General features: G+C 34.9%; 1 protein-coding gene and 1 pseudogene across 3 annotated transcripts; one reads left to right on the forward strand and one right to left on the reverse strand.

Annotated features, from left to right (window-relative positions):
* Nucleotides 1–119,969: 119,969 nt before the first annotated feature.
* On the forward strand, nucleotides 119,970–449,272 carry RFX3 (regulatory factor X3). Of its 2 annotated transcripts, XM_081282602.1 has the most exons (18): nucleotides 120,280–120,542; nucleotides 254,565–254,689; nucleotides 305,495–305,592; nucleotides 327,874–328,132; nucleotides 355,860–355,934; nucleotides 364,335–364,516; nucleotides 368,553–368,672; nucleotides 385,572–385,693; nucleotides 387,373–387,485; nucleotides 391,425–391,540; nucleotides 392,026–392,180; nucleotides 396,184–396,281; nucleotides 399,088–399,237; nucleotides 411,764–411,972; nucleotides 422,271–422,424; nucleotides 442,252–442,314; nucleotides 443,250–443,292; nucleotides 446,863–449,272. In XM_081282602.1, the coding sequence occupies exons 2-18, from the start codon at nucleotides 254,573–254,575 to the stop codon at nucleotides 447,099–447,101; spliced, it is 2,313 nt and encodes a 770-aa protein (XP_081138728.1). In that variant the 5' UTR covers nucleotides 120,280–120,542; nucleotides 254,565–254,572; the 3' UTR covers nucleotides 447,102–449,272. The 2 variants fall into 2 exon arrangements, with proteins under 2 accessions (XP_081138727.1, XP_081138728.1); XM_081282601.1 differs by lacking the exons at nucleotides 120,280–120,542; nucleotides 442,252–442,314 and adding an exon at nucleotides 119,970–120,189.
* On the reverse strand, nucleotides 211,137–216,820 carry LOC308641529 (signal recognition particle 14 kDa protein-like; annotated as a pseudogene). Its single transcript has 2 exons — nucleotides 216,680–216,820; nucleotides 211,137–211,498 (listed from the first exon to the last, which is right to left on the reverse strand). The product of its transcript is annotated as a signal recognition particle 14 kDa protein-like (transcript).
* Nucleotides 449,273–576,716: the final 127,444 nt, after the last annotated feature.

Genomic DNA, 576,716 nt, shown 5'->3' on the forward strand with positions numbered 1-576,716 from the left:
TACCAAGCTTTTCCAGCCAGCTCCAATCAAGAATGAGAACTTGAGATGAAATCTATTTGGTTAAAATAGGTTTTGCTGAAATATAATAAATAGTGCTCAGGTAAATAGAACTCAGGGGTGGGGAGGAGTGAGCTGAAGCATATTCATTTTTTTTAAAGAACAGTTTTGAAAAAAAAAAATGAATTGATTAATGCACTGAGCAAGGCATGTTCCAAGAGGAGATTCAAAGATTAACAAAATGTCCTTTTTCTCGGGTATTGTTTTGTTGTTGTAAAGGAAAACAGGAGAATGTTGAGGGTAGTTCAGGGAAAAAGACAATTTAGCAAACCATATGCTGAACACAGTGTTTTTGGTAACAGCCACTGAATAATCAGGGAGACATCGTGTCCTGCCTCTAAGTCCTTCACCTTACTCCCCTAAATGGAAACACAAGTGCCTGAGGATATTTGAAGCATGACAAACATTGGAGCGAGCGCTGATGTAAAGCCCTGTAAAGAATTTCCATGCCTGATCATAGAACAGATGGCTCCCTACGAGAAGCATTTTAATATTAAACAGACAGTTCAGGCCTATGAAAAATTCTGCCGTAAATCTGTAATTGAAAATATAAAAAAAATCCATTCAAAAATGCTATAAATTTTTACAAGGCATGAATTTCAGAGCTTATGTCAAAAGAAGGGATGTCCCTTTTATTTTTTTAAAAAAGGGGATTTAAAATCAAACTGAAAGTCTATAGACATTTAAAAACCTTAGATGCAAAGAATGTGTTTGCATGTGTGTGTGTCCACATGCGTGAGAAGGAGAGAGAATGAATTTATTCAACTGATCCTCTTGTTTGTCCAGTCTCACTGAACACTGTCCTCACGTACAGACACACAAGCCCTCCTGCTTCTCTCTATCCTTCGACCCACCTCTGGATGACCAGGTTTTCTTGTCTAGCATGATTCCAAGCTCAACATTTCCAAAACTCTGGAAACTCTGACCCTCCTAATCTACCACTGCTCCTACTGTTACTCAGGCAAGGGCTTTGAGGGCCAAGTCCTTTTGAGAGTTCAACAACTTCCTAAGGTCTTCAGGTTGTTGGTGCTGAGGTTTTAGCACAACAGTAGACATGGTTTGCTCTAGTCTTATTTGTTGTTAATATTTCATTGCTATCACAGTACAGCTCCCTCCAATTTTGGCCCTGAGTGAACTCTCACCTCCCCATCTGCCCCTCTGCTTTCTTCATGGAGAAAGAGGAGACCTGCGCACACCATGCTCCTTCCTAGAGAATGGCCTCACTTCATTCTTAGTCCAAAGGCCCCTTCACACCTCCAGGATACTTCTCGTTTTAGAGGACCAGGGAATGGAATTAACCCCAGTAGATCAGAACCTCAGTAGTTCAAGATATTTTAGGAGATGCATGGACCAACTTTAAAAAATAATAACTGTACATTAGTTTTGATATGGTTTTTAGAGGGGAAAAAAAGTGTCATCAAAACCACAATTTCATGAACATTTTTACTGCTGAAGAGAAGGTTAAGGAAAAACAAAGTGAATCCACTTGAAGTTTGAAGCCCCAGGCAAGGTAAAGGGAGGAAAGGAAACAAAGGACACCAGATGTGGAGACTGTGTGGAAGGGAAGGGTACTTACTTGATTGTCCAAATAAAGAGACATGAAGGCGATCATCTGGACTCCACGTGTGCCTGTAATCAGCAAATGGTATGCCCACATTCTGTCTCTCCACCAAACCCCTTCTCCTCTGCCTTCCACTCTCTCCCTGTCTTTCCCCATCTCCATAGACTGTCTTTGTTCCCATAGAGACACTTCCAGACACAGCTTTGCCTGTTCACATGCTGTTGAGCTAGGCAATATAACTCCTTAGCTCTTCTCCTGCACCATTATACCAGTTGAATCTCTAAAGAGTTTATAAGTCAACTGGTTTTGTTTCTCTACAATACTCTAAAAGCCTTTAAAGAGCCATGGCAACTAAAAGAATGTACTGATGTTTTGTTATTGTTGGTTTTCTCTTTGTTTATTGTGATTTATTTACTTTATATGTAAGGAAAGCAGGAAACATCAGTGAAGAATGGGGTGATCAGCCCCAGGTGTCCTTGGCTTCCCAAATAGAAAACCTTTTGTTCACATCCATTAACATCTTAGGAGACTCCCAAATTGCTGTCCCTTCTTGACCCAGATAGCCCTTTGGTCATAAATGGTTCCCCTTTCTGTGGGGGGAGGGTAACCAGGGATTGAACTCAGGGGCATTCGGTCAATGAGCCCCATCCCCATCCCTATTTTGTGTTTTATTTAGAGACAGGGTCTCACTGAGTTGCTTAGTGCCTCACTGTTGCTGCAACTGGCTTTGAACTCATGATCCTCCTGTCTCACCTCCTGAGCCGTTGGGATTACAGGCATGCTTCTGATGAAGGTTAATGGTTCTGTAGTCCTGAATAAGGGAGGGGAATTAACTTTAAGTCATCACATAATAATGCCTCCAAAATTTTTACTTTAGCACTTACACAGTGATTACTATATGGCAAGATTTGTTCTAAGAACTTTGCAGTTATTAACTGAATTATTATAGTTCCTTTAATAGTCTGTACCTCAGAATATTTTTATATCCTATTTCACAGATTGAGAAAGTGAAGCACAAAGAAAATAAGTAACATACCTTCAAACACACAACTAGTATTCTAAATTTGAACCAGGGTCCACACGTTCTCCACCATTATCCTAGGCCAAAAGCTGTTAATAAAGGATCAGGCCCTCCCATGCAGCTCCATCTAAACTCTAAAAACTGCAGCAGCAGAATAAAAAATAATACATTATGCAGATCTCCAAGAGGAATCACACAACATAGTCCTCCATGACATACACATCTGCATTTAAAAAGACCCTCACACTTAGTCTAATGATCACCTGATGCTGTTTTGACATTGTTAATTTTTGAACAAGGAATCCTGCATTTTCTTTGCTCAGTAGGCCCTGCGAATTATGTAGCCATTCCTATAGACACACGCATATACCACCATTCCCCTGCCCATCATGTGTATATGTTAGGAATAGGAGGGGTCCCTACACAGTGATTACTTGGGAATAGCACTATGGCTGTTTGCTGGTAAACACTAGATAACTGACCAGATAATTTGGGAAAGGATGGAAGCCTGGTGCTACATCTGTAAGCTACTCACACAGGAAGCAAAGTTGAATATCTTGACTAGTGAGCCACCAGTCCCTCCACTGAGGCAAATTTGATTATCTTGTACTTGGGACAGCATCAGCAGCACACTCTGCAAGCTAATCATATGAAGAGAGGCTGACAGCAGAATTTCTGTGATGAGGTCACAAAATTTAACAGCAGCACCAAGAACATCTAGTTCCTTTATATCTACAGTTACTCAGGCTCCTCCTGAAGGTCAGTATATACTAACTGGTTTGTAGGAATATAAATTAAATAATCTGATCTATAGTAAATTTAGCTCAATCCAAAAATTTAAGTATTCCCTTGAAGTAAAGTTTAGTCTCTCTGGGGGAAAAAAAAATGTTCCTGCTCTCTAAGATCCTATCCTTTTTTTTTTTTTTTTTAAAATGACATCTGTGTGTTTAGGGGCAAGGGAGCCAGTGTATCTTTGTGGAGGTTAATGTTGGGTAGGGAAGAAATGCATGCTGCACCTCAGAGGCGTGCTAATAAGAACCTATTGAGGCTCTGGAAAATATTGTCTATGGCCCCCTCGTGCAATCCTCACCCTACCGTCCTTGGACACTGGGGTCTGTGGATGGCTTAACCTCAGATCCATTCTTTTAACTCCACTGGCACTCATGCAGAGTTCTCTGCCTTGCTTCCTTATTCAGTTTCTGTAGTTCTCCAGTCCACTAACCCTCTAGCTGTGTCACCTGTTTAGTTCACCCCAATATCTCATCTAGTCACGGTAGACCCCACGGAATGCCCACTGGCTTCAACTCAGTATCTATCTGTACCATACAAGAATTAAGAACAGCTTAGGTATGCGAACCTGCAGGAGCTCCTCTCTGTAAATCTGTTTGTTATACTTCTGTGGCTGTACCCCAGGGCAATGGGGACAAATAACTCTTCTTTACCCTCAGATGCCTTATCACTGATTTAATGCGTTTCCCTCTGCCTTTTAGCCTAAGCCCAAAGAGGGAAAACCAGTACATTCCTGTCGAATTGCAAACTCTTCTTCCCTGTTTCTTGTCCTTCCTCTTTTCCTAATAATTTTTGGATCAGATGAATGGGTTTTCTCTTAACTCAATGTCATATCTTTGTTCTTTGTGACTACAGATCAGCCTTAAGGACACATTTGACCTTGGTATGTTAAATGGGTCATGCAGGAACTTGGAAAAATTCTTCTCAAGAAAATAATCTGGCTTGCAAGACATTCTCTTGTTTCACAATCTGATTTCTAATATCAAGAGCTGAATATTATTTCCTCTTTCTGTTTGCATACCTCCCTGCTTTCATTTCTAATCTCCTCTCAGATGGATACCTGAGACAGATTATGGTAAACGTTTTATACTTAGGAATGCAAAAGAAAAAGCTATTTAAAATTAGTTCTCATGTAAAAACTGCTCTCTGCATGTCTCTTTCTGCTTAAGGAGTATAGTCATTCCTGGCGTTTCTGGGAGATTGGTTCCAGGAACTTCTGAGGATACCAAAAGCCAAGGTATTCAAGGCACCTTTGTAAAATGGCAGAGTATTTGCATGTAACCTAGGCATGTCCTCCTATGTGCTTTCAATCATCTCTAGATTAACTTATAATACCAATATAATATAAAAACTATATAAATAATTTTTATACTGCCTTTTTTAGGGAATAATAATGGAAAAAATTCCATACATATTCAGTACAGATGCAATTGAAAAAAGCATGTATTTTTGATCTGCAGTTGGTTGAATACCCAAATATGAAAATCATAGATACAAAGGGCCCACTATACACAAGAACCGTAGTATCCTGTTAGAATGTGTGTTTTTCTCCTGGACAAAGGAATACTAGGTAGCAGTTGAACAGCCTTCAACTTGATTTCATTTGTTGGTCTTTTATGTACTTCTAGCAGAATTAGAACATAACACATTCTATATGCCATTGACTGTACCTATAGTACATTTATAAAACTTAGTACCCATTCTATCACTTCGGAATTCATTTGATTATAACAGAAATTCCAAAATAATGGTTTTAGCTGGCACAGTGGCACATACCTATAATTCTAGCAGCTCATGAGGCTGAGGCAGGAGGATTGTGAGTTCTAAGTCAACCTCAGCAACTTAACAAGGCCCAGAGCAACTCAGGGAGACCTTGTCTCTAAATAAAATATAAAAAAGGGTTGCAGATGTGTGTGGCTAAGTGGTTAAACACCTCTGGTTTAAATCCTCGGCAATAATAATAATAATGATAATAGTTTTACATAAATTAAATGTGTTTTTTCCCCACGTAATTATCTAACTGCAGGGTGGTCTAGTTCACCCTGCAGTTAAATAAAGCCTTATGAATAATTCTGACCAATGGACCATATGAAGAAATCAAGTATTTCATTTCTAGGCTGAGGCACAAAAGACCAGTCATGAAAACTAACAAGCCCAAAGAGTACATCTGTAAGGTGGTAGAGCCCCAACACCTTGGATCCCTAAGTGATTCATGATCAGAGCTACCCAAGCAACCTACAATGCACATGAAATGCAAATCATACTTTCATCATGTTAAGCCTCTGATATGCTGGGATTAAATTGTTATTGCAGCATAATCTATCCTAATCTAATACACATGGGCCAGGCAAAGCACAAAGGGTAAATGCCTATTTCCCCTGCCTACCTATAAGGAGATTTTATGGAAGTCACACTCATTATCATTAACTTAAGAAATCAGGGCTTGATTTATGGTCTTGTTGATTGTTTAGTCCTAAAAATGATGAAGAAAATGTTACTAATGCAAATTAAACTTAAAAGCATGTTTGTGTCTATACATTGTATACTCATTGTAAATAGCATTTTAAAAATGAGAAAATCATCTTCCAGTATTTGAAAATGATGATCTGAAAAAAGTCACTCACATCATCAATAAACAGATGGAATTTTGAACACGTCTTTAGTGCTTCACTTTCATCCTACTCATGAAAATATCAATAAACATGCATGTGGGAACAACACTGATTTTTCAATTGTTTAAAAAGAAAGTATTCTGTGAGAATCAATTGGCTGTAAGGAATTTACAATGAAGAGTAGGATGTATGTTATTATATTTGAAGTATGTGTTACTCTACTTTTATATAATAAAATTTATAATAAACTCACGTCTGCACATAAATATATACAATCCTACACATGCCAATCATTCAACTATCAGCATACCAGTTTCTTTTTGGACAAAGAATATCAGAGTGAGAGAACCTCAAAGTCTCTTGCATCAGCTCAAAATAAAGGCTGCCTGCATGATCTGCAGTATTTTCATCAGATACAGATGGAAAAATGGATCTCTTTGGTATGTTACAGGCCTGCTGGCCTATAAACCAAAGGATAAGTAATCTGCCCTTAGTGTACGAAGAAAGAACAGGACTTCTGTAGCAAGATCCCATTTGGAAAGGAGAACCATCAGTTATCCATGCCAGTTAAGCAATTTCACATGGCAGAGTAGCAACGACTCCTTGTCTTGCTATGAAACAATGTGGTTGGCTAATCTGGCTCAACTTGGCCTCTCTGGAAGGATCTACTAGGATCCCTGCCCCTCATCTTCTGGTTCTTCCTTTTGATGTGGATTGGTAAAGTTGCCCTTCCCAGGGCTACAAATTCTCAAAGAAAACTTTCTATTGATGTAGTTTCGGGGATCAGGGATTGTTCTAAGAGTTTCCCAGACATATACTATTTCAGGCCAGTTTTGGAGAGAGGGACATACAGTTTCCTTTTGGAAATACAGTTTCCTTTTACCTTAGTTCAGTTTTGCTGTTTCTGGTTAAGTCCAAGTTTAAGAAATCAGCCAAATGTCTTATCCAGATGTAAAATGCAAGCCTGAGTAATTTCCTCTTTACCTGCAGGTCTTTATGTTCTGCCCTTTTGCCTTGCTCTGACCTCAATGACTGCTATCTTGAGGCAAACAGAGACAGCAGGCTCCAGAAGAAAGGCAACATTCTTGATCCCATCATAATCAGTAAGCTCTGGGGCCTCTTTCCAATGGAGTACCAGTACTTAGGCTGTGGTTTGTCAACCACTGTTTATAATTGCTTCAAGTATGAAAACAGAAGTGGCCACCTTTATGACTTTTTTCACCTTGACTTATGGAGACCATTGGCAGGAAAAGATTCCCGGGCGTGGGGCGGGGAGAGATGTTTCCTTCCTTCTCTACCCGCAGCCTGAGTAGCTCTAGTCTGGAATCATCACTTCAATCAGTTTTGCTGAAAGTGGTTGAACTAGCACATGCCAAGATATAAAATCTTTGATACCACTTTTCCTAATCGGACAGCCTTAGCTCATTTGCCCGCATTCCATGAAAGCAGGCAAAAATTCCATCAAGGGAATTTCTCTCTGCCACAGCATAACAACAATGACCAGCTTCCCAGCTTAAAGACTCCAAGTCCTCATTTCCCTGTTTCTTCCACAAAGTCAATTCTATATTTTAGGTTTGCATAAAGCATTTCTCTTTGAGACACCAAATTCTGTTATTGGTTTCATAGTATGTGGAGCTCTGATTCATAGTAACTTCAAAAAACAGTAGCTTAAACTTAGTAATGATTTCCTTTGAGAAGCCTACATGCAGGTAATACAGGGCTAGTAAGGGAGCTCCATTTCTGTACCAGGTGTCCTGTCCACCTTCAGTATTATATCTACCATCTAGAGAAAAAGGTAGGACATGAAAAATATGTACAGAATTGATCTAATCCCTTTTTAAGGAGCTTTACTGAAAGCCCCTTGCTAATAATAATAATAATAATAATAATAATAATAAAATAGATTCTGGTAAAATGGATCAAGATATTAGCACAAACGGAAAGCTAATAAAATCACACTCAGATATATTAAGTCAAGATTTTTCTACAATTGTAATTATCTTTTTACTATAACTGGAATAATTCCCAGAGAAACCCACTAGATTCAGTTGTCAAGGGCAACACTAATATCGAATTTTGGACTTTGGTAACCACAGAAGAACTTTTTTTTTAAGAAGGGTTATAATAACCAAAATTATCTATTGATGATTGGATAAGAGGCCTGCCTCAACTTTACAGTGCTCATAAAAAAAATCTCTGCATTTTATAAATTCAAAAGAACTTCTCAGCTGGGATGTAGTAATTTCATTTTCTCTAAAATATCAGTGTAATCACATAAAAGGGGAAATGGCCCCAGGAGAAGTTCTCTTGCTATTAGCAGTAACACACATAAAACTCTTTTCAGAAAAGAGCTGTTAATCATGTCATTGGAAAGGGCCCTAAGAAGTCATTTGTGCCATCTTGGATAGACAAATGAGTGCCCTAACCTTAAAAATATATCCAAGGAAGACAATTCAAACTTCTTTTGTTGGCTTAATTATTATGTGCTCTTTCTTGGGGCAATGTTCAAAAATGCTGATAATTCTAGTCCTTTCAACAGGTATTTATTTATTGAACATCTACTTTGTAATTAAAATAAGAGAAACAAAGAAATATAAGATATGGTTTTTGACAACAAAGAGATTGTTAATCCAGCTGAACAGAGAAAACGTGGAGAAGGAAGAAAATTTGCCATGGTGTGAAATGGCCTAAAAAGGATTGCTGGAGGAAGGAGAAGGTGTTGGGCATGAATGTCATAATTCAGAGAGTGAATCCCAGGATAGAGAATATTTCCATACATGCAGTTTTTAGTAAGTTCTCTCTATTTCTCCTTAACACCTTTTTTCCTTTCTGTCCCCCTCTTCACATTGGTTCAGGTTTCCATCAGTTTCTACCTAAAATATTATTCTACTTCTCCATTTATAACCACCAAAGTCTTCAGCAATCCATGCTCAAAATGGTCAAAAACTGATCTTTAAAATAAGAGATCTAATGGCTTTTCCTAGGGCTAGAAATAGGGAGAAGGTAGAAAGCATTCACCTTGGATACAAAATATAAGGAATTGTTGGAAAATTCAGTCATCAAGATAACTCACATTCTAATGAAATATGTTTTAAAAATTAATGCAAAAAATCCATGATGAACTTCAAGTGAAACAGAATTTTAAATAAAAACAGGGTCTGATAGTGCTGTGCTAAGTCACATTGGAGCCCGAAACAACAGAAAAATACATGCTCTTAGACATGTGTTGTGTGTATTTGTGTGTGTTATGTTTTTTTAAGATATGGGGTTTTGCTGTGTTGCCCAAGTTGGCCCTGGACTCCTAGGTTCAGGTGATCCTCCTGCCTCAGCCTCCAGAGTTGCTGGGACTATAGGTGGGCACTACACACCTGGCTCAGATACATGCTTTTATATGTTTTCTTAAATGGTTGTTTTCTACAACATTAAAATAACTAAAAAAAAATTGGAAAGTTGAAAAAAGTAGGTGTATGAAAACTCACAACAGTATTTGAGTTTAAATAGATTACTTACACTAAAAAATATAATTTTACTGTCTTGGCTTAATGAAGATAAACTTCATGCATTCAATAATGTCTCCTAAACCTATTCCTTGCTTAATGCCCTTGCTCATATTACTACATCTCTTTGGGATAATTTTGCCCAATTGTATGTCAGGTAAATGGCTATACATTTTCCAGAAATTAGCTTTTCCTGAACCTTCCTCCCTGCACCCCTCCCACCAAATCAAACGAATTGACCACTCTAACTTTGTGTTTTGCATGGAAGCCTGTACATGTCAAAAAACTGGTGTCATTTTGGTTGGTCTAAGTATTTTATTATTTGTCTTCACTAGAATAGGAATACATTAAAGGTTAGTATTATTATTCTTATTCATTGTCAAGTCCTCACTGACTAATACAATGTCTGAACCTTAGTAGGTACTTGATAATATTTGTTTAATGACTGAATTGAAGGACAAACAATGGTGAAAAGTGTTAAGCATAGTCAAAGAAAAGTAAGTAGAGCTGGGCCTGGTGGCACACACCTGTAATCCCAGTGGCTCAGTGGACTGAGACACGAGGATTGTGAGTTCCAAGCCAGCCTCAGCAAAAGAGGCATTAAGCAACTCAGTGAGACTCTGTCTCTAAATAATAAATACATTAGGGCTGGGATGTGGCTCGGTGGTCCAGTGCCCCTGAGTTCAATCCTCAGTACCCACCCACCCCCCAAAAAGTAACTAGAAAATCTTTGTTGGGAAGTTAAGAGATATTTTCCATAAAGCTGAACATTTATATTTAAATAGAAATAATTCATAGCAATTGATTACAAAATAGTCAAGGTATTCAATTTAATTGATTAATTATTTGGTTAACTAAATTAACCAATTAATTATATTAATATATTTGTCTGATTGACTAACTTTTCAGTAAGCCTAACCTGTTGGCCCTTGGTTATAATAGTTTTTGCCTGACTTGGCAGAAGAAAATTAGAGTCTAAATAGAGAAGTTATGAAAAAGTATTCTCTTTTATTTGATAACTAAAAGGTGAGACACTGTAGGAAATATTTACATTCCACTGCAATTTCTCTAAAATCTTACAGACCTGAAGTTTCACCCATTGTTCAAGGTCAAGGATCTTGTCTACAGCCTGGTTTATTTTATCTATGCCTAAAGTACCATGCTCCAGGCCCATAAGTTTTTCAAGGGCCTATAAAATGTTTGAGCTATTACCAACAAATAAAAATTGACTCTAAAAACATAAAAAAGAAAATTGCATGGACTGGGGTTGTGGCTCAGTGGTAGAGCACTTGCCCCTCATATGTGAGGCACTGGGTTCAGTCCTCAGAACCACATAAAATGAATAAATAAAATAAAGGTACTGTGTCCATCTAAAAAAAAACAAAAATTACAATATTAAAATTTGGAAATATTTAACTCAACTTGTACTGAAATGTTTGAAACATAAAAAAAACTTTTTATTAGCTCCACAATATGTAAGGAAAGTAGCACCCTTGAAATTAACAAGTATTTAATTCCATGTATCTAAACTGTGACATAAGGTCACATAGATGAGGTGACCTATATATGTAACTCAAATATATATTACATTTAATTTGAAATATATTTTACTATGTATAAAAAAGAGAGGTTTCCAAAAGTTAGAGTTCATAGGGTTGATGAACTATCAGAACAACTGTCTACATGCACCATCATAATTCACAACAGGGTGATTATTATCTCTTCACCTTACAGGAAAATTCAGAGTGGTAGGTCAATGCCCATAGAAATGGCTCCAAATGCATTGGTTTTTAAGCATCTGAGCCTGAACCCTAACTGAAAATTTAACATAAAATACTATGTTCCTTAGTTATTCTAATTTTTCAAAGTTTATATTGTGTTAATAGAAAATGGAAAGTTTAAAGAACATGTTTCAATTTTAAAACCAATGCTGTTTATGGTAAATAGTCACAGAGTAAATGTTTGTCGTTATTGGAGTTATCAGCTCAAGATAATGAGCTTTTACCTATAGGTACTATGTAATACACCCTTTGCTTTTAACCCATCAAGAATGAGGGAGCAGGTTTTGGATGCAATGGATAGCAAGTTGTGACAAGGTTGAATTTAGTCATTCACTGTATGCATGGTCCATATGATCAAAAACTAAGAATACTAGCCAGTTCTTTAAAGTATCTTGCAGTTTATCATCTATAAATTGCTACTTTTATGCCATTTTAAAAGCCTGTTCTTAGGGACATAATATTTAACAATGTCAAGAACCAATTTACAGAACACTGATCTTATTCTAGTAGAGCCTATAGTTCATTTCTCATCGTGGCAGTGGCACACATAGGTGGTAGGATAGTAAGGAGCATGTGGCAATGTCTTATTGATGAAGGCCTGGATCCTACCTGCCGTACCTTAGCAGGTGTAACTGCTAGCTAGAGAACACTAAAGGTGACCCACACCATGAGTTCATTGCAGTAAACCAATGTCTGTGTTAGCTAAATGCACATCTGGAAATGACTGCTTGCTCAGGCACCATGTGCCAGATGAATAAATTCTTGTTAAGCAACTGTACCTGGCTGACTGGAGAAATTGGAAGTTTAGTTCAGAAGTGGGGGTGGGTAATGGGATTTGCCATTATTCCTGTCTTGGAACAGACTCAAAAAGTTTGATTCTGGAAAGAATGTCATTTGGGATATAAACCATTTAATTCTGGATTTCTTTACTGAATCAGCTGAACCACGTTAATTCTAGATTTAAATCATTTGAAATTCATATTTGCTTTGTAAATTTATGCTGCCCTCACAAGAAGTATTAATTTTCCTAAAATTCCTACAAATTTTTTTTGATAAAACTCCACATGTCCACCTGCCTCTGTCTTCAGTTGGACATTTACTTTCTTCTTTATCCCTATTACAGATAAAACAATGAAGGCACAGTGATTTCCCCAGGGTCACACAGTTCTTGGGTGCTAAAGCTTTTACTAGATTTTATATTTTGTAGCTCCGGTCCAAAGACTGGTTTTTTTTTTCATCCTGGTCTCAATGTACCCTTGGCTATTTCTTGTATTTCTTAATTCCAGTTCTGAAAATGCCAAATAGAACTGTTAATGTTCACATTCAACAAAAACATCTGTTATAGGCAGTTGCTGACTGACTAGTAATATTCATCTTCTTTGCCCGATCTAAATTAGACCTGGGAGAATCTCTACATTTGCTGCTAAACTATTAAGAGCTCCATATTGGGGCATTTTCCTGAGAGAAGAAATAGCTCACATATCTCTTCTTAACGCCTGTAAAGAAAATTGCCCCCAAATGGCAAGCTGTGACTTCTCCTGAGAGGGAAAAGAGGATTTCCAGAAAAAGTAGAATCTCTTGCTTTGGCTAAGGAGCTAATTCACCTTCTTACTGCTTCATCTAGCAAATATGCACACCTATATCCATATATATATATATGCCTCCTTCATTGAAGGGGGTGAACTGAATCCATTCACATCTAATGTCAGCTACTCCGCTTGAGCACAGAATCCCATTTTTGTTCCCTGCTCACAGACTCTGCTTCTTCAGCTAATCGCCCCCTCTATCCTTCACACTAGCATACATAGATGGTTAATATCTCCTATTTAAAAACAAAGTTGTCCTTGATTTCATATGCCCTCCAGGCATGTCCCATTTTTCTGCTCCCTTCTTTATTGTGAAATTTCTCAAAAGAACTGTCTCATTTTCTTCACCTTTTATTCTACCCTCAGCCATGTAAATCAGATTGCTACTACCACAGCTCCACTGCAACCTGTTGTATCAAGGTCAACAGTGGTTTCACTAACCATATGGTCTTGCTTATCCAAGAAAGTCCCAGTTTGCACAATGTCTTGGCAAAATTATTAATAATTTCCCTCTCACTATTAAACAACTGTGGATTGGACTATAAATTACATGGACAATAAATCAGCCAACCAATGACCTCCATCTTGCAAATTTTGCCACTTCTCCATACTGATCTTTCTCAATTTCCCTGAAGTACTTCTTAATGACCTGTTAATGTTGGCACACTGCCACGTTTTCAACTGAATTCTTACTCTCCTCTTCATCCACACACTGCCCCTAAGTTATATCATCCAGTCCCATGATTTGAATACCATCTATATTCTGATAACTCATAAACATATATTTCAACCTATGACTTCTTCCTGAACTCTAACCTCACCTTTCCTGACTATCTGATGCACAGCCACTTGTATATCTAATAGGCAGAGCAACTTTAATGAATCCAAATTAGAACTTATAATTCCCCTGCATTTTTCTCCTACCCTTTTCTATCACTCTCACTTTCAGCCAGAGGCAACACCATTACCTCTGTTTCTGTAGTCAAACACTGCTGCACCCTCTTAGTACTCTTTCTTCTTTACAACCCACATCCAATCTCTGGAAAGTTTTATTTGCTATCTCAAATCTATCATCAACCTGACTACTCTCTCCATCTCCATAGTCCCTGTCACCATCTACCCTTGCCAGACTACTCATGGTCTTCCTGTTCTATTCCTGTTCCTCCACAGAGCAGCTGGAACACTACTTCCCGGTGAATATTGGTTTAGGTTACTCTTTAAATCAAACACCCAAAGCATTGAGAATAAAATTGAGACCTCTGGTTTCCTTCATTTCTTTGAACTCAATTTTAATCATTCTTTCCCTTGCTTCTCTCACTCTGTTCATCCACAGTAGACATTGTGCTGCAGCTCAAACATGCAAACTTTATTCTGTCCTCAAGGTTTTAACTTTTGTTTCCCTGCACCCAGGAAACTCTTCTTCTGAGCCTTCTAATGGCTTTGCTCCCTTATTTCATTCAGGTCTGATACCTGAGCTAACATAGCACCCTAATCACTCCCCATCCCCTTACGTGGCTTCATTTCCCCCTCTGGTACTTATCAGCTCCCCATATTGTACTATTTTGAGTATGTGTGTTAGTCAGCTTTGCATCACTATGACTAAAATACCTGACAAGAGGAGGAAAGGTTTTATTTTGGCTCATGGTGTTAGAGGTTTAGTCCATGGTCAGCTGAGTTCATTGCTCTGAGACCAAGGTAGAAGGGTAAAGTGGAGGAGAACTACTCACCTCATGGAAGGTGGGAAGTAGAGAGAAAAAAGGAGGAGGGCGCCCAGGGAGGGTGAACACTTCCAGGGCATGCCCCCAGTGACCCACCTCCTGTAGCCATGTTCCACCTGCCTACAGTTACCACCCACTTAATCCATTCAAACTAGGATGGCCTGATTAGGTTACAGTTCTTATTATCTAATAATTTTACCTCTGAATATTCCTGTATTAACACAAGAAGGTTTTATGGGATACTTCATATCCAAACTATAAGAGTATGCTTATTTTCTATACCTTTCACCATGATGTGAGTTTAAAAAAAATTTAACAAGGATCCTGTCTATATGCTTATCTTTGTATTCACACTGTCTAGTTTAGTATCACCATATTGGATACTCAATAAATATTTGCTGAGAGAATGAATGAATCACAGCTTTCGATTGGTTGAATTCAGAATTCTGAACACTCTTCATTCCAGCAAGTATTTGTTCCCTCTGTATTTGTAGAATATTGATTCCATTATCAGCATTTTAAAAAATCTGTCTAGTTGAATGATACTCCCATAGCCTATAAACTCCCAAGAGATAATGATCGAAGGAACTAATTAATCTAATTTAGTCTCCAAAGAGCTGCACATCAGGGTGCCTGACTTTCTCATGTCTCTTTTAAAAGAGGCAGGCATACTAGTGTCTGTTGTATTCTGCTGCCTTTCCTATCCTCTACTATCCCCCCTCCCCTCCCCTCCCCTCCCCTCTTCTCTCTCTACCCCCTCTACTGTAATTCATTTCTCCCCCTTGTATTTTTTTCCCTTTCCCCTCACTTCCTCTTGTATGTAATTTTGTATACCCCTGAGGGTCTCCTTCCATTTCCATGCAATTTCCCTTCTCTCTCCCTTTATCAATGGATGTGTAACCGATGTGATTCTGCAATCTGTATACGGGGTAAAAATGGGAGTTCATAACCCACTTAAATCAAAGTGTGAAATATGATATGTCAAGAACTATGTAATGTTTTGAACAACCAACAATAAAAATTTTTAAAAAAAGAGGCAGGCATATCTATGTGAACTATAAAGACAACAGTGAGCTTCCCAGGCCTGAGTGGCCTGGACTCTTCCTCACTAGTTTGTTATTCAATCTCTGCAGAAGTCTGAATTTGGTTTCATATCCAACAATAAAACTACATTTGGGTAAGGGTTAGACTGGAAGAAAGAGTGAGAGATAGATATATACTTCTACAACTCCCTGGAGAAATGCAAACATATCAAAACCATTAGGAGAAAAATAGAATAGTCAAGAGTGCATATTAAATCAGATATGCATGTCAGATGTGAAAAAAAAGACATATCCCTCATTCACCAATAGGAAGAGCTATCATAACTATATCTGAGCAATCGATATCTCCTCATCTTTAGTTCTTGTCATGTGAGTCTGTCACTGTCAAGGCCAGATGTTTTGTTCTGCCTAGTGAATATTTAATTCTCCAGTGTGCCTTGACCTAGACCATCTCTTTTAGTAGTTTACATGAGTGTGTTCTCTTTCCAAAAGCCCAAGCCCAGCAGTGGCCCTGTAGCTGGCATTTCAACTGGGAAAAATAAAGCCCTTTGTTGATTGTGCAGAGAAACCAGGGCACATGCAGAGTTTTGAAGTGCTTCATAATATGGTAAACATCACAAGCCAAGAACTATCTAGTTTGCAGTAAAAATAGGGATGGTAATGGCAAAACGTTTTAGCATGAAGACATCATTTTAACTGAATAAGTCATAGCTATCAGACCTCACTATGACTGAGACAAAATATCCTTCAAGACTGCCACCCTGGCCCTGATTATACACTCGTGAATGAACATTCCAACTGCTAACTTGGCCTCCTACTTATTCTGAAACCAGAAAGGAAGGGTTTTCATGCAACCACCCCCAAACTAAGTTAATAATTGGTCATTTGATCATTGCTTTTAAAATATTAATTCTTTTAAACGAGTAACTTTATATCCTATGGAAATAATCAGCAATATGGTTTAAAAAATAACATCATATGAAAATGTTTATGACAACATCATTTGCAATAAGGAAAATTTCAGAATAACAAATATTGTATGCCTAAGAGTGGTGTGTAAAATACTAGATAAATTCTTATACATTCTGTCATTAAAAACATACTTTTAGTTTGAGCAAGTCCCATTTGTTGATTCTGGATATTAATTCTTGTGCTATGGGTGTCCTATTGAGGAATTTAGAGCCCGACCCCACAGTGTGTAGGTCGTAGCCAACTTTTTCTTCTATCAGATGCCTTGTCTCTGGTTTGATATCAAGCTCCTTGATCCATTTTGAGTTAACTTTTGTGCATGGCGAGAGAAAGGGATTCAGTTTCATTTTGTTGCATATGGATTTCCAGTTTTCCCAGCACCATTTGTTGAAGATGCTATCCTTCCTCCATTGCATGCTTTTAGCCCCTTTATCAAATATAAGATAGTTGTAGTTTTGTGGATTGCTTTCTGTATCCTCTATTCTGTACCATTGGTCCACCCGCCTGTTTTGGTACCAATACCATGCTGTTTTTGTTACTATTGCTCTGTAGTATAGCTATACCACCTGATTCACACTTCCTGCTTAGCATTGTTTTTGCTATTCTGGGTCTTTTATTTTTCCATATGAATTTCATGATTGCTTTCTCTATTTCTACAAGAAATGCCATTGGGATTTTGATTGGCATTGCATTAAACCTATAGAGAACTTTTGGTAATATCGCCATTTTGATGATGTTAGTTCTGCCTATCCATGAACAGGGTATATTTTTCCATCTTCTAAGATCTTCTTCTATTTCTCTCTTTAGGGTTCTGTAGTTTTCATTGTATAAGTCTTTCACCTCTTTTGTTAGGTTGATTCCCAAGTATTTTAGTTTTTTGGAGGATATTGTGAATGGAGTGGTTGTCCTCATTTCCATTTCAGAGGGTTTGTCGCTGATATACAGGAATGCCTTTGATTTGTGCGTGTTGATTTTATATCCTGCCACTTTGCTGAATTCATTTATTAGCTCTAATAGTTTCTTTGTAGACCCTTTTGGGTCTGCTAGGTATAGAATCATGTCATCTGCAAATAGTGATAATTTAAGTTCTTCTTTTCCTATTATTATGCCTTTAATTTCTTTCGTCTGTCTAATTGCTCTGGCCAGTGTTTCGAGAACTATGTTGAACAGAAGTGGTGAGAGAGGGCATCCCTGTCTTGTTCCAGATTTTAGAGGGAATGCCTTCAACTTTTCTCCATTCAGAATGATGCTAGCCTGGGGCTTAGCGTAGATTGCTTTTACAATGTTGAGGTATGTTCCTGTTATCCCTATTTTTTTCGAGAGTTTTGAACAAAAAGGGATGCTGTACTTTGTCAAATGCTTTTTCTGCATCTATCAAGATGATCATATGGTTCTTATTTTTAAGTCTATTGATGTGGTGGATAACATTTATTGATTTCCGTATATTGAACCAGCCTTGCATCCCAGGGATGAATCCTACTTGATCATGGTGTACAATTTTTTTGCTATGATTTTGTATCCGATTTGCCAGAATTTTATTGAGGATTTTTGCGTCTAGGTTCATTAGAGATATAGGTCTGTAGTTTTCTTTCTTTGAAGTATCTTTGTCTGGTTTAGGAATCAGGGTGATGTTGGCCTCGTAGAATGAATTTGGAAGTTCTCCCTCTTTTTCTATTTCCTGAAATAGCTTGAAAAGTATTGGTATTAGTTCCTCTTTAAAGGTTTTGTAAAACTCTGCTGTATACCCATCTGGTCCTGGGCTTTTCTTAGTTGGTAATCTTTTGATGGTTTCTTCTATTTCCTCAATTGATATTGGTCTGTTTAGGTTGTCTATATCCTCCTGTCTCAATCTGGGCAGATCATATGACTTAAGAAATTTATCGATGCCTTCACTATCTTCTATTTTGTTGGAGTATAAGGATTCAAAATAATTTCTGATTATCTTCTGTATTTCTGAAGTGTCTGTTGTGATATTGCGTTTTTCATCCTGTATGCTAGTAATTTGAGTTCTCTCTCTTCTTCTCTTTGTTAGCATGGCTAAGGGTCTGTCGATCTTATTTATTTTTTCAAAGAACCAACTTTTAGTTTTATCAATTTTTTCAATTGTTTCTTTTGTTTCGATTTTTTCTCAGCAAAAGAAACAATAAGAGAGGTAAATAGGGAGCCTACATCATGGGAACAAATCTTTACTCCTCACACTTCAGATAGAGCCCTAATATCCAGAGTATATAAAGAACTCAAAAAATTAGACAATTAGATAACAAATAACCCAATCAACAAATGGGCCAAGGACCTAAACAGACACTTCTCAGAGGAGGACATACAATCAATCAACAAGTACATGAAAAAATGCTCACCATCGCTAGCAGTCAGAGAAATGCAAATCAAAACCACCCTAAGATATCATCTCACTCCAGTAAGATTGGCAGCCATTATGAAGTCAAACAACAACAAGTGCTGGCGAGGATGTGGGGAAAAGGGTACACTTGTACATTGTTGGTGGGACTGCAAATTGGTGCAACCAATTTGGAAAGCAGTATGGAGATTTCTTGGAAAGCTGGGAATGGAACCACCATTTGATCCAGCTATTCCCCTTCTGGGTCTATTCCCTAAAGACCTAAAAACAGCATGCTACAGGGACACTGCTACATCGATGTTCATAGCAGTACAATTCACAATAGCAAGATTGTGGAAGCAACCTAGATGCCCTTCAATAGACGAATGGATAAAAAAAATGTGGCATTTATACACAATGGAGTATTACTCTGCATTAAGAAATGACAAAATTATAGAATTTGGAGGGAAATGGATGGCATTAGAGCAGATTATGCTAAGTGAAGCTAGCCAATCCCTAAAAAACAAATGCCAAATATCTTCTTTGATATAAGGAGAGTAACTAAGAACAGAGTAGGGAAGAAGAGCATGAGAAGATGAATAACATTAAACAGGGATGAGAGGTGGGAGGGACAGGGAGAGAGAAGGGAAATTGCTTGGAAATGGAAGGAGACCCTTAGGGTTATACAAAATTACATACAAGAGGAAGTGAGGGGAAAGGGAAAAATAATACAAGGGGGAGAAATGAATTACAGTAGAGGGGGTAGAGAGAGAAGAGGGGAGGGGAGGGGAGGGGGGATAGTAGAGGATAGGAAAGGCAGCTGAATACAACAGACATGAATATAAAGCTTTACTTAGTATGATCCAAAATGTATAGGCATTGTGTATGGTGTGTTGTAAAAAATCACAGAAATACAGAAACCAAAATGCTAATAATTGTTGCATCAATTGATAATTAAAAACATGATTTTTATCCTGCTTTATAGTCTTTTTTTCTATCTTATATATTTTGTAATCTCTAAATTTTGCATGAGTATTTAATACTTTTTAAAACAAAATTATACATAATTATGTCTATTTATGTAGTAGTTTAGTTGAATATGATTTTTGTACTGAGGCATACCACATTTTCTACACATTTTTCCCCACCAGAAAAGAGAGATCACTAAGTTACATAAGTCATTAAGTCCCTAATACTGTACAGTTTAAAAAGGTGATTTAAATGAAAGTGTAACTGCCACAGTACCCCAAATCATAAGCATTTTTATCCTTACATGCAATTACCTTGACGAAATGACACAATTAAAATTCTTAATCCCAACCCAAATGCCCTATAACTCATCAAGTGCTTGAGGAGTTAACTTCCAGAAAAATGAGTAAGTAACATGAGTTGTGACATATCTATTCTCCTACCCCCTCCCCCATCTCTGAAAATATCCAGAATTTGCTTTAAAAGCTATGCAAAAATGGCAACCCCCCATACAGATAAAAGATCAAGGGAGGGAATGAAAGATGAAGCAGCAGATGAGATAATAGACAAGATAATTACAGAGCTTTAAAAGCCTTGAATTTATTTTTAAGATGTAAGAGCTCTATTTAGAAAAGCCCATAGCTAACTTTATGTGAATCTTGAATGAATTGTTCTGAAACATGTGAATAGTAATGAAATGAAGGAAAGCAAAGCTTGCTTGCTTTTTCTGCTTAACATCCCTTCTGGTGGCCCATAACTGACGGCCAATGATTTTCTGACCTTTGCATGCAAAGCTGATACCACTGACCGCTCCATAGGTAGATAAAAGTTTGGGGCTTTACAGGACAAACTTTTCCCTCTCTGTGTGTTTTTGGCATGGCCCACACAATAAAATTGTCATTTTAGAAGAATTAGGAATTTTCTTTCTGCCCCTCTCTCACTACACTCCACGGAAGGAAGAGTAACTTAGTTGTGAGGCAGAGAACAGACTGGTCCTTTTCTTGCTATTTTATCTTTTTTTATGGGTGTTTATTTTATTTTTTTTATTGTTTGTTGTTCAAAACATTACATAGTTCTTGATATATCATATTTCACACTTTATCTTTGAGCTGACCTGTTCTCTGACAGCACTTGATATTTCTCTGGAATCTGCACCCTGGATTCAGGTAGCATTCTTTCCATTGCCATCCTCAGGCCTAGAGCTAGGAGTTCTATGGTTTTATTTTTGTGCTAAGATTAGATGGGCAAATGTCATCCATGGTCTAGATGCAAGGTCTACCAAATATTTAAAAGTTGATGTTTTGGTCTTTGACTCGTTTGTCTATTTTTTAGGAGGTTCCAGATTTATAGAGAGAAGGGTTTGATTCCTACTAACCTCACAGAACTCTAAAAGGCTGCATTTCCTTGAGGGCTGTAAATTAATACAGACCTTCCCATATTTCAGGATGGTTCTGTAATATAAAAACAATATAAGCCTAAATATTGCCAATACTTCTAATCAAATAGAAGTTGGGGCTTGAGCCACAGAACATATTCTAATTCACAAAAATTCTTATATATATATATATATATATATATATATATATATATATATATATACTTTTTAGTTTTTTAGGTGGACACAATATCTTTATTTTATTTTTATGTGGTGCTGAGGATCGAACCCAGTGCCTCACGCATGCCAGGTGAGCAAGCTACCACTTGAGTCACATCTCCAACCCATAATTCACACAAATTCTTATTGATACAATTTATAGGTGTGTTTCTATGTGAAAGCAGTTTTCTAGAAAACAAAATCCCAGGACTATTAGGAAGAATGGATTGATTGTTGATGACTTTAGAATTAGATGGGTGCATTGTGGCTTCTTGGACAAGAGAACAAATTATGAATTTGTTTTGGGAAGTCATCTTATAAGGTTCTTCAATCTGGTTCAAACTAGGGTCCAAACTTACAGGTGAGAGTATGCTGAAAATGTAATACCCTTTTTCAGCAGAAGACTAATTTAGTCTTACTTGTGTGATGATGCTTTTCTTTAAGTGTAGGTAACACCACTCACTTTTAAAAACAGAGTATGGTTATTTAATCCTGGTCCTCTAAGATAGATACCTAGGTTAACATTTAAAAAAATCAAATATAAATTAATAAGACGAGAAAAGGAATCTATAGAGCAGGGGAAGGAGAACAGGAGAGGGGCAGGAGGACAGGAGGAAAAGGGGTCAAGGTGGATAATGAACTGAAATATATTTCAATGCGTGTAAGAGTTTGATGGCATGAACTCAGTGACTATGTATAAATATAAAGGTCTAATGATTAAAAGGCAAAGTTTTATTAGGAAACTGCCCTCTATAAGAGCAAATGGGGAAGAAACTTGGAAAAAAAAAGATTAGAGTCTTCAGATGGAGTACAAGTCAGGAACTGAGTGAAGGAAAGAAAAAGCAGAGGTCAAAGAGAAACATCCTAGGCAGTGACTGTCTGGGAGTCCCACAAATCCCAGGAACTGGCCTTCCTGGGTATTCCTCCCCGGCTCGGCCATTGGCTGACAGCAGCGTGGGAAACATAGCCTGGGCACCAATCACTGATACAGGACAAATTTTGGACCAGCCCAGCTGGTCAAACAGCTACCCATTGTTGGGGTTTATGAGGCCATTACCATGGCCACCAGACCCAAGATTCAGCAGCCAAGGGGAACAAAACCAGATTGTTTCCAAAGCTATATTCTCACTGCTATGATTACCCTGCCAGTGGAATGCTTTCATTTACCTTGGAAAGATCTGATTAAGAAATTCACTGTTTTTAGTATGTTGTATACACCACTGAGAAACAGAGGAAAACAATTTGCTAATGAACAAGTTCAAGGGGTATTCAGAATTTACCAAGAATCATTCATTTGTGCCTCTCAGGTAAGGTACTACACCCAGTGTTCCATGCTGTTCTTCCATCAAAGAAAGTGTTTTCTCTGAATACTAGCTCCCTGTTACCTGCTAACTATCTGAATTCCCACTATGTGGGGTGTGTGTGTGTGTGTGTGTGTGTGTGTGAGTGTGAGTGTGTGTGTGATGTGTGGTTGTGAGGTGTGGTGCTGGGGAACTGAGGAGAGAAGCAGAGAGAGGTTTGAGATCCCTAGAGCTCAAACACATGTCAGTATTCAGTCAATAGCTAGCTGGCACATGTGGAGCTAAATTTAAACATATGTTTTTGGTTTAAAAAACCTTGCTCTGACTGCCAAAAGAAAAGAGGATCTTAAATTTTTCTTTTAACCATCCTGAATTTATAATAGGGTGGTCTTACAAAGCAAAACATAATAAAATGCATTTATCGGAAACACATTTATGTTTGTTCCAGAAGAACAAGGTCATAATAATTTATCTAAAAGTTTTATGGTGGGTTATTCTAGGCATTTATTTCCCAAAGCTTTTGCATATTTCACATAAGCCTGTGTAATGTAAGTTTTACAATGAGTTCCTCAGATAAATCACGTTTACTATCACCGAGATCTTTTTTCATCTGAGTACACAAGGATGAAGTGATGTTTCTTTGTTGAAAAGTGAGAATCTGAAATGGCTTATAGGCTATGGCTTCACTAAATCTCTTGATTTTTTAGCATGAAAAGGAATGAGCAAAACATGTTCCTAAAATAGATATGTAGTCCTCTCTACCTAGAGTAACTTTTTGATCACCAAGGCCATCCAAGAACAGGATATTTGACCTTGAGGATTCTTAGCCCTTATTAAATAGCCTCTTCTGAGTTGTGCTCCAGCATTGTGTCTTTTACCTCAGTTGATGGAAATATTTGAAATTTGCTATCTCATACTCCAGGAATATTGTTAAGGTCTTTGTTCACAAATATCAACTCCTTAGGGAAATTTCTCACCTGTCTCAATTCTTGGAAATACATTTTTTCCCCCAATCTACCTGACAAATGTTTCTCTTTCATGGACATTTGTACTCTTGCATCTGATCATGATTGCTTCTTTGCTTTGGGCAGCAGGAAGCTCAAAGGAAAAGTCACAACTGGTCTTTAACCATTGCATAATCCTCATGGTATACATATTTATATGCTAAATCTAACTATTCTCTACAAGAGTTAGTATTTTTTTTTACTTTATTGTATTTTTTTCAAAGTCCATAGCAATTAGCATTTGAAAAAAATCTGTAAATATTCTGAAGTTCTACAGTGAAACTGAAACCAAATACAATTCATTCCATATCCCCAAGGATCTTTCTTCTCTTCCTGAGGATCTCTGGGACTACAAATGGTAGCACACCTTCTAGAAGAGGGCAGATAATCAACAGCACAGTTTCTGCTCAGAGTATGCATCTCTGGTTTACTGAAATGAGAATGTGAGCTGATCCTGATGCAAGATACACTGTTGCATTCCATAATGTGTGCTAGTCTCCCCCTACCGTGTGTGTGTGTGTGTGTGTGTGTGTGTGTGTGTGTGTGTGTGTGAGAGAGAGAGAGAGAGAGAGAGAGAGAGTGAGTAGCAGGAGGTTTTGACATCCACAGGGATATAAATAATATAGTGACATTTCACATTTCCCTTCTTCTTCCTCTCCCTCCATCATTAATGGGTCTTCCAGAGCTGAGTCACATTGTCAAGTTCAATTCTCTCTAAAAGCACATCTTCAGCCCTTGCATGGCTCTGACTCACACACCTGAACTCTTTCTTTTATGTCACACACACTTTTACTTTTGAACTCTAACCCTCTTCTTCATTGCCCTTTTCAGCTTGGCTTTTCTTCCTCAGTTTTCTTCTGTTCTTCACAGCCTCTGACACTGAGCAAAGTAGCATCTGATTCTCTTGTTACCCAGTTTTTTTTTTTTTTGAGAGCCCATTACAAACTTACAAAGATAAAAATAACAATATGAAGGATGTATTGTGCAAATCTTTTTAAAAGCCTGCAAAAACAGCAGAAAGAAATCAATTAGAATTGCCATGGCAACTACCAACAATTTTATATGCAAGAATGAAATAAAATAAAATAAGAAAAGTAACAAAATGGAAAATGCATAAACTGATTCAAATACCATGAAGTGTTTATGAAGTAAACACTGTAGAGTTAAGCCTCATAAAAATAGATTTCATTAAGGTAAATGAAATATAGCTTAACTCTTCACTACAAATGAGCTAGGTATGTATCATGAAATAAATTACTATTGATGAACTCTTAATGATGTAATTTTTTAGTTAAAACAGTTTTTGGGAAACAAGTTTAGACAGATTGGAAGAGTAAATTAAAATGTATAAAGTGCAATTTAAAATAATATTTTCCTAGGAGAAGATTGCTTTACTTCTAAAAGTATTTTAAGCTCATATATTAAATTTGATAGCTCGAGGTAAATTAAAGAAGTGGGATAAGATAGATAAGAAAAGTAACTGATAGGAATTATAAAAGAACAAAAAGAGAATAAAATCATGGCATTTGCAGGTAAATGGATGCAGTCGGAGAAGATAATGCTAAGTGAAGTTAGCCAATCCCAAAAAAACAAATGGTGAATGTTTTCTCTGATATAAGGTGACAGACTCATAATGGGGTAGGGAGAGGGAGCATGAGAGAAATAGACAGGGCAGAGGGGTGGGTGGGGAAGGGAGAGGCAGGGGGTTAGCAATGATGGTGGAATGTGATGAACATCATTATCCAAAGTACATGTATGAAGACATGAATTGGTGTGAACATACTTTATATACAGAGATATGAAAAATTGTGTTCTATATGTGTAATAAGAATTGTGATACATTCCGCTGTCATGTATTTAAAAAATAAAAGAAAATTAAAAAGAAATAGAATTCTAAGACATACTTGGTCTGGATTTCCGTCCTCATCCCCTAGAGTTAAGAGATGAATTCCCATGTCCACTACTTGTGGTTGTCAAACCTGCCTACACGTAAAAATTGCCTGGGCCATCTAGATCTGTTTCCCAACATTACTACATCTGGCACCCATGACATACTATTAAATTTGACTATCAGAGTATAACCTGGACATTAGTGTTTTTTTTGAAGATTTCACATGATTACATATGCAGCTGGCATTGAGAACCAGAACTGTATCTGTCCTTTAGCTAGCTTGTGTTAATTACCTATTACCTGGAAATTCAGTTATCTCCCTATTGGGGTTACTCTGTGTGGTGTACAGAAAAATGTCCCTCTCCCTAGATGTCTGTGTCCTAATCCCTGGAGCCTAATCCCTAATCCCTGTGAATTATTAGGTTACATGGCAAAAGACATTTAAGGTTGCAGGTGGAATTAAGGTTTCTACCATTGTGATCCCAATATAATCACAAAGATCCTTATGAGTACAAGAAGATACAGGAGAAACAACCAGAGGGAGAGAGAGCAGTGTAAGAAAAACAACCTGCCATGATGAGAGGAAGAAATGTCATCAGCCAACACATGGGCAGTGTCTAATTGCTGGAAAAGGCAAAGAAATGAATTTTCCCTTATAGCATCTGGAAGGAATGCAGCCCTGACCACAGCTTGATGATCCCAATAGTACCCACTTCAGACTTCAAATGACAGAACTGTAAGATAATTCATTTGTATCACTTTAAGCCGCTAAATCACAAATTTTGTTATAATTGAGTTATCATAATTGGTTATAGCAGCAATAAGAAACTAATACATAAATTATCATAAAATTATCCCAAAATTCCTGGGCCATATGTAGTCCACAAGTCAGTAAAACTTAAATATCTAAGTGTTCTCCTCTCCTTCATGTCACTATTATGAACTTGCCCTTGATAGTACCAGGGAAGATTCATGTCTACAGAAGCTACCCCACGTCCAGACCTCTGTAGTTCTTTAAGAGAAGCAGCTCAACTCTCCATCTTGATCTCAGACATAAGTTTTCTACAGTTGTTCTTCCTTAGTTCCTCATTAATACTCAGCTAATCTATGCTCTGAGAGTCTGGATCACCTTCGCTTTCTTAACCTGAAAAGAGGGTCGGCTGATGGTACTTCTTTTGGGGGACAAAAGTCTACCTATTCTGAGATTCAGTTTCTAACTTCTCCTTCATAACTGATGGGTATACAGTGCCTCATCTTACCATTTCTGCAGGATCACTTGCCCTGCACCTGCTCTTGAAGTGTAGCTGACTTCCGAGATGCCAAATCTTTTTCTTCTCCCCTCTTCCTTCCTTCCTTTATTTATTCACTTATATTTTTAAAATTTTGAGTCAGGGTCTCATGAAGTTTCTGAGGCTGGTCTTGAACTTGTGATCCTCCTGTCTCAGCCTCCTGAGTCTCTGGGATTACAAGTGTGTACCACCACACTCCATTTCCTCTGACTACCTGTGAGCTCCAAAGCAGGTTCTCTCACAGAGGAATAAAAAGCACACATTAGTTCAGTTCTAGCAGGCATCCTATTATATGGAATGTCCCTCTGTAAGCCTGAGAATAATGGGGACTTCCAGTTCATGTGAGGAAGCAAAGGTCAATTTTTTTCCCATAGGATCTTTTGGATACTAAAGCAATGTCTATTTCTCTAACAATCTTGGATGAGTCAAAGAGTTAGTATAAGGAGTATCAAGACCTAAGAAAGACCTCACCATCACAGAGGACATTATTTAGAAGGTGACTCCAGGGTCCTCACTTTGGCATTGCATCACAGGTACACCAGGAATCTCACAGGACTTGGGGACACCTCCATCCTCGCTGCCCTTCATATCCTGCTAGGGAAACGTGCCAATCATTAATAGCAATGTGAAATTTAACCTCAAATTCCACTCTCCTCACCACTGCTCTTCTTTGGAGTAAAAGTGTCAGATGTACTGACAGTTCTGCCCAGGGATGACTGGGCTTTCCAGTTTAATGATGTGACCCTATGGCTGCCCCTGCCTTGGAATAAAGCATAATCAGAAAGAAACTCTTGAGAGTCTGTGTGTGAAAATACCAGGAAGGACGGGTCAGTATAAGATTTAAAGAGCACATACTAGCGGGGGAAGAGGGGAGAGGGAGAAAAAAATTATAAGGGACATTGGTTGATTGCAAACTGGTGAAAGCATGAATTTTATAATTACTCCTTTTGTTTTACATTTCAGAGTTGAAATTTTTGTTGTAGGTGGAAACTGTACTAGGATTCATATAGTATGTAAACCAGAGCTGTTAATTTGAAAAAGGCACTGGGTACCTGCTTCAGCTTTTGATCTGGTGTCTCCTGGAGGTTGAGAGGTGTCCTGGAACCTCAGTCTGGTTTCTACGGCTTCATGGGAGTAGAGGGATGGACACAGTCCACTCTTTATTCCTGCTCCTATAGCAAAGAGATAGGCACCATTTTTTAATCCAGTCTGACTCCTCAAACAGGCAAAATTTATTTAACATCACACAGAGTGTTTTCCAATGCAAGAATTAACTTTAAAAGTGATTATTTTCAAGTCCCTAATGAGCTCTGCTTAGAACTAAGGGTCATGAAGGAAAGCATTTTATTTTGATTTCTCTTCAATATTGAAGAAGTTAATAAAAGCAAATGTTGTGATGCAAAGATAAATTAGAATCCTGAATTTCTTTGTGAAGGCAACAGAAAGCATGGATTCCTTGTGGGGAAAGTTGCATAAGCCAGCTATGAGCCCTGGAGTACTCTAAAATGAATAAATGGTGTGCCAGGGAGAATGTACACACATATACATGTTGGAAAGTTCAACATATGTTCTATATAATGATTGGTAAATATAAGAGTTTAACAAAAAGAACAAAAAAAATTTCAAAGAGAAGCATACAAACTTGCTTTTTTAGAGTGAGCAGATTAAAAGCATAAGGTCTATTTTTTTTCAGGGTTTTAACTTCATATGGATATCAAGGAAATGCTTCACAGTTATTTCAGCATTCGCCAGACCTGGGTTTGTGGCTCAGTTCTACCACAAACTAACTCTTTGAGCTTTTAGATGTTCAGCAAGTTACTTTACCTCCCTAAATCCCAGCTTCCTCATAAGTAAAATAGGATGAACTTTTTTAAAAATACTGTAAGTGCTTATTGGGAGGAAATAATGCACTAAAGTATTTTATACATAATCACTGCCCATTAAATATTAGTTTTTTTCCCCATCTGAAGAAACCTGTTATGCTGAATAACAACTTGAAAATCAGTCTTTGGGGGAAATAAGAAGAGAATGAAGTAGAGAAGAATGAAAGAATTTAAATGGGCAGGGAATTAAAAGATGAGGAGTGTTTCCCCAGTGCATTAACTTGTGCATTAGGTAAATTAACCAAGCTGATCATAAACTGATTTTTACCAATTCTTTCATCTTAACTAATATCCTCTTCATATTTACCTTTGGAGAGACAGATCCCAGAAAAAAGAAGAGGACAAAATTAAATGCCTTTAAAACCAACTTGAGGAGCTTGTTACTCAGAAAAGCAAAATAAGTAAAAACTTAAAGCAGTGGTTCTTGAAGCGTGGAATATAAAACTAATATAATGTTCTCAAACAGTATTTCAAAAAAGTGGAACATTTCAAAGTGTATTAAAATAGTAAGGGTAAGCTTTATTCCATGAAAATTTTATTTCAGATACACAATGCATATATGTGTATTGGGTAGTAATATAAATTACATTTGTTATTTTGGATGGTTTTAAAAATATAAAATCTACTGCTCAGCTAGGCGGTGGCACACACCTGTAATCCCAGTAGCTCAGGAGGCTGAGCCAGGAGGATCATGAGTTCAGAGCCAGCCTCAGCAAAATCAGGTACTAAGCAAATCAATGAAGTACTGTCTCTAAATAAAATACAAAATAGTACTGGGGATGTGGCTCAGTAGTTGAATGCCCCTGAGTTCAATGCCTGGTACCAAAAAAAAAAAAAAAAAAAAGTATCAAAGATAAATGTCTAGTTTCTTTTTCAATAACTGATATTTTTCTCTTGGCTTGTTCTAAGAAAGGGCCTTTGCTCCTAGGGAATGTAGACTTTATATCAAGATCTTTGTCCTTGAGTCATCACCAAACTGCTCAAGCTTTATTTTAGATCATGATGTACATTTATCAGTAATCCATACATTTTACCAGGAGAAAGATGTAAGAAACATTGTCCAGTTGAAGTAAGAAAACAAGTTAAGGAAATGATGTTTACATTTTCTTCAAATTGCTGATAGCTCCTCTGAAAGACAGTAACAAAATAAAGAGAGAAGAAATTCCAAAAAGACTCATCCTGCTTTTTTTCTAAAGAATAGTTTCCTAAATCGTCCAATAGGTATAGATTCAATGAAAACATTTAAATGTCTAGACAGACATAAGAAATGACAACAAAATTGACTCAAAAGAGATTTTTCTCAGTGAAAACAAAACCAAACTTGCAATATAGGAGCTAACACTTAACAAACTCCTATTCTCCTCCAAAGGCTGAATCAGGGTGTTCTTAACATAATGACCACATTTAGTTCTTAAACAAAGGCAGGTAGCATAGGTTTCCAGTTTACAGCTGAGAAAAATGAGGCTCTGATTGGTTAAATCATTAGCCCAATACATCCCCAATCCTAACCCAGATCTGTCTGCCAGACTCCAAGCCTGACCTATAACCACCCCACTTTTTCTTCAGGCATCTTTTCTGCAAGTTCTCTTTCTTACTTTTTTGCCTCTGCCCCTGTGGAAGCCCATTCTTCCATTCCTGCTAGCGCTTCATGCTTTCTTCCCATCAGAACCTATTCTCTCAATTAGGTTATTTATACCAAAATGCTAGTAACAACATAGCTCCAGTGTTAATTGAGACCAAACCTTAAGCCAAAGAAATTCCTCAAAGCTGAAATTCCAAACATTGCAGCAAAGGTCAGAGGAATTTTAGGGATGGGGTATGAAGAGAGAGAACTTTATGATGCTCATTCATCTTAGTGATGAGTTGTTCAGTCAGCCTATTGCTAATAGCTAGTTCTTTCAAGATAATGGAAATTGCCCAAACTACAACGTCTTTTAGAATCAATTCTGGTCCTCTAGGTGCATTTCAGTCCATGTTTTTTGAAGTCCAGTTTCCTTTGCTTACGTGCTGAAGCTCTTCTTGTTTAAAGGTAAAACAAATCACAGTTATGTAGGCCACCAAAAAAATTATTTTAAACTATAAATTCAGCAGAGACCTCATTTTCTTCTGCTCCTGTAACTCTACTTTGTATATCCCCAATAAATGCACACATACAAAAAACTATTGATAGATAAAATTCAGAATCTTTGGAAAGAAGTACACATTGTCTTTCCTTTATCAGTGTTCAGTGTCTTTGTTGTAAAATTGATGTTCAGTACTCAGTTTCTCAGTCCAGAGAAGCCCAGTTCTATGAACACATAAAAGTACTGGGGCTCCATCTCTTCAGGTCCAAGGTACCTCTTGGTTCTTGGTGGTCCTGGATGAGTATGGCAGGGAATCATGATCAAAGAATATAGAAAGCTCAGGAGTGAGGATGTAAAAGCTCTTGGAATTTGAGTACAGATTGAGTCAATTCCCAGTTAAAGCCCTTATTAATATCAACACAGGTCTTTGGGTGCAAGTGTATAAATGCTTCCATTAATGCAAAGTCATGAAGACATACCATATTATCATCTATAAATATTTTTGTCTTGCCTTTCACATTGGGTTTATATTATATCTATAATTGAGATATATATATATATATATATATATATATATATATATATATATGGTGAAATAAACCTAAGATCTTGTTTTTCCCTTGACTATCTAATTGCCCTCCTTTCTTTTATTGAAAAAAGTACTTAGCATTCTTCACTACAGTACCTCCTTTGTCATAATTTGAGTGTCCAAATATCTGTATATCTGTTTCTTTATTCTGTCTGTTCAAACATTGGTATGGTTTTATGCCACTGTCACACTCATTTGATAATAGGTAGAGCAAGTCTTCTGACGATGTTCTTAATAGGTATCTTTAACATATTTCTTAAATAATGGTCTAGATTATTTTAAGCTTTTTGTATTTAAAAATAAAATTTTAGGATCAGCTTATCCAATTCCATTTACCAATCTGTTGGGATTGAGATTACATGGAATCTGTATATCAGTGTTGGAGGAATCACAGGTTTGAAATCCTTCAGACCAAAAGTGTTTTGAATTTTTGAATATTTGCCTATATATGCTGAGATATCTTTGGTGGTGAGACCTAAATCTAAACACAAAATTCATTTATGTTTCATCTATGTTATAAACATAGCTGGAAGGTAATTTTATCCAACACTTTAAATAATTTTATGCAGAAAACAAAGTTTCATGGTGTGAAAATTTCTACTTGTGGCATCATCAATATTCAAATTTTTTGGATTTTGGAGCTTTTCAAATTTCCAAAGTTAGGATAATTTTTGACCTGGATAATTTTTATAATTATAATTTCAGTTTTTAACATATATTCATAAACTACCTTTCCATTTCTGAGGTCTTCCTAAGTGTCTCTTGATAAATTTTTACACTTTTATCTGAAAAAGCCTTAGACATCTTTCATTTGGATGTATTCCTGGGGAACATAGTATTTTGATGTTATTTAAAAATGGAGGCTTTAAAATATTTTATTTTCTGTTATTGATGACATAGAAAATATTGATTTTTTTGCAAATTGAATTTCAGCCAGCAAATTTGTCTACTCAAATATGAATTAAGATAATTTATGTTTATATTCTTTTGGGTGCTTTAAATATACAACCATATATTCTGTAAATAATAACAAATTTTCTTCCACTTTTTCAACACTTCCTTTTTCTTGCCTTGCTACAATAGCAACTAATGTTAAAAATTATAATGTTGAAAAGATAATATATTTGCTTTGTTAATTATGTTAGAGGAAAGACTTCCAATTTTTTACTCTAAGAATATTATAATAATTTCTTTTTCTCTGCAGATCTCCTTTATCACCCTACAAATGTTTCCTCTTTATCTTTTTTATAAGTTTCAATGATAAATGGATATTGAATTTAATGATACTGTATCTTATATTCTGGGAAAATATATCTTGCTCACAATGCTTGTTTATATTTTATTTAGAACTTTTTCATTTATATTCATGAGTGAGAATGGCTAGTAGCTTTCCCTTCTCTTATTGCTCTTGTCGGGTTTTGTTATCTAAGTTATTCTAGTCTTACAAGGTAATTTTGGCACTGCATCTTATTTTTTATTTTCTGAAAGAGTTTTTAAGCCTGTAATGATTTATTTACTCCATAAACATATGGTAAACTCATCATTGAAACTATCTGAGTGCACTTAGAGTTTTATTTGGGGAAGGATTTTAATTGCTGAGTCCATTTAATGGGCCTATTCATTCATAGTCTCTGTTTCTTGAGTGATAAATTAAATTTATCCTGAAACTTCTCCACATCATCTACATTTTTCAAATGAAATATATGAAGTGGCTTATACATTCTCTAACTTCTTAATACTTGTAGAATCATCCCTTTTCCCATGCCTAATATTAGTTAATGTTCCTTCTTTCTTCTTTTATAGATCAATTTTTGCCAGGACTCTATCTCTTATCAACTTGTTCAAAGGACTATCTTTCAGCTTTGTTGATCATCTCTAGTGTACATATTATTTGATTAACTTCTGCTTTAATCATTATTTTTCTTTCTAATTTCTCTGGGTTTAATTTGCTATTTTTAATAGTTTCTTTAAAAGGATGATTATATCATTGATTTTTTTAGTCTTTCTACGTTTCTAACAGATTCATAAATACTATGTTAGCAGCTGCCCCCAAGTTTTGCCCAAATTACAGTGTTTTTATTATCATTGAGTTCGAATTTTTAATATCCATTGTGATTTCATCATTTACTCATTAGTTATAATTAGCAGTGTATTTCTTAATTTCTGAACTTATGGAAATATTATACTTTTTAATTAATATCTAGTATAATTTCACAGGATTATGAAACAGTCTATTGAGAATTTTATAGGATGCATGTTAGAAAAGAATGTGCACACATTGGTTTCTATTAGGTCAGTTTTGTTGATCATATTGTTTAAGTCTTGTATATTCCTTCCTTTTATGTTTTATTATTCTATTAGATAAAAAATTCTCACTACAATTGTGAATTTGTCTTTTTTCATTTTAGTTATGTCAACATTTGCTTCATATATTTTTAGACCACATTATTAGGCATGTGCAATTTTAGATTGTGATTTCTTTATTGTAAATAGGACAGTTTATCATTATGTAAAATGACATTTCTCTATAAAGTCTATATTGAGTATGTTAGTATAGTTATAGCTGATTTCTTCAGGTTAGTGTTTCAGTGATTTCTCTTTCTTTTCCTTTTTACTCTCAAACTTCCCATATCCTTATATTTTATATTAGTCTTAATAAGCAGAATATCATAGGGTGTTCTCTTATTTTAACCCAATTTGTATATTTCTATTTCAGACTGGTTTTTTATCCTTTTTATAGTCAATGTAATTATTGATATATTTGAGTTAAAGCTATTCTGTTATTTGGTGTTATTTATCCCAACCGTTCTATTTGGGTTTTCTTTAACATTCCTAATTTTGTCTCTAGTAGTCTCCAACTTATAATGATTTTTATTTTTAAAAGTAACTTAAATACAAATAGCAACATATTCTCTTAGCATATCAACCTTTAATTGAAAATATCATTCCATTGCTTTCTACTTCATCCGTGAGAAGTAAGTTCTTTATGTAATTGTTATTTTGGGGGAAGAAACTTTGCTTTCTTCTCATGTACTTTTAAGATTTTTTTTCCTTGTTCATGGCTGTCTGCAGTTTTGTTAAAATGTCTGGGTAAGGATTTCTTATAATTTATTCTGCTTAGGATACATTGGATATCTTTCTTGGTTTTGAAAAATTCACAGCTATTATTTCTTCAAATTTTATCTCTGCCTTATTTTCTCCTGTCACACTTTCTGGACTACAACAGCTCACTGATGTTCCTTATATCTTTTATCTACTCATATTTTTCTTTCTTCCTTTTATCTCTGTATGCTGCATTCTGGACAGTTTCTTCTTCTTGTATTCCATTTTATAAGTTTTAAATTTAGATACATTTAATTTACCTTTAAACCTACCTTAATTTTGAGTTTTATGTTTTTCAAGTTTGGAATTTTTTTAATATGTCACATTGAGTTTTAGGGTTTCCACTTCTGAAATTTATTTCAGAAGTGTAGTAAGTATGGCTGTTTTGCAAACCGTATCTAATAAATTCAATTACTTGTGTTTTGGAGTCTGTTTTCTCGTGTTTCTTTTTCTTCTGTTGCTCGTTCATTTCATCCTATTGCCTTGTAAGCCTGGTAATTTTTCAGTGAATGCTGATATTACAATTGAATAATTATTTGGAAGAAAATTTGAGGCCTGGTATGTTGCTGTCTTCCTTTTGAGAAAATATTCATTTGTTTCTACAAGTAGCAATGTGTTTTATTATTCCAGGCATTTTAAAATAGAATGTCAACATTGGAATTTGGTTGTACCATTAAGGAAAACAAAACTTAACACCAAATTCCTATAAGGGCTGGAATACTTGAAATTATTCCTCATGTCAAAAATATAGTTTTTCAGGTTCTCAGCCTAGGGGTGGGCTTTGTTTATCAAATTCCTACTCCTGGAAAGTTTTAAGTTCTTTCAACTTTTATTTGTCTGGCCCCACGGACATCACTGAAAGAGTGATTTAGCTTTACAACTGCTTTCCCACACTTGGTAAAATCCCTTAGAAAACAATCAATTTTCAGGTTTGGGTCCTTCCTTCCTTCCTTCCTTCCTTCCTTCCTTCCTTCCTTCCTTCCTTCCTTCCTTCCTTCCTTCCTTCTCCTTCCTTCCTTCCTTCCTTCCTTCCTTCCTTCCTTCCTTCCTTCCTTCCTTCCTTCCTTCCTCTTTTTTGTTTCTTATCTTTTTCTAGATCTTGACCCCACACATCCTCACTATCTTGCAAGTCTGATAATTTGAAGAAAATCCTTTTTGTACTTCATTCAGCTTTGTGTTTACCAATAAAGTTGGTTCAAATTACCTCGTTAACCATATAGGAAGTAGAAATCAGTAAAGTATTATGTAGAGACATACTCTTTAGATAAACTATTTAGACTCTATAAGATATTATTTGGAGTGTATCATGAATCAAAATGCATTCTGCTGTCATAAATACCTAATTAAAATAAATTTTAAAATAAATTTTAGAAGATATTATTTGGAGATAAGCAGGTAATCATCAAAATAGCTAAATTTTGGGTTGGCAGGAACTTGCAAAAGAATTGGATTCCTCTTGTAGTTTCCTTTATGGAGTAATATTGGGAGTGAGGAAGGATAGTACAGATGACTATTTTTTTTAAACACACCCTTTTGTTCTAATTGACCTTTTAATCATGTTGTACAGATCCTAGATGTCTAGTCTTCTCTATTCCTTTTGGTAACCGAGAGCCAAACAAATAAAGGCTACATTTCCAGTGCCTTAGAAACACATGGCCAACTAGGTAGTAGCCTCCTGTTGATGGGTAATTTATAGGTACAGTCTATTAAAAACAACTGATATTATTGAGCAATTACATGTCAAATACTGTGCTACATACTTCAGTGATGAAGCATTTACTGTTCAAAACACTATGATTTAGGTACCATTATTATCTTCATTTACAAAGACCCAAGAAGGGTCAGTGATTTGCCCAAGATCAAACATCTAATATGTGACACACCTTGTCATCATACTTTGTGATACCAAAATCTTTATCATCAACAATCATGCAACACGGTAGCAACAAATGGTTTTGGAGGCTCTAAAAAGCTGGAAATATCATATATAGAGAAGACACTGTGCAGAAGGGTGTCAGAGAAGGGAAGGGGCAAAATGCCAGGGTATCATTCTGGAAATGTACCCCTGATCTGGTGGTAGCAAGTGTACCCATGGCAAAGGGTGAGAGTACTTCCGCTCAGTGTGTGTCCGGACCCCATTTTAGCAGAGATCCGCCAAACATAGTCAGGGATGATGTCCAGAATCTCACAACCAGGGCAGCTAGGATTTCCACTGGAAATGATGGTGCTTCAAGTCACAAAGCCAGCTGAGAGCAGCAGCAGCAATAACAGCACAGTGGCAGAAAGTGAGTGATGTGATAGTTAAGACCTCAGGGAGAATGAGGAATAATGTAAAAGCTGGAGAAGGAAATGGGCTGCAGGCTGGTTGGAAGGGACTTTAGAGAACAGTGAGATGAGAGCATCTGAGGAGGACAGAAGCAGGTTGGCAGCATTCTCTGTCCTCAGAGAGAAAGAAATAATGATAGCAATGAAAACAGCAGCAGGCAGAGGGACTAGAGAGGCAACCCAGAGAGAGGAAAGAAGGGTTGGCAGGAACTTGGCATTTTATCTACCTGGGGAAAACTTTATGTCATTTTTTTTCCTTTTGTGAGTGTGTGTGGATTGTAAGAAAATAATCAGCCTCTCTGGAGATCCTTTGCCTCGAGTGTCTATCTTATGGACTGTCATTTTATTTAGTATGCAGTACATGGAACAAAGGCAGAAAAGAAGTCCTTCATAGGGTGATGTCTCATTGTTAACATGACTTGGGAGAAGTGTTTAATTTTCCATTCTATGCAATTAAATAGTGCATCCTGTTCAGGGATATGATTTACCCTCAAGCTATTTGGAGAGGGTTTGAAACAATGGGGTCGATAGCCAAACTGCAATCCTAACTAATGTGTAATTTGAAGTAGTTTCTTTATATCAGAATCAAAATGGATTGGACTAGAAGATGACCTCCTAGCTCCATCTGGTTTTATGATTTTATTTATTATTTTTGCCCTTCTGAGGGAGATTATGAAAAAACTACTCGCAACACTTGCCTTACATTTTGGGTCAGATTTCTCACGACCTCTTTATAGAGACATAAGCATGTGTGTAAATGAGCCCACATGTGCACACACATGGAGACACACACATATCCACCCATAAAACTGTAATGTATGACATATCAAGTTACCAAAATGGTATTTTTTTTTAATCAGTGCTTTGCAATCTTTCACATATTGCAGTGGGCATAGCAAAGGATTGTATTTATATTGACTACAAGTTTTAAGGGGCACATTATTTCAGTGTACCTATAAAACTCATTTCCACTCTATCATTGGTAACTTACCTCACCCATTATACAGGTTCACATTTCTGACTACATTTGAATTACCTCACCTGAGGTATTTTCAAAAAAATAACGGTAAACCAGATTTTGCCCTAAAGCAAGTGAATCCAAATTGTGTAGAGTTGGGCCTCTGACATCAGAACTTCAAGAAACTCTTGGAATAGTCTAAGTGTGATTGTTTAAGAATCATTGCATGAACATCATAAAAGAGGGAACTATGTCCAGTGACCCAAGTATAGTGCTTAATGTATAACAAACACTAGGTAAATATGTGCTAAACTAATTAATTGCTACATGCCCTAGATAGCATAGCCAGGAATAATCCCAGACCAGTAAAAAAGCTGATAAAATTGTACCAGTTCTTTCTTCCCCAAAGGACTATCTCTATAGTCATTCCTAAATTATTTTTCCCCTAAGCCCAGATTTGTGCATATCCTGTCTCCAATAACTATCACTGAATCCATCACAAGATTTTGACCACCAAGAATTATTTTCACTTCCAAGATCCCATTAAAATGCCCAGATACATGGAAGCAATATTGGTAGGTATACATATCAGGTACTCTGGAGTCAGAGCAGGTTTTGAATACTAGGTCACTCATTCATTAATTGTGTGCAAGCCCCTCCCTGAGGTTTTCTCATCTAACAGATTATGATCACAGCTCTCTCTGAGAGCTATAGTGATGTTTACAAGTTGGTAAGTGTCTGACACATGGTCTGTGTGTGTGTGTGTATGTGTGTGTGTATGTTCTTGGGTGTTTCTTAAACTCCCTAATACACAACTTTCTCGTGCTTTTTTTCCTTCTCATTTTTTTCCTCAGAATTTTACACTTGTTTTTCTGTTTTTTTTCCCCCAAAAGTGGCTCAATGTTTCCAAGTCCTGCACATAGAGGGCCAGAGGCACAAGATCAGTCACAGAGTCAGGGATCTTCCCTCTTCACCTCGGTGTGAGATTAGGTCTTGGCCCATGGTCAGAGAGGTAGTAAGGGGCAGAGCATAGTCAGTCCCCAGTCTTCCTTCCCCTCATCCCAATTGTCCTTGAGTCCTATATTAGGAAGCTCAAGTTTGATATGAACACTGCCCAAGGCAACAGTTACTACTACCCTGAAGTAATGAAGGTTGTGACTACAACATTTCATTAATTTCTTTGCAGGACCAATGTGTCCAGGGGCACCTGCCTCCATCCCTGCCCTTTATCAATCATTTTCTAGGTAATAAATTTAAGATTTCAGATACCATTTTTTAAAATATGATGGTTACCACCATACATGTATAACCTGGCTTTTCCCATCTCAAACTTTTCTCCATCATTAACATAATATCAGTGTTAGACATGATAGTAGACTAAACTGAAGAAAATGTTTTAAAGAAAAAAATACAGGTACATTTTCCCATATATCCAAATATCTCTGAGTTCTTTGTGGGAATATTGCTTTGTGAAGAGAGCTCAAGCTAGCTAGCATTTATTGAGAATTCACACCTTCTGTTATATTTTTATTGTATAGAGAAAAATTCTGAATTTATTGCTTAGTGTTCCATTCTTTGGCATATGTGGAGGTGATGTTTTAAAGGACTTATGTAACATCCATGGCTGGACAAGGCAGTTCTTATAGATATTGTTGGTTTGCCTACATGATAAACCCAGTAACTCTGCTCCTAGATCCATGCCAAAATTGCAGTTTTCAGAACTTCTGTAAAAGGATTTAAACAGTTTTGTGCCTTGCCACCAAAATGTGTGTTCATTTTTCTACACCTCCACACCTGGCAGTATTTCAGCCCAACATTTGCTACAGTATTTTGAGTTCATCTTGTTTATTTTCTGCTTTATTTTCTCCCCTGATGTACATTTTATGTGCAAAAGCAAAGTTACCACTTCCCAAATATACTGCTACTGTTTAGCCCTGCTCCTAAACCATACTCCTCTTAATTAAAAACACTTGAAGGTAACATGGATGTCAGGATTTAGAATATTGACTTCCAGCATCAATATTTGTAGCTCATGTCCAGAACAGCACTTGTTAGATTTCAGATGCATAGTGCAAAATTGTAGCAGTATACTAAAAACGAGTATCTGATATGAAATATTCCTTCTTGGAGACTCACATTTCAAATTGTTGATAAGGTGACAGTATTGCAATAGGACAGGGCATGAATGTTGCCTGGTGCACTGTTAAAAGGATAATGTGGCGCCTTGCACAAGAAGTCCAGATTTTAAAGGGACATGCTCTCTATTAGGAGCTCTCTCTTCCAATGAGTCCCCAGACCAGGTGTATCAGCATTACCTAGAAACTTGTTAGAAATTCAGTCTTGGGCCCCTTGCCAGACTTACCGAATTTAGACTCTGGGGATATGATATAGCAACCTGTTTTTACTGGGTTTCCTTCAACCATAACAAAAGAAACCTGGGAATACTTCTTTCCTACTCTACTCTCTCCCTTCCATTTTACTTTCCTCCATTCTGACAGCTTAGGCAAGAAGGCATGTCTGCTGGTGACACTGACATACAACTGGGGAATAAATTGCCAGCCTCCACTTCTTATAGATGCCCCAGTATTCACAAGGGATTCTCCTAACTCCTCTTGGCTTTGGGATTTACTGTCTGGATTCTTTGAACTGACCCTTCCAGATAAAACGCAATACAAAGGGCTGGCCCCAAAAAACTGGGGACTCCCTGGACTTGGCATGTAAAATACTTCAGGGTCTTTTGTCCTCAGCTATGGGCCTTTAATATAATTCCAGAACCACAGGAGAGACTTCCACTTGCCATTCTATTGTGGTTTGTAACATGGAAAATCACACACTGTACTATCCATTTCATAGAATTATCATGAGGGTCAAATGAGAAGATGATTATGAAAGAACTTTGGAAACTGTAGAGCACTACACAAACGCTACTTTTTGTTGTTACCTAATACTCTTGAGAACTGTTTCTGTTTCTCTTTCCTCATCCTTTGTAATTCTAGTCTTGATGGAGAAAATGAGACCTCTTCACCTCCCCGTAAGTGTTTAATTGTCAGCCGCATCACTCTCCTCTCTGTTGTGCGAGTTGAGGGTAGCCAGGACTCTTTGGGATGTGAATAACAGAAACTCATCAAAAACTCCTGTAATCCAGCAATAGGATCCATGGGGAGATGATGAGAGGAGCCCATAGAGATGAAGGAGGGGCCATTGGAAGCTGGGCCTTGGGAACTGCAGCGGGGCTCACACTGCTGTGGCTTGCTTTCTCCTGCTGTGGTTCTCATCTCTGTTGGTCTTTGACGTTGCCTGAAGCCTGGCTTGTTGTAGCTATTCTAGCCAGCTTGTTATCACCTGGCCCTGAGCAGCTCTGGGTTAGCAGCTTTGAGGAAAGACATAGTGTGTATGAATTCCAGGGTAGCACTCTGATTGGGCCAGGTCTGGGTCAGGTGACCACTCCTGGCAGCTATGGAAGTATATAGCATGTTACCAGAAGGAAGGTTGTGGGGAAGATTGTTAGGAAGACCTAAAAGCTAACTTAAGACTTCCACAGGAATTATCTGAGTAGGGTGAACTCTGTTACAGGGTCTGAGAGGACACTTATATGTGTGACAGCTTTTGCCACTTCCAGTGGTTCATATAAGTACAGAAAAGGACTTACAATACTGACACATAAAAATAATATATAGATGTCATTTTAAGCACAAAACCCAAGCCATAAATAAGGGTTTTTTTTTATAGTTGAATCCAACAAGTATTATAGCTTATTATTTGTGCAAAACAGTCTTGATGAGAAATGAAATCCACAATTTCATATGGAGATTATAAGGAACTAAGAGATGTGCTTGCCCACAAGGAGCTCCTCGTCCAGGGTATTAGGCAGCCAAGTGTGTTTGCAACACATTACACACATCCTCACGGCCATTGTCATCAAGGAAAAGACAAATGAGCTGCTCGTTTAGAGCTGCATAAGTTCTCCCCTGAAATGCAGACAGCTATACTCAAATAATGTCTATGCTATTTAAAATACGAATGTCTAACATTTACTTCTTACATCAGAAACACCTAACTGTAACATAAGACTTTCTGTAAACTATCTGTAAAATAAGACTACAGCTTCTTAAGACAACACACAAATGGACCAGTAGTGCAGTATAAATTTACAGCTAAGACATGCAGTGTTTGAAAAGTTGAGTACTCCCTAAGAGCCGTGGTGGCAACGACTTATGAATTTATATGTTGCTACAGATTAAAGTAATTATTTAGACTGGCTCAGGGAAGCCAAACATAATCCCCGCTCTTAAAACAAGCTATAGATTGCAATTTCATCTTGAAAGCCCTGGTTAGACTAGTACATCTTATCAATAATTTTGAAAACTATATTTCCACTGAGAAATTATAAAAGAAATAACACCATTCAATTTCTTTATGCTTTGCATTCTTTCAGAGTCGGCAAACATAAAAAAGTCAGCAGGTGCAGCTCCTATTCCCTCTGCAGACCTGATAGAAGTCCTTCTCTTGAAAGAACTTTCAATTACAGACTGTCTCTCTGGCAACCCGTTCTAGGCTCCCTACAGACAGTATCAGAATAATACATGAAAATGTAAGGCTGTGAGACATTACAGTAGCTGTCATAGGTCATGAAGGAGAAGAAAGAAAGAAGAGCCAGAAATCTTTTATTTTACTTTTTTTTTAAACTATTTCTTCTATTTTACATTTCTTTTCAATTAACAAAGAAGGTGCCATCACTCAAGAGCGAGACATGACAGGATGTACTAATTCATTTGTCCCTTGGTATGCTTTGTACCGGTTCCCTCATCCTTTCACAATGTGGCACTTCACTACCACTGAGTTCAGCATTGGATCAGATAAGAGAAATGGTGTGCCAACAGGAGAATGAAAAAGTACGGAGGGGCTGGCGTGTAGCTGGTGGAGCACGTGCTTAGCATGCGTGGAGCCCTGGGTTCAATCCCTAACATCACAAAAAAAGAAAAGTATGGAAACAGAAAACCCCTTGGACTCTCCTTCCAATTATTTTCGTAGTTGTTATTCTGTTGCCAAGTGAATTTATGAAAAAAGAAATTACTTTTTTGTGGCATCTTTTCCACTAACTGCTAAGTCTGATAACTTCTTTCAATTTGTCATAAGAGTATATGATTGCCATTTTGCAGCCTGCAATGACAATAAAAATTCCCTTTTAATTCAATCCATTTGATATGCACATAATTCCTTTAGTGTGAAACCTACTTAATGTCTTGTTCAATTTGCCATTTCTAAAGGAGGAGTGAGAAACTGGGTGATCAAATACATTTCTTATAAGGACCTGGCACGTGGTATCATGTGACAGCAGATGGCATGTGAAAGCCGTTGCGGGAAATATGGCCCCCGTTAAATAGGCTGTGAATGTGCAAGGTTGTACGTGTCTCCTCAGAGTGCCATTCAGTCACCCTGGCATCTGCAGGAGAGTAAACAGCATCTCGCTCACTTTTATAACGAAAGCTAATGCGAACGACCTCAGGAAAGTCATGGAGCTGCATGTACACTGGGCCTGTTGCTGTGTGGTCAAATGCACGGACCAAAGCTAATAGCATTCACTCCACAGGGGCACTAGGCTTGGACAGGCCCTAGACATTTAGAATGTATCAGGCTGTTCAATAGGAAGCCACAAACAACTGAAATCTCAGGGACTGCAAGTGGAAAAGCAGAAAGAACAGAGAGTTCCTGGTCAGGTATTAAAATTACTCTTTGTCTAGCCCACCCTTGTTGGGGAGACAAAGGAGCACTACTCTGCACATCAAAGTTGGCCCCTGGTCTAAGGTCTTCAAACCCTTTGTATGCTCTGAGAATTTCATGCTCTTCTCTTGATTCACACCAAGGAGAAGCTAAATTTTGCTCTGCAATACACATCCAAGGCAGCATGCTAATGAGAATTATTATTAAGCAATGTAGAGTTGGCACAGTCTCTTGCAATCTGCTCAGCAGCAGAAGCAGGAAGGGCAGAGGCAGAGAGTCAGAAAAGCAGCTTTGCTGAATGCTCTTCTGGACCTGATTAGTTTTGGTCACTTTCAACACCAGGCAAAGCCAAGTATAATTGTAAGCTTCACAGGAACGGCACACTTTTTCCCGCTCTAATGTGCCTGGCCTCTTTTTACCGGGACTTCTAGATTTTGCTGTTGCATTAGAAATATTCTACTAAGAAATTCAAAATCAAATTTCAGGAAATTCAATAACCCAAGGTACAAGAAAAAACAATATGCTGTGCATTTTGGAATTTCTTACATTTTAGGATCCCATCCTAGCAGGTCCATCTCACTGTCAGAATAGGAATTTACTTCAAGAGCCTTCCCTGACATGCAATTTGGAGTAGGTGATGAGCTCTTGGTCAGATGGAAGAGGTGGGACTACCAATCAATGCCAAACAGAGGGACCCAGAATGAGACCTGTTCGAATAAGCAAGCCTCTGAGTAGTTAAACCAAATCCTTTTTGTGAAGATGCAGCATAAGACAAATTATTTGGAAATAAATCACAAGACCAAAATAAAAAGTCATTTCCACAATTGCTTTGTTCTTAAAGGCACTTTGCCGGACAGGTTTTTGCTCGAACATACTGATCTGAGGTCATCCATTGCCTCTCCTTTGACCACTAGACCCATGGACCCACAGAGCTAGTGGTCACTCAGATGTCCCATCAGCACCTCAAAAGGAATAACTTACACACTGTGTTCACCATCTCTGCAGCTGCCACCAAGATGTGTTCCTTTTCTTCTTTCCTATTCTCTAACATTTAAGAGACTTAAAAGACAGTCCTGCTTCTCAATAGCCACCTCTGCCTCCTATTTTCAGTTCCTCTCCATCCCCACTACCGTTGCCTTTCCCCAGCATGTTTCCATTTCTAGTTTAGACTATATTAATGGCCTCTTGTCTCACACAACTTACCATCCCCACACTGTCATTCAAGTGCTCTCTCAATTCTGGGTTAGGGTTGTGGCTCAGTGGTAGACCACTTGCCTAGCATGTGTGAAGCACTGGGTTGAATTCTCAGCACCACATATAAATCAATAAATAAAATAAAGATCCATCAACATCTAAAAAAAAATGACCACAGTTCTGGTCAACTCACTTCCCTACTTGGAAGCTGGCTAGTGACACTCCATTATCCTGCCTCTAAGCACAACATTGCAGTTTCCATATTTGCTACCAACCCATCCAGTGCACATTGTACTCCAGCCATATAGACTCCTTTATTTCCACAAAGGAGTTGGGCTCACACACTCAGACTTTTTCTTGGATTTATATCTAAATGCCAGTTGCTTCTTCTGCCTTCCTTGGCTACTTGCTCCTCATCTGGTGAGATTATTGCCCTCATCTTTCAAAGATGTACTCAACCATCAATTCCTCTATAAAGTTTTTTTCTAACCCTGCGGCCTCTGACCCCACCAAAAACTTATCATTTCCCACCTCTCTTTCCACACCTGCATTTCAGTCTACTCTGATTTCTTTTAATGACTGCATAGTATTCCACTAAATGAATATATGTTAATTTACTTTACAAATATCTCAGGAGTGAATATTTAATATCTCAATGTTGTTCTGAGGACATCCTTTGAGAAGCCAATTTTTCTTTGTAAACGCAGGTAATCTTTCAGCGTCCAGGTTGATTTCTCATTAAATACCATGAAATGCTTGTGAAAATCTGATCCAGACTGATAACATTGCTAATAATAATAATAACTTGATGTAGAATAATTTTATGTATGCATGGATCATTTCATTAATGCAAAAATCCTCTGAGTTGATTATTATACTCATTTTATACTCAAAGAAATAGAATTATAGAGGTTAAGTGATATATTTAAAGTCACCCAACTATAACTTTTAGACCCAGAATTTCATTCTAGTTTTGCTTAAACACTGCTTGTTTAACATCTTTCTTTAAATTAACTCATAATTTCCCTTTAAAAAATCATTCCAGGGCTGGGGATATAGCTCAGTTGGGACAGGGCTTGCCTTGCATGCCCAAGACCCTGAGTTCAATCCCCAACACCACATACACACCAAAAAAAAAAAGTAACAAAAGAAAACTTCACATGATTACCACTAACAGAAATTCAGAGCTGCTTTCTATAAATGCAAGATCAGAACAAAAATAAATATGAAACTATTCAAATTTAAAATTTGCAGAGATGCTACTTAAAGTTACCTTGTGTAATTTGTGATGCATGGCAATCTTTGGGAGACATTGATTTATGGGATAAATCATTATCAAAACTAATATTTTTCTTAGTATACTCTATCTGAAATGAAATATTAAACAATTATTAGTTTAGGATCTATCTTTATGAGCTATATTATAAAATACTTGATAAAGAAACTAGTATTTACCAATCCAATGTTCTAATGAATAAATATTATGGCAAATAGCATCCATTTCATTTTTGTTCTTGGATCACCATTCTAGCACTTTCCCAAGTAGACTAACAATGTTCCTCAGGCCTCTTTTCTTGTACAGTGATTAAGAACTTCAGATTCTGTTGTGTGGGGAAGGATAAGGAATAACATGGAGATAGGAAGAAGTAAGAGATGAAAGTCCAAAAATAAAGGTTTAAGATTAGCAATAATTATAGAAGGTGCACGAAGGAGGATGATGTGCTGGACTTTGCAACCATCCTATAAATATCTGGTCCTGTGCTGGGCTCTCTTGGAGGCTAGCTTCAGGAAAGGACAACCCAGTCTGATATGTTCTGTGATAGTGTTTCTCATACAAAAATGCAAATCATCTTAATTCATCAACCAATTGAATAACATTCATTGATTACATATAATATTATATATTGGGGACTGTGCTAGTGGGATTTACTGAGATAAATCTTTGCAGAAATATGGGATTATGGATAACTTGAAAATATGACATGCACAGGAACAGGTTTTCATAACTTCTAATCTCCTGATTTTATTTGGTAACTCTATATTTTTAGCTGAGATCATAGAATTACATTTGCCAGTCTTTTGTGTTTCTAAAGTCTGATTGACAGCATGCAAGAGTAGTGTTGTGGACAGTTTCTGAAAGTTCTAAAAGGAAGAGGACATGCTTTTTTCCCCTTTCCTTTTTCCTTCTTTCGTGTAGATACTTGATGGTTGAAGGTATCTTGAATTGCAAGGCAGCCTTGGGGAAAGAGATTGTGCATGGCAGAGCAACAGAACAGAAGGGGCCTGGATCATCACACAATGGAACTAGTCCCCATTCACTTACTTCCAGACCATAAATCAAAGAAAATAGAACATTTAACATTTTGAAGCTATTATTTAGGATTGGATAGGAAGGGCTTACTGTCACTTGCTGTTGAACCAAAGCTTAATTAATTGAAATGCTATTAAATTTGGAGGCAAGATGCTGGGAGTATAAATTTTGTTGCAGACCAGTTTTTGTGTGGTAGCTAATCACAAATGTTAAGAGTGGGTTAGGCCTGCTCTTTGTCTTTTTCCTGTTTGTAACTTCCTTACTTATGGAGGCCAAGGAATTCAATTGATTGTCTCTCAACCCAAGTGGGTTGTCCTGTAGTTGAATTAACGTTAGAAGCAGCTCAGCTTAATAATGCTTATGGCTGAAATGGGCTGCAATATTCTCCCTACTCTATTTTTAATGGTCAGAATGGGCAAAATGGGGCATGCTGAAAAGAAAGATTCCACTAGACCAAACATGTTCTGTTAAGACATAACTATACCTTTTTCGCAATGGGGTTTGCCGTCAGAACACAGGTGTCGTGAAAAGCACACTGTTTGTGATATGAGGCAGACAGTTGCTGTGGGTGTTGTCAAAGCAGTGGACAAGAAGGCTGCTGGAGCTGGCAAGGTCACCAAGTCTGCCCAGAAAACTCAGAAGGCTAAATGAATATTACCCCTAATACCTGCCCTCCCCCCAGTTTTAATCAGTGGTGGAAGAACAGTCTCAGAACTGTTTGTCTCAATTGGCCATTTAAGTTTAATAGTAAAAGACTGGTTAATGATAACAATTCATCGTAAAACCTGCAGAAGGAAAGGAAAATATTTTGTGGACCATTTTGTTTTTTGAGGCTTGGCAGTTTTAGGTTATTAGTTTTTAAAATCAGTACTTTTCAATGGAAACAACTTGACCGAAAACCTGTCACAGAATTTTGAGACCTATTAAAACAAAAAGTTTAATAAGAAAAAAAGACATAACTATAAAAAAATAATTTTTTTTTTGAATTTGTGGGTTCCAATGCAAAATGAAATTGTGGTGTTGCTTATTCAAAACACAGGTAAAGAATACCATTAATTCTCTTAAAACATATCTGAGAGCCTTATAGAAATGGATATTAATCTCTTGTTGGATGTATGGTTTGCAAATGATTTCTTCCCCCTTTTGGGTTGTTCCTTCAACATAGACTTCTTTCGGCATTCAAAGCATATTCTTGTTCAACCAGAAAGCCTGGCCTCCTGCAGAGCCTCTGCTTACTCAGATGTAGATGTAACAAGCTTACCTAGTATTTGCTTTGAGTCTTTCTGAATTCCTGATCACACTGGGTCTGGAGGAACTCTGTGATCATGGGGTATCCGGAACGTTTATATGTGAACGGAATGACAAAGAATGGTAGTAACATGCATGTTGTCATATCCTGGCTCACACTCTATTGTCCCATCACACTTCACTTACAAAACACAGGCACAAAGAAAATTAAGAATTTGAAGACAGTGAGAGCAGAGAATTAGACCAAGCACAGGGCAACTGCAGGCATTGCATATCCAGGAGGCTGGCTTTGTGAGGCAATAAGGAGAAACAGAGGTTATAAATTTCTCTGTGTGCATCCTGCAGGAAGGCCCTTCCAGACTGAAGGCTCATGAGGGAGATGCTGCTCAGGTAGGTTTTCTTCCTTCCTACCTATAAACAGTCCTCACCCTTCTCTCTTTTTGTACCTTAGTGACTCCCCTACCTCTTCTAGGGAATTCTGAAAGGCTTGTATTCCACTCTTTGCCAGAGCATATGGAATCTCTTATGTGTTCATTCAGATAAAAGTGGGAGAATTGGAAGATGGACACTCACCCTGTAAGTGAGGATGAAGGAGACTGTGGGTTCTCCAATTTCAGATCAGTGTCCCCTTTATAGGGAATTGCAAAATACTTTTCTTATCAGATCACCCAGCAAAGGTGAGCACATCTGCAAGGCAAGCATTCCATTATTTTCTAAGACCATATTGTCTGCAGTGGTCTTGAGGAAATGTTCTCCTGGCTAGCAGCTTTAGACTTTGTCCTTTTTGAATAACATACCCTCCTATTATTTTGTTAAGAAGTATTATGCACTTCGTGACCCTGGGGTTACTTTAACAGAAAAAAAAAAAAAGGCTAAAAATGGCTCTATCCAGTGAAGAGACAGAGTTTATGTTCAGTCTTTCCCTGTCAGACACCCAGGCCCTTTTCCACCTTTGGTAGTTTAACCCTGGACTACAAGTACATTTCCCTTTTCACTGGGCATCTAATTGTCAAATAATTCATGCTACCATTATCTCATAATAGCTTAATGAATCCCACTTCTAGAATTTGCATCTTAATAGGAGATTTTTCTAAGTAAAAGAAGAAGGAGGAGGAGGAGGAGGCTGTGGAGGAGGTAGAGGAGGTAGAAAAGAGTCATTTTTATTACTCAGAATTTTATATGTATTAGAGGATGCAACAGCAACAAATTACTCTGCTAGTACTTAACTTTGTGTTATGTGAGGGAACAGTTAACCTTATTGAAAAGAGAAAATTGAGCTGAGAGTTGCATGCTCCAGGGTAATAGTGGGGGCTTTGCTTAACAACTTCGACAAATACTTTACTAATTCACAACAATTGTGTTCCCTTGAAACAAAATACAATTTCAAAACTCTTTAATTTCAGTTAAATAAGGGAAGGAAATGTGAATTCCGTATATATTGTAGCACCATACATGATTTTGTGGTAGTGTTATGAGGAAGATAGAATATTATAGGATAAACTCTATGGCACACTTCCTTTGGATTATTTTAAATGTTAAACAAAAAACAAATAGAATTAAAGATGAGAATGACCTGTTAGAAAAACTCACATGTGGGCTGGGGTTGTGGTTCAGCTGTAGAGCACTCATCTAGCACGTGCAAGACCCTGGGTTCAATCCTCAGCACCACATAAAAATAAATAAATAAAACAAAGGTATTGTGTCCAACTACAACTAAAAAATAAAAATATTTTAAAAAAAAGAAAAAGAAAAACTCACATGTACTTTAGTTTGACCCTTCAATAACATCGTTTAATAGAGCTATAGGCAAAAAAGCTACTCAAAGCCTCCTGATTCCTGCACATCTCTCCAACATTCTCTTTTTCCACTCTGTGCTTCACAATTTTTTTCTCCTATAATATGTGCCGCAGTCTGGCTGGGCACAAAACCACTCAAACAGGAACAAACTTTATTTTTTAAACTGCAGCCAATGCCCCGTTCGCTGGGGGGGAGGGGGGAACACTGCCGACCAACACACGCAGCGTTTCTCCCTCTCCCGGACCCCAACAGGAAGTCCCTCCTCCGGAATTCCCTCCTACCGCACTTCCCCAACCAATGGGAACTCTCCAGGAGTCCCGTAGCAGGCCAAGGTGGACAGCAGGAGTCTAATATCCATATGAATGCAGATCTTAACATAATCATATCAACTCAATGGCTTGCTGGTGTCACCTTTCAACCAAAAATGCCATGCATCATACTATTTGGCTATGGCTCTTAGCAATATGAATTGCTGGTACTTTCCCCTTCACCAGGAATGTCTTTGCCTCATGCCTTTGATTGTATTTTTTCCTCCTTCCAAATGTCCTCAACTCCTCCTTAACCTGCCTTTGCCTGGTTAATGCCTACTCATCCTTCTATATTCAGCTCATGGATCATCATCTCCAAGGAAACCCTCCTTTTACCCATCTCCAACCTTAAGGAGACTTAAGTATCCCTTCTAGGTAGTTCCCAAGTACCCCATTCACATCTCCACTACCATACATAACAAACACATTATAACCAAGTCCCTTGGGCTAAGTGTCAGCTGTCACTTTAGTGTGAACTCCTGGAAAGCAAGGACCATCTTATCATTTTTTCTAATTCCCCAAATCACAAGAGGTAGCCAATAAACATTCATTGAACAAATGAATGATTCGAGGAGCACAAAAACCTAAGGAGAAAACTATGATTTGGAGAAACTAAACAGCTTTCCTAAGACATTGTAACTAGCTTGAGACTTGCACCAGCTCTCCTGAGTTTAGGACATTAGTTTTCCCCCACAAATGCTAGTTCAGGAGTCCCAAATAATAGGAAAATCATTGTAAATTTGATTTAAAAAAAAACTCAAAGAGTTTTCAAATTCTAAACAATCTGAAAGTTTTCAGAGCCATTTGAGAATTCTAAAACCTGGCTGCAGACAGTATACATAATAATATTGTTACTCCCACTCAAAATTATTACTGTCACCTCAGCAAAAGGGAAATCAGTAGGGAAAATACTTGGGTTCCCTTCCTTCATAGTTGTTTAAAAACCAAATATTGTATGAAAACTAATTTTCTGGGGAAAAAATCCTTGTTCCATCTAACCTCCAGGAAAAAATTTTGATGACTCTTTGTGGATGTTTCCCTTTTCCCAGAGCACTCCAGTTTTCAGTCATACCCTCAGTATCCTTACCTGAATCCATGTGCTTCTCATCCCTGGGGCATGAGACTGAGTTCTGCCTGTGAGATCAAAGATAACATGTTGGGAGCTTCTGAAAAGTGTGTACTTTTTTTTCCTTTATGTGAGACCTGTGGGAAGAGGTTATTCACAGATGAAGCTAGGACTTCCATTTTTTTTAAGTCAACAGATGAAGAAGGACAGAATTAAAGAACATCTTTGGGAAGAAAAATTGGCACTGCCAGATTGAACCAGTAGACTCTCCCGTCCACTCTATTTCTAGACTTCCAGTTACATGAGATAAAACACTACATTATTATTTAAACTGCTTGGTATTCTGTAACTTGCAACAGAAAGAATGCTAGCAAATGCAACAAAATTAGTGATTTAATTTAAATCACTAATATGTTTAATGTAATACTCCATGAAATTTTTTACTTTGAAGTAATTTTAGCTTCTGCCCCCTCCTGCGGTCCCTGCATTCTTGAGCTCACTGAGGTTTGGAAGGGCGTTGGTTATTTTAAAACTTAAGACTATCAATTTACCTCTAACAGAGATGATCATCTATTTATTTCTTCATTTTAATGGAGGTTCTCATAAAATTTTGAGATCTCTGCCTCCTTCATCTTTAGGATGACCATCATTCCACTGGCTAGTGGTAAGTGTATAAACTCTACACAGAGAAAATTGTTTGCCTGACTCAAGCCTCAGAAACTTCAATTATCCAGGTATCTCAACAAGTGTACATTCTCATGGAATGTCAGCGCACTGTGAAAGTCCCCTAAACTTGACCCGGAAATCTTGGGTTTATTCTACTGAAATTCTTTCTGGACTCCCATAAGTCCATAAGCTCCCATAAGTCCAGTCAGCCAAGGAATTCATAGTATATAAAAACAGAAATATAGTAGTAGTCTTGAGGAGTAAAGAAAATGATCTATTTGGCCATGTTTTTTATTGAGAGAGATTTTCACCAGAAAGCTGTCAAAATACACCACCTTTGGTTGAAGTAATTTTAAAGTATTAGAAGAAGTCTAAATAATGCCATGTTCATTCTGAGCTTTTATATGACCACAACAATAGAGACAGTAATAGCTCAAATTTATTTTTCATATACTGTGAACCAAAACTATACTCAACTTCTTTACTATGTCATCTTATTTAACTCTTATCACAACCCTCTGGAATAAGTTTTTGTATTTTCTTCCCATTGAGGCTTAGTGAGGATTCAGTAATTTTCCAAAGATCTTCAGAGCCCATGTTCTTAATCTTTACTCTAAATAGACAACAGACGTATTCTAAATGGTCAACAATGTTTGAGCCACCTCCAAAGCTAGTAGAGGTGTAGTGCCAACTAATGGATTTCATGATTCAAGGACAATAGGGAGTTAAACCAAAGGAACAAGATAAGTGTGGCAGGAATCTGGAAAGCATCTCATATAAAGTGAGCATTTATTCAGGTAGACCATCAATTTTTAATGAGGTTTAATAAAAATATACATGTGAATTGTAGAAAAATAGAAAATATAAATAAGGAATAAGAGGTTACATACCACTTTCCAGAAATTGCCTTAGTTAACACCTAAGACATATCTTTTAAATAGTGTGTGTGTGTGTGTGTGTGTGTGTGTGTTGTCTAATCTAGAGCAATTCTTCTCTGTCTCTTTAATGGCTATTAAAGACTACCTCCAGAATATTCTATCTTTTAAAATTTCTCTTGTTGAACCTTCTTTATTTTGTGTAGAAGTAATTGGAAAGGCCTGATGGATTCAAACAGAACATGGTGGGTGAATGTCATAGGTGATATTGTACACTTCATGTTATATCACATCCGAAGACAGAACTGTTAGTTCATTATCCATTAAATTGTTAAAATTGAGTTTCTCTGGAGTCATGGCAATGTGAACCTGTTATTGTACAATTCTATTTGACCTCTTATGATTAGAAATTATTCTCTGTGTTACCAGTTTGGTACCAAGTGTCCACTTTCCTACCTACCATTAACCTAAGGACTTTAGCAAACTTTGTCTGAACCAAAGTTGACTTCAGTTTGTGATATGCTGTCGTCCTGGTTCTGTCATTTCTTCTACATTTATTAGTTGGCATTTAAACTACAGCTTTCCTTCATCAACTGGCCTGAACCTCATTACTTTCTTTTGTGATTTCAAAATTGTCTAGATGATGCCTGTGAAGTATGCATGTGAATTATAGAATATGCTTATAATGCCTGGACAGAAGACTACATAGCTGTCTTTACATATTTAAATCTGGCCCTCTGGAGAGGAAAGTAGAACTATTATGCATTGTGTTGGAGGAGAGTTTTAGAAAGGCAAATATTAACTCAAGGCAGAGAATAAGTTCCTTGTACCTGAAGACACACATTAACAGAAAGGTCTTCCTTACAACCTAGTAAGGAAATATTTATCTCTGGAAATATCAGGGCTGAGCCTATCATGGGTATTAATTCTCAAATCCACCCTTCTCAATTAAAATATTAATATTTTCAGAAAACAACAAGATCCTCAGCAGAATGGAAAATCCCTTAGAAACAGTGCCTGAACTTATATTAGCACTCCAGAAACCATATTTATAAGTCAACAAAATATTAGTAAAGCTCAATAATATTATCAAATCCCAAGAGATGCAAGTTGTGTAACCATTATTACCTTTGTAGTCTTCATTCTGGAAGTAATGGAAATAGCTGCTAGGAGAAATGGGGAAGAGAAGGTTATAGGAGCAGCCACCGAATTGTGACCTCAGCTCCTTCCCTCCGCCTAAGGAAAGTTTACATTCTCCAGTCAGGTAGACTGAATCCCTATATTGCATATTTAACAAAATATTAAAAGATTTTAATGAAGACTGCATACCATTCTCTTTTCTCTTCCTTGCTTCCCTTTCCTTCCTTTCTATTCTTGTACACAGACCCATTCCTTTAGATTGCACAAAACAGCCAATCCTAAGCTCAAGCCTAAACAGTCTTGAATCTGGTGTAAAGATAAGCCACAAGTCATCTGAGCAAATGGAATGCTTCTTTGAAAAATCATGCAGCACCCTCCACTCCCACGGCCACTAAGCTCATCCGTAGCAACACTGTTCTGGAACAGAACACAGGTTCTATCTAAGTTCAAATACTGATAAGAATGACAACTTGGGCTTGGTCCACAGTGACTTTCTTTCGCTTCATAAATTACCAAACCAGAAAAGTTATATAAAATGAAAAATATAAGTACATAAACATGCTGGTGTAGCACTTTCTGCTATTTTTCATAGAGGAACATTTGAGGTTCAGTGATTAATGTGGCCCAAAATGAAACACAAAATCTTTCAGGCAGGGAACATAGACCCGTTGGTTGGTGTCTTTCATGCTCCTTGGACTGGGTAGGAAGTGCATGATGTCATACAAAAAACCCTGGGTGGTGCCGGAGCACAAGCTGCCATGCTTGAGCTTTTACTATGTCACTGAGCTTACTTGAGTTTTCAGTGCAATAGGTCTGACCATGACCTGCCATACTCACTAAAGAGAGAAAATGGAACTCTCTATTTAGAAGAAAACAAAAACTCAATAGACCAAGACAAGACTTGCTATCATGACTAGTGGGTGAACTGATTGAAACTTAAAATGCATGGGCACAAGAGATACATATGCTCTTCTTCTCTAAACCTCAAGCAATAAGGCCACTTAGTAACTCACATTAAAACAAGGCCAGAGATAGAGTGGGCTATAGGACTGGCTGATTCCAGAGCTCAACCCTGTCACTAAAGATTCAGGCTCTCTCTCTAGGCTTTACCTTACTCCCTGTGATAAGAGGGCTGCTTCCTACTGGTAAGACATTCTGCCTGCAGAAAACGGGGAATTATTTTTTTCACTTTGTTCATTTTAATGAGAAAAAGGAAAATAATCTTTCCTCCAACAAGGAATGTAAAATATTAATATTTTAAGAAAACAACAAGATCCTCAGCAGAATAGAAAATCCCATAGAAACAGAAAATCATTCAAAATGATAAAGAATGTGACTTTTCTGAAGTCTAGTCATATCCCTTTACTTTTGTTACTTCCTGCCTTGTTTTTTCCACAAGATAAACAGATATGAACAAGACCTGCCCCACAATTTTCATCTTCTCTCTCATCCTGTTTCCAGGCAGCCATGGAGTTAGTAACTCAATGACCCTCTCCTCTGCCTCAGATCTGCACTAGAGTAGCAGTTGGTCATCACTTAATTCCCATTTTCCTATTGCTCCTTATTGTTATAAATATATAATGAACCCTGTGGAGTTGAATGGCAGGGAAGAATTTGAGCATTCCAGAATTATAGCAATGACACCATTTAACTATCAACAAATCCTATCTCGATTCCTATGTTTTAAATTCTCTTGTTGCTTATTTCTATTTCCAATCATAATATGCCAGTTTATTGTGCACTTTCTTAATTAGTTTTACTACTCCATAATAAATCTTGTTCATTTCTATAATGAAACTAACATTTTCATCAAAAGCTATGATATCTCCTAATTTCATGGGTTAGGGGCACAGTCCTACAAGAATGACTTCACTTCAGATACCAGCCACAAGAGTGATGGTTCCTAAATGTCTTAGTCCATTTTGTGATTCTGTAACAAAATACTTGAGCTGGGTGATTTATAAAGGAAAGAAACTTATGTTCTTATAGTTCTGCAGAATGGGAGGTTCAATATTAAAGCAATGGCAGGTTCAATTGTCCAATAAGGGCTTCTCTCTGCTTTCAGTATGATACCTTGTCACTGTATCCTCTAGAGAAGATGAGCACTGTGTCCTTATATGACTGAAGGCAGAAGAACAAGGAAGGCTGAACATTGTGTAAAGCCTCTTTTATAAGGGTCTTCAACTCACTCATGAGGGAGGAGCCCTCATAAACTCTTAAAGACCCCACTCCTTAATACATTGACAACAACTGAATTTTGGAGGAGACACATTCAAACTGCAGTACCAAACCACCTTGAATTTAACCAACTGGTCACAAAATCAGGAGTTCCACTACACACTCCATTTCAATAATTCACTAGAAATATTCACAGAACATAGGAAAGCACTACATTTATTTTAAGTCTTATTATAGCAAAAGGATGCATGTTGTCAGAACCAACCAAAGAAACACTTAGGGCAAGATGTGGGAGGGTTCCTTATACAAAGCTTGAACCATTTTTAGGGTTCAAGCTTCCACTTCCCCACACGTCCATGTGTGACAATACATAGACTATGGTTAGCCAGGGATTCTCATCCAAGACTTTGGTGTCCTGAGTTATTACTAGGACTCTCCTACAATGCTGTTCCTGCAGTTGATCTTTAGACTGTAGTCCCTGCTGTAGATTTGGGCAAATAAATACCTTTCATCTCTAGTACTTCTGGAAGTTGGAACCAATGTGGCATACTTCAAAACTTCTGTCACAAATAACATTCTTAGAGTGTTCAGTGGTAAAAGCCTTAGGCAAACTGGAACAAGCACATCAGGCAGGGCACTCCAGGAGTTGATCTCTTCCCAGTAGCCAAGGGCAAAGGCCGGACTCCGCTTTTAAGTAAGCTTCTCTACATAATTCCCATTCCCATTATAGAATGCACATTTTACAACTCTCACGAAACAATTCCTATCCCTGTGTAGGACTTTTTAATTAATTTAATTTAATTTTTTAATTACTCATGTAACATTGAATATTTTGAAGCTTAGTGCATGAATTGAAGTATGTTTTCTACTCCTAAATGACAAAGAATATGTATTTTTATTAAAAAATAAATAAAGGAGTTCCCCAAAAAAGTTTTTATGATCATGGCAAAATTAGAGGTTTTTGGCATTATGAAAACCTTAGGAAACTATCGAAAATCATTCGAAATGATAGAGAATGTGACTTTTCAGAAACAACAATTGTAATCACAAATTAGCTACAATATTTTATTTTTTGTATTTATTGTTTTCATATTTTTGTTGCATTGTGGTTATACATAATGGTGGGATTTATTGTTGCCTGTTTGTACATGCATACAGTATAACAAAATAATGTGGCCAATATAGCTACAATAGTTAAAACAGGTGGTAATAGCCCCAGAAATTGAAAAAACCTCAGTAGGAAAGAACCAAATAGATAAATGTCCTGGGTGTATACCTAAATATTTCATGTATTATGAAGTGTGCATTGAAAATCAGTAATTAACAATGTATCATTCAATTATTCAATGACAACTGGTGAAAGTGAACTATTATAAAATGTAAACCCAGAAAAAAAAAAAAGGAAGGAAAGAAAGAAGGAAGATTCTAGATTCTAGGCTGGGTGGTGTTGACAGTGAATCTTCTCCAAATCATGAATAAAAAAAAAACAGAAAGGGCAAAGAGGAAACAAAAGTTTGAGCATAACACGCACAACTAAAGTAGATGGTATTCTCCAGAACTTAACATGAGCAAGTGGCATCAAGTAACCCACACGATTAGATCCATCATCATCTGTGCAGGAGAAAGTCAGGAGAAGGCAGTGAGGTATCCCTGAGAATAGAAGAACCTGAAAACAACAATGGGTATTCACTGGAAGTTGCCGGGAGATGATCTGAGAACAGGATCAGAAACAGAATTTTGCAGGGTCCAATTCATAGGGAAAAGGAAAAGAGAGTCACTGTGAGTCCTGAAATGTTAATTAAAATTGTATGGCCCCAAGAGCTTCTAATGACTAAAAGACCCAAGTACCCTACTAGCACAAGGTCACACTTCGGAGATACTGCTTGGAATAGTTAAGCATGACAGGGACAATGGGGGAAAGGAAAGAGAAAGTACATATCAAAGTGTGAAGGAAGCCAAAGCCAGCAGACTTTATTAGTTCTGGAAAAAATAGAAAAGGAAGTCCTGGAGCTAGCTATACCACCAGGTTGGGATTCAGTCTATATTCTGAAAGTATATGGTAACTATTTTCACTTAAAATAAGCAATAAAGAAGGATCACTATTGATCTAATAAAATTTTATTATAAGATATTCCCTGTTTTCATGAACAACTGGGCACACTCTTCCAGTTTGCCATTCCCTCAAATCCTAAGTTTGTAGAGCTTGGGGCTGAGAATCCTCAGCGGATTTTACTTGCCCTCCGGTATCCACTTCCCCGTAGCTGGTGCAAGAGACCTCAGCAGTCAGCCCTGGTGGGAGCGGTAGTTCCGCGCCGCGGGTCCCGCACAACCTCTGATTCCCTCTGGCTGGCTGTAGCACTCACGGGAGAGCTGGGAGGGGCCCTTACGGGAGAGCTGGGAGGGGCCCTTAAGGTTTCCCTGATGTGTGGAGAGGGAAGGCTAGGGGATTACACACCTGTAGCTGCAGGTTTCAATGAAGTTATCTCCTCCGCAGCCCATGATGGTTAATTTGATATGTTAATTTGATAGGGCCACAGAGCACCCAGATCTTTGGTTAAATATAATTTTGAGGTTTGTCTCTAAGTTTATTTATGGATGATATTAACATATGAATTGTGGACTGAGCAAAACAGGCTGCCCTTCCCAATGTAGGCTCTTCCAAGCTTACTAAAGGTCTTATAAAATAAAAGACTGAGTAAGAAAGAGTGCTTTCTGCTTACCTGTGTCTTTGAACTGGGATATCTGTCTTCTCCTGACTTTGCACTTAGATGGGATGTACATCTTCAGATTTTCTTCTTAGGCATTTGGAGTTTGGTTGGAAATATATTGGAACTATACCACTGGCAGATCTTTTTCTGGACTTCTCAGCCTTCATAATGGCGTCAGTCAATTCCTTTTAATAACACCCCCAACACACACACACTATTGGTTCTATTTCATGGAGAATCCTGACTAATATACTAGTAAATATATAGTAGTATATCATTATAGTTTTCATTTCCCTGATAACTAATAATATTTAGCATTTTCAACTCTTTATTAGACATTTTCAAATAAAAATTTGCCCATAAAATTCTGGAGTTCCTTATTACTAAGTTAGAGGAATAGTATATATTATGGATATTATAATATAGGTATTATGCATTTGGTTAGAAGATGTGGTTTGCTATTTAGTTTCTTCTTTTTCTTTTTTCATTCTTTTTGAGACAGGGTTTCTATATGTTGCCTGGGCTAGCCTCAAGCTTCCTGACTGAATGAAGCCATCCTCGTAGCTCAGCCTCTCAAATAACTAGGACTGTTGGTGTGTGCCATCACATCTAGCTGCTGTTTAATTTAGTTTTTTTTTTTTTTTTTGACTAAACAGAAGATTTTTATGTACCAGTTTTCATTTTACTGTATGGTTAGTTCTTTTTCTGTCTCCTTAAAAGGATCTTTGCCTTTCCTAAGGTTAAAATGATTTTTCTTCTTTTTTCTTCAAGGAGTTTTGTAGTTTATATTTTGGCTTATTAACCATTTTAAACTTTTTCCATATAATGTGAGATATGTGTCAAGATTCATTTATTTTTATACAGATATTCAGTTGTTCATATTTTGCTGAAAGAACAAATGCTGTCTTTATTGAATTGCTTTGAAAGCTTTGAAGAAAATCAGGTGTCTGTTGAACTGTGGGTCTGTATCTGGGCTCTATTCTCTTATACATGAGACCCATGAGAACAATGGCTACAATTGTTCTGCAAGTTCCCAAGACTCTATTCATTATCCACCAATTGTTTTAATATCTTTTTTTTGGTTCCAGGGATTGAATCCAGGGCTCCTAACCTCTGAGCCACATCCCCAGCCCTTTTTAATATTTTACTTAGAGACAGGGTCTTGCTGAGTTGCTTAGGGCCTCAACTAAGCAGCTGAGGCTGGCTTTGAACTTGCAATCCTTCTGCCTCAGCCTCCTGAGCCACTGAGATTATAGGTGTTCACCTCAGCACCTGGCACCTTTCTGTCTTTCTAGTCTTCAGATAGGACATCTTTTATTAATCTTTCCTAAAGTTCTGTGATATTTTCTTCTTGGGTTTCCAATCTGCTTAATTCCATCCAGTGATTTTTTTTTAAAGAATTTCAGACTTTTTTTAAGTTCCCAAACATTTATTCAATTATTCAAAAAACTTCAAATATTGTTTGTTTAGTTTCCATTTGTCTATTGAGATTTCATATTGGATCTTTTCATTATATTTATGTTTTGTTTTGTATCCTTGAATTTATCTGTGTTAACATTCCACTCTGCTAATAGATTATTCCTATCATTTCTAAGTCTCTTTATTATTGATTTTCCTCTCAATTACAGGCCACCTTACCCTGCTTATTCATATGTCTAGTAATTTTTATTGGATCATAGATAATTTTATAGATTATTTAGAAGCTTTAATATGATATATCTAGTCTGGGGCTAGAATGACCTGTCCATTCAGCTTTCTTGGTGGTCAAGTAAGTACCTGGGGTTTTACTGAGCCCTGTCATTCTAGCTAAGCAGAACCCCAACATCTCCCAGCCTTAAGTAAGAGGTGGAAATTCCATTTAATTCATAGCTTTTCTTGGTCTTTACAGAGTCTTATTGTGTTCTTATGCAGATTAGTCTTTGACCAAAGATTCGGGGACACTTAATTCAGATTTCTAGAGTTCCTTTTCTATGCAGCTTTCTTCTCTCTGTGCTTCATATTACATCCTTCTCAGCAGCTGTTATTATCCTCTTTGTTTTCTTTTGTCTTATAATAAAATTTTATTAGATCAATAGTGATCCTTCTTTATTGCTTATTTTAAGTGAAAATAGTTACCATATACTTTCAGAATATAGACTGAATCCCAACCTGGTGGTATAGCTAGCTCCAGGACTTCCTTTTCTATTTTTTCCAGAACTAATAAAGTCTGCTGGCTTTGGCTTCCTTCACACTTTGATATGTACTTTCTCTTTCCTTTCCCCCATTGTCCCTGTCATGCTTAACTATTCCAAGCAGTATCTCCGAAGTGTGACCTTGTGCTAGTAGGGTACTTGGGTCTTTTAGTCATTAGAAGCTCTTGGGGCCATACAATTTTAATTAACATTTCAGGACTCACAGTGACTCTCTTTTCCTTTTCCCTATGAATTGGACCCTGCAAAATTCTGTTTCTGATCCTGTTCTCAGATCATCTCCCGGCAACTTCCAGTGAATACCCATTGTTGTTTTCAGGTTCTTCTATTCTCAGGGATACCTCACTGCCTTCTCCTGACTTTCTCCTGCACAGATGATGATGGATCTAATCGTGTGGGTTACTTGATGCCACTTGCTCATGTTAGGTTCTGGAGAATACCATCTACTTTAGTTGTGCGTGTTATGCTCAAACTTTTGTTTCCTCTTTGCCAATTCTCACTCCAGTAAGATTGGCAGCCACTATGACGTCAAACAACAACAAGTGCTGGTGAGGATGTGGAGAAAAGGGTACACTTGTACATTGCTGGTGGGACTGCAAATTGGTGCGGCCAATTTGGAAAGCAGTTTGGAGATTCCTGGGAAAGCTGGGAATGGAACCACCATTTGACCCTGCTATTGCCCTTCTCGGACTATTCCCTGAAGACCTTAAAAGAGCATGCTACAGGGATACTGCCACATCGATGTTCATAGCAGCACAATTCACAATAGCTAGACTGTGGAACCAACCCAGATGCCCTTCAATAGATGAATGGATAAAAAAAAATGTGGCATCTATACACAATGGAGTACTATGCAGCAATAAAAAATGACAAAATCACAGAATTTGCAGGGAAATGGATGGCACTAGAGCAGATTATGCTTAGTGAAGCTAGCCAATCCCTAAAAAACAAACACCAAATGCCTTCTTTGATATAATGAGAGCAACTATGAACAGAGAAGGGAGGAAGAGTAGGAAGAAAAGATTAACATTAAACAAAGACATGAGATGGGAGGGAAAGGGAGAGAAAAGGGAAATTGCATGGAAATGAAGGGAGACCCTCATTGCTATACAAAATTACATATAAGAGGTTGTGAGGGGAATGGGAAAATAAACAAGGAGAGAAATGAATTACAGTAGATGGGGTAGAGAGAGAAGTTGGGAGTGGAGGGGAGGGGGGATAGTAGGGGATAGGAAAGGTAGCAGAATACAACAATTCCTAATAGGGCATTATGTAAAATTGTGGATGTGTAACCGACGTGATTCTGCAATCTGCATTTGGGGTAAAATTGGGGGTTCATAACCCACTTCAATCTAATGTATGAAATATGATATGTCAAGAGCTTTGTAATGTTGTGAACAACCAACAAAAAAAAAATAAAGTTCGTACCATATTAAAAAAATAATAAAAAAAAATTAACCATCATGACCAGAACGGCTAAAATTAAACAAGCTTATTGTTCCAACTGTTGGTGAAGATATAGAATAAACTAGCCTCTCATACTCTGTTGATAAAAGTATAAATTTCTTAACCATTTTTGAAACTATTTTGGCAATTTCTCATAAAGCTAAGCACATAGTAACACTCTGAACCAAGTCCACTAATTTTTTTGTATTTACTCAAAAGTAATGAAAACGTCTGTACACAAAATAACAAACCAGGATGTTCATAACAGCTTTATTCATAATAACCAACTGTCAGCAGGACAATGGAAAAAGAAAATGGTGGTTTATTTACTCAGTGAAGTACAACCCAGCAATAAAAAAGAATGAGTGACCTTTGAACACAATAATATGAGTGAACCTAAAAAAAAATACGCTGAGTGACATGTTAGACACAGATGAATGCATATTTGTTAATACCATTGCTATAAAGACCTAGGATATACAAATCTAAATCATGGTAAAAGAATTCAGAGTGGAGACTGCCTCCGGCAGCATAGGTGTGGAGAATAAAAACTGCAGAGTTGCATGAGGGAACATTTGGGAGTGATGGAAATAATTTGTAAAAATTCACTAAAATATGTGATTGAGTCATGGTATTTCACTCTATAAAAATTTTGATAAATTTATGAAAAACGTGAATTTTTACCCCTGCCTAACCCATACTGTAAACAATATTCAATTAGGATACATTGAAGTTCTAAGTATGAAAATAAAACAATAAAGAGTTTAGAATAAAACATAAGGGAGTATATTTATGACACTGAAGTAGGAAAAGATTTCTTAAACAGCACATAGAAAAAGCCAATTTTTAAAAATGAATAATGGTACTATTTTAAAATTTAAGACTTCTGATTCTCAAAAGATATCATTATGGGATAAAAGGCAACCTACACAGTTAGGAAAGATATTTGTAACACAAATATCTAAAAAGGGAATATATGTTAAACACTTTAAGAACTTCTATAAGTCAATAAGAATTTTTGATAAAAGACTTGACCACACACTTTGCAAAAGAAGATAGGCAAATGACCAATAAACATATAAGAGTGTGTTCAACATCGTTGGTCCACGAAGTTCAAATTAAAGCCATGATACATTACAAAAGGCAGAAAATACCAAGTGTTTGCAAAAATGTGGAATCACTGGGACTCGATATACTGCTGGAGAGTATATACAGTTAGACGATCAACTTGGAAAACTTTTTGGAAATATGTACTGTAACTAGAAACTTACATATTCTGTGATCCAGCATTTTCACTCATAGGTATATAACCAGCAAAAATGTAAACATATGATCATCAAAAACATGTTTTAGCCACAACGTTTGAGACCCCTAAGATGTGGACCTCAGTGAAATGCCCAATAGTAGTATGTGTAAAGAAACCATGTTATATTTACATAATGCAATGCTAAAGTGAGAGGAGAAAGAACAATTCACAGCAGACAACCTTAGGAATGAACATCAGAAATGTAATGTTAAGTGAAAAAAGATCAAAAAAGAACATACTGTATGATACTATTTGTATAATGTACAAAACATAGGAAATTAATCTATGCTGTTGCTCATCAGAATATTTACCCTTGGTGGGAGGCCAAGGGTATGTTGTAAAGGAACATGAGTGAGGCCACTAAGGTTCTGGGTACTGGTTTAGTAGGAATGATCACTGTGAAAATTCAGGAGAAAGACACTTTAGTACTTGAACGTTTCCATAAATATATTCTACATATGAATACATTATCCTAGAGAAGAGAAAATGTGTGAGGATTTCAATGCAACAAGATTGATCATGAGTTGGTAATTATTTAATTTGGGTGATGGGTACAATGAGGTTTAATTTTATGATTATTATTGTAAGGGCTTAAAACTTTCTGAAATATAAAAATTAGAGATGAAAAAAAGAAGGAAAAAAGACGATATATGACTATCATTGATCATTACAGAGATGTATGAATATTACAACTGTGCTCCTAGGGGAGAGACATGGAGTGAGCCACAGAGTCACTGTTTTTAATATAAACATTTTAGGACTCTTTGATTGTATAAACCATGTATATATCTTATATTGATAAATTAAAAATAATATTAAAGTGTCAAAAAATTTAAAAAGTTGGAAGAAAGGAGATGAAAAATCCTAAGATTTTAATATCAAATGATAATAAAATCATCTTTCATATCTATATTACTAAAGGAAATTGGGAAAAAGAGAAATTAGAATTAAGAGGCTTGAGATGCTGTAATTTTATATACAATTTATTTTAACATTCATGAACTGAAAAAAAAAAAAGGAAATAATATGGAGCCATAACTTCCTGCCAAGAAGTACAGTGGAAACCAGAATTCTGGGATAGAATTTATAGATCGCTTAATAATATATAAATATATTTTAATAATGTAATTAGTTCCAATTTTCTAAGCTTATTTGACCATATCATGCTGAAAACATGCATGGAAAATATTTCATTGAATCCTTACTCCAAGAACACATTGGGAAAATCTGAGCTAGACAATGTTAATAAGCAAAGTGGGCACATTACATTTTACAGAACTTACCAAAGGTAACAATCCCAGAACCCAAATATTTCCAATTACTCCTCCCAGCCAAATAGCATTCTTGGACATGATGGAAAATACAATTTTTTTCTTAATCAACATATATGCACAACATCAGTTTCATAGGTATATAACCAGAAAGATGTAAACATCTGATCACCAAAAACATGTTTTAGCATGTTCTTTGAAGACAGGAAGGCAAAGTACTTGCTATCCTAGAAGGGTTGTAGTTTGTGATGGTTGTGTGGCTTAGTTTTCACCCATGACACACAAGTCATTCAGTTGGGCACATCTGGGAAAGTTTTTGCATGACTGATAGAACAGACAGGTATCTTAGCTTCCCTTTTCCTATCTTGATGGAATAAAAATCCCGCCTCCATGTGCTTCCACTTTCAAATGGAAAGTGGAAGTACAACCTTTCCTGTTCTCTTGTGTGATTATGTCTGTACAGCCTCTTAAATCAGGTTTCAAGAGAGGTTGGAGATAAATGTATTTGTTCAGTTTGTCAGGTTTAACCGGAGCCTTATATATTGTCTAGAAATACAAACATTTTAAACAAGGAAAATTAAACATGCTTAAGATGACAGAAACCAAATTCGGGGTGTGGTTATCATATGAGGAAAGAGAAGGGGAAGTGGGATTGTTGAGGGACTAATGAAGCTTTAACATCAAATATATCAGTAAAGTTTTAATTTGTTTTTGCACATTTTTATCAGTACATTTTAGTTGTACATAATAATGTGATTTGTTGTTACATATTTGTACATGCACACAACGTAACAATGTAATTTGGCCAATATTACTCCTCAGCACCTCCATCCCTTCCTCCATTCCTCCCACCCTTTGGTCCCTTTCTTCTACTGATCTCCCTTTGATTTCCACAAGATCCTTGCCCACCCCGCAACTTTCTTTCCCTCTTTCTTCTCTTTCTTCTCTTCCATTCATATGAGAGAAATAATAGGACCCTTGACTTTCTGAGTTTGACTTATTTCCCTTAACATATTGGCCTCTAGTTCCATCCATTTTCCTGAAAATTACATAATTTCATTTTTCTTTATGGTTGCATAAAACTCCTGTATGTATATAGACCACATTTTCTTAGTCCACTCATTCATCCATTGATGGACATCTAGGTTAGTTTCATAGTTTGGCTATTGTGAATTGTGCTGCTATAAACATCCCATGTATCATTGTAGTATGACTTTAACTTTTCAGAATAAACACTGATAAATACATTTATAGCAGGGTCATATCATGAGTTCATGCCTAGACTTTTGAGGAACCTCCATCCTGATTTCCATAGTGGTTGTACTAATTTACAATCACACCAACATTGTAAAATGTTCCTTTTTCTCCACATCCTCTCTAGAATTTATTATTGTTTATATTCTTAATGACTGCCATTTAGGCTGGTGTGAGCTGAAATCTCATTGTAGTTTTGATTCGAATATCCCTAATTGCTAATGATGTTGAAAATTTTTTTTCATATATTTGTTGGTCATTTATATTTCTTTTGAGAAGTGTATGTTTAATTCACTTCCCAATCTATTAGTTGGTTTATTTATTTTGGGGGGTGTAAAGGGTGTAAAGTTGTTTTGAGTTCTTGATATATTCTAGATATTAATCCTTTGTCAGAAGAGCAGATAGCAAAGATTTTCTCCAATTCTATAGATTCTCTCTTCACATTTCTAATTGTTTCTTTGCTGTGCAAAAGCTTTTTAAATTGATGTAATTCCATTTATTAACTCTTGGCATTATTTCCTGAGTTTCAGGGGTTCTATTGAGAAAGTCATTGCCTGGGCCTATATTCTGAAGTGTTGTCCCTACATTTTCTTCTAGGAGTTGCATAGTTTCTGGTCTAATTCCTAGGTCTCTGATCCATTTTGAATTGATTTTTGTGTAGGGTGAGAGATAAGTATCTAGTTTCATTCTTCTACATTTGGATTATCAGTTTCCCCAGCACGATTTATTAAAGAGACTGTGTTTTCTCCAATGAATGTTTTTGGCACCTATTTCAAGGTTCAGATGACTATAAATGTGTGAATTTGTCTCTGCTATTCTGTATCATTGGTCTATGTGTCTGTTTTTATGCCAATACCATGCAGTTTTTGTTACTATAGCTTATTGGTATAATTTGAAATCAGATATTATGATGCCTCCAGTATTGCTTTTTTAGCTTAGCATTGTTTTGGCTATTCTGGGTTTTTTATTCTTCAAAATGAATTTTAGGACTATCTTTTTCTAGTTCTGTACAGAATGTCATTGGTATTTTGATGGGAATTGCACTGAATCTTTGTATTGCTATAGGTAATATGGCCATTTTACCAGTATTGATTTTGCCTATCCATGAACATGCCAGGTATTTTCATCTTCTGAGGTCTTCATTTTTTTTTTAATAGGTGTTCTCTGGTTTTCATTGTAGAGTCTTTTCACCTCCTGAGTTATATTTATTTCTAGATTTTAAAACCTGGTACCTTACCGAATTTGTTTATTATCTCAAGCAGTCTTTTGGTGGAGCTTTTTGGATCTTATAGGTATAAAATCATATCATCTGCAAACATTAATAATTTTACTTCTTCCTTTCCTGTTTTTATCCCTTTTATTTCTCTCTCTTGCCTAATTGCTCTGGGTAGAATTTCTAGCTCTACATTAAATAAAAGTGATGGGGGTGTACATCCTTCTCTTGTCCCAAATTTTAGAGAAAATAGTTTTTCACTTTTTCCCTATTTACTGAGGTTGGCTTTTAGCTTTTCACATATAGCCTTATAAAACTGTAATTTAATAGAGAAAGATAGGAAAATGTTGAATTTGATGGAGCCATAAATTGGGCACACAAATGTTCCTTATATTAGACTATAATTTTAAGTATGTTAAAATATTCCAAAACTAAAAAGACTTCACTCAGAGGGAACTGTTTTTAAATGCATACATAGTTAAGAGAATAAGAGCCCTGACATCCCATCTAGTTAGGGTAAATAGGTGAGATTCTAGGAAGAGGATAGGCAGAATGTGGAAGAATTCAGAGTAGACCATAGACCATAGTAGCATAGATGTCTACCACTTACTTAAGTAAGGGCTGGAGGGTGATGTCACTGTTTATTGTGTCATATATTTATATATTTGTGTGCATATGTGTGTGTGTGTGTGTGTGTTCATTAAGGGATTCATGATTAAATTAAGTGTAGGGTATACATTGCTCTCATTAAATACTGTGGTTTCAGTCTTTTAAAACCAAATTTCTTTATTATTTTTATAAAAGTCTAATGTTTTATACTTCTCCAGGTTTTGTTAGTCATAGATACGAATCATGACAATCCCTTCATGGACACCGAAGAACTCAGAAATCCCAAATAGGTAAGCAGCCTCCTTGAAAAAAAAAATGACGTCTTTTTGAGGCCAATTTCTTCTTGTATAATGTTTTTACATTAAAGCTAGATATGTCATTGATCTATATTATAAACCAAGATTTAAATCTATACATTTATAAATGCTTAACTACCCATTAACAACAAGAACAAATGTGCAGGTCACTTTTTTCACTTGGAAACTCCATCAAAAAGCTGTTATACTAAATTACAGTTAAAGTTATCCTAAAACTAAATTCAGTATGTGTATAGTACTATATCTAGAATAGTCCTTATCTTCAACAGCATATGATCTAAATGATCTGATAGCACAATTGGTTCAATAATTACCCATTCAGCCACAGAAATACTTGCCTGGGAAATTGAATCACCTTAATTATCCAGTTGGGAATTTATAGTGAAATATTGAATAGGTCTTTATCTAAATATGTTAACTATTTCCTTTTGTAAATTGTCTCTACATTATGTAATTTGTCTAGATAGTAAAAATGATTCAGTAGAGTGAGCATAGTATCTGAAATTAGAGCAGTTTTCAGCTCTGGCTATGCCACTCACCAGATGTGCAGTTAGGGTGAATTATTCAATCTCTTTGAGTCTTAACTTCTCCATCTATAAAATGGGGACATATATTATGCCTTATACAGTAGTTTAATCCATACAGAATTTAATTGACACTCCTCTCCTTCCTGCTCCTATAAAATCCATATCAAAGGTCACTATCATTGATTAGTTGACGGTTTTTCACTTTTTCCCCATTTACTGAGGTTGGCTTTTACTGAGGTTGGATCCTGAGAATCCACTCACTATTAGTATCCAATGCAATAAGGACCCCTGCATGTTTTATTTTAGTTGGTTTAGACAATTGATTTATCTTTTCAAATCACTCAAATAAAAAGAACACATCAATTATACCAGGGCTCTTAATCTCCTTGCAAGGCCTCCAGACAAATTCAGCTGATGAACCATCTTACTTTTGCTTTCCCACTGATAATGAGCCTGATAAAACTGAAGGGCATCCAATATTAAGGAACAAAAGGTTCTGCTGAGGGATGGATGGAAAGAATGGTTTATGCAAAAGAAATCACAGATAATTTACCCCAAATCAAAACAACCCTATGTATATTTTAAACTACTTTTACGTTTTTCTTAGATAATTTGTATTATTCTACATCTACTTAAATATTGCAAAAGTAAAACAAAAACTTACAGTGGTTACTGAATTCCGTGGTTAGGACCTTTAAAGAAGCCATGATGATTTCCCAAAACCAATATGCAGAAAGATGCTGGGCCAGCTGGGTAAGAGTCACCTGGGAGCTTGTTAAAGATATATATTCCCAGACTCTGGCCCATAGATTGGTATTCTGTAGCTCTATGAGAGGTCCCAGGAATATATATATTTAAAAACATCCCAGGTGCACTAGGTAAGCAATTTATAATACATTCATATATTAATACTCAATGTATATGCAAAAAAGAATGAGGACCTTCTTTACATATGGATGGGGCCCATCTTCCAGATGCTTTATTAAGTGTGTATCTCATTTTACTAGTGCTGCTAAAAAGAAGAATGAACCTACATATTTGCTTATGTATGCATGAAATACCTCTGGAAAATGACACAAATAACTGATAATAATGGTTTTGTCTCTGGAGAGAAGAATTGAGTGTTGGCAAGCAGGAGTGGGAGAGAGATTTTTTTCCACAGTATAAATCTTGCACTTTTTGAAATGTAAGCTAAATAAAGATATTATGTATTCAAAATGGCTGAAGAAAATATTATTTCTATAATATTCATGACAAACTATGGCTTTTAAATAACTCTTCACATGACTCTGATATTCAACCAGGATTAAACTACTGGCCAAGAAATATTTAATAGGGAACATATTATTGCAATAATATGAAAATGTGTAATATGTAGCATATCTACATCTCTAAGAGATTCACAATTTCTTCTTCTATAAAGTAGAACATCAGATACCTAGATATATGGCAGTTGAATTAGTGCAAATGATATTTTCCTGAAAACTTCCTTGAAAAACTGTTCAAGACTGTTTCAATAGACCTGACAACAGCTGATGTGTCTGTTTGCCAGCTAATTTATTATTTTTTATGGAAATAGCAAAAACACAGTTTACAATTTATTCAGTCAGCTTTGAATTATGCAATTCCTAATTATTTTTTTGTAATTGAAGAGGATATAAATTATTTCAAAATATATAGCTTGAGACTTTTTAAATGTTTTATACCATACCACTTCAAATTAATGAGTTCAAAATCAAATTAAATGCAACCACATTACTCTTGAACTGCATTTGATTAACCTCCTCAAAAAAGATCTACACAGAAAATATACTTTGATGTTATTCATTTTGTTTTATTTAGAGTTGACAAGGAATACCCACTTGAAGAATGCTTCTGCATTTTCTGTGAGACTGTTAAAGACATTGTGATTATTGATTTATACAAGTGGCTCTTTAATGCCACTTGTATAAATCAAAATCTCTCATTAAAATCTTTGTGAGAGAAAATATTTTTTAAAAATGTATGCTTCCTCTTATCAGATGAAAACTGCTGCCAACAACCTTGGGGTTGAATATGATTTGACCACTATTTATGGCAAATTTCCTTATAAATTTTGGGGTCATCTAGCCTTAAGATAAAAGGAAGACAAGTGTCTCTTTTATAAAGTTTACATAGCACAAATTTTTTAAAATAAACAAGCCAAATAATCTTGTACCAGATAGCAGTTTGTACAATTTCTGGTTTTAGTTAAAATTTGTTCTCCATGCAAGGTAAAGCAATTGGGCCAATTAGGCACTCACCCCTTCTTTGAGAGGGTCTAAGGAAGAAGGAAGATAATGAGAAAAGTTCCACCTTTCACATAGTGGGTCTTGAGTAGGTAGACCAATAAATGCACACCTGGGTGGATGGACAGAGAGAGTGAGGGAAATGCAAGAGCAACTGTGGAGCTAGAATGACCCTTCAGAGTTGTCCCCCTCCTAGAGGAAAAGGGGCTAGGTCCTTCAGTAGGGACTGTGCCCAAGGAGTAAGCCTGTATTTTACAGGGCAGCTCTTTTCAGCTGAGGGCAATTCCTAAGTAATGATTCACCTGGGAGCCATCAGGCAGCAAAGCTACCAGCAATGAGGTAATGAATTCCTCAGACCAAAAGGGGAAGATCTGGCTGACATAAAATATCATTTGCTGGAATCCATTTCCTGTGCCTCTCGAATTCACAGCCTTTAACTTGCATGTTATTGAGTTTTCTGGTAGTCATCCTTTTTTAGTTGTTCTTGATTCCATTCACCCTTGGATAAAACATCTACTGATCTAGGTGATTTACATTATGAGATGACCCAGACCCGCATCAGTTACCACCACTCTCTAATACTGTGGCTATGGCTCTTATTCAGTCATTGTCAAAATCAGGTAATGTAATATACCAAGAGATGTGCCAGTAGATTCCATGGATGCTGAACACATTCTCCCTGCCTTCATTGTGGAGTAACACACCTAACTCCACCTGATGATCAGAGTCAAAACAATTGCCAAAATGGTAACTTCTTTCCTTGATTACTATTTTCTTTGCCTTCTTGAGGACCCTAAAATGACCATAGTAGTTTTAAAGTTAAATGAGACTCTTGTGTCCTCTGATGGAATATTTCACCCTTTAGGAAGCAGAACATCTGGATCCACATTATGCAGAGTTGTAGGGTGAAGAAGCACAAATTCTACTAATCCATTACTTGGAGGCATGGGAACAAGTATACTTCTACTTCCTTCTCTTAGCTCTCAGGTCCATACATTCTGCTTGTTGGGGAAAAAGCATCATACTGTAGTCATTGATTAGGGTATACACTAGGTCCTAGAACATGGCTCTTCTTGCAGAGTATCATCTCCAGACTGGTGCCTCAGTTACACTCTCAAAAGATTATTCCATTACCTCATAAGACCGGTAACTTCTGTATGCTGCAGTATGTGATCTCATGGTCATGTGTTCATTCTCATATATCCTTTGTGGTCAGTTGGTTCTGAGTCTGATGCAATATTGTGTAAGATGTCATGTCAGTGGATCAAACACTCAATAAGTCCTGGGACAGCAGTGCTGGCTGAGTCTGTAGATAGGAAAGACAAACAAACTTGGAATATGTGTATTTTTCCAGCCAATATTGCTGCAGGATAGAAAAGATTCAGTGTAGACAGTTTGCCACCAAGTAGTTGGTTGGTGTCCTTGAGGATTATGCCATGTATTTTTTTAACATTAGTATATGTTGCTGGGAGGTAGGATATTTGAATATTTGGCTATACTCACCTTGATGAGTGGGAGTCATGTTATTGGGCCCATGAATAGCTTGCATGCCTTCTTCCATCGTGACTAATTTGTTTATGTGACCATTGAGACAGCTTTGGAGTGGCTGATAACAGAAACTGGATGAACAAACTGGCCAAATCATTCTGTGTTTTTGTTGATTTGTACCCTTTGAAGGATATGCTTCAGTGGACATTAACATGTAACACAAAGATCTTCCCTTTAGGCTCATTTCCATAAGCCATCCATATGGTTTCTTCAGATGTTCTTGTTACCAATTCCCCAATTTTTGTTTTCTCTGGTCCTGAACAACAAGATAAATAATTTTCCTCAGTTCATTAATTGGTTTCAATTGCTATTTTGGTCCACTATTCTCCCCACTTAAGGAGCATGAGTGAGTACACCACGTGAAGCTTTGCCCATTGTGAAGATTTCTTTTCAGAGCTTTCTTTCAGAGATGTCCTTGAGTTAGGTCACAGTGCAATAGCAGTCCATTTTTAGCTTGCACCTCATTTTTGAATGATCTATGAACAAACATCAGCCCTTCTTCTTTGTTGATAAGCTAATCATATGAGGACCCTCAAGTGGCTCAGTTTTGTGCTGAGGGAGAGGTGCCAATGAAGGTGAATTATGTCCTCTATCCCTGCTTATACTTGATCCCAGATTTACCACTTCCATCTTATGATGGATTGCTGCTGAATCCACCTGACTCTGACTTATTAATTCCAAAAGGTTGAGGCTGAGAGCTATCAGCTGTCAATATTCTAGCTGTGAAAGGAATGAATGCCTCAACTCATCTCTATAAAAAGAATTTTGTCAATTCTCTAGTGCTGAGAGTTTTAAGTGTGTCTATTTTTGTGTTTTATTTTGCAATTTTAAACAATGTAAGTTTGTAAGATGTTATTATTATAAACATGCAGTCTAAAAAGTAGAGAGCTATAAACTAAAAACAGAAGCAAAAAGATGATGAGAAATGAAGGAGTCTTGAGTTCTAGTCCTAGTTTGCTATTATCTTTGAATTTAATATTTGACTAATCACTTCATTTCTTGGAGGTTTAATTGTCTTATCTACATTACAGGACAGCTGAATAAGATCAATTTTTCACATTCTGGAGTCTACCGAAAAAGTAATAAAAATTCAAGAGCTATTTCCAGCATCTTATAAAGCCTAATGAAAATAATTTGCCTATCCTTGATAAGATTGCAAAGAGATTAGGTGGGGGACACAACACTGACAATTCAGGTAAGCAAGAGAGCAATTTCAGATAAATACTGAAGAATAAAAGAATCCTAGAACATAATTATATTATACTTATTTCCAAGGTCACCTGGTTCAACTCAAAAACAGATGCTCAGATCCCCTCATTATAGCTATTGTAAACGTTCCCTTAAGGTCCTCCAGTGTGGAGGGCAAGCCTGTCCTGTTTCAGAGGGTGCTAATAATTATTACATAGTCCAGGCACTTCCTCCTGTCAATAGTTGCTGTCTTTTTTTTCCTCACCCCACATTCCTTCTTAAGTTTATTATACCTAAGCTGTGGTACCCACCGTTCCACTGAGGATGCCAAGTCTAATAGTCTCTCCTCCATTCTTTCTCAGCAACATTTGACACAGCTGACTAATCCCTTCTTCTTCTTGGAATGATGTCTTCTCTTGCCCTACTGGTTGACCTTGTCCCCTGCCTTTCCTCCTAACTCATGGACTGGTCCTTCTCAGTCTTCTATTCTGGCATTTTTTCTTCTAACCAATCTCTAAATGTTGGCATCTTCATGGGTCCAGTAACTTGGTTTATTCTCTGGAGTAACCCTATTCCTTCTCATGTCTTCCTTTAATCCAGGTTTTCAAATCAATGTCTTCCACTTGTTACTTCTCTTCTGAAACTTAGATTCAAATATCTAATTTCATACTTTACAGGCATTCTGGGATGAAAAAATAAGTATTTACAACTTAATTTGTCCATAATAAAATTCTTCATTTCTCTATTCACACCCATTTCTTCCCCATGATCATAGATATTAGGAAACAGTACCAATTCTAATAGATTGCTCAAGCCAAAAATTTAGAAGACATCTATAATTTAGCTCCTTGTCTTTCCAATTTACACCCAAATTCCATCGCCTCTAATTCCAAGCTACCTCAAACTGCTAATTTCTTTATATCTTTATTTTCACTATCTCCATTTCTTGCCTGGGCTGTTGCTATAATTTTTCAATTAAATTTTCCTGCTTGCACTCTTGTTTCTCACAACCCCTGTATAGTTTAAATGTGAATATCCCTCAAAAGCTCATGTGTGAAACAATGCAAGAAATGAAGTCACATGATCGGATTATGAGAGGCTTAACCTAATCAGTACGTTATTTCCCTAATACGGATTATAGGATAGTGACTGTAGGCAGGTAGGGTGTGGCTGGAGGAAGTGGGTCATTGGGGGGTGTGCTTTCAGCGTATGTATTTTGTTCTTGGTGAGCAAAATTTCCTCTCTGCTTCCTGGTACCATGTTCCCAGCTGCTTTCCTCTGTCACACTCTCCCACCATGATGTTCTGCCTCACCTCAGGTCCTGAGAATGGAGCTGGCTCTCTGTGGACTCACATCTCTGAAACTGTGAGCCCCATATGAACTTTTCTCCTCTAAAATTGTTCCTGTTGGATTTTATTCACAGTGGTTAAAAAAAAATTAAACTAAACAACCTCTTTTCCATATAATAGCAAAAATTTATTCATATTTAAATTTAAATTAGATCACATCACTGCTCTACTTAACACCCACTACATGCCTGACTTCTGACCAAAGCTAAAGTCTAAATTTCTTACTTCATCTTACATTGGCATACATGATCTGGCTGTATGTCTGTGAACTTCCTATAAACATTATCTACCCTGTCCTCATCTTTTCAAACTTGCCTTCTCTCCCACCTTAGGATCTTTATACCAGCTGTTCTTTTACCTTGGGATGATTTTTTTTTCTTTCCCTCCTTTCAGTTATGGCTCTTTTTTTTATCATTCATGTCTCCATTGAGATGTCAGCTCTTCAGGGAGGCCTCCCTGCTCATTCAATCCAAAGTAGACTTCTAACCATTTGGGATATTTATACCCTATTTGATTCTCTAATAATACCAAACACTCTGGAGTTTTTCTTGTTTATTGATTGTGTATTCTCTATAGTTTTTAAGCTTATGAAAGCAGGGATAATGTTTGCCTTTTGCTACTCTTATTTCAGGGATTAGAGAAGAAGGTAGCACTTAACAGATGTTCAGTAAAATTTTGTTAAAGAAATGAATGGATTAGGAGATTTGGGGACCCAGAGAAAGCAAACACAATAGCCTAAATATCCAGTATACAATCGAAATCCATTGTCATTCAAATTGTTGTCCTTGCTTTGGCTGTTAAAACCTTATTAAAAGTCCAGCTAATCTTCTGTACAATGCACTTCGTTTATTTGAAGACAACTGTTAACTTCTATCCAGCTCTTACCTTTGTCAAATAAAAAAGATCCTAACTTTAGTGAATTGGTAATTGTAATGCAGTTTTCTTCAGCTAAATTTATTCCATGAGAAATACACATTCAAATTCTTAACACTAACCATTAGACTTTTTACTTCCCCATAGTTTTCTTTCCTAATTAGATCACCATCAAAAGTGTAATCATTAGTTTACTGTTATCTGAAAAGACAAAATATTTCTATTGTGTTTTATTAGTAAGTAAAAATATTGGGTGCTTAACATTTACCAACCAATGTTCTCTGTGCTTTATGTAACTTAATTTATTTAATTTTAATTGCAAATACTATTATTTTGATCACTTTGTAGTTGGAGAAACCATGGCACAGAGAAGTTAAATAACTCGTATGAAGATAAACAGCTAGTAAATAATGGATCTGGGCTATAAACCCTGCAGTCCAAGCCTGAAACCTGTGATTTCAGCCACTATGCTATGTCTCCACTGGTAAAATTCAGAATCTTCCATTTGATCTTATGAGCTAATATTTCTTCAGCACTTTAACAATTTGATAGATAGTGACCAAAATCTCCAGGAAGAAAGAAATAACACCCTCGTTTCATTGGGAGTTTCTCATTACATGATACCAAATTCCCTCATCATCTAGGTCACCTCTGAAAATACTTATTTTATATGTCAGAACTAAGCATTTGTCCATGTGTAGGCTCCAGTGTATATGAAAAGTCTGAATTGTTCTTTCTTTCTGTATACTATAATTTTGCTAATGTAGTATCAAGTCATCTTAGCCTAGTTTATAGACACATTGTATTCTTTATTCACATTTCTAAGAGTGTATTTTTCATGTGATTCAAAGCTCCTCTGAACTGAATATATGTTTTGCAAAACACTTATCAGAAACCAAACAAAAGGAAGGTTTGGTGCAGCCATGTCTACCAGATACCGAAAGAGGGCTTTCCTTAACCTCAAGGGACCCATGTGTATTCAAGCCTAAAATTCTGTAAAAATACTACACATGAGAAACAATTTTTGTATTTTTTTAATTAATTAATTTATTTATTTTTTTGGTTGTTCACAACATTACAAAGCTCTTGACATATCATATTTCATACATTAGATTGAAGTGGGTTATGAACCCCCAATTTTACCCCAAATGCAGATTGCAGAATCACGTCGGTTACACATCCACAATTTTACATAATGCCCTATTAGTAATTGTTGTATTCTGCTACCTTTCCTATCCCCTACTATCCCCCCTCCCCTTCCCTCACATCTTCTCTCTCTACCCCATCTACTGTAATTCATTTCTCTCCTTGTTTATTTTCCCATTCCCCTCACAACCTCTTATATGTAATTTTGTATAGCAAAAAAAAAAGTTAAACATATTTCATTAAAAAATTAAAATGGCAAAATAAGTTAAGAAATATTATGTGCCACAAAGCCACTTGAAGTTCTGCTTATAGCACAGGTAAGGAAAGTAATAAAAGTCCTCAGTAACTGGAGGTCTTCTACCATGTACGTTAAGAGGGGAGAGAAAAGAATAGCACATATGTGAGAAAAGAAGGAAGGAAGGAGCTCCATTTTGCTGAACCATTTTTTTTTCCTCCTACTTTTAATTCTCACTAGCACTAAGATTCCTGCTGCTTGTTCTCTGGTATTTTGCCCAGCTTTACTCTCTGGACCTAACTGTGAGTCCTGTTTTTGCTACCTGTGACCTTGAAGCCTTTCAACAGAGTCAGTTCTAGGATCTAGTATTAAGTGTCTTTATTTGACATTTGTACTTGGGCAAAAATGTCTCACTGTGGGGCTATATGCTAGTGAGTGTGCTTGGCCACCTGAAGAGGGGCTATTAATGAATGAAATCTTATTAGCTCTCTCTTTTTTTTTCCCCCTCAATGTAATATTGAGTAGATTTTGAAAAACTTCAGTGATTGTTTTTCCGTCAATTTCTTATAAGCTGTTTCTTGTCTTATTCCATTTGTGCTAAGATCTTCTAGGAATTCTATTCTCTCATCAGATATTAGCCAACCAGATTTAGGCCACTCACAAATTTGATATCATGCCATTTTTTTTTATTTTGCAAAATTATTCATGAAAATGTTAAGCAACAATAGGTCAAGAATGAGGTTCTGAGATAAGATCACTAGAGATCTCTCTCAATAGACTCATCAATCAATATCTTCAGAATTGGACTTTTTATCATTTATGAATGACTATAAATATATCATCATGTGTAAACCTTTTTCTATCTTATGCCATGAACATAATCAAGTGCATGATTTCAGTAACATTCTTGGTATGTTTTCATCCTATGTTCTTCTGTGGCATTATAGCACAGAGATTAAAACCAGGGATTCTGAAATGTAGCTACTAATGCTTAAATATGTTTTCCTCAATTTTTAGCTGTGTGCTCTTGGACTAGTTCACTAATCTGAATAGTACCTCATATATAAAATGGGGGCTACATGTTGCGGGTAGGGGTTAATACTTTAGCGCAAATGAGAAAATGTATTTAAGACACTTAACCTAGAACCTAAATTTAAAGTACTTAAGAAATATAAGCTCTTCTTAACAGTAGAAGTTAACCTACCCAGAAAGAAAATGAGGTTAGTCTGCTAGAGCTTAACCTGAAAGAGCCTGTGCAGGGTCTTGGTGAAGGCCACTTTACTTTGTAAGAACTTACATGCTCTTATTACATAGTGTTTGAAAAAAAAATCCATTGAAATAATCCATTCTGAAATTTTGCACAGGGATTAATGTCAGACTCACTGCTGTATACTTACAGAATTTATCTTTTTCCTTTATTGAAAATGTTCACTGTGTTTGCTTCTCTCCAGAGCTGTGTCACCTCTCCCTTTTGCCACCATTTCTTGGAGGTAACGTTGCTGGTTCAGAAGTCACTTCTTCCGATTCTCTCCAACCCTGTTCATCTAAGCCTGGGCACTTGATGTTTTTTATCTTCCCACCTATTTTTGACATCAGTTCCCTCTTGAACTTGTTTGTTCTACCCTCTGCAGTCTGAAGTTCATTGTCTGACGCAGGAGACAGGCAGCTCAGGAACGGAGTCATCCTGCTTTGCTTCTGTCGTCTGTTATCACCATCTGTCTCAAGCAGAGGGCCTACCACTTCCTGTTTGTGCTTATTGCTCATTAATACAACTTTTTAAAATCCCTCTCTTTTATTCTTCTTATTTTATACAAAGTGGAGCTCTATTTTATGCCTTAAATTATTCTTAATTGCTCAATAAATATTTTAAATTCACCATTATCTATTATTTCTGCTCTTTGACATCTTTTTGAATCATGATCTCAGACACTTTTCCAATCTAAACTGATATTTGAAGTAATTTCTCCCAATGCTATCTTTTGAGATCCAGAGAGTTGCTTTTAGAAATTTGGAAATTGTAATACCGTAAACTTCTCCAAGATACTTTTTAAAACCTTGGTAGCCATGTCTCAGTTTTAAGTAAATTCAGAAAATCATTTGTTACATTGATCTTCTCCTGTCCTTCAGTTGGAATATACCATCAGCTGTCCAGGTTCTCGGGCCTTTGGACTTGGACTGGAATTATCTATACATCAAATCTCCTCAGTCTCCAGTTTGCTGACTGTAAATCTTGGGACTTCTCAGTCTCCATAATCATATGCACCTATTCCTAATAATAAATATTGCTCATAGCTATATCTCTATATTTCATATTATACTTAATATGTATATTTCATATGTTTTTCCACACACACACAAAAAGAAAATTAATTGCTGAATGCAAGGTGAGTAGGTGATATGGACTAAAGTTATAGCTATGGATATGATAGTAGTGGAACAGGTTCAGAATACCCTGAAAGTAGATCACACAGTATTTGCTGATGGATCGGACACAGCATTGCAAGAGAAAGAGAAATCAGGGATTCCAAAATCTGTAAGTTTTTAAACCAGGTAGGTAGATGGTAAATCTGTTTAGTGAGAAGCAGAAGACTTTGGAGCAGCAAATTGGAAAGAGGTATTACCAATTCTGTTTGACCATGCTTATTTTTAAGTTCAGGTTTTCAATTAGATTTCCAAATTGAAATGTCAAGTAGAATATAGGAAATCAAAAGAAAGGGCTAAGCTGCAGATACAAATTTGAGTTAACTGCTAACCTTGTATGGGACTAGTTCAAATGACCTACATGAGACCACAAAGGAGATAAGAGAGGCAAGGAAGGCATCCTGAGTCACTGAAACACTTAGAGGTCACCTGAGGAGGTGAGGGAGTTTGAGGTAAAACACCAAAGAGCTGTGAGAGAAGCAAGGAAAGCACATTGTCCTGGGAACCAAGTAAAGATGTCAAGAAGGAGGGGGGGTGCACAGTGTCAAGTGATAAGAGCTCTGGTAAGATGATCTCAGAGAAGTGATGAATAGCTTTATCAAAATGAGGTCATTAGTGAAATAAGGTTCATTTTATTAGAGATGTCACGACAAATGCCCAATTAGAACAATTTTGGATGATGGCAGTTGAAGTAGAGACAGTGTGTATAGACAATGTCACATTTTTTTCTAGGAGAAAGTTTCTAGTAGAAAAATGGGTGGTAGCTGGAACATGAAGTCAAGGGACAGTTGTTCTCTTGCTCTCTTGGTTGTTTTCCTGGGTAATCATAAACCATGTTTGTGAATGAAAGTGATTCATTAAAGAAGAAGAAATTAATAATGTGCTTAGAGAAAGAGAACATGGAAGCAAAAATTCCTTAAAAAAAAAATGTTAAATGGAAAGGTTGGGCTAAGACAGGGAAGCCAGTAAGTGTCCACAGACATAAGGACTAGTTGGTTGGATGATGAAGTAGTTCCATTGGAGTGGAACTGTTTTTCTAGAAAATATTCAGAAAATTTATTAACTTTGAGCTAGTTGAGGAGGAAGATGTTAAAGATTTGAAATACTCCTGTTTAGGTTTAGCGTACAGATCCTGGCCTACTTTCGTGGGTTGTGATTCCAATAAAAATTTAATATTCAAATCTTTCATGGTGTGATTTTCATCTACTTGCTTTGTCTCATACCAGTGATTGTATTGCCTGAAAGGACAGAAAATGTGCCCCCAGGCTAGGTGGTCTGGTTTCTCTACTTAGAGAAGCATGACTTTGACCCATAGAGAAAATGCTAAGTGGGCCAGGCAGCTAGACACATGATTTCCTTTCCTGGTTCCACTCGAACACCTGGGTAAATGGCATTACCCTCAAATGAGGTGTTTCACAAGAGAGTTGGGCTTGAACTTCTCAAGCCAGAAACCCAGCAATGGTGCATGCCTGTAATCCCAGTGGCTCCAGGAGCTGAGACAGAGGATCATGAGCTCAAAGCCACCTCAGCTATTTAGTGAGGTCCTAAGAACTTAGCAAGACCCTGCCTCTAAATAAAATATAAAAGGGGCTAGGGATGCGACTCAGTGGTTAAGCACCCCTGGGTTCCATACCTGGTAGCACAAACAAACAAGCAACAACAGCAAAACCTTCAGGAATGATATATGGTAGCTTCTACTGTCAATCAGAAGTGAATTTACCAAGAGTCCATGAGTTTAGATTTCTGCGTCATCACTTGCAGAACCCTGAAATCCAAATGTCTACATGTGGTTGCATGTTTTTATGAAAATTTGCAATAGTGGAGTATTTTAACTATAATTAGTGAAGATTATGTATCTTCTTTCTTTTGACTTTCTTTCCATCATATTCCCTGACATCATTGCCCCAGATAAGTTCAGAATCTGGCTAAAGGGATGTTGTGTTAGGGGATCATTTTAGTTTGAATTTAGTGGGATAAACTTGTATCCACAGTCAAGTTTAGTTGTTGCTAGTGACTCACGTAAGAGGTAGCTCCTGGGAAAGTTAATTTTTTACACAAAAGCCCAATGCCTCTGGTTGTTTATTAATATGAGGATGACCGATCTCACTCATTATTGTCTAGAGAGGAGAAATCATACTTGAAATTTAGGAATCCAGAAATTAATCCATAGAAATTTGTCTGATCATCAGAAATTTAAAATTTAGCACTTACTTAGCTAAATAGTAGAGCTTTTATTTTACTAGATATGAGAACTTTCAAGACATAATGTTGCCATGTCAAAATAGAAATTCTCTTGCACAAATACACTAAAAAATGTGACATATACAATTATAAATAATCCATAAATTTTTAGATGAAAGTCATAAGACATAAACTTTATCAGAATTTTTATATGTACACCACAGGCTTTTAAAGCTATACTGAAAATTATCAAATACTTTTATATGTGATATCACATGTTTTATATATCCCAGTTCTCCATAATAGATAAATTTTGAATGACCATACTAGGAGAAAGACTGAATCATCTTTCTATCTTTATTTAGAAATGAAACTTATAAAAATCATTGTCATATAAAAGGCAATATCAAAGAATTTACTGCCAAAACATTTTAAGCATTTGATTGATTAAAAATAGTATGTCATTTTTTTTTGGATTCAGTAATGTTTATAGTATTGGCAGCTTTTTAAAATTTGTAATTTGTTGTGGTTTTTGTCTCTCATTCTAAAGAAATACTTTTTATCTAATTTAGTGTGAGGAATTTTGTATTTCTTTCTTAAAAATGATCTCATGAATCCTGGATCCCATTCTTCTTTCTTCCCACTTTTAAACCCACATCCAATCTATCTGAAAATCCTGTTATTATCACCTTAAAATATATCTCAACTCCATCTACTTCTTTCCATCCCCACTGTTTCCAACCACCACTATTGCTCTTTCTCGGACAGAAATGCTTAATTTTGCGCAAACAAATCTGCTGCTTTTTTCTGTTTTTCTATGTTTTCAAGATTTTTTAACTGTCTTGCTTTGAAAAGTCCAAGGATTTCTTTTAAAGCCTCATTTTTCCCCTAATATTTTGTCTTATAATTTTTATATCTTTATTCAATATACTTATATCTTTATATACTTATATCTTTATATCCTTATATCTTTACAAATTTGATATCCTTATATCTTTATATATTTAGGATATACTTATATCTTTATACATTGTGGTACACTTTCATATTTCTTCAGATAATTAACCATATTAGCACTAATATGTTAGAAAAAAATGTATTTTTTTCTATTAAACAGATTGAGAACATTAGACTATATTCATTTTACATTTTATTTTAAACCAATTATCTATTTGTCTACTATGCTACTATATAGTGTTTTGATCACAGCAGATTCATAGTAATTTTAACATCTGATAAAGCAAAGCCACACAATATTATTTTTTAAGTAGAAAGATATTGCAAATTCTTTTTCCTTATGAATTTTAAAATTATTTGGTTTGGGGGAAAAATTACTTGTTGGGATTCTGATTGGACTGCAATAAATTTATGTATTAATATAGGAAGGATTGTCTCTTCATTTTTCAGGTCTTATGTCTTTCAATAAAATGTTAACATTTCCTTCATTTAGATCCAATTCATGTCTTCTTAGATTTATTTTGAGTAATTTATCTTCTTTATTGTACTTATGATGGGATATTTTCCCATTTCAATTTCTAATTGCATAATATTAATAAAAGAAAAGCTATTAATTTTCTATCCAGTCAACCTACTGAACAAACTCTCTTATTAACTTTAATAGATGTTTAGCAGAATATCTTGTTTTCTAAGTATATAATCATATTGACTGCAAGTAAAGATAGTATAATCTTTTAATCTTTCATATTTAAACCACTGCTTTTATTTTCTCACCGATCTCTAAAATGCATTGAAGAATAGTGATAATGACCAGAATCCTTGTACTCTTACTATTATAATACAAATGGCTGCTGAATATAGTGTAATTTGGGGGTTTAGGTAGAGAATTCCTTTAAATCTTGTTTAGGCAGTGCTAGGGACTGAACTATGCCCTCCCAAACTTCATATGTTACAGTCCTAACTACCACATGACTGTCATGTGGAGATAAGGCCTTTGAGAAGATGACCTAGGTGAAAAGAGTTCATAAGGGTGGATTCCTATTTAATAGAACCTGTACCCTTTTGAGAGGAAGGGACATTAACACTCTTCCTCTTCTCCACATGAAGACATAGCAAGAAGGTGGCCATGTGCAAGACAGGAAAATGTTCCTCACCAGAATCTGACAACATAGCAATTTGATGTCAGGCTTCTAGCCTTCAGCACTGTGACAAAATAAATTTCTGTTGGTTAAGCTACTCAATCTATGGTATATTTTTACAGAAGTTTGAACTAACTAATAAAGATTGTCTCTCCACCTTAGAATTTACCAGTAAATGCAATCATATAAAACCCTAAATCATGACAGTCATGATATTGTTACCTAGCCCAGTGGTTCTTAGCTGGTTGATTTTTGTCCCTTAGAGGACACTTAGCAATGTCTAGAGACTTTTTAGTTGTCACAATTGGATTGGGAGGGTAGACAACAGAAGTGAGGAGGTGCAACTGCCAACATCTAGTGGTGGAGGCCAGGAGTATTGTTCAATATCCTACAATGGATGAACGGTTCCTCACAACAAATTATTTGACTACAGATATCAATAGTGTCGAAGTTGAGAAATTCTGCCTAGCCAAGATCCCAAAATCTTCTAATGGCAGGAAAAACAGAAAGAATCTCTGAAACTACCTGTAAAATGTTCTAGCGCCTGGCCCAGTTGGGATAGTAAAAGTGTTGGCCCTCTGAGCATGAGGCCTTGGTGAGCAGGACCAACAAACAGCTTTGCTGGCTCTTGAAGTTAAAGGCAATGGTAGGGTTGGTACCCCAGGCTGAAAAAACCGGGCAGGTGGGAAAAATCAGTCCTTTTGTAGCAGCAAGCAAACTACCCTACACTACAAGCTCTCCTGGCTTCTGAGACCCACTAAGGAATTTTCTTTTATTCTTAATATACTTACAGAATAAATAGCTAACGAACTTATCAAATGCTTCTATGGCAATCATTGATAAAAAAATCATGTGGTTTTTATCTATTATGTTTGATATGTTGAATTATCTTTGTAGATACCTTCCTTTAAAAAAAAGTACAAATTTTTTTTTTTTTTGGAAGTGCTTGGGATTGTACCCAGGGCCTCACATATACTAGGCAAGTGCTCTACCACTGAGCTATACCCCATTCCCAAACTTTGTTGTTGTTGTTGTTGTTGTTGTTGTTACTATACTCTAACTTTATTCAGATGCTGGTGTTTACCTCCAGACTAAAATTGGTGGACTAAAATCAAGTACATATTTATTTATTTATTTTTTATGAGAGAGAGAGAGAATTTTTTAATATTTATTTTTTAGTTTTCGGTGGACACAACATCTTTATTTTATTTTATTTTTTATGTGGTGCTGAGGATCAAACCCAATGACCCCGCACATGCCAGGCAATCGCACTACTGCTTGAGCCACATCCCCAGCCCCAAGTACATATTTATTAATGGTAAAAAGAACTCATCTCTAAATCCATAGATGGATGGTGTTTCCTGGTATTTTCTTTCACCTTTTCAATTTGTTCTTTAGTTACCTTCTGAAGCTGGTTTCAGTAATTTCTGTTTTTTAATAGTCTTTTGATCGGTCTTACCTGTTCTAGTATATAATCTAATGCTCAGAGTAATCTTTTTAAAACTGAAGTTAAATCATGTCATTGCTCCTCTTAAAACTCAATTAAAAAGGTACCATAAAATTTAACCTCTTTACTATGCTTACAAGGGCCTAATGATCTGTCTTGGCCATTTCAACCTACTCCTTGCTTTATCATTTCATTTCAGACACATGAATTGCCCATTGCTAAAATACAGGCATCTATTTCCTCATCTTTCCCCATTGGCCTTTCCTTATTTATAAACTCAGATTTTTAAAATCTGCCACCTACAAGGTATTACCTAACTATCCTTTATAAATAGATTTCCCCAACCCAATACCCACTGTTACCCAAAGTAGCAGAGACCTTCTTTTTTCTGGTAGTCACAATAACTAAGTGCAGTGGTCAGAAGCACACAAATGTATTTTCTTCTCAATGGAAAACTCAGAAGGATATTGTTTTGGTCCCTAAGAAAATGATCTACTCCCCTTAGTTTGTCTTTGAAAAAAAGCACATGGTTTCACAGCCCAGAGGTTATAATGTAATTCTAAATTAATTTCCTAAAGATAATTTATGCCACTGAGAACGTCTCAATTTCCTTTTGATTCTCTGAAGACATTTACATGCAATTGCATCCAAGAATATTTTAAAATTGTAGTCATATAGAAATTAATACATATATAAGAACACTAATGTTGAGAAAAGAAAAAAAAGAAGAATTTATATTTTTTATCAAGGTATCGACTACTTTTTTAAAAAATTTAGTCTTTCCAAGTGGCTTGCTGAGAAATAGTATTTGGCAAGATATTTCTCAGTCTGGCTTATGTTGCCTGTTGTAATTTTACTAAGCCCAGCATTTTAACATTTTTGAACATATTCCCAAAGATCTTTAATGATAGATATAGCCTTAAAAAATCAGTCAATAAAGTACACATGTAGCAAAAATGAACCACTACAGTAATGCTAAAAATTAAAATTGGATGAGGAAAATTCACAGAATGAACAATGAAGAAATAAACCCATGCATCATTACTAAGTAATGATAATTCCTGTGAAAAATATTTCATTTACCAATTTTAACATGAAAGTATTATCAAATGTAGTGAATGCATGATTCTACTCACTATTCAATATTTTTGAAAATAGAACTCATTTGGACATCAAATTGTCAAAGACAAATATCAAGACTCAATTAAGTAAGTGAAAACAAGGTAAAGACTGATTCAGGGATAATGTTCATGAACATGCATTATTGGTATGGAGAACATTTGTTAACAACCCCTAACTAGACACCAGAGATTTTAGATTTTCTGGATGTAAATGATTAAGCTTTAAAGCAAGATTTATCTTATTGACAAGTCAGACTGGGCAATCCTTTTTCTTTTAAAAGGATGAAATTCGCATCTCAGGGAACTTCAAAAGAGGAAGAGCTATTCTGCAGCAGATGCTGCCCTGCTAACTCAGAATCATTCATGAGAGTTTTCAATTTGTTCTTCCAAAAATATCAAGTAAAATAAGATAAAAGCAAATGTTTTTGCTATCAAGACATAGACATTTGGTCAGAGCAATAAAATAGCCTCAAATGCCAAAAAAATAAATAATAAAGAAAATGTGGAATGAGTAACTTCCAAAATTATGGAAATAATCTGACTGTGTCTTACTACATGATAAAAATTGACAGGATTCCTAAGCACTCACAGATGCTACACTAACAGCTCGGTAGAGCAGAGTCATGATTAGAGGCCTATTATAAACCATGGTGCAACCAAAAATTGTTTCTGTTTCAAAACAATTATATTGTATATAAAATGTATATATATGTGTGGTTGTTTTATGGTGGTGGTGATTAACTTGCTTTAAGCCAACACAGTTTCTCTTATTGTAGATGTTGCATATTTCAAGGATTGCTGAATTTTGGGGATCTTCAGGTGTAATCCAGGGATATAACTTCTTATCAGTTCATCATTAACTGGCCTATAGGTAAAGGGGTATATCCCACATATTAAGGACAGTTAACATAATATATTAAATAGACATTAACATTTTTCTTGTGCTATACAAACTAATCTTATTTTCTTTGGCAAAATATGTGAATTAGTAAAGTTCCATAAGATATGGACAGAAATACTGAAAAATATGGATCTAATTTTTCTTAATATGTGATTTAATCAGTAAGAAAAATAGTATGATAAAACAGTGTGGACAGAATTGGAGAAGCCAGGAAAATAAAGGAAATTGTAATATTTCTCTAGTTTAATAAAGTAGGATAAAATGACATAAACTCTAGTTTTGAAGGCCTGAGTTTGATCATGATTTCTTAATTATGAGCAGTGTTACATTAAGCAAATTTCTTAATCAATCTAAGATTCAATTTCCTTCTTTGTAAAATTAGAATAATAAAACCTCATAGAGATGTGGTGAGAATTAAATGAAAGAACAAATACAGAATGGTTGGGCACTGAGGATTGGAGTAGACAGTAAATGAGAGAGGTTATTATAGGATTATTATTATTATTATTATTAGTTATTATTATACTTAATGCTTGGTGCTTTGCATCTGATATCTCATTTAGACCTTACAAATTTGTTTCCTTGACTTTGATGTAAATTGGAATCACCTTAAGAGACAAGAATTACGAATATCTACCTCCTACCCCAAGATCTGAGATGTGACCTACACTTTGGAACTTCAAAATTCTCTAGGTATGGATCATTCATCTACCTCTGGCACATTCTAGTTACCAAATAACTTAATATCTATCTATATTTTAATTATTAAGTTTCAAAACAAAAATATATTATTTTTCTTTATTATTCTACATTAGGTAACTGTCAATAGCTTGTTCCTTATTTATATAATTGTAGGTATGTTTTATTGGTCACAGTTGTAGAAATGCCATATAATTTGGAAATATTGCACTGAAAAGTAATTTCCTTGTATATTAAATACAGCAGAGAAATTTCTCGAAATCTCCTTATGAACTTACTCTTTTATCATTGTTTACATACTACAAAGAGGCTACAATATAGTGTATACCTTTCCTTCGCTGACTGATATTCACTTTATTTCTATTTAAAAACTTGTGTTTTTTATTGAAATATTTTGGACGCTAAAGAGTGAAACTGATGAACTAAAGTGTATGTCTTTCTTTCTTTCTTTCTTTTTTCCAAGTTTTACTTTAGTACTTTTTTGTCATCTTGGCTAATAATTACGGTATAGAAGTTCACATTTCTATTAATGGATCACTTTCGCAAATAAAATTATCACCAATAAAAAATATTTTCCAGGTGATTGTAATATGCTGCAGCAAACTTACAACAGTCCAGTGAGTTCAGTATTAACATGCCCATTTTAGAGTAAGAAAATAGAATGGTGGGGGTGACTTACTGAAGATCACATGGCTAATGAATAATTGATATGGGAAAATAAATTTTATGTATTATTTTGTGAAAATAGTAAGGTCACAAAAATATAAAAGAGTTGCCAAATAGAATAGTTCAATAGTAATTTTTTATTCAAAAAGTTAGTCATATGTATAAAAAGACTCTAAATACATTTATATATTTGTCAAAATATTTTTGGAATAGGATTGTTTTGTTTTCTTCATGCAGTATTTATCTTTTGTGTTTGGCTTACTTCATTTGGCATAATATCCTCAAGGTTCATCCATGTTATAGCATGTATCAGGATTTCCTTCCTAATGTTGAGTAATATTCCACTGTGTATTTTTCACATTTTATTATCCATTCATCAATGGATGGACACTTAGGTCACTCCTTTCTTTTGCCTATTGTGAATAAGGCTGTTTTGATCATGGCTGCACAAATACCTGCTCTTGTCCCTGCCTTTGGTTCTTTTGGATGTATAACCAAAAATGAATTTGCTGCATGATGTAGTAACTGTATTTTCTTACTTTTTTCTTTTCTTTTCTTTTTTCTTTCTTTCTTTCTTTCTTTCTTCTTTTTTTCTTTTTGAGGAAGTGCCATACTCTTTCCATAGTGGATGCACTCTATTCCCACCAGTAGAGCACAAGCATTCTAGTTTTTCCATATCCTTGACAATACTTTTTATTCATTTTCCCACCTTCTCCGTGTGTGTGTGTGTGTGTGTGTGTGTGTATCAGGATTTGGAAATAGCCATCCTAATGGATATGAAGTAGATCTTTTGCTTGTTGAGGATTTAAAAGAGGAATTATAAACTCAAATAATCATAGAATCCAAAGAAGTAAGACAAGAGAAGCATCCTTCTCGTGATGAGGACACTAAGGTCTTAGGAATAATGGGAAGGAACAGATATGATGGCCAATTAAAGAGCCCATGACTTGCCCAATAGGGCAGTTTCTGCTCACCTCCAATCATTTAGGGCTCTGGAAGATCTTAATTTTATTACATGAAATCTGCTTTTTAAAGATTGAGTAATGAATTTATATTTAGAACATATTAAAAATCAACTTTCTTTAGACAACTAGATTTAGATAAAAGGATGCCATTATAGGACCTCAGGTGTGAATGGAAACCTTCTCATTTTCAGGCTAAGAGTCACACCAGTGGGGAAGTCCCCAGAAACTCTGAGTCTATGATAGAATAAGTGCAGAAACCTATGCCTACAAGATAGCTGTTGTGGCAAATGAGAACTGATAGCTAAGACCCCCAGTCCTTTGGGATCCTGCTGGGAAAGATGTGGAGGGATCATGCTAAGAGATTTCTCCTTTCCCAAACATTGAAGAGCATGAATTCATCCAGGTTCCCTGCTTCATACATCACTAGTCTAGAGTGTTGTTACTGTTCTGCTATAGTTGTCCCCTGTACAACTTAGCCCTGGGAAAGCTCAAGCAGACTCAGCTTCTCTCTTACAATATGGAAAAATACATTTGACCCTTGGAAATATATCAGGAAGAAGACTAGGAAGTGTGTGTGTGTGTGTGTGTGTGTGTGTGTGTGTGTGTGTGTATACGTATATGGACCATGACACTATTAACCTGTGTTTGCTCTAGGAGATGGACTATGTCCTATTAGATATATCCAGAACAAGAGTAGAGCAAGAGTAGGCAATTTTTTCTTTTTCTTTTCCCTTTTTTGGATAGGGTCAAATGGTAAATATTTTAGTTTGGGTGGGCAACTGGATCTCTGTTACATATACTTGTTGTTTTTTTTTTTATATACAACTCTTTAAAAATATAAAAATTGAGCCAGGTAAGAGTAGCACACACCTGTAATCCCTGTGGTTTGGGAGGCTGAGTCAGAAGAATTGCAAATTCAAAGCCAGCCTTAGCAAGGTACTAACCAACTTAGTGAGAACCTCTCTCAGAATTAAAAAGTAAAAAATGGGCTGAGGATGTGGCTCAGTGGCTAAACTCCTTGGCTTCAATTCGTGGTTACCCCCCCCCCCCAAAAAAAAAATCTTCCTTTTACTTTAGCTTGTGGAACATATAAAAACAGGTCATGGGGCTGGGGCTGTAGCTCAATGGCAGAGCACTTGCCCAGCATGTGTGAGGCACTGAGGGACTGGGTTCAATCCTCAGCACCATATAAAAATAAACAAATAAAATAAAGGCATTGTGTCCATCTACAACTACAAAAAAAGTTTTTTAATTAAAAAAAAAACAGATCATGGACTATAGCTTGCCAATATACATAGTGTGTTCCTCACCTTTCCAAAAGATTTTTAAGAACTATTCAGGAAAAGGAATGATTGTTTTGCATTCATCACAATTTCTAGCATAGTGCCTTATAAGTAGGCTCAACAAACACTGTTAAGTAAATGAACTCATAATTAAGGGAATTTCAGATATTTTAAGCTAGATGGTGATGTTCTTAATCAGTTAAAGGATTAAATTTGGAGTTTTCTCCCAATAATTAGTGTTAGTAACTTATCAGAAGGAGATAGCAGGACTCACTATTTGTGGCCTGACAGGAAAGGAAACTTGACTTTCTGGATCAGAAGCAAAGGGAACAGGGAGTATTTTCTTTTTTATCTATGTAAAGAGGTCAGAGTGATTCTCTAAAGAATAGGTGATAGGAATGACACCTGTATTTCACAGAAAGAACAAATATGATGACCATTAAAGCCTTGTAGTAGCACCAATTTGAGATTATTTTTTAATGTTCTCAATTCTACAACCCTGGGCAAAACTGACTTTTACAACAAAATACAGTATGTTTCAAATGAATGAGCACATCGTTGTCTATACTCTTTTGTGAAATGTCTTTCAAATGGAACTTTATAGTGTTCTTAGTTTTCCAGTGTAAAAGGTAGAACTCTAGTAAGTGTTTGAGGGCAGATTTTGCCTCTAGGGCTGGAAAAATTATTTCCATTTAATAAATTTCCTTTATTTGATTTTATGCTTACAATGCCACACAGTCCTCCCTGGGCACTAGGTAATGGAGACAAATCAACATTCCTGGGCTTCTAGGATACCAGTGTTTATATTATCCTGATCAGGTTTATGTGTTGGCAGAGTAGACAACTCTGAGTATATGAGGGGCCCCCAAAGAGTATCTAACGTTGAAATATTTCAATGTTAGCATATAAGAGTGATAACAGGACTATAAAAGAAAGTATTCCTTTGGGTGAAAACACAGATTACCACAGCATCCTGGTAAAATGGAATACCTTGAAGAAATAATGACATACTAATTAACCTGTTATCGGCAGTTAGGAACCCAAGAGGGGACCGTTATTCAGTCCACTAACTCTCCATTGGCCTGCAGAAAGGAAAGTCCTCCAAGCACAAGATTTGATAGTGAAAGAGTTCGTCAGAAGGCGAGTCTGGTCAGGACTAAAATGGGGAATCCTGGGAGTAAAGGGAGGGATGAACAAGAAAGGATGGAAAAAATGTGTTGAGGGAGAGAAGGGTACATGAAATGCACATTTGTTTTTCATAAAGCTGATAGAGTCGATCCTGGTGTCATAAAGTACCAGAATCTGGGGCCGGTAGTCTTAGCAACTTGAGAGACTGAGGCAGAAGGATTGCAAGTTCAAGTTCAGCCTAGGCAACTTAGTGAAATTCTGATTTGAAATTTAAAAAAAGAAAAAGTTTGAGAAAGGCTGGAGATATAACTCAGTGGTGGAGTATTGCCTAGCATGCATGGGTTCCTGGGTACACACACACACACACACACACACACACACACACACAGACAGTGTTGTACTGAGGATATAATTCACTAAAGAGACTAGAAACTTCAGAAATGGAAACAAAGTGATTTCTCAATATATTTTAAGAGTTATAAGTATATATCATAAAATTATACTAATTAGGTATTAGTTATTAAGAGAGGGGAAGAAGCTACCATGTTCTGAGCATATATTATGTGCTCACACATTCTTTTTTATCTCATTTAATCCTTAAAACTACCCTGTGAAACAGGCAGTCATTCCCACAATCACAATGACAGCATTTAGAGTCAAAAAGTCTACATAACGTATACAAAGTCAGTAGGCATAAAGTTTACAATTTAACCATACTTAGTGCCAAACACTATGCTTGAAAAGTAATGTGCATCTCTTATTGAACATCAGATTCTCCTATTGAGTAGATAGTAGTTGTTTCTTTATTTTATAGGTAAGTAATTCAATGTTTAGTTGGGTTAATAAATTTTTTCAAAATATGTGAAGTTGCTGGGATTGAAACATATGCCAACTTATTCAAATCCTTAACTGTAGAATTATGTTGTCTTCAAGAAAAGAAGTCCTTAACTTCTGTCCTTCAAGTTAGCTTCCCATCTTACTATATACACTACATTCTATATAAAATACGGTGTGTAATATAAACATGTTGTGGAAAAGAAATATATAAAATTTGGATTGGCAAAAATATTCCTTTTCTTCCTCCTCCTCCTTCTCCTTTTCCTCATTTGATATAAGCTTCCTTCTACCCCTGTCTCTCCCCCTCCTTCTTCCTCAATGATACACACTTCCTTCTGGGTTTGAGCCCTCTTTTCCAATTATGGTGGATAGGAAGAGCTGGAGAGAGGGTAGCTGAGCATTGCTGCTTAGTCCATGCTGTTAGTCCATTTCAGGGGAGTATTCATTTAAATCAAAGTCCAAAGCCTTATCAGATTTCCTGCCCTTCTCCTTTCCTATTTGCAGAGATGAAGTCTACATTTGAGAGGGCAGTTGTATGTTGGAGGTAATGAGGGAGTTCATGTGGATCTTTTGCCTGCTTTCTCTTTCATTGTTTTTAGTTGGTTTCCATGAGGACTTTTGCCTGACTTGACAACAATGTACCATAATAGTGTAAACTGTTAAAATCCATGATCTGTTTGCATTGACTCGATCTGCTCTTGTCTTCTTCTTCTGATTCCTGTCAGTTGGTGTTCATCCACTGGATGGATTATGCTCATATTTTATGGTCATCACAAGCCTGCTAGGCACACACTACCCCAGCCTTCTGACATCAGGGGCCTTTAGAGATGCTATTCTTCCATTCTCTTATACCTGATGGGTAACTCTCTCTAAACATTTTTGCACAAGGTCCCATTTCCCTACTGGAAACTTCTTGAATGAAGATAGATGGAAGTCAAAGATAGGCACTAGAGCTGGTCATTGGATCTGCTATTTATGTGATCTTCTTAAGAAAACTGGACATTTAGAAATCCCTGCCGAGCCAATATTGGCACCAGTGCAAACTTGAAGCAAACTTTCTGTGCTACTCTATCATTTCTAACTGTTGGAACACTGGAAGGGATTCATGCCAGATGCTGTATTTCCCCCAAAAGGCAAGGAACATATTTACCCCAGTGAATTGAAAGCTTATATTCACACAAAATCCTGAACACAGTGTTTTAGTGGCTTTATTTCTAAACTTGGCAGCAACCAAGATGTCCTTCAATAGGTAAATGGTTAAGCAAACTATATACATTCATACAATGAAATATTATTCAGCAATAAAAAGAAATGAGCTATTAGGCCATGAAATGATATGGGGGAAACTTATTACTAAGGGAATGAAGCATATTACTAACTGAAGGAATCCAAGCTGAAAAAGATACATACTGTATGATTCTAAAACATGACATTCTGGAAAAGGCAAAAACTATGGAGATAGTGAAAAGAATCAGTGGTTGCCAATAGAGATGAAGGAGGGATGGAAAAGGGAACATAGGATTTTTAGGCCAGTGGCTCTATCCTGGATGATGTATTTGTGGGTACATGTCATAAAACATGTACCAAAATCCTTAGAATATACAAACCAAAGTGAAACAGTGTACCTTGTAAACATTGGTTAATAGTTATGTATTAGTATTGGCTCATTGATTGTAAGAAAGTAGCATAATAATTCAATATGTTAATAATAAGAGAAAATGGAGAGAGGATTAAAGAGGTATATGTAAGCTATCTGTACTTTGTACTCATTTTTCTTGAAGCAAACTGCTCAAAAAAAGTCTTAACTTTTTAATCCTAGAACAAACTTCCACTGGGATCCCACTGAGTGCATTTTTCTTCCCACACAATCTCTTTCCGTGGCTCGAGGCTTGAAGTGGATAAGCTTTGATGTCCTTCCCTTTTACATTTTCTTAGTAGCTTTTTGTTACCCTGTGTCACATCTTGTGTCTTCCTGAAGAAATATTTGCTCCCCTAACCCTTCCCACTAAGAGATAAAGGATAAGGCACAGAGAAGGAAGCCATCTTATCAGTAAAGGGAAACACAGGGGATTGTACCACCAATCCTATTTCTAAATTACCCAAATAGAAAGAGTGTTTATAACATAACATAGGGCAGAAGCAAATTAGTATGCCTATAATTATAATCATCAACTCTTAAGGTTTTTCTAAAATTTTGAAATAGAATATACATATAAGTGTACAAAATATTTAAGTAAACCTTCATCAATAATTACAAAATGAATAACAGTGTAACCACCAACCAGGTAACTAAGAAGAACATTTATTCCATTGAAAAGTCTCTACCCTTCCCCCCATGTACCTCTCTCAGACCATAACTCTTCCTATCTCTGAGAGGAAAAGTAAAACACTATTCTGAATTTTGGACAATCATGTCCTTGGGTTTTCTATTTTTTTTAAATTTTCTCTTTACATATACATGACAGTAGAGTATATTTTGATGTATTATATACATGAAATATAGCTCTCCATTTTTGTGGCTGTATATAATTTGGAGTTACACTGATTGTATATTCATATATGAACATAAGAAAGTTATGTCCAATTTATTCTACTGTCTTTCCTATTCCTATCCCCCCCTTCCCTTTGCTTCGTTCCCCTTTGGATAATCCAATGGACTTCTATTCTTCCCTGATCTCCTTATTGTGTGTAAGCATCCACATATCAGAGAGAATGTTTGATCTCTGTTTTTTGGGGATTCACTTATTTCACTTAGGATGAGAGTCTCCAGTTCCACCCATTTACTGGCAAGTGCCGTAATTTCATTCTACTTTATGGCTGAGTAATAGTACATCGTACATATATACCACATTTTCTTTATCCATTCATCTGTTGAAAGGTACCTACGTTGGTTCCATATTGTGAATTGAGCTGCAATAAACATTGATGTTGCTATGTCACTGTAGTATGCTAATTTTAAGTGCTTTGGGTAAATGCTGAGAAGTGGGATAACTGGGTCAAATGGTGGTTCCATTCCAAGTTTTCTGAGAAATCTTTATATTGCTTTCTAGAGTGGTTACACCAATTTGCAGTCCCACCAGCAATGTATGAGATGTCCTTGATTTTTAAAAAAATATGGTATTTTAAAGCTAAAAATTATCTTTTGTCCTTGTGTTTTTTAAAATATGGAATTTAAAAGCTAGAAATGATCTTTTTTTAATAATCTACACACATCCTCTTATATATTTTATTTTTATTTTTATTTTTGTGTGTGCGGGGGTCTGGGGACTGAACCCAGGATCTTGTGCATACAAAGCAAGCACTCTACCAACTGAGTTATATCCCCAGCCCCTATTTTAAAAATATTTTTTAGTTATAAATGTATGTACCTTTATTTTATTTATTTATGTGCAGTGCTGAGAATTGAACCCAGTGCCTCACACATGATAGGCAAGTGCTCTACCACTGAGCCACAACCCCAGCCCCTAGAAATGATCCTTTGAGAATCTTTTTCCACAAATGGTTCAGATGAGGACTTTAAAGTCAAGAGAAACAAAATCTTAAAGTCACAGAAACTGGAGATTCAGAAACCAACTATTCTGGCCTACAGAGTCTCTTTCTTTCTTCTTCTACCTCCTCCTCTTTCCCTTCCCCTTCTTCCTCTTCCTCTTTTTCCATCCTCTCTTCTTTTTGCAGTAATAGGAATTGGACCCAGGGCCTCAAACATGCTTAGTAAGTACTCTACCAATGAGCTACACCCCAATCTCCAGAATTTCTTGATGTATGTAATGATTTCTCCATGACTGCTTTAGAAACTCAGCAGAATGGTGTGTGTGTGTGTGTGTGTGTGTGTGTGTGTGTGTGTGTGTGTGTTAGGATAATTGGTAGCAATACTAATAACTAAACATTTTTGATGATCCACTATGTGCCTCATGACAGCCCTTTATTGCACATTAGACATCATCATCATCTTAATTATTGCTTTTCCCATTTGGCATATGAGGAAATTAAGACTCAGATAACTTAAGTTGCCAAAAGTCAGACAATTATTAGTATGTGGGAAAATCTGAATTCCAATTTAGTCCTGAATTAAAGATTTTTAAAAACACATTTAATTATTATCTTAGAGAACTAATATTCTTATAGTTTAAAAAATTCTAAAATTTGCATTAGTTAGGAATAAATTTGTATACAATAGCAGGAACATCTGCCTTATCTTTCATGATTTTTGTTGTATTCCATGAGGACAGAAATTTATTTGGTTTACATAGTAATACTGGAGGCAGAGATGGGTAGGGAGGTAGGTAGAACAGGGCCATCCTGGCCACTCAAAGATAACAATAGGATACATTTTCCATTCTTCCACTCTTTCGTCTTTCATGTATAGGTCTCTGTCCTCATGATTTCCCTGTCAAGGTGACAAAAGCCATTACATCTCCAGGTATTACATTAGTATTCCAGATGGAGAGAGGAAGGGAAGAGAAAATAAGAAGGGGCATCTTGTGAGAAAAACCACAGCTTTTCCATAAAGCCCTTAACTTATGCTTCTTTGTCCATAATTGTGACACATGGTCACCCTAGCTGCAGGGAGCCTGGAGAAATATTTTTAGAAAAACACACTGATACGCTAACACAATTAAAACCCTGATGTTAAGAATGAATCGTGAATGGTTTTGGGTAGGCAACTAGCATCATCTTCTACAAACATCACTAAGGGTTATCAGGTAAAAGCATAGAGGTCAATCTGCCACTCTGGCTGGCATCCTGTTCCCATGCAATAACTACAGTAGATTTTTGGAATCACATTTAAAGGATAGAGTAGAAATGGATAGGAGAAGTTGGAAGAACATTAAATTGCAAAAGGGATATGTGAAAAAAGAGACGGGGGGGAGGAGGAGGAAGGAGGAGGAGGGAAAGAATGTTAGTTGAATCTGAGCAAGTAAATTGAGGGGGATAAGCTATGAATTGACAGTGGACAAGAGTTTGTTTATTACATAAAAAGACTGAGAAAGCCACTGTAAACTTTGAACAGAAGAATGAAATGTCTCTATAACAAGAAAATTCATATTTGTTGTCATACTGAGCTTCTTAATCTCTTTCCAAGCTGAGTCAATATAGTTATCAACACTTTGCTGCTTAACCACCTCCAGAGCAACATGCCAGAGAATATGAATAGATCGCTGGAGCATGATTCACCATTAATTAACAGTATTATTCTTTTTAGTCATTTATAAAAGACAAAAAGGAACAATTACTGTTTAACTAGAAATCTGTGTAGATATGAGTGTCTCTTGTTTTCTAAGTTGTTTCTGCTACTGGTGTCTTTAAAAAATTCATATGGATAGTGTGCACAAGGCCCTGGGTTCAATCCTTAGCAATAATAATAATAATAATAATAAGCCATACGGATATGTTTAAGCTTTAAAATTCTCAGCTAATTCCATTTGGGTACAGTGTACAGTCCATTATAATATTCTTCCTTTTTCCCCAAATATCAGGGTTTTTGTTGTTGTTGTTTTGGTTTTTTTTTTTTTTTTTTTGGTACCACGGACTGAACTCAGGGACACTTGACCACTAAACCACATAACTGGCCCTATTTTATATTTTATTTAGAGACAGGGTCTCACTGAGTTGCTTAGCACCTCACTTTTGCTGAGGCTTGCTTTGAACTTGCAATCCTCCTGCCTCAGCCTCCTGAGCTGCTGGGATTATAGATGTGTGCCACCGCTGCCTGGCCAGAAAATATCAGGTTTTTTAAAAAATGTTTTTTCCCTTGTAGTGTTACAAGATTGCTTTTCTCAGATAACATGAAGAAGCATTTACATAATTTTCCTGAAATATTTTTAGATCATGTTGACTACTTTTGAAAGCTTTCAATACCAAAGACAAAAAAAATATTACTTGTAAAGTCAGAAACTTATAATTCTTAAGCAAAAATTGATCTCCTGTTTTGATCTCTCAGGAAGTAACTTTTCCAGGATTCTGCCATTTTCTACATGTTTCTCCTTCAATGAACATGTGGTTTTGCTGTTACTCCATTATGGGATCACTCCAATATTTGAAATTTCATCATCTTATGACAGATTTTCTTTTCTTGTAGTCTATCACTTGTTTCTTTGTTTTGTAAAAAATCACAATGAATGTTAATTTGGAGGCATTCCCCCCCCCCTGATTTCTTTATACTTCCATAATAATTTTGAATATGAAAATTAAATATGTTTACATATTTCAAATATTTTCCAACTGATTTTTATATTATATATGGTAAAATGATTCAATAATTTATCAAATTTATTTGTCTACCTTGTTGAGTTTATATTGATGCATTTGATAGCAATTGGTCATACTGATAGCTGCAAGATTAACTTAAATCTCATTAGCTTAGTGCATCAAGATTTGATCAAAGTCTGCACTGGATTTTATCTTGGAATTATTTCCATAAAACTGTAAATATTATTTTAGTGGAAATGTAATCTACATAAGAAAACCACATTTTCTGCCACTGTAAAATTACTGGCATACACTGCATAATGATGTGTGTCAATGATAGACCACATATACAATCGTGGTCCCAATATATTTTATTGACTAGTGATGTCATAGCCATTTTAGTTTGTGTAATATGTTCTACAATGTTCACATGATGACAAAATCATCAAATGATGCATTTCTCAAATTATGTGCCTGACTTTAAGGGATGCACAACTTTAATGTAATAATATAGACATTTATATTTTAAGATAGGCTTAAAGGCATATCTGGGAAGATCTTAGTAGAAACATGTCATCTTCTTAATAGATATGAAAGCTGAAGGAAACAATCAACTTCAATATATATATATATATATATATATTATATATATACATATATATATATAATATACTCATCTAAAATAAATATTAAATATATATAATATTTATTTAAGATGAGGATTTCTGGCTATCACCTGGCTCTTTTACTTGTATCTCAGCCATCTTGTACCTACCTTCCAAGATCTTAGTGTTCAGCTACATCATGTCAGATGAAGAGGAAACCTGGAGACTGGACCCTGTGTGTTGGAGACTGGGGGACCTGTGTTGGGCTGTGTAGCAATGGCTATGTTATACAGCACTGGAGACAGAGGCAGGGGCTCTGAAGGTAAACTAAGCCCATAATTGGAAGTGGGATCTACCCCACCCCACATTAGGCAACTTCAAACTACATTTTCAACCCACATGAAAACTTAGCAAGCTCTCCTCATGAAATCAGTGATCTTCCTAAACATCTTCTACTATTCTTCACTCCCTTATTCTAATAGAAAGAAGTTCATTTTAGCCAGTAGTGCATTTCAGCTTTTTTTCCCTCCGATTTTCTTTCCTCTGGAGTTTGAGAGGGTACTTATTGTGGGCTGAAGTAAAGCCCTAACCCTTACTAATTTGAAATAATCTGTTGAAAACTTCTTTGATCAAGCCATAGCTATTCTGAGTCTAATGTAGTCACTAAGCATTAAAATCAAAGGAACAGGGCTGGGGTTGTAGCTCAGTGGTAGAGTGTTGGCCTTGCAAGTGTGAGGCACTGGGGTCAATCCTCAGCACCATATAAAAATAAAACAAAGGTATTGTGTCCATCTACAACTACAAAGATGTTAAAAAAAAAGTCAAAGGGACAAACTGTTCTCTTAGATTCCACTAAAATCCTGAAATACAAAAATTAGAAAGAGGATAAGACATAATACTTAATGAATGTCAAATATAATTGCCAAAAAAAATGAATTAGGAAAAACACATGTAAAATGAGTAATTACCTTGAGAACTAACTGTAGCATGATGAAGCAAAGAGGTTGTTACATAAAGCATAAAGACAAAGAAAAACATTTTTTCTGTATCCAATTGATACAGTCTCCTCTCTAGTTGAGAGAAGACTATTCTGATTTTAGTTGACTGACCCCAGGTTTTACAAAAGTCATCTCCTGGAAAGATATTAGAATAACATAGCTGGTCATATTTAATTGACATGAATTTCTTTGGTGCAATTCTCAATGATGTAATTACTGGTCTCTAAGCAATTTGATGGACAATAATAATTAATGAATTAAACATTCATTGAAATTCTACTTTTGTAGTTGATATTTGACTCTTAACTTTTAGAAGCTTTTCAACCACTGAAAGAGATAGATGAGAAAAGATTGTATTGGCAAGGGATGGGCTGAACAGATGCCCAAGGAAAGGCATCTCAAGTCAGCTTGGGGAATTGGTGAAGGCCAATGGTGGTAACAAGTTCATATTCTGGAGTCAGGCTCTTTGAGTACCATTCTCCACTTCCTAATAGTTGTGTGACCTTGTGCAAATTGATTAATCTCATTAAGCATCAATTTTTGTCATCTACAACATGAAGAAAATAGAGGCACCTTTTCTAATGAGGTTTAAATGAGATTATGTATTTGGCATAGTGCCTGGAGACTGTAAATGCTCAATTTATGTTGCCTATTACTATTTACAGAAGTGATGATTCTTGAATAGAATTTATGGAATGAGTAGGCGTTAGAGAATAGGAAAGTGCAAGAGAGTGTTTCAGGGAGAAGCAATGACATGTGACAGGCAGAGACCTGAAACATTTGGTGACCTCTGGGTCACAGCAAGTGGTTTATATCTATTCTAGTCTAATTTAGTTCCATTAAACCAAGTATGTCTTCACAGTTTGCATACAAATAACATAAAATGTTTGCTACAATATTTGTAAACCATCTTAGGAATTGCTTCAGATAAAACTTCCTCCCAACACTCCTCATAGGTTCACCTAGATTTTCAGCTCAGTTGGACTCCCTACCTTGGTTTCTGCACTTACTCTAATTTTCAAATTTGTATTGTTTACTACAAACCAGACTAGGTACTTCCAGAGGACACAGCTCCTGGCATTTGCCTACTAATGATATGAACTACAATCATAGCTGAAACACGCCTCTCCATGGAACCCCAGTCACCCTCCTGGATACTCCCTATCATGTCCTGGCATGGGTCCAACTCCACCAGGCATAGAGAATAATAAGACCATTTTCTAGAGAGGTAGGCCAATGACAAATTATAATGAGCTTTGTGTTTGATTTAGGAATCAGAACATTTTCCTAAAAGCTATGAAGAACTGTTAGAGAAGTTTAAATAGAGGAAAGACACAATCGATTTCTGTTTTTCTGAATGTCAGTCTAGTGGCAGTTTCCAGAGCAGAGACAGAAAAAGCCATTGAGAACAATTCCGGAGGTAATCCCAGTGAAACAGAATTGTTGTAACACAGTGGTGGAAGAGAAGAAGGACAAGCATGAGAAACATCAAGGAAAAAGAATCCTGTACTTGGTGAGTGAATGGCCTGCAGAGTTGAGTAACAGGAGAAGTCTAGGAAATCTACCAGATTTCCAGTTCAGGCACCTAGAGAATTGGTGATGTATTCATGGAGAAAGGAAAATAGGATATAAAGAATTAAATTTTAGGATTAAAGTAATTAGGGCATGTTTTGAATATTTTATATTGAAGTGCACTATAGGACATCTAAATGGAGATAGCTATTGACAGAGGAGCCTGGAATTCTTGAACACTAAGATTTCATATCAGAAGATGGTATTCTTGTTTTCAAACTATGTAGACATATTCTCTTAAAAATGAGTACTTCTGTTCTAGAACTCACTAGTGATTTTTCAGGATGCTAGATTCCAAGAGGACCTGATTGTTATTGAATTAACTAACTGAATCATTCTAAAAAGTACAGCTTTCATTTATTTTACCTTTCACATAAAAATAGTCATAATTTAAAGAATTTTTAAAAATCTGGTTTACTACTACTTCAGGCTAGTTTACTGTTTACATTGAAAGGGACTTGCTTTTTGTCAACCAATACAACCATCAGTACCCTGGAGATTTAGAATTGTAAATGTATGCCTTTGATTGGGTGTGTATCCTGACTCTATTAGATATTTTGAAAAATTGTTCAAATTCTCAGGTCTTCCTTTTCTCAATATATAAAAACTAGGAATTATTATTATTCCTGTTTTATAGAGTTGTTGTGAGGATTGAAATAATTTATGAAATAATTATAGGCACAAAAAATCATCAATAAATGTTAGCTATCATTATTATTCAAGGAAAAAAACAGCAAAACTCATAAAGCATCATACTTATTGAAGAATTTTAGTTTCATCTAAGGTAAAATCATACCCACTGTAAATGGAAGCATAAGTTATTGCAAAGTTATATATTGCATTGATTTTTTAAAATAATTTAAAAAAATCTAGTATAGATCTAGTATGTCACATAGATCTAGTATGTCACATTTATGACAGTATGAATATTAAGAGATAGAAACACAAGAGAAATATAGCTACAAGTGTGATTAAAATGAACATGTGTTAAGAATATCTAAATAATACCTTGGATTTACATAGCACATTCTTTAAAGAGTCCAAGATACTTTTGAAGTCTACATTTTTTCCCCCGAAACATTTGAAAAACTTCAATGATATTTCAAAAAATCTTCCTAACAGTCTTCAAAAGATAGCTTGTTATGCTTAACTTCACAGAAAGAAAACGGGCCTTGAAAACACAACTTGTCATGGTGAAGCACAATAGCATTACTTAGATTTTAAAAGCCTATTCATATAGAAAATAATCAGCTTTAATGAATGATTATTTTATCAAAGATTTATTATGTTAGAATTATTATTAAGTTTAGAGTTTACAAAAATTAAAGTTCTAGCTCATGTCAAGAGTACCATCTTTCTGTATTCACTTTACTAATAGAAAGTTCATGCGCGCACCCGCGCACGCACACACACGCACGCACACACACACACAATAGAATTTTAAGTATCTATTAAAGTTGTAAAATCTCAAAAACTAAACTGCACTGAAATAATGTGTATCTATTAGGGAACTTAAACACTATTATTTTCAGGTTATTTCACCAATAACCAAATAACCTATTTTAGATCTAAACCCATGGTGTTTTATTACAGCTGCATTATTAAGTGATCGACATCAAAGTGGACCGTTCCTTAAACTTTCAAAAGTGCTAATCCTTTTACACTCCAAACATTGAAGCCCAGTGAGGTGAAGTGATTTCCTCAAAATAACACATTAATAAAGCTGTTTCTAAAAATCCAAATTCAAAGTAAGTTAGGCAAACACTTGTGATAGATCACCAGGAGAAAATTGCATAGATAATATGTCAACTTGCATAGATAACATGCAATTTTCTGCATAGATAATATGCAGTTTTCTTAATAAGCAGTGCAAAAAACTTCAAATCATTTTAAAGGTCATTAGTGAAAAGTTAAAGTTAGGATGTTCTAATACTAGTATCATATTAATATGAAAATAAAGGTATATTCTGGGAAAAATGATAACCTCTCTCCCTTCAAAAGCCCCCCTTTGCATACTTCAGAACTGGAAAAGAAAAATGCTTAACTATATAGCTTCTAACTTAAAAACTCACTTAAAATTCACAAAATACATACATAGATGATGGAGAAAAACTATAATACAACAAGTACTTATTCAGATTTTCTGTAGAGAAAAAAAATCACAATATAATAAATAAAATTGTGGAAAATTATGACATTAAAAAAGTTTCAAGTCAATGTGATTCTGCAACCTGTACACTCAGAAAAATGAGAAATTATACCCCATCTGATTCAAATGTATGATATGTTAAGATCATTGTACTGTCATGTGTAACTAATTAAAACAAATTTTAAAAAGATGTTAAAAAAACAAAAAACAAAAAAAATTTCAAATAACAAACATTAAGGAAGCACACATTTCAAAGGCACAGAAGACTAAGTTTAATGACATAGTTTTTAAAATTAGGTTAAGATTGTTTTATATTTTATTTACCCCTACCTTCCTGTCTCTTGATATTTACTCAATATTGCTAATATATTTTTTGTCTTTTATTTTTTATTTATTTTGCACATGGAGAGAAGTATATAACTAAGACTTTAAAAACTTTAGAAGGCAACTCAGGGTTTTTTTTCTAACATTTCTGTTTTATAATCTCAGACTTTAATCTAGCAAAAAAAATCAAGCAATGTCATTCTAATTTTTTTAGCAAGCATGAAAGCATTTAAAAGGTAAGTTAAAATTCATTTGCAGCTATCTTACGCTGAGAATACCAATAATATTTATTCTATGTGACTGTGGATTAGGCTAAAGATTAGGGTTAGGGGTGAGGAAAGCTCATTGTTCTTCTGTTCACAAATACACTATTATCATATGACCAGAGAGGGAAAAAGTATTTAGAGATTAAAATGAATGGCAAAATACAGAAAATGTAAAATGAAATTATATTCCTCAATAATCACCAAAAATGATGATAAATAGCCAGGCTCTGTGACATATGCCTCTAATCCTAAGTGTTGTGAGTTTGAGATCAGCATGGGCAAATAGTATGACCCTGTATTAAAAACAAAAAAAGAAAAGAAGAAGATAATATGATTAAATAATGTAACTGAACCCAAGAAGAATTTTGTATAGGACTCTTTTTTTTTTTTTTCCCTAAGACCTCCATCCCTCCTTATTTTCTTCTTTGTCTTCTCTCTTACATGACTATTCATTTACTACTTTTCTGCTGAAAATTCATACTACTTTAAAATTTCACATACCTTTTTACCTTGTGAGATCCAAGACTTTGTCTCCAGTCTCCAAGAGGCAATTAAAAGTGAAAATCTAGCTTACTACACAATGGTAGGTTTTCCATGTTAGCACTGGTTTGGTTTCTTGATTTTGGTTTTTGTTTCTTTTTAGGACTTTAAGAATTTCCCTTACTTTCTTGCCAACTCAGCAATGTATTTAATAAGGTGTTTTCAAACACCTTATCTAGAATTTTTAGATATTTGCTAAAGGAGGTTTATTCGGTTTACCTAACCCACTATATATTCAGAAATGGAAATGATTGCTATAAATCTAGACAATGTTAAAGTATATTGTAATTTGAAAAATGGGAGTCAGAGAGAGAAAGACAGGGTGAAGGAAAAAAATACAGTATAATTTTTTTCATCTTTTATTGTACAGTGTCATTATATACTATCTAAATTTGAAATAGAAATCCACAGATACCATTTAAAAATAATACTCTGATCACCAGAGGAACTAAAACCAAGATAATTTTTAAAAAAAATATTTTTTTAGTTGTTGATAGAACTTTATTTTTTATTTATTTATATGTGGTGCTGAGAATCAAACCCAGGGCCTCACACGGCATAAGCAAGTACACTCCCACTGATCCACAGCCTCAGCCCTAAAACCCAAAATAATTTTAATAGTGTTGATCTTTGAATTCAAATGGCATAGAAGATTTGGGGAGAAGAAGTCTTTTACTCTTTGAAACGTCTCTATTCACAGCTGACCTCATCATTCTAGATAGAAAATCTGATAGATTCAATAAGCTACTAGAACCAATAAGTGACTTTAACAAAGTATCAAGACATAAGATCAATATAAAAGGTCAATTACATTTCTGTGTATTAGCAATGAACAAAGGAATCTAAAACAGTGTCAAAATTATGATATACTTAGGGACAAACCTGACTAAAGATTTGAAAGACTTATGTGCCGAAGCCCAACAAAATACGACTGAAAGAAATTAAAGGACTAAATGAAAGGAGAGAATATCTTCTACATGGATCAGAAGACTTAATATTTTTAAGATACAAATTCTTAGTAAACTGACTTTTAGATTCAACACTCTACCAATTCAAATCCTAGCAAGCTTTTTTTTTTGTAGAAACAGATAAGTATATACTAAAATACATATAGGAATGCAATGAACTGTAATATTCAAAACAACTTTTAAAAACAAGAACAAAAATGAATACTTAGTACTGCCTGATTTCGAAATTCAATATAAAGGTAGAGTAATTAAGATAGTGTGGTAGTAAGACAAAGAGAGACAATGATATTAAAGTCACAGAACATAGAATCCCAAAATATACCCTATATGTATGAAAAATGATTTTTGACAAAAGTGGGAAGGCAGTTGGGGAGGATAGTTTTTTAAATAAATGGTGCTGGAACAATTGGATATCTCTGTAGAAGATGTTAACATGAACCCTTAACTCAAATCTTACACAAAGTTTAATTCAAAATGTCTTAAAGAACCAAATAATAAAACTTTGTTAAGAAAAAAAAGAAGGAAAAATAACAAATCTTAGATTAAGCAAAGACTTTTTAGATAAAACAAAAAAGATAAAACCATGAAATATGATATTGGTCGATAAGACTTTATCAAGATTAAAATCATTTGCTCTTTAAAAGACCTTTAAGAAAATGAAAAAAGCAAGCCAAACATTGGGAGAAGTATTTGTGAAATACATTTGATGAAGGATTTGAATCAGACATATATAAAGGAACATATAGGAATGGCTAATAAACACATGAAATAATGCTTAAACTATTAGTCATTAAGAAAATACAAATTAAAACTATAATGAAGGTTGGCAAGGATGTTCAGCTGGAACTCTCATACATTTCTAGTGAGAATACAAAATGATAAAGACACATAGGAAAGGTTTTTGACCATGTCTTATAAAGTTAACTATACAACTTACTATATGACTCAACAATTTTCACTACTCGTCCACCAAAGTAAAATGAAAACAACTGTCTACAAGAACGTTAATACATGAATGTTCTTAGCAACCTTATTTATAACAAAAATCTGAAAACAAATTGTGGTATATCCATATAATGGAGTAGTACTGAGCATTAAAATAATTACTGATATACACAGTAACATGGGTATACCTCAAAAGTATTCTGCAAAATAAAAGCCAGACCAAAACAGCACAAAACAAAATAAACCCATTAAATATTGTATGTTTCTATTTCTATGACATTCTAGTGAAGGGAAAAATAAAATGACAGCAGATCAAAGTTTTCCTAGAGCCTTTAAAGTAAGGGGTAAAAGAATTGGCTGAAAAGGGACAGAAGGGAGTTTTTTTTTTTTTTTTTTTTTTTTTTTTTTTTTTTTTTTTTTTTTTTAAGATTGAGAGAGAGAGAGAGAGAGAGAGAGAGAGAGAGAATTTTTTAATATTTATTTTTTAGTTTTTCGGCAGACACAACATCTTGTTGTATGTGGTGCTGAGGATCGAACCTGGGCCACACGCATGCCAGGCAAACGTGCTACCACTTGAGCCACATCCCCAGCCCCAAAAGGGAGTTTTTGATGGTGTTGGAAATGTCCAATATTTTGATTGTGATGATGGTATGATGATTGCAGTACATTTGAACACTAATCTAACTGCACACTTATAATGTGGGTGAATTTTACTATATGTGAAAAAAGCTGTTTTATTTCTTTTTAATAAAGCTGTTTTTAGAAGGGAATAATAACTTATACTCCCAGATGGTATGATAATCCTGATTGTAAGTGTATTTTTCAAATGTCCTTGTTAGCTGGGAAAATTGGTTAGAAGGAGTAGAAATTAAAAACCACAGTAGGTACAGGGATAGAATCATTTTAAAACTCCAACCTAATAAAGCTGTTCTTGGCAATCAATACTATTCATAGCCTGAAAGCAAATTGTGTGAGAGACATCATAGGTCCTTCGCCTTCTGTGTTCTGCCTTCAAACTTTTTACTGCAAGTGGATAAATAGATCCCTTATTTATTGCTTTATTTCTTTATAGAATATTGACACATTAACATGCTTTGAGTATATCCAATGGCTTTTCTGAAGTCTTTCATGTAACAAGATGGGGAAGAAATAGAATAATTTCCGCTGGTCCAGTTTTTTCCTCTTCCTAAACATTGAAAAAAAAAAAATCAAGACGTCCTTCAAATCCCCTTTTTTCCCACCAGTTTCTGTAAGGGTTAACAAAGCCCAGCAACACTCTAGAAGCTCTCCTGCTGCTAACAGGAGTGCAACAGAGAAGGCAACCATAAAGACTAACTCCTGACTGAGAGCTGAGTCTTTCTCAAGAGAAATCTGACAATTATGGGCAGAAGTTTTCCCTGGATTGCATCAAAGATTATCCCAGTTGGGGTTCTGAGAAGGTCTTGGGCAGAATCTGGTCAAGGGTAAGCCCCTTTGTGGCACAGATCTAAAACACCTTGCTATAGGGGCTGATCACAGCCGGATAACTAGGCAGCATATTTGTTTTAGATTTATACAGCTTCACCAGAGGCTCTCAGGAGTAAAGTGTTTTCTTAAATTATCTTGAGAGACAAATTATCAGGTTTTTCAAAGGACACTGGCACATTTTAGACTAAAATAAGAATGAAAAATAAGATTATAGGAATGTAGATATCTTTGCCAGTGTTTTTCATTAAGTTTGCTTTCCTTCCTTTGATAGACTTTATAGCACTATTCCAGATCTGCATAAGATTCTCTTGTTCAGGCTGTAGTTTCAAAAATAATCTGTTGTCCAAATGAGGGATGGCATTTTGTCAGTGGTTAAGAAAGCAGAATGGATTTCAAACCCTAATTTTCGCATATACAAGGTATGTTGTTTAGGGAAATTTTAATCTCTGCTTGTTTTTTTATGAAGGATAATAATGATAATCTACATATAGAATTTTTTTACAAGTTTATGCTAAATAGTACACATAAAAATTGAGAACAGTACCTAGCACGCAGAAAATGCTTGTATTAATTGGGATTAGGCTCAACTGTGAGACAGAACACAAATTGATGTTTCTCATATAATGCAGGACAGTACAGTGGCCTCACAATCTTTAGGAACTTAGTCTTCTATCATGTTACTCCATGTACTAGACTTGGTGGCATTCTTATTCTGAGTAGCAGATTGGAGAGAGAATAAAAATGAAAAGATGAGGGGACAAAGGACACAAGTTACTTCTTAAGGAAGATTTCTTGGAAGTTATCCCATGAACACATCTGAATATATACCATTGACCAGAGCTTAGTCATGAGATTCCATCTAACTTTAAAATCAAAGGAAGTCTGTAGGGCCAGCCCCAACAGGAGTAATTCTATTCACATTGAGGGGGAGCAGATAACTAAAAATCTTTGTCAGAATGCTCCATAATTTGTAGTTATTGTTGTTTGTTTCCTAGACCAGTCTCCAGACCTGACAGTTCTTTTTCCCTCATGTGATTTCTTTTGTATGTCTTTCGACTTGGATCTGCCACTGAAATTTGTGTATTTATAAAACTATACTCATTAAAAAATTTCCTCTCGTTCTCTTTAGTGTTCTGTTCAGAGTAAGTATAATGCCGTCCTTTTCTTATAGTCATACTTATATTCATAATTTTGAGATTTCGTTTTAATTTTTTTAAGCCTTTCTTTATCAACTTGTCACACAGAATTATGTCCCTTCTCCCAAAATTATATGCTGAAGTCCTAACTCTCAGTGCTTCAAAATGTGACTGTAGGTAGAAGATAGGATCTGTAAAGAAGTAATTCAGTTAAAATAAGGTTTTTAGGGTGAGCCCTAATCCAACATTACTGGTGTTCTTAAAAGAATTTGAGACTAGAACACACACCCCAAAGAAAGACCATATGAAGTCATAGGTCTAAGATTGACATCTACAAGCCTAGGAGAGAGGCCTTAGAAGAAGCCAACTCTGTGACACTTTGATCTCAGACTTTTAACCTCCAGAAACTGAGAAAAATATTTAATTTACATTAATAATAAATATTGTTAATGTATAATACTTAATTTAATAAATATTAGTATTCTATCATTTAAAAATATTTGTACTATTTAAAAATTTTAAAAAATTTTTGAGCCAGCCAGTCTGTGATGCTGTGTTATGCCAATCCTAGCGAACTAATACATCATCTGTGAGCCTGTTTGATGTCATCAAATCTCCAAAAGAAATAGATAACACTCTTAGAAAGAGGGCAAGTCAAAGAGAGTGTAAGTACAAAGGACCTGTACCAAGATTAACTATAAGGGGAACTGAAAGAATAGTACAGTGACCTAGAGAGCAGTGGAACTGTCACCACCCTTAAATCCGAGGAGGGAAAGGGTAAAAAATTGTTAGCAGAATTTTTAGTCAAGGGATATTGCTATCTCAAAGCAACTATCCCGAGTAAGAGGCAGGGTTATAAATACCCTGACCTCACTGTACTCTCAGTCAGTCTCCTGCCAGGGCTGTTTACTGATGAAAACTAACTGGCAGCCAGAGAGCAATGATGTGGTCAATGGAGCTCAGCCTTCTAGAAAGGAGAGTGAAGTGAATGAATTTGGTGAAACAAATAGTATATAAGCTGGCACAGGAGGGAGGAACTTTGTGAGTTTTAGTTCTTTGTATCTTCCTCTCTTCCTTGTTCCTATCCCATGTGCCCATATTAACTAGAATACCATATATAGTAGGTACTCAGTGTTAGATAATTATTTTTAATGCTCAATAATTTTCAAGTACTGTCAGTATTTCCTTCATTTTATTTTTTAGAATATGTTTTCCCCCTATTCCTGGTAATAACTTTAACTCAAGTCTTTTAACTTATCTTGTCTCTAGAGCTACTGCTTCCCTCATAATTTTTTTGGTACATTCTCTACAAATGAAAGACAAAAAAACAAGCAAAGCAAATCAACCCATGAAAACATACCACCTTTAAAAAAAGACCAAATTTACTATATTAGTTGATGAGATTTTCTGATTAGTTTCTCTTTTTCTCACCTTTCTTTATATTGCTTCATTAGAGTTGACATCACATTATTTGTGGATATTTAAGCAAGGTTCTTGTCAACTACCTTTCCAAAAGTGTTAGAACTTCTAATCTACCTTACCTGTTTCTGACAGGTAAGTATTATCTTTTGAAGTCTACAATAAACTTTCAGAATTTCATTTCTTTTCTAATGATTGCCAGACATAGAGGTATGGTGTTTTTAAGAGATGCTAACAAGTTGTTGTGTTTTGACTGTAGGTCTAAGTTAAGTTAAAAATATTTTATAAAAATGATTCTTTTATTGGATGCTTCCTTAGTTTGTTTTCAGCAGTGAAAACTCCCACTTAGATTAAGCTCCGTTTTTGATCCACTTATTTATGCATCATTCAGTTTTGTCACCTCTGTAGCTAGTTCTTTAGAAGCTGTTACAGTTTCTGGCTTTTCTGGAAACACAGTGCTTTGAATTTCATTTTTGGGTCATTGAATCAGTGCTGATTTATAAGAAAATGACATGGGTATTTAATGCAATTTTCTTTTAATCTTTTTAATTTGATTTCAGGAAGAATTTAAAAAATATTCACTTTCAAAATAGGTATGTTTAACCCTATGAAAAACTTATTCGTTGTACAGTTTCATATATCTTTTTCTTATTATACACATCAAAATTTCTTGTCTTTCACCAATCTTCAACATAAATTAGTGTTCATTCAGGGTTATTTCTTCTGGGTGAAGAATGATATCACATTTAACAAGAAGTCTGTAATTATTGTGTCACACATTTGAAGCTACAAATAGGGTAATCCTATAAAGCAAATCCAAACTGTCTGTAACTTATTTTTTCATAATGTGCAATTTTATAATGAAGTAAAGGTTGTAATGCCAAATAAGGGTATTTGAGTTCAAGAGTACGTAAGTAATCATCTTATAAAATACATTTTTATTTATTTTTTTGATCTTTGTGAAACTGTACCCAAAGTTCACCATAAATTTTTATCAGTGGATCTCCATATTTTCTGGTTAATTAATCCCCTCCTCAATAAAAAGGGAAAAACAAAGTAAATTCTATTAAATTCAGTTTTCTCACTATTCTTTCAGGGCTATTTATCCCTCAAGCAGTACTTGAGTACATTTTAACATGTTTAATATTTCATGGGCTGAAGTTCTCCAAAGCTAAGTTCTAGCCAAGTGCATTTTTGTATTAAGCCTGTCTGTGGAGGTCTTAACAAATGGCCCTAATTATTTTTATGGAAGGAAGTAGTAGATAAAAATTTCAAACAGTGTTCAGAGGCAAGTGTTTTACACATTCCACTGTAAAATTTGTGGTTTTGTGTTTCCTCACATCAAAAATGTTAGTAAGCTAAATAAATTTTTGGAAAAAAACGTGTATTAAACCCAGTCTTTGAAAGTATAAATGGCATAAAAAAATACATGCTATTTGAATCAGGGATATTTTTATTTTATTAGTGGCTATATTATAATCGTAAAAAAATCCAAGGATAAAAAATAATTCAGTCATATAACAATTGACATAACCATTCAAAAACAATTTAAAGACTTTATATAGTATTCATATACTTAAAATAGTAATAATGTCCAAGACGAACTTGGGAGATGTTTTTTGCAGACTCTACATTACATTGGGGCAGGTGAATAGAGGGAGAGAAGAGAGAGAGGGGGGAGAGAATGACTGAATGAATTTAAGAATAATTTGGCAATTATTATTTTGGATCAAATAAAATCACTTTGTCAATAAATAATTAACAATTGAGGAAAAAATATTTTCAGCATGTATTATTGATGTTAACTGCTGAGTTATATCATGATCTTGTAAATAATCTGTATTTGAGGTTTACAAAGTTCTTAAGAAATGCTTTTTTTTTTTTTTTTTTTTGGCACAAGGAATTGAACCCAGGGGCAGTTAACCAGTGGGGCATGTCCTCAGACCCTTCTTATGTTTTATTTAGAGACAAGGTCTTACTGAGTTGCTTAGGGCCTCGCTAAATTGCTGAGACTGGCTTTGAGGAGATGATTCTCCTGTCTCAGCCTCAAAAGCCACTGGGATTAAAGGTGTGCAACACTGTACCTGGTTTATTAACTTTATACTAAGTAATCCACAAAAAAATTTTCCTACTTTTACAAAAGTATTGCAAAAACATGTTTAGTATTTTAAATTAATTCATTTGTTATTCATCTCTTAAAATCCATGTAAATTAGGATTTTGGATTGAAATCACTGAGATTCTTGATTTATAAATTTTCTTCTTCTTTTTTTTTTTTTTTTTTAACCACCAAAACCCTTTGAGTTTTATGTGTTACCTAGAGATCTTAACTTTCTCATTCTGGTCAGAGCAACACAATCTTCTAAACACTACTAAATTGAGTTTCTAATAGAGAAATAGAAAAAATTTGTCACTAACCATCTAGATTTCACTTTAAACCTTCAAAAGCAATTACTTGTTTCCATATGTGTTTAGTACTATTAAGTACCAGAACTAATACCTTTGGGCAGAAAATCAACACTATTTAGTATATGGCACACTTAACATATTTTAAAAAATTGCCAAGGATGATTTTACTACTTATCCTTTTCCTCAGTGAACAAAAACATTGAAGAAAAAAATGGTCCTAATCAAGCTGGTAACATAGTAATACTAATTCTATTTCTGTGGTTTAGGGACAGCTACTATTGATATTATAAACATACATGTAATGTGCATTAACTATAATTTTGACAAATATAGATACCTATATAAATACTACAAAAAAACAAGATCCTGAACAGTACTTTCTAATAGAACTTTTGAAATGACATTCCGTATTTGCATTGTTCTATTTACTAGCCACAGTCAATTATTGAGCATTTAAAACCTAGTTAGTATGCTTCCAGTTGTACATTTTAATTAATTCATTTTTTTGGTACCAGAAATTGAATCCAGGGGTACTTAACCACTGAGCCACATCCCCAGCCCCATTTATGTTTTACTCTGAGGCAGGGTTTTGCCTTATTGCTCAGAGCCTCACTAAATTGCTGAGCCTGGCTTTGAACTCACAATCCTCCTGTCTCAGTCTCCCAAATTGCTGGGATCACAGGCATATGCCATTGTTGCCAACTGTACATTTTAATTTACACTAAGCTTTTAAGAGCAACATGTGGATACTGGCTTCCAACTTGGAGAATACATAAATTTCCATCACTCTATAAGTTTTCACCTCCATTCCCCTGCCATCATAGGGAAACACTAAACATAATTTAGTTTTTCCAGTGTTGGACTTTATGGATTCCTGCATTATGCCTCTGTGCCTGGTTTCTTCTGCTGAGAATCTTTTTGTCTATATTAGTAGTCCTTTCTTTTTAATTGTTCAATAGTACTCAATTGTATAAATGTACTATAATATTGTTTTCCCCATCATCTTACATTTGGGTTGTTTCTGGTCTTTTAGTTTTAGTGCTGCCATGTTTTATTTGATATTTTGAATTAATCAAAGGGGGAAAGCTGTATGTGTATATCAAAAGATAATTTTAAGGACTTTAGTCTTTAAAAGATAGTCAATGTATGATTCTATTATTATATTTTTGTACTAGGATGAAAACTTAATTCCAAAGTATATGTAAGGATAGACAGACGTACTTCAGAACTGCTATCACCTGGTTTGTGTAACTTGAAGAAAAGACAATAACAAAGACAAATTTACCAAAAAACAATTGCACTGTTTTCAAGACCAAAATAGACTTTAGGTGAGGATGAGTGTGGTAGGGGGTCCTCAAAAGATTAAGTGACAGGTCATATATATTTTATTGTTGTTGTTGGGGATTGAATCCCAGTCTCTATGTAGTTTTCAATTACTTTGGTCTCTATTACCCTCTCACTGTTATTGATAATTATCAAATATCCACAGAGTTTCAAATCCAATGAAGGCTATCAGTAATCTAGTAGTCTATTTCCCTTGTGGTCTGTATAAACACTTAATACTGATTAGAAATGAAACCATTAATTTCATGAGAACTAAAGTTCTGTTTTACTCAACTGAGGAAAACAGAATATTATAATCAAATGAAAAATTTTAAAACAGGTGTTAGCTCTGCTTTATTAAAGGATTCACTACAAATTCAATGACAAATTGCCATAGAATACATTAATTTTCTGAATCCTCATACATATTTTGGAAGCACAGCTAAGGGATATCAGTATTTTTTTTCATATATACATTTCCCGTTTCAAGCATTAATACCGAAATAACTTACTGATTCCTGAATATATAGTAGATTAACAATAGGAGGAAAATCCTACTAGGTAATAATGAAAAAGAAATTTATCTTTAAGAATATGTTATAGTAATTTATAAAGTATATGATTCATACACAAAGAATCAGGGCTTCACATCTTTCAAGTGGATTTTCAGCTAAAAATGTGTTCATCTATGTCTCTGCCAGTCATTCCAATCTCAGCCTAAATTCAAAAGGCTAATTTTAAGTTCAGTTTTCTATTAACTGAGTTTTATTAACTTTGAACACTTTACAAACTGCTCCATTTTAGTTACTCAGCAAATAATTATTGCACTGATAATTTACTGAATTTGTCAAGGAGTGTAAAATGCTTTTGGTTAGGTATATTTTTACTTGAGCCCAATGTTTTACATTGCAGTAGGCAATAACTGTTACAATGGTCTAACACTGAGGGATACTTAACAAATAATGTATTTTTGAAGTGCATGTACAATAACTATGCAGCTTTCAAAATAATCCTAAAGAATCTCTTACTGGAACTGACTACTGGCAAAAGGATTTCTTGGTTCTTTTATAACTAATTACAACAGTGAATGCATATGAAGCCAGATTTAAAGTTAGGTAGTCAGTGTAGTTAGGTAAATCGGGTCTAATATCGAGTCAAATCCAAAATGGAGGCCATGCTGAGAATGAATTTCCGGAAAAGTTGAGCAACTCTTGGAATGTTAATGAAGCCCAGGAAACAGCCCCCAACAGATTTGAAGATAGCCCATCCCAAAGAAATGTTAATGAACAGCAAACTTGACTCGGAAGTGCCCAGATTACTTCTTTGGCCCACCTGTATCCCAACCCTTTGGACCTTCCCACCTACATTCCATCACCAAAAACTATAAATAAGGGAACACATTCGCCCTTCAAGGGATTCCACCTCTTGGGTTCCCTTCTTCCTCCGCAATAAGTCTTTTCTGCTGTCCTTTAATAAACGTCTAATTTTCCACTCTGACCTTGCCTCAGCGTGCTTCTCTGGTGTTATTCTTCAGCACTGGGGAAGCAAGGACTCGTCACAGGTCAACATCGGTAACACATACATAATGTGTGGCTTTCAATTCCATAGCTCGAATTGGTAGTTTGGTAATTTATTCAATGAGGTGGTAAAATCGAAAATTTCACATTAACCTCACTATGGTTAGAAGTCACCACTAATGATCTTAAAATGGGTATTATTCTACATATCCTAAATTCTAACTTTGAGGAATTCACTTAAAAGAAGTTACCTATTCCTAACTCAGAAAAAGACTAAACCACCAAGTTGGGGCCGGGGGCACTGGGAGTCTTTAAGCAGCTTAAAACTGACATTACAATGTCCTAGAACAAGGGTCACAATTTTGCTAAAAAGGCAGTCCCTTAAAGTACCTATTTATACTCTTGAGACAGTTTTGCACAAGCTTCATTATGTGATTTTCTTGCCTGAAGATTAAAAGCAGTAAATTAAAAGGGTGGGAAGGATAATAGAACTATGTTCACTGACAGCTGGAAGAAGCAACAGCTGACAGTGAGGAGACAAGAAAACTGTAACAGACAATAGAAGTAAAAAAGCAAAGCTATTCAGAGCCATGTAGTGTGAGCAAGCAGCCCTAACACCATTGCAGGACTAGAGGACTTTATCTGTAAATGTAATAAAATGAGTATTCTAAATTTGAAGAGCTGAACTGCTACTGGTCACGTCAATGAAGTAACAGTGGGTCATGAAATCTTTTACCTTTAGCTCAATGCTGTCCAATGAGTTATTATTACATGGTAACTCATAAAAATACAACTTTTATGAAATTACGGAAGGTTAACAATATTACTTTCTTAAATCTGTTGTCCCAATAGTTGGTTTCTAAATCCTTGTATTTTATGACCCAGAGAGGTAAAACTATTTCTAGAACTCTTATTTTTCCTACAATGAGAATCTTTTCTACTTAATAGTAGTGTTGCCCGGATTAAATGAGATAATGTATGCAAAACCTTAACACAGGGTCTAGGACACCAAAAAAGAAAGAAAGAAAAAAAAGAGCTCGGTATTATTTTAGCACTGGTGAACTCATGCCGGCCCAAATCCCTTATTTGCAGGTGCAAAAATTAAGCCCCAAGAGAACTGACTTCCTAAGGCTCTACTTCTAATTTATTGTCTTCGATAAGCTGCTTAGCTGCAAACATTGGAGATTTTGGGTATTGCCAGGGCCCGGGGACACGTGCCTGCTGGACTCCAGGGTGTAAAGAATTGGACGAATATGTTTGAACCATGCATTATCAATGGATGTTCCATATAGCAGGTTGTGGGCTGACAACGTTCAACATAGAAGGAAGCCATTCGTCTGCTTCAATACAGCCTGGAATGGCATGAACCTCTACTACCTTAGGCTGTCAAGTAAAGAGGCTAAGGGCGAGGCAAGAAATACAATACAGATTGAGATCAATTCCAAGTTTGGTCAACTCTGAAGAGGGATGAACACTTTGCTTGGGGGGGGGTGAAAATAACGGGGAACCAAAAATTAACGGGACAGTAGTTCAGGCAGGTGTAAGTTACCCCACCCCTCCACGCCTTTCGTCGAGGGAGCTCGCCAGGGGTTTTCTCATCCTCCGAGAAGGGCAAATTCTTGTTCTTTATTAGCACTTACTCCCAGCCCCGTAGGCTGGGAGTGATGACTTCGCCTCTTCGCTCCGGAGTGAGGGCCGCACGCGCTCCGACCTCCCTACCTCTCCGCGCCAAACCGCTGCGGGTCCGCGGGAGGCCCGCCCGCTGCCCACACGCGCCCCAGGCTCGCCTTCTCTAAGATGGCGGCGGAGGCAGCTCGCTCACACCCCGCCGCCCGCGCTTCCCGGAGTCGTGGCCTCAGTAGGCGGGAGTAGAATAGGGCGCAGACAACAGAAAGGAAAGGGCAGCTCGGACCCTCCAGTCCACCGAGGGACCCAAAGAGTCTAGTAAAGGCATAAGCCAGGAGGCAAACACTACCAGGAACACCGCTGGCGATTCACGTACGAAGCAGTGCCACATCCGGGCCCTCCGCCGAGTCCGCCCCGGAAATGATGTTTTGGGGGGGGTCGAAGGCCGTTCTTCAAAGAGGATGCTTCCCCCGCCATAGCTCGTCTCCTCACAAAGTGCCTGGGATCGCTCTTACTATTCCCATCCCTGGTTTAGCCATTACCCTCTCATGGCTCTGGGGCTTCTCTGCACAAAGCTGGCTGCGGTGACCCACAATTCTTTCTTTACAGAAAGTATTCCTCGTATTCTAACTCTAAAGTCTCCTCGGCTTGACCAAATTGTGTAGTAGCGTTCGTCCGAGAGGACTTCTAGTGACGGCAGGCCTGGCCAAGCCTAAGCGCACTTCTTCGGAGTCCCTAAATCAGAATCCCGTGCTCTCCGCCATCCCTCCGCCCGCCCGGGTTCGGAGCCTTGTCAGTCAGGGTGGTGAGCCCGCCCCTTCCGGCGACTCCGCCGGCCCGCCTCCTCCCCTCTTCCCTCCCCCACCCCTCCCCGTGCGAGTGTCTCCCTCTCCCTCTCGCTCCCTCTCTCTCTCCCTCTCTCTCTTTTGTGAGTTATAGCAACCGTTGCCTTGTGAATCAAGCGCCATAGTCACCGTAGTCCTGGCGACTGTTACCCATCAACAACAACTACTCCTCTCCTCCTCCTCCTCCTCTTCCTCCTCCTCCTCCCCACCACCACCATCTCCATCACCCACCAACAACACCACAATAATCCACAGCCAAGGTGAATATTCTTCGGTCTCTACATGTGTGTGGGAGCGTGTGGATGCGTGTGAACGCGTGTGTCCGTGCGTGTGTGTGTTCGTGTGTGCGAGCGGAGCGTGGCTGTGCGGGGTCTCACTCCTGACACCGGGCTGCTGCTCCGGCGCGGCAGCCGAGGGGCTCTGTCCCCGGCTTGTTTACAATGGACCCTGCGCGCCACGGCGGGGTCGGGGGTGTGGGCGCCGCGCCGCCCGCTGGCCCTCCCCGGCCCTCGGCGGCCGCACTTCAGGGATGGAGCGGGAGCGCGGGGGGCTGAGAGCCGAGCCGGAGAGGGAGCCACAGTTTTCCGATGCCGATGCTGGATCTTTCCCTTAGGTCTGGTGAGAGGAGGAGGGTCAGGTGAAGAGATAAGGGATTTTTTTTTGCCCCCGTTCTTTTTCAAAGCTGCTTGTTTCCTTTTTCTTTGAAAACCGAAATAGATAACAATGTGCGGCCGGGTGGGGGGACCCAAGAGGTGGTATTTTGTTGTTGTTGTTGTTCACTTGTGGGGCCTTGTTATGGGTTTTGTTATTTTTATCCTCATACATCCGTGAACTTTTCCCACCGCCTATTCCCTTCATTTTTGCCCCTCTTTGCTTGGTGCTAAATGATTAGCTGCTCTTCTTTGACCATCATCAGCTTCATGGTTTTCTTTTTTCTTTTAAAATTGTATTTTCTTTGTGCTGCAAACAGTCTTAATATCCATTCAGCACTCTTCCCTCCCCCCCTCCCGCCCCAACCCCTTGCACATACATTGAAACCCGGGGCCTCTTCGCTGGGCTCTCTGTTGCACAGGGAAAGAGATTTTTTTTTTTTTTTTTTTTTTTTAAAGTCAGTCTCTGTCTCTCTCTTTTGGTGTGTGTGTGTGTGTGTGTGTGTGTGTGTGTGTGTGTGCGCTTGCGCTTGCGCTTGTGATTTAAACCGGATGCAGGGTATCTGTTGTACTTGGGTTAGTAGTTATTGACAGTGCTTTATCCTTCTTGTGGAGATGGGAGGGAGTAGTAGTGAGGTTCCATTTCGCTTTGATGAACCTCCCCTCCCCACAGTGGAGTGTTAACAATTTTCATTGTGGTTATGAGACTTCGTGTGTGATGAACAGGGAAAGGACACAAGGAAGCTTTCGAGAACTCACTTCACAATGTTATTTGTGACAGTTATGGTACTTTAAGAGGTTTTTTTTTTTTTTCATCATTTCCCTTTGAGAGTTGAAATTGAAGTCAAGTTGTTCATAAAGAATGCATGAAGCTTCTCAACTTGAAACGTGTGTATATTTCACTTTCTTTGTGGTTGTTAAGATCTAGGCATGTGTGTACTTAACATATATTTTTTATTTACTTTTTTATTTTCTTTGGACAGTGAACTTAAACCTGCTAGGAAGAGGGAACTTCTTCTTCTTTTTTTCCCCCAAGAAAATGTTTTTCTCTGCAGATTTGAGTACTTATCAGTCCTCAAATAGTAGGGTTCTTGATTAAAGCTAACCTGGTTTTACAGATCTCTTAATTTTGTTCATTTTTCAGTCTAACTTTTAATTGATTATCAGTCAAAAGTATTGTAAATGAATGTATACTAAAACAGATATAATGTACTATTATAGTTGCACATATTGTAATTTCCAATTTAGATTTTAAAATACTTATTTAAACAGTATTCTTTGTAACAGCAAACATATATTGATTAACTGACAGCAGCCTGTGAATAATATGACAGCATTAATTATTCTTGAGATTGTCAATGAGCAAGTTGGGTAATTATAATGCTATTTAGGCTACTATTTTAAAATAGGAGTTAGGGTTTAATAAAACTTCCTTTTTCGTTTTCTTGTGATTCCTATTTTAAATGCAGATGATATTTTATTCGAAAGGAAGTTTTCTTCAGCACTCACATCTCTTTCTAATCATCCCCTCCCCAACCTAAATTCCATGAAAATTTCTCTGACTAACTTGTATTTTTTTTTTTCTGTTCAGATGAGTGTCAAATGCCTGAACACTTTTGGATGGTGAAGCTCCTGGGTCCTATAAACTGTCTCTGAAGTTAATAGGAGTTTTGCTGTCTTGGGATAGTTTTAGATCTTATGCCATTTACATAAGTTTCAGTCAAGTAGATTATATATATTCTACAATGTTATGTATAGTATTTTTATTTGCAGTGTCTAAAAACATTTTGAGGCATTTTACTTGTGTGTTTTAGATTTTCTAAAGTTTAAATTTAGGTTCACAAACTGATTTGAAAGCAGAGTTTAAATTGAATTTGACTTCTTAACCAATTTTAAAGCATGCATGTGGTATAAAAGTTGCTGTTAGAGATACTTAGGGCTCAAGTAAATGAAAATTATTCATATGGATTGGTTAAATAATAATCATAAATATTAACAAAACAAATGACATTTAAAATTAAATACAGAGGTAAATACTCAGCATTTAGTTCATTCTTTCTGTAATATTTTTCCTAGAAGAGTGTATGCTATGTGTTGGTATAGCTTTCAGTTTTTAGACTATCAGAAATCTGAAAGTAATCATGCTTTCAAACTATATTCACTAGTAACTTTGTTTGAGTAGCTAAATATCGTTTATTTTATATTATAATGCTTTTCAGTCTTTTTGTATTGTTTTTCCTATGAATTATATTAAACCATATAGGACATAGGCATAGTAAATTTACATGTATGTAGTAACCTAATAATGTATTCCTAGAAGTTTGCATCGTTTTACAACGTTTTCATTATATAGAGGTAGTTGTGCCTGATTTCTGAAATACTGTGTTATTCTTCAGTATTCAAATAGTCTTGTACTCTACTTAGGTACTCAATTAAAAGGTTTATAGTTGAAAAGCTTGAAATTCTTTAACCTTAAACAATTTTTTTAACCTTTAACAAATTTATGGTAATTTTTTTTAACCATTAAAGGATAACAAAAAAACAAATGAATCCTAAGATAGTTGCCATGCACTATTTGAATGATAAGGTTACTTTTGGGTGATGTTTTTCATTATTCTGGAGAAAGTTGGTATTATGTATGCATTCCTCTAAACTTCCAACTCAGGGATAATAAGTATCACTGTATTTTCAAACTGTAGGTGGTACATAATTTTGCTTTTCAGATTTTAAATTATGTGTATGTTTGTGTATATTTTTAAAGAATGGGTGTCAGGTGTGTAGTAAGAGTTAATTTTTTTTCCCCCTGATCTGAGCAGTCTAATAGGATTGTTACTTTGTTGTTAATATCTACACTGAGAATATAAGAAATGAAAATACTAAATAAGTAGTCTTTTTAAATGATGAATATGCTGGTTGTTTATTCTTTTATGTTGAGCATCTGACTAAATATCCTTTGTTCTCAGTTTATAAAAATAGTTTGCTTAAGTAAATCATTTGCCTTTAACTCTTTGGATATCCTAGTAGCTACCACAAAATGGCTTATAAATTCCTTGTTGTTCACAGGTGCATAGCGTTCCCATATTTTGGAAATCCAAGATAAGTAGATTTGACTAAATCTAGTGTGTTAGAGACAGATGGCTGCTTTAAACAGGTGTCACTTTCATTTTTTTACTGCATTGTGTTGGGACTTCCACAGGGGTTCACAAAAGGGCTGTCTAAAGCAGGTGGCATCCTTTGCTTTTGTCTTTGGTTAGGTATTTTAGAGTTAATTATTTTCCTAGGAAGAGTTTTTTTTTTTTTTTTAAGTAAAATTTTTGTACTGTCCTCTTTGAACTACTGAAGATTGGTCATAGCTCATGTCTAAGTATCCCTGTATTTTCAAGCTGTAGAACTTGTAGATGCTTTTATAAACTATTTATCAATTTTTACAAATAATGACAAATTCTCTTTGAATCCAGAAAAAGAATGTGGAAGCTCCTTACACATTCAAAGGTCAAATTTATCTGAAGCAAAAGGATTTGACTAAAGTGAAATTTGGTTAACATGATAAGTCAATTTTAACCATTTCATACTTAGAATAATTTTTTTGGATGATGTTATTTTAATTTGAGTGATATGTTTTAGAAACAGATTTTTTTTTGTTTCATATTTTAAAACAAAAAATTTCCTGACCTATTTTAGTTGCTGCTATAAAATTTGTAGAGTTCTTTTAAAATGAAAATTGTTTTAAGCATTAGAGTTTAAAAATATATGCTGGAGTAAATAAAAGAGTATCAACCTATTGATTTCTAAGGTTTATTTTCACTCTGTGATTCCATCGCTTTTTTTTTGTAGGAATTTTGCACATCTTATAACAGATGCACCAGAGGGTGCTGTGTTGTTATCAATGTTAGATTATTATAACTAAAAATGTGAAATGATTAGCACTTTTATTTAAAGAAAAAAAATTTAATTACCTGTGTATTCAAATATATAGTCTTATTTCTGTGGAGTTTAAAATTTAATGTACTGTCTCATTGGCACTTTTATATTGAAGTGTGTGTATTATTGCAACACATAACGTACTAAAGTTGAAATCTTTGATGTAGTCAATGTCATCAGTAGTCCTTATAAATTAAAATATATGCAGATTTTTGAATATCAAAAATTTATTTTAACTTGAGAAAAACATAACCTGGTGTTTTGGTTTTCTAGAATTTGATATTGCTGGCACATATCAGTATTTACATGTTCCTATAACACTTTTATATAGCATAATTAGTGATAGGCTTTCATGGCATAATGTTCAGAAATATACCTGAAAAGTATGAATGTTTATGGTGGCTAAGTGAAGGCAAATATGGTGGTTATCATGCTTAATAATCAACAATAATAATATAAAAAATTATCTAGATAAATCAGTTCCTGCTTTATGCTGTTGGAGTAGTCTGGCTTATTTTTTTTTTTTTTTGTAAATATTGATTTTATTTTTTAAATACATGACAGCGGGATACATTACAATTCTTATTACACATATAGATCTGGCTTGGTTTTTGAATTCTGCTTATTATCAGCAAAGTTTTAGATTCTCTGCCTTATTCTGTGCCTTATACTTCTAAAGTAGGAACAATTTTCTGTATCTGGAGAGATTTTTTTAGAGCTGTTGAATCTGGTATTTTGGGCTGCTTCTTGCACATCAGTTCTTTTCACAACAATATACTCTCAAAGGTGAATACTGACACAGTGGTGTCTTCCCCAAGTAACCTTTGAAAGGTAAAGATTCATTAAAGGAACTTTTAATTCTTGATCATGGATGTATTCCACATTAAACTATAATCAGCTAATGGTGATAATTTTAAAAAGTAACTTTATAAAGTATAACAATTTATGTGGTGGAATGTGTCAAAGAATATAAAAAGTCATTAGAGAGTAACAATATTTTTAAATACTGGTCTTAACTAAAGAAGGTTAGGCATTTTTTCTGTAAAAAAAATATAGTCCCACAGTTTACTAGTTAGTCAATGACACCGTGATTTTTAAAAGTATATGGCAAATTGTATTGTTTAGAAATCTTTATATTTGAAGTTTTGGGTTTCATATCAAAGTACAGCATGTACATCATTAAAATGATCAGTTATAAAACTGCGTTGTATTTAGAGTATCAATACAAAAATGCATGGTTTGAGTATATTAAAGGCTAAGAACACAGGCTTGGAGTCAGATTTCAGATAATCTTATTAGCTGTATGACCTGGGACAAGTTATTTGCCTTCACTTAGCCTCAGTTTTCTCATTTGAAAGATAGGGTAAATCTTAGGGTTTTTGTGAAAATTAAAAGATAATTTATGTAATGTAGAGTAGTTAGTCTTTGTTGTGGAATACCTGTTGGTTATTTTTATTAGGAAATGTTTAGATACCTATTGTAACCTTTTTGCTACTTAGTTATCATTCGAACATGATCCTTGGTGACCATTTATTTTCTAATGTGGCTGAAGTTCTGAAAGACTTTGTCCACTAGTCCAAGTTATTAAGTAATTATTCTTTTTTCTCTCCTTTTTAAAAATAAAACAAGACCATGAAGATATCTTTCAGTCACAGGTTTGGATTGCCATTTGATAATCAGTCTTGTTACCACATTGAATTAAAAGAATGTTAGTCCAAAATTATGTTTTAGTTTTACTCTGCAGCCATATTATAGTGGGGCTCCTTCTACTACATTCACATAATTCTACTGGTCTAGGGATTTCAGATTAAGAACTAATGATGTAACATTTCATTGTGTCTTACACTTCCCATTGTCCATTTCATTATCCTATTTAGATTTTCCTCTTCACGTTTCACGTGAATTTGTTTGAGATCATTTTGAGCCTTATTTATAAACTTCATATTAAATCTAGTCATTACTATATAATAGGATATTCTGGTCAATTTTATAAAGATGAGTTGTTCAAGGAATTATTCTGCAGGTCTATAATATATTGCTTATTATTGTTATTTACTGAGGGTATGAAATATATGAAGTCAGCTCTGGTCTTCCTATAACAATAAGGAATTTTGGAATTAATTTGCTAACTCCTATCTTAGATTGTAAAGTAATCTTTGAACATTATCCAGAATAATATATGAAATTACAGAGGGGAAATGTCTTCTCTGGCTTCCTTTCTTTGGATGTTAGAAATGTTTAGCATTTTGAAGTTGGAAGCTAAATATAAAGTTGCTGTTTGGTAATTTGATACATTTTTATTCTTTTGAGCAATTTGATTAAGAATGAATGTTTTTCTTATTTTAGAGTGATTTAAATGGTTTTAATCTTTGTCAAAGTAGAAAAATTATGATTAACACATTCCATCTGAAAAATTTGTCTGATAGTCATCTTTTCCCCCCAAAGCATTGTATATTGTACCAACTTTTTGTTTGCCTTTCATTTTATCTGCTCCTATCTTCCCCCATCTTGTGTTTAATTAATTATATGACCCCCCCTTTACGTTATTTTTATAATTAGCCCCATCACATAAATGAGACTTACTCTCAACTCAGCCATCTCCTCTGCTTGTGAATTTGACACATTTTAAAGAAACTTTGCAAAAAAGTCTAGGAAATAGGGCTTTACATGGGAATATTATTTTCAGTCATCTATTATTTTCTTACAATATCTGACTACTCTCTTTAACAAATATATAACCTTATTTCACTAATGATGTACCTAAGTGTAGTTTTGATTCAGAATTCTCCCTCATTATGAGTTTGTTCTTGCCTCTAGCTAAGTATTTTAGGGTTAATCTCTAGTTTAGTCTCTAATTTGCACAGTCACATATGCCTGTCTGTTGCTGACTTTTTTAACTCCTGGATTCTTTCTCATTTAGAAATACCCAGTCAGTACAACTTGTCTTTATTTTATATTACTTGGACAAGGAGTCCCAGAGGTTCTTGATGTTTCCTGTTTAGGCAAAAATAGGTATGGGATAATAGGAACTGAATCAGTGATAAGAGAGTAAGAAAAATTAAGTATATTAGTTGGTGAGAGGAGACAGATAAATTAAGATGTGGTAGAAAAGGAAATGAGAGACAGTGACTAGGTGAGAAATTAAGGACTTCAAAAGTACCAGCAAAATAAGTACAAAGAGGAGACAACAAAAGTACTCAGTTTGCCCCTAAGTGTGAAACCTTAGCCTAGTCACTTAAATTCTGTAGGTCTCAGCCTTTCCATCTGTAAAATGAAACAGTAGGACTTTGTAATCTCCAAAGCTCTTTCCAACACTAATAGTCTCTGATTCCATGCCAAAATTGGCACTGGGAAAATGAAGCATGCCAATAACATAGAGCCAGGAATTGGTGATTGCTTTACCTATGTTCTGAAAGGCTAGCATGTTGCTTGCCCTTGCTGCTTCTAGTAACAACAACAAAGAAATAAAACTCTAAACCTGACACTAGGATAATGACCATACCTATGGCAAAGTGTCAGAAGGTTCTACCATTTCATTGGTTCTAGTAGAGAGGATGGCCAAGTGCCCTGATTTGCTCACCCACATAGGAATTATCTGAGCCTCACAGCTTGAGTTCCTGCTGGAGCCAGCTTCACTATGTATGTGTGCCAGACAAGTGTCTGACAGTTGGGGCTCCTGCCTGTGGCTCACCAATGAGTTATTTAAAACTGGACATAATTTCACAAGAATGTGGATAGATGAGAGAGAGAGACAGGCAGACCAGAAGCACTACAAAGTAATTTAGGTTTCTGTTGATTTCATTTTTTACATTTCTCTATTTATAAAATCCTTGACTTTTTCATCCCCTCTCCCCTCCCCCCAATACTATTCAACTGGTGTTTGAAATGAGCTCAAATCCTGTCAAGGTCTGGGCAAGTTCAGACACTCTTTGGACTACTTTGAAGCCCTGGTCTGGAAGCATTGCCATCATCCACACTAGTCTTCTCTTATATTTCTACACTAGTAATAATTATTACTTTTATTTTGAATATGGCTTGTACTTAGATAATTTTTTTTTTTATAAATGGAATGCTTCACAAATTTGCATGCTATTCTTGTGTTGGGGCCATGATAATCTCTGTATCATTCCAATTTGTATGTGCTGTGGAAGTGAGCATGATATTCATTCTTTTAATTCAGATTTGGTATCAGAAAAACTGTTATGTCTTTTGGTTAAGTCATCTGCATTTTCATAAAATTTTAGTGTGGTAAGTAGATGTCAGGATTTTTAGAGCAGGACTAGCTAAGAACAGAAGCATTTTTGCTTAATTCAGGAAAAGTCACATATTCTACTATACCTCAATTCTTTTGCCAGCCTAATAGGGAAGTGAATGAAAGATTAAGAGACTCTAATTACTATTATTATTAAGTTAAAATTTTTTAGTTGTTAATGAACCTTTATTTTATCTATCTATCTATCTATCTATCTATCTATCTATTTATATGTGGTGCTAAGAATTGAACCCAGTGCCTCACTAGTGCTAGGCAAGTGCTCTACCCCTGAGCTACAACCCCAGCCCCATTATTATAATTTTTAAAAATTATTTTTGAGTGCTATTTTTAGTTGGTTAATGTAAAAACATTCAAGTTTCTGAACTACATTCAGATTTGTATGCTTAATAGCATATGTTTATTTCAATATAACCATCATCCTTAGAATGCATCTGGTTCTCTTAATTTTCAGTCATTTAGTATACCTTAATTTGCAAAACCATCTTAGAGTTGCATATTACTTGACTTGGGAGTTAAGTTTCTTTCTTCCATACTTTAGTTATGGAATAATGGGAGATGTTGCTATAGTAGAGTGGGAAGAAGCAGATAATATTTAAAAATCATATCCTATTTTTCTTATTGATACCAGTGCCTTATATATTCTTCCCAGTTCATTTTCCTGGATTGTGAAGTTTTGGTGGGGTTAGGACTCCAGATAGGCATTGTGAAGTAACTCAGAAAATCCACCATCTTTTCCAAATTTCTTCTCTTTTCTGCTAGACTATTGTACTGAGAACATATATTTTTTGTGAGAGTAGGCATTTTATTACTTTAATAAAATACTTATTACATTATTAAATTATTACTTCTAAAGTTTGAGTGTATTTCTACTTAGTGGTTCCTTTTCTTCTACACATTGAATATATCTGTAAATGTCTGTTCATTAGGATACTAGTGGATATAAAACAATATCTTTCTCTTTTAAGGAGGCTGTATTGTGATTTAGTCACGCACAGATTCAGATAGGTAGGAATAAAATAACGAAATAATGAGAAAAACTAGTTCATGCATTAAATGATTCCCTAAATCTTTCTCTTAAAATTTTGCTGTAGATAGGTGATTTTGTGGTATAATTTTTGAAATAAAACCTAGGTTTTTCTTCTGCTACTGGTGTTGACATTTTAAATAACCCAAGAGTATATCTGTAACAACAGGCTTTTACTGATTGGCATCTGATTATATCTGATAACAATCTAAGAGAGGAGTTTTGAAGAAGTGTCAGCTTAAGGGTCATTAATAAAAAAACATAAGTAACTAATAATCTGGAAATCACTTCTAAAGCTTTAAATGTGTAACATGTATTTGACTGTGCCTCAGTGAGAACTCAACATGAAAAATTTATACACAGAGACTAGATAAACTTAGATTCTTTGTTTTACAACTTGATTATACTGAATGCTTCTAAAAAGGGTGTTTAAAAATGCTTTACATTTTTATGGTATACTTATAACATGGAATTTAGCTTAAAACTGTTTTGTATATATGAGTGTTTATGTGTGTACACTTTTAGAAAGTAATTTTAATGATATGTGGCTTAGTGCTGTAGAACTTACCAGTACCTTTTTTATTTTTTATTTATTTATTTTTTTTGCTTACTGGTTTTTGAATTATATATCTTGGAATAGTATTAGGGACATTTAACATTTACCTCAGTGCTATTTTCTGGAGACAAAGAAAAGCAGGGGAATGGTTTAAGTTCTTTGAATTACTTTTGTGTGATGTTAGAAATAGTTTTTAATAGTGCCTCACATTACCTGATGAGTTTTAGAGATATTTTTAGTTCATAAAGGCCATGAATGTTGAATTGAATTAAATTATAGTTAAAGACAAAAAATGTAATTAATTTAAATTATACTAGGATAAAATATTGTGCTGCTGGATCAACATTTGATCTGTTCCTTTATTTTTTAGAAGTCTGCTGAGTTTTGAAATTTAAAACCTTTAAATAATATTGAATGGGTAAAGCTATATAATAGATGTGGATTTATATTTCAGCAAAGGTATAAGAACCATAAGGCTTTGAAGTGAGGAGGGATTTTTAAAAATCTTTGAACTTGGAAAGAGATGTATTTTAATATTTTAACTGGGTTAGGATTGCCTGAGCACATTTGAGTTTGAGAGGAATGCAAGTGACCATGGACTGGAGATAAAGATCAGAGTAATTTGTGAGAGAAGGTCATATTAGCGACCCTGATATTCTACTCACCTCCAGCCTGCTGCCCTGGATAAACTTAGAAGTAATTATTTTTGTTGCATGACATAAGCCTATAAAATTATGTTTTTGTTTATTTCCATTGCTGTGTGGAATTTCCCAAATATGTATTGGAAATTCCAGCTTACCTTTTGGGTTACAAACCTTAGAAATAATGCCAATAGATGGCACATTACCTAGAACACCAGCTTAATCTGAAAGACTGAGGTAAAAATGAAGGTAAATGGGAGCGGGATTGTGTAATTCAAAACACCAGAATGTGAACAGTTGCTAGTATAATGTAAAGAAAAAGAAGGATCATATCAGGGCCCACGTGTGAATCCTGGTTTGCTATATTCAACGTATCTAATAATAATGTAGGTATTACTGACAATATTTGTAGTATTTGTTTAAAAAATATTATAGCAAAGGTCTAAGAAATACCTGGATATATCACTATATAAGCATTTGGTTGTTTTGGGATTGGCTAACTTCACTTAACATTATCTTCTCTGACTCCATCCATTTACCTGCAAATGCCATGATTTTATACTAAGTTGCTGAGTCTGGCTTTGAACTCACAGTCCTCCTGCCTTAGCCTCCCAAACTGCTGGGATTACAGGCATGTGCCATTACACACCTGGAAGGTTCTGGAACCTTTGTCTTTTATGGTATGAAGTTTGACTTTCTAGATGATATATATAGAAAAGCATTAAGTTGATATGTTGTATCAGGTGTTCTTGTAATTACTATGAAAAAATAACAAAATATTTTCATTTGGGATATCTGCTTATCTGATATCTAAAACAGTTTATGTTTGGGAAACCAATATATATTGAAACACTGTATACCATAAAGTACATATTCTTAAAACTTTCTGCATTTTGAAATATTTAAAACTCATATTAAAGTAGAATAGTATCATGAACTGCCATGTACTCATCACATAGATATAAAAATTATTATTTTTTACTGTTCTTAAAGGTATAAAATTTGAAATATTTGTTTATTGAAATAAACTTGAACCCTTCTTGAATTCTGTGTTGCTTTGAAAATTTTTAAATCTTATGTTAAGAACAGATTCAATGTAGACTTAAATTAATGCTTATGTTGAGGGCAAAATATTTAAAAGTGATTATCTTCATATTGTTTCAGCATTAAATTAGGAAGGTTGTTTTCACTTGCTGGTTAGTCTTTTGTTTAGTAATTTCAGCCTCCTGGTTTTGAAATGTGATAAAAAAGTAGCAAGTACAAGGACAGAAGCTCTTGTTTGCAGGATGCAGAAAGAAAACTGTCTTGAGGTATACTTCTCAGATGTGAAATGGAATTAATCTTTTGTTTGTCATTGTTTTAACTTCTTTGGGTAGGTTTGGGTAAATAGTTAAAATCATTTTGTAAGTTGATAAAGGAAAAGAGCCTACTGTCTTCTGGTATGTTTCCTTCGAAGTTAGCTGCTCAGTTAGTAGGACATATTTTAAGTTGTTTATAGTAGAATATAAAGGAAGAGACACACAAAAGCTAGTGTACTAATAATTTGTGATAGCATTGAAAGCTGTTTAATATTATTTATTATCTTCAGTAATGAGGAGATTCCCTAATTTTTTTTATCCTACTGAGGCCAGATAGAAGGAAGCACATTTCTAATTTTAAAGTCTATAGCAAACAACAACAAAAACAAAAAACACCTTAAACATTGTTTATGTTGAAAACTATTATGATATGAACTAATGTATAATAAAATAATAATTAATGGTATTTGAATATACAACACAATGTAGATCTAAATCTCTTGATTAAAAATATTATATTGTTAGAAACTAAATGACAGCATGAAAAAATAAATACATTAAATAAGGTCTCTATTTTTAATTTGTGTATAGCTTTAATTACTAAATTTCTGTGTGATCCAGTGTGCATTAGAAATGTATGTGACATTAGAAGATTTTGTAGCAGTCTTTTAAATATTTCTATTCCAGGATAACTATCCAGACTGAATAATAAAGTGATGTGCAATAACTAAAACTATGCTCTAATTAAATGATTTTATCCCATAACTAACTACCATTTCTTTTCTCAAAGGGCTATATTTAATTCTTTTTGCCATTAGGAAATACCTATGCTAAGTGATCCTGGATATTAGATTTTCCTGCTTTTCAGAAGTAGATGGAAGACGTAGTATAAGAAGAAAACACCAGTACAATGTTTAATGAGTCAGTATTGAACCAAACATAAATGTAACCCTGCAAAAAAAAAAAAAAATCATTAAATATATATGCTAATTTCAGTAATATTTATAGTACATTTTGTTATGAATGTAATGCAATATCAATTTCAACATTATACCAACTTTCTATGCTTTCAGATTCCTTATACTTAAAATCAAAATCAAATTGTTATTTTTTTTTCTTTCTTTCCTTTTTTTTTTTGTAGCAGGGATGGAACCTAGGGGTGCTTTACCACTGAACTACATCTCCAATTCTTGTTTTTTATTTTGAGACAGGGTCTTGCTAGCTTGCTGAGGCTTTGAATTTGTGATTCTCCTGCCTCAGCTTCCTCAGTTGCTAGGATTATAGGCATGTGCCACTGCAACTTGTTTATTTGGCTTTTTAAAAAATATAGTTTTCTAGTTGTAGATGGACATAACTTTAATTATTTATTTATTTTATGTGGTGCTAAGGATTGAACCCAATGCCTCACACGTGCTAGGTGAGCGCTTCACTACTGAGCCACAAGCCAGCCCATGCTTATTTGGCTTTTTATTGTTTTATATTCCATGTAGTATTTTCTGTGCTTTTAGATATCTCATACTTAAATTCAAAGTATAATTTTATTTGGCATTTTATTATTTTATGTTTCATATAGTATCAATAAAAGCACAGGTACCAGGCTCAGTGGCACCACCTGTAGTTCCAGTGACATGGGAGACTGAGGAAGGAGTATACAAGTTCAGAAGTGGCCTCATTAACTTATCGAGTCCTTGTCTCAAAAAATGAAAAGGAATGAGAATGTGGCTCTGTGGCTAAGCTCCCGTGGGTTTAATCCCCAGTACCAATAATGCCAAGAATAAACAAAGAAGAACAAACCACAGGCAATTTTTATTCTAGCATTTAAATATCATTTTCTTTTAAAATATAACTGCCAGTATATTTAAATTTGTGATGTCATTAAGATAAATATAATAATTTATGTTATGTGATAACAATTCTCACATTTCCAACGAGAGAATATTGATCTACTTATTCTATAATAGCAATTTCCTAACAGCAAACAAAGTTTAATAGTCTTATTAGGAAAAAGACCATCTCTATATGTGAAAGAGCTTTATCCAAGCATTGACCTATGTTTTAGAACTTGACTCTGTTTGCATAGTAGCCAAGCTTTTGGAGCTGGAACCTCAAACCCCCTTTATTGACTGTCTTCATTCCTCAAGGACTCAATTTCAGCCTTTCTTCCCGTCTCTGCTACACTATTCTATTGCCATTTTCCTTTGTCCCTCTACTATGTCTGGCCCAGCATAGCAGACCAAAAGAAGCAGCCAGAGGGCTATAGTAGAGATTAGACAAGTGAAATGGTCCCTTAGTAGAGTTACACATGCTTTTAAATGGCACAAATATATAGGATTTCAGTAGAGACATAATTAGGGTTTTATTTAACATCAGAGTTTTTAAGTCAGGATGGATTCTGGAGATTGTTTAGTTATTCCTGCCTACCTTCTACTTATTTACATAAGAAAACTGAGGTTAAGTGACTTGAGGTTAAGTGACTCTGATAAATGTTACATATACATTATCAGAGCTGAGGCTGTTGAACCCCAGACTCCTCATTCCTCACTCTGACAAATATCCTTGTCTTTTAGTTAGTGTAAACTCTGCTTAGCATTTAGTATTCAGAATATTTGTTATTTTATCCATAACTTTCTTCATAATTTTTCTAGAAAAAGAAAATTAAAGATTTTTAAAAAATTCTTGTTATCTGTATTTTCCCTTACTGGATATTAATGATGTATACATAACTAATGTATTAGTATAAGTAATTATCAGGTTGACATGTACCTCTTTACTCTTTCTGCCCCCCTTTCCTCCTTCCTTCCTTTTCCTTCTTACTCCTTCCTTCCTTTTGTGGTGGGGGTTGAACCCAGGGCCTTACCCATGGTAAGCATCGGCTCTACCACTGAGTTACTTTCCCAGCCCCTCTTTTCACTTCTTTGATAAAGATAAAGGTGATTCTAAACATTCTGAAGATTGTTATAACAATCCATTTATTAATTTTAAATATGGAAACATTTGTTCCTGTAGGTCATTCACTCGTGGAATAAAAGCAAAGTACTGGCAGCTCATAGAGGTAGGACAAGCTGAGGCTTGCCCTGTTGGGCTTTAAAGGTGTTGCTGCACTGATGAGTGCTCCAGCAGAATGAATATGTGAATGGGCTGCCCTTCATTCCACAGCAATTAGAAGCAATACCAGCAGCCATGCTATTATATGACTTTATTTTCTTAATCTGAATTTTTGGAAAGATATCTTGTTCACTGATAATAGTATGAGACTGTGATAAGAATAAGTAAGAACCAAGATATAGTTTTACTCTTCTCTATTTTAGAATTTAAAGTAAATCAGTGAGCCTAGACTTTAACTTAGTTGTGATGTCCTTTCTGTGATAAAGATGAACAATTTGAGTGCTGACATTGTTAATTATTTGAAACAAACCATCTAAGAGACACCAAAACAATGACAATGGAACTTTCAAACAGAATCTGATGTTTTTTTTTGCAGTCTCATTTGTGGTACCAAATCTGAAAGGATACATTTATATAAAACAAGAGTAGGTTTCCTATGGGGGAAACCATTTGTCGTTTGCTCTTAACAAGGCAAATCCCCACAGACAAGCCTTCTTGTAAAACTGTTCCCATTGGATTTATCCTCACTTCAATAAAAAAGGAGATATGATAAACAAAGATATGATGAAATATTAGTTAGTTCTTGCATTTTTGCCTAAAACTTTCTTATTTATAGTTTTAGAAAAATGTAACGTTATTTGATATACATTAGTAGACAGTATATACTCTCTTACATTGCTTTTGCTTTTGGTTTATGAAGAAAAACTTTTTTTTTTAAGGGGGAAGGGATCTAAGTAACTTACTTTTTGATATAACTGTATTTCTGATTCGCTGATAAGTGTGCTGGCCCATAATATAGATCAGAAAATGCATGTATTGAAAGCATAATTCACATGACCAGAAAGTATTAAAATACTTTAAAGTCTTAAATTGAGGTTTGGATTTAGAGATTAAATTGTTAGAATAAATACTAAATTGTTATTTATTTTGGACATAAAGAGGAAAAATCTCAAATAGGGAATGTGTTCTTACTATATGAATTTACAAATTTGAGTAATTTTTGCTTAAACTTTAAAAAATATGGCTTAATAGATTCCCTCATAAAAGAGGTTCTTTGGTTTTTTACAAATAGGTCAAGAGTCTTGTTTCACTGGATCAGACTCTCAGAATTCTTCATGGCCTATTTGTCAGAATTGTTTAAGAAATATTCAGTGCAAAAAAAAAAAAAAAAAAAGAAATATTCAGTGCCATGATGTGCCATAAAACGACTTGACTTTGCTGTTTGGAAGGTTATGGTCTCATGTCCATTTTGAAACTTTATCATTCTACTCAGTAACTTCCCTTTCCTGAAAAGCATGGTTTATGGTATTGTGTATTAGTTAAGAGGCTAAACTCTGAAATGAACAACACCTGAATTTGAATTTCAGCTCTGCTACTTCCTAGTAGTTTAACCTTGAGCAGATTACTTAAACTCCATGAAGTAAGATTAATAAAATAAAACTTAATTGTTTTGAAGATCACATTATATACTGTAGGCAAAAAAAAAACACTGCCTGACACATGTGTGCTCAATAAATGATCATTGCTCTTCATAGCTTGTATGGTTTCCTGAATTATGCCTTGTCATTTATTTTGTCTAAAATTTGGTTCTTACCTTTTTGTTGTGGTGGTAATTGAATCGGGGGTCCTGCATGCTAGACAAGCATTCTAATACTGAGCTACATCCCTATTCCTTTTTATTTTTTGCTTTCAGAGAGGGTCTCCTAAGTTGTCCAGGCTGACCTTGAATTTGAGATCCTCCTGCTTCAGTCTCTGATAGCTAGGATTATAGTGGCATACCACCCTGCCTAAGGTTCTCATCCTTTTATTCTACTGAGAACATGTTTTCTACCCTACTTAAACTCCTTTCTTCTAAAGTTAGATTTAGGGCTGGGTGGAAGAGCTCTGGCTTAACATGCCTGAGGTCCTGCAATCTTTTCTGTGAAAGCAGTGGAGAGTTAAAGTGATCCTTAACTTGATGTGTCACTTAAAATGAGTTTCTTAACTTCTTAGCATACCTGATATGGGCTTGGGAATTTGATTAGATTTTTGTTTATTTGCAAATATTTAATCTTTTCAAATTGTTTATAAGCTTCTTAAAGGCAGAAGATTATATAATAGAGTTTTAAATTCAGTCAGAAACTCAAGGTCCTTTTCTGATAGAAGGAAATCCACAATGGATATTTGTCGATTAAGCAAAACCCATTTAACTATAAATTTGCCATTTTTTAAAAAATAGTGATCATTATAGCAAGGCAATTTTATTACTTCCGTTGGATTTATTTGCTTTCTTTTGTTCAAAACATATTAAGTGGTGTGAATTAATGAATTTTGGATATTTTATCAAATACAGGGTCTTCTAATGAGCAGTAGCTTTTGGCTGACTTTAGGTCTCTTCTGACCTTTTCAAGTGATATTTTGTAACTCACTCTCTATATATGCATTTCACCTATCTATCTGAAATTTTATGTTTGCTTGGGCTTTATTTAGTGTTTAAGAAAACTAATTTCTTTGTTTCATAAGTTGGGGAATAGTTTATTAAATCAAGTACCTTCAATTTTAGTTGTGGCAGAATTTCCTAATGCTGCTTACAATAGGAAAAACACAGGGGTGTTATTGGAATTTTTCTTTTTTTCTTTTTTCATTTTGTTTAATAGTAACTTTAATTTTTTTTCTAATTAGTTCTACATGACAGCAGAATGCATTTTATTTCATTTACACAAATGGAGCACAACTTTTCATTTCTCTGCTTGTACATAGTGTAGAGTTGCCTCAGTTGTGAAATTATACATGTACCTAGTGTAATGATGTTCTCATTCCACCACCTTTCCTACCCCCATGTCCCTTCCCTACCGCCCTCCCCCCCCCACCCCTTTGCCCAATCCAAAGAGAACTTTGCTTTTTAGTGGACTATGTTGAATACTTCAGACCTTTCATGTTTCTCCTTTGCTGCTTAATTTCACTATGCCCACTGGGATGTTAAAAGTGCAACATCACAACTTGAGTTCCAGGGTTGTACCAAGGCAGTTGATTTAAATAATAATAATAATTTAGGAAACTGAAAAAATTTCTGTAGGAAAAAAAGTCTGCAATAATCAGATGTGTTGTTGCATTTGAGATATTTCAATTAAGGTTGAACAACGGAAATATAGGGTTATCTGCTTTGATGTCTACTAGAGAATTTATTTTGGCAAACCTTTATTTTTATATAAAACTCATTCATAAATCCATATAGCCCTTTTAAAATTTTATTGTAAAATTTTTAGAAGGAATTAATATTTATAGCAACCTAGGATAGGCACAGCATGCTGCAGATAGCAGAAGTTATAGATAAAGAAATCAATTTGACCACATACAAAATGCCAAATTCTATGAAAAGAAAAATCTAGACTAAAAAACACTTGTCATAAGGCCAAAGGAAAAACATTCTTCACATATAAAAGATGTTACAAATAAATAAGAAAAATGCCACACTATATCAAAATAAAAGTGAAGGATTAATCAAGTTTTAAAAGAAATACATTCAGCTACTATAACACTAATAATAGAACATGGGAACATGTGTAATAGTAAACAGGCAACCAAATGAAATATGTCATAAATCTATACCCATCCAACCCTCTTTAATCAGTGTATTTTTATCACGTACCATCTCATAAGATACCAAGTTTATTATCAGTTACTATGTCATTTTAACTTTTTTTAGACCCAAGGGGCGCCTTTCAATTTCTGTAACAGAAATTTAAGTTATCTGCTTATTTAACTTTTTATATTAATTTAGGCAAATTACTGGTACATTACAATATGGGCTAAGAAGTGAGCTGCCATGGAAGATTTGTCAATGAACAAAACTGATCAGGCCTCTCACCTGAGAAGCTAACATTCGAACATTTTGGGGATGAGAAACAAAATGAATAGACATATAGTATATACAGATGGTTATAAATGCTAAGGAGAGAAATAAGAAGGATAGAGAGAATAGATGATGGGGTAGAGAAATTGCAGTATTAAGTAGGGTGATTAAGAAGACCTTACAGAGAAGGTAACATTTGAACAAAGAAATGAAGAAGGTAAGTTTTTGGTAATTTCTTCAAATATTTATTATATTAATGCTTTTGAGTGATGCCTTCCTGCTATATTAGTCATGATTTTTAAAAATATCTATCCTTAAGTACTTCCTGCCTTTCTTGTTACCACCTTTTATCATTTTTATATATGCTTTCTTATATATGCATGCATTTTTGTGTGCATATAAAAGTATCAACATCTATACCTATATGATGCAATGAATAGTATTGTGATTTGCTGTAAGGAATAAGCAGATTGAGATCATTTCAAAATTGAATTAAGTCCACTTTGCCTGCTTCAAAGTGGGAGGTTCTTCTGAAACACAAGTGTTACTAAAATATATCCTAATATGGCTATAATTCACAAAGTAGGAACAAAACAAGTGTTGGTGAAAATGTGGAGAAACTGAGTCCCTTCTACATTGCTAATGAGAATAATAAAGGATGCAGCTACTGTAGAAAAGAGTTTTTCAATAAGTAAAACAGAATTACCATATAACTCAACAACCTCATCCATGGATTTATATACCCCAAATCATTGAATCAGAAGCTCAGATACTTATATAACACATTCTTAGCAACAGTATTTATAAATAACCAAGAGGTAGAAACAACCCAAATGTACAATAAACCAGTTGTGCCAGTTACAAAATTATAAATATACCTTAAAAATTTGAACAGAATTTACACATGAAGTATTAAATGTAAAAATGATAATGGATATATAGAAATTAGAATTTGCTGGAATGCAGTTTGATTAGTTAATCCCCAGATTGGCTAATCTTAACTGGAACAGCAACTTTGCATATGATAGTTTCTATGATAATGATTCTCTTTCATGTCTTATAAAATGTGAAAGTAGAATTGTTTATATAGATAATAGGTATCATTACCTAGTATCTTTACCCCCAATTTAATGATTATAAATAAATTTTGTAATTTTACAAATAATTTTATTGAAAATGAATTAAATTTATAAAATTTTGCATATGCAAAAAGACAAATGAGGGGTTATTTATTTAGATAAATTAAAAACTAATGGAGACAAATTGTCTTGTTGTTATTTTGACAAATAGATTGTTATGGTGATATTTTGGGATTGTCATTGTGCTAATGTCAAAATCATATTTTCTATTTCAGTTCAGCATCAAATATTCAGTATTATTTGCCTGTCATCTATTGTGAACTGCATAGTTTCACATTTGAAGTTATTGTACTCTATGGAAAACTTGAAAAATAGTACAAATATAATTAATATTAATATTTGTTTTAACATGCTTAAAGAAGTAGAAAATTATCTGGAATCCTAAAACAAAAAACGACCTTTTTCTGTTTGTATGTAATTTCATATATTTACGTGTATATGTGTGTGTGTGTGTGTGTGTGTGTGTGTGTGTGTGTATAAATATATATATATGTATGTATATATTTAATCATGGTTTCCATTGTTAAAGGCTATTTCAGTGATTATAATTGCAAATATGCCCAGGTAAGTCAGCTGTGCACATATTTTAGCAACCTCTGGGCCAGACTCTATTGAACATGAGTACCTGATTATTACTGACACTAAAGAAATAAGTAATTAATTAAAGAAGCCAAATTTAGTATTACCACTTGTACCACTACCATGTTTATGAAAAAATACATAAGGTATAAGATTGAGTCTACTCTTATGTTTTTCCCCCATATATAAATGTGTGTGTATATGTATGTATATACACACACACATACACAAATACATATTCATATTCACAAATAAATTCTTTTTGCAGTGCTGGGTATTGAACTCAGGGCTCCATGAATAGCTAGGCAAACACAGCACTATCACTGAGCTATATCCTCAGGCCCAGCTACCTCCAACTTTTTTGTTAAGGGAAAATTTAAGCATAATGCGGTAATAGAGCAGTACAATGAAATAATGAAATGTGAATTCCCATTTATCAGTCACTCTGCTTTCATAATTAATAGCTCATGGTTATCTTTTTTCAGATTCCTTTACTTCCCACCTATCTGATTATTTTTCCCCTCACTTTTTACCTTTGGAAAGGAGCTTCAGCACAGTGAGTCAGGGTTAGATTGTCAAGTCTATTGCCCTGCCTTACATGTTGTGCCACCTCCCTGGTGGATAGAGGGTGGATGAAAAGAAATCATGAAAATAATAAATGTTTATTGTTTTTTAAAATGTATTTTCTTTTAGTTGTCAGTGGACCTTTACTTTATTCAGATGTGGTACCGAGAATCGAACCCAGTGCCTCACACCTGCTAGGCAAGCACTCTACCACTGAGCCACAGCCCCATCCCCTGTTTATTGGTTTATTAACCAAGTATCATTTAAAATTTTGAATTGTGAACTTTGGTATTTCTGGTCCTAGATTTTTAGTTGGAATTAAATAGAATTTTTCAAATTTAATATAGATTCCACAAAGACCATTTGCTAATGTTTATGAAGTTACATTTACTTTTTTATTAATGTGTTTTTTTAAATGCTTTCTAAACATTTCCTATGTTTTTCTTCCAAGAAAACTGTGAGATATCTGAGGTTGTCTTTTTTGTCACTTGAAATGTGATGCACAATGAAATGATCTCTTGGATTTATATGATGCGCTTCAGGATGCCATTTTAGTTTCTTCAGTTATTTATTTAAAAAAATCTATTGCTCCAATACCATTTTAAAAAGTTTTAATGTATAAAAATGAATAATAGTAGTTGAAAAGTGAAAGTGTTTTTATTTAAAAAATTCTCAGTGTTTTTATTTGACAATTATACTTCATATCATCCTTCTTATAAATTTCTTTTTTATTTGTACTGTGGATTTAACTTGGGGACACTTACCACTGAGCCACATTCCCAGCCCTTTCTTACTTTTTATTTTGAGGCAGGGTTTCACTAAATTGCTGAGGGCCTCAGTAAGTTGCTGAGGCTGCCCTCCAACTTGCAATCCTTCTGCCTCATCCTTCTGCATCGCTGGAACCACAGGCATGTCTCAGTATGCTTGACTGTCCTCTTATAAATTTTTAAAGACCTTTAGTGGACAAATTATGAAAAATAATGTGAAATAACAAAATAAGGAGATATTGTGTCAGAAGAAAGGAAAAAAATATTAATGACAATCATTTTAATATGATAAAAAGATAGGATTAAGTATAGTCATAAGGAGTTCTAACCTGTGTCATTGGTTAGCAACCCTAATTATGTGATATACCAAAGAACTTATAATTCCTAAGTTCATGAAATTTAAAAAATCAGAATTCACTTCTTTTTTAGCAGGCTTCATTGAGGGTTTTTGCTTTTTTTTTTTTAAATTAAGGGTACTGTACATGGTGATGAATCAAATGGGATGTTATAAATCCAAGAAAACTAGAATTTGAAAAGAGGCATAATTGCTAAGTTGAATGTATTATTCTCTGTCACTGAATATTGTGTAGTTTCCCTTAATTATGGCATGCTTTATAATTACATTGCAGTTTTGTAGCTTTGAGGAAGCAAGGACCTGATGGATATCAGAGGTCACTTTCCAACAACACTTCTGGTATTGGATATCTATATCTGTTGCTTTTATTTCCACGCCAGCAAGGATCCTAAGTGTTTAGAACTTTGATTGTTTTAGGTCAGACCAGAATTATTTGTAATGTCTTTGACTAGTAATTGACCAAGCATTAAATAACTACTTTGGAAGTTAACACATTTGCCTGACAGTGTTTCTGGGAATAATATATTTATAAGTCAAATTTGACTTTACTAATTCTTTTTACCTCTGTGTGTGTGATGTTTTAATGTTTTGGTCTTGTTTGGGGAGGGGGAAATCAAAATTATAATTATTACAAAGTATTCAAATTACTTCGTAAAGTTAAGTGTACTCTAAATGTTCAATACAATTGCTTTTTTACATCCTAATTTGTGTACTGACTTCACTGAATCTTTTTTTTTTTTTAAACTGGGCATTGAATTTAGGGCCTTGAGTATGCTGTATCCCCAGCTCTATATATCACTGAGTCTTTTAAAAACGAATTTTCTGAGTTTTTGGATGCTTTCTTTGGAAGTAAAACTGGCTTTGCAAATATATAATGATTGAATACAAATTTTCATATAGTTCTCCTTTTCCTTCACACCTGTAAAATAAATCCTCATGTTTCTGCAATTAATTCCTCTTTCAGTTTTCTTTCTAATGTGTTCTTATCGCTATCATTTTTTTCCTTCCCATTACTCTGTCTGCATCTCTTTACTTATAGACTGTTTTAGTTCTAAACTTTATTAGCCAACCCATTCTCTTCATGTTACAGCCTGAGTTCTTTGGTCAGATGTTGTCTTTGCACCTCTCAACCTGCTTCAGCTCTCCTTTATTATAGAATTCTTTGTCTTTCATTTTGGATAGTTGTTCCACATTCCTCTGTTTGTTGCTTCTGGGTAGTTTTAGAGAAATAATTTTCTTTACTTCTATGGTGTATAAAGAGAAGAAATAAAAGCAACCATTGAAGGATGGGTTAACATGGCTCTTTAAAAAAGAATAAGGTAGTGCACTTGGCAGATTAAAAAGTGTTCCCAGCTCAGAGTAAATAGGTAGAGGTGCTCAGGGTTGCTAGAAATATGGGGAAAATGTCTTTTTTTTTCTTATTTTTAAATTTATTTTTAACTTTCAAATTTGCAAGCATATTAATATAACCATATCCTTGGAAAGTTCTGGATATATTTTTGTAGGATATCTATTACTAAATAACTTATTTTTGTTTTCCTATGTGATCAGTGTCATTTTATGGTATGACAGCTTCATCTTTTTCTTAAAATACTTTGTGAAAAAGGCCAGTCAATTACAAGCAAGTAAGTCAATGCAGTTTCTTATTTTAGAGAGGAGTTAGCTGTTCTCCTTTAACCTCTGCTACTGTCCAAAGTCTGTTTTACACAATTTGGTTAGAAGTATTTTATTGATAGACACTAGTCTTCTCATTTATATTTTGGTAATGCTGTCTACTATTAACACATTGATGTAACTTTTTAAATGTTTAAAATTATCAACTGTGCATAGGATAGACTAGGCTTAGATCTAATATGAAATCACTACTGATTAAATGGGATTTTTAAAAAGCTCAAATTGTCATTTTTTTGATAAAATGAAATTTAGAATTTCTTCAGTTTTTCAATAGTCTCATTTATACTAATTTTGTAACTTCTAGATTCCTAAGTTTATTTTCTATTGTTTATAGAAATACAGTAGTTTTTTTTTTAAGTTAGAAGTATTTTGTCCTACAAGTTCCCCCACCCCTGAAACTTGCCTCGTTCATTTATATCAGTTATTTATGTCAATTATAACCTTTTAGGGGACTGTTTAGAAATAAAAAACTTGGGGATGGTAGGTGGTATAATTGAAATGTAGATCATAATCTATTCTTTGTTTGTTTTACCAAATTAGGTAGGGATTCTGAGGGTACATTTTGAATATATGTTTATGTTTAGCATTTTGTTCCTTTGTTAGAAATCTCTCAGTGTGACTTGGTTTTAATAGGATGTGTCTAGAATTGTGGGCCGATCACTCTTGAAAAGTATTTAGCCCGTTAAACATACTGGTCAGCCCCATAGAAGGAAACCTACAGGTTTATTAGCACTCCTTAGCTTGAAAGCACAGCATACCCTTTTAGGTTGCACAGCAACAGATTCCTAGCAACCATAATAGATTGAATTTCTAAGAGTGACCAGGCCGGATGTAATAATAAAGCAAGAGGTACAAACAGTTGTCATGGTTTTCTTTTCACAGTAAGCTAGTTTGATTTGGGGACATTTAGCTTTTAAAAAATGGACAAACTTCTTTTAAAACTATGTTTTGTGCATAGAATTTCTGAAATTAAAATAGAAATAATAGGACCAAATTTAAAGAGCCATTGGTAAATATTATGTTCAAAATTAAAAACAACAAAAAGTTAAAAGGGTTATTATTTTCAACAGTTTATCATAAGCTGAAAATTGCACCATGATTAAAATAATCATAATGTACTTTTAAAAAATAAAAAGCATTATATTATGCTTCTCTAAGATCCTCTATTTTTATTTTTCTGCAACTCCCTGTAGTTTTATACATGTGATTTAAGTTGATGTTTACATAAAATGAATGATTATAAAACCTTTTAAAATTTATCTAAGAAAACTGTCTATGTGAACTGTATATATATTTTAAAATTATATACTAATGACTAAGGGAGCAGAGAATTTATTAATGAAGAGACTAAAGTGGTAAGATGTACAGTCTTTCACAATGGCAGTAAAAGTATTATTACATTTCGAAAGGTATAAAATTGTGCTATAATTTTGTTAGCATTTCCCCTTTGGAGCCTTTAGTATGTGTGTGTTAATGTAGCCCGGAAAAGGAGATTAATTCAGATACATTCATATCCTGAAACAGGATGCTTCCACCAAAAGAAACAGATCCTGTAGAACCACTGGAATAGGGAGTAGAACTACAGCCTTTGACAGCAATAAGCTGTAAATATACACACATGCTAATACTCTTGATTTGTTCATCTTTTGTGTCAGCATTTGGAAAAGATTGTTAAAGTGGCAGTTATAGTAAAGGCTGGCAATTACAGTAAAGAGCAGAAATTAGGTATTTGTGACCTATTATATTTCATTAAAAGACTTCCTTATTAAAATGGTACTGCTTACTCTGATTACTTGACAGCTGCCCTAAACAGATTAAAAAATACACAGCTTCAGCTAAAGGTAAAATCAACCTCTTAAGCAAGTTCATGGCATGGAACAAGTAAATGGTAGTATAAGCTCATTTTAAAACAATAAATTTGCTTTAGGTAGGAATGTTTATCAGTGATTAAGTGAAATGTGCCTTTACACTCCTGTAATAATAGCTTACCCCACATTGGCATTTTCTCATTGAGATATTTTAATACATCCACCTAATATTACACTACTATCCTCTATCATGAGGATCTATTGTGAGGCATCATGGATCCAGAGATCACCATGACTTCACCAAAGAAGCCTTTTTTCCCCCTCTGCTTAGTGATGAGTGCTCTAATTCAATGTAAATACCATCTTTAGTAGGCATAACTCAAAACATTTCAAAGTTTTACCTCTGGCTTATTAATTTCTGAAATATTTTAATATTCTTTTCTCTCTCAGTAATCCAGTAGAACCACAAGAGTTTAATGCTTGAAATTTAGTATCACTCTTATGAAAGTGAATTGTCTACTTTTCTGGAAAAAAAATTTGTTAATCTGGCTTTTGTTACCTTCAATGATATTTCTGCTTACTTTGTTACATAGTATGTTACATAGTTAGTATATAGCACTCTATGGAACTGACCTGCTTACTAATTCTGTATTATAGTTTAGCAGTTAAGGAGCTTGACTTCATACACATTCATGACTTTATCCCTGTCTTCTACATCATGAAATATGGCATGTGTACTACAGGTCAGTTTATTGAGTATTAAATCAATAGATTACTCTTAGAGATACAAACAGGTTCAGTATGAAGCAAATTTGTGGAAAATTATCTCCCTCAACTGATCTAAAATATGGATTTTTGTAGGACTAAGAATATTAATAGAAAGCTATTGTAGTACTTTACTGGAACTGTAAAAATTTTACGGAGACCCAAACTATGCTATAGAAGACATAACATGCCAATTCTATTTACAGAAATTGTCATCCATATTTTTAGCTTAACATATCGGTTGCATGTTGAAAGATATAAACTGGCTTACAGAATTGCTGGGAACAAAAGTGAGTTCTAGTCTGTTGAGTAAGAACTGAATTCAAATCCTGTTTTGTCATTTGCTAGCTAATTATGCTAAATAAGTTCCTTAACTACTTTTATCTCAGATTTTAAATATTACCTCAATAGGGTCATAAAATGAAAGAATGTAAAATGTAAAATAAGATAGTGAAGGTAGCTTAGTGTGGCAATCTGGAATTAAAAAACTGGTAGCTAGCATTGTCATTTTTATCTTTCAGGCTCATTCCTTGTATAGGATTTGAGAAGGGTTTTAGAGGAGAGGGTAGCAACTGAAAATAATAACATGGAACTGTACTTAATAAAAAACAATCAAAATTGTTTTCAAAGAGATGTTATGCTCTTTATTAAATCATTTCAGTATTGATCAGGGTTAGGAATTCTTTAGCATAAATGTGTAAAGTGACCCTTCTCTTATTCACAGATTCAGATTGTGGGCCAGAACCTTTTCAGAGTATAAGGTCAGGAAAATATACACTAACAGGTAAAATACCACCCTGACCAGGGTAGAATTTGAAGAATAGAATAAGCTTAGTTATTTTATTAAGCATATTGAGACTTAGCCTCTTTCCTAAAATCTTTTTTATTTAAAAAATTAGAGCAAGAAGTGACTGAACTGCCCAGGTTTGTGTTAGCACTTTCTGTTGATAATATCAGAGAACTGAAAATGATCATGGTTTCTGTTTAGAAGTAAAGCAACAGTAGAGTCACATAAAAATCTGATTACCTTTGATACTTTGGGGCCTTTCGCTTAAAAAATATTCAATGTGCTTATCATAGATTTATAATAATATAGTTTAAATTAATATATTCCATTGTTGCCAAAGTGATCATGATAGGGATTCAATTCAATAAGAAGATAATATGTGGAAAAGAATACAAGTAGTTTGAAATAATAGTTTAATGTAGCAAGGGAGATTAGACTGGTTTATGCAATGGCTATCCTGTTTCATTTCTTTGAGAAAAGTAATTCTAGCCTAAGCTTAAGAAAAGGAAAAGGTACAGAACTTGCTTAACAATGATAGTTTAAAAGTGAAAGAGTGTCATGCTGAAGCAATACCTTCAGAGCCAGGGAAAACAGTACTTACTGTTACACAGATACTGTCTTAGATAAAATCACTATTTATTTTGGTTTCATAAATTTTAATGATTTTTTTCTTGTACAACTTACCTGCTTATACTATTAATTATGTAATAAAATTTTAAAGAATTCAACAGTGCTAAAATATTGTTTTTAAGTTTCAAATTTCAAAATTAAACATAATTGCATTTTGATAGCAGCCATTTTTGATATCAGTGAATATGTAACTCTGACTTATCTTGTATATATGATGCAATTGTCTACAAAAATGTAGAACATAATTGTGTTTTTTATGCTTAATTGAGTATTTTGTCCAGCTCAGTGAAGATTCATGTCTTAGCTTCATAAAGTTTTTCACTGCATAGAATTTTTTTCCTAAAAGTGGAGAAGCTCTTACTTTGTAATTAGCTTTCTTTCTTTGGTATTCTTAGCACTTTGAGTGGTTGAATTGGGGGAAATATTATATGCATACATATGTATTTATAAACAAAGTGTACACAAATATGAGATAGTACAGACTTTTCAGTGAAGTCTGAAGTTAAAATTCTTCATTTTGAAATATTGCTAGGTGAGAAAAACTATTTGAACTACCAAACTAGTCAGAACTCTCACTGTTAAGGGCTTTGTACACCAAAGTCTTTCATGTAAAATGGAATACTATTGTTTTAAAATTAGCAGTTATTACATTTTTCCATTTTCTTTTCTAATATGATGAATATATATAGATACAAGTAATGATGTTCCGAAGCCTATTCTTACTACCTGGAGAGCCATTGTTGCTTATCTCATCCTTAATTCTGGATGTCACATTATCAGCTTGGTACTTTACTTGCTCACACCATGGAAGTGAGCAGAAACTGCAAATTTGCTTTTGGATGGTGGAGAGGGATAGAGGTGAAAGCTGGTTGTTGAAAATTTAACAGTATTTGACCAGATATAACATGTGAACAGAAGTTCTGTAGAATTCTCAAAAATTTAATGTATAAATAGGTTCTATAACCAAAACTCTTTATAAAATAACTGCTCCTTATTATTGTACTATGCAAACTTTACCCCAAAGTTTATGGAAATATTTGATCAAGGCAGGATTTTCTGTCAAGTACTGTGGTTCTAGAGTTGTTTTACTAGTCTTTGCTATAATTCTTTATGACAGGATTAACCCTGTAAACTGATTTGAAATAAAAATATAAGCAATATCCTTTGTGATTCTCACCATGCTGAGTATATCACTTAATTACTTGTTAATTGGTTCATGACTATCAATATTACGGGGGCATAGAGAAATTGATAAAAAAATTCTAAGTTTGAGTAGTTAGGGAAATTTTTAGGAAAGAGGTATACCATGGGATGAATCTTAAATGTTTTTTTGTTGTAGATGTGTTGATTGTGAGGAAGAGGTTATGCATATGGTAGGGTAGAGGCATATGTGATTTTGGTATAGAGTCTGAAGAATTTGTTGGGAAATAGTGATGCAGATGGAGTAGAAAGGAAAAAAGTTTAGGATTTGGAACTTAACTGGTTAGAGTATAGTGTGTATGTTTAAAGTGCATCAATTGAAGAGGAAAGTGGCCCTTCAGGAATACTAATCTGGCAGATCTGTGTAGGGCAGATTGACAAGGAGTGTGTCTGAAGTCAGGTATGCCTTCTTAATCATCTGAAAGTAAGTATAGGGTGAAATATTTGGGCTATTTACTCAGAAAGACCTTGTTTGGAATCCAGTTACTCTTTGAATTTATGGATAAGATATGGGTAACAACTAGGCGGAGGAATTGGTTTATGAAGGGTATGAAAGAGCCACAGCGTAGACTAGATAGATGCCTGTTTTCATGTTAGGAGTTTCAGTGAAGGCATTGTCTATGTGATTTTTACTACTGTTTTCGTGTTAGGAGTTTCAGTGAAGGCATTGTCTGTGTGATTTTTACTACTGTTACTAATTCTGATGTTGTTGTTATAATCTAAATTTATTGGGTTATAATGAAGACTAGGGCTGGGGATCCATCAGTTGAAAAATAGGATAAGGGAACCAAGCCTACCCCTAACACCAATAAGAGTAAGAATACAAATGGTGAAGGGAAGGGGTCGGGGGTTGGGGAGAAGTAGGAGTAGAAGGGTCACTGAGATGAATCTGACATAACTTTCCTATGTACATTTATGAATACACCAGAGTGAATCTCATCATTGTGTACATCTAGAAGCCTGAGGTCCTAATTAGAATAAGATATATTCCATGCTTGTATAAATATATCAAAATAGATTCTACTGTCATGTGTAACTAAAAAGAACCAATAAAAAAACACAATTTTTTTTTTAAAAGTGGAAAAAACCAAATTGAAGATCACTCATTAATATATAATTGCATGTTGCAAATTACCTAAGAAAATGCTGAATGAAATAACACTTCAGTCTCCTAACTTGACAATAACACAGCTTTGCAATGAGATGGATGGCCACTTAGCATTCCCAAATTTTTCAGTTCTTTCTAGAACATAGTGGCTAAGGAAGAACTGGCACTCTGTTCCCTTGCTTCTGTCTTAACCTCTGCTTCCTTTTCCCCATTTCCTAGGTGCCTTTCCATAGCATGCCCACATGTCCATCCCTCAAGCAGCCTTGTCTCACCCCTTGCAACCTCTCTCTTGACAGCCCCATGGGGTTAAGAGGTGGGTGTGTATCTATATCTACCTTTGACCTGGGGAGGATAGCTCATGGCTATGTAATCTGTGGGACTATTCTCCTGGACTATGCTGAGGTAGAGTTTAGATGAGTCAGTATGGCTCTATGTTAGGCAGACTTCTTTTCTTGATAAGGTACTTGGTCAGAGGGCCAGCCCAGGGCTTTGGCCTCTCTTGCTTGATACTGGAAGTGACCATTTGACATGGTGACAAATCAGCAAGAATTTTTATTGTGGCATATGATAAAATGAGGACTAAAAAGATGAAAAATCATTGAATTCCAGGAGAATGTAGAAATTAGGGCAGCATTTGGCAGGAGGTAGAGAGGGAAATAGCCATATTTTACTCACCATTGCATTTGATACTCCATCATCTAGACACCTCATAGCACACTGCAAAGTTTATTGTAGTGATATCAATAAATGTTTAAGTACAAAAGAAGGATATTTTGAATAGTTTCTTCCAGAAATAAAAAAAGAGTTATTGTAGAATATAGAGAGAATCAAGGAAAATAAATTATTGCAGTCAGTGTACAACTTTGGATATTAGGGAAAGAGTGTCTTGCCATGATTGGCATGATACATTGTGTGTGAGGAGCATGTCATATTTAACCTTTTGTATATGTGATACCCAGTACAACTGATCTTTTGAAAATGAATAATTGAATATTATACGAGTGAAATTTTAGGAAATGAATTGTATTTTAAGTTTAAAATGAGTGGCAAAGACAAATTTGCAACTCTGAATTGGTATAGTAGCGGAGGAACTTGGATTAATTTAAGAAATTTAAAATCTTGAGCAACTGGTAGTATCACAATGAGGTGAAGAACAGCGAAAGATGTGTTTAAATTTAGAGTTCGTTTTCTTTTTGTTTGTTTTTGAACTTCTTTAGAGAGGAGTAAAGGACACAACTGTTTGTTAGCCTGCATTTTCAAAATTGGTATTCACAAGGTAGGTATAGGGGAGAGTAGTTGGAGGAAAGGATTAGAATTTAAGGAGGAGATAGAATTATTTACAAACATTTAATTATAAGTATGTATAACTCATAGTAGTGTTGCTCAAAATTGTTATGAAATACTGTTCAATCCCATAGTCTATAATAACAAATGTGTACAGTAATACTTCATACCCCAAAATGTTCTGTATCCATAGTGATAGTGAAGTCACAGGAAAAATTTGATCATAGGGTAAAAATTACCAAGTACTTTTTGAGAACTTGGGTTTGTTAATTAGTATAGATTGTCTCATTTTTGCTGCATCTGACTTGTAATCACCTAAACGCACAGCAAACACCTGTGATTGTTATGGTGATCCTTGTCTTGTCTTGTTTAGGTAACCCCAAATACGTACATTTAGACTGTTGCCTGTTCATATATACTCAGCTGTGCCTGTTTGCTTTTGTTATATTTCTATGTTTAGTGGACCAATATAAAAATTTATGGCAACCGACACTTAATGTCACCTCTAGCTTTAAGGATAAAAGAAAATAAAACTAATACTAAGCAGCTATGTTTGCTGTTTATGTTATCAGCTTTATTCTGTACTGAAATGATCTCTATCATAAGTAAAACTTAGAGCAAAAAAATGTATGAACAGATGTAAATAATTGTACATAAATATGTTTCTATATCATTGCCACCTTAAATTTACTTTATTAGCCAATAAAGATCATTAGTTTAAAAGTAAACTTTCATATTTTTCTGTTACTTTGAACCAAAGATTTCTCTTTTAAAAATTTTCTATAAAACTGAATAATCATGTGCATCTTATTAATTTGTAAGCTTTGTGACCTGTACATGCATTTTTTGGGTTTATTTTTAAAGAAATAAACATTGTTTAATTAAATTTAAGGAATGAGCAAATGTGTGTCAGCTGTTAATTCACTCTCACTTTTATGTCTTTAAGTACAGGAAGTTTAACATACTTATTTCCAGAATTGTTTGCTCTTTTATCTTCACAATTAAAAGACACAGTTTCTTTCAAAGAATTCTTCCCTCCTATTTTTCTTTACTTATATTTTTCCCGATTATTAAAATATTATGTTTATTCTTTGAATTCCAGTTCTTTATAGACTAAATATTCTCTTTCCTCTCCAATAAGATCAAAACCATATTTTTGCTAAATCAAAATCTTAAAAATTGAGTTATGCAAAGAAATATATTTTAAAAAAATTCTCAGGTCAGTATATATCCATAAACTCTATAGGTTAAAATAATCACAGAACTTGTAGATGGCTAAGAATTTATTTTTTATTTTTAATGTTAACCTAGTAGTTCTTGCTTTTAATATTTTAGGCTTCTTGGTCATTCTGGGATTTTATGGTAGCTAACATTGAGCTTGGCTTATGGAAAGAATATGAGGTAATTTGATTGCATGTTTTGTATAAATTATGAACTAAATATGCACAAAGCCTTGGGTATTTTAATCTCACATGAAATCTCATGACTGAATATTTTTAATAGTATATATTTATCATTTTGAGATAGATTTTTCTTTCTTGATGGTTAGCATTAGTTAATATGGTAAGGAACTTAATTTTAATTATTTCACTACTATATATGTTTTTGAGAAAACAGACTTAGATTGTTTATTACACTGTTGTATGTTATAGTTCTTATTTTTAAATGCTTCAGATAACCCAGCTTTCTGTAGTACTATAGAAAACTGTAAGAGAACTTCTCCATCCCACCTCCCACATGCCCCCTCTACTACATGTTTGAGGTAGGATTAAAGGCCTGCTTCATTTCATAGTAATATAGCTATCAAAGAATTTACAGAGAAACAGTGTGAAAGTGTAATGTGACATTTTCAAGCACTTTGCAGGCTTTGAGAGGTTTAATGAGAGTAAAAATATGAGACTCTTAAATTAGCCTTTTGCTATCCCTTTGTTACCCATATGTCACCCTGCATAATGTTTAGATTTGGCATTCTAAAATGATAGTCAAATATTTATGCTCCATGCATTATTACCAAACATCAAGCATAAATCAGAGTAAGTTCCATTTAAAAGTAGAAAAACAACAGCAGTTAGCTTTATGAAATTTTGCCAATGACATGATAGCATGCAGACCAATGGGTATTAACTACTTGGTAGAGTAATTGGCTAACATATTGCTGATGTCATAATTCTACTCAATAATGGGTTGGTTATAGGAAGATGCAGCAGTTTGTTTGTGTGAATTTCTGCTTCCACTGCAAACAAGGCCTTCCATTGGCATTCAGAAAGGTGAAAAGAGCAGGGGTGAATGTGGGGTATGTAATGGGAGGCGCATCAGAGGGATAGGCATAGTGTCTATGGGTACATATAAGCTATTCATCATCATTGGTCTTTGAGATGATGTTTACTCAGATTACTTTCTTTTGCAAGTAGTTGAAATGCAATTGCCAGTATGTTCAAGATGATAAAACCTTGTTATTTTGCCATTTCTTATTTTCTTTTAAAATAAAGCCTATATGATTAAAATTACTATTATTTTAAGATAATCATGTGGTTTACTTTTTTCTAAGAGTTTGTGATCTACTAATTTTAAAATGTGTTAATAGTTAATATTTTAAATTAAATTAACTTTTAAAAATTGCTGTGCTGGAGATCAAACCCAGGGCCTCATGCATGTGAGATAAGCACTCTTACACTGAGCTATGTCCCCAGCCCAAATAATTTATCTTCAGAAATTACACTTTCAAGTTTACGTCTTTATTCTGGAAACTATTTTTATGTAGTTCCAGCCAAAGATGTCATAATGAAGTAGAATCTATCAGCCTTCACAGGAAGTATATAGTCACTTATTTCAGTTTGTCATATGGACTTCTTATGTAGCCCTTATCATTGAGGAAAATCTTCACTTTGGAAGACAAACACACAATCTGCTAGTTAAGTGACAGGACTTAAGAAAAAATAAGTTTGAAATGATATCCTCTATTTCAAAACTGTGGTTCTATAAAAGTTCTCCAGGGTGCACAAAAATTCCCTTATGAATTTCCCCAAATTTTATTATGGACATAAAGTTGCAAGAAAGATGAGGATTTCTAACAGATAACTAGGCATTTATATGTAGGAGTTAAAATTTAAGAGTTATAATAATTTTATCATAGTAATTTGAAATACCAGTTCATTCAAATACTTTTTCTAGGAAATCTTACCATATTTCTCAAACCTTTTGAGTTGTCTGACATTCATTTTCATTAATACTCAGTTATGATTGAGGGCATCTGACTAGGGACATAATTTTCATACTGAATAATTGTAAAAGCTCATATGGGTGAAACAAAAAGTTTCTATGGTATGCTTTTGTTGAAAGTGTTTACAAATAAGTATGTTAAGAATAGTTTAGAGAAAATAAACTAATAGATGTGTGGGTAGAATCCTTCTCATGGGAAAGTAGAAGATTAGGTTACCTTATCCTGAAAGAAGCAATAGGGAACAATTTTACATGTGTGTCTACTTCCAACTTTTTTCCTTTTAATCTGATATTGCAACCTTCTTTTACTGATTGTATTAATTTTCTTTGTTGTATGTGATATATGGAAGTTTTTTGGGAAGGGGAGCTGAAGGAAGGAAACGTTTGTTTTTAAATATTGCATAGAATATATTAGAATAATTTATTATACCTCATAATTTACATAGTAGGTCATGCCTTACAAAGTTCTATTTGTATGCAGCATCTTATTTAATTTTTCCCAACTGGTCAGTTATATAGGGTAGGAAGGATTATCTCCTTGTCATGAATGGGGATATGAAGACAGGTTAAGAAATGCCTTTGGGTAAAGCAAGTAGTACATGGAAGATCCAACCTGTGAACCCTGATCTTTTGACTCTCAGTCTAGTATCCTTATTTATTATATTATTAATTTTCAATTGACTTTTAAATCAAAGAGATTATTCAGTAGCTGCTTTCGGAGATGACTGGGAAATAGAGTTGATGGCCTGGAGAGCAGGTTCATTTTCCTTTTTAAATTGGGACTCTGAGTAATATTTGACTGGGATATAGGGTTTCAAAGCCTCCTCTGTATATAGCTTTCCTTTGTATGAGGACTTGAAGGATAGCAAACTATACTTTTCTTTTTGTTTGTCCATTTTGCTATTAGTGATGATTAAGATTATATGCCTCTTTTCCTACTTGCATTGTGGATCTAGAAACAAAAGATAAGACTTTTGGTATTTTGTTTACTTTTGCTTCTTTTCAACTAATATTTCCTGACTTAACACACTACACAGGATACACAATTTACTAGACAGTTGGTTTCAAAAGAGTACTATAGTTTTTAAAAATATCAATATAAAAATTATAAAACCGAAATGTGAACTCTTCATGTGAAACGTGTTGGGCATAGCGTGACATTGATAAACATCATCATTCTTTATGCAACTTAAAATATTGCTTTGATTTAATAACACCAACTCTGATAGATTAGTACTTTGTTTTTTTTAATAAAATTTTTTAGTTGTAGATGTTCACAATACCTCTATTTCATTTGTTTATTTTTATGTGGTGCCAGGGATCAAACACCTCTATTTCATTTGTTTATTTTTATGTGGTGCCAGGGATCAAACTCAGTGCCTCACACATGCTAGGCAAGCACTCTACCACTAAGCCACAATCCTGGACCTAGTACATTAGTTTTTGAAAATAACTTCCATAAGCTAATGTCTTTTTCTATAAAAAAACTTTGAAATTTCTAGGTTATAATAGCATTTCTAAGTGTTAGTGGTAATATTGTGTAGGAATGGTTTCTTCCTTGTATCATAGAATTCTAAGGTCTTTGCTGTAATGAATTCCAAAATATGTTTTAATTTTATCCAAATTTGCATTTAATTAATCTTTATTATATTGTAACAGTCTATGAAATTTTCTGTCTGCAAATAGAGAAAAAATCCTATCAGTGATTCACGTAAACCATCATGAAATTTAATAAGATTTAAATGTTAAACATATAAATTCTAGAGAAAATTGTTTAGACTCAATTCATAGCATTCTACAACTCGAATGTTTTGTTAACTTTATGCTTTAAAAAATGAGCATGACTCTGAAGTTTAATATCCAAAGCTGACAATGACTGTTTTTCTTAAATTTGGTTATTGAGCTCATAGAATGCTAAACAAAACACTCTAAACATTCAGTTATTTTCTCCACAGTTTATTTTGAATGTGAAACAATTGGGGAGTCACTGAAAAAGGCAGCAAAAATACGTATTGACAGGAGTGAGCAAAGATGCAAATCATGGATGCTACTTTAGGGATAAAGGAGGAAAGGGGAGATTAAAAATCTGTTTTCAAATTTATCTGTTTCTCTTTTTTTTTTTTTGTATAAACTTTCATGTAAAATCAATAAAGTAGCTTGACATATATTAAAGAGAGACTTAAATTATTGCCTTGAGAGCCAGAACTAAATGGAATGAGTTTAAATTATAGAAAAGGTTGATTTTGATTGGCCTTACAGACCCTCCTTAAACTATCATTCAATGCCAGAGTAGGCTGTAGACAAATATTTGATGTTATACCCTGCAAAAATCTTCAAAACCAGAATGGTTAGTTATCTAGCCGAAAGATAATATGTGTACTCCTAAAGTTGTACTAGGCTCAAAATACTTGATAAAAAAATGCATGATAAGCCAAAACCTTAGTCAAGAATGTGAGAAGGAAGCAATATCTTTAGGTAAGGTGGTTTGGTAAAGCAGCTCATGGGTTTATGTGTCAGTCAAACCTAATTTTGAATCCTGGTTCTCCCACTCTTGAATTGTATATCTATATATAATTTGAAGATAATAACTGTTGCCTTATAAACTTGTGGAGGTTAATAAAGGGATATAATACTTAACATGGTACCTGGCATAGAATAGTGTTTAAGAAGTCATATTTTGCTTCATTTGTCATATAAGTTTCTCAGAAGGTTGGATTAGGAGAACCAATAGGATGTGGGTAGGGGGATATAGGAATGCATTTAATTAACTGCAGTGGTTTTCAAGTGGAGATAGTGTTCAATGTTTTTTTGTATTTACCACTTAACTACCCAAATTTTGGTGTAGCTCGCTCTGGTCAATAAAAGCTAGATTGTGCTGTTATATTAGGGAGAAACCAATTTGGTCCTATTTTTTTTTTTTGTATTTTTTTTTATTGGTTGTTCACAACATTATAAAGCTCTTGACATATCATATTTCATACATTAGATTTAAGTGGGTTATAAACTCCCAATTTTTACCCCAAATGCAGATTGCAGAATCGCATCGGTGGATGTGTAACCGACGTGATTCTGCAATTTGGTCCTATTTTGATCAAAAAGTTTAAAGCTTGATTCATTTTTGTGAAGAAAACCATATAGAATTATAAGAAGGACATCATATATGACACAGAAAATATTAAATTGTCTTCAGATATTAACCCCTGAAGAAACTCCTTTTTATCAAAATGAAGTAAATTATATTTAGAGTTCAGTGTGGAACATACATTATTTTCTGATAATTAGTTTCTGCTCGGTCAACTCTTATTTTGTTTTATTTGAGTAATATAATTGTCTTAGGTTTTCTTTTGACCACTCCTAATTCCTACTCCTACCTCCTCCTGCCTATAGCTCTTATTTGTTTACAAATATGGAAAAAATCCCATCAAGAGCTCACCAACACTAGCATGAAATTTAATAAGGTTTAAAAGTGAAACAATTTCAAGATAAAAGAAGTTTAAACTTAACTATTTTGCATAGTCTTGTGTCTCATATAGTAACTAGCTAACATTTCATAAGAACAGTATTTATCATGTGCTGAGTAAGTGCCAGGCACTGGGGTAAGTATCTTATAACAACTCAGTTAATCTTCCCATTAACTCTCCAGAAAAATTACTATTTTGGATTAATGATCCTTTATAGCATTAATTTATGAAATTCAAAATGCTCTTGACAGTCACCACCAGTTTCCTTAAGTTTAAAAACTAATTTGGCTATAAAACTTGAAGTAAATGAAATGGAACTATTTAAGGGTCTTTACTTGTACCATAATTGGAACATTCATTCACTTTGCTAAAGAAATGTTAATGTGTATACTTATAGGTTGCTGCCTTAGATTCACCTGGGATGTTACATATATATGGTACTATTTTCTCAAAACACATTTGGAGTCATGTGGCATCAGGCTAGAAGTTTAGACTAGGGGGTTATGAACCTGTTGCATTACTTCATTTTCTAAATGAGAAGACTGTTGACAGAACATGTTAGGTAAATGGCCAGACTTATAAATAGCATATTACTTACTTGAGTATTGCATAATAAAGTAAAATTCAAACCCATCAGTCTTACTGTAGAGCCTACACTCTTTAAAACCATAGGTTGTTTTGTACTCCATTTGCCAAGGAAAGACTGAATACTTATGTGTGTTTCCTGAATTGATACAGTTGCCAAGAAGGCCGGGTATATCTATAACAGAAGATAATTTCTCTTTGGATGTGGAGTAGTATGCTTTCTGTCTACTTTCTGTAAGGATGTGTCTGATCATAGAATTCCCTGAAGTAAAGGTCTGACTCAAGCAAGAGTAGTAAGCAGTCTAGTTTCTCTGTTGTTATTCCTACTCCTTTCTATCAGTCAGTGCCATAAATTGCTTATTTTCATTTTATTCAAGCTATAATTACTTAATGCCTCTGATGTAGTAGACCAGAAATCCAACACTGAACAGGAAAACATGGTCCCTGTCTCAAAAAAATACAGTTGTTATTATAGTTCTTGGTAGGGTATCCCATGTTGCAGCGTGTTTAACATCTGTGGGCTAAAATGACATTAGAACCACTCACCTTCTCCCATTATTGTGATAACCAAACTGGCCTTAAACATTTTTCAAAGTTCCTTGGTGGGAGTGGATGATAATTCAGACTCAATGCTTGTTCATCCACTATCCAAGTTGAAAGTTGATTTTATTTCTTTTTCTAGAATCCTGGCTTTATGCAAAGTAAACAGCAGAGAGATTTACAAAGCAAATAACTAAACTGCTTACATTCTGGCTGCAATGGTTAAACTCAAAAACAAGACTGGTTGGGGATAATCTACTCATGGCTAATTGAGAATCTCCTTTATACTGTGTAAATAACAACATAAGTTAATAAGCTCTCAAGTTAATATACCAAGTGGTGTTGGATTTTGCCAGCTGTAAAATCAAAGTCACAAGGATCTTATGTGTGCTAGTTGTTCCTTCCTTAAAGATATATAATGTAGGATACTTAATGCCGTGTGTATCATGAAGCACTTAAGCATTTCTGCTTCACTTTCATTTAAAAAAATTTTATTTTTTAGTTGTTGATAGACTTTTATTGAACCTAGTGCCTCACACATGCCAGGCAAGTGTGCTCCTGCTGAGCCCAAGCCCCAGCCCTGCTTCACTTTCAAATGATATTTTAAAAGAAATTGCAAATTCTAATCCATGAGAATAGAAAACCTATAGAATTTTTTATGATTTTGAATTTGTCATTTGAAAGAGGAATAAGAAATTTTCACTCAGGATCCATATCAAAGTACATAGATCCTCTTCTCACAGTTGATATTAGTTTTATTATGATTATAAAATTGTGCTTAGAGCATTCAGCAGATATAGAAAGGGAAAGGGAGAAAATAAGAAAAACAAAAACCCTTCTCCTGCTCAGTGATTAATACATATCTGTGTACAGGATTATTGTCACATCTTGAGATTTCCCTAATTCCAAATGTGTATGTGCTCACTCTAACAAACTCATCGGTGCTTCTGCTCATGTGTCCATGTTCTCTCTTCCTTCTGACAAAAATATGTGCACATTCTTATGAAAATGAAGTCGTATGATTTCTTGTCTAACTTTAACATTATCTGGAGTATTTTTTCATGACAATAAAATCCTATGCCTTTTTTTTAAGCATATATCAGTTTATTTAAGCAAATCTCTAGCTAGACGCTTAGGATGGTATCCTATATTTTGGTAGTAAGTATTAATTCTATGTACATTTTTATGCAACTGTCCAATTCTTTCCTTTTTTATGAATTCTCAGGAATGGAATTACTAAATAAAAGGCTGGGTACATTTGGAATGGTTTTATCAATTACTAGATTACTCTCTTGAAAAGTAACCCATTTTATATTCCCAACAATAGTGTTTCAATGTTTTATTTTTTTGCTTTATGACAGTGGATAGCATCCATCTTTTTTATTAAAATTTTTTTTGCTATCAGTTGAAAAAATTGTTACTTGAATTTTCATGTTTGTGATAATGAAATGACCAAATCCTCCAATACTCAAAAAAATTTACCACATGTATTTATTAGCCATTCACATTTACTATGGTTTGTGTATGTCCCCTGAAGTTCACATGTTGAAAATTTGATCTCAGTTCAACAGGGTTGGGAGGTGGGACCTAATAAGAGATGACTAACATTAGGTCTAAAATTAATCTTACCCAGAAGTGAGTTTATGTTTTTTATAAGTGAGATTGTTATAAAAGTGAGTTTGGTTTATTTTTCTGCCTTCTATCATGGGATGATAAAGGAAAATGGACAGATGTGCACTTCTCAATCTTGGACTTCCTGGTCTCCAAAGTATAAGAAATAAATTTCTTTATAAATTGCTTAGTTTATGGTGTTATGGAAACACAAAATGATCTAAGACAATATTTCTTTATTTTTCCATATATATTTTTAGTTCTTTTTTATTGGGCAGTCTCTTCTCTTACATTTTAAGATCTCTATAAAATAAAGATATAAAATTTTGACATTCATTTCATGGATTTCCACCACTTAAAATATTTGTGACTGGAGTATAGCTCAGTAGTAGATTGTATGCTTAGAATGTGCAAGGACCTGGGTTCAGCCTCCAGCACAAGTATATATATATATATATATATATATATATATATATATATATATATATATATATATATATAAATTTGCTGTGATCTTTTTTGTTGTTGTTTTATTAGGGATTTTTAAATGTGGATGTATCTCCTTTTTGCTTTTATTCTAAGTTTGTGTTCTCATGACCATTTTAACTCATAATCGATTGATATAACTCATTAGATGAGTTAGAGATTAGATGTTTAAAAAACAAAAGAAGGTATTTTTCAGATGGAAAGCCTTTTTGTAGATGAAGATGGTGATGAATTGCTCATGTTAATTAGATGTATTTGCTGAGATTACAGTTTTAGTGGCTGCGTATAAAAATTAGAATTGTGAGACAGCAATACAGTATAGTTAAGATGTAGTTGAAATACTTCTTGCATTAAAGCCAGATAGTCCTAGCTTTATTTGTTCTGTAATTTCGATCACAAATATTTATCAAGTGCCTATTTGTTAAAAACTAATAATGATTTTTCTGCTTAATAGTGTGGCTAAGTTACTTAAAGTAACCAAGTTTCAGATTATTTATACAAGAGGAATAATATCTACCTTGTATTATTGTGTTATCATTCATCCCAAGTATTTGGCAGCATTTGATATGCTACTAGAAACATTAAGTTGTAGCTAGTATTAGTGTTACTATTTTTCTTATCAAAATATAATTTTAATTTTATTTTATGTAATATCAGTGCCATGGTAGTAATTTGGCATACGGGGTAATTAGTGATGATCATCATAATTTTGTTAATAGAATGGGCCTAACTAGTTGACTATATGTACTTAGCATTTTGTCAGGTAGATAAGACATGCTTACATTTTTATAACAGTTTTCCAAGCTCTTTCTTGGCTTGTTTACACAGCATTTCTATAAGATAGACAGGGCACATTTGATTTTCCCTGTTTTATAATTGGGAAGCTGAAGCTGGGAGAGATTGAGTTGTCCAAGGTCATTTGGCTTGTAAGTGATTAATCAGGTTCCACCTATAATTAAGATTCTCACTGAATGTAAATTGACTCTCACTGTGTGAGCAAACAGAAAATAGAGTTTTGGCTATAATTGGTCATCATGTAGCTTCATCCATTTTATAGTTTCTTTTGGTTGCCTCTATTCCACTCACCCAAACCTTGGCTTTTGTTTTAATAGTCTTTTATATTGATGTTATTTATACCCTGTGAAGTCTCTTTTATTTTGTTCTGAGCCAGTAGCTTGCTTTTAGCAAACAAAACACAACAAAGTTAAAGCTGTGGCAGGTCTTGATGTAAACCTACAGAAGGCCTGGCAGTTTTTGCAGTTGTGTTTTTGGGAGGTTGAATCCTCATGTAAGATATCTGATTACCTTCCTTGAAAGACCTTGTGGAAAAGAGGGCTACATGGAGAGGATGAGGCCCTGAGATACGTGGAAAGAGAAGCTCGGCCATCAAGATTTTCTAGCTGAGCCTATTTTCCACTTGCCAGCTGAGAGCATTGTACCTCCAGCAAGATGAGCATAAGAACTGTCTAGCTGAGCCTGCCCAGATGTGGCAAATAACACGGTTATTGTTTTGTGCCAGTTAGTCTTGGGTGGTTTGTTAGACAACAGAAAAACAAAAGAAGCATTACAATGTTTTTTAAAATAAAAGCTTTGATAAGCAGTGGTTGCTTTTCTTGGTTTCCTGTGACAATTTTGAACTTTCCCTTGCATACTAATATCAGCTAACAAAAAAGAGAAATACAGTAATAATTTTTCTTTTTACTCTTCCTTAACAACACAGGTTTGGCCTATACTTGGTTGAATCTGAGGTAAACCCATCTTTATCTCTTAAGAGATCTCAGGAGATATGGTTGTTTCATGTATGTAAGTCTCTGATTCCTCTTCTGTTGACCTCCTACTTCCAGATATCTGTGGCTTTTTGCTGGTTATTACTTAACAGAATTGATTTGGATTTGGCCTAAGACAGTCAAGTAACACAAGATGGACTAGTTTTCTTCCTCATAGAATGTTTTTCTATTGTACAATAAATATTTAGGAAGATGTTTGGGGTGAAAGTGGGTCTAAGACCAGGAATTGCCTTTATTTTTGGTCATTCACACATTTGTTAACAGAAAAAATGTAATAAGGCATTGCTCATGCAGTTTTTTTTTCTTCTCTGAATGATCATTTTTTTCCTATTTAAATGTTGCAATATAGATTTTTTTCCCCCTGTAAATTTCTACTAGGGATAAGAATCAGTTATCTAAAATTCTATAAGCATAATTTTACAAATTGCTTTGTGCTGTTAAAAGGTTTTTGTCACAAAAACTACAAAGGAGATTTAAAATATTATAGAACTTGATTGGCATGTGGGCCAATCAAGTTCTATAATAATTTTACTGAGGCCCACATGCCAGAACAGTGGCATGTGGGCCGCAGTAAAATTAAACAAAAATTAGGGTAAAATAATGAAAATCAGCCGTTTTAGAATTTTGGCAGTTAACAGGCCAGGGAATGAATCTAAAATCCTTTCTGTCTTGGAGAAAAATGCTGAACTATGTATGGGAAGGCAGCAGGGTCTGTAACATTTTAACTTGAGGCTATTCTCATCCTCCTTCTTTCCTCAGCTTAGTGGTATATGCAAAATCTGGCAGCATTGAAGATAATAGAAAGATCTGACCATTTTTGGAGATCCATTAAAGGCACCATCCCTAGAGCATAGTATTTTGTTGGAACTTGCAGCTCCCTGGGAAAACTTCTATTCTCGGAGAGTAGTTGACTATTTGGTTTGACTCTGAGCTCAGCTCAGTTGGGGAAAGAAAAAGCTTACCCCCCAGGGCTTTACTGAAACAATAGCAAACTGTTGGCAAGATCTCCACTGCCTAAGGCTATAATTTCAGCTGGGGCAAAGAGCCTGGCCAGGAATTGAAAAGGAAATCCTGGAAAATTAGCCAACCATAGGGAACATTATAAATTTACTACAAATTCTTGGATATCTAAAAGCCTACACAATATGCAAGGCTGTGTACATTGCCAGGAAGGACAAGGAAAGGAGAATGTCAGCTGTGGCATATTTTAAGGCTCTGTGTAAGTAGGATGTGAAAGCTAGGGCTGTTTTGTAAGGTTCTTGAAGTTGGAAGGTGTGAGTTTTCACCAAGATTCCTTTGACAAAAGTTGAAATATATATAGGCAAGGCATTTAAGGAAATCTTTTGAACAATCATTGGTTGACCACTACATTACACTGACTCAGGTTTGACTAATAGGAAAGTTGGTTTCAAAATAAAGACCAAGACTTTAAAAAAAAAATGCAGCAGGAAACTCAGGAGTCAGACACCGGAAATATAGAATCTATAAACAAATAAACAGTTTAGAAAATAACAACAAACCAGTGAGTAAAATTTGGGAGGATGTTGTAAAGGAATTGGATATCAGAGTTGTTAACAATTGTTATCTAAAACATTTCAGTTTTCAAAAAAATTTGAGATATACAAAAAAAAAAAAAAAAAATAGGAAATGCCACAAACACTGCAAAACCCCCAAACCAAAATAATACCAGCTAACAGAAAATTGTCCTTTGGAAGTTCAGATTTTTAATTTAATAGACAGACTTATAAAGCCAGCCATTATAAATATATTCAAGGGGCTAAATTAAGCACATCTACAAATATCAAAGGGAAGTATTTGGTATCAGTAAAGAATGTCAATAAAGATAGAAACCATAAAAAGAACCACATGGAAATTCTGGAGTCTAAAAGTATAAATGAACTGAAGAATTTACTGGAGGTGCTCAATAGCAAGTATGAGTTGACAGATGGAAGAATCAGTCAATTTAAAGATAGTTGCATAAAGATTATCCAGTAAGAAGAACATAAAGAAAAATTAACAAAACCTCAGGAGACCTGTGGGACTACATCAGATGTGACAACATAGGTATGATGAGCACTCCAAAAGGAAAAGAGAAGCAAAAATATTTAAAGTAAAAATGGCAGAAAATGTTCCATATTTGCTGAAAAATAATTTAAACATTCAAGAAGCTCAGCATAAACCAAGTCATTTAGGTATATCATATTTGAATTTATGAAACTGAGTGACAGATAAAAATCTTGAAAGCAGCAGGAGAAAAATGACCTGTCACAAGGCTCCTCAATAAAATTAATAGCTGACTTCTTACCAGAAATCCTGGAGAACAGAAGACATTTTTAGTGTTGAAAGAAAAAGACATCAAACAGGAATTCTATTTCAAGCAGATATAGAATGAAGGAGAAATTAAGACATTTACCTATAAGGAAACCTGAAAGAATTTGTTACTAAGACTTGCTCTTTAAGAAATATTAAAGGGAGTCCTTTAGGTTGAAAGGACCCTATATGGTAAACTCTAAGAAATAAAGAACCATGGTAAAGGTGAGTACATAGGTTTTATGAAAAATGCATAAAAATACATAACATGTATTTTTGTTTATTACTTTTGTCCCCCAATTTTTTAAAACAATTGACTAAAACTATAAAATGATGTGGAAGTGCTTATATGAAGATGTAATTTGTATGACAATAAAATTAGGAAGGGAAGAGGTTAAAAGACAGATCTGTATTCAGGTTGTGAGTGCCACATGTTGATTGACTTACCTTTAGTTATGTTTCCTATCCTCTTTGAGTTCAAAAGCCCACTGGAAAATTGGAAATAGTGATTAACTTTTTAATTTTTATTTAAAGGCTTCATTGATATTGTGAATTTATGTTTGAGGTAAGTATTGTTTTGGGGATTAAACCCAGGGCCTCAATCATGAGTAGATATTCTACCACTGAGCTACACCCAGGCTTCTGGGGAAAGTCATAACCAAGGAGGCAGTCAGTTTCCTTCTTGCAAATGGTAAAGGGGAAGGGGCATTGAAACACAGTGGTACTTATATGGTCTGTATTTGACAGGGGACCTGTCCTGATGAGGTTGTTTCTAATTTGGCTAGTCATTGAAAATGTCTGTTAAAACAGCATAGAAATGATGCTTACATCCCACTTCACATTTTAACTAAAAAAAAAAAAAAATGCAATTGGGTCCCATGGCACCATGGTGCACACCTGTAATCCCAGCAACTCAGGAGGCTGAGGCAGGAGGATCACAAGTTCAGAGCCAGCTTCTGCAATTTTGCAAGGCCCTAAGCCACTTAGCAAGACCCTCGCTTTAAACACAAAAACAAAAAACAACAAAACAAAACCAGGTTTGGGAACATGGTTTAGTGGTTAACAGTTCCTGGTTTAATTCTTGGTACTGAAAACAAACAAAATACATACATAAATACTACCTTTTGATTAGGACCAAGGGGCCTTTCTTTGTAGCATAAGGTATAGGATTGCTGACTGGCTCTCTAGGTCTTAACATAAATCTATATTCATAACAAATCATACCTAGTCTATGCTTCATTTATTTAATATAGATTATAATTTTAGAAAACTTCCAAGTAGTGGCTTACACTATGGATTCCAGACCAGTATATCAAATGGGAATTTCTTAACATAGAAATTTTTTGGTTTCATCACATCTACTGAACCAGAAACTATGGAGGGTGGGGCTCAGCATTCTGAGATTTCGAAAGGCATCCATGCTAACCTTTGAGAACTTTTAGTCCATTATGATTTTTACCAGTTTTTAAGTATATTACTTACCTATGCCTGTTGCAACACCAGTGTTTTATAATGGAATTACTTTCATTAAGTCTTTTCAAAGCATTTGACATAATTTTTAAAGAATCAGAGAAATTTTTACTTTTGCTTTCCTGATAATGTAATAAAACTATGAGTTGAGTTTTATTGTTAAACCCCCCACTGAGGTTTGGGAGAAATATTACTGTTGTGGATGAACATACAAATCAGCATTTGGGATTAGAAGTGTGAGTGCTCTATCAGCATAGAGCCTGTTTTTTTATTTTAAATTCTTTTTAGTTATATATAACATTAGAATACATTTTGACGTAATTATAAAAGCATGAAATATAATGTGCTCTACTGAAGAAGAGACTACAGGCCTTGCGTTTTCAGCATTTTGTGAGCATCTGTTAGTGTAGTTGGAGAGGAAATGGTGAATGTGGGCTCATGGTAGGTTGGGTAAGTGAAGGTTGATCAAGAGAGCTTTCTCTGTGTCTTTTTCTATATAGGCTTATAAATTTCTCTGATCCATTTATCTTTATAACCTTTAGTTAAAGAACCGTGTTTCAGATGTAGTTTTCTTGGCTAGAGCCTGAAGTTTGAACTTTGTTTTTATTATCAGATTTCTCAGGTCAATATTATGGAGAAATTAGAGAACTCAGCAATTCATATGGAAAATTGTTATGATATCAAACAAGAGACTTTGTAGCAGCTAACAACTTGAAGCAGAAAACCATGGAAATCTTTATTCCTACCTCAAGAGAATTTGTAGCTTTTATCACCATAGAGCCTATTTTTTAATTTTTAATTCTTTTTAGTTATATTTAACTATATATATATATATATATATATATATATATATATATATAGTTATACATATAGAATACATTTTGACATAAAAGCATGAAATATAATGTGCTCTAATCAGTTCCCAGAATTTCATCCCTCCCCTTTTCTCCCTCCCCCTGCTCTTATCTTTCTACTGATAGTTTTGCAATGTGTTCATAATTTTTTTTAATTATTGTTTTGTGGATATATTAAATGTTGGGATTCACTGTGCCATATTCATGTATACATTTGAAAGTTTGATGAGATTCATTCCACTTTTTTTCCCTTTTCCCATCCTTCCTTCCTGCTGATCTGGCCTCTATTTTGATGAAATTCCCTTTCCTTTTCCCTCTCTCTCTCTCCCCTTTTCCCCACCCCTTTATTTCGGATTAGCTTCTGCATATCAGAGAAAATATTTGACCTTTGACTTTTGATTTTGGAAAAACCAGTTATATGTGGGGATAATTCCAACTAAAGGTCAGAGGAAGTATTTGCCTACTGTAGAAATCCTTAAGGGGTTGTATAAGTTGTTCTAGACTCTGGTCTGCTTGGTAGAGAGCATTGCTCTTTGGAAACATGCTGGGTGGATTTTGATTGGGCTTCTTTTTAATGTATGTTTTAATTGTATATTCTTTACCAAATCATTAAACTCCAAAAGGGAAAGAGCCTCAATAGCCTGTCTAAATCATCTCTGAATCATCCTGTTACTGCAATAGTTTGGTTATAGTACTACTGGACAACATTAATAGCAAACTACATAATGGGAAGATAATAGTGTATAAAATGAGGATACTTAACAGTTATCCAGTAAAGCAGTAATTGTAGACCCACTGAAGTTCTTCAGAACTGAGTTTGATATTGCCTAGTATTCATTCTTTGGTGGCACAGCATTCATTTCATTGGCAAAATAATAACTGCTAATAATCTGATTTAAAAAAGAGGTGAATGTTGCTTACATTCTTGAGTTAGATTGAATTTCTTGTTAGGGATAGACTAAATACATATTTGGTACGCATAATGTAAATTGAGGTTATATATTTAAATTCCACTTTGTTGCCTGGAGAAGTATTCATAAAAACAATGAAAATTTTAATGTTACACAAAACTAAAGAGAAAATGGAACAAAAATTATACTGAAAGTGTTGAATAAATTTCGAATGGTACCTATGGGCTGGTGCTATATATCTATTATAGTAGCCCACAAGAATATTGTATGGATTTTTTAGATGGGAAAATTTGAGTTAAGAAAGCTGGTGACATGCCCAAGTTCATTTAAAAGTAGTAGGTGGTGGAGCTGAGATTTGAACTGTTTACCACTTACCAGCTTTTAAATAATACTTTACACCTTAATATCCGGTGCTTTAATATTCCTGGCCTGCTTTCAAAAGCTTCTCTCTTCCTGTCAGTTCCAGAGATAACATTCAGTAACTTGACAACAGTGACCTTTTTAAACAAATATATAGAGTTTTACAGAACCAGATGGCCTAAGATTATATTTTATTTTTCTGACTCAAAATAAATTGCCTGGCTCTGAGACTGATAAAGTACAGGGGGGAAAATCCTTCTGTGTCACAGGACCTCATAAGGACACATGATCAGCCAGTGCCCTTTATCATAAGCCAGTCATGAATACAGAGACTTATGTCTTTATATTATAATTTAGATTAGGGTCTAGTGAAAGAGCAAGAAACTGGTTTACTAAATGTGATCATTTTGGCTTTTGGTAATGGCAGTGAATTTGGTGGAAAAACTCTGAGGAACTGGAAAGGCAGTACTACTGCTGTCTTCTTATGTAAGCAAGGAGATGTCTGATTTATAATTTAATAAACTTGAAAATTAGACTTTTTTCCTGCTGTGATTTGAAGAGGATTTTTAAAAAATAATTAGCCAACTTATTCTTGATTATTCAAAATCTGGGTGGGAATTTTCTTCATAGTATTGCACAAAGATATCTAGAAAATAATTTTATATTATAAATAAGTTATTTTGCCACACATAATCATAAACATTGCTTCTATAAGCTCAGTTCTTCTTGGAGACTTAGAGACCAGGTTACATAAGGTAGTCATAGAACTATTTCACAGGTGTTGAATTGACAGAAGATTACATTATCAAAAGAAGCACAGGAGTTGGAGGTGAGAGATCTGTGTTTAAGTCTTGACTTTTGTCATCATTCTGTAAGGATGCCTGAATAAGTGATATAAACTCTCAAAGTCTCAGTTTTGCCTTTTGAAAATGACACCAAAGGGCTGGGGATATAGTTCAGCTGATAGAGTGCTTGCCTCACGTGCACAAAGCCCTGGTTTCAATCCCCAACATTAGACACACACACACACACACACACCCAAAAAAAGGAAAAGAAAATGACACCAGAATAATAATGGCTTTGTTTCACTGTACGATTATTCTGGGGGACCAAATAAGGGGACATGTGGCAAAGTTTTAGTGATATGCCAATGGATGCTGATATTATATGGCAGCATCTAACATATAATGTGGAGTGTCCCCAGTAGAACAGGCCTTCATTTTTAATTGCTCTGCTTTCCTAGTATTTTGGTGATTCAGGTCAAGTTACCACAGTCTTTTCTAGTCTCAGTATACTCATCTGTATAAGAATAATTAACAGAGTTGTGATAATTACATTAGTTGAATGCTGTTTTTAAGTTTCTATAAAGGGCTGGAGATGTAGCGGTAGTGCGCTTGCCTTGCATGCGTGCGACCTGGGTTTGATCCTCAGCACCACATACAAAGATGTTGTGTCCGCCGAAAACTAAAAAATAAATATTAAAATTCTCTCTCTGTCTAAAAAAAAAAGTTTCTATAAAGCAGCACTGGAGTAGAAATTATAGGATTATCTTGAATAGATTTTAGAAAGTTAGAAAAGAAATAGCTAGAGACTTTCTTCTGTTCCCAGATAAATAACCTAGAATCTTAGCGTTAGAATTCTGAACCCTTTAGGATCATTTATCTTCTCCCCCTCATTTTAAGACAAAGATTTTTCTCCTAATCATATTTTTGTCACTTACACCATGCTAATATGCACAGAGAGTAATACTGTCACCAGTATCCAAGTTATCCATGGCAATGGTCTCTTAATCTTGATAGACATGGTTTTCTGAAAATGTAAAGCAATGTTAGAACTTCTGGAGGTAGTTTCAGGCTGTGGAAAGAACCTGGGCTTTCTTGTTAAAACCTGAGATGGAATCTTGATCTTGTCAATTACTTGCTTGTGACAGTGAGAAATTTACTAACCAATGCACTGTGGCCACTGAACTATATGATTTCTTTACCTAGCATAAAATCTGTGTCTCTGTCTCTACCTATCAGGATTGGTGCTCCATTTTTACATGTGATTCTTTGGATCTGATATATATATGGCTTTTTGTGTTATTTATACAAACGATTCTTGACTTTTTGCCTTTTGTTTCTAATGAATTTGAGACTGGGAAAATATCATAGTGACTCCTCAAGATCGCATAGTGGCTTGTAACAAGTCAGAATCTTGGTGTTTTGGGTCAGCTTTAGTTTATAATGATTTTACTTTAAACCTGGTTTATGGACTTAAGCATGGAGCTATAATTTTTAGAACTATAATTCTGTCACATGTCAGTTTTTTTCTCACATTGTTAATTTTGTAAGATTGAAATTATGTTAATTTCCTTGCAGAAAGGATTACATGTGTTTAAAAATTTATTAGAAAGTGAAAGGGACACTTTTTATGTGAATTTGTAAAATAATACTAAGTGTATTCCCCTGAGAAAAGAGCTCTTCTTAATAACAGGAAAATAGTGTTTGATCACTGAAAATTCATGTAAATGCAAAGAATATTTATATTTATATTAAAAATATTGCTCTTTCTGTACTTTTAAAAACACAATGTTGGGAGATTCCATAGTTTATATATTAATTTTTTAAAAATTTCTTAAAATATTTTTTCATCCTTATTATTTTGGAAATACATATAAATTTGAAAAAAAAAAAGAAAACTCAAAGCCAATTAGTTATTCAGTTTGATTGTAATGGCACTAGACTGAGAAATGGAACATTGGTAGATAAAGAGAATAATATATGAAGACGAAGCCCATGATTTAGTGACACTTTTCAGCAGCATTTCCTTTTTCTTTCTTTTTATTAAACAAATGAACACAATTTCTCTCTTGATCATCTAACATTTTTATTGTAACCAATAGTCTGGCCTTTCACTTGAATGTTTTTTTGTATGAATTTACACAGAGAGTTTTGCATCTGTCTAAATTTCAGCTGTACTAATTTAACAACGTATATTATAAAAATTGGTAGGCAGTTTTAAAAAAATATTAAATGAAGTGGTTGTGAAAGGAATGAAAAGAGATAAAAGTGTGTAGTTTTATATTTTTCAACTTGCTTTTCACATTGTTCTCAGAATGTTTAGTATTTTGTAATGAGGTTATATATTTTTGCAGGAAGAAAACAATCATGCAAAAATATGAGAAATGTTTTTAGTTGTCCAAGGCTAATGTTGACTTAAATAGGTCTAGGTCTTCATGGTTGACAGCTGCAGATAATTAGCTTTTTCTTCTTTAACAAAGAAAGCAAATGGAGCTGCAAGACATTCATTGCCTTTTCTGTCATCATAATAATAATGTATGTATTTAACTTCTGCAGTTTCTTAAATTGATTTAGTGCTAAGCTGCCTACATTACATATAATAGGAGTGACAAGTGAAAGCTGCAGCACACATTTGCGTGGCAAAAGGGAGCAGTGATTGACAGCAAAGTTTCTCTCCAATAGAAAAAACAGTGTTCTGGAGCTCAAAAAGGGTCAGATACATAATTCTTAAAATTGTTGAGCAGATTCATGAAATGGATTTCGGAAAGGGATTGCCATTTGCTAAATCTTGGCTGTAAGTGAGGGCCACAGATGAACAAGAGTCTTCTTACCTGACTGAAGTATGTGAGAGAAATTCCTTTGAAGCATATTAGTATTTGTAATTTAAGATTGATACTTCCAAATTATAGATCAAATCATGACTTTGTATTCAGTAACTGAAAATTTCCTTCAGGTGTAATTAAGTCTCTGTATTTAAAGAAGGCAAATAATACATCTATTCAAACAAGAATTTTAAGACCATAAATTGAGCTATTCTTTAGTGAAAATACTCGTTTTCACAAGTCTGTGAATGTTGAAGTATCATTTCTGGAAAGGCAAGCACATAGGCTTGGTGCTTTCTTTTGGTCACAGTGGCTAAGTGACAATCTTTCAAAAGTATTCAAAATATTCTGCCTCTTTTTTGTTCCTGTGACACATGCCCAGAAGCTGCAGTTGAAAAGACAGTTGGTGATTGCTGCTGAATAATGCTCTGTGATAAGCCTAGAATGCTGGGCTTCTAATTGTATAGTGGAAATGCTTTTTATGTTTGTTGTAGTTCTGTGTATGTTTGGGGATTGGGGGCAGCAGCCCTATGTGTTCTTGTACACTGGCAGCCTCTACTGGCCACTGGGGAGAGCAGCAGTGACCTCTTTCCATTCCAGTTTACTTGGGCTTAGCTCTCTGTTCTTTGGTCTTAACTCTCTTTGTTGTTGCCTTTGGAAAACTGGTTCATCTGTTGAATATCTTGAGTTATAGTTATTAAAGGGCTACTAGTCCAATGTTTTTATTAATAAATATTATCAATGTGTGAATTCTTTAGAACCTGGGAAGAAGTTATGAATGTAATATAATCCTGTCTTGAGAAATAATTTCTATCTAAAAGATAAAAGAGATTTATCTTTTTTGTAAATTTTAGAATACTTTCTGTTGCAAGTCTTTATGTGAGATCCAATAATTAGGCCCCCCACCTCCAGTCCTGGAATTTGAAACCAGGGGTGCTCTACTACTGAGCTATAGACCTAACCTTTTTTTATTTTTATTTTGAGACAGAGTCTCACTAAGTTGCTGAGACTGGCTTCAAACTTGTGACCCTCCTGCCTCAGCCTCCTGAGTTGCTGGGATTGTAGACATATGCTACTGTGTGCTGCAGAAATTAGGCATTTATTTATGGTTGACAGATAACCTTGATTCCTTGAAAGAAAGTTTTGGCTTAATGATAGATTTAATTAAACATATTTAATTCTTTAAATTTAGGTATGCCAATTATTTTAGAGGTTTCTAGAAAGCAGGTATAAACTTTTTTGGGGCTTTATGAATATGGATATCTCAGGACTGAAGGGAGAGTGGTGTCTAGACTTTAAATGTAGATAGACAGTTCTAAATTACTGTAAATAAAATATCCAAGAATGGTGATAAACTGCGTTATTATGATTTTAAGGGTAGAGACATAATTTTTTATTTAGTAGCTTTGTCTTTGGGTAATAATTTGACCATAGTAGATGATTTCTCCAACAAAACAGATGCATTTCTTGTTTTATCTTTGTTTTATTTTATCTATTTTATCTATGGTTCTACTAATCTCATAGTTATCTTCTGGATGAATCTTTTTATACAAGGTCTCATAACCAATGGCTTTCCTTCCTACTGCTACCATCCATTCCTAGGTTATTATAGTAGAACATTAATCTTCGTTCCTTCCATGTTCATTGTCTTTGAATTCAACTCATGGAGACTGGCCATGTATTTCATTAAAGCATTGCTATTATCACTTTACACTAAAAAATAATTTATTGTGCCAGGGCTAGGACGATGTGGGGTTTTGTCTGGATTCTAAGAACTTTACATACACATCCATGTCCTTTGTAGAAGTCTATTATTATTATCATTGTTTTTTGGCTACACAGTAAAAAAAACCCAAATTCCTAAATCTAGAATACTTTTTTCCAAACAAATTCCTTTCTGTACTGTGTCTGGCATATTGTAAATACTCAGTGCTCCTTGAATAAATGAATCCCACCAATTTTCAGAAATTTACATTTTCAGAAATTCCCACCAATATATGTCTTGAACATACCTTTGATTGTTTTTATTTTTTAAATTGGTTTTATTTGGGTTTAAGTTATAGTATAAATTACCAATTTTAACTGTACCATATAATGAGTTTGGATAAATGTATATAGTTGTATACCATCATCACAATCAAGACAGAGGATCCAGTATGATGGCACATGCCTATTATTCCAGCTACTTAGGAGGTTGAGGCAGGAAGAAGACTAGAGCCCAGGAATTTCAGGCTGCAATGGGCAACATAGTGACACCTGTCTTTAAAAACAAAAAAAGAAAGAAAAGAAAGAAATCATTCTGTTAATCCCAAAAGTTTATTCTTGCCCTTTTTTAAAAAAATATTTTTTAGTTTTAGATGGACACAATATATTTTATTCCTACATGGTGTTGAGGATGGAACCCAGTGCCTTATGCATGCAAGGCGAGCACACTACCACTGAGCCACAACTCCAGCCCCCTTTATAATCAGTTCTCTTTGCCCCTGCCAACCACAGATCTGTTTTATAACACTAGTTTTTTTTCCCTTTTTAAAGTTTTATATAAAAGGAATTATGAAGTATGTAGTTTGTGTACCTGGCTTCTTTTATATTTTACTTGTAGATGTATCAGTAGTTTGATTCTTTTTATTGATTGATGGGTGGTAGTTAACTATATGGCTATGCCAGTTTGTTTACTAGTTGATGAGATTTGGATTATTTCCAGTTTTTAGCTATTGTGCCTAAAGCTGTGAGGCAGATTCAGTACAAATGTTGGCACTGATATATTTTTATTTCACTTAGATAAATTCATACAATATGATTTCTAAGTAATACAGTGGCTTCTTATAGGCAATGTATCAGTTTCAATTGTTCTACATTCTTGCCAACACTTGGTATTGACAATATTTTAAATTTCAGTTATCATCCTAATGAATGACTGGAAACTCATTTCAGTATTAATTTGTACTTCCTTTAAAATGGCTAATCTTTTGAGCAGCTTTTATTTGCTCACTTGCTATTTACATATCTTCTTTTGTAAAATATCCTAATCATTTGCCTCTTTAAAAAAACACATTTTTTGCTTCTTATTGAGTTTTTAATATATTTTTATATATTCTGAATACATGTCCTTTTTCAGAAATATGTTTGTAAACTTTTTTCTCCCATGTCTGTTGGGTCTATGCTTTCATTTTTCTTAAGTGTGTCTTTTCAAAGGATGTGATTCTTTAATTTTGATGAAATCAAATTTATTGACTTTTTTTTTCCCTTTGGGATTTTTGTGGAGTATTAGATTTTCCCCTAATCAAATTCCACCTAGATTGCCTAAGAGTTTATAATCTCCTCTTTGGACCTATGATACAACTTAGTTATTGTGTATGATGTTAGGTGTCGTATCTTTTCATGTGGGCATCCAAATGAACTAGCACCATTTGTTGAAAAATAATATTTCTACATTTAATTAATTACTTGGGATTTTTCATTGAAAATCAATTGATCATATATGTGTAATTTATTTTGTTTCCATTTTATTTATTTATTTATTTATTTATTTATTTATTTATTTTTGGTATTGGAGATTGACCCAGGGGCACTGTATCACTGAACTACATCCATAGTCCTTTTTATTTTTTATTTTGAGACATATCTCACCAAGTTGCTTAGAGCCTTGCTAAGTTGCTAAGGCTGATATCAAACTTGACATCCTACTTTCTTAGTCTGCTGAGTTGCTGGTATTACTGGTGTGTGCTACCATGTTTAGCTCTGTTCCATGTTTTTACTGTTTTTATGTCAATACCCTATTTTTTTCATTCCTGTATCTTTACATTCTTAAAATTAGATAGTCTATATGTCCTTCAAATTTGTCTTATGTTTTAAAGTTTTGTTTTTTACTTAAAGTCCTTTGCCTTTTCATATAAATGTTTAAAAACCTATTGGGATTGGATTAGAATTGTATTGCCTCTAGGTCTATTTCATCTTAAACAATATTGAGTGTAATGATCCATGAACAGGATATAGCTCTTGATGTATTTGGCTCTTCTTTAATTTTTCTCACAGCTGTTTTATAGTTCTTATCCCTGTTATATGTTTAATAATACAGTAAATGTTATTATGTACTAGTGTAAATTTCAATGCTGTCATTACTAATACAACATGTCTGGTATTGAAATATATATGATTTTATATTTTGACTTTAATGTTACTAAATGTGCTTTCTAACAGTTTCTGTTATTTTTTTTCATTAAATTTTTTAGATTTTTCTGCATGGAAAGTTATGTCTGCAAATAAAGATAGTTTTACTTCTCCCTTTCCATTTTTCTTCTTTTTGTTATTTTTTCTCACCTTATTACACTGGTTAGGATCTCCAGTGTTAAGCAGAAATGGTGAGGGTTGAGGGTATCCTTGCCCTCTTTCTGATGTTAGAAGAAAAGCATTCAGTGTTTCTTTCATCATTGAGTATGCTGCTATTTATAAATTTTTCTAGTTGCCCTATAGCAGGTCAAGGACATTCCCTTCTATTCCTGATTTGCTGGAGTTTAATTATTTGAATTGTAATGACCTCTTACGCATTGTGTTTTAGTCTTTTAATTTAGTAAATTATCCTGATTGATATTCTTTTAATAAAGCCACCTTGAATTCTAAAATAAACCCATTTTATCATTGTATATATATAATGAGATATGTATGTGTGTGTTTTTAAATATAAAATACATATGTATATGTTTTAAAATATAAAAACATATACATATGTATATGTGTGTGTGTGTGTGTGTGTGTGTGTGTATCTATGTATATACACACACACACATACATTTTTTTCCTCCCCCCACCCCCAGGATTTGATTTGTTAGGATTTTTTTATCAAATATTTTTGTGTTTATTTTCTGGAGGGATATTGGTCTGCAGTTATATTTTCTTGTGTTTGTCATTTATTCTTACTTAAACCATTGTAATGCTGGCCTCATAAAATGAATTGGGGGATGTTTTCCCTTTTATTATTAGGAAGAGTAAACACTAACTTATTTGTGAATTCATACGTAAGTTCACTTGTACCATTGTTAAGAACTTATTTCTTATGACTAAAATAAACATTTTAGTATTTGGTAAAGGGTATGTTCTACCTTTCAAATATTCTCCAAATAGTTATTTGTACCTAAAACTAAACTAGCAACAACAAAACAGAAACTTGAATATACAAATAGGCTTATAGTAGGTATTTATAAACATTGATATGCACATTAAATGTTTTATATCTTTGAGTGTAAATTTAATCACAACACATTTTGAATATATGAAAGTATTCACAGAAATGTTTATACTTGCATTAATTTTTATTCATTTAAACACTTTATGTAGTTTCTTATTCATTCTTATTAAGTCATGCATTGTTTATGCTTCAATTTCTTTTTTTTTAACTTTTTAAATTGTAGATGGACACAATACCTTTATTTATTTATTTTTATGTGGTGCTGAGGATTGAACCCAGTGCCTCACACATACAGATGAGTGCGCTACCACTGAGCCACAACCCTAGCCCAGTGCTTCAACTTCTTAACAAATTTTTTAGTGGTAATTGTTATACTGCAGTGAATTAAAATAAATCTTGATTTAGCAGAATATTGTTCTACTTACATTTCTTCCTAGTAAGAAACTATTTCTTAAAAGTACAATAGATCTTAAATTGTATCTTTATATATGAGAAAACTGGTAGATCTATTGCAGTTGCTTAGTCATCAATTTGACTTGATATTATTGCATGGCTTTTTGCATGTTGGAGTTGAAACATCCAAAGCACATTCTGTGAACTTCAGGATCTGATTAATAATAGTATTTGTTAAATTGATTATACTGTTTTTAAAAATTGTTTTGGAGGGTTGGTAAATTGGATTAAATGAATTAATAGTAAGCTAATTTGGCAGTAAAGAAATCAAATTTATGTTTTGATGAGATGAAAATAATTTGTTGCTTACTTAGGTATTTTCAAGAATATTTGAATTAAAACTTTACCAAGAGCTTTGTAAACATTTGCTATGTTATTTTTGTCTGTATCTAGTTTAAAATATATACTCCCTGGTGAGAAACTGTATGCCCTGTAGATTGTCTAGTATGTTCTTGTGTTGATAAATGTTATATAGGATTTGTTAGGATAATGAAAACTTAAAACTGCCTAGAAAGTTTGAATAATATAAAATGAGATTTAATAGGTGCTTAAATAGATTCTTTTTTTCATTTTTTGTTCTTGCAACAATCATGAACCTTAACTTTATCTCCTGTGTAAATTTAGTAAGTGCTTACTTTGCAGTAAATGCCACCTACATCATGATATAATCTGTGAGTCAATAGCTATAACCAAATCATTAAATGCATTGTTGATACTTTGCATGATTATATTTTATGAAGTATCTCACTCCATGAACTGCACTTATATTTTGTTTACTTTAAGGCATTACATAAAAAGCCAAGTTTTATGTTACTAAAAGCAGCAGTAAAACTAGTATAATGTACATTTTAAATGAATATTAATGAAGACAAAGTAAGAAAGAAGTAGTAAATCTCAGGGATGGATGTTCTAACTCTCTCAGAAGTGTCCTATTTTATAAATTATGGTAACCTGCCATCTTACAAGTAAAATTGTGAAAACATTAAATATATCAAAGTAAGAAGTGTTAGAAGACATTTGTAGTTCTCTGTTGCACATATAATAAAATATATATTGTTGATTAAGAAATTGAGATCATCTAAGGAAGTGCCATCTTACTGTAGAGATAGAAGTATGTATACTTGGAACTGACAAGGAAAATAGGGAGCAGTGTTTTTTTTTTTTTTTATAGTGGGCATGTGTAGCTTATAATTACCTGCTGCATCTTAGTGTAATTAGTGATGCAAAGTATCAAGTTTGAGGATTTTTTTTTTTAGAGAGAGAGAATTTTTTTTTTTTTTTTTTGGTATTATTGAATTTACTTTTTTTTTTTTTATTGATTATTTATCACATTACATAGTTCATGATATATCATCTTTCATACATTAGACTCAAATTGTGCTTTGAACTCCCATTTTCACCCCAAATACAGATTGCAGAATCACATCTGTTACATATTCGCATTTTTACATAATGGCATATTAGTGACTGTTGTATTCTGCTACCTTTCCTATCCCCTACTATCCCCCCTCCCCTCCCCTCCCCTCCCATCTTCCCTCTCTACCTCCCCTGCTGTTGTTCAATTCTCTCCCTTTTTTTTTTTTCCCTCCCCCTTGCCCCTCATAACCTCTTATAATTTTATGTATCCTTGAAGGTCTCCTACCATTTCCATATGCTTTCCCTTCTCTCTCCGTTTCTCTCCCCCCATTCGTCTTTGTTTACTGTAGTCTTTTCCTCATGCTCTTTCTTCCTGTTCTGTTCTTAGTTTTTCTCTTTATATCAAAGCAGACATTTGGCATTTGTTTTTTAGGGCTTGGCTAGCTTCGCTTAGCATAATCTGCTCTAATGCCATCCATTTCCCCGCAAATTCTATGATTTTGTCATTTCTTAGTGCTGCATAATACTCCATTGTGTATAGATGCCACATTTTTTTTATCCATTCATCAATTGAAGGGCATCTAGGTTGGTTCCACAGTCTAGCTATTGTGAATTGTGCCGCTATAATCATTGATGCAGCCGTATCCCTATAGTGCGCTCTTTTAAGGTCCTCAGGGAATAGTCCGAGAAGTGCGATAGCTGGGTCAAATGGTGGGAGAGAGAATTTTTAATATTAATTTTCTAGTTCTCTGCGGACACAACATCTTTGTTGGTATGTGGTGCTGAGGATCGAATCCGGGCCGCACGCATGCCAGGCAAGTGCGCTACCACTTGAGCCACATCCCCAGCCCGAGAAGAGAATTTTTAACTTTTATTTTTCGGCAGACACAACATCTTTGTATGTGGTGCTGAGGATCGAACCCGGGCCGCACACATGCCAGGCGAGTGCGCTATTGCTTGAGCCACATCCCCAGCCCCAAGTTTGAGGATTTTATTCCCTCCTAAACCTGGGGTGGGGGGAAGGGAGGTTAAAGAAAAACTCTTGAGATTCTGTGAAAATCCTGCCTTAGATGAGGTGTTCCAGAATGAAGTGAACAAGTGATACAATGAGGCTTTATAACAACTTTAGTTTGTCAATTTCAGGTTTAATGTTTAGAAAATAAGATTGAACATTGAAAGTTATATTTTTGGATTTTTAAAAATGTTGGTTTATCTGATTTATTTGATGAGTACATAATGTATATGAAAATGGGGAGAGTGTCAGGGTGATCATTGCTTTATTGAACAAATTTTTTTTCTAATAAAGTTACATCTGTTATGTGATGTTGTTAATATTACATTAAATTTAGTTTCATTCATGCATATATGGAGGTGCAGCAATGTATGTGTTTTATGTTAAGCTGTGTAGTTCTTAACATACTTGGTGCTGATATAATTTGAATCTTTTTGTAAGAAACTCTGGTATTTTGGTTTAATATAATACTTAAAGCCTAAAATAGATTTAGTATCTTCATAGTGTTTGACAAGTAACTTAGGTTTTTTCAGCCTATGCCTTCCATTGTCTAGTTTGTCACAGACACTGTGATAAAGCTGGTAAATTTGTGTGTTCATATTTAGGTTGGGTTGTTAGCCAGGATAATGGTAGAGGACAAGAGGAAGATCCCAGATGAGAGTCCTTTGATATGTGTCACCATCTTTTATCATGGAAAACTCATTATATAATATTTTTTTTCTATATCATGTCACTATATAGTTACTTAATATCTTTTTTCTTGACAATAAAATAGCACATAGATCATTAAGAAGAAAGGAACTATTACCCATAATATCAGCATTCATAATAATTGGATTACCTTTTATAGATAATAATACATGTAAAATTATTTGAGGGTAACTACTATAAGATTTTTTCAGATTCTGCCTTCTCAAAATATAAGTTACTCTGCATAGAATGAGTACAAACATAGCAGAATGAGTGTGTAACTAGGGGCTAAGGTGAAGACTCCCAAGAAGTCTGGAAAGGAAAGAGTCCTCATTAACTCACTGATGTGCTGACCAAAAAGGGAAAAATACCCAAAACATCTGACCTCATGAGTGTATCTGTGGAAATGCAAGTATTATACATAAATAAGTATTGTTAACCATGTTGTATATTCTTTGAACTTATCCTTTATTACTTTTGAAATTAATTTTGACTCCAGTTGCATTTTAGTTAGCTGTGTCCCTCCCAATGAAAAATAATGTCTTCACAACTGAAGAAGTGACCAGTAAGCACTACTTTTATTATGAGAATTTAATTAATAGTATCCTGTCCTAAAACTTAACAAGTATGTATTCTACTTTTCACAGATGCAATTGGGGTAGAAATCATTCCTGTTTACCTGAATGAGAACTCTGGTAAAATTCCTTTGATTCTAAGATAACTAGATGAAAAGTGTTGCATAAATCATGTCACAGCAAACAGTTGTCACCTGGCACTAGAACTTGATGAAATTTAAAAATGTTGGCTCATTGCCTGTAGTGTTCAGTTGCAGTTCTATAGAAAGTCTGCTTGTACCAGATGCAGCAGTTCTTTGTGTAATGCAAGATTCATCTCTCAAGTGATAGGACTGGTGTAAATTTATACAGAGATCCATGCTCTGTGCTACTGAGACATACTTAGTGGACCTTTGTTTGAATTTCTCATTGTGTTCCCTTTGGCACAATTATAAGAAAATGGAAAAGACCTTCAGTTTGGTGAAACCCTCTGTATTTTAGTCCATCATCTACCATAGAGTAGGATTATTTTCTGTAATATTCTTGGCAGATGATCAGATCTGGGCTTTAAGATGCTGTTTTTATTTGAAACTATTTACTCCCCTTCAGACCTCATATTTGCTTCCATCAATTTCTGAAATGTTACATTCATCTTACTTACTGGTACTTTTGTTTGAAGCCTCACCTTTTCCTACAGAATTATCTACTTAGCATATGTAGAAAGGGGCAAGAAACCCATTCTCTTCTGTAGCCTTCTTCTTTTTAAAAACCATATTAGATTTTGCCATTCTCAGATCTTGAAACCTCTGCTACTTGTAGGAAAATATATAGACTTTCTTGGACATCAAACAGGTGCATAATTGCTGAAAAAAATCCCTTGTTCTCGTTTCCCACCCCCACCCCCTATTTTTCCCACTCCAAAAGTAAGTACTCTAATGTTTTAACCTGAATCTTTTTGTTTGTGTTCTTGTAAAACATGTAGATTTATTTTGTGTGCACACAATGGGTGTGTACATATTTTAAATTTGTATTGCTGGCATTATGCTGTAGGCATTGTTTATTTTGCCTTGAACACTATTCCATCTTGATTGCTACTCCTAATTGCTGCTTAGTATTCTGTAGAGAATATTTGCTTTTATTTATCCTATATCCTATATATTAAATATCCTATATATTAGGCACCTAGATTATAAAAGCTTTTTTATAACTGGCTGCATGTTTTCAGGCTGTTTCTTGCAGCTTATAATCTGTGGAACTTCAATCCCAGACACATGAAGTTAATCACTTTTAATGTACTTTTTCATATTGCCATGGCTTTTGCACATGCTGTCCCTAAGATACTTCCAGTTTTCTGATGACTGCTTCTTCATGACTCAACTTGAATGTTGTTTCTTGATGAAGTCTTCAGTAGCTGTTTTATGCTTGAGCTAGTTTCTCTGTACTCTGCTCACACAGCACTTATTTTTATCTTGGTAATTTAGAAGTATATATTTCTGCCTATTGGTCTATATTTCCCTCTGGATTACTTAAAGTCAGGAACCAGATCATAGGCATCATTTTGTCCTTTGTTTTAGTTTGTTCAGGTGCATATAGGAGGCAGTCATTTATTGAATGAATGAAGGGTGATATACTGACAGTATAAGCACATGAGTCTCACAAATTGAGACAAAAATACAAAAATAATATATGAAACTCAGGGAATGACATATTGGAGACTGAATCCTAAAATGAATTGAGAGATACTAAGCACCACAACATACTGTGTTCTGATTATGAAAATGAAGCAAATAATTGTTTGAGACTGATGGTATAATGTTACGTGTTAAGCAGAGTTATAGAACTCCTGGATTGGTTTCAACTGATCCATCATAAGACAACAATATAAAAATTCAATAAAGGAGACCAACAGTGATACTGAGGGAATTAAAATCAAGGAAGGTGAAGCAATGATGAGACCACATTCTGATGCTTTCAACTAGTTAATGTCCTACTATTAAATGACTAGCAGATATGCATGATTTGGTGATCCTCTGGCAATTCGGTCAGTACCAGAGGTGCCAAATGGCTAAACATTATGTAGATACTCAAGAATTTCACAACTATAAAGATTAGTAGATTTTATATCAGTCCTTGTGACAATTTTCTTTTCATAGCTAGGTGGTTTGTGAGGATTTAACCAGGAAATGAATCAGTTCTCTGGAGACCACATTAAAGGAAGTATCACATTAAATATCGTGTATTTTTTTTTCCAGTGTGGGTGGAATAAGTCTATTTGAGCAAGGTTTTAGATTAAGTGTTTCATGGTATAGTCATGATGTAGGTAGTCAAATTAGGGTAGATTATTAGGATTGATACAAACTTGGATAGAGGATTTCTATGACATGACGTGGCTCTTTTTCCTCTTTTCCTATTAATCATTTTTATCACTGAATTGGATGAAAGAGGCAAAAGCCAATAATGTGGATGAAAGAATCAGGATTGAAAAGAAGCTTAGCCATCTGAAATAATTGGCTAGAACTAAGTTGGCATATAATAGTGACTAATGTAAAATTCTGCACATTGGTTTGTCAAATTATTCACACTCATCAAGACTATAGAAGACATGTTTTTAAGAGAATTATATGCGGAGACTTGGTGATTTGTAATATTACTGTCACTGCCATGTTCCCTGTTACTATCCCTCCAAAATTCAGGTGTTGAAACTTAATGGCCAGCATGTTGGCATTAATATGTGGGCCTTTAGGGTTGTTTAGGTTATGAGGGACCTTTTTTTCTTTGATTAGATTGATACTTTACAAAGGATTCACACACCATTCTATATGTAGATTGCTCTTCTATACCTCTGCTATGCAAAGACACAAACTTCCTTCCCTCTGGAGAATGCATCTCTCACCAGACAACTGAACTTGCCAGTGACTTTATCTTGGAATTTACAGCCTCCAGAACTTGAGAAATAAATTTATTTGATTTATAAAGTATCTAGTCTCTGATTTTTCTGTTATGGCAGTACAAGTATGACTAGGATACTGTATAGATTCTTTTAATAGAAGTATAGTCTCTGTGGACTGAAGAGAAGATATCATTGTGTTCATTTATGACTTTTTGTTTTTTTTGTTTTTTGTTTTTTCTTTCTTTTTTTTCAAGTGTGGTGCTGGAAATCAAACTTAGGACCTTACATATGCTAGGCAAGTGCTCTACCACTGAACTACACCCCTGCCCAGTTCCAGGTTTTAAGATGCTATCTGGGAACTTTCTCATAAAAGGGATATTTCAAAGAATCAGGGTGGTTTCTTTATTAAAATTAACTTGTATATATATATATGTGTGTGTGTGTGTGTGTGTGTGTAAAGAGAAAAGTCATTGGAATAACAGCTATTTTTTTCAAATATTTAAAGATTAAAAGAGGAATTAGCCTATTTCTATATTTTTCAGGTTTTCTTTCTTTTTTTTTTACATTGTTGATTTTATTTTTTCTTTTATAATATTAATATGTGACTGTGCTTTTTTTTTTTAAAAAAAATAATCCTTTTATAATTTTGTTGTTACTGCCAATTTTACTGGCTTTCTAATTTGATTTCTGCTGCTATCTTAATTCCCTCCTACTGACTTTTTAAAAAATTCTAATTAGTTATACAATGCAGTAGAATTTGTTTTGACATAAATGGAGCATAACTTCTCATTCCTCTGGCTTTACATGGTGCTAAATCACACCAGTAGTATAATCATACGTGTATATAGGGTAATAACGTCTGTCTCACTCTACTGCCCTTCCCATCCTCACTGCCCCACGCCTCTCCTCACTTCCCTCACAATCCAAAGTTCCTTCATTCTTCCCTATCCCACCCCCCCCCCCCCCCCACTGTGGATCAGCATCCCTTTATCAGAGAAAATATACGGCCTTTGGTTTTTTGGGATTGGCTTATTTCACTTAGCATGATATTCTCTACTTCCATCCATTTACCTGCAAATGCCATAATTTCATTCTTCTTTAAGGCTAAGTAATATTCCATTATGTATATGTACTACAGTTTCTTTATCCATTCATCTGTTGAAGGACATCTAGGTTGGTTCCATAGTTTAGCTATTGTGAATTGAGCTGCTATAAACATCGTTGTAGCTGTGTTACTGTAGTATGCTGATTTTAAGTCCTTTGGTGTAAACTGAGGAGTGGGATGGTTGGGTCAAATGGTGGTTCCATTCCAAGTTTTCTGAGGAATCTTCATATAGCTTTCTATAGTGGTTGCACTAATTTGCAGTCCTACCAGCAATGTATAAGTGTAACTTCCTACTCATATTCTTGCCAACACTTATCATTGCTTGAATTCTTGATAATTGCCACTCTGACTGGAGTGAGATAAAATCTCAGAGTAGTTTTGATTTGCATTTCTCTAATTGCTAGAGATGTTTAACATTTTTTCATGTTTATTGATCAATTGTATTTCTTCTTCTGTGAAGTGTCTGTTCAGTTCCTTGGCCCATTAATTGGGTTATTTGTTTTTTTGGTGTCAAGTTTTTTCAATTCTTTATATATCCTGGAGATTAATGCTGTATCTGAGGTGTATATGGTAAAGATTTTTCCCACTCTGTAGGCTCTCTCATCACTTTATTGATGAGAGAAAGCTTTTTAGTTTGAATCCATGTTTATTGATTCTTGATTTTAGTTCTTGTGCTCTAGGAGTCTTGTTAAAGAAGTCAGGTCCTAAGCTGACATGATGAAGATTTGGGCCTACTTTTTCTTCTGTCAGGCACAGGGTCTCTGTTCTAGTGTCTAAGTCTTTGATCTACTTTGAGTTGATTTTTGAGCAGGGTGAGAGGTACAATATAATGCCATTTTTGTTACTATTGTTCTGTAATATAGTTTAGGTTCTGGTATTGTGCTGATGCATCCTGCTTCACTCTTCTTGCTAAGAATTGCTTTGGTTATTCTGGGTCTCTTATTTTTCCAAATGAATTTCATGATTGCTTTGTTTAGGTTTTCAAAGAAAAAGTTAAATATCTAATATGGTGCTGAAAATAATACCAAGCATTGGGATTATATTAATGATTAAAACAGAAATACTTCCTTACTGCTTATAGCATGGACAATCTGTTGGAAAAGGTAGACATTAACCAAGTAATTACATGAGTAAATGTAAATTGCAACTATGCCAACTTCAGTAAAGTAGAGGTACATGGTACTGTGAGAGACCACATATTTTGTAATGAAATTTTATTTGGTTAGTGTGATAATGGAAGGGAAGACTTGATAAGGTGAGAGAGAGGGCATTAGCCAGGTAAAAATGGACAAAGAGGGATGTAGGGTGAGCAAGTATGGTGAATACAAAAATCAGAAAGTCTGCCAGGCACACAGAGTATTTTCTCTAAGGGAAGGGATCAAGCCATATTCAGCCTTTGAAGACTATAGTAAGAAGTTTACTCCTTATCTAGAAAAAATAAAAGTGTTTGGTAATCTTACCTAAACACATATATGATTTAAATTTGGGAAGATATCTCTGGCTACTGTGTAGGGATTGATTGAAGTCAGAGAAGGTGTGATTAAACCACTTAAGGAAGGATTCTAGGTGATGAACAGGCGTCGTTATGCTCCAACAAAAATATATGCTCCAAAAAGAAAAAATCCTGGATGTCACAAATGAACACAACACACATGTGTGGTTATGCTCCATAAATAAACACACAAATGCTGTCTTATTGGAGAAAGTAGAATTGAGTTCAGACTCTCAGGTGCAATAGAGTGAACATAAAAATTTTGGGGCAGAAGATTTGGGTATTAATCCCAGTTTTGCTACTAACTAGTTGATGGCCTTGGGCAAACAGCATTATTATTATTTTTTATCTCCAGTTTAAGTGTCTTGTTATTCTTAACAGTTTTTTTTTTCAGGATTAGATGATTTGTTATATGTGTGAATGAATGGCTTAAAATACTGTGAAGTGTTCTATGTGAAATAGAAGATTTCAGGGAAAAAAGTAATCAATAATGTCATTATTAGACAGGGTTGTCAGTAATGGATTGGGACTTTTTTTTTCAGTGATTCCTAGTTTAACTAGTTTGAATAGGTGGTTCTTTTAGAATTTTTTTTATTATTATAGTTTCAGATTTTTGTATCTCTTCCCAATTGTTTTGAAGCATTCACTATCAGCAATAGAGTAATATTTTATAGTGGGTCTATGTTCTTTGAGTTTCTAGTAGTAATTGAGTAGTTTGATATGTTTTAATTTAGTTTTACATCAATTGTTTTCCTTATGTGTGATCTCAGAAGTAAAAAGCAATTTTAAGAAATCTATGGCAAAACCTTAAAGCAAAGAATTAGAAAGTATAAAAAATTCTCATATCATTTAGTTAGGTGGAAGTTTGATATTTTCAAGTACATAGAGATACACATGTATTTCTTCTCTGGATTGTTATGTGTGTATGTATTGGAAATCATGCAAAGGTCCTGTGAAATATACCTTTAGTTTTTTTTTTTAATACCTGTATTTTATTATTTTTTTTAGCGTGGTACTGAGGATCAAACCCAGCACCTTGCACATGCTAGGTGAGTGCTCTACCACTGAGCCACAACCCCAGCCCCTATACTTTTTGGTTTTAAAATGCTAATTTTAAAAGCATGATACAGTGAAAATCAGGGTAAAATAATCTTTTGTTTTTTTTTTTGCTGGTTTTTTTGTGAGAGATAGAAAAAGAACAAATTTTCTAATACCTCTTAGGAGGGCATATATGTAGTAACATTATTTGCTATTATGACAGAATTCACTCAAACATACATGTTTATTTGCATTACTCTAAACTGTATTTTTATCAAAGTTTTTATGTATGTTATCTCTGGCCTCAAAGGTGTACCCAAGTAAAATGTGAAATACCCTTTTGCAGTTCACTAAGACAAAAGTCAGGATGCAAATAAAATCTAAAATTTTAAACATGCACTATTTTCTGTGAGAATCCCAAAGACCATGCCATTGTAGCTCTTTAAAAGTTTTAGAATGTTTGATGTTACAGTACTTGAGAATTTTCTCATTTATGGTCTGTGAGAATTATTTACTTCTAAATATTTGTGACTTTGTGTCTTTTACTTTGGAATATTTCTGTGCAGAGGAGTAAATAATGATAATTTTAGTATTTAGTGACAAATATTTAGTTCAGTATGGAACCAGGAATAATAATTTCCAAAAACCAGTTATACTTTGGCAGTGTTCATATTTGCTTCTGAATCCATAGATAACTAGAAGACATGCCTGAGTGATAAATCCAATCTTCACACAGACTGCTGATAATGACAGTAATAGATAGGTTAGCCATGAGGCTAAAGATTTTACATGTATTTTTACTTCTTGCTGTGGTGCTATATTAAAAAGAGATAATACACAGATAGCAGACACAAAAGTTGATGTCAGAAACCTATATGGATCCCAGAGTAATAATGAATTTTTTGTTGTTGCCCATTATAATGAGTTTTTTTATTGGTTGTTCAAAACATTACATAGTTCTTGATATATCATATTTCACACTTTGATTCAAGTGGGTTATGAACTCCCATTTTTACCCCGTATACAGATTGCCGAGTCACATCAGTTACACTTCCACTGATTTACATATTGACATACTCATGTCTGTTGTATTCTGCTGCCTTTCCTATCCTCTACTATCCCCCCTCCCCTCCCCTCCCCTCCCCTCTTCTCTCTCTACCCCCTCTACTGTAATTCATTTCTCCCCCTTGTATTATTTTTCCCTTTCCCCTCACTTCCTCTTGTATGTAATTTTGTATAACCCTAAGGGTCTCCTTCCATTTCCAAGCAATTTCCCTTCTCTCTCCCTGTCCCTCCCACCTCTCATCCCTGTTTAATGTTAGTCATCTTCTCATGCTCTTCTTCCCTACTCTGTTCTTAGTTACTCTCCTTGTATCAAAGAAGACATTTGGCATTTGTTTTTTAGGGATTGGCTAGCTTCACTTAGCATAATCTGCTCTAATGCCATCCATTTCCCTCCAAATTCTATAATTTTGTCATTTTTTAATGCAGAGTAATACTCCATTGTGTATAAATGCCACATTTTTTTATCCATTCGTCTATTGAAGGGCATCTAGGTTGCTTCCACAGTCTTGCTATTGTGAATTGTACTGCTATGAACATGGATGTAGCAGTGTCCCTGTAGCATGCTGTTTTTAGGTCTTTAGGGAATAGACCGAGAAGGGGAATAGCTGGATCAAATGGTGGTTCCATTCCCAGCTTTCCAAGAAATCTCCATACTGCTTTCCAAATTGGTTGCACCAATTTGCAGTCCCACCAGCAATGTACAAGTGTACCCTTTTCCCCACATCCTCGCCAGCACTTGTTGTTGTTTGACTTCATAATGGCTGCCAATCTTACTGGAGTGAGATGATATCTTAGGGTGGTTTAGGAGGACATACAATCAATCAACAAGTACATGAAAAAATGCTCACCATCGCTAGCAGTCAGAGAAATGCAAATATAATGAGTTTTTAAATAATTAATGCATACACATAATGAAAAATAATTCAGATAGTTCAATAGTTTATTTAGTGCAAAGTATGTCTCCCTCTTACTCTAGCCTCCTGTTCCCTTATGCAGAGGCAACTACTTTATCTAATTTTTGGTTATTTTCTAAATATAATGTTAACATGAGTTGATTTTTTAAAAAAATGGCATCTAAGAATCAAAGAAACAAACTTTAAAAAGCTGGTTTGTCACTGGGTTGTCACCTGGGTTAGCCAAGTCAGGGAAGGCTGGATGCCTAAGACACTAGGGTTGAAAATGCACCTGGACCATCTGCATTTATCCCCCTATCCCATAGGGGTGGTAGAAAGTCCTTGCAGCATTCGTGTGTGTCTTATAGATAAACAAAGTCATTATTTAAGTCACATGTATAGTTAAAGCAGAACTCAGCTGCAGGGTTATGCCTCTTTCTATCCTACTATAGTGAAGTGACCTCTGGATTTCAGAGTGTTGTGAAGAATTATATAACTGGAAAAACAGCATACCTCAGGGACACAGCCACATAAATGTTTATAGCAGCACAATTCATAATAGCTAGACTGTGGAACCAACCTAGATGCCCTTTAATAGATGAATAGATAAAAAAATGTGGCATAAATACACAGTGGAATATTACTCAGCAATAAAAGAGAATAAAATCATGGCATTTGCAGGTATATGGATGAGTTAGAGAAGATAATGCTAGGTAAAGTTAGCCAATCCTAAAAAAACCAAATGCCGGAATGTTTTCTCTGATATAAGGAGGCTGATTCATAATGGGGTAGGGAGGTGTAGCGTGGGACAAATAGATGAACTCAAGATAGGGCAGAGGGGTGGGAGGGAAGGGAAAGGGTATGGGGATAGAAATGATGGTGGAATGTGATAAACATTATTATCCAAAGTACATATGTGAAGACACAAATTGGTGTGAATATACTTTGTATACAATCAGAGAGATGAAAAATTGTGCTCTATATGTGTAATAAGAATTGTAATACATTCTGCTGTCATAAATAAATAAATAAATTAAAAGAAAAGGGGGAAAAAGAACTATACAATTGAAATAAGAATCTCGGAAGCAAACATTTTAGGAAGCCAAAAATAGTGCTTTTTTTTTTTTTTTTTGGCTTGTTTTCTTTTAGAATGCTGTTTTAATTTTAGAATAGATTTAGATTCCTGGAAAGTTTGTAACAATAGTACATGGTTTTCGTATACCCTGCCCTAGTTTTTCCTATTAACAGGTTTCACCACTATAAAGTTACTCCTTATCCCTTATCACCATATTGTACTCTTTCAAAGGAAGTAATTCTACAACATACATTTAAGGAGTGGGAAGTTATATTCCTCCTTGAGCCTGGAATATCTAAGTAAATTATCGGGCATACTTCTAAACAAGGGATTTCTCTCTCCTCACCCATCTATGTTCTGTCATTTAAGTATGGATTCATAGTATGATTATTAGGTTATAATCCAGTACAACTGAGGGCTTTTTAAAGTTGGCTTCTGGGTCTCTGTGATGTACCTTTCTCATGGTGATTATATTTTATTGAGCACTTCTTTACTTTCTGAATATACAATATACTTAAGATTCAACTTATATATTTCCTACTCTTCTTCTAGAAACTGCAGTTTCTCCAAGTTGGCTTTATTCCTTTTACTGAAAGATAATATTAGAAACTAAGATCTAAGTGCCAGATATGTAATTGCAATTCTTTTTAAAAACCAAATATTGAGTGGAAAAGAAAGTTTTACTTATTGTCCTAGGAAATATTGAATTAGATCTTAATAAAAATTTATTTAATTTTGCTGAAATGTAAGATTTGCCTGTTATTTGAATAGATTGATACTAAGAATTTTTAATGGACAAATCTAGGAAATTTTATTACTTTTTTTGTTACTTAGGAAAAAAACCTGTCCTTGATGTTAATTTACTTGATATATATAATGTGTGTGAGTGTGTGTGGTGTGTGTGTGTGTGTGTGTGTGTGTGTGTGTGTGTGTATATATATGTACATATATAATGTATATTTTATATAAAACATTTTATGATATGTATATTATATAATAAATATTATATAGAAATGTGTGCTATATAATTATGAATGATATACATTTTATTAAAAAATATATAATATATGTGTGTGTATATATTTTGGTGCACTTGACCAGAATACCTGGGGCAAAACTTAGAGCATGGTAATTTGAAACAGGTTGAGATTAACTCTGGGATATTGAAAGGGTTTTATACTCCATTAGGAAAATTAACAGGCATGGAGTCTATGAAACACATGTAGTTTATATTTATCTAAAGAGTAATACTTTTTTTTATGACTAAGCATTTATTTTGTGTGTCCAGCAGAGAATTGGGGAAATGGTTTTTTAAGAAAAGGGAAAAGCAAAACAAAAAATCAAAAAAATGATTAAATGATTAATATTATAAATAATATATTATATTAATCTAATGTCCTAATATAATATGTATTAATTATATATTAATTTTCTATATATAGGCTATATATTAATTTTCTATCTCTTTGTTAAACTATAAGGAATAGTCTTTTTAAGTCAATGTAAATAGAAAAGTATTTAAAAAAGCATGACTGTGTACAATTGCAATTAGTAAGAAACAGAACTTATCAGGAAAATAACCAGCAGGTAAAAAATAAAGCAAAGGTAAATGAAGCTATCTTTAATGAATTAGTAAACCATGACAGCACATGGGAAAATCATGAGGCAGAAATGCCCTGGGAGCTCTAGAATGAAAACAGCTGGAAAGCCTCAAGAGGAGTGGAGTGAGTGTAGAGATGGGAAAACAATAAAAGTGAGATTTTGGGTAAGGATTGCTGGTGAGGGGTGAGGACTGCTGGTGAGTGCTGAGGCTGGCAAGGTTGCCAGGAAAAATGTGAGATCCCAAGCATCTTATTGGAGGTTCAGTGGAAATGTTGAAACCAGTGCTTGAAGAGCCTGGAAACGGTGATCTGGGACCTGACAGAGGGAGATATTTTTATTGTGTCCACAGTATGTTAGGTACTGTCCTTCCATGTATTATGTCATTTAATTCTCACATCAACTCTTTGAGAAGAGGATGTTATTAGTTATGTCTTACATGACGAAATGAGGCACTGAGGGAATTGAGAACATAGGGTAAATGACATAGCCAAATGGATGGAGGTAAAATCAGACCAAGATATTATTTTTAACTTCAAAATTGTGTAGGGATCAAGTTGAAAACCAACTAGTTATAGCATAGGTGCAAACTCTTAGGGCTTGGAGCAACCAGCCGTACTTTTTGGAGTTTTGGTGTTTAATTGGTTAAGAGAAAGGAATTTAAAATGGTACCAAGTTTAGATAGTTCTTAGTTGTCTAAGCAGTTAAAAATTTGGGTACTGATCATGATCTGTATCTTGGGAAGGTCTCAGAATGGACAGTGGATTAATGGTGATGGATGATACAGAAAATAGGCTTGGGCATGGGATTATTTGGTCATTTTAATTACCATTCAACACTCACTTTGAACAAAATCCTTTGACAGGATTTATACAGGAAGTAATTCTGGCTCTTCTTGAGGAGGATAATATTTAAGGATTGTTTTATGACTCTGGCAAGCTGGTTGATATTGCATTAGTCCATTTTTGAATGGGAAAGGAAAATAACTAAAACCACTGTGAATTTTAAGAAGGTAGTTTTTTTAAAAATGGTGTGTTTGTATTTACAGAGTAAATCTCAAGAGCAAATTAATTATATGACTATAGTTCTTGAAGTTAAGTAGGCTAAGTGAGGGAAAAGCATGATTTAATCTTGCTTTATTGCTTGCCAAATCTCTAGGCTAGCCATTTTTTCCTTTTAATAAAAATGCTTGTGGTTCCTTGTTTTCCCATTAGCTCATAGTTGAGAGCTCTGTTAAGTTGTCTGTGAGACGGAGTGTATTAAGCTTGCCTGATTAAAATTGTTCACGAGAGATCAAGCAGACAAGGGACTTTTAGCATAATTAAAAAAGCACTGCTGCCCTTTAAAGATGAGAAATCAGAGATTTTCAAAATTTATATCCACCTGTAGGGATGTGTGTTTATGTAATTATATTCCATTTCTTTCATGAACCCTTCTTTCTTAATTCATACATGGTGTCTTTCCTTTTATGGGGTATTATCTTTGCATGTAAGAAACAAAAGAACTGTTTAGAAGAGCCTAGAACTTGAATGAATCAAAATGTTTCCCTTGAAAGATCACAATGTAACAAGTTAAAAAAATTATCAGTTACCTCATTTTTTTTTTAACAGAAAAATGACATTTTAATCTGATTAGCCAGCAACATAAGAACAAATCTCTTCTTGGAAGCACCAATTTTTACAGTGGTAAAGTAGGTGTTTTAGAAGGAATAATATTGGGTAAATTAGCAAGGAATGAATTATCAACACTAGCGTATTATCAATCACCAGATCAGAATAATATTAATTTCATATTCTCCTAATGTCCTTGAATATTATCCTACCACTCTGATGGTATTTTGCAAAATTTAACCATAGTAGACAAGTTCTTGGTTGCTTACTTTAACTTTTGAGGATTTTTAAATTCATTTTTCTATATAAACATTACTTTCAGTTAAATCTAAATTTTGACACAGAAAGACTGATAAGACAGTCTACTGTTGATGTTTTATAATTTACTAAATGTACAAGCAGATATTAAGTAAAAGAAAACCAGCGAATGGAAGGATAGCAGAATAAAATAGACATTATTATTGCTGTGGGTATATATGTGACTGCATGACCAATGTAATTCTGCAACCTGTACACTCAGAAAAATGAGAAATTATATCCCATCTGATTTAAATGTATGATATGTCAAGATCATTGTACTGTCATGTGTAACTAATTAAAACAAATTAAAAAAATGGGGAAAAAAAAGAAAACCAGTGGAGTGGAAAGCTCAAACCAGAGTTTAAAATGGTACCAGGTTTAGATGGTTAGAAACCACCTCAGTAACCCTAAGCCTATCCTTTATTCTGCTTCTTGTGGCCTTCTTGGAACTTCCTTTGCAGTACTATTCTATTGAAATTAATTGTACACAGCAAGATAATCACAGATAAACTGGAAAGCTTTCAAGGGAAAATTTCCTAATTGTCATTTGATCCTTCCAATTTCCTAATAGACTTATTTTTAATATAAATGTGTTTTAGGCTAAACACCTCATAGAATTCAGAATAAAACATTTTAAATATAGAATGACAGGCACTTTTACATTTCAGTGTTTTTTAGGAGAGTTTGAAGTTATCCTTTTCTTAGGAAAGTCATTCACTTAAAGTCCACAGATCAGAATTATTACCCTATCTACTTTGATGCCTGTATAGTAATATTGCTATTGTTTAATCTTAAAAGATGAAATAACTTACATAATAGTTGAATTTAGTTATGTTCTATTTTTACTTTTTAAATTAAATTATGTATTCTAATTTGTTATACACGATAGCAGAATGCAATTCATTTCATATTACACATATAGAGCACAATTTCTCAAGTCATGATTGTACACAAAGTATTTTCACACCATCCATGTCTTCATACATGTATTTAGGGTAATGATATCTAACTCATTCCACCATCATTCAGTTACTTCCTTATTGAATGCCAGAGTAAAGTTGAAGATGACAATGGGAAAAATTAAAGCAAATTGCATATCCTGTGTTCTCAGGCTAATCTGAAAAAATTATACCAGTTTTTGGGAAATAGTCTCCTTTTGTTTAATGGATGTCTTAGCCCAAAGTTTTTAATTTTGTCTTTTTATTTTGCAGTTCTGAAACTTTGCATTGCTGGGCTTTGAAATAATTCATTATTATTTTATTTTATTATCATATTTCATGGAAAGAAATGGATATACTTAATGTGGTCTAAAATTGCTCCTTCTTTTGTCTGTTTGAAGCAAAGTCCACTGCTGTAGACTGTTTGAGTATTTTCTTGAGCATGTCAGGTTTTTTTCATGTGTATGTTTTTAAAAAGACGTTTTAGTTCTTCAGAATGGAACCCTTTCTAGAATAAATCAAAATGATAGTGCTATAATGAGGCAGTATTTTAAAAGAAAATTCTAAGGTGTGAATTTTTTTTAAAACCTACATGTATAAGGCATTAATTTTAAAGACTAATGGCTTCTGACATGGCGATACTTCTTTAGGGAAGGCATTTTCCTCAACAAATAAGTAATGCTTTGTTTTCACCTAGAAAATTGCTTTAGAATATTTTTCATGAAATTTAAATGATTTTTCCATTAGCTGAGAATGGTTCTCAAAGTGTCTTGATTTGTTTTAGCTTCATCTTAGTTTGCATTTTTAAAAATATTTAGCTCTATCTTGATTTTAACATAAAACAACAGTGTCCAACAAGAACCCCAGTTATTTCTATAGCAGGTCTGAGCAAGAGAACACAATGATAGAAGAAGCTTCTCAAACCAAAATGTATTGTAAATTCCTATAGTTATGTTTGGACTGATTTGAAAAAATCTAATCAAACATATTTGACCAGGCATAAAAGATATTTTAATTTAAATCATAAGAAATAAAGATGAAAGGAGCCTGAAATTTTAAATGGTAGAAATTGTTTTATTTCCTTCTTTTTTTTCTTCTTTTTAAAAAATGTCTCATTATCTGCAGGAGGAGAGCACTAAACAAGGTTACATCTTGAAATGGTAAAATCTGAATACTTTTATTTGTGGGAAGAGGTCACAAAAAAGGTTATTCCTCTGACTTCTTCTTGAAAAGTAATCAGAGAGGAGTTCAAAGATTTCCTGGTCTCCAATCATTTTAGAGTCTTGAGAATTAAGTTTCGGCATCAAATTATATACTATTTTTACTTTTGATTAAAAACTGTTTTAATAGATTATACAATCCAGCAGACTAGATAATAATAGATGTTACAATTAAGATATAATTGAGGATGAAATCTTATGGAATTTTTAAGATGTGTAGTATGTGTTGTAGTTGTGGCAACTTGTGTATCTCTATTATACATAGTATTACTTCTTTTATATATCCCTGCAAAAAAAGCCCTTAATTTCAGATACTGCTTAATATATCTGTTTATTCATTCATCTATCATTCATTCATTCAGACAATAAACACTTTTTGAACATTTCTTATACCTCAGGCATTAGGCTTGGGTGGCAGAGATACTGTGATGAGTTTACCTGTTTTTGAGGAGAGATTTATGACAGAAACAAACTCACAGATAAATCAGTGTGAACATAGAATGGTATACATGTAATTGTGGCTGGAATATCAGAAATGATTTCAAAAGAGGGAATTATATTTAAAACTGATTCTGGAAGGGCAAGAGTCCATTTGCTGAGCCCAAAATAAGAAAAATGTACATGTAGAAAGTGGGAAGAGCAAGTACAAATGTACTGCATTTTTAAAGGACTTTTAAAATATTTTGTCTGTCTGGACTGTATAGATGTACTTGCAGATGATTCTGGAAAACTAGGTGGGTAGGCTCTTGTTCACCACTTTGACAAATTTCGACTTCATCAGCAGGAACTGAAGGTGAATAAGTAACATGAGAAAATTTGTATTTAAAAAAATGTGTGGTACTATAGGAAATATTTGGAAAGGGAGAAAAGACTATACACAGTGTTCATCAGCTGGACCTTCCAGTAAACCAGGAGACATTCCTGTATCATCAGGTTATGGAAAATTTACTGCAGATCTTCAATCTGAAGATTTTTAATTTCCTCAGTGTAAGATTTTTCATCTGTAAAATGGGGATAATAGCTATGTTGAAATATTGTAAACTTGAATTACCAAAGATGTCCTCCTGAAATTTTTAGGCCTATAATATTCAGTAGAATAAGTGGTAGTTGTTATTGTCAAACTTGAGGTGCTTAGCATTGCATAATAAACATTATAAATGCTCAAATCTCCAAGAAATTCATGATAAACCCAAAAGAGAAAAACACATTATAAAACTATGCTTATCTTTGAAGCTGTCTTAAAATACAAAAAAAAAAAAACAGTTATGTTTTTAAAGGTATAGTACATTAATTAACTTTGTTCATATACTCCCAAATACTTTAAATAACTCAAAATGTTTGGTGTTATGGCTTGAAAATTTGATGAATAGGATTCAGTAACTTTCTGTCCAAGTGCAAACTAGTTGTTCTGTTTTTCTAACCATTGAATAAGGATCAAGAAGTACCATCTTCTATCCCAGATGGGAATTTTTCCTAATTCCTCATGTAAAAGGTGATCAGTTTAGTTTCTGCTTAAACTCTTTTCTGACATAGACCTTACTTTACATTCATTCCATATATAGACAACTATGATTGTCATTGTATTCCATTAATGGAGCTGATATAACTTTTAATTTCTATTCCTTTGGTACTAGTTCTCTCATAAAGCTGCATAGACCAAATCTAATCACTATTTCATTTGCCATGCCATCAGCCATTTGTGAAAATTATTCCTTTTCTGAGGCTTCTCATTTCCAAGTCCAGTATATTTCCAGATTTTTCAAGTTTGTGATTGTTGATTTTTTTAAACAGTTTTGTTGAGGCGTATTTGATATACAACGAACTGCATCTACTTGAAGTGTACAATTTGATGAGTTTTTATGATGTGTCTATGAAATCATTATCATAATCAAGATAGTGAAGATACTATCATTCCCAAAGCTTCTTTCTGTCCTTTTGTATTCTCTTTTTTTCTGTCTCTCCCTGCCCCTCCTGATCTATTCCCATCCTCACAACTGCAGTTACTTATCTCTTTTGTCACTATAGAATTGTTTACATTTACTAGAACTTTAGATAATGAATACATACAGTTTATATTCCTTTTTATTGAAGAGTAGTATAGTAGTATTCCATCATGACTATATCACAATTGGTTTAGTCATTTACCTGTTGATGGAAACTTGGGTTTAAAAGATGTCCAATTTTTATGATTAAAGCTGCTATGACCATTGATGTACATGACCTTGGACAAATACTCCCTTTGCATTTGGGCAAATAGGAGTAGTATGGTTGGGTTATATGGTAGGTATGTGTTTAAATTTGTAAGAAATTCCTGAAACATTTTTCAAACTGGTTGCACCATTTTACATTCCCACCAGCATTGTATGAGAATTCCAGTTCTTCTACATCCTTGCCAACATTTGATATGGTAAGTCTTAAATTTTGACCATTCTAATGGGTATGTAATAGCTTCTCTTTGTGGTTAATGTGCATCTTCCTGATGACTGATAATGTTGAGCATCTTTTTATGTGCTTACTTGCAATCTGTATATCTTCTCTGGTGTGTGTTCAAGTTTTGTGCCAATTTTAAATCAAGTTATTTGCTTTAATAAGTTTTTTATTAGATATGTACTTTACAAATCTTAGTCTGTTTTTTTCATCTTCACAGTGCCCTAAAAATGCAAAAGTTTTAAATTTTGATGGAATGTAATTTCTCAGTCATATCTTTGTAAAGATTGTGTTGTTGCCATCATATGTAATAAATTTTGCCTAGCTCAAGGTAAAAAAAATACTGTCTTATGTTCTAGCTATATTTATGGCTTTACTTTTTTACATTTAAGTCGATAATACTTTTTTATAATGACTTTTTTAGTTTGGAAGAATTTTAGATTTTCAGAAAAGTAGCAAAAGGTAGTACAGAGAGTGGCTGTATACCCCTCATCCACTTTCTTTTATTATTAACATCTTATATAAACATGGAAGATTTGTCAAAACTAAACACCCATAGTTGGTACATTACTATTAATTATACTTGAGACTTTTTTTGGATATTACCAGCTTTACCTCTAACACCTGATTTCTGTTTTAGAATTCACTCTCAGATTGCACATTGTGTCCTCATGTCCTCTTAGTCCACTCTGATCCCTGATAGTTCCTCCATCCTTGTTTTTCATGAACTTTACATTTTGAACAAGGCTGGGAATGTTTATAGAATGTATCACAATTTGCATTTATCTGATATTTTTGTCTTGATTAGATGGAGGCTATGACTTTTGGGGGAGAGTTCCTTTCCTGTCACATTGTAATCATGGTGATGAACTATCAGCATACCTTAACTGACAGCAGTTATTTATCCTTGATTACTTGACCAAGGTATTGTTAGCCAGTTTTCTTCACCGTAAAGTTAGTCTTTTTAAAAATCATTTTTATAGTCTGTTCTTTTGAAGCAAGTCACTAAGTATAGCTCATATTTAAGGAAAGGTGGGAAAGGAATCAGAGGAGGGCATTTTTGCCCAGTATCCTGGAGGTGGGTTTCTACATAAATTATTTGAAATTATTCTGTAAGAAATATTTGTTTCTCCTTCATTTATTTCTTTACATTAATATGTACTCATATATTTATTTTGTATATTCAAGTACTGCTATTTATTTTATTGCTCAAATTGGTTTATTTTAAGATATGGGGAGCTCTTTTAGGTTGGGTCCAGGATTCCTTTAAACACTTACCTCTTTTTTGGAGCAAATCTTTGTTTTGACACTGCAAGATATGTATGGCTTCTTTTATGTTTTCTGTGTCTTAGCCTTAGAATAATTCATTTCTCAAAGAATCCCTGATTCCTGTTTTTTAAATATGTTGTTAAGAAACCAACATCTGTGTACTAGGTATATTGGTTGCTGTTACTGGGGTGTCATATGTCTAGGTTCACTTCCTGACAGGGCCAGGAAATATATGTATATTTGCTAATCCATGGATATATGCTATCTATCATTATTTCTGTATCTTTCCACTTGTATTTATGTTAAGCTAAATGTGAGTTCATACTGATTGATGTCTCTGATTTTAATCCAGTTTCATGTGATTCATTTTATCTTGTTTTATTGTGTATATCTAAGTATTTCTCTCAAACAGAAAATGGCTTCTGCCATCTATTTTTCATTGTTTTAGCCCCAGTATACATGTAAAGCAGTTTCAGGATGTTAGCCTGCACCCTGAAATCCATTTTTAGTTAATTTATATATGTGGCATGTGGTATGAATCAAAGTTAATTCCTAAAAAAACTATATTTATGTGTGTATATATGTGTGTATACATATGTATATATACAATTGTTTCAACAAATATTTATTCAAAAGGCTATCTTCTATTGTTTTTATGTCTTTGTTAAAATTGCTTGTCAATTTATGTGGGGGTCAGTTTTGGAATTCTCCATTTTTTTTTCCTTTGGTGTGTTTGTCTATCTTTATCTTATAACAGATTGTCTGGATTACTGTTAACCTAAAGTAGGTCTTCAAATCAGGTAGTGTTAGTCCTCCTATTTTCTTCAAAGTTGTTTTGGCTATCCTAAGTCTTCTGCATTTGCCTATGAAATTTAGAACTAGCTTCAATTTCTGTTTTAAAAGCTTACTTTTATGTGCCTTAAATGTTTAGATCACTTTTGGAAGAAATGACATTTTAACAATATTGAGTCAAGTAACCCATGAGCAAGTTATATATATCTCTCTATTTATTTAGATCTTTAGTTTCTATGAGAAGTATTTCTATAGTTTTCAGCATACAGATCTGTTTTACATCTTTTGTCAGATTTATTCATAAGTATTTTATATTTGAAATTCCAAATTGGTTGCTAGTAAATAAACATACAATTGATTTTTTGAATGTTGATATTGGGTCCTATAATCTTGTTAAACTCACCAGTTCTTATAGCTCTTTTATAGATCCTGATTTTCTACATAGAAGATCATGTTGTCTAGGAAAAGTTTTACTTCTTTCTTTAAATTCCAAATACTTTTAATTTATTTTTCTTGGCTGATTGGGCTAGCTAGATTGTACAGCACACTGTTAAAGAGAAATGATAAGAGCAGTCATCTGATTCCTGATCATAGAGGAGACACATTCACCTTCAAGTAGGATGTTAGCTGCAAGTTTTTCAGATGCCTCTTTACTTAGGCTGAAGAAATTGTCTTTTATTACTACTTTGTGGAGAGTTTTTATCAGAAATTTCATGCTGGATTTTGTCAAATGTTTCTTAGGTTCTCATTTATTTATTTTCAAATGACTATTATGAGTCTGGCACTGTGGTAAGTATTTTTATGACATTATCTTTGATTTTCAAAGCCATTCTCAAAATGAACATTCCTGTCCTTGTTTAAGATAAAGAACTTAAGTCTGTAAAGACCTTAACAATATCTTCCTCTTGAATTCCTGGATTTAATGTGCATCCTCATTTGGATAGTTCACAGAAATGATAAACCCCAGATTTCTTTCTGCCCCTAAGTTCTTTCTTTCCCCTTTTTTTCCTTTGAGCTTATATTTAGGTGATCATTATGTTTTCCTTTTAAAATTTCTTAATATGATAAATTACATATAAACCAACCTTGAAACCTTTTTTCATTTTAAATTGATTTTTTAAGAATAAATGACAGCAGAATGCATTATAATTCTTATTATACATATTCAACAAAATTTTTTATATATCTGGTTGTATATAAAGTATGTTCACACCAATTCATGAATTTATACATGTACTTTGGATAATGATGTCTATCACATTCCACCATCCTTGCTAACCCCCTGCCCCTTCCTTTCCCCTCCCACCTCTCTGCCCTATCTAGAGTTCATCTATTCCTCCCATGTTCCCCCTCTCTACCCCACTATGAATCAGCTTCCTTATATCAGAGAAAACATTCGGCATTTGGTTTTTTGGGATTGGCTAATTTTACCTAGCATTATCTTCTCTAACTCATCCATTTACCTGCAAATGCCATAATTTTATTCTCTTTTATTGCTGAGTAATATTCCACTGTGTATATATGCCACATTTTTTTTTTATCCATTCATCTATTAAAGGCCATCTAGGTTGGTTCCACAGTTTAGCTATTGTGAATTGTGGTGCTATAAACATTGATGTTGCTGTGTCCCTGTAGTATGCTGTTGTTAATTCCTTTGAGTGTAGACCGAGAAGAGGGATAGTTGGGTCAAATGGTGGTTCCATTCCCAATTTTCCAAGGAATCTCTATACTGCTTTCCATATTGGCTGCACCAATTTGCAGTCCCATCAGCAATGTATGAGTGTACCTTTTTCCCCACTTCCTTGCCAACACTTACTATTGTTTGTCTTCATAATAGCTGCCACTCTGACTGGAGTGAGATGATAAGAGTAGTTTTGATTTGCATTTCTCTAATTGCTAGAAATGATGAACATTTTTTCATATATTTGTTGATTGATTGTATATCACTTCTGAGAAGTGTCTGTTCAGGTCATTGACCCATTTATTGGTTATTTGTTTTTTTAGTGCTTAGTTTTCTGAGTTTTTTATATACCCTAGAGATTATTCCTGTATATGATGTGTGAGGAGTAAAAATTTGTTTCCAAGATGTAGGCCCTCTATTCACCTCACAGATCATTTTTTTTTTTTTTTTTTTGCTGAGAAGAAACTATGAATCCATCCCATTTATTGATTCTTGGTTTTAATTCTTGTGCTATAGGAGTCTTATTAAGGAAGTTGGGGCCTAATACCACATGATGAGATTAGGGCCTACTTTTTCTTTTATTAGACCCAGAGTCTTTGTTTTAATTCCTAGGTCCTTGATCCACTTTAAGTTGAGTTTTGTGCATGGTGAGAGATAGGGGTAAAGGCTGTCTACGCTAAGCCCCAGGCCAACATCATTCTAAATGGAGAAAAATTGAAGGCATTCCCTCTAAAAACTGGTACAAGATAGGGATTCCCTCTTTCAGCACTTCCATTTAACATAGTTCTTGAAACAACGGCCAGAAAGTTAGACAGACAAAAGTAATTAAAGGGCTACGTATAGGAAAAGAAGAACTTAAAATAGCACTATTTGGTGACGATATGATTCTATACCTAGAAGACCCAAAAAGCTTCACCAGAAATCTTCTAGAACTAGTAAATGAATTTGGCCAAGTAGCAGGATATAAAATCAACACCTGTAAATCAAAGGTATGCCTGTATATCAGTGGCAAATCCTGTGAGAGGGAAATGAGGAAAACTACCCCATTTAAAATAGCCTCAAAAAATTTTTTTGGGGGGAATCAACAAAAGAGTTGAAAGATCTATACAGTAAAAACTACAGAACCCTAAGGAAAGAAATCAAAGAAATACTAAGAAGATGGAAAGATCTACCTTGCTCTTGGATAGTCAGATTTGATATTATCAAAATGACAATACTACCAAAAGCACTATACAGATTTAATTCCTTTGAATATAGACCGAGAAGACCAAGAAAAATGCAATTCCGATCAAAATCCCAGTGGCATTCATCATAGAAATAGAAAAAGCAATTATGAAATTCATCTGGAAAAATGAGAGACCCAGAATTGCTAAAGCAATCCTTAGCAGGATGAGTGAAGCAGGTGGCATCACTATTCCAGACCTTAAACTATACTACAGAGCAATAGTAACAAAAACAAATGGTACTGGGCAAACTGGAAATCCATATGCAACAAAATTGAAACCTTAAGCTAAAATTAAAACTTAAAAATTCCAAGGTTGACCTTATGTGGTAGGCTTGACATATCATGCCTTATGGATACTGCGGTACTCAAATTTTAGGATTCTTAATATTTACTACATACATGAGGAATCTTGATGTGTAGTTTCCTTTTTCTTGTATCTGTATTTGGTTCTGGTTTCAGAATAATTCTGGCTTTATAAGTGGAAAGTGTTTTCTGCAATGTTTGGGTAAATTGTATTTGTATTTTTAAGTGAGCTTATGTCATTTGAATTCTTTAAGAAATCAATCATTTCTTTTAGATTGTCTAAATTGTCAAATTTGTTATATTTTTTATAATATTGCCATATAATCTGTAGATACTGTAGTTATGCCAGCTCAGTCCTGAAGTTGTTAATTTATATCCTTTAGTTGTTGAGAAACGTGTCTAGAGATTTATCAATTTTTTGACCATTTAAGAGAGTGAAGTTTGTTTTCATTGGTATTTTTTCTTTTTCATTGAATTCTGCTACAATTCATATTTCCTTTTGTCTATTTAGGTTTGATCTGATGCTTTTCTAATTTTTTTTTATTTGTTTTACTTAGTTACACATGACAGTACAGTGATCTTGATATGTCATACATTTGAATCAGATGGGATATAATTTCTCATTTTTCTGAGTATACAGGTTGCAGAATCACATTGGTCATGCAGTCACATATATACACAGTAATAATAATGTCTATTTCATTCTACTATCCTTCCTATCTCCCCAACCCCTCCCCTCTCCCCCCTCCACTTCTCTTTACTTAATCTAGGGTAATGCTATTCTTTTTTTTCTTTCTCACATCTTCATACATGTATTTTCTATAACAATGAGGGTCTCTAATTTCTTAGAGTAGAAGCTAAAACCACTCAGACCTTTCTTCTTTTCTAACACAGATATTTAATGTTATAATTTTCCTCCCAAGTACAATTTCAGCGGTATTCTACAAATGTTAATGTGGTGTATTTTAAGTTTCCTTCAATTTAAAATAACTTCTAATTTTTCTTTTGATTTCTTCTTTGACCCTTTGATAATTTAGAAATGTCTTATTTAGTTCCCAAATATTTGGGGTTTCCAGAGATCTTTCTGTTATTGTTTTCTAATTAAGTTAATTGCGAGCAGATAACATACTTTATATGATTTGAATGGTTTTACATTTGAGACTTATTTTGTGGTCAGAATAGTGTATTCCTTGATTTCTGTTGGCTTTTACAGCCTGTATCTTGAAGCTGTTATTAGGTGCATAAAGATTTGGCATTAGTTTGTCCTCTTCATGAATTGACCACTTTATCATTATCGCATTATTCTGTGAATCTGTGGTAATAGTTTTGTTCTGAAATAAACCTTTTCTGATATTGATGTAGCCACTCCAGGTTTTTTGACCAGTATTGGTATAGTATATCTTTTCATATCATTTTGCTTTTAACCTGTCTATGTTTAATTTACACTTTTCCAAAGTGGCATGTTGTGCCTTGCTTTTTAGGAGTCTGTTAATCTCTGTGTTGGAATTTTTTTCCCCACTAGTGCTGGAAATTGATCTCAGGGATCGTGCAAGCTAGACAAGTGCTCTTCCATTGAGCTATCCTGAGCCCAATCTCTGCTTTTTAATTGGAGTTCTTAGATCAATTACATTTATTAATGTGATTGTTGACATGTTTTAAACCTGTCATTTTGATATTTATTCTCTCTTTGTTTCATCTGTTGTTTCCCATTTCTCTTTCTCTACTTCTTTTGTTTGTTTTAATACTGTTTTTTTTTTTTCTTCTTCACAGCTCTCCCAGACCATTTAAACTTCCTTGGACTAGCTTCGATGTTATATTCTCAAAGCTTGAATTTTTAATTAATGTCTTCTAACTACTTTTGACTAGGATTTTGCCAGTCATAAAAAAATTGCTTGCTAATTTTGTATTTACTATAATACTTAGGTGATAGAATATCCGGGTTTTGTAGTTAGTGTTGAGTGACCTTTCCAGGATTTAGTATTGGTTTTGTGCTCTTCCCATTCTCTCATAGCAGTGACACACTGGAACCTGGGCTGATTGCTTTGGAATATAGGGAGAACATCTGGGAGAAGTCAACTGGAATTCCTGAGTAAAAAGTATTTATCTGCCTTGATTTCTAATCTTTTCTTCATTTATTTTTAAAGGTCGGGGGAGAGAGGAAAAGAAAAAGAAAAATTTTTGGTATCTCCATCTCTACTCATTCTTTCCCAAATAGCAGGGATGATGGAATATATCTTTCAAAAAGTTGAGAATCCTTTCCTATCCTGTTTTAAAAAAGTATATCTAATATATCATTCAAGGAAGGGAGGTCATTCCAGGTCTTGAAATTTCTGTAGGGAAGGGGCGGGGCAATCACATGAAGAAGGGAGAAAGGAATAATGGGGTTATGTTTGAATAATTCATGGTTATTTTACCAGATTTGAAATGGGCAAGTCAGCACCTTTTAATCTCAAATACTATAATATGAGAAGGTATGAGATCTGTGCCTGGGCTCCCTGGAGACCTATACCTGAAATAGCTTTATTAACCCTGGCCTAGAACTGAGGAAAAAGAACTTCTCTGAGTTGCCCTTCTTTGAAGTTGCCTTGTTCCTAGAGGATTTCCTTGAAATAGAATTGTCACTAAGGATTTTTGTTTAAGTAGCTCCTTTCCAGAAGATATGTAAGTAAGGGTATTCTTGTTCATTGTACATTGTAAGTCTAGCTCCTATAATTTCAAAGATGCAGAGTGTGGTACATCTTTATTTGAATGCAGGTGCTTTCTGCCTTGTTTACTTCAGACAGTTGAATGTCTATAGCGGTTAGCACTGATGATTTGTAAGCTTATGAATGATGCCAAAAACTAAATGTCTCTTGAGTACAGTGTAGCCTATATTCCAGTCTCCATGAATATTAGGGCAGTGTGCCAACTAAAGCTGGTTTAATTCTGCAAGCAGGAGCCCTTTGCAGAAGGATTCGTGGTAATTAACCAATTCAAAGTGCAATATTTTCCTTTCATTAATTTGGCAGAAAACAACTAAATATCTACAGCAAGACTGTGTTTGACATATTCATTTGCTGCTTGGAAAATAATGGATATTTTGAATTAGGCTATAAAAGAAAGCTGTTAGGATTTTGTCATTTACATTTTAACTTTCTAACAAAAAGTAGATTACTCAATTAGCAATTTTAAAAAGTAGGATAGTTGGCTACAGGAGTGATTAGAGCTGATTCACATCTTGAATCCATTGACTTGCCAGAGATTTTCTTAGGGATTTATTGGCTCAGACCTATTGCTTTGTACATCTACTTCCCTTTATGTCATAAGATTCTATTGATGGTGATAGTTTCTTATACTTCCTTTCTTCTCAAGTTCTTTTTTACTCATGTTGGAGAGCATTTCTTTTTCTTCTCTTGTTTCTTTGAGGTTAAAGAATTTTTTTTGTTTTTTACCTCAAATCTTTTGAAGAATTGTTAACTCTTTAAAAAATGTACTTAGGGCCAGCCACCCAGCATTGGGTATTTTGAATAATTTTGGAACTAGCATTTCATTGATGCAAAAATTTTTCTGGAGGAGTTATAAAAGAATTTATTCATTTTAGGATATGTTAGTTTCCATATAAATATTCTTATTTGTGGATACTGTTTTTCCTTTCATGAAGAATGTTTTATAATTTTCAAAATTTTACTAAACTGCAGTTATTGAATGATTTCTTGGTTCAATATTTTCTTCTTATATTTTGACATTTTCTGGTTATACTTTTTCCTCTGTATGATCTGGATGTGCTTAGTTAGAAAATATTTTTATTTTTAAGTATTCTTTAAATTGTAAATATTAGAAATCCATTTCCAAGCATCCAAAAACACAAATATGGAAGGATATTGGGATAGCTCCTGAAAAATCAGAGAACAGCTTGGTTTCATGAGGAATTGGAATTTTCCATGAGGAAAGCCATTAAGAACCAAGGTAATCCTCCCCATCTTATATGCTTTCTTCTGTCTACATGTTTCTTCTTCTTCACAATTTATAAACTTAATTTTCATTTCTTTCACAAACACAGAATCCAAATTGCAATCTATCATTATTCATTAGTCAGAGTGAGAAGCATATAGGCAGAGAGGCCGGAGTCCAGTCTCAGTTCCAAAAATGGAAGAGAGAATGTCTACCCTTGTTCTAATAGCCATATTCTAGAAGGCAGCATCATAGAGTGCAAAATTGGGTACTAGGCCCTTGCAGATAAAAGGTAGTGCTTGTAAACTAGATAAATACATTAAGAGTATTCACATTGTAAATATAGGATAAGAGAAAAATTTCTCTATAGACATAAAGATGTCTGTTTAGCCAATATATAAATTTGTGTCTAAATATCTCAGGAACTGTGTCAGGGATTCAGTGGTGAATGAGGTAAATATAGTTTTCAACCTTAAGGAGCTTACATTCCAGTAGGGTAAATGGAATTTTGAAAAGTCAACATATAAGAAGGTAAAATAATTATAAAGTGTGATAAGTGCTTTGAAGAAGAACTATAGTGCTGAGATAGAAAACCATATTAGTAGTGGGAAAGGGTCTGGTGAGAGAGGATCAGGATATTTATTTTCTCTGCTGCCTTATGAAGAGGTAAAATTATGTTTAGATTTGAAGGAATGGGGGAAATTTTTCCTATCAGGGAAAGTGATATGTATAAAGGCCTTGATGTATAAGGAACATGGAATGCTTAAACAAATAAAATATGATCATTATGGATGAATGTAGAAAACAAGCTTAGGGACTAATTTGTCAATAACCATGAGCTTGTTTTTACTGTCTATATGGACCTAGAATGATTTAACTCAGTAACATTTAGTGGAAAACCTACCATTATTTTAGAGATTGCTAGATTTGGTAAGCTTAAAAGCTAGGCTGAACATGAAGAAGGATAACCCCCCCAAAATAACACATTTAATAATGATATAAGAAAGAGAATGATATTCTATTAGAATCTTATTCTTTGTTTATTGGTTCCTCATACAAACATTTATTGATTATGTGATAGGCACTGTTTTTGTTACTGAGACTTTAGAGTAAATAATTAGATAGGACTTTTCCTGTCATGGAGCTAACTAGGTCTTTACTACTCAAAAATGCCATCTTCTGAACAACTTCAGCATTAATCAACTGGGAGATTACTATAACTGCAGATTCTCAGGCCCAACCCAGACCTACTGAATCAGAATCTGCATTAAGATTCCCATGTGATTATATGAAGATTGAGAACTCTTATTCTAAAGTAGCAGTTGACAAACTGGCCTTCAGGATAAATTCAGCAGGTGGCCTATTTAAAAAAAAAAATTGTATATTTTAACTGATGCATAAAAACAGAAAAAAATGTACATATTGATGGTAAACCATGTAATATTTCAATACATGTGTACATTGTATAATGTTTAAATCAGGATAACCATATGTCTGTACCCAGTTATTTATCAGCTATGCCTATTTGTTTATTTATTGTTGCCTTCACTGTACAATGGCAGATTTGAATAGAAGTAGTGGAAATGCATTTGATATCTAGGTATTGATTTTATATCCTGCTACTTTGCTGAATTCATTTATTAGTTCTAGAAGTTTTTTGGTGGAGTTTTTCAGACCCTGTAAGTATAGAATCCTGTCATTGGCAAATAATGATAGTTGAGTTCTTCTTTTCCTCTTTTCCTATCTGTATCCCTTCAACAACTTTTTTTTTTCTTTGCTGACTAGAGACTTTTAAAAACTAATGTAGGAATATAACCACGTATCACAGATCTGAAATAAACTAGCTTCTTACCACAACTACCTTGTAAACACACTGCAACCTTTCTTCTCTCCAAAATGACCCTGATATCGCATGAAAACAGTTAGTGGGGGAACCAGAAACCTAGATTTATAAACAAAACTATAAACAAAAGGAAAAATAGTAATTCAGTGGTTTGATAAAAGCAGGGAATTCAGTGCCCTTCACTGTGCTGCTTTGTTCTTCTTACTCTTGCTCTTTTTTTCTGTCTCCTTCAGCCCATCCATGTTAGCTCTCAATAGGTTTGAATAAGCCATCTGAAACTTATTCACTTCTTTTGGAGCTCACCACTGTGCTGATCTTCTTTTTCCATATTGTCTGAGGGATCAATGCCCTCCACAGAACCCTTTCTCTGTGCAGGTTTAATTAAGCCATCATACTTCTTCAAGGTGATGTACAGGCTGCCTGACAACCAACACTTTGGGAAGAGCCTGGTCATCTCTATCAGGAACTACTTGCACTCCAGGAGTACCACCTTGCTGCACTGTGGGACCCTCCTCATCAACCAAAGACCCCTCCCTTTAATTTCTTTCCTCTGTCAAATTGCCCTGGCTAGATTTCAAGGGCTATGTTAAAAGAAGTGGTGAAAGAGAGAATCCCTATTTTATTCCAGTTTTTAGAGTGAATGCTTTCAATTTTTCTCCATTTAGAAAGATGTTGGCCTTGGGCTTAGCATAGATAGTTTTCAGAATGTTTAGATACCTTCCTATTACCCCTATCTTTTCTAGTGTTTTGAACATGAAGGGGTGCTGTATTGTATTGAGATGATCATATGATTCTTTTAAGTTTATTGATGTGATGCATTACATTTATTGTTTTCTGTATGTTGAACCAACCTTGCATCCCTGGGATGAATCCCCCTTGTTTAGGGTGCACTATCTTTTTAATATGTTTTTGTATGTGATTTGCCAGAATTTTATTGAGAAGTTTTGTATCTATGTTCATTAGAGATATGGGTCTGAAGTTTTCTTTCTTTGATGTGTCTTTGCCTAGTTTTGGAATCAGGGTGATGTTGGCCTCATAGAATAAGTTTCAAAGTGTCCCCTCTTTTTCTATTTCATGAAATAATTTGAGGAGTATTGGTATTAGTTCTTCTTTGAAGGTCTTATAGAACTCAGCTGTTTATCCATCTGGTCCTGGACTTTTCTTGGTTGGTAGGCTTCTGATGGCATCTTCTATTTCATTGCTTGAAATTGATCTGTTTAAATTGTGTATATCATCCAGATTCTGTCTGGGTGAATCATATGACTCTAGAAATTTGTCTATGTCTTCGATATTTTCAATTTTGTTGGAGTACAAATTTTCAAAATAATTTCTAATTATCTTCTGTATTTCTGTAGTGTCTGTCATGATATTTCCTTTTTCATTATGAATTTTAGTAATTTGAGTTTTCTCCTTCTCTTCATTAGCATGGATAAGGGTTTATCAGTTTTATTTATTTTTTCGAAGAACCAACTTTTTGTTTTGTCAGTGTTTTTAGTTGTTACTTTTGTTTCCATTTCATTGATTTCAGCTCTGATTTTAATCATTTCCTGTCTTCTGCTTTTGGTGTTGATTTGTTCTTCTTTTTCTAGGACTTTGAGATGTAATGTTAGGTCATGTATTTGTTGATTTTTTTCTTCTTTTGAGGAATGAACTCCATGTAATGAACTTTCCTTTTAGTATTGCTTTCATAGTGTCCCAGAGATTTTGATATGTTGTATCAGTGTTCTCATTTACCTCTAAGATTTTTTAAATCTCCTTTTTAATGTTTTCTGCAATTCATTATTCATTCAATAGCATAATATTTAGTCTACCAGTGTTGGAGTAGCTTCTAATTTTCAATTTATCATTGATTTTTAATTTCATTCCACTGATAGAATGCAAGGTAGTATCTCTACTTTTTTGTGCTTGCTAAGAGTTGCTTTGTGAGATAATATACGGTCTGTTTTAGAGAAGAATTCATGTGCTGCTGAGAAGTGTACTCACTCATTGATGGATGGAATAATCTATATGTATCTGTTATGTGTAAGTTATTGATTGTATTGAGTTCTGTAGTTTCTTTGTTTAGCATTTGGAAGAGCTATCTAGTGGTGAAAGAGATGTTTTAAAGTCACCTAGTATTATTGGGTTGTGGTCTCTTTGACTTTTTAAATTGAGAAGAGTTTGTTTGATGAACATAGATGCTCTATTGTTTGGGGCATATATATTTAAAGCCTGCAGTATTTATGGTTTAGCCCTTTGCAAAGTAAATGTGTACCTTTCTTCTAAAGTTTCAAGTAATTTCAGCTTGAATTTATGACAGATTATTTTTTTACTTGTTCATAATGAGATATTTTATAAACTAGGCAGTGTTTGAACTATTTCGAAAAGCAGTGGTTTTATACCTTTGTGGCCTACAATCTGTAATTCAAATGGAATACTTTGGAGACTGACATATAAAACATTAAAAAGTTCAAAAGAATGAATTCGACTTTGTGACTGATACAGTTTAGACAATGGAATGCGGACCTAGGAGATTTAAGATTTTTTTAGTCTCATTGTGATGAAATAAAAGAATAAGAATAATATACATTTATTTATTTAATTTTATTTGCTTCTTTTTCCCTTGAAATGGGTCTTTCTATGATGTCCAGACAAATTAGCTTGAACTTGTGGACTCAACACCCTCCTGCCTCAGCCATCTGAGAGGCCGGGACTACAAGTGTGTGTTCCACCATGCCTGGCTTACTTACTGTGTTTAAAAGTTGTCTTTTTTTTTTTTTGTAGCTATAGACGGACAGAATGCCTTTATTTTATATTTATGTGGTGCTAAAGATCAAACCCAGTGCCTCACACACATAGTAGGGAAGTGCTCTGCCACTAAAAAAATCCCTAAAATAATTTTTTTACCAAATGTTTTTGAAGCAAATTGTTCATTTCATGGTAATAGTACTTTGGAGATTGCCAGGGCTTATGTTTATATGTCTATATTATTTATGAAGAAATTGAGACTAAAATTAAGGAAAAAGTTTTTTTATTACTAAGATTTGGGGGCTAAAATGAAGACCTTGGCTTTCTGATTAAACTCACTAAATTTCCATTAAGCAAATGGATTTCAGGAGGTTCATGGTTAGATTTAGCCAGGCTATTCTCTTTTATTCCAAGCTTTGATCCAGTCTGCTCTGCTTTTATATATTCCAAGTATTATATTTATAAGTAAAATTTCTTTTGAATATCAATGGAAAAATAATTCTCTTAAATCACTTTTCTCAATGAAGATTTTGTTTGTAACTTTGGTCACTATTAATACATATGCCATGAAGCTGTGATGATTTGAATATAGGAAGCACTTGCTTGAACAACTATGAATAAGTAATTCAGAGGACCTGGAAAAGTCAGTGAAACTAGTAGCCTAAGTCATCTGAGGATTATTGAGACACTGTGGGTTCTCAGTGTGATTCTCATCTTGGCTCTACAAGTGGTCTGTGGGTTGGAAGCCACTGCTCAAACAGGAACTTGTGATGGTAGGCTGCTTCAAAGATATATATATATATATATATATCTTTGAAATATATATATTTTGAAATGGGAAGAGACATCAAGTTCACTTGTAGTGTAGAAAATAAATATAAAATAGTTGTGTAGCAGATGCGAAGATAACATCTGCACAGTAGCTTAAAAGAGCCCACAGAGATATCTGTTTATCAGTATACCACTTGTCCAGTATCTTCTAGTTCTTGGTTTGCCAAATAATTGCAAATGGTGCAGTTTATCTACACCAAAAAGACTAGGGAAAAGGTTAGGGATGGATGAGTACCTCTGAGAACCTGGAGGGAATAATACCTCATTCAGTCTAGTAGAAAGATACCTAGGGCTTCACACTGTAGAATCTACTTATTTTAAAGTGAATTAAATAAATTCAAACATATTTTTTGGGTTCCTGAAAGAATTATGGTCCCTAATATTTAATGGATAAGTTGGCGCTGACTATTTCTAGTCATTTGTTTGAATGAACATCTTTAGTATCTTAAGTCAATTGAAAAGTCCATATTCAAAAAGCATATACTTCATTTGTGGAACCTTCCATTTTGTGAAAATATTTTAAATTAAAACTTGTATATATTTACATCAATTTGTCATTCAAATTGCTCATGGATTATCTAGTAGTTGTTTCTATGCACCTAAATATAGATAGTCATTTACACTTACGGCAGTGAGATCCAACTAATTTCAAAAATTGGAAAGTAAGGAGAATTCTGATAACTTGAGGTTTTATGATTTTTCTATTCTTCTTTTAACTTGAGTAAAAATAGGCAAACATACTCTAACAAGAAAATAATGTTAAAGGTAATAAGGCATCCATTTACTGATGATGTGTTTCTTATGCTGTTTTGTTTATGAAAAAGGCAAATAAGTATGGGAGGATACTTTAAAAATCAATTTAAAATAATTTTGCTATACTTCAGAAACTACAAAACTCATGATAATGTTTTCCATTATCATAATAAGATCTAAGATATGTTATTAAGATTATTTAGCACTATGTACAAATTGAACCTCAGGCTCATAAAATGTACACATTGGGCATGAAGAGACAAGTGAAATATAAATTGAGAAATGAGAGAAAACAAGAAAAGTTTAAATTAATATGGGGAAGAATTTCTGTTACTGACCTTGGTGGAATAACTGGTAATGGTTTAATTCTCCTGCCACAAACAAGTAATAAAATTGACAAAATATTTGAGGCAACTGTCTTTAGGAATTGGACAATAGGCAGTGCAAGAAGCCATTTATAAGAAGAACCCTGCTTGTGCTCCGACTGCGACTAAGGGCAGTTTCCTGTATTGTGACAAGGACCTGAAGTATAAGCAGAAATAATGACACCTTTTGACTGAGAAGGCAAAGATCAGAGTTTGGGGTTATTGAGGCATCTGATATCTGGAGTAAGGCATTGGAAAAGAGAGGGTGGGGGTTCAGAATTCTAAAGTTGGATTCTGCTACCTTTCCTATCCTCTACTATCCCCCCTCCCCTCCCCTCCCATCTTCTCTATCACATCTGCTGTAATTTAATTCTCTCCCTTTTTTTCCTTTCCCCTCACAACCTCTTATATGTAATTTTGTATAACAATAAGCAGTTACTAATATGGCATTATGTAAAAATGTGGATGTGTAACCGATGTGATTCTGCAATCTGTATACGGGGTAAAAATGGGAGTTCATAACCCACTTGAATCTAAAGTATGAAATATGATATGTCAAGAGCTATGTAATGTTTTGAACAACCAATAAAAAAAAAAAAAAAGAATTCTAAAGTTGGGTTCCCCTTGAGTCCTTTAACGAAGGATTGTGTAGATATGTTCCAAATGAGACTGTGTGAACTTGCCAGAGACTGTCTACTAGTGATTTGATCATTTCTGTGTTAAAGGTTTCCAGTAGACATTGGAACTCTGTCCCAAACAAAGTAGAGAGATGTTATGATCCTGCTAGCTGTCCAGTTGAGAATCCCTAGTTTAAGAGTAAGGACCTCTGCCTTAGTAAATATTAATGCTGTTACAGAATACTTGGGACTGAATAATTCTTAAGAAATGGGATTTTATTTTCCCACACTCTGTAAACTAAGAAGTTGAAGACCAAGGCACCAGAGGTTTAGTTTCCTGGTGAGGGCTCCTACTTCCAAGATGGCACCTTCAATTCTTTGGCCTCCAGAGGGGAGGATGCTGTGTCCCTTACAGCAAAAGTTGTCAAAAGGTGGAAGTGCTAGAGAGCTGAATTTTGTGTAGTTCTTAATCTCAACCATGAGGAGATTCCTCATGACCTAGTTTTAAAATCCTCACCTCTTAATATCATCACTGATATTAATACTAAATTTTGGAGTGGACCCATGCAAATCATAGCAGCATCCCAGAGTAAGGCTTAATAAGATTAAAACTGGATAGATCTCTACAGTAAACAGGAGGCAGAAATTTAATACTGCCAAACTGGAGGAGTTTGTAAGAAATACCTTGGGCCTTTCAAAACATCTGTAACTCAAAAGTGTACAGCCAATTGTACTGCTTGAGAATAAGAGTCACTTACCAGTCTTATAGGATCATAGCACAGAACCAAGATTTCTTTATTTTTTAAAATTATAATGTTCCATATATAATAAAAAATTACTAGACCTGTAAAAGAACCAATAAAAAATGGAACCTGTAGTTGAGAGGAAATGAAGTCAACAGAAACAGATTTTGAGATAACCTGGATGTTGATCTTCAGAGGCTTATGTATTATTCGAGGACTGAAACACAAAAATAAGCCAAGCAAGCAGAGAGAAAAATCTGTGATCTTCATCAGTGAACAGGTTGAGTATTTTGGCTGAGAAATGGAAACTATAAAGAAAGCTAAATGGAAATTTATACCTGGGGAGAACAATAATTATAATTAAAATTTTATTGGTTTTACCATCTCTAATAAAATGTTTTAAAGAAGCAATGAATGTGATATACATCAATAAAATTTACTCAGTCTGAAGAACCTAGAGAAAAAAGGTTGAAGAAAAATGAGCAAAAATCCAGAGAACTACTGACCTAGCATATGTATAATTGGAGTTACAGCAGGAGAATATCATGAGAATGGAGCACAATATTTAAGGAAAAATGGTTGAAATTTTTTGATTAAGAAAATATCAGTTTATACCCTCCAAGAAGCCCAGCAAACTCTAGGCATTTTAAATAGACTATAATGTGGCAAGTTAAACTGTTAAAATATCTAAAAGTCATTCTGGTGGTAATGAAATTGTCAAGGTACTTAAAGTAGCCCATTATTTAAGAAGGCATTAACTTTGTCTCACATAGGGAAGGTAGGCCTCTTATATTTAAAAATATTGGATCATAAGGCCTTTCTGCCTGTGTGGGCCCATTTAAAAATAATTTTATGTTTCAGAATATAAAAGCAATACAGGTTCATTGAAGATATTCATAGTCATATAAATCTAAAATAAAATTGCTTTGGCCCTTTTATCCTGCCATGTTTCTATTTTTTTGTTTGATTACTTTTGATAAGCAGTATGGAATCTTCTAAAAGAACAAAAAACTGTCTCACTAACTTCTGTTACTTTCTAAAATAAGCCTTATACTCTGATTCTACCTAAATTTTTTTATCTTAAGTTGGGACTGATATTGTTGCTTTGTGACTAAAGCTTACCATAAATTCACTTTAAATATAATATGTATGTGCATATACATTTATTTTAAAGATAGACCAATTATAGATGAGAACTCATTCATAGAATTGAAGAACATAAAAGTTGCTTATTTTTTATTTCCTTATTAAGAAACTTGGATATATAATTTCGTTTTTAATTAATAAGACCCTCAATCATGTATTGTACTTATCATTCTTTCTCCCCATGTTTGAGATGGTATTGCCCTACTAAAAAAAAGTTCCATAGACCTTGTGGATATTTGAGATTTTTCTCTCACTTAAATAGTATTTAGAAAAATGAAATTGAAGTAATTTTGTACCTGAAGTCCACCAAAGACAGCTTCCTATTTCTTTTTATTCAGAGATTTTTATCAGAGGAATGTAGACTGGAATCTGCAATGGTTCTCAAAATCTCAAAGTGGTAAGTGAGACCAATTAAGTCTTTTCTTACCAGTATTTATTTTTTTTTCTCTATAGTTCTTAACTGAAATATTTCATATGATAAGCCACATTAATTCTTGGTTTCTTGACTTTTAATGACAGCCTTCTTTTAGTTGTTTTGCCATCGATAACTTTAGTTTGGTTGCTAGAAGTTCTGTATTTGTATCCTCATGGTTTTTATTTATTTGGGACCTGGAATGAGGTCCAAGAATAGTGGGAATCTTTGAGGCTGCCATCATGTTCTCTATACTTGTGTCATGTTTGTGGAGCTGACCACCCTGAATCCTGGAGTTGATGGCTCTTTGACCAGCCCCTGGTTGATTGTGGTAGACTGAGAATAGAGGTGGCATTTAACTGTTTTCACCTCACCAATTCAAGAATTGTTTGCTGAACCCATTAAATATGGCATGGATATTGATTAGGTGATTGAAATGAATCTAAAAACATTTAAAAATTTTAAATGCTTATAAGAATTAGCCATGCTGGAGCTATAGCATGGTGATTGAGAGCTTATTGAGCATGAACAAGGCCCTGAGTATTTTATCCCCAACTCTGGGGTGGGGGGAGAAAAGAAAAAAAGAGCGAGAGAGCAAGGGGGTGGGGAGAGAGAGAGAGAGAGAGAAGGGAAAGAGGTAAGAAGGGAGGAAGGAAGGAAGAAAAATCCACATAGAGAAATGAACGATGCTCAATAAATGGGGACTTAGATTATTACCTCATTAACACCAGAATTACTTTAATTTGTAGCTTTAGCTATAAATTTCAAAACCGATTTTGAGTATTATTGACATCTTATATATTTTAGTCCATCTTCCTTTCTGTAATTTTTATTGCAAATAATAATAATTAAAAAACTGACTCATAAACTTAAGCTACTAATGAATATATTAGCTCATGTAACTTCAAAGAACTACTTTGGAAATTATACAGCAATTCGGTGACTTCTGTTTTTTGTTTTGGCTTTCTGGTGTTGCTTTCATTCTGGTGCTCCTGATAAGGCTTTTACTAGCTCTTAACTATTATTATTTCCATGTTTACTTTCACTTAGAAAAAGAGTGTTTGCCTCTGTATATTTAATAAATGTCCCAATATTTATTCTGATTTGACCAGTGGAGATCATATTTCCATCTCAGTAGTGTTGTATCTGGTTTGTATGTTTCATCCCAGGAGACAATGATGAAGGTAACTTCTTTGGAACTTTTGGATCCCCAAATGAGTAATTGTCTTCTTAGAAAAAGAAAGTGGAGAATAAATGTGAAGGCAGATGATTAATATGCATTACATAACCTTCATTCTTTACTTTCACCTGTCCCATACTTTATCATTAGTATCTACCTGGTGAAGTCTTAACTTTATTTTTTGTCATTCTTGCTACATATTAGGGACTCTCCCCAACCCAAACAAATAGAAAAACCACTATTGTCCAGGCCATTCATTTACCTTTATTAGAAATTTGCTTGCCACATTTTCTTTGTCAACAGTTTTCTTTTAGGCAATACTTGAAATTTTATCAGAAAGTAAATCATTCTAAAGTGTATTTTTTTTTCAATACGGAATAATTTTACTATTAGCTGATTTATAATAAACAAGAACTCTGCCTCAGATGTATTAATGATGAACAGTTACATGTTTTTAAAAGTGAAGCACAATTTAATCAAAAACATTTTTTAAATACTGAAATATGAAGTGCATAGTACCAATAGCCACCATAAAGTTCAATACTTTGAGATAATGAAATTTTACTTCAAGTTATATAACAGGAGCAGATTTACTGTAAAAGAGATTTTAGAGACCATTTAATTATTCTAATACCTTCTCTAGTAAGGCTAACAAAAGGAGTTCAACAGCAACAGCTCCATAACTACTTTATTAGAAAGCTCACATTCCATTTACTCCATTTAACATGGGAAATGGTAAATATTCAACAAGTATAATTTGAACTCCAAATAGAATATCTTTGTCTTTTATATGTTGAGGATAAATTCTGCGTGTATGTAACTTTCACCCAGTAGAAGTGTGTTTCTTTCCCTTGGAGGGGGAGCTTTTCAGGCACGTGAAAGCAATGATGTCTCTATTTTATCTTCTTGTCATCAGTCCAAATATATAAGCATTTCTCCTATATGATTTTATTGCCAATTACAATCAAATAACTGTTCAACTTACCCTTCTAATTTTCTTTAATTTTTCCAGGGCCTTACACATGCTAGGCAAGTGCTCTACTCCCTGAGCTACTCCCTTAGCCCTCATTTCCTTTATAATGTTCATAGAGGTAAACACCATATCCTTAACATGATATAAGCGCTGCAGGAAATATAGTGTATATACTGTTTTCTTTGTTCTAAATGTATAACTTTCAAATGTTTTTTAAAAATAATTTTAGTTAAAGTATACATGCTATAAAATATGCTGTACGTAAGATACACCCTTTTTAAGGTGTCCAGTTCAGTTTTTAAAATTTCTATTTATGTAATTACCACCACAATAAAGACAGAACATTTTTATACTCACTGAAGCTAACTTGTGCCTCTACTTAACATCATATCCACTTCTGATCTCCAGCCCCCGGCAAACACTCATCTGCTTTCTGTCTCTGTAGATGAGATTTTTGTTTTCTAGAATTTATATAAGTAGAGTCAGACATACCTTGGAGATACTATGGGTTTGATTCCAGTCCACCACATTAAAGCAAATACTGTAATAAAGTGAGTTATATGAGCCATTTGGTTTCCCAATGCACATGAAAGTTGTGTTTACATTATAGTCTTTTAAGCATGTTGTAGTATTAGATCTAAAAAATTTACATACCTTAATTTAAAAATACTATATTGTTAAAAATTCTAACAATCATCAGAACTGTTAGACAAACAACTTCTTCTATAAAGTGTTGCCACAAACCTTTAATATGTAAAAAGCACTTTATCTGTGAAGCATGATACATCATGGCACAATAAAATGAGATATGCTCTTTTGGTCTTTTTTTTTTTTTTGCTCATCATAATGTTGTCAAAATTTATCCATATTGTGTATGTATGAATAGTTATTTTTTTAATTGCTGATTAGAATTCCTTCTTACCAGTGTTTTCTTTTATCCAGTTTTTACCTTTTATGAACAAAGTGCTATGAAGGTTTGTTTCCAAGTCTTTGTTCAGGCAATGTTTTCATTTATTCTTGGATAAACAAACATGGAGGAGTGAAAATGCTGGGTTGTATGCTTACAATATGTTTACCTTTAGAAGTAACTTCAGAATTAACTTCAAAAGTGGCTTTCTGAAGTGGTTATACCATTTTCCATTCTTGCATCAGTGTATGGAGAGCTTCAGTTCCTTCATAGCTGCTCAATAGAATTATTAGCATTTTTATTCATTGTGTTACATGGATGTTAGAAAAATAGTCTGTATTCATTCAGAGACTCCATTTAGTCTGACTAGACAATAATACAGTCCTTCAATAAGGACATAAAGCCTCTTTTCATCTTTTATCTTCCCAGGGTTGACAGTTTTCTATTTTAATACTACTATTTTTTTTTGTGTGTGTGTTTAAATATAGCTCAATTGTAATTGTCCATTGAGACATACAGGAATTACATACAGAAGTCACATTTCTGAAAGACATTTCTCCTTTTACAACCATTTTTATAAAAAAAAAACTATTGGCCCATCAACATTTCTTATTTATAGCAGGTACTTTACACATAGCAGAGCAGATATTTTTTAGTCATTGTCTCTTTTTTTGAATAATATATCTTCACTGTACAAAATGCATTACTTACCTTCTAAGCAAATAACAAAACTGGTCAGAACTGCGAAATAATGAGTCTGACAATATAGAGAATTCTTAACTAACATAATGATGCAAGTTGTTGAATTTGATCTATAAATCATTTGAGAATCAATTTTTATTTCCTGTAGACTGAAAGAGTGGAGAAAGGATGCTTCTGATAAGGCAGAGTGTTTTTCCATCACTGTCTAGCAATTAAAAACCTTTCTATTTTAAACTCAAAATTCTATATGGTTGGGAAGCTCCACACCATGCCAGGATAGAATTGCCTTAGCATTTCTGCTATTGACTTTAGGTCTCCTCTTTTAAGGTATACACGTGCATGTACTTCATTATCACTGACAACAACAAGAACACACAGCCCAAGTAGATTTCAGTATCAGTTTGGCAACACAGGGAAAAGCCAAGGTTGATTTTTACATGTGCTGTGATCGTTTTACTACACATTTTTCATTTGGGTTAGATTTTGTGGATTAAGTTTTGTTCCCAACCTCCTGTCTTCTTATTTCCATAGCAGCTCTTTCGCTCCTTAGGTACTTTTTCTACTCTACAGAACAAATCAGGTCTCCTTTTAAAAAATGCTTCTTGATCTCTGCCCCCCTTCCCTGCCTCCCCCGAAAAGTTTCTTTCACACTGATGGCTTTCAGAAAAATATTTACAGAAGCACACTCTTTGACTTTACTATGAGGGTTTTCTATCAACAGGACTATACATCCTATTGATGGACTAATGCTGTGTGCTGGAAGTCTGGAAAACAGGACTACTTGTATCATAGGGTTAAAGGGATGATAGTGAATTCATATAGATAAAAAGACTTTATATTTGTTGGATTCAGTTTTGATCCAGGGATATTCTTTGGTTATGCAGAACAGGATCTGAATGATTTAAAAGGCCAAAATGTTTTTTGACTTCTCAGGTCATCTGAAGATAAGAACCAGTAATTAAAGGAGGTAAAGAAGTAAAAGAAGGAATGGGATTAGTAAAGGCAGTTATAGAAGAATATATAGTTTATAGAAGTAATTACTGACTTTGATATGAAAACTGCTTCCTCTTTTATATGGGATATAACAGTGTAGCTGAAGGGCTAAATTTAGTTCCTGCTGTTAGTTTTGAGGAAGATAGAAGTTAAGTTCCTGCTCAACTAATTGTTAAAGTGACCTCTGTCAAGTCTCCCAACCTTTTTCAATCTCTGCCTGCAACAAAGAATAAAAATACTGTTGCTATCAATATTGAAATAATTTTATGTGAAGATACTTTGTAAATGGTAAATCTCTAGCTAAATAGATGGTGATGACAATATTCCCGACCTCACTCTTCAAAGCCACCTATGCATTTTGTTCTGGGCTTATGTTTTTATGTTTCTGTAGTGCTTTCGGTAGGCATGTAGACTCAGTTAATGATCCATTAGTACTCAAACCAAGTTTAAGTATTTTTCTGGGCTTGATCCCTTCAGATGGTAAATGCTGCTGGTTGATCTAGTTTATTGCAAAATCCTAGAAGAAGACAGCATACACAATGAGAAGTTTGATTTTCTGCTGGTTCATTGGAGGTTGCATGGTGGCTGAGAGGCAGCACAGAGGAACAAGTGGTGCTAGGGGTTCTTTCATGCTTTCTGTCTTTGTCTAACTAATCTCTTTCATTGCCTTCATGTGCCACAATCACAGACCTCCTCATAATTTTGAGTATTGTATGAAGAGAAGAGAAAGGTTGTTTTACAAATAGAGAAATTATGGATGAAATTTCAGTTATAGTATTAAAGGTGTAGTAAATCTAATCACCTACTTAGTTCTTACACAGTAGCTTAAAGTAAGACAGTCTTATTCTATTTTGTCGTATTGATTAAGGCACATCCTCATTTAGAACGGCTAAGGAGGCTTCTAGCCTCAGTGTCAAAAAGAACATGGATTACAAATAGTAGTTTTCATTAAAATGTGAAATTTTGAGATACTTTGTAAAACTGTTCTTGTTTTTCTTATTCTTTCAAACATACAAGAGACTTATAAGACTTTTAATTAAAGAAAAAAACAAGAAACTTGTACTTTTGATACTTGGGAAGAAAAATTTAAAGTATAATTATATCAATTTGGTATTCTTTACAATTTGATAGTACAGCATCTATTTTTGTGCTTTTAGTAATGTATGCAGTGTTGAAAGCATTGAAGTTGCATAAACTAAAAAATATGTGAAATGCGTTCTACATAAATTCTGTTGTTTTCTTATACCAAATGGAAATTATTCTAGTGCTATATTGCTGGATGTTGCCTTTTAGTCATTTAAAAACAAAAGTAGAAATAAATGTTATATTTTTTAAGACACAATATTTAAATTCATAATTCTGGTTGAATGGAGCTCATAATCAGGAATAATTGAAGGCAACAGAACAACACTAACATGTAACTTTCATATCTTCTGAAATATGGTATTATTAATTTTGTTGGTTGATCCCAAAACACTTTATGTAATTTTTCATGGGATCATTATTTCTTGCTTTGAAAAGAAATTGCCTTAGCTTTGTTTTGACATTGACTTTGAAATAACTTAAATAACTTGTAAACTTTTTATAACACTTGTGAGTTGGAAGCAACTCCTTCTTCTGTGATGGTATCCCATTTTAATTTATGTCATCTAATTAAAAAATTCAGGTTGATGTCTTGTCTACTAAACTTCAAGCAATTTATAAATTGATGTTGTGTAATAGTTGTTAATTTTTGAGCTTTTTGATGCATCAGATATAGTTGTAAGCCTACAAAAGGCAGTAGCTCATATAATCCTAATCACTCTAGCAGGTGGGAACTATTTATTCTCATTTTACAGTTATTTTTATTTTGCACTTGAGAAAACTAAGGAATCCAAATACTTGTCTAGTATCACGGCTACTAGTTGTGGTAAAGTCAGGGCATAAATCAGGCAATATAGATGGAGAATTTAGCACTCTTAACCATTATGCTGTTGTGTTTAACCATGGAAAACTTAGTTTCAAAGCACAGAATGCCCAGATTAACCAGATAGAAGATGAAGAAATTTGTATATCTGTTTTGTAAAACATGTTATATGCTTTTATTAGGTGAAAATATGCATTTAAAGAACTCAGATATTTATATTATGTAGCTATTAACAGAGACTGCTCATTTAAATAAAATTCACTATTGATTCCTATTAAGCAAGTCATATGTTCTTCCTGAAATTATTTCTTCTGTAAATTTCATGTGTTTACAGATTTTAGAAATATTTCTAGCATTCTAGTTCTAATATTTTATGAATTTATAATTCTCTTTTAATCTTAATTCCTGATTTTAATGACATAAAATAGATCAAATAATTTAATCCTTTTTATGAACTCATGTTTATGGAGAGGGTTCTGCTTCTTGCAAATTATAGTATTTAGCTGAGTGCAGTAGTGCAGGCTTGTAATCCCAAAGGCTCAGGAGGCTGAGGCAGGAGGATCGAAAGTTCAAAGTCAGTTTCAGCAATTTAGTGAGGCCCTAAGCAACTTAGCAAGACCTCGTCTCAAAATAAAGTATAAAAAAGGGTTTGGGATGTGGCTCAGTGGTTAAGTTCCCGTGAGTTCAATTCCTGGTACCCGCCCCGCCCCAAATGTTGTCATTTTCATTCCACTCAAATAAAGTTTAATTTTTCTTTTTCTCTTTTTAAAAACAATTTTATTATATTTCATAATATATATTCATTGTACAAAATAATGTTTTCCTTTGTGAAGTTTTTATATATGCATATAATGTACTTTGAACATACCCACCCTCCCTATTACTATGTCTTATCCCTTTTAACAACCCCTTCCCTGAGGTTTCCCTTTCCCTTCCCTAATAGTCTTCCTTCTCTTATGCTGTCTTTTTATTTTTTCTAGATTCTGCACGTGAGAGAAAACATGTGACAGTTTTTTTTTTTTTTTTTTTTTTTTTACAATTTGGCTTATTTTGCTTGACTTGATGATCTCCATTTTCATCATTTTCCTGTTTTTGTTTTATTTCTTCTTTGACCAATAAGTTAGAATTGTATCATTCAGTTTCCAAATATTTAGCGATTCTCTGTTACTGATTTCTTTCTTCTTCTTCTCCTTATTTTATTTTAACTTTTCTGTTGTGGTGCTGGGGATCAATCAAACCTAGGGCCTTTCCTGGCAAATAAATGTTCTATCACTGAATTACATCTACAGTCCTGTTATTGATTTCTAATTTAATTCTGTTTTGATCAGACAACTTAATTTATAAGATTTAAGTTCTTAGAAATTTATAAATATTAGTTAGGCTATTGTTAGGACAATAAGAGTGTGGTCTGTCTTGGTAAATGTTATCTGTATAGCAGACAAGGGTGTATATTTCTGCTATTGTTTGGTGGAATGTCCTAAAAAAGTTAGATCAAATTGATTGATAGTTTGTTCAACTTTTTGTTTTTCTATCTTTACTGATGTCTATTTGATATATAAATTTAAAAGAGGTATTAAAATCTCCCTCTATGTAACTTTATTTGAGTACCTTTCCTCTTTCAAATTAGTCAGGTTTTGCTTTATGTATTTTGGAGTTCTCATAAAAGGTGCATTTAAGATTGAATTTGAGAGTGCTGCATTCTCTTGATGAAGAGTGATTCCTTTATCATATTATAATGACCCTCTTTGTTTTTTTTTTAGAGAGAGAGAGAGAGAGAGAGAGAGAGAATTTTTTTAATATTTATTTTTTAGTTTTTGGTGGACTCAACATCTTTGTTTGTATGTGGTGCTGAGGATCGAACCCTGGCTGCACACATGCCAGGCGAGGGCGCTACCACTTGAGCCACATCCCCAGCCCACCCTCTTTATTTTTGATAATATTTTTTGCTTTAAAATCTGTTTTGTCTGATGTCAATATAGCATGGTTTGTATTTTCTATCACTTTAACCTATCTGTGTCATTTAAAAGGGATTTTTTTGTAAGCAAAATTTAATTTGGTCTTTTATTATGTGATTTGACGATCTGCCTTTTCATTTGTGTGTTTATATTTTATGTCATTAATATGGTTGGATTGAATTCCACTGTATTAGCACTTGCTTTTTGGTTGTCTTGTTTATTATTTTGTTCCTTTTTCCCTCTTATTTTCTTCTGGATTAGCTGAGTAATTTTTATGATTTCATCTTATATCCTTTATTGGATTATTTCTCTACTTCTTTTATTTTTAAAGTGGTTACTATATGGTTTGCAATATATTTCTTTACAGAATACCTTCAAATAATTTACTACTTCATGTATAACATGAGAAAAGCCAGGTATTCTCAACAGGGGTTGGGACAATGGAATGTAGGACCATACTGGAATCATGTTGGGTATATGTATAGGAACTTAGAAAAATGCCTCACAGCACACTTTCTTTCTTTCTTTTTTTTTTTTTTTTTTAAGAGAGAGTGAGAGAGGAGAGAGAGAGAGAGAGAGAGAGAGAGAGAGAGAGAGAGAGAGAGAGAGAAAGAATTTTTAATATTTATTTTTTAGTTCTCGGCGGACACAACATCTTTGTTGGTATGTGGTGCTGAGGATCGAATCCGGGCCGCACGCATGCCAGGCGAGTGCGCTACCGCTTGAGCCACATCCCCAGCCCACAGCACATTCTTTCTAATGACTGCTGTTCCTCTCAGAGGAACACTTGTAACACCCTTTCTTTCTTTTGTTTTTTAATGAGAAAATTGAGTTCAGATTAAAGTGACTTTAGAAAATGACAGGAACAGGCCCAACATAGCATAATATAATAAATATGTATCTTAAAGTCAGTAGACCTGTATTCAATTCTAGCACAGTCACTTCCTGTATGTGACCTTGGACAAGTTATTTAACTACTTGAGTTTTCATGTCTGAAATGGAGAGAATAATCACCTTACACAGGGTTGTTGTTCTGTGTGTTCATATAGCATTGATTTCTATCTTGATTGTCAAAATCAAAGGGGATAGTATTGAAATACCTAGTTAAATCACTTGGTAGATTTAGGGCTTCAAAAATGTGTATCATGTAGAGCTTATGGAAGTTATTGACTGACTCCCAAGTAAGTGCTCTTATTTTAATTTCCTAATAAATTACCCTTTGAACTTTAGTCCGCCCTTTACACCTTGAATAATTTTGTATGCATGTTAGGAATACAATTGTCAACACAGATGAGGTTACTATGAGTTAGTGTAATAATTAATCCAAATATGTTCAAACTTTTGGGGACATATGGCCAGTGAGGCAAGCCCCAGAAGGCTAGTGGATGAAACATTCAGGAACATTACCCCCTTCATTTTATGAATTATAGGGTATGAGTGTATTAATGTTGACATGGTATGAGAAGAACATCTTGTATCTCACTGAGTTATATTTACAAAGAGGCAGTTCATATTAACAGATTAGAATTCAGGTAAATGAGAAAGCTGGAACAATAAATCAGAAAGTCATCAAAATATACAAGTGAAAGTTGAAACTTCAAAATATTAGTCCCGGGATAGTGTGTGCAGAGAAGAACACAGAAAGAAAAGGATGACTCTTATGGAGAAATAGTCCTTGCTTTGGGGAAGAGGAGATAGCCAAAGAAGTTAATGCTTTTCTCATCTTGGGAACATTCCCAGCCTCTAATGGCAATGTCCTGAATTCAGTGAATGGATATTTATTTATAATGATTATAGATTTTAGTATATGAAACTGTTAATGGACCCATTAAAAATGCTAGTGGTATCTAATGCAAAGTTCTTTTTTGATAGATACAGCAAGTAATTCTTCGCTTTTAAAGTGGCATGGATGATGAAAACTAAAGGGAAATATGTGGTGATTTTGAGTTCTTACTTACTTTGTAAGACTATGATTTTACTCCATTTTTTTTTTTTAGTTGTAGATGGACGCAATACCTTTATTTTATTTATTTTTATGAGGTACTGAGGATGGAACCCAGTGTCTCACTCGTGCCAGGCAAGCGCTCTACCACGAAGCCTCAACCCAAGCCCCATGATTTTTCATGAGTGCAATTCTCATAAATGTCAAAAAATTTCAAATATGATATTCAGTCTTTGTTAATGTATGTATATTTTTGTTATGTCCAAGAATAGACATTTTATAGTTAGATGTAGTTCCCTTTGTATTCTGGTGCAGTCTTTTACCAGCTGTGATACTTTGCGGGAAATTCTTCTTTCCAGAATTTCCAGAAATTCTTTCTGGGGCTCAGTGTCCATTTCAATAAAGTAGAAAACAGCACAAGATTTTTAATACTGGTGTAAGAATTAAGTTTAGTGTTGGTTATGTGGTAGGTGATCAATAAATGTTAGGTTTGTTTTATACACACTAGGCAAGCACTTTACCACTGAGCTCCATCCCCAGCCCTTTTCATTTTGTTTTGAAACAGGGTTTTTGCTAAGTTGCTAGAATGGTCTTGAACTTGTGATCATCCTGCCTTCACCTCCTGAATCCCTGGAATTACAGTTGTGGGCCACCACACTAGGCTTTTTATGTTGTTGTGGTTAATTTGATATAACTAAAGGAGTACAAAGAAGACAACCCTAAATTATTGGGTCAATCTTGTAGGTGTCAAGAACCATCTTATAATTTTTCAGGTTATCTAGGGACAGCGTGTCATTTTTTTCTTTTCCTGATCTATTACATAGTATTCATCCTCCCACACAGAGATATATTATATATATCATGCAAAAAAGCATAAAAGGGTTTTCACTTGCAGCCTTATTCACAGTTGCCAAGAGAACTGCTACTCTACAGAACTTAGCTTACATTTGTTCCAACTGTCTTGACTCTGTGAAGGTGTTAAAGCAGTGAACTGTTAGGTTAAATTCCACATTCAGCAAGCATTTGTTCCTTGTCTTCAAAGCAAGAAGAAAGGGAACAAGGATGAATTCTTCAAAGAAATTGTGTCTAGGATCTGTAGTAGTTTTAAGTATTTTTCTCTATGGAAGTTCTTTTATCTTCTTAAGTGAAACTAACATAAAAAAGAGTATAATCTGAATACTGAAGTCATGCCATTTAAAAATAAAATGAGAGTGTTCACTTTTGAGCACCTCAGACAAATTATGAATCATGATGGACATATCCTTAAAATGTTAAACTTCCATAAAAATTAATTTCATTATTTATTTTTGGGAAGAAACATGAATCACCTCAATTACAAATTATGAATTACTATTGAGTCTTATTGGTAATATTTCACAAAACAATTTATTGAATATATTTAAATATTTCTACTTGGTGTACATTATGTTTTAAAAATGTTTTAATAACATTTTGGTGGAAAATGAAGCTGTTCTTAGATAATTTGGATTAAATAAGAAAATGTAATTGAAAAAAGTTAAAATGTTATAAAATGATAGGTTTTTGTTGAGTTTTCTATATATTTTATAAGGAAAAGATTATTTTTTTTCTTGTTAAATTGAGAAAAATTTCATATATTTAAAGCCTGTGCCTAAAATCTTATTTTTTAAAATTTACCCCATTCTTTATAGTTATTTGTTTTTATTTAACTACTATCAAAAGATAATCATAGACTTTTCAACATTTGTAGTAAATACTAATCATTTTGGAAGAAAGATTTTTTTTTTCAGCAATTCTGCTAGCATTAGTGGATTTAAAAAGTTAAGAGGTCTTCATTTTTTTCCTGAATATTCAGAGAATCATAAAGATCCTTTCTTTCCAAAGATAATTTGTAATAAGGCTGGTATGGTTAAAAAGTGCACTGCTTCATTTTTTTTTAATTAGATGATTAAGCTTTTGTTGTAGACACATTGCATCTCCTGAAGCCACCTCAGGGATTTGTGGGTTTCACTGACTTATGTGGATTTAGAGCAACAATTTTAGAAATGCCTGCTTTTACATAAGTTGGTAGAATGAATTAAAAAACAAGACCCCATTATATGTTGTATGCAAGAGATGAACCTTACAGGCAAAGACCAACACAGGCTGAGTGCTAGGATTGAAATTGCTATACTATATGAATGGAGCCTGAAAACAAACAGGAATAGATACCCAGATTTCTGACAAAGCAGACATCAAAGAAAAATTAATCAGAAAAGACAAAGAAGGTCACTTCATACTGGTAAAGGGAACAATCCAACAAGAATTTAAAATATTTATACTACAAAATTGGGTGCAACTTAATTATGTAAAAGAGATACTACTTAAATTGAAGCTTTAGATAGACCCCAGTTCAATAGTATTGAGTGAGTGATTTCAACATACCTTTCTCACCATCAGATAGGTCATTCAGAAATACTTAGTGAAGACTCTTTGGACCTGAAAGTGCTAGGATTGAAATTGCTATACCATGTGAAAAAAATATTATAAAGCAAATGAATCTAACAGATGTCTATAGAATATTTTGTCCAACAAGAGCTGCATATACTTCCTTCTCCACAGCTCATGGAACCTTCTCCAAAATAGACCATATTTTAGGCCATAAGGCAACTCTTAGCAAATACAAAAAAATTGATATAATTTCTTGCATTTTTTAGTCATTTTTTTAGTTGTAGATGGATACAATATCTTTATTTATTTTTATGTGGTGAATTGAACCCAGTTCCTCATACATGCTAGGTGAGCTCTCTACCACTGAGCCACAAGCCCAGCCGCAATTTCTTGTATCTTATCAAATCTTAATGGAATTAAATTAAAAATGAATACCAAGAAATCCTAAACTGTATGAGACATGGAGATTGAACAATACACTTTGGAATGATAAATGTGTGATGGAAGAAATCAGAAGAGAAATTTAAAAACTCTTTGACTTAAATGAGAATAGTGATACAACATAACAGCCGGGATCCTATGAAGGAAGTTCTAAGAGGAAAGTTTATAGCTTTGACTGCCTATATTTTAAAAAAAATCAGTAAGTCCCAAATAAACAACTTAATGGTATATCTCAAGGCCTTTGAAAATGACAAAAACAATTCCAAAACGAACATAAGCAAGAAAATAAGATCAGCAGTGAAATTAATGAAATTGAGAATTTAAAAACAATAATACAAAGAATCAATGAAATAAAGAGTTGCTTCTTTGAAAAGATAAACAAGATTGATAAACTCTTAGCCAAATTAACTGAAAGAAAAAGAAAACTCAAATTAATATAATTAGATATGAAAAAGGAGAAATCACCACAGATAGCACAGAAATTCAGCAGACCACTAAGGACTATTTAAAAAACTTATACTCCAGTAAATTGGAAAATCTAGGGAAAATGGATACATTTCTAGAGAATACAACCTTTCAAAACTGAATTAAAAGGAAATAAAAAACTAAATAGACCAACAACTTGTAATGAAATAAAATCAGTAATAAAAATTTTTTCAACAAGGAAAGCCCAGGACCACATGGATTCTCAGCTGAATTCTACCACCAATAAGAAGAATTAATGCCAATATTCCTCAAATTATTCCATGAAATAGAAGGGATGGAACACTTCCAAATTCATTCTATAATGCCAGTATCACACTCATACCAAAACCAGATAAGGACACATTAGAGAAAGAAAACTAATGACCAATATCCCTGATGAACTTAGATGTAAAATCCTTAAAATATTAACAAACATGTTCAATAGCAGAGTAAGAAGATTATAATCATGATTGAGTTGGTTTTATCCTAGAGATGCAAGGATGGTTAAATATATGCAAATCAATAAATGTAATTCAACACATAAAGAGAATTAAGAACAAAAGTTATTTAGTCATCTCAATAGATAGAGAAAGGCCTTCAACAAAATACATCATCTACTTATGATTAAAATATTGAAGAAACTAAGGATAGAAGAAACTTACGTCAATAGTATAAAGGCTATAAATGGAAAACCCAAATCTGACCTCATATTAAATGGGGAAAACTGAAAACATTTCCTTTGAAACAAGACAAGGATGTTCACTCTTACCACTCCTATTTAATGTAGTGCTAGAAATTTTACCAGAGCAATTAGGAAAAAGAAGAAAATAAGAGGGATAAAAATAGAAAAGAAAGAAGTCAAATTATCACTGTTAGTGATTTGATCCTATACTTAAAGGTCCAAAAAACTCCACTCAAAGACTGCCAGAGCTAATAAATTTGGCAAAGTAGCAGGTTACAAAATCAACATACAAAAATTAAAAAATTTTCCTATCTACCAACAGTGAATCCGCTGAGAAAGAAATCAGAAAAGAATTCCATACACATACCCTAAACAAACAAACCTAGGAATAATTATAAGTCCTCTACAATGGAACTACAGAACGCTGAAGAAATAAATTGAAGAGGATTTCAGAAGATGGAAAGACCTCCCAAGTTCTTGTACAGGCAGAATCAATAATGGTAAAATGGCCATACTACCAGAAACAATACACAGCTTCAATGCAATTCCCATCAAAATAATAATGACATTCTGCACAGAGCTAGAAAAAAACAGCCCTAAAATTCACTTGGAAGAAGAAAAAACTGAGAACATCCAAAGCAATGCTAAGCCAAAAAAGCAATGCTGGAGGCATCACAATATCTGCCTTCAAATTATACTAATGAGCTGTAGTAACAAAAACTGCATGGTATGACATAAAAATGACACACAGACTGATGGTACAGAATAGAAGACAGACAAACTAATATATCTACAATCATATGATCCTTGAGTAAGTTGCCAAAAATGGACACTGGAGAAAAGACAGCTGCTTTAACAAATGGTGCTGGGAAAAAAGGTTATCCGTGTGTAGAAGAATGAAACTATATAGTTATCTCTTATCTTGCTCCCAAATCAACTCAAAGTGGATTAAAGACCTAGGAATTAGACCAGAAACTATGCAGCTCCTGGAAGAAAATATAGGGACATGCTTCAGCATAGAGGCTCAGGCAATGAGTTTTCTCAATAGAAGCCCTGAAACTCAGGAAATAATACCAAGAGTTAATAAATGAGATGGCATAAAATTAAAAACAAAACAAAACAAACTTCTGCACAGAAAAGGAAACAAGAATGTCAAGAGAGAACATATGGAATGGGAGAAAGTCTTTGCTAGCTACTCTTCTGACAGAGGATTAATATCTAGAATATACAAAGAACTAAAAACACCAAAATAATCCCCCAATAACCTAATTAATTAAATAGGCAAATGTATTAAACAGACATCTCAAAAAAGAAAATACAAATGTCCCTTAAGTATATGAAAATGTTCACTATCATTAATAGTTAATGAAATGTAAATCAAAACTGAGATTTTATCTCATGCCTGTCAGAATGGCAGTCATCAAGAATACAAACAATAAAAAATGTTGAAGAGGATATGAATAAAAAGGGACACTTTAGTATTGTTGGTGGGATTGAAATTAATACAACTGCTATGGAAATAAGCATGGATATTCCTCAAAGACTAGGTATGGAAACACCATATTACCCAGCTATAACACTCTATCTTAAAGAATTAGCTGGGGATATAGCTCAGTTGGTAGAGTGCTTGCCTTGCATGCACAAGGCCCTGGGTTCGATCCCCAGCACACACACACACACAAAAGAATTAAAGTCTGCATACAGTGATACATGCATACTCAATTTATAGCGGCACAATTCACATTAGCCAATGTATGGAACCAGCATATTTGCCCATCAATGCATAAGTGAATAAAGAAAATGTGGAGGCTGGGATTGTTACTCAGCAGTAGAGTGCTCACCTACCATGCATGAGGCACTGGGTTCGATCCTCAGCACCACGTAAATGTAAAATAAAAAGATATTATGTCCACCTAGAACTAAAAAATGAATATTAAAAAAAGAAAATGTGATGTAAATACACAATGGAGTTTAATTTATGTCATTTATAGGAAAATTAATGGAACGTGAAACCATTATGTTAAGCGAAATAAGCCATGCTCAGAAGGTCAGGGGTCATATACTTTCTCTCATATGTGGAAGCTAGAGAGGAAAAAGGAAAGAAAGGTCTGTGGGGGTGGGGGAAGGATCTCATGAGAAAGGGAGATCACTAGTAAAAAGGTACCAGGGTGTAGAAGGTTAGGATGGAGGGGAAAATACTGGGAGTGATATTGGTCAAATTATGTTGTTACATTGTATGTGTGTCCAAATATGTAACAATAAATCCCATCACTATGTACAACTATAATGTACCAATAAAAATGTATATAAAAACCAAATTATGATGTATCCACACAGTAAAAAGCCATGCAACTAAGAAAAAAAATGCCAGATCACCTTTTGCATCTTATATGAACTTTTACTCAATTTTTTTACATTAGGAAAATTATATTTTTTTGTTTAGAACACTCTGAAGAAGAAAAAGAACAAATGAATTAATAATTTAATAAAGTTTTCTTTATTATGTTGTTTTAGGCATTTCTTTTGTCTACTGCTAATTATTATTCCTACACTTAAAAAGAAAGAGTTATCTTAAAGAGCCAAATTCTGAAATTCATAATAATTCTAGTCAAGTGATATGGTAGCACTTCATTAAGGAGATTCATAGAGATTATGGTGAAAACCATGACTCAAGGTCATAAACCTTGAAGGATCTAAGCTTCTGTGAATCTACTTTTCCATAAAAGAGCTGCATTAAGTAATGTAATAAAACTTATTGTTGACCTTTCATGGTCTTATTGTAAAGAGGCTTTCTCATTTTAAAAGTACATGCCAGGATAAATATATACTGTTGTTCTGTTTTCACAATAAGCATTGTATTAGGACAGCAAATATTTGGGCCATGTCGCTTTTACACACACAGAACACTAATTTAGCTTTTTTTGTTTGTTTCTTTACAGGATGAGAATGGTGTTACTGTGAGAGCCTATGTATAGTGTCAATATCAGTTGTCAGGATGTGCAAAAATTTTTTCAAAGCAAAAAGTAATTGATATAATTAAGCTTTGTGACTGTCCTGGCTTATGTATACAGAACAATTTGGAGGGGTTGTTGTCTAGCTAGTATTTACTTATGGGAAGTCCTTTTATTTGGAAGAGGTAGCAGAGAAATTATGGGCAAAAGCATGGAGGGACAGAAAGAATAGTTCATTAGCCCACATTGAAAAAAAAAATTCTGTTGCTGTCTTAATGATCAAATAATTTATTATTCAGTGTTGAGTAAATTTCATAAGGAAAGGGTTTGGATTTTTCACATGTAAATAATCTTTCAATTGCATTTAGAAAGCATAATTCTTGTAAATCTGGTGAGAAAAATTACTCCATGGAAGCATGAAAAGTAATCAGTCCATATTTACATGTGGTTTTTGAATGCAATGTTAGATTATTGTTATGATACAACAAGAAAATCATTTATATTACTTTCATAGTAAGGACTACATCGAAAGCAATTTTTGAGTTGGTTTTAATGGGAGGTTTTCTTCAAGTTTGCTTCATATGTTGCATATTGCAGTGTTACTACTTTTGTATAAATTAGATCTGGACAACTTTTAGGCTAGTAAAACTCAACAGAGTGTATCAGATGATTAAAGATGCAAGCAGCATGGTTGGTTTTGAAGTTACATTTATACCAAACAATTTGCAAATCTTAAAAGAATATGAACGTAATATGTAAAGAAGTAATTGCAAAAAATTTTAACATGGATAAATAGAACAAGTTGTGGAAAGCTTGTAAACTTCCCATCTAAAACTGATTATCCTTATGAGCATTTCATGTTGTTTGACAGTGAAAAGTGCACCTTGTAAAAGCTGCTACACAAACTATTACATTTAAAAGGTTTCTGTCTCACACCCTAAAATTACACTTATTTTCTGCAAGAGAAAATTCAAAATTTGTTCCCTGTTTATTTTGGTTGTGATTATTGTTGTATGAATTTTGCCTTTTTCCCCTTCCTGGTAAACTAGGTATTAGCCTTTTTGGTTTCTTTATTTCAGTGAAACAGTCAGTTTTTGTATTATAGGTTACCTCAAGAGATGATATAATAATAAAATTATGAGCCACAGGCTCAGATACTATAAAGAGTAATAAAATATTATACCTGGAATACCAAGATTATCTAAGTATCTGAGGAAGAAGAGAAGATGATGATGAAGAAGAAAAGGAAAAGCTTTGCAAGATTGTTCAGAATCCCTGTAGAATATAAAATACAGTGAACCATTTTTGTTGATATCGACACACACACACACACACACACACACACACACACACACACACACACAGTTTGCCTCACTTTAAACTTTGTTAAACACTCTGAAACAGTACCCTATTCATTTATGTGAGAAAGAAACTTGGAAACGTATAAGAGACCCTCTTATTTTAGGATTACATTCTCCGTGTTATATGAGCATTTTCTTTTATTGTGTAATAAGCACTTTGAGCTTCTGGCAGGCCTTCCTGCTTCTTTTTGAGTGCCTTCCTTCTTTGTTTTCTTATAAACCATAGTCTGTTAGAAAGAGCTTTTGACTGGGAATTAGAAGTACCGAGTTCTAATGCCAACTCTAATACTAACTAACGGGTCCATTTGGAGTATTGATATTGGTCTCAGACTGTATTAAATGGAAGCATGAACTAGATGATCTCCGGAATATTTTTAACTATGAAATGCTGTGATATTGAGAAGCAGGCAAATTATATGAAAACCAATTATCCTTCCCCATCAAAAGAAAATTTATTAGGGCTGGGGGTGTAGCTCAATGGTAGAACACTTGCCTAGTATAGGGAGACATTGGGTTTGATCCTGAGCACCACATTAAAAAAATAAAAGGCTAAAAACAATTTTCTGAGTGATCAGTTCACCAAATGGATAATTTTAAATTCAGTTTGCTGACGTAAATTCATTAAATAGTCGTTTTGGTAAATTTACCAAATACTTTGATTTATCCATTTGTCTCATGACTTGTTTTCCAAATTATTAATTGCTTAAGTTTGTATTTAATTATATATATAAGTTTATCACTAATCATGCTAGATAGAATAGTTGCAAAAGTCTTTGTAACTTTTGGTGAGGAGTATTATGTTTTAGTCTTTTTGTACAAAGCATTTTCACCCCTGATATTTTATGATAGAATCATTTATCAGTTCAACTCAGTTGAATGCCAGATTTATCATTGATATTTATTTCCTGAATGTAGTGACAATGATTTTCAGTCATTTAAAACAGGAACAACGTACTCATCTAGTTGAACTGGTTAACAAATGTGTGAATTAAGGCAAGTACAAAATGCATTGAAGTATATAGAAAATGTGTTGAAAGAAATAAACCTTTTATACTATCATTTATAAGCTCTGTAGCATTTAAGACATCCATAGCCCTTTGATTTAAAATAAACTGATTTTAATTCCCAAAAGTTATGAGTCCAGATAATAGTAAGTTTCCATAATAGTATGGGTAGGTTACAGTGCTGGATTAGAACAAAATTTTAGGTACATTAAAGGCTTGATCTCACTAACTTAAAAATCAAATTACTCTTCAAGCAATTTATCTTCAAATGTTTAGAATATATTTATTCAATACATATACCAGTCAATATTGTAAATGGTTTAAATAAACAAGTTTTGAGTGAATGTGTTAAATTGACCTCTGGGAAAAATGAGTTGACTTGGCAAAGGAGACCTTGTTTTCTTCATACCGCATCACCATCTCTGACAGGGATAGGGGAAAATAAGTCTACAATGGAAGCATATTATTGTCTTTTGGAATTAGAGTCCTTTTTCCTCAGCTACATCCTTTAGCCTGAATTGGAACCATTTGGAAGTTTTGCCTCCGTGGGTGTGACATTTTTGCTACCATACAGATCTTTTGAAGTCCTGAAGAAGTACAATAAATGACCTGGATGAAAATTGAAAAGTTACTTAATTTACTTTTGTCTGATCACTACAGTAAAATATGTCCCATATGAGCATTTGACTGATTCAACAAAATTAATTGATCAAGGCATATGATAATTTCTTCATTATGTCAAGGAAGGATGGCCTGTGCTAGAGTAGGAATAGAGATGATAGTTGTGGCATTGCCATAGGGATCATTTGTCATAAACACTCTTTGACTTGGAACCTTTCTTAAAGCTAATTGCTGCTGTTATTGGCCTTATTTCTAACACCATCAGGTTGTGGACTTGAATATATTTTTCTGGCAGTTGCTAAATGCAAATTGTCTTTCTGTGTATAGGTCAGGGCATAATAACCCTGGGCACCTGTGTCAAAGACCCACTGGTAACCAGATTTTTGGCAAATGAACTAGTTGAAATGCTTCCTTCTTTTGGCAAGTGGAAAGCTGCATTCAGTCATTCCTATTCCTCTAGAAGTAGAATTTAGGGTGAAAACCTTGAGAATTCCATTCTGAGATATCAGAAAGAAAATGTATTGCACTGTGGCACATGTTTATTAACATTTTCTGAGCCCTGATTCAAATTCCAACAAGTGTATCTGTGTTGCTGCTTCAGCAGAGGTAATACAGTATCCACCTGATTTATTATTCTTAGCGGAAGTCTACATAATAGAATAGACAACCATCTTGTCAGGTATTTTGTGTCACTGGAATCAAAATTAAGACTTTTTAGAGGATTGATGTGTCATGGGATATTATTAACTGGGTTAAAAATCATAGCATGTCTAATTTCTATGATATAGAAGATTGAAAATATAGAAAAGACTCCTATTCTAGAAAGGACTGTTAAGCATTTTATAGTCTGTTAAGCATTTAATTGTCACATTTTAAGCCTAGTACTGCACATGGCTGAATTAAGAAAAGAAAAAGAAAACCAAAACTTGCTCCTGAACCTAATAGGTCATATAAGATATTCAAATCCTTGCTCTGCCCCTTTCTAGTTGTGTGACCTTGGTGCTGATACAATTAAAGTTCAGTGCCTCAGTTTTCTCATCTATGATAAAAAGGATATTAAGAGTACCTACCTTACAGGATTTCTAGGCAGATGAAATAATGTTATATAAATTCCTTACATAAATACATTAACTAATTAGTAACTACAGACTTCCTGGAATATTTTTTTGGAGAGTTTCAATGATTATTAAGAGGACATAGAAGAATGTCAGTTGAATATTGCCAAGCTCAAAAAATTTCAAGTGTCTAATTAATGATGAAGTCAGAATAATTACTATTACGATAATTACTTATTCTTAGCATGTCAGCTGTGAAAATTAAAGGTCTGTAAACTAAAGATCTCTGAGTATTTCTGTCAACAAAGTAGCCTACCACATCACCTAAGATGACACGATTAAAGCATTGGTTCCAAATCCATAATTCAGCAAATCCTGTACTCTTGACAAAGTGACTGATGTGTCAAAAGGTACAGAGCAATAACTGAATGCCTGATTTGCTCATTTGATTTTATTTCATTATTATTTCTTTATTTAAAAACCTTTTGAGACTTAAAATTCTTAGAATATATGAGTTGTTAGAAAATTCTGATTCAACAGAAATTGAAAGTGAATCTTAGAAAATTAAGAAAAACATTTAAAATGAATATTTTGATTAGAAGTGGTTATTATAAACAATTATACAATGTTTTATTGCATTGAATGCCTTTGATAAAGTTCAACTCCTCTTTGGAGATTCATTTGTTCTTTCAACAAATTGAAGATTCCATGTGTATTAGGCCCATTTGAAAATAAGAAAGATAAGCATAGTCAGTGTGCTCATGGTGTTTAAGCTCTGGTTGGCAAGACAATTATACTACAATATGATGATTGATAGATTGAAAAATGATAGAGTGCTATAGGAACACCTAGGAGAACAGTAAATACAGATGTGTTAAAAGGAAGGGTACAGAGTTGTTGTTTGGGAAGCTGGGATAAGTAGAATTAATCCTGAGACATATAACATGAAGATGAGAGAGGTAGGAAAGAAAAATTGCTTCAAGCAGAAGAAACTGCCTGTTCCAGGGTTGGGGAACTGAGGGTAGCTCCATAGGGCTAGACTGTATATACTTTTGGGAAAGATATGGGCCTAGTTATATTCTAAAGAGCCTCATAAGCCTTGTTATGAAGTTTGGAGTTTGTCCTGAGAGTACTGGGGACCTATTGTAGGGAATATCCTGAACTCTAGGGATCTATGTGATGAGATGAAGATAAGTGAATAGATTCTTTGAGAGATAATTAGGAAGCAGAATCATTAGACTTGTTAATTGATTAGATTTGGTGGATGAGAGAAAAAAGAAGTCTGATTATTTTTAGACTTCTTTGAGAAGAAAGGTTGCCAAGGTACTGGTCCTCAGATTATTTCTCTTTGTCTAATGCCATAGGAAGACTTTGAACTCATTGATGGGTAGACTACATATCTTCCTATATCATGTAAGAGCAGTTACTGGCAGCTTTAATTTAAGCATGATGAAAATTTGAGATGGACTTTGATGATTACATTTAAACAGACTTATACTGATGAAAGGCTATTATAAAAAGATTCAACAGGTAGTCAAAAATCCAGAACTACAGCTCAGTAGAAAGAAGAGTATTGACTCAACTTACAGATCAGGGAGTTATTCACATGTAGGTAATGTTAGTGACTAATTCTTCAAAACAGAATAGTGAAAGGGCAAAAGAGACACCCCAAACTCAATTGTGTGTGTGTGTGTGTGTGTGTGTGTGTGTGTGTGTGTCTTTGTGTGCATGTGGTGTATGTGTGTGTGTTCTAAGGGAAGAATAAATCTTTGAAGAAAACAGAGGATTGGCCAGACAGGAAGATCAGAAAAATGCGATGTGTTGGAAAGCAAAGAGGAAGACTTTTTCAAGAAATAATAGATTGTCATTAACTTCAAGTGTAATTTGATAGTACAGTGAGTTTGAAAGCCAAGAAAAGGATATAGAAATTTATAGAGAGATTATTTCTTTCTATCTTTGGAAACCACAGGACGTTTAGAGTGATATGGTAGAAAATGGATATCAAGAAATAGGGAGTTGAGTATAATTTGCAAAGGTTGAGATGGTAAGTATAGAGAACTCTTTTTGAAAATTTGATGATGAATGACTGGAATAAGAGTAGCTACTATTAATGTATTATCAAGGATAAAGGAAAAGTTCTTTCTCCTTTTATTGCCCACAGAAGACCATCAAAGTATAATAAGAGGAGGAGGCAGAAAGGAAATGAAACTCCTTATATGAAATTTCACACTTATCTAAAATATTATACAAACAAAACTTCCTTTAATCATAAAGAATTAATTTTGAACATTTAAATCATCCCAGTTGGGCACATTTATTAAGGGTGTAGGAGATAGTATAAAATAATTCACTTTAAAAGATAGAACTATTTAGTATGGAGTTTTTAAAGCTATTATTGATACCAGCCAAGAAAATGCTTAAGACTAAGTTGGAAATATAGCCATATATAGAGCACATCATTGATTCCAATAAAATAAGCTCCAAAGGAACAGTGTTATTAAATAACTGCAATTATTTCATATTTTACTGATTTTTTTAAACAGAGAAATAGTTTGGTAAGTATGTGAATTTCATGACTTGGCTAGATTCCTCAGTATGTTAACACATGCATTTCTATAATGAAAGATAATGTAAACATTTCATTTGATTAATAGCATTGTTTTATAGCAAATGTTTTCAGAGTTTTATGTGTGCCTCAGCTTTGTTCACCATATTTGACACAGCATGGCATTAATGAGAATTTAGTTTTTTAACGTACTGTACGTTTAAAATGGAGTATATTATTTCCATTATTAGCAATGTTATTATACAGTATTATTTCCCCCTTTTAGACATGTTGATCTCTTTGAGCCTGTCATTAGACTAGTGAGGAACTGCAAAAGATTCTATTATCTACTTTTATAGAAAGAAAAAAGATTGGAGAAAAAAAAATTTTGTGTAGGCGAGAGAATCTAAGAGGAAAGTTGTCATTGGAATCTTTTCTAGTGTGTAGATAATTAAGATTTTTTAGTTTTGCTTTCCCTCTTATAAAATCCAAAGGAATCTTTTGTGGCTATTTAGGTTGTGTTGACATTTATGCTAAACTTTGCTTTTGTTTCCATCCCATCTAAACTGAGACTACTTGGATGCCTTACTTGGGAAGCATTTTTCCCCCCCAGAGATTGAACCTAGGGGCATTTAATCACTGAGTCACATCCCCAGACCTTTTTTATTTTGAAGTAGGTTCTCACTAAATTGCTTATTGCCTCTAAATTGCTAATGTTGATCTTGAACTTGTGATCCTCCTGCCTCAACTTTGTGATCCACTGGGATTAAAGGTGTGGCCACTGTGCCCAGCAGCAAACATATTCTTTATCAACCCCCAAATTAAGTAGAATGAGTATTTCAATGTATGTGGTTAAAATCAGGCTGGTAAGTATAGGGGGGAAAAAGGATAAAAGTTTTTTGTGTTCAGGGTTTGTAGGAAGAATGTATATGTGACATTAGGGCTAGATTAGAAAGGAGATACTTGTTTACTTGGTTAGACTCCTAAATTACACACCTTTATCCTCTCCTCAGTTGATATTTTTAGAAGGGACACCATTGCTATTTTCAATTTGTATACAAAGGGAGTAGATTTAAATTCAAGTCTTGATTTTTGGATTGGACAATATGTATTGGGAAGCGTCATCAACAAGGATCATTTTTGACATTTGGGAATGTGTACTACTGTAGATTTCCTTCCTTCAGCATAAAATGGCTGCGTTCATACAAGTGACAATGAGTAGATCTATTGAGACAAATTTCAGAGATATTTTAAATAGCTTATACTATTGGGAAAATTATATAAAAATAGCTTATTCTGTTAGAGACATTTGAAAGGTGGCTTTTTTAGAACTTCTTGGTAAAGTTTGGAAGCACTTAGCTGCAAGAAGGAAGGCAGAACTCTTACTCAAGTCACCAAAAAGATCAAAACTTATTCCTAAAAAGTATCTCTAGGATGGATGATAAGGCCTATTTTAGATTACAGAATTTAATACTGCATTTTTGGGATGGTTCCAGGCTTAAGTGGGTCCCTGAAGCCCATGTTGTTTTTGGCTAACAAGTCCAAGGTAAGCTTATTGCTCTGGGAAATCCTTTAGGCATTCTAATGAAATGATTGTCCCCTCCCATGGCCCAGTTTATAGTATAGGCTTCAAGAATTTTTCCTAAACATATAATCTGTGAATAAAATTGTTCCATGGTCTACTGCTTATCAGCCTGCTCTTTATACTTATACTATTATAGCTATCTTTACGTGTTGGCTTTTATTATACATCTATATTGTATTCTAGTGTAGGGATATTGAAGAGTTTTTCCCAATTTTGAGTGTTCATTTTTGGCCTTAAGTAACTTAATTATACATTTGTGTATTTGTCTTTACCAGTTTATATGGACACATATGTAATTGGACCCTTATTTGTCTTTTTATGAGATATATCCAAATCTTGAAAGCAAATGAGTCTCTTTGAATTATATATTCTTTCATCCATAAAATATTTGATAAACACAGGTTAATATAGTAGGTCATTTTCACTTATAATATGCTTTTTTCATATAATAAAAACTATAGCATTGGTGACTTTTTATAAAAATAAAGTATGGATCCACTATGCATAATACATGTTTCAGTTCATGTGATATTTGTTCAAATTTAGAATTCTTTCTTTAGTACCCAAAGTGTCATGAACTACTTTATGTCTTTAAAGTAGATCTTGTTAACATAGCTTCACTGTTTATTGATGCTGTTCATGCAGACAACTAGTACAGGTATGATTAGGCAACATTATTAGAGTGAGACAGACCTGGGCTTGAATTCTAGCTTTACGAATAGCTCTGTGACTCTCAAAAAATTATTTAAAGTACTTAATTATATTTTTTCCAAAGTTTCAGAAAGTTAAATTTATAGTACATTTATAACATGCGCACACATACAAATATATATAATTTCAAATATACCCTATTATTTCACATTATATATTTTTGAAAGTGGTTAAATATCTTTGCTATTTTTAAATAACTGGAGTAATCTTGGTATCTTGATTATCTACTCCAGAGTAGTTAGAAATGTGTACATTCATCATAATTTTATGTTCAGGGCAATAAATATTAATAATATACACCCCTGCTCCTCCTCCTGACAGAAGCACTACTGATTTTAGTTGCCTAAACTTTACTTCCTCCTCTATAAAATGGGAATATCTACATCCTGGCAAAATTAGAGTTTAATATTTGAGAAGGATCTATCACATAATAAGTGATCAATATATGGCAGCAATTCTAAATATCTAATAATGAAGATAATAAAATTTTGATAAAATGCTAAATGCTTATTATCTTTGGATTCTAAGTGTTATTAAGTGCTTCAATTCATAGGTTATATTTATTCTCAGGACTGGGTTGACCAATAGGCAAAAACATTTATGACTTGTGTCATAACTTTGGTAAGAATATTTTTATATATTTATGCCAGTTCTCAGACTCTTGTTCAAGGAGGTAAGAATGTAGAATTAGGATACTTGAAGGGTTCTTTTGATTGTTTGGATTTCTTTTTCGTTTTTGGACATTGACATTTTTTAGCATGTGTTATCTAGGTTAAGACTGATTTACCTATTCGTGAATGTGAGTGAGAGGAAAAGCTGGAATGGCACCTGATCCTGATGACAACTGCTCTTGATAATCAGAAATGAAAACAAATAATTTTTACATCATTTTAACCATTTGGCATCAGTGTTAATGGATTACTTTAATGTTTAAGCAATTAACTCTTTAAGATAAAAACTGGTACAGTAATTTAATTTGATTTTTCTTAGTTTTTCATAATCTATTCTGAGTCAGTGGAAGAATTAGGTAAGAGAAAACCTTTGTTTGAAAGTGAAAAAAGTTACCCAGGCAACCTGTATATGTTTCCAGTGTGCTGCTTAATCATCTTTAACATTAATCACTGTCATCAGTTATCACAGAAAGATGACTACAGAACACTCTGCACTATTATCATTCCATCATTTTTCTGCAGATGAAATTGGTACAAAAGATTTATTGTACACAGTCATGAGGATTATGACATCAAGCTTAAATAAAGAGGCAGGACTTTTTTAATATAGAAAATCATGAATTTTCTTTTTACATCCCTCATTTACTTAGTTTATTGATTTGACAAAGGCCTGTGTTTTAACAGTTAATAAACGTTTCACAGAGTGTTTTAAATAATGTAGGCTTGGTATTTGAATACAGTTTATAGCTTCCCTAGTTTCATTTTACTGGTAGTGTGTGGTGGGAAGGGAAGCCAAGTCATTGTGTTTTGTATGTACAGGTAAAATAATCATCTCAATAAAGTTTTGTCAAAATTTCAGAAGGTTAAATTTATAATGTGGTTATTTAACTGCTTAGTATATCCAGATCTATATCTATTCATATCTAAATCTGTATATACACATATATATTTTCAAATATGTTCCATTATTTTACATTTTATGTACTTTGAAAGTTGTTTAATATCCATCAGTTTTTTAAGAGTTGAAATAATCTTAAATTTTGATGATTTACCCCAGAATATTCAGAAATGTATACATTGATACTAATTTTATGTCCAGAGAAGTAAATGTCAACAATATTATTTCCCCAAAAAACACTGCTCATTTTAGTTGTCTAATTTTAATTAATGAAGACATTAATTGCAATGATCAATATGTATGCTATTATTGTTTTCTAACATTTATTGAAGAATCCTGATTCTGACTCAGTATTTAAAAAATTATTTTATGTTGCAGGATTTTTATTTTTAGTTGTTTTGGATCTAACCTTGTGTAAAAGCACACTAATGTTAAACTTCTTGATCTGTATTTTTAAAACAGTTATTTTCAATTGTGAAATAACATTCCTGTAATCTTATGTTGAGCCAGGTTTTTAATGCTCTTATAAATAATTTTTTCTTGAATATGGACACATTTTAGGTGTGATTTATTTTTATTATTAAGTGAGTCTGATTTTGGTTAATTTGATAGGAATTGGAACTAGCATCTTTGTCTTTTATTGCTAAGGAGAAAGGAAGGAATCCTCTGTTGCACTTGAAAATTAAATTACAGGTCTTTATTTTCTGTGCTAAGTAAAACCTGTTACATTCTTAAGTGTTATAAAACAATACTGTTAAGTGTAGTGGAATCATGCTTTATAGACTTTGCTTTTCAAAAAGATCAAATTATTTCAGGATGAAAAACCCCAATAAAAATGAGATGGATACTACCTACTTTAAACCTAGCCTAGTTATATAGTCTTGTTTGATAAGCAATTGATTAGGTCAGACTATTAAACTATTTAATCTGGCATGTATATTATGCATGATAAAAGAAATCCAACTGTGAATTTGAGTGTATTAAATAATCTTCAGGAAGTTCCTCAAAGAATATTTGAATGCCTTAAACCTTGAAATAATGCATGTTTGTTCCAAACACATTGATTTGTCTAGGTTTGCCCATCAGGTTGAAGAACTGCTTAATCTTGTTGCATTCAGCAGCTGGGTTTTTGCAATATTCTTTTCTTTCTCCTAGGGGTTAATTAGCCTTCTTTCAAAATGTGGCCTATTTAGCTGTAGATTCAAATGATTCAGCCAGAGCTGGCTGTACAAAGCAGAACCATTAACAGGCGGGTGTGTCCAACTGCTTAATTAGCTAGAATAAAAAGGTCCTTTGTCAAACAAGCATCTGTTGCTCATGACACACCTGACAGGCACATTAGGCAAGGATGACTAGACTGAAATTGTGCTTGTGTCTCCTGCAAGAATATACAATTCATTTACATATGGGCTGTATCATCTATGAACTGCAGGGGTTTATTTAGCTTATCAAAATGGATTAACGTAACTGTGTTTGTGGCTGATAAACAAATATCACTAGAAAGGAGGCTGTGAAGGAACTAAATTAATGAAATTACTCCCAAACATAAACAAAGCACCAGAAACCACTGCTGGATGAAAGAGAACACCTTGAATGTACTTATAAACTGTTCTGCTGGGAGTAAAATGAAACCCACAAATGGAGCATTCCTTAGCACTGCCCTCTTATGATGATCCTTACTTTGCATAACTGTTGGAAAGCTACCCAATACTCTTAAAGGTGTCAGTGAGTTTAATCACATTAAGAAAAATTTAAGGAGAAGATTTTACTCTTCAACACGCTTTAACATTTTATTGCTCTTTTGTTATTAGGTCTTAAGAATTAATCACTTAAAATTTGTATGGAAAATTGCTTATTGGTTGGCTTTTTTTATGACCTCAGTAGGAAAGGAGGAAATATTTCCTTAACTTTGATGTCAGAAAGATGGGCTCTATGTCTCTTGTTGAAGTATAGATAAAATACTATGGACCTAGATCCTAAATGACTGCTCTTCAGACCAACAGTCTCTAGCATTTCATTTGGAAGCCCAGTGATTATGGTATTACCCAGTAATGTAAGTAGTGATTGACATCATGGACTTCAGAAGCAGACGGATATAGGTGGATCCAGGTTCTTACTCTTTCTAGTTATGTAGCTTTTGTTCAGTTTTGAAATCTACTTGTGACTTAGTTTCCTCATTGCTAAGTAGGGCGATCCATCATGGGGATCGCCCGAGGATTAAATGAGATCATGTTTTTAAAGCAGATAGCCTTAGAAAAGCACCAGGAAAGACTTACTAAATAAGAATTATGTTTATGAACTTCAGAGCTAAACTTTGGAAGGGGTGTGATTGAGACCCTCTCAAGGATGAGGCTTGGCAGAGAAATGCTCTTCCTCAAAGCCAAAGAGGATAATGAAATCACAGGAGAATGAAATTATGTTTGTGAATAACAAAAAAAAAAAAAAATGCAGACAAAACTGAGGGGATTGGTTCTTTTTTTTTTTCTTTTTTCTTTTTATTATTGGTTGTTCAAAACATTACATAGTTCTTGATATATCATATTTCACACTTTGATTCAAGTGGGTTATGAACTCCCATTTTTACCCCATATACAGATTGCAGAATCACATCAGTTACACTTCCATTGATTTACATATTGACATACTCATGTCTGTTGTATTCTGCTGCCTTTCCTATCCTCTACTATCCCCCCTCCCCTCCCCTCCCCTCCCCTCTTCTCTCTCTACCCCCTCTACTGTAATTCATTTCTCCCCCTTGTATTATTTTTCCCTTTCCCCTCACTTCCTCTTGTATGTAATTTTGTATAACCCTGAGGGTCTCCTTCCATTTCCTTGCAATTTCCCTTCTCTCTCCCTTTCCCTCCCACCTCTCATCCCTGTTTAATGTTAGTCATCTTCTGATGCTCTTCTTCCCTACTCTGTTCTTAGTTACTCTCCTTATATCAAAGAAGACATTTGGCATTTGTTTTTCAGGGATTGGCTGGCTTCACTTAGCATAATCTGCTCTAATGCCATCCATTTCCCTCCAAATTCTATAATTTTGTCATTTTTTAATGCAGAGTAATACTCCATTGTGTATAAATGCCACATTTTTTTTTTTATCTATTCGTCTATTGAAGGGCATCTAGGTTGCTTCCACAGTCTTGCTATTGTGAATTGTACTGCTATGGACATCGATGTAGCAGTGTCCCTGTAGCATGCTCTTTTTAGGTCTTTAGGGAATAGACCGAGAAGGGGAATAGCTGGATCAAATGGTGGTTCCATTCCCAGCTTTCCAAGAAATCTCCATACTGCTTTCCAAATTGGTTGCACCAATTTGCAGTCCCACCAGCAATGTACAAGTGTACCCTTTTCCCCACATCCTCGCCAGCACTTGTTGTTTGACTTCATAATGGCTGCCAATCTTACTGGAGTGAGATGGTATCTTAGGGTGGTTTTGATTTGCATTTCTCTGACTGCTAGAGATGGTGAGCATTTTTTCATGTACTTGTTGATTGATTGTATGTCCTCCTCTGAGAAGTGTCTGTTCAGGTCCTTGGCCCATTTGTTGATTGGGTTATTTGTTATCTTATTGTCTAATTTTTTGAGTTCTTTATATACTCTGGATATTAGGGCTCTATCTGAAGTGTGAGGAGTAAAGATTTGTTCCCATGATGTAGGCTCCCTATTTACCTCTCTTATTGTTTCTTTTGCTGAGAAAAAACTTTTTAGTTTGAGCAAGTCCCATTTGTTGATTCTAGATATTAACTCTTGTGCAATGGGTGTCCTATTGAGGAATTTGGAGCCCGACCCCACAGTATGTAGGTCGTAGCCAACTTTTTCTTCTATCAGATGCCGTGTCTCTGATTTGATATCAAGCTCCTTGATCCATTTTGAGTTAACTTTTGTGCATGGTGAGAGAAAGGGATTCAGTTTCATTTTGTTGCATATGGATTTCCAGTTTTCCCAGCACCATTTGTTGAAGATGCTATCCTTCCTCCATTGCATGCTTTTAGCCCCTTTATCAAATATAAGAAAGTTGTAGTTTTGTGGGTTAGTTTCTGTGTCCTCTATTCTGTACCATTGGTCCACCCGCCTTTTTTGGTACCAGTACCATGCTGTTTTTGTTACTATTGCTCTGTAGTATAGTTTGAAGTCTGGTATCGCTATACCGCCTGATTCACACTTCCTGCTTAGCATTGTTTTTGCTATTCTGTGTCTTTTATTTTTCCATATGAATTTCATGATTGCTTTCTCTATTTCTACAAGAAATGCCATTGCGATTTTGATTGGCATTGCATTAAACCTATAGAGAACTTTTGGTAATATTGCCATTTTGATGATGTTAAGTTCTGCCTATCCATGAACAGGGTATATTTTTCCATCTTCTAAGATCTTCCTCCATTTCTCTCTTTAGGGTTCTGTAGTTTTCACTGTATAAGTTTTTCACCTCTTTTGTTAGGTTGATTCCCAAGTATTTTATTATTTTTGAGGATATTGTGAATGGAGTGGTTGACCTCATTTCCATTTCAGAGGATTTGTCGCTGATATACAGGAATGCCTTTGATTTATGCGTGTTGATTTTATATCCTGCCACTTTGCTGAATTCATTTATTAGCTCTATTAGTTTCTTTGTAGACCCTTTTGGGTCTGCTAGGTATAGAATCATGTGGTTCTTAATTGCATCCAGAAGTCAAGCACCCCTGCAGCCTTGGGTAAGTGACTTAACATCTCTGAGCTTCAACTGACTCACCTATCAAATGAGGGAAATCATGGCTTTATAAAAGCTGGGATATTAACTCTTCTTTATAAATAGATGAATCAGTATAAATATTATCAGTATTGTTTTGAACCAAAAAAGCAATTTTCTACTTGCAATTTATAGAAATAATACTCAAATACCTATAAGGGCCAAGTGAATGAGTATTGCCATTTAAAAAGCATGACTATAAAACACATAGTATGAGCTCACCTTTCAAGTTTTGACACTTTTCAAGAAAGTCTGGAACTCTTTATTTTAATGCAAAATTTTCTGATTTTTATATATTAGGGATTAAGGATTTTGATTTGTAATCACTCCATTCAAAGAAAATCTGTGTGTAGAGTCTAATATGGTCCATAGGAGGTCAATTTCCAGTCTATGCCTTTTATTTCCTGATATAATCTCTGGGGCAGTTTATTTGGAGTGGGTATGAATTGCTTTAAGGGTACATTTAATTTTTAAACAACTTTTTTACATTTTTACATGTGTTTGATTTAAAATAGTAGCTGTCAAAATATGGGTCATGTACCAAAAAATGATATGTAGACCAGTCTGCAATACAGTGGATGAGCCCAAGAGCTAGTCATAGCAAATTTCCCAGCTGATTCTGGAAGAAACATGAGAGAATATGAGAGTAAAATGGCTATGCTGTAAGAAACTCACCTACAATTGAGTGAGCAAATTATAATAACTTTGGTCAATCTGTCTTCTTTCTCTGTATACTAAACTGCCAAAGACCACCATCCATCTTGGAGTTGGCAAGAGAGACTGGCAAAAACTTCTTAGAAGATGGTATCTAATACATGATTCAGTCCTTAAAGAAAATATTGCCTTAATCTCCCTAATTGATCCTCTGTTGTAGCAAAATGCTATCAGTAGTCTACAAGTATATAATGAATCAACACTGGTTTTGGCTTTTTTTTTTTTTTGGGGGGGGGTTTGATCCCCTATTCCTATCAGTCTATCATGGAAGAAAGAAGAAGAAGCAGGCATAGATAGGCCTATGAATATTTGTGTATTCTCTCTGGAAGTTTTGGGAATCATTGGCCCTCTAGTAATTATAATTAGGTAAGGGTTTTGTATAGTGAATACTGCCATTCTTATGGATTTTTTGACATATCCATGGCCTTAATACTAGTCCAAAGGTGTGTGTGTGTGTGTGTGTGTGTGTGTTTATGTGTGTTTACCACATTTTTAAACAGCCACAATTTGTAAGATTTCATATTAAAAATATGGATTTTTCAGCTTCTTTTGGAAAAATAGATCTATTATTTACAGATTTGCCTTCCCACAAAACAACCATATCCTGGAGGTTAAAGTGAGCTAAATCATATACATGGAGTATTAGCCACAGTTTTCATCACTATTGTTCAATTTTGTAACCTCTATTCTCCTGTACTCTATATACCTGAGGTTTCTAGATTGTAAATGGAAATTATACTCATATTAACTATATTGTGTTGTTATATGAGATTTTGTTTATGAGTTAATATGTAAAGCATTTAGAAGGGTCCTTAGCACTTGTTAAACAGTGATACTATTATTGCTATACTTTTGGAATGTACTAAGGTTTATTGTGTTGCCTTAAGATTTTGACTAACAAAAGAAGAAAAATTCAGATCACCTATGGAGATGCTAGTATCAAAGTCTAGAAAGAAAATAATTATAAATTCAAAGTGTGAAAGCCCAGTCACAAGTCATCTTCTATCACCACTGAATCTCTTAATTTCTCTCTGTGTTAGTTTCTTCTTTTATAAAATAAGCAAAGTAGATTTGATGTCCTCAGAGTTTTATTTATAAAATTGAATGAGATGATAGAAGGTTTGGGGAAAAAGAATTGGAAGAGGTCATGCTATGACAAAAGATACTGAGAGGGGTTAATTTTCTCCTTGAGAGAACTAAATACTCAGATTTTTTAAAAACAATTTTTTTTTTAGGTAAAATTAATGCTCACTCTACTTTTTATAGATTTAAGTTATGATACAATATTCTTAGGCTACCAGTTAAATACCGTCCCTCCCACCACAGGAAAGAATATTAGAATTTTGGTCCCTGCTCAGTAGTAAGGAAATTTGTGTTTATTTTATTGAATGTGTAAGTAGTGAAAAGGGTGACATGTCAAGGCTAGGAAGCCTGAGAAAATTAGTGAACTTGATCCTTTGGCTAGTTTTGTATATATCATTTGATTTTGGATGTAAACTTTTTTTAGATTACCAAATTGTAAGTTGGAAAGGACCTTGGAAATTACTTATTCTACATACATAACCTAGGAAAGTGTCTAGAAAGTATAGTTTATGACATTTTATAACCAGTTAGGTCTTGTGTTCTGAGGGTTAAGAGAATTTCGAAATAATTTTGAATCTGTGGAACCAACCTAGATGCCCTTCAATAGATGAATGGATTAAAAATGTGGCATATATATATATGTGTGTGTGTGTGTGTGTGTGTGTGTTTGTGTGTGTGTGTTATATACATATATATTCTCTTTTATTGCTGAGTAATATTCTGTTTATATATATATATATATATATATATATATATATATATATATATATAATATTACTCAGCAATAAAAGAGAATAAAATCATGGCATTTGTAGGTAACTGTAGAGAAGATAATGCTAAGTGAAGTTAGCCAATCCCCAAAAAACCAAATGCTGAATGTTTTCTTTGATATAAGGAGGTTTATACATAGTGGGATAGGGAGAGGGAACATGGGAGGAATGGATGAATTCTAGATAGGGCAAAGGGGTTGGAGGGGAAGGGAGAGGGCATGGGTTTAGAAATGATGGTAGAATGTGATGGGAATTATTATACAAACCACATGATGTATGGTGTGAATATACTTTGTATACAACCAGAAATATGAAAAATTGTGCTCTATATGTGTAATAAGAATTGTAATGCATTCTGCTGTCATATATAAATAAAAAAGAGATTGAAATAATTTATAACAAAATCTAGCATGGTAGCTTTCAATGATGTTCAGTGTTTATTATCTCAGGTTAAGAGGTAGTGAGGATTTTTTTTCAATGAAAATGTGGATTAGTAATTTTCTGCATTTATTTAAAAAGAGGTCAGAAAGACTATAAACATGCATGAGTTGTCATGGCAGTGTATTGGTTTGGGAGGTATTTTGAGAGTTGTAAGTCTCCCAATAGGATATTAAGAACAAATGAAATGAAGCTCAGCATGCAAGGTGAACATTTTAAACTTTACTTCTATTTTCATGTATTTCAGAGACCATCATGCAGACATCAGAGACTGGGTCGGACACAGGTTCGACAGTGACTTTACAGACATCTGTGGCTAGTCAAGCAGCAGTGCCTACGCAAGTGGTACAGCAGGTACCAGTACAACAACAGGTGAGGAGCTGCTGTCCTCAGACTGGAGGTTGTGACCTTTATTGTGTGCAGCATCCAGCATAGCTAAATCCAAAGATTAATTGGACTTTCTTGCTTCTTTGGGTGCTAAGATTGGCATAGTTCAGTCTTTAGGCATAGTCTGGGTATTGCTAGTTTCTTTGCTAGGATGTAGAGAGAGCTACAAAGACTACTCAGATTATAATCCCTCTTCTGAAAGAGCCTCTCTTATTTCCTAGAGTGTTGTTTTCTTCTGAGTTAATCCCACTAAGAAGGGTTTTCTCCTCTCCTCTCCCCATTGTTTATTACATCTTCTTATTTCTTTCATACTGCAAGGTCAGGAATAATACTTACTTAATTGGTTCACAGTAGCACTTAATAAAGGAAAGCATGCATATACCTTATAGTCAGGGATTTTGCCTTTGTAGTGGTTTAGAAAGTCTTGGCATTAGATGGCTGCTAAATACTGTTTAATGAAAATAAAATTATATTAAAGGTCTGGAGTGACTCATCCCTTTTAAAAAGTTGGAAAAGAATTCATTGTCAAATTTTTACTACAGGTTTTATTCATGCTCAGGGCATTTGGCTTGTTTTGGAAAGATACTGACAAAATAAATGCTGTTCATGTCAATTAATAGTTCTGCATTTGGATTATAAACCTGTTGGCCTATCATTTCTTCCAAAGACTGATGAGAACATAAGAAAGATTGTATGTCACATGTCATTATCTTGATACTTGAGATTTGCCTGTAAATTCTTAGTGTGTAGGAGAATCTTCAATAAATATTATTCCTACAATTATAAATAAGTATAGGGAGAGTGGTATCATTTCATAAATGATATGCAGAAGGATTCAAGGTTATATTCTTTTCAAGATACAGAGTTGGATTGGGTGTGGGGTAGGGAGGGCTAAGGCTAGAGAAGTCTGGGTTCAATCCCCAGCACTACCAAAAACAAGTCTTCGAGTTTTAGGGTGAAATATCTGAAATAACCAATTTTTAGAACTGTGTAGTTTTAATCTTAGTACATTCTTTTCTTATTGCTACCATATATACACATATATCCTTCCTATCCTTCCTGTTCCAAGTTTCTTAGGTTAGACTATATGTAGTTTTGTTTTACAGAAACATTTTTATGTTTCACTCTATTCGTTCGTATCTTATATTTCTTAGCTTCTTTAAAAATTTTTAATCATTAAAAATGAGTCTCTATAAAGTTTTAAAAGCCTCTGGAATTATTAATGTTGTTACCAGTTTGAAAAAGTAAACTCACTCTGGTTTTGTTGTTATCTCATTTGTGGAAGAGCACTGTTGGAGAATGCCTGTCTCTAACAAGAATATGACAGAGAAAGTTTTCTTATATCCAGAAAGTACCCCCCTGAAACATTAAAATACCTGTGGTATATATCTGACTCTCTGCCCTGACTGAACCTTGTCTTTTCTTCTCCTCCATTCTTCTTCCTCTTCTTCTTCTTTTCTAATTTAATGTATATATCATCTAGTGTTTACTATAGGTCTTACATAATATATATAGTAGTATAAAAAAGTCAAATAATTGAGCAGATTTACTATCTTTTTTAGAAAAAACAGAATTTTTCCTTTTCCCCTAAACCATTCCTTTTTATTTACATCTTTAGCCTAGTATATTGATATTTATTTCCATGTATTTAAAAGTAACAATACTTATTTTACTGTTTCCTGATTTTTTTAAAAAAATATTGATTGTTGTACTGTGAATTGAACCCAAGGCCTAACACATGCTAGGCAAAAGCCCTCACTGAGCTATTTCCCTGGCTGCTTCTTGAATTTTTAGTTTTAAGAATTTTCTTAGCATGCTCTTTTCTTTATTTAAAAAAAATTTTTTTAGTTGTAGATGGACCCAATACATTTATTTTATTTATTTTTTTATGTGGTGCTGAGGATTGAACTCAGTGCCTCACACATGCTAAGCAAGTGCTCTACCACTGAGCCACAATCCCAAACCCCCATGCATTTCTTTTTTGACACACACACACACACACACACACACACACTCACACACACACACTCTTCCATTCCCTAATATACAAAAACAAGAATTTCTTTTTGTTTTCTTTTAAATATATTTTCAGTTGTGGATGGGCACAGTTCCTTTATTTTATTCATGTATTTTTATGTTGTGCTGAACTTAGTACCTCACACACATGTGCTAGGCAAGCACCCTACCACTGAGCTACAACCCCAGTCCCCAAAACAAGAATTTCATGTGTCTCAACTTAATAGTTACATTTTAATTTTGGTAGATCAGCATTTATTACTTTTAATACTCTGATATTTAAATACAGTTCAAATCTAGCATAAAGTTAGCAGTGATGGCCTTTTCTTCTTGCCCAACTCATTTACTTTCCCTGGATTTAGTGATTACATTTCTTGTATTTGCAAGATTGCTATGCAAAAACAAAACACCATTCTGATTTCTGATCTTTGTATGGGGCTCAGGTGATTTTTTTTCCAAGTTTACACAATATTTAAATACCAATTTTTTGAAATTTCATGATGTCATGCCCTGAAGTAGGAGTGTATAATAAAATACTTTTATTTTCAAGTATTTAAAAAATATTACCCTATATTCCTACTTATAACATCACGTTTTATTTCCTGGGTTTTTTTCTCTCCAAATATATTGATTTTTTAAAATGTTTTTGAACTCTTCTTATGTAGTCTGTTTTTTTCAAGGTATTTTGTTCTCTTTTATTTTGTCTCTGTTTTTCATGTTTAAAGCTTTTCTTAGGTGTCTGATAACCTTTAGTGCTTATCCATATTTTAAAATGTTCATATAATAAACTGATTTGAATGCATGAATGGGTTTGGTTGACTTCAAAATGGGGCCATATGACTGGGCTTTCTAGTTAGGAGATTTCTGATGTTCATGTCTTTGTTTTTCTTCTTTGGCTTGCCCTATTTTTAAAGAAGATTTGTTCAACTTCCTGCTGGGTGGGTGAAAACTTGGCATCTGGGATCTGAGTGAGGAAAGAGAGTTTGTTATTTATTGCACTGATTAATTTACTCCTTCTGTTTTCATATGGTGTCACAGGTGTTTGGTCTTTCTCAGTGCAGAGATAAATCAAAGTAGACCTCCAAACATTTCCCTAAGTTTTGGGAAGGCCAGTCACCTTACTATATAGGATTGGTGGGGATGATATGATTGTTTCTTAAATAGAATTACTTTTTATATTAAATATGTGAAAAATAAAAAAAAAACAAAAGTAGATTGCTGACAGAAGTAGAAATTCAGTGTTACCTGGACCATTCTTTGAAAAACACTGTACTATGCCATATGGCTCCCTGCCAGCAGGCATATTTTTTAGTTCCTCAAGTTAGCTCTTTCCTCTGGGATATCTGAGGCAGGTGATACCTTACATTACCTTACACCAAGTGAAGAAGGTGAGAATTCTCATTTTCTTTTTGTCAACATAGTGTTTTATTTCACATAGTCAGTTAGTGTTACATTTGCCTGGAGATGCTTGTTATGTCCTCCTTGTAGGGTGATTGGAAGGATTTTTTTTCTCCTTTGTAATCTTTTTTTCTTTCCAATAAGAATGTGTCATGTTTGAAGTTCCCTGATGCATTCTAACAGTGTCCCTGTGGATATAAGTCTATAACTGATTATAATGGTACTATAGTAATTTCTTATTGCTTTTAACGTGTCTATAATGTTTGAATTGTTAATGTGTTCATGTTATGTGGAATTTGAAAATTGTATTAGAAATGCCTTTTAAAGCTTCTAGCTTTTTGTTAGTGACTCCTGATAGATACTGAAATCATGGTGTTAATGTCAAGAGTAGTTAATTCTGTTGATTCAACTTTTCAGTAGCCTTGCTTTGACCATTAAAGAGAAAGCCTACAGCTAATGTGTGTGGTTGGTGGTGTGTGTGTATGTGTGTGTGTGTGTGTGTGTGCATGTGCATGCATGCACAGACGCGCACATGCGTGTGTGTGACTCATGCCCACATAATTATATATATTTTGGAATTTGGGGAAAACAGGCGATTTCAAAATCCTACTATTATACACTTCTGTTTCTTCAAAGCTCTAAAGGCTCTAATTTCACTGTGTGTTAAAATAAGGTTTGATTCTCAAATTATTTCTATGAAATTTCATTTATGTGACCTCACATGTGAATTTGTTATCTTTCTTTGTAAAATATTGTTCAGGAATAGAGAATTCTGAGGAAAGAATGATATGGTCTTTTTATATAAAATTACAGCAATTTCTTATGTAAATTTTCATTGTTTTAGGAAATATTATAATCTTAGCTCCTAAATATAGGCATTGTTCTCCAATCCAATAAAATCCATAAAAATGTTCAAGTTCAATATCTTGATTAGAAACCAAAATGTATTCCTATTATCTTTTTAAAAATACTTTTTTGGACTAAGGTGTTTCTGTAGGATATGACTAAAAATGGACTGCTACCCCTCCCTTTCCATCTGTCTTGATTGACTTGTTTAAGAGTTTCATGTGGATTATTCTTTAGGGTTATTTTATGCCTAAGTCTGGGAGATCCTGCTTGCACTATTACTAAATTAAAAATCCAGGAGAAGGGAAAAGGAAATGTCTTCTTTCTATTCCATAGCCAGCCAAATTAGGTTCTTTTCAAGGTAGAACCTTGATAGAAGTTAGAATTTCATTTCTTGTTTTAATCTTGGGCTCCAGCATACTCCAGGAATACTGTGGACACTGAGGACATTTCCTAAACCATCTTGAACTATATAACTCCTGAATTTTTTTCTCCCTTTGTTTCCCAGCTTTAACTGTCTTTGCAGCTATAGTTCACTCTACTCTCACTGTATTACATTTTCCTTGGAGGAGGGCACAAATCTTTTACTCCCAAATGAGAAAGTGTGTTGTCTCTATAACTTTTAAACATAACATCCCAGGTACAATGGTGTCTGGGGATTAAGGGACCTCTATTGAGTTCAAAGAATTTTTTTTTCAAAGATACTTTTGACTTTACTAAAGTTCTTTTATTATGAGACACTCTAATTTACCTTTTTAAGGCAGGGACTCAGAGAGATTGTATCTTATGAGTCTTTATTATGTAACTGGGACATTCAAACATTATATGTGATTAAAATTACATTATTATGTGATTATATTATATGTGATTATATTCAGGAAATACCATTTTTATTTAAAAAAGCTATGTTGACTGGGAATCTTTGTTTATAATTTGAGATATCAGAATGAACAGACAGCAATGTAGCTATATTGTTTCTTTTGAGTTACTATCAGCCAAATATTTAGCATTGCCATATAAGTTATGGTATATCCTGAGGAGTCAGTGTATTATGCCTGTAGTCAAAAGATAATAACATTTTCCTTGAGGAACAGATTCAACCAGAGTTGTCAGATTATAGAAGAAGAGAAAGTGTTAGTGAAACTCCAAAACAATTATTTATTATGATTATCTGTAAAATTATCCTAACCTTCAAGAAATATATTCAAGAAATTCAGGTTTAAAATGAATCTTTCTGTCCTCCCATTCCCCCTTTCCCTATCCCACTATGAATCAACCTCCTTATATCAAAGAAAACATTCAGCATTTGGTTTTTGGGGATTGGCTAACTTAGCATTATCTTCTCTAACTCCATCCATTTACCTGCAAATGCCATGATTTTATTCTCTTTTATTGCTGAGTAATATTCCGTTATGTATATATGCCACATTTTTTTTATCTATTCATCTGTTGAAGGGCACCTAGGTTGGCTACACAGTTTAGCTATTGTGAACTGACCTGCTATAAATATTGATAATGATGTGGCTATGTCCCTGTAGTAAGCTATTTTTAAGTCCTTTGGTATATAGACTGAGGAGAGGGATAGCTGGGTCAAATGATGATTCTATTCCCAATTTTCTAAGAAATCTCCATAGGAAGGGAGGGGGCATGGGGATAGAAATGATGGTGGAACGTAATGATCATTATTATCCAAACTACATGTATGAAGACACAAATTGGTATGAATATACTTTGTATACAATCAGAGATATGATATGGTACTCTATATGTGTAATAAGAATTATAATGCATTCTGCTGTCATATATACATAAAAAAATTGAATCCTTTTCAGATCCTCACATTCCTTAGACCACAGTTTCAATCCCAAGTGAATTTCATTCTCTTTTGTTTGGCATATTTCTAGTAGTATTTAATCAAAAATAAACCATGATAATTAGCAATATATCAATGAGAAATTTATTTGGTCAAAGCAATCAACAATGATTTAAATGAAAAAATATGATTGCTATGATATGTTAATTTTCCATAACAGAGTTTTCTTTTAGATCAGTTTTGATCAATGGTGTATTAAACGGGCCCCCCTTCTAGTTTGGGGAGCTAAGCCTGAGGTTCTGCACCCCATCATTCTTGTCTTTGTCTTTCCTTTCTGCTCAGGGTCAAGGGGTTTGCTTTCTTCCAGTCCTAGCTTTGGTGGGCATGAATAGAATTCTCTTCATTTGAGACCATTGTTCCAGATAATCAACTGAAGCAAAGATATTTTTCTCTTCTTCTTCTTCTTCTTCTTTTTCTTCTTCTTCTCCTTCTCCTTCTTCCTTTTTTTTTTTTTTTTTTACTTTGGGATTGGATTTTCATTGGCTTTGTTCCCTGAGAGGTCAATATTCTCATAATTAAGATTCTAGCAGACATTCTAAAGGTGGAATTATATTTGAAATGAATTTCAGTTGAATGTCATTTTAAAAAATTACAGTGATTTCAGCCATTCAAGAGAATATTTAGTTTTTAGCCAAAACTGATAATTTTTATATTCCATAAAACATTAAGATATTTCAAAGGATGGTACCAGTTTAAAATTGAAGTAAATCTTGCTAGTCCAATCCAATATGAAGGCCCGTTAGTTGAACATTTCTACTGAATATTTGTAAAAATAAGAGCTCAATTATTTAAACAGTTGAGTAATAGTATTCTTTGATTTTCTGTTAAGAAAATATACATTTCTTATGTGTAGATAGTTTATTGTGATTAGTTCCTAGTACCACATTTTAAGAGGAATGAGCCAGGCACTACATTAAATGATGAGATTTCAAAGGTAATTTGACATGGTTCCTTGTCATAGGAAATTAGCTTTTTCCTGTGGTTGTGGAATTGTGTATAACGTGCCTCAGGAATAAGATGGAGACTGTCCTTGAGAGTGAGGTCTTTGAAAGTTATGACCCTTAAGTTGTGTGCTGAACGAAAAGTTGTAGTTTGCAAGAAAAACAAACTGGAGCAGTCCATATCTGGCAGAGAAAAACATGGAATAGTTCAAAGGAAATAAGGCAAACTATTGCTGGATGGAGGGAGGAGACCAAGGAATTGAGGGGTGTTGAATAATGTTGCACAAGAATCTCTTCTGGAAGGTGGAGTCAGATAACCTGTTTCTGGTATCTTCACATGTGTCCCCTCATTAGAATTGTAATTCTCTTCCCTGTCCAGTTGACTGATTTCTTTAGGTATTTCCTTATTGTCATCTGTACTGCTCTGCTATATTTCCCTTTTGTTTGGCCGGTTCTTAATCCTATGAAATTTGGATGCTACCCATGTAACTGTTGATATTGCATACTTTAGGCAAGCTAAACCCAATATTCTTTAGAATCTTTGTAACTTGATACTGTTGATTGTCCCCCCCCCCCCCACCTCCTGCCAGCCCCCATGCTCTTTCTAGCTTTTGAACTTCTCCTGTATTTGAGGGCACTTCATTGAGGAGAATAGATTTGGTGGAGTTAAAGAGAGTAGGCTTTATGGTTTGGTTGAAAGGTATGAATTCAAATTGTTACTCTAACCCTTTCTAGTTATAACTCTGGACAAATACTAACCATTTTGAGACATACTTTCCATAACTATTCAATAGTGATAATAATATCTGTCTCTTGTTAACTTAAATAGTAAATATTATAATTTACAAAATAATTTAGGATAGTACCTGGATATGATACATATTAATCAATATATATTTACTATTATAATCATCCCTCAGTATCTGTAGAGGACCCTCTAAGGATAAAATCTATGGATGTTCAAGTCCTTGAGGCCGCTCTCGTGAGAAAAGATATGGTCTTGAAATAATGAACCCACTTCCATGACAAAGTCATTAATCCATTCATGCAGTCAGAGCCCTCATGATCTAATCACCTCTTAAAGGTCTCAACACTGTGGCATTGGGAATTAAGTTTCCAACACATAAACTTTAGGGGACACATTCAAATCAAGCAATCAGGAATACCTCCAATATTTTATTCAGCTCATGAAATATAATAATTTTGAATCAAATGTGGTTTTCTGGTAGGATATAAGACTTTAGGTGAAAATAAAATATTAGTAGCCAGCCTAATGAGTTTCTAGTTAGAAGGGGCTTGAACTATGCCAAAGAACCTCCTAGAGTTTAATTTCTTCTTCAACAAATCAATTACATTGTAAGATTTTGTATAGACTTATTTTAATTGCCTTTATAGTTTATTCTTAGAGTGATATAATTGGTTTCCTGTTAATATCTAATTTGCCTATTAATATATCAGTTTCAACATTGTTACTCTTTTCATTTTTTTCTTGAAAAGTTCAATATATCCTAAACATCTTTTTACATGAGTAAATAGTAGAAACCTTCTGGATAACTGACACTCTGTTTAAATATAATTTGAATAATTTAGAACATGTTTAAACAGAATACTTAAAACTTGTTGTAGTCAGGTTTGTCTTGCTATAACAAAATACCTGAGACTGAGTACTGTATAAAGAGGTTGATTTAGGTCAAAGTTCTGCAAGTCGAAGTGCTACGCATGGATGTCGGTTCAGCTTCTGGTAAGGGCCTCAGGGCAGATGGCATGGAGTGTGTGTAAGAGTGGTGAGCAGGTGCATGCAGAAGAGCTCATGTGAGAGGCAGCAAGAGGATGGTCAGTTGTGTTTTTTGACAATCCATTCTCATAGCTACCAATTCAGTTACCAATCCAACTTTGCATACTCCTGAAAAAAAAAGCATTATTTCCTCATAAAGCCCCAACACCTCTCAACACTATTATTATGGGAACCAAGCCTCATCATGTATATTGGTAGGGACCCCCTCAAGCCATAGTATCTATCCTTTTGCCAAAGCAAATAATAGAAATTCTTTATCTATATTGAAATGTACTCTCTGTCTAATAGAGCTCAACATAGAGCTGAGTTTGTTTGCTATGTGTGTCTCAAAGAGAAACTTAAGGTCCAAATAAAAATAGTTTTTTATAGTATGTGGCTATCCAAGGAAGATTTCCCAGAGGGAGTGACTTTAAGCTAAATTTGAGGTATAGAGGTAAAGAATAAAAGCAGGTGTTTTTTGAGGGAAGTGAGTGTTGGAAAACTTGGTGCAAAAGACAACCTTGTGGGTTTTTGGAGCTGAAACAGGACATGGATGGAGGAAAGATTGATGGTGAGAGATATGGTAGGAAGTTATATTAGGAATCTTGTATCTTGAACTTATGAATCATATTTCAGCCTGCATTATGAAATCTAAGTTTTCTTCAATAGCTATCATTTTGAACTTTACCCCGTCTACTTTTGTAAGAAGTCCAGATGAAACAAAGAATTACAGTTACAGTGGCTGCCATCTACTATGCACCTATTTTGTGCCATTCTGTACTTCATGTTTGGTTTATTGTTTCTAAAGCCTAAAACAACCCTCAAGGTAGGTGTTATTATCTCAATTTTACCAGTAAGGCAACTGGGGCTCAAGGAATTGAAATAATTTTATTTGGATAATAGTATTTGGCTTTGACTGCTTGATTGCTTTATCTTTATATATACATAAATCAGAAAATTTGCCTTATTCTAAGTGACAAGAGTTTTCTCAAAAAAAAAATTCAAATTTAAGTTACTTTTATATCACCTCGGTGAATCATTTCTATAAAACGGAAAGATGAAAATGTAAACTCAATTTTGAGGTTTGTGCTCAATTTTCTCTATATTCCCTGTCAACTTTTCTATCTTGATATTACCATTAAGAAAATAAACAAGGCTGGGGCTGTGGCTCAGTGGTAGAGTGCTTGCCTAACATGTGTGAGGCCCTGGGTTCAATCCTCAGTACCACACAAAAATAAATAAATAAAGGTATTGTGTCCAACTACATCTAAAAAAAATATTTAAAAAAAGAAAAGAATAGCATATATAGAAAATGATCATTACAGAATTTAAGGATTATCTTAAAAATAGAAGTGTGTAAAGAACTGGTAGTACAACTAAGTACGACTTTAAAGATCTTATTGCTAGAAAATGAAAGCTAAATTATTCTCAAGGAAAATAGACAAAAGTATTGAAAATTGGAAATCAGACCCCAAACTCAAAAATAATAATTAAGCTGGACATGGAGGTGCACATCTGTAATCCCAGAGACTCAGGAGGCTGAGGCAGGAGGATCACAAGTTCAAGGCCAGCTTAAGCAACTTAGTGAGGCCCTAAGCAACTGAGTGAGAACCTGTCTCAAAAAATAAAAAATAATAACAGGGCTGGGAATGGAGCTCAGTGCTAAAGTTCCTCTGAGTTTAATTCCTAGTAGTAAAAATAATAAAAAATAATTAGCTAATTTGTTACTTCAATTGTTATTTTAATTAGTAATAATATACATCCTGGTCATACAAAGTCCAGGCAATAATTTCTACCTCAGGAAAAACCATGTTCATCAGATCAGTTTACTAAACCATAAAACAGTTTAACTTACCTATATTCCTTTTTTCAGCAACATATTAATTGTTGAGTGGTGGACAGTTAAGAATGCAAATTTTTCAATTAAATACAAAGATATAACTTTTCACTGTTTTATAGCCTTTTTAAACATTGCCTTAAAGATTATTATTTATGTCTGAAAGACATGACTTTAAATGGTAATTTAAAAAGTGTACCTCAAAAACAGAAGTATGTAAAGAACTGGTAGTACAACTAAGTATGACTTTAAAGATCTTATTGCTAGAAAATGAAAGCTAAATTATTGTTAAGGAAAATAGACAAAATAATTATAAAATAATTATAATAATGATATTTGTGGTTCTCAAGTTGTTCAAGCTCCTTTTTGTAAATCTACATAGCTAACTAAAGCCATGATTTTTTTTATGACTTTTTTGTCTGTCTCCCTTTGTTATTTTTACTTCTGGCTTATTAAGTACTGATAGTTTTGGATATTATTATATCTGTTTTCATGTGTTTAACAATTTCACCTTTTAAAAAAATTTAGAATTAAAGAAGAGAGATTAAATAAGAAAATATTACACATAAGAAAGTACTTTGGACATAAAAAGGGAGGTGATTCTTAAATAAAAATGCTTTTTAATATACTCAGGTTCAAAGAGGCACTGTTCCATTTGTGATTCTCAGGTTAACTTTGTTATCTCTTGATTAAGAGAAAAAATGATAAGTCAGACTAGTATTAATTTTTTTCAAAAATCCATCTATAATATCTGTAGATTGAAATCATAAAATGATTTCTAGATAATGTTTTTAATGTTTGAGCTTACATTATGTTTCTACCTTTGTTTTGGTTTATAATACTTTACGATACTCTTAAAAGAATGTGATTTTTTTTTTGCTGCTTCCTGTGAAGCAATAGTATTGATCCAAAAGACTAGAGATATGGGCCAAAGGGACAGTGACTCCAATTTGATCTCAAATGTAAGTCAGAATGCTAGGTCTGCTACTGACCATCTGTTTCATTGAGCAAATCACTTAAATCTCCCTGAGCTTCACTTTCTGTAATTTAACCAAGGAGCTCATTTGATAAACATTAGTTGAGTATCTGTTATATGTCATGAACTTACAGCTAAAAGAAGATGACATAAAGAGTGGCAATGTTGGCAATGTTTGATGTATTCTGTATGTGGGAGCAAAGAGGAGAAACGGATAATAGTACTAGAAGGAGAGTCAGTTGATAGGAGGGGGCAACTGTGGGAAATTTTATACTGGGGTTGTATCTTGAAGAAGTGCCACCCTGTCTTAGTGTTCTTTTTTTCTGAAATAGAAATAATTTACCCTGGACTGTAATAAGGAGCAAAATAGAAAATCTGTGTAGTGCTTTGTAAGCTTCAAAGCATTTTACAGATATGAGTACAAATAATTGATTTTTATTTGAGGTATTCTGTAAGGAATGGAAGATAAGAAAATAGTTTTGCAGAGTGGTGTTTCTCAAAGTGTTTGGATATATTCTCATGTATCTTAAATGTGAGTGTATTTTTGTTGTATGTGTATGTATGTGTGTTTAGATATTTCTCTTTTTGACTTTTTAAAATTTCTTTATTATTTTTTTACTTATATATGACAGCAGAATGCATTACAATTCATATTATACATATAGAACACAATTTTTCATTTCTCTTGTATACAAAGTATATTCACACCAATTCATGTCTTCATTCATGTACTCTGGATAATGATGACCATCGTATTCCACCATCATTTCTAACCCCATGTCCCCTCCCATCCCCTCTCACCCCTCTGCCCTAACTAGAGTTCATCTATTCCTCCCATGCTCCCCCTCCCTACCCCACTACGAATCGGGCTCCTTATATTAGAGAAAACATTTGGCATTTCCTTTCTTAGGATTGGCTAACTTTACTTAGCATTATGTTTAGATAGTCTTTATAATGCAATTATGAATAGACTCCACGTTATCTGAATCACTACATTGTAACTGAGACTGCCACTCAATTTTTTTTTAAATCCCCCAAACTTATGAATTTATTTATTTATTTATTTATTTTTGGTTTTCATTCTATAATTTTTTTTATTGGTTGTTCACAACATTACAAAGCTCTTGACATATCATATTTCATACATTAGAATCAAGTGGGTTATGAACTCCCATTTTTACCCCAAATACAGATTGCAGAATCACATCGGTTACACATCCACATTTTTACATACTGCCATATTAGTGACTGTTGTATTCTGCTACCTTTCCTATCCTCTACTATCCTCCCTCACCTCCCCTCCCATCTTCTCTCTCTACCCCATCTACTGTAATTCATTTGCCTCCTTGTTTATTATCCCATTCCCCTCACAACTTCTTATATGTAATTTTGTATAACAATGAGGGTCTCCCTCCATTTCCATGCAATTTCCCTTTTTTCTCCTTTTCCCTCCCACCTCATGTCTCTGTTTAATGTTAATCTTTTCTTCCTGCTCTTCCTCCCTGCTCTGTTCTTAGAAGACATTTGGTATTTGTTTTTTAGGGATTGGCTAGCTTCACTAAGCATAATCTGTTCTAATGCCATCCATTTCCCTGCAAATTCCATGATTTTGTCATTTTTTATTGCTGCATAATACTCCATGGTGTATAAATGCCACATTTTTTTATCCATTCATCTATTGAAGGGCATCTGGGTTGATTCCACAGTCTAGCAATTGTGAATTGTGCTGCTATGAACATCAATGTGGCAGTATCCCTGTAGTGCGCTCTTTTAAGGTCTTCAGGGAATAGTCCGAGAAGGGCAATAGCTGGGTCAAATGGTGGTTCCATTCCCAGCTTTCCCAGGAATCTCCATACTGCTTTCCAAATTGGCTGCACCAATTTGCAGTCCCACCAGCAATGTACAAGAGTACCCTTTTCCCCACATCCTTGCCAGCACTCGTTGTTTGACTTCATAATGGCTGCCAATCTTACTGGAGTGAGATGGTATCTTAGGGTGGTTTTGATTTGCATTTCTCTGACTGCTAGAGATGATGAGCATTTTTTCACGTACTTGTTGATTGATTGTATATCCTCCTCTGAGAAGTGTCTGTTCAGGTCCTTGGCCCATTTGTTGATTGGGTTATTTGTTATCTTATTGTCTAATTTTTTGAGTTCTTTGTATACTCTTGATATTAGGGCTGTATCTGAAGTATGAGGAGTAATAATTTGTTCCCATGATGTAGGCTCCCTATTTACCTATCTTATTGTTTCTCTTGCTGAGAAAAAACTTTTTAGTTTAAGTAAGTCCCATTTGTTGATTCTTGTTATTAACTCTTGTGCTATGGGTGTCCTATTAAGGAATTTGGAGCCCGACCCCACAATATGTAGATCGGAGCCAACTTTTTCTTCTATCAGACGCAGAGTCTCTGATTTGATATCTAGCTCCTTGATCCACTTTGAGTTTACTTTTGTGCATGGCGAGAGGAGGGGGATTCAGTTTCATTTTGTTGCATATAGATTTCCAGTTTTCCCAACACCATTTGTTGAAGATGCTATCCTGTCGCATCTACCCGCCAGCAGGAATGATGACAACAAACAGGATTCTTCTTTAGCACGCTTTACTGGGAGCTTCCATTATGGTTCGATGAGAGAAAGGACCCTGAGCCCGAAAAGACCACCCCTAATATACTAGAGCCGCGGCCTAAGTCTCATGTGATTGGACAAAAGCGCATAGCAACACAGCAGCAGCCAATAAGGCAAGGAATTCAGCACTGGCGCCCAGAGCCAGGAAGTACAGGTCAACTGGTTCTTACCAGCTTTTTACTGTTTCTTAGAACACTCAGCACATTATCATATCGGCTCGCTCCGGAACTGGCCGACCACAATGTACTGAGTTATTGTCCAAGAACTAAGCCAACACCCACACAAGGCAGCGCAGCAAAATGGCTCACCACACTATCCTTCCTCCATTGCATGCTTTTAGCTCCTTTATCAAATATAAGATAGTTGTAGCTTTGTGGATTAGTCTCTGTGTCCTCTATTCTGTACAATTGGTCCACCCGCCTGTTTTGGTACCAGTACCAGGCTGTTTTTGTTACTATTGCTCTGTAATATAGCTGGAAATCTGGTATCGCTATACCACCTGATTCACACTTCCTGCTTAGAATTGTTTTTGCTATTTTGGGTCTTTTATTTTTCCATATGAATTTCATGATTGCTTTATCTATTTCTACAAGAAATGCCATTGGGATTTTGATTGGCATTGCATTAAACCTATAGAGAACTTTTGGTAATATTGCCATTTTGATAATGTTAGTTCTGCCTATCCATGAACAGGGTATATTTTTCCATCTTCTAAGATCTTCTCCTATTTCTCTCTTTAGGGTTCTGTAGTTTTCATTGTATAAGTCTTTCACCTCTTTTGTTAGGTTGATTCCCAAGTATTTTATTTTTTCTGAGGATATTATGAATGGAGTGTTTTTCCTCATTACCGTTTCAGAAGTTTTGTCGCTGATATACAGAAATGCCTTTTATTTATGCGTGTTGATTTTATATCCTGCCACTTTGCTGAATTCATTTATTAGTTCTAGTAGTTTTTTTGTAGACCCTTTTGGGTCTTCTAGGTATAGAATCATGTCATCCGCAAATAGTGATAATTTAAGTTCTTCTTTTCTTATTTTTATGCCTTTAATTTCTTTCGTCTAATTGTTCTGGCCAGTGTTTCCAGAACTATATTGAATAGAAGTGGTGATAGGGGGTATCCCTGTCTTGTTCCAGATTTTAGAGGGAATGCCTTCAATTTTTCTCCATTCAGAATGATGCTAGCCTGAGGCTTAGCATAGATAGCTTTTACAATGTCGAGGTAAGTTCCTGTTATCCCTAGTTTTCTAATGTTTTGAACATAAAGGGATGCTGTACTTTGTCAAATGCTTTTTCTGCATCTATCGAGATGATCATATGGTTCTTATCTTTAAGTCTATTGATGTGGTGAATAACATTTACTGATTTTCGTATATTGAACCATCCTTGCATTCCAGGGATGAATCCTACTTGATCATGGTGCACAATTTTTTTGATGTGCCATTGTATCCGATTTGCCAGAATTTTATTGAGGATTTTTGCATCTAGGTTCATTAGAGATATTGGTCTGTAGTTTTCTTTCTTTGAGGTGTCTTTGTCTGGTTTCGGAATCAGGGTGATGTTGGCCTCATAGAATGAATTTGGAAGAGCTCCCTCTTTTTCTATTTCCTGAAATAACTTGAAAAGTATTGGTATTAATTCTTCTTTAAAGGTTTTGTAAAACTCCGCTGTGTACCCATCCGGTCCTGGGCTTTTCTTGGTTGGTAGTCTTTTGATTGCTTCTTCTATTTCATCCATGGATATTGGTCTGTTTAAATTGTGTGTATCCTCCTGACTTAGTCTGGGCAAATCATATGACCTAAGAAATTTATCAATGTCTTCACTATCTTCTATTTTATTGAAATATAGGTTTTCAAAATAATTTCTAATTGTCTTCTGTATTTCTGCAGCATCTGTTGTGATATTGCCTTTTTCATCCCGTATGTTAGTGATTTGAGTTCTCTCTCTTCTTCTCTTCGTTAGCATGGCTAAAGGTCTGTCAATCTTATTTATTTTTTCAAAGAACCAACTTTTAGTTTTGTTAATTTTTTCAATAGTTTCTTTTGTTTCAATTTCGTTGATTTCCGCTCTGATTTTAATTATTTCTTGCCTTCTGCTACAGTTGCTGTTGTTTTGCTTTTCCTTTTCTAGGGCTTTGAGATGAAGTGTGAGCTCATTTATTTGTTGGTTTTTCCTTTTTTTTGAGGAATGACCTCCAGGTGATGAATTTCCCTCTTAAAACTGCTTTCATTGTGTCCTATAGATTCCAATATGTTGTGTCTGTATTTTCATTTATCTCTAAGAATTTTTTGATTTCCTCCTTTATGTCTTCTGTAACCCATTGATCATTCAATAACAGATTGTTCATTTTCTATGTGATGTAGGATTTTTCCTTCCTTCTTTTATCATTGATTTCCAGTTTCATTCCATTATGATCCGATAGAATGCATGGTATTATCTACACCCCTTTATATTTACTGAGGGTTGTCCTATGGCATAATATATGGTCTATTTTTGAGAAGGATCCATGTGCTGCTGAGAAAAAAGTATATCCACTTGATGATGGTTGATATATTCTATATATGTCAGTTAAGTCTAGGTTATTGATTGTGATATTGAGGTCAGTAGCTTCTTTGTTCAACTTTTGTTTGGAGGATCTGTCCAATGGTGAGAGAGGTGTGTTGAAGTCACCCATAATTTTTGTGTTGTGGTCTATTTGATTCTTGAACTTGAGGAGAGTTTGTTTTATGAACATCGCAGCACCATTATTTGGTGCATAAATATTGATAATTGTTATGTCTTGTTGGTGAATGGTTCCTTTTAACAGTATATAATGTCCTTCCTTATCCCTTTTGATTAACTTAGTCTTGAAGTCGATTTTATTCGATATGAGAATGGCCACCCCTGCTTGCTTACGAGGACCATGTGTGTGGTATATTTTTTTCCCAACCTTTCACCTTGAGCCTGTATGTCTTTTCCAATCAGATGTGTCTCCTGGAGGCAGCATATTGTTGGATTTTTTTTTTAATCCATGTTACCAGCCTATGTCGCTTTATTGGAGAGTTTAAGCCATTAACGTTTAGAGTTACTTTTGATATATGGTTTGTACTTCCTGCCATGTTTGATTATTTATCTTTTTTTTTTCTAATTTAGTTTGTTTCTCCATGATTAGCTTTCCCCCCGTCCTCTGTCTTTACGGAGGCACTTCCCACTGATGGTTTTGGATATTGTTTTTCATTTCTTCCTCGTGTAGTGTTTTGCTCAAGATGCTTTGCAATGCTGGTTTTCTGGCTACAAATTCTTTTAGCTTTTGTTTATCATGAAAGATTTTTATTTCATTGTTGTACCTGAAGCTTAATTTTGCTGGATACAGAATTCTTGGTTGGCATCCATTGTCTTTCAGTGTTTGAAATACATTGTTCCAGGATCTTCTTGCTTTCAGTGTCTTTGATGAAAAATCCGTTGTTAACCTTATTGGTTTACCCCTAAATGTAATCTGCCTCCTTTCTCTTGTAGCTTTTAATATTTTCTCTTTGTTCTGTATATTGGATATGTTCAGAACAATGTGTCTTGGCGTTGGTCTACTGTGATTTTGTGTGCTCGGTGTCTTGTATGCATCTATAATTTGTATATCTGTTTCCTTTTTTATTTCTGGAAAGTTTTCTGTAATTATTTCATTCAGCAGGTTACTCATTCCCTTGGTATGAATCTCTGTACCTTCTTGTATCCCGATGACTCGTAAGTTTGGTTTTTTTATGTTATCCCAAATCTCTTGGATGTTTTTCTCGTGATTTTTTACCAGCCTATCTGAGTTGGCTAGATTCTTTTCAAGATGATATATTTTGTCTTCATTATCTGACGTTCTGGCTTCTACTTGCTGCACTCTGTTAGTGATACTCTCGATTGAGTTTTTAATTTGGTTTATCGTTTCCTTCATTTCTAGAATTATTGTTTGATTTTTTTTATAATCTCTATTTCCTGATAAAGATGCTTAACTTCTTCTTTTATCTGTTTATGTAATTCATTTTCAATGTGATCTTTCGCTGTTTTGATTTGCTGTCTTGTATCCTCTTTAAGGTTCCTTTCCATCTGTCTAAGGTATTCCTTGAGTTCTTTATATGGCCATTTTTCTGATGACTCTAGGTCCTCCTGAATATTTAGGCTGTCCTTCATTGTTTGTACTCCTTTTCTTCCTTGCTTTTTTATGCTCATGTTACTTCTTGTTCTGTTTGACTGCTGAGTTACTGTTTACTCTTATAATTTTATTTGATGCTTGAGAGGAAAGATATTAGAAGGGAAGGGAAGAAGTCACTAAAGAGAATGAGTGTAGGCACGTAGAATTCAAGGAAGGGGGAATAAGAAAATTGAAAAGAAATGAAAAGACAAAAGAAAAAAGTGAAAATAAAGAAAGAAAAAACGAAGAAAGAAAAATTTAAAACAAAAAAAAAAGTTATAATAATAATAAAAAAATGGAAATTAAAGTTTAAAAAATAATAGTAATAATAATAAAATAAAAAGAATTAAAAAAATTGAAACCATTAATAAAAAAGTTAAAGAACAACAACATCAACAACAAGAAAAATGAAAATAAAATAATAAAAAAATAATAATCATAAAAAAAATAATAATTAATGCAGTCATAGAGCTCGATTAACTTCTCTTCCAGTAGGTGGAGCTGTGCCCACTGGGCCAAGCTTCTCTTCTCCATAGGTGGGATCCAATCAGTGTGTAGCAGCTCTTTCTCCCAGACTGTGTGGGTCTCCAATCCTGAGTGCCTAGGGCCTTCTCTTGTGTTTCCTCAAGCCAGGCCCCGCTCACCTGTAACACTCACCACAATACTGGCTACACGCCAGGTCTGCTGCTCCTGGGAGCCCTGTTTTCATGGATGCCTGCTCGCACTCTCCCTGTTTGCCTCCCTCGTACCCTAAGTTTGTAGAGCTTGGGGCTGAGAACCCCAAGCGAATTTGTTTGCCCTCTGGTAGCAACTCCCTTGGTAGCTTGTGCAAGGGACCTCAGTTGTCAGCACTGGTGGGTGCGGTAGCCGGGAGTTCTGCGCCGCTAGTCCCGCGTCACACCTGATTCCCTAGGTCTGGCTACTGTGCTTGGTTGGCTTTTACCTCTGTGAGTTCAGGCGGGCTGACTAGTTATTTCAGCGGGATCGTCAGTGCTGAGTCCCGAGAAGCAGGCGAACCGGAGCTAGAATGTAGCCGATCCGGGCTCTGTGTGTTCTGAGAAGGCCAGACTATTTGCCCCGGATCTACTTCAGCTCAACATTGCCTAGTGGTCCTGAGCAAACAGCATTTTGATAGTTTACTTCTCCCTATGCCCACGCAGCTGAAGGGGTTAGAGACTTGATCTCTCCGTGTCCACCGCCATGTTGGATCACTTAGATTTTAAATTGTCACTCATCTTATCAGCTGTTCCATTTTACTCAGTGGGTGGGCGTCTCACTCGTGTGGTGAAGAGTCTGCTCTAAGGTGCTCCGCAGGAAGCGGCGGCGGCGGCCCAGCTGCGGCAGTCGGGACGCCCAGGGAGGGGGTGTGGGCTGTGGGAGGGGAGGCAGCGCTGCGGGCCCGTGCGGGCCGGGTGACTGGGCACACGAGAGAGCGGGCAGGGCGGCAGGAAAGAAATTGAGGTCCAGATTTAGGGAGTGAGCGTGGGAGCATAGACGGCCGGGGAGAAGCAAAGCAGAAAGGCGGAGAGGAGAAGGAAAAGGGGCCGAGAGAGCTGGGCAGCTCAGGGGCTGCAGCCTTACTGCTCACCCTGGAGTTGTGACGGACTCACTCCACCTTGGCTGGAGTCGTGACGGATTCACTCCACCTAGGCCCCTTTTGTGACATGGTGCTTAGTCTTTGTCGACAGATCTCCTTTAATGATCTTTACTTTTTCTTTTAAGACTCAGCAACACACGCTGCGGGCGCGGTGGCGCAGAGCACGGAGCGGCTCACTCCCTTCCCGCCGCCATCTTACTGGGACTCCCTGCCTTACATTTTTAAAAGCAACACAAACCTTTCACGCTGCCTCCTCCATGGCTGCTATGGCCACGCAGTGATCTGCCACTCAATTTTGATGCATTTTCATGTGTTTATGGTCTCTTTGGTGCTAATTTGAAATGTTTGAATTGTTTTGGGATAATGAGGAAGAATAGAACCAGCCTTAATATGAAAATGATCAAGGCTAAATGATATCACAGGCAGCTTTAATACAAGAGAAACTTCATTGTACTAGTTGGCTCCATCACTGTCATTGCTTATATTTCAGTTTACATTTGTACATGTTTTAGTATTATTTTGGAGAACAGTAGAGGTCAGTATCACAGTCCCAGGAAAGTGTGTCAGATCTCCCAATCTAGGTAGTTTCTTAGTTTTTCACTTTGACCCCATATACCTTTCTTTATCAGACTCTTTCATTATTATAATTTCAGTTGATTTATGTAAGTAATGTCTTTCTCCAAAACTATATTGTAAATTGATGACTGTAGGATCATTTCTCCTTCTGGTTTCATTATAGTCTCTAGTCCAATTCATTCTGTCTTTCCCATTTCCACCCCTCCCCCTTCCCTTCATTCCCTTTATCTAGTCCAATGAACTTCTAATCTTCCCCTTCCTTGCTGTGGATTACTATCCACATATCAGAGAGAACATTATGTCTGCCTTTAGTTTTTGGTACTGGTTGATTTCACTTAGCATGATAGTTGTCATCCACTTACTGGTAAACTTCTTAATTTCATTCTTCTGTAGAAAAAGCAGTCGTAAAATTTATTTGGAAAAATAAGGGACCCAGAATAGCCAAAGCAGTCCTCAGCAAGAAAAGTAAAGCAAGAGGAATCACAATATCTTTATGGTATTGTGGCTGAGTAATTTCTATATATACCACATTTCTTTATCCATTCATCTGTTGAAGGGCACCTATGTTGGTTCCATAGCTTTATTATTTTGAATTGAAGTGTGTTAAACATTGATGTGACTGCATCACTGTAATATGTTGCTTTTAATCTATTGGGTATATGCCAAGGAGTGGGATAACTAGGTCAACTTGGTGGTTCCATTCCAAGTTTTCTAAGGCATCTCTATACTGCTTTCCTGAATGGTTATACCAGTTTGCAGTCCTACCAGCAATGTATAAGTGAACCTTCTTCCCCACATCCTCACTAACATTTATTGTTGCTTATATTCTTGATAATTGCCCTTCTGAATAGTGTAGTTTGGATTTTCTTTTCTCTAATTGCTAGTGATATTGAACATTTTTCCATATATATGTTGACCATTCATATTTCTTCTTCTGTGAAGTGTCTGTTCAGTTCCCTAGCCTGCTTATTGATTAGGTTTTTGTTTTGTTTTTGGTGTTAAATTTTTTGAGCATAATAGGAATTATATTAGATTGCATAAATTTTTTGAGCTTTTTGTGTTTCCTGGAGATTAGTGCTCTATCTGAGGTGCATGTGGTAAAGATTTTCTCCCATTCTGTAAACTGTTTGTTAACATTCTTGATTGTTTCCTTTACTGTGAAGAAGCTTTTTAACTTGATACCATCTCATTTATTGATTTCTTGATTTTACTCTTTGCCCTTTTCTCTTTCATTCTACTACTTTTCTTTTCCCCATATGTGTAAATGAGCCATCCTGAGGCAAGAGGAATTCTTATGGAGGAAGTCTGTTCCTAAGCCAATATGGTATAGAGTTAGATGTACTTATTCTACTAGTAGGCTCAGAATCTCTGGTCTAATGCCTAAGGCCCTTGATCCACTTTGAGTTGAATTTTGTGCAGGGTGATAGATAGGGGTTTATTAATTTTTTTAATTTTTTAAAAATTTGTTTTAATTAGTTATACATGACAGTAGAATGCACTTATATACTTTGATGTATCATACATAGATGGGATATAATTTCTCATTTTTCTGATTATACATATTGTAGAATCACATTGGTTATACAGTCACATACATACATACAGTAATAATGTCTGTTTCATTCTACTACTTTTCTTTTCCCCATATCCCCTCCCTTCCCCTCCTTTCAATTCCCTCTACCTAATCTAAGGTAATGTTGTTTTTTTTTTTTTTGCATTACAATTCTTAATACACATAAATACCATGCTTTTTGTATTTCTGTTTGTATATAAAGTATGTTGACATCCAATCTAGTCTTCATACATGTACTTTGTATAATGATGACCATCACATCCTTGTTACTCTCCTACTCTTTCCCTTTTCCTCCCACCCTGGGGTTTAATTTCATTTTTCTACATATGGATTTCCAGTTTTCCCAGCACCATTTGTTGAAGAGGCTGTCTTTTCTTCAGTGTATGGGTATGGCTTCTTTGTCTACTATGAGATAACTGTATTTTTGTTGGTATGATTCTGTATCTTCTAATTTGTTCTATTGGTCTTCATGTCTGTTTTTGTGCTGATAACATTGCTGTTTTGTTACTATAGCTCTGTAATATAGTTTAAGGTCTAGTATTGTGATGCTTCTGCTTTACTTTTCTTGCTGAGGATTGCTTTGATTATTCTGGGTCTCTTATTTTTCCAAATGAATTTTATGACTGCTTTTTCTACTTCTATGAAGAACATCATTGGAATTTTAATAGGAATTGCATTAAATCTGTGTAGTGCTTCTGTAGTATGGCCATTTCAACAGTATTAATTCTGCCTATCCAAGAACATGGGAGATCTTTCCACCTTCTAAGTTCTTCTAATTTCTTTCTTTAGTGTACTGTAGTTTTTATAGTAGAGGTCTTTTACCTTTTTTGTTAGATTGTTTCCCAGATATTATATTTTTTTTTAATCAGGCTATTTTGAATGGGAAAGTTTTCCTGATTTCTCTTTCAGTTGATTCATCATTGGTGTATTGGAATGCAATTGATTTATGGATGTTAATTTTGTATACTCTTTCTTTGATGAATTCATTTACGAGTTCTGGAATCTTTCTGGTGGAGTTTTTTGGGTCTTCTAAATATAAAACCATGTCATCAGCAAATAAGGATAGTTTCAATATTCCTGATGAATATAGATGCCGAAATTCTTAATAAAATACTAGTGAATCACATACAAAATGATATTAAAAAGATGGTACACCATGATCAAGTGGGGTTCATTCCAGGGATTCAAGCCTGGTTCAACATATGAAAATTGATAAATATAATTAATCACGTCAATAGTCTTAAGGACAAAGATCAGATGATTATATCAAAATATGCATAAAAACATTTGACAAAATTCAGCATACATTTGTGATTAAAACACTAGAAAAACTAGGGATAGTATGGACATACCTCAACATTATATAAATCATATGTGCTAAATCCAAGGCTAACATCATTCTAAATGGAGAGAAATTGAAAGCATTCTTCTAAAAATTGAAACAAAATAGGGATGCCCTCATTTAACCTATGGGTGGATTTTATTGTGGCTGAACTATTTACTCCTATTCAATATAGTCCTGGAAATCCTAGCCACAGCAATTAGACTAGAAGAAAGAAATCCAAAGTATAGCATCTTTAGTCCATATTTGTACAAGAAGACTTTTAGAATATAGGAAGGAAATATTAGAATTTATTTCTTCTTTTACCTAAAAAATACGGTTAAGATACAAGCATATACATCACATGTGGAAATTAGCCATCCTGAGGCAAGAGGAGTTGTTATTAGCCCTTTACATGTTTGTTGCATTTTTTGTTTTCAGGAAGATGGATTAATGGAATGCATGATCTAATTTTAATTAAACGAATTTCATAGTATGGATAACTGGCTTCAAAAAATTCCTACAAATAGCCTATAGGTTGAAAGATAGCACTAACATGGCAAGTAGAATCAATGAAGATGACAGGTTGGGTTCCTTTCATTTTTTGACAGTCACATAACAAATTAAAGACACTGTCTATACTGTAGCTACCTCTAAAAGTTTTGAATATTGACATAATTTTTGATGTATGCATTTATGTCCACTATTTTCCATGATGAACCTGTTACCTAATAATATATTATGCCATGAAATTCACTAATGAATTAATAGTTTATTTAAATATTTGATCTTTATCCTTTTCTTTCATAATCCCTATTTTTAAATGTACTATATATATATAGCATATTCTTTCATTAAACAGTAGAGTGCCTATGTAAATTATAAGTATTTTTTTTCATTAAGAGGGGAAAATGATCAAAAATGTTTTTAAAACTATTGAACTAAAATATTGTTTACCATACTGTTATTTTATAGAAAAAGGTATAAATTACCAATAATAAAATTCACCTAATTAAAGTACACAGTTTGATGTGTTTTGACAAATAATAGTTACCTGTATAAACATTACAAAATCAAAATCCATATATTTTTGAAGTATATCACTCCAATAATTCCTTCTTGATTTTGGCAATATTTTGAATATTATCCATGTGGGTGGGTTTTATTGTGTCTGAACTGTATTTTTGTGTTTCTATGATAAATAATGATATTGAGCCTTATGTGTTTATTGGTGAGCTAAATATTTACTACTTTGATCATTAATAGTTTCTTCTATTTCCACTGTTGAATAGTTAATATGTGTTTATTAAATATATTTCCACAATACACTTAAATAGGTATAAATAATCTTTTAAAATTTTAAATTTAATCCAGAGTAAGAATATAGATAATTTAATAATGATAAATTAATAATAAACATATTTTGTTAGGAAGTAAATATTACAATAAAACAATAAAATTTATTTACTTTAGAAATCTTATCAGCTTGTATTGAGAAACTTAGGAATTTATGGGCAGATGATTTGCTCATTTCAGTCAACTTAATAAACTCAGTGGCTGCAATTTACCATAAGCTGGGCAAGACAGGACAGTCTTGCATGCTAAGGTCTTATTCAATGGGATTCAGAATCAGGATGAAGTGGCAGAAATGGGCATGACTTGTCTTGACCCAGGTTTAACTGTGAGAATGCTATGAGGTGTGCTGTAGAAGCTCATTCATTGGATCATAGAGATTAATGGTTACAATATTATGGATAATATTTATGAAATAAATAATTTTTGTTCTAATTTTGTTTATGGACTTTGTATTAGGATAGTGATAAATTGTGTAATTCTTGTTAATACTAATTCAAAGACTATGCAATAGAAGAGATCTTCAATATCAATCATCTAGTCCAGTGTTTTGATTTTTTTAAGCCTGTAGTTTTAAAAAATTGTGGTAAAATTTACCATATTAACTATTATTAAGTAGATAAGATGGTAAATTTTATTGTTAGGAAATAGATATTACAATAAGTACTCATTGTTGTAAAATTAATTCCAAGAACTCTTTCATCTTGGAGAACTGAAAATTCTTTACCCAGCTCTCTTATTGTTTTATAAAGTTTTTTAATTAAATAAAATTGGGGGAACCATTAAAATGATTATGAAATACAAGTATAAGAGATATTACATAGAAATGACATATATGTTACCTTAGTTTGAGTACTAAAGAAGCAAACTCTTAACAAGAATGTGAGTACCAGTAGTGTAGTTGAGAGGTAATCCCTAAAAATACCAGTAGGATATTGGAAAAATGAGACAGTGAGGGGCTTTATTCAATATGAATTTTATTATTACACAAGTTACAATTGTGGATAACTGATGATGAATCACAATGGAGAAATCTGAGAGCCATTGTCACAGCACATCTCAAAGTTATTCTGCTTGAGTTGTGAGGAAGCTCAGGGTACTTATATACTGACTGTTGCCAGTCGTTGGCAGAGGGATATCCATGGGGTTGATACTTTCTTGGCATTGCTGATTGTTGTTCAGGTAGGCAAGAGGGTCCTTAAGTTCTGATAAATTTCCCGTGTAGTGAGAAGGTGCACTTTGTTCATTGGAGTGATGAAGGGTATATGTGTAGACATGGCATACAGCACATAATATTCACTACATATGTATTAAGAAGTAATTTCTACTGTGGCTAAATATTTTCAGAGATAAGAATTTTATAGCTATTTTGGTATTTGTCTCTAAAGTCTTTAAATTGGAAAGGGAATTTTTCTAGGTACCTAAACAGTCATTTCAGGGCACTACTTGACTTTATCTTTATAGACTGTTTCTCAATGGACAGAGATTACAGAAGGTCTCTGTGCTCATCCTATTAGTTCAACTATTGAATAAAAAAATTTACTAAATTTTACCCCAGCTTTCTTTTCTTTAATAACCCACATTATTTTAGGCTTTTTTGTTAAACCATTTTCCAATCATTTAGTAATTTGGACTTTCTCCAGCTTCTGTTCATCTTACTTAAGTTGATGAGTTTATTTTCGATAGCTGCCTTTTCAAGATGATGCATTTATTAAATAGATGTCTTATGTAATTTAAATTTCTGGGGACATGTAAAACTTCATAGTTGATTAATAATTTATTACTTCATTGAATGGAAATTTAAATGATTTTAATTATACAAATCACTGAAATTATCTCCAAAGTTATAGCATATCTGTATCCATTATTTGATTGTTAATTACAATATATTTTAGAACTGTGTAAGTGGAAACACTGATTTCATCCTAAGCACTTTGCTCTAATAAAGTATTTAAAATTAAACATAGGAATTAACTGTGCTGCTAAAAAAATGAGTTGGTTACATTATTTGGCAAGTATCTAAAGTCATTTTCTTTATCTTATTAACTCCATTGGCAAAAAAATTGCTAGCACTATAAATAGAAACCTCTTCATTTTGAAAAATAAAAGCTACTACAAATATAAACAGACAACTGTTATGTTTATAGAACTCACCCTTGATAGCATTTATTAAGTCCCATTTCAGTGATACATATACAGTATCAAGTAAATTAAATGCTGTGTCTAATCAGTTTTTCCTTTAAGCAGAATAAAATGATTCAGTAATTTGCTTCCTTAAAAAAGGATTTATTTTATGTTGAAGTGATAATTTAAAGACTCTTCCTTTTTAATTATTTTCTTGGTCATTACCCAGCGGATACTTATCCTACTATGGTGGCCACATGTCATGATTTGAGCATTAGTTTTTTTTTTGTGTGTGTGGTTATAGATGGACAGAATGCCTTTATTTTATTTGTTTATTTTTATGTGGTTCTGAAGATTGAACCCAGTGCCTCTCTAATGCTAGGCAAGTGGTCTGCCACTGAGCTACAGCCCCAGTCCTGAACATTAGTTTTTAAATGTTTTATATGGGCAAAGAAAAGAAAAAAAGTATTTTATATACATATTTATTTGCCTTTAATTGACAGTGAGCTTTATTTACAGTGAAACATGGATATAATTGATAGAGTTCAATATGTTTTGAGAAGTGACTGTATCTGTATTACCCTCATTCCTATCAAGATGTTAACAGTTTTATTACATTAGAAAGTTTGCTCTGCCTCTTCTTAGTCAGCTTCTACCCTCTTCATCTCCCAGTCTCAGGAGCAAGCACTGTTCTAATTCACAGATTACATATTAATAGGATTTCTCTTTTAAAAAATCACATACCTTATAAAAGAATTTGAAATAAAAGAGTTGTCTGTGGAGCTATTAAATAACTTCATGAAGTCAGGAAAAATAAAACTACTTTGCTATCTGAATGTTTGTATTTGTGGGAAAAATTCATATGTTGAAATCCTTACCTCCATGAGGTAGGATATTTGGGATATGATTAGGCCATGAGGTGTGGAACCCTCATGAGTAGGATTAGTGCCCTTATCAAAGAAGGCCAAGGGAGACCCCTTTCCCTTTCTACAATGTAAGGACAAAATAAGAAGTTGTGGTTTATGAACCAGAAAGCGGGCCTTCATCATATTTCACATCTGCCTTAATCTTGGGTTTCCCAGCCCCCAGAATTATGAAAAATAAATTTTTATTGTTTATAAGCTACACAATTTATGATATTTTGTTACAGCAGCCCAAATGGATCAAGACGGGAATAGCATGAGAACTGAAATTTTCTTGCTCCTGCCACTAAAATTTAATTCTCTTTATATCCTTTTTCCTTGATGTGCCATCTGCCTGTGTGATTTTTTTTTTCTTTATAGCACAAAGCTATTTGTTGTAATCAGTTTGAATCTGCCTTCTTTCCTTTGACAAATCTTTACTAAGGATTTACTCTGCACCAGGAATTATGATAAGTAGTAAAAGAGTCAGATACATCCCTGCCTTCAGGGATCCAGCTTATCTTTCTCTTATCCATATCAGAACTGGCATTGTTTTGGAGGGAACCTAGTTATTATAAGCTATAAATGGATGACATAATAAGGAAGTTAACTCCCTTTCCAATTCACATTATAAAGCACTGTGTTCAGGAATGGGCAAAACATTAACTCAGAAGAATCTTTCTCTTTTGTGAGGTTCCAGACATTTGGCCAGATAGGTGGGAATTAGTGGCCAGGCATTTTTGATAATTGTCATTTAACTGAAACTGGCCCCAACAATGTGACAATGTGAGGGATACCTTGGGGGAGATATATATATATATATATATATATATATATATATATATATATATATATATATATATATATTTTTTTTTTTTTTTTAACTATTTTTTTACTGAGTCAAAAACCATGGAGAAATTAAAGAATATCAATTTTAAAAAATGAAATCTCTTACTAACATGCCAACTATCAAAGCTTCAGGAAAGACACTGATTTCTAAATCTATCACTATGATTTTTTAAAATTTTATCAATATTAGAATTTTGAGAAGAATGGTATTGGTCAGTAATTCCAAAAATCAATTTTAAGAGAATTAACTTCTGAAATTTATTTTAGTCAATGGAATGAGTGAATATGTCTTTTTCATCAACTCTCATGTCAGTGTTTGAATAAGTAGGTGTTAGATTTCTATTGCTATGACAAAATATCTGAAAATAATCAGCATTAAAGGAGGAAAGATTTTTTTGACTCATGGTATCAGAGGTTTCAGATTGTGGTTATTTGGCTCTGTTGCTTTTGTGCCTGTGGTAAGGCATTACTTCATGTTGGAAGCACTTGGTGGAGGATACCTTTCTACCTCATGGTGGCTGCGAAGGAAAGAGAGAGGAAGGATGCAGGGTCCTAATATTCCCTTCAAGGGAATGCCCTAGTGACCTAACTTCCTTCTAGTAGGCCCCACTTCCTAGAGGCTTCACCACCTCCCAGTATGCCACAGGCTGGGTGACCAAGCCTTCAATAGATGGGCCTTTGGGGGGACATTTAAGATCCAAACCATAATAGAAGGTAATCATTCTGTATTATATATTTTTTTAATCTTTACATTATTTCAATTCTTTTTTCATATTTTTACTTTCCTCAGTCTCCTCCTATCTCCTACCATGGATTTTGTAATTTAGTTCTCTCAATCCTTTTGGAACTCAAATCATTATCTTTCATATTTACTACTTTTTTCTTTCTTTAGCTTACTTATTCCTTTAAAAAAAAACATACAAGTGCTAAAAGCAACAATTTTATTAAAAAGGTTTCAAACAGTTTAGAAGCATATAGACAAAAAAAAATGGTGAAACATTTCCAGTCTTGTAAACCTTGTACAATTATAAATTTTCTTTAAAATATCTTTTTAAATTTATATCTTTTTCAATTTGTATCTTTTTAAAATTTATATAATTCTGCTATAAGTCAGTACAGATTTCTTCAAACTGATTTCAGAATGTGAATAATTAAGTATTTCTTAGAATATGAAAAAATCTCAAAAAATTTAATGTATTCTATAGTAAATTAACTTTTTTCACTTAGAGGTAGAAGGTCAGCAGTAAGCAATTTATACTAGTAGAATTGAGATTGCTTGAATTACCTTAAAAATTATAGTCACTACAAGTATGTGGATAAAATACTGAACTAACTCTATCTCATATATATGGTGAAATTAGTTTTGGATTTGAGGGTTTGATAATAGTTATTGTTCTAAGTTTTTATTAGGTATTTTACTCAGTGATATTCAGATTCCTTTTTGTTCCTTGATATATTTTGTTGATATATTTTTTGTTTTAAATCTTTACCTTTACTGTTCAAACTTTATGAGGTAAAACTATTTTTTCACTTTACTGAATCCTTAAAATATAGTAGGAAATTCAGTATTCAGGTTGCTGTGTCTGTTAGTCTTGATGAGGGAATTTCAGTAACAATGAAATTGAAGAAGGAGAAAGTGGTTGGAAGTGTATTTTCTTTTCCCTGGGGAATCTGGAAAACACTTGAGGTATACAGTTTGGTAACAGTTGCTTTGGAGCCTCTCTGGATTAGTTTTCCCTTCCTTTCTAACAAATTGCAGCAAATCTTAGATGAAAACAACACAGATATTATCTCATAGTTTCTGTAGTTCATAAGTCTGGATGGTCTTGACTGGGTTCTCTGTTCCATATCTCACAAGAGTCAAATTAATGTGTCTATTCCTTTAGGCCCTAGAAGTCCTGAGAAGGATTTACTCTAAACTCATTCAGTTTGTTGGCAGAATTTATTTCCTTCCTTTCAATTACAGGATTGTGATTTGTTTTATTGCTGTATGCTCTGATCTATTCTCTGCTTCTGGAGGCTACTCTCATCTTTTCTTGTGGTCCCTCCATGCTCAAAGCAACAGTAATGCTGCTCCATCTTCAAAGCAATAATGAAGACTTCTCATGCTTTGGCTCTTCTATTTCCCTTTCTGCCATTAGCCAGAGAAACCCTCCATTTTTAAGGGCTTATAGGGCTAGATCAGGATTCATTTTTAAAAAGATTTTCTGTGACATAAAACATAATCATAGGAGGAATTTCTGATCATATTCAGAACATATTCCTATTCCTATTCATATAGGAATTAGGGTTTTTAATCTTTGGGGGGAGCATTTTTAAAATTATCCCTACCATACCACTTTGAAATCTGCCAACAATCTTCATATTAGCTCACTCATGATCACTGACCTGGGGGTGAAGCATACAACTCACATAAGAAGGGCAATTAAGAAATCCTAAAGTCTAACATGAGAATTGATTTTGCTGCAAAGGATGTATGGAGAGACTACTGTATTTCTTGATGGAAGACTGAGTATTATAAGGAATGAGAATTTCCCTCTAAAATGAATGAGTAATTTCAATATAATCAAACTGAAAATCTTAGATGAGTTTCCTTTAATATTGAAATGGTGATTCCAAAGTTTCTGGAAAAGAATATACATAAAAATAGCCAATGAAATTTGCTAAAATAGAATGGTGATGGAGGAAAACTTATTCTGCCTAATCTCAAAACATGCTAAAAATGCATAGTAATAAAAACTTAGTGGTATTAGATCAGGAATAAATAAGCAGATCCCTCTTTAGAAGATAATTTCTTTCATGATAAATGTATCATTTCAAATAAAAAGTGGATACTAGAATAAATGGTCTTAGGGAAAATGTCTTTTTAGAAGGAACTGAAGTTCCACTTTTGTCTTAAGATCCCCAATAGACTATAGAGCTAATTAGTGTTAAAACTATAAACCTCAAGCCAGGTGAGGTGGCTGATGCCTGTAATCCCATTGACCTAGGAGGCTGAGGCAGGAGGATCGAGAGTTCAAAGCCAGCCTCAGCAATGGTGAGGTGTTAAGCAACTCAGTGAGACCGTGTCTTTAAATACAATAAAAAATAGGGCTGGGGATGTGGTTCAGTGGTCGAGTGCCCTCTGAGTTCAATCCCCAGTACCAAACAAACAAACAAACAAACAAAACTATAAACCTCTAGTAGAAACAAAAACAAGAGAATCTTATTTCCTAATCTTAGGAAGAGGAGATCAACTTATGTAGAACATAATACACCACAGGCTTAAAGGAAAAAGTTTTATATATTTTGCCAAATAAAGGTTAATAATCCAGTTGTGGAAGCCAGTTGTGGTAATGCATAGCTATCCCAGCTACTGGGAGGCTGAGGCCCGAGGTTGGCAAATTTGAGGGCAGCCAGGGAACCATAGTCTCAAAACAAATAAATAAATGCATTAAAAATCAAAATAAAATAGTTAATAAACATCATAAATAATCCCAATGATAAAAAGACATGAAGCTTATGAGAAGAAAAATCAATTATGTTTAATAAGAGTCTACAGATCAGTAAAGACTAACCAATGCAATAGATTAATCATTAAACCATATGAATATTAGTTCTTCATATTGTTTGTTCATCAATAAAACATGAAAAAAATCACCAGTAAGCACATTGAAAGAAGCATTACCTTAAGAGTATTATTTAATAAAAACAGCTGTATTATTTCTTTATGGCAATTTTTATAATAGAGAAAAAAAGGAACCTAAATGTTCATTAATATTGAAATGGATAAATGTGTTTTATACTCTAGAGTACTCTGAAGTTAGATAAAAGTAGTTGTGGATATATGTACCTGCAGTTACACATGGTTATAACCTGAAAACAGCTCTAAGATATATTGTTAAGGGAAGAAAAGCAATAATAGAAAGAAACACATTATATCTTGCGTGGTTCATATGTAGCTCTCCTAGAAAAAAGTAACAGAATCAAAGACACAAAATTCTTACCTATGTTTTTTTCCTTTTATACTTAGGTTGGACCCTGTAGCATACACTGTAGAGTAGATTGTGAGAAAAAGTGTATTATTTTTGAACTGAGTCATTTATGATCTCAGTATGCCTCTGTGAATTCTCAGCTCCTACAAGGCTACATCAAGAGTATAGTGGAAATGTCAAGATTAATTTTCTTTACAATTCAAATAATTTCCCAATGAAATATAATGGCACCTTTGTTGAAAAGTTGCCACATGTTTATGGGACTGTTTGAGATTAGCTCTATTCTGTTTCATTGATTATTTTAACTAACCTAATGCCAATACTTCCCTATCTTGATTGTTAAAGTTTTATTGTGAGTATACAAACTGGGTGGCACAAAGTCCTCTGAAAGTATTCTTCTATTTCATGATAAGTCTTAGTTACTTTAGGCCTTTGAACTTCTATATAAATCTTAAAAATCCACTTATAGGGCTGGGATTGTGGCTCAATGATAGAGTGCTCACCTAGGACATTTGAGGCCCTCGGTTCGATCCAGCACCACATAAAAATAAATAAATAAAATAAAGATATTGTGTCCAACAACAACTGAAAAATAAATATTTAAAACAAATCTACTTATAATTTATGTCTACAAAGAAGTCATCAGGTGTTTTCATGGTGATCTATCAGTATTTCTTAGCTTAGTTTCTATGAAAGGGGAATTGACCATTTTTCAGAATGTCTTACAGAAAATAATTAGAATAACTATTTTGTCATTTCCCTCAAGGTTGGTATATAGCTAGTATTATTCTGTATTCACAGAAGAAATGTTAAGTCATCTGTAATGAATGCTATAGAGGATTAGGACTTAATTCTATTTGAGAAGCCTGGTGGAGAAGACCTACTATAGATTTAATTTGAGAGACTTATACATTTTAACCATATCAAGCTTACTGAACCACAAATTACTCTCATTTTAAATATTTTCTAATTTCTCTTGATAATATTTTGTTTTAAAGTATAAATTTTGCACGCATTTTATTTACTACCCAATATTTCCTATTTTGTGATGTTATTCTTAATTATTTCCAGTTCTAAATGTTCTTTATTCATATAAAGAAATGGAATTGATTCTTCATAGTGACCTCGATTCTGTGACTTTGCTAAACCATTAGTACTTGTGTGTGTGTGTGTGTGTGTGTGTATGTATGTATATATTTTTTGACACATTTTCTACATAGATCATGTTGTCCTTACAAAAAAGAAAAAATGAAGAAATTTTAATTCTTCCCTAAATAAAATAAAATAAAAAGATGATACAACCATGAGTTGATAGAGCCTCTTACCAGGGTCTCCAATGACCATCTGGATCAGGGCCTGTTTCTCTTCCTTCTTGTGTAATTTAGGCATCACACACATGGGTTTGTCTGATTTGGCTGTTACTGTTAACCTTCTGGGTAGTACAGAAACATACATGCACATGATGTTGAATTTATTGGTGTGGGATTGGAGGAATGCATATGATCCTATGGTTCATTATTATCTCTGTAAACTGGAGTAGCAGGAAACAAGTGGGCATAAATAAAGACATAATCACATTTTTTTCACTGAATCTTTTAGGAAACTATATTTATGTATGTCTTGTTATAAAAATACTGGAATTAATAACATAAGATGCTGCTTTTTAAAAAGTGGGTGAAATACCAATGGTTCACTTTAAAATTACCTTTATTATGGCAGTATTATAGCTTCTACTTACTTTTTCCCCAGGGATTTAGATGAATTTCTTGTTGATACAATGAAATAAGTATAGTATTTAATGTTTACTCTTTTCCAAACAGCCTTGAAGTATTGCTTTATCTAAGAAGTGTACTGTAAGGTAATTTTGATACTTGAGTTTTCTATAAAATTACTTAAATGAATAATTTAAAATGAAAAAATTCTACCTAAAATGAAAAACCAGAATCTCTGATCATGGATATAGCATAAACATAAAAATAATATTTATATGATTTGGCTAGCTGCTTTTACTTAATAAGACCTGACACAAAGACTTACTTGCCCTTAAATAGGATATTATTAAATGTTAGAGGTGGTAAAGACTGAGACTTTTTATTGACATATAAGAATGATTTCACAAAGAATTAAAAATGGATTAAGTTCTTAGTATATGACTCATTGTTATTTAATGCCTTGCCTTTGCACTAATCTCATATTTTGGGAAACACTGATAATTGTGATAAGAAATCTAGGATTCGAGTTAAAAGATTTGAAATCTCTTGTCATGTGTTACTTTCCATACCATATCTTTGGGTTATCTCTGTTTGTACTTACATCATCATTTATATAATGGGGATAAAAATGCCTACCAGCTTAACTTCACTTTAGGATTTTTGGAAAGATCAAGTGAAATAACATTACATATCACTATTGATAGTAGTATTAGTATTAATTTAATAAAATGTGACTAAGAAGATCTGCTATTTATGTCTGCTATATAGTGCTTTGGCTTCCAAAACATAGTTTTAATTCATTCTCTTAATTCCCAAATACTCTATCCAGAAAAGAATCCATATCTCTCTTCTGTAAATAGCCATCATTTCACTAGATACTGGGAGCAAGTATAGAATTTGTGTCTGTGTACTCTCATCAAGAATTACATTTAAAGTGAGTATTCTAATTGTTTAGATTTTAAAAACTTTTACAGTTAGACCTTCTGACGTACTGTTTACATTGATTGGTATTTTATGTGTTTGTAGTTTTATTCATTACTAGAAAGACTAGAGAAGCCTTGTGTTCTGAAGGCCTTTCCTAATATTGCAGTAAGGCTAATGATGTATTTAGCTCCTTTGCTCTCTCTGGTCACCAGAGAATTACATAGTATATTTTCCCCCAGCAATGATTACTTAGATTCTTGGTATTGGTCAGCTTGGCTTGGCCCCCAGGGAAATAACATTAAGACATTGTTTAATCATGATGAAATGTTATTCACTTTGCAAGAAGTAATTGTTATTGTGTTCATTTTTACTCAGAAAAACAAGTTTGAATATTTTGTGTAATATTCATTATGTTTTGTCATTGAAATAATTGTAAATTAATATTTTCCTGAGTTACATTCCTGCTCCCCAAAACATTTCCTCTCTTGCTTTTAGAAACCTGCATTACCTCTTTCAAGTGACTTCTGCTCTTTGATGAGAGTCAATTTGGGGGGAGATAGATGGTATTCAGTTAAGAGTGATTTATTGAGCTAATTCACTACCATATGATTTCCCTCTTTCCTAGATGAACAGAAGTGCAAGGGAGCCAGTCAGGACCGTACTATTTAAATGTTAGACTTCACATGATTCTACTTGAAGTCCAAGTGTAACAATAATACTACACTTATTAACATCTTCAAGTTACCTATAAGCAATCAGAATTTTAATAAATAATTTCTATAAAACTTAAGATTCATGTTTAAGCATAGCCCTATTGAGGAACTTTGTGATGTTTGTTGGATTTGAATCTGCTAGACACATCATTTATTTAAAGTATACTACATGAAAACTATCCAAAGATTTGAGGTTTTCTGAAAAACAGAAGAAGCTATATAGTTTGTAAGTAATAAGGTCATCTTAAACAAGGCCAGTGAATGAATTTATAATGTAATTAAACCAATTCCATTTTGTACATATGATGAATTCTGTCATTTAAATTAACAGTAATATGCTATTTTGTTACTGTTTTTATATATATATATATATATATATATATATATATATATATATATATATTTATTTATTTATTTTAGCAGTGCTAGTTATTGAACCCTGAGCCTTGCACATGGTAGGGAAACACTCGATCACTGAGCTACATCCCCATCCCCAATACACTAATTTTCAATCTTTTATATTTATCACATTCTTTGGTGCAAAAGGGCTACTATTTCTATAAGATTAACAGTGATTTTGTAGTTAATAGCAAATATCTTAGGAAGAATTCTATAAATTAATATTAAAGATCCAGGGAAACTTCTTTTTCCTCAGTAAATACAGTGAGAATTTAAGTAACTTTTTTCTTTCAGCCTATCCTGTCACTTAACTTTTTGTTGTTGTTATTCACTGTGATCCTGTGGTCATAAAACATAAACATCTTTTACCTACAACTTTTTTTGAACATTCATAATACTTGTAGGTTCTTTCTTGTCAAGATTTATTAAATAATCTGTGATGTATAAAATTTTAATTTTTACCAAAACTGAAAAAAATACGTTTTTCAGTTTTTGATTTATGTTTTTATAATCCCCTGCTTCATGGGCAAATCAGTTTCCCCTGTGCTTTTTCTTTTCTTATATCTTCTCTTCTAGCATACCCACATTGTACTTTCTTGACTTCTTGATTTGTTGTTCCTCCATCCCTTCAGTTCCTACAGTTTTACTGATTCAGAAATAGCAAGTTCTATTCAATCTCTTTTCTCACAAGGCAGCTTTTCTAATTAACTCTTCTGCTGCTATGGATGTCTTTTCTTGCTGCTTTCCTTTTATTATTACCTGTTATGTGACTCCTTATTTTTTCTTGCTTCATATTTGGTTAGTTACATAGCAGCCTCCAATATAACTCCTAATATCCCATGTTTTAAATCTGCTAAGAGTTTTCTCATATCTTTTGTAGATCTAGTAAAGTGATCTTAATGCAGCATTTGATTTCTGAGAACTTAGGTTTGAGATGTTTGGTGCCAACTAAATGTGTGAGGAATGCTCTTATGTAAGGAAGGATAATAAAGAGCTTGACAAAATAATTTTTTACAATGATACTAGAATGGGTCTTAGCTGACTAATGAGCTTAACAATTATAAATTATTTCATTTACTAGTAAAAAGGATTTCTGTTTTGAAGTATGATTCATTATTTTTCTTGAAGCACATCCAAAATAACATACTGTATAAATTTGTCCTTAAAATGTACTAATTGATTCTGTGAGCTAGCACATTTTCCTGTGGAATGTAATTTGTTTTGGTATTCACTTCCTTTATAAATAATATAAATTATGAAAAATATACACAAAATAAGGAAATACATTTGTAATACTACATTTGAATAATAACATGAGATGCTTTCATTTATTTAAATACTACAAGAGTGGTAAGTGTCTTATCTAGTCTTTATGAATATAAAGAATATAAATTATGAATATAATTATATCATTGTATGTATTTATATTGGGGGGGATATTTTTTTTCCTTCAGTTGACAAAATAGATAACTTTCTGGTAGAGAATGTTATTACAATTAGACCTCATTACTGCCAACATTCTGATGTACCAGGTAACCTTTTAAAAACTAGCCCAAGGTCATTTTTAACTTGATATGTTCAGTGCACTTTCATTCATTGAATAGTTAATAACAGAAATTGTTCATTATTTCTGCTAATTACACCTTTATCTATCTTTTTGCAGTTCAAATTTTGTATACTTCACTATTTATTAAAATTAAAAATACTAAAAATATTTTTTTGCTTTTCATTTTAGAAAAGGAAATGAAATTAAGAGGTAATTAATTTTATATAGAATTTATTTCATCATGTCCTTCTTCTGTAATGGCCTGGATAGTGCAAGCAACAAATGTCAGTTTATGATTTCACAAAGAGGATGGGAAATAAAGTTATTGAAACTGGTAATGAAATGACTTCTGGATGTTAGTTTCCCTTCTCTTTTAGAGATGCTTACCCTGAGTAGTTCTTTGCACTAAGGTAATTGTAATTACAATAGGAAATAAGGTTGTAATACATAACAATTTAGCAAATATTTGAACAGAAATTAATGTTTAACATAAAAGGAATATCAAATAATATTTGAGCAATTTTAATCACACTTATTTTAGAAAGCGAAAATAACATGCAATTTTATAATTTTACCTGCAGTTTTTAATGTTACATTAAACTTGATCACATCAGGTTACTTTGGAATAATAAGAATTTCTTGTTGATTTCATTATTTTTTTAAAAAATATATATTTGTTCATATTTATAGGATATTACAAATTTTACAGATATTCATTGGGCATTTCCTTTGTTAAGTACAGGGCATTATTTAATAATTAAGTAATCATTATATACTTATAATTTTTTTTCACAGTATGCTAACATATAAAAAATGTAGTTGTTGTATGTGTGGAGTAGTGATGGGTTGGGATTCTGCCATTTTCTTTTTCCATCCTATGACTGGATCCGTAAGTCCAGATGGACTGACCCTGGGGACACAGCTTTTTTTTTTTCCTGGACCTCAATGATTTTAATTTGGGATAGAAGGGAGAATTTCTAGGACTTTCCATTCTACCTTTACTGAGAAAGGTAGAACTCCACTGCCAAACAAACAAATCAACAAAATTAGATGATAAGCCCTAAACAGAAAAATAAGATTTTTCAAGGATCTTCTAATTGGTGAAACTAGACGTGTGTGTGTGTGTGTGTGTGTGTGTATGTGTGTGTGTGTGTATGTGTATGTATGTATGTGTGTGTGTGTATGTATATATCGACACATATATCTATACTATTAGAAGAATTTGAATATATACATTTTTTTCTTCCTCCTATCTTTTTCTGTTCATTTTTGCCCCCTTTTTTATTTCTTACTTCTTCCACTATCATTATGTTCTTAAAAGAAATACCTGCACAAACTACAAGTAGTTATGTCTAATTCCATTTCTCACTGTAATTGTATTGTTTCAAGGAACTTTTATCCACTTTCTTAATGGTTGATAGAAAAATTGTGCATACTTGGGAGATAGTAAAAAGTGCATTATCTTCAAAATATGCTGTAATTTATTATTTTTATTATTTAATTTGGTTTTTCATTTACTTTGTCATTTCCTTAACTTGTAGATAATGTGAAGAATTATGCCCTGTTTTAACATCCTACTGTAAAGTCTCCACAGAATCAAGTTACATCTTTATATATTGCTGTCCTTGACGAATTAGCCTGCATTGATCCATTTTTCCCAAGATTTTTGATATTTTCTATGTTTCGTTTCTATTTTAATTACAGAATCTCATGATCTAAAGGATCCTTGACAAACATTTATTGTATATATGTATGACTGAAGCCAAGTGGGATACAAAGATGAAATTTGCACAGACATAAAGATAAAATTGTTTTTGAAGTATTTGACAATAGTACTAATTATTAAAGATTTTTTTTATAATTATCATATAGGCCTATACTATGTATGCTTTTTACTTAATTGCTTTGAATCCTCACAGAAAGCCTTTAGGATAGATTTGATATTTTTATTTTATACAAAGTAAGTTGTGATTTAAAGAAATAAATTCATTGTCCCAATATACACACATCTAGTATCTCACAAGGACTTAAAACTAGTTATCCTACTTCCAAATTAACAGGTCTTTCTACCTTGATCTACTGGCCTCCACAAAGGAAACCATATGAGAACCTAAATTAGTACTAAACCATGTGCTACCACTTGTTTTAATGAGTCCTAAGAGCAAAAACAAAGGAATATTCTCTCACAGGATAAAAGAAGTTATAGAAAAAATCTGTAGAGAAATGATAATTTCTTTAATATGATGCTGGGAATTGAATCCAGTGCCACATGCATGTCAAATAAGCACGCTACTGTTGAGCACATCCCTCACTCCAAGAAGATAAAATTTTGATCAGGCCTGGAAGGAAATAGTGGATTGGTTGGTGAGAGAATTTATGTGGAGAAAACAACATGAGCATAACAGGAAAAGATAAAATTAATATGCAAAAGTTTAATGGGTGATTATATAGAATTGGGAGACTGTTGGAAAATAACCATCAAGTTTTAGTCATTATTAATGAGAAGATTTTTGTATCCTAGTCTGATTACTATTTTTTATTTTTATCTAAAGTACAATAAGGAAACACTAATTTAAACAGAAGAGTTGCATATGCAGAAAGAGTAGGTATTCTTAAATTCTAAAGATTTGTATTATTCTATTAACTAGAATATTTGTACTTTTTCTCATAGATGCCCTGATAGATTGAGGGAGTTTCCTTCTATGTTTAACTTACTGAGAGTGCATTTGTGTGTGTTTTGTTTTTTGTTGATAATCATGAATAAATGTTGAATTTTGTCAAGTGCTTTCCCATCATTTATTGAAAAGGTTTTTTTAAATTTTTTATTGCACATATTGTGAATTATATCCATGGTGTTTCTAATATTCTTGGGCTAAACCCCACTTTTAACTGTATTATTATATTAGATATATTTTGTTAAAGATTTTTTACCTTATAAGGCAATTAATCTGCAGTCTTCTTTTCTTATGTTATCTTTCTAGTTTGGGTCTCAGGATTAGGCTTGCCTCATAAAAGTAGTTGGGAGATGTTCCCTTATTCTCTATTTTTGAAAAATTGTGTTAGATTGGCATTTTTTTTCTCTATCTGAAATGTTTGCAGAAATTCATCAGTGAAACCATTTGAGCCTAGAGTTTCATCTCTGGGAATAACTTTATTTTTATATATTTGTGATTTAGGGTTGGGATTTTTTTTTTTTTTTTGCAAATGTTGATAATTTGTTTCTTTTAAGTACTCTATCCATTTTGTGTAAATGACTTATTTAATTAATTGACATTATGTTATCTACTTTATGTCTCTTAAGATGAATAATGATGCTTCCCCCTTTCATCCATAGAATTTGTAATATGTGTCATCTTTTTCTCTTTGATGAGTGTACCTGGTGTTTATCATTTCATTTACATTTTCTGTTTTTTTTAGATTTCTCTTTCACTGAGTTTTTTTAATTATTTCTTTCTTCCTACTTATTTTAGATTTAATTTGTTATTCACTTTCTAGATTCTTAAAACTAGCTGTACTCTGAAAATTTTCATATATTTTGAGAATCATTCAATTTAAAAGCTTTTCTAATTTCCCTTTTCCTTTTATGAATCATAGATTATATTAAATATTAATTTTAAAAAATACATCTTATATTTTTCTGAAATCTTATTTTCTTTGATTTCAATTTTTTTGGGGGGGGTTCTGAGAGCATGTGCTATATTGTCTTAATCCTTTTAAATTAATTGGGATTTATTTTCAGCATTTGAGCTTTCATGATGTATGTTCATGTGTTCTAGGAAGAATGTTTATTCTGTTGCATGGAGCATCATGTGAAAGTCGTTCAAGTTGAGTTGGTTAATAATTTCTACATCTTTTCTTTGTCTTTTGATACCTATCAATTATAAGAATAGAATGCTGAATTTTTCTTATGATTGGTGTTTGAAAGATTCATATCTTTATATCCTTTTATTATTAACCTATTTTTGTGAGTTTTAAATATGTTTTGATAGGTAGCATTATAGTGGGAGCTCACATTTTGCCCATTCCAACAATCAGGATTTAAGTTTTAAACATTAAATATAATTATTTATAGAATTTTGCATTGGATCTTAGCATCTTGTTGTTTTCTATTTAACCTATCCATTCTCCTTTCATTTCCTTTATTTCTTCCTTCATATAATTTCTCAAATATTGGCTCTATATTTTTTTTGTCTTCATTCAAGGATTAAGTATGTACATTTAATTTATCACAGTCTGTGTTTAACTAATATTATACCACTTAATATATCAGAATATTGCAAAGTGTATTTTTCCAGTTTCTTTTCCTGTTTTTTTTGTGTGTTGTTTTTGTCGTACATACATTTCATGTCTATATGTGTCCTAAACCTCATTATATAATATTATTTTTGATTTACTTAGTCAGTTACCTTTTATACAAAAAATTTAAGTCCCTTTATAATTGTCTACAAATTAAGCATGTCTGATGGCCTTCATTTTTGTGTATAGGCCCAGTTTCCATCTGATATTATTTTTCTTCATCCTAAATAACTTTATCGTTATCTTTTTTAGATATTTGTTGGAAAAGCATTTCTAGGTCTAGAGAAAATGATTTCCCTTCATTTTTAAAGTTATTTCATTCGTTATAGAAATCTAGGTTGACTTTTTTTCTCTCGCTACTTTAAAGAAAAAAAAATATATATATTTAGTTGTCTTAGGCTTACGTTGTTTTTGACTGAGAAGTGTTCAGTCATTCTAATATTTCTTGTCCTGTCAATTAGGGATCTTTTTTTTCCTGTCTGCTTTAATTTTTTCCTCTTTATTACTGATTTTCAGCAATTTATTTATAAGGCTATTTTTTTGTCTATACATTAGTGTACATTAAACTTCTTAGATCTTTGCAATTATAGTTTTAATTGAATTTGGAAGAAATTCTACCATTTTTTCCTCAAATATGTTTTCTATTACTTCTCTGTCTGGGATTCCTCCTAAATGACAAAATAGACTATTTGATATTATTCATTGATTCCCTGTTTTTTCTTTTTTGTCTTTGTTCTTCGTGGCAGATAATGTTTATTGTTGGGCTTTCCAGACAACTGGTCTTTTCTTCATTATAAAAATCTGCTCACTTCCAGTGAATTATTCATTTCGGATGTTATATTTTCCAGCTAAATAAATAGTACTTTTTTATTTCATAGCTTCTTTCTTTATTTTCTCATCATTTTTATGTTTATATCTATTTATCATTAGCTATTCTTGAGGCTGCCTACTACTTTTTGTCATTTCTAGGTTTGTTGCTGATACGTATCATAATCTTGATTTCTTTTTCTTCTAGTGATATATCACATTTTTCTTGCTTCTTTATATGTCTGTTTTTTTTCATTAGTTTCTAGGTATTGTGATTCTTAAATGTCTAACTACTTTTTGTACAGTGTTCATTCAATTCCTTGTAATTTAGCTTGATCTTTTCAAGGCTTGTTTCTTGGCTTTGTTAGGATAGGCCTAAGGTAGTTTTTACTCCAGGGCTAGTTTAGCCCTATTACTAAGACTTGATTCTTCTAGCATGGTATAGAATGCCCTGTGTGTTCACTAAAGTCTTTTCACTATGGCTGGTCAGACCTTGAATTCTCTGCATCTACATATGTGTAGCTTAGTATTTAACAATAGACTCAGGGGGATCTCTATGTATATTTATGTATCTATTTCTCACACTGCCACAAATTGGAACTGCCTTAGACCTCCCCAGTTATAGGCTCTCTGTCTCCTCACCTCAGTGTGAAAAATGCTTCTAGGTGAGAAGCCAGGATCATTGCAGGATGTACTTTGTTTTCATTTTCATGGGGATTACAATCTTATGATGCCTTTTGTTGAATGACTGAAAACATCATTTTACACAGTTTGTCTTATGTGCATAAGGGCATTTCCAGTAGTATTTACTCACCGTGGCCAGAAGTGGAAGTCCTGTGTATTTTTATTTTTTTTTAATATTTATTTTTTTGTAGTTGTACACAATAACTTTTATTTATTTTTATGTGGTGCTGAGGATTGAACCCAGGGATTTGCACATTCGAGGTGAGCACTCTACTGCTGAGCCATAACCCCAGCCCCTCTATACTGTTTTTTTTTAACTTAGGTACATAATTAATAAATTCCTTTTTAAAACATAATCTAAAAACAATATAAACATGGAGAATAAGAGTCCTTACCTCACTTCTTTTCTTGTCACTAAGAGTAACCACTTTGAGAAGTTTGGTGTGTATCCTAATCTCCTTTGTGTAACTTTGTGTATACATACACGTGTGTAGATAAAAACACATGTAAACACACTTGACTTATACTTGTAAGTGTGTAAATATATTTACTTTTATATATAACCACAAATCCAATCATTAAAAGTATTGTTCTGCAACATACTTTTTTACTTGGGAATATATCTTAAAGATTTTGCTATTAAAATACAATCTTTTAAAAAAACATCAACCATGTATTCTCCAGAATGGTTTTATGGTAATTTATTAAATGATTCTACTTTTCCTGGTCATTAAGATTTTTCTTTTGACATTTTATTCTTATAAACTGTATTTTAAAAAATAATATTGTACAGCAACTCTTCAGATGGTAAATTTTCCTGTAGAAGAAATTCACTAATATATCAAATATCATGCCATTTCATAAATTTTCTTTCAAAATTGACCATATTTATAATTATTCTGTACTGTACATAAGCCTGTTTTCATAAGAAATTGTCCATTGTGGATATAATCCCTTTGGTAATTTTTATGATTCTAGAGTAAAAGGTAGCTTTCCTTTTTAAATTATAGTTTTATTAGTTCTTTATAATTATACATAATAGTGGAGTTTATTGTGACATACTCATACATGCACATATTTCTTTTAATTTGAAGATCTGTGCCTTTCTAAAATCTACATTTATTGTTCATCTGTAATTTAAATTTTGTGACCTGTTTAATAATATACTCCATTTTCTACTGTTTTAGTTCTTTTCTTATTGATTTATAAGACTATTTATATACAGGATATGATATTAAATATAGTGCATTTATTCAGGTGTACTTCAAGATTTTAAACTCTGTATATGTTGCTATTTACCCCACAAATGTTTTTCTTTTTTTGTTATTTCAAATATGGCTGGCCCTCAACTATTTTTTTGGAAGATTTCTCTTAAGATGATAAGTATTTACACAGTTTTTTAAAATGCTATCCATTTTTATATTTGTTCTTTCAAATAGAATATTTACATGTACGTGTATGTACACATTTTAAAAATATTTTTAGTTCGTAAAACACAGATTTGTCTAGAGTAGTTTTAGTATTAAAGCAAAATTGAGAGAATACAGAGATTTTCCATATACCCCTTACTCCCACACGCGCACAGCCTCTCCCATCAATATCTCCCACCAGTGTGGTACATTTGTTAAAATTGGTGAACCTACTTTGCCATATCATTATCAACCACAATCCATAATTTACATTAGAGTTCAGTCTTGGTATTGCATATTCTATGGTTTTGAACAAATGAATAATGAAATATGTCTACCATAATAGAAAATTCCATGGTAGTTTCATTGCCCTAAAAATCTTGTGTGTTCTCCTATTAATTCCTGCCTTCTCTTAACTCCTGGAAACCGCTGATTTTTTTTTTTTTGTCTTTTTCAGAATATTATGTAGTTGGAATCATATAGTTTGTAGCCTTTGCAGATTGGCCCCTGTCATTTATTAATATGCACCCATGTCATTTCGTGACTTGGAAACTCATTTCTTTTTAGTGCTGAATGATATTCCACTTTCTGAATGCTCTACAGTTTATTTATCCATTCAACTACTGAAGATAAACTTAGTAGCTAGCCTGTTTTGCTGATTATAAATAAAGCTGCTATAACATGTGCCTTTTGTGTGTGTGTGTGTGTGTGTGTGTGTGTGTGTGTGGACATAAGTTTTCAACTCCTTTGGTAAATATAAGGGAGCATGATTACAGGATTATATTAGTAAGTTTGGTTTTGTTAGAAACTTTCAATATACTTTCCAAAGTGTGTATCATTTTGCATTCCCACCAGCAATGAAAATTGTTGTTTTTCCACATCCTTATCAGCATCTGCCATTGTCCTGATGGATTTTGGCTATTCTAATTTGATATTCTGGATTTTGATATCTCACTGTTGTTTTGTTTTTCTGATCACATATGATATAGAGCATGTTTTCATATGTTTGTTTGCCATCTGTACATTTTCTTTGGTGTTTTTTCTTATTTTGGTGCTTTTGATAACAAAGTTGTTTATTTTCTTATTGTTGAGTTTTAAGAATTCTTCATATATTTTGGATGCCAGTCCTAATCAGGTATATTTTTTGCAAATATTTTATTCTGTTCTGTGGCTTACCTCTTTGTTCTCTTCGTAATATCTTTCACATAGCAGAAGTTTTGAAATTTAATGAAATTCAGTTCATCAATTCTTTGTTTTATGGGTCACTCCTTTGGTATTATATCTGAAATATCACCAAACCCAATGCCATATAGATTTTCTATAAATACATTTATATAACTATTAATATTTTTCTTTTAAAATGTTTTTATTAGGACATTGCAGTTATGCATGCTAGTGGGGTTCATTTTTGTATATTCATAAATGTATGTAGCATAATTTGTTCATTTTAATCCTCAGTACTTCCCTTTCCCTCCCCTTCCACCTCCCTCTCCTTATATTCTTCATTTATTCTATTGGTTTTCCTTCTGTTTTTTTATTGTTTTTTAATTGGTGAATTAGAGTTATACATAGTAGAGTTCCTTATGATATATTCATATATGCATATAGCATTGTTTAATCAATTGCATTCCACATTTTCTCCCATTTCCCATCTCTCCTCCTTCCCCTTTGATCTCCATTTTCTAGTCCACTGTTCTTCCTTCTAATTACCCAATCAATAAATGGGCAAATATACTAAAAATACATTTCTTAAAAGAAGAAATACAATTGACCAAGAAATATATGAAAAATGTTCAACATCCTTAGCAATCACAGGAATGTGCATCAAAACTACACTGAAATTTTATCTCAGTACAATTAGAATGGGAAATCATCAAGAATGAAAATAACTATAACTGCAAGGATGTGGGATAAAAGGCACACTCATGAGTGTTGGTGGTACTGCAAATTATACTTTGGAAGCAGTATGGAGATTCCTCAAAAGACTAGGAATGGAACTGCTATGTGACCCAGCTGTCCTACTCTGTGTCATTTATCCAAAAGAACTAAAATCAGCGTGCTACAGTGATATAAGAATACTAATGTTCATAGCAGTGCGATTCACAATAGCCAAGTTATGGAGCCAGCCTAAGTGCTTGTCAACAGATGAATGGATAAAGAAAATGTGGTGTATAGACACAGTGGAGCTTTACTCAACCATAAAAAAGAATGAAATTATGTCATTTGCTGCTGAATGGATGGAACTAGAGAGCAATATGCTGACTGAAATAAGCCAGACTTAGAAAATCAAGGGTCAATTTTTTTTCTCATATGCAGAGTATAGAAACAGGAACTATTAGTCATTTTCTTGTGAAATTCCACATGTACATTTGTTTTTAGTTTTGCTTAGTGTGTACATAAATGCACATATATATAATTTATATATATATATATATATATATATATATGTCTTCATACAAACAATTTAAAAATTTTTTCATGAATATATTTTTTATTACTTCTGAATTTTGTAGCCAGGCAAATTAACAACTAGGTAGGTAAAAGAAATGCATTAATATATTGTTTTATGGCACAATATACTATCATGTAATGATCTCCAGGTTTATTCTTGTAATTAAGGAAAAAGCAAGGTTCACAATCATGTGTATATAGTATGCTACTTTTTGTGATACAATAAGGTGTATGCATACATATGTATGTGTGTATGTGAGCATGTGCACATGTGTGTAGATGTATCCATAAATGGGTACTTATGCATAAATTCATACATATTTGCTTATTTTCCAAAAGGACATAAAGGAAAAGAAAAGCAATGAAAAGGATAAACCACAAATTAATTAAAATGGTTACCTGTAGGGAGAAGGAGTAAGTAAGTATGATAGACTTACGATTGGAAGTAAGATTGTTTACCCAAATATGATCCTGTTTTATAATTTTTATTTTGAAAACATGTAACTACTTCCCATAATGATAAATAGGATTAAAACTAAATACAGGAAATCCTAAAAATAAAAAGAAAGCTAAACAAATAAATTTAACTGTATAGCAAGTTGTTGACTTAGTTCCAAACATTCTACAGCATAGGGATACACCATGTCTCACCTTTTCATTGCTGAGACAAAATACCTGAGAAAAACAAATTAAAGAACGAAAGACTTATTTTGGTTCATGGTTTCAGAAGTTTCAGGTTATTACTGGCTGGCTTCCATGCAAAAACATTTAGTGGAGTAAAACTGTTCATCTCATGGCAGCTGGGAAGGTAGGAAGTTGGGAGGGAGGGAAGGAAGGAGACAGAAAAGGGGTGGAGGGAGGGAGACAGATGTAGGGAAGAAGGGGCCAGAACAAATTATGCTCTTCTAGGAAATGCCCCCAGTGACCCACTTCCTCCAACTAGATCCTACTTTCTACAGTTTCCACTACCTCCCAATAATGCCATCAGATTATGAATACCTCAATGGATTAATCAACTGATGAGGTCAGATCCCTCATGATAGAATTATTTCCTAGGAGTTCCACTTCTGAACTTCGCTGCATTAGGGATCAAGCCTTCAATACATGAAACTTTAGTGGACTTTTCAGATAGAAGCCAAAACATTGTTATATAACCCTTGAATCACACGTTAAGGGGAAAAAAAGGGAACAAAGTTACAGTATTTGGTATTTTAGTAATATTTGTATTTTTATTTTAAAGCTATGTCAGATTTCATAGTAAAGTAAATAAGTGGTCATGTTAAAATCTCCATGAAGCAAAATTTTTAGCATAAAGCAAATATGTGCACATATTATGTCACAGTCTGTTAAATTTATATATACATGTAATTAAATTGAAAAAAATCAGTAGAATGTGATATATATTTTTTCTTTTCCAAAAATATTTGCATCTTCTAGTTCAGTCCAGTGAAAAGAGGTAGAAATATGCAAAGCACCCTTGTGGTCACCAATCATAGGTCCAGTCTTTAAATACAGTTTTCCACTAAGATATGCCAGTCTTTTTGAAGAAATATATGACTCTAGTTCTGGGGTAGAATATATAAGACAGAAGGCTGGGATATCATTTCATAACAGAAAGCAGCAGTGTTAAGAAAGATATTGTGGTCATTTCTTAGGAACCAGTTTGAAGAGGCTATCATTGGCCAGAGATGGGAGAATTTTAACAAGAAAAACAGACTTGTTAGGGATGAAAACATAAAATATGGTCAAAAGCTGCAAATCATAAGGGCAAAAACAAAACAATATAAGCAAAATATTGCATTAGTCACCTTTGAAGGGCTGGAAGATTTCATCATTGTTTTAAAATAAAAATAGTAGGATATTGCTTTGTCTTATTCTTCCTGCAAGAGCCTTATTTCAAAATAAGTAATTAATGAGAGAAATTTCTTGTTTGAAAAAGTCTGTTGTAAATGAAGAAAGAATAGCTGAATTGTACTACCACAAGTTTAAAATTTTTATTAATTGTAATACCTTGGGGATTAATGTCTTCAGGTAAAACATGATAGGGAGCCTTATTATACACCAATCCAGCTAACAAAACACAACCCCATCAATCAAACTTAAGGACAGAAAGACATCCAGGTATATGCCAACTGATATGATACAATAGGAAGTGTACTTTTTAAAAAAATGGAACTGTTCAACACGATAGACTTTAACTACCAGTTTATATGATATATAGGAAATGTGAGGAACATACGAAATGGCACTTTAGGACTGCTATTAGCTAAATCTGGAATGCCATAAATTTAGGTAGATGATACATTTTCTTTAAGTGGTAATAGTCAGGAAATAAAAAGAATGAAAAATTGTTAGATCCAAAAATAGAAACAAAGTATCAACCAAATGCAATATGTATACCTAGTTTGGATTCTGAATTGAAGAAATCAACACTGCAGAGCCATTGAAATAATTAGGGAAATTTGAAAAATGACTAAATTTTCGATGATATTAAGTGTTAATTTTTAATATGTGATGTTATTGACTAACAAGTTTGAATATTTACCAGTGAAATCATGTATTATTTGGGATTGCTTTTAGATAATCCTCTGAGGGTTTAAAAGGAGAAGACTGTTGATGGTGGTGGGTATTTACCTTAGAATATGAGTATATAGGATTTACTGAAGTATTTTTCATGTTTGAGTGCTTAAAATTTCTGTGATTACTTGTTTTTAATTAAAAACTAAGTTACTTTTATTTTCAAAACTAAAATGGAAGGCATTTCATGAATAAATCATCAACATAGGAACTTTCCGAATTTTAAACCTGAAAGCCTGAAGTGTGTATTCCATATATACCTGCAAGAAAATTGCACAATTTATTTAGCATTGATGCTCTATTTGATTTTCACCCAACACAGGCTTATCTTGAAGTTAGCATTCACAGGTTGATCTACACTCTAGAGAAACTATTGAGGTAAATCTAAAGCTATATATTCTCTCTTGTTTTTTGGTGTTCCCCCCACCCGCTACCTGAGTACTAGGGATCAACCCAGGGCCTTGAGCATGCTGTACAAGTGCTCTACCACTGAGCTACATCCCTGACCCTGCTGTGTGTTCTTTCTATCATGTCTGCTTCTCACCACATCCCAATATTTGTTTTGCAGGTACAGCAGGTACAGACTGTGCAGCAGGTACAACATGTCTATCCAGCTCAGGTGCAGTATGTGGAAGGAAGTGACACAGTCTATACCAATGGGGCAATGTAAGTTTGTATGTGGGCGTCTTTGTAATTTCCTCACTCAGAGAGAAATAGTTTACTTTCTAACACATCCCACTCTTTCCAAATTGTTTCCTTGTTTTCACAGTTATTTTTTTTTTTTACTAGAACAAAGTTATTGAAATTAAACTGATGTTTAGAGCTTTCATCTGTTTATTAAGTATATGTGTTAATTTTCTTCTCACTTAACCCTAGTAGAATATTTTAATTATTGAATTTTTAGAAATTATTGAATTTTTTATGCCCTTTAATGGTTTTCCCTAGGTTGAGAAAAACTTATACCTCTTGTTAATAATTTATATATTTTAATAATACTTTATGAAATCTATGATTTTTGTTTTATATATAAGTTGAGTTTCTGTGGGTATGTATCTACCTGTAAATTAGTATGAAACTAGCATTAGAAGTTTTGTGAGTCTTTGTACATTTACTAAGTTAGATATTCTATATAAAGCTGCCTGTTACTCAGTAAATTTTATTTTCCTGTCTGTGTCTGCCCACTAACTTATCTCCTTTGCATTAACAATAATGCAAATTTGCAAATTCATTAGATTTTCCACTACTTTGGATTAAGAGTCAGAATGTTTCTATAAATAAAGGGGCTAAAAGTTATTAAAAGTCATCATGATGGTCTTCAACTTGAGTTTTGATTACAACTTTTGGCTTTCTGGATTTACCTGAAAATGAATTCAATCTTTCACTGACTTTTCTGCTCCCTTCCCTTCAGACTTGGTATATGCCAGGATGATAACTCTGCTTTCTTTATTCTTACTGATCTACTCTTTCCTTGAGTGATTTCATTGATTTCCCTGATGTTAACCTGTAAGCTCTATGCCTGACATGAAGAGGTCAATTGTTGCTGTATATTATTATAACTAAGCATAGAATCTTCATATAGCTAGTATTAGTTTTATTATTGTGGACAATGTACTTAAATGTTCTAACCTTTCTATTATTCATTTCTTTCTTTTTTTTTTTTTAAGAGAGAGTGAGAGAGAGGAGAGAGAGAGAGAATTTTTTTTTAATATTTATTTTTTAGTTCTCGGCGGACACAACATCTTTGTTGGTATGTGGTGCTGAGGATCAAACCCGGGCCGCACGCATGCCAGGCGAGCGCGCTACCACTTGAGCCACATCCCCAGCCCCTCTATTATTCATTTCATGGAAGTGGGAAGATAGTTTTCTCTTATTGAGTTATTTTGAGAATTTGAAGAAATATATTTAATGTGCTTAACACAGAGCCTGGGTACATAATAAATGATATATAACAGAAACAAAGCATTTCTTTGACCTATATTTTGTTTCTTACTACTTTTGGTAACTGAGTAGTAGTGTTCAGAAAGCCACTACTCCTGTCTTCACTGTCTACCTGTCCCTAATATAGTCAACTTTGTGCATTTTCCCCAGTACTCTGCTTTCATTCGTCCTTGTTTTTAGAGATTTTTTTTTCTTCTGATGAAATAGTATTCTATTAATTCTTCGTTCTTTCCAGCCCCTCTTACCCCTGAGGTGTGATTTTTACAGACTCCCACTACTCCCACTTTTGTGGCATGGACCTTCACTCTCCTCTGCAATAAGCTTATCATTCCACTATAAAGGACAGTACTATACAGTGATTTGACCTCCAGCATTACACTGTGATGATTGCTTTTTTATGTTTCATGTACCAGGAAGAACTCTCTCTGAATTGGAACTTTTTATTTTGTTGTTCAATTTACATTTACTTAGGTAGTTGAAGCTTAAGAAAAAGTTGATAAATTTCTGTTATTCTGGTGAAATCAGTAACTCTTGGCATATATTAGACACACTGAATATTCTTACCTATAGGTGATGTAAGTCTAGGGCCTTTTGGAGTATGGTTTTGGAATTTCTATTATAACCCCAAACTACTGTTGATGTTCATACCAAATAAAAGAAATGCCTGCCAGTTGTAATTTTATCAGAGGAAATAAATGGCTTTCTGAACACTACTAGAGGCCACTCCTTTGTCAATTGCCATTTTTCCTTGTTTATGACATATAGTAATGATTATAGGGAAATCTGAGAATAAAAGTTTATAGATTTCACTTCTGTATGGTAAAAGGTGGCAAGGGAAAAGGGCACTATCTGTCACTGTCTTTCTTCATTTTGTACTGGTCCAAAGCAGGGTGGAAAGATTAACTCTACCACTCATGAATTCATGACTTTGTGCTTCCCCTTTTTATATGCAAAATGGAGATAATTAGCTTTTGAAAAGTGTTTTATGTACCATCTGAGAAATAGTAAGCACTCAATAGACATTAATTACTGCTGTTCAGTTTTGTATTTTAGTTATTTGTTTACATTTTCTGTTCTCCTTGTGATTATAAATTCTGAATATTGTCTTGTGTTTTTTAAAGCTACCCTACCACTGACCTTAGAATTCTCCATATGATAGGTAAATGTGAGTTGAATGAATTTATTCATTCACAAAACCTTAGAAAAACAGCATCTCTAAACTTGGTACTTTAAAATTATAGGAACCAAAATATCTAGTGCCAGCATGTATTTTCTATGGTCCACTAGTTTGGTTGGTTAGATCATGACTAATGAGGGTCTAGGTCATGAGTTCATTTGTCACAAAGTCCAATTAGATTTGATCTGGTCTTTGTGGGCCCACATTGCAAACTCAGCTGCAGCAATTATGTCACAAATCTGTACTCTTAGTCAAGAAGGAGAAGATGCATCTTTTTCAATCTTTTATTACTATGAATTATAAATTTTGAATAGAGGTGCAGTAGAATTGCTTTTATACTTAATAAGGAAATATCATTGTGCTGGCATTAGTTATATTCAAAATTTTAGTGACTAGAAGACTATGAATATTTTTTTCTCAAACATGACCAAACACAATTTCTTCTTTGTTTTTTTTTTTCATTTCTTTTTTTTTTTAATTTTTATTGTTGGTTGTTCAAATCATTACATAGTTCTTGACATATCATATTTCACACTTTGATTCAAGTGGGTTATGAACTCCCATTTTTACCCTGTATACAGATTGCAGAATCACATCGGTTACACATCCACTGATTTACATATTGCCATAACAATTTCTTCTTTTTTTCAGATTAAACTGTTCCAATTTTCTGTAATTTCGTAGTGCTGCCATTTGACTACGAAATTTTTATCTCTAATGCTCATTTTAGACTCTTTGTAATCTTTTTTTTTATTTGATGCACTTCTATGTATATTAGTAAAGAATAGTGCCATGTTCTTCTATTCTATACCATTGAATTTATAGACAGCTAGTATTTAAACCCTGACTGGGATCACAGAGTCCCATTTCTATGTGATAATAAACACTGTTTGCTAATGATACTCCCATAAGATAGAGACTCTGATCTTTATCATGAACTTTCAAGCATCCAGTATACAACCTGTTCATGCTTAGTCAGTACTGGTTCACTGATGCTCTTGTCACCAGCATTCTCACATTGTGTAGCCATAATGCATGGGGTCTCTCTCAAGAGGTGATGACAGCCCTCACAGATATGTGTCATTGCTTGTGAGAATATGTAGTCATTATAATTTGATGATACTACAGTGTTTACCTGGTTCTCACAGTGAATATTGACAATTGCTGCCAGTGTAACAGGCTTAACAGTATGAGTTCGAGTGAGCATATATTTCAGTTGAACAATTCAGACTGCTTCACAGTGCTAGGTGTTAGAGTTGCATAGCTTTTTACTCAAGGGAGAAGGTTACTTAATTCCCTTTTGCTCCTGTTTATTTTATCCTTTGTTTATTTCCGTGCAATAGTTTTTCCCAGGAGATTTTTTCCAAAGTCTAAATTATGGTCATCTAAATTTCTACAAATAATTATCATCTATAATCTCTTATTGCATACAAAGAATGTTATGGTTAAACCTGCCAAGGAATATCACACACATAGAGTCTATTTCAATTAAAATCTCATAGTGTAGTTAAGAAATCAGTTTTAAATAAAATAATTTTTCTTCTTTCCCCCATGCCATTTATTGACTCATACTTCCCCTACTCATTCCTACATTGTGCTAGTCAAAAGTGGAAATAATGATATCATGCAGTATCGTGGCCAAATTAAGAAATCTTTATTTCATAAGAATTTTTCTGTATTAGCCACTCTCTGAAGCTTGTCTACTATTTAGAGACGATCAATGTAAAGTATAAAACTTATTACAACAGATACTTTACATTTACAATGTAAAGTATCTGTTGTAATAAGGATTGGCCAGCCTTCTCACAGTCTTCCCTTGAGATTATAGATTTGTCATCAATTCTAGTACAAAATTTCCCAAACCATGATCACAGAATTTTATTCCCATAAAAGAGTCTGTGGTTAGAGAAGCAGTGCCACACTGAGACTACCTTCCTCTTGAGGACCCTCAAATTCCTGTTAGACTTTAAAAAGCTCTGAGAAGTCCTATAGAAAAGAAACCCAGTATTCGAAAATATGAACTTTTTATCTGAATAGTATCTATAATATCCCTCATGCCATGGGAGATGGTACACTAATTATTGACATTGGTAGCTTATTCAGAATCTGTAAGAATTGTGAACTGGACTCTAATTTTATAGAGTCATCCTTTGAAAATCATGTAGTTAGCACATTTTCAGAAGGTATCCTGCCTCTTCAAGCTCTTTTTACCCTCTTTAAGCAAAATAGTAAGTTTCAGTATTTGCAGAAAAAGTTGCACTATTTTATAATATTTCAAATGCTCTCTGTTTAGAAGAAGTGGTTGTATGGAATTTCTGCAGTTGAGATAGAGAGGATGCTTTCTTCACTGGTGCTTCTACTAATATACATTCTGATAGGTATAAGAGAAGTGGATTGTGAATCCAATGCCATTTAGAATCCAGTAGGCATATGGCTGGTTACATAGGGAGCCCTCTTGGAGACAGCACTGTCCTTCAGTAGAGAAGAGCATGTAGTTAGGGAAAGACCTATTTTAACGATCACATAAATATTCCCATCACTCCAAAGATGGAAGACATTCAAATATCTTAGAATTGACATAGTTGTGGAAATCATTTATTCTAGTTCTTCCACTCTACAGATGAGTAAGCTGAGCCCCAGAGAGGTGAAATATAATCTCACCTTCAGAATTTGTCTTTTCTGACCTTCAAAACATGATCCTTTCCATCGATTGCAAATACTGGTCTTTTGATTCTAAGTTACTTTGGACTTAGTGGTACAAGGATTGGTCAGCTAAAAATACTTTTAGTAAATATTATGTGTAATATAATATTATTTTATCTGATGTGGATAAATAATAATTAAAATTCTGAATTTTTAAGTGGCTAATTATAAAGACTAAAGGATCTGTTGTTATCAATCTCTTTTCATGTTTCTTTAAAAATCCCATTGTATATGTATATTTTTATAGCTAAATTAATTTTGTTAAAATAAAGTATTCTTTGGGTTAGGGATGTAGCTAAGTGGAAGATCACTTGACTAGCCTGCACAAGATTCTGGGTTCCATCTCTAAAACCACAAAGTAAATAAATAAAATAAATTGTTCTTTGGATTGTCTTAAAATGTGTAAAAAAGTCCTTATTTAATAATTTTCCAACATCAGATGTTTTAGTTAAATAGCTTTTCAAGGGAATAATTATTTGACTGCCTTATCTGTTTGCCATTTTATTTTTATTCACTAATAGAACCAAATGTTGTTCAAATTTCTAAGGGAAATTTGCACTGTGAATTTTCACATTCAGTTGATTGACACCCAGAATAGTTCTGCATGATAAAACATGAAAGAATTTAGATACTTAAATTTTCACCTACTTTCTCTTCTTTTTATTGAGAAAGGAGCAGATGAAAGAGATCCTGATATGATTCTTTTATGTTTAGAACAGAAGTGTGGTATTTATTTTCTTAAAATGGACTTCAGAAACTTGTATTCAAGTATCATTTCTCTCATGACTACTAGTGTAACCTCAGGCAAATAACATATTTTTCCCCAGATTTCTTAACCTGTAAAATTGGGAGTGATAGTTAATAGCATTATTTTATAACCAGGCCAGGTTTAGGAAAGGGAAGAAGTAATGAGGGGTTGGGAAGTGGGGTAATTTTTATTGTTTAAAAAAGTATTCATTTTTGATACACTTATTTTTTTTTATTGGTTGTTCACAACATTACAAAGCTCTTGACATATCATATGTCATACATTAGATTCAAGTGGGTTATGAACCCCCAATTTTACCCCAAATGCAGATTGCAGAATCACGTCAGTTACACATCCACAATTTTACATAATGCCCTATTAGTAATTGTTGTATTCTGCTACCTTTCCTATCCCCTACTATCCCCCCTCCCCTCCCCTCCCATCTTCTCTCTCTACCCCATCTACTGTAATTCATTTCTCTCCTTGTTTATTTTCCCATTCCCCTCACAACCTCTTATATGTAATTTTGTATAGCAATGAGGGTCTCCCTTCATTTCCATGCAATTTCCCTTTTCTCTCCCTTTCCCTCCCATCTCATGTCTCTGTTTAATGTTACTCTTTTCTTCCTACTCTTCCTCCCTGCTCTGTTCTTAGTTGCTCTCATTATATCAAAGAAGACATTTGGTATTTGTTTTTTAGGGATTGGCTAGCTTCACTAAGCATAATCTGCTCTAGTGCCATCCATTTCCCTGCAAATTCTATGATTTTGTCATTTTTTATTGCTGCATAGTACTCCATTGTGTATAGATGCCACATTTTTTTTATCCATTCATCTATTGAAGGGCATCTGGGTTGGTTCCACAGTCTAGCTATTGTGAATTGTGCTGCTATGAACATTGATGAGGCAGTATCCCTGTAGCATGTTCTTTTAAGGTCTTCAGGGAATAGTCCGAGAAGGGCAATAGCTGGGTCAAATGGTGGTTCCATTCCCATCTTTCCCAGGAATCTCCAAACTGCTTTCCAAATTGGCCGCACCAATTTGCAGTCCCACCAGCAATGTACAAGTGTACCCTTTTCTCCACATCCTCGCCAGCACTTGTTGTTGTTTGACTTCATAGTGGCTGCCAATCTTACTGGAGTGAGATGGTATCTTAGGGTGGTTTTGATTTGCATTTCTCTGACTGCTAGAGATGGTGAGCATTTTTTCATGTACTTGTTGATTGATTGTATGTCCTCCTCTGAGAAGTGTCTGTTCAGGTCCTTGGCCCATTTGTTGATTGGGTTAATTGTTATCTTATTGTCTAATTTTTTGAGTTCTTTGTATACTCTGGATATTAGGGCTCTATCTGAAGTGTGAGGAGTAAAAATTTGTTCCCAGGTTGTAGGCTCCCTATTTACCTCTCTTATTGTTTCTCTTGCTGAGAAAAAACTTTTAAGTTTAATTAAGTCGCATTTGTTGATTCTTGTTATTAACTCTTGTGCTATGGGTGTCCTATTAAGGAATTTGGAGCCCGACCCCACAATATGTAGATCGGAGCCAACTTTTTCTTCTATCAGACGCAGAGTCTCTGATTTGATATCAAGCTCCTTGATCCATCTTGAGTTAACTTTTGTGCATGGCGAGAGAAAGGGATTCAGTTTCATTTTGTTGCATATGGATTTCCAGTTTTCCCAACACCATTTGTTGAAGATGCTATCCTTCCTCCATTGCATGCTTTTAGCCCCTTTATCAAATATAAGATAGTTGTAACTTTGTGGATTAGTCTCTGTGTCCTCTATTCTATACCATTGGTCCACCCGCCTGTTTTGGTACCAGTACCATGCTGTTTTTCTCACTATTGCTCTGTAATATAGTTTGAAATCTGGTATCGCTATACCGCCTGATTCACACTTCCTGCTTAGAATTGCTTTTGCTATTCTGGGTCTTTTATTTTTCCATATGAATTTCATGATTGCTTTATCTATTTCTACAAGAAATGCCATTGCGATTTTGATTGGCATTGCATTAAACCTATAGAGAACTTTTGGTAGTATCGCCATTTTGATGATGTTATTTCTGCCTATCCATGAACAGGGTATATTTTTCCATCTTCTAAGATCTTCTTCTACTTCTCTCTTTAGGGTTCTGTAGTTTTCATTGTATAAATCTTTCACCTCTTTTGTTAGGTTGATTCCCAAGTATTTTATTTTTTTTGAGGATATTGTGAATGGAGTGTTTTTCCTCATTTCTGTTTCAGAAGTTTTGTCGCTGATATACAGAAATGCCTTTGATTTATGCGTGTTGATTTTATATCCTGCCACTTTGCTGAATTCATTTATTAGTTCTAGTAGTTTCTTTGTAGACCCTTTTGGGTCTTCTAGGTATAGAATCATGTCATCTGCAAATAGTGATAATTTAAGTTCTTCTTTTCCAATTTTTATGCCTTTAATTTCTTTTGTCTGTCTAATTGCTCTGGCCAGTGTTTCGAGAACTATATTGAATAGAAGTGGTGATAGAGGGCATCCCTGTCTTGTTCCGGATTTTAGCGGGAATGCCTTCAACTTTTTTCCATTCAGAATGATGCTAGCCTGAGGCTTAGCATAGATAGCTTTTACAATGTCAAGGTAAGTTCCTGTTATCCCTAGTTTTTCTAATGTTTTGAACATGAAGGGATGCTGTACTTTGTCGAATGCTTTCTCTTCATCTATCAAGATGATCATATGGTTCTTATCTTTAAGTGTATTGATGTGGTGAATAACATTTATTGATTTCCGTATGTTGAACCATCCTTGCATCCCAGGGATAAATCCTGCTTGATCATGGTGCACAATTTTTTTGATGTGTTTTTGTATTCGATTCGCCAGAATTTTATTGAGGATTTTTGCATCTAGGTTCATTAGAGATATTGGTCTGTAGTTTTCTTTCTTTGAGGTGTCTTTGTCTGGTTTCGGAATCAGGGTGATGTTGGCCTCATAGAATGAATTTGGAAGAGCTCCCTCTTTTTCTATTTCCTGCAATAACTTGAAAAGTATTGGTATTAATTCTTCTTTAAAGGTTTTGTAAAACTGCGCTGTATACCCATCCGGTCCTGGGCTTTTCTTGGTTGGTAGTCTTTTGATGGCTTCTTCAATTTCATCCATTGATATTGGTATGTTCAAATTGTGTGTATCCTCCTGACTCCGTCTGGGCAAATCACTATCTTCTATTTCATTGGAATATAGGTTTTCAAAATAATTTCTAATTGTCTTCTGTATTTCTGTAGCATCTGTTGTGATATTACCTTTTTCATCCAGTATGTTAGTAATTTGAGTTCTCTCTCTTCTTCTCTTCATTAGCATGGCTAAAGGTCTGTCAATCTTATTTATTTTTTCGAAGAACCAACTTTTAGTTTTGTTAATTTTTTCAATAGTTTCTTTTGTTTCAATTTCATTTATTTCCGCTCTGATTTTAATTATTTCTTGCCTTCTGCTACATTTGCTGTTGTTTTGCTCTTCCTTTTCTAGGGCTTTGAGATGAAGTGTGAGCTCATTTATTTGTTGGTTATTTCTGTTTTTGAGGAATGACTACCAGGCGATGAATTTTCCTCTTAAAACTGCTTTCATTGTATCCCATAGATTCCGATATGTTGTGTCTGTATTTTCATTTATCTCTAAGAATTTCTTGATTTCCTCCTTTATGTCTTCTGTAACCCATTGATCATTCAGTAACATATTGTTCATTTTCCATGTGATGTAGGATTTTTCCTTCCTTCTTTTATCATTGATTTCCAGTTTCATTCCATTATGAACAGATATAATGCATGGTATTATCTCCACCCCTTTATATTTACTGAGGGTTGCCCTATGGCATAATATATGGTCTATTTTTGAGAAGGATCCATGTGCTGCTGAGAAAAAAGTTTATCCATTTGATGATGGTTGATATATTCTATATATGTCAGTTAAGTCTAGGTTATTGATTGTGATATTGAGTTCTATAGTTTCTTTATTCAACTTTTGTTTGGAGGATCTGTCCAATGGTGAGAGAGGTGTGTTGAAGTCACCCACAATTATTGTGTTGTGGTCTATTTGATTCTTGAACTTGAGGAGAATTTGTTTTATGAATGTCGCAGCACCATTATTTGGTGCATAAATATTGATAATTGTTATGTCTTGTTGGTGAATGGTTCCTTTTAACAGTATATAATGACCTTCTTTATCCCTTTTGATTAACTTAGTCTTGAATTCGATTTTATTCGATATGAGGATGGCCACCCCTGCTTGCTTACGAGGACCGTGTGCATGGTATATTTTTTCGCATCCTTTCACCTTCAGCCTGTGTATGTCTTTTCCAATCAGATGTGTCTCCTGGAGGCAGCATATTGTTGGATTTGCTTTTTTAATCCATGATACCAGCCTATGTCGCTTTATTGGAGAGTTTAAGCCATTAACATTCAGAGTTACTATTGATATATGGTTTGTACTTCCATCCATGTTTGATTGTTTATCCTTTTTTTAAAAAATTTAGTTTGTTTCTCCATGATTATCTTTCCCCTCGCCCTCTGTCTTTACCGAGGCACTTCCCACTGATGGTTTTGGTTATTGTTTTTCATTTCTTCCTCGTGTAGTGTTTTGCTCAAAATGCTTTGCAATGCTGGTTTTCTGGCTGCAAATTCTTTTAACTTTTGTTTATCATGAAAGATTTTTATTTCGTTGTCATACCTGAAGCTTAATTTTGCTGGATACAGAATTCTTGGTTGGCATCCACTGTCTTTCAGTGTTTGAAATACATTGTTCCATGACCTTCTTGCTTTCAGTGTCTGTGATGAAAAATCCGTTGTTGACCTTATTGGTTTACCCCTGAATGTGATCTGTCTCCTTTCTCTTGTAGCTTTTAATATTTTCTCTTTGTTCTGTATATTGGATAGCTTCATAACAATGTGTCTTGGCGTTGGTCTACTGTGATTTTGTGTGCTTGGTGTCTTGTATGCATCTATAATTTGTATATCTGTTTCCTTTTTTATTTCTGGAAAGTTTTCTGTAATTATTTCATTCAGCAGGTTACTCATTCCCTTGGTATGAATCTCTGTACCTTCTTCTATCCCCATGACTTGTAAGTTTGGTTTTTTTATGTTATCCCATAACTCTTGGATGTTTTTCTCGTGATTTTTTACCAGCCTTTCTGAGTTGGCTAGACTCTTTTCAAGTTGATATATTTTGTCTTCGTTATCTGACGTTCTGGCTTCTACTTGCTCCACTCTGTTAGTGATACTGTCAATTGAGTTTTTAATTTGGTTTATCGTTTCCTTCATTTCTAGAATTATTGTTTGATTATTTTTTATAATCTCTATCTCCTGATAAAGATGCTTAACTTCTTCTTTTATCTGTTTATGTAATTCATTCTCAATGTGTTCTTTCGCTGCTTGAATTTGCTGTCTTGTATCCTCTTTAAGGTTCCATTCCATCTGTCTAAGGTGTTCCTTGAGTTCTTTATATGACCATTTTTCTGATGACTCTAGGTCCTCCTGAATATTTAGGCTGTCCTGCATTGTTTGTACTCCTTTTCTCCCTTGCTTTTTGAAGCTGCTCATGTTACTTCTTGTTCTGTTTGACTGCTGAGTTACTGTTTACTCCTATAAATTTATTTGATATTTGGGAGGAAAGGTATTAGAAGGGAGGGGAAGAAGGCACTAAAGAGAATGAGAGTAAGCAGGTAGAATTCAAGGAAGGGGGGCTAAGAAAAATGAAAAGACAAAAGAAGAAAAAAATAGGATATTAAAAAAGAAAAAAATTAAAAAAAAATAATAAAAAAAACTAAAATTAGAAGAAAAAATTTTAAAAAAATTGTAAAAAAAATTTAAAAAACAAGAAACAAAAATGAAAATGAAAGAAAAACCCAAATCAAAAAAAAGAGAAAAGAAAAAAAGAAAAAAAAACTAATAAATGCAGTCTTAGAGTTTGATTAACGTCTCTTCCAGTAGGTGGCGCTGTGCCCACCAGGTCAAGTTTCTCCTGTTAGTACGCGGGAACCTATCACTGTGCAGCAGCTTCTCCCAGACTGGGCGAGTCTCCAATCCTGAGTGTCTAGGGCCTCCTCTTGTGTCTAGTCACTTCCCACTTTTCCTCTAGCCAGGCCCCTCTCACGGGTGCCGCTCATCACAATACTGGCTACACGCCAGGTCTGCTGTTCCCGGGAGCCCTGTTTTCATGAACGACTGGGCACACTCTTCCAGTTTGCCATTCCCTCAGACCCTAAGTTTGTAGAGCTTGGGGCTGAGAATCCTCAGCGAATTTTACTTGCCCTCCGGTAGCCACTCCCCCGGTAGCTGGTGAAAGAGACCTCAGCAGTCAGCCCTGGTGGGTGCGGTAGTTCTGGCTGCGGGTCCCGCGCCACCTCTGATTTTCTCGGGCTGGCTGTCGCACTCACGGGAGAGCTAGGAGGGGCCCTTAAGGGAGAGCTGGGAGGGGCCCTTAAGGTTTCCCTGATGTGTGGAGAGGGAAGGCTAGGGGATTACACACCTGTAGCCACAGGTTTCAATGTGATACACTTATTTTTATGAAACTCCACATGAACCTAAGGCTTGGCAAAAATCTCTGCTGGAACAATATTTGAAGCAAGATTAAAAGATTTTTGTTGGAAGTATGAATATCAAAAGGTTGGGAATCACAGTTTTATGTTGTAATCCTTAAAAAGAGACTAAATTCCCCCACTTTATAAAATCTAAGGCTGTCACAAGGTTGAGCTTTCTAGCACCCACCCTAAATAATCTTGACTCTGATAGAAGGTCCTAGATGCTTTCAGTGTAATTTTGCACCTAATTTGGGTGTGGCCTGGACTTAGTACCCTTCTTGGCTTCAACAACATACAGGCGTGCCTTAGCTGCTTCCGTCTTAAAGTCTTTCATGATTGATTGAATATTCTTTAGCTGCTTCCAAATTGATTTTCTTCTGTGGATTGCACAGAAACTGGTCTTATCAAGGTCGTGGATGGCTTTCAGTTGTTAAATCTAAAAGATGTTCTATACTAACTGTATTTGATCTCTAGCAGTCAACCAGTCAATCAACCACACTGTCCTTGAATTAATGGTTTATTGTTTGTTTCATTTTTGGCTTCTCTGACTCTTACATTCTTTTGTTTGTTTCCTACCTTATTGACTCCCTCTCAGTCCAAATATCTTTTATTTCTTGGCTAAGGTCCAGAATCATATTGGTATGGATGTTTCCCTACAATTCTCTAACCAAGACCACCTTTTAAAATTTTTCTTAACTGATCACAACTTGTCATTCTCTCAACTATTTTAATTTATCCATCATTTATCTTTCCCTCATCAGAATGTGTCATGTGTACAAGGAACATGTTTGTTTGCTTCCCATTCTCTGTAAAACATGGAACAGTGAACATCAGAGGTACTCAATTTATATTTGTTGAAATAATTGATAAAAATAGCATGTAGTGACAGGCCTGACAGGAGCAGGCTAATTGGTAGTTTTAAGTACAAAAGGTACAATTAATTAATCTGAATTGATATTCACAAAGCTTTGTTTATTCATTTTTTTGTGTGTGGAATTTTCACCTTCTGTTTATTTCATTCTTTTTTTCAGGTGGAATGCTTTGAACTTAAACACACACACACACACACACACACATAAATAAATGTATATAGTTGCTCATTTTTTCTTACAAATTTATATCAAGACTGTGGATTAAATCTTTTACAAGTTCATTTTTGCCAAAGTTGATTGCCACTCATTCACTTCTCTGATCTCTGTTCTCAGGGCAAGTGACCTATGTATGTACTTATTACAACTATGCATTTAATATGCTTCAAAAGCCATTATAGCAATTGAAATTTTGTAATATTGTAGGCAGCTGCCACAGACTATAAAACATCCTTTATAACAATAGAGTTTGACTTTAAAAAAATTTAAATGGGCTAAAAGAGTTAATAGTTATGAAGAACCTTTCTTCTCTGTAACTTTTGTGAAATTTGGGCTTTACATTTTTAGTATCCTTCAGTGCAGAGGTTCTCAAAGTGTTTCCACAGATAAACAACACTGACACTACCTAAGAAATTGTTAGAAATGCTAACTTTCGGGGCCCAGTCTGCTTCTACTGAATGAGGAACTTCAGGAGTGAAACCCAGCTATTGGTGTTTAAACAAGCCCAGCAGATGATTCTGATGAGAAACCCCTCTCTACCATATAGGAATAAAGAATTTAATGCAAAGTGTAAATGTGCAGATGTATTTGCATAAATATCAGAGGATGATATGAGTTTGAAGCTATAATTCTAATAGTCTAAGTTTTCAACATATACAGTATTGAAAATATTATATATGAAGAATAAAACTTAATTAGTAAGTACATGAAGATTTAATGAGTTTTAGCATTCATTCTTGAATTGCTCTCCAGTAGGCATGGCAACAGTATAATTAATGCTTTTATTTTTTACTTAATGTTAGAGAAGGTAAAGTTAGCAGAAATAAATATGTTTGAATTTAAATGAAAGCAAGTGATTTATTAATGATATTACTAGTAATTACTACTTTATATTTAATCTGTTTTTTAATTTATTTGGTAGTAAGAAGTTAAGTGTTAGTCACTTGAATTCTGAAAGCATTGTTTTGCTTTTTCTATTTTTTAAAAAAATGGACACGTCACTTTTCTGGTGTGTCTTTTGCCTTCAGTTGACTTGGAGCAGTCAATTTAAGATCCAGTTTGAAACTACCTCATGAATGCAATATGATGTAGTTACTTCTACACATGGCTTTGATGGCCCATGTAAAAAGTTCATAATGGGAAACTGTTTAAGGCAGAGGTTTTGGTGCCAAGCAACAGAAACCATCTCTGATTTATTTGGAAAAAAATAATTTATTGGAAGATATCTGTGGCTTTCAGGTTTTCCAGGAAGTCTAGAGAATCAGGCTGGAAAAAAGGCAGGCACAAGCGATATTAGGCAGCAACTAGACCACAGACAAAACCCCACCACAGAGGACACCATGGCATGGATAACATGCCACTGCTGTCATCCCAAACACGCTGGTCATTGCCACCCCTGTTACTGGTCTTTTTTTTTCTTAACTTAACTGCCATTGGAAATTGGGTGTGACTCCTACATCATACCATCATTCCTGTTGCTTTGTGCTGGTATTAGCCTTTGATTTAAGGCAAGTTCATCTGATTATTTTAACTTTAAGCTGATTTCCTCTGGTCCACTTGCAAAGAAGATTGGGAAGGCTGGTATCTGGTAATCTGGGCTGTTATAGTTATAAGTGGGATTTGTCTCCCCATCAACATTTACAAAGTAAGGAATTATAGAAGCATAGGGAGTGAGTTCATAGGGAGTGAGGTGTAATAAAAATTTACAGAAGTATCTGTTATAATGAATCAGTGAATGCACAGTGATAAAAAAAGGGACTAGAATTCTACGCAACAATGTAGGATATAGATCATTCTGACCATAAATTACAAAATTTTAAATTGTTCAATAGTATTTAAGGTATTAACAGTTCCCTGGAATTAATGAATTTTCCTATGTGGGTAGTGACTATGTCAGCTTTATTTTATTGGAGAAATCTCTTCTTTCTCTCTCCCCACAGCACACAGTACACACACAAACACACACACACACACACACACACAAACACACACACATCACTTAACCATTGGTTGTCTGACTGTGTGCTATGGAGTCCTGGGATGAAAGGAACGGCTTAGGTCTGGCTGTATATCATGCGAAGAAGAGAAAACAGATTCTGCTCTGTCTTCTGGGTCCCCTTCAACTGGAACATGTTTCACTTTTATTTATTTGATATTTTGAGGTCAATATTTAACTTTAATTAGACAAGAGTTTATGCATCATACTGAACACTGAAAGTAATTTAGCAAGTTATCAAATAATGAAGAGAAAAGAGTAGCTGACCTTCTCTTTGTTTATTAGAATCTTGACCTCAGACAGTGGCTAATCCTTTTTTTTTCCTTTTTCTTTAATTAATTTAAAAAATTTATATATGACAGTGGAATGCATTACAATTCTTATTACACATATAGAGCACAATATCTTATATCTCTAGTTGTATATAAAGTATATTAACACCAATTCGTGTCTTCATATATATATATATATACTTTGGATAATAATGTTCATCACATTCTACCATCATTAATAACCCCATGCCCCCTCCCTTCCCGTTCTACCTATCTGCCCTTTTTTTCCCCTTGGTGTAACCCTTCATTCTTTGGCCTTAGGTCTTTGTTCAGGTTGTTTCTTTTTGGCTAGAAGATTCTTCTGAATTCACCTATCCAAATGCCCCTCTACCCTGTCCCAACTAAATCCAAACTTCTTGTGATTATCTAAAACAACTGTGTTTAAGCTTTTGAATCTACCAGTGAAGAAATCACACATACATTTTATACTCAGGTACATGCATGTGCATATGAACATGTATACTGTTTAAGGCAGAGGTTTTAGTTTCTGACAGAAACTAAAGTTCCTAAAGTTAGTTCTTATTCTCACTAAGTGTAATATGCTCTGGTGTCTTAATCTAGTCTGTCTGTTCTATTTTGTTGTTTTTAAAAAAATGCTATTGTGACCTTTTGAAATTTATTTAATGACCCTCTACTGGATCATGAATCACAGTTTTAAAAAAAAGTGTTTATTTACTCTGCCTGCATGTTTAGTTTTTACCTTCTTATTTAACTTCCTTTTTTATAATAGCCTTTTCAAAAAAATCTAGAATGTTATAGACTTATATCATTTCTTCCTAAATATCAGCATCTTTTCTGTGTTTTGGCTTTTTCCTGTGTTGTAAGAATTTTTGTACTCTCTACCTGATATATTCTTTACCCCTATTTTCTATAGGGCTGACTCCTTTTCATCTTTTAGTCTCAACCTAAATATCTATCCTTCAGAGATAACATTCTTTGACTATTTAGTGTGTCTCCTCCCATTTGTTTTAATATTTTATTTTTCTTTTTATATTACCTAAGAACATTTATACTTATCTTATTTCCTTTCTTATTTTTGCCCACATAGTCCTTATATTATATAGCCCTTATGATAATAGAGATCATGTTTGTTTGGTACCGTTATATTCTAAGTGCCAGAGCAAACGGTTAGTAAATATTTGTTAAAATAATGCATACAGTGTAGTCTGAAAATTACATTACATTATTCACAACTAATGTAAAATATTATAATGATCACCATTACTATATTCTATCCTTGTAATATAATTTATGGCATGAAATTTGCAAGCCGTTTTATTTTCTTAATGTATTACTTTCATATCATTGCTTGATTTTTATAGTGACAAGCCTATTGGGAGGATATGTAAAACCTTGGTAAAACATAAAACACATGATTTAGAGAGACTGTGTATCTGGACTTGTGGATAAGACAGTAGAAACTCAAGGAAACAGAAAGATTGGCTATAATAAATAAGTAAGCAGAGAATATTCAGGGTCATGCTTAGACTAGGTATATGCTAAAGCATGATGGGATGAAGGCAGCACTAATTTACTGAAGTAAATGGATCAGAGTTCTGACATTTACATAAAACCTTATAATATTAGAGTTGAAGAAGCTTCTGTCAGCAAGTATCACATATCTGTGTGTTCACATTCATTACTGGATACATTTGAGAAACAATGGAAAGATTTCTCTTCTACTGTAGAAACAATATGACACATTATTTTCATGACAGTCTGTGGAAATCAATAAAACAAAATGAACACAGCAGCATCTTTTAAATGTGCACAAAATTGCTTAGGATTTAGCTATTTCAGGAATATATAGTCCATAAATAGTTAGCTGCTTTCAATTTGATATGCCAAAAATTGAGTAATTTTCTTGAACATATGTTTTAGAGATTTCTAGGGGAAATAGTGTGCAAGCAATAACTCATATGAAGGAGTATTAAATATATACAATGTGAAAAACATGCTGATCTGATGTGTCAGAATTAAAGAATCTTATTTCTACTACCTAAGTAGGAACTACTTACTTTTGCTGTTGGTGCTTCTTTTTAAAAATAAATTCTTCAGTTTTTGTTCAGGAGCTGAAAGCACTTAGATATGGAAAAGTCTTTTAGGAGATGCTTGTGCATGACTTCAGCTCAGACTCAAATTATTCCAATAAATGGATTAAAGCTGGCTTTCTTAACTTTAAAGAACAGTGACTAAAGAAATCATGTCTGCCTCTATTATTCAACCCAGTGTTTTAAAGTCTCCAAGTGTATTTTTGTCCAAGCGAAGTTCAGACAATTCATGACACTTCATTTCTTGACATAATTTTTTTACTCTTTAGAAATTGCCAGTCTTTAGCCTGAATTGTGTTTATGCAGTAGCCAAACTTTCTTCATAGTCCTATCCTCCATGATTGATATTGGAGTAATGGTGATAGTTTATAGATTGGACATGCTCTTTAGCAACTTACTTCCTTCTGCTGTTCTTTGGTTATTTTTCTAGCTCATGAATCACATCCAGCTAGAAGGAAGTATGAAAATTAAGTAGTTTGTTTTTTACTGTTACATTTTTATACTGAGTATTGGGTAACATAGAGTTTATACATATCTCTGTGATGCATTTGTATTACTTTTTTCACCAAGAAATAATTACATAAAAAGGGCATGCCGGAAAGATAGAGTGATTTAAATCCCTTGGGATATTTCTCCTATAATGGTGTGGAAATTCCATGATTATTGAACTTCTAATATTCAGTTGTGTGGTGGTAAATATCTTTTCACTTGGCTCTGCCTTATCCAACTATTCTTTTTCACCACAAGGGCATCATCAGCATGGGTGAGAATTCTGGGTGAGAAGAGGGAATAGTTAGGTGCTAGTAAACAGTGAGTTAAGGGGTCAGGAAGTACCAAATAGCAACAGAAAATTCATATGCCCTATATACCACCTGTTATGGCTGTTCCTTAGTATTTGTTCTCATGTATCATTGACATGCATAAAATGTTAAAGTTTTTTTATGTTATGAAATAATTGAGAGTGTGGGCTCAGTTCAGATTCTAAATCAATGGTTCATCAGCTGTGTGCTCTGGACAAAGCTTCTTAACCTACCCAAACTGCAGTTATTCAGCTTGTGTATGAAACAAGAATCATAACTATACCTACCTCAAAGAGTAGTCATAAATATTAAATGAGTTAGTTTGTGAAAAGCACATAGAATAGTCAGTTACATAGTAAATGGTCAATAAATATGAGCTACCATTAGTTATTATTGTATTTTCTATTTGCAAAATCTACCTTCTGTTAAAAGGTATACTTATTCTCCCTGTTTGGAATATTGAAAAGAAAGTCATCACAGTGTGCTATATCTTTCAAAGTCTTTATTGTCCTATATCTATCTGTACAACTTATTTGACTATACTTAAATACCAACATCAGGTTGTGTTACTTTAAGCACAGTTAAATGAGGCCACTGTTGTATTATGTGGGCATAAATTAAAATGGCCTCATTTCTCTTGTTATGTAAATTTGAAATCAACATGGTTATTTTACTTAATAAATGAGGTTTCCAGAAAATAGAGCAATGGTGAAACAAATGTATACACACATACATATATATTTAGATGACTTTTTTTATCTGTTAAAAGAATGTTCTCTAGGGTATTGTTTCTATCATCACCCCAAACTAAAATTTATACCTGAAGTTGTTATGGTGCTTTCTGGAAAGGATTAATATTATCCAATATGAAGTACTTTCTGAACACCATTATAATCTTACTAATATTCATACTGTAAATTATAGCCATTACAATGGCTTAAAAATACAGAAATCTTTAAAATTTAGGCATGCTTTCTCATGTTTTAACAAACATAAAAGAATTTGTATTATTGAAATTTATGAATCTGGTTATTATATCCAGTATACTTTAAATAGAATCATGTTTTAATTTTTTGACCATGTAATGTACTCATTGTGCACCAGCAACATATTAAGTATTGAGATTACAGATGGGAAGAAGTAAAAATTTCATGGGAATACAAAGTTATGAGAATAAGCATATTGAGAGTTGTATTTCCGGAATACACAGTGTTAGAAAAATACAGAAAACAAAATATAACATCACTCTGAGGAGTGGTAATGGAAAGCAAAAGATGCAGAAAATAATTCAAAATAAGTAGCTTAAGATGAGAGTTTAAGGATGATTATGATGAAGAGAAATACGAAGACCTTCTGGGCAGAGGAAACCATATGTAGTAAAACAGAAGCAAGAGAAAAATCACGCTTTGGGAGCATGAGCAAAATGGTCATTATAATACTAGTGAAAAAAGCCTTCGAGAATGTGGCTAGAACTGAGTCCTAATATGTAGGCATCAGACTCTCAGGCTTTCTATAAATCTGTCAAAGTTTTTGAACATTTTCTGAAGGAAAGAGAGAATTTTGAAGGCAAGAGGGAATCATGGAAAGATTTTCAAGTAAAGTTTTGTTTCCACAGTTGCATTTTACAAAATTCCTGTAGAAACAAAGCTGGAGCAGCAAAGTTGGAAGTAGGTTGGAAGAGAGCCCAATTCGTGGAATGGAAACCAAGTATAAGCAGTTATAATAGAGAACATTATGAATTAAGGCACTGAATATGAGAAGAAAAAAGAGAATTGGAAATTTTGAATTTTATTTAGAAGGTAAAATTGATAGCACTTTGTGATTCATGTCTTTCTAAGTGAGGGAAGAATCAGCATTATTTTCCAAAACTGAAGATGGTGGTGCTGCTCACTGAGAGGATAACTATAGAAGAGCAAAACAGAGAAGTAATCTCATCATACTTTAGATTTTACATATGAAGCTGCCCATATATTGTGGGGTTTCCTAATAAAAATAACTTTTGATTGGCTGTTAGAAACTCAGATTTAAAATTCTTAATATATAACTAGAAAATAAAGGAGGCAGAGATATCAACTCTGATGATTACTTACTATGAACAGCATCTGTTATGTAGTAGGTGATAAGGCAATGGTATAACTTAAAATAAGCATAAAAATCTGAACCTCAGAAAATAAAGTGCCAGGAAAATGGAGACAAAAAATAAAAGTAGAAACAAAATGCCTTTGAAACTAAGGGACAGGAGTGGTTAAGATAGAAAAGCCTTAACAGAAGTATAGGAACTGTTTGAAAACGTGCATGCCATACTGTCACGCGTGACTAGCTCTGGGATGTGAAATTAAAGAAAATAGCACGAACTGGGGAATTTAATTTTGTATTTGAATTTTTAAAACATAATATGTTATATTTTTGTGACTGTACATTTTTGTATTTCTGTATATTTTTGTAACTTCTGTGAACATTTAAGCATTATAAAATTAAAAGGAAATTCATCTTAAAATGTAAGTTAGAGTCAATTGAAAATGAAAAATAAGTTAAATCAGAACAGAAAAAAAAAGAGGAAAAGGGCAATATGGAGTGATCAACAATGTCATACTACAGATTGGTTAAAAAAAGATGAGGGCTGACAGGAGCCTTTGAGCTTGATATTTAGAGTTGGTCACAAATGACCTTATTAAAAGCAATTTAAATAAAAGACTAGGGACAGAAGCTTGACCACAGTTGTTAGAAAGCAGAAAGTGAGAACAAGAAGGGGGTTGGGGGCATAGTTATCTCATAATGGAGAGGCTTGGGTATGAAGAAAGAGATGTTAGATAGGGATTTGGGGTCCAAGATGGGAAAACTGTTTTTGCTCAAGGTCCTTATGGTAGTAAGAAGGAGATTCATGCAAGCTACCTTATTCATGGAGGGGTATTAGGAGTCATTCAGGAAAGTGAAGAGATGTAGAAAGTTCACTTGTCAGCCTCCATTCATGACACAGCTGTTTTTCTAAAACTGGGATTTGCAAGGGTTTTTTGTTTGGATTGGTTTTGTTGTTGTTGTTGTTTTTTGGAACTGGGAATTGAACCCAGGGTGTGTGGGATGGTGTTTTACCTCTGAGTCATTTTTAAAATTTTTTTATGTTGAGGGTTTCACTAAGTTACTAAGGATCTTGCTAAGTTGCTGAGGCTGATTTCGAACTTGTGATCATCCTGCCTCAGCCTCTCTAGCCACTGGAGTTACAGGTGTGCATCTCTGTGCCTGCCTGGCAGGTGGTTTTATAAGGAAGTGAAAAAATCCATCAGCAAGATTCCTTTGAGTGAAGTTAACAGCAGAGCTTATTTATATGCCCATGATAGGCAGCTGAAGAAGGCCAACCCCCTAAAGTATAGAAGGGTGCTGAGATACCTTTTTAAGAAATGTACCTTTAATTTGGAAAATACACCCAACTATTTCCAGGAATTAAGTTTCTTACAAAAATGAAAAGTTAAACTTGTCATATTCCAAAGACTAAATTGTCTATTTTAAATAGACCCATATTAGAAGATAAATTAAACAGATGATATAAATCAGCTAGTAAATTTCTCCTTTCTTCTTCTTCTTCTAAAGCCGAACAACAACTTATCCTTACACAGAAACACAGATGTACAGCCAAAACACTGGAGGAAATTACTTTGATACTCAAGGGAGTTCTGCACAGGTGACTACCGTGGTCTCCTCCCACAGTATGGTGGGTACTGGTGGGATCCAGATGGGTGTCACAGGAGGTCAACTCATCAGCAGCTCTGGAGGAACCTATCTGATTGGCAATTCAATGGAGAATTCTGGTCACTCAGTGACGCACACTACTCGGGCCTCCCCAGCAACAGTAAGTATTCATTTGGTCAGTTTAGCTTCTTGATGACTTCCATTGTACATTATTTCCTCTGTAGGGGAAGAGAACCACAAAGACTGGACTGGGGCAAGAATGTGTTAAGCAATTATAGTATTATGATTGTGTATAGCATGTAGTATATATATTATTACATAGAATGTTACTGATATGTGTGCCCCCAATTAAATGAATTAGGAACTTTTTATCAGTAATAGGAAGTTAGAGTTGAGTTGTACTCCTAAAACTGCTGATTTTAATAGGCTTTCTTCAGTGATATTATTAAATACTTGCAATTTCTATTGAAATAACTTTTTATTATGCTACTTACTTTATAAGGTAAATGCCAATTAGTAAAATAGAAAATAAAATATAGTTTAATGTGGAATTTTCCTCAGTTTTTTCACTTGCGTTTATTCCAGCTCATTCTCAGAGGTGTTAGTTATGTAGGACAGTTTTCCCGTACCTTAGATATTTAAGTTTTATCATATTCACCTCCTGCCTGTAATATTATTTACTTAATACATTTTAAGCCTGATTCACTTTTAAAATAAAAAGTCATTTGTATTTTTGTCCCCTAATTCATATTGAAATCAGTACTTAACTAGTAAAATTTAAAAAGGCTGCCCAAGTGCCATTTGTAAAGTCATGTTCTATTCTACCAGAGATTTGTGAAGCACATATACAGTTGATTCAGATGAAAAATATTTATGTTGGGACAGGGGTTGTGGCTCAGCAGCAATGAACTTGCCTGGCATATTTGTATCTGGGATTTCAAGTTTTTAAAATTAAATACTTTGACACAATATGCTTGAATGTGTTCAAATGATGTCACAGAAATAATCATAGAAAGTAAGTAGTATAAGATTAAATATCAAACTTAATAACCTGAATTTTCTATTTTTATATCAACCAAGTATATAAGAGAGAATGATCATTTAAATTGAAGTGGCAGTGAAATTGATTTTATAGATATTTCATATAAAAGGGTAGTAGGGATTTGAACTAAGTAGATGTATCCTTTTCCCACCACCTTACCATAGAGTTTGTTCTTGAAATGAAATAAGGTAGAAATAAAGTTGGGAGAAACACTAAGAGAGATTTATATTTATTATTTAGTGGATTTTCTTCAAGATGTTATATGTATGTGGTAAGTACTTTGCATATACTTTGTGTATTTGTGGTGATTACATATGTTCACACTTTCATCATTTAGTGATTTTTTTTCCCTAATCCATTTTTAAAGCCTTTTGTTTTTAATTCAGGATTTGTTATTAACATCAGAATAGATAACTAGCTGTTCTAAATGGAGAGTTCCTTTCTGTAATTTGTGCTTTTGAAGCATTTTGTGTATTTGTCTTGTGCTGTTACTGATATTAAATATAGTATTTCTAAACCTTTTGGTCACACCAGTATGTTTATATAGATTAGAAAGTAAAGAGAATTGCCATTAATAATTCATAGACTCTCCGGACCTCAGTTCCCCTATCAATAAAATAAGGGGTTGTTTAAAGTAAATTATTTCCTAATTTCCTTCTGGCTTTTAAGAGTCATAGTATTTTTTAAAAAATTATAAAATACTATGTGAACATAAACCACAAAAGGAAAAGGAGAAAAAAGGTACCAGTACTTGATAGCACTACTAATGAAGGCCACCTAGAAAGTTATTTTCCATGCAAATCAAAGTACTTGCCACTTATTGAGTCCCTAGGAAAACTGAAAAGCAAGGCAAATGTGTACTTTCACACTTTTCTTTTCATCTACCCTCTCTCATGTTGGTATCCCATCCTTTCCTACCTTACCTTCTCTTGCCATTCCCACTTGCCTTCACACTTATTTTAGCTACTTGTTAAACATCCCCAGCAACCATATTTAGGTTTATTAAACTGACTAGTTCTATCACTAAATTAGCTAAGATGTATATTCCAAGTCATATAAATATATTTGCAAACATTAACAGAGAAAAAATATATATAAACATATATATATATCTACATATATGTTTATATATTTGTATTTTTATATATATACATGTATATATATTTAGTTAGATGGATAGAATTTTTTGATGAAGGTCTTCTCTATAGTACAGGAAAAGTAACATTACCCTTTCAGTTTCCCAATACACAAATATGATATGTGATTTTTACTACATTCATCAATAAATTAGACAATAAAATTACTAAATATAATTGACAATATTTGAAAATTCTTCTAAGAATCATCAATTCATAATATCAATTATACATATTAATTTACATTTTAAAATATTCATATTTGCGATTGATTTTTTAATGATGAAAATTCTGTCTGAAATGATTTTGGGGTTGTTTTCCTTTTTAATAAGAATATTTTTTATTTTTTAACAAAAAGTATAAAAATTGAAGATATCTTTTATATGAAAATAAAACACAATGTACCTTCATCAAATCCCATGTGGTGGTACATACTTATCTACTAGTGTTTATAGTATTACCTTGCATTTATTACCAAAGGATGTACTTTATTTAGATCCCCCTCTCAATCTGAAGATTTTCATGAGTTTAATTCAGAGTGAGAAAATGATTCCCAGTATGCACTTCACATTATAATAGTAAAGTTAGCAGTGTTTAATAAGGACTATGGACCTAATTAAGATTTTCTACCAGCCTCTTCTTACCAAATGTTAGAAAATTGGTCAATTTTTGTTTGTTTCAACTTGTAGAAATCAAGACTTTTTTTTTTTTTTTTTTTAAGTAGGTGCTTATTTGCCAGTTCATTGAAGGGAATTTGCTTGAATTCATCTTTTTTGTTTACCATAGAACCACACAAAATGGTGTATTTGAGCACAGTCTTTGGCAACTACTTGGTCAAGATTCAATCTATTTTTTTCCAAATATTGGGCCAAATTGTACTAAGTTCAGTTTTTCTGGTTATTCTTCTTGCTCAACTTATAACCTATAGCATGAATGATTCAACTGACTACATAGTAGTATCCTATATTGTGGACAAAATTCCTGACTGGAAATTATGCAGTCAGCTCTTTATACCTACAGGTTTCACATCCATGGATTCAACCAACCTCAGGTAGAAAATATCCAAAAAAAAGAAACTTGTATATGTACTGAACATGTACAGATTTTTTGTCACTATTCCCTAAATTATATAATGTAATAACTGTTTATATAGCATTTACATTTAAGTGGGTATTGTAAATAATAAATAATCTATAGACATGATTTAAAATATACAGGAGGGGGTGCTCATAGGTTTTATACAACTGCCACACCATTTTACATAAGGGACTTGAGAATCTACAGCTTTTGGTGTCTGAGGAGGTTCCTAGAACCAGTAGCCTGTAAATACCAAGGAATTTTTTAGTCAACTGGACTATTACTTACAAGCTTAGAAGTAAGTGGAATGTAGAGTCAATACATTCAGTTGATGTGGAACTAGTTAAATTTGGATACTTGGGAATAGCAACTGCCCACTCTTATTCAATTCCTGGCTAACAAATTTTCTTGCAGTGGTTCTCAGAAAAATTGTGTTGACTCCCTTTTACATTCAAACTATTTCTATACAGAATACATTCATTTAGAATTATTAGGAATGATATCCTACCACAAAGAAAAGTTTACCTTAATGTATAAACAGTTTCTCAAGGTATACGGATGAAGAAAGCTGGTTGTTTTATGCTCATCATAGCATAGTTTATCTTAAACTATACAATAATTAGTAATATGCTTTAAAAAGCTTTATTTGCGCCTCCTGTAGTGTTTCTATTCCTATAATCAAATGGAGTTTGATTTGTGGAGTTTTTGGGGTTTTAAGCATTTCAGACTGGGCTATGAAAGCTAATCTTAACGCCTTTATTTATTTACTTTTAGTAATTATGTATGTTAAATGGCTTTTGCTAAGATTAGATTTCAATAAGAAGCATAAGAAAAATGTTTTGAAATTGATATTCATATTTCTTTCATTAATATAAAATATTATAATTTAGTTTTTGGAAGAAAATATGAATGTCTATCTGCTGTAAAAGTTTAGCTTAACTTATTTATATAAAGCTAAGAATTTGTATCAGACTTTTAGGTACTTTTATTTTTTTAATCCTTGGGTTTATATGCTTATGAATTTGGAATAGGGAAATGCTTTTTCTAGGATGAATGTTTTTAGTTCCCTGAAAAATCATTTTACCTTCTTATTTTTTTTTTTGCTGATATGGTGCCAATGGCCATTTGCTTTGTTTGAAATTTTTTGTTAATTTCATTTCTTAGAACCAACCAATGTTATCATGTTCTTTATGCATCATTCGAGAAACATTCTTTGAATATACAAGCAGAATTCCTTTAATTTTTTCAGATATATTATAGCAAAAATACTTAATTTTGCTTTCCCCCTACCTTACAGCATGATTTGGAGTTTGTTTTTTCATATCAGTACATTGAAGGACTCCTTATATTTATAAAAAGTGATTATATTAAAAGTAGCTGAGCTGGGTGCAGTGGTGCATGACTGTAATTAACTGTAATCCTAGCAACTTCGGAGATTGAGGCAGGAGGATGGCAGGTTTGAGGCCGGCATTTACAACTTTAGACAGACCCTGTCTGAAAATAAAAAGTACAAGGACTAGGGATGTAACTCAGTGGTACTGTGCAACTGAATTCAATCCCCAATACCACCCTTTGCCAAAAGAAAAGTAGCTGAGTTGTTCATCTATCTTACTAAAAGAAACACTGTGTTAAAATAATGATGGATTATTGGTTTGGGCTATATTGAGATTAAAAAAACAATGTAATTACATGAGATGAAAAGTGTCTGTTTAATTATCATATATATAGGCATTACTGAAAGAAAATAATTTTTAAGTTAGTAGTATGCAAATTGTGCATAATTCATAGTTTTTATTTTAAAAAACAATTTTATGTTCTAGTCAATCTCAATGATTAAGGGAATAAAACACTTCTTCACTTATTCAAGCAGAAGCATGTATCTCTATTATGATCTTAGCATTTCCTTTTTCCTATGTCCCTTTTCCTCTAGGGCAATCTGAGCCATCAAATGAAACTCCTTAGACACAGTACAAATCTTCTGCTTCTTGTACTAAATCATAAATTGACTGAAGGTTCTAGGACATGATTTTCAAAGCACTTAATAAAATGGGACTTTGAGTGATTTGTGGTCTCCATCATTTCATCTATATTCCATTCAGCTGTCAGTCAGTTTCACATTGCTCCAGCCTTGAAGCTGATGAGACCTAGAGACAGTAATTTTACAGTTAAGGCTATAAAACATTTTTCTCCTAGAAATCTTGATAAACTAGAAGAGTAAGACAAACAGAATGACATGGCCTTCAGTCTCTTTTGAGTACAACCAATGAATTCCCCTGAAATTTTAATGCAAATGTAGTAATAAGTATTTTTATTTTCAGCTATTTTAACTTACATGGCATTTCAGAACAGAGGTGTATTATAACATTTCCAGAAATATCTAGGAAAAAATCAGGTAAATCAGATAAAACATGAAATGTATTAGTGGCAAAATGAAATAGACTGTTTCCTGTGAATAGCTTCTAAGTTAGACCCAGAAAGTTTCAGTACTGTTTCTTCTAATTTAATGGGGTACAATACAACACAAGGCCTATGACCAGTTATCACTTTTCTAATGTGAGGGAATTTCTTCATGACCCATTATTTGTTCATCCTGTAAACTGTATGATTTGATTACCACTCTTTCAGTATGTATAATTCCAGTTCTGTTTATTGGCTACGGAAATTATCTGGTTCGTCTTAAAATCTAGCTACAGTGTTTAATTTAAACTGTGGATGGCAGTAAATTTCATGGGTTAAAAGTTTTATAATGTAGCTACAGACTGTTAGAAATAATTTTAAACATTTATTTTAAATTTGCTTGGTGTAAGTTTTAGTGACTTTCCCATCTGTCTCATAAGAATGGAAGGTGTGATATTTAATTGTGCTTTCCAAAGTACAGAACAAATGCAGTAAGGCAAGAGAAGGAAATTAAATATAAAAATAGGAAATAAAGAGGTTACAGTTTATAGATGATATAATTGTGTACCTAATAAAAATCATAGAGAATCAGACGAAACTGTAATGTGAGAGGTGACTGAGTTAAAAATTAGTATATGATAAAATCAACAGCTTTTCAAGATGCAAAAAACAGTAATTTTAAAAAAATTTGATAGAAGCAGAGGTCTTATTTACAATAAAAAACAAAAGTATATGATAATAAACTATTAATGTGTGTATAAATCTAACTGCTAAATAAAATTTTTTGAAATTCCTGAGGGACACAAAAGGAAACTTGAGTAATTAGAATACATACCATATTCTTAGATAAGAAATATCAGTATCAAATGTTGACTCTCCCTAAATTTACATAAGAAGATATTTTAACATAATCTCAATCAAAATACCAATATATTTTTTCTTTCTATAAATAAATATATAAGTATAATAGAGAAACTTTTGTAAAAAGAAAAAGAATAGGGAACGAGCAGGGAGGAAACAGACAACTGCTTATGAAAAAGGTATAAAATTATAATTAAAGCAGAATTGTCTAGGCACAGTAATAGACCAGCGAATGGAATAGATTAGAAAACTGAAATAGGACAAATGCATATAGGAATATAGTAGAGAATAAAGGTGACATTGCCTGTCAGTGGAGAAGTAATAAATTATTATTAAATAAATGATGTTTTGAATAGTAGGATAAACAGTTTAGAAAAGAAAATTAAATTAGTTCCATACATTATTCCTTATACCAAAATTAAATTTCACTTGGATGGAAAATGTATTTATTATTCTCTTCAAGTAGAAAGCATGATGTAAAATCCAGACGCTATAAAGAATGTATTGATAAACTCAATTACATAAAAATGAAAACATTCTGTATAACAAAAAGCCCAATAAACAAAGGCAGTGGAGAAACAATAAAATGGCTTAACATGTTGAAACATTATAGTCAAAGGAGTAATTTCTTTTAACATGTAGACTACTTTTACAAATCCATAGAAAAAAATTAAAAATGGAGATAGTTTGACCACTGCAAAGGAAATGAAAAATATAGTATGATTAGATACCATTTTTCTTCTTGTACCTGAGCAAAGCTGAAGAAGTAAGCCTTGAGAAGTGTATAAGAAATTAGGCATTCTCAATCACTGTTGATGGGAGTCTAAACTGGTACAAGATTGGAAAGCAATGTAGAAATGTTTATTAAGTTGAAAATACACATATCCTTTGAACCAGTGAGTGTACCTCTAGAATTTATCCTACAGATACACACACACACACACACACACACACACACACACAAATACTGCATAAACAACTATATTTCTTGTAGTTACTTGTTAAATTAAAATAGTGGAAAATCCTAATATTTATCCTTTCTGTGGATTTTTCAAAAAAAAAATATATATATATTGTGTGTGTGTGTGTGTGCGTGCGTGTGCGCACGCGGGCGCGTCACTGGGGATGGAACCTAGGGCCTTTTGCATGCTAGAAAAGTGGTTTATCATTGAATTACAGTTCCTTAGTGTAGTTTTAAACAAAGTGAAACATTGCATATATACTTTAATGTGGAAAGATATCCAAAACAAAAAGCCAAAAGCAATTAAAAAATTAAGGAGTAATGTATGTGTGTGTGTAAATAAAACCATGTATTTGTACATGCTTATATAGGCACAAAGACATCTTTAGACATATAATAGATACATGTAACTAAAAAGAAGTGGGAGGTGTATGAATATAATATCTTAAGAAGTAATTTGTTTAAAATCTCAAGCAATGTAGTAATGATTGTAAAGTTTATCTAATTGATCTTATTCTCCAAATGCATGTAGTTGAAATACCTTTTCGTCAGGTGCCAGTATTAAGCTTGTCTATAAGGTGTCACAATTGAAATTAAACCTTGATCCAAAGTCCTCCTTCTTAAATGTTAATTTTATTTCATTAAAGTTATACATGATAGTGGTGTTTATTTTGACATATTAAAAAATATGTGTAACATCGTTTTCTCTATTTCAGTCCCCAATACTACCCCTCTATTCTCCTCCTCCCTCCCTGATTCCCTTTCTCTACCCTATCAGTCTTCCTTCTGTTTATTTCTACTTTAATTAATGCATTATATATAGTCCTTTTTTAGACTGTTGAAAGTTTAGACAATGAAACTTGCACTAAATTTAGTTGTTTGTTTTTTTTTTACAGCCATTCTTATTCATTATTTTGGAATGAAAATGAATGTTTTGTATTTGTGTATTTGTATTTATGTATTTAGACCAAATTATTTTCTTATTTCATAGTGCTTACATTTTATAACATTTAAACCTAACCACTCCCCTCCATCCCCACTCCCCAGAGCTGGGAATTGAACCTAGGGCCTCACACATGCTAAGCAGGTGTTGTACCATTGTGCTATACCCCAAACCCTTGGATTACTTTCTTTAGTTACTCTTTCTCTCAAACATTTATGAGTAATCACTGTTTACTAAGCACTTCCACAAAAGGGAGGGTTCATCCAACGGACTAATGGAGCTAGTCATGGCACTGAAAGCCACCTAATCTTCTTCAAGGCAAAAATGGAAATCCACAAATAGTCCTCAAACTTTTGTTAAGTGATTAATTTTGACGTTTCTCACCATATTATTTTAAAAGGTATAAATGTTAATAAGCTATATTGTCCCTTTCTTCTGATAATTTTACAAATATTAGTTCAAGCATTCCCTAAGTTTCTATAGGTTTGGGTTGCAAGAAAGTTAAAAGAGAAGCACAAAACTAAATCCTCTGACTGTAAAATCACCCTTTAATTAAATTATCTGACTGCTTATACTACCTACCTAAGTAGTTACTGTCTAGCAATGAAAAAAATTTGATTATGTTTTAGTGCAGTAGTCCTCTAATTTGAATGTGTATTTGGAGCTTTGGTTAAAATATATAACTGTATCTCACTCCCAGGGCTTTTGATCCAGTCATTGTGAGCAAGGGCCCCAGAATTAATTTGCATTTCTAACAAGTGCCCAGATGATTCTAGTAATTCTGGTGGAGGACCACACTTCAATAAAAAACCTCAGTTTTAGTGATCATATAGACCATACACAAAGTGAAAATGTTCTTAGTACTTAGATTAAATTGTAAAAGGCAAGGATCATTTGAAAATATAACTTTGATCTGAAATCCTATAACTTAATGCTAATGCAGCAGATTCCTAAAGGGTAATTCTAACCTCCAGATGCTTCTGTAGTTGCTGTTTCAGAAACTAGTTTTATCATCACAAACTGATAATAGCAGCCTTATGGGGTCCCTGTGAGGTGGAAGAATGTGGGCTGGACAAAGTAATTAGAGAAAATCCCAAAAGACATACAATCTTGGTTTCAACCTACCATCCCAAAGGTTTTCAGAACACATTTAGTTTATACATGTTTAGCTAAGTTGGGTTTTTTTTTTTGCCTTAAGAAATTTCAGAATAGATTAAGGCATTAGAAAATTACCAAAATTTCAGATTGAAAGTGTAATATTTTAAAAATTTTCTCTAGATATCATAAAATTATCAGTGAACAGAAAGGAGAAGATTTTTACATAGTTGAAAATTACTGAGATCTCAAAGTTGTCTGTTGTAAATGTTTAGTGTGTTAAGACCAAGATTTCATCCTTTGCTACTTTCTAATTCAAGAAGACATGAAAAGCAAAGCTGGCTAGATGTGTTTTGGGGGGCATTCTGAAATTTTTAAAAAAGAATAGCATGTCCTGAATCTCTCACAGTTAAATTTTTTTCAACAGCACTGTGGAGTTAATGCATTTACATAATGACTTAATAGTTCACTTGAACTTAAAATTTAAAGAGCAGTATCATAGCCAGAGCCTTAGCTTGATTAGGTGTGTTTCTCTGTGCATTTGCCAGGCCACCTGTGCCCCAAACATACCCTGTAGATCCTTAGAGGATGTCCCTTGATTAAAAGGGAGTTTATAATGATTTAACTGCTAGTGCAAGGCATTCAAAGTTTTATGGTATCTATGAGAAATACCTTTACACTGTATCCTCATACTCAGACTCATATCTATGTTCAAGAAAGCACATCTCTATACACATGTCTGCTTTATATATGTATACATGTACATATGACTAAAATCAAAGTTCCATGAAATGAAACATCCATATGGCATACAATGGCTCTGCTTATTTTCTACTTTATTTAATTTCCTTATTTTTTTAAAGAATCATCATGACATAATTGATTTTACAACCCACTGATGATTTGCATTTTACATTCTAGAAAACATTGCTTTTGCCAGGTACGGTGGTGCATGTTTGTAATTCCAGTGGCTCAGGAGGCTGAGGCAAGAGGAAGGTAATTTTGAGGCCAGCGTCAGCAACTTAGCGAGGCCCTATCACAAAATAAAAAGTAAAAAAATAAAAATGGTCTGAGGATGTGCTCAGAGGTTAAACAAACCTGGGTTCAATTCCCAGTACCCAAACCAAACAAAGAAAACAACAAAAAAAAAAAACATTGCAACTCTGCTTTGGGCAAATTGAGGAGAATGTCAAAACATTATCAGTACCTGTGTAAGACCTGATTGTAAACTCTCCATTGGCTGTGGAGTTTTTTTAATACTGGAAATTGAACCCAAGAACTGTCTACCACTGAACTACACTCCAAATCCTTTTTATTTTTAAGACAAGGTGTTGCTAAATTGCCAAGGCTGACCTTAAACTTGCCATCCTCCTGCCTTAGCTTCCATAGTTGCTGATATTACAAGATTGCACTACTGAATCCACCTTGGGTGTTTTTGTTATTGAATTTTATTGTTGTTGTTTGTTTATATATTTTTTACCTGGCATCTTTAACAAGTGCCCAGTTGATTCTGATACTACTAACTCAACACCACATTTTGAAAAACTTCTGTTTTTAGTGATTCGTAGACTAGACATAAAGTTCAAATGTTCTTTTTTTATTGAAGTCTCCTTTTAGAGCCTACACACACACACACACACACACACACACACACACACACGCTCAACTTGAGATTGTCTTTTCAAACTCATGTTAACTGTGGTGGCTACATGTCCCTGCCAGCTATCACAGATAATTTTCCAAACAAAAGTCATCAAGTAGAAATATTTAGGTTTTCCCTTATCTGAGATGCAAACAAAATTTAAAACCCTAAAGTTCAGAAGGTAAATTACCTAGAAAAAAGTTTCTGGTCTTAAGTGTATTCTCATGACTGAATTTCTCTAAAGAATTTACTATTCCTTCACAGGGAAACAGAAATGTTATTTCTCTGAGAAAGTGCTCACTGAGTGGTTAACAGAGTAAGTTGTATTAATAAGAAAATATACGTATTATATATTAGGATAATTGTCTTTAATATTAAAATTAACTATGCAGTCAAAACTTTTTGTTGATTTGGAAGTTGAACACATTAAAATCATTTTCATAATATTTAGCAATCACATTTAAACCCTTTCATTGGAAAGTAAATCTTATTAATAATAAATTACTTAGTAAGTTATAATTGCTCCTCATAGGATATTATAATCCACTCCTCATAGGATATTTTCATTAAAATAATATGAGATATTTTCACTCAATTTAGATTCATTTATATTTGTTATAAAATGAAAATGATATTGAATTTAGAGTGATAAATCTTAGATTCTGATCTCATAGTTAATATCTTTGTAATCTCATGAAAATCCTTCAATTCCAGAGAGCCTCAATTTTTTAATCTTGGAAGAGAAGATAATGTTCCTTCCCCATACTTTTTATAGGTTGTTTTGAAAATCAAATGAGATTTAATGTAAAAAGGTTTACAAATCATAAAATATTCTAGTATTCTATTTTACATCACTTTAATAGTTGTAAAATGGAAAAAATATATAGTGTGACATAAATTTTAATTATATTTTTATTTTAATTTATATATAATTATAGTTGATATATAAACCTTGACCTTTGGCCTTTAAAAAACTTTAAAAAGACATTTAAAAGTCAAGAGAATATGCCTTGAACTATAAAAACTACAAGTAAAATGATACAATTTTCCTTCTGTCTTATTAGTAATGTTGTTGAATAACAGGTTAATATTTACATTAAGAAAGAGTCCTAATTGTGTATATGGTATTTTATTTCCATTGATGTACATACATGTCTATATAAACCACATGTGCAGGGAGGCCTTTTTTTTTTATCCTATGTAAGTCATACAAAACACCAGTTCTTCACATTTTCTTGTATTTCAAACTGAAATTTAGTTTTTTGTCATTATCAACCGTTCCTAAATGAGCTCTGTACTCCAACCTATCTTACTTATATCAGAAGTACCTGGGAATAGCATAGATTTTACTAAAAATTTTGTAAGACAAAGAACTGAAGGCTTAGTACCACATTGTCCAAAGCTTAGTCACACAAAACTACCTCACATTCTTCTCTCCAGTCTGTCCAATGAGCATTCACCATCAATCTTCTCAAAGCTAAGATCTAAGATCAGTTTAGTCTCCTGTAGATCTCTCATCATTCAGAAGCAACTCCGAAAACCACGAGCCTATCCATATTAGAAAGATTCTCTTTTGATAGAAGGCAGTGGGCAAGTATAAGTAGCACTGGGTAATGACAACAAGGAAACTTTCTTTTACAGTTTTTCTCTTTAAAAATATGCACTGTTATAGGAATAAGACAATATTATTCATCTCTTCTTTGAGATTGGGAAAAGAGAATACAAACACAATATTAATGAGTCTTTAGACCTCATTTGACCCTTTTTCTCCGTACTGTTTACCTCTTTTCTTTAGGGTTTAGGTGGGATTTTTCTAAGGTTCCTTTTTAAAAAAAAAATATTTAGTTTTTAGTTGTAGTTGGACACGATACCTTTATTTCACTTATTTATTTTTATGTAGTGCTGAGGATCGAACTCAGGGTCCTGCACTTGCGAGATGAGTGCTCTACCACTGAGCCACAACCCTAGCCCTCTAAGGTTCCTCTTGCTATACTAATTCAGGGTTGGATATAGCATAGACCTCAGTGTGGCCTTGGGTATTTGAAAGCTTCTACCTACCCTTGATTCTAACAAGGCAGCATTAGTATTTTCATGACACAAAGGGTTTTCAGCCTATGGTTTGAGTCATGTTTATCACACTTAGTATCTTTCATTAAGTAATAGTATACTGTCTTGTTCAAGTCCTTCCTAAAAGGAGTTGCTTTATCTTTGTAAAGGTAATACTCTGATTATTTTTTCTTCTGAATGTGAAATATTACATCTCTCTTGCCTCTTCTGAATATGTCACCTTAATTTCTGAGAAATCATGGAAGACTCCCTTTGCTCTTCCTTTGCCACAAAATATGTATATTTGGTGTAATCAAATTGTATACTTTGCCTTACAAAGTATTTTTTCTTGAATTTGCCCCCAAAATACTAAAGTCTATTTGTGTGTTCATGTTTTACCACATTTGTAACCATGCCACTTTCTATAACAGATGCAAATTAATTGGTATGGAGACCCTTTTGCCCCATTGAGGTTAAACCAGTTATACCATTCCCTGGGATCATGTCTTTTGAGAATCCAGTGTTCAGTTGAAACAGTGGAATCACATCTGTATTTATTTTAATTCTTCCATTCCTACCTGGTGCCTCAGTTCTAAAATTATTTTCTTATATCCTTGGTGTTACTTTCCTCTCTTTTCAGCCAAATTAAGTTACAGCAAAGCCCATTGGACGGAGCACAGGGAAGTTCCTCTACTCTCTAAAGAAGTCTTAGTTTCTCTGGATTATCTTCATTGTAAATTGCACTCATAGCTAGTTGATCTAACCAGTTTTGATTTTTCTAATTATGCTTTGTAGCATATTGTTTTGTGACATGATGTCATGAAGTCTTTGGTTTCCTGCTAATGTGTGGTCAGAAATCTGGCCTATGAATGTAGGTAGTTGTACCTGAGCTTTAGCTTTTCATACTTTGCCAGGCATTCTTTCAGGGCAGCATTTGAGACTTTGAGATGGCATACCATTTCTAAGGCCAGGAAATCTTTCATCATTCCTGATCATTTATCTGCCTCAGGGGCCTGCTCTCTAACATTTCCATGTTCTATCAAAACACACCACAAATCCTCATGTTTCAGTCTGCTTTTTTTTGCCACTTTGACCAAAAGACCTGATAAGAGCAATTAGGGGAGGAAAAGTTTCCTTGGGGGCTCATAATTTCAGAGATCTCAAGTCTATATATGGATGACTCCATTCCTTAGGGCATGAGGAGAGGTAGAACATTATAGTATAAGAGTGAGGTGGGGAAAGCACCTCAGGACATGACACTAGGAAGGGGATGGAGGGAAAGAGAGAGGAGAAGAGAGGAGAGGAGAAAGAGGAAGAGAAAGTGGTAGTGGTGAGGAGAGAGAGAGAGAGAGAGAGAGAGAGAGAGAGAGAGAGAGAGAGAGAGAGAGAGAAAACTCTGCTCAACAAAGATACAATATAAATCCCAAAGACATGCCCACAGTGACCCATCTTCTCCAGCCACACCCTACTTGCCTAGTTTACCACCCAGTTAATCCCTATTTGCAGATTAATGCACTGATTTTGTTCCTAATCATTTCACCTGGAAACCCTCTTGCATTATTTCACACAGGAGCTTTTGGTGAACACCTCACATCTAAAGCATAACACCTCCTCTCCATTTACTGAGAAGTTTTATGGCTTCCAGCAGCACTGGCTGAAGGGGTCCTAGACTAGGCTAATAACCAGCATTAGATTTCTATTCTCTTACAAATCCTGTTTTAAATGGTGAAACTGAAGGGATTTTAATCACTCCAAGTATATTGCCAAAGGTCTTTCTTTATTTTCTAGAAAATAATTTAAATTACCCCAAATAATTATGTGTCCATAAGGCTGAAGTGAATATCAGTTTCTTAGCTGCTGGTCTACAGAGGAGTTTCGAAGTCTCACCCTCATCTCATCTTAATGCTCTGTAAGCCTATCTTTCCAGACTGAGTGTCTCATCCCAAATTGAGTGACCTCCCATTTACTCTCAGAGGAATTGCAATAGGTATTTACCTGATTATGAGACAAAATCCAGCACCACCATGAATTGGGTCCTAACTCCTAAACGCCATGTATTCTAAGACAATCATAGGAAGAATGTAAACACGACTGGTGACTCAGTCCCAGATGATTGTGTAATTACATTGCAACTGGACCCTGTTAACTTAGCTCAGAGAATTAATTTTTTTTTTCAAAAAAGCAAAAATATCCTCATAATCTAAAGTTTAAGGCAAAATTGAACAGTGTTTACCATGTCTGGTTTTTTAGTTGAAAAAAGGAGAGTAGGGAGAATCCTTTAGTCATAAAAATATTATTTGGCTGTGTACCATAAGTTGAAAAAAGCAAAGATTTTAAAAAAAATATTGAAAGAGAATCCAAGAGAAAGGAAAAGACAGAGAGATAAAAAGAGTAATGCCCAAGAAGAGAGATCACTGAGGCCTAGAGTTATTCTTGACTTTCAGATTGTCATAAAGATATTTGTTAATCTGTATGTACTAGAGTTGAAATTTCAATAACCAAATGATCAGTATTTTTAGAATAAAGATCATCCTTTAGAGAAATTAACTGGAAAACATTTTAGAATCTGTTCATGTCAATGGATTTGATATGTGTATTTAAAATATTCTAATCACACACTGATGAAATAAACACCATTGTGTTCATTTCAAGTAATAATAAGACACTACCATCCTTTTTGCCTCAGACTGTGCAGCTTTAGATTTCTAATTCTAATGTATATTTATATTCATCCTCTTCACTCTCACATCATTCCTGGTGCATTATCATACTTCCAAATTGGTTTTCCTGTCCTGATTCTCTCGTATCCTATACTAGATTAATGATGTGAAGTACTCTCTTTATCAGATTACTTCCCTTTCTCAATACTTTTCAACCATGGCCCACATCCCTTTTAACCCAAGATCCCAGTCAAAACAGTGCAGTCTCTCTAACCTAATATATCCATCCCTAATGGGAAGTTATTTTCCAGTCAGTCTTACTCTTCCTCAAGCATACATTGTATCATCTTATCTTGTTTTACTCTTCCTCAAGCATACATTGTATCATCTTATCTTGTTTTCTATACCTAAAATTTTCACTAACCTGCCCCTATCAGAATGTCAGGCATTATTTGTCAACTTTCTACTCAACCACCACTTTATCCCTTCTCTGTATAACTAACTATACCAACAAGATGTGGTCCGTCCTTCCTTCCTTCCTTCCTTCCTTCCTTCCTTCCTTCCTTCCTTCCTTCCTTCCTTCCTTGTCTTCCTTCCTTCCTTCCTTGTCTTCCTTCCTTCCTTCCTTGTCTTCCTTCCCTGTCTTCCTTCCCTGTCTTCCTCTATATTCTAGCAATAATTATTTAATTCATTTTGATTGCTTATTGTATGTACATATTAGTAGTCCCTTGTATATTGACACATTGTGTTACTTCTATCAGTTTTTACTCAAGCCAGGATGTATTTTGAGCTTGGAGTTAACAGGGCATTTTTTAAAAATTTTTGCTACTATGTCTTTTACTCCATCCTTACACACACACACACACACACACACACACACATCTCCTGCCCTTTTCCTCCTCATCTGCATCTTTCAATCCATCTCTCCCTCTCTCTCCCCTTTCTTCCCACTCTTCTCCTCTCTCTCTTCCTACATATATACAACCACTCATACACACAGCTACCATACTAGCATTGCTCCTTGTGTGCAGTGAGGTTTTATGATTCTTGAAATGAAATCACATGACACCTTAATAATTTAATGAAGTTCCCACCATCAGTAGCAAGGACTGTAGTTGTTTTATACTGGAGGGCTTGGTATTTAATTTTATTCTTTTACTTAAAAAAAAACCCTACAAATTCCTTGAATTTGAAACACTTTTAAATTCTAGCCACCTGGTAACCTAGCTATTTAATAATTTTCATTTCATGAAGCAGCAGTTATACAGTATTTTCATTAAGATTAGAAACATTTTCTCAGATAATATATGAGAATAGTGAGAATTGAAAGTACATAATCTTCACCAGTTCGCTTTGAACTCAGTATTTTTAAGTGTCAGATACTGAAGTGTGCTCTATTTTTTTATATTGGTTAACTCCCAAGAGTTGAATAAATATTTGCTCAAATATCTAATCCACAATAATGAAATATAAATGAATTAACTTTATCCTTAATGAGTCTGGTGGACACCTATTCTAATCCACTAATCTACCACGCGGCCTGCGCAGTGGTTTCATTAATGAGGTTCTAGGCATAAAGTTAGTTAGAAGAGATCGAAATAAAACACACAAACTCAGTTACCTTATTTATATTGCTAGGTCTAAGACGGCTCACCTCTCTGGTTCCCACCTCTAGCCGCCCAGCAGGGCAGCGAGGATTACTCAGGGCTAGCAGGAGAGAGAGAGAGTGAACACGCCGGGGAGTAGCCTTTTATTGGGGAACAAGAGATTCAGGGGAGAATTCCATCCAATGAAGGTTGAGGGGGGGCTGCACTCCAAAGTCAGGGTCAGTGATTGGGTCCCCGGGGTCAGTGGTCAGGCACACCCCCACACGGATGGGCTCTCTCATCAGGAAAGGGTCGGGAAAGCTTTGACAGAGCCAAAGCGCCTCAGGCCCTTAACAGGAGTCACCCAATCACGTGTTAGAATGGCTTCCCACATATCCCCCCTTTCTTTTCTTAACAATGAGGCAGCGGTTCACTCTCTGGAGTTCCTGGATTCTTGATTGGAAGACTTGCCATCCTATAGTTACAATACAAAGGAGAATTAACAGCAAAGAAAATAATCCAATAATGTACTAAGCGGAGTGTTTAAGAATATTTCCAGGGTTGAATCCATTTAACTCCTTCAATATTTGGTTAGCCAAAGAAGAAGGATCCGAAAAATCAGCTCTATTATTTTGAATGTCTTGGATATGGTGATGAAGTTCCAGAATATCCAAGCTATTATTATTATTTTGTCAAATACCTAATAAATGGTTTTTAACCTTCTCCCAATCCCAGAGAGAAGCATTGTACTTGGCAGTTGTAACACATACATACTTATAATTAGCATGGCATTTAAGCCTTTCTTTAAATTTTAAGGCTGAAAGTTCATTACCTATGTCTATAACAGTCGCCTCTAAGGCGTTTAATTTAGTCTCAATCCTTTCATCAATATTTACTTGATTACGCAGAGCCTTGGAAGTATTTTGAGCTAAATTATTAAGAAATTTTGCATGCTGAATATTCTGAGACAATGTCAGAGATGCAGAGACAGTTGAGGCAATAAATGAGACCAGTGCTAAGACACCAACAATTATGATTCCAATAGCATGTTTAGGTCTTGTTAGCTGGGCATGAATTTGCTGCAAGACTTGTAAACCAGCATCAGCATACCATGGCTCTGAAATATTAGCAGGTAATAAAACGAAAGAGGGCTGATGAAGTATCAGCACTCCTTTTCCTCTATTATACCTAGTAATACAATTGGTTAGTTTGCACTTATTACAAGTAACAAAATATCTATCATCTATCCATTTAACTTTTACATTTCCAATAATTAAAACTTAAGGAGATTGGACACAGGCTCTTAAGCCATAGCAAGATCCCTCTTTACAGTTCTTACCGACAAATTTTGGTAAAGGTTTATCTGTAAAATGTAAAAATTCAGAGGCAGCAATTAAATGCCAAATATCTTTTTGAACACCTCCTTCACTATAAGTCAAAATATTACTAAAAAATCCTGCAGGTGTCATAGCAGAATTTCTTCGTAATTGTCTCTTATCAATTTTTGGAGACCAGTCTAAAATATACCCACTATCTTTAGACACCTTATGTTGTACAGGATAGGTATTTACACAATCCATCCATTTAGGAAAGGTGCCAACCTCAATTATAGAACTATTTGGACAGTGGGGTATCGCTGGAGGTTTTGCAGAAATGACTGGCTTGTTATGGGAAAGTCCCATCTTAATTACTGATCTAGTATTAGGTTTTAAGTCCCCATAAATAGAATTATTTGTTAGTCTAGGTTTACCAATCGCTGTCTTTTCTTCGAATGATACTTTCAGACAGCCAGCATGTTTATCATGTGACCAACACAAAGGTAATTGGGCACTGTAGCCAGAATAATTAAATCTAGCCACATGATTGGGAGTAATATGAGTATCTGTAAATCCTCCCATCATGAATGAGTCATTAGTAAATACTGGAATAGATTCTCCAGTCCACCCAGCTGGGTGTACCAGGGGTGGATCTGGGAAATATGTCCAATAAGTGTCTACTTGATTCCCTTTTACCTGACAGCCCAGTAGGGCAATTACTGTTGCTACCATCATCACTGGGGTCCTGCTCTTTCCCAGGCGTCGAAGTATTTGGGAAGCCTGGGTTGTTAGCTTCTTCACATCTTTCCACGAAATCAGCTTTTCGGCTGGTTCAATCTGGTCTTTTTTCATCTTTTTCCGATATCTCCTCCTTCTGGGTAGTAGCTCCTCCGGGTCGATCCTCAGTTGCTTGAATCTGGGTTCTATCTCCTCCATGTCTGATAGCACGTTCAGGCACCCAAATAGGACGGAAAGCACCTTCTGGGAAGATACAAGCATGACCTCGGCCCCATGTTATTACCGGGTCCGGACCCTTCCACTGACCAGTTTGTAAATCTTTCCACAGAACTCTGCCTAAAGGGCCTGTTACTGAGGGAGACATTTTTCTTTCAGCAGCAGTGTGACCTTCTGCATCACAGTTTAAAAAATTTAAAACAAACAAGGCATGATTAAGGCTATTTTGGGGAGTCACAATCCTATTCCCCCCTTTTAGTTTTTGTAATTGAAGCTTAATAGATAAATGAGCTCGTTCCACAATGGCTTGACCTTGGGGGTTATAAGGAATTCCTGTTTTATGATTAATTTTAAACTCTTGGCAAAATTGTTGAAAAGAAGAGCTTACATAAGCTGGAGCATTATCTGTTTTTATCTGTATAGGGCACCCTAAAACAGAAAAAGCTGCTAAGCAATGAGAAATTACATGTTGAGTATTTTCCTTAGTACGTGCTGTGGCAAAAATAAATCTAGAATAAGTGTCCACTATGACATGCACATAACATTGCTTACCAAATTGAGGAATATGAGTTACATCCATTTGTCATATTTGATTTGGTTTTAATCCACCGGGATATACCCCTGATGGCAGAGATGGAGTGTGAATAACACACTTAGGGCATTGGCTTACAATCTGACGAGCTTGTTCTCTGGTAATACTAAATTTTTTACGGAAGCTAGAAGCATTTTGATGATGCAAGGAATGGGAAGCTAGGGCACAGTCATATGAAGACATCTGTTGACAAAAAGCTACTAACTTATCAATTTTGTCATTACCTGAAACTAGAGGTCCAGGAAGATTAGTATGGGCACGTATGTGTCCTATGAAACATGGGTACTTTCGCATTAGCACTGTCTATTGTAAATTATGAAATAATTCAAATAACTCCTGTGATGAAGTAAACCCAATAACTGAGGTTTCAATATTTTTCGTAACTCTGACTGTATATAAGCTGTCAGAATAGATATTAATAGGCTCATTTGAAAAGTAATCTAAGGCACGAATCAGAGCTTGAAGCTCTGTTCTTTGGGCAGAAGTATAAGAAGTTTGTATTACCTCTGTGTGAACACGGCTGAAGAAACCTGCCTTACCAGAGTTGGAAGCATCCGTGAACACCGATAAAGCTTCTTCTATTGGATAAGAACGTACAATTTTTGGAAAAATAAGTGACGTTAATGATGCAAATTGTACAATCTTATCACGAGGATAATGGCCATCTATCTGTCCAGGAAAATCTGCAAAAGCTATCTGCCATGAGCTAGAAGTTTGAAAAAGCCAATTAGTCTGTTGAACAGAAAATGGAATAATTATGATATCAGGCTCAGATCCAATTAATTGTAAAATCCTAGGTCTACCTTTAATTACTAATTGAGCTATAGAATCATGAAAAGGAATTAATGTTTTTTGAGGGGAGTGGGATAAATAAATCCACTCAATAACTCCTAATCTTTGCCATATGGCTCCTGTTGGGGTATGCTCAGTTGGAAATATTAATAAATACACTATTTCTTTAGGATCTATCCTAGTAAGCTGTGCATTTTTAATTGCAATTTCAACTTTTCTTAAGGCTGTCTTAGCTTCCAAGGTTAGTTGACGTGGAGAGGTTGGAGAAGGATTTCCTTGTAATATCTGAAATAAAGGACTTAACTCAGAAGTAGTTAGTTTTAAGGATGGCCTTAGCCAATTAATATCTCCTAATAGTTTTTGAAAGTCATTAAGGGTACGTAACTCCTTAACTCTTATCTGAAGATTTTGAGGACGGACAGAACGTCCTTGAATTATCTGACCTAGATATTGAAAAGGAGACACTTTTTGAATTTTTTGGCGAGCTATACATAAACCCATTGCTGTAAGCGAAGTCTCTAACTGAGTAAAAATTTCTGAAAGTACTTCTGGATTAGCATGAGCCAATAATATATCATCCATTAAATGAATAATATATGCATCAGGAAAGCTATTTCTTATGGGATCTATCGCCTGGTCAACAAATTTTTGGCACAGTGTAGGACTATTACGCATTCCCTGAGGAAGTACCTTCCAGCAATATCTTTTAACAGGTTCCTTAAAATTAATTGCTGGGACAGTGAAAGCAAATCTTTCACAATCTTCAGGATGTAACCTTATAGAGAAAAAACAGTCTTTTAAATCTATTACCATCAAGCTATAATTTAAAGGAATGGCTGTGGGGGAGGGAAGTCCTGGCTGTAATGATCCCATAGGCTGAATTGCATGATTTTTCGCCCTTAAATCCTGTAGTAATCTCCAATTTCCTGACTTTTTCTTAATAACAAAAATAGGTGTGTTCCAAGGACTAAGCGTTGGTTCAATATGACCAGCCTGAAGTTGTTCCTCAACTAATCTATGAATTATTTTAAGCTTTTCCCCTGAGATGGGCCACTGAGCAATCCATATAGGCTCCCCTGTGAGCCACGTGATTTTTTCAGCTGTCTTAGGGATCGGGGAAGTACTCAGGACCCGTAGCAAAAATTTTGGTTTGGAGCATTTACTAATCTTTGTCGTGGAGACTGCCTTGTAAACAGATACTCTTCCTGAAGGGTCTCCTTATCATCTCCAGGAAAATACCTCTGATTAACTTCCTCAACTGACCTTATAGAATTTGGAGTAACTAATAACAATCCCATTTTGGTTAAAATATCTTTTCCCCATAGGTTAGCTGGTAAAGACTCTAACACATAAGGCTTAAATACTCCACTGTTCCCATCGGAATCTTCCCAACGGAGATAGTTGGCACTTTGAGCAGGCTGTGAAACCTGTCCTATTCCCTCTAGGTTAGCTGGTGCTACATGCAAAGGCCAGTTCCTAGGCCAAAACCTACTGGACAATACCGAGATATCAGCCCCTGTGTCTATTATTTCTAGGAAATTTTTATTATTAATTTTAAGTTTTAATAAGGGGCGTTCTTGCCGTACTAACTGGGACCAGTATACTCTGTCCGGCGGTTTAGAAATTTAATCTACTGGCAGGTGCCTTTCTGAGACACAAGGCAGTAATATTAATTGAGCAAAAGTATCCTTTGGGGTGAGCCTTAGGGAATAATTGGATTTTACAGTAACATATAACTGTCCTTTAAATTCTGAATCTATCACACCAGGTATTACCTCAATGGCTCCCTTTAATTCATTACGTTCCAAAATCAAACCTACAGTATTATCAGGAAGCGGCCCGAAAATCCCAGTAGGGATTTGTTCCGGCCCCGTTTCAGGATCTAATTCAACTGTCTTTGAAGGTCTTAAGAAAACTGTCTGCGATCTCTGTCCCGGTAAAAATCGCGGGCTGTCCTGGTCGGCGCCAGTGACGTCACACTCTGCGACCTCCCTTGGAATTCCCCGTATTGTTGCCCGGCTCCCGCTAGGAGGAAATGATGGCGGCGAGAAGGCGGGCTGATCCGTGCCAACTAGTTCACATTTTTAACCTTTGGCTTGGCCCCTAGTGCCTTTGTTTTTAAACAGCTTAAGGGAAAGGTAATTAACTTAGCCTCAGGCTGATTCTCCATTTGAATAGACCTAACAGCTCGTTGAATGCCTTTTAAAAGGTCCTCAGGGGGCCATGAACTCTGGCCCATATATTCAAAAAGACAAATTTTTAGAGCCGTCCAAGTTTTCTGTATATTTTCTATGCCTCCAGGTATTTCATTAGAAAGACAGACTCTCTGTAACTTTCTTCCTAATTTCTCCCAAGTAAGTAAATTTGGAGATTCCTGTTCACAAAACCAAGGACAATATTCACCTACAATCTTTAAAAATTGTAATAACTGAGTTTTCTTTATCTGTTTTCCTTTCTGATTAATTATACTGTCTAAAATAGATACATTTCCTTATCCGTGGAAGTTGAATTTCCCATTTTAAGTAATTTAACGTCTCTTTCCTTCAATATCTCCAGGTCCTTTTGTGACCCAATTGTCACCTCTTCCTTTATCTTTATTTTTATTCCTTATCTTCCTTTATCTTTATTTTTTTCCTTATCTTTATAGTGCGCTCCCACTCAATCTAACTAATCTAGAATGCCCCCCTCGTGGGCGCCAATTCTACCATGCGGCCTGCGCAGTGGTTTCATTAATGAGGTTCTAGGCATAAAGTTAGTTAGAAGAGATCGAAATAAAACACACAAACTCAGTTACCTTATTTATATTGCTAGGTCCAAGACGGCTCACCTCTCTGGTTCCCACCTCTAGCCGCCCAGCAGGGCAGCGAGGATTACTCAGGGCTAGCAGGAGAGAGAGAGAGTGAACACGCCGGGGAGTAGCCTTTTATTGGGGAACAAGAGATTCAGGGGAGAATTCCATCCAATGAAGGTTGAGGGGGGGGCTGCACTCCAAGGTCAGGGTCAGTGATTGGGTCCCCGGGGTCAGTGGTCAGGCACACCCCCACACGGATGGGCTCTCTCATCAGGAAAGGGTCGGGAAAGCTTTGACAGAGCCAAAGCGCCTCAGGCCCTTAACAGGAGTCACCCAATCACATGTTAGAATGGCTTCCCACACACTAACATAGCTTATTTAGTTAATTTGTACTCCATCCCTCTTTTCCTCTAACTCCTACCCATATACATAGATCTTACCCAATGAATCTATGACAAAAAAAAAAAAAAATTATTGGGTAATTGGTAAGAATAACATCCATAATCCATTTGTGGTAAGAGAGCTGTTTAATTCCCCATAAGCTAACAATATAAAAATGTTGCCTCAATATTACTTTTCTTCCCTGTTTTTACATTATTTCTCTAACCTCTCACCCTTATTTTCCCTCTACTGTCATCATGTATTCCTATGGGGGAATAATCTCTTCTCATGCTTTTGTCCCTTAAAACTTCTTTTTAGTCCATAAACACAAATAGGACACACTTCCCCCCTTACTAGCAGCACAATCCATTTTACCTAGCAAAACCCATTTTATGGCTTTATCTGAAAACCAACATTTCTCAAATATTCACATACTTCCCTGAAAGCCTTAATGACATTGCTTTTTCTCTGACTGCTACATATCAATAGCTAATTCCAAACTCTTTCTTTAGTCTCACTTACACCATTACTCTGTGTGAGAGGGAGACATACCCTAGAAACTAGGTTCCTTGACATTTCTCAAATACATGCCCTGGACTTTCTTGCCTCTTGACTTTACTAAGCCTATTCTTCTCCCTAGAAAACCTTTTGCCCTACTCTTTTCAACTAGAACACTTCCATCTTTTTATGTATGAGTACTGACTTCGTAGAGTCTATAATCATTGAGAAAATGATAGTAAATTTTGTAGGTGTTCTTAAATACATTTTTTTCAAGGAGAAGTTACATATTTTTTAACACTTTCTCAGAAGGAGGCCAAAAGCCCCCTTCCCCACTAAAACTTAGAGAATGCTGTTTTCATTTTCATTTACCTTTATAAATTACACTTTTATTTTTGTTCTATATAGCTTTGTTTTTTCATAGTTGTGCATTTATTCATATATATGACTACCTAACCTATCTCTCTCACTACATCGTAATATCCTATACATTATGAGACTTTTTTTTTTTATCCTGGTCCCCTGTACACTATTTTATATATGTTGTACATAATCACTTATAAATAGATCTCATCCTTTAAAAAATGTAGTCAAGGCTATATGATTCTTTCATGAGATTAAATTTCTCTTCAATTTTAAAAAAATGAATATGATAAATATGTTTTTTTTTGTGTGTGTGTGTGTGTGTGTGTGTGTGTGTGCGCACGCCTTTCTCAGAAATTCTTACCAGGTAAAGGTGAAAAAATATTCTGATTGTTCAAAGGGACAAAAAAGAACCAAATTGGATTCCCCAGCAGTGGACTGACTTTCTAGAATGCCTGGCATTCTAGAAAGTCAGTCCACTGCTGGGGAATCCAATTTGACCCATGTCTCTAGTTACTCCTTAACAGCCTCCCTCAAAACTCTTTAAAAACTGTTTAGAAGTGCTGAGGATATAGTCCAGTGGAAGGCCCTGGGTTTAATCCCAAGTACATAAGTGAGTAAATACATATAAGACAAAAATAAAAACTGGCCAGAAATGAGAGGATCATTTGATTCCAGGGAATCAAATAGAAATCTGGGACCATCACAGTAGCAACTTTAAAATACAAGCAGACCTCTAAGAAAAAGATGTGTTCAGATCTTCTAAGATAAGAAAGTGATGGTTTATCCAACTTAAACTTGCTGCTTTACAAATCCAGAGCATGAACATCTTCCTGAGTGTTGTTCAGCTATTATAGTTCTGATAATTTTTACCTTTCATTTAAACCTATAAGTCACAGGCTACAGATCATTGTATTTTTATTTATTAGACTGAAATCTTATCTCAAAATTTCCACACTCAAACTTTAAAGAAAATGTAGGCATTTTAGCGAATTGCAGTTTGATTCAGTTCTTCTTAGAAGTGATTTCTAGTCACATGAATCTTTTCAGATGTTTTTAAAGCAAGAGTACTTATTGATTGCTGCTAAGAGATGTCATGTCAAAGTTCTTTAGTTTTTCAGTTTAAGATTTTGGCAAAGTGTTTATTAACTCATTTCATTTGCATTGCTCTAAAGTGCATCTTTTTTCACTTAGGCAATATCACTTTCTTCTGTTTATTTTTCAAGTATAATGATAAACTTTATTATTTTCTTATCTGGAAGAGAGAATGTTTTAGCACCAGTCTATATAGTTTTGTGATCTAAAAAAAAAGTTAACAATAGAATAAATTGTATTATATAGTTTTATGAATTAATTTAATGTTCAATTTAAGAATATTTTCTATAAATTTTTATAATATTCTGCTCCATATTACATTTTATTATAGGGAAGAATGCGCAACTTGGGAAAGTAATATAAAATAAAATTAAAGCTATTAATTTCCAAGTTGTTTATAAGAAAATTAGATTTCATGTTGATATAATTGATAGTGAATGTTCTATCTATAATATGTTGTATGATAAAGAAAATGGAAACTTGGTAAAAAATAAAAAAAGACTGTTATAGATAACAGTTATCTTCTATCATTTTTCTTTGGGAGGGGCAGTATGTTAAAATTTTAAGACATTATTAATTTCCATAGCCAAAGTAAAGTGTCAGAAAGTTAACTATATATTAAAGCATTAAATATTTTTATAACTGCTTATACTAAATTGATGATGTGATCAGATTTTCAAAAGTAATAATATATATTTTCTCTTAAATTGCATAATGCAATTTTAAAACATAAATGCAATGCTAATATTGTTAGTATAACCCAAAAACCACAGAGCATTTCAGAACTGTTTATTAACAGAATGTGCAGTAATAATACTAGGAGCTGAAAGATAAGCTACCATTAAATATGAGGTTATCATGAGTATGTGACATTTATCATTGGTGCTGCTACTTAAGTAAAATTACAAATTGAGTAAGATTTTGTTGTTGTTCATAATATGCTAAGATTACATGGAATAAAATTTTCTATAGTTGCCCCTTTTCTTTGTTGGCTCTGAATTATTTTCTCTTCTACATTCCATTTCTGCTGTCATTTCTAATATTTCTGCCTTACTACCACATCCTAAAATATAACACAGGGGCCACAGCTACATATGAATATTCATTCATATGTATGACCCTTTACTTTCAAATTTTAATAACAAGACTAAAAGAGGGATATATGGATTTCATAGCTTTCAAACATCAAGTAAGGATTTTTTTGTACATTTGCATTAAAATGCTAATGCATATTAAGTTCAGAATCTATTGCAAGATTTTTCTTTCATGACAGAATAGAATAAATATTAAATACTCTTTAGGTGGGAGACTATTTAGAGAGTGGTTACTATCCCACATCTTGAACTTTGAGTCAAGAATGTTTTCTCATAGCTAGAAAAATCCACCGGGGTTCCTGCTCCTCAGGTCTCCATACTGATTATAATTACACAGTGTTCAAAAAGGTTTACTTTTGTGATAGGGCTTATTATTAATGTGCCTATTTTTATTTTATTCTCTGGGGGTGGGGGGAAGAAAAGGGGAAAACACATTTAGTGATAGCTATTCATTAGCCACCATTGAAGAAGGAATTAAATTTTAAAAGAATCTATCAAAAATCTCTGGTCAGCCTTTTATTACTATCTTGTCTTGAGCCCTTTTTTTAATGACATCTATTATCAGATTGAAATGGCGATTGAGACGCTGCAAAAGTCTGACGGTCTGTCCACTCACAGAAGCTCTCTTCTCAACAGCCATGTAAGTTGCCTCTTCTTCATGTAAACTAATCTCTTGCTTGTTCTGCATGTGTTGCTTGCTTCTAAATGCTTGTTTTGTTTATTTACTTATTTTGCTTCTTAACCTTCCTTTCTTAGCCCTTTATGATCCTTGAACTATTAAATGGCTATTTTGTACAGTGGAATAGCTCAAAAAAAGTAGAGCCCATGGTGGACAGCTTTACTAGATTTTTCTACTGTTTGGATGCAGATACAGTACTTTCAAGTTCACAACAAGCTGTCATTTATTTGTGAAAAGCAATTAATAGTTATTTTAAAATGTTTAAAGTTTTCTAGTTTGATATTTATTTAGTATGAAGCAAATACTTGCAATCTAGATCTCTGTCAGAGATATAGAAACAGCCAAGTCTACTTGTGTGACTAATAAAGTCTTCAGTGGATAAAAAATTATTAATGACAAATCCAGTGGTAATCTATTTGAAAATGATTTATTTACCAGTAAGACTAACTATGGTGGATAGAATACAGCTGCATAGATAGACTCAGGTCCTAAAAATTAAAGAAAAGTGAAAATGGGCCAAAAGAAAAAGTAGGGCTTTGGGTAAGCCATAAAGTTGCTAATAATAATAAAGACAATAATAAACATAAGTTGCTAATAATAATGAAACAGAATTACCATTACTATTCTTGAAAAATCTTCACCATTATCAGATTCAGCATCATTTTGATACTGGTAAGTGTTAAGAAGAATGATGAGAATTTTGTGAAATGATAAATATTTTCATCAGTTGTTGAAGCTGGGAAATCATTTGAAAATGCTGATGAAAAAAATTACTTTGTTAAAGGTGATTTCTGAATACATCAAAAAAGTGAACAAAACTGTGATTTAAATCTATTTTCAATAAATCTGTTAAATTAATATTAGTGACATTTTAGTAAGAATTACAGTTTGTCTTCCTAATTGATGATTTGTTCTTAAATTTAGGGATGAAATTATTATGATTTCTTAATCCTTCTGTTGCTGTGATTGAAAAGTTTAAAATCTGGATCACCTACATGAAGTAATATTTTTTTCAATAAACCTAAAACCTTTAGTTCACAGAAAATATTTTCGTTATGCTTTTTAAGTATTTGAACTTTGAAACATGTAAATTTTAAATTCCCAAAATAACACTACCTCCTTATGTTCTAACACATTTGTTTTTAGATGGGGTATTTTGTCTTGTTTCTTCTTCAAGGGAAAGTTTCCTGGCAAACAAAAACAAGTTAGCCAACTTGGAAGATGCCTGTAATATTGATGAAAATTATACTTACAAATTTAAAATTCTAGCATATATTTTGGTGTTTCTGAAATAGTTTAAAAAGTATTATTTTCCCCTTTCTCTAAACTTGTGCTCTTTTATGTATTTTATAAATATATCCCTGCTATAGTATCATGAATATGTAGTTGTGTTAAAGGCTAATTTACTATATTCTTTTAGGCTGTGCATATGAGTGGAGGGGTGATGACCAACTGGTATTTGTCTTTAGAAAATGGCAAGTGAAATGAAACTGTTTCTTTGTGTCAGAAATGTTCCAAGAACATTAGAAAAAATAACAAAAACCCTGAAGTTTCCAGTTGTTCCTTTTTCAACTTTTAGACATCTAGTTGTGTTGTGCTTATTTAATATTCAATTGATGTTTCGCTTTTATTAGAAACATAGTATATTAAAATATATGATGTGCTTAATTTTAACTCTAAACTTTAATTACCTAACACAATTAGTATTTTAATGAACAAAAATATAGGTATAAAGATGTTTTTATTTATTTTTTAATTTGTTTGAGACTTTTAAAATATATTGTAGTTTTCAAAAATTATTTTTATCTTGTTGAATCTGTGAACTAATAGTTTGTGTTAATAAGTGTGAATTAAGCCATATAAACAGTAGACAACTATTTATTACTCGATGGCATCATATTTTTTTATTATATAGTATGGTAAATCTTCCATACTTTAACTGCCCAAGGCATTTCAGTATTTAGAAAGGAGCCGGCACAAGTGTCACTAATGTAGTGATTATCTTTGTCTAGCTAGCCTGATTCATTTGTATCACACTTCTGAAGTATAGTGAAGTTCATTCAAAACCATATTTATCATTAAGTCTTTAGAGATACAAATGGATTCTACAGATGGTTTGTTAACAGTAGAAACAGGATCAGTGCTTTTGTTAACCAATGCAGTTAGTTTCTCCCTGAACATAGAAAAAGATCCTGTTGTCTTTTTGTCCTTGGAAAGTTAACATGCTCCTGATTTTTATTAGATTTATCCAAACAGCTGGAGTAATCTGCATGCCTTCTAGTTAATCTTGGAAAGAAAGTTTTAGATTCTGTGAACTTTTTGGTGATTTTTCTGTTGTATAGAAATTTTTTTCACTGGAAAATTATTTTAAAATATTGTTAATATATTAAATGTCCAACTATGTTCTTTATTCTTCACTAATAGGATATAATATAGAATTATTTGAGGTTTGCGTGATTCTTTAAGGTGGACATGAGTTCAGCTTAACCATGATGAAGTCTTCAATTTCTCAGTTTCTAAAAAGTATTAATTAAGAAAAAATTTGTAGGAAATTATCACTAATATGTATCCCATATTTACTAGTATCTAAAGAAAAGTGCATATCATGACTCTTGAACTGAGAAGCCTTCTCATTCTATTTTGGGATATGGAGTACAAAGGATTTCCTATTTTTTTCTTTATACATTTGATTATTCACAGTAATTAGAAGAGTCTTATTAGGAGCAAATTCAGTGAATCCTGATAGTATGCTTTGCTTTTCACCTTTCTTTCCACACATTAGGAGATGGGTGGGACATGAAATTTTATATCCCATTTTTAGCATATTCTTGAGTGTTTATACTGCTGATCTGTTTTTAATATTATACTATTATCACATTGATGAAAACGCACATATAACCTATTCATTTTGTATACTAATGTGATGAGTACAGTTGTACTATGTGCAGTGACTTATTCTACTAACAATATTAACATGATGGCAGTTATTTCAGTACTGGTGTTTTATAGAATGTCAGTAAATGTTTGTTGGCAAGAGAAAGTTCTAAGGGACTAAGGATTTTGTATATTTTGTCTACCAAGACAGACTGTGCACCTAGACCAGTACTAGACATCATGAATGCTCATTAAGTACTTTCCAAATAAATGAATACTAGAAATAATAGAAGGGAACAGACCTTATCTTACCTTTAGTGTTCTAGAATGACTGATAGTCCTATGTTTATTTGGAGACTCATATGCTTGTTTTCTAAGTGTTCTTCAGTAAGCATATGTGTGAGCATTGTTGATAGAGGGTTGCCTCTTCTGATATACTAAAGAAAAATATGTGGTCACTCTATCATTTTTCTATTCGTAGTCTTTAGTTTAAGTGTAGACAACTTTTTTTTTATTTAAATAATCCAACCTTTAAAATGTTGCAGTTAATAGTGACATTATTTATCTCCTTATATTTTAGAATGCTTCCTTTTATTTGGCTTTATAGAATTCTCTTTGTACAATATTTATTTAAATATTTTTATTTCTAATTAATTTCTAATTTTTTGTATGTGAAAGTGCTCCCAATAAAGGATATATAATTTGACTGAATAAAATAGAATATCTAACTCTTTAAATTGCAGACTAAAGTTTATTTTATACTCCAACTTATAATAAATATAAATTAGTATTTAATAGAAATATCGCATCCAATTTAGGATAGATTATAAATTTGAAGTCACAAATATTCATTGTTTCTAACTTTCATATTATGTTCTGAAATATATATTTAAAAATTTCATTTAAAGCATATTAAAAGCTGCATTTATTTTATATTTTTTCACATTCTATCAAATAATTATTTCATAAGTTTGATGGGTTTAGCTACCAAAACATTCAGTTCAAAGCAAAACATTGTTTTTTACTTATTATCTTTTGACTTTGCTGTATTATAAATATAAATTATTATGGAAATAAGTCCTTTCAGATGCATTTCATCATTGAATTGAACTTAAAGTAAATCCTAATGGATAATCTGGGATAAAAAAATCCATCTGGGATAAAATGCCAAATGTTACATTTAGATGTTAAATGGGTAATGCAATATTTATTTATTTTTATTTGTCAAACAGTATTTCCCTTTAGGATAAATAGGAACTGTTCATCTTCTTTAGGATGCCCTGATCAATATAAATTAATGCAAGGGCTGAAAGATCCCACTTTCTTGGTTTCTACCCTAAAACAAGTATATTTTGGTTCATTAGTAGAATAATCAGATTTTAAAGATAAAGTTTAAAAGTTTCCATATTTTATGGGCTTTTAACATCATAAATGTAAGCATTTGCAAGACATTTTACAAAAGAGTAAAAGAAATGGTAACCATTTAGTTCTAAATTACTAAATGTTTAAGAGCACTGAATTCTAAGGTCCAAATGCATTTTGTTAAAGAGAAAACTACAGGAACAATGTATCATATAAAAGGCATTAACTTCCCATGGGTAGCATGTGGAGCACATGCCTTCAGGTTAAATTTAAATTTACACAAAAACTTGACTGCTAAGTTTCTCCAATAATAAGAATTATTGGGATAATTATATATATATAAAATTATTGGGATGCTTTCTAATACTATATTTTATACTCAAGGTTTGTTATTTAATTTCATCACTCTTTCAAAACCTGAAAGTTAATTACTGGTATATAGAATTCAGATTATAATCCCCAACTATATCTCAAAGTCTTATCTGTTAAATTCCAAATCAGTTTCTGTGTACACAATGAGTTTCTAAGAGATTACTCCTCTCCCAGCAGCTGGTAGAGTGGTTGGCAGGATTTCTAGCTGGGACCCACAGGGCTGCAGAAGAACCACCTCTATCCTTGCAGAGTGTTTATCTTTCTGCTTCTTCAAAGTGCTCTCTAGGTTTCTGGCAAGGAATGTAATTCTTCCATTTGAAAAAATGGATTAGGAAAAAAAATGTAGTTTTGCCACTATTAGAGTTATAATCATCAAAATACCTATTCACATGAAACTTTTCATACCAGCTAGTCTGGATTATCATAGATAAATCAAACTCAGATTTTAAAAACTGGTTTAGGAAAAGAACTTCTAAGAATATAAGGTATGTAAGAACAATCAGTTTACAGAATACCCCAGCTATTTTGACTTGCTTCAACATTTCAGAATGCTGCATAGCCAATCCAATGAATGCTTCATTTTCTCTGAGTCATTCATTTGAGATATGAGTAATATAATTTAGGCTTCTAAATAGTTTATGCCAACTTTTGCTATAATTATCTCACTATCTAGAAGTTTTATTTGATTAATATTGGTCTGATTAACTCAGATATTCACACACACACAGAAACCAAACATTGAACTCAAAATTTTCTATATTGAACTTTAATGTTTGCACTAGTTTCTTCTTTTATAGAAAGCAATTTATGGGGCCGGTGTTGTGGCTCAGTAGTAGAGAGCTTGCCTAGCATGCGTGAGGCACTGGGTTCGATTCCCGGCACCACATAAAAATAAAAACAAATAAAATAAAGGTATTGTGTCCATCTACAACTAAAAGGAAAAAAGCAGTTTATGGAAGTACTCTTCAAATATTTTATTATTCATTTATTATTCATTTTGTTTTTTCAATTTCATAAAAATTTTTATCTGCAAAATAATTCTGATGATGATTATGAGAAATTAATAAGATCTGATTCAGATATTTGTCTTTGTTTTTAAGTAATTAAATGTTACAAGAAGACTAGTATACAATTTAAGGCAGTTTGAAACATTATTATTTGTATTTAAGAAAATAATTTGTTACTTTATATCAAATTAAAATTATTTACATTAGATCTATTTTTATAAATCTAAGTTATTTTACAACTTGGTTATAAAAAGTATACTCATATTGTAAAATTAACTATTCTATTTCTGAAAAAAAACTCTCAAACTAAGATTGACATATTTGTCAACTATCTATTCATTAGCAAGGAAAAGAATTCTGATTTCTTAACTCTTTCCTAATCATACTGTTGTGTCTTTGACAACATTATTACATAAAAAGGTATTTTCACATTTTTAACTTACATAGATTAACTTACATATATTACATGCTTTTGGATATGGGAACTTGGTTAGTTTAGTCAAAAAATATTGCTATTTTTCAAAAAATATTTGCATGTTTTAATATGTTAAGAGTACTAACAGAAAGCAGTCACCTTGCTCTATGGAGCATATGGATACAAAATTAGAGCACTTTTAGGCAATATTGTTCAGTAGGGCTGCTCTAGCACCAACATGCTTTCAAGTCCTAATCATTTTAATGAAGCATGTGGATGAAATATATGAGTCAGGTTTGTATTACTTCATTTTTTGTAGTCTCCCTCAGTTGGGTTAATAATTAATAAACTCTTAAAAACAAAAAACAAAACAACAACAACAAAAACGAACAAACAAAAAACCAAGAGGCATGCTAGCCCACTGTTATAGACAGAATTCTGGTTCAAGCCTTAATAACTTTAATCTTCTAATGAGGTTACCTCCTGTCTTTTACACTAAATGAATATGTATAGTGAACCTATTTTATATGTTGTTTAGAATACTCAAAAATCATGTTTAAATGACCCTGGAAAATTTGTTGATGTTATGGTTATAGATGATTCATATGAAAATAATTCTTTTTAACTTGGAATATTTTTCTGTCAATACAAACATGAAAATTTATCTTGTATAATCTTTTCAGAGTTTTACATTGGAGGGTTGTATACATTACAGAACTAATACATATGTTTAAGTGTACATATTCATATGCATATGTGTTCCATAGAGAACTGGAAGTCTTTCTGAATAGAATACAAATTTTATTTTTTAAAGTGATCTGCTCTGTAAGCTCAGTGGCTACATTTTTTAAGCCAACAGTTAATATGGGTTTAATGACATTTAATTACATAAGTGCAATATTTGCAATTAACATGATTCTGAAAAATTCAATTAATTGTCATGGTTAAAAGCAATACTGAAAATATTTAAAATAATTTTTTCTTAAAAATCTGAAAGTTCAAGTTCTCATTTTAACCACAGATCTTAAAATATGTAAGCAAAATGGAGAAATGCTTTAACTTATTTAAATGTCCATTTCATCATTTATAACATTTGACTCTAAATTTCTACAGAAGAAGTGAGATTAAATTCATCTTTTTATCAGTGGATGCCTACCACATTGTTTGGGTTGTCATTGGTGCTAAATAAATGAATTATTTTATTTCCATAATTTTAATTTAAATGATATTTCATTCTAAATATTAATTGTTTATTTTACCTCTATATATGTCATGGAAATATTTTTGAGACAAGTAATATGAAATATTTGCTGCTTTTGTGGAACTGTTGTTCTAGTGTATTTAGGAAACTTGAGTTTGAAACCGTGCTCAAGCATCAAGAAAATGTATGACTTTAAGAAAAATTCTTTAAGTCTATTTTACTTCTCCTTTTGTAAGAAAGTAAATAAACAAATGAAAAATTTAATTTTGCTGAAGTTGAATGCAATAATATGTTGCTGGATAAAATTTTCTAAAAATTCTATATTCTAAATTCTATACTTTAAAGGTATTTTCAAAAAATACAGGATAATGCAACTTTAAATTGTTAACTATAGGTTGAAAATATTGCTTTACTACATGTCATTGTCATGTGCCTTCTAAAATTATGAAAAAACACACCGAGATAGAAATACTCAATTATAAAACCAATTTTTTTTTCATTTTATATAAGTTTTTTGCCAATGTCTCATGAGTTTCTTTCCCTTTGGGGAAAGAATGAGTGAATTTTGTCCTTTCTGTTTTCAGAATTCATCCCATTATACAATGTTATTATTTTATTATCTAGTGGTACCTTGAGATAAGTAAATTATAATTCTCTAAAAGTGAATAGACTCTTAATATAAAACCTCATACAAAGCAGTTTGCAGTTCATGTATTATAACAAACCAACATGAAAGACACATTAGGTACCATGCTAGCAGACTTAGTAATGTGTTTTTTTCTATAACAATTAGAAATTTTATTTATGACTGATTAACTAGATTGTTTGAATTTTCTGAAGAAATATTTGTCTTCAGAATTACAAGTAATACAGGGAAAACTAGTATGTCTCTATATATGCTTGACTCTATGAAGAAAAGGATATTGTCTAAGATGAAATATGATGTTCAGCTATTTACACTGTTTCTGGAGGTTTTTAAAGCCGGATCTCTTCAGTCTCTGAATTTTAGCAGTTTACTCTTAGATTTAATGAAGAACTTTCAAGTATTTTTGCATATTGTATTTGCAGTGGACTGGAGAAATTTTACAAACTGTATGACTTCTCTGTTTGCTGTGTCTTATTTCTACTAGCTCCAGTGGCTGTTGGACAATTATGAGACAGCAGAAGGAGTGAGCCTTCCCAGAAGCACTCTGTATAACCACTACCTTCGACACTGTCAAGAACACAAACTGGACCCTGTCAATGCTGCCTCTTTTGGAAAACTAATAAGGTCAATTTTTATGGGGCTGCGAACCAGGAGATTGGGCACTAGGTTAGTACTGAAAAATAAAGTCATAAACTTACTTCCCCTTTTCAAATTACAGCAGTTTTGTGAATTGTTTGAGCAAAAGTACTTGATTACAGGAATACATAAGGGAAAAATATAGAATAAGAAAAGGAAAGTCACTGAATACTACTAAGCCAGAATGATATGCTGTCCTAAACACTGAGTGAGCAAAGCTTTGAGAATATTTGATTTTCAGCCTACATAGAAATTAACTGACTCGGGAGGGTGAGGTAGGAGGATCACCAAGTACAAAGCCAGCCTCAGCAATTTAGAGAGGTCCTAAGCAACTTAGCAAGACCCTATCTCAAAATAAAAAATTAAATGGGCTGAGAATGTAGCTCAGTGATTAAGTGCCCCTGGGTTCCATCCCTGGTACCAAAAGAAAAAAAGAAAAACATTAACTGTTAATGCAAGACTTGCACATGATATTTTAAAAATCAATATGTGTCACTTACTTTTTTAAAAAACACTGAAGGTTTAGTGTTTGACATTGTAAATAGGACACTATCTCCTGATTTTTACAAAATTATATTTAATTATCTTTATAATAACCTTATTTGACTAGAGAAAAAATTAAAGCTGGGTTTTCACTTCATTTCATGAAGCTAGGAGCAATTAAAAGTCATTTGGTAAATTTGCAAAATATAGGCATTTGAAGTCCTCTGTGATGACATAGGTCCTATTTTACCTCTTATTTTCCTTTTATTTATTTGTTTTCTCTGCTCTTAATCATGAAATTATCATGTGTAGAAGTTAGAACATGGTATAGTTCAATTGTATAGAAGCCAATAATGTAAAGAAGCACTTTTCAGTTTCTGTTTTCCTTCATTTGAAAATTAATGACTATTTTTACTAATCAAAGATGATGAAAAGAATACTTAGAACTGTGGAGTTTGTTTTTGTCTTTCCATAATTTCTACATAATGGAAACAAGTATTTAGGCAGAAGGATTTGGGTGTTTTTGACTTTTTAAACTTACAGAAATTATATAAAAATATTCAACATAGAGATGCTACACTGTATAACTTTAGGTGATGTACCTTTAATTACTTATAAATAATAACCTCAGAGTTTTTTTTTTTTTTGGGTAAAGAATTTACCAAAATAAAGAGTTTAGTAAAATAAAAAGTACCTTAGTAATTAACTTCATTGTATATTAATACCAAAGCGGGTCTTATGACCTATTTTTATGGGAAGGTCATCTAGTTTTTATGTTCCACTTCATGGAGAATTCATTCTACTTTCTATGGTCTGTTTCTGCTGTTTTCTCCTGCCAAGGTACATATTTTGGGATAGTATGTCTTGAACCCTGGCACTTTGTCAGTTTTATAAGATTTATAGGTCTGTATGCATTTGAATTCTGAATTATTCCATGATTTTGTTTTTTCTTAATTTATTTTTTATTAGTTCTAATCAGTTATGCATGACAGCAGAAAGCTCTTTGATTCATTGTACACAACTTTTAAGTAATAGTATGGCTTTTAGATTGCTGGAGGTTCAGTTCTCGTATAAATATATTTTCTTCTATCTATACTTCAAAATAGTAGTATATTTTAAACTACAGAACATGATTATCTCTTTAGACTAAAGGAACCAGTTTTCATTCCCTTGAAAAAATCTTTTTGTTTCTTTAGTATTTTTTTTTAAAACCAAAATGAGGAAAATCATTATTTGGGGACCTAACCCTCTATTTCTGAATTGATAGCTTAGTAGTTACATATACTGTGCCAATATTTTGAAACTCTGGGCTTTATTCAACATTCTAATAGCTGTATTGTTGTGCTACTTTTGTTACTGAAAAGGATTTCAATGGGCCCTATTTTGAGGCTCCATTCAAACCTTGAAACATCTTTAATAATAGAAAGGGATAAAATTGGGGTTGTTTGGGTTTGTGAATGAGTAGAATCCATATTCTCTAAGTACATTTTACAGTATTTCAGCTTTTACTTCTAATGTTCCCCCAATCCCCAACAATTATGTCTCCTGTTCCTTTTAAAATTGTATTCTGTGTTTGCAATTGAGTTAGAATGCGAAGCCTAGAAGAATGAGGAGAAAATAAATACTATGCAAGAGTACGGGCTTAAACAAGTGAGGTGTTATAAAGAGAGAGAACTATAATGTAGGAAAATTGACAGTATTAGTGGTAGGGTAAAGTCCCAGAGATTCATTATACTATGGCATTACTTTCTACTCCTAATCCAAGAAGTAAATCAATATAAATCATGAGGCAAACTAAATCAGATATTTTTTTAAAATTTTTTTAGTTATACATGGGCACAATATCTTTATTTTGTTTATTTATTTTTATGTGGTCCTGAGGATCGAACCCAGGGTCTCACATGTGAGACCCTGAGGATCGAACCCAGGGTCTCACATGTGAGAGGCGAGTGTTCTACCACTGAGCCACAACCCCAGCTCCAAAATCAGATATTTTTAAAAAGAAAAAAAAGTGAACTTTATGCCAGGAATGTTATGTATCAGTAGTATTATCTGTTGAAATTATTAGAACCAGACTACATCTTTTCTCAAGTTTGGGGGTCTGAGTAAACAACAAATAAATGAAATCACTGTATTTTTAAATAAAGGTGAATAAAAGGTATTGTTTTTTTAGATCCCTTCTCCAAATCAAATTTGAGCAAAACTGACTATGGATATACTTCACTCTCCAGACCCTTTCCAGTGAATAAAAAGAACTTCCACTCCCTCCCAACCCAAGCAAAATGATGATATGTAGAAAACTGAAAAAGAACTAGATACTTCAAGAGAAACATCATTTTACTTTTTAGTTTTTCCCCATGATTAATGCCTTTTACCCCTACCTATGCTACTTGCTTTCTACCCATACCTATACTATATCCTTACCTATACTATCTGCTATCCTTCAGTTTGTATGAAAAACACTACAAATTGTGTTTGTGGTATTTCTTGTTTGTATTTTTAGCTCTGTCTTTGGACTTTGGAGAGCAAGATCTAATCTCTGCAAGTGATTAGACTTTGTTTGTAGGCATTAAATTTTCATTTTTATTTTGCTGAAAGAGTACATATATTCAAATGACTTTTTAAAAAATTAACAATATTATTTATGTAATATGATTTTAATGTCTTCAAATGTATAGTGTTCATATAATATATGTTAATCTTGGAAGTAAAATTCTACTCTATTTTTATAAAAACTATTTAATCCACATTCCTCTTGCATTTCTTTTTCTAAATGAAAGAAAAAATTGGAAAGAGCACTGATGTCTTGCTATATATAGACTTGTGAAAAACTATTTTCTCTTTGCAAGAATTTACATATTTAAAATGTTATTTTTGCAAGAATTTGCAAATTCCATTCAGAGCAAAACTTGTCATTTCTAATAGCAAACATGATCTTTCTCATGAACATGGGGAAATTGTGACATTTTTATTCCAGGTGGGAATTTGCCATTTTCACAGAAAAATTTCCCCATGTCTGTTGTGATATATCTTATTCAGCCTACAAAACTGATATAAATTCATAAAAACAGAGACTAATAAAATGTGTTTCAAAATAAAAAATATCATCTTGTTTTAAGTTTCAAAATACTAATATGTTTCACTACAACATCCTATAATAAATTTATCTTATTTCATCATTCCTATGATAAAGAGAAAAATGTTGAACTTGTCCAAGTCTGTAGAATTTTTCTTTGTTCTCAATTTGCCACTTACAAATTCATATTTAATGTACAGTCCTTTATCCTGTTAATGAATTTTTGTTGGCCAAAACTGTTTTCCCACATTAAATTACATTTAAAATATTAATTTGAAAACAAAGTACTTATCTTAGGGTCTTGAACTGATTGACTCAGAATCTTATTTTGATTCTTCAGATGTTCTCACTATAAAAACATAATAGGTATCAGGAAAAGATAAATAAAAAATATATAAGATTAGTATGCTGCTTTTACCTGATTTTTCAAAATGTGAAATTAAATGGACATTCTCTGTGGTTGATACTGGTTTGACTTTGTGTTTCCAATGTTGTTCTTTTATAAAGAGGAAACTCCAAGTACCATTACTATGGAATTCGTGTCAAGCCAGATTCTCCTCTTAATCGTCTGCAAGAAGATATGCAGTATATGGCTATGAGACAACAACCCATGCAACAGAAGCAAAGGTAGACTCTGGAGTTATCACTGATATGTCAAAGCTATATATTTCTAAGTTGCTTAGGTCACTTTTTTCTGAACAGAACAAATACCTAAGTGCATATGAATGTGACTGCTGTTGACAAACTTTCACTATAGATAACTTTTAAATGTTCTAGAATTTTAATGTTCCTGTTTTTCACATTTAAAGAAAATATTTATTCTTTCATCCTTTTGGCCCTTTTTAAGTTAAGTGTAACATCCAATCCTCCGAAACTATTCAGACAGGGAAGTGAAACATAAAACACAAAAGCACACCTAAGCAAATAGTAGCAGGAGAACTTGTTTCATTATCATGAGTTTCTGATTTGCTGTTCTGCATATCATTCCTTTTGACTAAGTATGAAGTCTTGCAGAATGTTTGGGACTTTAACACTTTCTTTGAGTCCAACTTTTATTAATATAGAATTGCAGATATTGGAGTCATAAGAGATATGAAGCATTCATGAATGGATGATTGGATGGATAATAGGATAATATATCTTAGGAGTGAAAAATACCTCAGTCTAGTCTGGTCCCATAACCTTTTGACAATCAAAGCATTGGCAACCCTGCTTTACAGATGAATCCCAGAAATGATTTATTTGCACAAGCCCATAATTCTGTTTTTTAGCCAAGGACTTTCTAGTCAGTCCCATGTGCCTAATATCAAAATTTAGAAAAACAAAGAAAAAAGAAACCTTCCTCCTTTTACCAGCATCACTCAGCCATACCTGTAATTATTATTTTTTATTTCAATCTAACATATAGTATTCAGTAGAAAAAAAGGAGGTCTCTGCTTAAATAAATCCATTAATCTAGTTGACTTGGCTAGTTCTTCACATCCTTACTAGTTTAGTAAGAAGCACTAACTCTAAGACACTGATAGAAAAAGAATGTATCACACAGTAGTCCTTCATCTATTTAATCAGCAAACATTGAATCTCTTTTGTGTGCTAAGCACTGCATGCAGAGGATAAGACACAGTTTCTACCTTAGGTTAAAACATTAAAAGTAGAGATGTATGGGAAAATCGGGAGGGGAAAAGGAATGCAGTCTGAGACATGTTAAAATACAACTTTGGTCAAGAAACTATAAACTACAAAGTAATTTTCAGGAAACTCTGGAGAGTGAGGATTGGGAAATTTCATAGAGAAGTGCTCTTCAGTAGAGAGAGACCAAGAAGAGTCAGAAAAAAAAAAAAAAGGAATATTCAGGCAGAAGGAACAAGTAAACAAAATCACCTAGGGATAATATCTATGATGTCTTTAGTAAATGGCCCATGATTTAGTGAGTTTGGTATTGCAAAAGGAACATTGAAGAGATGACAGAATAGCTTACTGGGAGATGCAGTTTAGAAAGCAGTTTGGATCATTAAGGGATGTAGTTGTATATGAAGCTAATAAGTTTGTTCTTTGTACAGAACATAGCTTTGAAGCTTTTTAAGGCTTTGAAGCGAAACAATTGAACTTTGATTTTTTCTAGAGTGATGACTTTTTGATTTGGGGCAAGACATATTTAATGGGAAGAGACTGGAGGTAAGGATACTTGTTAAGTGGTTTTAAACACAGTGATAATTTCCAGTGTATGTATTCCAGCCTGCAGACTCAGTTCAAGATTTGCTTTATAAAGAGGTATCTCAAGAGTTTTAGGTTTTTAATTCATAAATTCTCAATTTTGTTTTTAATAGTGGATTCTTATTTTTTGAAATACAGCCAATGAAATATATTAAGAAGGAGTTCAAACAATTAACAGAATGAATCATAGAGTAGTACCTTATATAGTTGAAGACAGGGTTTGAATGAGTTATAATAAACTGTTACTTATTGTCTTGGATTATAATTTTTCTCCTATTTACTAGTAGCAGCAACTACAGCTCTTACTTGCTGATGTGATCTCTACCCTCATGTATAGCAACATTACATATTGTGGCTATAGTGAAATAAAAAAAAAAGAAAAAAGCTTGATTCAAAAGTAACATACTCAAAATAATTATGAGCAAACTTGTTAAATTATACCTAAGAGAGCTAAAACCTACTTCTTCATATGATTTAACTATAAGGTAATCTACCAAGCTTTCAAGAAAATGTAGGTTTTCATAGAACATTTTTTATAAAAAGCCTAAAATACTCAAGTAGGAGCTACAGTTTCTAAGGTCTCCTATGAAACAGATTCCAGAGCTATCAAAGTTAAGGAGCTGTGAAAACCTCTGCAACCTCCATAATTGCTTTTAGAAACAGATGCTATATGTATGTATTTAGGAAGTGATATAAAATTCTCAATAATATTAATAAATTCTACCAACTTGAATTTCTTATATCATATGCTTTCTTGTGAAAAAAGAGTGTTAGGTACTGCACCCTCTTTTGATTCATTTGTGTTTTCGATGATGCAAGTTTTGTATTATATACAGTTGCTCCTGAAATTCTGTCTTGATGAATGATTGCATTAGCGTTGTCAATTGCACAGATTTCTTTATTGAGACGAGCAGGAAGCTTCAGTTGTCTCATTGAAGGAGACTCTTCACTGACAACCTGCATAGGCCTCAACTGAACCCAGTTACTTCATTGTGTAGAAGTACTTGGATAGAAGAGAGTTTCTCTCCTTGCATCTGGATGTAAGGGTGAAGTTAAGCATATTTGTTTAAAATGATGGAAAAAGAACTTATTGTATCATTTGTTTTATGCCTTAAACAATTAAAAATTGATGATTCCAAAAGTGAAATGATTGTATTGAATGTATTAAAATTTGTATAAGAAGAAACTTACACATTATGTTAAAATGCAAGTGATATGTGAAAGGTTTAAAATATTTCATAGCAGGTACTGGTATTTAATATGGCAAAGGAAGTATAAGTGGACAGGGTCTTCTGCTTACTTTTGAGTTGTTCATTACAGTAGTTTGTTGATATTCAGTGGCGAACAAATGGACCCAGGCACTCCGGTAAGCCCTTAGAGTAAGATTCTAGAGACTACAATCTAGTCTGATACAATGTAAAAACTGCTTTGCAGATTGATGGCATTATGGGTAATCAAGAAGAGAAAGAATGTATAATTTTAATAGCTTCTGTTGAGAACATCTCTTATAAAAATAATATTTGCATTTAAAGGAGATAATCTTAAGTTCTTAAAGAGATTCACTAATGGACTAATTTGCTTTCCCTAATTTAGACAACATTAATTTAGGTTATCAAAGAACAAAAATGAGATCAGTAATTTTCAGCTCTACAAACTAAGTAAAAATGTTTGCTCCAGTTTCTTTTTAATATTTAAAAGAAGTACATAAAGAATGTTGGCACTATATTTTAGTTATTCTTCCAAACCCTAGTAGCAAAAGTAGTGGAATGAAGCCAAGTGTTTTTGACAATGTGCTTGTCTGTGTTTGATTCCAGTAGCCATTCTCAAAATATTAAACTGCATTTATCATTTCTTCAACAAATATATATATCAATTGTCAGTTGCATTAGAATATGTGCATCACATCTAAAAGAGATGGCACAGGATTCTAAATGCCAGAACCTGAAAGAAGAGATGGCCTAGTCCAACCCACTCTCTCTCTCTCTCTTTTTTTTTTTTTTGGTGCCAGGGATCAAACCCAGAGTCTCCTGCATGGTAGGCAAGCCCTTAACCACTGAGCTAAAATTCTTAATCCTCAATCCATCCTCTTGATAAGAAAATGGAAGTCCATAAAGGAAAAACAACCTAGATAAGAACCCAATTCTCTTGTCAAAGAGGTAATATAATCTATTCAGAAACATATAATATTTTTTTCATAAAATGGAAGGAGAAAACACATTTTAATGAGTATATTTCAATTAAGTTAGGAAATGTGCTACTTCCTACCTATTTGCATGGTCTCTTCACAGGAATTGAATTCTGTGAAAGAAAGAACTTTTGTGGCACTGAAGGGGAAGCCAAGAGAGGTCCTGTGAAAAGATGTGATAGCAAAACTGTTTTTGCTCTGTCTATGAATATTTGTATATATATAAGGAGAAAGGAAGTATTATTATTATTATCATCATTATTATAAGTACTAGAGAAAAAATCTTTAGGAATATTCTGGTGCTTTGGAGGAAAATGCAGCCTGGCAATTAGACAATTTTGGCTTCTGTTTCTTTATACCTCTATGCTTGTGGTTTTCAACGTTGATTAATGTTAATAGTTTATAATTATTTTCTAGACTGTGAGTTCCCTGGGATCATCACAGAGCTAAGCATCTAGGGCAAGTAAATTGGTCTGAGGCAATGAGAGTGGCAGGCATCTTTAGTGAGATGATCTGGTGCCTGTGCATTTGGCTTTGGAGACAAATAAGAAATCTTGGCATTTAAAAATGTTCAGTGTGCACTGTGGTACTCCATGATGAAATGACCATATTTTCCATTAAAGTCAGGAAAATTGTAAATAATCACAACTCAGTAATTTCAAATTATAGTAATTCATGTAAAGTTTAATAATAGTAACAGTCACCACTAACTTATTCTCCTGATAAGTATTTGTTGAACACTTAAAATGTTCTTTTAAGTTCATACAAAGTAAAGCACTTTATCTGTAAGATCTCATTTGGCAATTATATTGCTATTTACTGAGAAAGAAACTAGGTCCACTTAATTTGGGCTGCACGCAAAAAGCTCACTAATTTATTTTTTTCCTAGATAAAGATTCAGATACCTTTTTCTTTTTTTTTAAAATTTATTTCTATGTCCTGGCATCAGGTAGAGCCAGATTGTCATTCTCCAAATAAAGAAGTTGGGGAGGGGTATCACTCTGGAATCTGTTTAACAGAAAGAGCCATGTGTTATTCAGCTTCTCATGGCTATGACCAAAATACTTGACAGAAACAACTTAGAGAATTAAAGGTTTATTTTGATCTCACAGTTTCAGAGATTCTGTCCAAGGTCACAGGATACTGGACTGAGTTGAGATGGAACATCATTTTGGAAGGACATGGCATAGGAAAACTGCTCATCTCATGGCAACTATGAAGGAGGGAGGGAGGGAGGGAGGGAGGAGAGAGAGAGAGAGAGAGAGAGAGAGAGAGAGAATAAAGGAGAGGGGAAAGTTTAAGGGAGAGGAAAGAGGAAACACACAAGCATGAGGAGCCAGGGACAAGATATAATTCACTAAGAATACACTCCCAGTGAGCTAGTTTCTCCAGCCATGCCCCACCTGGCTATAGTTGACACCTAGTAGTCTATTCAAATCATTAATCTATCATGTAGATAAATCTACTGATGAAGTTGTAAACTCTCATAATCACTTCTGACATTTTTGCATTGTCTAACACATGAATATTTGGGGGGGACACTTCTAAACCATAACAAGCCAACTGTAGGTAAAAAGTGTGGCATGCATATATATTTGTAGTAAGAATATATTCTTCTAGATATTTAACTGTAAATTACCTGTACTAAAAGGACACAATAAAGAAATTCATGAGATCAGGGAATCATGTCTGCCTCATCCAACATTGCATTTCAGTGCTCTATAAATATTCATTGAATTAATGAATAATCCATTCCTCTGGATCATTCATTTTCATTTTAGCCTTGGGCCTCAATCTCCTTTCCCTTCCGCAGTTAATACATTTAAGGCCTTGGGTTGTGGCTTAGTGGTAGAGCACTTGCCTAGCATGAGGCACTGGGTTCTATCCCCAGCACCACATAAAAAAACTAAATAAACAAAATAAAGGTATTGTGTCTATCTACAACTAAAAGTATTTTTAGGAAAATACATTTAAATTTAATTATTTCTCTTCTCTTTGCTCAATTATAAATCTAGAACTAATGAAGAGAGATACATACTCTGAAAGTTACCAACAAGAATTGAAGAGAGAGAATTCTATCATTAATCAGCAAGGTTGATATTAGAAGTCATTTAGATAAATATAAATGTATATTTTAGTGTGGCATCAAAGAGTCAGTTACTGTTTTGAAAGAATGAATCTCTTCACACAGTGGTACTTTTTTCTTATCCATTCATGTTTATATCACTTGGTTCATTTTATACATCAGGTAATCTAAAGACTTTCTGGGGCAATTTTTCAAAAGAGGTTTAAAAGAAACTTCTAGTCATAGAAACTTGTAGCCTCTTGCCCTGATTGTCAGGTCATCATTTTTACTTATTTATGCAAATCAGTGATCATGTACTTTCATATATTATGAACATAATAATGACTCTGCCTGTGGAGTTAATATTTTGCATGTGTATATTTCATCTGCTTTGAAAGGACTTTCCAAATTTTTTTTTCATTTAGTTTATTGAAAACTCTTCTACTTGGTACAGTTAATTGAATGTGATGGTAAACATATACTACTCTTTGTCTTCCAGTGAACTGTTTCAGTATCCTTGGTTGTGAGATTCTGACAGAATATTATGATTACAGTAGAGTTGCAAATGTCCAAGTCCTAAATAATAGCTATAGGTAACCCCATGGGGGAAGATTCCTAATAATTTTCTAAGTTTTCTTTGTTAGTGGCAGGTTTCATGCATATACTCAGCTATTAAAGCATTAGAGTTTCTTTCATTTCCTAATCATTAACAACTTTAGTTCTGATTGCCCATGGAGTTGCAAGCTGTTAAAATGATGGTTTGCCTCTTACTAATTTTGAAATCCAAAGCTGTTTCTTCCTTTGATGCAGTGCAGGTCATTATCAAGAACACACCATAACTCAAGAGCATACATTTGTAAAATAAATGGGGGTAAAGGAAGGGTAATACTTTTAAATACTGAAAGTTCAGGTTTTAAAGAATTCAACACAGAGGGGTTTGTTTGTTTTCAATAGAAAGAATGTTTTTATAATTTAATATTTATGGTGATTTGTAAAGAGTGCAAAGAGGCAGGAAAATATGTTCTGTTTCATTGCTAAAAATTTAGTTGAAATTCAACCAGAATTATATAATGTAGAATTATCATGTTAATAGAATATTTTAAAACTTAGAAAAAAAATCATTTATACTGAACCTTTTCAAAACCCTGAACTTATAGTGCCCTATGTATAGTAAATGCTCAATAAATATTTGTTAAATTCATTAAAAGTATGTTAAGATTAACTGATGGCATGATAAAATGAAAATTTATCTTGATCATTCATTCATTCTCCATTTAAAGATATTTATCATGTATTTCAAATTTAGTTCATGGGGGAAATAGAAAACTGATGAGATTTTTTTTTGAAAATTGGCATTTCTCTAATGTTAATGGGTATATTTCTACAACATTGGTCTGAAGGACTCCTTACCTGGTCAAGAGGCTCCCATGGACTAGGACTGTGCATGCTGCCTAGAAAACATCTCAGAAGCATGTAATACCAGTTACTAAGCCCCATTCTCAAAGATTTTATTAGGTAGGTCTTGAGTGAGCCTCGATATTTGAATTTTTGTTTTTTTTTTCTTTTTTTTTATTGGTTGTTCACAACATTACAAAGCTCTTGACATATCATATTTCATACATTAGATTGAAGTGAGTTATGAACTCCCAATTTTACCCCAAATGCAGATTGCAGAATCACGTAGGTTACACATCCACAATTTTACATAATGCCCTATTAGTAACTGTTGTATTCTGCTACCTTTCCTATCCCATACTATCCCCCCTCCCCTTCCTTCATATCTTCTCTCTCTACCCTATCTACTGTAATTCATTTCTCTCCTTGTTTATTTTCCCATTCCTCTCACAACCTCTTATGTGTAATTTTGTATAGCAATGAGGGTCTCCCTTCATTTCCATGCAATTATCCTTTTCTCCCTCTTTCCCTCCCATCTCATGTCTCTGTTTAAAGTTAATCTTTTCTTCCTGCTCTTCCTCCCTACTCTGTTCATAGTTGCTCTCATTATATCAAAGAAGACATTTGGTATTTGTTTTTTAGGGATTGGCTAGGTTCACTAAGCATAATCTGCTCTAGTGCCATCCATTTCCCTGCAAATTCCATGATTTTGTCATTTTTTAAGTGCCGCGTAATAATCCATTGTGTATAAATGCCACATTTTTTTATCCATTCATCTATTGAAGGGCCTGTGGGTTGGATCCACAGTCTAGCTATTGTGAATTGTGCTGCTATGAACATCGATGTGGCAGTATCCCTGTAGCATGCTCTTTTAAGGTCTTCAGGGAATAGTCCGAGAAGGGCAATAGCAGGGTCAAATGGTGGTTCCATTGCCAGCTTTCCCAGGAATATCCAAACTGCTTTCCAAATTGGCCGCACCAATTTGCAGTCCCACCAGCAATGTACAAGTGTACCCTTTTCTCCACATCCTCGCCAGCACTTGTTGTTGTTTGACTTCATAATGGCTGCCAATATTACTAGAGTGAGATGGTATCTTAGGGTGGTTTTGATTTGCATTTCTCTGACTGCTAGGGATGGTGAGCATTTTTTCATGTACTTGTTGATTGATTGTATATCCTCCTCTAAGAAGTGTCTGTTCAGGTCCTTGGCCCATTTGTTGATTGGGTTATTTGTTATCTTATTGTCTAATTTTTAGAGTTCTTTGTATACTCTGGATATTAGGGCTCTATCTGAAGTGTGAGGAGTAAAAATTTGTTCCCAGGATGTAGGCTCCCTATTTACCTCTCTTATTGTTTCTCTTGCTGAGAAAAAACTTTTTAGTTTAAGTAAGTCCCATTTGTTGATTCTTGTTATTAACTCTTGTGCTATGGGTGTCCTATTAAGGAATTTGGAGCCCAACCCCACAATATGTAGATCGGAGCCAACTTTTTCTTCTATCAGACGCAGAATCTCTGATTTGATATCAAGCTCCTTGATCCATCTTGAGTTAACTTTTGTGCATGGCGAGAGAAAGGGATTCAGTTTCATTTTGTTGCATATGGATTTCCAGTTTTCCCAACACCATTTGTTGAAGATGCTATCCTTCCTCCATTGCATGCTTTTAGCCCCTTTATCAAATATAAGATAGTTGTAACTTTGTGGATTAGTCTCTGTGTCCTCTATTCTATACCATTGGTCCACCCGCCTGTTTTGGTACCAGTACCATGCTGTTTTTGTCACTATTGCTCTGTAATATAGTTTGAAATCTGGTATCGTTATACCGCCTGATTCACACTTCCTGTTTAGAATTGCTTTTGCTATTCTGGGTCTTTTATTTTTCCATATGAATTTCATGATTGCTTTATCTGTTTCCTCAAGAAATGCCATTGGGATTTTGATTGGCATTGCATTAAACCTATAGAGAACTTTTGGTAATATCGCCATTTTGATGATGTTAGTTCTGCCTATCCATGAACAGGGTATATTTTTCTATGTTCAAAGATCTTCTTCTACTTCTCTCTTTAGGGTTCTGTAGTTTTCATTGTATAAATCTTTCACCTCTTTTGTTAGGTTGATTCCCAAGTATTTTTTTTTTTTTTTGAGGATATTGTGAGTGGAGTGTTTTTCCTCATTTCCGTTTTAGAAGTTTTGTCGCTGATATACAGAAATGCCTTTGATTTATGCGTGTTGACTTTATATCCTGCCACTTTGCTGAATTCATTTATTAGTTCTAGTAGTTTCTTTGTAGACCCTTTTGTGTCTTCTAGTAATAGAATCATGTCATCTGCAAATAGTGATAATTTAAGTTCTTCTTTTCCTATTTTTATGCCTTTAATTTCTTTCGTCTGTCTAATTGCTCTGGCTAGTATTTCAAGGACTAAATTAAATAGAAGTGGTGAGAGAGGGCATCTCTGTCTTGTTCCAGATTTTAGAGGGAACGCCTTCAACTTTTGTCCATTCAGAATGCTGCTAGCCTGAGGCTTAGCATAGATACCTTTCACAATGTCAAGGTAAGTTCCTGTTATCCCTAGTTTTTCTAATGTTTTGAACATAAAGTGATGCTGTACTTTGTCGAATGCTTTCTCTGTGTCTATAGAGATGATCATATGGTTCTTATCTTTAAGTCTATTGATGTGGTGAATAACATTTATTGATTTCCGTATATTGAACCAGGCTTGCATCCCAGGGATGAATCCTACTTGATCATGGTGCACAATTTTTTTGATGTGTTTTTCTATTCGATTCGCCAGAATTTTATTGAGGATTTTTGCATCTAGGTTCATCAGAGATATTGGTCTGTAGTTTTCTTTCTTTGAGGTGTCTTTCTCTGGTTTCGGAATCAGGGTGATGTTGGCCTCATAGAATGAATTTGGAAGAGCTCCCTCTTTTTTTATTTCCTGAAATAACTTGAAAAGTATTGGTATTAATTCTTCCTTAATGGTTTTATAAAACTCCGCTGTATACCCATCCAGTCCTGGGCTTTTCTTGGTTGGTAGTCCTTTGATTGCTTTTTCTATTTCATTCATTGATATTGGTCTGTTCAAATTGTGTGTATCCTCCTGACTTAGTCTGCTAATCATATTACTTAAGAAATTTATGGATGTCCTCAGTATCTTCTATTTTATTGGAATATAGGTTTTCAAAATAATTTCTAATTGTCTTCTGTATTTCTGTAGCATCTGTTGTGATATTGCCTTTTTCATCCTGTATGTTAGTAATTTGAGTTCTCTCTCTTCTTCTCTTCGTTAGCATGGCTAAAGGTCTGTCGATCTTATTTATTTTTTCGAAGAACCAACTTTTAGTTTTGTTAATTTTTTCAGTGGTTTCTTTTGTTTCAATTTCATTGATTTCCGCTCTGATTTTAATTATTTCTTGCCTTCTGCTACATTTGCTGTTGTTTTGCTCTTCCTTTTCTAGGGCTTTGAGATGAAGTGTGAGCTCATTTATTTGTTGGTTTTTTCTTTTTTTGAGGAATGACCACCAGGCGATGAATTTCCCTCTTAAAACTGCTTTCATTGTGTCCTATAGATTCTGATATGTCGTGTCTGTATTTTCATTTATATGTAAGAACTTTTTTATTTCCTCCTTTATGTCTTCTGTAACCCATTGATCATTCAGTAACATATTGTTCATTTTCCATGTGATGTAGGATTTTTCCTTCCTTCTTTTATCATTGATTTCCAGTTTCATTCCATTATGATCCAATAGAATGCATGGTATTATCTCCACCCCTTTATATTTACTGAGGGTTGACCTATGGCATAATATATGGTCTATTTTTGAGAAGGATCCATGTGCTGCTGAGAAAAAAGTATATCCATTTGATGATAGTTGATATATTTCTATATATGTCAGTTAAGTCTAGGTTATTGATTGTGGTATTGAGTTCTATAGTTTCTTTATTCATCTTTTGTTTGGAGGATCTGTCCAATGGTGAGAGAGGTGTGTTGAAGTCACCCATAATTATTGTGTTGTGGTCTATTTGATTCTTGAACTTGAGGAGAATTTGTTTTATGAATGTTGCAGCACCATTATTTGGTGCATAAATATTGATAATTGTTATGTCTTGTTGGTGAATGGTTCCTTTTAACAGTATATAATGTCCTTCCTTATCCCTTTTGATTAACTTATTCTTGAAGTCGATTTTATTCCATATGAGGATGGCCACCCCTGCTTGCTTATGAGGACCTGTGCGTGGTATATTTTTTCCCATCCTTTCACCTTCATCCTGTGTATGTCTTTTCCAATCAGATGTGTCTCCTGGAGACAGCATATTGTTGGATTTGTTTTTTTAATCCATGATACCAGCCTATGTCACTTTATTGGAGAGTTTAAGCCATTAACATTCAGAGTTACTATTGATATATGGTTTGTACTTCCATCCATGTTTGATTATTTATCCTTTTTTAAAAAAATTTCGTTTGTTTCTCCATGATTATCTTTCCCCTCGCCCTCTGTCTTTACCGAGGCACTTCCCACTGATGGTTTTGGTTATTGTTTTTCATTTCTTCCTCGTGTAGTGTTTTGCTCAAAATGATTTGCAATGCTGGTTTTCTGGCTGCAAATTGTTTTAACTTTTGTTTATCATGAAAGATTTTTATTTAGTTGTCATACCTGAAGCTTAATATTGCTGGATACAGAATTCTTGGTTGGCATCCATTGTCTTTCAGTGTTTGAAATACATTGTTCCATGACCTTCTTGCTTTCAGTGTCTGTGATGAAAAATCCGTTGTTAACCTTATTGGTTTACCCCTGAATGTAATCTGTCTCCTTTCTCTTGTAGCTTTTAATATTTTTTCTTTGTTCTGTATATTGGATATCTTCATAACAATGTGTCTTGGCATTGGTGTACTGTGATTTTGTGTGCTCGGTGTCCTGTATGCATCTTCAATTTGTATATCTGTTTCCTTTTTTATTTCTGGAAAGTTTTCTGTAATTATTTCATTCAGCAGGTTACTCATTCCCTTGGTATGAATCTCTGTACCTTCTTCTATCCCCATGACTCGTAAGTTTGGTTTTTTTATGTTATCCCATAACTCTTGGATGTTTTTCTTGTGATTTTTTACCAGCCTATCTGAGTTGGCTAGACTCTTTTCCAGATGATATATTTTGTCTTCATTATCTGACGTTCTGGCTTCTACTTGCTCCACTCTGTTAGTGATACTCTCAATTGAGTTTGTAATTTGGTTTATCGTTTCCTTCATTTCTAGAATTATTGTTTGATTATTTTTTATAATCTCTATCTCCTGATAAAGATGCTTAACTTCTTCTTTTATCCGTTTATGTAATTCATTCTCAATGTGTTCTTTCGCTGCTTGAATTTGCTGTCTCGTATCCTCTTTAAGGTTCCATTCCATCTGTTTAAGGTGTTCCTTGAGTTCTTTATATGACCATTTTTCTGATGACTCTAGGTCCTCCTGAATATTTAGGCTGTCCTGCATTGTTTGTACTCCTTTTCTTCCTTGCTTTTTCAAGTTGCTCATGTTACTTCTTATTCTGTTTGACTGCTGAGTTACTGTTTACTCCTATAAATTTATTTGATGCTTGGGAGGAAAGGTATTAGAAGGGAAGGGAAGAAGTCACTGTAGCCGCAGGTTTCAATGAAGTTATCTCCTCTGCCGCAGTCTGGTGACGTCAGTTCTCTGCCATGGTGGTATCTCTTGCAAATGGCGACAGTTCGTTTCCGTTTGCCGGGTGACCAATGCAACCGGTGGGTCCTTACTGTCTCTCCCAAGCCCCGTTTCAAACCTGTGGCCACTACATATAAAGGCTCGGTTGGCATTTACCTCAGTAGGAACAGAAGGGCCGACCAGTTGTTTCAGCCGGATGGATTAGTGCTGAGTCACAGTTGTTTGTCTGCAGGAAGCAGGCGAACGGGAGCTTGAATGCAACCGATCCGGGCTCAGTATGTGTTCTGAGAGGCCCAGACTGTTCTTCCCAGATCCACGTCAGTTCAGCATTGCCTAGTGATCCTTGGCTGTTTCTGCAACAAGTACATGGGCAATCCGACAGAAAGACCAGTCTCCGCTTGGGGGGTGGGATGGGGGGCTAGCAGAGCCCTAGCAACTGTTCCCAAGCTCCTCTCAGCCTTTTTTTAAAATCCAGGATGCAAATTCCTCCCCTGTCAGCAAATCGACTGTCAAATTATTTTCTTGCAAAAGGAGAAAGGCGGGGTGGGTGGGGGGCAGAAGCAAAAAGGGGGGAGGCGGGGGGAGGGAGGGAGAGGGACAGAGGAGGGGAGAGATATCCCTCCGCAGAGCTGGGTCTCTATTTGAATTTTTGTATTTGAATTTTTTAGGTATTTTACATAGTTAATTTATAGGTATAGGTATTTATTTAGCCTATTTTTAATGTGGTTGTTTTTGACTCCTTGTTAAACTCCCTTCTCTTCTGGGAAGACCCAAACCTCTGAGATGATGGTAGGAGATAGAATGTTTTTTTTAAATATGGAATCAGGCAGATGAACATCCAGCCCCTTGCTGCCCAATGTTTCTGGTTTCTGGTGATTTCTTGCAAGCACTAATCTAGTGTCAAGCAGTAAACTTTGAACGTGCCACTGTATGATTCATTACTTAACAAAGAGGAAAAGCAAAAGTTAACATTACCTAGAAGCTCTTCCATACTTTCAGGCTCACACTAATGCAACCCCCTGCCCTTGCTGGTGCCATTCTTCCTAGAGCTCTTTGAACTCTGTCCCTGGAGTCTAGCTTGAGTCATAATATGTTTCCGGTTTTACAGCACTTCCACCAAGGAAATACCCATACTGTATTATCTGTGCCTGTCTTTCAATCTACTATTCATCTTTCTATCCTTATTCTTATGGTCATAATAAAAGCACTCATTTCCCAGCTCTGACTGTATTTTCTCTGTGTTTCCCTTCATCCCCACTATGTAAGAGCTTTTCTAAAGTACTGACCTGTACGTTTTCTCCTGGATTTGTCAAATTATCTCCTTTCCTTGTAAGCTGGCCTTGATGCATTTGCCATCTCCCACTTAATGTAGTAAACCTCTAATTAGTGCTTCCCACTCAATCTTATTAAACATCATCATACATCAATTGTGATTCATTGTGATTTTGACTGCATATTAAAAATACAATATTTTCTACTCATAGACACTTTCACTGTGTATGATACAATGATAATGCTGTCTTCTTAAAGAAGAAGGTAATTTTGCTTGTAGGTTATAGGCTTGCTAAGCACTGTGTGCAGGTAGATTGTGGCATAGCATCTGTCCTCTGAAAACTTATTCTAAGAGGAGTATATGACAATTTTTTCTCCACTGGTCCTTAGTTTCATGTCTTTAATACTAGGTGCTATATATGGCAAAGGAACATTATAAAGCACAGCTGGGCAGAGTATCATAATTACTTTATAAACTCACATCTAAACTTAGTAAGTTAAAGTCTATAGGAAATATTTTTTTTTCCTCTTCTCCGGGGTAAATGATTCAGATTCCTTTAACTACTTTGGTTAAACTCTGTGAATTCCAAACTCCACTAACTTAAATTAAGAAACAAACAGTTTTCACATATATTGTTAGTGATATAAAATTTCATAGTTGAAAAAAAGAGCTAAAATCAAATTAAAAAATAAATGAGAATAAGAAACTTCCCTAAATGAAATAAGGATGTAGTCATTCAAGTCTGCTAGAACAGAATGATTAAGCAACTGCTCCCCTATATAAGTACACAAAGTACTTGCCTCACAAAGGGTTAGGGTTAGGGTTAGGGTTAGTGTTAAGAAGAAAAAATGCAGAAAAAACATTAGATTTTTCATAAATGACACTTCTAACACATCTTCCATTGTCTTTTGGTATGGTCCTGAATGGGGAAAAAAAAAAAAAGCTTTCCAGAAGATTTTTCTATTCAATAAAAGAGTAGGTTTAAATGTCTGGCATAACTTCTTTATGTAAATATTAAAAAATACCACAGTGAATCTCTCCATTATGTATATCCACAAGAAATTACTTAAAAGAAATCACTATGGGTAAAATGACAGAAATATCAATAGAGGAAAGGGAGCAAATGGTGGGGAGAGAGAAAGGGAAGGAGAGGTACTGCATTCCTAAGTTAGAACAAGATATATTCCATGCTTGTGGAATTATGTCAAAATGGATTTTACTGTCATGTATAACTAAAAGAACCAATAAATAAAAGAGTATATTTTTATATATTTATATTACAAAGTACCAACTAATATTTTGTTGTTGAGGAGGTCATCACTAAAGTTATAACCATAGAATGAGATGAGTTGTACCATTTTTCACCCAGCTCATCCTTTGACTTATCTTTGCTTTCCATAGTTGTTTGTAAGCTACTGTAACATAAAAAATAAATGTCAATATCACTATGAGAAACTTTGAAATTTTCATGAAAGTTCCATTTTTCTAAGTTATAATTGATAACATGCAAGTCTGAATCATTTCCTAAGTAGCCTGAGCATTATTTGTGCGATGTTTCACCAGATCCATTCGTTTCATACCTGTTGTCAGAGTACAGACATCTCTAAGTATATAGTAATCACAAGTTAGGGGCACTGATATTTACAATAACTTCACACTATTGATGTAGTTGAATTTTGGTTTACATAAGGGTTAAGTAGGTGGTGAGAATATCTAGTTCTTATGTTTATAAACACATTTGAAAATAGCAATAAAGGAAGGACTAACATGATAATGGGAATGAAGCTATTTCTGGGTGATAAGTTTATTGTAGATTATTTAAAAATTCTTTTCTCTCATTTCTAAAATGAAGAAAAATACTTACAATCTAAGAAAAGAAGAAATTAGAGCTGCCGCTTACTTATTTTATGTACACTTGTCCTAGAAGACTTGCCTGAGATGTTTTATATATGATTTTTCTCTTCTAAAAAGTTTTTTTTCTTTTTCTGCTTGCTGCTGATGTACATTTTTTTCTATTTTAGCAATATGAAAAGTACATAAGGTCATATAAATAAGATCTAAAGATAAATACACTGCTGTAGCTGACTTTTTTCTTCTTTTATTTTGGTAAACTAGGTTTGTATATGTATTATTGCATGTATTTTGCTGCAAAAGGATGCACATAGTCTTTGTATTTGCAAATGTAGATAAGAGTCTAGAGAAATGAATGTGTTGATACATATGAGATTTTAGGAAATATGAAAACAGTATGATGAGATTTGTAGACTGATTATATTTATAAATACTAATAAGTTGAAAGCCACTCATCAACATTTTTTAGGTCCCAGTAGGCTCCTAGATCTTAGTTCAAATTCAAGTTCCAGTGTCTTAAAAATGTTTCTAACTTGATCCATTGGCCTCCAAAACTTTTCAAAATATGTACTAATACTAGAAGCCTGGACATCTGCTGCTGCCATCCATAGAAATACCTCATAATTCTTTCATTCTTATGTAAATTTCTGGATTTTCAAACATGGTTCCTTTTCCTGTTATTCTTCCCCCTTTGTTCTTTTCACTATTGGGGGAAAAAATGCCTACATCCTAACTTTATGAAATTGTTAAGGGAAAAAAAATCCTACAACTATCATGAGACATTAAAGAAGACAGATTACAACTGAATGCCTTGGAGTTCGGGATAGTACAAAAAAGTAAGGAATAATTTTTTTTTTCCTTCTAATATTTTTAGGTACAAGCCTATGCAGAAAGTGGATGGGGTTGCAGATGGTTTCACAGGAAGTGGTCAGCAGACAGGCACATCTGTTGAGCAAACTGTAATTGCCCAAAGTCAACATCATCAACAGTTTTTAGGTATGTTAAGGTGTACTGCCTATTAGTTGCTCTTAGGATTTTGAAGAGAACAATAAGTCTTTTCTCCCAGTACAATGTCCGTTACAAATGTTAATTACATAGAAAGATTGTTTTGGTGTTGAAACTATGTATAACATATAGTTCTAGTTCATCTCTACTTTCCCACTTGAACTTTATTTTTAACAGTCTTGAGCAAAGTAGGACTTTGAAATGCATAATCCATTAAAGGCTATAAAAGTATTTTCCAGAATTTATATTAATTGGCTTATGTTATTAAAATTATGCTTTGTTTACTTGCAGTAGTTATTTCAAGGACCAAAAAGAATTCTCTTTTTCTGTATACAAAGTTGTGTTTGCAGACAGTATCAGATTAGAAGAAAATTGTATTAAACTTTAAAAAAGTAATTTATTATTTTACATTGATCCTAGTACTTTCTATTTTTGTAATTTTTAGATAGTATCTGTGTTTCTTGTTATTGAAAGAATTAGGAAGTAGAACTACAACATTTTGCATATTACTGCCATAGCCTAAGAACAAAAGTAGCAGTTAAATTTAATGCAGAATTCTTCTGGAAATGAGCATGCATAGTGTTCATACAACATATCAACTTGCATAGATGCAGTCAGAGAGTGTGTGTGTATGTGCCTATGTGTGCGTATATATGTATCCATGTGCACTTTCCAACAAAGACAACTGGAAGAGACTCTCAAATTGGAATGATTACTGAAGTTGAAAATACGGCAGTATTTCCCAAATTAAAGTCCTCAGATATAGTCTTGTGGACCCTTGAGCTTTCAATTAATTTCAAATAATGTCAAAAAATAATGAAATCATGTCCTGAATTTTGCCTAAAAGCTAAAACTAAATACAGTTCTGCAGTTTTACTTGCCACATTTATATTTGAGTTTATGATAAAGCAAGCACCAAAGTGTATTTACGATAATTGTCCAGAGCTAATGAAAAAAAAAAAAAAAGAACAGAAAGAGACTATGTAAATTATGCCTTCCTCTCAAGGGAAGGCTAAATCATGTCCCTATTCTCTGTGTGGAGGCAAGTTTCACAGTCATTTGAATGCAGAAGAATAATGGGTGAAGTACCAATCATGTAATATATGTTGGAATAGGCCTATCAAATGCAAAAAATCCTGTACTACAACAGCTGATCCCATGTTCATGTTACAAGAGATAATTTAGTTATAGGACAATAGTATCATCCATTACATCAAATTAATGTTGTTAAATTTAACTTTATTTTTGTGGTTTTCTTTGTATTTCATAACTCTCTTGGCTTCTGATTATATTATCTGAACATAATAAATTTAAGGCTACATTTATTTTTTGTGCAGTTAAGTAGCACGATAATGAAAATAACTAAATTTGGTTCCAGCAAGCTTGAGATATTTTCTTTTAATAGAGGCCTGGGCTGTAGGATTTCTGATATAACTGGAGTGAAAATTTGATTTCTAAAAATTCCTCAGTGTGTACCCTCTATTCTTATATTTTGTGCTGATCATGTTGTTAAGTTTTGCTTGCAAAATACTAATTTGAAAAGTCCTTGTTCTTTGGCCCTCTGACCTCTAAATTTTTTTTTTTTTTTAGTCTTCTGAAATTTTTCCTCATTAATCTGTAATTGACACCATCCACAGTAGCTTTTTTCTGTTATGTTGTCATGGTAACAGATGCATCTCGAGCACTTCCAGAGTTTGGAGAAGTTGAAATCTCTTCTCTGCCAGATGGTACTACCTTTGAGGATATCAAGTCACTGCAGAGTCTTTATCGAGAGCACTGTGAGGTAAGTCTTTTCAAACGTGGTATGAACATGCACTAAGTTTTGCCAGAAAATTTGTTAAAGCAAAATAATCAAGCTTATTCCTAGAGTACACATGAAGTTAGTACTAATTCTTTTGAGCATTTCCTTGAGCACTAATAAATTCATTTTTCTTCTTTCTTGTCTCAGAGTGGAGAGGTGAGGAATGCAGGAAAGTGAGAGTACATTTTATTCTCCATTTCTTAAGCCTATCCTAATCTGAATCCTTTGATGCAGCAATTCCACTTCTAGGTATTTATCCTACAAAAATACTTACATATGGGTGACAAGACAAGTGTACAGGGAATTTGTTGCATTATTCTTTTTAATTTAAAAGGTTGTCTATATCTAATAGGGAACTAGATAAAAATCTGGTACTGTACAGCCAGAGAACAGACAACTCTAAATATACTAAAATGGAACAAGTGCCAGGATTTAATGTTAAAGGAAAAATCATAGTGTAAAACTACATGTAGCATATTTTCTTTTAAGTGAAAGAGAACATATATATACATCTCTCCAGAAAGAACAGGAGAATGTTAATAGTGATTGTCTTTATAAAGGAAACCAAGTGACTGGGAATCAGAAGACTGATTTTTTTAGTGTGTCCTTTATCCTTTTGAATTTTACACCATGGTGTATTTCTATTAAAAATGATTTCTAGAAATGTTCAATAAAGCACTTCAGGTTTTCCTTCCAGGGAGCATGAGGCTCTAATTTTGTTTCATTTTTTGTGGTCAGTTAAGTTTCTCTTGGTGTTTTTGATCCCTGTTCCTATTGTCCTTCCCACATGATGTAGTTTAGAAGGTGAGCTCTCTGCATGCCAGCATATTAATAAATCTGCAGCTCACCTGTTAGGGAAGGCATCATGGATTACAGAGTTTTCTTAAGTGCTTCTTCTTTTGAAAGAGGATTCTATTTAGAATTTAAATAGCTGTATTCCAAGGGTATTTGTTATTTGCTTAAAAGTTGAAGATTATCTGTTGAATATCTGGGATAGTCTTCCTGTCTGCTGACAATGCAATGTGCAGTAAGAAGTTTCAGCTTATAACACTCACAGATTTTTTTTCCCACTCCAGAAATAAGAATTTCTTGGGTGAATCGAAGTATTCGTCAAGGATGCTAAGTTATTGACAACAAGGGTGAATTCTCTCCTTATTAGCAGAGTATGTGCCAGAAATGTTCTTCAGTGTTCCCTACCATTTCCCAACATTTCTTAGTGTCATTTACCTTTGACTGTTGTGCTTTCGCCAAGATGAGAAAATTTATGGATTATCCTTATATACATGGGGAAAAATTCTTTCTACAGCTGTCATCAAATTCAATGAAAGTTTGTGTACAGATTTTTTCTAAACAAGTTTTTGTTTCTCTGTGCTCAGATGAACCCTGCTTTAAGCAACCAGCCTGTAAAAATATAGTTTGAATTTTTAAAAAAAGTTTCTCATATTTATTCAGAATGTAAGTTTGAGCATAAATATACAGTAAGATTATTTACTTCCTAAAGAATTGCAGTATGATTATTCTAAGTAAGAGACTCCTCCAATAAGATGAAAATATGCTTTGGATTATAAAATTTTCATGAACATACCAATTGTCAGGAATAAATATACTCTGCATGAAGAGATAGGACATGTATAATAATTAATCTGTGTGGAAAATGATGGCCCATAAAATAATCCCTATTCATTTCAAAGTCACAAGTCTCTGTGCCACTTTTATGGGGTAGGTGGTGTACATAGAAAAGAAATACTCTATAATTATTTTTTCCTCTCAGACTTTTACATTTTTGAAATACAGCTCCCTAAATCTCATGTCCAATCCTGTAAATAATCCTTTGCCCTAAGGCAGTGGAATATGAATTATTTTAATTTATATCTTAAAGTGGGTGGACAAATAATAAAATGTTTTATTCATTTGTAAAACTGCCTCAAATGAGGTTGATGTTGATGTCCTTTTCAAAAGAGTTATTTGAGATTATTTACTTCAAGGATATATTGAATATAAGATGCATTGAACCCCTTTATTTGCCTTACTTTATTGCACATTTCCTACAGTTTATATTTTTAAAGAAAGATTAATAATCCTACTTTGCTTATTATTTGGAATTCTCATAATTTGTTTATCAAAGATTTCATAAATGTCACTAGTTTTGTTATAGAAGGAGCAAGTACAATTTTCTACACAATTTGCTCCAGCTATATGTTTTTCTTTTAACATATACATAGTGTTCTTACAACAGTCTCATAGTAGAGGTATGTAAAATATTAATAGCTGTTTCACACTTAGAGATATTTCTTGGTATGCCTAAACTGCATTTTTGGAAAGCAACTATAATAATTTGCTTTTGGAGAAAGTTTTTATTTTTGTTTGGGCTAAGGGACATCTGTATTTTTAGGGCTTGTTTTAATTTTTACTAACTTTTTTTTTTTTTTTTTGAGATGTGGTCTTGCTATTTCCTAGAGTGGTCTTGAACTTGCAATTCTCCTTTCTCAGCCTGCTTAGTAATTGGGAATACAGACAAATGCTGCCACTCCCTGCTCAAAGCTCAGTTTTATATTTTTGAATGTTGCTGAGGAATGTATTGACTTCATTTTCACTGTCCAACTAACTACTTGCAGCATTCCCTACTCATTCCCAAAAGAGTAACTCTAAACAATTTTTTTTTTTTTAATATTTGAGTTAGTCTTAGGTTTTTAAGTCAGCTATTCTGTGTATCATGTATAGGGCTATCTCTACATAAATAGCACAATTCTATAATTATTAAATCATAGAATATAAATTATTGTTCTTTTTGCCCAAAATATTCAGACAGACTCTACTTGGTCCATTTTCTCTGCCTTCCGTGAATTTTGAAGATCTTGATGGGGCTCTTTTACCTATTCTGGTTCTCAATTTTTGATGACTCCACATTATACATGCATATAAGTTACTTCTGTCTTTAAAGGCTCAAAATATTCACAGAATCGTGTGTCTTTTCATAAATAAGTGTCCTTTTGGCTTCATATCTAACAGCTAATTTATAAATTAATTGTAATGGTAGACTGAGATTAAATCTGGTCATCATCAAAGTTAATAGAAAAAGTAATATATTTTAGCATCATTTAATAAAAAGCACGAAGAAAATAAAGAAAAGGAAAATTCCTCGATGCATCTGGAAAATGGTTCTAGAAACTAAAATTAAGGAGAAAATGAAGGTGAGGACCCTGGGGATAAAAAGGGGTTAGTCTTAAAGCTGCTCTCTACAGGGAGTGTGCAGATGGGTTAGATTCTTTGATGTTAAAGGGAAGGCATTGTGTGACCAAAGGAGGGTGCTTCTTGTATCCTTTTCTACCCAGATAGGTGCCATCCTCTGAAGGCCTGATGACTGTATACTTTGTTAAAGCCTCTCTCTGGCTAGGACCATCCTGGTCAGTGGCCTTAGAAGAGTTAATTCAACCCTAACTCCATTTTCCATAGAGAAGCACCTCTACACTCTTGTGCCCCATTTGATGACCAGTGGTCGCTTAGCCCAAAGAGGACTAATGTGAATTGATCACTTGCTATACTGTTCCTGGTCTGAGAATAGATAGAGGCAGAAGGAAGCAGCAGGTAAAGGAATACAAGAAAAATAAGGAAGAAAATGGAGAAAAGAAAAACAAGCATAAAAATGGAGAAGAAAAGAAAGGTGAAAGCGAGGCTAGGATATGATGCCATTATAGAAGGAATACAAGTTATCCTGCTTAATTTTACAAGAGTTATTTTTCCTTTTATTTTCTAGTTAATCACTTTGTTTCCTTTACTTCCATTGGTAAAATTTAGTTCACTTTCACTATTTGTTAACTTATGAACCCAATGAGATATTTACCATATAAAGTCTCATTAAGCTCTTTCACCCACCCTGTAAGTAATATTGTGAGGTAATACTGATACCATTTTGTTTTATAGGCAATACTGGATGTTGTTGTGAATCTTCAATTTAGCTTGATAGAAAAATTGTGGCAAACATTCTGGCGCTATTCTCCCTCTACTCCAACTGATGGCACTACTATTACCGAATCAAGGTCAGAATCAATATGCTTTTCCAATTCATTTTCATGACTGAGTAGGCGTTACAGCTAATGAATTAGCGATATGTATACCAGTTGTGAACCTTACTGATAAAATAAAGTGAATAGATTAATGCTTTGGCCATCCTAGAAATAAACCACAAACTGCTCTCTTGAGGTTTCAGTGTGTGTATATATATATATTTATACACACACACACATATAGCTCCCATTTTTATTGATATGGGGGACTACAGTAGAGCTATTTCATCCTCATGAAATTGCTATTATATCTGCCTTTCAGACCATCAGAAAATTTTAATGTGTATAGGCAACTCTGGGGGAATATTTTATATATATATATAAATCCAGCCATATGGCACCAGTACAGTGGTGGTATAGTTCTAACCTCAGTAATATTTGATAAACTATTTTTAAAGTCCATTTTCTTTTTTATCCTCATTTGCCATCTATTCATTTGCTACATTTATTCACACCAGCAATCTGAGTGAAATAGAAAGTCGACTACCGAAAGCAAAGCTGATAACTCTGTGCAAACATGAGTCTATTCTGAAATGGATGTGTAACTGTGACCATGGGATGTACCAGGCTTTGGTGGAGATTCTCATCCCCGACGTCCTTAGACCTATTCCTAGTAAGTTAAATGCAGACAACTACGGATGCTTTTGTTCTGATACATTCCACCCAGGAAGTTTGGGGAAGTGACATTGCAATCTGGAATGATCCTAATTTTATTTAAATTTGTCAAATAGAAAACATGCAACAGAGAATATTGCATGAAAGCAGCCTAGAGCAAAACTGTAGTAAAAGGGGGAAAATGATCTGTTTTCCAATCTTTCACTTTCTTTTTGATTAAAAAAGCCAACCTAGAGATGTTCCAGCCCTATAAACTAATTGTAAGAACACTCCCATTTTAGGCAACCATGAAAAATTATTTTACTCAAGGACAAGTTCCCCTTTATATAGCAAAAAATTGCTAAAATCTGTAATTGCAGATCAGTCCCTTCCATAGTTACCTTTGATGTGAAATGAATTTATCTTGGTCTTCCGTGAAGTTTAATTTCTTTAAAAAAAGCATTTTCTTTGTCACCTACATCATGTTAAGAACTATAAACTTGGTTCCTATTAACAATAATGGTTAACTGGTATTTTAAGAGAAAAATCTATGTAACTACACAAGCATTGTATTTCCACTATAAAGCAAGTAGGAATTACATAGATAGCTTAGATTACCTTTTTAAGTGATGGTGCTTTTTAAACTGCCTTGTTACAAACAAAGCTATTTTCTCCAATGATTAGTAAAAATGCTATTATAGATACTGATAGAAGCAGATGAAACTATTTTTTGCCTGCATCAGTATAAGCATATAATGGTGATACTTTACTTTTAAAGAAATGGTACAGTTTCCACTATTCCCTGACATTAATAAAGTAAAAGCATTCTTTTGGCTTGTGAAATTGGCGATTAAGTATGCACTTCAAGTACACTGTTCACAGATGATTTTTGTTAATTTTTTTAAGAAAGCATGTAAATGTAGTAGAAGAAAAGGGAAAGATGTTATATGTTTATACTTCTCCCCCCAAATATGACAGACAACAAAAAGAGGTATGAATTCCCCACTACCTTAAAGTAGATGCTTAGATATATTTACATATAATATCAATGAACACCCTCATAAATTTATGAAGTAATAAGTAAAAACAAAAGAAATCCACTGACATTGTCCCCAATTTTTATAAATTGCCAATGTGTTTCTTATTATCTGCACCAAGCTTCCTGACTAAAGAGTGATGAAAAGTGATATTGTCATGAAAAAATTTCACTATGTAAATCTTTACTGGTTTATGCTCCAGAATCTGATTCCCTTGTTTCTCTCCTGCTCCCTGTGCTCTGGGTGATTATCTCTAGAGATGTTTAAGAGAAGCTGCATAGGGTAGCGCATTAGCCTATAATATCTTACTTTAATATTCACTTTTCCTCATGAAATACAAGAAGGCATGGTAGTGAGTGCTTTCTTTTTTGAGGCAAATCAACATCAGTATTCATTAAATTGTTTTGAAATATTTTGTTTCTGTACTAGCATCATAAGACTTTGTGACCTTAACAGTGCTCTAATTTAAGTCATGTATCAATTTTAGTTGACTTTAAGTCTTAGAATTTTAAGTACACAATACAATTGTCCTTTGTCTTACAAATTTTGATTTGAAAAACAGTTTATTCTGTAGTTGGTCTCTACACTTAGCAGAAAACTGAATAACTTCTCTGAAATTATGAAATGTATTTCATGTACCATCCTACCAAATTTAATTCCCATTCTGCAATGAGGCTTAACAAAATTAAACTTCGAACACAATTTAAATATCTGTCTTCTAATTGTATGAATTTGAATACTAACCTTGAGTAGGTTGAGACAAGTCAGTTTTGGAATAAATTTTAAATTTCAAGCCATATATTCATTTGTAAGTCTTTAAAAGTTGTTGGAATCAGTCTATACAATTTTGATCTTACGTGAATCCCTATACAGCAAGCAAACTTACTTTTATATTTTAAAAAATTGTATTTTCATGGCTACTAGTACTTCACTCTACCATTTTCTGTCCAGATGGGATTTCTTTTTTTAACCAAAAAAAAAAAAAAAAAAAGTCTGCACATCACACTAATTTAAAGTCAGCTTGAAGCTACTGTATTCTAAAATACATTTATCTGAAAATGAAAAAAATAAGTCTAAAATATTGTATAAGAACTCAACTGGCCACACTTAAATGTTATAAATATAATTAAAGGCGACCTAGAATGCCATTTAGTACAAAAACAGTAAAACCTTAAAATTATTTAAAATACATGGGGTTGTGCTTCAGAGGTAGAGAGCTCACCTGGCATGCATGATGCACTGGGTTTGATCCTCAGCATCACATAAAAATAAAATAAAGGTATTGTGTTCACCTACAACTAAAAAATAAAATTTAAAAACTTATTTAAAATACAGAGTACATCTTTTTATTTTATTATCTTCTTCACATAAAGTTTGTATAGATAAAACAAGGCCCATATAAATTTTTTAAAATAATATATATAGATTCTCATATTTTTAGATTAAATAAATATTAAATATTAATAGTAGGAAACATGGAAAATGCAAATTGCCAAATTGAATCATGAACAAAATTTTACTGAGTTTCAAAAGGTTGTTAAGGTTTTTTCACTCTCTTTCATTTCCATTCATGCCTGCACTCCATGGTTCTAGTACATAACACAAAAGAAAGATATTTTTCTTTCTTTTTTCTTTTTTGGCTAATGTGGGAAACTTTTGAGATTCCAAAAGATCAGTTCTCAAGAAATTTCTGATTCAGAGTTTCCAATTCTCATGGTTAAAAGTCCACACTTCTTGAGTGTTTTCCTAATCAAAATTTAGGTCATTTCAGTCTCTTCTGTCATTTGACCATTAAATAGATCGTTTTAAAATACTTAGTTGTTTTTTTTTATTGGAATAGAAAACTTTATATCCTTTGCAAATAATTTAAGTGAGTTAAAATATTTTTAAAATCTATTTTTACAAAGGTAATAGAGAGGTATGTCAGACTCACTAGAGCACAGAAAGAAAAATCAAATAATTTAATCCTGTCATTGATGTTATATTCGTGGGAGCAGTTGGCCAAAAATGTAACTTCTTAATTTCTAATAGTAGACTATAATATTTTGATATCTACCATATAGTAGGAAGCATGCAGAAATTAATTTTATGTTCTGAGTTCTTGAAGCATTTATTCATTAAATATCTAAAACTGCTCCCCATAGTGTGGAGCTAAGGGCACAGAGGAGGTAAAAGTACTACTGGCTGAATGACTTGTTGAGCAATTTCAGTAAGCGCATTCCTTTTTGTAAAATAGTCAGTTGTCAGTGATGAATGAAGAAGCTTCTGATCATTTTATTACCACCATAAAAGTTTCTGTCACTTAGACCTATCCCGATTTCAGGTTTTAACAAATATTTGAAAAATATTGAATGAACTTGTTGGTTTAGGTGACAGTTTTATCACACTGATATCTACCTACCAAATGAAGTAGAAAATAGTTATCCAAAAATTTTGAGTCAATTTTAATTTTTACCTTACTTGTCAACAAGTGAAAGATAAATACTATTATTCATAGATTCTAGTGTAAATAGATGTATAGAAAAAAAGAGAAAAAGAAAAAGGTGTGTACTTTGTTTCTTTTTAACTAAAGAAATGAAAATAGATTAAGAACTCAAAAATAATTAAAATGAAGAATTTATAAAGAAAATAGCCTTTGAGTACAAAACTAGTAATGAAAAAAGTATTTTATCTAAGAGAGAAAATACCATAAATATATTCACAACTGGTATATGTTGCTGTAAGCAAAAATGTTTGAATGTTTTCATTTCCCAAAAAAGTATCTTAATATTGGGAACAGAATAGCTTAAAAGAAATTAAATAGCCCAAAATATAATTCTTGGATACTTTGAGAATTTCACAATAAGGTTAAAATTTCATCAATGAGGACAATATAAATTCTATTTTATGCTATATTAGATATTATATACTTGTGTTTTCCCTTATTCCAGCATAAAGACTAACAGTCTTCGGTATCTTTTTCATTTTGCCTTTATTTTCATTTAGGTGCCTTGACCCAAGCCATTCGAAATTTTGCAAAAAGCCTTGAAGGTTGGCTTTCCAATGCCATGAACAATATTCCACAGAGAATGATACAAACCAAGGTACACTTTGTATCTGTTTTTTCTTTTGTCTTTAGAGAAAGTTCTCTTTAAGTGAAGAGTTATAATTGATTTGGTATATATCAGGAATATATAATATTAAACATAGCTTAAGATATGAATATTCTAGTCTAAAGATATTTTACTAGAGATATTTCACATTGCTTGCATTATGAATTTTCATCTCCAGGTAATCTTCTACTGGTCCTATTAGTTTAGGTTAACCTGTAAATATATCACCATATGAAGATTGGACTGATTCTGTACTTTATTTTAGATACCATAAATCCCATTTGCAGCTTTTAGTCCATTATTATATTTATTATCAGACTTCAATAATATATCTAGTCTTTCAGTTTAGAGACAAAGTTGATAGGCTGAAGTTCGTATAACAGACAAGTCTTTTGGGGAACAGAGGTAGTTTCTTGTTCTTTTTACTTTGGTTTAAGGTTTTCAATAAAGCTTTCTATCTCTCTCAGGCCTGGTAGCACACACCTATAATCCCAGAAGCTTGGGAGGCTGAGGCGGGAGGATTACAATTTCAAAGCCAGCCTTAATGATTTAGCGAGGCCCTGAGCAACTTATGGAGACCTGTCTCTAGAGAAAATAGATTTACAAAAGGCTGGAGATGTGACTCAGTGGGAAAACACCCCTGAATTCAATATCCATTGTCAAAAATAAAAAATAAAAAAGCTTTCCATCTAGAAGGCAGCATTTTATTTAGGTGTCCACTAACATTTCATTTATTGCTCTACAGCTATGCTGATCATACAGTACAGTTAGTTACATTTATATGTTTACATTTGAATTTTAAATTAAAGTTAAGTGAAATTAAAAACTTAGTTTGATAGTCACACTAACTACATTTCAGGTGCTCAATAACCCCATGTGGCTAGTGGCTACCATATCTGGAGCATTTCCATCATGGCAGAAAATTCTCTTCAAGCCACACGGAAATGAAAGGTGCTATTTGATTATGACAGAAGAATTCTTTCCAACTTGCATAATCAGTCATATATATAACAATACCTCAAAAGGTGAAAGTACTTCATCCCCCAGTGTCATTAGAGTGTCCATCTCATTAACCTCCAAGGTTGATTTAGATGATTTTCCATGGTGGAGGGTACCCTCTGTCCTTCCACTGTCACTGATAGGCAGTCTTTTTTTAGCTGTTCTATCAATGAAGATAATTTACCCTGAAGAAGCAGCTTTCCAATGACTCTGTCAGTGGGGATCAAAATGCCTGGGTTTATTGGAGTTTATGGAATTTCTGTGCAAACTTGAGTGAGCTACTTACCTTCTTTAAATCATAATATGTGTCTGATAGTTATAACAGTTGAACAAGGTGATTTATATGAGTCACTTTAGCCCAGTGCCTGACACATAAAATGTACTCAATATAAAATACAAAACCATAAAAAAAGAAGAAGACTCTTCTTTGAGTATATTTGGGTACCACTGCAAGTTTCATACAGTCCTAAAACATCTCACAATCAAGATAGAGCATTCTTTGTCCTGTGAACATCGTGTCACTCAGCCAATTGACTTTATAGTTTCTTCCTTATATGTCCATAAACAGTGAAATACCATATCTTCTTGTATATGTTAGTTTTTAACATATTTTAAAGGTAATCATTAGATCTACTGTGTGTGCAACAAATCTCCATGAAATCATGAGAATTAGTTATCCAGACTACTTTTTCTTTCTTTTTTTTTCTTCTGTATTATCTTTGATGTCTTTCAAAATAAACTGATTAATTCAAGTTTCAGCAAGAACAATGGTATATTTATCTAAAGTGGGGAATTATTGAGAATTTAGGAGTTTATTTTCGAAGGTATGAGAGATGAGAAAACAAAGGAGGAATGGTTAAGCATTCCAGGATAGCAGTAGTGGAAAGTATTACTAAGGTCTGAAGAGGGTAAGACGTGAGAGCCATGGCATTAGGAAATCCCCTCCTTCCCACAGGACCATAGTAGCCTTAGAAAAGGAAAGCAGGTTTTGTCCAAGCAGGAAGAAAGCAAAGATTGTGGGAATAAATACTCTGACCACTCTTCAATCATCCAGTCTCCTAACAGTGCTTCCAACTGGAAGCTAGAGGGCAAAGGACAAGGTTAATTTAGTCCATTTATGTCTGCTTCTCTGGGCACAGAGCAGGATGGAGAGGAATGGAAAGCAAATTTTGAGGGGCAAATGGAAATTTCCTGGATAACCCTTTTAAAGAAATTCAAATTCTGAAAGAGTTGTTTTTGCTTGTCTTTGATGAATTTCTTAACTAATAAAAAATTATGAGTTCCCTCATTTTGCCTTAAAACCATCCAAGTTGTTATAATAAAGGCCATAAGAGTGAATCTGATTGTTAGAATTCTGAAAAGTATTTTTTAATCCAATTTTAAAAATTGCATTCTCTGGTTGAGTTTTCCAAATTTTTACCTGCCTATTTTTAATTGGCTGTCCAAAAAAAATGTGAAAAAAGAAATGAAAACCAACTTATTTTCTACTTCCATAGACAAAATCATTTCTTGCTGTGGATGAGTTGTTACTTGCAAGATTGGTTTAATTAATGCTATGGAAGAGTGTGGGAGTTTGTTTTAGTCTTGACCTCAACATTCTCAAAAGCAAAATAATTCTTGGTTTAAGAGATTTAAATGCTATAATTTACAAGTAAACTCTCTCACCAAATGAATGGGAACTAAGTGTCAAAGGGAAACATTTAATTTTGGCAAGGGAAAAAAGATTTGAAGATTGCAGTGGTTTCTTCTTTTACTGAAGGAAAAAAAATATTCTCAACTGACTGGGGTTTCTTTACAGGTTGCCGCTGTAAGTGCCTTTGCCCAGACTCTGCGAAGATACACGTCACTCAATCACCTGGCCCAGGCAGCTCGTGCAGTACTTCAGAACACTTCTCAAATCAACCAGATGCTCAATGACCTCAACCGAGTCGACTTTGCCAATGTCCAGGTACTCCATTTTCTTACATGACATGTGTTTAATAGAAAGATACCCAATTTGTTCTTCTAAATTAGGAACATCATTTTTTCTTTAAAGCCTCAAGTATACACAAGGAGCAGCTACATTCATAGTGTCCTGAAAAAGGGAAGTTTTGCCCTTATTTGATTTTATTGAACCTGTGTTTTGTGGGTGTAGTCTGCTAAGATAAATAGTCCTAGAAGGCAGCATAATGTATCACCAGGGTTTGCTGAATAGTTAAAGGATAATGAAGGTCATGGTCACTGAAATTAGACAAGAAATTAACATCTTCCATTTATTGTCTCTGGGATATTGGGAATGTTATTTAACTACTCAGGGCTTTGTTTTCTTACCTTAACATTTACGTTAGATTGTTTTTTACTTATTTAGTAATTTGCACCATGTCAAGCACAAGGATATTTGTTATTACAGTAATTCACCTTGAAAGAACTAAAAACAATTCTATTTCAAACTTTACTAAAGATGCCTAGGAAGTATTCTTCACTTGAAAAGAATAACATACAATAAATAGGGCTTCTTTGATAGTTTAAATGAAAAATATTTTAACCTTATGATCAAACCTTAAAAACCGATAGTTTAGGAATACTATTATAAAGTTCTAACAGATATTTTCTTTTTATTTATTTTTTTTTAATTTTTTATTTATTTATTGGATGTTCACAACATTACAAAGCTCTTGACAAATCATATTTCATACATTAGAATCAAGTGGGTTATGAACTCCCATTTTTACCCCAAATACAGATTGCAGAATCACATCGGTTACACATCACATTTTTACATACTGCCATATTAGTGACTGTTGTATTCTGCTACCTTTCCTATCCTCTACTATCCCCCCTCCCCTCCCCTCCCATCTTCTCTCTCTACCCCATCTACTGTAATTCATTTCCCTCCATGTTTGTTATCCCATTCCCCTCATAAACTCTTATATATAATTTTGTATAACAATGAGGGTCTCCCTCCATTTCCATGTGATTTCCTTTTTTTTCTCCCTTTCCCTCCCGCCTCATGTCTCTGTTTAATGTTAAACTTTTCTTCCTGCTCTTCCTCCCTGTTCTGTTCTTAGTTGCTCTCATTATATCAAAGAAGATATTTGGTATTTGTTTTTTAGGGATTGGCTAGCTTCACTAAGCATAATCTGCTCTAGTGCCATCCATTTCCCTGCAAATTCCGTGATTTTGTCATTTTTTAGTGCTGCGTAATACTCCATGGTGTATAAATGCCACATTTTTTTTATCCATTCATCTATTGAAGGGCATCTGGGTTGATTCCACAGTCTAGCAATTGTGAATTGTGCTGCTATGAACATCGATGTGGCAGTATCCCTGTAGTGTGCTCTTTTAAGGTTTTCAGGAAATAGTCCGAGAAGGGCAATAGCTGGGTCAAATGGTGGTTCCATTCCCAGCTTTCCCAGGAATCTCCAAACTGCTTTCCAAATTGGCCGCACCCATTTGCAGTCCCACCAGCAATGTACAAGAGTACCCTTTTCCCTACATCCTCGCCAGCACTCGTTGTTGTTTGACTTCGTCATGGCTGCCAATCTTACTGGGGTGAGGTGGTATCTTAGGGTGGTTTTGATTTGCATTTCCTTGACTGCTAGAGATGGTGAGCATTTTTTCATGTACTTGTTGATTGATTGTACGTCCTCCTCTGTGAAGTGTTTGTTCATGTCCTTGGCCCATTTGTTGATTGGGTTGTTTGTTTTCTTATTGTCTAATTTTTTGAGTTCTTTGTATACTCTGGATATTAGGGCTCTATCTGAAGTGTGAGGAGTAAAAATTTGTTCCCATGATGTGGGCTCCCTATTTACCTCTCTTATTGTTTCTCTTGCTGAGAAAAAACTTTTCAGTTTAAGAAAGTCCCATTTGTTGATTCTTGTTATTAACTCTTGTGCTATGGGTGTCCTATTAAGGAATTTTGAGCCCGTCCCCACAATCTGTAGATCGGAGCCAACTTTTTCTTCTATCAGACGGAGAGTCTCTGATTTGATATCTAGCTCCTTTATCCACTTTCAGTTGACTTTTTTGCATGGCGAGAGTAGGGGATTCAGTTTCATTTTGTTGCATATGGATTTCCAGTTTTCCCAGCACCATTTGTTGAAGATGCTATCCTTTCTCCATTGCATGTTTTTAGCTCCTTTATCAAATATAAGATAGTTGTAGCTTTGTAGATTAGTCTCTGTGTCCTCTATTCTGTACCATTGGTCCACCCGCCTGTTCTGGTACCAGTACCATGCTGTTTTTATTACTATTGCTCTGTAATATAGTTTGAAATCTGGTATCACTATACCACCTGATTCACACTTCCTGCTTAGAATTGCTTTTGCTATTCTGGGTCTTTTATTTTTCCATATGAATTTCATGATTCCTTTATCTATTTCTACAAGAAATGCCATTGGGATTTTGATTGGCATTGCATTGAACCTATAGAGACCTTTTGGTAATATCGCCATTTTGATGATGTTAGTTCTGCCTATCCATGAACAAGGTATATTTTTCCATCTTCTAAGATCCTCTTCTATTTCTTTCTTTAGGGTTCTGTAGTTTTCATTGTATAGATCTTTCACCTCTTTTGTTAGGTTGATTCCCAAGTATTTTATTTTTTTTTGAGGATATTGTGAATGGAGTGTTTTTCCTCATTTCCATTTCAGAAGTTTTGTCGCTGATATACAGAAATGCCTTTGATTTATGTGTGTTGATTTTATATCCTGCCACTTTGCTGAATTCATTTATTAGTTCTAGTAGTTTTTTTGTAGACCCTTTTGGGTCTTCTAGGTATAGAATCATGTCATCTGCAAATAGTGATAATTTAAGTTCTTCTTTTCCTATTTTTATGCCTTTAATTTCTTTCGTCTGTCTAATTACTCTGGCCAGTGTTTCGAGAACTATATTGAATAGAAGTGGTGATAGGGGGCATCCCTGTCTTGTTCCAGATTTTAGAGGGAATGCCTTCAATTTTTCTCCATTCAGAATGATGCTAGCCTGAGGCTTAGCATAGATAGCTTTTACAATGTCGAGGTAAGTTCCTGTTATCCCTCTTTTTTTTCTAATTTAGTTTGTTTCTCCATGATTAGCTTTCCCCCCATCCTCTGTCTTTACCGAGGCACTTCCCGCTGATGGTTTTGGTTATTGTTTTTCATTTCTTCCTCGTGTAGAGTTTTGCTCAAGACGCTTTGCAATGCTGGTTTTCTGGCTGCAAATTCTTTTAACTTTTGTTTATCATGAAAGATTTTTATTTCATTGTCGTACCTGAAGCTTAATTTTACTGGGTACAGAATTCTTGGTTGGCATCCATTGTCTTTCATTGGTTGAAATACGTTGTTCCAGGATCTTCTTGCTTTCAGCGTCTGTGATGAAAAATCCGTTGTCAACCTTATTGGTTTACCCCTAAATGTAATCTGCCTCTTTTCTCTTGTAGCTTTTAATATTATCTCTTTGTTCTGTATATTGGATAGCTTCATAACAATGTGTCTTGGCGTTGGTCTACTGTGATTTTGTGTGCTCGGTGTCCTGTATGCATCTACAATTTGTATATCTGTTTCCTTTTTTATTTCTGGGAAGTTTTCTGTAATAATTTCATTCAGCAAGTTACTCATTCCCTTGGCATGAATCTCTGTGCCTTCCTCTATCCCGATGACTCGTAAGTTTGATTTTTTTAAATTATCCCAAATCTCTTGGATGTTTTTCTCGTGATTTTTTACCAGCCTTTCTGAGTTGGCTAGACTCTTTTCAAGATGATATATTTTGTCTTCATTATCTGACGTTCTGGCTTCTACTTGTTCCACTCTGTTAGTGATACTCTCGATTGAGTTTTTAATTTGGTTTATCGTTTCCTTCATTTCTAGAATTATTGTTTGATTTTTTTTTTATAATCTCTATCTCCTAATAAAAATGCTTAACTTCTTCTTTTATCTGTTAATGTAATTCCTTTTCAATGTTCTCTTTAAGGTTCCTTTCCATCTGTCTAAGGTGTTCCTTGAGTTCTTTATATGGCCATTTTTCTGATGACTCCAGGTCCTCCTGAATATTTAGGCTGTCTTTCATTGTTTGTACTCCTTTTCTTCCTTGCTTTTTTATGCTCATGATACTTCTTGTTCTGTTTGACTGCTGAGTTACTGTTTACTCTTATAAATTTAATTGATGCTTGGGAGGAGGGGTATTAGAAGGGAAGGGAAGAAGTGACTAAATAGAGTGAGTGTAGGCAGGTGGAATTCAAGAGAGGGGGAATAAGAATATTGAAAAGAAATGAAAAGACCAAAGAAAAGAAAGTGAAAAGAAAGAAAGAAAAAACGAAAAAATAAAAATTTTAAAACAAACAAAAAAAATATAATGATAATAGAAAAATGGAAATTGGAGTTTAAAAAATAATAATAATAATAGAATAAAAAGAATTAAAAAAATTGAAACCATTAATAAGAAAGTTAAAGAACAACAACAACATCAACTACAAAAAGTGAGAATAAAAAAAAATACTAATAATAATCATTAAAAAAATAGTAATAATAATAAATGCAGTCATAGAGCTCGATTAACTTCTCTTCCAGTAGGTGGAGCTATGCCCACTGGGCCAGGCTTCTCCTCGTGATAGGTGGGAACCAATCACTGTGCCTCAGCTCTTCTTCCCAGACTGTGGGAGTCTCCAGTCCTGAGTGTCTAGGTCCTTCTCTTGTGGTTCCTCAATCCAGGCCCCACTCACCTGTGACGCTTACCACATTACTGGCTACACGCCGGGTCTGCTGCTCCTGGGAGCCCTGTTTTCACGGATGCCTGGGCACACCCTTTCCGTTTGCCTCCCTCGGACCCTAAGTTTGTAGGGCTTGGGGCTGAGGACCCCCAGCAAATTTGTTTGCCCTTAGGTAGCAACTCCCCTGGTAGCTGGTGCAAGGGACCTCTGTTGTCAGCCCTGGTGGGAGCGATAGCCGGGGTTCTGCTCCACTAGTCCCACGTCACTCCTGATTCCCTGGGTCTGGCTATGGTGCTCAGTTGGCTTTTACCTCTGTGAGATCAGGTGGGCCGACTAGTTATTTCAGCAGGATCGTTAGTGCTGAGTCACGAGAAGCAGGCGATCCAGGGCTTAAATGCAGCAAATTCGTGCACAGTGTGTGTTTTCTGAGGGGCCCAAAGTGTACGCCCTAGCTCCACGTCAGCTCAGCATTGCCTAGTAATCCTGAGCAAATAGGCTTTAGATAATTTACAGCTCCCTATGCCCTTGCAGTTGAAGAGGTCAGAGACTTGATCCCTCCGCGTCTGCCGTCATGTTAGACCTCCTCAATGATATTCATGTTACCCTTACAGTTTCCTGGCATAAGCAAGATCTTGGGGTTATACAAACTGCTGTTTCTGTTTCCAGTCCAGTTTTCTAGAACTGAAATCCTGCTGCCTTCGCCTCCACCTCTGGTCCGCGCTCTTTGGCGCCGCGCTTGTCTGCGACCTTAGCAGCGCCGCAGCGGGGGGCCCAAGCGGCTGGTGCCGCGGGGGGTCCAAGCGGCTGCCGCCGCGCCTGTCCCCTTGCAGAGGGATGCCGAATGACCCCAGAGCAGGCTATGCCCCAAGGTGCAGCAGGGAACAGGCGACTGAGGCACTTGAGGCCGTGGACCTGCCTTCGGAGGACAGGGTTTGGCACGCAGCCCAGTTCCAGTCTCTAGCTGCGGTAGCTGGACCGTGTAGACAGGGCCATTAAGACAGCATGCAGAAAGCAAATGGCGGCTCCCGCGGAGTGGATTTTTGGCCCCGAAACTACAGCCCCGCCAACAATTCCAATCCACTAACTCTCCCTGTATAGACAATATTCAAAAAAAAAAAAAAAAAAAAAGGGCGGGGTGTACTGAGCTTTCTTTGACTCAGGTACTTACAATCCACTGCTGATTGCCCATTCAGCTTCTCTGCCGGGAGCGAAGTGAAAGAGGAAGCAGATGGGCGCAAAGCGCCCACGGTTTTGAGCAGGAAAGCGTCCGGGAGCCAAGCGTCTCTTTTTCAATCTCTTTGTTTTTTCTGCTGCTTGGCCGGGTAGTCCACTACAGATTAATGGTGAAAGGAGCTCTAACAAGCTGGGCGAAGTCTCTATTAAAGCTGCTGTTCTGAGCACCAGGCTCAGCACTTCAGCTACCCCCTTACGCAGCGGCCATCTTCCCGAGAGAGAATTTTTAATATTTATTTTTTAGTTATCGGCGGTCACAACATCTTTGTTTGTATGTGGTGCTGAGGATCAAACCCGGGCCGCATGCATGCCAGGCAAGCACGCTACTGCTTGAGCCACATCCCCAGCCCCCCTTCTAATATTTTTAATATATGTTTTAATTGTTGTTTGTTTCTGTGGTGAGGTTAAAACCCAGGGCATCACCCGTGCTGGGAAAGCAGTCTCCCTCAGCCAGAGCTCAATCCCAGATCGATATTTTATTTCTGATACAAAATAATAAAGCTAATTGTTACCATATAAAGATAATACCATTGTTGACATTGACCAAATTATATTGTTATATTGTATGCATATACAAATATGTAACAACAAATCCCATGAAGATGTACAACTAAAATATACCAATAAAAAATAATACCATTATTGATCTAAAGCATAAGCAACAAAGGAAAAAATTTCATAACCGAATATAATCAATTTAAATAGTTCAAAAAATACCACCAAGAAAGTATAATGACAACCCATAGAATGTCAGATAAATTTTGCAAATCATATAGGATTTGTGTAGCATATACAAAATAAAGGATTGATAAAGGATTTGTGTCGAATATTGAAGAACTATTACAACCCAATAGTAGAAATTCAACCTGATTAAAAAATGGAAAAAATTCAGGTAGACATTTCTTTAAAGAAAATATACAAATGTCCTCTAATCATAGGAAAAGATGCTTTACATCATTAGCCACCAGGGAAATGCAAGTCAAAAAACATAAGGATATACCACTTCACACACACTAGAATAAATATAGGAAAAAAGAAGAAACAAAAAATCCTTAATCAGTTTTAGTAAGGATGTGGAGAAATTAGTGGGACCTCATACATTGCTGATAGAAATGCAAAAAGCTGTATCCACTTTGGAATTTTGGGCATTTCCTCAGAAAGATAAACAGAGTAATTGTGTGACTTAGCAATTCTACTACTTAGTATATACCAAGAGAAATGAAAACATATCCATATGAAAAATTATACAAATTGAGTATGCCTTATCCAAAATGCTTGTAACAAGAACTATTTCAGATTTGAGAGTTTTTCAGATTTTGAAATATTTGAATAGACTTTACCACTTGAGTGTTCCTAATCCAATAATCTGAAATCTGAAATGCCCAAAGTCTGAAACTTTCTAAGCATGGAATACTTAATACTTTTCAGATTTTAGAACATTTCAGATTTTGGACTTTCAAATTAGAAATAGTCAGCCTGTACTTAGGTGTTCATAACACCAATATTCATATGTCCATGTCCATCAACTGATAAAAAGATAAGCAAATGTTGTATGTCTACATAATGGAATATTATTGGGGCATAAAAAGAAAAGAAGCTGTTTTCTACCACAATATAAATTAACCTGAAAAACAGAAGTCCATCAACTGATAAAAAGATAAGCAAATATTGTATGTCTACATAATGGAATATTATTGGGGCATAAAAAGAAAAGAAGCTGTTTTCTACCACAATATAAATTAACCTGAAAAACAGAAGTAAAAGAAGCTGAGTACAAAGGACTACGTGCTTGATTCCATTTCTATAAAAGTCTCTGAATAGGTATATTATAGAGACGGAAAGTAGATTGGTAATTGTTTAGGGCTGGGGGTTTAAGGAGTTTGGGAGGCAACAGATACAAGGGAAGTGGGATTTCCTCTGGGTGAAATGAGAAAGTTTTAAAATTGATAGTGGAGTGGGATGCAAAACTATGAATATACTAAAAAAAGACTTATAACTGTATTATTTAAATGGGTGAATTGTATGTTATGTGAATTAATTCTCAACAAAGCTGTTGAAAATACTGTGTTTAACAAAAAAAAAATATTAATGACTACATCTCTACATTCGGCCTAGTTTTATCACCTGAAATATATTAAAAGTACTGTTTGGGCTTGGTCCATTTTTAGGGTACAATAAATTAGTTATGTTCATTGTGACTTTCATGGATTGGGTTCAAATTTTTGGTGTATATAACTTTTTTTCAATCTGTCGATTGATCTCTATATGCAAATATACACATATCCATATACACATGCAAACACATAACCATTAAAAGAACAAACCATCTTGGGTTTACAAATCTATTATTTACATATTTCAGTGGATTTACATTAATTGATTTACTGAGAATGACTACCAGAAATTGCCTTAAAATCTGTATTCTGATGTTTATTTCAAATATGTTTAAAAGTACCTTAAGAAAAGTTAAAGTAGCAAGACAATTTCTAATTTCAGAAAGTAATTTAAGCTCCATAACAGAAAAATATTTCTAATAATAATTTCTAATAATATCTGAAAATGTTGCTAAATGTTTTATCAGCATCATTTTCACATATGTAATTGTACATGTCTACAGTCTTATGAAGTATTGATACAAAGGAGTTCTTTCCTGGTTATATACACCAATCTTGAGAACACCTTTGCATATAAATGCTCAATGATATGTCTGCTCTACTACTTATCATCCACCCAGCAACTTGGAGGCTACCCTAACCTTTTTCTTCCTCTGATGTAAATTATCAAGTTTATTTGAGTCCACTATGTCAGTCATCCATGCTGAAACCTATCTATTAAGCACATGATCTCCAAAACATTTTCTTTTCTTCAGAGGACTGTGAATATAATGGTGAGCTCTTCATTTCACCCTACATTTTACTTGTCTGAGCTCTCTTCATTTTAATGAGTGGTCTCTTGCTCCAGGAAGCATATTTTGTCTTTAACTCTCCTGCTTTTTTCCTTTTCTGTTCTGAGCTTTTCCAGATTTCCCCAGGGTCCCTGCTTCCCATTCCATCATTATCACTATCCCCTATTCATTTGAGATATGTTCCTGTATATTCTAAGATTAACCTTAGTAAGATTGACAAATGTAAGGGTAAAGCTCTTGGAATAAGGAGACTTTAATTTGAAATGTAGGAGTCAATATTATAACATACTAAGAGCTTGAAAGTTTCTTTCAGGATTGGATACCCATAAATCTCTTTCTCTACTTCATTCTCCTCTAATTAAATCATCTTTCCTCATGCATTCAAGATAATTTTTCTATTGCAGTATAATTGGTTTTCTTTCTGCCTTAATTGATAGTTTTACAGAGGTATAGTTCTCTGGTTTTTTGAGCATAAATTGTTAGTTTTTCATCTATATTATGTGTTAAATGAATTGGATGTTGTGGACTGATAACCTAACTATTGAATATACTTGCATTTCTATATTTAAAAAGCATTCTGATTTTGAAGTTCCTGACTACTTATCTTTTGGGATATAATTTTTTTGTAAGTTAAGAATATATTTAAGTGTTCATCCTTAGCTTTTTCAACTATAAAATGGAAATGTCTAAATTTCTTTCACAAAGAAATATTTACAGTGTCATCCATTGTTAGCATGTATTCAATCTAGGGAGTAGTAAAATGAAGCATGGTAAAAAAACAGTTTGAAAAGCCAGATGATTGTACTGTGGTTTTATTCTCTAAATTAGGTATTAGATTATCATCGTCTCTTTGCAAAAACTAATTTCCACATATATAGTGAGTCTGAAATGATATTTTTCCATGGTACCAGTAAGTTCTTTACTCTCCTTTATCAATGCACAAGTCAAAAAACAACCTCCCCTACAAGGTAAGCATTTTCAGTTTGCAAGATGTAAATGTTCTAGAGATCTCTTGCACAACAAAGTACTTATATTAATACTACTATGCTGTACACTGAGAAATGATTAAAATGGTAAATGTTATGTGTTTTTATCACAATGAAAAAATGCTTAGACATTCATGAAAAGCCATACATAACCTTTCCCTATAACTTTTCTCAATGCATTTAATTCTTTCATTGGTAATCTTATGGACTCTTAAATTGATATAAAATTTCTGGAAGTCATTTTGTACTGTATATTAATATATCAACCTATTCTTATGTAGATTTGTCATACAGAAATAAGTGAAAAAGTAAGTAAAAATATAGTTACAAGATTGCTAATTCCAGATTTACAAGATTGCTAATTCCAGATTTATATTTAATAGTAAAATTTTGGGGCAAACAAATGTCTAAGTATACAGGATTGGTTATATAAAAATTCATTCACTCAACAGTAAGTATAGCTGTATATTTGCCTACATGGAATGACAGTTACATATCATTAAGTAGGATATCTTTTAATCCTCTTTTATTTTAGTTATTTGCATATGCATATGCATAAATAATATACAATATACATAAATATGTGTAAGTATTTAGAATAAGTATATTACAAATATAATAAAATATAAATACATGTGTACATAATATAGCATATGTACATATTATGAAATATTCATAGACACATATTTATATGCAATTAAAGCTTGAAATGTTTATACATCAACATATAGCTATCTTTTCTTTTTAGGTAGTCTTAATATTTTACTCCTTTTTTCTTATTTATATTTTCAATTTTTCTATAATAGTATTATAGTGTATTCACAATATTTAAAAGTAATATTTAGGAGGTAACATTCAGAAGAACTGATAATTAATTAGAGAAAAGAAAGAATGATAGATAGTACATGATATTATCAGTCAAGACATGGAAAACTCTGTAGTAGGTTTCTGTGGAAAAATAAAATGAATTGAATTTGGGGAAATCTGTATTTGAAATGTCTCTAGGTTGAAATGACCCTTGAATAAGTAAAGTCTATAAGATCAGATGAGATGCTAGAACTAAAAGAATGAGATTAGAGTTTTATTCTGTTTAAATTGTCAAATTGAATGAATTTGTTCTCCAAGAACATAGAATAAAAGCTATCAACACTGTTTTTAGAAAAATACATATTTAATGGAATATTACTCAGCATTAAAAGAGAATAAAATCATGGCATTTGCAAGTAAGTGGATGGAGTTGGAGAATATTATGCTAAGTGAAGTAAGCCAATCCCAGAAAACAAATTCTGAATGTTTTCTCTGATGTGAAGTGCTGATCCATAAAGGGGAGGCAGGAGGAGCATGGCAGAAATGGATGAAGTTTGGATAGGGCAAAGGAGAGGGAGGAGGAAGGAGGGAACTTGGGGGTAGGAAAAATGGTGGAATGAGATGGACATCATTACTCTAAGTACATGTATGAAGAAATTAATGGTGTGACTCTACTTTGTGTATAACCAGAGACATGAAAAATTGTGTTCTGTATGTGTAATGTGATTGAAATGCATTCTGCTGTCATATATTGTTACATTAAATAAATTAATTAATTTTAAAATATTACATATTTGTAGTGTCTTATGTTTAGAATTAGGACCTTCAGACACCTGTTCAAGAAACTCATCTTGGAAAAGTTATCTAGGCATAATAAACCCACTTTCAAAATACTTGTTAAATTTGTTTTTCTAATTTTATGTTTAGAAAAACAAGCCCACAAAGATTTAAATTAATTGCTTGAGGTCAGTTTGGTTGATTCAGAACTGAGATATTAAAATCTGTTTTTTTCAATCAGTTAAATAAATACTATTTTACCAAATAATTATATTTTAGCCCTGAGAGAATAGTTCTTTTAAAATATTTTTAAATAAAACACAGCACTAGAAACATCATATAACTTAAGGCAAGTACTGAAAAGTAATTGTAAAAGTTCTTATTTCCCTTACTATGGCCAAACATGAAACTTCCTAACCAGAATAAGAAGGAAAATTGCAATATCCAAATTATTTTGGCAGGTAGCATGTCAACATTTTCACAAAAGAGGAATTGTTGTTTTCAGTTCTGTGAACTAATTTGCATTCATAGTTTTGCTTTGATAACCCTTGAGATTTTTGTTCCCAATCTCCAAATTCCCACAGCATATGCTTCTACCTAGTACCATTCAGTGTTCGCTTTTATTTTAATCATAAGGGACCACTTTTGGACTGTTGAATCTATGTATCCATCTGATTTATTTTAAATCCTCTTATATGAATCATTTTTAAAGTTTTATCTGATGGGGAATGAGAAATTTTGAAGGCAGTATTAAAAGCATAGGATGAAACAACTTAGATACTATAGGTTCATAATTCCACTTTTCTTAAGTAGTCATGTATTCTAATCTCTTACACACAACTAATGTGGAAATACCAAGTTGTACTTTTATTTTTTTCAAATAAAACTTTTAAGTCACATAACTTTTTCATATACCATAATGAGCAAGAGCCGTATTAATCCATTCATGCTGAAAAGTTTTTTTTAATCTACAATTTCCTTCATCTATTTAACTCTTTGAAGCTATTATTGTAATTTCCCACTTGTGTCTGCTCTGTGTACTGACAGTCAATGAAAAGATGCTGAGTTGAAATTTTCCTTTGCTCTCTGTAAACTGTCCCAGGAACAGGCTTCCTGGGTGTGCCAGTGTGATGACAACATGGTTCAGAGACTAGAAACAGACTTCAAGATGACTCTTCAGCAGCAGAGCACACTGGAGCAGTGGGCTGCATGGCTTGACAATGTAATGATGCAAGCCCTGAAACCCTATGAAGGAAGACCCAGCTTTCCTAAAGCCGCCAGGCAGTTTCTACTGAAATGGTCTTTCTACAGGTATCATCTTAATTTTCCCTAAGTTTTCTTCATAGTGTATGTGTATGTGCGTGTGTGTGTGTGCACGCGCTCGCGTGTGTGCACGCACTTTTCAGACAAAAGAAATGAGTTTAGACTTTATGGGAACTTTCTGTTGTTAAGTATCTTCAGCCCAATCCATGTATTACAACATCATGATACTGAAGCAGGAGATTTAAGGAAGTTACTTTGGTGTTCTAGGAAAGGAAATCCTAGGACTCAAAGACCTCAGAAGGGATAATCTGAGATTCTATTCTGGGATAGGTTCAGCAATAGTCATAAAAAATATACAGCCCTTAATGCAACATGTATTAATCTTGAGCATTAACACCATTATTGTTTTGCTCTCATGTTCAATGATCCTCAAACTGTGATCCCTATGCCAGTAGCATCGATATCACTTGGAAACATGTTAAAAATGCAAATCTTTGGTCTCTTCTCCAAGCCTAGCTAAATCAGAATCTTTGGAGGTAAGGCCTAACAAACCATGTTTTGAAACCTTCCAGATAATTCTGATGCATGCTCCAGACCAATCAATTAATCAATCAATTACAACTGTTTTCAAACCTGGCTACATATCAGAAATCAGAATTAATATTTAAAAAAAAAAAAACAAACAGAGGGGAACCAAAGAAGGGAGAGAGGATAGGAATAGGAAAGACAGTAGAATTAATCTGGTATAATGTTCTATGTATACATATGAAATTACTTAAATGAACCCCACCAGCATGCCCACCCAAAACATGGGATTTTAATTAGAGTAAGATATATCCTAGGCTTGTATAATTTTATCAGAATGGATTGTACTGTCATGTATAACTAAGAAGAACCAATAAAATAAAATTTTTAAAAAATATAGGTGCCTCCTGAGACCTACTAAATCAAGTCTTGGTGGTCAGGAAGTAGTGATTAGGAGTGGGGATAGTCAGGATTGGGCCTTTTTCTTTTTTCCCTCCAGAATGCTATCTTGGTTGTTCTATGCACAGCCAGTAATCTGGAAGATAGTAACATAGCTTACTGATAGGATGAATCACTTTTTGACTAAAATAATGTAGATAGAAATTAATGTTTCTGTACAAATAGAAGTACCCCCAAAAGAGAAAGGATTTACTGATTATGGGATGTGTGATAGCAAATCAAATTGAGATGAGCAGCTGACAAAAGCTCTACCAAAGAGTTAAAAACATCATCTTTGACCTGTATTGGTTAACATTTATACTATATATATGTGGGATGGAATTGACAGATAAAGTTATATTTTACAAGTTAGATAACTTATATTATTAATCCTGGCATTTTTTCTTGTGGTAAGAGTTCATGTTTTTACTTCTTTAAATAAAGACAGCCCCCACTGACTTAAGCCTGAAAGCTATACCTACTTAGAGATATGGTTTATCTCTAGTTTAGATCTGTGCAACTATGAACATATCAGAAAATAGTAACCATAGGACATACCCATGTTTATGACTGTGGGTATACTGTGGTCATTGTCTGTGCATCATTGGTGAGTCCAAAGCTAGAGATAAGGAAGGAAAGCATACAAATAAGTAATAACAATTTAGTAACTAACACCGGTTGTGAACCAGTAAATCCAGACTCTTTTTTAGAACTTGTACCCTGTTTTACCCACCTTTATAAAAATGGAACCCAGAGGTCTTTTAATTTTTGTTACTTGCTTTTTTACATTAAGTGACTTTTCTTTCTCAACTAACTTTATTCTTACTTCTTAAACTGAAGTAGAGGTACAGATTCACTGGATATCTAGTTTGCTTATCCTTAATCCCTAAAAATTATCTTCTAGTGTGTAGCCTAGGGTAAAATGCAGTGAAGGAAAGTCTGGAAGTGTTTTGCTATTGTTTGGTTTTTTGTTTCTGCAATGGAATATATAATGTATATAATTCCATAGTTCTGCTTCATCTCTTTAGCTCACATAGTTTGAGAGTACAATGTCAAGATGTTGCCTGAATCCGTGACCCACTGGTGTGCTTTAGTGAAGGCACTTCTAGGTTAACAAGAAATGTTAGTTTTTCCTCAGTATACAGGGAAGTCTTGGAAAGCATCGTCATTGTGTGCTCAAAGTAAATGCAGCAATAGTAGAGGTCATGGTAGAATTCAATATTCATATTTGGGAACACTTCTTGAGAATATTTCAGGTATTTTCCCCATTTGCTCAAGGGTCAATATTTTATTCAGGTCTTTTCCCCAGAAAATAGTATAAATGGTATATGTGTTCCATGAATGATTGATGCAACAACAGCAACACTGATTGGCTCTTCCAAAATGTAAATGATCAAAGCAGAGACCATCCTGTGCATTAGAAAAAGCAAGGAGGTGGTTTTTTTGTTGTTTTTTCCTCCTTCTTCTTCTTCCTCCTCCTCCCCCCATTCTCTTCCTCCTCCTCCTAGCTTTCTATGCTGTTACTGTCAGGCTTGCTGTTACTCATTCCTATGGGTTTCTCCCCCTATATTTGGCTGATATTATTTTAGAAACATACCCCTGGAGCCTTGGTTTCCACAGAGATCTGTTGCAGGTATCTTGAAAGGAGGAAAAAAAATATTTCTTGTTCTCTGTAGCTATGCAAACCCAGTAGATCATTACTTGCTAGCCTCGTGTCCTCCCTGAGTTGGGTATAATTGGCTTGTTATTATTAGACACTATTATGGTTATTATTTTCATTTCAAAAGGACTTGAAGGCATGTAGTTCAGGGCCACAGAGGAAAGGCACATTCAGACAGATGCATACCTCCTGCTGGTAGGCAAAGTCAATAGCTTAAAAACTTAAGACTCTTTAATAACTGAACTGTGGTTTACTGAGGCATAAGAACATATTGAATAATGAAAACTGCATTCACAAACTATCAGGGAAGCAGGATGAGAGTATTTATAAAAATGTTTTTGGCATTGTAAATGCCAAGAATTTGTACATTTGTAAATGCCATTGTAAATTTGGCAGTCACATTCATAGACCCTTTATGTTCTGAAATCAGATACTTAACCTCCTAATTTCTAAAATTCTGTATATATATTTACATGCACAAAAATATAGAAATGAACTGGCAGTGAATCATGCTAGCAGCAGTTGATCTATTGCTGCAAATACACTCTGCTCCAAATGCAATCTCTCCTTGCCTTACCTGGCTTTGAATGGCTAATATTGACTTTCTGGAAGATAGGAAAAGAGCCACTGCCTTTCTTGGGCAGAAATGGAGACGTTATATGGGCCATTACTCAGCTTGTGTGTCTTTTGGGTGATAGAAGAAAGCATTCCTCAGGGTTACTTTGAAGATCATCCAAATATTCCATTTTTTAAAAGAACAAAAATACTATGGCATTGGCCTGGCATGTGCAAGGCCCTGAGTCCAAACCTAGCACTGCAGAAAAAAAAAAAAAAAAGAAAAGTGCAGCTTTCATGCTTGTCTTGGAAAAGGACACAGGGAACCTAGGAACAAATGGACAATATAAAAATCTTCCAAAAAATACTTTTTTGATTTTACTTTATAATTCAGAGTTCACATTGAGTCAGGGTTATGATAGTCTCACCTTTTTCCTTAGAAAGGATGTGATGCATCCTCAAATATGCAGAAAGGGGATTGTATCATATAGTAGGGTATATGTTTCAATTCCTATACCATTGACTTATAAGGATAAATACACAAAGGTATTTCTCAATTATTATAAAATAATTAATGTTTACAACTCTGTTTTTTTTAAGGAGTTGAATTCATGGTAACTTAGCAACATGACACTTAATGGAGTTAATTTTGCAACACACCTGAATTGGATAATACCTTTCCAATTAAACTATTAATTCTGTCATTTAATATTTGGCACTAGGGCAGAAGCCCAACACAGCGAGAATGAAGTACACCTAGCACTGATGATGCAATCCAACTGATTCTTTTTTAAACATATAACAATAATTTCATGACATGCCCTTTAGTGATTTTTTTTTTTTTTTTAATACTGGGGGGCTGGGGTTGTGGCTCAGTGGTAGAGCGCTCGCCTAGCACGTGTGAGGCCCTAGGCTCGATCCTCTGCACCACATAAAAATAAACAAAATAAAGGTATTGTATACAACTAAAAAATAAATATTAAAAAACCCTGGGTATTATAATTGAAAATCAGCAAAGTTTTAAAATTTTTCCAACAGAATTGAGTATTAGATGTACATTTTTTGTTGAAATAAAGTGACCGTTTAACAGATCAAAAATTTCCAAAATACTTAGAATAAAATCCAAAGGCCTTGTCACAAGATCCACACAGTCCAGCTACTGGTAACCTCCAGACCCAATTATGTGTTATTTTCTTTGCTTGCTGTTCTCCAATCATATGTGCCTTCTGGCCTTTCTTTAAACACAACAAACAGTTCTACCTCGAGGTCAGGGAAACTTTCTGCCAAGGAAACTCTTCACCTATGTGTTCCTGTGGTTCATTCCGACACTTCAGACCAATTTCAACTCAGATACCCATCTCCTCAGAAAAAAATTTTTATCTACTTGTATTTTTATTGAATTTTACTCCTACTATAAAGTAAATTGTTGAAACTAAAATTATTTTTCTCATTTGTTTTAAAATAAGACTCTGACATAGAGTGGGAACATAATATTTAGTGCATGAATAAATGTAAATTCTCTTGGAAAAAATTAATTGACTTTACAAGTCTGTAATGATATTGGAGAATTATTGCTAACATTCTTCTTAAATCATTTACCTGATTTCAGGATTATTATATTTTAAGAAAAATATAAAGGCCTAAAATTTGAATTTAGAAATATTTAAACAAAGAATTCATTTTATGTTTGTGATATTTATCCCTCCCAAAATTTCTGGACTTCAATTGAGTCATAATTATTTTTGTATAATATAATGAAAGTTATATTTTAAAACAAAGATTTTTTAGATTATTTATTTTAAGTTGTTATATATGACAGCAAAATGCATTTCAATTCATATTATACATATACAACATGATTTTTCATGTTGTACACATAGTAGAGTTACACCATTCGTGTCTCATATGTGAATTTAGGGTAATGATGTCCATCTCATTCCATCATATTTCCTACTCTCAAGCTCCCACCCTTCCCCTTCTTCCCTTTTGCCCTATCTAAAGGTCCTCCATCCCCCCATGCTGACCCCGCATCCCCACTATGAGTCAGCATCCTCATATTAGAGAAAACATTCAGCATTTGGTTTTTGGGGGATAGTCCTTTTTTGGCTTATTTCACTTAGCATAATATTCTCCATTTCCATCCATTTACCTGCAAATGCCATGATTTTGTTCTCTTTTAATGCTGCGTAATATTCCATTGTGTATATATACCACATTTTCCCTATCCATTCATCAACTAAAGGGCATCTGGTTTGGTTCTACAATTTAGCTATTGTGAATTGTGCTGCTATAAACATTGATGTTGCTGTGCCCCTGTAGTAAGCTGTAAAACAAATATTTTTATTACAAAATTAATATGTTTCATATTAGATAATCTGGAAAATTTTAAAAACTATATATACAAAGATTAAATTAAATTACCCATAATTTCACTATGCCCACCCCCTAATAAAAACACTGGTAAAATATTTTCTTTGATATTAAATAAAATTGAGATCCAGTTGCTTACCAAAGATTATTACCTGTATTTTTCCTTGAATATCTGTCATTTAACATTATGCATTGAGAATTTCTTGTCATTACCTCCAGAAACATACTATACTCCTATAGGAGATATTTTCCAAGACCTTTAGTGTATGCCTAAAACCAAGGGCAATACCAAACCCTACACACACACACACACACACACACACAAACATACACACACACTTTGCTTTTTCCTACACATTTATACATACATAAGATAAAGTTTGACTTGCAATTAGACACAATTAGAGTTTAATGACACTAATAAAAATAGAATCACTATTCTGTAAGGAAAGTTTTGCGAGTATGGTGGGTGTGGATTCTCTCCCTCATAATCTTATTATATTTACCCTTCTTATGATGAAGTGAGATGATACAAAGCCTATATGAGGAGATAAAATGAGAGGAATAACAGGACTATTGTGACATACCATGGTGTTAGGCTACTTCATCATAAGGGTTACTTGAGTACAAACACTGTGATGTTGCAAGAGTTTGATCTAATGAATGATACAGCTATGAGTGAGTAACAGGTGGGTTACATATGTGGTGTGGATACATTAAATACTCACATCTTGGGTAGGACAGCATAAGATTTCATTGTGACTCAGAATGTCACACAACTTAAACTTATGATTAATTTATTTCCTAAGTTTGCCTTTTCGCATTTTAAGATTGAGGTTGACTATGGGTAACCATAGAAAAGTAAAACTATAGGCAAGGAGGGGCCACTGTCATTTTTAATGGCCACATAATATATGTGTCATACATGATTTAAACATTCCCTTATTTTCTTCTTCTTGGACATTTTGATGGTTTTTAGTGTTTTGATAGAATTTTTAAAAATTACTGATTATCTTTGTATACAGTTATACATATATCTTAAGATAAATATTTTAAAATGACTAATGCTATTCAATGAAGTGTGCAATTTTACTATTAATAAAGTATTAAGATAATTAGATATTCTCATTTACTTAGGGTTAGGATTTTGTAAATGATATAAAGGTGTTTTGTGTAAATCAGCTTTTACATGTTGATTCTTTAACCTAATATCATATAATAGATGTTCCCATGTTAGCAAATATGTCTTCCTTATTTTTGTAACTATTGTATATAATTCTGGATATAATGAGCCATAATTTGTTTAATCAGCATCCTACTAGTGGATATTTAATTTTTCTCACTAATACAATTATTGCTTTAACTAAAACTAACCTTACTCATTTGCATAAATATCTAGAATTAGAATCACTAAATAAAAGGATTTAACATCTTAAATTTTGACAAATTCCTCTCTACAAAAGATTTGTTGATTTATACTTGTGGAGATAGTAGAGTTCTTTTCTCAAACTCTCTGTAACACTGGGTCTTGTAATCTCCTTCAGTATGATAGGTAATGGGTGGTGTCTTGCTTTAATTTTCATTTTCTATAATTTCAAATAAAATTAGTCTTATTTTTGTATGTTTGTTAGCCATTTGTCTTCTCTGGGCTGTATTTTAAATATTTACTTTTTTTCAGCAAGATGGATGCAGTTAAGTGTGAGTGTTTTGGTCTTGCATTATTTTCAAAATTATTGTCTTTAAGTTGGTGTTAAGGGACAAAATGTAATCTAACATTTCATTGTTACTCTTGTTTTATTTTTTCCTGTGTTTTTTATGTAGAGGATTCTTTAATTTTTTTTTCCAAAGGGAAAGATCTTTCATTTAAAATAGTAATTATGTTCATGTAAATTATTTTTACATATTTGTGATATACTACTGAATTTTAGGAAAGACAAGAATAGAATTATAAACAGAATTTTGTCATATTTCTTTGGTACATAAATGAAGATATTCTTTTTAAAGTTATCTACCTTTAAAGTAGAGTTCTAAACTTAAGGAATCTGTTTAAGTATTTGACTGTAAGGAATCATGTACTGGAACTACTATTTATGATAATGAATATATTATTAACTCTAATCTATGTAACAATGTAGTAACCATGTACAGTATTCCTACCTTATTCATGAGGGATGCATTCCAATATCCCCACTGGCTGCTTGAAAGCACATATAGTACTGAACCATAAAATGTAATGCCTTGTCTACTTACCAGGTTCTGTCTCTAACCTTTGCAGTTTGAGATATGACAACAAATCTAGCACAAATTTCTTCTTTATTTTCAATTTCACAGATGATTTCTTCTTACTATAGATTAGCAGTCTCAGTATACAATTTTTGCTTCCTTAAGTCACAGATCTTCATCTTTTCACTTAAATAAATCACCTTACCGTTCTTCTTTCACATATCTAAATGACCAGCTCATTGGGACCATTCTTAAGAAAGATAAGTGTTACTTGCATGCAAGTGTTGTAATACTGTCATAGATCTGATAAATAAGACAGGTACTAAGTAACTAACAGGCAGATGCATACACAGTATGGATATACTGAACAGGATGAGTCACATCCCGGGCAACAAGGAGCAGGATGTCAGGAGATTTCATCACACAACTCAGAAGCATCCACAATTTCTGGAATTCTCATTTAATATTTTCAGACTATAGTTGACCACATGTAATGAAGCTAAGGAGATCAAAACTACAGGTAAAAGATAACTATTTTACTTTATCTCAATTTGCTCTCAGTCTAACTTTTGAGCCTTAAAAAAAGTTTATGTAATCACAACCAAGATCACATAGTGGCAACCTGAATCTAACTCTAAATGAGTGGTTTCTATTTTATTTTGTACATAGATCCACAGAAATGAGAGGTCCCCTGTCATCGGCATATAGCAATCCCCATTCTTACTGCCATAAACAAATGAGAATAAGCTCAGCTCCTCCTATTCTATATATTATAACTACAATCACTTAAACATTTGAGTCATGTTCTATTCATTCATAAGTTGATTTCACATTCTTTAGGTCATTTTATCTTGAAATAACCATATGAGTTAGACAAGACTAAAAGCATTTCTTTCATTTTTCTCCCAAGAGGAAAAGACAGTGTCAGGGAAATTATTTACTGGAGGTCAGCAGTCAATGAAAAGCAAGAATCAGAATCCAGGGCTTCTGAGTTTTAGATGTACAATAATGATCTGTCATTTGTCAAATTAAATCTATAGAATTTGAGGTATTGATAGCTTCTGTTTTAAAGAGGTTAAAAATGAAGCAGAAAAATGAACTATAGTCTTTTTTTCTTTTTTTATTGATTATTTAAAGCATTACATAGCTCATGATATATCATCTTTCATACATTTGACTCAAATTGTGTTTTGAACTCCCATTTTCACCCCAAATACAGATTGCAGAATCACATCTGTTACATATTCACATTTTTACATAATGCCATATTAGTGACTGTTGTATTCTGCTACCTTTCCTATCCCCTACTATCCCCCTCCCCTCCCCTCCCATCTTCCCTCTCTACCTCCCCTGCTGTTGTTCAATTCTCTCCCTTTTTTTCCTTCCCCCTTGCCCCTCATAACCTCTTATAATTTTATGTATCATTGAAGGTCTCCTACTATTTCCATGTGCTTTCCCTTCTCTCTCCGTTTCTCTCCCCCCATTCGTCTTTGTTTACTGTAGTCTTTTCCTCATGCTCTTCCTTCCTGTTCTATGAACTATAGTCTTATGATTTTCATTTTTCCTGCATTTTATGATTCTTCATTGGAAAACAAGGCCTGAAATATCAGGCTTACATTTGTGAGATTCTGTCTCTTCCTACTGAGGCTATGATGGCTCTTTTAGTATTTATAGGCCAAAAATCTTAAAGACCACTGAATTAAAGTGATGAAAACTATACCTGCATAAATATATATACATCATTCTGGGTCTAAGTTACAAATATTAAAGAAGTTTAAAGTACATGAACAATCAAAATGATTAGTACATCATTCAGGAGGCCAGGATTTTGTTTTGGGCTCATTTCTATTTTGAATAGCTTATTAGTAGTATTTTATTAATATTGTTCATACTTGGGTATTAATATAAATTAAATGTTCACATTTTTCGAAGTTAAGTATTTTGTAACTCCCAATTCTACTAGAAAAACACCTTAAATGAAAATCAGTAAGAAACTGGAATCATTAAATGATTTTGCCTTCTTAACAACACTTGCTGGAATCCCTATACATACTTAGCTACATTTTGTATGGTTACACCTGGGAACTTTGCTTAGTGTTTTTGTACCCTTTGTCTGGCACAAATACGTATTTTTCTAAAATTATATCCTGAAGATCATTATCATTTAGAGATAACAGAATGCTTACTACATAATCAGTAAGGTTTTTACTTTGAGTTGCTTTTTCTTATGTTGATGATGAGTTAACAGCTTTTCAAAAAAGTTTTTGTTCAATTCTGATCCATTCTTGAGTTTAATGAAACAGGTAGACAGACCTATAATGGTAAAATGGTTTTCCCCACTGAAAATCTGTCTACTCTAATAAGGATCAGACCTTTGGGAGAGTTACCTGTTTGCCATTCTATTTTAAATGAGTTGAGCCAAATGCTTTCAATAATGAATTTATTTCCTGGCAAGTTTCTTGCTGTACCAACCACATAGGCTCCCAACTTAACTTCTGTTAAGAGAAAAAAAAAAGTTGAACTCTAACCCTCATCACTAACATTGGCTGCATATATGTCTTTTCTCTTGGCACAGCTCAATGGTTATTCGGGATTTAACCTTGCGCAGTGCTGCTAGCTTTGGCTCCTTCCACCTGATCCGTCTACTCTACGATGAATACATGTTCTACTTAGTAGAGCATCGTGTTGCTCAGGCAACAGGAGAGACACCCATAGCAGTCATGGGCGAGGTAAGGAGGATAAAAGAACTATGACCCACTGGGTTGTTGTGTGTTTTTTTTTTTTTTTTAACAATCTGAATTACATTTAAATCTAAGTGTGATAATTATTGATTAAAGCAATGTTTCATAACCAAGTGAGTCTCAGACTCTAGAGGGGCTATGTAATTATTGCAAAGTATCCTTAAATCTCCCTGTTCATGTTTGTTTTTAATCCAAGGATTCTAAAATTGTAGATTATATCATGTTAAAGGTCATAGAATGTTTTGCTACTTTATGTAAGAGTCAATGCAAAAGAAAGCTTGAGACCCACTGGACTTAAAAAAAAAATCTATTGAGTGGAAATAAGAAAGATTAATGCTTCTGATAAAGCTAGGGCTGGGAATATAAAGGAAAGATTAAATATTTTATAGACTCTTTATTTTACCTATTCTTCAAGAAGAAAATGAATAATTCTATTTTGGAAGGATGATGGTGGTGATGATTATGGTGACACTTATAATAGCTAGCATGTTTTAGACACTATGTACCAGGCATAGTTTTAAGTTCGTCACACATAATAAAACATTAGCAATTACAACAATTTTTTGAGATAGGTTCTTCTTTATCCTGTTCTTCAGATCAGCTTCTGAAGTTTATGCAGAAAGCTCAAACAGAGAGATTAAATGGTAAAATAGCTAAAATATGGTAGAGACTTTTTTTTCAAACACAATCTCATTTTCAAGCCCACGTTTCTAACCACTGACATTGTGTGTTGGGGGGAATCTTTTAAATAATTGCTAAATAGTAACTAAAATGTCTTATCTTTGACAAATATCAAAAAGCAAAATTCTGAAGCTAATATAACTAAGAGTATAATGAGGGATATGTGCAAATGCTCAAATGATTCAGTGCTGGCTCATTTTATCACATTGAAAAAGGTTCTTTATATTGTGATGAATTATACCAGGCCAGACAGAAATTACTCAAAACAGTAATGAAATCATTTTCATTTTTAAGCTATTTATGTGTGTTTATTTAAGTAAGAAATACTGAAGGTAAATATTATTAGATGTTTTTCTTAATTTAATAAAATAAAAGCATAAATAAAATTATCAAAGTACTTCAAGGATGTCATAAGCATTCTAGTATGAATAAAATACATGTCAAACATGTTCATAATGTCAGTTAAAATACTCATCATTTCCTTTTCTCTATAATTCCTCATAGTGTACTCGGTGGTCTTTATATGATGTTCTCCAGTGGTGATTTTGCTTACATGATGCCAAATGGATATGTGTGAATTTAAGCAAGAATCACTACAGCTTTAAATATTAGACAGAACTTCATGTCACCAAAAAGTCTGAACTTTTCTTAGATTTGACTCTCCCTTCTTGCTTCTTTCTTTAGTTTTTGTGTAGATGTCTTGTTGTCAAATGCCCTATAGGCATGTAGATTAAGTACTATAAGATTTCTTGACTCAAGGTTCAAGATTTCTGAAGTGGACCCACATTTCAGTATATTCAACACATTGGCCATCCACTTCATATGCTCCAGGGCTTCTTTAACAGAATGAGCAGGATGTGATAACAGGAATTCTCTTCAGCACCATGTATCCACATAATCCTACTTCGTTATCTCTGCTTTCCTTGCATCTCTAGGTAAAAAGGCAGTGACAGCTTTGCAAACTCCTATATGCTTGTACAGGAAGTACTGCACCATAATTAAAAGGGACTGCATGATCAATCTAATAACTAATCATTTAATAGGCATCTTATTTTGCAACATGTAAACAATATAAATGAATATGACAGATTGTCACATAAGGCAAAAATATATGAATAAATCTAAATGAAAAAATAAGACATACAGTACCTTTGTAATATCAAAGATTTAGATACATCTCCTGAATTATTTGTTTACTGTGCCCATACCCAGTTTGTAGAAACATATTTGATCTGTCTGTGTTCATCAATTATTCAGCCCAGCAGTCAAATTAAGGCTAATTTTCTAGGTTTGTTCTTCCCATATAACACTGATACTTCATGGACCTGTTGGCTATGGTCATATTATTATATCAAAAATTTCTTGTTTGGGGAGATAAAGGAGAAGGAACTTCAAGAAAGAAGAACCTGTTTTCTCATGTTCCCTTTACATGTTATACCAAGTCTATCCTACATTTTCCCCTTAGGATGACTTTTTTTTTTCAAACATCAAATCGAGAAGTGCTTGTATACCCTTTGGGAACAATAGGTCAGGCCCAAATCTTTTGAAATCCATACAATTTACCATTACCCTGAATTGCAGCAAAAGATTTTTAATAATTAGTAATCACAACCAGCATAACAATAGTAATAATTGTCACTATGGAGCTTATTATACACATGCACTTAGTTAGATTAAACGTTTCTAATTGCTCTTTCTCAGTAAATGGCACATGATTTACATGATGACATGCTAGATTCCTAAACAGCATCTTTTGCATGTCCTTCTATCTGGACCTTTGTCTACAACCAATTACTAGGTCTTCTCATTCTCAAATCTTTTGCAGTGCAATCATTATCATCTGTCAAAAATGCAAAACTAATCATATTATCCCCCACTTAAAACTCCTTAGTGAGTTTTCCTTTTGTTAATGAAGAAAATTCTTCCCTTGATACACTAGGTCTTGTGTAATCTGGCTCTGCCTCTCTGATTAACCTCAACCTCCTACTCCTACTCATTCTCTTGCAATCAAAGTAGCATCTTCCCTGTTCTCATTCACCAAGCTCATTTTGTCGTGGACCACTATGTGAATGGTTCCTCCTACCTAGAACCCTTTGTTCACCTCCATGGCCGATATAACTCCTACTTTGTGTCTAAATAACAGTTTCTCAGAGAGGCCTAATTCCCCCAAATTATATTAGATGGTCCTATATTAAAGAAAGGGACAATTATTCTAGCTTGGGAGGACCAGGGAAGGTCTTCCTTGGGAAGGCTTTCCCAAGGAAATGATGTTTGAAGTGATAAAGGCCAAAAAGAAATAACTAGTGAAGCTAGAGAGAATCTGGAAGCAAGAGGTTAAGACCACAAAGGCACAGGGAAGTACACATAAGTCATATCTGAGATGGGTGGGAACACAGATATAATGGGAAATTATCATGGAAAATCATTTAATTTGACATTGTCCTGGAAGGACGCAGCCACTTAGGGGCTGCCCCCGCCAGGTGTACATGGAGCTGGAGCAGGGCAAGAACGCAGACTTCTGGCGGGACATGACCATCGTCACCGAGGATGAGATCTCCAAACTCCGCAAGCTGGAGGCCTCGGGCAAGGGGCCAGGTAACTGCGGCCAGCATTGCCCCAGCCAGGGACCTGGGGGATGGCAGGCATGTTCCTGGAGCACAGGCAGCCCCTCCAGGTCCTGAGGTCCTGGTGCCTGTGCAGTCTCCACCGCCTTGTTGTCATTTGGGGGCAGTGGAGGCTCAGGCCCTGGTTGAGCATCTTCAACAAATGGTGCTGGGAAAACTGGAAATCCATATGCAACAAAATGAAACTGAATCCCTTTCTCTGGCCATGCACAAAAGTTAACTCAAAATGGATCAAGGAGCTTGATATCAAACCAGAGACAAGGCATCTGATAGAAGAAAAAGTTGGCTACGACCTACATACTGTGGGGTCAGGCTCCAAATTCCTCAATAGGATACCCATAGCACAAGAATTAATATCTAGAATCAACAAATGGGACTTGCTCAAACTAAAAAGTTTTTCTCTCAGCAAAAGAAACAATAAGAGAGATAAATAGGGAGCCTACATCATGGGAACAAATCTTTACTCCTCACACTTCAGATAGAGCCCTAATATTCAGAGTATATAAAGAACTCAAAAAATTAGACAATAAGATAACAAATAACCCAATCAACAGATGGGCCAAGGACCTAAACAGACACTTCTCAGAGGAGGACATACAATCAATCAACAAGTACATGAAAAAATGCTCAACATTGCTAGCAGTCAGAGAAATGCAAATCAAAACCACCCTAAGATATCATCTCACTCCAGTAAGATTGGCAGCCATTATGAAGTCAAACAACAAGTGCTGGCAAGGATGTGGGGAAAAGGGTACACTTGTACATTGTTGGTGGGACTGCAAATTGGTGCAACCAATTTGGAAAGCAGTATGGAGATTTCTTGGAAAGCTGGGAATGGAACCACCATTTGATCCAGCTATTCCCCTTCTGGGTCTATTCCCTAAAGACCTAAAAACAGCATGCTACAGGGACACTGCTACATCGATGTTCATAGCAGTACAATTCACAATAGCAAGATTGTGGAAGCAACCTAGATGCCCTTCAATAGACGAATGGATAAAAAAAAATGTGGCATTTATACACAATGGAGTATTACTCTGCATTAAGAAATGACAAAATTATAGAATTTGGAGGGAAATGGATGGCATTAGAGCAGATTATGCTAAGTGAAGCTAGCCAATCCCTAAAAAACAAATGCCAAATGTCTTCTTTGATACAAGGAGAGTAACTAAGAACAGAGTAGGGAAGAAGAGCATGAGAAGATGAATAACATTAAACAGGGATGAGAGGTGGGAGGGACAGGGAGAGAGAAGTGAAATTGCTTGGAAATGGAAGGAGACCCTTAGGGTTATACAAAATTACATACAAGAGGAAGTGAGGGGAAAGGGAAAAATAATACAAGGGGGAGAAATGAATTACAGTAGAGGGGGTAGAGAGAGAAGAGGGGAGGGGAGGGGAGGGGAGGGGGGATGGTAGAGGATAGGAAAGGCAGCAGAATACAGCAGTCATGAGTATGTCAATATGTAAATCATTGGAAGTGTAACTGATGTGACTCTGCAATCTGTATACGGGGTAAAAATGGGAGTTCATAACCCACTTGAATCAAAGTGTGAAATATGATATATCAAGAACTATGTAATGTTTTGACCAACCAATAAAAATAAAATAAAATTGAGACCTCCTGGAGCGTGAGGAGCTGACGAATTAAAAAAAAAAATTCAAAAGTGAAGAGGAAGAATTGGATTAGGATATCTCCCATGTAATCATAGTGTACCAAGCACCATTCCAAATATATACATTAATTTAATTTAAAACCCTGTTGAGCCAGGCTCAGTGGCACATGCCTATAATCCCTGCTGCTCAGGGAGCTAAGACAGGAGAATCAAGAGTTCAAAGCCAGCCTTAGCGACCTCGAGGTGCTATGCAACTCAGTTTTTTCAAACACATAATCTAATTTTCAAGCCCATGTTTCTAACCACTAACATTGTGTATTGGGGGGAATCTTTTAAATAATTGCTAAATAGTAACTTAAATGGCTTATCTCTAAATAAAAACAAAATAGGGCTGGGGATATGGCTCAGTGGTAAAGTGCCCCTGAGTTCAAACCCTGGTATTAATACCGCCCCCCCAAAAAAAAAAAACCCCTGTTGAATAGATACTGTTATACTTATTTTACTATAATGAAATGAGACACAGAGCCATTTTATAACTGACCCAAAGTCACATTAGGGGTTGAGACCACGAAGGCACAGGGAAGCACACATAAGTCATATCTGAGACCAGAAAGAACACAGAACCTGTAAAATCAGATCCTGAAATGCAGTTTGGCACCAGAGTATTTGCTGTTAATTTACCATGTTTATTACATGCTCCCAGCCAGGCTGGGATAGAATTGGAACAAAAACAGTTCAGAAGTCAAAAGGGCAAACCTATAAAATAGTCACAGACTTAGCTGGGCTTTTGATTTGTCTTTATTGATGCTCTGAGAGGTGTCAAAGAGCTACATATGCTCACAGAAAGAAAAAAAAGGTTTTCCTTTTAAAGTAATTTAAGAACAATTAAAGTATCTTTTCTTTTAATATGAACTTAATAAATGAATTTTAAATCTAACATTATGCTATTTGAGCAAGAACAAGAGAGCAACCATGTTAAACAAAATATGGAAGCATAAAAGTATTTGGGGTAAAAATGGGAGTTCATAACCCACTTGAATCTAATGTATGAAATATGATATGTCAAGAGCTTTGTAATGTTTTGAACAACCAATAAAAAATAGATTAAAAAAAATATATTATTTTTACATTCACTGTAACACGATAGTGTTAAATTTCAACAAGTGACCCCCAAACTTGGAACAGGATCACATCTCATAAGTTTTTGTATGTGGATCTACTACTTTATTAATTCTTCCTAATAAGTTTTTTTATGGCATACGCAATTCCAGAACTCATGATAGGAAACATGAGTTTCCTATCATGATAGGAATATCATCTAAGCCTAGATGATAGGAAACAATTTATTTACTGCTAGAATTATGAGTTGTTCAAATTTTTATTTAAACATTTTAAGTATATCAGTAGGTTTTCTGGCAATGGTATAATTTTAAGAGTAGAAATAAAATAAACAAGTGATATCTGTTTACATACCTGTTAAATGAAAAAAAAACATTTAAAATCATAGACATTCTGTGTATAACTACAATAAGAAAAGTTGAGCAAAAAAATCCTCTCATTTAAAATTTATGGATGTTTAGAATCTTTCTATTTGGAAGTTTATGGCATATACGCTCAATTTCTTTAAAATACACATAGGTCACTAATATAGTCACTGAATCTATAAACTTTTGATTGCTTCATAAGATAGTTTTCTGTGGTAAACATTTTAATTAATATTTAATAGATTTAATATATTTAAGTTCCTTTTATCATAATTATATTTATTAAATATTATATTTAAACCACCTCTATAGCCAATCTTTTTTTCTTTTTTTGGTACTAGGTATTGAACTGAGGGGTGCTTAACCACTGAGCCACATCCCTTGCCTTTTTTTTAATTTTATTTAAGAGACGGGTTCTCACTGAGTTGCTTAGGGGCTTGCTAACTTGCTGAAGCTGGCTTTGAACATGCAGTCCTCCTGTCTCAGCCTCCCGAGCTTCTGGGATTATAGGTGTGCACCACTGCATCTTGCTCTATGCCAATCTTTTGAAATAGGAAGAAAAACAAAAAGGTGCTTCAACAACTGTAAATATCAACATTGAAAGAATATTTCAGTAAAATTTTTAGGGGAAAAAAATTAAGAACCCGTATAGATTTACCATCTAAAGATAAGTGGATTCATCCAAGTTAATGTACTCAAAGTAGAAGGGGATAAAGTCTTCAAAACCTAAATTGTCAAAGAGCAATAATAATTTACAGAACTTTTGGATTAAAGTTCAGTGAACGAGTAGTTTTGGTAGAAGTACAACCACAGTAAATAAGCATGAATGCATAAAGTAAAATAAAACCCAAGAAAAACAAATTTTAATGAGCATTATTCTAGTGCAACTAGGGTATACACTGAAAATTGCTTATGGAACAATAGACTTGTTATAAAGAGTATTTTGAAAGGAATGGACCCTATTATAAGTTGAGATATTTTGTAGAAAAAATGTCTTGAACAGTAGCAGCTTAAAAATGTGTAGAGGGATATAGCTCAGTTGTGCTTGCCTTGCACGTACGCACAAGGCCCTGAGTTCGATCCCCAGCACCGAAAGAAAGAAAATGTGTTGAAAAGGTGTTATATTATTGTTGTTTATGATAAAGCTTAATATCATTATTTTTTTTAATTGAGGTCAGACCATGTGGCAGTCACTATGCTGTTTTACATCTTTACTTAATATTTATGAAAACCTTGCAAAAGATGAGTTAGTATCCTTTTAACCTGTGATGAAAACAGAGGTTGAAAATTGTCCCAAATCAAAACTAACAAGTCATGCAGACACAGAGGCACATGCCTGTAATTCCAGTGACTTGGGAGGCTGAGGCAGAAAGATCACAAGTTCAAGACTAGCCTCAGAAACTTAGCAAGACTGTCAGCAACTTAGTAAAACCTTGTCTCAAAACAAAATAAAATAAAATAAAATAAAAAGGGCTGGGGATGTAAGTCAGTGGGAAAAGCAACCCTGAGTTCTATCCCCACTACCACCAAAAAAAAAAAAAAAAAAACTTTAGAAAGTAGGACTGTCTCATATTTCATGTCTCCAAATAGTCAGATGGGCTTAATTCACATTTAAAATTTTTACCATATAAATTTCCTTCAGAATAGGGACTATTTGTTTCACTAAGTTATTTTTATCTGTACTGTACTCCCCAAACACACATACATGTTCATAGACTCATTTTCTTCCACAATGATAAGCCAGGTGCTTAGCATATAAGCTTTTATTATTTTGTTCCAGGGCTTCTTAACTTTGTCTCTTGATAGTTCTGCCTCTCTTCCCCTCTTACTTTTTGTTAGTAGATGTTTAGAATATGCAAACTAAAGGGAATATCAGTTTAAGCAAATTGCAATTGGAAAGCCAAATCTGCCAGAAAACAACAACAAATTACACCCTTCAACTCCTTCATACCCACCCACAGACCAGACCTAAACTGAAATTATTTTTTTTTAGAATTTGTAGTTTGGTTTTAGCTGTAAATCTGTTCCTACACATTAGCATAATTTCTGACAACTTGAAAATCAATTATAAAGTGACCCCCTTCTGGAGAAATGGAACGGCTCCTTCTTGTATATTTTTATCCTCTGATTCCCTGAGAATTGATCTGCAGAAACTTTGTCCCATTCCTCCCTTTTCTCCTGATTTGTCATCCTGTTCATTTCTCTCTTTGCATTTAAAGAAAGAATCTATTGACTCAGCAGCCCAGGGCTACAACCTGTGGGATCCCTACTCATTAGCTCCCTGTCCTTGCTTTCCTTCCCTGCTGGCTCTGAGCTGCTCTTCTGTAGTCCTCTTCAGGGAATGAAGAGAATTTTGATCTGGCTTAAACACAATCCCACAATAAGTACTAAAACAAAATAAATATTCATTCAAGGAAGGAAGTATAAAAGAATAGTGTTAAGAACAGACTACCAGTTTACAGGATTCTCATGAGTTTCATTATTGATACACTGGATTTCTTTACCAGAAAAATAAAGCTCCTAGACCAAGAATTGCAGCTTTTAGGTTTTTATACATGCTTACAACTTGACAGCTGGAAGTGGGAAAAGGAGAAAAAATAGAAGTTCAAGATTTCTTAAAACATTACAATGACTAAAATGGTCACTGTAGACATCAGGAGAAAACTCTCAGAATAGTTCCCTTCAGCAAAGTCTACCACTAGGTTGTCTAGAAAAGAGTCTGGATGCTCCTTGGGCAGCCCGAACCAAAGAACAAGATAGGTGTCAAAGATTCTCTGGCATAGATTAAGCATGACAGCTCCATCTGCTGGCCTCTGCCACATGTTGTTACCCATGCCTAGTCTAAGTGGTTCTGGTGGAGACATTGACTTTTTGGTAAGTTTTATTCTCAGTCACAGGCGAAGATGGTTATTGGTGATATTGCTAATAAATAAATAGCCCTTGTTTGATATTGGAAAGATCTTAAATTTAAAGGAATTATTTTCTGATTTTCTTTATACCATCATTGTAGTGAAATATACTGTTTTAAAATATAAAAATGAGATTCTCTAAAAGAATATGGGCCTTGTGTGATGATAATACTAACACTTCAAATTCAATTCAACACTTCAAATATTGGTTATAAAGGTTTCCTCGATACAAAGAGAACATGTTTCTAACCCCCCACACCCCACTATATTGTCTCTGGGTTAATGATTTTCAAACGGAGAGGTAATATAATCAAAATTCAATCCTACTTTTCTAATGCCATTTCCTATTAGATAATGCAGATAACCTCAAGGGAAGCCAGTCTTGAGTTAGGAACAGGGCTCTTTCTGTTCTGTTCATAGTTTTATCTGAATAAAGAATATGCTAGAATGCCCAGCCCTAACATTTATAGGGCCTAAAGTACTATATGTCTAAATATTTTTAAAATTGTAAGCCAAACTTAAATAAAATCTTCTCTGTCCACCCACCTTGACAGAGATATCTTCTTTACTGGAAAGGCTGAGTTTAAATGTAAAATCCTATATCTCCTCCAGACTCCAAGCCAGAGAATGATGGCATAGACACAGCCAGCCTCTGGCCCCTAAACACCTCTCTTCTCATGCATCATTCCCCCATCTTATACTATGGGTAGTTCTGAGCTCCCCTTTTGTGGACATCTCAGCCCAGTGTTTTCTCTGCCTCTTGCAAACAGTTGTCTTGGCTGTCCCTTCTTTCCTCAGAAGGGTAAACTTGCAGAAGAGACCTACACAGGCCTAGGAAGGAATTTAGGACCTTGGGGCAGGGAATTCTGGGATTTTAGAAAACAGGAGTGTGGTGTGTGTGTGGAGGCGCAGGGGCAGAGGTGTCAGTGTAGAAGTAAAACAGGCTCCAGGAGGTATATCCACTTGGCTCTGAGGGGAACAGCCCTGAGAAACACAGAGTAGTACTTTGCATAGTTAAATACTTCACTACCTGCATATCCTCCCATGACTGTTCTTTGGAGATTTTGAAACAATATTATAGAAAAAGCACGTGTGTTGCTGGGTTCCCATGGGCCACAAAACCCGGAATGGTTAAAGCTGTATTGTAGTTATGCTGCCCTGTGTGCAGAGTGATCCCAGCACATATCGCCAGGACACCTGGCCCAGCCCAATGAGCAGGACTAACAGCAATGATAGGGTGGAATATCCTTTGTATGGACCCAAGTGACAGAAATCTTGGTCTTTTTAGCAGACTTAAGTTTTTTTAAGAAACTATTTGAAATTATATACACATAAGTACCCAAGATTTTGCCAAATGAAACACTGGTATTCCTTGCAAATACTATAAAATTAGAAAGTAAGCAGTTTTTATCCTCAGTTATGAAACCCTATGCCAATGCTAAATGTAAAATGCTTTTATGACTTTGGTTCTCATTTAAAACACATTTAAAGAAAATAATGCTATGGAACCTCTTACAACTTAAATTTCAAAACATTTCTTTTCACCATCCAAAATAGTTATTACTACCTAACCCCCTTCCGATGAGTTCTATTAACTAAGGTTAATATAACAAAAATTATAGACCATTGCTCAGTTATATCTGATTTATAAAGTTCAGAATGTTACAAAGTCCAAATTCAGTATAGAGTATTGAAAAAATAACACCGGGGCTGGGCAAGGTGGCACATGCCTGTAATCCCAGAAACTCAAGAGGCTAAGGCAGCAGGATCACGAGTTCAAAGCCAGCCTCACCAAAAGCCAGGCGCTAACCAACTCAGTGAGACTCTGTCTCTAAATAAAATACAAAATAGGACTGGGGATATGGCTCAGTGGTTGAATGCCCCTGAGTTCAATCCCCAGTACCCCCCAAAACAACAGAGTAATGGAACAGGAAATTCCAAATGTGAATATGAACAGTCTTTCTCCTTCTGTAAGGAAAGCTTTAAAGGGCCTCATTCTTTCATTAATTTCATAGAAGAGCAGAGAGAGTAATAGTTGATTAGGCTAACATTTATATATTGATATTCATACAAATTCATGAGTGATTTTCAGTTGTGTGATCTCCATCATGCCAGCGAATACACAACACATATACACACACCCTATCCATGCCAAGCTGATTCTTCCCATGGTATTTGCTTGCATCATAAATGCCTTGATCAGTACATAAACTGACTTTCAACTCCAGGTTCAGATTGAATTTATATTGTCAACTACCTTAAGTCCAAGAGTAAGATACAGTTCCATTCTCCATTTTCTTTTTGTGCTTCCTTTTACCCCACTCAATTAGAGGTATTTCATTTTGAAATCATCATATTATGACTATTGAATGGAATTCTAGGGCTTTATAGCAATCGTATTGAAAGTTAGGTTTTGAAGGCAATATGACTTAGTAGACCCACTCTTTTAGGATCTTTTGCAAACATGAGCATATTTAATCCTCTAATTAACCCTGTTTTATTTATAAGGAAATCTAAGGCTCAAAAAGTTTAACTTGTCAGGAGTCACATCACTCACATCACTGATAGTGGTAGAGTTGTAACCCAAACCTGGGTTAGGCTGGTCCACATCTTCTGTTGTTCTTCCCATGCAATACTCCACGCATGAATTGAAATTCCATGTTTCCCATTTAATATCTTTGCAACCTATGGAAGTAATACTTACCTTTGCTTGAGTCCTAGTTTTCCCATAAACAGTCTAATCATAGGACCATTTCTTCACAGGGATATTGTGAGAATTACCTTAGTTAGGAAGGTGGGTAGATAGGAAGACAATGGGCCTACAGTAGGTATTTTATATTAGTTCCATTTTTCTTTTGCTTTCCATAAATACATAAATATTGAAATTACACATGTACTTGTATATATGTATCACTCAGGACTATATTCCATTGCTTTCCATTCTGGATTAGATTTTTAAAAATTGATTCTGCACTGAAAATTCAAGTAATAATATGTGCAATTAGACCATTAGTATTTGGGCCCATGTCTTTGTAAGATGAACTTAGAAGGTAAAATAAATAGAACAGATAGCATAAAGCACATGCAGGCTGTAACAATACTTTATTGTAACAGAAAAATAGCCTGCAAACAGTTTCTGAATGTTGAGTCAAATGATTCATGGAATTACAAAGAATCCAATAGCATTCTTTGGTATATAGCCAAAGTGATAATCAGAGGCAAACTAATTCAATGCTTTGAAAAACACAACCAACAAAATAGAATGGGGAAATAAGTCAATTAGAAAAGAAAATGGCAACATTAGGAAGAAGCATAAACATAATTAAGTCTAACTAGGCAATCATCACTAGACTCAAATCTTAACTAGTAGGAATGAATGAAAAGTTTCATAAGTACTTATAAAACAGGGATTGTATTTACCTATATAAGTTAATAGGTAAATAAGTCCCAAAGATACATGTTATTTCAACTAGAAGATAGAAACCACTTCAAAGAATTTTATACTCATCTGTTCCGTGCCTATGACAACTTAAAGATCTTCATTCCTAGAGCAAATGATTCATTGGCAGAAACTGGAAAAATGTATCCATATACACATATATACATATTTTCTTTCTACATAAGTGAATTTGGAGTTACTATTGCTGCCAACTCTGGTCTGCAGTCTGAGGCCAGAGTATCACTTTAATCTGAATCTGTGTAGATTGCTCCTAATGTGACTTATACACTCAAATGAGTAGTATTTTTTGGGTAAAGTTTTTCTTATCAATTATTTGGCCTATCAGGTACTAATGATGATTTCCAGGTCAGCAGGAATGCTTAGGGTAGAGGGGAAAAGTGTACTTTTGGATTCTGCTGCTTATGTGGCCTGTGGTCCCTTCCTTTGTCCAATCACATGACAACATGTTGGCATCTGTCTACCAGCCTTTGCCTAGCATGGATCCTCACAGAATCATCAGGGAGTGCTGGCACAAGAGAGCTTCCCCAGGTCTCTGTAGCTCCTCATGGAACAGCTGATGATACAAGCTGATCCTCATGAACTCTTGACAGGACCAGGATATATCCTATTCTCGTGGATAACTCTAATGTTAGAGTTGCTCATTAAACTTCATTTGGGTGTGGGTTTTAGGGTGTCCTGGTCTTTCTACCCCATAGCTTTTAGTTTCCTCAGTTTAACTTCAAATTCATTCTCCAGATTGGCTTCCTTGTGTAACATTTGCAACTTTCAGCTCTGTGATCCTGATAAACTTCTTAAATGTGTATATTATTTCAAAAATCCTACACATAGAAACTAATGCTATAAAAACTTTACAGATTAATAGTATGTTGTATATAAAATCTAAAGTCTGTAAATGAAAAAAGTGACAAATATATATCATAAAAAATTGATTGGTTGCTAAATACTACCATACCCTACTCCACCCCTAGTGAAGAAGACAAAACAAAAAGAATTAAGAAAAAATTACTATGTTCTAAATAGCTTAATCTGGTTGGGTGTGTTTCTATCAGTACTAGGGAAAAAATTAATGTCATATGGTTTCACTCAAGCAAATGTGAGAATCTTTTAAAAATAACTTGGGTGTATGTGGTAAGCAGTAAAATGGGCCTCCAAGGATGTCTACATCTTAGTCTCTGGAACATGTAAATATGTTATATTGCAGATGGAACTGAGGTTGCTAATTGGCTGATCTGAAAATAGATTGCTCTGGATTAGCTGAATGGGCCCAATGAATAGGGTCCTTAAAAGTAAAAGAGATGGCAGAAGAATATGTGTAGAGTGATACAGTATGTGAAAGACTTGATATTGCTGTCTTTGGAGATGGGAAGGGGTGCAAACCAAGGAAATGTGGGCAACCTCTAGAAACTGGAAAAGGAAAAAAGAAAATTCTCCTCTAGAGCCCTCAGACCCTGAAGGCTCATTTTTGAGTTCTAATCTCTAAAATTATAAGATAATGAAGTTTGGTTTACTTTTATCCACTAATTGGTAAGTTTGTTGCAGCAGCAACAGGAAGCTCTTACAGTATGAAAGTGACATTGATTTGAATAAATACTGCTCAGTTATTACCTTCTAATTTCTTCCAGTGCAGTATTTTTTCTTACTTCTTCCTCTCCTTGCCATACATCTCATTATCACTTGTGTATTGATGATCCAATCCTGAAAATCATATTTATATGAAATTATATCCTTACATCTTCACCTACCATCCAAATTAGAAAAAGCTTTCCTATCTGACAGGAAAGAAACATTCCCCGTGTGAATTACTAACACACAGTCTTTTACCCATCTCTTGAATCTTTCACCCTTCCCTGCAATTTTGCATCATATACTTTTTCCCTCTTCCACTAATTTGCACAAATAAACACCAACCTCACTGGTACTCAGCAGGCTGAGGCAGGAGGATCAGAAGCTCAAGGCCAGCTGAGCAATGTAGTAAGACCCTGTCTCAAATAAAAAAATAAAAAGGGATTGGTCCCCAGTACCCACCCCCAGAAAAAAAGCAGAAAAGGAAAAGAAAGAAACACCATCTCACTCTATTTTTGTTTACATGTGCAACATTCAGAGAATGAAGAAAGATTACTTATAAAAATGACTTGCATCTTTAAAAGATGACTCTGATTCTTACCCCATGGCCTTCATCAGTCAGTACCCCTGTGAACGAGATGTTCTTGCTTTTAAAGCCTCTGGTTCCACATCTTTATTGTGGCAAAAGCCCTTATACCTCTCTTAAAGATAAAAGCTTTTCCCCTCGTGGCTCAGGAGCTGGAGCTGGAGCTGGTCTTTTAGTCAGAGCTGCTGAAGCAGCTCCTCTTTAGGCCAGGAGTCAGCAAAGGCTCACAGCCCAAATCCAGCCCATCATCTGTTTTTTATAACTAAAATTTTATTAGAAGTAAGTCATGCTCATTCATTTACCCATTGTCTATGGTTTTTGCAATGGTGTGGCAGACTGACTGATAGTAGTAGTTCTTTTGGATCATAAACCTAAAACATTTACTGTCTGGTCCCTTAACAAAAATGTTTGGCAGCCTGTTTTTGCCATTAGTTTGGGTTTTTTTTTTTTTTTTTTTTTTTTTGCTTTTGTTTTGTTTTGTGGTAGCTTAATTAATATAGTGGTTTTACATTTGGACAGCTAATATCTTAATAGAAAGGGAGGGAGAGTTTGTATGTGTGCATAATGATTATTATCTGTCTACTTTTAAATCTATAATCTAAATGTACTAACAGGGATATTGTCTATAAGATGTAGCTTGTATATGAGATGTTCACCTGGTTGCCCAAGATGACTTGTCCTTAAGAGGAAAGTTAAATAAGATGCAATTCTTTTGATGTCCTTTCAGGGTACCAGGTCAGTGGGGTCAGATTGATCCCTGCACATCTGGTCTACAGGTGTTGATAGATGATAATAATTATTGTAATAACAGTGATCCTTTACTAAGTGACCACTAGTATTATGTGAAGTTTCAAACTTGTTTTTGTTGTTTTGTTTTGAGGGCTTTTTGGGGAAAAAAAAAACAATGAGAGAACTTGTTTCAGATTTGTTTAAGTAATTAGCAAGCATTGGTTATGCTTACAATGAATTCTGTGTAACATAAGCATGGGTTATGATTACTCAAAGTCTGTTCTTCCTAGAGTAGGATAAGCTCTTCCAGCAAGGAAGGTGTTCTTAAGGATGAGGTCTTCATTCTGATCCCTGAACTCCTTACTTCCACCCCCTCCTCTGGCCCCCATGGATCCTTCCTTCCTTGCTGTCTGAGCTCCCTAGCTTCGTGGCTTCCTTTGTGTTGTTTCATTGCCCAAGTGCTATAGTACCAGGCTCACCTTGCTCTCTGTCAAGTCAGCTAAACCTGAGTCTAATGTACAGTGGTCTCTAGAGTGCACCTGTATCCTCTGTCACCCTTGTAAGCCAGATTCCTGTCTGGTGCCTGTGCTCAGGGGCAAGTATTAGGCTTCAAAGTCCTGTGATGAATTGCTTCTCAGCTGCCTAGCCACAGCCAGGGTCACACTTGGAGACTCTCAGGGATCTGCCCATAGTTGCCCTGACTCTGCTGTCTAGTTGCCATCTTACACTTCATGGCCATCATTAGTCTCATCATGAATTTGTGGTTTGACAGACTGCCAGTGACTGCCTTGGCCATGCATTTTCTTTGTCAGGAGGGTGTTCACTATTATGATCCCAGTTAGGACCCAAGTAAATGGTTCCTAAGATAGGAAACAATAGACATACTTCATTTATGATCTATTCTAGCTTTTACTTTAGAGTATTGCCTACCTGTCCTGCTGAAAGAATTTTAATTCCTACATATATTGAATGCCATGTTTTCTATCTCCAAAGCACTTTTTAAAGTCCCTTAATTTATGTTCTTTCCTCTATGTATGTATCCAGTATGTATCTCTCTTCCTCCTCATCCACTGCACCTTCTTTCCTATTTTCTTCCCTTTTTCCTACCCCTACAGCACTCCGCCCCCACTAAACTGGGAGTCAGACTATCTAATCTAAAATGTAGCACCACCATATTCACTATCTGATGTTAGATAAATCAACCCATCATTTTCATTGCTTATAAGATGAAATCTTGCTAAAAGTGTAAGGTTTTGATGAGGCTAAAATGAGGAAGTCAATGTGTTTATTTGGTAATTATTTAGCCTTTAATATGTATTAAGCACTATACTAGGTTCTGGAATACATTCACAAAGAGAACAAACAGGGTTTCCCCCTCCCCCATGCACTGACATGTTGGGAAAACAAATAGTAGATGAGCAAACAAAGTATGTGTTGTGAATTCTTGCAAGTCCTTCAATGTATTTTTTGAAGGAAGTGAGCATGATGCAATGATTGAGAACAACAGAGAAGGCAATTTAGGAAAGCTTCTTCAAGAAAGTGATATTAAGAAAATGACACTTGAGGTCATAATATTTGAAAGAAAGCCTACAATACACTGAACCATGAATGTACATTTTATGTGGTAAGATGTCACATCAAAGAATAGTAGCTCCCTCCAATCCTTATGCAACAGGGGAAATTACAATGCAATAAGTTCCTTTCATTTCTGGAGCTGTAACTTCACAATAATCCCTGTACTTTCTTGTGAGCTTCCATTTTGTCATCCACATCTCTGACTATTTCCTCTCTCCTGTTTCTCATGTGTGCTGGCCTAATATAGGTATTGTCATCTGTCTGTCTGCTCTCAGCGGTCCTCTTCGTTATGCCCACTCAAGTCTTCCCTGCTTCTGCTGTCGTGACATGCTCTTAAATCGTATAGCTACACAGTTGATTTCCACTTCCAAGGCCTTGACTCATGCTTCAAAGTCTTCCCTGAAGTTTCCTAGACTGCCTTAGCTTTCTGCTCACCTATCTATCCTTCATAATAGAAGTATCTTCTGATAGTCACCTCAATGAGGAATGAATATTTCCAAAGTAATCTGAATGGTATTTTCTGGCACAGTACCCAGCATATAGTGCTCTCAATAAATATTTATAGAAGAAATGAGCAAATGAATTAATTCTCTGAATATTACCCAGTCTATCTGTAGGATTATAGTTTTCCCCCTATAATTATATATGTGTGTATTTGTGTTTGTGTTTGTTTTTACTAAGTGTTGAACCCAGGGGTACACAACCATGGAGCCATATCCCTAGCCCTTTTTCATATTTTATTTAAAGACGGGGTCTTACTGAGTTGCTAAGTGCCTCAGTAAGTTGCTAAGAATGGCTTTGAACTCATAATCCTCCTGCCTCAGCCTCCAGAGCCACTGGGATTATAGACATGCACTACATGCCTGGTTAATTTGTTATATATTATATTATTACATAATATATATATGAAATATATTATATAATTGATTTCTCACATGTTGAATGCATATAAACACCTTTTTCATATTAAGATATTAAAATATTTTTTCCACAGATTTTTAAATTTCTAAATCTGTTCTCTCCATATGCTATAAGTGTAGAACTTTGTCATTAATCCCAGAGACAACTACAGGCATTGATAGCATTTCTGAGTTCTTTGTACCTTGTCCAGAGCATAGTGATAATCACCCAGCATTTAGAATATGGATATTATTTAACTAATGACAGTAGCAGTCACTGAGAATCTAGTTATTTTGGTTTTTATTTTCAGGATCATAAATAATCAAACATATTATTTAGATTAAATAGCAGTTATCTAAGGAAAATATTTGTGTTAAGGAACTTCTTGTGTTTTCAGAGTTAAGGAGCAACTAAAACAACATTTCTTTTGAAAAAAATGTACATATAAGTCTGGCCACTTTGTGTGATCCTTTTAGTCATTAATGACAACAATAATTTAGTCACAAGCAACTTTTAGAGCTCTTTCAATAAAAAATTAAATACAGGTTGAATATCCTAAAAAATTCAAAAATCAGAATACTCCAAAATCTGAAATATTTTGAGCACCACTACAAACAGAAAATGCCACCCAATGCAAGCTCATGTGATGGGTCATAGTCAACTCAGGGGCACTAAAAATATTGTATAAGATGACCTTTCTAGGATATGTGTATAAGGTATGTATAAAACATAAATGGATTTTCTGTTTAATACTTGGGTCCCATCTGCAAGATGTAACTAATTCAGCATTCAAAAATCTGAAATCTGAAACACTTCTGGTCCTAAGCATTTCAGATAAGGATGCTCAACCTGTATTCACTGTTTAATAAATATAAAGGTATGTTTAGAATCATCATTGCCAACTTCTTTCAAGAATTGGATGTGTTACCAACTATTTCACTTTAAATAAATAAAAATCTTATATTGTATTCAATTAGAAGTAACTTTATCTTTTGTCTATGGGCAGTCTCTGTTTATAGTTCTAAAATATTTAAATAATACCAAAAATTGGATAAATAATCCTTTGGGGTTCTGTTATTAGATTATATTTTGTAATTCAAGAAGTCCTACATAATTTACATTGTGAATTTTATTTAGACAATCCAAAATAGTTCAGAACTTATGATTTTATATTTTTTGCCCAGTAGGATATTACTATAAAGTAATGGCAAAGACTTTCAAACAAACATACTGAGAGTTACTACCCAGTACTACAGAGAAGTCACCTAGGAAAGCTGCACCTTGTTCCAGCAAAGACACCATGGCCTATCAGTGGTATGGCATGCCTCTCTGTGAAACTGCCTTGGAAAGGCTGAGAAATCATAAAGAGCAGCATAACATATTATTTTAAATATCCTGAGTGGTAGCTAAGATGAATTTGATTTTGGTGAGAAGTCATCTTAGGACAAAATGCCGTGAATGCAATTTAGAGTCAGAGTTGGATATAAAATAATGAGATGGGCTTTCTTGAATAACAAGTGAACTAACTGTTGAAATGGATTGTCAGACAGAGGAGGTCCAGAGCCCTGGACCTTGAAATCAATGTGCAAGCTCCCAAGGTAGCTACTATGAAGAATAATACTTATTAGGTAGGAAAAATAAAATCAACGTGTGTATGTTTGCAAAATAAGATCAGTTTTATTACTTTATAGACATACCTTGTAGATGAAAAAAATACTCCTATCATGGAACTCTTTATAAGCAAACTTCTGAATGTAAGTAGAATTTCTGTCTCATCCTTTCTAAGCCTATTAATAAAGCTAAATTTCTAATAATGACTTACTATTTTTTTAAAGTAATGTTTACCATTTTTGAAAGTGGATGCTTTGCAGTTGCTGTTCGCCTTTTTCAGATTAGCTTTGTTACCTCTGCTATCAATGTTTTATCTAGTGTATCCCTATCTGTTCACCCTGAGACTCTCAATGTACTTTCTCACTGTAAAATTATCACCAAGCTATTGAGCCGAAGTAGAAAATAAGGTATATGCTGAAGGATATTAATTGTTCCGTATTGCTGTGAACTCTTTAGTTTCCATTAGTAATGATCAGATGCCTTTCTTTTTTTTCAAAGTGGAACCTGTTATCATGGTAAATAAGAACATCAATTAAGACAGAAGTATCAAATTAAAATTTTTATAAAACTTAATAGTATCAACTTTGGGGCCCCTATTATTTTTTAATTTTCTCTCATAAAAGCTTTAAAAAATACAGTTCAAACATGTTGCTCTAATGTAGAGATTCCAGGTAGACTCATTGGCCATGCATCAGGGGTGGAGCTGATATCTCCTGCTTGATTGGGGCTTTTCCAACTTTATTCCACCACATTCCGTTTTCATCCAGGTCATCCAGACCCCCATTTATTCATCATTGAATTGAAATAATAAAACATAAGATGGAGCAAGGAAGGCAGAAAAAATTGTTATCCTTCTGCAAAGAGGCATATAAAAGACAGCTAAATTGTGACATAATTTAAACTTCAAATTTGACAAGTTTGATTGGAAAATTATGTGACCTAAGTTGTTAGGGATCAAAATGGTCACCAGTTCATAGCTATAAAAAAGTCATAGAGTGGTGTTTTTACCACAGATTGATAGAATATTATTTTATTCTACCTAATAGTAACTATTGCCCAAATGACTATTGTTTTGCAGTTTGGTGATTTGAATGCTGTATCTCCTGGAAATCTGGATAAAGGTAAGAATTGAAAACAATGTACATTTTTAAGTAATTGTTTTTCTAGTAAAAAACCCACAAAGAAGAAAGCATATATGTCTACTGCCCTCTGAAATTGTAGAAATAGCATACAAGTCCCAGATGAACATGACAAGTCATGTCTTTTGGAATCCTTCATTATTTCACCATTTCACTCCAGCCTATGTCTTCCTTATGTGAGGTATAATATATACATAAAATGGAATTTAAATGCAGTTTCAAACTTCTTTTTAAACATTCTTTGATTTATATTAATAACAAGTAATAGGAAATTATTTCTGACCATGGCCAGGATCCTAGATAAAAATGATAAATTTTGGCCAGGCATTTTTATTCAAGGCCCATCAAGCAAGAAGAAATATTCCCTTGGCCTACTTATCTTATTAGTTCAACTTTTCAGTGGGGAAAAAAAAAAGACTCTGGTAGAAATGTGAAAACAAGTTCATTGTGGTACAGATGAAGAAGGTAACATACTCACATGTATACATTAGACTATATATCAGAGTATATTTTAATATCTTGGAGCTATTTTATAGCAACATTGCTACTCCAGGGTATACTCGTGTGTGTGTGTGTGTGTGTGTGTGTGTGTGTGTGTGTGTGTAATGTCATAGATTCCTGAATAATCTCATAATCAACAAAACCACTCATGAAAGAACAGAGAAAGCTTAGAGGGATTTGGGGTTAAGATAGAACACAAAAATCCTACCCAACTTTATAAGCCAAACACAAACAAGAATAATTCTGATAAAAACCAGTACAGTACCATTTTTTAAAACATACATTTTCTTATAAGCAAATACTACAGTAAAATATAGCTCTTTCTTTAAAAGTGAGTGGGTATCTTAAGTGTAGGGAATTGTTATGGTTATTGACTTCTGAAGACAAGAACAAAATGCACAAAGACTGGGGACAATGATACAATTAGAACTTTCAGGCCAGAGCCAGAGGGGAAACTGAGGGAAGAGGATTCAAGGAGTCTGCAAAGAACTGCAACCTGATCTCTAGATCATGTTGTGCTAAGAGTACTCAATGTTGAGCTCCTGTTTCTTGGGGGTGGAAAATATTAATATGGCTGAAGAACGTCACATATGAGTCAACATTATTGTCATGTGAAAGTCTTTCCTTTCAATTGTTTGTTTACCAGTTGTGTATACTTTAATTCCCATTTTGGTAAAATACAAAATAGCAGAGCAGAAAAATTTCAGAAAAGTATAGCCAAAACATTTTTGCTACAAATACACCCACTTTGGGAATAACAAAGTAATCCTCAGAGAAATAAATTAATGACAAATCGCAGCTGGCCTTCTAATACAGTGCTGAATCAATGTCTTCAGTAAACCCTAGTACACTTGATTTTTGTTTTTGTGTACCAAACTTTCATAACCTCAAGTGGGTTCTCAGGAAATGTCTTTGGGTATTTATATGAGAATAAGATGTCTATAGAATTGCATTGATTTATCCTTAGGAACTGGAAAGGGGGCTTGCTTTTGCAGATTCTTCATAGCCTGTTCAGAGGGCCATTTTATCTAGTAATGGACCTAAGTCAAACTGATTTGGAACACTTAAATTTGTTCAGCCTCTTATCTCACTGTCACTTCCACCCACAGCAAGGTAGATGTCAGGACTTTTCCTACCTGTTTGTAAATGATATTTTTTTCTTTTAAGTGTTGCCTCTTTTTTCATTTTGACAATTATTTATTTGTGGAGAGGAAGCTTAAAATTAGTGTGATACATCCTCAGCTTCTTGGCATGGTGAGACTGGTCCCATTCACCTCCAAGCTTGAGGCTTCCTGAACTACAGCCAAGTTGGCATATTCAAAGGCTAAGGAGAGCATGAAATCTTAAGGGTTTTTGTGGGCTTTTCTACAAAATGAGGATTTTCCCCCTGATGTTATCATAAAAGTAATATTGACCCTGTATAAAAAATTCAAAATGTGCAGAAAGTTAGATTTGATCAGTACAAACTGATCATGCATGGGAGGGTCCCATTGAATCCCCCTAATATGTGCAACTAATAGATGTTAATATAAAAAAAGAAAGAAAGAAACTAGAGAAAATAAAATTTAACAGTCACAACCTTGAGAGACTACCACCACTAAAAGTTTGTGTGAGGGTCCTTCCAAGCATCTTTGGTTCATGTTATCAACCGAATAAACAACAAAATAAACAGTATCTTATAAATGTTTCTGTTATGCCCGCTCCATGAAACAAACGTCTGTCAAAGATCTCTCTCTCCCTGCAGTTGCCCAATCCTTTGAATGTGCTTATGCTGACACACTTTAATGTAATCAAGTTTATTTCCAGAGGAAAAATGTTTAAAGAAGATAGGCCAAGAATACATCTTGGTTGAGTTAGCAGATATTTCTATTGTGGTGTCCCCCCAAATGTGACTCAACATTGCTTAGAAAGAGTTCAACTTAACCTGATAAAGAGGTACTCAGTGAATGCAGTACACCATAGAATAGGATAGAACAGAGAACTGACTCTGATCATGCAAACCTCTATAAGCAAACACCTGTTATGTTTTAGTTAAAAGTGAGGTATTAATGTGATTATATGTATCCTTGTCCTTTTTTTCTGTAAACAATAAAACATGTTGGGTGAATAAAATATATTTGTAAGGCAGGGATATATTTCTTACTGTTTAACAATGATCTGATGAAGACATATTCTCTACAATCTTCTTAGGAGAATCTTCCACAGTCATAAAACTATGTGAGCATCATTTCTCTCTACTGTACTTTTGAATTTTAACAGTGCCTGCTGGAAAAATTAAATGATATTTCATTTTAATGATGCTTTAGTTAACATAAAATGTATTAAGATATGGGAGTAACAGTGACTATTTAACATTTAATTTCCAGAAATGAATACCAACTATTAACAGTATCGGTGTTGCCAGGAATGGGAACTCATTGTGCATTCTTTTAATCTGGCATTACTGTTCCACTCTTCATCTTTTTTCATAATAAAAATTGAAGATTTATTTAATACTGAGATCTACGGCTTCAGGGTGTATCAGAAAGTCTACATAGCAGCCCCTGCTTACACATGCAATAGTTACATTGTGAATCAACGTCATTCTCACCTATATTATTGCCTGCACACATGAAATTTATATTTAGTGTGAATTTTTAGAGGAAACTGAAAAATTTTAATCTTTTTTTTTTAAGTTAGTATTTTCAACTCAGTACATTTTCCCAAAGCCAGCAGGGTATACCTAATGATGATATGAATTATATGCCCTTATTTGAAATATAGAAGCTTTATGAAAATCCAAAGGTCTTCTTAAAGGAACTATTAAAGTTTTGCTCACAAATTGCCAAAAACTAATTATCTGTGCTGTGTTTGAAAGAATTATAGATGCCTTAATACAGCATTGATACAAGTAAAATCCCATGAAAGGAAAACCTACAAGCTTTGTCCTCTGAGAAAGGCTAAGAAGTTGCTGCCTTGATGTACTATATTCAAGTGTTTCTAAAGCACAGGTTGATCGCAGTTTTCCAATTTGTCTTCTGGTAGTAGTCTCGGTATTATTTGTTTGTGCAGATGAAGGCAGTGAAGTGGAAAGTGAAATGGATGAAGAACTGGATGACTCTTCAGAGCCTCAAGCAAAAAGAGAGAAAACAGAGCTGAGCCAGGCGTTCCCAGTGGGCTGCATGCAGCCTGTTCTTGAGAGCAGTGTGCAACCAAGCCTCCTGAATCCAATTCACAGCGAGCACATCGTCACAAGTACTCAGACTATCAGGCAGTGCAGCGCCACGGGAAACACCTACACTGCAGTCTAAAGAATATTAAAGTGTATTTTTCCAGCTTACATTAACCCTGTTGATATTGGGCTTAAGTTGAAAATTTAATAAGCCTGAAGGTCGACTGTTGTCAAATTCTCTCTGTGCTGAACATTACCTTTTTGGAGTTGTGAAATGGAATGGGTGTATGTATTTTGCCAGGTCTTTTTTTTTTTTTAACCAAATTATTTGTCTCTTAATAATAAGAGGGTTTTTTTTCTCTTAGTTTCAGGTGTCAAGAAGGATTTTTACAACACTTAATGTCAATGTTTTTTGTTTTCTTATAATTAAACAGTAATTTACATTTTTTGTAGCTTAAATATTTTATTGTTGATTGTTAGTCTTGGTGTATGATTTCATGTGTAAGTTTTTTAATTAGATGCACTTCTGTGAAATATCAAAAGAAATGAATTTCTTTGATTTACACTGGAGGCATGCCCATTTGGCAGCAGATGCATCAAATTTGCTTTTGAAAGGTGCTTTTTATTGGACAGAACCATAAGACACTATTTTGATAACATTTTGGAGTACAGAAAGAGAATACAGAGCATTTTTATTATAGTGCTAGAGGGTTGGGAAGGTCATCTATTTTTCTCTGAAGAAAAATTGAGCTGTGCATTTATCAGTTCAGAGTAAATGACAGAATTGCAAGAGATTATGCTAATATGTACATAATTTATGTACATAATTATTAGACCATGTTAACAATGCAAGTTTCCATGAGACATTGAATTTTAACCATTATTTGCACCCCAGTCCCTCTGTTTAAAGACTACTGATTCTGTATTTGGGGCCACTACATAAGTGTGTTCTGCTGTTAAGTGGGGCTGTGATAGTTAGATACTGACGCTGATAAAATGACTTGACTTTTTTTTTTTTAAGTGTACATGCTACTTATGCTGAGCTGGACATACAGGAAACCATTCCATTTGGATGACTTTCTTTTATTCCAGGTCTTTTTTCTAATAGTAGTTCAATATGCTGCTATTATAAAAGAAAATTTATAGAATGCAAGGAATGTAGCAACCTGCATATCGTTATTTCCTTCAAAAATACTTCCTGGTTTCTAAAGTATGTGGATTTAAATTTTAAACAGAACCTGAAGGCAGTGTAACTGGCACACCTCACCGTTACTTATCCCCAATTCTGTAGGATTTGGATAGGTGGCTGGATGGATCATTGCCATTGAAGAATGTACATCAGGGATCATCGTACCTCGGCTATTACATGGTGCCTTAAAACAGAACTGAAGCTAAGGTTTAGTAAGGTTTATTTTGTTCATGTGAATAACTCTTCAATCCATTTGACAAAGTGTGCCTGTCATTTTCAGATTCCTGAAGTAAGGACAGGTTACATGTTCTTCAAAGGAAATTTAGAGAAAATGAAGCAAAACAAAAAGAAAAAATCAGTTTCCCTCTGAGTGACCGTGAACCTATTTTTTATTCTTAGAGTTGACTATTACTTGATTACAGATCAGATTGCTTAAGGGTATGGAATAGCAGGCTAGTTTTAATACCAACTTGTTACATAAAATCATATGTTTTAGACCATTCTTATTTAGTTACAATTCTAGAAAGTTACAAAATAAGCAGGTACTTATTGAAGTGCATCTTTTCAGTCTAAATGTTTGTCCGTGTGTCTAGGTGTCTGTGTGTTCACATGCACACGAGTGCCCATGGGGCAGGAGTCTGCTACAAAGTCAGAAGGTGAGTTCCTAGAGAGCATGCACCCATCCCCATTTTAATTTTCATGAAAAGCCAAGGTTCTTTTAAGCACTCAAATTATTACCAGCAACAGAAAAGGCACACCCTTTTATTTTAAATAGTTACAAAATACTAATCAGCAAACACTGATAAATAACTAATTAAATAAAGCCAAAAGAAAAAGGAAAGCACAAAATGATTTAAAGATTACTAATGAAAACTATATTGTATTGGGGAGGGGGAGGGGTTGGGAAGAAGAGGGTGAGCCAATCTATAAAGTTAAACATACCAAATGGCTTCTCAGGTAACATACAGTGTATTTGAGCTGTTGTTGCTTGATTGCCTCAGACTATTTTAAGTTCAACTGTGTTTCTTTTAAGCAAATTTTCAACGTTTTAAATATAATTTTTTAAATTGATTCAAATTTTGTATTTTACAACATAATTATATATTTGAAAGTCTTCACTAGCACCCTAGCATCACCTTCATCTAAACATCATTCAAATGATCATCCCCCTTTTTCCTCCCCAAAAGGCAATGAATATGCATCTCACACACTTGAACAAACACACATACACACATACACATACGCGTAGTGGAAAAAAGAAGTCATAAGCTTCTAAAAACTATATATCTCTTTCATTGTGCATTAGGATATTTACACATAAAATTAAAATCAAAAAAGGAAAAAACACTCTTCATTTTGGCTCTCCTTTCTGAGTTTTTTCAGTTTCCTGTCCCTACCCACTATCCCCTGAGTGGTATTACATTTGTATTGGACCAAATGTATTTACTGGTTTCATCTTGTTTATTGAATGACTTTAAATGTATTTATTATCATTGTTCTTTTAATTTAATGTTGGATATATTTTTATCACTAGAGGATTCTGATAATAATGGACAAATTTAGATTCATGAGACTTGGGGGATTGGGGACCCTCCAGGATTCAACATTTCTTCCAATTGTTCATGGTTTGTTCTAAATTAGAGCAGATTAGAAATTGATAAATATCGCTGTATTTGAAATTGACTCAATAAAAATGTTCTGATCTTCTTTAGGGATACTTAGAAATATTAATCCTTCGTGGCCAGTGTAGATTGTTGTGATCAATACACAAAAGACACCTACCTATGGTTCACTCTACTTCCAGTTATTTGTAGTCCACAGTACAACATGCACACATGCTCACACATTTTCATTAATGTTGAATTTAAAATGTTTTAGAAAATTAAAACTATAATTTATATATTAGAGCCAATTGGAGCAATCACATTTGTTGTAATTATTGAAATTGTTATTTTCATTCATTGGAACTGTGACTTTTCTAAATAATATAAGCCACTAATACCCTCATAATAAATTTATTAACAAGTGACACAAGTACACATTCTAAGGACTTATTGGTGTTTCTTGGCATTGTAATCATACATAAGTCATGAGATACATGACTTATATATAAGCCATGTGCTATACTTTCAAAGAGGAAGACTATAAGGAAGGTATGTTAGTTACTTTGAAGTCTTGGAAAAGATATTTCCATATGACAGGATTGAGTATCATGGCTATAGTGTGATCTTGACATACACTTTGAGGATTACACCAAAGGATTTGCATTTATAAAACCAGTGAACAATAGGATGGAATGGGTGAACCATTGGAACATAGGGCCCAATTCTCAGTTTTTTCTTCGAGTTTGCTGATCACTTTTCAGGATTTTCATCCAAACTATGTTTGGACTGACTGTATAAGTCTTACTGCCTTTTCAGAAACCTGCTTTCCTTTTTGTGCTTTTTCTTGTACTGTATAGCACGGTTCATGCACCTCTCTTTAGATGGTGTACTTTAAAAACAAAAGTAAAATTTCAAAAATGGTTTTATCACTGCATACCTAAAATTAGTAGTGTGCAACATTGACTGCCTTTGATTTGTAGTAGACAAGTGAAAAGGAACACATTCTTGTAGAATGCTATAAGTCATTCAGGAATGAATATGGTTTCAGTGCCGTAATCATGGACCTTTTTACATGAATACCCTGTCTAGAAATACTAAATGCATTTTCAAATTTAAAAAAAAATCATTCAGATAATATATTTGAAATGTCTAAAATAATGCTGTGCTTGAAACATTAGTGTAAGAGAAAAAAAAAAAAGTTTGTCACTGTGATGTTGGTCCTCCCTGTGTGGACACAAGTAGAAAGTTAAAAACTTGACAAGTCACCTTTGTGTTCAATATGAGGCAGTGGTTATATATAATAAATTGACTTTGTTATAACCTCTCCCCCTCCCCAAATTCTTTGGAGAAATAACTATCTAAAAGTTGAAGTCAAAGCTTTTGTGATCTGTATGAATGTACCAGAACATGGGGGAGGAGGATCAGCATGCAGTGCTCTTGAAAATGGGGCTTGTCACTAGATCAGAGCAGCCTCCATGTGTATGGTTAGAACAAATCAATTTAATGGAATCCTAGTATTTCTGCAAGTTTGGTGATTTTTAAAAGCTGGAATAGAAGCATTAATTCAGTGCTTAGTTCTAGTATTAGAAAACCCCTTTGATGTAATGCCTTGTATTAACCCTTTGAGCATTGTAAGATATACAATGGGGGACAAAAGCCTTTCAGATCATTTATTTAGACTTAGACCGGTAAAATATACTCTATATCCAAATGTCTAATTATGCTGTTTTTTTTAAAGGGGGGGTAGGAAGAGAAAGTGTTTCCATGCTGAAACACTTGCATTTTATATACAACTCCTAATTTTCCTTCAAGAGGGCTTGATATATTTATTCCCAAATATTCACTGCCATCTAAGTAAGTGTACTGTTTACAGAAAAAGAAATCAACTTTTCTAGCATCACATCATGACGCTCTAGAAAAGGAGGGCAAATACATGGGCCTGTGTAGACCTATGTCATAACTGATTTCTGCACATTGAAGGTACCTAGATTGCCTTTAAAAGGTATGATAAAGAAAGGGTTACATTTCTTCTTTTTTCCCAAAACAAAAGATCTCATTTATTTAGCTTTAGAAAAGACAAGTGTAAGTGAAGCCTTAGGAAGAAATGAGTTCAAGTGAATATACAAACTCTGAACTCTCTGGGGGCAGTCAGGCTATTTGGATTTGCATCACTCATAAAATATTGTTTGGGAATTCATACAGGGCATAATTTTATCCATGCTCCAAAACTTTAATACTTTGTCAGGAAAAAAAAAACAAACAAACAAACATGTAGAGATAGAATGGAGAGCAAAGCACTTAATTTTAAGCTCATCTGTCAAAAGACTCTATGACTACTGCTTCTGATATCTAAGTATCAGTCTGCTTACATCATTACTGATTGGTTCAAGGGAATCTCTTTGCGCACTTGCTCCCCTTTGTCCCCAGCGTGATCAAACACGAGAGCAGTGTTGTCTGCAGATGTGCTTGCGCAGCCCTAGCTGGGCGCAAGTAAGAGTGTAACCTATTCTGATGTCTGGTGAAAAGACATCCATAGCATAGTGCAAGTATGCCGTAAACGTTGCTTTTTAGGCAGTTTAGGAAGTTACACCATGCAAATTACTCGTGTGTTAACATGCAATACTCAAAGGGTTTTAATTTAACTCTCTTCTTTTGAATTCTTCATGATGATTTACTGTAAATGCTTCTCAGTTTGCATGCCTTGATCATTGCTGCTAGTGATTTTATGTGCCAGTAGACCTGAGTTTAGTTTACCAATTTTACTTAATTAAATAGTAAAAGCCACTTACAAAGTGACTGCCTAGGATATGTTTTTCCTTTTGTTTAAAGTAATTGGTAATGATGTCTTTTTTTTTTTAATGTGATTTGTCTCTTTTATTTGGTTCTGATATTTAACTCTTTTTTCCCTCTTTCCTTTGTTTTTAAAATAAATTATACTGTTGGGATTGGAAGCCCTGAGTAATGAAATATTTGGTAAGAATTGTCTATGTAGCTCAATAATGAGGGCAACAAATCTTTGTTAGAAGAATTTTGATTCTAAGAGGAAAGAAAAAATAAAAAACTCTCATTGACTGCTGATAACCAAGTAAATTTTTCCTTCAATTGATTAGTAGTTCTGAACAAATGATTGCCTTGTTTAAACCTGCTAAACACAATTTTAAATGACCCAATAAAGGAGGTATTGAATTTTATTCGTTTAAAAAGCATCTTTTGTACCAAAGCAAATTTTTTTCTCTATTCATCTCCATCATCAATTTGGACCTATGGTGGTGACCAATGCGTTGGTTACAGAAACTTTAAGTGAGTGCCTTGAGAAAACTTGGAAATTTGTGCCTGAGGTGATAAACTTTTAATTAGGTTAATTGTAGTGCTTACCAATCAGTAATTCTACTATCACTCAGGGCTTTCGTACCTTCTAGGTAAAACTTCTTTCATTGTGTTTTTTTAAGATACTGTATTTTTTTTTAAGTGCCATCATTTAAATTTCACTTAGTAAGTGGCAGATTCCATTATTCAGTCCCACAAGCACAGAAACATAGTAACACTAGGATATATTTGAACATTTATTTTACAATCGACTGAATATATTATGTAAATGAGGTAAGCAACTTTTGTAGAGATTGTATGTGTGAGATAATGTAATGTTCTTTTCCAGTTTTTGGACTACAGTTGAATAAACTTTTTAATTATTTAAAAACATCTTTACCGAATAACATGTGATGGTTTTTTGTATAATGTATTTGATTTTGTAAATACGTATTTCCTGATGTGATTTTGTGAGAAATGCTAAATCTTTTAGTATATCATGTCCTCTCAAAATTGGCAGGAGCTAAATAATAGTTTGTGGGCGATTTGTATTGTGTACTGTACAATAACTGGGGAACTTTTATAATTATAAAAATATATATTAACTTTTAGTGTGTTGTTTAAACAAATGACTGGAACATACTAAAGATATTAGTAGGATTTTTCTGAATATTTCAGACTTGAACTCAGGCTAGCTTTCTTGTGTTTTTCAAAACGAAATGGTGTCTTGTCTTTTAAAATCAATAAATTTGTTTCCTTGTTACAAACCCACTTGAAATGGCTCGATTCTTTTTCCCCCTGAATCATTGCCAGGAAGCTTCTGCTACACTATCTCATCTGAGGGTAGGATCTATGTCATTCATTAGCTTGAAACAAAATTAAGTTGTTTTCCTTTTTTGTGTCAAATGAAATTGGCAATATTTACACATGAACAGCACAAAAAGTAAAAACAAAATTATAAGCCCAGCAGGGTATAAATCTTACCCTCAAAGAAGATTAGTGATTGAGTGCTGTTTAATTTCAGAAGCTGTCAGCATCTCCATTGTAGTTCCAGATTTTTGGATGTTCATAATTTGTTTGTTTTATGTCATTTCACATTGATATTTGGCACCCAAATTCCTTGCTTAAGTTGAAATAACTTATTCAGATTTGCTTTAATACACTTAAGATAACCTGCCCATTTTTTCTTTCTTTTTAAAATATATACAGGAAAATTCACTCTTTGGTGTACATTCCTGTGAATATTGTAACCACCACCACAATCAAATTTAAAATTAACTTTTTAATGTACATATATGTAACTTTTTTCAGATAATAACGTAGAGAATATAGACTAGCAAATTCAGGGAGTTTCTATAGAAGAAAGAAATACAAGGCAGAAAAATACCCTTTGGGGGTCTTCCAACATGGTACTTTGACATTATATTTTAAAATTATCTCTAAAACTAAAACATGGACATCTTAGCTGTGAATGTCCAAATTTATTCCAGCGTATTTGGATATTTAACCCCAGTTAATTTAGAAATGTACCCAAATAATGTACTTAGTGAATAAAGATGGACGGAATTATAGTGAATAGTAGAGATAAGACTAGACTGGAAAGGCAATGAAGGTGTTCTATTTGAGCATTTTTATGTTGTAGCCATGACCACTTGTGAGATATTTGGAACTTTTACACAAAAAATAGTTTCTACTTTCTCACTTTATTTTTGAACTTGGTGTCTCTGGGAAATGTAAAGTCTTTCAAGTATCTTGTAACTGGTGCATTTACTTCTTGGTTACAATACTCTTCCTGCCACAGGGCAATACTTAAAAATAGCCTGCTACCAGAGAAATGTAACATTTTTATTAATTGATCCTATTGAATCTACCAAATATTTTCCCTTCATTTTGGTCTAAAAGTAATGTAGATTTTTTTTCTCTGAAAATACAAGTTGAAGGTATTTATTAAGACCATGGTGTATCCATGGGTGCCATCATCATAATCACAACCTTAAAGAAGGTAAACATTTAGATGAATGTGGAGGAGCCTGTCAGATGGATTCAAATTGGAATCATTAAACCCATGACTGCAATTTGTGTCTATGCCCCTGTTTCTGCAAAGAAATTTCATGTTTCATCACATATTTGAATGTATGTGCAACCCAAAACTAAAATTTTCTAGAATGTTCTAGAATGTTACTATTAAAATTTAAACTTAGGTTTATAAAGTAACAAGTCTAGAAATAGCATATTAATAATTATTAATAGCACATTGAGGGCTGGGGATGTGGCTCAAGCGGTAGCGCGCTCGCCTGGCATGCGTGCGGCCCGGGTTCGATCCTCAGCACCACATACCAACAAAGATGTTGTGTCCGCCCAGAACTAAAAAATAAATATTAAAAATTCTCTCTCTCACTCTCTCTCCTCTCTCACTCTCTCTTTAAAAAAAAAAAAAAAAAAGAAAAGAAAATAGCACATTGATTCTTTATTGTCAATAGTGAATAATAATAATAATAAACCCAAAGCATTTTTATCTTAAAAATTATATTTTATTTAATTAAAAAAAGCTGTTGTAAGGCCTTTGAAAAATTCTAAAACCATTTGCTCTCAATTTTGATATTCAGGTTGAAATGCATTAGTAAGAATGCCAATCAAAGTCAAGATGGCAAAATGCAGTTGTAGCTTCTGAAGATTTAATTGATTTCAAATTTCTTCACTTAGGACTGTATCCACTCATGACAAGAAATAGATGGCACTCTCCTACAAGAATTGAGGAAAGCTTAATGGGCTATTCATCAGAATGTGTAGAGGGGTTAAAGGAATTATTTTTTTCTTCAGTGATAATATGTATTCAATACTGGCTCTGTTCATATAAAATATAGAGAAAAGCTGGGTAAGTAGTCTTACCAGTCTTACATAACTGCTGTAGACCCCAGTTCCCAAGTTGATCACCACCTTTAAATTAGTAACTACATCTTACTAGTTTCTCTACCCATTACATGTTCTTCCTCTCTTCCAGGGTGTCCTTGATAGGTTCTTTACATGATAAGGTGACTCAACCCTCCATTCCTTAGAATCTTGTCTTTATTAGATTAGTGTGATTTTCCATTGAAGTGCAACTGAGACAACTTGAGAGGACATATGGCAGACTTAGTTCTCCTTGCCCCATTTATAAAGTAATAACTCAATTTCTTTCTCATAACCTAAGTCAACCATCCAGTCATAGGAGTGACTTCCTTCTCTATCTGTTGGGTCAAGCTCATGAGGAGCCCATTATAGCCAAGCAATTTTTATAAGATTAACCTTCTGATTGAATGAAGTTGTGACTTAGTTTCCAAATGGAAACATTTTACCTTACACCCTGAAACTTCCAAAGGCACTAAGCTCCATTTTTGAGGCCTGAAAAAAAACAAAAATCTCTTAAGTGGTTTATTTGGTGTAATAGAGGGCTATTCCCATCTCTATACCTTGAGGACCCAGGAACAGCGCCAACTATTGACTGATGTCTACAGTCTCCCAGCCAGCTCCACAGCTGAACTCTCAGCAGTTTGCCCACATTCTCTAGAGTAAGCTGCTTCTGTGTGATGAGGCCCCCAAGACCCCTAAGTTCTGTGGTGACCACCCACATCCCTTAACTATCTAATTTGTCCTCTAATCAGAAGTAATGTTGTATGCATCATGTTCATGAATAAATACATATACCCACAGGAATCATGGAGAAAGAAAATCCATACCTGGAATAGTTATTTCTGTAAGGGAGGTGCTTCCTCTTCTATGGTGGAAAAAGATCCTGTGTCATAAACATAAAAAGCGCCCCCGCTAGGAAATGGTCACATTGGGAGGCCTAGCATTAGTTTCTGGTGTGGGCAAGCTGACACTCAGCCTCTCAGCAATAGCAGTTGCCCTCTCAGCCTTGGTGAGGGGAAGTCTGCTGTGGAGCTCCTGCCGGGGCCACTTTGTGTGTGGGCACTTTAAGTGGGTCCTGAAAGTGGATGAGGAAAGATGCTGACCATCATCCTCAGGCCCCCTGTGTCTGGTTATGAGTCTTTTCTGCGGTGGATACTTTCTGGTGAGCACTGACATGGGATACAAATATCTACATTTGGGGGTCCCTTCTGAGAGATCTGACCACACTGCCCATCACATCCCCTTGCCACAATCTTACAGTCATGTTTCCTTCAAATTCCTGACCAATCAGTCACTAGCCACTATTGTGAATAAATTTTAACCTGCACATCGGTCATCACCACTCCTCTGTAAGGAGAACTAAAAGAGGGAAATCATGAAGTTCTGAGGACTTCACTCAGAGGAGTTTTCTTCACCTCCCGGGCCACACCCAAGTGGGGCTGGAAGGCAGCATTTGCCACATAAATGACTCCAGTTGAGCCCAGCTTGAATTGCTAAGCCAAAGAACAGTGAAAGAGGAATAAGGCATTTCTATTTGAGTTTCCAGCTTCATGGGGCAATTTAAGGGGTCTTAAAGTAATTAACATTTTCCTGGCTTGGAGGCAAATACAATGATGGCTGAGTGGAAAATGAGGTATGTTTTCTAAGAAGTGGCTGTAAGTGACAGTATATCAAAGTGGATTAAGACATAGTTTTAGAAAAGTTAAATCTAGGTTTGCACCAGTAACTAGCTTTGTGATCTCCCTGGCTAAGTTGAGTGGTACACACCGATAAGGCTCTACAGTATCTCCTAGTTACTCAGCAGGTGCTTCACATTAGGTAAACTCTCAGTAGTGCTCACTATTGTGGTGAACTGCTTCTATTACTCACCAAACAAAAGAGTGGGAGCTTCCTTGTCACCCACCAATTAATATCCTATCAGATGGGCTCTTCTTGCCAATTCTAGGCAGAAATTGCACTAGTGTAGAGCCTGGTCCACTTAACTAGGGTAGTATTTACCTGTGACTAATCTGTGCCATCGAAGTGTATCATTGATAAGAAAAAGAAAAACAGAAAAACAAGTTATCTTCAGATGAACTCAACAAAGAAGAATTTTACTTTCTCATTCGACCATTTTGGGCTTCCCAGAAGGTAAAAATATTTCCTCTCGATGCACAGATGCTTCTGAGCCTTTCTTTTATGCATTCAAAAAATAACCACCAAGTCTCCCAGAGTTTCTTCTAAATATTCCAGACACCCCGACAACAGTTTGGGGATAGACTGTCTTTGCTTCTCTCTGTAAACTATTTTTATAGTCAGCTCAGCTGTCTTTTAAACTTGCTTCGCCTTTACAGTCAGCTTTCCTGAATCTTACAGCATGTATTGTCTGTGTTAGAGGTTGTACATTGGGCCAGAAAAGTCCTGGTTAGCTTATGTAGTGTTATACCATGAAGAACTTTTGAATTTTTTGGTGTTTGTATTTTTTCTTTTTTAATTTGCTGTCATTTTTTTTTAAATAACTGTACTGGAAGGTCTCACAGTGAATGTGTTTAAATAAAATCTGGTTTTCTGATTTTTTTTAATTTTTCTTTTTTGAAAAAGCAAGGGATCTGGCAACACTGAACATACATGCCCTCATGGCAGTATTCTGGAACCAGAGAGGACAGGTTTGAAAGCATGGGTTGGCCCCTCCACACCTCGTTGAATCTAATTGCTACTTTGAACCCCTCTCTTACTTGTCTCAGTCTGTAGGTGTGTGAGCTTTAACTCATAGTTGACATTCTTTTGACATAGGGACTTTTGTTATAATTTGTTATCCATCTAGGGAACAAGAACTGAGGAGTGATTCTCACCTGCAGCACAGAGATGGGAATGGAAGCCAGAGTGTGTTCTCTCTGGTGCCTATCACCTTCTCTGGTAACAGATGGCATCTGCCATACTGGCATCATGGGAAGAGAACCCCAGCCTCTGAGTTGTGAACTTTAAGCTGCAAATTAGAGGAAGCACCAGCCCCTCCCCAGAGCACTCAGGTGCTTGCATCCAGCTGCAGTATGAGCTGTTGAAAAAGTGGTCTTATTTTGCCACTTCAACTTTTGTTGGTCAGGAGAGCACCATCCTCCCCCTGGATCTGAGTTCTAAGCTTCAGTTAGCGACATATAAAATCAATGCCCTTGAGCCTTATTTTCTTCACTTCCCAGGATGGACTACCTTAAGGAAGGAATGGAAGAGTTTCTAGGTATGGTTTTCCCAATATCCTAGTAAACTCTGTTCTGCAGAGGGGCAACAGCCTTCAGGGAATTTGTCTGGAACAAATTAGACCTTCTCATCTCTTTACATTCTTCCTATTCCACAGAGCCCATTACTGCTGCAGTGTGGTGATTGACAAATGTTTGCTGGTTGTTTGACTTTGCTATAGTTTTATATACACACATATATACATTTATATATATATATATATATATATGCACATAAATATTGCATATAAATTTATATATATATGTAAATCTGGCAATCAATCTATAACTTTTGTTTCTTTAGTTACTTATGTGATACGAGGAAAGGGAGAATACCAATCTACCTGTTGGCACCTATGTAATGCCTTATTGATGCTTCCTTAAAACAAGAAAGCAGGGTGTATCTTTAAGAAAAGATATCATATTAGTATTATAAAAGATAGAGGATAAGACAAGACTATAGCAAGAGTTTACACATGGAAACAAAGATCTCTAAGCAAGGACTACTATCTCATGATTATTGTTGGATTTTTTTAATTGAGTCTTTTCACACAAAGCCTAAAGACATCTGGTAAAAAATATTTCAGACAGAACCCACTGAGACAGTGTCCTTCTGTTTTGTGGAAAAGATGTAAAAGGAGGTGACAAATTAGCATGCTTAATTTCTTACAAATAGGATTGCCATTTTCAAAAATCTTATGTCTTGTCTAGTGGAACGGGATGCTGCATAACAAAGTTGACAAAGTTCAGGAAAAAATATTCAAGGTACTAGGATAATGAACAGGAGACTGCCATGAAGAACTTTCAGAAAAGAAAATTTCTTAGAAATCTGGAAATCTCAAGGCAGAAGAAAGAATTGTATTTATCCTATCACCTGTTCGTTGTGATGCTGCTATTCCTGGCCTGCATGGTTTAACAGTTGGTCCCTGATTCTCTCCAGGACTTAAGAACTGAACTGTGTTTGAATTTTATGGAACATCATCCCTGAAGAGAAAGTCCAATATTGGGTGTCATGTACCAGGTACTGACCCAAGACTGTTCCATAAACTACTGTATTTGGCTGTTGAATTGTTCACTGTGCAACATATAATTCATGAGATTTATCTTCATTACCCAATGGCATTAGTTGCTCACCTGTGAGGGTAAGAGGATTTAGACTGAAGGACTCCCGACACAGTAGCTTCCCTGTGCTGATGAGGCCTATTTTTTTATCTGCTTATTGCTAGCCCTGAGATTGGAAAAGACCTCATTCATGACTGGGCCTAGGGGATAAAATCTTTGCCAGCTAATCCTCTGATAGGGGATTAATATCCAAAATATATAAAGACACCATAAAACTCAGTGTCAAAAATCCCTCAAATAACCCAATCAATAAATGGGCAAGGAACTAAACTAAAACTTCTCAAAAGCAGAAATACAAATTACCAAGAAATATATTTTATTTATTTTTTTATTAGTTGCTCATGACAATACAATGATCTTGACATAGTCAACATCTCTAGCACTTGGAAAAATGCTAATCAGTACTACACTAAGATTTCATCTCACTCTAGTCAGAATGGCCATTATCAAGAATACAAATAATAATAAATTCTGGTGAGGGTGTGGAGAAAGAGGCATACTCTTACATTATTGGTGTGCCCTCAAGTTAGTAGCACCACTCTGGAAAGCAGTGTGGAAGTTCCCCCGCCACCCCCTCCCCCCCAAAAAAAAAACCAACTAAGAATGGAAGCACCTTATGACCCAGTTATCCCACTTCTTGTTATTCATCCAAAAGATCCAATAGCAGCATACAATAGTGATACAGCCACATCAATGTTTATAGCAGCACAATGCACAACAGCTAAATTATCAAATCGACCCAGATGCCCATCAATAGATGAATGGATTAAGAAAATATGGTATATATACACAATGGATTATTACTCAGCTATCAATAAGAACGAAATAATGGCCTTTGCCAGTAAATGGGTGGAAATGAAGAATACCATGCTAAATGAAATAAGCCAGACTGAGAAAATCAAAGGTGGAATGTTTTCTCTCCTATATGGAAGCTAGAGCAAACTAAGGCAAAGAAGGCAGAAGGGGAGAGGATTGGATATCATGAAGATATGGAGAAGATCTGTGGAGTAGAAGGAAAATGAGAGGGAGGAAGAAAGGGAAAGGGGAAGATACATGGAATGAGTTTAACAAGATCACTTTATAGTACATATAAAGAGACCAAAGAAAATTTCACTTTCATATATATGTAGAAGAAAGGAAGTTTAAGATAGTAGAAGAAGTAGAATAGGGGGAGGGGGAGGGGAAGAAAAGGGGGGAGTGGGAATTGAAATCAAATTCCTTGCATGTATGATTTTGTCAAAATGAACCTAATTACTGTAATTATGATACTGTAATAAAAATATATTTTATATCTTAAAAGACAAAATTATATTGCCTAGTGATGTTGCAGCCTCTCTCTTTTTGCAAGTGCACCCACCCTATAATATTCTCCCAGGGTCAAAATTGCCTGAGGATGTGTTTCTCAGAACATGTTCCGTCGTTAAGCAGTACACAACTGTAATATATCTGATAAAGAACTTTTATTCAAAAGAGAGAAAAAGCTCTCAAAACTTAAGTTGTTTGTTGTTGAAAGTTTATGTGCTTAGCACTTAACAACTTTTAACATTAAATAGATATTTGAGTGATATTTATCTGATCTCTATACCTTTGTAATTCCAAACTTCATGATCCCAGGGACCTCTCTATCTTAAACACTATAGAATTCCCAATGTGTAACACAATGTTTAATATGAATTTAATCAATAAATATTTGTTGAATTGATTAAGGCATCAATTCTCTTATGATTATACCTAGCATTTGTACAATGTAAGTTTGTTTCTGCTACTACAAATAATTTTAGTAACTCTTCTTGAACATTTATCTATGTATTTATATTATTTCTTCCATACACATCTATTCTCCACGTAAGATTATAGAAGTTAAACTTTGGGGCCAATCCATTGCATAATTTCAAGTCTTTGGAACTTATTGCTAACTCTACTATGAAAGCTTGAACCAACTTATAATTCTTTCAACTCACTAGAAGTCTAACAACTGAAAAAAAATTTAAAAACATCTTATGCCTGCTGCACAGGAGGAGAAAGAGCTCACCATGAGATTTCTATGTAATATGGTATATGGTTTTACTTTTGATCCATTACTTTATCATTTTATTCTCTGATTTTTATTATATAATACATATTTCCCACACTTTGCCAAAATTTTAGAAGTTTTCTCAATTTGATAGGTAAAAATAATATATATATATTAGGAGCTAAATTGTGTTCCCTCCAAAATATGTTGAGGTTCTAACCCCTGGTACCTGCAAATGTGACCTAACGTGGAAATAGGATGTTTGCAAGTAAGTATAATCAAGTGAAGATGAGTTAATTACAGGGATCCCTTATCCAGTATAAAAGGGTGTTCTTTTAAGAAGAAGGCTGTTTAGCACACAAGTATGTACACACACCCACAGACACGAGGAAAATACAATGGGATGAGAGTAGGGGCTGCAATGCAGCTGCCAGCCAAGGGAAACCAAGAATCGTCAGTCAACATCAGAGGTCAGGAACAGATCGAGAGAGTTCTGCACAGCTTCAGAGGAGCATGACCCTGCTGACACTTGGATTATGCATCTCTTGGCTCCAGAACTGTAGGACAGTAAATTTCTGTTATTCTAAGGTACTAGTTTATAGAAATTCATTGTAGCCATCCTAAGACTCTAATCCAGTAGTCTTCCATTGTCTGCAATTCTCATTTCCTAGGTTTTAGTTCTCAAGGTCAACTTCAGTCTGAAAAGTTCTCAAGGTCAATTTCAGTCTGAAATTATTGAATGGTAAATCCAGAAATAAACCTTCCAGAAGTGTTTAACTGTGATCCATTATGAGAATCATGATGGAATCTTGAGCTGTCCTTCTCCCCTGTCCAAGATATGGATTATCTCTTGTGCAGCATATCCTAGCTGCAAATTCTACTCTCCTTTTCATCACTTGACAGCTGTCTCAGTTATCAGAACAACTGTTGTGGTGTCTCTGTGCTGGTGTTCAAGTAACCCTTATTTTATTTAATAATGGGCCCAAATCCTGAGAGTAGTGATGCTGGAAATTTGAATATGTCAAAGAGTTGCTGTAAAGTATCTTTCAGTGAGAAAGCAAAAGTTCTTTACTTAAGAAGGAAAGAGAAAAATCATTCTTTGAAGTTGCTTTTATAACTGAGTTCAGTTTATGGGCTGTGAAACTTGTATCCACTACACTAAAATTTTGGGGTTGAAGCAATGACCCAATAGTCCTGTAAAAGTCAGACCTTTCTCTCTGAAATTCAGCACATTTCACAAGTTCCCGTTTACTCACCATTTGGATGTTATATTTATGAGGATGCCTGAACAAATTAAATAATTTCATTTATGGCATCAAGACAAGCAGGAGCTGGGGTGCTGGCCCTGTGGTCTCCTTGCTGAGATTGAAAGAATGACCAATAGGAAGCACAGGTGGGAAAATGGCCACCAGATTCCTGTCATCTCAATTGCCTGAAAAGGGGCTTCTGTCTGCTTTATTGGGAGCAACTGCTTAGTGGTAGCCAAGCTTGCTTTTTAAATTTGACTCTATGCATCTTTTTCATTCAACCTAAAAATGGATTTCAATACAAATGTTCTAGTAGACCAAGATCTATTTTAACACCACTCCCCCAATATTCTACCAAGCAAAGGTAAAAATAATAGGAAATGTGTATGACCCATGACTCATGATTCCTTAGACTCAGTGTAATACCCTTTGGACTGATTCATATAACAAAATTCTGAAACATTGAAGTAGTAACCCTAGTACAGCTGTAGAGGAGCAAGAGTTATGTGTATACAGGGGAAAGTTATTCTAAAAGGGATGTTAATTTATGAGGAAGCCAAGAGAGCTCAGGTAAGGTGTGTGCTTGGTACTGAATTGACTTGTTCAATCACTAACACTCCTTCTTTGATATTTCTTCTCTAAAAACACCACAAAAATCATGATATCCGGGTATTCTTCCTGTTTGTATTTGTTCAACTTAATGAAATGCAATTAGAGTTGAGCTGATGAAACATTCACAAGAAGAACTAGGGCTTGGTTGGCCATGATGGAAGAGTAAATGTGTTCTGTGAGGGTGCCTTCTGACTTCTTGCTTCCTGGTGGGTGATATGAAAGGCATATATTAACTCATTTAATTACCCAGCAACTCTATGGGATGGTTTCTATTAGTAATCCCTATTTTGGAGGGACATAGTATCTGTCAAATGCTATTTTAAGCCCCTGTTGTGGGTAACTGCTTACTGCCTGTGGTGGCATGGTGGCATGGACTACCCAAAGATCAAGTCCTGGCTCCATATGCTTCTTTGAAATAGCCTTTAGTGGTTTATCTGTGCCAAGGAAAGAGAATATTGTGGAAATCAAGCCTTTCTGACTGATCTCTCAGGGAGACTCAGTGGTACCACCAATGATATAATTATGGAGAACAAGTAAAGGGTCTGACTTTTCTAGTCCAAAGTCTGTCCTCCATTCCTATGCTACCTGCTAACTATGTAGCCATGAAATTCAGTTTCATCATCTGTAAAATTGGGATAATAACAGTACCACAATAAAAGGATAGTTTGAGGATTTATTTATTTTTTTCTGAAGATAAGGGAGCATTTATCAACTTGTTTTATTAGACCAGCATAATTTCAATACCAAAATATGACGCAAGAATTACAAGAAAGAAAAATTCTAGATGAATCAACCTTTTTAAAACATAAAATTCTAAATGAAATATTATCAAGTTGAATCCATCCACATATTTAAAAAATGATGATCACTCCATGTTGATTTTTATCCAGATATCAAGGTTATGTTAAGGGGCAATGATAATTTAACTGTGGAATCAATGTAATTTTCAAAGACTACATAAGAGGAAAATATAAACATCTCATATTTGATAAAATTTAATATCCATTCCTGATTCAAAACTATCATTAAGGTATTAGAAAATAACATGTAAATTTGAAAATTAGAATCCATAATGTTTATAGCAAATTTAAAACTTAACAGTAATATATTGAAAGCTATTTCCCTAAAATCCTAGGTTTATAACAAGGATCTCTCCTATGAATTTTTTTTTTTTTTGGAGGGTACCAGGGATTGAACTCAGGGGTAGCAGACTAAAGAGCCACAACCCCACCCTATTTTGTGTTTTATTTAGAGATAGGATCTCACTGAGTTGCTTAGTGCCTCACTTTTGCTGAGGCTGGCTTTGAACTCACCATCCTCCTGCCTCAGCCTCCTGCAATATTAGCCTTTTTAAAATTGGTTTTATTTTTTAAATACATGACAGTGGAATGCATCACAATTCTTATTACACATATAGAACAATTTTTCATATTCTGTTTATATATAAAGTATGTTCACATCAATTCATGTCTTCATACATGTACTTTGGATAATGATGTCTATCACATTCCACCATCCTTGGTAATCCCCTGCCCCCCTCTCTTTCCCTCCCACCCTCTTCCCTATGTAGAATTCATCTATTCCTCCCATAATGACCCAATGAACTGTAAGGGAGCCTACGGCCACTTGTAGGAGGATTGCAGCCCTCACCCATGTCCTGGTAATGTCAGAGGTGAGGACTTGATTGCTCATTGCCATGGTTATATTAAGGGGGCAATGATAATTTTCTGGGGTCCCAGTTGCTCCTTTTTGACTGATTAGCTAATAATTTTTGATTTTAGAATACTTACCAGATATAGTAACAAAGACTTACATATTAACTTAATTATCCCAACAACCCTATGAGATAGTTTCTATTATTAATTCTTAATTTGTGGATATGAAAACTAGCTGACTTAAGATGCTGAGTAATAAAACCAGACTCTGGCCCTAGGCAATAGGTTCCAAGGACTGTGCTGGTAAATTCAATGGGTTTCTGTGCAAGGGTTTCCAACTAGGGATGTGTTTACCCCCTAGGAGATGTTTGGCAACATCCAGAGACATTTTAGTGTGTCATAATTGAAGGTTTTTGATGGTGGGACACAGAACATGACACCCCAAAGCACGGGGTTTTGGCATGCTATGTACTTTGAACTGAGGAGACTGAAAGGCTCAGAAGCTACCCTGATTTTCTCCTGCCTTCCTGTCTCTGTCCCTCAATCTGGCCCAAAGCAAGTCATGAAAACCAGAATTGCTCTTTCCCACTGTAGATCATGAAAACTAGAACCCTAACCTAAACCTAAAGCAGTGAGAGGGGCATTCTCTCCCTTCTTTCTTGAAAACCATTTTTTTAACCTCTTTTTGAAAATATGGCCTCCCCACTTTTCTCCTCTGTCTTGCATTTCACCTTTTGACAAACTTCTCTACTACCAGCTGCACTGATTTAGACAGTCAGGTGGAAACTATCAGGAATTGTCACTTTGGCTTCTGAGAAATAAGGCCATAGGCCAGCTGCACAGGTCTGTGACTGAATGGGGGCCCAGGTCTTGTCATAGGGCAGCCTGGTGCTGGGATTCCAGGTGCCATTAGCCAGTAGCACTTGCTCTTAGGGAATAGCAGGTGGGCTGGGTACTGGACAGAACCTAGGCTGGTGTTCCCCTAACTTCTGAGGCCAACTTGGAAATCAGTCCTGCATGGAATACCTTTGCAGGTGCTCGGGACCGCTGACAAAGGAGAGGCAAAACCCAAAGGAGTGTGATCTAGTAGTTTGCTTCATCATTTGCATAATCATTTGCATATATATTTACTTGCTCAATAATAATGTTTATTCCCCCAATAAACATAAAATATAAAAGACTTCTGAGGGTGCCTTTTAAATCCATGGAACCCACAGGTTTGTCTTATCCAAGTGCATGCTCCTTTTCCTTCCATGTCCCTGGATATTTAGCATGTGAACAAATAAACAAAACTGGAAATTTTTGTTAGCTTCATTCACCCTAATTTAGCTACTAGGAAGTGATGGAGAATGGAACCAAGATGTATAGATTCATATCTAGCATGGAAAGAGAAAACAATATGAAATTAGAAATACAAGTTCCCCATAAGAAACCGGTCATAGGGACATTATGAAACAATTTCACCGAACTTTCATTTTGCTCATGTTCTATACAATAAGTTCCTTTTGTTTGGAGAATTAATGAATACCTTGTGAACTACAGAGATTAGTTAGCTAGATTTGTTAAAATGGAATAGCCTGATGCTAAACACCTTAGGATCTTATCAGGAAAACAAAACATTTTTTGTTTTCCTGATAAGATCCTAAGAAATAAGTCCATTCTCAAAGATGTACTGTCTATCTTAACCTCTTAAAATACAAATTCTGTTTTGTGATCTTAATGTAGTCTGAAGCTGGTCTTAATTTTCATGGTGTAAAAGAAGAACTTAAAGCAAACTTGAATGTTTCTCTTTTCACGTCTGGGGACTCCCTCTACTTTGAGAACAGTACCATCAATGTTATGTGACAACTCTGATAACTCCTCCAAGTTAAATGCAGCTGTGGCCCAGTATTTTAGTTCTAGTGTGTTTCTATGCACATGCATTTGATGTTATTGTTTGTACATCCAAGGTCTGTTTTCAATTCACCCACACAACACCCATGTCTTTTGTCTCATTGTCCTTCTACCTGAATTAAATCCTTCTGAATTTCCTTTAGTGCAGAAATGTAATGTTTTAAATCACTTTGAAATTGCAAACATACAAAATGATGTATGTTCATTTTCCAGAAATCTGGAAAATATGGGACAATCCAAAAAGAGAGCAAAACACCATTCAGATTGCTACTATTGAGAGAGCACCATTAAAAAATATTACATGCATTTATACATTATGTGCATACAACACACACACGCACAACATGCGCACATTAAGAATGTGTACATAATGAATTCTTAGTACTGTTGCTTATTCTATTATTATACATCTTTGCTACATTTATTGTAATGGGAACATATAATAAAGACTTTTTCACCTGCCTTTTTCATTTAATATTATAGCTTGACTACTTTTCTCCTGTCCTTTCAGATTCTCTCACAAAATTATTTTTTAAAAAATGATTTAAAAATTAAACATTAGCATGAGGGAGTCTTAGAATTACTGGGAAGTGGGTGTGTAAATGTTCATCTCACTAGTATTATTTATGCTTTAGTCATATGTAATAAACTTTTGTATGTGTATTCTTAATGTCTTTTAAAATATAAAGGCTAATGCCATGGATTTCAAGACTTGTCCTTGGATACAAATCCTCTGACAGCTTCATGACTCACCCTCATAATGTGTGTATCCTCTACTCAAATACTATCAGAAAAACCTTCCTGGGCCACTAGCCCTCCATTCCTAGCATCTGCCCTGTCTCCCTCTCCCTCATTTATTTATTCTCTAGCCTTTTCTACATCCTGACATATTATACATTTATTTGTTTATTTGTTCATGGCATGCTTGTCCACTAGGAAGATGCTTCAATAGGGCAGGGAATTTGGGCTTTTAAAAAGACCATATTTTAATGAAGAACACCGTATGACACACAGTAGGGTATTATTAGATAGCAGTAACTGGTTGGTGGGTGAATGATCAGCACAGTCATAAAGTGTTTCTAGTACCAGAGTTGGTAGCAATTTCTATTTTTGCCATTAGTTCATCACTTACATTGTAAATTCATGGTGAACCCTCTAGGTTGTGAGGGGAGAAATGATATCGCTCTATATTCTGTTTTCTATTATGGACATAACAAGTGTTTCTGACATGTTTGGGACTTAAACACAATGCCAACTTTGTTTCTTTCTTTTCAGAAGTAGTGATTGTGGCAGAATGGTAGCATTGGAAAGGACCCTGAAAGTAATTTGGTTCAACTTCAATTCAGATGTCAAAGTCCTACCTCCAGTGTGACTGTATTTGGAGATGGGGCATCATAGAGTGTAATTGAGATTAACTGAGGTCACAAGGACAGGGATCTGACCCAAAAGGATTATTGTCCTTAGAAGAAGAGACAATTGAGAGATCATTCCCTCTCTCTGTGCATAGGAACAGAGGAAAGGCCAAGTGAGGACACAGCATCATGGTGGCCATCTATCTGCAAGTAGAAAGGGAGCCCTCACCAGAAATCAGATTGACTGGAACATTGACCTTGTACTTCTAGTCTCCAGAACTTCAAGAAAATAATTTTTGTTGTTGCCTAACCATTTAGTCTATGGACATTTTGTTATAATACACCTACCATTCAGGCTAAAGTCATATTTAGTAGGAAAAATTTTGCTTCACTAGAACAGCTCAGCTAAAGCTACCATGAAATGAACAATGCCTAACCAGATTCCAGTTCTGAAGTCCACAGCATCTACACTCAGAACTGAAGGCAACTTCTGAGTTCAGTACAAAAACATTGGTGACTTCTTGTTTGAAATTGCCAATCTTGATAATATTTACAAAACAAAACAAAAGGTATCTCTTCCAAAAGTAATCACAAGCCACTTTCAGGAGCAAAGACTTGCCAGCAACTTCTCAAATGGTGGACTCCTCCTTCCAGGAAAAACAAGACCAACAAAATCCCCCAAATCCAGGCACCCACAGGAAAGGAGGGTAAGGAGGGAACTAAAGGGTTGCTAATTACTGTGGTGTGAAGCAGCTGCCCAACATGAGGTGAAACCCATACAATGACAGAGTGTACCTCACAATGATTAAGTACAAAGTAATGAAGACATATTTGATGTTCATTACGTATTATCAAAGTTGAAAGTGGATTTAAAATATTTTTAAATAGTATAGATAGGAAGAAAAAATATGGATGATAGGCATGAAAAATGGTGACAACAACTGTACTTAGGTGCATGAATTCTGACATTTATTTGCTTTGTTTTATTTTATTATGTAGCTTCTACTTTTTCACAGTGCTTCTGGAGTTCTTCAGCAATTGTTCAAAGCTAAACAAAAATGACCAAATCCACCTGCTTAATCCATTCCTCTCCCTCACCCAAGAGAAAAGTCATGCAGTCTGTGAGAATATTTTGTTCCTGCAGCAGCACCTTTAGCAGTCTGAGCACGGGTCCCATGTCACCTCAATATTGAGTTCTGCTGACTCTTGTATCCTCTTCTCACTCTCCCGACCACCCCTCACCAAGTCTTGACTCAAGCAGCCCCAGAAATTTCAATCATTCTGACAAGATTTTGTTCTTGCTCCACTTTATTTTGAATTAATGAGTTCTCTTCTCACTGTTCTAATAATTACTACAGAGCTCTCTGGAGACCACACCTGGCTGGCTGTGTTTAGTTCAGAGCCTCTCAATTGCATGCAAGAGTCTGGACAGATTTGAGAGAAGATTGCTGAAAGTACTTCAGGGGCCCTGGAGGCACTGATTTAGGAGGCGGTTGAAAGACAAGCTTGCGAATATGTCAACTCTGCACTGACTAAATAGGGAATGTGAGGAAAACAGGCTTCCGGTTTATGAAGAATATAAACACCAGGAGCATTCCAAAGGGTAAGTGAAACCCCTTGGGAGGTACAGAGTGGGGGATGGGGTGGAAAGCATGGTGCAGAGATTTCTGGGTAGGAAAATTCTGCCTAAGAATTAAGAGGAGGTTCAGTCAGAATTGCCAATCCTTGAGAAAACGCTCAGCAAAACTCATGGGGGGATATTAAATAAGATGAGGGGGATTTAGATTGATGATGTGATGTTGAGTTTGAAAAAGACCTTTTTGGGGTGCTGTTTAGCAAAGCAGTGTAGAAATTTACCGGAAAAAAAAAAATTCACATAGAACTCAGGAGTTTAGCAGGTAGTGTGGAAAGAAAAGGGAATTTGGTGTCCAAGATGTCTGGTTTGTGAACAATGACTTTCTGTTGACTTCTGGCTTGCTAGTACTCTCCTATGAGCCTTAGTTTCCCCTCTTTTGAAAGACAGGGAAACAGCTCCTCTGAATAATTGTGAAAATCAAATTAGATAATGCATATGCATGCCCAGGACCTTTGGATTTTAAGGAACACTATTTTGATTCCCAGGACTTGCAGATTGTTTAAAGGGAGGTGCTGAGGGAGAAGCGACAAGGCCCTCTACAAGCCTCTCCTAGCTCTATGCAGTTGGCTGTGCCTGCTTCCATTTGGGCTAAATGCTCTGCTCACATACAGTTCCCGAGAGCTGTAGAGAATGCATTCCTTGGGGTCCACCTACGATGTGGACTAAGCATGGGTTTAGTTTTTCCAGGTGATTCCAACTTGCAGCCAGGGTCAAAACCTGCTGGTGTGGTAAAATGATAATAGGGCACTTGGCCTAGAAATGAGAAAATGAGTCTATGGTGAAAAGTAACAGGTACTAACCTATGGTTAGATGGGAGCAAGAAGTTCTGGTGTGCTTTTGCACTTGCAAGGTGACCTGTAATATAATGTAGTATGTAGTCTGACAAGCTAGAAGAAAACATCTTGAAAGATTTTTACCATAAAGACATGGTCAATGTTGGAAAAGATTACTAAACATGATTTAAACATTATACAAGACATCATATGGCACTCTGTAAAATTGTGTAAATACAAATATGCACAATTTTTAAGATTTTTTTCAGTTAATAAAAGAAAAATTAGGGCTCCTCCCATCTCCTGGTCCAGACTCCCAGTTCCTCTCTTTAAAGATAAATACTTAGCAATTTCTTGTTATTCTCCCAGAGAGGTCTATGTGTAGATAAGAGCTTGGTTCTGCACTCTGCTTTTCTTACCACCACACCATAGAGATCTTTCCTTGTCAGCACAACTAGTCTTGCTTGTTTATAAATTACGGTGTATTCCAAAGTGTGCATGAATCAGATTTATTTAATCCTCTTGTTTAAATTGTTTGCAGTTCTCTCTAGACAGTGAATTTCTTTGTCTGTACATTACCTTCGCATGTGTGTTTATGGAGTTGCATCAAAAGACATTCAAGTGAGCTCAACTAATGAGAAAAAAAAATTGACACAAATTTAGGAAAAGATAGTTTGTTCTATAGCCATGAAGATGAGGAGACACCAGAACTATTTATAAGAAACATTATAAACTAATAACAGTTTATAAGGAAACTTATAAGCTGGTGAATCAAGAACAAAACATGATTTTACAAACAAACCAACTGATGCCAACCCCACCTTCCTGAAGGTCAGCCAATCAGAGACGAGGATCATTCCAATAACCTCTCTGGGTCCCAACCAGCCCATAGTCTCAGTCCAGTTACCAGACTTCCCAGATGATGTCAGTGCCTCTGAAAATCAGCCAACCTTGAACTGCATACTTCAAAAACTGCATTTAAGGTCAGCAGTCTGTTCTCTGAAAGAGAAGGTACCTCAGCCTCATAACCTCCCTTTACTACAACATTCAATAAATTCACCTTTGTCTTCTCATCTGTTATCGTGCAACAGTCATCATTCTCTGATACTAGGAATACTGTTAAATTCTGCACACTTGTTTCCACACATTTATATATTTCTTACACGTGGATTACATCATTACTCTCTAAGGTATATTGTGCTTTCCTCTACTCCCTATGTAGTCCACTTTTAGAAGTGAAATTGCTGGGTAAAAAGACATGAGCATTTTGGAATTTGATAGATATTATCCTCCAGATACATTGACCAGTTTACTTGTTCATAATCAGTGAGTATGATACTCATCTGTCCCTTAACTAATACAACTTTAAAAATCTTTGATAATTCTACAAAATGAAAAAAGATTTTCTTTAGATTTTGTTTCATTTTCCCAGTCAAATAGGCTTGAATATCTGACTTATGTGTGTCTACATGTATAAATTTGTCTTTCTTTTTTGTGTGAATTGGTTATAGTTATAGACTAAATGATTTTTAAAAATCATCTTCAAGAATGATTATTCCTCTCAATTGTAGTAAAATACATGAAGAAACTGGAAAAATTGCAGTAATCTATTTTTTATTATAATTGGTTTACCAATAAATGAGCTATTTGACTGATTCATTTAAAGTTTTCAGAAAAGCAGTTTGTTCTTATTGGAAGAAAAACTCTAGCCTGTTTTGAAATAGAAAGAAGAAAACCTTTGATAGTATAAAGGTTGAGGTGCTCTCTGCCCCCACTTGTGTTAAGCCTACGTAAGTTAAAGTGGTTTTCTATTTTAAAAAAGCAGAGATTGCAGCTGTTCTAGAGAACAGCCCCTCTTAGCAGGTACCTGGGTAAGATAATTGGTAAGTACCACTGAAGGTCGATGCGAAGCACTGAGCATTGACCATTCTGAAAGACCTGATAAGTCCTGGGCTCCGGAAACCTGCAGGAGGTTGAGCTCTCAAGTGACCATTTGGGGCTGTTTCTACCAAAGGCCGGGCGCTGTTCTATTCCTTCCGTATTTGGGAAAGTACATAAAATAACATTAATAAAATTCTTTGTGTAGTTCATGGTATCATGGGTGCTTTTTAAAAAAATTATTACTGTTCTCTTCATTTAGGCAATAGAACTACCCTGGTTTGGGGACTGCCAACTAACTTTCAATTAGCCCAGGTAAACAAAAATGAAGATGACGATCCTTGGCCATTATCATGTGAGGTTAGCTTTATTGTCACTCCACTTTTATAAAGTGGGGACACTTGAAGCCCAGAGGGGTTAGTTTCAGCTTATGAAGTAAGACGGCAACACATTTTACTGACTTGGAACCCTGTCTCTTTGCACTGTAATAATGGAAAATTATGTATGTCAATATTTTTAAAATTATCTTTTCAGCATGTACTAGGAATCTTTTTTGCAGATGGGTGATGTTTCCCAAGAATAAAAATCAGTGGCAAAAGAAGGAGCATAGACTCAAACCTTAGTGCAAAACTACAGAAGATATGGTTTTTATTTTTAAAGCTTGCCAAATGGATGCTGTATTTGACAAACAGCACAAAACACAACAGGTTCAGTTCTGGTTGCAAAGCTCAGGAAAACTGTCTAAAATGGACAGTCTTGCATTTAGGTGCATAGAAAATTTGCTTTAAGATTTATTTTTATTGTCTGCAATTAGCTTGTATATGTATGTCATCTCCTTGTGCAACTTCTGCCTCAGGAACTGAGCTATTTATTTCTCCTTCTTCCAAGAAAACACACATTTCATGTGCCTGGACTAAGAGCTCAATGCCCATTATATGAGTCCTATTTTTAACTAGGGCAGTAAAACTGTTATCTTAATAATGTCCTCATACCAAAAATTAATTTTGTGTGTTGGAAGGTAAAAATTTATGTGCACAGTGTGTGACAGTGTTCTTGGCAATCTAATTGAGCATTTTTCCTTTAGACCATCTTCATAAATTTGATAAATTTGGAAGATCTATAGGAGTCATTGCACTGCAAATTTGCATTGTGCTTATGACATCTAACATTCTGTTGATTGCTGATTAAAATTTTCTAGCAAGCAGGGGAACCCAAGGGAAAAAAAATACAGGCAATACATTTGGGAAAAATCAGAGACAAAATAGATTCTTAACCAAAAAAAAAAAAAAAAAAAAAAAAAAGAATGACTAAAGAGGTCTGTGGCTCAGTCTATTTTTTCTTACAGGTAATGATCCAATTTAGAAACACAACAGTTGCCAGTTTTTGCTTTACAGCTGCATAAAGCTAGAAACCACAGAAGGTCTTCACCAATGCTCTGTTGGTTTTGCAGCCAGTTCTCGTGTAGTACCCTGTATCCTGGTTCTTAATGATTAAGAATATCTTCCTGTTGTTAATTTTCCATTTTAATTTCACTTATTATTATTGTGTGTGTTTGTTTGTTTGTTTGTTGGTAGTTGGAATTAAACCCAGGGCTGTTTAACCCACTGAGCCACATCCCCAGCCCTTTTTACTTTTTATTTTGACACAGGGTCTCCCTAAGTTACTTAGGGCCTCACTAAGTTGCTGTGGCTGCTCTCAAACATAATCCTCCTGCCTCAGCCTCCCGAGTTGCTAGTATCATAGGTGTGCACCACTGCACCTGGTTATATATTCATTCTTTTTTTTTGAGAGAGAGAGAGAGAGAGAATTTAGAGAGAGAGAGAATTTTTTAATATTTATTTTTTTTAGTTTTCAGTGGACACAACATCTTTATTTTATTTTTATGTGGTGCTGAGGATCGAACCCAGCGTCCCAAGCACACCAGGCGAGCGCGCTACTGCTTGAGCCACATCCCTAGCCCATATATATATTCATTTTTAAGTGGACATTTGCTGAGTTTCTACCATGAGACAAATATTGTCATTTACTCATAAATATTTTTGATTGTTGTAAACCAGAAACTGGGTTAAGTGTTATGGATTCAACAGTGACCAAAATAGTCACAGTGTTTACAATAACGTGGAGGAGAGAAATATTAATTAAATCATCAGTGCCTCCACAAATATACAGTTACACTCTATGATGAGTGCTCTGAAGGAAAAGAATGAGGGGCCCTGGGAGCATGAGGATCAGCAGGATGGGGCAGCTCAGAGATGATTTCCCTGGGCAATGTTGTTGCTGTTGGATGCCTTGTTCACTTGACCTTCATGGCAAGTCTTTGACACAGGTGCTGCTGAGGTGCTTTTTGTACTACACCTTGGATGTTCAGGTAACAATTAACTATAAGTGAAAGGGAAGTACCAAATGGTTGGTTTATAAGCATGGAGTTAGGGCTTTTTAAGATAACCCTAATTTTCGCTTGCCCCTATTTTACTTGTGTTAACCTTCCCCTAAAAAGATAAGCAAATAAAGCAGTTATTATGCTCATAAATATTACACATTTGTGTTTGAGTGACATTTGTCTTAGTCTGTTTGGGCTGATATAATAAAATGCCAAAAGTTTGGTGGGTTATAAACAATAGATATTTCTTTCTCACAGTTCTGGAGACTGGAAGTTCCAGATTAAGTTGCTGGTGGATTCAATGTCTGATGAGAGCCTGTTTCATAATTCACAGAAACTGAACCTTCTTGCTGCACCCCCACTTGTGGGAAGGCCAGGAAAACTAACTCTTTGAGGCCTCTATTATAGGGTACTAATCTCACTCATAAGGGCTTGGTGACCTGATCATCTCCTAAAGAATCACCTTCTAATTCCATCATCTGGGGGTGGGGTGGGGGGATCACAAACATTCAAACCATAGCAGTTAATGCTCCATGATCCATATGCAGTTCTTCAGTTTCCAACTGTCTGCTTCAAGGCTTCAAGTGCAGTCTGGCTTTGATGCCTTTACTTCCAAGTTTAGAACAGAGCTGCTTTCACTGTGGTGCACAGGCATCAGAACAGCAGCCCCAGCAGCAGCTGAGATCCTGTAAAGAATAGAATTAGAAAGAAAAGTTCTTGAACAATGTACCAGGCCTGCTAAATCAGAATTGCTGGGGGCAGGGCCCAGCCATCTGCATTTTAAAAATCTCTCCTGGTGATTCTTAAACATGATAAATTTTAACCAGCATTGGATTAGTGTTAATGCTGGCCTAAAGGTAAATCTGCAATTATATGATACTTAAAAATGAGATGATGCATGCAGAGCAATGAATAAATATTAGCTATTATTCTACATACATAGAATATTTGCACTAGAAGGAAACATTAAGATGAATTGATATAGCAACTTCCTTTTCTGTATGAAGAAATTGAAAAGGATATGGATAATGTAGTGAAGTATATGCTGATGCATTTTTTGTATCCATTTTCTTTTTCTCCTATGTTCTCTAATAAATCAAATAATCAAAGATATTTTAGTTTATGGTCAGTTGCTGAGAGAATAAGAGGCAGATCACAAATTTGCCTTGTCTGTTTTATAATTCCTGCTTGGAGATTAAGAAAAAAGCCTTGTGAGAAATCATGCATAGATCTCTTACAAACACATCACCTCTCTGGGAAGGACTCTTGGCTGATAATCAAGGACATGATGTCTTTATCTATCACATGGGGTCTCACTCTGGATTTGCACGTGGATTGGCAAGATTATAATCATCACATTTGTTTTCCAAAATGTCCCTCCCAACCTCCATTCTTCTTCTCAATTTTCCAGCCTGATTTCCTCATTCTGTTTTTTTACGCTTGCTTTCATCTCCATACAAACAGATCTGGAAACATAGCTGCTGTTTATTTATTTGGTAGATTTACAAAACATGCCAGTGTGCCTCTGGGCATGAGTACAATATAAATCACAAGCCATAAATAAATAACAGAACAACAAAAACAAAACTAAGTAAAACCTGAAACCCACATGCCTTGGTAACTAGCAACGTTTTTTTCCTTTTTTATCAAGGGAAACTGAGTTGGGTCCTATACATATATATCTCATACACGTATGCATTCCCAGTATTTTTCTTTCAATTAAAAAAGCCGACTCAATGCAAAATTAACTAGCTAATAGACATAGAAATAGCTGTTCTAAAGTAATTTCAGTGAAGGAGTATGGTTGATATAAGCTTGTCTCTTTTTGTTTTTCCATTTTTTCTTCAGGGAGTAATAATATTACTGATAGCCACTGTATGTTGAATGCTGGTTGTATACAGTGCCATTTAGTTTTCACTCTATGCTTATGGGCTTTTGAGGGTTAACTATTAAAAAGGTTCATAAATTTAAAACATTTAAGCAATTGCCTGGGTTGCCCAGGCAGTTAGGAGTGGGCTTGGGGTTGGAGTTCATATCTGTGTCTTCTAAGCCCATAGCACATTCCTTCACTGGGCTTGTTCTTCCTTGCTCTCCCAACCCTGGGGAGCTCCCCTTCACTTCTCACCAGTAATGACCAGCAACCCTGGGTACGGTTTTCCAGATAAAACCCAGCCTCCCTCTGAGGCCAGAGGAGGCAAAGCTGCAAGGCTGCCACACTCCTCTTCCATGTGTTTCAGTACCACGCCACACTGCAGCCCAGACCACTGAGATGGGGTGATGAAAGGAAAGGCTAACCTGTATGCCAAATGAGATTTTTCTTGGGAACTAAGGACAACATGTCTCAGAATGTCCCCAGGTCTGCTCTTTGCTTCACTGGTTGCGGGTCCCTTCTCCTCTGCAAGACCAGACCATGTTTGACCTAACCTTGGCCATACATCTTTATGCACCCTTCTCAGGCAATCTGACCTCACCCTCAGTGATTCATTCCTTTTCCCCCCAGAGGTTCCTTTTTCTCAGTCTAAGTTATCCAGGTGAGAATCCCATGCCAAAGCTTCAGCAGAACTGTCTGAAGTCATCTCTTGTGTTCTGAGATCCACTGGGAAGAACAGGTTGGATGAAACAGTTTGAGTTCAAGATCTCCAGAACATTATACAGGTGTCACGCATCTCTTTGTTCTGCTTTTCTAAGGCAATGTTATTCCATTCTTTACCTTTTTATTGTTTTCTTGTGTACTGAGAAGGAATTTTGTAAATTCACAGATTACTGGTATGTTTTAAAATTGACCTCTAAAAATTTTGAGTTTAATATTCACATGAGTATCATTTCCAGTACACTGTTATTTAAAAGTAAACATTATATCCCATTTTAAATGAAGCCAGTGATTTTAAGTAATTTGGTTATTTGGTATTCACCATTCATTAAAACATACATGATTAAGCTCTTTTCCTGTCAGAAATTATACATATTTTACTTACCTTCAAATTTTATTTCCATGGTATTTTCTCCATAGAATTTTTATCCCAGTTGAAATACATTTTATGATTCAAAATCTTTTATATTAACCTTATCATAAGTGCTGCAAATAAAATGTAAATACATTTAAATGCAACTTTAAAAAACTCTGTGACCATCTCTATCTATAAAAACTCTTGATTTCATACTTATTTATTAATGACCACAAATGAGGATTATCCATGAAAGAAAGGAAGATTAAGCCTCAGGGTCTCTTGTTTGATCCATAGCCCCTCTGATTGTTGGGAGTTCCTGAAAGTGGCATAGAAATCTGTCATCAAGTTATTTTTGATAATCTTTCAGTTGATAGTAGGACTCCATCAATTTTATCATATACAAAGAATTGGGATCATCTGACTCGTGGAACCATCATAGTCCCTTACATTTTGTACACCTGCATCAATATGGTGTCCTGGATAGTTTTAAACCACCCTGGAGATAAGAAAGAGGGTAATTCAGGATGAGTGAGAGTCATGCCTTTCCTTAATGAAGTGAGCAATGAGTAAAGGAAATCAGCATCTTCATTACAGTGTTTTAAAGAAGATCCATTTTAGGAAAAAAAAAAAAAACCTGTGTGCAGAGGATCTGGAAATTCATTCCCCTAAAATGTTGCATGTTGGGTCTTCCAAAAACTTGACTTAAAGACCAGTGGTATAGACTGTGATCATTGGTTTGCTTTTTCTGTCTCTCTGACTCTATATCTGTCTGTCTGTCTGTCTGTCTCTCTTGCACACACATTCTTCCTTTCTCCATAAAGTTCCTCTAGTAACTCAAGTCACATTACTATCCCCTCCCCTATGTCCTCCCTAAGTCCCCTCTCTCAAACTGTCATCTCTCACTCTTGCCAGGAACAGGAAGGGTATGGATCAACAAGTTGTTTATATGAGGGTTGGGCCTAAGCTTTGAAATGATACCATGAGAGCATATCCTTCTCCCCAGATGTGGGCACCAGGGAGGCATGGGCTCCCTTGGACCACTGCAGAACATACATACACATCCTAAGCCCCTGCTGTGGTCTGAATGTGGGCTTTCTACAAGAATTCCTGTATTGGGAGCTTGACCCTAGTTTGGCAGTGTAGAAATGTGCGGGGTGGGGGGGGGCGACTTGGGATAGAGCCCAGTGGGAGGTCCAAAGTTCCCATAGAGGGTGTGGCCTTGGAAGGGATTGTGGAAGCCATTCTCTCTGGCTTCCAGGATGGAGAAGTGATCTCTTCCTCCCACGTATGCTTTTGGCATTGTGATGTCTTCTGCAGTTAGGCCTCCACCAGAGGCCAAATCAATGGGGCCACCTGATCTTGGACTTTGAATCTCCATAAATGTTAGCTGAATAAACCTCTTATTAGAGCAATGAAAAACCAGACTAATTATATATATAAAATTTTATTTTGGGGGGTATTGGGGATTAAACTACTCCGGGGAACTTAACCATTGAACCACATCACCAGCCCCCGCTCCTTTTTGTATTTTATTTAGAGACAGGATCTCAAGTTGCCGAGGCTGGCTTTGAACTTGTGATCCTTCTTCCCCAGCCTCCTGAACCACTGGGATTACAGGTCTCCATGCCCAGCTCCAAAAAGCAGACTGATATATTCTCTAAACCTGTGATTGTGACCTTATATGGAAAAAAGGGTGTTTGCAGATATAATTAAGGATCTTGAGATAAGAGCATCCTGGATCAATAAGGTGGCTCTAGAGTCAAAGGTAAGTGTTCTCATAATAGACAAAACAATAGAAGAAAGGCACATGAAGAGGAAGAGGCACATGGAGGCAGAGATGTAGCCAAGGGAGCCAAGAAACATGAAGAACTCTCAGAAGTTGGCGAGAAAAACAGAAGAAAGCAACATGACCATCTTGACTCTTAATTTCAAGGTGCTGGCCTCCAGAACTGTGAAAGAAGAAACTTCTGTTGCCTAAGCTACCAAGCTTGTGGTACTTTGTTACAGTATCCCTTGGAAACCAATATGACCCCTAAAGAAATAAAAAACAAATAAGCCAATTGTATCACCAATGAATAATGTCAATGTTACCATAAAGAATTTGTAAAGGATTTGCTTTGAGTCACCCCAGGACAAAACAAAAAGTCCTTTCAGGATGAGCCAGTTTTGCTCTTGGCTGTAAATTCCTTACTAGTAGGATCAGAGGGGCCTTGGGGGAAGAATTTAAGTTTCTGAGTCTTCTGCACTTTTGAGAACACCCCCTCTGGGTGCAGAGAGGACCCAATGCACCACGAACTGGCATATCCTGTGAGTGCTCATGGCTATGTCAGTGCAGAGACTCTCATTTTTAAAATATTTATTTATTTATTTATTTATCTACTTATTTATTTATTTTTTTACATAAATGGAGCACAACTTTTTATTTCTCTGGTTGTATGACCAAATCCTTACTAAGTCCAGGCAGAGCAAGTGAATCAAGTACAGGAGGCCCAAGAACCAGCCCTCCTCACCAACCATGGCTATGTAAGCTAAAAGTTAGTCATTAAGAATTCATTCTTGGGCTGGGGATGTGGCTCAAGCGGTAGCGCGCTCGCCTGGCATGCGTGCGGCCCGGGTTCGATTCTCAGCACCACATACAAAGATGTTGTGCCCGCCGATAACTAAAAAATAAATATTAAAAAATTCTCTCTCTCTCTCTCTCTCTCACTCTCTCTCTTTAAAAAAAAAAAAAGAATTCATTCTTTGGGCTCAAGGCAGGAGCTCAGAGCTTATTTTAAGAGATTATCTGGTATTTATAGAGCGTTCATTGCTAAGCACCATTAAAATGCATCACTATTGTAAAATGCAGTCAATTCTTGTTGTGCATGGTACTTATGGTCCATGAATTCGCCACTGACAATTCTCCAAGGGGAAATACAGAATCAGTCTCCTGCCAGACTCTTGTCACAACATTGTCATCAACAGATCAATACAGAACCTTGTTTTATATGTGTTTCTGTTGAAAGACACCTCATTTAATATATATTGCCAATTCATAACTTTGAACTCATGGCCAACAACTCTATAACTCACACCTAAGCAAAGCTTCTCTGACACATGGACTTTTTTCCCCTAAGGCATATCACAGTCTTGCACTTAGGAACACTACAGAGCACTTCAGCATCACGCTCAAAGGACTTTTAAACAGCAAATCACTAAGGAAAAGCACAAAAATGCAAAAAAAAAGTGGCACTGAACAGGCCATGAAAAGAACCGCACCTTACAGTAAAGCTAGACCAACAAGAAGGCAGAGCATTTTCGCTCCACCTCAGCTGGGAATGTGTGTACCAGACAACTCAGATTTTTTACCACCCTACAAGCATCTGCAAATGATCATGACAGTACCACAAATATTGATTTTGGAGGTGACAAATAAATTTTAGTGAGTAGGCAAATCCATAAATGTGGAATCCATCAATAATGAGGATTGACTCTGCTACATGGGTAGGTTAGATTCAGATTATTACAATGTCTTTTAATTGTGAGTGACTTCAAGAGCTTCATGATGTGTAGAAATTTTACTGGTGCAGGTTTTTTTTTTTTTTGAACATCATTTTAAGGAGTGACTGCTGTCCTTCCGTGGGGTACATACTTTGAAATTAAGGAGGCAGCAGGAGGACTAGTGTCTGAGTCTCTCTGAATCAATGTGTAGATGAAAGGTAGGGTCTGCTTTCAGATAGGAGGAAGACCTGGTTAGAGGAGGAAGAACCGGTCTACACTTGGAACTGCACTTCTAGAACACACTGGGCTGCCCCCAAAAGAAGGTCATAACAAAGGGACATAAGATCATCCAGGTCTAACCTGTTTCTGGTCCTCCAATGACCTCTTCCTCCCTCTCTCACTCAATGGTCTGAAGATATCCCTTTGTGTGCTAAAAACAGTTCCTTTTCTGTGTGTTTTATGGTGAAAGGAAAAGGTAGGAAGAATCTTTCAAAGCTCTGGACATAGTTCATACACTTGAAAACAATTTTCAATACTTTTGATACTGTACAGGTTGAGTTTCCCTTATTTGAAATGCTTAAAACCAGGAGAATTTGTTTTTTGTAATATGAATATATATATACATATATGTTGAGATATCTTGGGAATGGATTCTGCCTAAACATGAAAATCATTTATCATTCATATATAATATTTTTATGGTTTGAAAGTAATTGTATACACTATTTTAATGTACCTGTGGCCCATCACATGAAATCAGGTATAGAACTTTCCACTTTTGGTGTCATGTTGGCACTCAAAATATTCCTGGTTTTGGAGCATGTTGGATTTTGGAATATTGTATTAGGGATGTTCTACCTATACTGAGAGGTGTATCAGAAGTGGAAATGTTGTGTTTGGGGAAGTTGTATTAGGAAAGTCATGGGCCAGGGTGCCCCCTCAATTCTGGGAGGACTTATTATTTCTAGAGGAACAGAGTCCAGACTATGGCTTTGGTTTCCTTAGTTTGACCCTGTGACTCTACTCAGTCTCTGCAAATGGCTGGCAAAACACACCCCCTGGCCTTGTACACATTGAAGCTGGAAGAGCAGAGACAGGAGCTCAGTGAACAGGTTTCCCCAGCTGTCCCACAACCAACAGTCCACTGAGCGTTGGCCCTCCTCTGTTTCTCAGTAAGTTTCATGAGTTGATAAGAAAAGGAAGAAAGAAAAGATCTGGTGGTCCTAAAAAGAAAGTGCCAATCACAGAAATGAAGCAGGGGGAAAAGGTGATGGTTGTTAAAAAAAAAAAAAAAAAACTGAAGTTTGGGATGAACTAACAATAGAAAGTTGGATTCAGAGAAATCATTCGGCATTTGATTTTTTGGAATTGGCTAATTTCACTTAGCATTATCTTCTCCAGCTTCATCCATGTACCTGCAAATGCCATAATTTTATTTGCTTTTATTGCTGAGTAATATTCCATTGTGTATATATACCACATTTTCTTTATCCATTCATCTAGGTTGGTTCCACAGTTTAGCTATTGTGAATTGTGCTGCTATAAACCTTGATGTCACTGTGTCCCTGTAGTATGCTGTTTTTAAGTCTTTTGTGTATAGACCAAGGAGAGGGATAGCTGAGTCAATGGTGGTTCTGTTCCCAGTTTTCCAAGAATTCTCCATACTGCTTTCCATATTGGCTACACCAATTTGCAGTCACACCAGCAATGTATGAGTGTTACTTTTCCCCCACATCCTCACCAACACTTATTGTTTCTGACTAGAGTGAGATGAAATCTTACAGTAGTTTTGATTTGCATTTCTCTAATGGCTAGAGATGTTGAACATTTTTTTTTCATATATTTGTTGATTGATTGTGTATCCTCTTCTGAAAAGTGCTGGGGGGGGGATTAAGTGAACTCTAGATAGGGTAACGGGAAAAAGGGGAGGGAGAGGAAGAGAGGGGCATGAGGGTAGAAAAGATGGTAGAATGTGATGGTCATCCTTACCCTAAGTACATGTAAAAAGACACAAAGGATGTGACTCTACTTTGTGTACAACCAGAGATATAAAAAATTGTGCTCTATATGTGTAATAAGAATTGTAATGCATTCTGTTATCATATATAACAAATCAAAATTTTAAAAAAGATTCAAAAAATAAAAGTTTTTCCTTAAAAAAAGAAAAGATAGTTGGATTCAGTGGTAATCAAAGCAAAATGTCAAATGTTTTCTCTGATATGTGGAAGCTAACCACAATAAGGGGGTGGGAAAGAGAAGTTCAGTAGATTGGAGGGAAGGTATGGGGAATAGAAAAAGGAAAGAAAGTGGAATCAACCTGACATAATTTTCCTAAGGACATATATAAAAACATCACAGTGAATCCCACCATCATGGACACTCACAAGAATGGGGTCCTAACTCAAATAAGATATAGTCCATGCTTGTAAAATTATATCAAGATGGATTCTAATGTCACACATAACTAAAAAGAACCAATTAAAAAAAAAAAAAACAAGACAATATGAGGGAATCTACCTTAGCCTCAGCACAAAAGTAAGAAGAAATTACTTCCAGCTTCCTACCAGTGCACTTAAATAAAACAAGTGGACACTGGAAAGAGAGGAAGTCTAATTCTTAATCTTCTTCATAGGGTGGGATAGGTGAGAAGAAGGAAGCAAGGAAACTTTTAAATATTTCTGTGCTCAAGGTTCTGGGAACTCATGAAGATCTTGAGTCATATTCATTTGGAATATCAAGAAATCCCTCTACCAGCTTTTGACTTTGAGTAGTAGGGGTGACTCATGGGCTTGCTTTTGTGTCTGAACTTTTGTGGGATTTATTCTACTTCTAAGCTGTGAGCATGAACAGGTTAATCTCTATTCCTGATTCCTTGTTAGCAAAAAGGGAGAAGATAATAATATTATATAATAATAGTAGTCTCTTTCTTACAGCGTGGTGGGGAGGAGTAAATGAATTAAGTAAGTAATGAGCTTGGAACATGCCAGGCAGGTAATAAGCATTCTGTTAGATGTCATAATTATAATTTGGTTTCTCATCCCAGCTACCACCTACTTCCTTGTAGTTATCTGCTCATGCCTCCTTCAGATGATGCAAATTTGTTAAGGGGTAGGGTTTCTCTGGTCTACATCACAAGTTGTGTAGAACAATCACAGAAATTAGTCATTTCTTAAGAGTCATGCAATTTGAAGAGAAGGGGCCTTGACTCCCCCAAAAGGTTTGTGGCCGATCACAAGTACTTCCAGTCTATGGCCAAGGCCTGATAGTAAGAAAGTAGTCATCTAGTCAATCTTAATTGAGCCCCTGAATCTAGTCCACAGGAGAGAGAGTCTCTGGGATTCCCCACTGCATCGCTACTGCTCTGCAGACACTATCAGAGAGGAAAGAATCCAGTACTTGGGGCGATCCCCACAAGTGGGTGCCAGTTGCCCCCGGAAACCACACCTAGAGAAAGTCCCACCAAGTAGAGAGCCCCTGGCCAAGACCTTTTCCAACGGACACCCACTGGGCCGAGCAGTGTCAGCGAACAGCAGGTGTCACCCTTCTGCTGCCGAACCTCAATTGCCTTCAGGTGCCTCTTGCGCTTTCCAAACTTGTGTGTTTAGAGCTACCGCCCCGCAGGGTGGCTGAGCCCTTCTGTCTGTCTACAGCGCGTTCCTGTGTAGTACGGGGTCGCAGCTTTCCAGAGCGCTTCCCCGGGAGACTTGGGGCGTGATGTGTAGGGTGACAAATGCCAGCACAAGCCGGTGGGCGAAGATTGAACTTACAATGGGACGGGGAAAGGTGGCCTACGCTTCCAAGTCCCTCCCCTTTCCCCTAGCAGTTTCTTGGTGTCGGGAACAGCGAGAAGGAGGCATCATTAGGACTCCCGGGAAGAGGCTATGGGACCCTGGATGTGGCCCCAGCTCTGGCCTGCGACCTAGTCGGCTGGCAGTAACTGTGCTTCGCGACCGAGGATCAGCTCTTCCCACCTGGGCAGCTTTCGTCCCCTAACCTGAAATCTCTGCGGCTGGAAGTGCACCCGGCAGGGGAGGCGGAGGATGCGAAGGTGACTGACGGTGAAGTACTGGGCGCCACCCACGCAGCCGAGTCCTGCTCTGAAGTTGCGCCCCTTATGCGCGCGAATTCTGATATAGAAGTAGGGGTGGACGCGCCTAGTGCGTGTGAATATGGGCGTGGGTGTGTATGGGGGTGCAGATATTCACTCAGCGCCTACAAAGATGCAGGAGGGTGCGCTTGGCGCACTTGTGTGGGAGTGCACGTGTGTGCGCCCGGAGCGTGTGCATAGACAGGGTTGCGGATGTGTGCGCTTGCTATGCGTGTTTGGTAGTGCGTTGTGCCCACTCAGCGCGCATGTATAGAATTCAGGTGTGTTCACCTGATGTGTGCAGGTCGGAGTGAGAGCACAAAGGAATGAGCCCTCAGGAAATATTACAGGTAGAAAGTGTGGCAGGAAGGAGTTGGTGTGCTTGAGAGGACCAGGCAGTTGAGGCATCATGGTGGAGGGGGCATCCTGTGAGTTAGTGTTTCAGTTATTACAGCAGCCTAACAAACTGCCTCGTAGCTCGGTCATTTAAAAGCCATTTACAGATTCCAGATTCTGAATGTTAGGAACCATGCACTACTGTTAATTCAGAAACCAGAAAGGGGTGATGGGGGATGGAAAAAAGACAGAAAAATCTGGGGCCTGATGGTTCCTTACACTCTGATGGCGATCCAGAGCCAGCTCAGCACGCTTATTGTATAGGTGTTAACATCAAAAGGATTTTTTTGTGAGAAAATTTCTTCAAAGTACGCAGGACCAAGGTTGATATTCTGGACAGCCCAATTATAATTATCAACTTGCCTTCATAATTCTTTATCCCTGGAGCTGGTGTCAAAATTCAGACTGATTCAAGACTGATAGCACAGAACCTCCTTTGAACAGGGTGTCACCATAGCAATGGGGCAGTCTCAACTGGTGCCTCTGCGCCAGGAGTTCCCAGCAGCAGCATGCTCCTGTCCCCCAGAGAATCAGAGACCATAATTCAAATTGCTGCTCCTAAGAGAGCAAGTCAGAGCTTTCCCTAGTTCTTTGTGGCATTGCTTGAGGTCACTCATTGGCATTCAGCTGGTAGCTGGGCTGGTCTTAGGGATTCAAGAAGGTTTCACACACCTGGTTTTGTACTTGGGCTGGTGTGTTGGTTAGTATTTATGTGTGTGTGAGACACTATGACTGGGCCATGATGTCCAGACATTTGATTATTCTTGGTGTTTCTGTACGATTGTTTTTTAGATGAGATTAACATTTAAATCTGTGGACGTGGAGTGAAGTAGTTTGCCCTACATAAGTGGACCTTATTCAATCAGTGGAAGACTTTAATAGAACAAGGATAACCTTCTCCTGGCGAACAGGAATTCTGCCAACAGATGGCTATAGGCTTTGAACTGCAATGTTGACTCTTCTTAGGTGTCCAGCATGCTGGTCTGTGCTGCATATTTTGGATTTACCAGTTTCCATAGTTATTAAACCCATTCCTTAAATTTCTTTATATGCACATAAAAGAGATGAGTCCTTTTCCTTCTGGAGAACCCTAACTGATACAATTAGGGTGGCTGAAAGACCAGGACTGTCAGTAGGGAATCCTGCCCGTGTCCTCTTTCGCATGATTTTATTTCTTCCTGCTGTGGATTCCTCACTCCATGGCTGCTTTCTATGGAGACTCAGTGTTCCCAGGTGAAGTTTTCTAGCATACAAGGCAGAAGCTATATTGCTTTTCTTTGACTCAGCTGTGGAAATCAACTACTATTTGCTCTATCATGTTCCATTGTTTATTGAAGTGCCAGAGAAGTTGGAGACAATGTTCAAAACTGCCACAGTTAGATTAACCAGGTAACTGTGACACACACACACACACACACACACACACACACACAGTTTTGGAAGGACTATAATGACAGCCTTCTCCATCACAATGACTGAGATAGCTGATTGGGGAGCACAGATTTCCATGTGAACAACAATAGACTTCTAATTCTTCACTACTGGTTTGGGCTTGTCTCCACTCCTCCAAAACTCCCCATCAAACAAACTAACATGTAGGCCTACCCTAGAAAACTTCTCTAGGGTGTGCAGATGGAGAGTCCAGGAAGCAAGAGGAGACTGGGCTGGAGGAGTTCTGTTTCCTAGTGCATCAAGCAGAGAACCCCAAGGAGATGGAATGGAGGTGTAAAGAGATCAGGATTGTTTACTGGAGCACAGTATTTCTCCATGAGGCATGGCCAGCACTTATGCCAAGAAGGATCTTCATTGTGAAGAACACTGCAGAATGGTTAGCCCTCTGGCCCCTTGGCAATAAATGTCAACATGCCCACACCCAGTTACTGAAACAACCTTCAGTTACTGAAACAACCTTCAGTTACTGAACAACCGTGCTACACTGCTGGCAGAACTCTTCTCACATGAACTCGCAGGAAAAAAAATACAGAAATGACAGTCCTGGACTAACACTCTCAAATTCCCAAAACTGGCTCTTTTCTCTACCCACACTATCTGGGAAACACTGCGCTCATCTTTGTCACAGTAGTTCCAAACAGGAGACTGCTCCTGACATTCAGGTGAGAACTGACATACTACTGCTTAGTCCCAGCAACTAGAGTCATTAAAAGGTGTAGAATATAATATAGAGTCATTAAAAGGTGTAGAATATAACCCGTATCCTGCTAAGTAACTTTTTTCATTTTTAACATTTTTTTCTTTTTAGACACTAGAATGTATTTTGACATAGTATACATTACATGGAGTATAACTTATTCTAACAGGAGCCCCTTCTTGTGGTTGTACATGATATGTATTTATTTATGAATATAGGAAAGTTATGTCTGATTCATTCCACTGTCTTTTCTATTCTTCCTGCCTTCCCTTCATTTCCCTTTGTCTAATCCAATGAACTTCTATTCCTTCCCACCCTTTATTTTGTGTTAGCATCTGCATACAGAGATAACATTTGGCTTTTGGATTTTGGGGATTGGCTTATTTCACTTAGCTTGATAGTCTCCAGATCCATCCAATGATGGACAAGTCATTGTTCATTTACCAAGAGCAATGCTTTCATGGTTTCATTGTAGCTTTCTAAGAAAGATGTTTGGTGCAACTGAACTGAGACTTTCAGATAGAGCTGATTTTGTGTTCCAGCCTTATGGGATATTATGGGATACTTATCAGTGAAGAGAAAGCATTTCTTCCTTCTTCAGGCAGGAATGGTACCTTGAATGGATAAGTAATAAAAAAAAACACACACACAAAGCCCTGTATGGCTGAGTCTAAAGATATAGAAGTGAAAAATAGATGAAAAGCCTTATTATTATTATTATTATTATTATTATTATTGCCAAATAAAGACCCTCTGGATTTCCTTTCTTTCCCCATTTTCAGTAGACACACTAAGTTGTGGTTCTATACTCAATACTGATAAGCCAGTTCAGAGATGGGCAGTTTACTGATTAATATTTAGAGTAAATGCCACTTGGAAGAGAAATGAGGCTTGCAAATCTTGAGGAAGTTGTAGATAGTATGATTTATTATCCCCTAATTTTAAGAGTTAATACTTGAAGCACAAGCTATTGAGGCAAGAAAATAAAACGCTATTGATTGACATGTTTCTGCTTTGTGTTGTCATGGGACACATGGTATTTTCTCAAGTAATATTTTGTTGTATATAGTTATGGTGTACAACATGATATCTTGATAAATATATATATATAAAATATCTGTCATGATTACCTATTTGTTTTTTAGTATGCAATATTATTAGCCATAGTCCTCATGCTGTATTTTGTATCTCTAGACTTACACAGGATATTTGAAAGAATATTATTTCAAAATGCCAGACTTGTAGTGGGATAGGGAGCAGGAGCGTGGGAGGAATAGACGAACTCTAGATAGGGTAGAGGGGTGGGAGAGGAAGGAAGGGGGCATGGGGTTATTAATGATGGTGGAATGTGATGACCATTATTATTCAAAGTACAGGTATGAAGACATGAATTGGTGTGAATATACTATGTATACAACCAGAGATATGAAAAATTGTGCTCTATATGGTAATAAGAATTGTAATGCATTCTGCTGTCATATATAAAAAATATATAAGATCAGAATCATTTGGACAATGAAAATCCCTTCTTCCACATCTTCCTGTCACAGATGATGTGCACCTGACAATCTGAAGCACAAATGTGAAAAGTGCACAATCTGTCATCACTATCCTCCCCCAACCTCCATGATTTTCCTTCCTTGAAAAATCCCCAGTGTAAGGGGCCCCAGCCCATTTCCCTCTCCATTTCAGCCAGCATTTTACCCTGAAGATTGCTGATCCACATTGAACTGGTTTGCCCAGTGCAGTTGCATATTAGTGGAAAACAAACCTTTTGCTCAGAGGAACGAACTTACATCCTAGAATGGGGTCTTTTTCTTAGGTTTGAGAGAACTCTGGGTTTCCCAGACTGCTATTAAATCATAATATTTATCTCTGTTTAGAGAAGATACTCCTCAGTGTTTGTATTATCTCTAACTTCACCAAATCCTGGAAGCTAGATAATAGTGACATGGTTTTAGTCTGTTGGTCCCATGGATAGTGTCTTCAAAACCTGAGTACTTCCCTTTTTCCGTAATATCTTCTTACGTTTGGTTACACACTGTTTAACTTGTGGTAAAGTTCAACTTTAAGCCACAAACCCAAAGTTGGGTTTGCCCATAGAATGAGGAAGCATTGTTTGATTGTGTTTGGAGAAAGCTGAATCTTTGAAAGATTCTAAACTCTTTTAGAAACTTTATCAAGAGATCAAAGCAACTGACAATTCACTCTTGGTATATCTGAGACTGATTTGAGATTTTTCTATCCTCCAATCTAGCCATTGAAATCAAATTATACACAACCTTCTTGTTAATTGCTTCATACCACTGTCACCTCTGTTTTATGAGAACTATGATGGCCAGGTGTTTCATCAATTAGATCAGATTCCCCCATTTACTAGTTTGTGGCCTTGGAAGTTATAACAAACTTATTGAGTCTTAATTTTCACTCTTGGAAGCTGTTGTAATTTTTACCTTGTAAGATTTTGCAAAAATAAATAAATAAATAAACAGAACATTGAAAAGTGAAAAATGCAAAATGACTTCTATTAATTTCAAAAGTAAATGGAGTCAAAATTATCAAGTACAAATAATGCCAAGGTATTTTTATGTGCAGTTGTAAAGTTGCCTCTTTCATGGAGCTTGTATTCTAGTACTATCCAAAAAGCATCAGAATACTTTCTCAGTGCTGGATTTCTGATAACCCTGTTAGAAAAAGATATTTTGTGATTGTAAGGTCGTTGCTTAGCATATGGATGGCCATGTTAAGTGACAGCCACCATTTTAAGGAAAAAGTTTCTCACTCTTCTGCCCAAGGGCTTTTCTGAGAGTCTCACCACTCCCTCATACCAACCTAACCCCTAACCACCCACATTAGGACCCGCCTGACTCTGATTCCTGAATTGACAAATAAAGGCCACCTTTTTATAGGAGAGAGAGGCAAAACAGGCTTGGGTTCCAGGACTTTTATGGCAGGAGGGACTGGTGGTGACCCTTTCTCAGTAATGCCCTTGGGTAGGAAAGTGAAATTTTTTCCTTAGAATGATGGCTGTCACTTGAGATGGCTAAGCAAGGACCTTATAGGTAACTCAGGACCCATAGGGTTCTTGGTATATGTGACAGAAAAGAATTTCAGCACAAGCCAGACAAAGGCATAGACAGAGGTTTATTTAAGAAGCTAGGTACACATTCAAGGGAGAATGTGGGCTGTATGGAGACTTGTGCTGAGGGTCCTATACTTATAGAAGGGCTGTGGGGGCTGTATCAGGGGCCAGACTGGAGGTGGATCCAGAGTGGAGCTGCACAATTTCCCCCCAGTTTTTCTGCACTGTGTATTTCCCTCATTTTACAAGGGCACAGGTCAAGGTTTGCAACTGTGTTTTCTGCATCTCCTTGGCTAGATTCTGTATTTCAATGGGTTGTGGGTGTTTCCCTTAAGATTGCATATTTTTCTCTCCTTATCCTAAGTCCCTATTTCAGTTTTTTACACTTCTTTCATGTTTGCAATATGGCTCATGGGCTGCAATTCCAACTCTGCAGAAGAATATTTACTCAGGACCTCCTTTTGCTTCCTTGTTCCTTCTGCTTGCACAGCTGATAAGTGTTCATACACTTATCCCAACCCTATATATATTTGGGTCCTTCTCATCCTTTAGCTCAAAATTTGAAAGTTAAATTCTCAGAAAGGACTTTGCATTATGCTGAGCATCCCTAGCTTCTGCTACATCCATTCCATGTATCCTAGCCCTTTTCCTCCTGTAGCATCTTTCGTAACTTGTAATGATAAATACAAGTATTTTTTTAAAAAAAATTATCCTTGGTTAAAAGTGGACTTAGAATCACAGGCCAAAAAGCATAAGAATATTTAATGAGAAACCTTGAGAGGAAGGGAAGAGGTTGACCCAAATTCTTCTGAGAATGTGAGTGAGGTTGAAGCATGTTTTCCAATTAGAAACCATAAAGGGAGAAAAAATAGAGATCGTGGAGCAGGTGAGGTGAAAGGACTGTTAGAGTGGTATGTATTTGGAATGCTGTCACGGTGCAATTAAGTTCCTGGTCAGTCTCTTTGCTGAGAAAAGTTAAAAGGTCTCCAGTGATATTTTGTTTTTAAGTATGGAAAGTTTATTGTTATCTCTGAGGAAATGTAGGTCAACCTTGAGGCTATTATAATGACTGAAAAGCTTGTTTAACATGTTGGTTATGGGAAATTGTATTTACTTACTATATGTTTGTTTTAGAAAATTGCATTTGTTAGAGTGTTTGTTGTAGAAAATTGGATTTATTCACCCAGCTGTGTTGTGCACTGCAGCTCTGTGATGCACAGCTTGCTAATGTTCCTCAGGAACTCTCCCCGTGTTAGGGACAGGAGTTATTTTCATTTATTGATTCATACAATTTGCATTTATTGCACATCTACTAAGACCCAGGCTCTATTAAAGGAACTGAGGCAATACATTAGTTATCTATTGCTGTGTAACAAATAACCCTGAGCTTCGTGGCTTAAATGAATACACATTTATTATCTCAATAGTTTCTGTGGTCAGAATTCTACACATAGCTTGGCTGGGTCTTTTGCTTCAGGGTTCCTCAGGAGCTGCATTCGAGGCTCTGAGTACTGCTGAGATCTTACACAAAAACTAGTCAAAAAATCCTTTTCTAAACCCACATCTGTAGGTGTTGGCTTAGTTTAGTTCATCAGCGAGTGTCCCTTAAAGGTCCAAATTCTTTATTTGCTGTTGGCTGGCACCCTAGTTCCTTGTCACATGGGCTTGCCCAACAGTGCACTTGCTTCATCAAAGTCAGCAAGAAAAACATCTCATAGCAAGACCAAAGACTCAATCTTCCATAGCCTAGTCATGGAAATGGCATTCCATGACCTTTTTTTACTGCTCACTAGGCCAGTCCACACTTAGGGGAAGGAATTACACAAGGACGTGGATCCAGGAGGGTCATTGACAGCCATTTTATGTGCCTGCTATGAGCAAGCAGAGTTATGATTTGGATGAGATGTTTCCTGTTAACCTCGGGATATTCAGAGTTGAAATGATTCAATCATGAGAACAATAATCTAATCTGTCCATCCTAGACTGACTGGGTGGTAGGAAGGTGAGGCGTGGCTGGAGGATAAGGGTTCCTGGGGTATGCCCTGGAAGGGTGCATCTTTCTCTGCAGCCCCTTCTCTCTCTGCATCCTGGTTGTTATGAGGGCAGCAGCTTACTTCTTCCATACCTGTCCTCCATGCTGTTCTGCTTCACCTTGGGCCCAACAGTGATGGAGTCAGCTGTCTTTGGACTGTGAGCCAAACCAAAGTTTTCCTCCTCTAAGTTGTTCTTGTCAGGGGTTTTGGTCACAGCAACAAAAAGCTCACTAAAACAAGCAGGGAGCAAAGGAAAGTCATCACATTTGTGGAGCTTGTATTCTAGAGCCATTCAGAAAGCATCAATATCATTTGTTTGTGCTGAACTTCCTACAGGCCTAATTGAGCACAAAAATAAATAAATAAATGAAATATATTTTGTGCTTCTAAGGATTCATTGCTAAACTCTACATGGAAATTATTCTTTTGAAAATTATCAGATTCAGTCTGCCCTGAACCCCTTAGAGTGTTTGCACTTGAAGGGCAGAACTAAAAAATGCATTTATAAGTCTACAGACATTTCTCAGGACAAACAGCAATGATTCCTGGAACAGAAAATCAGCTCCAGTGTGCTTTTGGCTTCCAAGTCCTTTACTGTATTTTGGATAGCTGCATGGAAGAGTCCCTATTTATGAAGAGGGAAGACCTTGTGTGGTGATTTCTATTTAATTTGTTGTCAGCTTTATTTCACCACAGCTTCATCTCTTCCTGTGGAGGCTTAGCTGGCTTTTCTTCTTCATGTGAAAGGGCTGAATTGAAGATAGATTTTTTTGGTCTTGTACTTAAGGATCAGACACTGTTGGAAATATTTTTATTAAGTCTCTTACAGGGGAGACAGACTGATCTGCTATTTCAAAGACTGAAAATTACAATGAAACTTTATAAAGCAAAACAAAGGAATTAGTACAAGATGGAGAAGGTGAAAGAAAGAGTGAAGAAGGAAGGAAAGGCAGAAGAAAGGAAGCACATTGAGTTTGTACATTCCGTGGATGTTACTATTTTATGTACTACCTATGTTTTATGGCTTTATCTAAAAGTAATTATCTAAAACATATTTCACCAACGTTGACATTTACAAACATTGATTTAGAACCTACACTTTAAAAGACATGAAGATGAACCCTCTATAGATTTGAGAGAATATATATGTCTTAGACCTTGTGTGTCAGAAGATCAAAATTAATGAAAGTTCATAATTGGAAAAGGAAAGTGAATCTATGTCATGTGCATGCTCTTGGCCTAACCCAGCCCAACTAGTGATGTCACAGGTGGATCCCAAGATACTTGTAAATATTGTAAATTTTTATGAAATATTCTGACACATTTTAAAAAAGACTGAGGCCAAATTCAGCAACTGGCCTAAGGTGTTAGGAAGAAAGAGCAAAGTAGAGCCGGAAACCGAGCTTCTTGGAGTCAGAACTGTCATCATGCTTCTCTGTGCCTGGAAAACAAAAAGCCCTTGGAATTGCTTCATGAACTTCCTGCTGGTGAGGCTGGCTTGTTTTCCTTACAAGGATGCTCATTTTTTATTTCATATTTTCTTCATCCTCAGAAAAGGTAATTTTATTATTCTGTTTCTACAGATGGAAAACCCTTTAGGATATGAATTCTGGTTTCTTAAATTTCAGGATTATCAGAAGAAAAGAGAAGTTGTCAATGAATATTGACTTTTTAATTTGTAGAACAACAGCATTAGGAGAAACCCCAGTTCAGGGAGGTGGAAGAGATGTACAGACCCCTAGCCAGTGTGTAGAGTCAGGGCTGGAGCTCAGACCCCCAATGCCCAGTTATCTGCTCATTTTACCGTCTTGTTTGAGAATACTTGGGATGTATTCTGGTAGCCAATTCATATGATTTTTATTTTTTGACTCACAGGAATAGTTGTGCTTTCTTCTGTTTCACTGACAACAGAGCTTCCTACCTCCTACCCCCACCAAAGCATTTGAATCCTTAACATTCTAGTTGGAACCATGATACATTACCTGGTACTGAGGCATCTATGTGGTACTGCCTGTTTTTTTTTTTTAGCATTTCCCCAAATTCTAATGTGGCTATTTCTGATCAGCCTCGTGGTCTGAAACTGTGTCTTGATCTTTGTGTGTTTCTAGTATGTTCACAGGTGGGCCTAACTCTGGAGAGTGTAGTGTTATGGTTTGAATGTGAGGTGTTTCCCAAAAGCTCACGTGTGAGACAATGCAGGAAAGTTCTGAGAAAAAATGATTGGTTTAGGGAAGCCTTACGCCAATCAGTGAATCAATCACCTGATGGGATTAATTGAGTGGTAACTGAAGGTAGGGTGTGGCTAGAAGAGGTGGGACATTAGGGTGTGGCTTTGGGGTATATATTTGTATCTGGTGAGAGGAGTCTCTCTCTCTCTGCCTTCTGACCATCATGTGAGTCACTTCCCTGTGTCACACTCTTCTGCTATGATGTTCAGTCTCACTAGAAGCCCTGGAAAATGGAGCCAGCTGTCTGTAGACTGAGACCTCTGAAACTGTGAGCCCCCAAATAAACTCTTCCTCTCTTAAAAGTATTCTGGTCAGATCTTTTAGTCACATAGTGAAAAAGCTGACTGAAACATATAGCTAAGCAGCTTCCAGGGCAAAAGAATACTTCTTCCTTGAGAAATATGGATCTAAAATTTTTTTCTAAGATTTACTCAGACATTATTACAGTGAGCTAATTTGTCTGTAACCTTTCTTATAAATTAATCAAGTTCCTCTTTGCTTTTATTAGTTAATTTTATTCCTCTTGGAGCAAATTCTTCCTAATTAGAACATGTGCCTGAACTTTAAAGCAATAACATGACAAATGAAGAGAAGCAGTAGAGCTAATTTGCAATGTCTACTTCAACAAAGCATCACTTCATGTTTGGAAAGTAATTTCTAGTTTTCCCCCCATTATCCCCCCCACCTCAATTCTTTTCTAAATGTGCTGCTATGACTTTAGCTCAATTCACATGAGACAAAACATATTTGCAATTTGTAGATAACACCCATCTCTCAAAAAGTTTCTACAATTTTTAACAAAATGAATTCCTTAGGAAGCCATAAAAGAGAATTTCCCCATGGGACTTAGATCCCAAGCAGCAGACACTGAATGTTGTTTCATCCTGAATGGCAACCTTGACATACACCTTTCCCAAATAGCATTGTCATTGTCGGGTATGAAGAGTAAGGAAGGCCACAGTCATTTTTATTTCTTATAGTTATTCACTCACAATTTACTTAATGAGCATCTTTCTATGAGTTTCCAATATTACACTTAACCAGTAATTAAATTATGATTCTTACTCTTGACTATTTGACCTAAGAAACCCAGAGATGGTTGTCAGTAGTTGGTAGACCTAAGAGGACCTAAACTTATGAAAAGGTATGTTATTGCCCCTACATTCCTTAACTTGGCCATTCTATTATTTCTATGGAGAACACCTTCTCTTAAATGTAGAAATGAAACTTCTATTAAAGATCTCAATAACACAATATGAATGGAATAAGATATATATGACAGAGAGGAATTGAGACACAATAACACAATAATAGTGGAGGTTTGAAAGACTCTGGAGCTCATGTCCATCTTTTTATAAAACCTTCAAAGAACAATTAGTAAATGTCACATTTTCTATTCAACAAAAGTCTCTTTCTCTGTCTTTTGCAGTACAGAGGATTGAGCCCTAAGGTATTCTGCTACTGAGTTATTTCCCTAACCCTCCCCACTTTTTTTTGTTAATGGGAATTGAACCCTGGGCATTTTGTCACTGAGATATATCCCCAGCCCTTTTTATTTTGAGACAGGGTCTCATAAAGTTGCTTAAGGCCTGGCTAAGTTCCTGAGGCTTGTCTTGAACTTGCAATCCTCCTGTCTCAGCCTCTAGAGTTGCTGGGATAACAAGTATTCGACAATGCACCAGGTTCAACAAAGTCTCTTATTAGATACTTGATTGAGTTCAATCCCAAAACATGAGAAACAATGATAAAAATAAAGTATTAAAAGCGCTGGGGTTGTGGCTCAGTGGTTGAACACTTGCCTAGCATGCATGAGGCACTGGGTTCAATCCCCAGAACCACATAAAAAATAAATAAATAAAGTAAAGGTATTGTGTCCTTCTACAAGTAAAAAAAATATATTAAAAAAACTACTAAAAACATGAGAAACAATGGCAAAAGTTTTTCAAATCATAAAAAAGAATTCAGTAAAGTAGCAGGGTATAAAATCAACATAAGGAAATTACTGATCTTCAGATACAGTAACCAGTTTGATGCCATAATGGTAGAGAAAGTCCATTTAAATACTAATATTAAATATTGAAAATTAGATTTTAAATATTTAGAAGATTAAATATTGAAAATTAATTCAAGAAAAAATTTGCAGAAACAAAATGAAAGAATCTTCAAGACATTTCTAAAGGGCAAAAAGAAATATGTAAATAAATTGAAGGGTTCTTTTCCCTGTTTGTGGAAAGGATGGCACACATCTTAAAGATGTCAGTTCTCCCTATATTTACTTATAAACTTAACAGAAGCCTAATACAATACCCAAAATCTCTTTTTTGAAAAAAAAGAATTATATATGTTGATATCAGAGTTTACATGGAAAAATAAATAGCCAGGAAAACAATACGAAGAACAGCTATACATGAAGAGTGCTCGACTACCTACTGAAACATACCACAAAGCCTCTATAATAAACTAAAACATGAAGAGACAGACAGATGGATGGTGGAAATGCAAATTAGGACAGTTTTTATGGAGACGGAAGTTGACAGCATCTAAAAAAACTAATATGTGTTTACCTTTCGATCCAGCAATTCCACTTTGAGGAATTTGCCCGAGAAGTATCCTTTTAATAATATAAAAATACATATTTCAAGTTAAGTCATAGAACTAGTATTCATCATTGCAGAATACTAGAAACTGGCTAAATGCTGAAACCCTGGAAATTGAATAAACTGTTTCATGTACGCAGTGAAGAATTATGCAGTTGTAAAAATAAATGACCATCTCCATGGACTATGGTGGAGAAATTTCTAGGATAAGTGAAAAAGAAAAATTGGAAAATAATACAAGCCACTACTTGTACAAGAAAGAAGGGAAAATATGAAAAATATGTGCACCTGAAGATTTATACCCAATAGAAAGGAACGAAGGACAAATTAGAGAATAATGACATTGTTTTTCTAAATGCAGCAGGCAGGAAGGCATGGAAAGCATAGAAGTAATTGGAGACAGGAGTCAATTGAGATTTTCTAAAAATGTGTGTTTTGGGGGAGGGAGAGGGAAAGTTCTGAGGAGGGCTATTGGTCAAATTATATTGTCATAGTGTGTGTATTGTGTGCATGTACGAATATGTAACAACGAATCCCACCAGCATGTATAACTATAATGCACCAGTGAAAAATGTGGGGGAAAATGTGTTTGTACTGACTTTTGGAACTATATTAATGTTTTATATTTCTAGTATGAATAAAATCAAAGCACGTGAAGAAAACCTAAATCAAAATGCAAATAGAGAAACAAACCACTGTGTTTCAAATGAATAACATAATCACACTAAGATTCTCTGAGGAAATAAAAACTCCATGAGCTCTTGTTTTAGTTATCTTCTTGTCAGAAAATAATTTATGATAAAGGAGAAAGACCCAGTGGTTCTAGGAGAGGAAAAAAAAAGGTCTCTATGTATTATAAACCAAAAGTATGGGGCTTATGATCCAATGATAGGTGAGGGATGAAATTGCTTTCTAAAATCAGTGTGGGGCCCAGGGGAGCTTGCTGACACAAACATTCTGGTCTTGTGGTGTAGCAGATAGATTCAGGTTCTTAGGTTATCACTCTTTGGTATGAACATTTTTAATTCTGATTTAAAGATAGAAGAAAATAACTAAGATAATAATAACTCAAAGAACATTGACTAAAATTACAACATTTTAAAAGTTTTTGAGTTAGTTTTGAGCTCTGCCTTAGGAAATGTCTAACTTCAGATAACATTTCTTTAAACTATATTAGAATATTTGCAAGTAAAAATTAAATCACAATGTGTGAAGTTAGCTTAAATAGAATGAGCTTTATTTTATCTTGGATTGTATGATTTTCATAAGTTAAAAAGAAGTCACCATAGAAATCTGGAAAAATATTAATTTTTTTCTTGTTAGACCTATTGTTAATGTCGTAAATGACACAGTCTATAGGAATAAGGATCATACATACATATGCAGAAAACTCTGTATCTTTATGTTTAGTTTTAATATATAAATGTATATTTCACAATCCATAAACTGGTAAAGACTACCCTAAACAAAGGCATAATATATGATAATAATTTTCCAGTAAGATAATAACCCAACTTTTGGGAGATTGTTAGTTGCTTTCTTATGGAAGAAAAAAAGAGAGAGAGAGAGAGAGAGAAATGTGTCACAGTAGATTGGGTAGAGAGAGGTGATGGGAGGGGAGGGAAGGGGGGGATAGGAAGGGCAGCAGAATACAACAGACACTAGTATTGCTGTATGTATAAACGTGGCTGTATAACCAATGTGATCCTGCAATCCGTACACGTGGAAAAATAAGAATTCATACTTCATTTGAATCAAATTTATGATATGTCAAGATCATTGTATTGTCTTGAGCAACTAATAAAAAAAAGAAAAGCAAACCCAAAACCCAATCTAACCTATTCATATTTCATAGTTTATATAGTGGGCTGGTGGAGGTATCCAGCATGCTATATCCTTGTCCTGATCTCCATAACCTTTTTATATAGAAAAAGGTAGAATTAATTTAAGGATTTTGTTGGGAGGAGGTTATCTTGGATGATCTGAGTAAGCCCTGAGTCCCATCATTATGTCCTTAAAATCACAGGGATATTACAGAGAAAAGAGGGGGTAGTGTGGCCTCGGAGAGAGAGAGTGAGGTGTTGGGGCCCCTAGTTGGTGATGAGAGTCACCAGAAGCTGGAGGAGGTAGAGTGAACTCTCACTGGAATCTCCAGAGGATGCAGCCTTACTGAAACTTGGATCTGCAGCTTCTGGCCACCAGAGCTGTGAAGGAATTTGTGTTACTTTAAGCCCTGCAGTTGGTGATCATTTGTTCCAGCAGACACAGGAAAAGAATCTACAGAACAGCTACATCCTGTTCTGAAGTCATGTGCTTGTGGTTATTTTTTTTTAATTAAATATCGGGATAATCCACTCTTTCAAGTTTGAACCCCTTGTTCTTGAGTAGACAGAGCCAAGGCCTCCCAGCTGAGTTTGTGTTACATTTTCTCAGTGTAGTACAGATAGTCCTATTATATTTCTTTGAGGTTGAATTACAATATAGGTCAATATTCCTCCATACCTTGGTGTATACCTCCTGACCACACCATTATCTATCACCTGCTGACCATAGCTAACCATAGCTTGGAAATCCAAGAATTATTTGCTCAGACTAGGATTTATCATAATAATAAATATAAGTTTCTTGGAGACAGACACTAAAAAATTTTCGGAATGTAGGAAAAATGTTTATATTAACAATTTTTTAGTACAAGAGAATGAACTGAATCATTTCAGACCATATGAACTAAATCCATACTTATGTTTAAGATGAGACTTCGTGGTATATTGGGAAGACTGCTCTTTTGAGCTAGATAGTTATTTCTCATTAGATTTTTCTGAGTTCTTTCCAAGAAGTTTGAAAATTATAAATCACTACACTTATGACTATACTGGGAAAGGTGTCTTATTTAAAGGAAAATGATATCTTCTAAAGGGAGTGAAGCTGTTCTTTATAGGAACATATAAACCCAAGATTTAATTATGACATGAAAGCTTTTTACTGAAGATAAAAATAGAGGTGGTGGGATGATTTAAAATGTGGACTGTGTCATAGAAATCCTGACCTAGTGGAAGTCATGAGTGGATGTCACATGTCAGGCAACAGGCACCAATTAGGCAAAAATCAGAGACAGAAGTGATGACTGGGTTTGGCTATCTGTGTATTCACTAGTGAGGAACTTGAATCATCAAGTATGTGTTCCAAACTTTGTACTGAATAAACATTTGGATTCTTTTTTTAAAAAAATATTTTTAGTTGCTGATGGACCTTTATTTTATTTATTTATTTACATAAGTTGCTGAGAATCGAACCCAGTGCTTCACACATGCGAGGCAAGTACTCTGCTGTTAAGCTATGAGGCCAGCCCCAATGTTTGGATTCTTTTGTTGAAAATAGCCTCTTTTAGAAAGCAAAATAATCATAAATCAACATGTTAGGGAAGAATAGTCAGAGATGGGAACATGAGAGGATCTAGGATTAAGAGTGGTTCTATTACATGTTAAGTTGTAATATGGCTCTATCACATTCCTTTAAAAATTTTTTGTTCTAATTAGTTATACATGACAGTAGAATATTTTTAACACATCATACATAAATAGAGTATAACTGCTCATTCGTTTGGTTGTACATGATATAGAATCACACTGGATTTGTAATCTTATATGCACATAGGGTAATAATGTCCGATTCTTTCTATTATCCTTCCTACCCTCACACCCCTTCCCCTCCTTTCACTCCCCTTTGTCCAATCCAAAGTACCTCTATTCTTCACTAGACCCTACCTTATTGTGAATTAACACCAACATATCTGATAAAACATTTGCCATTTAGTTTTGGGGGATTGGCTTATTTTGCTTAACACAATATTCTCCAGCTCCATCTATTTATCTGTAAATGCTATAATTTCATTCTTATGTAAGGTTGAGTAATATTCTATTGTGTATATAAGCCATATTTTCTTTATCCATTCATCTGTTAAAGGGCATCTAGGTTGGTTCCGTATTTTAGCCACATTGATGTGGCTGCATCACTGTAGTATGCTGATTTTAAGTCCTTTGGGTATAGACTGAGGAGTGGGACACCTTGGTCAAATGGTGGTTCCATGCCAATTTTTCTGAGGAATCTCCGTATGGCTTTCCATAATGGTTGTGCCAATTTGCAGTTCACCGGCAATGAATGTGTCTTTTTCCCCACATCCCCACCAACATTTACTATTGCTTGTATTCCTGATAATTGCCATTCTGACAGAGTGAGGTGAAATCTTTTTCTTTTTTTTTTTTATTGGATGTTCACAACATTACAAAGCTCATGACAAATCATATTTCATAGATTAGAATCAATTGGGTTATGAACTCCCATTTTTACCCCAAATACAGATTGCAGAATCACATCGGCTACACATCACATTTTTACATACTGCCATATTAGTGACTGTTGTATTCTGCTACCTTTACTATCCTCTAATATCCCCCCTCCCCTTCCCTCCCATCTTCTCTCTCTACCCCATCTATTGAAATTCATTTCCCTCCATGTTTGTTATCCCATTCCCCTCGTAAACTCTTATATATAATTTTGTATAACAATGAGGGTCTCCCTCCATTTCCATGTGATTTCCCTTTTTTTTTCTCCCTTTCCCTCCCGTCTCATGTCTCTGTTTAATGCTATTCTTTTCTTCCTGATCAGCCTCACTGTTCTGCTCTTAGTTGCTCTCATTATATCAAAGAAGACATTTGATATTTGTTTTTTAGGGATTGGCTAGCTTCACTAAGCATAATCTGCTCTAGTGCCATCCATTTCCCTGCAAATTCCGTGATTTTGTCATTTTTTAGTGCTGCGTAATACTCCATGGTATATAAATGCCACATTTTTTTTTATCCATTCATCTATTGAAGGGCATCTGGGTTGATTCCACAGTCTAGCAATTGTGAATTGTGCTGCTATGAACATCGATGTGGCAGTATCCCTGTAGTGTGCTCTTTTAAGGTCTTCAGGAAATAGTCCGAGTAGGGCAATAGCTGGGTCAAATGGTGGTTCCATTCCCAGCTTTCCCAGGAATCTCCATACTGCTTTCCAAATTGGCCGCACCCGTTTGCAGTCCCACCAGCAGTGTACAAGAGTACCCTTTTCCCCACATCCTCGCCAGCACTCATTGTTGTTTGACTTCATCATGGCTGCCAATCTTACTGGGGTGAGGTGGTATCTTAGGGTGGTTTTGATTTGCATTTCCTTGACTGCTAGAGATGGTGAGCATTTTTTCATGTACTTGTTGATTGATTGTACGTCCTCTTCTGTGAAGTGTTTGTTCATGTCCTTGGCCCATTTGTTGATTGGGTTGTTTGTTTTCTTATTGTCTAATTTTTTGAGTTCTTTGTATACTCTGGATATTAGGGCTCTATCTGAAGTGTGAGGAATAAAAATTTGTTCCCAGGATGTAGGCTTCCTATTTACCTCTCTTATTGTTTCTCTTGCTGAGAAAAAACTTTTCAGTTTAAGAAAGTCCCATTTGTTGATTCTTGTTGTTAACTCTTGTGCTATGGGTGTCCTATTAAGGAATTTTGAGCCCGTCCCCACAATCTGTAGATCGGAGCCAACTTTTTCTTCTATCAGACGGAGAGTCTCTGATTTGATATCTAGCTCCTTTATCCACTTTGAGTTGACTTTTGTGCGTGGCGAGAGGAGGGGATTTAGTTTCATTTTGTTGCATATGGATTTCCAGTTTTCCCAACACCATTTGTTGAAGATGCTATCCTTTCTCCATTGCATGTTTTTAGCTCCTTTATCAAATATAAGATAGTTGTAGCTTTGTGGATTAGTCTCTGTGTCCTCTATTCTGTACCATTGGTCCACCCGCCTGTTCTGGTACCAGTACCATGCTGTTTTTATTACTATTGCTCTGTAATATAGTTTGAAGTCTGGTATCGCTATACCACCTGATTCACACTTCCTGCTTAGAATTGTTTTTGCTATTCTGGGTCTTTTGTTTTTCCATATGAATTTCATGATTGCTTTATCTATTTCTACAAGAAATGCCATTGGGATTTTTATTGGCATTGCATTGAACCTATAGAGAACTTTTGGTAATATCGCCATTTTGATGATGTTAGTTCTGCCTATCCATGAACAGGGTATATTTTTCCATCTTCTAAGATCCTCTTCTATTTCTTTCTTTAGGGTTCTGTAGTTTTCATTGTATAGGTCCTTCACCTCTTTTGTTAGGTTGATTCCCAAGTACTTTATTTTTTTTGAGGATATTGTGAATGGAGTGTTTTTCCTCATTTCCGTTTCAGAAGTTTTGTCGCTGATATACAGAAATGCCTTTGATTTATGTGTGTTGATTTTATATCCTGCCACTTTGCTGAATTCATTTATTAGTTCTAGTAGTTTTTTTGTAGACCCTTTTGGGTCTTCTAGGTATAGAATCATGTCATCCGCAAATAGTGATAATTTAAGTTCTACTTTTCCTATTTTTATGCCTTTAATTTCTTTCGTTTGTCTAATTGCTCTGGCCAGTGTTTCGAGAACTATGTTGAATAGAAGTGGTGATAGGGGGCATCCCTGTCTTGTTCCAGATTTTAGAGGGAATGCCTTCAATTTTTCTCCATTCAGAATGATGCTAGCCTGAGGCTTGGCATAGATAGCTTTTACAATGTCGAGGTAAGTTCCTGTTATCCCTATTTTTTCTAACGTTTTGAACATAAAGGGATGCTGTACTTTGTCAAATGCTTTTTCTGCGTCTATTGAGATGATCATATGGTTCTTCTCTTTAAGCCTATTGATGTGGTGAATAACATTTATTGATTTCCGTATATTGAACCATCCTTGCATCCCAGGGATGAATCCTACTTGATCATGGTGCACAATTTTTTTGATATGCCTTTGTATCCGATTCGCCAGAATTTTATTGAGGATTTTTGCATCTAGGTTCATTAGAGATATTGGTCTGTAGTTTTCTTTCTTTGAGGCGTCTTTGTCTGGTTTCGGAATCAGGATGATGTTGGCCTCATAGAATGAATTTGGAAGAGCTCCCTCTTTTTCTATTTCCTGAAATAACTTGAAAAGTATTGGTATTAATTCTTCTTTAAAGGTTTTGTAGAACTCCGCTGTATACCCATCCGGTCCTGGGCTTTTCTTGGTTGGAAGTTTTTTAATTGCTTCTTCTATTTCATCTATTGATATTGGTCTGTTTAGGTTGTGAGTTTCCTCCTGGCTCAGTCTGGGCAAAACATATGACTTAAGGAATTTATCGATGTCTTCACTTTCTTCTATTTTATTGGAATATAGGTTTTCAAAATAATTTCTAATTGTCTTCTGTATTTCTGAAGCGTCTGTTGTAATATTGCCTTTTTCATCCCGTATGTTAGTGATTTGAGTTCTCTCTCTTCTTCTCTTCGTTAGTATGGCTAGGGGTCTGTCGATCTTGTTTATTTTTTCAAAAAACCAGCTTTTTGTTTTGTTAATTTTTTCAATAGTTTCTTTTGTTTCAATTTCATTGATTTCTGCTCTGATTTTAATTAGTTCTTGCCTTCTGCTACATTTGTTATTGTTTTGCTCTTCCTTTTCTAGGGCTTTGAGATGAAGTGTGAGCTCATTTATTTGTTGGTTTTTCCTTTTTTTGAGGAATGACCTCCAGGCGATGAATTTCCCTCTTAAAACTGCTTTCATTGTGTCCCATAGATTCCGATATGTTGTGTCTGTATTTTCATTTATCTCTAAGAATTTTTTGATTTCCTCCTTTATGTCTTCTATAACCCATTGATCATTTAGTAACGTATTGTTCATTGTCCATGTGATGTAGGATTTTTCCTTCCTTCTTTTATCATTGATTTCCAGTTTCATTCCATTATGATCTGATAAAGTGCATGGTATTATCTCAACCCCTTTATATTTACTGAGGGTTGCCCTATGGCATAATATATGGTCTATTTTTGAGAAGGTTCCATGTGCTGTTGAGAAAAAAGTATATCCACTTGATGATGGTTGATATATTCTATATATGTCAGTTAAGTCTAGGTTATTGATTGTGATATTGAGGTCAATAGTTTCTTTATTCAACTTTTGTTTGGAGGATCTGTCCAATGGTGAAAGAGGAGTGTTGAAGTCACCCATAATTATTGTGTTGTGGTCTATTTGATTCTTGAACTTGAGGAGAGTTTGTTTTATGAACGTCGCAGCACCATTATTTGGTGCATAAATATTAATAATTGTTATGTCTTGTTGGTGAATGGTTCCTTTTAACAGTATATAATGTCCTTCCTCATCCCTTTTGATTAACTTAGTCTTGAAGTCGATTTTATTCGATATGAGAATGGCCACACCTGCTTGCTTATGAGGACCGTGTGCTTGGTATATTTTTTCCCAACCTTTTACCTTGAGCCTGTGTATGTCTTTTCCAGTCAGATGTGTCTCCTGGAGGCAGCATATCGTTGGATTTGTTTTTTTAATCCATGTTACCAGCCTATGTCGCTTTATTGGCGAGTTTAAGCCATTAACGTTTAGAGTTACTATTGATATATGGTTTGTACTTCCTGCCATGTTTGATTATTTATCTCTTTTTTTTTTTTCCCTAATTTAGTTTGTTTCTCCATGATTAGCTTTCCTCCCATCCTCTGCCTTTACTGAGGCACTTCCCGCTGATGGTTTTGGTTATTGTTTTCCATTTCTTCCTCGTGTAGAGTTTTGCTCAAGACGCTTTGCAATGCTGGTTTTCTGGCTACAAATTCTTTTAGCTTTTGTTTATCATGGAAGATTTTTATTTCGTTGTCGTATCTGAAGCTTAATTTTGCTGGATACAGGATTCTTGGTTGGCATCCATTGTCTTTCAGTGTTTGAAATACATTGTTCCAGGATCGTCTCGCTTTCAGCGTCTGTGATGAAAAATCCGTTGTCAACCTTATTGGTTTACCCCTAAATGTAATCTGCCTCTTTTCTCTTGTAGCTTTTAATATTTTCTCTTTGTTCTGTATATTGGATAGCTTCATAACAATGTGTCTTGGCGTTGGTCTATTGTGATTTTGTGTGCTCGGTGTCCTGTATGCATCTACAATTTGTATATCTGTTTCCTTTTTTATTTCTGGAAAGTTTTCTGTAATTATTTCCTTCAGTACGTTACCCATTCCCTTGGCATGAATCTCTGTGCCCTCCTCAATCCCGATGACTCGTAAGTTTGGTTTTTTTATGTTATCCCAAATCTCTTGGATGTTTTTCTCGTGATTTTTTACCAGCCTATCTGAGTTGGCTAGACTCTTTTCAAGGTGATATATTTTGTCTTCATTATCTGATGTTCTGGCTTCTACTTGCTCCACTCTGTTAGTGATACTCTCGATTGAGTTTTTTATTTGGTTTATCGTTTCCTTCATTTCTAGAATTATTGTTTGATTTTTTTTTATAATCTGTATCTCCTGATAAAGATGCTTAACTTCTTCTTTTATCTGTTTTTGTAATTCATTTTCAATGTGCTCTGTAAGGTTCCTTTCCATCTGTCTAAGATGTTCCTTGAGTTCTTTATATGGCCATTTTTTCTGATGACTCCAGGTCCTCCTGAATGTTTAGGCTGTCTTTCATTGTTTGTACTCCTTTTCTTCCTTGCTTTTTTATGCTCATGATACTTCTTGTTCTGTTTGACTGTTGAGTTACTGTTTACTCTTATAAGTTTATTTGATGCTTGGGGGGAGAGGTATTATAAGGGAAGGGAAGAAGTCACTAAAGAGAGTAAGTGTAGGCAGGTGGAGTTCAAGAGAGGGGGAATAAGAAAGTTGAAAAGAAATGAAAAGACAAAAGGAAAAAAAGTGAGAAGAGAGAGAGAAAAAACGAAAAAATAAAAATTTAAAACAAACGAAAAAATTAAAATGGTAATAAAAAATGGAAATTGAAGTTTAAAAAAATAATAGTAATATTAATAGAATAAGAAAAATTAACAAAAAAAATTGAAACCATTAGTAAGAAAGTTAAAGAACACAACAACGTCAACTACAAAAAGTGAGAATAAAAAAAAATTAAAAAAAAATACTAGTAATAATCCTTAAAAAAAAATACTAATAATAAATGCAGTCATAAAGCTCGATTGACTTCTCTTCCAATGGGTGGAGCTATGCCCACTGGGCCAGGCTTCTCCTCTTGATAGGTGGGAGCCAATCACTGTGCCTCAGCTCTTCTTCCCAGACTGTGCGGGTCTCCAGTCCTGTATGCCTGGGTCCTTCTCTTGTGGTTCCTCAATCCAGGCCCCATTCGCCTGTGATGCTTACCACATTACTGTCTACACGTTGGGTCTGCTGCTCCTGGGAGCCCTGTTTTCATGGATGTCTGGGCACACCCTTTCTGTTTGCCTCCCTCAGGCCCTAAGTTTGTAGGGTTTGGGGCTGAGGACCCCCAGCGAATTTGTTTGCCCTCAGGTAGCAACTCCCCTGGTAGGTGGTGCAAGGGACCTCTGTTGTCAGCCCTGTTGGGGGCGATAGCTGGGATTTCTGTGCCGCTAAACCCACGTCACTCCTGATTTCCTGGGTCTGGCTATGTTGCTCTGTTTTTTTTTTTTTTTTTTTTACCTCTGTGAGATCAGGTGGGCCGACTAGTTATTTCAGCTGGGTCGTTAGTGCTGAGTCACGTGAAGCAGGCGATCTGGGGCTTAAACGCAGCAGATACGTGCTCAGTGTGTGTTTTCTGAGGGGCCCAAAGTGTACGCCCTAGCTCCACGTCAGCTCAGCATTGCCTAGTGATCCTGAGCAAATAGGCTTTAGATAGCAGCGCCGCCGCGGCCTCCGCTGTTCCTCGGCCCGGTGCCTAGCTCCCGGGGCCCGAGCGGCTGCCGCTGCGGCTCTCCAACCGCCTCCTCCGGAGCACGGGTCCTCTCACAGGGGGATGCCGAACGACCCAGCCTTCGGAAGACAGGGCTCAGCACGCAGCCCAGTTCTAGTCTCTAGATGCGGCAGCTAGACCGTGTAGACGGGGCCCTCAAGACAGCATGCCGAAAGCAAATGGCGGCTCCCGCGGAGTGGATTTTCAGCCCCGAAACCCCAGCCCAGCCAACAATTTCAGTCCACTAATTCTCCCTGTATAGACAATATTAAAAAAAAAAAAAAAAAAGGGAAAAAAAAGGAAAAAAGAAAAAGGGCGGGGGTGTACTGAGCTTTCTTAGCCTCAGGTACTTAGGATCCACTGCTGATTACCCATTCAGCTTCTCTGCGGGGAGCGAAGTGGAAGAGGAAGCAGATGAGCGCAAAGCGCCCGTGGCTCTGAGCAAAAAAGCGACCGGGAGCCGAGCGTCTCTTTTTGAATCTCTTTGTTTTTACTGCTGTTTGGCCGAGTGTTCTACTACAGACTAATGGTGAAAGGAGCTCTAACAAGCTGCGCAAAGACTCTATCAAAGCCTCTACTTTGAGCTCCAGGCTCAGCACTTCAGCCACCCCCGTACGCAGCCCAGTTCGCTATTTCATAGAGGCTTGGTTAGATTCCCTTCACGTCGCCTCCTGGGCTGGGCGGGCAGGGGGCTGTTTTATGTGCGGGCGGGGGACCCTTCTCGCTGCTCCAGGTCCCGCAGCCGGGGGCCGTTTGCAGAAGCGGGCGGGCGGCGCCGGCCGCCGTTTGGCAGCGGCTTGCAGCGGGACTGGTCCTCTGCCCCGCGTGGCCAAGATTCCCTCGTCTGGGACAAACTGTCACCTCTAATTAACTTACTAATTTCCGGCAGGTCTCTTTTCAGCGGAATTTTGCTCGAAGTTCATCGGTAGGTAGAATCTGGGTGTATTAATGGATCTTTTGATCCCGTTGCTTTGGTGATACTGAACATGCTGCTTCCTCGCCGGCCGCCATCTTAGGTCCTAGCCGTGAAATCTTAAGAGTAGTTTTGATTTGCATTTCTCTAATTGCTAGAGATATTGAACATTTTTTCATATATTTGTTGATCAATTGTGTTTCTTCTGTGATGTGCCTCTTCAGTACCTTATTCTATTTATTGATTGGGTTATTTGTTTTTTGGGTTTTTTTTTTTGGGGGGGTGTCAAGTTTTTTGAGTTCTTTATATATCCTGGAGATTAATGCTCTATCTGAAGTTCATGTGGTAAAGATTTTCTCCCATTCTGTAGGCTCTCTCTTTATATTATTGATTGCTTTCTTCACTGTGAAAAAGCTTTTTAGTTTGAATTCATCCCACTTATTGATTCTTAATTTTCCTTCTTATGCTGTAGGAGTCTTGTTAGTCGGTTCCTAGCTGACATGGTAAAGATGTGGGACTACTTTGTCTTCTGTTGGGCTCAGGGTCTCTGTTCTAGTACCTAGGTCTTTATCCATTCATCTGTTGAAGGGCACTGGGATTTTAATAGAAATTGCATTAAATCTCTCAAATGCTTTTGGCATTTTGATATTTTGACAGTTTAATTCTGCCTATCCAAGAGTATGGAAGATCTTCCTATCTTCTAAGGTCTTCTTCAATTTCTTTCTTTAGTGTTCTGTAGTTTTTACTGTAGAGGTCTTTCACCTCTTTTGTTAGATTGATTTCCAAGTTTTGTTTTTTTCTTTTTTGTTTTTTTGTTTTTTTGTTTTTTGTTTTTTTTTGCTTTGAGGCTATTGTGAATGGGGTAGTTTTCCTAATTTATCTTTGACTGGATTCATTGCTGACATATAGGAGCACATTTGACTTATGGGTGTTGATTTTGTAACCTGATACTATGCTAAATTCATTCAGGAGTTCTAGAAGTATTTTGGTGGAATTTTTTGGGTCTTTTAAATATAGAATCATGTCGTTAGCAAATAATGATAGTTTGAGTTCTTCTTTTTCTATTTGTATCCTTTTAACTTCTTTCATCTGTCCAAATGCACTGGATAGAATTTCAAGGACAATGTTGAATAGAAGTGGTGAAAGAGAGCATCCTTGTTTTGTTTGAGTTTTTAGAGGGAATGCTTTCAATTTTTCTCGATTTAGAATAAGGTTGGCCTTGGATTTAGCATACATAGCTTTTACAATGTTGAGGTATGTTCCTGCTATCCCTAGTTTTTCTAATATTTTGACCATAAAGGGGTGCAGTATTTTGTCAAATGTTTTTTTTCCTGCATCTATTAAGATGATCATGTATTAAGTCTTTTGATGTGATGAATTATTTTTATTGATTTCTGTATTTTGAACCAACCTTGCATCCCTGAGGTGAACCCCACTTGATTGTGTTTATACTATCTTTTAAATATATTTTTGTATGTGATTTGCCAGAATTTTATTGAGACTTTTTGCATCTATGTTCATCAGGGATATTGGTCTGAAGTTTTCTTTCCTTGATGTGTCGTTGTTTTGGTCTCAAAGTGATACTGGCCTTATAGAATGAGTTTGGAAGGTTTCTCTCCTTTTCTATTTCATGGAATAATTTGAGGAGTATTGGTGTTAATTCTTCTTTTAAGGTCTTATAGAATTTTGATTAGAAAATGCTGGTACTGATTTTTTTTTTGGTTGGTAGGCTTTTGATGGCATCTTCTATTTCATTGCTTGAAAATTGATCTGTTTAAATTGTGTATGTCCTCCTGGTTCAGTTTGGGTAGGTCATATATCTCTATAAAACTTTTTTGATGTCTTTAAGATTTCCTATTTTATTGGAGTATAAACATACAAAATAGTTTCTAATTATCTTCTGTATTTCAGTATTGTTTGTTGTGAATTTCCTTTTTCATCATGAATTTTAGTAATTTGAGTTTTCTCTCTCTTTGTTAGCATGGCTAAGGATTTATCAATTTTGTATATTTTTTCAAAAAACCAACTTTGCTAGGTTTTGCTTCACTGCTGAGCTACAACCCCAGCCCCTTATTCTTGTTTTTAAAATTTTTTGAATTTTTTTGTTTCAATTCTATTGATTTCAGCTCTAATTTTAATTATTTCCTGTCTTCTACTTTTTTTGGTGTTGATTTCTTCTTCTTTTTCTAGGGCTTTGAAAGGTAATATTAGATCATTTATTCATTGACTTTCTATTCTTTTAATGAAATAGCTCAATGCAATAAACTTTCCTCTTAGCACTGCCTTCATAGTGTTCCAGAGATTTTGATCTGTTGTATTGTTGTTTTCATTTACCTTTGAGTATTTTTCATTTCATCCCTGATTTCTTCTGCTATCCATATATTAATATGTCATTAATATCATATTATTTAGTCTCCAGGTGTTAGCATGGCTTTCATTTTTTATTTTATCATTGATTTCTAACTTCAGTCCATTATGATTTCATAGAATGCAGGGTAGTACCTCTAGTTTTTTAATATTTGCTAAGAGTTGCTTTGTGGCATAAGATATGGTATATTTTAGAGAAGGATCTGTGTGCTGCTGAGAAAAAAGTGTATTTGCTCATTGATGGATGAATTATTCTGTATATGCTTGTTAAGTCTAAATTATTGATTGTATAAGTTAGTTCTATAGATTCATTGTTTAATTTTGTTTGGAGAATCTATCCAGTAGTGAGAGAGGTGTGTTAAAGTTACCCAGTATTATTTGTTGTGGTCTGTTTGATTCTTGAAATTGAGAAAGATTTGTCTGGTGTATGTAGATGCTCCATTGTTTGGGAAATAAATATTTGTTATGTCTTGCTCATGTATAATTCCCTAAAACAGTATGAAATGTCTTTCTTTGTCCCTTCTGATTAACTTTGACTTGAAGTTCACTTTATCTGATATGAGGATGGAAACACCAGCTTGTTTATGTGATCCATGTGATTTTTTTCCCTCCCTTTCACCTCAGCCTGTAGAAGTTTTTGCCTATGAGGTGAGTCTCTTGGATACACCATATTGTTGATTCTTGTTTTGTTTTGTTTTTTAATATTTTGTTTTAGTTGTAGTTGGACATAATACCTTTATTTTATTTTTATGTGGTGCTGAGGATCAAATGCAGCACCCAGCATGTGCTAGGTGAGTGCTTGACTGCTGATTCTTGTTTTTTAATCCAATCTAACAGCCTATGTCTTTTGATTGATTAATGAGTTTAGGCTATTAACATTCAAGGTTATTATTGAGAAATGATTTGTATTCTGGGTCATTTTTGTTTATTTGGGGTTTTTAATTTGACTTAGTTTCTCCTTTTATTGACTATTCTTTTAGTGTAGATCCTACCTTTTCTGGTTTTTACTTTTTTTTTTCATTTCATCTTCATGGAATATATTGTTGAGAATGTTCTGTAGTGCAGGCTTCTTTTATCTTTTGTTTATCATGGAAGGTTTTTATTTCAATTTCAAATTTGAAGCTTAATTTTTCTTGAATATAAATCTTGGTTGGCATCCAATTTATTTCAGGATCTAGGACCTCCTAGCTTTGAAGGTCTGGGTTGAGAAATCAGCTGAGATCCAAATTAGTTTTCCCCTCTACATAACCTGATGTTTCTCTCATTGCCTTTAAATTCTATTCTTATTTTGTACAGATAGAAATTGCCTAACAGACAATTTCAGTATAATGTGCCTTGGTGTTGATATGTTGTAATTTTGTACATTTGGTGACCTATAAGCCTTTTATATTTGATTTTCCATTTTGTTCTTTAGGTTTGGGAAATTTTCTAATATTATTTCATGGAAAAGATTGTACATTCCTTTGGTTTGTATCTCCATGCCTTCATCTATCCTGATATGTCTTAAATTTAGTCTTTTAATGTTGTTCCATAATTCTTGGAAGTCCTGTACATGATTTATTACCATCTTCTCTCCATGGTCTACTTTCTTTTAAAAATTATATATTTTGTCTTCATTGCCTGAGGTTCCATCTTCTAAGTGGTCTAATCTATCGGTGATACTTTCCATTGAATTTAATTTGGTTTATTGATTCCTTCATTTCAAGAATTTCTGCTTGATTTCTTTCAGAATCTCGATCTCACAATTGAAGTGATCTTTCACCTCCTGAAATTTATCTCTGATTTCACTCCTTACATCATCCTTTATTTTATCAGTTTAATCATGTACATTCTAAACTCCTCTGACTTTTTTTCTACTCTGTTGTCAATGGATTCTAGTACTTCACCTTCAAGGGGGAGACCAATATTAACAGCACTCAAATACAAACAATAAATAGCCTTAAACCTAATAGCTCTTATTAAGAAATCAACAAGTTTTTTTTCAATAGATGGAAATAATGAGTTCAATTATTGTCTACAATATAAACAGTAGGTTTGCAAAAGAGTTTAAAATTTTAAATGATGGACAAAACAGAAAGTGGTGTAGGATGTGATGTTTGTGAGGAAGGAGGAGAAAAGATAGAAGTAAAACATTATAGGAAGAGTGAAAGAGGAATTAATAGAGGTTGGCAGTTAGCAGGAGGAAAAAAAGGAGAATGAGAATCCAGGAAAACAGATAACAGGAAAAATATATATAAAATTTTTAAAAAATTAAAAAGAAAAAGAAAAAAGTAAAAATAAAAGAATACACAACAAAATGTAATGTACTATTCAGACATCACAGTCCTCAATTAACTGATGAATGAAAAATACTTTGTTTAAAAAATGGTAGAGCTGTGAGGGGTGGGGCATGGGGAAGGAGAGGGAAAAAAAGGATCTTGATGGAAAATTGAACAGTTGTTTTCATTGGAGTTCAAAAGTTTCTCACCTCCCCTCCTCAGCCAATAGGTGGTGTTGTCTGGAGTTTGATGGTAGCTCTACCCTCAGGGTAGAAGTATTTGTCCTGGAGGTAGAACTCCTGGAGGTGGGGTGTAGGCTAAATGTGCTAAAATCTCTTCATTGCGTGCCAATTAATCTAGAGATTTTATGTTTTTACACCTTCAGGGCCCAGTAATTTCTGGTCCACATTGAAAGACTGCACCCCAGGAATCTCCTTGGGGTTTCACTCATGTGGCAAAGGAGCCTGCTCTTAGCCCCTTATGTTGCCTGCAGATCCCATAATTCCTGCTCTCTGATTTAGTCTCCAAACTTAATCTCTCCCACCCCTACCCTTTTGAATTCTAGTCAGCCTTTCTCTCCCAAATAGTCTTGAGGGCTGGCCACCAGGACCTGTATGCTGGTTGCAGAGAGCTGTTCTATATAGAGCAGATCAAGACAGGCACTGAGACCTGTGGGCCTATGAGTGATGGGCCAGTTTGGGGAATGGGTATTGGTGAGCCTCAGGGCCCTGTTGGGTACTGGACTGATGCTGTATCTGGCATGACCAAGGGATTGGTGGATACCAAACTGGGGAGTGAGTCAGGGTCCAGACTGGTGCCAGGACCCAGAATACTGGGTTGATTGGCCCAGGGAACCTGGGGGTGCTGCTGGACCAAGTTGAGAGTAAGATGCCCTCACTCCCTTTTTCAACCTTCCAACCCTCAGTAGCCAGCCCCATCAGTCCCCATGTGTTTCTGGACTCATGGATATTGGGTGAGCCCAGCTCTCTCCAGCCTCTCTAACCGTGTTCCCCCAGGGGAAATGCTTGACTTTCCATAGGTAGGCTCAGATAGGCCCACACAGACCTAGCTGCAAATTTATAGGTCTGGGTTTTAGTTTCTGTAGGCTCTGACACACTGCAGTCCCAAGAAGGCTCCTGGATCACAGATGATTTTTAGACTCTGGTGGAGAGGTGCATTTTTTTTTTTAAATATCCAATTAATGAGTCAAGCAGTCTGTGGTTCTGATAGAGCAGACTGCTTCTCCAGTCTCAAGGTTTTTCACTCTAAGCCTGAGAGAGACATAGTTCCTGCTGTTTGAGTTCTGGATAGCTGCCTCATGCTATTTTACCATCTTTTCTACCTCCTCGATTGCATTCCTAATATAATAACTGAAATCTGAACCACTCCAAATCTGAAACTTTTTGAGTAGCTACATAATGCCACGAGTGGAAATTTTTGCACCTAACTTCTGATAATTCAGTGTATTCAAACCTTATTTTTTACTCAAAAATATTAAAAATATTTTATGGAATTACTTTCATGATGCACGCGCGCGTGTACACACACACACACACACACACACACACACGTATAAAATGGAACTTTAAGAAATGTATCAGAAATACATAGCCTAGCCTGACATAGTGGTGCATGCCTATAGTTATAGCAACTCAGGGGGATGAGGCAGGAGAATTGCAAGTTCAAGGTTGGCCTGAGCAACTTAGTGAGACATTGACTCAAAATAAAAAATACAAAGGACTAGAGATGTATCTAGAGGTAAAGTGTTCAATTCCCAGTAGTGTGTGTGTGTGTGTGTGTGTGTGTGTGTGTGAGAGAGAGAGAGAGAGAGAGAGAGAGAGAGAGAGAGAGAGAGAGAAGCTATGTAGACTGTATACATATACATTCTCTGGCATAGATTAGTTCTGCAACAACAAAGTTAAACTAAAGGATTTAGTGTTTTACTTATGTGGGCTGCCATCTGGAGACAATGATGGATATTCATTAGAGAAAAGAAAGTGGACTCTATTTTACCTCTTTGTTCTATAATAAAGGAGACCAGAATCCCATACAGGTAGGAAAATGGAAAAAGTTCAACTCTCAGAGGTTCATAAGTTTAGATCTGTAGACTCATAAACAAACCATGGGTATAATTCCAAGCAATCATGAACTTGAATGGGCAAAAAAATATTTCTTTAGTTTCACTGACTTCTAGCTTGAAGTTAATATTTTCTTCAATTTTGAATGTAGACAACAAACCACAGTGGTAGCAGCATTCACTTTATCATTAATAAAATTATAGATATTTTCCTACCGTATTACACTTGTAGCAGCCTCAAAATATATGTATATCATTGCTTCAAAATTAGGGTAAGTATAAGAACCATAGATAAATCTTCTAACTGATTTCCTAAAAAAGAAAGCACATATATTATCATGTCCTGAAAACTGCATTTAAATATTAATTGTATTAATAATTTTATATATTTTATGCATTATAAGTGTTATTCTGAGAAGAGACCCATTAGGCTTTATCAGATTCCCAAAAGGGCCCATAGTATAATAATACATGAGAAACACTTCCTAACTGTTATGGTTTGGATGTGAGGTATCCCCTGAAAACTCAGGTGTGAAATAATGAGAGAGGGTTTAGAGGGGAAAGGATTGGTTGTGAAAGCTTTAACCCAACCAGTGAATCAATCACCTGATGGGATTAATTGAGAGGTAATTGAATGCAGGTAGGGTGTGACTGGAGGAGGTGGGGCACTGGGGGTGTGGCTTTGTGGTATATTTGTATCTGGTGAGTGGAGATCTGTCTGCTTTCTAATCATCATGTGAGCTGCTTGCCTCTGCCATTGTCTTCCACCAAAATGGAGATGGCTGTATATGGACTGAGACCTCTAAACCCATGAACCTTTAAATAAACTTTTCCTCCTCTGCGGTTGTTCTGGTCAGGTTCTTTAGTCATAGTGTGAAAAATCTGTCTAAAACACTAGCTCCTCTAAATGAGGAGCTTGGATATCCCAGCTGCTTGGAGAATGGAAAGAACTCTGAATTGAATTTGATTATCTTTAGGGAAAGTGGAGAGTTATAGAGTGACCAAATGATTAGGAATGAATAAATGTTCTAATTTAGTTTAGATCAACTTGGTGTTACTATTTAGTAGACTTCTATATTAGGTCACTAAAACGACTTGATGTAGTGATTCTCACGGGCCCTACATAGTACTCCTGTGTCTTATTTAGAAACTGGATCAGAGTTGTGTGGTTAATAACACAACTTCACACCCTGACCCATATTTCCTTTTGAGGTCAGCTAAAAATCTATCAGACTTGCTATCTCCACCTTCAGCAATAACCCCTAGTGAGGCCTCTATGACCATATTATCTCTTCCTAAAGACAGTTGTACCTGTTCATGGTTTTCCTAGATCAGTTCACATATTCTCATCATCCTTGGTAACCTCCATAATGTTAACCTTTAATTTCATTTGAGCCATGCACTACCTGGGCCACATTCTACAATTTATTACTCACCAGAAATGCACCATCTTTGAAATCTCAAACTGACTAATCTCAAGAACTTGAGCTTTCTTTTAAACAAATGTTTAAAAATTATAATTGAACTAATGGCTACCATTTTAAAATTGAAAGATATAGTATTACAATATGGATTTTTTTGTGGGGAGAGGATTCTTATTAAAAATTGTGAGATTTACCATGTTGGCCCTGAAATTCTGTGTGGCCAAGGGGGGAAAAAACTGTCCATGGTAGATAAGACTGTTTTCTAGGTTGCCTCAATCCCTTTGGCTCAGTTGTCTTCCCATGTCTGTCACATATCTTTGATCTTAAGGCCAGAATTCTGTTATTTATCATTGTATGTTCTTTTTCTCCTCGAGTTATCTTTGATCACTTGCATACCTTTTTGGTCATTAGGCATTTGAGTTAGCAAAATTTGCAATTTGTAATTTTCACTTTTGAATTCCCATTATAGTTCTATGATCTATTAAAAAGCCTGGATTCTTAACTCTTTTCCTCCCATCTTGTAGAACTCCTTATTTTGTTTCTTTTTTCTCCTGTGGAAAGGGAGATCCCAAAGTTCACTTTAATAGCACCTTTTTAGCATCACTACCAAAAGTGCTTAAATGTCATAGCATAAAAATAGAAATTAGAAACAAAACATTGAAAACAGGCTCTGCTTTCTGGAAATTTTAAAACAATCAAAATAAAAAATAATCTATTATTAACTCTTGAGTCATAGGAAAATACAAAACAAAAATTTTAAATGTATTAAAAATAATGAAAATAGGGCATGGCATTGTGGGCTATCAATCAAATAGTAATCAAGGGGAACATATGGTATGTTTAATTTTAATTTTAATTTTAATATTAAATTATCATATTAATAAAAAGAATACAATGGAAATAAATATTCAACTCAAAAGTTATAAAAGTAACAAACCAAAAGAAATATGTTAAAAAGTAACAGTTAAGGAATTAGTAAGCTGAAAAATTGAATACATTTTCAAATTCTTATTAAGAAAAATCAACAAAGAAAAAAAATGATTACCTAATATAGAAAAAAATGGAGGAAGCACAAATACCAGGAAACTAGAATTGATGAGAATAAATATTAAGAGGAAATTTTGAAGAATTTATGAGATTACTTTGCACTATTTCTGAGAATCAAAATGAATGTTAATTAACAAGTAAATCTCTTAAATGCAGCATACAAAATTGACCCTATTAGAGGCAGAAACTCTAAAAAATCAATTATCATAGAAGACAATAGAAGAAATATTTAAAGGGTTTCCCCAATGAAATAATTAGGCCCAGGGATGTTATGAAACTTTTAAAAAGCAGATAATATTAAGATTACTGAAACTCTTCCAAAGCAGAGAAAAGAACACCTTCCAATTTTTTTTATAAGAAATACTTATCATTGATCCCCAAACAGATAAAGGTTGCATTAAATTTTATAGACCAATCTCAGATATGAATATTGATATCAAAAATTCTTAAATCTTAGTTATTTAAATCTTAAATTATTTAAGATGCTTAAATAAAATCAGTAAACACACTCCCACAGAATTTTTTTCAAAATGACCACAAAATTTTATCCTAAAATATTGGGAAATTCAGTAATTTGTTATTTTCATGGAGCCAAAGAGGAAAAATTGATATGATTTCTACAGCTGTAGTAAAGGGATTTGACAAAATCCAACAACACACTTATTAAGAGAACAAATCCCTATTGCTTTGTATGTTCTTACTGTGTTTCAATACAAAAGAAAGTAAAAGAAGAATAATGAGAGACTTACCTGTTAAAATTAGAAACAGGACAAGGAGAGGCTCACTATTTCTACTGCTCTCCAGCATGGTGTTTAAGGTATCTGCCAAACAATTTAAATGAGAAAACTGTTATAAAAATAATAATTATAAATGAAGAGGTAAAAACATCTCTATATATTTGAAACACAGTAAAATTGATGGAAGAACAGCAATAACAATTTCATTAGAAAGCAGCTTATACAATTAACATTAAAAATACTTTGTGTACAGCCAGAGAAGTGAGAACTTGTGCTCTATATGTTTATTATGAATTGAAATGCATTCTGCTACATATGTAACAAATTTGAAAACATAAATAAATAAATCAGTTGCCAATATTTATATAAACCAGTTAAAAGATAAATAAAAGAGAAGACTTCACTTATGATATTAAAAAAGAAAATAAAGTATCTGCCTGAAAACCTAGTAGGTTATACATGGAAACCTGTAGGTGGAATTCTGCAATACTGTTTTGAAAGATAAAAACGATAGCCTCGATTAAAAGGAAAGATGCAGGTGGTTGTGTTCCCTTTAGGAAGATAGCAACAGAAGGCAGTTGGTTCTCACTAATTTAATGTATAAATTTAAAACAGATATTTTTTTTTGCCCCTGGAAATAGGTAGATTAATTATAAAGCTCACTCCAAGGGAAAGTAATCAAGATTCAGCAAAAAAATATTTAGAGAAATGGAGATTCCAAGATGGCGGGCCAGAGGGAGGCAGCAACCTGTGTCGCTCAGTGACCTAGATCTCACCTAGTTTAAATATTGCATCTCAGAGAGTCTAAGAGGACCCCTATACAGCTGATTTCCACCGAAATCACCAGCACTGTGACCTCCACGCAGGGCCCAGAGCCTCAGCATTCGAGCAGGACTCTGGACCCCTGGCTTCCGAAACCCAAAACCTGCAGTTCTAGCCTACTCACAGCTCTCAAGCAACTTAGCAGAATCACCTATCAGCATCTCTGCAGAACTCCAGACTGTGCAATGATCCCACCCAGGTCACTAGGGTACTACCTACCCACAGCACAACTCCATTCCCCCCACCTCACCAGACACCCTGGCACTGGAAGCAGACTGACTCCATCTTGGATAACCTTTCTCTCCATATCTGGTGGGGGAAGTTTTCAGATTGGATCTCCATCTGGCCAGGTACCAGGAGGAATCTTGGAACCCTACAAGAGCACTACAAACCTATAGGGTAAAAACAATAACACCCCAGACCCACACAGCTGGAAAAGAAGACACATGAGCAACATGAAAAGACAAGGGAAGAAAGTACCACAAACAAATCAAGACAACACATCATTAGAATCTTTGGCAGCCACAGCATAAAAAAATGACAGAGAAAGAGTTCAGGATATACATGGTTAAAATGTTCTATGAACACAAGGAAGATATAAGAGAGCAATTACAAGAAGTGAAAGATCACTTTGACAAGGAGCTACATAAACAAATCCAAGAAGCAAAAGATTACCTGAACAGGGAGATAGAGGTTCTAAAAAAAACCAAACAGAAATTCTTCAAATGAAAGAAACAATAAACCAAATTAAAAGCTCAAATAAAAGCATCACCAACAGAGTAGATGACTTGGAAATAGGACATCAGACAATGAAGATAAAATATATAATCTTGAAAAGAACATAGACCACACAGGGATAATGGTAAGAAACCATGAGCAGAACATTCGAGAAATATGGGATAGCATAAAAAGACCAAATTTAAGAGTTATTGGGATAGAGGAAGGCATAAAGGTACAAACTAAAGGAATGAACATCTATTCAATGAAATAATATCATAAAACTTTCCAAAGATGAAGAATGAATTGGAAATCCAGATTCAAAAAGCCTACAGGAAGCGAAACATACAAAATCATAACAGGTCCACACCAAGACACATTATGATGAAAATGCCCAACATACAGAATAAGAAGAGAATTTTAAAAGCCACAAGAGAAAGGAATCAGATTACATCTAGGGGAAAACCAATTAGGATAACAGCAGATTTTTCAACACAGACCCTGAAAGCTAGAAGATCCTGGAACAACATATATCATACTCTGATAGAAAATGGGTGCCAACCAAGAATCTTTTATCCAGCAAAATTAAGCTTTAGATTTGAAGTTGAAATAAAAACCTTTCACGATAAACAAAAGTTAAAAGAATTTATAGCTAGAAAATTGGCACTACAAAAAATCCTTGGCAAAATATGCCATGAAGAGGAAACAAAAAACAACAATAAAAATCAGAAGAGGGAGGTATTACCCTAAAGGAAAAACTAATCAAAGAAGAAAATCAAGTCAAGTTAAATAACAAAAATAAACAAATATAGCTGGAAATACAAACCATGTCTCAATAGTAACCCTGAATGTTAATGGCTTAAACTCACCAATCAAAAGACAAAGGCTAGCAGATTGGATTAAAAAAATATCCAACAATATGCTGCTTACAGGAGACTCATCTGTTAGGAAAAGACATACACAGACTGAGGGTGAAAGGTTGGGAAAAATCATACCACTCACATGGACTGCAGAAGCAAGCAGGGGTTTTTATCCTCGAATCAAATAAAGTAGATTTCAAGCCAAAGTTAATCAAAAGGGATAAAGATGGACATTAATACTGCTCAAGGGAACCATACACCAATAAGACATAACAATCATAAATATATATGCCCCAAACAATGGTGCATCTATGTTCATCAAACAAATTCTTCTCAATTTCAAGAGTCAAATTGACCACTACAAAGTAACCTTGGGTGACTTTAACAAACCTCTCTCACCACTGGATAGATCTTCCAAACAAAAGTTGAGTAAAGAAACTATAGAACTCAATACACAATCAATAACTTAGACTTAACTGACATATATATATATATATATATATATATATATATATATATAAATATATATATAAATAAATATTATATAAATATATATTTATTTATATATATAATAAATATTATATATATAAATATTATATATATAAATATATATATATATATATATATATATATATATATATATATATAATATTTCAACCTACATCAAATAGATACACTTTCTTCTCAGCAGCGCATGGATCTTTCTCTAAAATGGACCATATAATATGCCACCAAGCAACTTTTAGCAAATACAAAAAAGTAGAGATACTACCATGCATTTTATCAGATCATAATGGAATGAAATTGGAAATCAATGACAAAATAAAAAATAAAAATTTCTCCATCACCTGGAGACTAAGCAATATGCTACTGAATGAACATGGTTTACAGAAGACATCAAGGAGGAAAAAATTCTTAGAGGTAAATGAGAACACAGACACAACAAAATCACAGGGATACTATGAAAGCAGTACTAAGAGGAAAATTCATTGCATGGAGTTCATTCTTTAAAAGAAGAAAAAGTCAACAAATAAATGACCTCATACTATATCTCAAAGCCCTAGAAAAAGAAGAACAAATAAGCAGCAAAATCAATAGAAAGCAAGAAATAATTAAAATTAGACCTAAATCAATGAAATCAAAACAAAAGAAATAATTGAAAAAAATGACAAAACTAAAAGTTTGTTCTTTAAAAAAATAAATAAAATAGCTAGACCCTTAGCTACGCTAATGAAGAGAAGGAGAGAGAAAACTCAAATTACCAGCATATTTGATGAAAAAGGTAATATAACTACAGAAATACAGAGGATAATTAGAAATTATTTTAAAAACTTATATTCAAATAAAATAGAATACAGTGAAGGCATTGACAAATATTCTGAAGTATACAATCTACCCAGATTGAAGCAGGAAGATATAGACAATTTAAACAGACCAATATCAAGTGATGAAATAGAAGATGCCATCAGAAGCCTACCAATCAAGAAAAGCCCAGGACTGGATGGATACACAGCTGAGTTCTACAGGACCTTTAAAGAAGAACTAATACCAATACTCTTCAATGTATTTCAGGAAATAAAAAACAGGGAGCACTTCCAAACTCATTCTATGAGGACAATATCACCCTGATCCCCAAACCAGGCAAAGACACATCAAAGAAAGAAAACTTCAGACCAATATCTCTAATGACCATTGATGCAAAAATTCTCAATAAATTCTGGCAAATCAAATAAAAAAACGTATGAAAAAGATTGTGCACCATGATCAAGTGGGATTCATCCCAGGGATACAAGGTTGGTTCAACATATGGAAATCAATAAATGTAATTCATTACAATAAACATCAATAAACTCAAAAGATAAGAATCATATGATCATCTCAATAGATGCATAAAAAGCATTTGACAATATACAGCACCCCTTCATGTTCAAAACACTAGAAAAAATAGGGATAACAGGAACATATCTCAACATTGTAAAGGCTATCTCTGCTAAGCCCCAGACCAACATCATTCTAATGGAGAAAAAATAAAGGCATTCCCTCTAAAAACTGGAACAAGATAGGGATGCCCTCTTTCACCACTTCTATTCAATATAGTTCTTGAAACACTGGCCAGAGCAATTAGACAGACAAAAGAAATTAAAGGGATATGTATAGGAAAAGAAGAACTTAAATTAGCACTATTTGCTGACAATAGGATTCTATACCTAGAAGATGCAAAAAGCTCCACCAGAAAACTTTTAGAACTAGTAAATGAATTCAGCAATGTAGCAGGATATAAAATCAACATCCAGGGGCTGGGGATGTGGCTCAAGCGGTAGCGCGCTCGCCTGGCATGCGTGCGGCCCGGGTTCGATCCTCAGCACCACATACCAACAAAGATGTTGTGTCCACCGAAAACTAAAAAAAAATAAATATTAAAAATTCTCTCTCTCTCTCTCTCTCTCTCTCTCTCCTCTCTCACTCTCTCTTTAAAAAAAAAAAAAGAAAAAAAATCAACATCCATAAATCAAAGGCCTTTATGTATATCAGTGACAAACCTCTGAGAAGGAAATGAGGGAAAACTACTCAATTAATGATAACCTCAAAAAAAAAAAATAAGATACTTGGGATCAACTTAACGAAAGAGGTGAAAGATCTAAACAATGAAAACTACAGAACCCTAAAGAGAGAAATCAAAGAAGACCTTAGAAGATGGAAAGATCTACCTTGCTCTTGGATAGGAAGAATTAATATTATCAAAATGACCATACTACCAAAAGCACTATACAGATTGATTTCAATTCTGATCAAAATACCAATGCCATTCCTTATAAAAACAGAAAAAGCAATCATGAAATTCATCTGGAAAAATAAGAGACCCAGAATAACTAAAGAAATCCTTAGCAGGAAGAGTGAAGCAGGTGGCATCACTATACCAGACCTTAAAATATACTACAGAGTAATACTAACAAAAACACTATGGTATTTGTACCAAAACAGACTAGTAGACCAATGGTACATAATAGAGTACACAGAGACTAATTGGAAATGCATTGGAGAAAAGATAGCCTCTTCAACAAATGATGCTGGGAAAACTGGAAATCCATATACAGCAAAATGAAATGAAACCCCTATCTCTCATCAGGCACAAAACTCAACTCAAAGTGGATCAAAGACCTAAGAATTAAACCAGAGACTCTGCATCTAATAGAAGAAAAAGTAGGCCCTAATCTTCAGCATGTGGGACTAGGCCCCAACTTCCTTAATAAGACTCCCATAGCACAAGAATCAGTAAATGGGATGGAATCAAACTAATTCTCAGCCAAAGAAACAATCTGTGAGGTGAAGAGAGAGCCTACATCCTACCCTCACATACAGATAGAACACTTATCTCTATGGTATATAAAGAACTCAAAAAGCTAAACACCAAAAAAAAAAAAAAACAAAACAAAAAACAAAAACAAAAAAACAACAACAAATAACCCAACCAACAAATGGGCCAAAGACCTGAAAAGATTCTTCTCAGAAGAGGTACAATCAATCAACAAATATATGAAAAAATGTTCATCATCTCTAGCAATTAGAGAAATGCAAATCAAAACTACTTTAAAATATCATCTCACTTCAGCCAGAATGGCAGCTATTATGAAGACAACAGTAAGTTTTGGCGAGGATGTAGGGAAAAAGGTACACTCATACTTTGCTGGTGGGACTGAAAATTATTGCAATCAATATGGAAAGCAGTATGGAGATTTTTTGGAAATCTGGGAATGGAACTACCATTTGATCCAGCTATCCTACTCCCTAGTCTATACCCAAAGGACTTAAAAACAATATACCAAACGGACACAGCTACATCAATGTTTCTAGCAGCACATTTCACAATGGCTAAACTGTGGAGCCAACCTAGATGCCCTTCAGTGGATGAATGGATAAAAAAAAATGTGGCATATATACACAATGGAATTGTAAATGGATGGCGTTGGAGAAGATAATGCTAAGTGAAGTTAGCCAATCCCCAAAGAACAAATGTGAAATGTTTTCTCTGATATAAGGAGGCTGACTCATAATGGGGTAGTGAGGCGGAGCATGGGAGGAATAGATGAATTCTAGATAGAGCAGAGCAGAGGGATGGGAGGGGAAGGGAGGGGGCAGGGGATTAGCAAGGATGGTGGAATGTGATGGACATCATTATCCAAAATACATGTATGAAGACACGAATTGGTGTAAGCATACTTTATATACAACCAGAGATATGAAAAGTTGTGCTGTATATGTGTAATAAGAATTGTAATGCATTCCGCTATCATTTTTTTAAATCAATAAATAATCTTTAGATAAATAGATAGGTAGGAGACCAGCATACCAGACCAGTCCTGTGTACTGGAGAGCATTAACAAATCATAGGAGGTTTGTATTTTTCAATAGGCCAAAGTGAAAGACCAGAAAAATCCATGATACACCAATTTCATATATACATTTGATACCTTGTAAGATGACAGCTCAAATAATTGAAGAAAGTTAAGTGGTGTTGGAATATTCGGATTGACATAAGGAAAATAATAAAATAGGATCCGTTCCTTATATGTACACCAGATTAAATTCACAAACTAATTATAAAAATGGAAGTCATAAAATATTAGGAAGAAAATGGACCAATATCTCTATACTATTGGAATACTTTGAAAGATTCATGTTTTCAGGTGCAGTAAGAAATTAGATTGATACATTTGATTTGTTAAATTTTTTTTCCAAGGTGAAACAAACTCCAGACTGTTGAAAATTTGGGAGCAAAATCTTTTAGTTTAAACTACAGATACTTTTTCTAATGTCAAGAGGTGCTGAAGTGGAGGAAAAAGAGGCCAACAACATGGGAAAATGTGATATAAATATGAATACACTGTCCACAGATAAAACAGATGCTGTTGGATCCTATCCATGTGAATAAAGCCTCAACTTTGAGCAAAATTAGAGAAATGCCAATTAAAATTAAACTGAAATGCCATTTATCACCATTCAACTTTAGAAAAAAGTTCCAAGTTTTAATAATGTACTTTGTTGGCAAGGCTATGGGGAAAATAGTCCTCCCACATATTGCTAGGGAAGTGTAAAATGATATGCTATAGGCATTTACCTAATTCAAGGAATCTATCCTAAAGACACAGTGGCACAAATTTGAAAAGAATAGTCACAGCTATTCTTTGCACCATTATTCATAATAGCAAAAAAATTAGAAATGGCCAAAGTCATATAGAAATAAGTGGTTGAATAAACTGCAGAGCATCAATAAAGAGAAATACTGTGCAGATACAGATAGGCATGGATAATATGAAGAACATGAGTGTGTGTGCGCACACACACACACACACACAGCTATAGGGAAGTGTAGGGATATACTACACTAGTATAGTATATTGTCCAGTGAAAAAGTAAAGAGGAGAAAATATGTATTGTAATTATGTTGTAATTCATCTAGACAAAAGTATTCCTGTCTACCTATTTATCTAGATTTCGCTTACATTTTGGAGCATATCAATACAATGTAATGCAATGATAAACTTTAAAACAACAAAAAAAATTCAAGTTTTCCTAATGGTCAGTTGTTTTTCCAGATATTAATGCCTGTGCTACTTAGTAGCTGATGTGTTAGTTAAGCTCTTGGAGGCTGAGATAGTAAATATTTCAGGCTTTCTGGAGCACATCAAAGCAATGTAATGCAATGATAAACCTTAAAAGAAAAAAAAATCAGGTTGTCCTAATGTTCAATCGTTTTTTCCAGATATTATCAGGGGATGACACTGGGTATAGAATAGATGAGTTCATTCTTCATTATCATTATTTTTTTTACAACTGCATGGGAATCTATCATTATCTCAATTTTAAAAAGAAAAGAATAAAAAGAAAGGACCTGAGAAAGCATGGCCATTTTCAGACTGTTCAAATAAAACTAATTTATCAATCCTGCAGAGATTTTACATCTACATTGGCAGGCTGCCTTGTAGAGGTGGTTTTGTTTGACCCATCAAATATTTTTACAAGTTCAGCTCACCTTAAGCAATGGGATAGATTTCACATGAAAACCCAGATTTCTGTTTTTTCTTAAAAACCTCAGCCACTCATGCCCTGGGCTTGTGTTCCCTTGTGCCAAGAGAATGCTTCCCCCTTCTTACCATAGGCCACATCTCTCCTCACTGTCCCTGTTCCTGCATCTCAGCTCTAGCTATAAAGTTATCTGTCTAGTACTGGAGGCATTTTATTTTGTAGCTCTGTGTCCTAGAACCACATGGGGCTGGATTTGAAGCTAAATATTCCAAGTAAGTAGAACAGAATCTCATTTATGACAGCAGCAGACAAGGTAAAAATGGACATGAAGAATTCTGAGATACCTAAACCACTCATCTGTTGCAAAGTGTGATGTATGATAGGTATTTAATAAATTTTTTGATGAGTGGATTATATATGTTAAGATGGGAGGACAACATGGCGGCCAGCGAGGAAACAGCACTGTCAGTGCCTCCGCTGTAACGGGATCAGAAAGAATACACCCACAGGCGTACTACTGAGAAACCTCTAGCAAAATTCAGCTGAAAGGAGACCAGCCTGGAATTAGTAAGTTTAATCGGAGGTGGCAGCGTGTCCCAGACGCCTGAATCTCGGCAACGCAGAGCTGGGACACAGTCCCGCCGGCTGCCGCCAAATGGCTGCAGCCCACACGTTGCGGTAAACAGAGGAGCGGGCGCTGTCTGCCTGGTCCCACGCCGGCGGCTCTGGGAACCGGCCCCAGCCGCTGGTTGCAGCGACCTTGGGGGCGGGCGCTACCTGCCTGGACGCATGCCGGTGGCTCGGTGAACCGGCCTTGGCCGCTGGTTGCAGCGACCTTGGGAGCGGGCGCTTCCTGCCTGGACCCAAGCGGGCGGCTCTGGGAAACGGCCCGGCCGCTGGTTGCAATGACCTAGGGGGCGGGCGCTACCTGCCTGGACCCACGCCGCGGCTCGGTGAACCGGCCCCAGCCGCTGGTTGCAGCGACCTTGGGAGCGAGCGCTACCTGCCCGGACCCACACCGGCGGCACGGTGAACCAGCCCCGGCCGCGGGTTGCAGCGACCTTGGGGGCGGGCGCTACCTGCCTGGACCCACGCCGGCGGCTCGGTGAACCGGCCCCGGCCGCTGGTTGTAGCGACCTTGGGAGTGGGCGCTACCTGCCTGGACCCACGCCGGCGGCTCTGGGAACCGGCCCCTGCCGCTGCCCATACGTTGCAGTGATCGTGGGAGCGGGCGCGGCCTGCCTGGACCCACGCTGGCGGCTCTGTGAACCTCCGCCAACAGCTGCTCACACGTTGCAGCCAGCTTAGGAGCCGGCGCTGCCTGCCTGGGCCCCCGCCCATTGGGCTCTGTGAGTGGTCGTCAGCTGCCGCCAAACGCCCGCTGCCCACACGTTGCAGCGACAGTGGGGACGGGCGCTGCCTGCCTGGGCCCGAGCCCGTCCAGCTCTGTAAATTGACACCAGCCGCAGACAGGCGGCCGCTGCCCACATGCTGCAGTGAGTGGGGGAGAGGGCACTGCCTGCCCGGCTCCAGCAGGCCCAGATCTGTGAACCCCCTCTGGCGGTGCAGGGCTCCAGACGACCACATCCAAACTGCCAGCCCAGCGCCACAAACGACCCCCGCCGGGCTCGGCAACAGGCCCCGCCCACAGGGCGAACAGCAGGAGTGGAGACCCGCCCAGTCCGGGAGGAAGATCTGCTGCACAGAGATTGAATCCCGACCACTGAGAGGAGGAACTTGGCCCGGTGGCCACAGCGCCATCTACTGGAAGAATAGTTAATCGCACTCTAGGACTGCATTTATAAATATTTTTTTTTCTTGTTATTTTTTTTTATATTTTATTTTATTTTATTTATTTTTTTATTAATTTTTTTTATTATTATTATTATTTTTTTTATTGTTGCTGTCTTTTTAAAGGATATTTTTAATCCATTTTATCTTATCTTATTTTATTCCATTTTTTAACTTCATCTCTCATTTCTATTATTATTATTTGTCCTTAAATTCTCTTTAATTCTCTATCCTTTTCTCTCTTTCCTTCTTTTCCTCTGTCTTTACATTTCTTTTCAATTTTCTTATTCCCCATTCCTTGAATTCTACCTGCTTACTCTCATTCTCTTTAGTGACCACCTCCCTTCCCTTCTAATACCTTTCATCCCAAGCATCAAATAAATTTATAGGAGTAAACAATAGCTCAACAGTCAAACAGAACAAGAAGCAACATGAGCAGCTTCAAAAGGCAAGGAAGAAAAGGAGTACAAACAATGCAGGATAGCCTAAATATTCAGGAGGACCTAGAGTCATCAGAAAAATGGTCATACAAAGAGCTCAAGGAACACCTTAGACAGATGGAACGGAACCTTAAAGAGGATATGAGACAGCAAATTCAAGCAGCGAAAGAACACATTGAGAATGTATTACATAAACAGATAAAAGAAGAAGTTAAGCATCTGTATCAGGAGATAGAGATTATAAAAAAGAATCAAACGATAATCTTAGAAGTGAAGGAAACTATAAACCAAATTAAAAACTCAAATGAGAGTATCACTAATAGAATGGAGCAAGTAGAAGCCAGAACTTCAGATAATGAAGACAAAATATATCATCTTGAAAAGAGTCTAGCCAACATTGATAGGACGGTTAAAAACCACGAGAGAAACATCCAAGAGATATGGGACAACATAAAAAAACCAAATTTAAGAGTGATCGGGATAGAGGAAGGGATAGAGAGTCAAACCAAGGGAATGAGTAACCTGCTAAAAGAAATAATTACAGAAAACTTTCCAGAAATAAAAAAGGAAACAGATATACAAATTGAAGATGCATACAGGACACCGAGCACACAAAATCACAGTAGACCAACGCCAAGACACATTGTTATGAAGATATCAAATATACAGAACAAAGAGAAAATATTAAAAGCTGCAAGAGAAAAGAGACAGATTACATTCAGGGGTAAACAAATAAGATTAACAACGGATTTTTCATCACAGACGCTGAAAGCGAGAAGATCCTGGAACAACATATTTCAAACACTGAAAGACAATGGATGCCAACCAAGAATTCTGTATCCAGCAAAATTAAGCTTCAGGTACGACAACGAAATAAAAATCTTTCATGATAAACAAAAGCTAAAAGAATTTGTAGCCAGAAAACCAGCATTGCAAAGCATCTTGAACAAAACACTACACGAGGAAGAAGTGAATAACAATAACCAAAGCCAACAATGGGAAGTACCTCAATAAGGACAGATGGTGGGGGGAAAGCTAACAATGGAGAAACAAACTAAACTATAAAAAAAAAGAGATAAATAATCAAACATGGCTGGAAGTACAAAATATACATCAATAGTAACTCTAAATGTTAATGGTTTAAACTCTCCAATAAAGCGACATAGGCTGGTAACATGGATTAAAAAAACAAATCCAACAATATGCTGCCTCCAGGAGACACATCTGACTGGAAAAGACGTACACAGGCTGAAGGTGAAAGGTTGGGAAAAAATATATCACGCACACGGTCCTCGCAAGCAAGCAGGCGTGGCCATCCTCATATCGAATAAAATCGACTTCAAGACTAAATCAATCCAAAGGGATAAGGAAGGACATTATATACTGTTAAAAGGAACCATTCACCAACAAGATATAACAATTATCAATATTTATGCACCAAATAATGGTGCTGCGACGTTCATAAAACAAATTCTCCTCAAGTTCAAGAATCAAATAGACCACAACACAATAATTATGGGTGACTTCAACACACCTCTCTCACCATTGGACAGATCCTCCAAACAAAAGTTGAATAAAGAAACTATAGAACTCAATATCACAATTAATAACCTAGACTTAACTGACATATATAGAATATATCAACCATCTTCTAGTGTATATACGTTTTTCTCAGCAGCACATGGATCCTTCTCAAAAATAGACCATATATTATGCCATAGGGCAACCCTTAGTAAATATAAAGGGGTGGAGATAATACCATGCACTTTATCCGACCATAGTGGAATGAAACTGGTAATTAATGATAAAAGAAGGAAGGGAAAATCCTATATCACATGGAAAATGAACAATATGTTACTTAATGATCAATGGGCTACAGAAGACATAAAGGAGGAAATCAAAAAATTCTTAGAGATAAATGAAAACACAGATACAACATATCGAAATCTATGGGACACAATGAAAGCAGTTTTAAGAGGGAAATTCATCTCCTGGAGGTCATTCCTCAGAAAAAAGAAAAACCAACAAATAAATGAACTCACACTTCATCTCAAAGCCCTAGAAAAGGAAGAACAAAACAACAACAAATGCAGCAAAAGGCAAGAAATAATTAAAATCAGAGCAGAAATCAATGAAATTGAAACAAAAGAAACTATTGAAAAAATTAACAAAACTAAAAGTTGGTTCTTCGAAAAAATAAATAAGATTGATAGACCCTTAGCCATGCTAACGAAGAGAAGAAGAGAGAGAACTAAAATCACTAACATACGGGATGAAAAAGGCAATATCACAACAGATGCTACAGAAATACAGAAGACAATTAGAAATTATTTTGAAAACCTATATTCCTATAAAATTGAGGATAGTGAGGACATCGAGAAATTTCTTAAGACATATGATTTGCCCAAACTGAGTCAGGAGGATACACACAATTTGAACAGACCAATATCAATGGATGAAATTGAAGAAGCCATCAAAAGACTACCAACCAAGAAAAGCCCAGGACCGGATGGGTATACAGCGGAGTTTTACAAAACCTTTAAAGAAGAATTAATACCAATACTTTTCAAGTTATTCCAGGAAATAGAAAAAGAGGGAGCTCTTCCAAACTCATTCTATGAGGCAAACATCACCCTGATTCCGAAACCAGACAAAGACACCTCAAAGAAAGAAAACTACAGACCAATATCTCTGATGAACCTAGATGCAAAAATCCTCAATAAAATAATGGCAAATCGGATACAAAGACACATTAAAAAAATTGTGCACCATGATCAAGTAGGATTCATCCCTGGGATGCAAGGATGGTTCAATATACGGAAATCAATAAATGTTATCCACCATATAAATAGACTTAAAGATAAGAACCATATGATCATCTCAATAGATGCAGAAAAAGCATTTGACAAAGTACAGCATCCCTTTATGTTCAAAACATTAGAAAAAATAGGGATAACGGGAACTTACCTCAACATTGTAAAAGCTATCTATGCTAAGCCTCAGGCTAGCATCATTCTGAATGGAGAAAAATTGAAGGCATTCCCTCTAAAATCTGGAACAAGACAAGGATGCCCGCTCTCACCACTTCTGTTCAACATAGTTCTAGAAACACTGGCCAGAGCAATTAGACAAACGAAAGAAATTAAAGGCATAAAAATTGGAAAAGAAGAACTTAAATTATCACTATTTGCAGATGACATGATTCTATACCTAGAAGACCCAAAAGGGTCTACAAAAAAACTACTAGAACTAATAAATGAATTCAGCAAAGTGGCAGGATATAAAATCAACACACATAAATCAAAGGCATTTCTGTATATCAGCGACAAAACTTCTGAAACGGAAATGAGGAAAAACACCCCATTCACAATATCCTCAAAAAAAATAAAATACTTGGGAATCAACCTAACAAAAGAGGTGAAAGACCTATACAATGAAAACTACAGAACCCTAAAGAAAGAAATAGAAGAGGATCTTAGAAGATGGAAAAATATACCCTGTTCATGGATAGGCAGAACTAACATCATCAAAATGGCGATATTACCAAAAGTTCTCTATAGGTTTAATGCAATGCCAATCAAAATCCCAATGGCACTTCTTGTAGAAATAGATAAAGCAATCATGAAATTCATATGGAAAAATAAAAGACCCAGAATAGCAAAAGCAATACTAAGCAGGAAGAGTGAATCAGGCGGTATTGCAATACCAGACTTCAAACTATATTACAGAGCAATAGTAACAAAAACAGCATGGTACTGGTACCAAAACCGGCGGGTGGACCAATGGTACAGAATAGAGGACACAGAGACTAACCCACAAAGTTACAACTACCTTATATTTGATAAAGGGGCTAAAAGCAAGCAATGGAGGAAGGATAGCATCTTCAACAAATGGTGTTGGGAAAACTGGAAATCCATATGCAACAAAATGAAACTAAACCCTCTCCTCTCACCATGTACAAAAGTTAATTCAAAATGGATCAAAGACCTTGATATCAAAACAGAGACTCTGCGTCTGATAGAAGAAAAAGTTGGCTCCGATCTACATATAGTAGGGTCAGGCCCCAAATTCCTTAATAGGACACCCATAGCACAAGAGTTAATAACAAGAATCAACAATTGGGACTTACTTAAACTAAAAAGTTTTTTCTCAGCAAGAGAAAAAATAAGAGAGGTAAATAGGGAGCCTACATCCTGGGAACAAATTTTTACTCCTCACACTTCAGATAGAGCCCTAATATCCAGAGTATACAAAGAACTCAAAAAATTAGACAACAAGATAACAAATAACCCAATCAACAAATGGGCCAAGGACCTGAACAGACACTTCTCAGAGGAGGACATACAATCAATCAATAAGTACATGAAAAAATGCTCACCATCGCTAGCAGTCAGAGAAATGCAAATCAAAACCACCCTAAGATACCATCTCACTCCAGTAAGATTGGCAGCCATTATGAAGTCAAACAACAACAAATGCTGGAGAGGATGTGGGGAAAAGGGTACTCTTGTACATTGCTGGTGGGACTGCAAATTGGTTCGGCCACTTTGGAAAGCAGTATGGAGATTCCTGGGAAAGCTGGGAATGGAACCACCATTTGACCCTGCTATTGCCCTTCTCGGACTATTCCCTGAAGACCTAAAAGGAGCGTACTACAGGGATACTGCCACATCAATGTTCATAGCAGCACAATTCACAATAGCTAGACTGTGGAAACAACCCAGATGCCCTTCAATGGATGAATGGATTAAAAAAATGTGGCATCTATACACCATGGAGTATTACGCAGCACTAAAAAATGACAAAATCATGGAATTCGCAGGGAAATGGATGGCACTAGAGCAGATTATGCTTAGTGAAGCTAGCCAATCCCTAAAAAACAAATACAAAATGACTTCTTTGATATAATGAGAGCAATTAAGATTAGAGAAGGGAGGAAGAGCAGGAAGAAAAGACTAGCAATAAACAGAGACATGAAGGGGGAGGGAAAGGGAAAGAAAATGGGAATTACATGGAAATGGAGGGAGAGCCGCATTGTTATACAAAAATACATATAAGAGGCTGTGAGGGGAATGGGAAAATAAATAAGGAGAGAAATAAATTACAGTGGATGGGGTAGATAGAGAGGATGGGAGGGGAGGGGAGGGGAGGGGGGATAGTATAGGATAGGAAAGGTAGCAGAATACAACAGTTACTAATATGGCATTTTGTAAAAATGGGTATATGTAACTGATATGATTTTGAAATCTGCGTTGGGGGTAAAAATGGGAGCTCATAACTCACTCAAAGCTTATGTAAGAAATATGCTATGTCAAGAGCTTTGTAATGTTTTGAACAACCAATAAAAAAAAATATATATATATATGTTAAGATGGTAGTTTTGATATTTTTTACTACCTCCACTTCCTTTGGTGAGAGGAAAATGGTTAGAATTCATCAAAACTCAGGACACAAGAGTACATAAGATACAACATCTACAGAGGAGGACATATTATCCTCCTTCATAAACATTTGAAATCAGGATTGGCTAATTTGGAAATTTATTCTCCCCACACTGAAGTGCTGCCCTTAGTAAAATAACCAAGTAGCTAAATTCTAAATTTAAAGAATTTTTCTCTACTGGAAAATTTTTGAATGTGAAAATAGTTGTTTTGTGGACAAATAATTTAAACTAGATAGTCGTGCAACAAATACTGCAAAAGATTTAGAGGAGGGTTGGACTGTAGAGCAAGTTGGAGACAGCTTGCAAATGCTGTGCTACTTACTAGCTGATGTGTTAGTTAAGCTCTCAGGGCTGAGAGAGTAAATACTTCAGGCTTTCTGGAGCACATCAAGCTCTGTTTTGTTTTTTTTTTTAATTTTTTGGTGTTTATGTGTGTATGCGTTTCTCAGCTGTTTTTAACTGTTAAGTCCATTTTAGTTCATAAGACATATAAAACCAGGGCATTTGAGGGCATTCACCAATGGGCTGTTGTTTTCCAGTCCTGGCTTATATTGCACAAGTGTTGTTCTTAGGGGGCGCTAAATTGAATCTTGTGAAATCTCTCTGTGCCTTTGAACTGCACTGGATATAGCAGATTTTCCTGGTATTTTCTATGCCACAGCAGACAAAGTCAAGGCCAAGACTGACTGCTGTGACTTATAGGATATAATGAGGACTTTAATAGTTTCAGACAGTTTATTCCTTACATATGCAGTTAAAAGCAGAGTACCCAAAGGTGCCAGCTTTCCAGGTCCTTGGTCTGTGTATCAGAAAGGAAGTCACCCAAACAAAAGGGGCCTGATGAGCACCATGTGAGTTGCAGGATGCCCTGGAGCTGAGGGACCAACATCAGCACACAGTTTTATAGTGTGCAGCTACACCCCCAGAAGGGTGAGGCCCAGAGCCTCATACCTACTGGGAACCAGAGGCAGAACACAATTCTCTTGACAGCATCCCAAGGAAGAGAGAGAAATGAGTGAGAGATGGCTTCCAGACTGCTCCTCATGAGCCTTTATCTTCCTGTGTTTGGGGAGGATCACAGGGCATTCTACAAACATGTGGATTATTTGTAGTATAGGCTTGGCCTGCATGATCTATGTGGATACGTGCTTAATGCTAGGGAGTCATGGAGGAGCATGATCAAAATTGTTAACAAGGAAAAAGAAGATTTGAGAACAGTAGGAAATGACCAGAGCATGTGTGGAAGAGATCATATGGTGAAAGAGGAAGCAAGAGACTGGGGTAGGAAACAAGGCCTGCTCTCATGGAAACTAACCTACTCCTGAGAGATTTAACCCACTTTGGGAGACCAGTGTTAATTCTCTCCAAAGATGGTCATGACCCAGTAACCACCTACTAGGTCTCACCTATGAAAGATTCTACCATCTTTCAGTGTCGTTGAATTGGGGATTGAGCTTCTAGCACATGAAACTTTCAGAACAAATCACGTACAAACCATAGCAGCATGCGACCAAGTTTTGGCCAGCAAGATATTTAAATACTTCTGTAAAAAATAATATATTTTCTAATTAAGTGAAAATCCATTTAGAAGGAAGGACCTTATTTGTGACTTTTTCTTCCTGCTTTGGATGTTATTTCTGTTTCATTAGGATTAGAACTGCAGTAGCCAATTTGGGTTGTAACACATAAGCCTGAAGGTGGCAATCACCGTGGGTATGGCAGCTCTGAGGAAAGGAAAGCCTCCATATCTTGATGACAATCATAAGCTGCTGAGAAAGGCTGGGGCTTTTGAACATATGGAACGCGGTTATAGTAACTGTTTCAATGTCCTTGTCTGCTCATTCTAACATTTGCATCAGTTTTGAATTGGCCTTGATTGATTTTTATCCTTATATTGTCCTACTTCTTTTTATGCCTGATGATTTTTTTATTAAATTCCATATTTTTCCTCTGCCTCCATTATTTATCTTTATGCATGCGCACGTGTGCGCGCACACACACACACACACACACACACACATTATTGATTGCGCATTTTACTTATGTGGGTACTTTTGTGTTCCTATAACGATTCTTGAGTGTTTTGGGGGATTTGTTAGTTATAATCACAAGAAGTTTAGAGTAGGACTAATTGTAGTCTACTGTCAAAGACAAGATGTCACTGAATGCTCTGCTCAAGGTCCCATGAATTGTGAGGTTCTCCAGTTTCCTTTAATCCTTTTGGGTGGCTCTCTCCTGAGCCTAACACAGTTTTCTCAAATGCATGCATGAACCACTACCCTGCAAACACCTGGGCAGCCCTCTACAGATGTCTTTGGCTCTCTTTCTGTAGATTTCTCCTTTCTGGAATCTAGACTATGAACTCATATGCTGCAGCCTCTCTGGACTCTGAGGCTCCACCTCGTGGTCAGGGAGCTTGCCAAGTCTGGCCGGAGCTCCTCCCTGACTGCAGCCCTGAGACTCCAGGCAGCAAGCTTGTCAATCACAGACCACCCTAGTTTGTTTCCCAGTCTCACTGAACTTTGTTCTTTGTAGAATGAGAATTTCTTGAGAATTGTTTTTAATTCTTTTTTAGTTGCTTTAGTTGGGAATATAGTCCAATCTCTGTCAACCTATTTTGGCTAGAAGCAGGGATTAGTAATAATCTTTTTTTAAAAAAGATTAGTGTTAATATTAATGGGAGCCCAAGGGTTTGTGGTCAAGATCCCCTTAGCTAGCAATGGCCAAGTGCCAGTAGATCACCCTTAGTTGTCTGGTTTATCTTCACCTTGCTTTTTCCAATGACAAGGCTTGTTGCTGTCCTTTCTAGCCATGAAAACAGTTAATTATTATTATTATTATTATTATTATTTTTTGGTGATGCTGGGGATTGAACCCAGGGTCTTGTACATGCAAGGTAAGCACTCTACCAACTGAGCTATATCCCCAGCCCAGTTAGTTATCTTTTAAAACAGATACTTTAAATGTTTTTGTTTGTCCTTCATCTTAAAAAAAAATTCCAGTGCTCTTAATTCTATATGTTGGTTTAAATTTCCTCTAGTATTTTCTTTCTGCTTGAAGAATTTTCTTTAATGATTCCTAATGATATTATAGGTGTGCTGGCTATAAATTTTCGGAGGTTTTGTTGGTCTAAAATCCTTAATGTGTCTTCATTTTTAAAATATATTTTTGTTGGTTGAAAAAACATAAATATGTGGTAATAAATATTAATATTTCATTTAGTACTTTAAGGATGTCTCTTCAAAGGTTTTTGCCTGCATAGTTTCTAATAACATATCTGCTGTATTCTTGTCTTTGTTTCACATTCTGCAGTGCTTCATTTTTAAATCTGTCTACTTTCTCAATTGTATCTTTGATTTGTATCAGTTTGACTACGATATGCCTAAGTGTGTTTTCATTTATATTCATTCTTAGAATTTTTTGAGCTTATTGGATCTGTGAAAAAATCTTACCCATTATCCTTTCAAAAATATATTCTGGACTCTTTCCCTCTTTTTGTTTTGAACTCAGGCTATACACTTGCGGGGTCTACTGTTATTGTCTCTGCTTTTGCACATTCTGTTCCATTATTTCCTACATTTAATTTTTTTATTTATATTTCGATTTGAATAATGTCTATACTGATCCAGCTTTATAGTCCGTTATTCTTCCTAATGCTGTGTCTGCTATTATCCCCTCAAGGTTATTCATTCTTCATCTGCATTATGTTTTCATTTCTAACATTTCCATTTGATTCTTTTAGACAGTTTTTCTCTCTCTTCAGACATGTGCCAGCTGTTTGTGCTTGTCACTTACCTTTTGCATTAGAGCCTTTAATGTTTTAATCATAGTTAAATTAAACTGGCCAATAGTTCCAATATTTGGGTCATCTTTGGATCTGGTTTCACTAATACTTTTGTCTTGAAATGGGTCTTTTTTACTTTTATTTTTATTTTTTGCCTTGCTATGTTCTGGGCCTCAGCTTTCTTCCTGTGTCACCAGGGTGCTCCTCTGCATGAATATTGCCTGTGACTCATTGCAGGGCTTATGGTACAGTGTGAGGAGCAGTCATTCTCAGAACTCCCGCTGCAGTCTTAGTCTGAGGCTGACTTTGGGGACCTGAGTTCTAGGAGCAGGACTTCCTGAGCATTTCTTTCTTCCTCCAGTGGCAGACAATCTCTCCTTTCTTTTCAGTCCATGACATGACCGGCAATTTCCCTGTCTCTAGCCTCATCATAGCCTAACAGTACCTTATGTTGGTGTGTGATCCTCTGTATATGTGAGTTTCTGCTTTATTTCATTATAGGATCTTAGCATGAGTAGGCTTCTTGCTCCTTTTCCCATGACGACTGCTTTTACTTAACATTAATGTAGGATGAGGGATAGGTCTTCTATCCTTCCCCTAGTGACAGGTCACTTTTGCCTGAGATGTTTTCTGTCCCTCTTCTGGGAGGCAGATGTTTGTTCCAATCAAACAAGGGTCACATTCTGAGTTTACTTGTTTCTTGTTCCTCCCTGCCCAGGGGCATATGGCTTTTGTTTCACCTTAGTGTAAAAGTCAGAGTGCAGATGAGTTGGCCCCTGTGTCCCAGAAGCTGTCAATCACAAACCTGTGCTCCTGCAAGGCCCCCAACACAGATGGCCTCCCTAGGGGACCCTGCTCCTCCTGTGCCTTGCCTGGCTCTGCATGCTAAGCCATCAGAACAGGACCTGGCCTTTCTTCCATCTTTCTCATCAGCACCCAGTGGAGACCCATGGAAAACAGTTGGGGGGAGGGGAAGGGTTCCACGTGTGTCTGGGGTTCTGTTGGCCTCACAATTGGTGTGCTGGCTCAACTTCAGCCTTTTAAAAATTCCATCGATTTTCAGTTTTGTTTTCTTTCCTGTGTTGCAGGTTTACACCTCTTTCAGCCACTGTTTTCCAAGAATGAAACAATGGATGTCTTCCATCTGTTCCTAGAGGGGGTTGTCACCCTCTTAAACACAGTTCCCCTGGTTGCCTTGCAACCTCAATTCTTTGACCCCTTTATGTAGTACTGTTTCAGCACTAGAGCAATGTTCTCCTGGGGCTTTCTACATTCCAATCTCAGGTATTGTGGTTTATTTATCAATATTAGCCCTGGAACTAAACACGTGTACCACTCATATTAACAAGCTCATTATTGACATAAACTGGATGTGATAAGTTACTTTGGTATGGGAAGATTTTGTTTTTCTCTTTTTTCTTTCTTTTGTTCCAACTATGTGCAGAGAATCTCAATATTTACTCTGAGTTATTTCCCACTGGTAGCATTCTTTTAAAAATTACAGTATTCATTAATAAATTATACGGCAGTGTTTTAAGTAATGAATGAATAGTAAAAATAGAGAAGCTGTAACTGATAAGCCAGCGCGTGCGCGCGCGCGCACACACACACACACACACACACACACACACACCAGAAATAAATCCTTTTAGAGACAAATAAATATTGCTGAATTAAATAAAGATGAAGAAATAATCAGCAAACTTTTTCAGAACAAGATAGATTTCTGAGAAAAGTCACCAAACTCAAATTTTCACCCCAGACACTTTCTAAAAATGACCAGGGCTTCCTTTTTTGGTTGTCCATGGAGTTCCCATTTGCACTGAATGTGCAGTTTAGGGAGGAGGAGGACAAAAAGAAAACAAATAGATGCCAAATTAAATACCTTGCTGGGAGAGTGAAAAGGACTGTTCACAGCCAGCAAGATTATTAAAATCAATCAGACATTTTTTTCACTCCTGCTATGTTCTGAATGTACTCTGTTCCCACCAAAATTCACATTGAAGCTTAATTCCCCAATGTAGTGGTATTGAGGTGGTAGGGCTTTTAATAGGCATTTGGGGTCATGAGGGTTCTGCCCTCATGTTTTTCTTGAGAGACTGCATTAGGTCTTGAGGGAATGGATTAGTGCCAACAAGACTAGGTTATTACATTAGCGAGCCTGGCTCCTCCTGGGTCTCTTACTTCCTCTCCCACCATGTGATCTTTTGTACATGTTCCTGCTATGTGATTTTATCTTTCATGTTGGGACCTAGCAGACCTTTCCCAGATGAGGTCACCCAATCTAGTCTCTGGAATGGTGACCTAAATAAGCTCTTTTTCTTTATAAAGTAACCAGCCCCAGGTGTTTTGTTATAGCAATGCAAAATGTACTAAAATAGTTTCTCAAATGTCCTAGCTTCCATACTATAATATGTTTTTCTTGGTTTCTACTTTTTGTCATTTATTTATTTATCTATTTATCTGTTTTTGGAAAACTTTGATTCTAGTTTTGGTTCCTGTTAGCCATTGCTCTTGTGCATTTGCCTTCAGATGCACTACTGCTTCAGTTATTGCTTCTCGGAGCAATGTGCTCTGATGTTGGCAAGCCTCATTCCCCCATTCCATGGCCAGCATTACAAAACACATTAGGTCATTTTCATTTATACCCTGTCCTCTAACGTTTCACATCTCTTTCTAGTTTTTAACAATGCCAAATATGATATTTTGCTGGGCTAGTTAACCTTAATCCAGTTCAATCTACATCTCGGAATTCTTCATTCACTTTAACCCATTTTTGTGTGCCCAAGTTATATGTATATATTTTCAGAGTTTCAGTGGAGTCTGTGTATATTCTCTGGTGAGCCATTAGTGAGTATTTGTGGCACCTCTCCCTGTCCATTCTTTTTCTGAAGTGGAGTGTAAATTCAGCAGAGGTGAAATAGAAGCCTAGTCCATCTCTAAACATCAGTGCAAAGCTCAATTTCATGCTTCTTGGTAGGATGCAATAAAGTCTTTTATGATTCTGATGCCCTCATTGTGAGCTGTAATTAATGTATACCCTTTAGAAGTTGCTTGGAAATGCCTGAGTCTGAATGTGCTTGGGATGATAATGGGTTATGTAAAAAGCAATTTCATAGAGTCTCTAGAAGATAATGCACATAGCAAGCACACCATATTAACTATTATTATCCTTTGTGCCATTTTCTTTGGGGACTTAAAAAAAGGATATCCATAATTGTTTAACCACAGAGGACTTTTTGATCACCGTATCTATTACTGACAATACAGATGACCAAATTCTTTTTTATTTTAACTAGAACAAATTAATTGTTGGTGGTTGACAGACTTCCCAGTGGGCTGTCCCTCCCTCTCCTTCAATCTGTCGGTTCAGGAAGATATTTTCTGAGTGGATAATAGCTCACTGGAACATATACAATACCTCTAGATTGCTTCTTCTTTTTCTTTCCCACTCCAATTTTTGCAAATTTTTTTCCTTCCCTCAAATTTCTTAAATGATGAGCTTTTGGCGGAGGCTTTGCAAATGGCAGGTGTTGTAGTTCATACAAACTAGATCTTGGGTTATATGAAATCGTTGCCTCTGGCATATACAGGCAACTAAACTTCAATATCTTTGAAGAAAATTTGTCCTAAAAATCAGCTTGGGCCAGCTAACATAGATCCTTTTTGGTTGCATAATTTAATTTTTTAAAATCCTGGTGTTTTGTTTCTCTCAATCATGTCATATCAATTTATACTTTAAAAAGTTTGCTGTGTAAATTAAGAACAGTGTTATTTAGCACAGGCAATTATTTGATTACCTCCCCTGTGCTAGTCGCAGCCTGGCATTTAATCTGGCTGAGGCCTACAGACCGCAATTTGAACAATCAGGGTAGTTTTCTGTAATTGCAATAAATCATATCATTAACCATGACAGACTGTTCCTCCCACAGACTTTTTTTTTCAGTAACAGTTAACTCCTGAACTCCTCATGAAGGCCAGATTTCACTGTAGTCAAGTGAATTTCATAGTCAGCTGGCAGAATACAAAGTCAGAGTCTGTGTTGGAAAAACACTGATGTCCTAAGAGCAGAGCCTGAAGAGGTCATTCTAACTTTAAGAGATATAGCGCTCCAAGGAATACGCCATGCTCAGAGGCCATCTGAAAGAATATTTGTGAAAGGATTATCTGCTGCAAGGCTGTTTAATTTTCTAACGGGGAAACAGATGGAGATCAAGATGTGAGGCATACTTACATTGTTACTTTTCGGTCATTTATATAAAATACACCTGCTACTGTATTGAGGCTTCCTAGGATGAAAAGTATGAAAAGAGAAAATATTTTTAAAAGGAACATTTATTACCACCTTATGTAAGCTCATTTCACAATATGTCCATCTTAAATAGGAATTGAAAAAGCAGACAGTGTTCCAGGCTCTTTAAATCTTCACAATCACCCTAATGCCTCACATGGAATTTTTTATGATTTTGTGGTTGACTTTTCTGTGTTACCCAGTTTGTGTTCAGAGTGTTGGCTCTTGATAGCATCTCTGTTGAGAAGTTTGTTCCTAGTTTGGTATAGATTTTTCCTCCCTATTAGGGAATCTATTTTTTTTTACCCTTTGTTAGTTTTGTTTTTTAATCTCTATAGCACTTTTATTTTTCTCTCTGTGCTTGGTATTCTGAAACCACACAATAGTGAGTCTGAATCTGTTGTTATTATTGTGTTAAAATTTGTCTTCCTCAGCAATTGGTGTTGTTTCATTTTTTTTTAAGGTTTGTTCATCATGGTAATGACCCCATTCCACTTCAGAATTCTTGCTTGTTTTCCATTCCTGAATTATGGTAGCTTGTCCTTGTTTTATAGATGCAATATCCTTTTTCTTACTAACTCCTATAGATTTTATATTTTTAGAGAAGATTTAGGTTCCCAGTAAAAACTGAGTTCAAGGTAGGGGTTTCCCATGCATCCCTACCCCTATATGTGCTCAGCCTCCCTCATCACCAGCATCCCACACCAGAGAGGTATACTTGTTACAATTACTGAACCCATACTGCCATATCATTATTAACCAAAATTCACATTTTAAATAAATATTCACTTTTGAGGCATAAGTTTTCAAACTCCTTTGAATAAACATCAAGAATTGTTATTGCTAAATAGTTTATATGAGTATGCTTACTTTTGTACAAAAGTGCTATGCAGCCTTCCATAGTGATTGTACCATTTTGTATTTCTGCCAACAATGACTAACAGTTCTTGTTGTTGTACATTTTATGTTTAGACAAATGTACAGTGACATGAATCCTACATAGTAGTTTAGTGCCCTAAAAATCTTAAATGCTGCATCCCAATTTATCCTTGTCTGCTCCCTGACCTCTGAGTTCTTTATTTTTTTATTTTTTATTTTTATTGCTAAGGATTGAACCCAGGGGTGCTTAACTACTGAGCATCATCCCCAGCCCTTTTAATTTTCTTTTTAATTTTATATTTTGAGACAGGGTTTCACTCAGTTACTTAGGGCCTCACTAAGTTGCTGAAACTGGCTTTGAACTTGTGATGCTCCTGCCTCAACCTTCTGGGCCACTTGGATTACAGGCATGCTCCACTACACCCAGTTAATACTGAGCTTTTTACTGTTCTCATACCTTTGCTTTTTCTACAATGCCTTATAATCCAAATGGTACAGGATGTAGACTCTTCAGATTGACTGTTTTCATTTAGGAATATACACTTCATTTTGCTCCAATATCCTCCATGGCTTGATAACTCATTGCTTTTTAGTGCTGAATGACATTATGTTGACTGAAGTACCACAGTTTACCTATTTACCAACTAAAGGACATCTTGGTTGCTTCCAAGATTTTGCAATTATGAAGAAAGTTGAGTGCAGGGTTTTGTATGGACATAAGTTTTCAAACTCTTTTGGATAAATATCAAGGAGTGTTATTGCCAGATAGTATATATGAGTATGCTTACTTTTGTATGAAAGTGCTACTAAGCCTTCCATAGTGATTGTACCATTTTGCATTTCTATGCTTTTGTCTGACTGACAGTTCTTGTTTCTCCCCACTCTCACCAGCATTTACTCTTGTCAGTGTTTTGAATTTTGGCCATTCTAATAGCATGTCTCCTTGTTTTAATTAGTATGTCTTTGATGATTTGATATTAAACTTCTTTTTGTGTGCTTATTTGAGATCTATATATCTTTGGGGAGATGTCTGTTAAGGTCTTTTGCCCATTTTTTAACCAGATTGTTGTTGTTGTTTACTATGAGTTTTAAGAGTTCTTTCTGTATCTTTGGTAATAGTCCTTTATCAAATTTGTCTTTTGCAAATATTTTTCTATCTGTGACTTTTTTTCCCTTTCATTCTCTTGACAGTGGCTTTCAGGGAGCAGAAATATTTAAGTTTAAAGAAGTCTAGCTTATTAATTCTTTCTTTTGTGTACTAGGTCTTTGGTGTGGTGTCCAAAATGTCATCCCTAAACCCAAGGTCATTTGGATTCTTCTCCTATGTTGTTGTTGTTGTTACTACCAGGGATTAAACCCAGGGGCACTTAACCACTGAGCTACATCCCTTTTTATTTTTTCTTGAGACAGTGTCTCTCTGAGTTGCTTAGGATTTTGCTAAGTTGCTGAAGCTGGCTTTGAATTTGTGACCCTCCAGCCTCAGCCTCCCAAGCAACTGGGATTATAGGCAGGTAGCACTGTGCCTGGCCATAGAGTCTTTTCTTGGTATCATGGCAAATTTTCGACAAATTTAGCTATTTTTTATATTTTTTATAGCAGTACCTCTTCTATGTTATCTTATAGGGGTTTTATTGTTTTGCATTTTACAATAGGTCCATGATCCATTTTGAGTTAGTTATGATGGTAAAAGGTTTATGTCTAGACTTTTATTTTGTTATTTTTTGGCATATGGACGTCCTGATGTTCTAACACTATTTGTTGAAAAGATTGTCTTTTTGTCATTGGATTGCCTCCTTTTCCAAGATCAGTTGACTATATTTATGTGGGTATATTTCTGAGCTCTCTTTTTGGTTTCATTGATTTACCAATCTATTCTTTGTCAATAACATACTGTCTTAATCTTTAGTTAGATTTATGCCTAAACTAAAAAATTTTAAACAGAGTAAAACATTGAGTACAATACATAGTATCTTATAACTAGATTTAGCCATTCATAACATTTGTTGCCATACTCTTTAATTCTCTGAAGATATTAAATCTCCTAATATATATATATATATATATATATATATATATATATATATATATATATATATATTTGTTTCCTAAATTATTGCTATTTCTTCTGGTATCAGTTGTCTGTTTATTTCTCTAGGTTGTTTTGTTTCATGCCATTGGTCTTCCTTAAAGAGATAATTCTTAGTTGTTTATAGATTTTTTTTAAAAGATTAGGTTGATCAGTGCTTGGACTGGCAGGGGTTTTCTATGCTTTTGTCTAATGATTGTTCTATAAGCTGATGTGAGTTTCCTTCCACTGGTCCCGCGTTCCCTGACACTTTTAGTCTTCAATAAGAAGCCTGACAATAGGCTCTCTGTAAGATGGCAGGGTGTGTTTATCATCAAGATTCATTTGTATGTGGATGTGGAGTGGGCAGTCAGCTTAGGGACCACTGTTCAGTTGCCAGACATACAGACAACTTCAGGGCATTTGCTCCTGGGCAAAATGATCTTTCCTTTTCTTCCTTCTCCACATCTGTTGGGTGGTTCCAGAGTTGTTGTAAACTTTGATTGTCTCGTAGACTTTGAAAAGCAGAGATATTATCAACTTAGAAAGACATCTTCTCTGCACAGATACTAAAGATTTGGTTAACTCATACATGGCTTGGATTTCAGCCCCTGTGAAACACCTTGCTGGGATCCTATGTACCGTGTACACACATCTGAATCTAAGAGCCTACCCCAGAGTATAGTTTGCTTTTGAGGAGCTCTGCAAGGGCAAGCAAAGATAGATAGATTACAGTACCCTTTCTAGTGCCCACCCCAATTCCCACTTAAACTTTGTCTCTACCTTGTTAACAGCAAGAATCTTCTAATATTCATAAATGTCATTTTTCACTTTTCTAACAAGAGAGACGAGAATTTGAGGTCTTAATCTTGAGCAAATTTATATTAATAGATGCTGAAAAGTAAAAATATAAAATATAAAAATGTTATATTAATAGAGGTGGAACCTAGGAAGGTTAGGAAATGATTAAACCAAAAGTGAAATGCCCAGATGAAAGTGAGAAGCTTGGAGGAATACTCAGGGAGGTCACAGGACTGAAGATAGTGTCTGCAGAATCAGCTCCATGCAGGTGACTGCTGAAGCCATGAAAAGGAAGGAAACCGTGAGGGACCCACTACAGAGATAACAGAGAGCCTTGTTCAGTGCTGTGATGATGGCAAGGGCAGGAAGGATTTGTGAAGCTAAGATAATGTGTTAGGCACAGAAGAACAATCAATGCTGTTTTATTATCTGTGTCCCATATTTGTAACTATTGAAAATTTCCTCATTGGTCATAGGAAAATGTCAAAATTGTTATTCAGGGCATATAATTTCCTTCATGATTGGGCCACTGCTTAACCTCTGACTCTCCCACTAATTCCCAGCTTTCCTATAGACTCCTGCATTTCCAAGACCTTTATAATCAGTGGGACATTGAGCTGTCTCAAGTATCTATTACCTTGAAACTCAAGCCTTATGTACTTCTTTTTATCTAGCTTGAAAAATGCATTTGCCTCCTAGAGTTATCTAGAGATGGCTTTGCAGCTGGCAGCATTCCTACCTATAACCCATGTACAGTTGGCCCATTCCTCTATCTTCCTGCCTTGGTATGTAGCCTTGAAATGCATTGCTGAGGGCCATTGCCAAGTAGGAATGACACATCGAAATTTCCTTGCCAGCGTACCCCATGTTAAATGGACTTGCCTTGGAATTTCGCTGTTGACATTGCATGTAAGGTGACCTTGCTCAAGGACCAGGGTGGATCCGGGTTTAGAGCTGATCAGGTTTGAGGAAGTATCCCGGTCCTTGGGTTTAGGGCATTCCCGGTTTAAGACAAGTTTAAGGCGTTCCCGGTTTAAGACAATATGGGTTTTAGGGAAGTTGGAGGTTGAAGATTATTGCTGCTGGAAATAGGGCGTTCCTGCTACCTGAGCTCCCATTGAGTTCTCGTGAGATTCAGAAAGTATATTGGAAAAAAAAGCCTCGTGGAGTAGGTGAATTGGGCGGCAGCAGAACTGGGATTTCCCCAGAACGTGTGTAGAGGCCAGTGTGAGTGCGGGAATAAAGATTGCTGTTTGAATCTACAAGGTGTGTGGTGGCTTGTGATTCTGTGCCCAGCCAAGACATTGGCATTTGGTGGTCCGTACACGGAACGTCTGAAACTTGGAGGTAAGTGAAATTGCTTGCCCCTGAGGGAAGGCGAGAGAATGGGTGACCATTTCAAAAAACAATGTGTTCTTGTTTTGATTTATTTTGTTTTTATTTCAAGCTGCCTATCCCTAGAAATTTCTCAGGCAAACTGAGAAAAATGGTTGGCTCAAGGTTTGAAGTTTGTCAGCCCCAAGGAAGAGAAAATTGATACAGTGAATTTTTATTCCGTTTTTGTTTCATTCAGTTGAGGTTTTGTGTTATCTTATTGGGTTGCATTATCTTTATAGTAGATTAGAAATTAGTAAAAAACAAACCGAAAAGGTGTTAAGTAAATTGTTAGAGGTTCAGACCATGGATAAAGACATTTTAGATCAAGCAAAAGAGAAGGTCTCTCGAGCTAGTCAGACAGAGGAAGAAAATTTAAAGGAAAAGGGGTTATTAGGAAAAAGGCCACAACAAGAGGCTGTTACTAACTCCGTTTTATTACCGGAGGGCGTAATTCAACCAACAGCCCCACCGATGGAGACAGCTGAGTGGCCCTCAAACCCCGTAGTCGATAAGTGGGATCCTGAGACAGGACCTCAAAGATTAGCATGCCCTGTACTTGAACAGGTAGGAGGGCAATAAATTCACCGTGCTTTAAATTTTAAAACAGTGAAGCAATTAAAGGAGGCTGTAACAACCTATGGTCCTCAAGCTCCCTTCACGGTAAGCATGGTCAAGTCCATTACTAACTTGGACATGACACCAGCAGATTGGGCTAGCATGTGTAAATCTGTGCTAAATGGAGGACAATATTTGTTATGGAAAGTTGCCAATGAGGAATTTTGCACGGAGACAGCTAGGCGAAATGCAGCAGCCGGTTACCCTCAAAGAAATCTAGATATGTTATTAGGAAAAGGACCTTATGAGGGTCAACGGCAACAAATTGAATACGATCCTGCTATATATGCACAAATTGCTGCAGACGCAGTTAGAGCATAAAAGACTTTACAAGGACATGGAGATTTACAAGGTCAGCTATCTAAGGTAATACAGAGAACTAATGAACCTTACGCTGACTTTGTAGATAGGCTTATTCAAACAGCTGCCAAAATTTTTGGGGATACAGAACAAGCAATGCCATTAATAAAACAACTGGCTTATGACCAAGCAAATTGTTGCTGCAGAGAGGTTATTAGACCATGGAGACATGAAGATTTAAACACATATATTAAATTATGTAGAGATATTAATGAACAAGGGCAAGTCTTGGCAGCTGCAGTACAACAGGTTTTAGATGCCAGGCCAGAAACATGCTATAATTGTGAACAAACAGGACATTTTAAAAGGAGTTGCCCCATAAGAGGAGGGTTTAACAAAACTAGAAATCAAAGGAATAGAATACCGGGTATTTGCCCATGATGCCGTAGAGGGAGACATTGGGCTAATGAATGCCGTTCTCAAACCACCATAGAAGGTACTCCCTTATCAAAAAATGGACAAGGATCAGGTATTTACCCACGATATCATGGAGAAAGGCATCAGGCTTCATTGCCAAAAAACGGACTGGGGGGCCCAATGCTCCGGGGCCCACAACCACAAATATACGGGGCAGTGGAAGAACCCAGCAACACCATCAGGGTGGTGCCCAGGACACATTGTCCATTAAATCCCTCGTCAGACAAACCTGAGGGAGCGCAGGGTTGGACATCTGCGCCTCTGCCAGAGCAGTACTAACTCCAGAGATGGGAGTTCAAATCATTCCTACAGGAGTAAAAGGACCTCTTCCCCAAGGAACAGTAGGCTTATTATTGGGACGTAGTTCATCTACATTAAAAGGACTTATGATAAGTCCTGGGGTAATTGATCCCGATTATGTAGGTGAAATAAAAATTATAGCTAGTTCTCCAGGAGGTATATCAGTAATTTCACCTTAGATAGAATAGCACAGTTGTTAATAATACCCAGCCTACATAATAAGTTCTTTAGTCGTAATGTAGAAAGAGGTTCTAAGGGATTAGGCTCCACAGGTGTAGATTGGGCTATGTTGTCTTTAAATTTAGATTCTCACCCAATGCTAAAACTAAATATTCAGGGTCATGAGTTTAATGGACTACTGGACACAGGTGCTGACCTTAGCATCATATCTCTTCAAGAATGGCCAAAACATTGGCCATTACAACAAGCCACTCAAACGCTTCAAGGCCTAGGAGTGGCAACAAATCCCCATAGAAGTGCTATGGTATTAGATTGGAAGGATCCTGAAGGATATGAAGGAACTATACAGCCATATGTATTAGATCATCTTCCCATAAATTTATGGGTACGAGATGTCCTAGATCAACTAGGTTTGATGTTAACAAATAACATCAATTCTAATGCGCCCACTACTAGGGCTAGACAAGGTGTTAGGAAAGAAAAAAGATTAGGAAAACAAGAACAAGGTATAGCAGCACCAATTCAAATAGATCAAGGAACAGACAGACATGGGTCAGATTTTCAGAAAGGGCCACTGAGACAATCAAAATTACTTGGAAATCAGAAAGACCAGTGTGGGTTCCTCAGTGGCCCCTGACTAAAGAAAAGATACAAGTAGCCCATGATCTGGTCAAACAACAATTAGCGGAAGGACATATACAACCTTCCGTATCTCCCCATAATATTCCCATTTTTGTCATCAAAAAGAAATCGGGTAAATGGAGATTATTGCAAGATTTAAGAGCCATTAATAATGAGATGGTTATTATGGGACCTGCTCAATCAGGGATTCCTCAATTGTCTGCTTTACCAAAAACGTGGCATGTTTTAGCTATAGATATTAAAGATTGTTTTTTTTCAATTCCAATTCATCCCAAGGATAGTCCACGTTTTGCATTTACTATCCCTGCATTAAATCATGAAGGTCCTGATGAAAGATATGAATGGAAAGTACTCCCTCAAGGGATGGCTAACAGTCCAACTATGTGTCAAATCTATGTTAATAAAACAATCCAGCTACTTAGAAATCAAAATCCTGAACTAAAAATATTTCACTATATGGATGATGTATTATTAGCACATAAAGATAAAAACACATTGCTGGAATGTTATGCCACACTTACGAACTTATTAAAAAATTATAATCTAGAGATAGGAATAGATAAAGTACAATTAAATTTTCCAATTAATTATTTAGGAGTTCTATTATCCTCAACCATGGTCCATCCACCTAAAATTCAAATACGAGTAGATCAACTCAAATCACTTAACGACTTTCAAAAGTTATTGGGAGACATAAATTGGATAAGGCCTTATCGAGGCATACCAACAGGAGAGTTGGGACCTTTATTTGATATTCTAAAAGGTCCATCAGATCCAAATTCACCTTGAATGTTAACTCCTAAAGCTAGAAAGGCATTAAAAATTATTGAAACATATATGGAAAATATGCATCTAGATAGAATTGATATAAGTTTGCCTTTATTATTTATTGTACTACCAACAAAAAATATTCCTACAGGAGTATTTTGGCAAGAAGGTCCATTATTGTGGATACATTTATCTTATTCTCCTAACACTATTCTTACTAGGTATCCTGAGGCTGTAGGACAATTAATACTCAAAGGAATAAGAGCAACAAAGGGAGTGTTTGGAATTTCTCCCAATAAAATTATTACTCCATACACTATGGATCAAATTGATGAGTTAGCTAATGAGTTAAATACTTGGGCAACAATCATGTGTAAATCTAATGTTTCATTTGATAATCATTTACCATCGAATCCTTTGTTGTCTTTTTGGTCTAAGCATCCTGTAGTTTTTCCTAAAATGACAAGAAAAACACCTATCATGAATGCTCCAAATATATTCACTGATGGGTCTAATAATGGTACAGCAGCAGTAGTTACCCCTGATCAAACTTTTACATTTTTAGTACCCAAACAATCAGCTCAAAAGGTAGAGCTTAATGCAGTTTTACAAGCTTTTGTGATGTTCAAAGATTCTGTATTTAATTTATTTTCTGATAGTCAATATATAGTTAATGCTATTATATTCCTTGAAGATGCTGGTAGGATTTCTCCTTCCTCTACTGTTTTCTCTTTGTTTTCCACTATACAAAGTCTAATCTGGGACAGAAAAGATCCATTATTTATAGGACATATTAGGGCATATACAGGATTGCCTGGAGCCCTTAGTTTGGGCAATGATTTAGCAGATAAAACTACACATGACATACATATTTTCTCTACATTAGAAGAAGCTACAAATTTTCATAAAAGGTTTCATGTTAATGCTAATACTTTACAAAAGCATTTTAAAATAACTAAGGAACAAGCCAGGCATATAATAAAACAATGTCAAAATTGTGCGACCTTTTTTACCACAAGTTAATCTTAGAGTCAATCCTAGAGGACTGATACCTAACCATATTTGGCAGATGGACGTCACACACTTGCCAGAATTTGGAAAATTAAAATATTTACATGTTACAGTTGATACTTCCTCTGGATTTTTGATGGGCTCCCTTCATGCCGGAGAAAAAACTAAAGATGTTATAGCTCATTGCTTACAAAATTTTGCCACTGTGGGTGTTCCTAAACAGTTAAAAACTGATAACGGTCCTGGTTATACTTCTATCTCTTTTAAACAATTTTGCTCATCATTTGGTATTACTCATATAACAGGAATCCCATACAATCCACAGGGACAAGGCATAGTTGAAAGAGCTCATCAAACTATTAAAACGTACCTATTAAAGCAAAAAGAGGAAATTGGAAAGGGGTATATATCCCCCAAAGATAAACTTAAAATAACCCTTTTTACTCTAAACTTTCTAAATTTGGATTCATCAGGACTTAGTGCTGTGGAAAGACATATGTATCCAAAAAATGTACATAAGCCTAAGGTACTTTGGAAAGATATTCTAACAGGACAATGGAAAGGTCCTGATCCAGTTATTGTCTGGAGTCGGGGCTCTGTCTGTGTTTTTCCACAGGGAGAACAGCAGCCGATTTGGATTCCAGAAAGATTAACTAAAGCAATTTCTACAGAAAAAGAAGATGATTTGACTCAAATCCATAACAGCTGATATCTAGAGCTCCAGCTTGGCTATTCTTACATCTGCGACAGTGATTAACCAAGGTGTTTTTTTCATTATCTATTTTATTATTGCATTTTTCCCACATCATAAAGTTCTATTTTATTTTTGAGCTCATACAAACCTAGGTTAATGTTTTTCTGATCAGTTTTATTTTTTGACTGTGTTTTATTTTTTGACTGTGGAGTTTTTAAACATTGCAATGGAGATTTCACCTAGGTAAAGCTACAAGGCCTTTATTGTCTTATGTGTTGTATGTTATGTGTGCACTGTTTTGTGTTGTATGTCTGTAAGTGTGTATGTCCATATTTCTTATATGAGGAGCGCTCATGAAAAAATGGATCCGAATTTTTTTTTTATTCATGTGATTTATATGGTTTAATTTAAATTAGGTAAACAGCTGTTAAGGATTGTTTTTAAAGGTGGTTAACAGATCTGTTTGTTTACTAATTTAAATTAGGTAAACAGCTGTTAACGATTGTTTTTAAAGGAGGTTAACAGATCTGTTTGTTTACTTTCACCTTTCCTTTTCATTATATTTAATAATTCTGTTCAGGATAATGTCTCTTTAGCGTCATTGCCAGAATTCCCATCTCCATCCCAGTGCCGGTGAAGACTAAGATAAAACCAAACTACAGCTTCTACGATAGCTATCACAGTAAACTGTATAAACTGATGCATCAATGAATATAACTCAACAAGTAATGCTCAATCAAGGACTTGATTTACTTTGGGAGGAAATGGACATATTGATAGACTCCTCCGATTTGAACTGCTTGCAGAACTTGCCTGGACTATATATCAGTTGCATGCATTGTTAAATATCGTCTGGTGCAGCGAATTGTGGTACTGCTGGCATATCTTTGCTGATGGTGTCACCAGTGACGCAATTTTTCCAAAGGAGCCATCAATTGGCTTGGTGTCGTGGCATTTCTGTATCCTCCTCCCTTCTACTAGTGATGGTCTAAAATTTGGGGGCCAACAGAGGTGAGGCAAAGAACCTCACCCCCCCCCCCCACTGGCACCAAGGCTAAATTTGGGGGCCAACAGAGGTGAGGCAAGAACCTCACCCCCCCACTGGTGCATAGGTCTTTCCACAAGCATGGCTGAATGCTGGACTGGTAGTCAGTGACGGGTTGATCTGATTGCAGTGGTATCAACCTAAGACAGGAAGCTGACGCCTAAAGGTCAGTTTTCCCATGACGGGTAAGAACCATATGTTGAATTGGACAACCTACCAGCCACGGTCCTTAAGCCACATTGCTTGTTGTTTAATTAATCAGAAGGGGGGAGATGCTGAGGGCCATTGCCAAGTAGGAATGATGCATCGAAATTTCCTTGCCAGTGTACCCCATGTTAAATGGACTTGCCTTGGAATTTCGCTGTTGACATTGCATGTAAGGTGACCTTGCTCAAGGACCAGGGTGGATCCGGGTTTAGAGCTGATCAGGTTTGAGGAAGTATCCCGGTCCTTGGGTTTAGGGCATTCCCGGTTTAAGACAATATGGGTTTTAGGGAAGTTGGAGGTTGAAGATTATTGCTGCTGGAAATAGGGCGTTCCTGCTACCTGAGCTCCCATTGAGTTCTCGTGAGATTCAGAAAGTATATTGGAAAAAAAAGCCTTGTGGAGTAGGTGAATTGGGCGGCAGCAGAACTGGGATTTCCCCAGAACGTGTGTAGAGGCCGGTGTGAGTGCGGGAATAAAGATTGCTGTTTGAATCTACAAGGTGTGTGGTGGCTTGTGATTCTGTGCCCAGCCAAGACTGCGGCAATGCATTGCACCTGTTTTATTACTCCCAACAGAATTATTTCCTTTCAGAAATGTCCTTATCATTACTTATACATTTCTTGATACTTAGTAGGGAGAAATGTTAGCTAAATGGATGAATGTAGTCCATGCTCCCGCCTTCTCTAACCTCCATTTTCTGGCACCGCCCCTCTCCTTTAGCAATTTGACATGTTACCAATTTTCATTCTTCAAATGCAGAAAAGCCAATTGGTAAGACTGTTCAGAGGCTTTTCTAGTCTATCTCTTCCTCCCACAAGTTTGCTCAGTATGGACTATGCACTGGGCACTGGTGGAGACACCAAAGCTGATCCAGTTCCTGGCATCATGGAGCTGATTGGTTAGTGCAGGAAACTGACATTAATCATGCAGTTATGCAGATAAGTATAATCCTGTTCTGTGAAGGAGGATGGCATGGTGCTAAAACAACCTCTATTAGGTCAATAGGTCATCAAGGAGGTCAAGAAAGACTGCTTCTGGGAAAAATGACACATGAACCCAAATTGAATAGGAGGAGAGAAAAGAGTATGTGTGAAGAATCTGTGGCTGGCATAGGATGGTCTAAAAGAAGTACGTGTGGCTATGGGTGAGGAGCAAGGTGGAGAAGACAGATGATGTTGGACAGTAACAGGTGCCAGTAGCATGGGTCCTCTGGGCTGAGCTAAACTTTTGCAGCCTCAAGACCGTGAAAGCATACTGCCTGGCTTTGTAATGTGACTAGAACTTACTTCTGTGTGACTTAGCAAACTATTTGTGCCTCAGTTTTCCCAAAGGTAAAATGAGGATTGATGAGTTTGTATGAAAGAATTAAAACAGTTCCTAGCACAGAGCACTATGGTAACTATTAGCCATCACTATTACTTCTAGGAAAAAATCTATGATTCCCATGACTTAGTGTAAATAGTTCCTTGTATCAGTTCTTGTCCATATTTATTTTGGTAATATTCTTATGAAAGACTTTATGTTTTGATGAAGACATAGAAGGGAAATTAAAAGATTGCTCCTCTAATTTCTTTTGAAATTCTTACTTTGAAGTTTCTGAGAACTCTGATACAGTTTTAAAATATCTATACATAGAAGATTTTCTTTTTCTCCATTCCTTAACCTACTTTAAAGGCATGAGGATTCAGTAGGTAGCACTCACTGGTCTTCAGGCTAAGAAACATTATCTGACACCTAAATGTATCTATCCAGCACCTCTTGATTCCTTAAATTGAGGTGGTTGTGCACTAGCAGGGAATCTCAGGGACAAAAACCTTTCTTTCAACTCACTGACTACTTCTAACACATATTTCATAGAGGGTATGAAAAGATTTCATTTCAAGCACCATTGAGTTGTGAAGGCAAAAATTGTGCATAATTTGTTTGGTTGAAACTGTTATTTAAGAGACTTTATTGATTTCATCAGTGACCACATATAACTTATAATGTTTCCTTCAATGATCATTTTATTGCAATTGTGTTAAAATAGCATCCCAAGCTCAAAGAGGGAAAAAATGAGAGATGTCATCTAAAATACTTTTTGAGTACCTGCTTTTTGCAGTTCAGTGAAGGTGGAGCCCGTGTGTGTGTGTGTATGTGTGTGTGTGTGTGTGTGTGTCCGCCAATCATAGTGGCTCTTAGAAAACATTACATTCTGAATGCATTTGAACCATGAAGCAATATTTCCTTTTATCTCCCTTTATCATTGTTAATTAGGAAAAATTGCCAGATTTCCCAGTGGCAGCATGTCTAATTTAATAACCTGAGAGGTTGGTGCTTGAAAATATAATGAAATGTACTAAATACCATGGTGGTTTTATAATTACTGATACAAAACATATTGTAACTAATCTTTACTGATTAGAAAAGACTTCTATAAAGAATGAAATACAGCCAGATGAGAGCTACATCTTTATTTGAATAAATCAACATAATTATCAATCATGGAAGTTTTCTTGAGTGTTGGCTGATGGGCAAGAATTCATTTGAAGATGACCCCCCCTTCTAGATTTTTTTCTTAGTTCTATAAAAAAACACACAGAAATAATTTTAGTGAAAGTCTCTCTTTCTCTTTTTCTGTGGAAAAGTTACTGTCATTCGATTTTCAGTAGCAGCTAAGGTGACTGTTCTAATAGAAATTGGTGACTTTATTTAATGTTTTGGTATTTTGTTAATGTGGCCTGGGACAATATTTTTGCAAATTTTGGAAAACCAAAACTCTTCTAATATTTTCTTTATTTAAAAATTATGTACTATTAGTATGAAATGGGGATAGGGTATTTTCCATAGGAATCCCAGTCTTTGTTTATTGTGTGACTTCAGAGAAAGAGAAAATTTGATAAGTGACTTCACCTTGGAATCTCATTTCCCTATCTGAAAACACAGATATTTTTATTTCTATTAAATAAGATTCCTCTGTAAAGCACATAACCCATGCATTGTAAGTATCAAACAATGTCTTCTTTCCTAAATCTTTTCCTCTTGATTGTAAACTGCCATAATGGGAGGACGGGAACACAAGAAGATCACATGACATGGGACTTTGAAGCATGATACAATATATTAATTTATGTTTAAGAATCTTTGATTTTGTGGGAAGAGGATCTAACCCTACCTTGAGGAGGATGGTAGTTGAGTATGGTGATTCAGAACGTGGGTGTGTATCAGACAGACCTGAATCTGAATCCTGACTCTGCCTCTTATAAATTTTGTCACTCTGGGATGATTGCTTAATCTCTGTGAGCCTCTCTTTTAGGACCTGTAAGATGGAGAAAGTAATAGTATCACTTCCTAAAGGGTTAAATGGTGAGGCTTAAATAAGTTGACATGTGTGGAAACATCATACAATAAGGGGCCCCTGGATGATTCTCTGGGTCTATGTTTTAGATGTATCTCTTAGAATTTAAACACCCTGCCTACTGCTTCACACATTTACACCTTGTTCCTGGAGTTTGTATCTGGAATTCCCCCAGGTACAAAAGGTAAAATATGCTCCCCGCCCACCTGCCATTTAGCAACCAATTTGACTACACAATATTGTAGGTACTCTATAACTATTCAGTTTGAATGGATTTATCATTAGTCGTGGGATATATTTTTTCCTTATTAATGGATGCTAGCAAAGAAATTTTTAAGCAGTCAGAAGCTAATAACATAAGCTCTTCTAAAGGAGAAAAGTAATTTCATAAAATTTCTTCAAAATAACAAATTTGGGGTAGTTTCACAGAGTCAAGAAGTTCCAAAGATGCCTCTAAACTTATTCACATTCCCTTAGTATTGACCAAGGTTTCTGCATATGTCCTTTATTTTGTTCATTTTATTTTTCTGTACTGGTATTAATTGAGTGTTTAATAGGACATAGGTTTAGGTACGATGATAGCCATTTGATATGCATAGATTGGGAGATCAATGGGGACAGATGTGCAAAAGGGTAATACTGATGCACTGCATCCAGATCAGAGCTGGAGAAACACAAAGGTGTTATAGGGATTTGAGAAGGGCCACCTGGCCTACACTGGGGGAACGCAGGAAGAGAAGAAAAACAAGAAGGTGACAAATAGGATTGGTTCTCAGTCAGAGATGATTCCACATTCCTAGCAGGTGTTGAAAAAACAATTTTTTTCTTTCCAGGAACATTTCTAATTGTCACAGACTGGGGAGTGACCTTCTCGGCCATTAGTGAGTGGAGGAAGCCTGTAGATGTTCTGCAATGTACAGGACACCACCATCCAATAAAAACTGTCATTTCCCCAATGTCAGTGAGATGCATTGAGTAAAGAGGGGAAAGAATGTATTCCAGGGAGCAAGGAGTGGTATTTATGTCCTATAAATACTATAATGTGGGGAATTTGGGCTCTGAGCTTATAGGATTTGTGAAAATAAAGGCAGTCAAAAATCGTGAATATTCTTTCTGTCTCTATTTTCTGCCAGCTTCCTTGAATGGCTTTTCAATGTCTTGTCTTTTATGAGCCTACTGTGAGGATCCATCTTGGTTTTGGATATACCTGTTAGCAATGTTCAGACTGCTCATGCCTCTGGAGAATGGGTCCACTCATATCACTAGCAGAATGATGAAACCCTCAAAAGGAACATTTCTCATTTTTTAAAATTCTTTCCAACAGACTGCCAAGTTAAGAAGGGGACAACTATAAAACAGGATTGTAAGATTGAATTAGTAAATCTGTTTTTGTTTGCTTTGATCCATTTTAAGATAAAATAGGCTTGCTAAGACATCAGAGCCGTTAATTGAGCCTTCCATGGCTATTACCAAAAGCAAAAACAAAACAAAACAAACAAACAAACAACAACAACAACAACAACAACAACAAAAAACAGGAGAAACCGGTTGCACACATGCAGTAGCAAGAAGAAAGGAGGAGGAACCAAGGATATGCATCTAGGATTCCAGGCTCCAGAGGTACACCCAGTGATCACAGAAGATATAGACCGATTGCGAAGACACAAGGAGCACATTAATTCAGAAGAAACAAGTGCTGTGATGATATTTACAAGGTTTTTCTGATTCTGCTCTAGTAAATCCCAGAGTTTTGCAGAGATGTCATCTAGGCCAGAGTTAGTGATGGATGAGGGCAGGTAAAATATGCAGGAAGAGTGGAAGGAGGGGCTGGGTTGACCATTCTCTACTCTGGCCTTCAGCAGGTATTTCTGACTGTTACACAGGTTGGAGACTGTTACATAAGTTTAAATGAAATCTTCCACTTAAATGGTTTAATCTTGCACTTACATGCAAGATTTCATTTAAAAATAATGGAGAACAGCTGTTTCTTTAAATACCATTTGAAACCACTAATATTGAAAAAAAGGATCCAAGTACTTATTCCTAGTATCAGTTATTCATCTAGAAATTAATCTGCTGTGTAACTTTAGTCAAAGGCCTGGACCTCTCTTTTTTATTTTATCATTGGGTCATGAGGGGCATTAACATTCTGTGATTTTTCAAATATATTTATCCATTAACTGCGTTAGCTTGAAGGAGAATGACTGGGTAGGCTAGCTTCGGATTGATTCATGGGAACTAACAGAAGAACCAGAGTAGATGTAGGAGGGTCTAGGTTTTAGATCTGAAACTTATATAAGGTGTGAAATTAAAATGAGGCTATTTATGGAAATTCACAGTATGCAGCACTTACAGTTGCTAGTGGTTTCATCAAGGCAGAACATCTTGACAAACAAAGAACAAGAGCTGTAATTCATCAATTTTCCTAGTGTCCTACTTTAGGACTTTAATGGGACAGTCAGTGGGACAGCCTTTCACTGGACACACTTTCACAAAAATGTGTGGGATTTTATGGAGCAACAAAGACCTTTACAAAGAGATGGCCAGAAGAACTCATTTGCTGAATGTTTTTAGTTTGTTGGATACAGTTGCATGGGTGATGGATTTCCTTTTCCGAGAATCATTTGATTAAGCAACACCCTTGATATGATTGTGCTTCCAGTGCAGGGATTGGGAAACATTATGCAGCTTGTCTGTTCTGACAAGTTCATACATTCGCTTCTCATTTTCCTATTAGCATTTTAAAAATTGCGTTACTCATTTGACCTCCATTCATTTTAAGCATATTATCCTGGCTGAACATTCAAGCTACTTGTTAGGGAGCGGTGCCTCTGGGTTCTATCGTCTCCTCTATTTGCCTGGGTGGGTCCCTTGGCAATTTACTAGTAATTTACACTATTTTTACAGGATTGCTGGATTTAAGCTAGCTCTCTGCTTGTTTTGAAATATACTGAGTGGCATTCTAGTAGTTGGTTATAATGGTCTCTGCATTAAAGAGAGAAATGAAATGTCCTATCTCAAGAGTATAGCCTAGCACATCTTTGTAACTGTACCTGTATGCTGTGGTTACCAAACCACACATTGGGATTGTTCTAAGTGCTGCACTTAGGTCATTTTATTTAACTTAGGCCTCACAACAACCTCTGTGAGAAAAGCTTCATCACCATTATCATCCCAGAGTTAAATTTGAAGAAATTGAAGCTTGAGAGGTAAAATTACTTATCCAAAGTCTCATGAGGCTAATTTCTATTGCTTAGGAAACTTCCTTAGCTAACTTCTACTTGGTAGTTTAGAGAAATTATAAATTATATGGAAAAGTTTTTTTTTTCCTGTAACAAGAATGCTATTTTAGTCTAATATAGTAGATTTTTGTAATAGTTCTAACTATAATGTGTACATCAGTTTTTTTAAGATTAATTCATATGCAGGTCCAATGAGATGTCATGGACACCTCGTGAAGGTTACCATTATTTTCTGAGAGCTTTTGGTTTGGGCTGGTATCTTCATGGTTTATTGCTAAGGCCTCTGTCCTCATGGAGTGACAGTGTGGCCTGGCCCACAAGTTTTTAACTAAGGAATGCATGGCCACTGCTGTCAATTATGTTTAGTGATTCTGCCGTAGAGAATACTCAAGCTCTTTCCTTTGTTATCCCTGAAAGCAGGTGGGAAGCCTGAAGTCTATATTTCCTTCTTTGAGTGCTTGCAGACCAATGGTGAGAGAAAAGGATTCATTAGACATTGTTTTTCAGCCTTTCTAACAAGGAAGTAAAGTGAATAGGTGAGTTCAAGTGATGTCAAGTATCAATGCAGGGTTGTTTTTAAGGCCCAGCACAATTACTGCTTTCAGAATACTGTCAGTATTTAACATTGCCTTGACTCAGAACTCCATGCAGCTGTAAGAGGGGCAGGTATTCACAGGGATGCAGTAAAATAGCACATCATTAAAGCATTGTGCCTGATGTATACCAAGTTCACCTATACTTTCTAAGGAGGTTTGTCAGAAGATTTCCCTCTTTTGACCTCATTGAAGATTATAACCAGTCTTAAATTTTCATCAATAGTAAGATGGAATGTGAATCATAAATGAATACAGTTGGCCCTCCATATCCATGGGTTCTGCATCCTCATGTTCAACAAACTATGGATCAAAAATGTTCAGAAAAACAAAAACATCACATCTATATTAAACACATACAGACTTTTTTTGGCTCATTATTCCCTGAGCCATATAGTATAATACCTATTTGAATAGCATTTATTTTGTATTAGGTCAATCAAAACCATCTAGAGATGATTTAAATTATACAGGAGGATGTGAGTAGGTTAGATGAAAATCGTATACCATTTTTTGTAAGGGTCTTGGGCATCTGTGGAGTTTGGTATCTACAGGGGTCCTGGGAAAAAATCCCTCTTGAATGCTGAGGGACAACTACAATTTCCGCTACTCTGTATTCTGCCCAGCATCTTCTTCCTACTTTACATCTAAGCTTCAATGTATAGTGATTTCTTCAACTTTTTGAAAACATGTTGTTTACTAATTATTTTTATTTTATGTATATATGTGCAAATAGTCTCTTAAAGTTTTAAAGCACTGACTTATATTCATTTTCAACACAAACGTGTTTGTTTTCTTCTTAGTGGACAGGTCCTATAAACTTATTATATAAAGAAAAAAAGGAAACTGTAAAGGTGTAAGGCAGACAAAAAACAAACAACTCGGTAGGATAATCACTATTAATATTTTGTTTCTCAAAGTCTCTTTGTTTTTTGTTTTATTTTGAAATCAAACCACAGCCTTGCTTGTGCTAGGCCAGACCTCTACCACTGAGCTTCATCCCTAGGCCCCCACGCTTCTTTGTTTTAAGACTTTTTTCCAAAAAATATTTATTTTGTTTGTGAAAAGTTTGTGAAATCAGTGTCCTGTAGCATAACAGTTTTCTGTGCTGAAGCAAAACTTGTCAAAATATCATTCTGAGCAATTGTATGCTATTGTATTAAAAAATTCAGCATACATTTTTCTGATTTTAAACTAGGGAAAATGAGGATTCTTTTAAAATATATTTAAAGTTAGGCATTGGTTATTGTTTAGATATGAGATGTCCCTCAAAACTCACATGTGAAATAATGAAAGAAAGCTTAGAAGTGCAATGATTAGGTTATAAGGGCCTAAACCTAATCAATACATTAATCCACTGGGATTAACTGGATGGTGATTTCAGGTAGATAGGGTGTGGCTGGAGGAGAAGGGTGCTGGGGATGTTTCTATGGGGTGTATATTTTGTCCCTGGTGAGCAGAATGCTCTCTCTGCTTCCTGATTACCATGTTCTCAGCTGCTTTTCTTTGCCACACACTTCTGCAATGATTTTCTGCCCTTCCTTGTCCCAGAGCAATGGAGTCAGGCATCTATGATCTGAAACTGTGATCCCTAAATAAACTTTTCCTCCTCTCTATTTTTCTTGTCAGGTATTTTGGTCATACCAGTAAAAATGACTAAAACAGCATCTTCACCCAACAGCCTATTTGATGAAATATGAGAAGCTTTAAGCACTGATAAGCATAGTAAAGACACCACTATTTAGGGCGGCTGGTGCCTCTGCTGTTTTGGGTTGAGGTCAAAAGAGTTCTTTTGGAGGGTGTCAGGGTAGCATGTTCAACATTGGAAAAATTCATTGTTATTAATGCTAATAGTAAAACTTATTCCAAACTATAATTAAAAAATTGTTGTATGATAAGAAACTGATATCCTAGAATCAGACCTAAGCCTGCAATCTCACACACATGGATATTAAAGTGGGTACTGTGGGGCACTACGGTAGAAAAGAATAGGTATGGAGTGTATGGTACATCCCCATGGAATCAAGTAAGTGTAGATAAAAATCCTCAATCTGTTGTTTTGTGACTTGCTGTTGTTTTACCCACAGTTGTAATTTGTGGATAACAATTCCCATTTTATGGAGTGGATCTGAGGATTAAATAGTACCTGGTATGTCTTCAATGGATAGAAGATCTAATTAATATTATTTTATCTTCAAATGTTTGGAAAATTATATATTCTGACTTTTGTCTGACATACTTATGGGTTTTAAATATATTCTTACATCTGCAATTATATAATTATTAAAGATAAAGAAAACAATAACATTTGACTTCTATAAAAAATAAATAAATTAACATGATATTTTATTGGATCCCACAATTCAATCCATAATTAATTATAAATTCTGTAATTTCCACCTGAATGTTGGAAGCATCTTAGAAATGAGTTGAGTGTGTTTATGATTCAATAACATGCCATATTGAGTTACTTAGGAATACAATTGAGTTTCAGAATTACTAAATACTGTTAATGCAATCAATAAAGATCTCAATTAAATTTTTTGGAGGCTCTGTTTAATTTAATAGAATGATTCCAAAATTTATATGAAAGGATTAACAATAGGAATAAGTTTTTATGTTTTATTTATTTTTTTAGTTGTAGATGTACACAATATCTTTTGTTTGTTTTTAAATTTTTAAAAAATTTTTTATATGTGACAGTGGAATGCATTACAATTCTTATTGCACATATAGAGCACAATTTTTTCATATCTCTGGTTCTGTACAAAGTATATTCATACCAATTTGTGTCTTTATACATGTACTTTGGATAATAATGATCATCACATTCCACTATCATTTATAACTCCATGTCCCCTCCCTTCTTCTCCAACAACTCTGCCCTATCTAGTGTTCGTCTATTCCTCCCATGCTCCCTCTCCCTATCCCATTATGAATCAGCCTCCTTATATCAGAGAAAACATTCAACATTTGTTTTTTGTGGATTGGCTAACTTCATTTAGCTTTATCTTCTCTAACTCCATCCATTTACCTGCAAATGCCATGATTTTATTCTTTTTTATTGCGGAGTAATATTACAATGTGTATATATATGCCACTTTTTTATCCATTTATCTATTGAAGGGCATCTAGGTTGGTTCCACAGTTTATCTATTGTGAATTGTGCTGCTATAAACAGTGATGTGGCTGTGTCTCTATACTATTCGGTTTTTAAGTCCTTTGGATATAGACTGAGGAGAGGGATAGCTGGGTCAAATGGTGGTTCTATTCCCAATTTTCTAAGAAACCTCCATACTGCTTTTCATATTGGCTGCACCAATTTGCAGTCCCACCAGTAGTGTATGAGTGTGCCTTTTTCCCCACATCCTCACCAACACTTATTGTTGTTTGTATGCATAATAGCTGCCAGCCTGACTGGAGTGAGATCAAATCAGTGACAAATGCTCAGAAAGGGAAATGGGGAAAACTACCCCATTTATAATAGCCTCAAAAAAATACTTGGGAATCAACTTAACAAAAGAGGTGAAAGATCTATATAATGAAAATTACAGAACCCTAAAGAAAGAAGTCAAAGAAGTATCTACCTTGCTTGTTCAGATGGAAAGATCTACCTTAGAAGATGGAAAGATAGGCAGAATTATTATTATCAAAATTATTATTATCAAAATGACCATACTTCCAAAAGCACTATTTTATTTATTTTTTTTATGTGGTGTTAAGGATCAAACCTTAGATCTAGGCAAGTGCTCTACCACTGAGGCAAAACCCCAGCTCAGGTTTTTATTTTTTTAAGTGAGAATTTCCTCTATCAGTCACTAAACTGTGTTGTAACAAATTAAAATTGTTTTGTACTACTTATAAAGTAGTAAATAGCCCAGAAATCAAATTTAGTATTTATATGATAAAAATTGCTATTGTCACCCATGGGGGAAGATATTATTGTGATAGAGAAAATTTTTCTGCTATTATAACCTTCCTATCATATAGCTAAATAAGTATAGACTAATTTAAGGTTAAACCCATAAAAATTTTTAAGTTAGTTTTTATGTTTGCAATTTTCACATTTTTTCTCTTTCCATATTTTTGGTGCATTATTATTGTACATAATGATGGAATTTTTTCTAATGCATTTTTACATGCACACAATATAACAATATAATTTGGGCAATATCACTCCCTAGCACTTCCTGCTCCTCTCACTTCTTGATCCCTTTCCTCTACTGGTCTCCTTTTGATTTTTATAAGATCCTCATTGCCCCATTATCCTTTACCTTTATCTTCTCTATCTTCCATATATGAGAGAAAATGTATGAACCTTGACCTTCTGAGATTTTGCTTAACATAATGGTCTTAAGTTCCATCCATTTTTCTACAAAGACATAATTTCATTTTTGTTTATGGCTGAAGAAAACTTCATTGTGTGTGTGTGTGTGTGTGTGTGTGTGTGTGTGTGTATGTATATCATATTTTTTTATCCATTCTTCTGTTGATGGACACCTAATCTGGCTCCACCGTTTGACTATTGTTATTGTGCTGCTATAAACATGGGTATTTATGTATCACTATAGAATGATGACTTTGATTCTTTAGGCTCAATACTGAGGTCATATGGTGGTTCCATGCCTAGTCTTTTTTTATTTTAAAAATTTATTTGTTCTGATTTGTTATACATGACATCAGAATGCATTTCAATTCATAATACACATATAGAGCACAATTTTTCATTTCTCTGGTTGTACACATGGTAGAGCCACATCATTCGTGTCTTCACACATGAACTTAGGGTAATGATGTCCATCGAATTACACCACCTTTTCTACCCCCAAGCTCCCTCCCTTCCCCTCCTTCTCTTTGCCCTATCCAAAGTTTATTTCCCCCATGCTTTCTCCCCACCCCCATTATGAATCAGTATCTAATATCAGAGAAAACATGTGGCCTTTGGTTTTTTGGGATTGGCTAATTTCACTTAGTATTAAATTCTCCAGTTTCAACCATTTACCTGCAAATGCCATGATTTTATTCTCTTTTAATGCTGAATAATATTCCATTGTGTGTGTGTATGTATGTATGTATGTATGTAAAATTTCTTTATCCATCCATCTATTCATGGGCATCCAGGTTGGTTCCACAGTTTAGCTATTGTGAATTGTGCTGCTATAAACATTGATGTGGCTGTGTCCCTGTAGTATGCTGGTTTTAAGTCCTTTGAGTATAGACTGAGGAGTGGGATAGCTGGATCAAATGGTGGTTCCATTCCCAATTTTCCAAGAAATCTCCATACTGCTTTATATATTGGCTGCACCAATTGTAGTCCCACCAGCAGTGTAAGAGTGTACCTTTTCCCCCATATCCTTGACAACACTTATTGTTGTTTGTCTTCATAATTGCTGCCATTCTGACTGGAATGACATGAAATCTTAAAGTGGTTTTGACTTGCATTTCTCTAATTGCTAATGATGATGAAATTTTTTCATATATTTGTTGGTTTCATACCATCTTCTGAAGTGTCTGTTCAGGTGTTTGGCCCATTTTATTGGGTTATTTTTTTGTGTATGTGCTTAGCTTTTTGAGTTCTTTATATACCCTAGAGAATTAGACTCTATCTGATGTGTGAGGGGTAAAAATTTACTCCCAAAATGTAGGCTCTCTCTTCACCTCACTGATTATTTCTGTGGCTGAGAAGAAGCTTTTTACTTTGAATCCATTTATTAATTATTGTTTTTAATTCTTGTGCTATATGAGTCTTATTAAGGAAATTGGTGCCTAGACTGACATAATGGAGATTTGGGCCCACTTTTTCTTCTATTAGGTACAGAGTCTCTGGTTTAATTCCTAGGTCCTTGATCCATTTTTGAATTGAGTTTTGAGTTTTGTGTATGGTAAGAGATAGGGCTTTCATTTCATTTTGTTGCGCATGAATTTCAAGTTTTCCCAGCACCATTTGTTGAAGAGGCTATGTTTTCTCCAATGTATGGTTTTGGCATCTTTGTCTAATATAAGATAACTGTAGTTATGGATTTGTCTCTGTGTCCTCTCCTGTACCATTGGTCTACCAGTCTGTTTTGTTGCCAATACCATGCTGTTTTTGTTACTATTGCTCTATATAGTTTAAGGTCTGGTATAGTGATGCCACCTGCTTTACTCTTCTTGCTGAGAATTGCTTTGTTTATTCTGCATCTTTTAGTTTTCCAGATGAATTTCATGACTTCTTTTTCTATGAGGAATGTCATTGAGATTTTGATTGGAATTGCATTATATCTGAATAGTACTTTTGGTAGAATGGTCATTTTGACATAAATCAAAGGCATTTCTGTATCAAATCCTCTGGAAGGTAAGGGAGAAAAACTACCCCATTTACATTAACTTCAAAAAATAAATACATAAATAAAATACCTAGGAATCAACTTAATGAAAGAGGTGAAAGACCTCTACAGTGAAAATTACAGAATGTTAAAGAAAGAAATTAAAGATGACATTAGAAAATGGAAAGATCTACCTTGTTCTTGGATAAGCATAATTAATATTGTTTGTATTCTTGATGGCTGTCATTCTGACTGGTGTAAAATGAAATCTCAGTGTAGTTTTGATTTACATTTCCCTGATTGCTACAGATGTTGAACATTTTTAAATATATTTCTTGGCCAGTTACAATTTCTTTTGAGAAGTGTCTGTTTAGTTTATTTGAGTGCTTACTAATGTTTTATTATTATTATTATTTTTAGTTCTTTTTTATTTATTTATTATTTTTATTATTTTTTTTATTGTTGGTTGTTCAAAACATTACATAGTTCTTGATATATCATATTTCACACTTTGATTCAAGTGGGTTATGAACTCCCATTTTTACCCCGTATACAGATTGCAGAATCACATCAGTTACACTTCCATTGATTTACATATTGACATACTCATGTCTGTTGTATTCTGCTGCCTTTCCTATCCTCTACTATCCCCCCTCCCCTCCCCTCCCCTCCCCTCTTCTCTCTCTATCCCCTCTACTGTAATTCATTCCTCCCCCTTGTATTATTTTTCCCTTTCCCCTCACTTCCTCTTGTATGTAATTTTGTATAACCCTGAGGGTCTCCTTCCATTTCCATGCAATTTCCCTTCTCTCTCCCTGTGCTTCTGAGAAGAAAGTGTAACTGCTTGATGTTGGGCGGTATATTCTATATATGTCAATTAAGTCTAGGTTGTTAATTGTGTTATTGAGTTCTATAGTTTCCTTATTCAACTTTTGTTTGGAAGATCTGTCCAGTGGTGAGAGAGGTGTGTTGAAGTCTCCCATGATTATTGTATGGTGGTCTATTAGACTCTTGAACTTGAGAAGAGTTTGCTTGATGAACATAGCAGCACCGTTGTTTGGGGCATATATATTTATGATTGTTATGTCTTGTTGGTGTATGGTTCCTTTGAGCAGTATGTAGTGTCCCTCTTTATCCCTTTTGATTAACTTTGGCTTGAAATCTATTTTATTTGATATGAGTATGGACACTCCTGCTTGTTTCCGCAGTCCATATGAGTGATATGATTTTTCCCAACCTTTCACCTTCAGTCTATGTATATCTTTTCCTATCAAATGCGTCTCCTGTAGGCAGCATATTGTTGGGTCTTGTTTTGTGATCCATTCAACTAGCCTGTGTCTCTTAATTGGTGAGTTTAAGCCATTAACATTTAGGGTTATAATTGAGATATGGTTTGTTCTTCCAGCCATATTTGTTTATTAGTGTTACTAAACCTGATTTGTTTTCCTCTTTGATTATTTTCCCCCGTTTACTGTCTTACCTCCCACTGTTGGTTTTCATTGTTATTTTCCATTTCCTCTTCCTGTAATGTTTTGCCAAGGATTTTTTGAAGAGATGGTTTTCTAGCTGCAAATTCTTTTAACTTTTGTTTATCATGGAAGGTTTTAATTTCATCTTCCATCCTGAAGCTTAATTTCGCCGGATACACGATTCTTCGTTGGAACCCATTTTCTTTCATTGTTTGAAATATGTTATTCCAGGATCTTCTAGCTTTCAGAGTCTGTGTTGAGAGATCAGCTGTTATCCTGATTGGTTTACCCCTAAATGTAATCTGCTTCCTTTCTCTTGTAGCTTTTAAAATTCTCTCCTTATTCTGTATGTTGGGCATCTTCATTATAATGTGTCTAGGTGTGGATCTCTTATGATTTTGCACATTCGGCGTCCTGTAGGCTTCTAGGATTTGGGATTCTGTCTCATTCTTCAAGTCTGGGAAGTTTTCTCGTATTATTTCATTGAATAGATTGTTTATTCCTTTGGTTTGGACCTCTATGCCTTCTTGTATCCCAGTGACTCTTAAGTTTGGTCTCTTTATGTTATCCCATATCTCTTGGATGTTCTGCTCATGGTTTCTTAACAGTCTTGCTGAGCTGTCTATGTTCTTTTCAAGTTGAAATACTTTGTCTTCATTGTCTGATGTTCTATCTTCTAAGTGTTCTACTCTGCTGGTAGTATTCTCAATTGAGTTTTTAAGTTGTTTATTGCTTCCTGCATTTCTAGGATTTCTATTTGTTTGTTTTTTATTACCTCTATCTCCCTGTGTAATTGATCTTTTGCTTCTTGGATTTGTTTATGTAATTCATTGTCAAAGTGATCTTTCATTGTCTGATTTTGCTGTCTCATGTCTTCCTTGAGACTCCAGATCATCTGAAGCATGTATATCCTGAATTCTTTATCTGACATTCCATCTGTTGCAGCTATTACCTCTTCTAGAGTTGAGTTGACCTGCATTGCTTGTGGTCCTTTCTTTCCTTGTCTTTTCATACTGCTCGCGTTTCTTTCTGCTTGGTGAAACTGTTGTTTTTTTGAAATTTTCCCTCTATTTATATTGCTCTTGTATAGTTGAAAAATATCCCTTGCAGGGCACGTAGTGGCTGTGATCCTCCTCCAATTGGGGTGATCTGTCTACCACGCTGGCGGGCCGCTAGGTCTGCTCTGCTGGTCAGTCGCAGGTCTGCCCACCCTGTGGGCACGGGTGGCGGCTCTGCTCTGCCCCCACTCCAATTGTGGTGACGTGACTACCACGCCCTCGGGTCGTTGGGCCTGATCCGGATGCGGGCGGCGGCTCTGCTCGGCCCCTACTCCAATTGGTGTGACGTGTCTACCACGCCAGCAGGCCTCTGGGCCTGTTCCGCTGGTGGGTCGCAGGTCTGCCTACCTTGCGGGCTCGGGAGGCAGCTCTGCTTGGCCCCCACTCCAAATGGGGCTACCTGACTGCCACTCCGGCGGGTCGCTGGGCCTTTTCCGGACACGGGCGGCGGCTCTGCTCTGCCCCCACTCCAACCAGTGTGACGTGTCTGCTTCGCCGGCCGCTGGGCTTGTTCCGCCGGTGGGCCGCCGGTCTGCCTACCTTGCAAGCTCGGGCGGCAGCTCTGCTCGGCCCCCACTCCAAATGGGGTGACTTGACTGCCACACCGGTGGGTCGCTGGGCCTTTTCTGGGTACAGGCAGTGGCCCCGCTCAGCCCCCTCTCCAATTGGTGCGACGTGTCCACCACGCTGGCAGGCCACCGGGCCTGTCCCGTCGGTGGGTCGCAGGTCTGCCTACCTTGCAGGCTCGGGCGGTGGCTCTGCTCGGCCCCTACTCTGAATGGGGTGACTTGACTACCACGCAGTCGGGTCGCTGGTCCTGTTCCAGGCGTGGGTGGCTGCTCTCTTCGGCCCCAGCTGCAGTTGGGGTGACGTGATACCAAGCCGTCGGGTCGCTTGGCCTCTTCTGGGCGCAGGCGGCAGCTCCACTCAGCCCCTCTGGTCCCCACAGCACCCAGCAGGACCTGGACCGAGAAGCAGTTTCTGCGGGATCCCCAGCCCTGGGCCAACGCAGCTCCGGGAGCCTGACCCCGGCCACTCCGAGCTCGGTGCACGCTCTGCCAGGAGCAAGCTCCAAGTATCAGTCTCCGTGGGTTCCCCAGCCCTGGGCCAAAGCAGCTCCGGGAGCCAGAACCCGGCCGCCCGAGCTCGGTGCACGCTCTGCTAGGAGCAGGCTCCAAGAAGCAGTCTCCTCGGGTTCCCCCGCTGGACCTGTTCTGCTGGTGGGTCTCAGGTCTGCCTACCCTGCAGGCGCGTGGGTCAGCTCTGCCACTCCGCAGGTTGCTGTGCCTGACCTGCCGGTGGGTCCGCCTACCTTGCAGGTGTTGGGGGAGGGGGCGGCTCCACCCCTCAGCAGGCCACTGGGCCTGATCTGCCGGTGTCACAGTTCCGCCTACCTTGCAGGCACGGGGGGGAGGGGGCGGGCCTGCCCCTCAGCAGGCCGCTGGACCTGTTCTGCTGGTGGGTCGCAGGTCCACCTACCCTGCAGGCGCGTGGGTCAGCTCTGCCACTCCGCAGGTTGCTGTGCCTGACCTCTATTTTTAGTTCTTTATATTCTAGATCTTAATCCTCTGTCAGAAGAGTAACTAGCAAAGATTATCTCTCATTCTGTAGGTTCTCTTTTTGTATTTCCAACAATTCCCTTTGCTGTGCAGAAGCTTTTAAATTTGATGCCATGCTATTTATTAACTCTACACATTATTTCCTGAGTTTTGGGGGTCTATTGAGAGAGTCATTGCCAGTGTCTATATGCTGGAGTGTTAACCTTAGGTTTTCTTCTAGGAGTTGCATAGTTTCTGGTCTAATTCCTAAGTCTTTGATCCATTTTGGTTTGGTTTTTGTGCAGGGAGAGTGATAAGAGTTTAGTTTCATTCAGAAGGCTTTTAAAATGTATCTTAGCCTGTACCCTTCTGGTAACAGTCTGCTTTCTTTAAAATAGGTAATATCATTGAAAAAATCTTATTGAAAACTTGGAGTATAGAATTATAGTTTTTCTTACAGTGAATCTTTTTTAGAAAGGTGAGTTATTTTGGTACATTACCTTTACTTACCATGATTTTGTGTGTGAGTGTGTGTGTGTGTGTGTGCGTGCGCACACTGCAGAATAAGTTCTCAGGCCCAAGACAATTTTTTCCTCTCTTTACTTAAACTTATAAAATGTAATAAATATTTTGCTATAATAAAGTAAGTTTGTAATGCCTTATAAGGGGGTTCTAGGATCTTTTCCTGGCACATAGTCTGACCTGATTTATTTTGTTTCATTTCTTTTTTATATATTGTAGATCTCACTGAGTTCCTCTTAGCTTATTCTAATAATTTGCATTTTTGTGCCTCCCTAAATCAGGATAATTTATTTGTGTAAGTTGTATAAATGTTTCATCAAATAAGAACTTAAAATGTTTGCAAAGTTGTCCACACTTAGAATTTTAACTGTGGAAAGTAGAACGATGGTCCCAAGATCATCTAATAATCCTTTGGCTGAAAATTGCTCCTTTGGAATGCTCTGTTCACTTTAATTGCACCATGTAGTTGGCCTATGATGGAGTAGCCTAGGATCACCTGACAATACCCATTCTTGCTGTATGATATCTAATTCTATTCAGTGATACGAATAGTCCTAGAAAATTCTAGAAATAATTCTCAAAACAAAATTAATCATGACTTGCTATGAATAAGAATGCTGAATGGTTTCTAGGAGAGTGATGGAGAAGGTTGATGCAATTAGTGTAAAAAAATAATATACCACTGATCAGATAATTGCTGATAATTCTGTTCCATATGAAAATCTCAAGCTTTCTCTATTATGTGAAAAATGATGTTGGTACCTTTTTTTCCCTTTTAGTAAGCTTGCAATACAATAATGATTTTCTTTTCCGGTTATTGATGAGGGGGTTCAGTTTCTGGTAATGCCTTTTTCTATTTTCAAACTGAGAATGTGCTTTAGAAAGATGATTTTTTTTGTCTTCTTCAAATTCTCTTACAGTAATCTTTTGTTTGAATTTCCAACATGTTATTAAAATATTATACCATAGGCAGTAAGAATTACACCATATCGCTTAAGGTTTTTCTAATTCACTACTTATTGAGAAAATATGGTAATTGTATTTGATTTAAAGGATTAGATGTGTTTATTTGGACAATAGTATGTTTTGAATAAATATTTTTTAAGGGAATAAAAATATAATCATACCTTTTTATCACTCAAGTGCACAACTCATATGTTTGTAAGATAGAAATTTTAATACATTTGTTAACAAAGTTCTGATCCTAGAGTTTCACAATATTAAAGATTTATTTAGCTTCTAAAATCTATAGCAACCCATTCATATTTTCTGAGATGAAAAGTAGTTTCAAGGAAATCTTTTTTTTTTTTTTTTTTGGTATCAGGGATTAAACTCAGAGGTACTCAATCACTGAGTCACATCCCACATTTTTTTTTTAAATTTAGAGACAGGGTCTCACTGAGTTGCTTAGTGCCTTGCTATTGCTGTGGCTGCTTTTGAACTCATGTTATATCCTCCTGTCTCATCCCTCTATCCGCTGAGATTACAGGCTTGCAGCACTGGGCCTGGCTCAAGGAAACTTTTTGTCATATGATATCTAGTAAAGGATTAATAAAGGTGGACATTGGTATATTAATTTGTAAGAACATGTGAATTTCCACATTTTGTGTGTTAATACCAAATCAGGGCAAATAGGGAGTAGAAAATTTTTAGTCAATATTTTCTTACAATGAGAAAGAATTTTTAGTGTGCCTCTACAATGTCAATAACCTTGTTTTTCCTACACAATATGAGGTAATCCACAAATTTATATTTGAAAGGCTGTCATCAGGCAAAGTTTTTTGAATTTTTACATCTTCATGTAACAATATTGCTGAAATATCTGTGTGCTTTCCTCCTGTGTTTTGCTTTGCAAGCTTGTGCAAATCCCCTAAGGAGAGGAAGTACAAACAATATCCCTGTTTTACAAAGAGAAAATTATCTTTACAGAGAATTACCTTGTTCACTCAAAGTAATTTCTCAGCCAGGTAGCAGAGCTAAGAGTAGATCTGTTCATATGATTAAATGCTTTAATTTTTCTTACCAGTAATTCTGTCACATTTACTCAACTCATTTATACATACTCAGCCTAATGTGGATGACATGGGTAAAGAGCCAGGACAACATTTTCATGTTCTGAACTCTTTTTGCCTACGAGCAAGATCTTAGAAATACCATACGGTTCCAGTGATACAAACTGTGTCAAATATTAACCCTGTGCCAGTTGTAAGATGAGTTACTGATAATAAAATTCTCCAAATATAATCTCAGAAATTTGAATTACAGATTTCCCATGAAAACCAAATCAGAATTAGTCAAAAAACCTGGAACATAAAGAAATGTGATATTTGAGTTGGTCTCAGTCAGTTGGGGATTCAGAGGGAAGCCTGCTGATTATACCTGCCTCCATTATGGATTCCTTTCAGAAAACCTTCTTCTCTTTTTATGACTTTGTTAAATGTTTTAACTTATATTCAGGACTGACCTTCCCCATCTTGAGATGCTATATGCTGTCTGCAAGAAACTCACTTTGGATTTAAGGACACACATAGAGTGAAAGTAAAAGAATGGAAAAAAAATAGGGTAAATGGAAATCAAAAGAGAGTATGGATGACTCACCAACAGAATAACCATTTTTTTCAAGTACACAACAGTCTTTCTCAAAGATAGAGCACATTAGGTCACAAAATAAATTTTAACTTATGATAATGTTGAAGCCATATAAAATATGCTTTCTGATCATGGAAGAATTAATTTTAAAAAGATGAATGGGAAGATATCCCATGTTTATAAATTGAAAGATCTAATATTGTTAAAGTATAT

This window comes from Spermophilus citellus (genome assembly GCF_964194105.1).
Source record: "Spermophilus citellus genome assembly, chromosome: 2".
Lineage (NCBI taxonomy): Eukaryota > Metazoa > Chordata > Mammalia > Rodentia > Sciuridae > Spermophilus > Spermophilus citellus.

Excerpts from the sequence above, each read along its gene's own strand:
- RFX3 (XM_081282602.1), top strand. The coding sequence starts at position 254,573 with ATGCAGACATCAGAGACTGGGTCGGACACAGGTTCGACAGTGACTTTA. Across the intron at positions 385,694-387,372 it reads ACATCATCAACAGTTTTTAG|ATGCATCTCGAGCACTTCCA; the intron begins GTATGTTAAGGT and ends TCATGGTAACAG. Across the intron at positions 392,181-396,183 it reads CGTCCTTAGACCTATTCCTA|GTGCCTTGACCCAAGCCATT; the intron begins GTAAGTTAAATG and ends ATTTTCATTTAG.